The sequence below is a fragment of the Pleurodeles waltl genome, chromosome 6 (assembly GCF_031143425.1).
Source record: "Pleurodeles waltl isolate 20211129_DDA chromosome 6, aPleWal1.hap1.20221129, whole genome shotgun sequence".
NCBI classification, from domain to species: domain Eukaryota; kingdom Metazoa; phylum Chordata; class Amphibia; order Caudata; family Salamandridae; genus Pleurodeles; species Pleurodeles waltl.
Window position 1 is genome coordinate 937,650,594 of NC_090445.1, and position 563,811 is coordinate 938,214,404.

The window sequence follows — 563,811 nt, forward strand, 5'->3', positions numbered from 1 at the left end:
CAGCCTGAATTTTTTCTCCTCATCTATACATATTGTAACTGGAAATATATAGGACAAAAGCATTTAAAAGTGAGTTTTACAGTTGCCTTAATGAGACATGAGTAATAATTAAAATAAACAAGGCAGAAATTCCATGTTAACATACATGTCAATTGACCCGATTCAGTCGGGAGGCTCCCGTCTGAACAAACGTGCCTGTGTTTCAATAATAGTCAGTGGGGGAAATACATTCTTGGGATTATTTTTTTAAACTCTCCCACTTTTCTCCTCTAAAATGTTGGCTGCATGTGTTACAGATAAATGGAGACACTTCTAAGGAGGTATCATGTTCAGGCCTTTACATAATCTTAAAAGGTGGACATATGACCAGTAGTATTTTGTGAAAAGTATCATTCTTATGTAAAAGGTTACAAATGCAGCCCTTTTAAAAATGTGAATGGTGTCAGCTGAAGAGTGGTGGTTCTTAAGCAACTCTCTTCCTTATAAATTGTCTCAAATAGATCTTCTTTCATTTATTTGAATCAAAGATAACACAATTACTACAAAATAAACTGTAAAAGATACCCCCAACATTAGAAGTGATCAGGTGTTGACACTTTTTAAAGAAAACGGCATCAGTCGGTTTCTGATAAACGAGTTATGTTAAAAAAGAAACAAAACAGAATAAACACATTTCAGTTCGTGAAACAACACCCTTTCAATATGGCGCCCTTATTAGTAAACAGCTGCTCGTAGTTTTTCGAGTCTCTAGCAGGCAGTGTCTAGTTCGCCTCCCTCGAGGCAATTTGCCTGTAGGCTCCCGTAGGAGCTTGTTTCCGTTGCCTTAGAAACCACTTTTTATAGACCCTCGCAGTGAGACTGAAGAAGTTAGGCTCTGACTTCGGTACGCAGGAGGGGAAGTGTCGGCGACTCCAAGGTACCGTTGTACTCTATGACTCCGAGTTTGCCCCTCTGATCATGGATGTTGTATACCTCAATGGAGACCACCTATTGAATTCTGTGTTCTCATGCCCCCTTAAAACCAGATAACCCTTTCACTAAATTGTGAGTAAATGCAGAGTAAACACAAGCATGTCTCAGTACTAATCTACTCTCCGGTTTAAGCAAAACACGGAATCCAACCCAGGGTAACCGATCACAGGAGGGAAGACAAGTGAGCCGGAAATGTGAATGTGACAGTTGCTGCACTGGCATGGGGTGTGGAAAGTTTGTTGAACTTTTTTTATTTTTTGGAGCGGTGGGGCGCGTTGCTAAAAATTCTTGAACGTAGTGTCTAGTAGAAGAAACCAATTAGAGAGTGTTAACTTATATTTTGAGTTTATGGTTGCAGCCTCTGAGCGCAAGTAAGGAACTAAGGGCTACATGTATCAAAGTTATGTTTTGCGAGTCGCAAAGCCGTATGTAGTATAGTGTCATTGACACCATTTGCGACTCGCAAGGGGGTTGCAAATGCCCACCTCATGATTATTCATGAGGTAGGTCGCAATTTGCGACCACCCTTGGGAATGGCAGCACTCAGAGGGATGGTGGCCTGCTGGATACAGCAGACCACCATGTCTGTGACTGCTTTAAAATAAAACAGTGTTTTTTTAAAATGTTTTTAAAAAAATGTTTTTGTAATGTAGCCTGTTTTACTTAAAGGAAAACGAGATGCATTACAAAAACAAAAAATGAAACGTTTGTGTTTTATTTTTTCAGAGCAGGCAGTATGGACCACTGCCTGCTCTGAACATTTTTTTTCAGTGCCATTCACAAAGGGGAAGGGGTCCCATGGGGACCCCTTCCTGTTTTCAAATGTGTTAGCACCACTGCGATTTGCGGTCACAAAACAATCATACATGGGACTGTGAGTGGCAATTAGGAAGGGAACACCCCTTTCTAATTGTGAGTCGCAAATCTGGGTTTGTACATGGGGAAGTGCTTTTTGCATGTCGCAAACAGCCAGATTCGCTGTTTGCGATATGCAAAAACCTTCATACTTGTGGCCCCAGGTGTTCTAAGATATGGTAGCACAACTATCACTCTACCTTAAGAGATCACGAGAAAATGCTTTAAGAAACATTATTGAGAGAAGTGATTACGTTATTCCCACATGTTTATCTTCGTCTTTACAAGCTTTTAATTGGACAATTGGCGTGTTCCTGCTTGTCAAAAAGCTTCATTGTGGTCCATGCATTTTGATATCCACAAACTGCAATGAAGCCATAATGTTATTTATAACCAGGGCTACCAGAATAATGCTAGTCTGCAGCTGTGGCTTTTTCCGCCTGATTATGGATTTGCCGCACTGGTAACGTACAATATCATCTTCTGCAAACTTTGCAGATTTTTTAAACTTGTTTCTGGCTCAAAAGCGTCTGTCTTTGACACCACATTCTGTATTTAGCTGAAAAGGTGCTGGAAAAATGGGCTGTAGCAGAAAGCATCTGTTTTTTCCCTGCACATGGGACCAACAAAGGTTTTGTGGTGCTAATCTCACCATCTTCCCAGCTTTCAGAAACAAGCAGATTTTAATCAAAAAAACAAATTTTTCAAGACAGTTTTGGCATTTTACTGTGACATACTTCATTTTTACTAGTTTTTGTCCTTCCAGTTAGTGACGGAAATGGGTGTGAAACCAATGGTGGATCCCGGACAGCCAAACATTTCTGAAAAGTAGGCAAAATTCAGAATTCAGCAAGGGGTCATTCGTGTAGATCTTTCAAGGATTTCCTGTACAAAGTAACAGTTGAAATAAAAAAATATTGGAATTGAGTTGAAAACAAACACCATTTCTGTCTCTGCAGTAGTTACAAAAAGCTCCAGGGGAAAACAGATTTTTTAAAGCAATATACTATTGCATCTGCTGGGCCCTTCCGGTTGCAGAGATATTTAGGGCTTGTAGGTTCATCAAGAACCTAAGGTACCTACAGCCAATAAATGAGCTTCAATTCACCTTGAAATGGATTTTCATTGTATACCGAGGAAAAAGCAATTGATTTGGTAAAATATAAAGAGTGAAAAATAAGTGTCAAGGAAACCTATGCATTTCCACAATGGGCACAAGATATGGAGTTTAGAAGCAGTGGATATTTTCATATCTCTGAATTCAGCGGGTACACATACTAGCATGTGAATTACATGGCATTTATCAAAATGACTTCTTTCTTACACACTGTCTTACATTTGGAAGGCAAAAATATAGGGAAAGTCAATTGGCAATAACACGTGTTCTTCTATTCTGTGTTCCACCAAGTCATCCAATAAAAATGATACCTCACTTGTGTGGGTAGGCCTAGTGCCCGCAATAGGAAATGCCCAAAAACGCAAGTAGCCACCTCATATTTGTACTCTGAAAGCAAACGCTTTTTTTGTAAAGTGCCTAGCTGTGGATTTTGTGCTCTAGCTGAGCCGGCACTTAGGAAAATCTAGCAAACCTGGACATTTTTTGAAACAAGACACCAAGAGGAATCCAGGATGGGGCGACCTGTGGGGCTCTCACCAGATTCTGTCACCCAGAATCCTTTGCAAGCAGTCATCCTAAAACCGTGTTTTTTAATGAAATGCTTATCAACTCACTGTGATATCCCCTCAATCTCTACATTTTTTTTTTTGGCTCTTCCCTGTTGCTGACACTTTGGACACCCACACAAGTGAGGTATCATTTTTATCTGGAGACTGAGGGGAACGCTGGGTGGTAAAAAGTTTGTGCCGGCGTACTGATTCCACACAGAAATATGAGGAAAATGTGTTTGGTTTTTTTGCTAAATTTGGGGCTTGCAGGGGATTATATGTAAGAATTTTTTTTTAGGGGGGTCTATGCAAGCCACACCTCCCGGGACTCCCCCGGGTGTCTAGTTTTTTAAAATGTCTTGGATTGGTAGGTTTTTCTAGATGACCACCAAGCCCAGGACCAACAATGCAGTTGCCCCCGTGCAAAAACAGGTTGTTTTTTTGATAACTAATTTTGATGTGTCCACGTTTTGTTTTGGGCCCTTCACTGTTTTGGGTACTTGGCCCACCCATACAGGTGAGGTAACATTTTTATCAGGCTAGGAGGGGATCTCTGGGTGGTAGGAATTTTCTGGTTTATTTCTGTTTCTTGAAGAATATGGCTCATAAATGTGAGGAAAATTTGTAATTTTAGTCACATTTTGAAGTTTGCAGGGAATTGAGGGTAATAACCTTGTTGTTAAAAAGACCCCTCACCCACCAACCTACATGGTAGCATGCTTCATCATTGGGGTCCCACCCGAGATACCTAGTGTGTCAGGGTGCTTCAACACCTGATTACAGCAGAGGGTGTGTTTTTTTTTTTTTCTTCTTGAAAACAGACATACCGGTTGGATTTAGCACAAGGGTGAGTGATGGTTCAATAGATCAAATTTTATTAACAAGAGATTTCACAAAAATGAAATGCACTGTTAATAACTGAAAGGTCAAAAAACTGAACCAGTGACTCACAGCTCATGAGCTGTAAAGCCGCGTCAAGGCACCAACCGCTTTACAGTCCATTCACACACCTTTCATATGTGACACGCGCAAGACCATTCACGCTGCCAGCCGCGGGCCCAGCACATTACAACACTCACATCAACAGACAGTGCCATTCAAGGGCACATCACTTTCATACGCCCACATGCTTGACACAGCAATCACACTACCTGACAGAGTGTGTGGACTGGGGTTTGGCTAGCAGTGTGTGTAGTGACAAGCAGCAAGTCACACACTGCTAGCCAAGCGCTACTCCACACACTCTGCCCGGCAAGCACCACTCCACGCACACCGCCATCACTTTTTTTTTAAACAAAAAAGAAAACACTAATTAATTATAAGTAAATACAACACTACAAACACAAATGCTCTAACCTAATACATGACACTAATGCCAACCGTGAACAGGCAGTTCACTTTTACTCGCACAGTAGTTCCCAAAAAATTATTTTGGGTGTGGTACATTCGGAAATAAGTGGGCACAAACAGCCCAGGTTTAGGACAGTCAGGGCAGTACATACAACTCTCCTTCGGTGCAGCTCTCCACATATAGTTCCTACAGTCCCTACTGGGAAAGCCTTTTTTTCGGCATAGGAGGAATGTGATCAGGAAAGTGGCGATCTTTCAATCTAGCCACATTCTCCACCTCTCCAGGAACTCTTGCTTGTTCCACTGCATCAAGGCTGCCTATCACAGACTCCTGAAACTGAATAAATGTCATCTTGGACTCTGGAAAACATTCCATTGAATATACAAAAGCATTAAATGTTGCTAAGTGGAAATGATGGCTAGCCAACTTCTTATTCCAAATGTAAGCCTTACGAACAGCAGTGTAAGATTCCAACCTCTGATCTACTCTATAAACACCACCCATGTGCCTATTATATTCTAAAATGCACACAGGTTTGGGCACTTCAGGAACCTGACCCCAAACAGTCACTGGTGCAATACTTTATTTGTGGATGGTAGTCAGCATGTAGACAGCTCTCCTGTCTGTACATTTCACATCTAGAAGGTCATCACTATGCAGAGCACTGCACTGTCTCCACTCAAGTTTTTTTTTTACAAACAAGCTCTCTTAGGTAACCTTTATGGTTACAGTGGATTGTGCCACAAGCAATAGTGTCTGCTTTGACTAATTCCCCGAACAATTGCTCACCAGTGTAGACGTTATCTACATATAAATAATGACCTTTGACCTCTACCAAGTTCCCACACATCCTTCTTACTAACTCCAAAAGACAACCGGGGAGGGGGGGGGGAATCAATACTGAAATCCATACCAGTGTACACCCTGAAATTATAGACATACCCAGTCCTATTCTCAGACGGCATATACATCTTAATTCTTAATTCTATAACGTGCCCTCTTGCTATGAATGTACTGCCTAAAAACCAAACGGCCCTTGAATAGGAACAAAGACTTGTAGACAGCTATTTCTTTCCCTGTGACATAGATCTCTTAAAACCGACCTACAAAGGGATCAGCCCAAATCTTAAAAAGACGGGCACAATCAGGGTGATCTTGTGGCAACGCTAAAGCATTATCAACATAATGCAGCATCCGAAGCAGAAGCAACTACCTATCAGGAAATATGGACATTGCCATCAAGGGACTGGTAGACCAGTATGAAGACAGCAACGTCTTCTTAATCAAGCCCATCAAAAAAATTAAACTCAGGAATTTCTTCAACTCTTCCAGATTTGTGGAGTCCACAGGCTAGTTCTAGACTGGGCACATATCTGGCACTGTTGTCCCTCAAATACTGTTCAGCATACTAATTAGTCTGCTCAACAATCTCACTGAAAAAAATATTGTCCCTATGCAACTCAGCGAAATTAGTAGGCAAGAAGTTTTCAGTAGTCACTCTACACCCTGGGAGAGCAGTAAATGCAGGCAACACCGGCTGCACCATATTTGAGGCAACCCAGAGTTCAGATCTGCCAATGGGAAACCTCTCAGGCCCAGGCAGCAGCACTATGAACACATGAGTTTTTTCTTTTAAAACAGGCACTTCATCCACACTGAGAGTGGCTTCATCATCAGATGATTCCTTTTGGACAGAAAGTTCACTGCTAGAATCTTTCATTTCCTTCTCTGCCTCATATGCAGAGTCAGTCTGATAATCATGGTGAGAAGAAGACTCAAAGGCATACCAACAAACTGCTGAGCGGTCATCCTGCTGCTAGTCATGATCATTCGTAACAAAAGTAACTTAAAAAGTATGTCATCAACAACCAACACTGTGTAAAATAAGTAATAAACAAAGTGTGGCTTTATCACAAAGACCTACATACTCAAAAACAATACCACTCACTTGCCAGAGACAACTAGACTCACCAGTACCTACTCTGCACAGTAAGCACCAATGATATCCCAATAAAAAGGAAACACAAAATAAAATTGCATATAAGTCAACACGTTTCTCATTGTGCACAAATCTAAAGAGAATTTCACATACCAGAAGCATAAGGTAAATATGCTGCTATTATTACACCATTTACCAAAAAACTAATTCATATAACAATGCTCATTTGGAGTAAATTGTACAAAAAAGTTTTTTTTACTAAACATGTGCAACTATGCAAACTGCAGATCTACTACTGCCAAAGCCACAAACAGAAGCCACAGAAAAGGAATCAAAAGCTTTGAACTAGAACAAAAGGAGAAATAAAACATTATGATCACAAATGCAAATAATGCACCAGTCCACAAACACCCCGCCACCAAACACTCGGAAACGTTACCTGGTGTCTAGTGGTTTTCTGCATCCCTTGGGGGGGGGGGTGTAAAAAATGGCCGATCTGCCCCAAAGGGGGGCAGAAACGGCCAACATGCTCTACAAAGGGGAGCGACCCTTCCCTAAGAGGCTGCTCCCCAACAGTCACCAAAATAAAAAACAAAACCCGAATCCCGGGTGTCTAGTGGGCATTCTGGCTGCACAATCAAGTGCGATCATGCAGCAGGAATGCTCAAAGAGTCATCGGAGGAAAGGAAAACTCTTTCCTTTCCTTTCCTCTGATGCCTCTTTTTCTAAAGGGCCCCCCCCCACCCTAGAGAGAAACATACCTCTTTCTCTCTCCTGCGCTGGAAGTAAATCGCTTTGAGCGCCGTTGAGGCGATGTCAAATGATGGTGGTGCACGGTGTAGCTGACATCATTAGATGACGTGGGGAGGGGGGGTCGGTTGGCAACAGAAGCGCTTCTGCTGCCATCCCCAGTGGGGGCCTGTGGGTGGGTGGTCCATGGGGGGAGCACCAGTGCTCCCCCCTTGGGCAGGTGCCTGGGTGTAATGGTTACGTCCTCGGCACACAACAGCTGCCAACGAGGACGTAGTCATTACATCCAGGGCACCCAAGGGATTAACAGTATCGTCCCAGAATCCTGGCAAAAGTCAGTTTTGCACCCTGTGCACAAAATGGACCTAAGGTCAGAGACAACAACATATAGATGTTTAGCCCTTCTGGATGTAGATTCTAAATTGTATGCTACCTTACCGTGAGAAGAACTGTATGCTTGGGCAGTTGACTACAATATAATACCCTGGTTCTAGGCAGGATTCATGCCCGACTGTGAAACAATCAGCAACATTGTTGCCCTATCACTGTTTACCTATAGAAATCTAAATAAAGGGGTTCAATAGATTGTCTGTTGTATTGACTTCTAAATAGCTTTAGACAGCATAAAAGAGGGCTACTGTGGTAAAATCTTGCCAAAGGCGGCATCAACCCCATTCTTCTCTGGGCTATAATTGCACTGTATTCAAACAATTGGATTTAGGTCAAATTATGAGACAGCTCCACTGTACCAGACAGAATTTGCATCAAGGGTCTAAAACACGGCTGAGTATTTGCCCCTTTGTTGTTTAACCTGTATGTTGCTGACTTTGGATGATATTGAATCAGCCTTAAGAAATCTCCAAGTCTGCCCACCAAATTTGACCAGACATTCTGCCATTATACATCATGCAGTATTCGGATAACACTTTGTGCTGGATCAAACCATTTTTGGACTCCAGCATACAATAAATAGACCTGCGTGGTTACTGCAGTGTTAATAATAAGAATCTGAAGGTGGTAGTTCTGCATGTGGCTTAACTTCCAAACCTCTGTGGAAACATCAAGGCAGTACCTTACAAAGCATCGCAACTTATTTTGGAGTCCTGTCTTAAACTCAAGGGTCAGTTAAAGCTCGCTATGCTCCTCTGGAAAACCAGACCATGGCCTTAATGTTTGAATTTCGGAAACTATCCAGAATGCCTGCAGAAGCTTCTTTGAAACCACTTCTAGAAGTGATAAGAGCAAAGTTCTTCCCAACACTCACCTACAGGTTAAAGGCATTCCCAGAGCAATTTAGCACCTGCTTGAATAAAATACAGTGCAACCTTTTCAGATGACTTTTTTAATTGCCACGGTCAACAAGCCTGACGCAATTTGTGCTGGAATTCAAGTTATATTAAAAATCTGAAACCCAGAATGCCACCATCCCCATGTACTAGTTTAAACTAAGGCATACTGATCAAAGGACATTCAAAAATGCCTTCTGACAAGAACTCGGTTATCCATTTACACAAATGCTTCTGCTGGTCATCAAGTTCCATGTTCCGTTACAACAGCTTAACATATAGCCACCCTAGGATGAAGATGTGGTGTACACATGTTTTAAGGAAATTCTGAAACAAAAAAACATTATTTTTAGATACACTGCCAATGACTTAGCCCTCTTTGAAAAAAGGTCTCAGCAACTTGGTCCTATTCAGCTACAGTACTGTACACAACATTTCTTCTTTTATTTGGTCTTTTTAGTCTGGGAGAAGTGCAGCAATCTCGGAAATACAAGCTGTAATGCTCTGGTTGTCACTTCTGTATGTACACATTTGAATGCTTGGCTTGTCATTTGCTGCAGCCCAGTTTTGGAGGGGGTTTTAGTCCTTGCCCTTAGTTGCATAGGCCTTTCAACTTGCAAAAACACAATCGATTGCTCTTTTAACCAGGATGGCTGATCATTTGCATGACTTGAGCTAAAGGACAATATTCAACATATTAATGAATGCTTGAGAAGATTTTGTTATGTGCAGACAATTTATCCTATTTGCTCCCAAAAACTGTTTCCTTAACCAGTTTTAATTAACCCTCAATAAAGCTGTTGTGTTATGCTACATATTCTCCTTTTTGCCTCATAATCCTGCTGTATAATTTGGTTCTCCTCTGCCAAAAGTTCATAGGCCCTTGTTATAGTATACATTGAGTTCAATAAAAATATTTAAAGAGTCTGCTACTGGTGTATGTAAAACAGCGTCTTAGGGTTTGTGAGCCAACAGCAGTATGACTGACTGGACACAGCATGATTTGCTATGACTCACTGCATGAAAAAGCTTCATCCATCAAAAGGTGAAGGTTTCCCTACCGCCTAGCATGGGGACACTTTGGTGTCAGCCTGTTTGTTTTCATCTGTGCTACTACAGCATGGGTACTCACAAACTTTTTCTCGGGGGCCAAAATTGCAGTATGGTTTGCGGCCGAGGGCCGCACTGAAGTGACAGCGGGGGGCGGGGCTTAGAGGGGGAACAACCACCCCACCCCCTTTTTCAAAACAATGCCCCTACCCCAGTAACACACACAGCACGCACACATACAGCGCCATCTGCTCTCACCCCTACCCCAGTAACACACACAGCGCGCACACATACAGCGCCATCTGCTCTCACCCCTACCCCAGTAACACACACAGCGCGCACACACACAGCGCCATCTGCTCTCACCCCTACCCCAGTAACACACACAGCACCATCTGCTCTCACCCCTACCCCAGTAACACACACTGCGCCATCTGCACACAGCGCCATCTGCTCCCACCCCTACCCCAGTAACACACACAGCGCCATCTGCTCTCACCCCTACCCCAGTAACACACACTGCGCCATCTGCACACAGCGCCATCTGCTCCCACCCCTACCCCAGTAACACACACAGCGCCATCTGCTCTCACCCCTACCCCAGTAACACACACTGCGCCATCTGCACACAGCGCCATCTGCTCCCACCCCTACCCCAGTAACACACACAGCGCCATCTGCACACAGCGCCATCTGCTCTCACCCCTACCCCAGTAACACACACTGCGCCATCTGCACACAGCGCCATCTGCTCCCACCCCTACCCCAGTAACACACACAGCGCCATCTGCACACAGCGCCATCTGCTCTCACTCCTACCCCAGTAACACACACAGCGCCATCTGCTCTCACCCCTACCCCAGTAACACACACTGCGCCATCTGCTCTCACCCCACCCCAGTAACACACACACACAGCGCACACACACAGCGCCATCTGCTCTCACCCCTACCCCAGTAACACACACAGCGCGCACACACACAGCGCCATCTGCTCTCACCCCTACCCCAGTAAAACACACAGCGCGCACACATACAGCGCCATCTGCTCTCACCCCTACCCCAGTAACACACACAGCGCGCACACACACAGCGCCATCTGCTCTCACCCCTACCCCAGTAACACACACACACAGCGCACACACACAGCGCAATCTGCTCTCACGCCTACCCCAGTAACACACACTACATTAAAAACAAATAAATAAAAAACCAAAGAGCCTTACCTGACTCAAAGCACTGTAAAGATGCCACAAATGTGGAACAGCAGGCAGGCGGGCAGCAGGATCGTCAGGGCAACGCCATAAACAATGGCCGCCGTATGTAAACATAGAGGAGGGCCGCGGGAGCATGCTCCCGCGGCCCTCTTCTATGTTTACATACTGCTGCCATTATGATGTGGCGTTTGATGTGCGTCTCGCGGGCCGCCAAGCTAGGTCCGTGGGGCCGCTGGCGGCCCGCGGGCCGTACTTTGAGTACCGTTGTACTACAGCATTAGTCGTACAGGAGAAGTAGCTCACCCATCCTAGCAATCTGTGGCTGCACAACCTTCCCTCAGCGTCAGTCTTCTTCCGCACCGTACCCTTAGCATGTAGACCCCATGCAATTAAACTCCTTCCCCAGCACCTTTGCCAGCTCAGAGACCCTCTGGCAGTACACTTGTGGTGCTAACTAGGGCCATTGTCGAAGGTGCCCTGTGTGGAATGAAATGTTGGAGTCTGATTAAGTAGTTTGGGAGAGCCCTTGAGAGAGAGAGAGAGGGATTTGAGAATGCCGTCAAAAGAACCCATTCTGTGGTTTAAATTTAAAGGCCAGCCACTGGGTGTGGCTGGGAAATCTCCATGTGCACATTCTGCCTCCCTTCCTTCTCGCCAAAAAACAAAAGCACCCGCCATATTAATTCAGAAGCTACTTCTGCAGACCAATTCTCATGTGCCAAGCCCACTGCAGCTGGTGTCTTATGGTTACTAGTGCTTGCTACATCTGCATGTGCTTGTGTAGCTTGTTTAGAACTGCATTTGGTTGACCATGTAGGGCAGTCAGATTAGCATGAAGAAGGAGATGCAGATGTGTTCATAATATTCCCTTCTGAAGAGGACAATGCATGTGCTGGACAAGTTGTCAAAAGAAATAGGCATGGTCTTTAGCATCTCTTCCGTTAGCCCCTCTGCATTGGGAAATCTGAAGAATTCACGATTACCTTGTGCCTCCATGATGCTGAGAGGACTAAGAAAAGGTCTGTCCTCTGTCATCATCTGACTCCCCCATAGCCCTATCTGCATTACATCCACTTGACTCTCCCCAGCCTTCCCTGTCTCACTGTGCCTGATTCAGCTCTGTCCTTCTAATCTCACAGTGCCTGACTGTCCTACCCCTTATCTTATATCCACCGACAGTTCTTCAAGCCTCCTAGGCTTAAATGTGACCCAGCTCTCTCTGTCTTATAGACACCTGACTCTCCCACAGTCTCAATATCTTACCTGGGCCTGACTCTATCCATTCCTCCTTTTTTTCTGCACCTTCTTCTACCTTAACATTCCCTATCATACTCCAGTCTAATATACACTCATCTCTGCCGAAGCCTTCTGTCTTACACGTACCTGACTCGGTCCAAGCCGTCCCTCTTACAGGAAACAACCTGCTCAACCCCCACTAATCTAGATTCAGAAACGATTGTAGTATGTAACCTCCTATTCAACAAATAGTAAATGATGCTCTCACCATCACTGGAAGGGGGAATCCTGTTAATAGTTCTCTTGGACATGTCAATTTGTCACGGTAAACTGTCTCTCTACTAAAGGTCCTGAAAGGAGCAAAGGGGTCTTGAGCAATGTTCCCAAACTATAGGTTGCAACCCAAATGTTGGTGGGGTGTGAAAGTCCTAGAAATAAATAAAGATGCCTTTGAACTCTGCAAATAACTTGCCACATTTGCTGTGCTTTAAAGACAGAGGTTAAATGTCTGGCCATGTCTTCTGACAAATTACTGATTTTTTTAATCATGGGGATTGATGCTTACAAACTCAGAAGATGGAATTCCTTTGGATATCATCACACCATAGCAATACTATCAATGAACCTGGTTAAACACATCAAACATTCTTGTGCGCAAACCTGCCATTGTGGAGCCAACCAAATCCAGAGGCTTCACCCTGGACAAGAGTCTACGCCTTCACACCCACATCAATGCCCTGAAGAAGAGTGCATCACTCCAAATCTGACACCTACAGAAACTAAGGGCCATGTGTACGAACACTTTTTCCCATAGACACAGAATGGGTAAAAACCTTTGCTACATCTGGCCCTAAAACCCTTCATTACTTTAGATGACTTCAACACTGTAGTGCAATTCCTAGTACTCACAAAAGGAGACTATTGCAAAGCACTAATGACCAGCATGCCCAGAATCCACCTGGTCCCCATGAGCGCAGCCCTCAACTCAGCAGCCCATCTGGCTTTAGACACCAACAAATTTAATCACATTTCTTCATTATTGTTCACCCTCAAATGGATACCTATCAAAACCAGTAGTCAAATCAGTGCAGCCCGCATTACCCACAAGACCACTTACAGTTGTACTCCAAAATACCTCTCCCACAGCTGTTCAACTCAAGATGGTCCAAAAAAGTGCAGACTCTCTTCATCTATAAACCTCTCACTAAAAAAATAAAAAAATAAAAAAAATCTCTCTCTTCCTCGCTCCAGCTCTCCACCTCCCTATGGACAACTCTCCAAAGTTGAGGGACTGTGAGAAACTTACATAACTCCCTTGGAGAATCGATTCTGTCAAGCTCCTGCCAGACTCTTACTCCAGTCTCCTTTCCTGTCCACCCCATTTAACTGCTGTTTAGTGGAAGATCCTTACATGGCCACACCACACCCTCCTTGGGCCGGACACAGCTCCCCATCCGCTCCTTGGCTTTCCCACCTTGCTGACAGCTCTGCCTGCTTCCTGGGCTCGCGTCTGCTGATGCTCTTCCCGCCTCTGCCGCTCCCTTCCACCTCCCAGGACATTTAATGGAGGCTGCTGCTCCTCTGGCGTGCCACAGGCAAACCCTTCTGCATCCATCTCTGCCTGGACCGTGCCCAGCGCCAGAACCCATGGCCCTCCCATCCCTCACTCATACCACCAAGTAACTCCAGGTTCTGAACATCAGACTATGCAACGACAGCTGCTGTGAGGCTTCCCCATGATCGACCAAAGTACCCTTCAAATGCTCAAATTACCTACGTGAGGCACTCAAATAAAGATTTGCAGCAAAAGCATGTACACATACAAGTATTGGAATAATTTCGCCAATACAATTAAGTCATACAGACTGTCCATGTGTAACGGAAAAAGCTACTTGAAGTTTATTAGAGAGGAACGTCCTTCTGAAGATGAAATCACCACAGAGTCCAATCCTTGAAGTTTCACATATAATACTTGAAATGCAATCAAGCCAACACGTGTTTCGTCACGGGACCATAATCCCACACGACTTCTTCAGGGCTGTAAATTGCATGAACACAATATTTGAAAAGAGAACAAAATTTCAAGTTTTTACAAAGGGTGGAAACACCCACTGTAACGAGAAACAGAAAGAGGGAGAAAATCTTGTGAAAAAATTACTGCAAGTGATAAAAACAACCAAACATCCCAAAGAAGAAGAACCGAAGGTGGCAAAAGTAAAATGCAAAAGGAGTGAGAAAGAAAACAAAAGGACACCTAATAAAGGAGACCAGGTTCCACAACAAATGAATAAAGAACATACCAGGCAAGTTGTGGTCCTGAGAGTTAAACCTAGAGTAGAATACAACAAACAAGGTCTCGATGTGACTAACTGGTGAAGCAAGCAAAATATAGTAGTAAAACATCCAAAAAGGGTCATGCAAAGTGTCCAATGGTATAAAGGTAACGTGAAAATCACCAAAAAGACTTAAAGCAATGCACACATTTACCTTCAAGGTAGAAACATCGTCAAGTAACAAAAATCACTCAAAATCAATGGAGTCTCAACGTCAACCATCTGAATCAAACTAGAAAAAAGGGGGTTTAGCCACACATGTTGAGAAAAGTGACTAATACCCTGTGTGAAATTCAACTCAACACCAAATCTGTCAAAGAAAAACAAGAGAGTAATTTGTAAATGAATACCTGCAGAAAACTCCCATGAATAAATCACAGTGTCCGTGTTACGCACTCCAGATATTATATGGACCGCATGAACCCGAACCCCAGACCACTGTAAAAAGAAAATCCCAAGTGCCACGATGAGCAAAATGCCCAATAATATATAATAATCACCGCGAAGCGAAAACGCGGCAAGTCTACACGCACCTAGAGCGTTCCTAAACTTGCCACCTGCCAGCACTGAAGCACACCCATGAAGAAGATGGCAAAAAACCCAGAACCTCTCCAGTGCATCCTACTCAACGCCCGCTCCCTATGCAAAAACGCCACAGAAATCTGGGACACCATCACCACCGGCGGCCTGGGCGTGGCCTTCATCACAGAAACATGGTTAAACCCCTCCTCAAACCCTGACATCGCCACCTCATCAACAAACACGGCAGCGGCATCGCCATCATATTCAAAGAAGCCATCCAATGTACCATCATCCACGATGACCCAACGCCCCTCAGGAACACCTCAACTTCAGACTGATTCCAACACCACAATGCATGACACCCGCGTCCACAGGGGTGTAGATTCAGGGGGTGTTGGGTGTTACACCCCATACCAAAAGTATTTTGTGATAAATAGATGGGCGCAGGTGCTTTTAGTCAGTATTGTGCGGTGTCTGTCGGATTTCACCAGGAATTTGTACACACAAAGACAAAAACTCACACACTCTTTCTCTCTCTCTCTCTCTCTTGCTTTTCGGAAAAACTTGAAGAATGTTGGTTATTTCACTAAATAAAGTGCTTTATCTCACTTAGTACACCTACCAATACACATTTCTCTCCCTTTCCACTGCCCCTTAAGCACCACTAGTGCACCCTGCTTGTTATATATTGTATTTTAACATCATGTGCCAGGGTGTTGGTCAACACATCTGAAGCTAACACCCCCAATCATACTGCCCAAGCCACACCCCTGCTTCTGCACAGACCCCCAGGACCATGTCCAGCTTTTTGTGACTCCATTACCAACTTCATCTCCCCCCTTGACATTGACTCCCTGCACTACATCCTATTTGGTGACCTCAATTTTAATCTCAACTACCTGAATTTCCACTGCAACAACACCAATGCACCTCTCTCGTGGAGAATCTCAGCAACATCGGCCTCACCCAGCTGGTCACCAAACCCACACACAAAGCCGGTCACACTCTTGATGCCATTTTCACCTCCAGTGACAGAATCAAATTCACCCTCATCACTGAACTCACCTGGATTGCCCACATCGTCCACTTCACTGGTGCCAAGCACACCATCTACAAGCCCCACGGCATTCCTCCACCGAAACTGGGGCAAGGTAACTGAGACTACATGGACCCAGGCCCTAGGCACCTTGCAACCCGAGCCCACAGAAGACCTGAACCAGGCCGTCCAAAATGTTGCCACCTCGATCACCAAATGCACTGACTGATTTGCCCCGCTGAAGCCAGCAAGAACCAGCAGCACCACCAAACAAGCGAGATGGTACACTCTAGAACTCAAACTCCAAACGTAACTGCCACCGACTCGAGACACAATGGTACGTAACCAAGGACCCCTCTGACAGAGCACCTCATAAGGCAGCCCTCAACAACTACCACCGCCATATCAAGGTAGCCCAGCGAGCAGCAATCACCACTCGCATCGACTCCACAGCCAACCACATGAAAAAAGAATCCAACCCAACAGCCACAGAGACCACCATCCACCTATCCGAAGAGCTCTGCGACACACTCTCAGACTGCTTCCACAGCAAGATCGCAACCATCTACAACAACTTCGACCCCCCCCCCAACCCACCACTCCCAGCCTTGACAATGTCCCTCAAACAGCGAACTCCTACCACACTATAACCACCTGGTCTGCCATCATCACACAGACCACTGCAGGAATCAGGTTGCCCACTCACTCAGGGGCACCAATGACCCCTGTTCCCACTGTCTCTTCAACCTCAGAACCAACACCATCTGCACGAACTAACCAGCATCTTCAACACCTCCATCTCTACGGCTGCCTTCCCAAACAGATGGAAGCACATAGAGGTCAGACCCCCTCCTAAAGAAACCCTTCGCCGAGCCCAGCGACCTTAAAAATTTCAGACTGATCTCCCTGCTCCCCTACCCTGCCAAAGTACTTGAGAAAGCCATCAACCTATAGCTCACCGAACCCCTTGAATGAAACCTCCTTCTCGACACCTCACAATCGGGCGAACCACAGCACTGAGACTGCAGTGATTGCAGCAACAGACAACATCAGGACTGTCCTTGACAGGAGAAACAGCAGCTCTAATCCTCGTAGACCTCTCTGCGGTGTTCAACATTGTCTCCCACCACACATCCTCAACAGACTTCACAACATAGGTATTCTACAGAACACCCTCATGTGGTTTGCCTCATTCCTCTCAGGTTGCACTTAGAGTATCTCCCTTCCTCCGTTCGCATCCGCACCTGTGACGTATCCCAAGGATCATCTGTTATCCCCACCCTCTCCAACATCTATGACCCCCCTCGCAGATATTGTCAGATCCCACGGACTCAACATAGTCTCCCACGCCGACGACACCAACTGATCCTCTCACTCATCGAGGACCCCCTCTACGCCAAAACCAACTTTCACAACGTAATGACCACGAAAGCTCTGCATCATCCTTGCCAGCCAACTGTCCATGAGCCAACAAGTAAACTTAGTATCCTCCTCATGCTTCTAAATCCTCAGAATGCTCCACCAAATCTTCAAATGGATCCCCACATACACCAGGAAAATTGTCACACATGCACTGATCACCAGCCGCCTCGACTACGGCAATACTCTCTATGCTGGAATCTAGCCCCAGCTACTCAAAAGACTCCAGACTATTCAGAACATCACGGCCAGACTCAACCTGAACCTCCCCAAATACTCCACCATCACCCTGCACCTCAGAGACCTCCACTGGCTCCTGATCCAGAGATGCCAGTTCAAGATCCTCACTCTAATGCACAAAGCACTACACAACCAAGGGCCGTTGTACATCAACCACTGTCTCAGCCTCTATATCCCTGTAAGACATCTGCGCTCCTCCACTCTCAACCTCACACACTCACACCACCTCACCCACCCACTGCATCAACCGCACCCACTGCAGGGGCCACTGCTTCTCCTACATCGCAGCTAAATCCTGGAACAACCTGCCCCTCCACCTCCGGACAGCCCCTTCCGTGGTAGATTTCAGAAGGAAATGCAAAACATGGCTCTTCGGCGGAGATACGGCCCCCTTAGCGCCCAGATACCCTTAGGGGTGATAGTGCTGCGCTATACAAATGTTATATATACATTCGTGAATAAGTGCAGTGGGCAGGGTGTGTTTATACGAGTGCCTCGTGAACCTTGAGCAGTGTGCTTGTGTGGCAGCAGGATGAGAATTGCTTCCTTCAGAGTGCAGCATGAGCAATGTGCCCATGAGTATAGCTGGTTTGTATGAGTGCAGGGTGAGAGTTCTGCCTTTATCATTGCAGCAGTGCTTCTATATGAGTCCTCAAGTGCTGTTTATGTAGTGCATAGCTATAAGTGCAGGATGAGAAGTATGCTTCTTTGAGAGCACAGCGGAAGATGTTTCACTGTAAGGGCATGGTGAGCCTTGTGAGCACAAAAGGAATGCTGTGTTTGTATGAATGCAAAGCGAAACTTGTCCATGTCTTCGTATGTGGGTGCATCCGTAATGGTGCTGGATGAGGATTATGACCTTGTGAACTAGTGAGGCAGGGTGAGTGGTGTGGCCATGTGAGTACAGGGTCTAAGTGGTGTGACCATGTTTTGTGTCTTTGTGAGTGCTATGGGTGGGGTGACTGTCGTAATGCAGTGTGAACAGTGTACTAATGTGAGTGCAAACTGGGAGGGGGTGCCCATGCGAGTGGTCAGTGAGCTGTGAGTGCGTACCAGTTCAGTGCTGCTCCTGTATGAATATTTTGCCCATGTTAGTGAAAAGCAAGTAATTTTCCCAATGAGTGTGTCTGTGTAAGTGGAGGGGAGTGGTGATCGTGTGTAAATGCAGTGGGAGTGATTCAGCTGTATAAATGTAGGGTGAAATGTGTACCTGTGTGAATCCATGATGAGAGTCGTGCCAGATGAGTACAGGGTGAGAGGTGATCCTGGGTAAGTGCAGGGTGCAACACATTAAAGCCAGACCTACTAGCATTGCCAGTGCTTGTTACTCATGCAGTGCTTTCCCATGATACTTCTGTTCTGTGATTAGCAATTTGGGGGAAGCTGCACTTTCCCTAAAATCTTTCTAACTGGAGTTAGAATGGCACAAATCCTTTGCTGCCCTGCATTTGCTGATGCAATGAACTAGTGTAAACCTATGAATGTCTTCCACAGTGGCGTAGCGGAAAAAACTGTGGTCCTGCCAAATGTGGTAAAGGGACCACTGAGTCTCCTTTATCTCACAGATATTCATTGGGTTTGGGCTGAATACTTCCTGACGGTTTGGTGGGTTCCGTGTGCCGTAGGGGCTGAAGGAGGCTACATTTCATCCCTTATACTCCCTTGTAGGTTTTTACCACGTAATACTCGTTTCAAGCAGGGCCGGCCTTAACTCTGGTCGTGCCGTGTAGTGGAATGTTGTTGGCACCCCCAATGACCACCTCTGCCATGGATTTACCACCATTTAACAGTGCCCCAAGTCTCCATACCCACTTTCTTTCTGATGCATTTCATTTATATATATATTTTTATAGCTCCACTCATACCACTGTAGGGTGTCTGAGCACTTCACATTGCACACACATAACACAGAGACAATCAATCATAGGTGTGCAAATCAGTCTATAAGAAACATTACATAAGATAGAGGACTCTAAGGTGTAGGTGTCACATGTCATCCATACTGGTAGGCAGTACAGTTTAAGAGTGCTTGGTCTTGAGAAGCACAAACTCAGAATTTAAAGTGTAACACCATGGTTGGGGGTTCTCTTTAATTATAAGAATTGATTTCTGCCCAAATGAACCCATTTTTGCAAAATTAGGATAGTGAAAGACTGGGGGAAACATCATAACGCTCTAATCTATACCTTGCAGAATGTCACTTAATAGCTTACTGTACCTTATTAGGATTTTAACTTAGAAACTGCAAGTAACAAAATGATCTCTCTGGTAAAATTAGTAACCCACTGACCTATTTGCATTTTGTGATCTGCATGGCACGCATTCTTTGCAGCAGGCATATTAACCCCTTGCTCTGCCTAAAAACGTTCACTAGAGAAAACTCAGATCTCTCATAAAGCAGAATATTAATCACCATAGATATCTTGACATATTTATTGTTGCCTAAAAATTGCTGGAGGCAAGGAACGCCATAGTATGCCTGCAAATACGGCGCCCCCACCCAAAGTCAGCACCCGGTGCGCTGGCACCGGTCGTACCGCCCTTGAGCTGGCCCTAGTAGGCCAGAGCATAATGAGATTGAAACAATAGATTCCGTTGAGCGACGGTAAAATGGCTAGTGTCGCCCCGGTAGGTTTCACAATATCAATAAATTATGCAACACTGCCTCTTACAAAGACATTGGGAATTACATCAAACGGCACATTTAAAAAGAGTTAGTTTGCTCAGTGCTGGAGAACCAACTCTTCGTGCACTTTGTTTTCTGCTGCACCGGTAGTTAGTATGTGAGTAGTTTTTGTCATTGAAAGAGCAAGGGACTCGTGACTGGCCGTTTGATTCGGCATCGTAGAATTGGATTGTTCTCATTGGCAGAATGACGGTGAGTGACACTGGACACGCAGGTAACCCTGCATGCCATGTGACGTAGAAACTGGTGTCAGAATTGCCCCCAGTCATTTACTCCGACCTGTCAAGAAGAATAGGTCTCTTCTTATTTCTGCTTCCTCACGTGTAGCGAAAGGACACGAAGACAATGAATGGTGTGGGCTCATGTTACAGCTTTTGTTTTTTGGAGGTGTTGTGTACAGTCGTTTATTTAACTGAACATCACATTAAAACATCATGTTCTGAAGCAAAGCTATTTTCTTTGTCTTAATTGCTAGCTATTCAGTAGTTGGGAACCATTCTTTTAAAATGTTATCTACTAATGATTCAAGTCATAAGACAAAGTGGTAGTAACTTCGTAGCAAAAGTCAGTTTAATGATTACGACACAAGAGAAACATCTTGTCAAGCAAGGCATTTCAGATTCATCGAAGAAATTATTATATTGTGATTGTATATAGCGCTTAGAACCCCCGATGAGGCGTCAAAGCACTTTTCAGCAAGTAGCACCTACTGCAGAACCCAAAAGGATTAGCGATGGATTAGTATAGGGAAATATAAGTATAGTATTAGTTTAGGGAGGTATGATTTAATTTTAGCGGAGGACATGCAGTTGGATTGAATAGAATAATGGAGGAGGGGGGAATCATAATAGTAAGGGATGCCACAACTGTGCAGTGGGGCCCGCAGGACCACAGAGCCCATAGTGCTGTGCGGCAGGAGCTGCTGTCACCAGTTTGGTGCCATTGAGTGCAAATATTCAATTTGCATCATGAATCTGAGACACTTGAAACGCTGCCTGTTTTTTTTTTTTTTTTTTTTAGAAAGGGAAGGCTATAAGAATTCTCTGATTATTTTGGAAGACATGAATACACCTTTTGAACCTGTTCAGGAACTAATGTTGGATGAGGATGAGGAGAGGGTTATACCTAGAATGTCATTGTCAGTGATTAAAAGCAACCCTCAAAAGTCTCTCTTCAATTAACATCTTTCAGCCTAAGAAATAGACTGAGGGCATATAATGGGCGAACTTCGTCAGACAAAGTGGCAAAATATACATTCGGAAGGTCTAAGACTAGAAGCAGGATAGACTGCATCCTCCTTGACTTGGATCTTTGGCCTAAGTCAGCCCAGTGGTTTAATGAGGATTGTAAGCAAGCCAAGTGTAAGTTAGTTCACGCTGTTAGAAGGGGTAGCCGTCAGTCAATAGTGGTGGCAAGGAAAATATATAAGGATTCCTAGACTTTTGCCAAACAAATGGGCAACGGCGGGATTTGGGCATGGCAGCCCAGTTAAAAGACCAGCGTTCTTTTGGCACTTAATAGCTGAAGGCTCTTCTGTATAACTTCCAAAGATGATTTTATATTATGCCAGATGTTTGGGAATCTCATTTTCCAAATTATATTCTCCTTGTTCTGTCAGCCCAGCAACCAAAGACCTTGGACACAACAGGTCCAAACTGGTCGAAACGAGCAGCCAATATTATTTTCAATAGAAGAGACCATGCAGGCTCTTGTGAATATGAAAAAGGGGAAAGCTCCCGAATTAGATATAATTCCTGGAGATTTGTATATCTCTGAACCTCTTATTTGGGGTTATATTCATAACCGGTTAGCAAACGCCATAGCTAAGGGGGCTGTTATTCCGGAGTCTTGGAGAGGTGCAGAAATTTTACCTATTTAAAAAAAGGGGGATAATGGGATCTGGAAAATTACAGGCCCATTCGTTTTAATTGATGTGGCACAGAACATTTTTAGCAAACAGATTTTGGAGAAGGTACAAGAGTGGATGTTCGAGAAACAGAATTGATCTCATCTTTAGGCAAGTTGGGTATGCCCAAGGGTCTGTTGGATCTAGTAATGCAACTGCCTGAAAGGAATTTTGCTAAAGTAAGATATAGTAAACGTGGTGAACTAACCAATGGTGTTATTGTGCTTAGTGGCATATGCCAGGGATGTGTGCTAGCCCCCACGTTGTTTACATTATATATGAATGGAATTGTAAGAATGTTAGAAGATTGCGATCGTAATTCCCCTTGATTGGCACGGCAATTAATACCTGCCCTTCTTTTTGCAGACAACACGCTTCTAATCTCCAAGACCCTGATGGGTCTGCAAAATATTTTGAATAAATTCATCAAAGCATGTGAATTGTCGGCAATGGAAAATAAAGGTACGAAAAACAAACTTATGGTCTTCAAACCCCATAAGTCCTTTAAAGGAGTAATTAAGTGTGGGGGTGAAGCCCTTGAACAAGTTAAACAGTTTGACTGCCTTGGTGTTAGACTGACCAGTAGTCAATCCTGGTCAGCCCAGATCTTAAAAAGCTAAGGGCCAGATGTATCAAAGCTTTTTGCATTCGCAAATGGTGCGAATGCCCATTTGCGAATGCAAAAAGCTATTTCAGAATGTATCAAAGGCATTCTGAATGCAATTTTAAGGAATCGCTAAAATAGCCATTCCTTAAAATTGCGACCCTGTGTAGAGAGTCGCAAATTGCGACTCTCTAAATAGGAAATTGCAAATAAGGAATCCTTATTTGCGATTTCTAAAGCACATGTACGAAGAAATTCCTTAATGCGAATTGGGCATTAAGGAATCGCTATTACCCCCAAGTTGAACTTGGTGGTAACCATGTGCAAATTTTAAAAATGCTTATAAAATGCATTTTAAAAATTTACATGTAAAGCACACATGCCCTTTTGGCATGTGTGCACCTTACATGTTGTAAAAAAAAAAATTGGGGTGCAGCAGAGAGGGCCTTAGGCCCCCAGCACCCTGCACTTTGCATTTCCCAAAATTGCGAATTCCAGTTAGGAATTCGCAATTTGGGGCATGCGAAACATTCGCTAATTTGGGCCGACAGGCCCATAGATGCAAATGGGGGCTGTATCGTAATTTGCGATTCGGTAATAGCATTTGCGATTTTTAAGAAATCGCTATTACCAAATCGCAAATATGATACATTGCATTTTGCGAATCGCAAATACCTTTTTCATATATCTGGCCCTAAATGTCTTTACAGCATGTGGAATCAGCAATCTTGAGGAAGTGGAAAGAATCTGCCTAGCGTCCAGTAGCACCAGTTTTAGAAGGGTACAGCGCAAAAGGTCTAGGTGCAGCGCTGTACGGAGCGGAACTTTGGTGGGTTGGGATGGTGAAGGAATTAGATAGGACCGAAATTAAGTTTGTAAGAGCAATACTCATTCCAATGCACCTTAATCTAGGGCTAAGGACCGTTTCACTTGTTGCTGCCTTAAAACCACCTAAATACTGAGTTAAGATTTTGACGGGGGAGTCAGAGATCCCTACTAAACAGGCGGTTGACGCAGTCAGATACCTTGGTAAGGATGCTAATAGTCCATGGTTGAGATTTGTCAAGAACTGGCTAATTAAACTGGGTCTGGAGGATTTCTTGAAGAACCCACAAAACATAGTAGGAGGTTCAGTAACCATATTAAAAGGAAAGTACTGGGATTATGGTATGACCCACTTGCTTACACTTCGTTCTTATGGTTCCTTGATTAATTATTTTCTTACCATCAAAAGTGAACTAGTATTTGAAATATTTATTGATTGTATCGAACCAATTCATGACAGATCCTTGTTCTTAAAATTTAGATATATGATTCTCCCTAAGAATAGTACAAAAGCAAGTTGGAAAGCAAATGCGGTATCCTGTTCTTGTCCGGTATGTAATGCTTCCCTTGAATCTCTGGAACATTCCTTATCAGGGCTCGAAAATCCATAAAAATGTTACTAGACCTGCAGGTCTAGTAACTTAAATAATCTACTCAACCTAACTGTAATGTACTTGACCCGTAAACTGGTCTCAAATTGTGTGATCCTAGGCAAATAGCCCACATAACCTAGGACTTTTTTTTTTGTTTACTAACAACATTGCCATCAGAGCAGGAGTGTTTCTCAGATAGTTTAAATATTCAGCAGCATATTTATACTCCATGTGCGCCGAAATTGCATCATTTTGTTTTTTACGCATATTTGGCACAAAACTAGTTCCATATTTATATTTTGACGTTACACCCGTCTAACGTCAAAATATTGGAGTTTGCACCATTTTTTAGATGCATGAACCTACCTTGCGTCAATGAGATGCACGGTATGCGTTCCCATCTAAACAATGGTGCTAACCCCATAGCCCCATATTTACTCCCCTGCTAAAATGACGCCCCATGCGTTAGGGGACTTGAGGACCCATTTCCATGGTTAAATACCATGGAATGGGTCCACAGGTGCCCTTCTCAAGCCCAAGGGACACTCCCACCCACATCAGAGGGACACCGGAGGATGGGACCCCATCCCAGGTAAGTAGGGTAAGTATAGGTAAGATTTATTTTTTTAATTGAAGTGCTATAGGGGCCCAACTTGTGCCCCCTGCATGGCACAGGGTGCAATGGCCATGACCAGGGGACACTGGTCCCCTTTGCTCGCCATTGGGGTGGTGGGCATGACTCCAGTCTTTTATAAGGCAGGAGCCATGTGGTATGGATGGTTTTGCGTCAGAAAATGACGCTAGGCTGGATAGAGGCATTTTTTTTGCCTGTGACGAAGCCTAACGCCATTTTTGGTGCAAAACCTCCTTCTCCTATACCACCACCCCTCACCCGGCTAACGTCATGTTTTTTTTTACGTTAGCCCACCCTTTGCACCGGCTTGCACCATTCCATAAATATGGCACCCGGGTGGCACTCAGAAATGGCGCAAGCCGGTGCTAAACGTTTTGATGCAAAACTGCGTTAGTGCAGTTTTGCATCCAAAAGTATAAACATGCCGCTTAATTTTTCATAAATATATTACTAAACCATGACGTGGTAACATATTGTCATCTACACATAGTAACTTTTCAAGAAATGTCCAAAAACCTCTACACTAACTTGCAGCTTTACTGATAAAACTACTTAGTGTATTAACAATCTGTAAAAATTGGGTTTCAGAAAACATATCCTTTGCACATCAACATATAAAGTATTCTGATTTGTTTTCATCCTATGAAATTATTTTTTCATCACACAGAAATATAAAAAAGGGCTTTCACAACTACTAAAATATATTTTGAAATGTTTGCATAGTTGACTGAGTCATTTAAATGTTGTGTGCTAGGAAAAACCTGATATCTTGAGCCTATATCCTTTTATTTTACATTCTAAGCAGCAGGTCACACAGTTCACCTTACAAAGACACAGAACTCTGCAGTCAGAAGGAACATTAATTGTAAGAAAAACTGACTTTTGACCTCTGTCTGTGAACACAGAGCAAATGTGACATAAGAACAAGATTTAAAGGCATCTTTTATTGCCCCTCCACTTTTCAACTGAACAGAACACCTGTTCAGTGTCAACTTGCCAGAAGGGTCGAGTAAGTATTAAGTATTAAAAATAGCTCCACCTGATCAAATAAGACTCTCCAGTATGAGTATGAGTAGTCTAGTGGATTTTTCCAGCCCTGCTTATTTTTTTATCCAGCTTATAAAGAGATTAGGAGAAGATGGATTGTTCCAGTTTGTAAGCTACTATTGATTACACGCCCAATAGAGGCCATTCCTATGTTTAAATATGATACAACAGGGTGGCTCATATTTTCAATTTTACACTATTTGTTGCATGCGTGGCGAATTCGCTGTGTTTCACTTATTGCAAAATGACTATGTTAGTCTTTATCTAGGCCTGGTGCTACTTGTAGTGGTTAGTTGAATATCGTGCTGTATTTTAAAGTATGGTTGTTGATTCTTTTGTGTTTTTTTAAATAATGATTGTTTTTACAGATGTATTTATATTTTTATTGTATCAACTTCATTATTATTGTCTTAATGATCAAATACTTGAATAAATAAATATGTTATAGTAGTAAGATGCGGTTTGGGATGATTAAAGGAGAGATAGACGAGGGAAGAGTCTGTAGAAAGGGATTAGGCAGATCATATTAATAAAACTGAGTTTGGGGTGAGTCAAAGGAGATCATAGTAGTAAACTGATGTTTGGGGTGAGCCAGGAGGGAAGAGTGTAGGAGTGTTATTTTGGAGATTATAGTAGTAGAATGGGTTTGGGATGAGTCAGAGAGTGGAGATAGAGGATAGTTCAATAGAGTGATGGTGCAAAATAGGAAAGCTGTTGTGAGAGTATTTTTTTCCTCTTGTACAGTAGGACTGAAGTAATAAATATATAGATACATGATTATATAGTAACGGAATATTATGTGTAAGGAATATAATATATTGAGATTTAAGTTGTATCATATAATAAACACAGACTTTCAAGAGATGTAATATTTGAAGTTAATTGATTTGTGTACTTTGATACCATTATTTACCTTTCCTCAATATTTCAAAATGCCTGTAGATAAATAGTTAAGATAATATTGACCTATTGTGATAGATAAAAAGAAAACAGGCTCATAAGCATTTAATCAAACAACTCAGATAGAAACTATGCAGTAACCTATGAACATGTTAGGCGTAGAATAATACACATATATACATTTATACAATATATATAAATTAAAAAATTAGGTATAAGCCATGAGCAAAATTTTATTTCTTTATTGCATGGAATAAAAACATACACTACTACTTAAGTAATAGCAAATTATTTCAAAGCAGTTTCACTAAAAGAATAACTCCATATATAGAGACAATCTTAAAATTGATGGCTGAGATGGATACCAAGTATTAGCAAAGCCAGAAAGTCTCATCTTTCACACTTGTAAGGGAAATTACACATGCATGTGTACACGTCATGTCTCAATGGCATCATGATCCATCATCCAGCTACACAACAAGTGACATCACTGGATTTCCCATAATCTATTTGCACAGGAATTGGTTTCTCATCACAACTGTTTTTAAAGGAAAAGGCCAAGCAAGAGCACTAATTTCCATTATCCATCTACACAGGAATTGACATCACTGGATTTCCCATCATCCATCTACACAGGAAGGAACATTCCTGGATTTCCTGTCACTCATCTGCACAGGAAGTGACATCACTGGATTTCCCATTATCCATCTGCACTATAAGTGACATCACTTTGTTCCTGCCCCCTCCCCCCCCTCAGGACCTATTTGATGATGGCACACAAAAGGCAAGCCCATCTGCAATTGGACAATGCCCAACGCCAGGAACCCTGTTCATTCCCCCAAGCCCCCATGATCCACTCTTGCAACATCAACGTCATCTCCTACGCCAACGACATGCAACTCATTCTCTCCCTTACGGAGAAGACAGCTAGTGCCCAGATCACGTGCAATGCCCGAATGACTCTGAAATCGTGATCTTATGGAAGATCACCTGGTGGCCAAAAGAGCTAGGGCTGACAATGATCACCTTCACCCATGCCAGAACCTCAGGATCATCATCGACAGCAAACCCGACATGACAACCTAAGCCTACGCCATCAGCACCTCATGCTTTAATACTCCAAAAATGATGGGGAAAATTTGCAAATGGCTCTGAATTGGCACGTGGAAAAATGTCAGTCATGCCCTGGTCACAAGCAAGCTGGACTTTGAGAGCACCCTCTATGCCGGGTTCAACAAATGCTCACCAGTCAGCCACAGACCATTCACAACTTGGCGGCCATAATCACTCTCCAACTCCAGTGCCAGACTACACCTGAACGATGTTCACTGTCTCCCCACACACAATGAAGCACAATTCATACTCCTCACTCACACCTTCAAGGTGTTATATAACACTGGCCTAGCATACCTTAACTTCCTCTGCCAGCACCCGGACTCTCTGCTGAGACTCCTGCCCTGCCAAGTGGTGCCCTATCCAGTCCCAGGGACCTTGAAAGGTGAAGTTGGCAGAAACAGGAGCTGTAAATCTGCGCACAGAACACCATGTACGGAAATTTTCAACACACCATCTGCAACGCGGCTGATAATGACGCGCTGCTGGCTTCGCGGCTCAAATCGACGCTTCGATTTCATGCCTCCCTTTCTGTGGGACTCCATGTGTGCAGTGGGTATTTGGAGCCCCAGGAACACACACTCCCGTGAGCACCAATCCGAGGGACGAGGAATGAGCATCCTGCGCTATATAGAGCTTTCATGCCCGCTGCTGCACTAGATGCTTTTTTGGCAAAGCCTGGGCCAAGGGTGCACCTGTTTTGCCCTCATCCTGAGCCTGTACTGCACCAGAATGAGGCACAGCAGAACCACCCCCCTTGGCTCCATGTCTGGACATTGTTTGATCATCTTTGGTAAGATCTTTTTATAATTCAAAGGTGGATTTTAAGCAAACCCTTTAGTTTCCTTTTTCAGCGTGCAGACCTTTTTGTTATAAAGTTTCGCCCTTATCAACTAGTACTTTGTTTTTTTCCACTCACTGTTAGCAAGAGAAAGGCAACTGGGGGCTCTTTGGGCACTGTAAAGGAGCCCAAGACCGCTGTAGACTTGTGGCTGAAAACTGCACTTTCAGGACATAGATAATCTTTTATTGGAAGTGGAGGGCATCCTTAGCAGAGAGAGCCTCTTGTCCGACGTGCTGGCTTCAAAACTCACCAAAGCAAAAATAACTACATTTTACAAGGAGAAGTTAAGAGACGTTTGACCTAGCACCATCATCCCCTGAACAACAGAGGAGGTAAGGGCTTTAACATCCATTGTTTTGCATGATGTCCAGACAGATCAACTGGCTTCCATTAAAGGGCATTCACTCTCAAATCCTAGTTTGACTGTCCTGACTGTGCAAGCCTCTACCAATTGTCCTGCACTAGCAAAGGAAGAAGAACAGTTCACCTATGAGTGGCGCAAGATACAACATGTTTAAATGCCATTAAAACTATTGTGGCAGTTTGAGAACTGAGCTTAACACTGTTAAGGATGCCATTTCTGTTTTGAATATGAAAATGCCAATTTTTTAGATTTTAATAATGGTTTAGTTGAGAAAATGATCTCGCACCAGATTGTAACCATCCTGCTTGTCTAATACACCAGTCTACTTGTCAGGATAATGCACCCCAGGGCAGCTGTTACACAAAGATTAGACCTGTGGCTCTTACCCGCGCCTAGAGATATTACTGGCATTAATACCGTAGGCCAGGGAGCAGTGGGTACAGATAACTTTTACTCTCCCGTCAACACTCAGGGAGTCACTAATGTCACAGCATCTCTTGGCCCTGTTCTGAAAGTGGCAAGTGGGGGCAACTTAGTTTCTGCCCACAGGAGCAGCGAGAGTACCTCAGCCCAACACTGATCAACTGGTCCTTCCCCCAGATTGCACAACTTATGTGGCAGTCCTAGTAAATGTGCCATCACTTAAGGCAAATGCAAGTGAATTTACAACAGTTGAGAAATAAAGTGACGCATTGTCTGACTACAAGGCAAGGACTGTTAATGGTCAAATTACTATGGCCCACAGGGTAGGATGGGTGGGGCTCCAAAAAACTCCCCAGGTGACTGTATAATAATTAATTTCAGTAACAGCTAGGTTGTACGTAGAGTTCTTGCTTTCTGCAAGAGTAATTTCAACTCAAACAAGAGTATTGGGGTATGGCCACTTGGGCTTTTTCTCTAGACCAAGATTGGCCCACAATTTGAGTACACCAGGGCCCACTCCATCCTTGGGGTGGTTGGGCGGGGGGTCAAAACGATCAAGACATTCATTCCGGGTTTGTAACTGCAAAAACTATGCCCCCTCCTCTATGGAATAGATTTGATGTACTTATGGGTACTTATGATACTTGAGGAAGAGGATTGACTTCTCTTGTTAGCTGTTTAGAGGGATATGCCCTATAGGAGATGAGAGGGGCCCCTCTCCTTAAAGGGAACTCTGTTTTTGATCAGCTCAAGTGTTTGTGTCTTGGAATATAGCTGGGCTTGAGGAGAAGATTAAGGATCAGATTTAATTAGGTTTTATTGAGCAATATAGTATTTATGCCTTTCAAAAAACCTGGTCAGGAATGAAAATACTCCTTTTTTAGATGTATGTGCCCACTTTTTCTTTCCAGATACTCCATCTTTGGGCCGGGCTTACCAGGAGGGGGGTGTATTTTAATATCATTGTCTTTGAGTTGTTTGATGACCAGATTGGAGATCAATTACCCTGATGTAGGAGCTGTCCTAATCACTTTTCTTGACAAATCAACACTTTTCGTTCTAAACATTTATAACCTAAACGTAGCATTTTCAGTGGTTGTCACTTCTATGGGTCTGGCCATTGAGAATTTGAGGACATGCTCCACAGAATCTGTTTCAAGTTTTATTTATTTTGTCCTAATAGTAATTATGGGTGATTTCTAATATCCATTCCTGTTTACAGAAGAAAAAAAAAAAAAAACTGGCAGATATTACAGGACATTTCCTTGGAGGATAATTTTCGTAGTGCTCACGTTGACCACTCCCCTCAAGGGGAAAAGGCAAATTTCTTAGTGCAATCTTTGAACCTGGTCCTACCAAACTCCTTGGAGACTCCTACTTATGTTGGTAGGGGGTATGTAATAATTGTGGCCTATATTTTAATTTCTTCAACCCTGTCATCTTTCTTGTTAGAAGTTACCATAACCCATTGGTCCTATTCGATTTTTACGCCAGAAGTGGCCATTACCAGCACCTGCCTCTTTACATATTGCCCCTATGGATCAGCGCAGGGGGCTGAAATGTCCAAAGTAATCCCAGAGGAGTTATTTGGAACCTTGTTTAGTCAGCAGAGTTGTTCCATCGAATGCTGCTTAAGCCCCGATTCTGAGCCCAGGGACGTGTTGATGGTGTATACTGAACTCTGTGCCTCTGTGAGTGATGCCTTTAGTGTTCCCATTAGAGATCACTCTGTCACCAGGGTTTCACAGTGGTTTGATCAGACATGTTCTAAAGCTCAATGTGATTTAAAGAAGGCCCTTAAACATAACTCTAGGGTTGGAGTGGAAGTGAGTTTTTTACGCACTCAGTATGAGAAGGCTGTCAAGGAAAGGAAAGAGTCTTTAAAGGATGAGGCTTGGGAACAATTAATGAGTGTATGCAATACTCATGATAGTGCAACGTTCTGGTGGGTTGTCAGTAGCCCTTTCTTAGGGTCAGAGGTCAGGCCTTCCTTTATTTCTGTGATTGAAGAAGAAAAATGGTTTGACCTCGTCTCTCAAATACATACTTTAAAGCAGGGGTCAGATTCTGCCTCCCAGTCTATTTTGCCAAAGGTGAACCTCTCTTTCTCTGTTTTGAAGTTGAAGTGGCCATCTAGAGGTTGGCTGGTAATAAGGCTCCAATTCCTGACGGAGTACCAATGGATCTCTTCTGATGGATACAAACTACCTGTGGATTCTTTATCTTATGAATTCACCCTTGTGCCAGCATCCGACGGAAAATCTTCTTCCCAGCTCTCCACGTCGACGAGGACATCACAATTGCACGGCTCCACGCGACTCCGTCTGACGTCACCGTGCCAATAAGGGGTCCTCGCCGGTGTGCTGACGTCAGTTCCCTTTTTTCCGTGCCTTCGACGCTAACGGTTTTCTCCTAGCTCTCGCTTCTGTTTGAGGGTTCATCTTGTTGCTCTTTGTAGAAGTCCGGTTTCAAGCCATGCAGAGAGTGCGGGTCGCATGTCAGTCACTGACCCTCATGACGATTGTTTGTTTTTGTTGCCTTAGTTCTGAGCATGAAGTCGAGGAGTGTGCGTCTTGCCAGAGCATGAATCCAAAGGCGTTAAAATAAAGGGAGGCCAAACTCTTTTTGGCCAAGGCGAAGAAGGGTCATAGGAGCCATCGTAGATCCTCTTCACGTGCTTCTTTGAAGAAGCATAAGAAACGGCGCCGTCATGGCTCTCTGCACCGTTTGGCTCCGAGCTGATGAAGATCGAGGTCTCCATCTCGTTGACGCCGTGCAACGTGGGAGGTGAGTCCAACGGTGACTTCTCAACCTCAGAGGCCTGAGGCTTCTCCGGCGCGTCCGTCTTTGAGGTCGTGGCACCTCAGGACAGTCCTCGATTTTTCACCTGCTGCTCAAGAGTCCGATGTTCAGCAAGCACAGGTGCAACAGGGAGACCAGCAGTATCCTGCCTTTCCGGCTCCGGGAGCGGATCAGGCGGCATTATTAAATGCCATGTTCTCTATATTCAATGCCATGGCCCCTGCTGGTGCACCGGCTGGTCCCACGGGTCCATTGGCATTTTCGTTGGGCTCCCCTGCTCCGTACAAGGCGGCGCCATTTGTGCCATTCTATCCGGCTCAGGGTACCAGACCGGCGCCGATGATATTGCCTCAAGGTCTTGTGGATCCCAATGCATCGCCTTCTAGATCCATGGCACCGATAGCATCACCCCGTCAGCCGGCGCCGATGGTGGATCCTCAAGCATCTTTGGTGCCATTATTATCCGTGCCGGCTCCGGATCCGAGTGATGGATTCATACGGAGTCAACCTTCCTCTCCTGTTCCATGTCAGGTGTTGAAGCCGGTGTCTTCGAATTCGGCGCATTCCATGTCGACGTCGAGGTTGGAGGGTCGATTGAGGTCCCGCAGGAAGGCCTTGTGTCTCTTGGAGGAGGAAGAGTATCAAAGGCAGTTGTTGGAGGAAGGAGAGATTGTCGAGCCTTTGGGAGAGTTTCAGGGTCTGGAGTCGGCCAGTGGGCTGGATACTTCCCCGGAATGGGACTTGTCTTCACCGGGGGGGGGGATTTACAGATGAGGTAGCTTCTTTTCACACAGTGATCATGAAGGCAGCGGACTTTTTAGAACTTCCATTGCCTGTTGCGGAAGTTACAACGAAAATTTTAACGGAGGTGCTGCATCCTTCTTCGGCTTCTGCGGACCCTTTGCTTCCTTTCAACGAGGCTCTTACAGAGCCCATATTAGAACTTTGGAGGAAGCCTGCTGTGAATAGAGCTGTGGCAAGGAGATACAGAGTGGCACCTGGTGATCCGGAGTTTTTATCACAACATCCTACCCCGGAGAGTTAGGTGGTCCAGGCCTCTTGCTCTACACGGTATACCCCGGGTTCCTACTCTGTTTCCATCTGACACGGACTCCAAGCGGATGGAGCAATCCGCAAAGAAGACTTTTTCGTCTTGCAGCATGGCTCTCAAGGCTGCAAATGCTACCTGTGCGCTGTGTAGATATCTCCACGCCCTCATGGATTCTTGCATGGTTCCTGACCTGCTGCAGGATGTCCAGAGACCATTTCGGGAACTCTTGTCTGAAGCGCAGGCTGCGGCGAAGCAAATAATTCAGTCTGGCCTGGACTCTACGGACTCAGTGGCCAGGGCAATGGGTAAATCTATTGCTACCAGGAGGCACGCTTGGTTGAGGTCCTCTGGGTTTTCTTCAGCTGTTCAGACCACCTTGCTGGATTTGCCATTTGATGGGGAAAAACTGTTTGGAGATAAGGCGGACTCTGCCCTAGAGCGTTTTAAAGATAGCCGGGCCACGGCGAAGTCTTTAGGATTGCAAGCCTCCTCTGCTACCCCTTTTAGGTCCTTTCGGAGGTTCAGGGGGTTTGGACGTGAGGCAGTTTATCGAGGGAGACCCCAGTCCTCAGTCCAGCAGCCTACGAGCCTCCCATATCGGTCCTTTAGAGGGGGGGGGGTTAGAACAAGAGGGGCAACCCAGCAGCACCCTACGTCATCCTCTTCCTCTGGAGGACAACAGCAAGGGAAGCAGCCCTAGTTTTCTCCCCTTTATCGACCATACTTCTCCTGTAGGGGGAAGATTACGTCTTTTTCTCCAAGAGTGGGAGTTAGTTACATCGGACTCGTGGGTTCTAAATATTGTGAGAAAAGGATACGCTCTCCCTTTTCAGGAGTTTCCTCCTCCTATCCCTCCCTGTCCCTCATTTTGCGCGGAAGATCATCTCCTGTTGTTACAGCAGGAGGTTCAGACCCTATTGTCAAAAGGTGCGGTGGAGTTGGTTCCAGAGCAGGAAAGGGGTCAGGGTTGTTATTCAAGATACTTCCTGATCCCCAAGAAGGATGGTCGTTTGAGACCGATCCTAGACCTGAGGATTTTGAATTTGTTCCTCAAACAGGAGAAATTCAAAATGCTGACTCTAGTGCAGGTACTTCTGGCGTTGAACAAAGAGGATTGGATGGTGTCTGTCGACTTGCAGGATGCGTATTTTCATATCCCTATACTCAAGTCGAACAGGAAGTATCTCCGGCTTGTGGTGGGGTCGCAACACTATGAGTTTGCGGTCCTTCCATTTGGTTTTATTTCGGCACCTCGAGTCTTCGCAAAGGTGATGGCAGTGGTGGCAACAAGTCTCAGAAGGGAAGGGATATCTGTATTCCCTTACCTGGACGATTGGTTGATCAATGTACCCAAATCTCACCTGGAGCCCTCTCAACGCCTCCTGTTCATAGGGGCAGTACTAGACACAACATTGAATCAAGCCTATCCTCCACCTTAGCGGATCTAGGATATTCAGGCGTTGATTCCAATGTTTCAAAACGGAGCGGTTGTTCCAGTCCTTAAGGTCTTACGCCTGCTCGGTCTGTTCGCTTCTTGCATTCTGTTGGTCACTCATGCACTTTGGCACATGAGGGCTCTCCAATGGTGCCTCCGCAGGCAGTGGTTTCAACACAAAGGGGATCTCTAAGAGTCGATCACGATCTCCAGAGACGCTGCAGCAGATTTACGATGGTGGACTGTGAACGGCAACCTTTCACAAGGAAGGCCGTTTTCACTGCTGCCGCTGGTGGCCACAGTCATGACGGATGCATCCACTGTAGGGTGGGGAGCTCATCTGGGGGACCTGGAGATCAAGGGCCGTTGGTCTCCAGTAGAACAGGCTTTTCATATCAATCTGTTGGAATTGCAGGGGATACGTTTGACCACACAGGAGAGCCAGTCAATTCAGGTTCTGACAGACAACACTACCGCGATGTGGTATATAAACCAGCAGGGAGGAGTAGGGTCGTATTTTCTCTGCAGGGAAGCTCTGCGTCTCTGGTCCAGGCTTCAGGACCATCGGATTTGCTTGTTAGCGAATCATCTGGCCGGAGTGCTCAACGTACGTGCGGACACTCTCAGTCAACATTTTTCGGCCGATCACGAGTGGCGTCTCCATCCGGATCTGGTTCAACACATCTTTCAGATGTGGGGTTCTCCAGTGATAGATCTGTTTGCCACTCGGGAGAACACGCACTGCCCGTCATTCTGCAGCCTCCAGTATCCGGTGCAAGGAGCTTTGGGGGGACGTGTTACGCATTCCCCCCCCCCCCCCCCCCCCCCCCCCCGATACCCTTGATTCCTTGGGTTCTGAGGAAGATTCGCCAAGATCAGGCTCAGGTTATTTTAATAGCCCCAGATTGGCCAAAAAGGGTGTGGTACACGGACCTTCTCCAACTCTTGCTGTGCCCTCTACTCTGTCTCCCTCTCAGGGCAGACCTCCTCTCGCAGTCACAGGGGCAGGTTCTACACCCCCACCTCCAGAGCCTGCACCTTCATGCCTGGAGATTGAACAGGGCAACCTGAGTTCCTTTTCTCTCCCACCAGATGTAGTGGATGTTATTTTATCGGCCAGACGGCACTCCACTAAGACCATTTATGCCGGTAGGATGGCAAAATTTGTGGCTTGGTGTGGAGAAAAGCAAATTGACCCTTTGAACGCCCACCTTTCTGTTATTTTATTATTTGCTTTGGACTTAGCAAAGAAGGGTTGTGCAGTGGCTACGGTTAAGGGTTATTTAGCTGCTTTGTCAGCCTTTCTTTGCCTCCCAGATCAGCCCTCACTGTTTAATTCACCTACTGTACTTAGGTTTCTTAAGGGTTTACTTAATAAGATTCCCCCCACTCCTTTTCATGTGCCTCAGTGGGACCTAAATCTTGTTTTGACCTTTTTAATGGGGTCACCTTTTGAGCCCATGCACTCTTGCCCGTTAAGGTTTTTAGTACTTAAGGCAGTTTTTCTTGTTGCCATAACCTCGGCTAAGCGAGTTAGTGAGCTCCAAGCTCTTTCTGTTAAACCCCCCCTTTACCTTGTTTTTCCCAGATAAAGTGGTGTTGAAAACCAGGGCGGCTTTCCTGCCAAAAGTTGTCACTCCTTTTCATATAGGGCAGACTATTACCCTTCCATCTTTCTACCCTCCTCCTCACCCCTCGAAGGAGGAAGAAAGGCTTCACCGGTTGGACCCTAAAAGGGCGCTTATTTTTTACATTGAAAGGACAAAGGACTTTCGCCTGGAAGATCAGCTTTTAGTGGGGTACGTTGTACAGAGGAAGGGCAGAGCAGTCCATAAAAGAACTATCTCCAGGTAGGTTATCCTTTGTATCAAGATCTGCTACTCGTTGGCGAAAAAGGTTCCCCCTGAGGGTATCAGAGGCCACTCCACTAGGGCTAAGTCTGCTCCTTTACCCTGGCAACGGGGGTTTCCGGTGGTCGATATTTGCAAGGCGGCAACTTGGGCGTCCCTCCATACCTTCGCAAAGCATTACTGCTTGGACTCTGAGGTTCGGAGGGACGGCCATTTTGCACGATCTGTGTTACAAGATTTCTTGGTGTAATCAGACAGGCACCCACCTCCAAGTGCGGTACTGCTTTGGGACCCTATTCATAAGGTGAGGAATCCACAGGTAGTTTGTATCCATCAGAAGAACAAGTTACTTACCTTTGGTAATGCTTTTTCTGGTGGATACAATAGCTCACAGTCTCACCCCCTCACCGTTGCCTGTATGATTGCACTTGGATATGTGGTTCTATAGATGTATGTATATATTGATATTTTTCCTGTATATATAAATGATGGTTTTGATTATGTTGCATCATGAAGGCTTTATGTATATATGTATTTATTGGAGTCATTGTGGAGTCGGTTCTCACCTGTTCGCCTCAAAGCACGTAAAAAATGGGTGAAACTGACATCAGCACGCCGGCGAGGACCTCTTATTGGCACAATGACTTCAGACAGAGTCGCGTAGAGCTGTGCAATTGTGGCGTCCTCGTCGACGTGGAGAGCTGGGAAGAAGATTTTCCGTCGGATGCTGGCGCAGGGTGAATTCATAAGGTGAGGTATCCAAAGGTAGCTATTGTATCCACCAGAAAAAGCGTTACTGAAGGTAAGTAACTTGTTCTTTAGGTCCAATTCTCTTATTTGGGCACCCTTGTTATCTAAGATATTAAATGCCGCTGTGATACTTGGCCTGCTAAGTTTGTGGGCATGGTCTATTATTGTTCCTGTTTTTAAAAAGGCTGATCGAGCTGACCAGAAATGTTAGAGGCCCATCTCCCTGATTGATAAAACTGTCAAAGTTCTGGGTCAGGTGATCCTGGAAAGGCTATCCTCATGGGCTAAAGAGAATAGCATCATATCCGACTCACAGCATCGGTTCAGATCTGGTCTTGGTACCATCAACCAGTCCCTGAACCTAAATTTAATAATGCCGAAGAACATAGTAGCCACAAAAGACAACCTATTTGTCCTTTTGGGGGGACCTACTTAGGGATATGTCAGCGTCTGTTTAGGATGGACGGCTGATGCTCAAGATCTTTCCCAATAACCTGTAGTGTCAGGCAGGGATGCATCCTGGCCCCTTTCTTGTTTGCCATGAACATCAATCACCTAGAGGCGTTATTAATTTAGAAGACATTTGATGTTCCCTGCACAGCTCATCATGCAATTCTAGTTCTGCTCAATGCAGACAATGCTGTCCTCATTTTGAGGCTGTCTGTGGGGTTGCAACTTTTACTAGACACCTTTTTAGAGTTTATGAATGATCTAGATCTTTCCATAAATCACATGAAATCGGATATAATGATAATTGGTGTTAAGTCTTCCACGGTACTGTGTATCACTCCACTTAACAACACTCCAATTGCTAAAACTCCACTCTGATTTCAAACACTTCTTCTTTTTTTTAAAGAAATGCAATTCAGTCAAGAAACCAAAGGTTAAATCTTAGTTTGTTAGGAAAACTTTATTTATTATTTCTATACTAACCAACCTTAAACTACACCAACAGTTATAGCTATACCTTACATTTCTAATTTATGCAACACCTACTGATCTTCAAGGCACATTGGGGATTTTTCTAAAGAGAAAAGATAGATTACCCCAGTTGCTTTTTTAGGTCACTTTAGTGGAAACTAATAAACTATTAATGTTTGTAATAGAGAACGTAATACTACCACCTGAATGGGGTACGTGAGAAAGTTGATGTGAGAGGGGAAAAAGGAAAATATTAATTTTGGGATTAGATATTTTATTGTGGCTTTCTCTGTGGGGCAGAAACGATTTCACCTACAGCGACTGTTGAGTCTGAAAATTGCTCAGGCCTATGTTTACTCAAAACCATCATCTCTTTTTCTGTAATTAATTTTGTACCAGACTGATTTTTTTAACATTTCCAATTTTCCTCCAATCCATGATTTTTATGCTGTTTTTTCAGGGCAGTTTTATTTGTTTAAGAAGGACTAATTTGGAGCAGAGCTTGTTTTGAGAGAAAAACTGGAAAGTTCACTTCTGGGCGAATTACATTTACCCTACCCTCTGGCACACTAACAGATAATCCCTCTTACAAAGTTGGAAGTCTTGTTTGTCCTTGGACCCAGTACAACTGCCTCTTACCCAGTAGGCATTCCATTCTCAGGGATGTGGAATTCCGAAAGCTCGCCCGGGACATATTGTTTGGGGTCAATGGCAACACGTTTTCATGTTTCTTTTGCCCTTGGGACAAGTAGACCCTAACCCCTGCAGCACAAACACTTTGACTGACAGTTTACAGAGAAGGGAACTGTGTGCAGTTGAGGTAATGTATGTTCATATGTTAATACTCTTCGAACTTGTATTTATCGTTCATTAATTCAAATCCTTCATTATTAGGATGAGCGCTGTAAATAAAGGTTTTAAGGTCACAGTGCACTACTGACAGTGATTCCAGTAAAAAATAAAATAGTGTACTCACAATATGAGGCTAAGTATAATGCTCCAAGAATGCTCTCTGATTAGATGCAAATGTTTGCAGCAGCTTATAAGCAAGAGTGATGATTCTTTGCTTTCAAAATAAAATGTTGAGGAAAATAAAAGTTTTGCTACTAGGAAATTTTAGGTGCTATTTCTTTGATTCGTCATCTAGTAAAATATATTGATGCATGCTAGTATTTCACAAAAAATATTCCTAGTGGAAAATCAGTGTAACCATTTTCAACAAGATTATGGGAAGCATGGAAATAAACAAGCACTGGCAAAGCCAACGATCTGTCATTTTTTTGTTTGTTTTGTGAGTATTTTTGTTTCGTCAGTCGTGTCTTCTTTTGACATGGCTTTTGTAACACTATATTCATGTGAGAGCTGCCAGGCCCACACCATTGTAACAAACACTGTCAAAAAGAAAAAAAAAAGCTTTTGGTCTCAAAGGCACACATTGCCACCAGTTGTGTAACAAAGGCTCCGCAGCCCCCCTACAGTGGGCTTCCCTCAGCATAGCACCTGCCCTGAGTGAGTCTGGAGCGAGGGGCCCCCCATGTTCTTTGCAGGGGGGCTCTCCAGTTTTATTACGCCACTGATTGATGCAGTGGTTCCTGGCACTGAACAAAACTACTTTGTGTGCCAATATGCTCCTTGTGGAAGAGCAGAATGTGATCACTCACAGTAAAGCCAGCTGATAGATAGAGAAATAGAAGTTTAATAAAATAAAATGTCTTTGACGCCAGACCTAATTAGGGACCCAATACCTAAAGAAAGTCACAAACGTGCACCCATGGTATATGTCTTTGAATTAGTGGCTTTTATGAATTCAAAGTAATTACAGAAGTACACAAGGAAATCATACTCCTAGAAAATATTTCTGAACTGTGTTTTAGCACAAGCAAATATGCATGTGTAGATTTGCTCATGTGAAAATCTATTGAGCTTTTACAAGTTCACTTTCCCTCCAACAACCTTTTTCCAAACCTTGGAAGAAATTCTACTTTTGCCCTTGTCAGGGGTAAATTTCCAACATTTCTAATTTTGGGAAAAGATTAGAGAAGAGCTGGTGAAAATCCTTAAAACATGGAACTTAGTAGGTTTGCAGACTCAAAGCCATTCCAGCCCTGGAACTATTGCTCACTTCTTCCCCCACCCCCAGCATGTAGATCTGTGAAAAAGTGATAAAATAAGGAAATTGCTGTAGTAGGGATTGAAATTGCAAGTATTCAAGCCCTGCTGTAGTAGTAGCCCTGACATAATTAGAGAGGCTATTATCAGAGCTCTTACTTAATGAGATTGCTGCCGTAATTTGTCGCCGCACTACATGGCACCAAAAGGACAAATAGATTTTTTTACAGGACAGGTAGTTTTAAGAAGCAATCGGGCCCATGGACAAGTAGATGTTCTATTAAATTCCACACCCTTGCACTCTACAGACACAAAAACTCCATATTTAGTATCTCTCTCTCTCTCTCTCTCTCTCTCTCTCGACACCTGCACTTGTGGCACACACCCCTCTCTATGTATTTATGCACTCTTCTTCCCCTCTCGGCATGCACATACCCCTTCTGCACAGTTCCTTTGGAGACTCTCAGCCCCTGCACAGTCACACACCGTTACATGGAAATGCACGGACACGCAGCCCCCAGGCTTCACCTGTACAAACATTCCCTCTGCATAGGCACCCTCACTCCTGCTCAGGCACCCCTGACGATATACTCACCACTGCAGAGAGACACATACTAATCATATTTACAGAAATATCTGCCTTTAGACACCACCTGCACAGATACACCCACCCCTCTGCAGCAGCATACACCTACCCAGACACAGACTGAAGGGGTTTGTCCTCTGTGCCTCAGTTGAAGAGCCAGATTTTAAGGGCCTTCCTGAACTGAGGTAACAATGGTGATTCCCTGAGGTGCAGGGGCAAGGTATGTTCCAGCTCTTTGCTGCGAGGTAGGCAAAGGATATTCGTCCAGCCAGGGTCTTCCGTATGCAGGGTACGGAGGCTAGAGCCTGTTGAGTGGATCGGAGAGGTCTCGTAGAGGAGTAGAATGTGATGCAGTGTTTGAGGTAGGTGGGTCCTAGATCGTGGAGGGCCTTGTATGCGTGGACAGGGAGTTTAAAGTTGATTCTTTTCTCGATCGGAAGTCAGTGGAGGTCTCTTATGTGATTGGTGATGTGTTCGCGGCGGGGAACATCCAGGATGAGTCTGGCGGAAGTGTTTTGTATGTGCTGTAGTTTCTTTAAGTTCTTCTAGGTAGTGCATGCGTAGAGGGCGTTGCCATAGTCAAGTCTGCCGGTAACCAGGGCATGGGTTACGGTTCTGCAGCAGTCCTTTGGGATCCATTTGTAGATCTTCTGAAGAAGTAGGAGTAGATCTTCTGAAGAAGTAGGAGTGTGTGAAAACAGGAGGTTGCAACTGAGTTGACTTGGCAGGTCATGGTGAGCGATTAATCCAGGATGATACCGAGGTTGCCTGCATGGTTTGTTGGGGTGGGGGATTGCCGAGGGTGGCAGGCTACCAGGAGTCATCCCACGCTGATGCGGAGGGTTCCAGGACGAGGATCTAGGTCTTGTCAGACTTGAGCTTGAGACAGCTGTCCTTCATCTAGGCGTGGAAGGCTTCTATCCCGTTGTGGGATTTTCGGTCAGTGAGCTGATCAGCTGGGTGTCGTCTGCAAAGGAGACGATGTTCCGCCCGTGGTTCCTGATGATGGATGTGAGCGGGGCCATGTTGATGTTGAATAGTGTAGGGCTCAGGGAGGAGCCCTGTGGAATTCCGCAGCTGATCTCCATAGGTTCTGTCAGGAGAGGCTGGAGTCTGACTCTCTGTGTTCTGCTGGACAGGAAGGAGAGTATCCATTGTAGGGCCTTTCCGCGGATGCCATCTGCGTGGAGCCTGGAGCAGAGGGTGTGGTGCGAATCCATGTCGAAGGCGGCCGATAGTCCCAGTAGGATGAGGGCTGCTGTATGGCTGCGGTCGGAGGTGAGCAGATGCCATCTGTGGCAATGAGCAGGTCTGTCTCTGTGCTGTGGTTGCTCCTGAAACCTGATTGGGAGATGTCCAGGATGTTGTTGTCCGCGATGTGCTAATGGAGCTGTGTGTAGATTGCCTTTTTGAATACCCTGGCTGGGAAAGGCAGCAGAGAGATGGGGCGGTAGTTCTTGAGGCCCAGCGGGTTGGTCGTGGGATACTTCAGGAGTGGGCAGATCTCGGCCTGCTTCCAGTTCTCGTGGGAGGTAGCTGTATCTATGGAACAGTTGAGGGTGTGGTGGAACTAGGGTGCGATGGAGGTATTGGCATTGTTGAAAATGTGGTGAGCACAGGGGTCCGAAGAGGCTGATCATGATGGAGTAGGTCTCGTCCATGGTGAAAGTGGTGCTGCGTTGCAGGATCTGTGATGGTTTGGAGGTTCGGAGCTTGGGGGTTGTTGGAGGACTCGGAGGGTCTTGGGGCCCGAAGCTGTTGTATATGTCTTTGATTTTTCGGTGGAGAAGCTGGCTAGTCTGTTGCAGAGGTCGTCTGATGGATGGATGGTTGCCATTTCCATTTGGGGATTGGCAAACTCTTTGACAACGGTGGGGAGCTCTTTGGTGTTGTGTGCGGTGGTGCTGATACAGTCCTGAAGGGTGGCTTTCCTGATGAATGTGATGAGGTGGTGGGATTTGAGGGCAGCTTTGAAGGCCTCGAAGTCATTTAAGGCCTTGCTGTTTCTCCATCTTTTCTCTAGCCGTCTGCTGGTGTGCCTGGAGTCCTGGAATGCAGGGGAGAACGTGCTGGCCTTCTCGAGGGGCTGTTTAGATGAGGTCTTTCGGAGAGGTGTTAGGGTGTTGGTGCATTCGGGGATCCATTGGCAGAAGTTCTTGCTGTGATATTGGCATCTGCGGTGAGGGGCAGCGGAAACTTGCTCAGGGTGTTGGTGAGCTGTTCCTCGTTAATCTGGTTCCATTTTCTGCTTGAGACTCGGAGTGTGCAGAGGTGGATGGTTGGTGTGGTGATAATAAAATCAGTGCAGTGGTGGTCAGTCCATTGAAGCCTGGAGGTGTTGTCAACAGTGCTGTTGTTGCTGGTGGAAAAGATGGTGTTGAGTGTGTGTCCAGCGATGTGTGTTCGCGAGGTGACCAGTTGCTTTAGTCCTATTGTGGTGAGGTTCTCGAGCGGGGAAGTGGTGTTGATGTTGTTGCAGTAGTCGATGTGGTATTTGATGTCCCCGAGGAGGAAAAAGTTCATGGAGGCGAGTGCGTGGGACGAATTGATATAGACGATGGAAATGCTGAAGGCTGGGAGATGCTGGGGGACCTGCAGATGAGGGTGCCGCAGAAGGTAGACTTGGGGGTGGTGTGGATCTGGAAATGGTGGGGCTCCATGAGGGGTGAGTGTTCTTCCGCATTGGTTGTCAGGTGCAGGATGGATTTGTTTTTGATGGCCAGGCCACAACCTTGGAGAGAAGGCCAGTCCTTGCGGAGCAGTTTGCAGTTGCAGGGGATGGCAATGGTGACGTCCGGTGCTGATGCTGCATTTGTCCATGTCTCGGTGAAAAAGGCGATGTCTGGGTGGGTCGAGTCTAGTAGGTCTCAGAGTTCTATGGTGTTTGTGGAGGGAGCGAATGTTGAGGAGGATGCAGCTAAGGCGCTCCGGGTTGCTGTTCGATGACTCAAAGGCGGGAGGGAGGGCTTGATGTATGGTGATGTCGTGGTGGCAGTAGAGGCCGGAGAATGGTCCATGGATGTCTCTGGATGATGCGAACTGGTAGGCAGTGGAGCGTCCTGTGTTCAGTGCATGGAGGGTCTCCGTGTTGTATCAAGGGATGGTTGGAGGACCAGGGTTCATGCCGCTGAGCGGGGTCCAGGCACCGACGAGCGCAGACGGGCTTGCCTTTGGTGTGCCTTCGGCGTGCCGGTGGCCACCATTATTGAAAGTGAGGGAGGGAGGCAGGAGCGTCCGGTTAGCTGGGAGGCGGGAGGGCAGTAAAGTGCTTCGCAGGGAGGAGAATGGGGCCTCAGGGGCAGCAGCAGGAGGGAAACTGAGCGCGGGGAAGAGTGAAAGGCTGAAAGGAAAGAGAAAGGGACAAGAAATAAAATAATAGAAAAAAGAAAATACAGGTGACGGTAAAAAAGTAAATGTTACAGCAAGATACTTACATACAGATGGCCACTAGACTGCCAGAGATGAGGTGCAGGTGGGAGCCTGCGGGTGGAGGTGGGCCTCAAACTGATGGCCAGACAGGCTCGGTTCGACCACAGCAGAGGCAGCAGCAACAGGATGAGCTGCACAGAGGACCGCAAGCAGATGCTGACCAGGAGGTTAGAGGAGTCGCCCTCTCAGTGACCAGTGGACGCCATTAGGAAGGGGAGGGAGGTGAGTGAGCGGAAACATGTTTCACAGGGAGGGCGGTGGGCTGCAGCATCAGGGAAACAGAGCCCGGGGAGAGTGAAAGTCCAGCAGTAAAGAGACAAGAAAGAAAAAGGTAAATGATAGAAAAAAGAAACATTAAGATGACAGAAAATAAGCAAAAGTAAAGGTGACAACAAGATATGTACACACAGTTGGCCACTAGACCACAAGGGATGAGGTGCAGGTGGGAGCCTGCAGATGGAGAAGGGCCAGTACCTGAGAGTCAGGGAGGCTCTCAGTTCGAGCGCAGCAGAAGCAGCAGCAGCAGTAACAGGTGGAGCTGCACAGAGGAGAGCGAGCAAATACCCGTGGTCAGATTCACTAACATCTGCAGCATGAGGAGCAATGAGAACCCTGTACATTTTCCTTGTGCATTTTGGGGGTTTAACGGGCCTGAGAATCAACTGGGGCAAATCTTGCATTTTTCCACTGCGGCGGGTCGAGCAGGCTCAGTGCAACTTTCTGAATGATGGCCGCCTCCCCTGGTCCTTTGGTACCTTTTTATATCTTGGGGTGAATGTTTTTCACTCATCTAGGGATTTTCTGGATTGCAATCATTGGAAAGCACTGTCTTCTGTACGTCACTCCATGCATTTCTGGATGCGTCCACCCCTGTCGGCTATGGGAAGAGCATCGATCACTAAAATGTTAGTCCTCCCACGTTTACTGTACTTCTTCGCAATCCTACCAGTGCGTCCACCTTTATCCTTCTTTGCTGCATCATGTGGTCTAATTTCAACCCTGAAATGGGGTCAGGCGAGGAAGAAAGCATCCCTATCCATCCTCAAATGTCCTGACGTGGAGTTGGGCCTAGGGGTCCCGATCTCGAGCTACACTTTGCCGCAGCACAGCTCCAGTGGCCCATGCAGTGGTTAACTGGTGCAGAGTCAGGGGAGGGTAATTTGATACGAGCCTTGCTAGGTGACCGGGATATATTGGAGTGGCTCTTCTCCCCAGACAAACTGGGCTGTACGTCCGGAATGATTCTGCGAGCAACCAAGCATAAGTGGACTCAATATATACACAATAGGCGTACACTGCACCCTTACCCACCTCAGCTACCCCTTTGGAGCCTACCAGTCCTAAATAGGTTATGGGACTCCCATGACCTGGCCCCATGGAGAGATGCAGAATTGTCATATTTAGGCGGGCCGTCCTACTTTCCTTCCAAGATCTGCAAGATCAGTATGGCATAGGGGCTCGCCTCTTTCTTTAGTATTCGGCCATCAGGGTGAGGATTGTGAGTACTTGTGGGAATGTTCGAACAACCGATACACCTAGGACTCCAATGTATATTGACTCATGGCATGGGCCGCAAGATGATTTCGACCCTATATACAGCAATACAGCATAGCAGGGGTGGCCCTCCGCCTCAGAGTAAGACACAGTGGGAGAATTCCTTATCCATGGCGCTTACTGACTATGGTCCTTGAACAAGTCCAACGAGTCTCCTGAAACGCACGTCTGAAATACACGCAATTTAATTATGTGCACCAAACATACCTTACACGTATCACTTTAACAGAATGTTTCGTGAGATGCTCCTGGATGCTCTGGGTGTAATCTAGACCGCGCATCTTTCATTCACATGGTATGTGACTTCCCCCAATTCAGCATGCCTGGACTCAGGTAATGGAGCTGATTTAAGCCATTATAGAAGTTCAGATTCCACCAACCCTGCTTCATTGCCTGTTGGGTATCATGCCACGCACAAAACATAATAAGGATTATTTAAAGTGTGTTGATTTAGCAACTGTTCTGTACAGGCGCCTGATCGCTACACAATGGAGGGCACCACACCCTCCTACAATGCATTGCTGGCTCTGGGCGACCCACAAATGGGCTTAAGCTGAGGCCTTGGCTCACGATCGTAGGTCCAGTGGGGGTACTACTTGTGTCACAACCTGTGACAGGTACATCCTTCAATTGCATCATAAACCAGTGGTTCCCAACCTTTTGACTTCCATGCCCCCCCCCTTTTATCAATACTGGTACCGGGGGACCCCCTCTGCATCATTATTGCAATCCGGTGACCCCGACCTGAGTCATTACTGAAAGCTGGATACCTAATCTTTTAATGTTACTGAGTTTTTTAAGTAGGCACGGACCCCTGAGGAGGCTTCGCGCACCCCAGGGGTCCCTGGATCACAGGTTGGGAACCACTGTCATAAACTACATCCCTCTGCCGATGACTGATTCCACATGAGGGTGGGGCCATGTATATCCCAGTTGCACTAGTCACAAGCCTCAGCCACAAATTCACATCCCGGCTGGGTGCTCGACCCCCTACCCTTGACTTACATGCTTCCACACCACATGGGCTCTATTCCATAATGAGAGCATTTGCTCAGTGACTAGAAATGACCCCCCCCCCCCATAAAAGATCTATACATGGATCATACCTCTTTACCCTTGTGGTTATATGGCTTTGTTTTATGATGTTTTTCCTTTGTTGGCTTGTCCTGGGCTCCTTTGGATGTCCAGAGGAACTATTTACCCAAGGTTGCCTCATACTGGCCAACCTAATTTCCCTCTGGGCTCCTGTTCAGCACTTGTTGCGGCATTAGCTGCAATTCTAGTTACTCAATCTACTGTGCTTCTTGTGTTTAACGATCTTTGCAAAAAAATGAGGAGCAAGGAAAGGACCGCAAAGTTCCAGAGCAGAGTAAGGAAGCCCAAGCCTGGGATATGAAAATCTGTCATCAGTGGCCCGCTTCAGTTACTGCTCCTTTTAATCTAGCGGACTGGAGGTTTGTGGTGGTCTATGTTTCCCGCCATGTAGCTTTTCAGGGGTTCTCAATCTGGTTTAGCTCTCGAAGGAAAGGCATGGGCAGGCTGCTGCCTCTGCATTCAATGGCAGCATAGTGCCTGTCCAGAGTACTCTCCAGATTGTCTTCAATAAATAGGAAGAATGGTTTCTCCTCTAGACAGGCTCATGATTTGCTTCTCCACTCCCACTCAGTCCCAACTCTCTGTATTTGCCTCTAAACCTTTCCTATGGTGATAGCATTTCATTCTGCCTTACTGAATGGCTGAGAGCGTCAGAGTGCCACAGCTGTACTGTTGCTTAACATTCTCTTAGTGTCTTTGTTTGTCGGACAAAATAGATATTAAGACGTCTTGCCCTGACAGAAACCAACATGTTATGGGTGGTACATATTTCACACCCCTGATACTTTTGAAGACATTAAGGTTTCTTTTTATCAGCAAGCAAACTGATATGTTTTCTTTCACCTTAGCTTTTGCAACCATCTTAACACATCTTATACAGGACAAGCTTCTTTGGTCCACGTACAACACATTATGGCCCATAAAACATAGTGCTAAAGAGAGCTGTGAGGCTCATTTAGCTGCAAACGGAGTGCTGCAAACCTTTTAGGTCAATGCTGTGACTCCGTCTCAGTCAAAGACTCATGTGGACGTAATGGTGACAAACAAAGCAACACTGCCAGTAGAAAAAAAACTCATGATGGTTTCATTTCAGATATTCATGAAGCCTCACCAAAGATAATGTTCCTGTTGTTTTAATATGTAGGGTTGGGGTCAGGCAGATACCTAATGAGCAAGCTAGGTTAGATCTGATTAGGGCACCTCATCAAAGGTTAGCTTCAGCCCATCCTGGCATCAGTGCTACAGCCTTATTTGCCAAAGAATGTGAAAAGTACATACAGCTATGTAACATTTGACAATTGATGAAGCATTGAACTGGTGTAAGACCAGCACCTACTCACCTCACAATATGCAAAAACACTTGTTTCTTAATCATGCTGGCCTATTGCCAAAAGTATTTCATTACAAGTAATTTTTGGCTGGGGTCGATTCATACACTAGACTCCTCTGAGTGTGCCCACAAAAGGATGTCACTGTGCAAGCTGTCATAAAATACTTCTAGTGCCTGGTAGCAATAGCAGCAGCTCTTACATTTCATTTAGAAAATGATCCTCTGTTCGCAGCTAAGGCATTTGTGAAAGCTATATCTGCTCCGAGTGCTGCCACTACTGTACTCAGACCCTCTCTGCCCAGAATTGAATGGTGTGGTTGAGCAAGCCAATGATGTTAGAGCAAGCTTTGAGTGCTAGGGTATTGGACTCAAAATTGCCACTGTACCACAATCTGTATAGGGTTCAGCAACTACTCAATAACTTGCCAAGAGGAATTAGGTGGCTAAACCCCTTAGCATATTTTCTTTGGTTTTCTGATATATGGAACTGGAAGAATAGTAGTGTCCTAATTCTTCTGACCCTGTTCCACAGATCGATTTATTGCCCATTCAAGAAGTTGGAGCGATACTCTCCACTAAAAAAGTCTCCGATACTGAAAATAAAGGTGGTTGACTGGTCGCTCAGCAAGGTGGGAGAGCTAGTTCAGGAACATATCACTGACCAGCAAGTCTTTTGACCTTTTGAACAGACAACCTCTCCCAGTTCTTGGGGATGAAGGAACACCTCCTGTAGTCTTGCCATTGCATCCTGGTACAAAATAAAACAGAAAAGTACTATGTGATGGTGAGCTGCCAACACCAGAGTGCCTCCAAATTAGGCTATTACATCCTTTCCCTATTCTGTAAACACCTGAAGGAAAGTACAGCCATGTTGAAATCATTAGCCCAGTTTACCAACTGATGAGCCTTCTGTGTCTCCGGCTCTACACCCTTATAAGGTGCTGATCCAGACATGATGCATGCATCATCTTCAACAAATGACCTTGCTGCAACCTTATCCATAATTGCCACTTTTGCAACTGCAGTCATATGTGCATCAGTGAAACAATCTACATCAGTTTAAATTATACCAGTAAATGAAAATGCACAATCTGGAAAGGAGCCTGACCCAGCTCCTGAAATATGAGCCATCTTTCTTCTTTCTCTCCTAGAAACATGAAAAAACATCTACTTCTGCAGTCGGCCCATGCTACAGATGGATTCTTACCTGTTGCTGTGGTTGTGACCATTGCCCTACATTTGGATCTTTACTCCAGTTTAATTTGCACTTTATAGCTTTCAATATTCATTATAATGTTGCTGATGCTGCATAGACATGTGGTTAAGGAATTGCTGCCATATTCTTCTTCTCACAGAGTTAAAAGGGACTTCCATGCTGATAGTATCTCTGCATACCCTTTGCCTGATAGTGTTCTCTGGACAAAAGTGCCTTATCAGATTTTGGGCCTTACAGAAACAATTGATTTAATTTTTTTGTTTTTTTTGTTTAGAATTTCATTGTACGACATTGTGACTTCAGATCCGTTAGCAAATTCATGGGGCAATAATGGTGTTAAAAACTGATGACTGCCAGAAGCTGTTCTGATTTCATTACTATGACACCACTACATTCAATGACACATCTTGAAGTAATTATGCAATTTTACAGTGGGAGCGTTGCGGGATTCCTCCACTAAACAGTCCTAAAAGTTTTCAGAAAACATTTTCCTATTTTAATAGTCATAACAGATCAGACCAGTCTGCATTTTATTATTTCTAAGGACCTGAAAAGCTCAAAAAGAGTTTCTTGATCTGTAATAGGTTGATTTATTCACTACAGTTAGTTGATTCAGTTTTAAGACATGGTTACACATATTATAAAGAAAATATTAATGAAAATGGTGTTTGGCAAATTAAATTCTGTCAAAGCCATGTCACTGATCTCTCATTCAGATCATGCATAATCCCTAGGGAAATTCTATTTTTAAAATAAGACTATTCAAAAAATGACCTGCTTGAGTTTCACTTCTCTTTAAGATTTAAAACCCCCATCACTTGTGAAAATCTGTTTCATTCATGGTGCAGATTAGAAACGGAGAGAAAGCATTACTGATAATAAATTGAATGAGATAGTATAGAATGCAACTTGCAATATAACATTGTTTGGTTTAGTTTAGAGAGACATATGACCAACATTTACTGATACATGTATGTACTGGTTTCAGTCTAAAGGTATAGGTCCTCTTGCAATAGACCTGATAAGTCCCTTGGAACATCCCATATTCCCTTATGACTTTAACAACTTGCAGTATAGAAATCTGGTGCCAAAGATGGCTGTCACAATCTAGTTTGAATGTTGTGAACAAATTCACTCAAATCCATACCTTAAACTATTTTTGATATGTTTTTCTTTTAGGATCTGTTCCTTGAAAGAATAAAATATGTATAACTATTTTAGTATAAACAGTCATAAAACAAGAACAGGCATTCTCAGAGAGAGAAGTTGCAGAGAGAATTAGGGAAGCTGACAGGGACATATCACAAAACACTTTTAAAGTTATTGACAGTGGGTTTCATATTATTTCTGAGCATATCTATACTGTCATCTCTTCTGCTTAAACTTTTGCGAGAAGACAGGATGTTGCACCTGGCCCTCTTTGCAGGGTCACCTCCCGCTTTTTGACTGATGTTGCGGAATGCGATTTTGTTTGGCATTAAGATACTGTGCACTTTTTATCTTTTGCTATGCCTAAACCTTCCTTTTTAATACTTAACAGTAACCCTTAAGGTAGGCCAAGCAGGCTCCTAAGGCAGGGTACATTGTATTAAAAACACAGAACATGACCTGACATGGCCTAACTCATTTTGTATGGTTGCAAGGCCTGTCTTTCCCATTGACTAACACTGAGTTACTTTAGCACATTTAATAAGTGCTAACTTTAGATAGGGAGCGGATAGAAATATGCTGTTTACATCCAAATGCATTGCTATTTAAAATCCTTTTTAATGGTAAAGTTGAATTATAAGTTACAATTTTGAAAATGGCACTTTTAGAGAATTGGTATTTTCTTGTCCTAACCAACTGTGACTTCTGCCAGTGTCTGTGAATGGCCGTGCTGTTTGGGTTTGTCTATTATTTCCAGACAGTGACATAAAGGTGGGTTAGGTATAGGCAGGATAGGCCCTCCTGACAGCCTTGCCTACAGCACACACAAACAAGCCTGCCACCAGGCCTGCCTTGCTTTTTATCACCCCCCCCCCCAGACAGTTTGGAACCTAGACCAGTGGAAGGGAGGTTCCCTCATACAAAGGCTGACACTAGGTATAAATATAGGACCTTCAGAGCAACTCGTCAGAGCACTCCTGGACCTGCGGAACCTGGACCTGCTACTTGACGGACTGCCTTGCTGACTAAGAAGGAAGATTGGACCTGTTTGCCTTCATCCCAGGCCACAAGAAGTGACTGCAAAGGTCAGTTAGCTTACCTCCTGTTTGAGCTACAGGGACACAACTGACCAGCTATCCTGCTGCAACTGCACCTGCCTCTGGACCTGGCTGAGCCCTTCTGCTGGCTTCTGCTGGAGTCAGTCTTGATCCCCGAGAGGTGTCCCGAAGGTCCTGGACCCTTGGCTGGCTTCAGTGGAAGTTCCACCAGCAAGAAAAGGTGAAAGTCCTGAAGTTTGGGTTCCTTGTAACTGCAACAGGTTAATTCACACCAAAACTCTGATGCCGGTAATGACCGCCAATAGGGAGCTCCTTTGAACTTTGCTCCGTCAATGGTTCTTCATGGCAACTGGCAATACAAGACCAGCACTTTGCAATATAGCAGCAACAGCCCTCAACAACTGCAATTTTCAAGCTACAGCAGTAACCATCTGCTAGGCCTAACCGTCTTGTTGTGGTGGAGTTACCATTGTACATGACGCTCAACCTCCTTCTCGTGGCCTCCTCCAATGCAAATAGATCTCTTCATGTTGTACTTGAGAATGTAACTCTTGGGCAGGACCAACCTGGTCCTTGAATACGTGCTCCACTGCGGTTGGTTTGATCTTGTGTCTGTCCTCTGGTCTAGTGCAACCAGATTACCTTGAGTGGTGCTTTGTGCTTTTAGGGGCTACTTTCACTTAAAACTTTAAAATTTAAAATCTTTTAAAATTGAGTATCTTCAGTTCTACTGATTGGATTTTTGTCTTGCATTTTTAAAATAAAAATTTACTCTGTTTCTAAATTGGTTTGGGATTTTTCTTGTGTTGTGTTTTCTCCGTATTCCTGTTTGTGTGCTACATAGATACACATTGACTCTCAGTTAAATTTGAATTCTTTGTGCCATGTTACCAGAGGGTTAAGGACAGGGTAAAATAGCGACTGTTTACGGTCCAGCTTTACAAGGATTGTGGTTATTGCCTGAGTGGGGCTTCCATGCACCGTCAAGCAGTAGTCTAATTTCCTACAATGGGCATGCTAAAATGTGTGCACTGGCACATTTATGTTTGGCACTACAAGCATTCTAGGTGCATAAAGTTATTTAGTCATTGATAACTGATAAAGCTGACTTTTGTCTTTATAATCTTACTACAAGGTTGATAACGATTCCCAACAAAGAGGCTTCCTATTATATTCTCTCGATCAAAATAATGTAAAATGGTTTCACTGCATCCCTCAATCAATCAATCAATCAATCCATCGATAATTTTTTGTAAAGTGCGGCTACTCACCCATGAGGGTCTCAATCCCTCATATTGGAGTAGATATTTCACTGCTCTAGCGTAGTCCTGACCTCGTCTCACTGGCGTCTTCCAACAATGAGAGAACCCTCAGTTTTACTACTTTGTCCTACATTTCAGACAATCGAGACCAACACTCGACATTTTTCATGCACATCAGATGCTGGTAGTACCTGTCACACTTCCAGCTGGGCAACCTAGGTAAGGTATCTCTGGCACCACATATTTAAAGACAGTGATGTAGTTTTCATGTCTGCCCTGCACTGTGACTCCCAGAAGTCTTTAAAGCAGTGGGGCCTATGAGTAATAAAAAGTGCACCCGTTACTGTGGAAAGTAAATTTCATCGAAGTCTTCTCTTATCAATGTGAACAGTGCATTGGTTATGCACATGGATTTCAATTACTCCTGAATTTTACCTATACGCTGTGCTATTCTGTATCTCACAGGGTGCAAACTGCACACTGCATGCAGCTTTGCTTACACTAAAACCCTGTTATTGTTTAGTGCAGGTTATTTAGTTTAACGCCCAGGGCCCTAAGTGCAGGGCACAGCTATACGACTATTTTTATGCAACTCCACTTTCTAAAACACGCGCTTAAACAGGCAACCACTGCTCACTGTTCCGAGTTGTGTTGTCTGCTGCCATACAGTAACTCACCGAAATTCAGAATTAAATGCAGGCGCTTTAGAAAGTGGAATCACATAAAACAGGCACACAACTGTGGCCTGCCTGCACGAGTGTACGTGTTCAAAACAGGCCTGAGCATGTCATGAAACATTTTTGATAATCACATTTGAGTTTTATGGGCACTGCCTAAATTGATCACAAGTGTTGACTGCGTCACAATTTGAACGGAGTATTTATTTTGTCTTACAGACGAGTTCATGTTTTGATGCCAGTCTCTACGGCACCCGGATGAAAGCTTTTTTGACTAATGGACAAGAGCTGTTCCAACGAAACACATGGCACCGGGGATTTTGCAAAAAAGGGTGAGATGCTTAAACGTGATAAAAAACATAAATCGCCAGAATCATTTTCACCAGTGGATGTTAGCAGAGCCATTGAAGAAGCAATTTCTACTTCTGCGAGCACTTTGGACCTGAGTAGAAAAAAAATACATCATCTTAAAGAAGAAATACTCCAAGTTCCCAACATTAAAGTAAGTTTCAGGAAACTGTAAGGCTGGTAATGTCCTGTCGCAGCCCACATGCTTGTTGTTCAGTAACACAACTTTTTATTTGTTGCAGTTGGGCGCCTAAGCCTTGCTCAGTCCACCTTATGTTCATAAGCCTGAACAAAAAGATATAGTTTGAGTGAAGTTTACCATTTCTGTCTCTAGTCAACGGTCACCTTGAAGAGGAACGCTACATTGCCACAAAGAAGACATATTCTACTCTTCCAGCCCATGAGTACACTCCAGGCAGCCAAGATACAACCTAATACTATGAAGGCTTTGAGATAAAATCATTACCTTTTATTCACTGTTGAGTTTCAACTGTGCTGTTGAGGAACTTACATTATCTTTTTTCCAGTGGTACTGGCCTTACATATTGAAAATTAGGGATTATAGTAGAAGAAAACCTGCAACCTTAGTGAGCACAACACTTCAGGTTTCTTTTCTAGTGGCTTGTGTGGTGCAGCTAGAAATATGTGCAGGCACAGAAACAAGTGAAGGGAGACATGGCCCAGTGTCTGTGAATCCCCCCCCTCTTTATCCCCCTGCCTATCTGTCTCTGGTGGTAGTAGAGACTGGTTGGTTCATTTGGTCCCCCTCTCTGTCCTGTCTCTTCCTATTCTTCTTGTCCCATTGTGGAGATCAGAGAGGTTCAGCATGACCATCAGTCACCTATGTTGCCTGCCTATGCAAGCTTTCCTCGAACGTGTTCCCACTGGTTTCAACACTTGGTATTGGTCAATGCGAATGGCTGACCAACACCTTATATTGAATCCTAACAGAACAGAGTTCCTACTCATTCACCACTTTCCGTCTCTATTCCAGTTCAAAACTCACTCTGCTCTACAGATATCTTAAACTGCTCTCTCATCAATATTGAAAACTTCAAATCACTTGCGTCTATTTTGAAAATCAAATTAATCTTCATAAACACAATAGCAACATCACTGGAGTTGCTAATTTTCAACTTGGACTAATTTGGGGCTCAACTCTTCCTTCCCTAAATGGTCCTAAAAGTAGTAGTCCAAGCCATAGTACTTTCCAGTTTAGAATACAGGAATGAAATCCTTTCTGGTATCCTATAATACATTACACTTCCTTCAGAAGAACCTTCCTGTGTACAGTAGCAGATTTGATCTTAATGCCTGACCATCTAGACCACTTTACTAGTATATTTCTCTCTTACAGCTGGCTTTTTAATGAGGGCAAGTTTACATATACAAGCTGTGTACTTAGTGAATAATTGTTTGCACTCGATCCACTGGTTAAGAAATTGAAAATCTCAAAAGGTTCTCTCCAATTGCAGCACGATCTAACTCGAAATTCCTGTTTGCAGACGGAAACATACCTTGAACTAGTTTTTCTTTGCTGTACACCCACAATCTGAAAGTCTATTCCTCTTGCCACATACACCAGTTCCTCTCTTCCTGAATTCAAAGTGAAACTAAACAATTCCTTCTTAACATTGATTTCCTTTCTTCCTTCTGCTCACTGCTGGAACTCTTTTTTTATAAGTAGGATTCTCCTTAGATCAGTGGTTCCCAACCTTTTGACTTCTGTGGACCCCTACTTTATGATTACTGGAACCCGGGGACCCCCACTGACTCGTTCTTGGAGTCTGGGGACCCCCCACTAAGTCATTACTGAAAGCTGGGGACCTAATCTTTTAATATTTTGTAATTATCTAAGCAGTCGCGGACCCCCTGAGGAGGCTTCGCGGACCCCCAGGGGTCCCCAGACAACAGGTTGGGAACCACTGCCTTAGATTGCCTGATTACTCTCGGCAGAGGTGGCTGTCAATTGAAGTATCCTGCATCATTTTGTATATACCATTGACTGCTGTTACTTTGTTGTCTATACATGTTGTTGTTTGCTCTATTCTGTTACACAATGTAGTTTCTCACGTTGCATTGTTTATGCTCTGTACAGTGCACTATTTAAGTCACTCTGGTGATCTTGTTTTTCCCTCATCCGAAGCGGCAAAGCAGGCAATGCTGTGATATGTTCAGGAGTTAATGAGCAAATTTAATTGTATATAAGAAACGTAATTCTATGAGGTCACTTCTGAGGTTGTATTAAAAATACAAATAAAGTGAATTTCCGTCTTGTGAATTACGTCCTAGGCTTTTTCCTGGCCACCCAACCTGGTTTAAGCAATTACACATTTAGCATATGTAGTCTGACCTCTGCTGAACCGTTCAGTTCTTTAAATGTCTGCATCTTATTTTGATTGCTCATAATGACTTAACCATGAGTATTTTTTCAAAACCCTTGTATTTTAGAATGAGGGATGATATTTGTGGGCAGTGTTAGAAACTGGGATGGAGTTAATTATGTGCCAAGCCCAAGTGTAACTTTTAACTGTATACAAAAAACAGATGTTTCAAAGTAGCAGCGTGCAGTGTTTAAACATGAGTACTAAGCATTGTGCCATAGGCATTCTAAAAAAAACAGTCAACATTTTTACAAATCACTACCCTGAAACCCTTTGTTAGCCGTTTTTTGTGTTTTAAAATTGGGACGCACAAATAACGTTTCCTGAAACACTTAACTTAATTTGGGAAGATCCTGAATCATAGTTTTAAAATAAAGAACTGTTAAATTTGTTGGAGTCAGGTCACAGAGGATGAGATGATTTTTTTAATTTTATTTAAAGGTTGACAGTTTTTATGGACATTAAATTTTTCGGATGCATAAACAACTGCAACAGTCAAATATCTGTATCAAGGATGGAAGAATCAAGACAAGTAGTAAAAGTGAAGGGTAAAAGAGAAATTCGACTTTTGGTTTACATTTTCAAAGATTTATTTGTTATTTTATTAGTAATCAATGTCACATAAAAACAATCAACAATTAAGGTAAACATTCAGAACTTTAATTTAACTCATTAAGTGCTAAACCATCCCTCCAGCATCCCTCCCCTGGCGTGTTCTCTGGGTAGAACACTTTTTTAAAAAAAAACAATTTGGAGCAGTTTTCACCTAAGCTTAAATAAATTGTTTTCTAATGAAGAAATCCTGACCAAATGTGCGCCCTTTTTCTCAAATATTGGAGATTCTAAATTTACCCAACATTTTTGGGGAAAATGTACAATGCAAGAAAGTTACTGCAAGAACAGCAAAGAGATGGTTGGAGTGCATAAATTAATCTCAGTCGATGGCAATCGTTCACAGGCATTTCCTAATCCATCGTTCTTCCCCCACTATGTCACCTCATTATGGACCCAGCCATATGCAAATCAGTCTTGACCCTGCTCCAGTGGGAACAGTCCAACCTGAACTGCCAAGCCAGGTCCTTCCTAAACCAGAATACAAGCAGCCTGTGAAAGTTTCTCCCCGATAAAGGCTCATCAGACAGGTATAGTTGATTACAGAGGCATAGTGAGGACAGGATGCACATCTGGACATACAGCCCAAGTGATTGCCAGTGACTGAGATTAATTCAAGCATTCCATCCATCACCTTGTTTTTGTGTTTGCTGCCCTATGTGTGCTGGGTATGCCCAGAGGTGGGTCCCAGATTCACTGTGCCACTGGCTTAAAGCTAGCTAGCCAACCTGATCAGGGGTGATACCCTGAATCCGGTCGCAGGATGCTTGTTTCCGGTTCAGGGAAGACCTGGCTTGGCAGTTTAGACTGGACTGTTCCCATGCGGAGGAGGGTCACAACTTATTTGCATATGGCTAGGTCCAAACTGAGGTGGTATGGTGAGCAAAATAACAATGGACTAGGATATGTCCTGAGTGAATATCAGTGGCTTAGATTAATTAAACCATTCCATCCATCACTTTTTTGTATATGTTTATGTGCAGTAAAGTGTGTCATGGGTCTTTTTCAACAAGGGGCATAAATTAAAGGTTGGACGGATGAAGATTGCTCTTTTCCCAACCTTCATTAACAGGTGAAGTTGTGAAAACAAATTGACATATGTTTGCAATTTCCTAAGTGGTAGTCCATATTTCTTATTTTTGTAGTTCCTGGCTACTTCCAGTTTTTGGGGAAAAGAGGTGTATAACCTGTGGGTGAACCCAAAAGCGGTACATTTCTGAAAAGAATATACAAAGTCTGTAGATTTTGGACATGCCCAGAGTTGGGAGGGTTCCTGCTGACCCAGAACTCAGATACCACAGTAATAACAATTGGGAAGCTATTGTGATTTCTTTGACTGCAGTTTATATACATTGGGCCTCATTATGAGTTTGGCGGTCCCACCACAGTCCGCCAAACTCACGGGGTGAACGCCACCACCATAGCCGTGACGTTCCCCTCGAGCGTATTACAATGGTCCTGCCGGGCTGACTGGCGGTAACATTGTAATACGCATTCCCACCAGGCTGACTGGCAAGAGCAGTGTTAAGCTATTGGTCTCAGCTCCTTTAAGGGAGCCGAGGGCAAATATCTAAACACTCCAGCACCCTCAGAATGCGCACTGCCTGCAAAGCGGCGGTGGTGCAACCATCAACAGGAGTGTGGTGGCCCTCAGACCGCTACACTCGTAATCTGGCCCATACACTGGGGGTGTGTTTAGTTAACCTCTCATTCTGCCTGCATGCAGAAACACTGCTTGGTACATGGGGGTGATGACATTGGGCCCGGAGGACTGAGCTGTGCCCCTGGGCACTGATCAAACTAAGAAAACAGTTGAAGCCTTTCCCCTTTGAATGTTTTCAGTTTGCACGCATGGTGCACTGTACATCAATGAAATTAAAAAATATAAATCTTTAACTGGAAGGAAAGCTTTTTCCTTGCAGCCCAAGGTGACAGCATGAAAAAACAATCTCCGTTTAATGCCAGCATTTAGGAATTCCTGCCCATAGTGTAAGGTTCATATTCTCCACACTACACAGATATTGAGGGGGATGTGAATGTCATATGGCCTACACTTTACAAGTTAAGAAATAGAATCATGACATAACAAAATAGATGATGTAGATTAAGAATATTAGGGAAATAGAGAAATTTAAAGAGAAGAAGAAAAAGGAGAAGGGAACAATAGACTCACTTTTGAAGTAGATTTAGTTATAAAATTAGTCTCACTGAAAATAATTTGTAAAATATAATAAATAATGTACTAAGATGTGTTACAATGGGAAATTCATACTCATAAGATGTTCAGAGGTTTCAAAACCTCTTTCTGTTAAATAGAGTGATTACATACAGATCAGATGTAGATGACTAGGGTTAGTTACTATTTAAAAAATATATATTTCCTCTGATTTGCTTTTAAATGATAAAGGCATGAGCTCCTTCAGTTCCATGGTTTGAACAGGTAATCAGTCGATCGATATAAATAGGATAGATCAGAGACATCACTCCAACATGACATGATTTGCTGAAATGCAACAGCAACATGAATGCCACATATCTTATTGAATAATAACTGGTGTCTGTACCAACAAAAGAACCTAAAATGTATTAGGAAATGTAAGAGTTACTCTTAACTGAAGGATTTGGCAAATTTTCTATCTTAAGGCCCAGAAAATAAAAACATATACCTGTGGCTTGCATTTTCAGGCCTAACCAAAACATACACATTTTGTGCAGTAAAACAAAACAAGCAAAAAAGAATTGCTTTCTGTATTCATTGTGTTTCAGAAATACATAATTTGATGCATGATGACCCAATGTAGTTTTTGGATATAAAACAGTCCATTATGCATTGCAGAGCAAACACTCCATAAATGTATCAATAATGCACCAAATAGCTTAAAGTTTTAGAGATATTGCTCTGGGGTGAGCCAAAGTGCATCTTATGGATAGTTTGAAGGTTTGAACCATGGGTCTTCGAGCAGCTGTGCTCTTATGCTAGACTTAAAAACACCATAATTAAATCTATTTTCTATGATATTATCACAACTACTGAACATCATATGGAGTTTAACAAGTGTAAAGTTTATTATAATTTAAAACAATGTGTAATAGTGGTGGCTTAAGAGGGTTTATGGATCTATAGTTTATACCACACATCAATAGACAATTTCACAGATACGTAATTTTCCCTTTACCGTTTAACCTTGGATTTAATTCTAGAAGAGTAGTGCAGAAAAATATGTCTATACATTACTGAGGCTTTAGAATATCAAGACTCTATATTAAGTTGGAATTTTTAGAGACCGAATGTAAAAAAAGAAACATTACATTTTGTTCTAACATTTTTAAGTTGTTAATAGCGCAAATAGGTATTGCTGGATAAACTAAAGGAAGCCCGTAGGTCATGAAAAAGAACAAGGGTGTCATTAATGAATATCTGTGCTATACAAGATATGTCTTATTCTGCCTAGTCCTTCAAAAAAAAATCCAATACTTTACATTTGTAGTTAGGAATACTAAGGGAAAACTATGGCAATAAATATAAAAGAATGGGAACAAATTCCAATTTGATGTATTCAAACGTATAAAATAAGGTATAAGACAGTTTCACTGCTTAAACATCAGTGACTAATAAAGGGAATAGGGCAGCTTTGTTAGGTTGTAAACAAAAGTACGAATCAACATTTCCTTAAAGAAAATGCAGGCTTTAGGATATTTATGATTTTTCCAAATCTCTGCTGAAACCAAATAAACATGTTCAATTATTTCTATCAGCTGCCTGGTTGACATGAAGAAACATGGCAGTTAGTTAATGATGAAGTAAGGACACTTTTGGAATAACATTATTTAAAACCCTGGCACTGTCTCAGGATCCACTTTATTAGGTTGATATCTTGTGTTACGTTTTGCTGTTATAATTCATTAAAGGAACTGATGATTATTTTCAGGTTTTGTTAAAATTACCACAAAAAAAAAAGAACCTTAGCATATCCATTAGCTTAAAATTTTAAAAATGTTGAAAAATTGTAATTATTCTGAGATGATAAATCTGAACAGTGTAACATAAAATCAGTAGTGAAACTATTCAGTTCAGGAGCACTGGCTTTTTAGAAGAAAAAAATTGTATTTTTAAGCTCTTGTGAACAGCATTTGTTTATAATTTTCCAAAGTTCACTTGGATGCTCTGTTTAGGAATATTTTCAGAATCTTTATCAAGATCATTTTGTGCAGCATGAACATCTTTTGCATGCAGGTATTTATACGATTGCTCAAATACTTTAGAAATTCCCCTGTCCAAAAATATGTCTTTGTTATCTACACCATTAAGTGTGCTTTTTTCTGGCCTTAATGTAGTTGATCAGCTCTAGTTTTTTTTGAGCACCATAGTATTTGGGCTTGACTTTGGAAAGGATGTTATTGGCTTTCAACTTGGGTAACCTATTTGAATGTGGGATATAAATGTTAATGTGTATAAATGTTAGATGTAATTTTGTTCTTGGCAGTATAAGAGATTAAAACACTAATAACCCAGTTTTGAGTCACAGCTATGTGTCACAGAAGTGTTTAATAATGTTTATAATGGGCACATTTGTGAAAGCAGGTAATTCTTTAGTAAATGTAACATCTGTGAAGGTAATAATTGATTCTAAATCTCTTGTTAGATTGCCCAATAAAGTTATGATAAATTTACCACACCTGTACAGAGTTGGTGAAAAAAAAGAACAATAATCCTATGCAAAGTAGCTCATTTGCTGATTTTCCTTTTATTAGCAGATGTGGATTTACTGATGAGTATATTGTCAATTGTATGTAGAGAACCATGAGGGGATGACAACTGTATGCTCTGTTTCTCTGTGAGTCGTATGTGGCATTCATAAAGATTTCATGAGCTCAGTTAAAGGAGAACATGTATTTAGACTTTGTTTAGAAATTGATCCACCTGTGGGTTATAATTTCTAGCCACAGGTTCTCATTATTTCAGAGAGCTATTTCAGTATAACTTTCTTCCAAAAACTTGCCTTAATTGTTCTGGACCATAAATATTCAGGATAGTAAAATTATTTTCATAACAGAATAGAGCCCAATATAACCCATCTACCCTCATTGTCACTCAATTGATTAAAATAAAACCTAGGCATGTATCGACTTATGACATATAAAAGAACAACTCTACCTTTGCAGGGGACATCAGGTTAAAATAAAACATTACTCATCTATTGTTTGTTTTTTTAACTTCTGAAATACTGCTTTATTACAGGTGCAGGGCAAAGAAGTCTGTGGGCTAGATAAATGGGATAAAAGTTGTCTTAATGGATTGTCCAAACCCTTTGCATCCAATATACAGCATTAAGTTATACAACCTACAATAATCAAACTTAGGAGTGCGCTTCTCAATTGTGGTTATAAGATAAATGCAAGTAGAGGAAATAATTAAATTAAAAAGTTAGTGTAAACGTAATACACAGCAATAAAAGAGAATAGATTGAAAAAGAAATGGAAAAAGCTCATTTGTGTTTCATAAAAAGCAACAAGTAAAAAAGTAGCAAACAAGAGTAAATGAAGAATACATAAAGCAGCATTACAGAGACCAACAAGAAGTTCATCAAAAAGAATACCAGATTGAAGAGGCATGAAAGATACGTCATACTTGTTTATTACATCAAGGCAACAATTCCATGATCAATAATGTTGGAATGTATAATGCACCAAAGATAATGTCTTAACTTTTGCTAGAGCTGGCTTGAGGGTAAGTCCATCCCCTCCAATCAATAAGATTCTTCAAAAGAGAGAGTTTTCACATTAGTACACTGCTGAAAAACATACTGTGCAAGAGTGTATCATATGCCCATTTGTTTTATAATATCATGAAAATCCTTCCTTTCTTTAAAATGCATTCAGTAAACTTTAAACTCAACATGATAATGTTTTCAGCAAATCAACAGAAGCAATTCCTGAGAGACCAGCTAAGGAAGTAATGAAAGAATGTATGAAGGTAAGGAGGTTCTCACCTTTGGTACTTTCTGGAATATTAGTCAGATTATCACATGAATTTACATTTTCCATCTCTTCTGCCTGCATCTTTAGCATGCAACCTCTATTTTCAGTTTGGTGACCTGAGTAATAGAAAATCTTAAAAGTCACTAATTATTTAGCATCCACAATTTGCTTTTTTCACTGACACCCGTCTGTTGGCTATTTCTTGGAGCATTTTCTTAGTTACTTAGATGAAATACTTCAACCTTCAGCTTTTAAAATTTTATCCAACCCTGGATTGGATGTTATGGGAATGGAGGATTGATCTTAATTCTTGAGATTCAGTACCAAAGTTAATAGTATTGTCTTTAGATTTAGAAGGAATCGTACAGGGTACAGCAGTGTTTGTGTTGTGCTGAAACCTTTAGTTCTGTGCATAAAATAAGTTATTGAAAATAAACATAAACACTGTCATTTAGTGTAAGAGATCTCTTGGTGTATGATTAGATAGTCCCCAACTAGGCAGCCAGGACTGAGTACCACAAGTGGCTGGTAGTGAGGGGAAATATATAAGGTCTTTCTTAAAACAGCAGTTTATGGTACTTTAGACTTCTACTGCTTGGTAAAGTAGTTTCACACCCCATGTAATTAAGAACCCCGACAGACTGGGGCCCACTGGCTTTTTGTAGTTTTTTTAACCAAGTATAAAGGTAATTTTTTCTATCCCATTAGGCCTATTTTGACTGCTTTCAATTTTAATCAACATTTTATAAAAGCTGATTGTTAGTTCATGCTGTTTCCGTTCACAATATATTTAGGTACTATATTTTCTCATGTTTGCATGTGATTTTGGGCTCTTGTGGGGCATTTCTGAAAACTAAAGGCCCTAGAGAATCCAGGGTAATGTGGCTTGTGTGGACCCCAACACGCTTGATTACCCTGTGTTACAATGGGACATGTTTATCATTCATAAAGGAAAATGGGCTACATTGATGGAAAATGAATACATTTAACTCAGAATGAGGAGCAGGCTTAGGACCACTTCAGCGTGAAAGTCCATTCTGTGAATTTATTGTAATCATTTTTATAAAATATATATGGAATAAGATACCCGCAGCCATACATTATGAGGATATTGGAAGTGACAGAAGAGTTCTCTGACCATAGTGAGAAATAAGGCTGACGGCCAAGTTCCTTCATAATGTTAGGGAACTCTGAGGTGACTTGCAATCTCCTTATAATGTTTGGCTGGGTGTACTATGTCCTTATAATACATGGTCACACCATCACCTTTTCAACAAACCATTAAATCCTTGTTGTGTAGCTCTTTCATGTAAGAGAGAACAGGTTTGCAAACTCAAAAATAAAAATAGAATCATAGAATCTGTAGTGCAAAATTAAACACATAAACACCTGGTAGATAATTGTTGCAAAAAGATACTAGAAAAAGTTTCATACAATTCATTTTAAAAAACACAAAGTAGAAATGTATAAAAATATTCTAACTTTTCTAAATCCACTTTTGGAGTGGGGAAAAAAATAAACATGTTGCCATACATCTCCCCTTTCAGATTGTCATTGCACACCTAGCAAAACAAAGCATAAGAAAGAAAAGCAAGGTTTTGTTTTTACTGTTTAAACAGCTGCTTTAATGATGGTCCGTGACCTGACCTGCCTCTCACCTGGCCGTCACAAGTCAGCAATTATAAAGAAATTAGAGACAGACTTTTAATATAGGAATTGAAGAATCCCATGTATTATAAATATACATATTTTATGTACTATTCACTGAAGGTAGATAATTGTTTAGCAGATTTTCTATACTATACTATTGCTATCTTAGTTTCCAGTTTCTAGTACGGTAGTTCCACAAACACTGCAAACAATATAGAATTCATCTTTGATGGCATAATTTTTAGAAGCAATAGTGTCTGTTTCAACCTGCAACATACCTTACTATAAAAGCCCATAATATAGTTCATCATCCAATTACTCCCACCCACCATAAAACTAAAACACAGCTCCAGCGCAGCCTGTTCAACCGCCAGAGCCAGAAACCTGTGCTTTGTTATTCAAATACTCACCCACCCTGCCATTTTATCTGATCACTATTATGAAACAAAAACTATTTTGTTCTATCCTGCCCATAATAGCTCAACAGTCTTATTCATATGTCTCAAAATACATGAAATTTGGTAGAATGATATATTAATAGAATGCCTCGTGCTGGGGGTATAAACAACTTGCATATCATCCAGTAAATTCCAGCATAGTCCATTAATTTCTTTGGCTTGAAGTTGCCAAATGTCCACTTCATGTCAAGCAGCTGATGAATAAAATGGCAAGATAATTACATTTTCGGATGGATACAACTACCTGTGGATTCCTCACCTTATGAATTCTCCCAGTGTGCCAGCATTTGATGGAAAATCTTCTTCCCAGCTCTCCACGTCGACGAGGACGTCACAATTGCACGGCTCTACACGCGACTCCGTCTGACGTCACCATGGCAATAAGAGGTCCTCACTGGCGTGCGGACGTCAGTTCCCTTTTTTCCATGCCTTCGACGCTAATGGTTTTCTCCTACCTCTAGTTACTGTTTCAAAGGTGTCCTATTTGTCTCTAGTTACAATGTCTCCTCCTACGAGGTCGGGGTTTAAACCTTGTCGGGAGTGCGGGGGACGCATGTCGGTTACGGACCCTCACGATGACTGCCTTTGGTGCCTAAGTTCGGATCATGACGCAGAGGAGTGTGTGTCCTGCCAAAGCATGAATCCGAAGGCGCTGAAGGAGAAGCCAAACTCTTTCTGGCTAAGGCAAAGAAAGGGCACAGAAGTCATCGCAGACCATCTTCACATACTTCTTCGAAGAAGCATAAGAATCGGCGCCGACACGACTCTCTGTGTCATTCGGCTAGAGGTCATTCACGATCCAGGTCTCCATCTAGACGGCGCCGTGCGACATGGGAGGTTAGTCCAATGGTGACTCCACAGCCTCAAAGCCCTCAGGCTTCTCCCAACGCCATCGGTCTTCGAGGCGGTTGCACCCAAAGAGAGTCCTCGCTTTTTGCCTGGGGTGCAGGATTCTGATGCCCAGCTGGCGCAAGTGCCGCAGGAAGATCAGCTGTATCCTGCCTTCCCTGCTCCGGGAGCAGATCCGGCGGCATTTTTGAATGCCATATTCATCATGTTCAATGCTGTGGCCCCTGCTGGTGCACCGGCTGGTCCCACGGGTCCTTTGGCATTCTCATTGGGCTCTCCGGTCCCCTGTAAGTTGGTGCTGTTCATGCCTTTTGTCTGGCTGAGGGTGCCGGTCGGCGCCAAAGACATCGCCTTATAGGCCTGCGGCGCCGGTGATGTCGCCTCATACACAGTCGACGCCAATGACGGAGCCTCAGGTGTCGATGAATCCGGTCTGGATCGTAGTGTGTCTCCTTCTCCTGGTCCACGTCTATCGGTCCTGAAGCTGGTGTCGTCGAGGCTGAGATTGGAGGCCAGGTTGATGTCACTCAGAAGAGCACTGAGGCTCTTAGAAGAACAAGAGTACCAAAGACAGCTGCTAGAAGAAGGAGAGATTGCTGAGTCCTTAGAGGATTATCAGGGCCTAGACTCAGCCAGTGGGCTGGACACTTCCCGGTAGTGGGATCTTTTATCTACATGGGAGTTTACGGAGAAGCGGCCTCTTTCCATTCTGTGATCAGGAAGGTGGCAAATTTCTTGGACCTTCCGTTGTCGGCTGCGGAGGTTAAAACAAATATTTTGACTGAGGTCCTGCATCCTTCTTCGGCTTCAGCAGAACCCTTGCTTCCATTTAATGATGCTCTTACAGAGCCTATATTGGAGATTCGGAGGAAGCCTGTGTCATCGCCAGCTGTGAAGAGATCTTTTGCAAGACAGTATAGGGTGGCTCCGGGAGATCCGGGATTTTTGTCAAAGCATCCGACTCCGGAGAGTTTAGTAGTCCAGGCCTCATGTTTGGCACGTTCTGCACCAGGCTCCTTCCCTGTTATTACTTCAGACAGAGAGTCCAGGAGCCTGGAGCAGTCAGCCAAGAAGACTTTTTCATCCTGCAGTATGGCCCTGAAACGGCAAATGCTACTTGTGTGTTAGGGAGATATGTACACACCCTGATGGATGCGGCTAAAGCTGTAGTTACAGACTTACCGCAGGATATGCAGGGGCAGTTTGGTGAGCTCCTGTCAGATGCTCAAGCTGCGGCTAAGCAGATTATCCAGTTTGGTTTGGACTCCGTGGCCAGGGTGATGGGTACCTCATTCGCTACGAGGAGGCATGCATGGTTGAGGTCTTCTGGCTTTTCTACAGCTGTCCAGACCACTCTATTGGACCTGCCTTTCGACAGAGAAAAGCTGTTTGGAGCCAAAGCTGACTCTGCCTTAGAGCGCTTCAAGGACAATAGGGCCACAGTGAAGTCTTTGGGCCTGCAGGCTTTCACTACTACCCCTTTCAGGTCCTTTCGGAGGTTCAGGGCGTTTGGGCTTGGAGCCGTTTATATTGGGAGACCCCAGTCCACAGTCCAACAGCCTTCCAGCCTACCATATAGATCCTTTAGAGCGCGGGGAGGGTTCGGACAAGAGGGGCCACCCAGCAGCACCCTGCATCATCCTCATCCTCTGGGGGACAACAACAAGGGAAGCAGCCCTAGTTTTCTACCCATTTTGAGTCACACTTTTCCTGTAGGGGGAAGGTTATGTCTTTTTCTTGCGAGTGGGAGTTAGCCACATCAGACTCCTGGGTTCTAAATATTGTGAGGAAAGGATATGCCCTTCCTTTTCAGGAGTTTCCCCTCTCATCCATCCCTGTCCTTTGTTTTGTTCAGAAGCCCATCTCCTGTTGTTGCAGCAGGAGGTTCAAATCCTGTTATCAAAAGGTGCAGTGGAGTTGGTTCCAGAGCAGGAAAGGGTCAGGGTTGTAATTGGAGATATAACCTGAACCCCAAGAAGGATGGTCAGTTGAGACCTATCCTGGATCTGAGGATTTTGAATTGGTTCCTCAAGCAGGAGAAATTCAAGATGCTGACTCTTGCGCAGGTGCTTCTGGCGTTGAACAAAGAGGATTGGATTGTGTCTGTCGACTTGCAGGATGCTTACTTTCATATCCCTATTCTCAAGTCACACAGGAAGTATCTCTGGTTTGTGGTGGGGTCGCAACACTACCAGGTTGCGGTCCTTCCGTTTGGTCTTACTTCAGCACCTCGAGTCTTCACGAAGGTGATGGCAGTGGTTGTAGCAAGTCTCAGGAGGAATGGAATATCGGTATTCCCTTACCTGGATGATTGGTTGATCAAAGCCAAGTCTCCAGAGCTCGTGCTGCATCACTCGCAAATGACAACTCAGTTGTTGTTCAGTCTGGGCTTTTTTGATGAACGTACCCAAGTCTCACCTGGAGCCCTCCCAGTGCCTCCTGTTCATAGGAGCAGTACTGGATAAAACATTGATTCGGGTCTATCCTCCGCCCCAGCGGATTCATGACATTCAGGCGTTGATTCCAATGTTTCAAAATTGAGAGGTTGTGCCAGTCCTCAAGGCCCTGCGCCTGCTCGGTCTGCTTGCTTCTTGCATTCTGTTGGTCACTCATGCACGCTGGCACATGAGGGCTCTTCAGTGGTATCTCCGCAGGCAGTGGTTTTAACACAAAGGGGATCTCGAGGAGTCAATATCGATCTCCAGAGATGCTGCAGATCTACAATGGTGGGCTGTGGAGGGCAGCCTTTCCCAAAGAAGGCCATTTTCACTACCGCCTCCGGTGGCCACTGTCATAACGGATGCTTCCACTCTAGTGTGGGGAGCTCATCTGGGGGACCTGGAGTTCAAAAGTCTTTGGTCTCCAGTGGAACAGACTTTTCATATCAATCTGTTAGAATTGTGGGTGATACGTCTGGCTCTCAACGCCTTCCTCCCGTCCCTTCGCGGTCAGTCAGTTTAAGTCTTGACGGACAATACTACAGCGATGTGGTACATCAACAAGCAGGTAGGAGTGAGGTCGTACCTTCTCTGCAGAGAGGCTCTGCAGCTCTGGTTCTGGGCCCAGGACCATCAGATTTGCTCGGTAGCAAATCATCTGGCCGGAGTGCTCAACGTACGTGTGGACCGTCTCTGTCGGCATTTCTCTGCCGATCACGAGTGGTGTCTCCATACGGATCTGGTTCTTCATATCTTTCGGATATGGGGTTTTCCCGCAGATAGACCTATTTGCCACTCTGGAGAACGCGTACTGCCCGTCATTCTGCAGCCTCCAGTATCCAGTGTAAGGAGCTTTGGGGAATGCGTTTCAGATGTCTTGGTACGACCAGTTGCTTTACGCGTTTCCCCCATACCCTTAATTCCTCGGGTTCTGAGGAAGATTCGCCAAGATCGGGCTTAAGTCATTGTAATAGCTCCGGATTGGCAGAGAAGGGTGTGGTACACGGACCTTCTCCAACTGTGCCCTCTGCTCCGTCTTCCTCTCAGGGCAGACCTCCTCTCGCAGTCGCAGGGGCAGGTTCTACACCCCCACCTCCAGAGCCTGCACCTACATTCCTGGAGATTGAACGGGCAATCTGAGTGCTTTCTCTCTACCACCAGACGTAGTGGATGTTGTTTTATCGGCCCGACGACACTCCACTAAGACTGTTTTTGCCGTCAGGTGGGCAAAATTTGTGGCTTGGTGTGGAGAGAAACAAATTAATCCCTTGAGGGCCCATCTGTCTGATGTTCTGTTGTTTGCTTTAACGTTAGCACAGAAGGGTTGTGCAGTTGCGAGTGTCAAAGGCTATTTGTCGGCACTCTCAGCCTTTCTTTGCCTTCTAGATCAACCTTCCTTGTTCAAATTACCTATTGTTGTTAGGTTCTTGAAAGGTTTAACAAATAAATGTCCTCCCACTCCATTTCTTATGCCTCCGTGGGATTTAAATGTAGTGTTAACCTTTTTTAATGGGTTCACTGTTTGAACCCATGCATCCTTGTCCTTTAACAATATTGGTCTTTAAGACAGTTTTCCTTATAGCTATTACGTCTGCTAGGCGTTTGAGTGAGCTTCAGGCCCTTTGTGTCAAACCTCCCTTTACATCATTCTTTGCTGACAAAGTGGTGCTGAAAACCAGGGCAGCTTTCCTTCCTAAAGTTGTCACTCATTTCCGTATGGGGCAGTCTATTACCCTTTCATCTTTCTACCCTCCTCCTCATCCTTCAAAAGAGGAAGAAAGACTCCATTGCTTGGACCCCAGAAGGGCTCTCAGTTTCTATATTGAGAGAACAAAGGACTTTCGGTTGGATGACCAACTCTTGGTTGGATATGTAGGAAAGATGAAAGCAGAGCTGTCCATAAAGGAACCATATCCAGGTGGGTCATTCTTTGCATTAAGATCTGTTATTCGTTAGCAAAGAAAATTCCTCCTAAGGGTATTAGAGCTCATTCTACCAGGGCTAAGGCTGCCACTTCATCTTTGGCTAGGGGTGTGCTAGTGGTAGATATTTGTAAAGCGGCAACTTGGGCTTCTCTTCATACTTTTGCAAAGCACTACTGCTTGGATTCAGAGATCAGAAGGGATGGCCATTTTGCTCGTTCTGTGTTGCAGGATTTCTTGGTGTGACTATTCAGGCACCCACCTCCGAGTGCGGAACTGCTTTGGGACTCTATTCATAAGGTGAGGAATCCACAGGTAGTTGTATCCATCAGAAGAACAAGATACTTACCTTCTGTAACGCTTTTTCTGGTGGATACACTAGCTACCTGTGGATTCCTCACAGTCCCACCCGCCTCCCAGTTGCCTGTCTGGTCATACCAAGCCTTTTGTATTACAAGTGTATGTATGTTTTGATAAATTTTTATATGAATAATTGTTGTAATTGTGTTACATCAATATGGTTATATGTATGTATTTATTTGAGCCATCATGAGGTCGGTTTTCACCTGTTTGCCTTAAAGGCACATAAAAAAATGGGTGAAACTGACGTCAGTACGCCGGCGAGGATCTCTTATTGCCACGGTGACGTCAGAGGGAGTCGCATGCTGAGCCATGCAATTGTGACATCCTCGTCGACGTGGAGAGCTGGAAAGAAGATTTTCCGTCGAATGCTGGCGGATTGGGAGAATTCATAAGGTGAGGAATCCACAGGTAGCTAGTGTATCCACCAGAAAATGTGTTACCGAAGGTAAGTAACTTGTTCATTTTAGCTTGTCTGAAACTCTTCATTTTTTGGCTATGCATATGTGGATAGTCTCTTATGTACGTGCATCTTATTTTTTGAAGAAATAGCTTCCAGCTCATTCTTTCACCAAAAGTCAATTGAAGTCTTATCTGTATCTGAAATCCTGTAGCCATAGGGTCTGCACCTGTTTTTACTTATGAGCCAGGATACCCATCCCATTCCTTGAAATGAGAAAAATAACTCCACACTGACCAATTATGATAGTAAGGTATTTAACAAGCTTTGCTTTGTTTGCAGCACATTTTCTGTCCTTGCCATCTCCATTGATTACTAGTAAATTATAGCAAAATGCACTGTCTTATGAAATTACCCAAATACATTTGTGCTAGATTGCTTTGTTTCTGGCTATGGTATCCTATTCCTAATTCAGTTCTCAGACCTAATCTCCTTATTAAAGTCCCTCCCACCACAAGAGTGGGAGCCCAAGATTGCCACCATTGCATTAAATAAACATTCAATGTGCATGTTCAGGATTCTCTTGAAAAATAGATGCTGCTTTTACCATGCATCCTTTATCATGCAATGCCTTAACCACACCTATACCTTTACTACTTATGGCTTTACAACAAAATTATAAGTATTTATAAGGTAAGAGTGTGTGTGTATGTGTAAGGGCATAGAATGGTAAAGGGGTTGTTAAGGGTAAGGATGTTTTTAGGGTTTATAAGTGGGTAAGGGAATAAAGTGGTAAGGGTGTTTTCAGGGTTTAGGAGTGAGTAAGAGTATAGGGTCTTAAGATGACAAAAAAGGAGGAGGCACCAAAGGCAAATATTTATTTTTATAATAATTTTAAAAAGTGTGATGTTTGGGGGAACTCCACTCAATAAGAAATGGTTGTGTTGCTTCGTTATGTCATACAAGCCTTGAGAACCTTTCAAACTTTCTAATCTGTTTCCTGCTAGTGCTCACTCCACCAGCCACAGTCTTGCTCGCATATTTGCTTCTGAATCTGTAATAACCTCTGTTGACCCCACCCACTGGTATGGTGTGATGATGTATAAATTAGGTGCAACATCATTTTTGCATTTAGAAAACCCTCTCCTTGTAACTTGGAGAACACAGGTTTTAGAAGTTAGGCCAAAGTGTCTTGAGCACACTTCTTTTCTATCCTCAACAATACAAGTGTATCCAACAACTATTATACCTTAATTGTTTTTTCTTAGGCTAGATTTCTAAAGAGCTGTGTAATGTATGCCATCTAAATGACAACCTAAAATGAATTGTCTGGAAAATGACACTTTGCTTCTCAACCAAATTGCCTACACTTAGGACCTGATTGCGACTTTGGAGGTTGGACCGCCAGACCGCCAGACCGCCAAGACCACCATATTACGAAATATACAGGCAGGATCACCATCTGCCAAGCAAAAAAGGCAGACTGTCAGTGGAGCGGCGGCGGCGGCTTCTAACTAGGCGGTCCAACCTTCAGTGCTGCATCCAACCACCGAGCCTATTACAAACACACAGTTGCCGTGGCGGTCTCCTCAGGGCGGTCAGGCATTGGTGGTCAAACGCCACAGTACACATCCACCAAAGTAACAGATAAGTGCACATTGGACGAATTAAAAAACAACACAGCTGACATACATTGGCCAACTGGACACACCTGCAAAGCACACTATAAAACACACCTGCAAAGCACACTATAAAACACCCCCCTCCACAGAATACAATGCTTTGCATTTCCACTGCAAGACAAACCACACATCCTGTCGTCCATTTTTCATTATAAGGAAGCCCTTTTTTCCACCATCACATTGTACACCCTTCACACACTATCTGTTTTTCCCCGTATTCACTTGTCTTGTTTAGTTAGTCACTGTCACATCCTTTATTTTCAAGTTATGTCACGGTCCAAAAATCCTCATTTTTCAGAAGAGGAGTTGAAATTAATAGAGTTGTGCAACAATTGTTTGGAGCCCAAGGCCAGCACACTCTTCTCAGTAGGAAAATGGAAATGTGGGGAAGGATAGTTGACTTTGAGTGAATGCTGTAGTCACCACCCTGGTCACAAAGGAATACATCAGGAAGAGGTGGAACGGCTTCAGAGGCAAGGTGTGTTCCCTGGTCTCCAGGAACCAGTTGCAGACAAGGAAGACTGATGGTGGCCCTCCCAGTGCCCCATCAATACTCTTTCCCTGGGAAGAGAAGGTATTGACCATCCCGAGGGCTTGACAGGAATACCTGGGGGAGTGGAGTCTGGTAAGTCACAACACAAAAACTGTCACACAAAATGTAATGTCCTGCATGCTCACAGCTCAGCCTTTGCCACTGACTTGTTCATGTACTTCACCAACATTCAAAACCCAGAGTATCTAAGTGTTAACACTGTCAATCTGTATTGTTGTATCCAACATCACAGCTACCAAGGCACATTACATGCCATAAGTTGAAATGATGCTTGTAAGTCTTTCAGTTACACAACAAAAAATCATCCTGGGACTTATGGTATGTCCCGACATGTAAATGTATGCCCAAACACAAATGCAGCCCGCATAAAGATATGTAATACCCACAACTTGTCTAGTCTGTGTAGTAGGGAGAGTTACTCCCAGGAGGCCCTGTTTTTCTAACTCCAACCACCAGCACAGTGTTCACTTGTCCAAATACTCCTGTTAGTAAGGTCTCAATTGAAGTATATTCACTTGGGAGGATTCCATTTGTATAGGGATAGTGTGTGTAGTAGTGGAAGTGACTGGACTGCAACTCCCAGGAGGCCCTGTTTCAGTAACTGCAGACACCAGCCAAGCGGTCAGTTGTCCAAATACTTCTTTATTCAAATCTCTCAATTGAAGTGTTCTTATCTGGAAGGATACCATTTGTATAGTGTGCGTAGTAGGAGGAATGACATGACTGCAACTCCCAGGAGGCCCTGTTTCTCTATCTACACCCAACAGCACAGTGTTCACTTGCCCAAAGACACCTGTATGTCATCTCTCTAATGCTCTTCACTCACCTGGGAGTATACCATTTGCCACCAGTTAAAAAATAGAGGAAATGGGTGGTGACTCCACTGACCTCTGGTCAGCGTCTGTTGCCCTCCCCAGCTCCTCCTGCTGATGCTGCGCTGGATCGAACTAAGAGCCTGCCGACTCTCAGTTCGAGGCACTTCTCCACCCGCAGGCTTCTGCCTGCACCTTATCCCTGGTGGCCTAGTGGCCATCTGCAAGTATCTCCGGTTTCTCTCCTTACTCCTGCTTTTACTCCTGCCTTTACCTCTGTCTTTTAAGTAGGTTTTGTATTTTTCCCTTCTCTTCTGTTTCACTTGTCCCTCTCTCACCGGTGCCTAAGGCAAGCCTGTCCGCACCTGGACCTCGCCCAGCGCCGGGAACCCTGGAGGTAGGCCGTACCCTGACACCCTCCATTACGACACCAAGACCCTCCAACACCTGAACACCGGATGTCTCAGCACCTGATGCACTGCATCTCTTAGACCCATGGACCTTTTTCCTGCCGGAACTGCTACCTCAGCTTCAGCAACAACAAACAGCCAGAACACCCCACACCTGGAACGACAGATGTCCACCACTACCTCATCACCTGCCTGATTCTGAATATACGCTCCCTCCATAAGCACGCCACCGAACTATGGGACCTGATCGACTCTGCCTGTCAAGATATTGCATTCCTAACCGAGACCTGGACCAACCCCACCTCTGGACCAGACATAGCCATCTCAATCCCGGATGGCTACAACATCCTAAGGAAGGACCGGCCCTCCCGTCCGGGCGGAGGACTGGCCATAGTGACAAGTCCTCACTATGCATCACGGTCAACACGATGGAAAACTGCACCACAATGGAACACCTTCACTTCCTGATCCACGCCACTCACAACTCCTCCCTCTGCGGCACCCTGGTCTACAGACTGCCCGCCCCCGCCCAGCATTCATTGATGCCATTGTAGACATCCCCACCCCCCATGCCCTGGCACCCCAGACTACCTCCTCCTCAGCGACATGAACTTCCACCTCGAGGACATGCTGCAGGACACATTCTAGACCTCATCTTTACCTCAAGCAACCGGATTACCATCAAGAACATCTCCACCCCGGACTGGATAGACCACCACTGCCTACAGTTTGCCATCACCACACCCAACAGCCGCCTTTGCATTCCCAGGGCTCCCCACTGGAAATGGAACTAAATCACCATAGAACAACTCACCATGACCCTTGAAAAATCACCCCGCCTCCCACTGGCGACGTCAACACTGCAGCACGCAACCTCAAATCCTGGATCACCGAATGCGCCGACACGTTAGCCCTCCTCCGATCAACGTCGGTCAAGCGCATCCCAAAAAAAGCCACTGGTTCACCACTGAACTCCAAGAATCCAAGCACACCTGCATGTGTCTAGAGAAGAAATGGAGAAACAGCAAAACCAGCCTAGACCTCGCCTCCTTCAGAGCCTCCACTGCCACCCACCACCAACGCATCAAGAACGCAAAAAAAGCTGCACTCCGTGAACGCATCAACACCTGCCCACGCAACACAAGAGAACTCTTAACGGTAATCAACAAAATCACCAATCCCTTCTCTGAAACCACCAACATCCCCCCATTGCAAGACCTCTGCAACAAATTGGCCACTTTCTTCCATCTCAAGATTAAGGACATTTGTGACAGTTTCCTCCTGGAGAACCCACCCAGCATCAGGACCTATGACCGAGCCAGCCCCCCAGGGCCCACCCAAATCATCCACAGCTGGCCCACTCTCACTACAGAAGAGACTGAAAGCATCATGAACATCACTTACTCTGCAGCTCCCACAAACCCCTGTCCTCACCACATCTACAACAGAGCCAGCGCATCCATCGCCCGAGCTGCACAAGACGCTAAACTGCTCTGTCAACACAGCCACCTTCCCTGAAGATTGGAAACACGCTGAAGTCTGCCCCCTCCTGAAGAAACCCACGGCCGACCCATCAGGGCTAAAGGATTTCCGGCCTATCTCTCTATTACCCTACCCAGACAAAGTACTGGAAAAAGCTATCAACTCACAGTTGTGACAATTCATCGAAGACAACAACTCGCTGGACACCTCTCAGTCTGGCTTCCGCAGCAACCACAGCATGGAGACAGCTCTTCAAGCAGCCACCGATGACATCTGCACACTCCGTGGCCACACCGCAGCACTCATACTACTTGACCTCTCAGCAGCCTTCAACATGGTCTCCCACAGCACCTTATGCACCAGAGTCCATGACGCAGGAATCCACGAAAAGCCCTGCAATGGATTCACTCCTTCCTCTCCGGAAGAACACAGAAAGCCAGGCTCCCATCCTTCAAATCCAAACCAACAGAAGTCAGCTGCGGAGTCCCTCAGGGATTCTCCCTGAGCCCAGCGTTTTTAAACATCTACATGGCCCCACTTGCAGCCATCATCCGAGGCCGCGGATTGACCATCATGTCATATGCTGATGACACACAACTGAAGACCCAGACAAAGCTAAGAAGGACTTCCACACAGGAATGGAAGCCGTCCCCACTTGGATGAGAGAGAGCTGCTTCATGCTCATCTCAGACAAGATCGAACTCATCATCTTCGGTAAATCCACCTCAGCCTGGTATAACTCCTAGTAGCCATCATCGCTCAACGCCCCACCTTCTCCGACTGACCACTCCTGCAAACTAGGAATCATAGTCGACTCTTCCTTATCAATGACCTGACAGGCAAACGCAGTCACCTCTTCCTGCTGGCACACCCTCCGCCAACTCCGCAAAATCTTCAAATGGATCCCGGTCGACTGCCGCAAGACAGTCACCCACGCCTTAGTCACAAGCAACCTTGACTACGGCAACGCACTCTACGCCGGCACCTCAACAAAGAATGCCAGGAAACTACTACTCATCAAAAACGCCACCACCAGACTCATCCTAAACCTCCTGTGCCAGGAACATATCTCCCAACACCTGAGGACCCTACATTGGTTCCCAGTGGAGAGGCAAATCACCTTCAAACTACTCACCCACACCTACTAGGCCTTTCACAACATCGGACCAGCCTACCTGAATCATTGTATTTCTTTCCATAACCCTGCCAGACCCCTCTGCTCTGCCCAGCAGGTACTAGCCACCATCCCACACATATACGGAAAACCACCACCAGAGGAAGGTCTTTCTCCTACCTAGCAGCTGGGAGCTGGAACTGCCTACCCATGCACCTTAGACAAAGCCCATCACTAACTATCTTTAGGAAGATCCTCAAGACATGGCTCTTCGAATGAGGCCCAGACCCTCCCCCAGCGCCTGGAGTCCCTCACGGGTGAGTAGTTGTACTTTACAGAAACTGATTGATTGATTGACCTGACTGCAAAGCCCAATTGTCCCTCTTTTTGTAAATCCAACCACAAGTCCAGTGTTCACTTGCCCAAAGACACCTGTTTAACTCTGAAATGCTGTTTATTCACCTAGGAGGATACTGGTAGTCAAGTGTGTGAAGTAGAGGGAGTGACCTGACAACAAATCCCAGGAGGCCCAGTTTTTGTAACTCCAACCACCAGCCCGTGTTTACTTGCCCAAATGCTCTTGTCTGTCAACTCTGTTTAAGTGTACTCAGTCTAGGAGTGATCAAGATAAAGATTATACTCAAATCAGAGATGTCTTTCTAACTAGCTCTTGACTTACTAACACAAGATGGAACTATTAAGGCTAGGAATGACACCTTACCCAAGCAAGTATTCCTAAGACCTCAAGATGCATCACCAGATTGATATCGGTAGCAGACCCATTGACATAGCACTGTGTACATGATGACTCCGTCACATATACAACAAAGGTCTGGGTTATCTGCATCCCACTCAACTAGGTGTCCAGATGGTCAAAGCCATATCTTGCCTCTTCACTGTGTTGCCTGCACTGGTGGTAAAATGTAATTTTCATGCCATCTTCCAAAGTGCACATGATCTGTACATCTCATTGGCTGCTTGAGTCAAATTGGGTTGGCATGCTTAACACCTCATGTCAAATCACCCTATACCATGGTTACTTGGCACAGTTGGGTTACTTAACTTTGTCCAAGGTCTCTGCTCACTGTAACACACAACAGTTGGCTGTATATGTTGCAATTCAACCAGTAACAATATATGTTCTTCATCAACAGGTCGGGTTGCTGCTGGTCACACAGAGGCCATGGAACAGACTACCACTACCCTCTGGATAAGGCCCTCTGTGTCAATGACCCGCCTGACCCTATGGAAGTGGAGTACGGTTCTGGCCCATATGGGCAACCTGGTCAGACAGCAACATTGAATCTCACTTTGGCCGCAATGTCACCTCCCACCCCTCTTCCATCAATTCATCACAGGAAACCATTTGCCCCCCCACCCCCAACCTGTGTCCCTAGCACAGTGTCCACCATTGTGTTCCTCCACCCACCACTCCTGGATCCTGAGGTGCAGCGCAACACTTCGGACAAGAGTGTCTGGGAAAAAGTTGGAGAGAGTGCCCTGTGGCAAGGGCACAGGCCTGTGGGAGTAGGGTGCATCGGAGGGATGCTCTGGGCCAGCGGGGTGATGCCGCTGGGGCTGCTCTTGGCCAGGACACCATCAGCCACGTCTTGGAGGTCTGTCAGGAATCCCAAGGCGTGATGGACCACATGTTGACCAAACTCTGTGGAAATCAAGCAGCTACAGAGGGACATGTATAGGTACATGCATGAACAGATGGAGACCCACAATTCCAACATGGCCTCCTGTAGGAAGTTGGCTCTATATACACTATTTCAAAGTAAGAAATAGTGTGCACAGACTCCAAGGGTTCCCCTTAGAGGTAAGATAGTGGCAAAAAGAGATATTTCTAATGCTCTATTTTGTGGTAGTGTGGTCGAGCAATAGGCTTATCAGAGGGTAGTGTTAAGCATTTGTTGTACACACACAGGCAATAAATGAGGAACACACACTCAAAGACTTACTCCAGGACAATAGGTTTTTATATTGAAAAATATAGTTTCTTAGTTTGTTTTAAGAACCACAGGTTCAGGATTTACAAGTAATACTTCAAATGAAAGGTATTTCACTCAGGTATTGTAGGAACTTTGAATAATCACAATATAATGTACAGTTTTGACAAAAATGGCAATAAGCTATTTTAAAAGTGGTCACAGTGCAAAAATCAACAGTTCCTGGGGGAGGTAAGTAAATGTTATGTTCACAGGTAAGTAAAACACTTACAGGGTTCAACTTTGGGCCCACAGTAGCCCACCGTTGGGGGCTCAAGGCAACCCCAAAGTTACCACACCAGCAGCTCAGGGCCGGTCAGGTGCAGAGGTCAAAGAGGTGCCCAAAACACATAGGCTTCAATGGAGAACAGGGGTGCCCCGGTTCCAGTCTGCCAGCAGGTAAGTACCCGCGTCCTCTGGGGCAGACCATGGGGGTTTTGTAGGGCACCGGGGGGGAGACAAGCAGGCACAAAAAGTACACCCTCAGCGGCACAGGGGCGGCCGGGTGCAGAGTGCAAACAGGCGTCTGGTTTTGTATTGAAAGCAATGGGGAGACCCGGGAGTCTCTTCAATGATGCAGGCAGGCACGAGGGGGCTCCTCGGGGTAGCCACCACCTGGGCTAGGCAGAGGGTCGACTGGGGGTCGCTCCTGCACTGGAGTTCGGTTCCTTCAGGACCTGGGGGCTGCAGGTGCAGTGTTGGTTCCAGGCATGAGGTCCCTTGTTATAGGCAGTCGCGGTCAGAGGAGCCTCTGGATTTCCTCTGCAGGCGTCGCTGCGGGGGCTCAGGGGGTTCGTCTCTGGCTACTCACGGGGAGTCCTCCCTGTAGCGTTGGTTTTCCACAGGTCGAGCCAGGGGCGTCGGGTGCAGAGGGGAAGTCTCACGCTTCCGGCGGGAAACGTGAAGTCTTCAAAGTCGTTTCTTTGTTGCAAGAAAGTTGCAGATTGTTGAACAGGGCCGCTGTTCACTGGAGTTTCTTGGTCCTTGGTTGCAGGGCTGTCCTCTGAGGCTTCAGAGGTCGCTGGTCCCTGTTGGATGCGTCGCTGTTGCAGTTTTCTTTGAAGTTGGGAGACAGGCCGGTAGGGCTGGGGCCAAAGCAGTTGTTGTCTCCGTCTTCACTGCAGGGCTTCAGGTCAGCAGTCCTTCTTCGTGTTAAGGTTGCTGGAATCTAGTTTCCTAGGTTCTGCGTGACCCTAAATACTGAATTTAGGGGGGTGTTTAGGTCTGGGAGGGCAGTAGCCAATGGCTACTGTCCTTGAGGGTGGCTACACCCTCTTTGTGCCTCCTCCCTGTGGGGAGAGGGGCACATCCCTAATTCTATTGGGGGAATCCTCCTTCCACTAAATGGAGGATTTCTAAAAGTAAGAGTCACCTCAGCTCAGGACACCTTAGGGGCTGTCCTGACTGGTGGGTGACTCCTCCTTGTTTTTCTAATTATCTCCTCCAGCCTTGCCGCCAAACGTGGGGGCAGGGGCCGGAGGGGTGGGCATCTTCACTAGCTGGGATGCCCTGTGGTGCTGTAACAAAGGGGGTGAGCCTTTGAGGCTCATCGCCAGGTGTTACAGTCCCTGCAGGGGGAGGTGAGAAGCACCTCCACCCAGTACAGGCTTTGTGCCTGGCCACAGAGTGACAAAGGCACTTTCCCTATGTGGCCAGCAACCTGTCTGTTGTGTGGCAGGCTGGCAAAAACTAGTCAGCCTACACTGGGAGTCGGGTATGTTTTCAGGGGGCATCTCTAAGATGCCCTCCGGGTGCATTTTACAATAAATTGCATGCTGGCATCAGTGTGCATTTATTGTGCTGAGAAGTTTGATACCAAACTTCCAGGTTTCAGTGTAGCCATTATGGTGCTGTGGAGTTCGTGTTTGACAGACTCCCAGACCATATACTCTTATGGATACCCTGCACTTATAATGTCTAAGGTTTGGCTTAGACACTGTAGGGGCATAGTGCTCATGCACCTATGTCCTTACCTGTGGTATAGTGCACCCTGCCTTAGGGCTGTAAGGCCTGCTAGAGGGGTGACTTACCTATGCTAGAGGCAGTGTGAGGTTGGCATGGCACTCTGTGGGGAGTGCCATGTCGACTTAGTCATTTTCTCCCCACCAGCACACACAAGCTGTGAAGCAGTGTACATGTGCTGGGTGAGGGGTCCCTAGGGTGGCATAAGACATGCTGCAGCCCTTAGAAACCTTCTCTGGTATCAGGGCCCTTGGTACCAGTTACAAGGGACTTACCTGAGTGCCAGGGTTGTGCCAATTATGGAGACAAAGGTACAGTTTAGGGAACGAACACTGGTGCTGGGGCCTGGTTAGCAGGGTCCCAGCACACTTTCAAATCATAACTTAGTTTCAGCAAAGGCAAAAAGCCAGGGGGTAACCATGCCAAGGAGGCATTTCCTTACACCTCCTTAATAGATGTGTTGAGGGACATACATACCACCCTGAGAAGGGCTTTTCAAAACCAGTCTACCCCTTCCTTTGGCTAATTAACAGCAGGCCCATCAACATCGATGCCAGCCACAGAAAGCGAGGCCATGCGAGAAGAAGAACCAGCCACAGACACCCCTGCCTCTGTAGCAGCACCCCCCACAACTGGGGACATCCAGCAAAGAATCCAGGCGGTACGGATAACAAGACACCCACTACTACCAGCAATTACCCATCACTGATTCTCTGTCTGCTGATTTTGCTTTCATACTGAGCCATGTAGATATGTCAGACTAGGTGAACCATACGATGATGATCTAAAGTACTTGTTTAACATGGGCTATGTTTCATGTACACAGTTTCCAGCACAGGAATACAAACATCCCACACAAACGCATACATTCAAGTGTGGTCAAACTGAAACATGCATTACAGTGTGCAGCACATAGACTGTCAACATGTCTGAACTATTGAAAACTTAAATTATTGTCTCATACTGAGTAAATGAACGTATTTACAGGTACAGACTTCCAGACCACAAAAAGAAGGGATGGATTTGTCACACATTGTCTGGTGGAATAAGCAAACATTGAAGTGGTTGATGTCATCAACTTGAGCCTTATCACATGCCACACGAAAATACCCCATCATCACATTATCCAAAATTCATACAGGTGGCAGTGCAACAGTTCTTGATCACAGGGCCGTTATAATCTATTTGCTTATGCATTAGGTGGTAAGACACAAACACGTCAGGCACTGTGGCCTACAATGATGAAATACATCAACAGGAATATACAGGTCATGCAAAATTGATTTTAGCCAATATCATTGGAAAATAACTTGGTCCTAAGCTAGAACTACATATTTTACGAACACATGATGCACCAGGCCCAACACAGGACACGAAACAGTCCAGTCGGCACTTCTGAACTTCCATTCAAACACTGTGCAAGCTGTCTTGGCACAGGTCTCATACACTAGCTGTTTGGAAAACAAGAAGCACACATTCTCACAACTACAGGTCATTGTATAGTCACGGTTATGGCATCACATGACATACACTCATGAGAAGTAGCTATGGATGAGATCTTCTTGAAAGTCAGTTCTTTCCTTTTCAGGATTGTCACCCGGCACTGATGGTTCCCCTCCTTTGGGATGTTCATGATATTCTTCAGCAGGGCAATGTTGGAGTGAATGCAGCAGCCACAGTGATCTGACACACTTTCCTGGGTAAGTAGAGGAGGGCTCCACCAGTCTCCTCCAGGAGCCCAAAAGCCTTCTCCACTGCCTTCCATGTTCTTCCATGGGCCTCATTGAAGCGGACTTCTCCTGGCGTAGATGGATTCCTCAATAACCAAGGAGAGTTTGGATATGTTGAGTCTCCTGTTAAGGAATGGGACACAAGTGCAACAATCTGTAATTAGCGTCATGATTGAGGAACCTGACAGTGCACACATACACACAGACGTGACTTACCAACCAGCCAGGCCCTCTGTGGTAGCAGTTGTGACATCAGCTGGGGTATGGTGCTGTTCTGCATTATAAAGGAATCATGGGCTGATCCCAGAAAACGGGCACACACATTTGAGATTTAGAGATCTGCCAACCACACAACTTGCATGTTGATAGAATGCAATCTTTTTCTGTTGTGAAAGACTTGTTCAGTGGCCTATGTTGGCACCAAGACAACATGTGTGCCATCAGTGGCCTCCACCCACATGTGGGAGGTGGGCAAAACCATAGAAGTCAGCCTTCACATTGGCTAAATCCTCACATCAGGGGAACCTGACATAGCTGTAAATGTGTTCAACATTGCTGATAGGAAATCTCTCAAAACCACACTGAGCATAGGTTGGGAGAACCCACTAGCAGATAGGGCCACTGTATGGTAGAAGGACCCTGTGGCCGGGAAGTGCAATACTGATATGACTTCTTCAATGGGTGATATGGAGTATGGATTACTGTTAGCTGGCATCAGATCTGGTTCCAATTGAACCATAAATCCACTATTGTTTGCCTATTCGTATGGTACAGCTGAATGACGTGAAGTTCCTCCATGGTCTGGCAATGAACAGTAGACAGGAGGTTGTCGCATCCTCCCTCTCCCAGGGTACCTATATGTGAAAAGGCATGATTTGGAACATTAGTCACTGTGTCCACAGCAACATACATGATGCACGCCAACAATATCAAGTGGCCAAACATTTCTGGCTAGATAGACATGACGCCCAGTACATATCACAGCTGGCAACTACACAAGAGTCAAATGTGAACCCCTTTGTTTTGAACGCGTGTCCTCAAGATGGGTTTGGGCAACATCTAACTATCTGCTACACAATTGCCCCTAGAAATATGATTGTATTTTCCAACTGCCAAAAAATACCGTCTGTGGTGGTGGACAGGGCACTGCTGTCATATGCCATCTGTGCCCTGCAACAACACTGGTGGTTGTGTAGTAGGACCTACCTAACAAGACGGAATAAGGATGTTTGTGATGATTCTACACTTATATTGTAGGTGTGACACATTTTAGAGGGCCTTATACAGTATTTCAAACTGCCAAAGTGGCAGAAACCTGATCTACTCCACTGGAAATGATGACCGCCTATGTGGCGTACGTGTCTGCTACGTTATGCAAAATCAGTCACTTTACTCCTAACACTGCTGCCAGCAACACCTCCACTACTTCAGTGCTGCTGTGTGCCACCTCTGGGAGCAATCATGCCACGACCAGCAGGTGAAAGAGCTGGAGAGACTTGTGACCCAGGTCCTTCCCCTGTATGGACAGCTTTATGGCTCGCCAAAGGAGCAGGTAGTATCTCATGTGCACAATTGACTCTGTTCAACACAATCCTTTCCCTCCTCACAGGCTACAGTGAGCCCCTGTGTGGCAGTTAGACTTCTTGTGTGCCTGTTGTTGCAATCTGTGTGGTATCAGTGGGATGTACATGGTGCAGGTATTGGTGACAAGAACTGTATGTTGTGTTCTGATGGATACATCTACCTGTGGATTCCTCACCTTTTGAATACTCCCAATGTGCCAGCATTCAACAGAAACCTTTTCTTTGTAGCTCCCCACGTCATTGAGGATGTCCCAATAACACGGCTCCGCATCCAACTCCGTCTGATGTCATAAGAGCCATAAGAAGTCCTCGCTGGTGAGCTGACATTGGTTCCCCTTTTTTAGCACCTTCAATGCTAACGTTTTTTTTCTATCTCTCCGTTGTGTTAGAACTGTTTCGAGGTTGATATTTTTATTGCTACGTCTCCACCTAGGAAATCTGGCTTTAAGCCTTGTAGGGAGTGCGGGGGTAATGTGTCAGTGACTGACCCGCATGAGAACTGTCTTCGGTGTTTGAGTTCAGACCATGATGCTTGAGGATGGTCTTTTTGTCATAGCATGAATCTGAAGGCTCTTAAAGAAAGGCAAAGCTCTTTCTGTCAAAGGCAAAGAAGGATTAGAGAGACCGACAAACATCCAGACCTCGAGAGGAGTCTTTGTTGCATAGATCTACAGGATCGCACAAGAAACGCCATTGTCATGGTTCAAGGCGTCGCTCGTCTCAAGATGACAGTCCTCTATCGGTATCCCTGGCTTTGAGATCTCGGCGCCGCATGACTTGAAGTGAGTCCCACTGTCGCTCCTCAACAGACGTCACCTGAGGTGTCACCGGCGCCGTCTTTGGTGGAGATATCGGCATCGCCTTTGAGTCCTGTGGCTCCATTTGTTCCTGCATCCACACAAGGTCAGGAGTTGGAAGATCAGGTGACAGGTCAAGTTCAACCTCCACAAAAGGAACAAGAGAATCCGGCCTTTCGGGCTCCGGGAACGGATCGGTCTGAATCCTTAAATGCTGTGTTTAGCGTTTTCAATAGAGCAATGCTCCCCCTCTGGTGCACCTGTTGGCCCGATGGGTCATTTGGCATTTAATCTTGGATAACCGGCGCCATATAGATAGGTTCCATTCATGCCTTTTCTGCCTTCGACTCCACATGAGTGGACACCTCTGGTGCCAAGAAAGACAACACCTCCGTCGGCGATGACAGCGCCAGCGGCGCCAATACCAACATAGGATAGACCTAGACTGGCGTAGACTCAATCTACTCTGGAGTAAGGATCTGGCACCGCCTCTGGCTTTGCCTTTGCCACAGCAGGCTTTATCGACGTTGGTAAATTCTCTATCGACGCCGCGCCTACAATCCAGGCTGAGATTAAGGAGGGAAGCTTTGAGGCTGTTAGAGGAACAGTAGTATTTGGAGGAACAACAGGAACTGGAGGAAGGAGCGATACCAATGGCTTCCAATGACTTTCAAGGACTTGAGACAGCAAGTGAGCTTTATACGTTCCCTGAGTGGGGCTTGTTATCCCCTGGGGGTATGCTTCCTCCGGAGATTACTTCATACCATGGACTAATTAGAAAGGCAGTAGAACCTTTAGACTTGCGTCTGCCTGCTTCAGAGTTAAAATCGAATATTTTGACTGAGGTTCTCCATTCTTTTATCTCGTCATCAGAACCCCTTCTTCCACTTAATGACCCATTGTCTGAGCCAATATTAGATATATGGAAGAAGCCTGTTACTACTCCTGCAGTTTCTAAAGCCATAGCCAGGAGGTACAGAGTTGCACTAGGTGATCTACAGTTCTTGAGTCAGCATCCAACTCCTAAAGGCTTGGTGATGCAACCTTCTTGTTCATCTAAATCAGCTCCTGGATCATTTCCTACAACTGTTGCCGATAGAACATCTAAGGGTATAGAACCATTGGCAAAAAATACAGTTTCTTCAGGAAGCATAGCACTAAAATCAGCCAGTGCAACTTGTGTGCGTTCAGGTACGTTCATGCTTTGGTGGGTTCAGCAAAAGAGGTGATCCCTAACTTGGCGCAGGATGTACATTAAGGCCACTGCTAAATCTCAGGGTCTTCAGAAATTCTACACAACCTACAAACCATTTCGTGGTTTCAGGGAGATTGGCCGTAGCTCCTTCTTTCGAGGGAGGCAGCAGTTCCAGGGTCAACAGCCTGTCAACCCCCTCTACACATCCTACAGAGGTTGTGGAAGACTTAGATCATGTGGTGCCACCCAGCAGCCTTCCTCCTCCTCCTCTTCCTCTTCTGCTGGGAACCTGTCTGGGAAGAAGCCCTAGTTCTCTCCCCTTTGAGCAGAATGTGTTGCCAATAGGAGGAAGGTTGCTTCATTTTCAGTGGTAAGTGTAACATCAGAATCGTGGGTGCTGAGCATTGTAGAAAATGGGTATACCCTTCCCTTTCGGAGTTTCCCCATCCCTTTCCTCCCCATCAATCTTTTTGCTCAGAAGAGTGCCTGCTGTTGCTACGGCAGGAGGGTCAAAATCTGCTGTTAAAGAGCGCAGTAGAGTTGATTCCGAAGCAGGAAAGGGGTCAGGGATGTTATTCAAGATATTTCCTGATTCCCAAGAAAGATTGTTGTTTGAGGCCCATTCTGGACCTGAGGATTTCAAATTGGTTCCTCAAACAGGAGAAGTTCAAAATGCTGACTCTAGCCCAGGTGCTTCTTGTTTTGGCCAAGGAAGACTGGATAGTTTGTGTCAACTTGCAGGATGCTTTTTTTCACATCCCCATTCTGAAGTCGCACAGGAAGTTTTTTCGTTTCATGGTGGGGTTGCAGCACTACCAGTTTGCGGTCCTTCCATTTGGTCTTACTTCCACACCTCAAGTCATCAGGAAGGTGATGGCAGTGGTTGCAGTGCATCTCAGAAAGGAATTTCGATATTTCCTTTCCTGGACGATTGGCTAATCAAAGCCAAGTCCCTAGAGTTAGTGTTGCACCATCTGCAGATGACAACCCAGTTGTTGTTCAACCTGTGCTTTTCTTTGAACGTGCCTAATTCTCACCTGGAGTCTCAGCGCCTCCCATTCATCGGGGCAGTACTGGACACAACATTGAATCATGCCTTTCCTCCTCCTCAGAGGATTTGGGACATTCAGGCTATGATTCCAATGTTTCAGAATGGAGCGGATGTTCTGGTCCTAAAAGTCCTATGCCTGCTCAGCCTATTTGCTTCCTGTATTCTGTTGGTCACTCATGCACGTTGGCACATGAGGGCTCCCCAGTGGTGCCTCCACAAGCTGTGGTTTCAACATAAAGGAGATTTCTGATGGATACATCTACCTGTGGATTCCTCACCTTATGAATTCTCCCATGCACCAGCATCCGACATAAAATATTCTTCCCAGCTCTCCACATCGATGAGGACGTCACAATTGCACCGCTCCACGCGACTCTGTCTGACGTCACCGTGCCAATAAGAGGTCCTCACTGGCATGCTGACGTCAGTTCCCTTTTTTCCTTGCCTTCGACGCGAACGGTTTTCTCCTAGCTCTCACTACTGTTGAAGGTGTTCCATCTTGTTTCTGGTTACAATCTTGTTTCTGGTTACAATGTCTCCTCCTAGGAAGTCGGGATGTAAGCCGTGTCGAGAATGCGGGTGTCACATGTCGGTCACTGACCCTCATGATGATTGCCTTTGGTGTTTGAGTTCCGAGCATGTGTGGGGTGTGGATTTGCGACAGTGAAGAGTTACCTATCTTTTATTTGTTTACCTGATCAACCCTCTTTGTTTAAGTCTCCTATAGTATTAAGGTTTCTTAAGGGTTTGACTAATAAGTTTCCTCCCACTCCATTTATAAAGCCTCAGTGGGATTTAAATTTAGTCTTAACATATCTGATGGGTTCACCGTTTGAACCATTGCATTGTTGCCCATTGAGATGTCTTACGTTTGAGTGTTTTTCTAATAGCTATCACGTCGGCTAGACGTGGAAGCGAGCTTCAAGCTCTAAGTGTAAAACCCCCCTTTGCCACCTTCCCTTCTGATAAGGTGGTTTTGAGAACCAGGGCAGCTTTCCTACCTACGGCAGTGACACCTTTCCATTTAGGACAATCTATTACCTTTCTGTCTTTTTACCCTCGTCCCCATCCTTTGAAGGAGGAGGAAAGGCTGCATCATCTGGATCCAAAGAGAGCACTTAGCTTCTATGTGGACAGGACAAAAGACTTCAGGACGGATGATCAGCTCTCCATTGGCTACATGGGCAAGATGAAGGACAAAGCATCCACAAAAGAACACTCTCAAGGTGGGTCATTCTTCACATACTAATGTTATTTGCTAGCCAAGAAAGATCCTCCTGAGGGCAATAGATCTCATTCGACTAGAGCTAAGTCTGCCACTTGTGCTTTGACTTGAGGTGTTCCTGTTGTTGACATTCGCAAGGCAGCAACTTGGGCTTCCTTCCACACTTTCGCAAAACATTACTGGTTAGACTTTGAAGTGAGGAGGGACAGTCATTTTGAATGTTCAGTGCTGCAGGATTTCTTGGTGTAGCCGGACAGGCACCCACCTCCGAGTGTGGGACTGCTTTGGGATTCTATTTAAAAGGTGGGGAATCCACAGGTAGATGTATCCATCAGAAGAACAGGTTACTTACCTTCAGTAATGCTTTTTTCCAGTGTGGTGAATACCATATCTACCTCTGGATTCTTCACAGTTGCGACGGCCTCCCAGTTGCCTGTTTCGATATACCAAGAATATTATAGGTTGTATATATTGTATGCATATGTAACTCTGGAATATATTCAGAATGTAAGTTTATATATGTTCGATGGCATGTGTAGCTGCAGATACACATGCTGTGCACAGTCCGCCGTCTGGTGTTGGGCTCCTCCCCTTTCGGTTCCATTGCGCATGGGTGTCGACTCCATCTTAGATTGTTTTTTTTCCGCCATCGGGTTCGGACGTGTTCCTTTTCGCTCCGTGTTTCGGGTCGGAAAGTTAGTTAGAATCTCGGAAAAAATCGTCGGTATTGTTTTGTTCGGTATCGGGTTAGTTAGAACAAATCGACACCGAATCTTGAAGAGCTCCGGTGGCCCTTCGGGGTAATTTCGATCCCTCGTCGGGGCCTGGTCGGCCCGACCGCGTGCAACTTCAAGACTGATGGAACGGACCCCGTTCCGCTTCTGTCCTAAATGCCATCACAAATATCCGTATACGGATCAGCATCTGGTCTGTAACTTGTGCCTGTCCCTGGAGCACAAGGAGGATACGTGTGAAGCCTGTCGAGCGTTTTGGTCGAGGAAGACGCTCAGAGACCGAAGAGCCAGAAGATTGCAAATGGCGTCCACGCCGACAGGACAACATCGGTTCGAGGACGAAGAGGAAGCGTTCTCCGTCCAAGAGTCGGATTCGGGGGAATCCGATGCGGAAGACATAACAACCATGAGTAAGACGTCGAAAATTAGGACTCACGAAAAGTCCACAAAAGCCCAGGGGACGCCACTGCCAACAGGCCATGGCTTAACCCAAAAACTAGGTGACCGAGCCAAGGCACCGAAAAAGGGCATGCTGGTGTCGAAGTCATCCGACTCCGGTCGTGATACCGCCACACAGCAACCTCGGAGCTGAGACACCGGCTCCGAGACAATTCTGCGCAGAGACAGCGGCACCGAAGATGTTCGGCACCGAGATACCACGCCGAAATCAAAGAAATCTTCTTCGGAGCCTAAAAAGCCTACCGAAAGGGTTTTGGTACCGAAAAAAGCCTCGGAACCGAAAATTAGTTCCTATACAGAGGAACAAGGACTAAACACCCAATTGCATAGATTTGGTGAAGAGCTTCAAACTGTAGAAACTGACAACACTCAAAGGAGGCTTCACATCCAGGAAAACACAGGGAAGATAACCACTCTTCCCCCAATCAGGATGAAAAGGAAACTTATTTTCCAACAAGGGGACAAGCAACCACAAGCAAAGGTGGTAAAGAAAGTAACACCACCACCTTCTCCACCACAATCAACACATGCATCACCGGCGCAAACTCCACCACTAACGCACTCACCAGCTCATACCACAATGAGCTAGGATGATCCCGATGCATGGGAAGGGGAGGTTTTCGGGGACAATATAGAGGAGGCCAATTCCCAAGAAGTCGGGGAAAATTTCAGGGTCCCAAAACCCCTCAAAATAAACAGTGACTCACAAGTCACACAACCCCACCACACAACACCAGTGGGGGGAAGACTAAGCCAATTCTACGAATCTTGGGAAGAAATAACAACAGACACTTGGGTCTTAGCAATTATCCAACATGGCTATTGCATAGAATTTCACAAATTCCCTCCAAACGTCCCACCGAAAACACACAATATGTCAAAACAGCATATAGATCTTCTAGGACTAGAAGTTCAAGCATTACTACAAAAGGATGCAATAGAATTAGTACCAAGCCTACAGAAAAACACAGGAGTTTACTCACTGTATTTTCTAATACCAAAGAAGGACAAAACTCTGAGACCAATACTAGATCTCAGAACACTAAATACCTACATCAAATCAGACCACTTTCACATGGTCACATTACAAGACGTTATCCCACTGCTCAAACAGCAAGACTACATGACAACATTAGACCTAAAGGATGCGTATTTCCACATACCGATACATCCTTCCCACAGGAAATACCTAAGGTTCGTATTCAAAGGAATACATTACCAATTCAAAGTGTTGCCATTCGGAATAACAACTGCGCCAGGAGTCTTTACAAAATGCCTGGCAGTAGTAGCTGCACATATCAGAAGGCAGCAAATACACGTGTTCCCTTACTTAGACGACTGGTTAATCAAAACCAACACGCTAACAAGGTGTTCACGTCACACAAAGTATGTCATACAGACCCTTCACAAGCTGGGTTTCTCCATCAACTATGCAAAGTCACACCTTTTGCCGTGTCAAACACAGCAATACTTAGGAGCGACAATCAACACAACAGAAGGGATAGCCACTCCAAGTCCACAAAGGGTTCAAACATTTCACAAGGTGATACAGGCCATGTATCCAACACAAAAGATACAAGCAAAAATGGTATTAAAACTCCTAGGCATGATGTCTTCATGCATAGCCATTGTCCCAAACGCAAGATTGCACATGCGGCCCTTACAACAATGCCTAGCATCACAATGGTCACATGCACAGGGTCAACTTCTAGATCTGGTGTTGATAGACCGCCAAACATACATCTCGCTTCTATGGTGGAACAGTACAAATTTAAACAAAGGGCGGCCTTTCCAAGACCCAGTGCCACAATACGTCATAACATCGGATGCTTCCATGACAGGGTGGGGAGCACACCTCAATCAACACAGCATCCGAGGACAATGGGACATGCATCAAAAGAAGTTTCACATAAATCACTTAGAACTGTTAGCAGTATTTCTAGCGTTGAAAGCATTTCAACCCATGATAACCCACAAATACATTCTTGTCAAAACAGACAACATGACAACAATGTATTATTTAAACAAACAGGGGGGGGACACACTCGACACAGTTGTGTCTCCTAACACAAAAAATATGGCATTGGGCAGTTCACAACCACATTCGCCTAATAGCACAATTTATTCCAGGGATCCAGAACCAGCTAGCAGACAATCTCTCTCGGGATCACCAACAAGTCCACGAATGGGAAATTCACCCCCAAATACTGAACACTTACTTTCAAATTTGGGGAACACCTCAAATAGATCTATTTGCAACAAAAGAAAACGCAAAATGCCAAAACTTCGCATCCAGGTTCCCACACCATCAATCCCAAGGCAATGCTCTATGGATGAATTGGTCAGGGATATTTGCGTACGCTTTTCCCCCTCTCCCTCTCCTTCCATATCTAGTAAACAGATTGAGTCAAAACAAACTCAAACTCATACTAATAGCACCAACATGAGCAAGACAACCTTGGTATACAACACTACTAGACCTGTCAGTAGTACCTCATGTCAAGCTACCCAACAGACCAGATCTGTTAACACAACACAAACAACAGATCAGGCATCCAAACCCAGCATCGCTGAATCTAGCAATTTGGCTCCTGAAATCCTAGAATTTGGACACTTAGACCTCACACAAGAGTGTATGGAGGTCATAAAACAAGCTAGAAAACCTTCCACTAGACACTGCTATGCAAATAAATGGAAAAGATTTGTTTGTTACTGCCATAATAATCAAATCCAACCATTGCACGCATCTCCAAAAGATGTAGTAGGATATTTACTACATTTGCAAAAATCAAATCTAGCTTTCTCTTCCATAAAGATACATCTCACCGCAATATCTGCTTACCTGCAGATTACTCATTCCACTTCCCTGTTTAGAATGCCTGTCATTAAAGCGTTTATGGAAGGCCTAAAGAGAATTATACCACCAAGGACACCACCTGTTCCTTCATGGAACCTCAACATTGTCTTAACAAGGCTCATGGGTCCACCTTTCGAACCCATGCATTCTTGTGAAATGCAATACTTAACGTGGAAAGTTGCATTTCTCATTGCCATCACATCTCTAAGAAGAGTGAGTGAGATTCAGGCATTTACCATACAAGAACCATTTATTCAAATACACAAGAATAAGGTAGTTCTAAGAACAAATACAAAATTCTTACCAAAGGTTATCTCACCGTTCCACTTAAATCAAACAGTAGAATTGCCAGTGTTCTTCCCACAGCCAGATTCCGTAGCTGAAAGAGCACTACATACATTAGACATCAAGAGAGCACTAATGTACTACATTGACAGAACAAAACAAATTAGGAAGACAAAACAACTATTTACCTCATACAGGAAATCCAATTTCAAAACAAGGCATTGCCAGGTGGATAGTTAAGTGTATTCAAACCTGCTATCTTAAAGCAAACAGAGAGCTGCCTATTACACCAAAGGCACACTCAACCAGAAAGAAAGGGGCTACCATGGCCTTTCTAGGAAATATTCCAATGAACGAAATATGTACGGCAGCAACATGGTCTACGCCTCATACATTTACCAAGCACTACTGTGTAGATGTGTTAGCTGCACAACAAGCCACAGTAGGTCAGGCTGTACTAAGAACATTATTTCAAACTACTTCAACTCCTACAGGCTGAACCACCACTTTTGGGGAGATAACTGCTTACTAGTCTATGCACAGCATGTGTATCTGCAGCTACACATGCCATCGAACGGAAAATGTCACTTACCCAGTGTACATCTGTTCGTGGCATGAGTCGCTGCAGATTCACATGCGCCCACCCGCCTCCCCGGGAGCCTGTAGCCATTTAGAAGTAGATCTTTAACAATTGTACATTTGTAAATATATTACTTTAACCTTTATTATGTACATACGTATTCATTCCATTTCATGGGCACTATGACTAACATACACAACTCCAACATCACCTTCTGCGGGGAAAACAATCTAAGATGGAGTCGACGCCCATGCGCAATGGAACCGAAAGGGGAGGAGCCCAACACCAGACGGCGGACTGTGCACAGCATGTGAATCTGCAGCGACTCATGCCACGAACAGATGTACACTGGGTAAGTGACATTTTCCATATATATATATATATATATATATATATATATATATATATATATATATATATATATATAATATTGTTATTGCGTTGAGTTTGCACATGTTGTGCTTGTGATGTTGGTGTTCACCCGTCGCCTCGAAGCCCCGGTACATAAATTGGATGAAACTGATGTCAGGACGCCGGCGAGGACTTCTTATGGCTCCGAAGACTTCAGACGGAGTCGCTTGCAGAGCTATGTTATTGTGACTTCCTCAGTCGACGTGGAGAGTTGGAAAGAAAAGATTTCCGTTGAATGCTGGCGCATTGGGAGTATTGAAATGTGAGGAATCCAGATACTGTATCACCAGAAAAAGTGTTACAGAAGGTAAGTAACTTGTTCTTCATTCACAAACAGTTAGGAGCGCACCTGCCTAACATCCCAGCAAATAATCTGCCCCGTTGCATCATGATAAATGTAGTTTCCTCAAAAAACGAACTCAGTTACTTTTAAATATTTCACCTCTAAGTAGGTGCAGCCTTTGCTGTGCATCTCTGGACACATGTGTTTCTGGGTTAATCCCTTCTTCAGCAGAGAACAAATTTGCGGGGTGCTGGAAATGCTGCCATTAATCATCCGGTTTCAATACCTCTTGTTCTTCATTCACATTGTGTTGTATGATGTTTTTGGGGTCCTAGAGCCTCCTTGTTTTGGATGCACATTACTAAGCAGAGAGACTTTACTGCCATACAATGACATTTCTTTGTTTATGATGATTGTAAATGTTAGAGGACATGTATGTGCATGACAGCATGAGCTGTGCATGCATCTTGTCTGTTATTTGAGGATCTTGTAAGCAATGTATATTGTGCCACAGATCTTTCACTCCACATCAGGCCTTGCCAAACTGTTGTCTTGAAGGCATGTCATGGCACACTCTGCCCTTCAGTTTGCAACACAATTCACATTGATAATGGCCACATGATGTACTATCATGCCTCAAAGTGATGGGATTGGAGTGTTATGTAGGTTCTGTCTGCTCAGCCTGCAGAGACCAGCGCCTGTCAAATGTATCTCCCAGTATGGGAATAGTCCAGGCTGTGGGAGAGTCACTGTGGCTATGCAACTGTGGCACTGTGTCCCCTCCCTGTGGACCTGCAGATCCTGTCAGGTGGTCAGCTCTAGTGGCAAAGCTTGCCCTGAATGCCTCAGTCCATTGACTAGATTAGGAATGGGTACTGAGGTAACTCTGTGTCTTGGACTCATGACAGGTCCCTTACTCACAAAGCTCTGTTGTCACCTTCACAGAAGTCATGTGTGTCCTGTACAGGCTTTTTGCACAACAGACAGGCTCACAGTTCAGATAGTGTGTAGATTCCTGGGAGGCCATGCCATGTGACTCAGTAGCTTGCTTACAAAGCAGAAATTGTACAATACCTACTTTTATATGTTGGATGCCATCTCTGTGGGTTAGAAACATATGTCAAAAGGAATTTACTGTGGTACAGGTGCATACCACATACACCCACCCTGAAGTGGCGTGAGTCTGCATTTGGTAGGCCACATGTCCACAAATACACAGGGAAGCCACTTTCTCTACCCACTTTGACAGCCCTTTCATTGTCACTCAAGTATAAGGGTGAAGTCTGTACTATGGTAGTTGCCTTTAAGGACTGTATGCAGTGAGTCAATCTTGCAGAGTGTAAATGTGTTGGTCCAGTCAGGCCTAAGAAGTTTACCCTTCAGAAGCCACATTGGTGTATAGTGTTTCATTGTGACTCACATCACAGTGTGTGTTGCTGGAGCATGGGCTACCGGATGTCAGTAGGCTTGCTTAGTCATTATAGTCCATGAGCAGGGTAGTGGGTTAGTCTGCAGATGAATCCAAAAGTGTGTAGTTGTGCCCCTGTACTAATTAGCACATGTGCATTACACTTGTGGTGTGTTGCCAAGTTTAAAAATTTGTGCTTCGTGTTTCTGACGTGTGTGACACAACTATTTGGGCAAAAACTTGTGTTTGTAATCGCTTGTTTTGTCTCCTGCATCCATACAGTTAAACGCTCATCAGAAGAAGGCGATTTGAAGCACCATCGACTGGAAGGTGTGGACCCAGGGGAGTCCAGAGCCGGCAGAGCGCCTGCTCTCGCAAGAGGTGGGAGGACCTGAGTCGCTGGGCCCAGAAGATCACACAGGTCAAGCTGGGGCTGCAGAGCAGCCACAAGGGGTGAGTACAGAACATATTCCTGCCTGTCACATAGCCAAGTTGATGTTTTAGGTTCTGACATCTCCCTCCGACGATTGAGGATGGGCCATGTGTGACATACTAGATGAGTAACTGTTTGTGTAGATATGTAATGTGCTGCATACTGACGTGCCTTGCCATTTAGCCAGGGGACCTTGGACAAAACTGGGTAGAATCCACATAGGATTTGCTCTCCAGGGACAACACAACTGTGTACATTTATCAATCAAATAATGTTTGTTGTTGAAGTGGGTGTAAATTCTACGCTACAGACAACTACTCTTCAGTATTACAGCCCAAAGAAAAAGAAGTGATGGATCACTGTTGTTAGCCATGTGTCTGGTCAAATGAGTACATTGACATCTGCCCCCCAAAGGCCACTTGTCTTCATTGTGTGATGAGTGCCTGTGCCTCACTACTGTGTGTCATTTGAAGGTGGCCATCATACATGTGACAGAGCATACATTGTTCTTTGGGTGCAGCTACAGATAAAAATTTCCCCTTGGTAAGTAGGGAATGTCCATTGACATGATTTATGTGCCATCACTGATGCCAGCATACCTTGTGCCGACATGTTAGCGTATGCCCCTTTTTCTTTTGACAAAATGTGTATATTGCTGTTTTATGCATGGTCTACCTCTGTTCATGGGATGATTTCTGTATTCCCTTACATGTATCGGCATGGCAACCTTTGTTTGGCATTGGACATTTGCAATGGGGCTACAGTTCATGTGGTGCCACAGACAGAAGTGTGTCTCCATTGATTGTTGGCTCACACATACCCTCAGCTGTCATTGCGTGTAATTTGGCGTGTACACTTGCAGTAGCAATTGGGGATATGACAGGTAGGACTAGAGGTTTTACACACAGTGTGCATTTCCATGACATTGATGTGGCATCATGTGAAAATGTGAAATGCACAAGTGTATTGGGGAAGGTTTGTTACCTGACTGTTGGCATGCATCAAGGAGTGACTTGCAGTTATGTTGGAATCACATGTGGTTGGGTGCAACCATTCATCCACAGACACCTGGGTGTGCAGGACCAAAATGGAGACAGTGATGTAGTTTCCCATTGGGCAACATGTTGATGGCCACCTACAAGTACTTGCAAAGGACTAAGGACAAAGGACTGATGACTTCTACTGATGCAATCAAATTATGTCATTGTAAGGGGTGCCAGACGGCAGTGGTGATTTCCCTGGGGCTTGTGATTCATTGTGCTGTGTATTTTAGAGGCAGATCTCCCTGACACTTTGTATATATTTTCAGCAGTGTATATTTCCATGCCAAATGTGTAGTATATTTGAGCAACATTAGTGCTACCTCCATGACTCCATTAAGACAATTTACACATGGTGGATTGTGCTTTGTTGGCATGTTTTCAGTATGACATGGGTATTTCCTTGTCCCCTTCTTCAAGCTACTGTACTTCTATCAGCAACATGGATTTTGGACAATCGTTTCTTATTGTTGTGTTATTGTGTATGTGACAAATGGATGTCTACATGACCTGTTGTAGGATCTGTGGGAATGAAGGTGGCACTGTCCTGCTATTGTATAGCAGCAGGTAACTGAGTTATGCTCCATGAGGCAAAACATTGAAGGTTATGTGGTCCCCTACTTGTTTAGTGGTTACTGTGTTGCACAACTTCACACATGCAATTATAGTTGTCTGAGATCCTGATTTTCCTGTGGGCAAGTTTTGACAGTTCATGTGGTATGGTACATGTCCAAATCACTTTGATGTAGTTTGTTGCTGGGGCCTACTTGTTGTCATGGCACTGATTGCTATTCACAGATGTTGCTCAAGTGTGATCAGTAACATGTGGTGACCCTTTTCCTCTTTGTATTTGCAGCACCAGCCCAGGCAAGCGAAGGAGACAGGACAACACCCAAACAAAAGCACCCTCACACACACCCAAGGCATCTACACCCACCTACAAGATGACCACTCCCTCAACCTCCAAATCCCCAGCCTGCCTACTTGATGCCCCTTCCTGTGGAGGTTCACTGGCAGTGATTTTGGTCAAGTTTGGGCACACTAATGGGCATGGACATATATGAACTGGCCAATGGCCTTTGGTCTTAAGCATTTGTATTTAATAAAGCCAAGTTGTTTTTTTGGGTACACATTTGTCCTGACATTACTTTTATATGTTTATGTTGTTCCTGTGTAATTTGTGTTGTATGCGTACAGTTGTGTGTGTTTCACCTTGATTGCTGATCCATTTGCTGTCTGTAAAATCGGACTTTGTGGGCAGTGCTGGTGTCACCCAGGACAAGGGTAGATGTTCACTGTAAGGATGTTTGTTCGTTAGTGCCATTGGGGTGTTCTTACATTGCATTTTATCTGATATGGTAAGTGTTTCACCTTGTGTTGTCCAATATCAGCATGTATGGTGTTATATTTGTCCCCTTGAGGTAGTTTGGATATTCTTCTCATGTGTGCAAACTTGAGTTTTGTTTGTCCACATATGGAGGGTGTTCAGTTATGCTAGCTTCCTTTGAATTTGACTGAACACATATCTGTTTTGATATGTGTAACTTGCAGCTACTTCCTCTAGATGTATGGCCACATTGTTTCTGTTGTATGTGCTTTCTTGACTTGCACTTAAACATTATGCAGATAGGCATATCACTTGGCTCATCTGTTGTTTGTCTCTGAGATGCATGAAGGGCCAGTTCCTGTGCAAATGTTGTTTTGGGGGCATGTGCAAAGTGAAATGTGTCCTTGGTATGCTGTGTACAGATTTACTTGAGGGTGTTGGTATCTGTCTGTACCTCTCGTGGCGCATTTGGGCATTTCCTACTTATTCACTGGTGACTGACTTCTTCTGGCTCTTAGCTTCGTACATGGTACTGGTTCTTTTCGGGCATTGCATATAGAGAATTACTTATGCCCAACCTTGTACCTGGGCCTTGCATTTTATTTGCATATTGACAATTAACTGTTTCTGTTCTTTTCTCCGGGGATTGAAACATCGATGACCTTAGTACCTTGACCTAGTCTTGAGTATTACTGATATTTTAATTGTGAGCCTTGGTACTTTATAAATTGTGACTACAAGTGTAAAGAGAAACTTGTCACACTAAGATGGCTGAATCTCTGCTATTGTATAATTTGCTTTTTGGCCCTTTTGCTGTTGTTGTTGATGCCTACACAAACAATTTTTTAAGACATAATTGAGAATGCATTATTTATAAATGGACTTTTGGGCATACTGAAGGATCATTGCGGTCTTTATCTGAATTGATGTTTACTTGTTTTGTTTGGGGGACTGTTGTTCCAATAAAATGATGTATACCCCTAGTCCCTGTATACTGATGGGGTTGCCTTGTTTCTTATGACGAGAACTAGACTGATTGCAGATTCTGGATAAGCCTAGCTGCAGCATTTTTGATGATCTGCTGGTTTGAAGTGAGATATTTAGAAATGCCTATATGGAGAGTTTCCCGACAGTAAAGTCTTGGAGTGTTATCCTAAGAGATTTGAGAAGGGTGAAAACAAGAGGGCAAAAGAGAACCAATTTGTGATTTATTTTTATGTTTGTTTAAAATTTGAAACTTGATATAGCCATAGCAAGCTGCACACTTGTATAGTAATATATGGTTCTATAAATCCGGTTGTTGAAGTATAACAATCATAATGTACATAAGGGGAAAAAATAGTCGTAATTATTACCTGTAATTTAAGGATTACTCACCCCATCCAGGGGTACTTTAGCACTTGTGTGGAATCTACTTGCCCTTTAAATAATATCCACTGATTTGTTTGGCGCTAGGCAGTGAGGTGACAAACCAAGGCTGCGTTCATATTATGTCATACCATCTCCCATGTTAGTTCAGGATTTGGATTCTAACAATGGACCAATTGTTCCACCTTTCTGCATATAGGGGCTGGAGGTAGGCACAAATCAGATAGAGGAATGAGTGCCCTTTTTTGTGTGTACCCACAAACTAACATGTTTAAGGATATTAGCTACTCCTCTCCAACCTGTTTCACACTGGAAGAGGTTGAACATTTACTCCTGACAAGGACATGAGGAGTGCTAACTTTTTGAACCAGTTGGAGGTGGTGCACACTGGCACTGTTTTTTGGGGACCAGGACCTGTTTTAATCATCATATTTTTATCCAGAAGAAGAGCAAAAACGGCAGCCGAAGAAGGCAGTGTGTTCCAGAATTGCATTGATAAGACTAGTCCTTATGTAGCCCTGCCCATACTGTGAGTATTTAACTTTTTTAAGCACAACATGCATCTCACAATTTATCTATTTTTTTATTTTTCCCATTCCGAACTCCCTTCCCCATCTCTGTGCCCCCATCAAGGCCAGGAAGAGGTTCTGCGGGATACCTAGCTAAACCTCTTAAAGGGAGCATTGACTTGCTCCAGTTATTTTGCAAAGTTGATACTTGTCTGAATGTTTCTACTGCTCGTAGGAGCAAGGGCACTGCCTCACATGGCTGCCTGACAAACACCAAGGTGTCACCAGCATACTTCGATACAATATGCTCCCCCTTGTCTACCTCTATTCCCATGTCATGTTGCAACATTCTAAGTTATATTTGCAGGGATCCCAGTGCAAACACAAAGAGCACGAGCAACAATGGCACCCACCCCTTCCTGGTGTCTCATTCTGCACTCCAACTTTCAGATAAAATCCCCAACGATTTCACTCTTGCTGAGGGTTCTGTGCACAACCAATGCCCCTGTCCTAAGAAACTAGGGCTCAACCCCATTGCTTGCAACATCACCAGCATGTAATCCCAGTGCAGCGTCTTTAATGTCCTGTCTATTTCTGTTACTACGAAGGCATCTGTTTGCTAGGGATTTACATAGGATGTTGACATCTGCGATAGTGGTCTTGATGTAGCTGGCTCATGTGAATCTTTATCTGGCTTAAAGGTCGTACTAATCCTTATAGTAGCTGGTAATTTACCTGTTCCCTTAGCCTCCACAAATACATCCAGTAATCATCTGCTTGTAACATGTATGTTTTATACCAGTCTGCAGGAAGGTCACTGTCCCTACCGCCAGAGCCGTCCCCCCACCTCTTGCCATCAATTGCCTCTAGTATTTCTTCTTTCCTTATATCAGTTTCCAGTACATCTGTTTGTTCTTCCAAAAGTTTGGAAAGTTTTAGTTTCTCCAAATATCTAGGACATGGAGCCCTCCACCCTACACCGCTCTCTTATAGAAATTGGCTGGATGATATTGCAGCATATGTTATTGGCAGAGCCCTATTTATAGCTGGTATCACTGGGGACGATTGCTCCCTTTTTAACAGACATGCTAATAATTTACCTGACTTATCTCCCTCTCTATGTAGTCCCTATCTGTATTATTTTAGTGTAAATGGTTTGTGATTTGACAAATAGGTCTTGATCCAGGCTCATCGCTTCATAGCGGACTTAGTGGAGGTAGTAGCACAGGTAGCTAGCTACCAAGCTAGGGAGCAAAACTTTTTTAAGAATTCATGTTTTTGATAGCTCCTTCTGATCTATGGTGCCACCAATGAGAGGCAAGCTTTACATTTATCCTGAGTGGAGGAGGGGTTCTCTGCAATGGAAACTATAAATTGAATGCCATCATTGTAAGATAGAGAAGGCATCAGATTGAACCACTAGAGCAAGAGGGGTCGTACATTTTGAGTAGCATGAGGCTGAGTGAGGCTCTCTAATGTTTCCTGGACTTGTGATGGTGAGCTGTAGATTTATAAGAAGAGAAGGATACTGTTTGTGTTCGGTTGGGAGCAGAGCCAATTAAGGGCAGACTCATAGATCCCAGGCACAAAAACACATTCCAGAAGGATATGAGGAGAAACTGTATCTAACGCCTCAGAAAGGTAGAGTAAAATAAAGGATGCCGAACCTCCTCTGTCCAGATTGGACTGTATTTGTTCAATTCCTGTTAAACGTGCCAATTCTGTGCTACAATATGGCCTAAATACAGATTGAGAGTCATCAAACAATGAATTAGATTCCAGAAAGTTGGAGAGTTGATTATTAACTAGTCTTTCAATAATTATAGATGCTAATGGCAGTATGGATGTGGCCCTGAAGTTGGACAAAACTGCTTTAAGTTTTGATGTCTAGCAGAGACACTTATATGTGCTTGTTCCCTCAGTATTAGGACCAAAGCTTAACTGAGGGATGTGTTCAAGAGCTGACACAGTTACAGTCTCATAAGATCCATGCCTAACATGAGAATGCATGGAGGCTAAGACCTATCTGGAGACCCGAGTGGTATGTAGGTATTGCTGCAGACGTCCCTGCAATAGAGATCCCGTACTCATAAAGGACAACATTGTGAGATATCCATAGTGGACTGTTGTTCTAATTTACTATGCATGTCAGCAATGTTATTATGAAAGAATATCTGCAGGTTTTCAGTGGGTGCTTGAGACTGATAGACTACTTTCTGATATGTTAGTGGCTGTAAGAATGTCTTTTGCAATATTGGATCAATTAGTGAGTTTGTCACCATATTGATGAATTTATGATGGCTTTTGATAGCTGCCTTATGTCTACCCTCCAAGTTTGTTCTAGAGTTCTATTTTTCCTTTTTGTCTCTCTCAAGGACTCTGAACACAAGGGGCCTGTAGGATACCAGTGATTTGAATATTTCGTATCTAGCTGTGTTTTAGAGTTGAAGGCAATCAAGATCCAGATATTAAAATATGAGGTATATTTTGTGCCCATAAAAGAAAGGGCAGGGGTAAGTAAATCAAAATAAATGAAGTAGCATTCCCGGTGGCAAAAAAAAGTGTGCGCAAAGACCATTGTGACAAAGATGCCTGAGGGACAAGACACTGATATAGTAAAGATTTATTTTCAGTTGTTAGTATAGCCCATAAATTAATTAGTGAGGATACATGAAAAACCAAACGTATAAATTGTATCTTCCTTTAGTGATTATTTGTCATATTTGTGGCCTAACCAAAGCTTGTGGCTAATACTGTGTCAATCTCCTCAAGTCTGTAGGCCTCCGTTCCTATTAGGTATTATGTTTCTGCTTATTTGCATGTATTTGCTACATTTTTCTACATACGCTCGGAATAGCTCATAGAATTCTAACACACGTTTAAAAATAGCCAACAATAGCAGCCACCAAAAATAAGCTTAAGTGCAAGACTCCATATTACCGGCCAGAGCTTTGGCCCCTAGTCAGTTGAAGAATGTAATGCTAAAATCCATACATTTATTCACTTTTTCTCAATTCAAGCAAATGGAGGAGATAGTACATAACAAAACAATAAATCAGATAGGCACTAATGGGCAGGTGTTGAGTCTTGATGGAATAATGCAAGAAGACCTTGTGACTTGTTACAACAAGCTAGCGCAACACAGCAGACTTTACCTCTTTCAGCATTTGCGGCTTCTTTGTTCCAGCTTGAGTACAAAGCTACGCTTACGTGAATAGCTAGGCTGAAATGTGCAATACAGAGTAACAACGTGGCAGTGCGTTTGAAAATGCGTATAAATGTATAATAATGCTGTCTTCAGTGTAATTCAAGCTGCTATAAAAGTGAAATGGTAGTTACAAATACAACCAGAATTTAGCGTTCTCACGGTCAAGTAAACAAGGTAAACGAAATATTGAAATCAACACATTTGTCAAACTAGTTGTTTCTTTAACTGAATTCATGAAAAGATATGGTGGTTGAAAATTTCAATTTTTAGTTAGTGTTTCTATTTTTTATTTTTTTATTTTTTATTTACTGGTTACTGGGGTTTATTATGTTTTATAACAGTTGAAACCTTGTGTAATCTGCCTGAATAATCTACTTGTTTAATAGAAAATGCATGAGGCAGTTTAACATAATGATGTGTTTTTCCAAAACCCATCATTGTAACCCACTCTAAATGGTAAGATAGTTTCCCTAATTGCCCCGTCTACAAAGTAAAGCATCCTCATTTTTGTCCAAGTATTAGCTCACTCATTTAACACAGAAATCGATGTGTGGCTCTCGTTATCAATGTCCTCTTTTTTTTCCCGAGATTCGTGCGCATGGATCGGAATCACGAGTTTGGCAGTAATTACTGCACTGCCATAATTTATCCAAGTGAATTTTGGCTGGTCATATTTACTGGGAAAAATGCCTGGTAAACATCAGTACATGCATTTTTTTGTGGTTAGCAACCAAATCAATATGTAATTCTTGGGATAGCTAGCAGTTAGTTATCAGCCCCAATATATGTGTATCATTTTTTATCGGACCGATAAATAAGTCATCCCCCATAGGCCACTTACGATGAATGCCTAAATGTAGGTAATCCCCCTTAGAATGTTCCTTATGATGGGCAGCAAACTGGAGGTACCCCATGAGTAGACCACTACACGATTAAAGCAACATTATAGTATAATAGGTTCAGTATTCTTGCAGTGCAGGTTTTGTTTTCAAATAAAGTTTTATGTACACGGGGGTGTGAGGCTCTGCTTTCTTTCACTGGGAGAATTTTTCCATTTATGACAGTATGGCAAAACTGCAGTGTGGGTGCAGCCTAATCCGTATTTATTATACATTGAGAGTTTTTCGCCAAGTCTCTTCCATAATATGGCTACAAGAAGATTCTTGTTTGTTGCCTTTACCCCTAGCTAACCTAGACAGAGAGGACTGATTTCTTTGTCACAATGACACTGCTGTTGGGAAAATGGCCTCATGCTGACACTGAGAGGGTGGTGAAATTCCTTAGCCTGATGCCGAGAACAATACAAAGGTGTGCTTTTCCTACGTAACCGTCTAAGAAACTGAGCACCCCATTTCGCATTGTTGACTTTGTATAGGAGTACTCTTGTGTGTGTAGATGTGACCACTTTCTCCACACAATACAAAGGTGTACTTTTCATAAATAATTTGTTTACCCCACTGAAACTGCCAGACATGCAGGTGGCCCGGAATATACTGTAGACTAAGGGACTGATTTAGAGTTGGTCAGAGGGGGTCACTGTGTCACAAATGTGATGCAAATCCTGTCCACTGTATTACAATCCCATCATAGCCTATGGAGATCGTAATACGGCGGACAGGATATCCGTCACGTTTGTGACAGAGTAACCCATCTGCCAAACTCTAAATCAGGTCTTCTGTCTTGAAGTGAACTGCAAAATAGAGGTAGTTGTGCTTCCAGGTTCGCACATCCTAGGTATAAATACAATTGCTCGGGAGGATTATACCTTATAGTTACAAATGAAGTCTATTGGGTGCCACACTGGTATTCACACCCAACCACCAAGGGTGTGGCTACACCGACTGGAAATCCAATCAGGACTGAACAAATTTATTTCGAATTACCAAGGCACACGGAAGTAGTCCACATAGTCTATAATATTTAAAGCATGTCAACAAAAGTTCTCGACACGTCTTGTGGATGATGAGGATTTATTCTTGCCAAGGCATGATGGATCCAATGGCTGTTGTTATTGGATTCATCGTGCCTTGGAAAGAATAAATCCTAATCATCCACAAGGCGATTACAGAACTTTTGTTGACATGCTTTATATATTATAACGTTTGTGGAATACTTCGGTGTGCCTTGGTAATCCAAAATAAACGTCCGTCTTGAAGTATTTTTGCAGATATTACTTACAGGATGCCTTATTGAAGGTCCCAAGATTCCACGGTTTCTAGGGAAGTTTAGTCATACGACTTTTGTTGTGATGAGCCCTCAAGAATACCTACAGGTCGAATCGTCAATATCCCCTCCGTAAGTTGCTTTCAAAACATGTTATGTTTCACCAGAAGATACCATATATGAACAGACAGGATCTCTGCTTATGTTAGTTTGATATAAAATCCTATGTGACCTTTGAATCTGTTCAGTGTCTTGTTCCATGTTGTTGTATAAATACTTGTTTATTTACTGTCTGAGCACTGCGTCAACTGCACTAATTTGGATATATGAGGAAATGTATATTGTTCCTATACTAAAGATGTGAAAACAATCATCATGCAAGATATTGGGGGTTATTACAACTTTGGAGGAGGTGTTAATCCATCCCAAATGTGACGGATATACCACCAGCCGTATTACGAGTTCCATAGGATATAATGGACTCGTAATACGGCTGGTGGTATATCCGTCAGTTTACCGTCACTTTTGGGACGGATTAACACCTCCTCCAAAGTTGTAATAACCCCCTAAGTGTCTTGTACCTTTTTCAATAGCATTGGTTATGATGCAAGTTACTAATTGAGTTTGCACACTTTCAAAGCAAGTAGATATGTTGGTGAATAAGTCCCACGGGACATTTGTTTGACTTACTACACTTATTCTGGTTATCGTGGGCAATCAGGATGGTCCTTGCTTTGTATACGTAAGTTCCCAAAAAGCACTTCCAAATTTTCTGAAGCCTTAAAATTTTGCCTCACAGGGTACTCCGTGTCAACATGACCTAGGTTTCATCCACCATTATGTGCAGTGTAGGGACTATAACAGACTTGTCAGTTGGCGAACAAAACATCTACCACATTCGGACGGTGGATAAAGGTGTCGAGCACCCGCTTGTCTAGTGAAGTCGGGGCCTATGGAAGGTAGGTATCCATGCACATGTATTGAAAGGTTTACCTAACTGCAGCTGCACCTCAGTCAATTTCCCAATACTTCACTTTTGTATGGTACTACTTAAAGCAAGTAGGAAAACACGGGGCTAGCTGAAATGGGCACTGGGGATAGTAAACACGACTCTCCTGCCCTTTTCCCTGACTAGAGCAGATTCTACAATGACAGCATGGTTGAGTCTTTTTAGCTGTTTCAGGAATGCGATCAGCGAAGTGTCGATCCTGCAGCCTTGCCATGTCTTCCAGAGGATATGAAGTGAAGGCTTTAGTGTTTGTGTAGCAGTAATACTTTGAATGATGGACAACTGAAAGGAAAAACATGAGTCTCCATGTGGTTGTTTGATGCTAAACAACATACACATTGTATGTTGCAATCTGGATCAGCTGGGTAAACTGTTTCTTGCACAAAAGTGAAAATCATTATGACTTGCATTGTATGGCTAAAGAACTTGGTTGTTCTTATCTGCTACGCTCATGTACTTGTTGTAATCAAGTATACAGGTGGGCTTGTGAACTTCGGCCATCTGACACCAAACCATGGCAGGGGAGGTGCTTCCATCTTGAACTGTAGTTAACACATACACATTACGCCTATCAGAGAACTTGATTCTGAGTAGTTTGTTGAATGCAATACAGTGGTCTTGGATTTCTGGAGCTTCTTATAAAAAAGCTCCTGCAGGAATCCTTTGCTGTGACAACGAACTGTACCGCATGCCACAGTGCCAGCTTTGTACAGCTTACTGAACAGCTCTACTCCCGTATAGAAATTGTCCACATAAAATGTGTAACCTTTGTGAAGGAGTGGTTGGACAAGCTCACTCATAATCTTTCCTGTGACTCCTAGCATGGGAGGGCAACCTAAAGTGTTTAGAGTTGATTCCTTCCCTGTATACACTCTCAAGCCGTACACATAGCCAGTAGAGCTCTCACACAACATGTGCAGCTTTGTGCCATAGAAAGCTCTTTTGCTTGCGAAGTACTTCCTTAAAAGCAGCCGCCGTTTGTAAAGTATCAATGACTTATCAATGACTATATTCTTTCCTGGAGTATAAATCTCTGGAAACCTGGCAGGCAAATGTTCTAAGACATGCTGAAGTTTGGACATCCTGTCGTGACCTGGGTGGCCCCCGGGCCTGCAGCAGAATTGTCATTGAAATGCAGCATGCGCTGCAATAGCAAAAAAATTCTCTTTGCTCATGCACGGTGCGAAGATGGGAATTACCAAACTGTCCGAATAGAGAAGTAGGACTACAAGGTTGGTTCTGCACTAACCCCATTTTCAGTGTAAGGCCCAAAAAATTTTCAAATCCTCAAGTGAAGTGGGAGTCCACGGGTGTGCCCTAGACTGAGGCCCTAGAGTGCCTCCATACTCCCTCAGAAATTGTTTGACATGCAAATTTGTTTGCTGCACATATTGCTCAAGGAAGTCAACAGCCAAAAAGAGATGGATGTAATCAGTTGGCAAAAAATTGGCCCTATCGACTTTACATCCAGGGTTGCTAGTGAAAGGCAGAGTTTGGGGCTGAACTAATTTGGGGGGGCTGCCAAGAGAGCACTCTGTATGTGCTTGCCCGCGCACCTGCCTGCTCTCTGGGTTGGTCTAACTTGCTACGGTCACCCTGCTGCACAGATAGTGCTTGCAAAGGGACTGCTATCATTGTGTCCCTCAGAATCGCTGGAAGAGGTGATGTCGGAACTCTCGCCGACTGAAAAATCACTTCCAGATTCTGCTCCATTTTCCTCTACTTCAGATGCTGTCTATGTCTCTGATCTGCCCCAGAGCTGTCCTTCATAGCCTGAGTTTGGGCCTCGGCAGCAGTCATCCACCAAGATGCCATCTCTGCTACTGACTTAAACCTTCCTTCTATTTTTAGAAATGTGTGTTGCAATAAATATATATATATATATATATATATATATATATATATATATCAACAACATTCATGAAATACTTCACGAACGACCGCACTCCGGTATCTCTTATTTCACAAAATTCATTTATTCAGGCTCCGTTAACTTCGTTTACAGCTCAACAATCACCCGCCCAACGCGTTTCGGTCTGAGATACCTTGATCATATATATATTTTCACTGAAAAAAATAAAGGTTACAGGGACGTTATAGTTAGGTTGACGTTTTACCCATACAAAACCATAGCAATTCACCATTTATAGTTATACTTACAGTTATACTTATGTTAAAAAACTATAACTTGTTGCCAAAAGTAAAGTTCCGGCCAAAGGCCGTGCAAGGTGTGGGGGTGCATGCCTGCAGGGGATTGACTGCAGGGTGTGCGTGATGGGGGTTGGATTAACGTAGGGTAATCAAATATTACTTAGCATTAAAAAAAAATAGAAATTCACTGAACGTTTTAGTTAGGAAAGAGAATAAAAAATAAAAAACTTAGAAATTCACTGAAGAAAAACACAGGTTACAGGGACGTTATAGTTAGGTTCAGATTTTGCACGCACAAAACCATAGAAATTCAACAGTTATATTTATACTATTGCTAAGCAATTGGAAATACACCTGCTCTGTGCTACATTCTTCCCCTTTCTGCAATATGTTTTACTCCTGCTCAGTGCTTAATTTGAAAAAGCATTAGTGCTTGTGCCCATTTGTTTCTCAGATGCCCGTCTGTGCCATTGCAGAATGTCAGGGTTTCACATACCAAGGCAGTCTACTCTGATGGCCAGATGTGTCAAAGGACTTTACATTCGCAAATGGTGTGAATCGGTAAATTACACCATTTGTGAATGCAAAATTGCCTTCCAGGATGTATGAAAAGCAGTGCAGTGCAATTTTTGCAAATCACAATTTTTAACGATTCCCTTAAATTGCGACTTTGATTAGGGAATCGCAAATTGCGATTCCCTAAATAGTTAATCGCAAATATGGAATACCTATTTGCAATTACTTGTGCACATGTATCATGCATTTCCTAAATGCGAACTGAGCATTTAGGAAATGCAATTACCACAAAGTCAAATTTGGTGGTAACCATGTGCACTCTTTAAGAATGCATTCAAAATGCATTTTTAAAAGTGCTGTGTAGCGTTACATGTGCACAAGTTTTTTGGGGGGTGCATCAAAGGGGGCCTTAGGCCCCCAGCACCCTTGGCTTTGCATTACCTAATTTGCAAATTCCTAACAGTAATTCGCAAATTGGGAAATGCAAAACCATTCTCACCTATCTATGGGCCTTCAGACCCATAGGGATGAATGGAGTTCCATTCCCTAATAGCGATTCCTTAATAGCGATTGCGCATTTCAGGAAATCGCTTTTAGGTATTCACTATTCTCTTAAAACCCATTTTGTATTTCCCAAATAGCGATTTCCTAAAACTCGCTATTTAAGAGATGGAAACTGGGTTTTTGATACATCTGGTCCTAAGTTCCAACTCATGTCTCCTTCGTCCCCCACCATACACAAAGTGCCCTTTTACCTCTTTTGCAGGTTCCTTTTCATCCCCTTTTCACTGTTTTTTTTGTACATTCCTTCCCCTTTCTTCTTTCCCTTCTGCTGCCTTTCTCTGTGTTCTTCTGGGTGAAAGCATGATAATTAGAAGAAGTCCCGGTCGACAAAGAGAGAATGCCAGTAGGCCCCATCTGCAAGCATTAGCTCAAATTAGCACTCCAGAGTAAATTTCCAAAAGTTTCCAGTGTGAAAAGGTTGGAGAGGGGTTCCTAATATCCTTAAACATATTTGTTTGTGGGTACCCACTTGGGGCATTTACTCGCCTGGTCTTCCGCTTCCTGCCTACTTCCAGCCCGTGTATGCAAATTTACTTAAAGGTAGTAAAAACAGAACCTTGGTAGAATCTAGATCCTGATGTAATAGGAGCCCTAACAAGGGAGAGGCTGTTGCCAGAGCTCTGCTATAGTAGAATGCAGCTGGAGTTTGTTACCTCACTATGAGACGCAGTAAGGTCATACCAGTACTATATCTGTCAAAATGGAGTCAATGGCCACCACTTTTCAATGTGCTGCATATTGCCTATTCTTTAATAAATGTATATAATAATATGGAAGTAAGTCCTTGTTTTAATTTTTAACTTGTTATTGTTTCAGCATTTGCACCTGCAAGGAAATTCCTTGTCCAGAGTTCCTGATGATTTCTTTCAACAATTTACAAACCTTGTTTGGTTGGATTTACGATACAATAGACTTACGAGCTTACCATCAGGAATTGGGGCTCACAGGTAGGCCAGTTTGAGATGTTTAAAGAAACACAAATATTTAACAGTTTTCTTCTCAAACCACTCTTTCTCTTGTCCATTTGTTTCCTGTATAATGTCTGACAATAGTTACTGTTTCATAATTGGAATTCTCTTCGTTTCAAAATTTCTTGAAGTTGGCAGAATGCATCCTACTGACAAAATGCGCCCTGGAGGGCTTGAGGGTGAATCCTCAGCAAGGCATACACGATCTTGTATCCTTCCATAGTTCAGTAAATTGAGTACCATATATTCAGTAATGACAACATCTGTGATTTACAGCACTTAAAACATCAGAATTGCAGACTTCAATAGCAAATATAACACTAGTTATTATTGGCTTAATGTGTAATGTGGGAGGTAGCGTAAAGGGTTAATGTGCTGTGGTCAAGGCCGTTTGAGGCCTTTTTTCACACTAACCGGATTGTCACAGTTGAGAGGTCACTTTCCTCTTTTTGGATGATGTGCAGCATTGGTTAGAGGATCCCTGGCAGTGCTGATCCATGTCCACCCACTGCACAATATGTGCTCTAATAATCTTGGGTGGGGTGCCTGGCACAAGGTTGCCTTCTAAGCCCAGTCGTATCTTAGCTGCAGCAGATCAGTGTATCCTGAGATAAATGCAGAATTCTAGTCTTGCTATGCCTGACAACACATAACCCATTACTTTTTTGTACTGAAGCTTGTTCAACCTCATCACATGGAGCACAACACCAAGGCCCCTGCAAAGAAGCTGCCTAACTCCAGCACCAACACTTCTTACCTCCGTCCTGGGTGCATGCAGCAGGAGCAGACCATGTAGTCTTCTCATCAAACAAGCCCTCACAAAGTGATTAGAAAGTTGTCAGCTGAATCCCTGGTGTGCATTTGGCTTCTTAAATTGCCAGCTTTGGCCTGCAGATTCATCTACTACAAAGGCATTGTGATGACCTGGTATTCAAGATCTTCTGAAACATGATCAACAATGACAGTTGCTTATGTTAAGACATTCAGCTTCATTGGTACTATTGTTTTCCTTTTTCTTTACTTTCCTTGCCTAGTGAGTAAACCCCCTTTTTGGTGCATGTTTGTGCTTCTGTCATTATTCTTCATCATTATCCGGCTTGTTTTTGCTTATTATGCATAGTTTGCTGCATGTTGTTTAACAATTTGTGCCTTTTCTTAATTGATTTCAAATTCATTTGTTTGATAAGGGTGAGGTGGGGTTGTTATGCTCTTGTTTGCCTATCCCTGTTGTTAAAAGCTGTTGCCAGGTCATGTTATCTGCTTTCAGCACCAAAGTCAAAAACAAAGCCAGCTGCATTTAGACTAGGGTGTTTGAGTGTAGCTCGAATTTGCTGGTTATCTATTATCTGGCCATGAGAAGACAATCCACTCAATATGTCTGCACTACTGAAGACCACCAAACTCAGAAGTAAGCCAAGTCTTTATAAAATATTCCTGCCTTCCGTGTTAGTAGCTCACCCAAGCTCCTGGTTTAAACCTTTCCTGAGCTAATCAAAGATGCATGTTAGACCATCATACAATTCTAATCTGGTGAAATATGGCATTGAGAAGTCAAGCTGTAAAAAAACGTAAACAAGCTCAGAAGAAAGTGGTTGATGTCTCTTGATTAGAGGCCATGAGAATGAGACATGCACGGAAGGTCTGTTGGTTTGTAAAGACTGTACTAAAATCACAGTTCAGTATACTGTCTCCAGTTTCACATGTAGGGCCTGGTCCTATTGGCTGAAGAGGGATTTATACATAAAGCTAAAGAAATGTATGGATCAAAAAATAAATGGGTCAATCTCTTTATGTTTATGGAAAGTATGAACAGTAGGTCTCAGAAATAGACATTACTTTTAGAGGGGCACCCTTGCCAACTCAAAAAAACCACTGTGGTTAAGTCAAAACACAGTTCTGATAGAATCTCTGCTCAACCCTTGGTAGCAATGGTACAAACAGCAGACAATCCCATAAGAAGTGAATGTGGGATCGCAGTACCAACAATTTTAAAGTAAAGAACACAGCGCAGTAAAGCTTCCAAACCAATTTAAAAAACTAGAGAAACATTTAATGAGCAAAATGATACAACGATTAGCAGAATAGGGTAAGGTGAACCATTTTTTATGGGGTTTTAAAGTTTTCAGACAAATAGTGTGTAAAAAATACTCATGCACTATGGAAAGACTACAGTTCACAGTGGGCCAGGACCTAGGTGCATTTTAAGGCTGATGCAGTGGAGCAGAGGTTTTGACACAGCAAGTACCTACAGACGTAGTCTCCAACCTGTGGGAAAGTTTTCTTCTAGTCGTTTCTCCAGCCTCTAGCTCCTCAGGGCAGTCTTCTGGGGCCCAGGTCTCTCTCCAGTAAGGTCTCCAACAGGGTCTAGTCCTCTTTAGTCAATTGGGCCCTCTTGGATTCAGGGGTTCGTCTTTGTTTTGTGTCCTTCAAAAAATAAACAGGAGGCCAATCACATGCCCCTTCCCTTCAGATGGAGTCTTCCCTTGTCTAGTAATGTTCTGAGGAGGTGGTGGTGCAAGAGGAAGATTTATCCTGTGTACTAACTAACCATTTTCTTGCAGTCCCCACCTCATTTTGTAAGCACTTCCTCTTTGCCTTACAGTAAAAAAAAACAGGAACATACACTTCGAGATGGTGAGATCTATCTGCCACCAGGCAGGCTTTTTTCAGCTTCTTGCCCACTCCCTTGCTTGACAGGGTCAAAACTAGTTTTTCTCCTATTGTAGCTGCTGCTTAACTTTCTAGGAGGGTCCTGGAGATGAATAGAAGAAGCGCTCATTGAAATCTCTAGGTCAAAAGAGGTAGTGCTAAAGCTGCCCCTTGTTCTGCGTGGCAAACTGTTGCTGTCTTCTCCCAAATAGTTAATCTCGTCTAAGTAGTCAGCAGTTAGCCCCCTTTGGCATTTAGGGAGCCGAAAAGCAGGCCATTGTCGTCTGATTCAGAAATATGGACTCTCCAAGCCAATAATGTGTATCCCATTTCTAACATAGTTAAAATGGTATAATGCAACCACGTATACATTTACAATGCATGCCTTCACCATGAATCCATTACCATGCAATGCCTTTGCCATGCATTGGTTTTACAACCTATTTATTCTTACTACTCAAGCTCAAGGTGTAAATATACACACACACACACACATATGTGTGTGTGTGGATGTGTGTGTGTATATATATATATATATATGTAGATATACATGTGCATATATATTCACTGAAAAAAACAGTGGTTACAGGGACGTTATAGTTAGGTTCAGAATTTACGCATACAAAACCATAACAATTCAGCAGTTAGTTCTTTCAGTTATCTATAACTCGAGTCCTAAGGTAACTATAACTCGTGCCCTTGCCATGCACAGTTTTCTTATCAATAATGTTAAATGTTGCAGTGATATCAAAGATGCATAAAGATCTCATCAATGACATAATATGTGGCGTAATAAGCTGTGCATGGTCTTGTATGAGTAAATTCAGAGCCTAACTATAATGTCCCTGTAACCTTTGTTTTTTCAGTGAATTTCGATGGTTTTTTAACGTAAAGTCATTTTAATTACTATAAATTAGTCCAACCACTGCCGAATGTAGCGGGGGTTGGTCGAAAGGCCTGGCCTCGCATCCAGGTCTCGCAGCCAAGCCCTTATAACCACCCAACGCCACGCCTTTGGCCGTGCGCAGTGCAGGTTGGCCACAGGGCTTGTCTCTTTCAGTCGATGTGTGAGTGGGTGCATGAGTGTCTGAGTGGATCTGAGTGTGGGTGTGTAAGCCTATGAATGGGCCTGAGTGGGTTGCATAAGTGTTTGAGTGGATGTGTGACTGGGCATATGCGCCTCTGAGTAGATGTAGGAGTGAGTGAATTAGTGTATGAATGAGTCTGTGGTATTTCTTTCAAATTTTCCTATAGTCGTAAATAATTTGCAGAAATTCAAAATGTTTTGCACACATTTCGTGCCATGACGCAAAATTATATTAATTAAATTTGCTGCTAAACACACACCTATCTCACACCCCTGGGGTCACGGTACCTTAACCCTGACCCCTTATACCACTTTCAATTTAAATTTTGACCCCTGGGGACTGTGTCCCGTGAAATAAAATGGCGGTCGCAATTTTCAAGTCACGTTGCGGTCAGCCAGTTGCAATGCTTCTTTTTGCACATGTATTTGCAAAAATTTGTGAATTTCGTGATTAACTGCGGCCAGAGGTATACAAATTTATTTGCCCTTAAATATCTTCTAAACAATGAATGGATTTACACAAAATAACAAAAAGCACAATCTGTGTACCGGCAGCAAGCTTTCTGCCATTGGTTCAGGTTGTAGACGTGTTGACGGGTCCTATGGAAATTAACATGGGAAACGCAGTGTTTTTAGAGCCCCCTTTTACTCGGACCCTGTTTGACTAATCACCCCGAAACTTCCTGTGGCCAACAAGAATCGCCAGGCCACTTTTTTGGGAAAATTTGGTGAAGATTAATCAAACAGTGCCAAAGATATAGGCAAGTCAAAAAAACGTTTTTTCTGTGGAAACATGGTCCTAACTATAACTACCTAATGGCGCCTGCCAGTAGGTAATATATATTTGCATATATCTGTTGCCAGTAGGGAGTTATAGGTAGGACTTAGTTTCCATAGGAAAGGCTTTTTTGTTTTACCAGTAACTTTTGCACCATGTGATGAACCGTCACGAAATTTTCAAAACTAGTTTTCAACTTACTTCAGCTGTTGCCTTGAACGTTTCGGGGTGATTCATCAAACGGGGCGAGAAAATATGGGGTCCCAAAACATGTTTTCCCTGTGAAATTCAGACACCACTACAGCCCGAACCGCCTGATGGAACTACCCCAAATGTGGCAGAAAGCTAGCTCTCTGTCCAGAAAGAGCCCTTTTGTAATTTTCTGTAATGCTATTCAATAGTTTTAGAGTTATTAAAAGAAAAATAAATTTGTATATCTAGGGACGCAGATCCTCTGCGGATCAGACAGATCTCATGCTGAGATCTGCTTGGCGGCTAGCACTTCAACCAGAAAGTGCTGGCAGACATCTTGTGACTTTAACATAAGGTAAAAGTAAAAATTATAATTTTTTAAATTTTCTGCCTCAAAATTGCCATAGATCTGTAAAACGTTTTCACAAAGGCACCACACCTTCCTGCCCTGCTGCATCGCTCTTGCTTCTGTCTTCTCCTTGCTTTTCCCCCCATTTTTTGAGTGTCTTCTTGCTTTACACTCATTCTCACTGCTTTCTCCTTGCTTTTTCCCTGTTTTTTGGGTGCCTTCAGTTTGCCTTTCCATTGTTTTCACTGCTTTCTTCTTGCTTTTCCCCAGTGTTTTTGAGTGCATTCTCCTTTTTTTGTTGTTGCTAGTTTCACTTCTTTCTATGTGCTTTTTCACCCATTTTGTTTTGCTTTCTCCTTGCTTTTTTCTCATTTTAATTGTTTTCTCCTTGCCTTTTCCCCTGTTTTTTTAAAGCCTCCTCCTTGCTTTTCCCTTGTTCTTACTGCTTTCACTTTGCTTTTTCATCTGTTTTTTGTGTGACCGATCCTTGTTTTTCCCTCATTTTCACGATTTCCTATTTGCTTTTTTCCCTGTTTTTTTAGTGCTTTCTCCTTTCTTTTCCTTCTTTTTTATTGCTTTTTCCTTGCCTTTTCCCCTGTTTTTTTAAAGCCTCCTCCTTGTTTTTCCCTTGTTCTCAGTGCTTTCACTTTGCTTTTTCATCTTTTTTTCTGTGCCCTATCCCCCCCTTTCCTTCATTTTCACTGCTTTCTTTTTGCTTTTTCATCTGTTTTTGTGTGTGACCGATCCTTGCTTTTCCCTAATTTTCACTATTTCCTATTTGCTTTTTTCCCGTCTTTAGTGCTTTCTTCTTGCTTTTCTCTCATTTTCATTGCTTTCTCCTTACCTTTCCCCTGTTTTTTTAAAGCCTCCTCCTTGCTTTTCCCTTGTTATCACTACTTTCACTTTGCTTTTTCATCTGTTTTTTTGTGTGCCCTATCTTTGCCTTCCTTCATTTTCACTGCTTTCTTCTAGCTTTTTCATCTGTTTTATGTGTGACAGATTCTTGCTTTTCCCTCATTTTAACTATTTCCTATTTGCTTTTTTCCCTGTTTTTTTGAGAGCCTTCTCCTTGCTTTTCCCTTGTTCTGACTGCTTTTACCTTGCTTTTTCTCCCGTTTCTGTGTGCCCTCTCCTTGCATTTCTCTGCTGCGGTTGGATGCACACTGGAGTTAGCTGCGGCCAATCCCCCCGCTGTGTTAAAAAACATAGAAATTCAGTGAAACAAAATAAAGGTCTGCAGGGACGATGTGGGTAGGAATTTGCATTTGAAAAACTTAGAAATTCACTAAAAACACAAAGGTTACAGGTATGGTATAGTTAGAATCAGAATTTACACACACAAAACCACAGAAATTCAGCTGTCGTAGTTAGAGTTATTTCAAGTAACTATAACTCTTGCCCTCGCTATTCACTGCTAATTACCCCCATATTACATCAGTAATTGCATCTTCTGTGATATCATTGATAATATCATTGCAACATTTGCAGTAAAGTAATTGATCTGAAAACTGTGCACGGCGGGTCGTGAGTTATATTTACCTCAGAGCATGAGTTATGATAGAATTGAGGTCTTTGGTTGGCAGTCAGGTTACCCCCTGTCCAAGCAAGGATCCTCACTCTAGTCAGGGTAAGTCACACACAATCCAAATTATCCTGTGCCCACCCTCTGGTAGCTTGGCACTGAGCAGTCAGGCTCAACTTAGAAGGCAATGTGTAAGGTATTTGTGCAATAAATCATACAATAACACCATTTAGCACCACAAAAATACACCACACAGTGTTTAGAAAAATATATAATATTTATCTGATAAGGTGCAGGTCAAAACGATTAAAATACAATAAATATATGTTGAGATATCACTGAAAAGTAATATAAAGTGCCTTAAGTCTTTTAAAAGCAATCAAAGTCTCTTTCAAGCACAAAGTACCTGGTTTGTGTGAAAAATCTCCACAAAGAACCACAGAGGAGGAAATGCGGGGAAACAAAGGGGTGTGCGTCGATTTCTCAGGCCACACACAGCGATGCGTCATTTAGTTTTCACGCAGGGGCGGCTGTGCGTCGCTTTCTGGCTCTTGGTCGTGGATCCTCTTGGGGTTGTGGGGTTTTCAGACTCCCCTGCGATGATGCGTGAATTTCCTGTGATGGCAGGACGAAGTCACAGGAGCTTTGTTTCTGGTGGCCGCTGCATTGAATTTTCTGCCTCCCGGCAGGCGCTGCTTCAATTCCTCTCTGGAATTCGAGCTGGGTCATTGCGGCTCAGCTGTGCATTGATCCAGTGGGTGGTGCGTCGACTTTCTGGTTGCTACGCTGGTGCTGCGTTGATCTTCTCGTTGCGAAGTCGGACTGCGTCGTTCCGGTTCGGCGTGTAGTGAAATTTTCCCAGCGGTGCAGGCTGTGCGGTGTTTCTGGCAGGCTGTACATCGAATTTCGCCGCACAAGGAGTCCTTGTTGTAGAGATTAAGGGGGTCATTCTGACCCTGGTGGCCGGTGACCGCCAGGGTCACCGACCACGGGAGCACCGCCAACAGGCTGGCGGTGCTCCCGAGGGCATTCTGACCGCGGCGGTTCAGCCGCGGCCAGAAAGGGTAAACCGGCGGTCTCCCGCCGGTTTACCACTGCCCTTGTGAGTCCTCCATGGCTGCGGAGCGCGCTCCGCAGCCATGGGGATTCTGACACCCCCTACCGCCATCCTGTTCCTGGGGGCACTGCAGGGGCCCCCGTAAGAGGGCCCCGCAAAGTATTTCAGTGTCTGCTAAGCAGACACTGAAATACGCGACGGGTGCAACTGCACCCGTCGCACCCCTGCAACTACGCCGGCTCAATTCTGAGCCGGCGTCCTCGTTGCAGGGGCATTTCCTCTGGGCCGGCGGGCGCTCTTTTGGAGAGCGCCCGCCGGCCCAGAGGAAATGTCTGAATGGCCGCCGCGGTCTTTTGACCGCGGTGCGGTCATTCAGCGGCGGTACCTTGGCGGACGGCCTCCGCCGTCCGCCAAGGTCAAAATGACCCCCTAAGTCTTTTTGGTCCTGAGACTTCAGAGAACAGGAGGCACGCTCTATCCAAGCCCTTGGAGAGCACTTCTTCACTACAGCCAGGGAGCAGCAATGCAGCAGGGCAACAGCAAGGCAGCAGTCCTTCACAGAAAGCAGACAGGCGAGTCCTTTGGGCAGCCAGGCAGTTCTTCTTGGCAGGATGCAGGATGCAGGTTCTGGTTCCAGTTTCTTCTCCAGGAAGTGTCTGAGTTGGTAGGGGCAGAGGCCCTGTTTAAATACCCAAATGTGCCTTTGAAGTGGGGGAGACTTCAAAGAGTGACTTAGAAGTGCACAAGGTCCCCTTTCAGTTCAACCTGTCTGTCAGGGTCGTAGTAGGGGGTGTGGCAGTCCTTTGTGTGAGGGCAGGCTACTGTCCTTTGACAAGCAAGTGTCAGGCCCTCTACCCTCCCAGCTGAGTAAACCCCATTCAAAATGCAGATATATGCAAGTGAGGCTGAATATCCTGTATTTGGGGTGTGTGAGTGAATGCACAAGGAGCTGTCAACTAAACCCAGCCAGACGTGGATTGTAAGGCACAGAAATATTTAAGTTCAGAGAAATGCTCACTTTCTAAAAGTGGCATTTCTAAAATAGTAATATTAAATCCAACTTCACCAGTCATCAGGATTTTGTCATCACCATTCTGGCCATACTAAATATGACCTTCCTGCTCCTTTCAGATCAGCATCTACCAACTCAAGCAATGTATGAGGGCAGCCCTGATGTTAGCCTATGAAGGGAGCAGCCCTCACAACAGTGTAAAAACTAATTTAGGATTTTTACAGTACCAGGACATGTAAACTACGCAGGTACATGTCCTGCCTTTTGCCTACATAGCACCCTGCCCTATGGGTTCCCTAGAGCATACCTTAGGGGTGTCTTATATGTAGAAAAAGGGAAGTTTCAGGCTTGGCAATTACTTTTAAATGCCAAGTCGAATTGGTAGTGAAACTGCACACACAGGCCTTGCAAAGGCAGGCATGAGACAAGGTTAAGGAGCTACTTAAGTGGGTGGCACAACCAGTGCTGCAGGCCCACTAGTAGCATTTAATCTACAGGCCCTGGGCACATATAGTGCACTCTACTAGGGACTTAAATTAAATAGTCCAATTGGGTATGTGCCAATGTCACCATATTTTAAGGAGAAAGCATATGCACTTTAGCACTGATTAGCAGTGGTAAAGTGTGCAGAGTCCTAAAGCCAGCAAACATGAGGTCAGAATAAGAGAAGGAGGAAGGCAAAAAGTTTGGGGGTGACCCTGCAGAAAGGCCATTTTCAACAAGTTATAGTTGGCCGTGTCTAAAATCCCTATGGGAAATTGCATTTTATGACCCCCCCCTTTTTCTCAGCCCTCACTTGATGAATCACTCCAAAACTTTCCAGACAGCAGCTGAATTGAGTGTCGTACTAGTTTTGAAAAATTCGTCAAACAGCACTAAAGTTATTGGCAAAACAAAAAGCACTTTTCCTATGGAAATTAGGTCCTTACTATAACACCCTAGTGGCAACTTCCAATATATTTTATATATATATATGAAAGTTAATTATTTTTGTAATGAAAACTGATCCATAACCATTAGGATGTGATTTTGGAATTATATGATTTAGACATAATTATAGGTATTGCAAACACTACGGGGGTCATCACAACCCTGGCGGGCGGTGTTAAAGGTGGGGTAATACCGCAAACAGGCCAGCGGACCAAAAAAGGGAATCATTACCCTGGCGGAAACCGCCAATAAAGACAGCCACTTTAACACCCCGCCCGCCACGGCGGTACAGACAAGCAGCGCAGCGGTCACCGCCAACAGACAGGCGGAAGACAATGTACCGCCCATAGTATCACAACCCGCCAATCCGCCACCTTTTCCGGGGCGGATTCACCGTGGATAAAAATACGGCGGAAACAGTTCCTGCAATGGGAAAACGCTCACCTGAACACATCCCACGAGGAAGGAGGACTCCATGGATCCGGAATTACAAATCCTACCGGCCCTTGTATTCCTACTCATCTATGAAGAGCAATGCCGGTGCCGGCGAAGACAACGGTGAGTCCTGCACCTACGACATGGGGGAGGGGGGAGGCAAAAGTCAGGGGGACACAGACGAACCACCCCCACCCTCACCCACTACAACACACACACCAATGCATTCACAAACATCACAGTAACAACCCACAACCCCCCCCCCCCCCCCCGGAAGAATGCAAACACAAAACGAAATCAGTTCAAACATTGTAATGTTTCAATATACATGTCTCAAATACAGGGAGTGCAGAATTATTAGGCAAGTTGTATTTTTGAGGATTAATTTTATTATTGAACAACAACCATGTTCTCAATGAACCCAAAAAACTCATTAATATCAAAGCTGAATATTTTTGGAAGTAGTTTTTAGTTTGTTTTTAGTTTTAGCTATGTTAGGGGGATATCTGTGTGTGCAGGTGACTATTACTGTGCATAATTATTAGGCAACTTAACAAAAAACAAATATATACCCATTTCAATTATTTATTATTACCAGTGAAACCAATATAACATCTCAACATTCACAAATATACATTTCTGACATTCAAAAACAAAACAAAAACAAATCAGTGACCAATATAGCCACCTTTCTTTGCAAGGACACTCAAAAGCCTGCCATCCATGGATTCTGTCAGTGTTTTGATCTGTTCACCATCAACATTGCGTGCAGCAGCAACCACAGCCTCCCAGACACTGTTCAGAGAGGTGTACTGTTTTCCCTCCTTGTAAATCTCACATTTGATGATGGACCACAGGTTCTCAATGGGGTTCAGATCAGGTGAACAAGGAGGCCATGTCATTAGATTTCCTTCTTTTATACCCTTTCTTGCCAGCCACGCTGTGGAGTACTTGGACGCGTGTGATGGAGCATTGTCCTGCATGAAAATCATGTTTTTCTTGAAGGATGCAGACTTCTTCCTGTACCACTGCTTGAAGAAGGTGTCTACCAGGAACTGGCAGTAGGACTGGGAGTTGAGCTTGACTCCATCCTCAACCCGAAAAGGCCCCACAAGCTCATCTTTGATGATACCAGCCCAAACCAGTACTCCACCTCCACCTTGCTGGCGTCTGAGTCGGACTGGAGCTCTCTGCCCTTTACCAATCCAACCACGGGCCCATCCATCTGGCCCATCAAGACTCACTCTCATTTCATCAGTCCATAAAACCTTAGAAAATCAGTCTTGAGATATTTCTTGGCCCAGTCTTGACGTTTCAGCTTGTGTGTCTTGTTCAGTGGTGGTCGTCTTTCAGCCTTTCTTACCTTGGCCATGTCTCTGAGTATTGCACACCTTGTGCTTTTGGGCACTCCAGTGATGTTGCAGCTCTGAAATATGGCCAAACTGGTGGCAAGTGGCATCGTGGCAGCTGCACACTTGACTTTTCTCAGTTCATGGGCAGTTATTTTGCGCCTTGGTTTTTCCACACGCTTCTTGCGACCCTGTTGACTATTTTGAATTAAACGCTTGATTGTTCGATGATCACGCTTCAGAAGCTTTGCAATTTTAAGAGTGCTGCATCCCTCTGCAAGATATCTCACTATTTTTGACTTTTCTGAGCCTGTCAAGTCCTTCTTTCGACCCATTTTGCCAAAGGAAAGGAAGTTGCCTAATAATTATGCACACCTGATATAGGGTGTTGATGTCATTAGTCCACACCCCTTCTCATTACAGAGATGCACATCACCTAATATGCTTAATTGGTAGTAGGCTTTCAAGCCTATACAGCTTGGAGTAAGACAACATGCATAAAGAGGATGATGTGGTCAAAATACTCATTTGCCTAATAATTCTGCACTCCCTGTATATACAGAAATATGATAAAATCATTCAATAGTATATACATTACGAGAAGTAGTGCAGATTTGCACATATCAATGTCCGTGCACCACTAGTCCAAAAATGCATGGGCGAGGCCCACACAATATACCTGTCCACAAACGGAGAGAACACTGCCGGGGCATCAGAGAGAAATACAACAGGCACCTCCGGGGGAAGGGAAGGGGGGGCACCTCAGCCGGATGAGTGCAAAGGCAGATCCACGACGGGGCTCCATGTCCATTGATGTATCCTGGGGAGTGCAAAGCCACAGTCTTACAAGTCTCTACAGTGGGTGGTTTGCCCACTGTACCATCCTGGGGAGTGCAAAGCCACAGTCTCACAAGTCTCTACAGTGGGTGGTTTGCCCACTGTACCATCCTGGGGAGTGCAAAGCCACAGTCTCACAAGTCTCTACAGTGGGTGGTTTGCCCACTGTACCATCCTGGGGAGTGCAAACCACAGTCTCTCAAGTTGATAACAGCCACCACTGGTTCTGGAAGGGGACTGGTGCCCAGACTGGATTAGTCTCCCCGTGACAGTTCCTGTCCCGTCACTGTCCCAGCTGCACATGGGATAACGATGCTTGATGTGGCGGTCTTTTCCTTCTTCAGCGGTGCATGCCCTGTTCAGCAGTGCTTTGCCATGGCAGTTCTGGACTGTTCAGCGGTGCTTTGCCATGGCGGTCTCTGGACTGTTCAGAGGTGCTTAGCCATGGCAGTTCTGGACTGTTCAGCGGTGCTTTGCCATGGCGGTCTCTGGACTGTTCAGCGGTGCTTTGCCATGGCGGTCTCTGGACTGTTCAGCGGTGCTTTGCCATGGCGGTCTCTGGACTGTTCAGCGGTGCTTAGCCATGGCGGTCTCTGGACTGTTCAGCGGTGCTTTGCCATGGCGGTCTCTGGACTGTTCAGCGGTGCTTAGCCATGGCGGTTCTGGACTGTTCAGCGGTGCTTAGCCATGGTGGTTCTGGACTGTTCAGTGGTGCTTTGCCATGGCGGTCTCTGGACTGTTCAGCGGTGCTTTGCCATGGCGTTTCGGGACTGTTCAGCGGTGCATTGCCATGGCGGTCTCTGGACTGTTCAGCAGTGCTTTGCCATGGCGGTCTCTGGACTGTTCAGCGGTGCTTAGCCATGGCGGTTCTGGACTGTTCAGCGGTGCTTTGCCATGGCGGTTCTGGACTGTTCAGCGGTGCTTAGCCATGGCGGGCTCTGGACTGTTCAGCGGTGCTTAGCCATGGCGGGCTCTGGACTGTTCAGCGGTGCTTAGCCATGGCGGGCTCTGGACTGGGCATTGGTGTGTGGCATGATGTTCTCTGGACTGGACATTGGTGTGTGGCATGACGTTATCTGGACTGGACATTGGTGTGTGGCATGACGGTCCCTCTGGCGGTGGTCTCCTGACCAGTGACGATACTTGGGCCCTCCTGGGCAATGACTCTGGCGGTAGTCTCCTGACCAGTGACGATACTTGGGCCCTCCTGGGCACTGACTCCGGCGGTGGTCTCCTGACCAGTGACGATACTTGGGCCCTCCTGGGCAATGACTCCGGCGGTGGCGGTGATCTCCTGACCAGTGACGATACTTGGGCCCTCCTGGGCAATGACTCTGGCGGTGGTCTCCTGACCAGTGACGATACTTGGGCCCTCCTGGGCACTGACTCCGGCGGTGGTCTCCTGACCAGTGACAATACTTGGGCCCTCCTGGGCAATGACTCCGGCGGTGGTCTACTGACCAGTGACGATACTTGGGCCCTCCTGGGCAATGACTCTGGCGGTGGTCTCCTGACCAGTGACGATACTTGTGCCCTCCTGGGCAACGACTCTGGCGGTGGTCTCCTGACCAGTGACGATACTTGGGTCCTCCTGGGCAATGACTCCGGCGGTGGCCTCCTGACCAGTTACGATACTTGGGCCCTCCTGGGCAATGACTCTGGCGGTGGTCCCCTGACCAGTGACGATACTTGTGCCCTCCTGGGCAATGACTCTGGCGGTGGTCTCAAGACCAGTGACAATACTTGGGCCCTCCTGGGCACTGACTCCGGCGGTGGTCTCCTAACCAGTGACGATACTTGTGCCCTCCTGGGCAATGACTCTGGCGGTGGTCTCCTGACCAGTGACGATACTTGGGCCCTCCTAGGCAATGACTCCGGCGGTGGTGGTGGTCTCCGGACCAGTGACGACGGTGCTGGCAGTGGCGTCCCGGCCGCCGGGAAGGATACCGCCCTTCTCCGCCGTGATGCTCACACCAGGCTGTGCAGACTTCTTCTGGCCCTTCCCCACCTTTGGAGGAGTCACAGCTGATTCTGCTATCCCCCTGGGACCCCTGTGAGTTGTTTTGCCTCCAGGAGTCTTCACACGGTCCGGTTAGCCACTTTCCAATTTCAGAGCCTTTACAGGGGGTGGACTGGCAGTGCCTTGGCTCCGTGTCACACTGCCTGCCCTGGTGGCCGGTGCACTCCACACACCTTGAACACGCACCACTGGTACAGGAGGCTTTTTGGCTGAGGCGCTACGATGGGACTGATGAAGTGGAGGGGGGGGTGGGGGCAAAAAGGTCAACTTTACAGAGGGACAGTTTCTGATGAACACTGGGATGGGTAGCTGGAGGGGGTCTGGGAGTGGAGGAAGAGGGGGTGGTTGTAGGAGGTGTCACTTTAGGTGTTTTGGGTGCAGGTGCAGGTACTGGAGGCTGTCGTGAGGTGGATGGCTGTTGGGTGGGTGTGTGCCTGCGTTTGTGTACTTTGGGAGGGGGCGTCACAGACACACTGGGAGAGGACACAGGGAACGTGTAAATGGGAGTGGAGGTGGTGAGTGCAGGTGAGCGGGTGTGGTGCTGGGTGTTCTGGTGCGAGTCCTGGTGCCTGTAGATGTAGTGCATGCCAGTGAGAGTGTAGACGAGAGTGGGAGGGAGGAGGGAGACGACGAGGAGGGGGACACAGTGGAGGCAGTGGATGTTGCTGTGTCTGCATGTGGGTGATGCTTGTGTGTGTGCCTGTGGGATGTGTGGTGCCTATGTTTGCCTGAGCTACTTTTGTGTGTTGAGGTGTGTGCATGCTGGTCTGATGGTGTGCTTGGGATAGGCTGGGGTACAGGATATTGGGTCTGGGTGGAGGAGGTTGGAGGGGGAGGCTAGACACAGGGACAATGGCTGCCATCAGTGCTGAGGCCAGAGATTGCTGGGTTCGCTGAAGGACAGCCTGACCAGAATGAATGCCCTCCAGGAATGCATTACCGTGTTGCAACTCCCTTTCTACACCCTGGATGGCATTCACAATGGTAGACTGCCCAACAGTGAGGGACCTGAGGAGGTCAATGGCCTCCTCACTGAGGGCAGCAGGGGTGACTGGGGCAGGGCCTGAGGTGCCTGGGGCGAAGGTGATGCCCACCCTCCTGGGTGAGCGGGCACAGGGCGAACGCTGAGGGGCTGCTGGGAGGGCGGTGCTGGTAGGGAAGGTGGCGGCTGTACCTGTAGAAGTGGGGCGCACAGATGGTGCCGCCACCACAAGGGAGCTCCCATCGGCGGACGAGTCTGTGTCGCTGGTTGGTGATCCGGTGGCCGACGTGATGTGACGTGGTGTGGCCCTCCAAGGCCATGTGGGATGCAGCTCCCTCGTGCTCCGGTGCCACTGTACCTCCGCCTGGTGATGCTGATGCACAAAAGAACAGGGAGACCACAAAAGGGGGGGGGGGGGGGAGACAGACGAAAGACAGGTTGAGTGCATGGCATACCGCTACCATTGGCGGACAATACAGACACAGCAGCCCCCTGCACTACGCTGTGCTCCTGGCCTCTGCAGATGCAATTTCTGGGATCTGGCCTACATGGCTATGGTGGACATCTGCACACATGGATGACACAGGGGCATGTATACCTGTACTTGGCACTCTACTGCGGTGGGGTAGAGTGCCACATGGCCTGCATTACAGAGGGGCCTAGCCTACATATTTCTGCCTGGCCTAGGTACACCCACAGGCCTCCTCCCCCACCCAGACCCCTCCACTGCGCGCAAACTCCGCAGAATGAAGGTGTACTCACCCCCTTGTGTCTCCTGTGATGCCCTAAAGCGCCAATCCAACTCAGGGTAGGCCACCGCCAGGATCCGGAACATCAGGGGGGTCATGGTGCGACGGGCACCCCTCCCATGTTGGGAGGCCATCCCCAGGAGAGCCTCCGCTGTCTTCTTGCTCCAGCGGCGAATGTCCTCCCATCTTTTCCGGCAGTGGGTGCCCTGTCTCTGGTGGACCCCCAGGGTCCGGACGTCCTTGGCGATGGCACGCCAAATGTCCTTGTTCTGGTGGGCGCTGACCTACATGACATACACAAGGGAAGAAGAGAAGTCATTACCAACTGCACCGTCGATGTGAGTCGAAGTGAGTGTCCCCTCTCCCTACCCTAGCCATGTGGCACATTCATTCACATGCATTAATGTTCCCTGAACTCTTCCCCCTTCCTCTTACAACCAGCCCTCTCCACCCAGGCCTAGCCCATACAACGTGCTACCTGTGTACTAACCTGTTGGTCTGGAGGACCGTAGAGTAGCGTGTACTGGGGGAGGACCCCGTCTACTAGTTTCTCCAACTCCTGAGCAGTGAAGGCAGGGGCCCTTTCCCCAGACGCAGCAGCCATCGTCGCTTCCAGACCGAGGTCACAGCAGCACGTGCAGTGTAGGTTCTCTCCTGTCGAAGATCAGGTATCTAGTGATTGAACAGATAGAAAATGGCGGTGACGTCCGCAGCGGTGACGTCCGCGGCGGTGCGTATCATCACCGGCGGCGCACTTGTTCATTGGCTCCTGGGACCCATAGGGTCCAATGTTAACCAATGCAGCATTGCACCGCGGTCTACGACCGCCTACCGCGACGGTGTGCAACGGCAACGCAGTTACCCCACAAATCCCTTTGTCCCAGTTTAGAGGTCAGGCAGCCGCCATTTCAGGGGCCCACATGGCTTCATTTACTTCTGCGTCACACATAGCTAGGCCTGCACTCAACACACATACAGGAAGGGTTTTGTGTTTGGTGTCGTGTTCTGTGTAACTGTGGGTACATACCTGGTAAATAGTTGACTCTGTGGTCGCTGTTGTCCTCCTAGGCACCGTCATTTGGGACAATCGAGAAGATGGCGGACTCCTCCGGTGTACCGACCGCTGGTGGACCTGTTGACAATGGAGGAGCGACATTTAATCGTCACCTACAGGTTTGACTGTGCCACTATCCAGGAACTATGTACCCAGTTGGAGCCAGACCTGATTTCACCAATCCGCCATCCCACTGGAATCCCCCCTGACGTGCAGGTGCTGTCAGTGCTCCATTTCCTTGCAAGTGGCTCTTCTCAGACAACAGTAGCCATGGCATCAGGGATGTCCCAGCCTATGTTTTCCAACGTGTTGTCCAGAGTGTTGTCTGCCCTGCTGAAACACGTAAGGAGATACATCATTTTCCCTGAGGTGGAAGATTTGGCTACTGTGAAAGGTGACTTCTATGCCCTTGGACATATCCCCAACATCATAGGTGCTATTGATGGGACCCATGTAGCTCTGTTCCCCCCCACAGGAGTGAACAGGTGTACAGGAACCGGAAGAGTTATCATTCCATGAATGTACAGATGGTATGTTTGGCAAACCAGTACATCTCCCAGGTAAATGCTATGTTCCCTGGCTCAGTGCATGACGCCTACATCCTGCGGAATAGCAGCATCCCTGATATGATGGGTCAACTCCAGAGGCACCGTGTGTGGCTATTAGGGGACTCTGGTTACCCCAACCTGTCCTGGCTATTGACCCCAGTGAGGAATCCCAGGACCAGGGCAGAGAGAACGCTACAATGAGGCCCATGGGCGGACTAGGAGGGTGATGGAATGCACCTTCGGCCTCCTGAAGGCCAGGTTCAGGTGCCTCCATATGACAGGTGGTTCCCTATTCTACTCACCGAAGAAGGTGTGCCAGATCATCATCGCCTGCTCGATGCTTCACAATCTTGCTTTGCGACGCCAGGTGCCTTTTCTGCAGGAAGATGGTCCAGAAGCACGGTGTTGTGGCAGCTGTGGAGCCTGTGGACCGTGATGAGGAGGAAGCTGAGGAAGAAGACAACGACAACAGGGAGCCAGTCATACAGCAATATTTCCAGTGACACACAGGTGAGAACATTTTCATTTTTACCATTACATTCACTGTCACACGTCTTCCTCTATCCTGTGTGTAATTTCATAGGATTATTTGGTAACTGAGTTGTTCCTTTACATTACGGTTTCACAGGTGTGCTTACCAACATGTGTCATCTGCATGCATCCTTCAAGGACTTGTGATGTGTGACATAGGTATGTTGCCTTTACAACTAGAAACGCATTTTGACTCTGTCATTGATAATACAATTTACCAAATCATAGACTGACTCAACATTGTTTTGTGGTTCAAGGGTGTTTATTGAAGTGCTCAAAATTGGAGGGGGGTTGTAAAATGGTGATGGGTGATGGTGGAGGAATGTCCATGGCAGAGTCCAGTCTATTAGTCTCACAGGTGCACTGGCCATATGGGCAAAGGAAGTGGAGCTGGGGCAGTTTAAGTATGGACAGAGTAACAAAGTGGGACAGTGGGAGGACAATCAGGGTGGTCTCATTTCCTGGCAGGGGTCTTGCCATCTTGCTCTGTCCTGTTCCTGGATCTCAGGGACCGCTTGCGTGGTGGTTGTCCGTCTGCAGGGGGTGGGGTGCTGGTGTGGTGGTCCTGTGGCGGGGCGTCCTGTCCACTAGCGCCGGCGGAGGTGGTGGGCAGTTCATCGTCCATGCTAGTGTCAGGGGCCCCTTGGAGTGCCATGGTGTCCCTCAAGGTCTGCTGTATGTCCTTCAGCACCCCTACGACGGTGCCCAAGGTGGAGCTGATGGTCCTGAGCTCCTCCCTGAACCCCAAATACTGTTCCTCCTGCAGGCGCTGGGTCTCCTGAAACTTGACCAGGACCGTCGCCATTGTCTCCTGGGAGTGGTGGTATGCTCCCATGATGGAGGAGAGGGCCTCGTGGAGAGTGGGTTCCCTTGGCCTGTCCGCCCCCTGTCGCACAGCAGCCCTCCCTGTTCCCCTGTGTTCCTGTGCCTCCGTCTCCTGGACCGTGTGCCCACTACCACTGCCCCCAGGTCCCTGTTGTGGTTGGGGTGGTGGGTTATCCTGGGTTCCCTGTAGTGGTTGACACACAGCTGATTGACCTGTCCTGGGTACGGAGGTTTGGGCCCGCTGGGTGGGTGCTGTGCTGGTGTTACCAGAGGGTGGAAGGTCAGTGTTGGGCTGTGCCTGTGCGAGGGGAACCGACTGGCCGAGGCCCACGATGGTCCGGGCTGGTCATCAGGATCCAGTAGGGCAGAGCTACTATTGTCACTGTGGGCCTCTTCTGTGGGTGGAGTGGAGTTGTCTGGACCCTCCGGGGTGGTGACGGTCCTTCGTGATCCTGCAGGGGCATAAGAGCATGATTATTGCATGTGTGTGTGTGTGTCATGGTGTGCAATGGGTGGGTGAGCGTGTACCCCAGTGCAAGCATTTCTGTGTGGGGGCTTGTGTGATGATGGTTAGGGGTTGTTATGGGTATGCTTTAGTGATGGGTGTCCATGCTTAGTTGTGTCATGTAGGGCTTGGTGTTGGGATGTGTGGTTTGTGTTCTTAGTACATTAGTGAGGAGTTTGGGTGATAGGGGAGGGTGTGAGGGTGGGGGTGTCCATTCCTCCACCGACTCCTCCGAGGCCCTCTGGATGCATGATGGTCAAGACCTGCTCCTCCCATGTTGTTAGTTGTGGGGGAGGAGGTGGGGGTCCGCCGCCAGTCCGCTGAACCGCGATGTTGTGCCTGGAGACCGCTGAACTCACCTTCCCCCGTAGGTCGTTCCACCTCTTCCTGATGTCCTCCCGATTTCTTGGATGCTGTCCCATAGCGTTGACCCTGTCCACGATTCTTCGCCATAGCTCCATCTTCCTGGCTATGGATGTGTGCTGCATCTGTGAGCCAAATAGCTGTGGCTCTACCCGTAGGATTTCCTCCACCATGACCCTCAGCTCCTCCTCGGAAAAGCAGGGGTGTCTTTGGCGTGACATGGGGTGGTGTGTGTGATGTGTGGGGCGGTGTGAGTGTTGATGTGTGTGGTGATGTGTAGTGGTGTGTGGTGTTTTGTGCGTGGATGTTGTGTGGGTGATGGTGTTGTGCCTCTGTGTGGTGGGATTGTCTATTCTGTGCTGTCTCTCTGGCCTTCCTGAATAAATTTTGGTCGTAGGGGTTTGTGGGTGATGTGGGTTTGTGTTTTATATAGTGTTGGGTGTGTGGGAGTGGTGTTTGTATGTGTATCAGGTGTGTGTATTTGGAATTGTCCAATGTGGCGGTGTTTTGGAGATGTGTGTGTATTTTGAGCGCGGTTGATAGACCGCCGCGTGGATTCGTGGGTCGTTATAGCATGGGCGTGTTTCTGTTGGCGTGGAGGTTTTGTTTTCGCCAGTTTATCACTGACCTTTGGTGTGGCGGACTTGTGTGGGTGTCTGAATTTTGGCGGGTTCAGAGATGTGGGTCATAATAGCTGTGGCGGAATTCCGCGGCCGCAGCGGTGTATTGGCGGTCTTCTGCACGGCGGTAAGCGGCTTTTATTGCCAATTTTGTAATGACCCCCTAAATTTAATTGGATTCCTGATCAGATCTAGATGATTATTGAATTTTCGCATGGTTCTAGTGAAAATTGGTAATATTCTCATATACAAGCTGTGAAAATGAAGATTTGATAAGGACCTGTGAATAAGATATTTTGTTTAGTTACCCCCAGTTCTAAAAGAAATTAATTTGTTCCTTAGAGAAGGTACTTTACCGATACTAGAAACTTGTATTAAACCTGATCTACATGAGACCGGAAAATGGGAAACTGTTGACAAAACAAAATGTTTTAAGAAATAAGATAGGGTAGCTTAGGAATTTATTTCATCACCATATTGGACAATATGAAATTATGTGGAAATGGGTACCATATATATATATATATATATATATATATATATATATATATATATATATATATATATATATATCAAAAAGTTAAAAAGTTAAAGTTTGAAAGAGTAAAATTAGAAACCGAATATGGATAAGAAGATTTAGGATTGAACTTGTTAAGTAACGTTAAGTATCAGCACTCTATCATTATTTTGTAAAAAGAGTGACAAATGAGAGTGGGGGTTAACAACAAGGGGATTAGTGATCAAAAGAGAGAACTGGATTTTAATTGGTGCAAGGGGGGTGGTCACATGATTTAAATACACTTATGATGCACATAACTCTATGGCCAGTCCACACACACACACACACACACACACACTAACCTTTGGAGAGCTTGGACGCCTGGCAGGTGGCTGGGGGCTAACTCGACACACAACCAGGTTTACAGGATCACCGCCAAACTGGAGAAGAAGGAAAGGCGTATCTTGCATGCTGAAGGCAGAATCTCAACCCTAGAAGACAACACAGTCTCCCACAACAGTAAACTGCTTGACACTGCGAATGTCCTGAAGGTATTCCAGGCCAAGAACGAAGACCTTAAAGCCAGATCGTGGATCTTGGTGAAACAACCTCCAATTTATTAGGCCTACTGTAGTCCACCAACACTGGCAACCTGTTGGAATACACAGAAAGCTTCTACGATCAATATTTGGTGCGGAACACCTCTCCTGCTCTTCTGGGTGGAACAGCCACATCACTCTCTAGAACCCTGACCCCCGCCAGGTGGTTTACTGATACGCATAATAGCAAGACTCCTCAATATCAAGGTTTCTGACACTATTGTACAACTAGCAAGGGAGAGGGAGACCTCCTCCATGACGATGTTACCATCTCTATCTTCTGGGACTTCACTCTGGCCGTCCAGGCAGGGAGACATGAGTTCTTGCCACTGAAGCATAAACTGCAGCGAGCAGACATCCTTTATGCCATGCTTTATCTTGCACAATTGTGATTATACACCGCAAAAAGTTGCACATCTTTCAGGATCCACACAGTACGGCCTTGTTTGTCAAGTGTGTCCCCTTGAGACTGGCTCAGCCTCTCGTGCATACTGGCCCGAATCAGATGATAACTTGAGTGAAGTCGAATGAAACTCTCAATAGAGATGGGAGATGCTTCCCTGTGGGCTGTTTAAACAGCTTAAACTGGTAAATGTGCAGAACAATATAGGACAAGTTATAATACCCCCGCCATTCCATGGATTTCTTAAACTCCTCACCAAGGTATACAGTACAGCACTAATGAGCCCCATTGTAATTTCTTCTTCAACACAGACTAGCAGGTGGACTGAGTAGTACATTCTGTTTTCCCCAGCAAATGCCCCGCATACGAGGCGTTGGTTCATCAGAGTTCTGTTTCCCCAAAGTTAAACTTTATTGCATTGTGCCAACTGCTACTACAGTGTTTGCTTGCATTTGCGCCATGTTGACGCAGTATGGGGTAGGGCTGAGAAGGGGTTCACTGTCAGGTTGGGATACTTAGTGTGTGGGGAGGGTTATTTTACTACACAACAGTTAAATGCCCGAACTGCCACATGTCAGACAGCACAGACAACATGACCAAAGGGATGCCTGGAAGGACTCAAGAACAGGTCATGCACCCACAGTTTGCAGCCCAGCTAACTCTGCTTCTTAATAAGTAGGAGCAGAGTGACATATTTGCACTACTTGGCATGGAACGTCATGGGTCTTAACAACCCCTGGAAGATCAGACAGGTACTTGCATATCTAGACAGGCACTGAATCGCCATACCCTCACCCTCCTTCAACAGATACACATAACATCGGTGAGCAACTGCCTCTTTCCTACTAAATGTTGAGGTTACAAAGTGTTTGCAACAAACTCCTCCCACCCTCGGGCATTGCACGTTTGATCAGATGCAACATTATCTTAACAGAAACTCCATGAATTCAATAACCTGCAGGGACAATACAATTTGCTTCTAGCCATGATACACAGAAGACACATCAAGCTCCTTAACACTTATGGTCCAAACACCAACAACTCTGACTTCCTGGAACAGGTCTTCCAAGGTGCGCTTCACTGTCCCCCCACACTATATTATAGGGCAGAGACTTTAATCTGGTACTGGACAAACAGGTGGTTTGCTCAAACCCCTAAACCCATTCACACCATAAGGCTGCCACAATGCTTACCGCCATTATGAACACTGGGATCTTAACAGATATATGACTCCTGAGTCATCCCAATTCTGTAGACGGAGTGCACATATCCACAACATATGCTTCCTCGGAATGGCTGGATTACTGGCTTGGACCAAGTGACCTGTGCACGTGAGACTCCTGGGTAGAGCACCCACCTTGTACACTGAACAAGTGAAACTCGTTTTGGGATTACCAACCTCAACACATCAAGTATTCATCTGGCACCTCTCCCTGACATCCCTCCTAGACAATGCATTTAAAAAAGGAAGCCCAAACAGAAATTCAGAGCTTCTTTCAATTCATTGAGAGCTCAGTAGACTCCATGGATACTGTTAAAAATTGGGTCTCTAGTTGGCAGAGGTAAGGCACCCTGTCCAAGTAGGGACCCTGATCCAAGTCAGGATAAGTCAGTTACACAACCTAAATTAACCTGTGCTCACCCTCTGGGGTGGTTTAACTTGAGGCAGGGTTAACTTCAATCAATCAATCAGGGATTTATAAAGCGCACTACTCACCCATGAGGGTCTCAAGGCGCTGAGGAGGGAAGGGGGAGAAGATGGGGGGGAGGTGCTGGTACTACTCGAACAGCCAGGTCTTGAGAAGTTTCCTGAAGGTAAGGGAGGTCTTTTGTCTGGCGCAGGTGGGTGGGAAGAGTGCTCCACGTTTTGGCAGTGAAGTGTGAAAATGATCTACTGCCGGTTGTAGTTCTGCGGACGCGTGGGACGGTTACGAGGGCGAGGTCAGCGGAGATGCCGGGTCGGGGTGTAGAAGGAGAGTCATTTGTTGAGGTATTCTGGTCCGGTGTTGTGCAGTGCTTTGTGAGCGTGGGTGAGGAGTTTGAAGGTGATTCTCTTGTTGACTGGGAGCCAGTGCAGGTTTTTCAGGTGGTCTGTGATGTGGCAGTGGTGGGGGATGTCCTGGATGAGGTGTGTTGAAGCAGGAGGAGGAGATGGCGTTGACTTAGGAGGAGGGAGATGGCGTTGACTTGCTGGGTCATGGATAGTGAGGGGCCCAAGATGAATCCTAGGTTGCGTGCGTGGTCGGTGGGAGTCGGAGCGGTTCCGAGAGTGGCAGGCCACCAGGAGTCATCCCATGCGGAGGGGGTGGAGCCGAAGATAAGGACTTCTGTCTTGTCGGAATTGATTTTCAGGCAGCTTCTCTTCATCCATTCGGCGATGGCCTTCATTCCTTTGTGGAGGTAGGTCTTGGCGGAGTCCTTGGTGAGGGAGAGGATCAACTGGGTGTCGTCGGCATATGAGATGATGTTGAGTTTGTGGGCTTGGGCGATGTTAGCGAACGGGGCCATGTAGACGTTGAAGAAGGTCGGGCTGAGGGACTAACCCTGGGGTACGTCGCAGATGATTTTGGTGGCCTCCGAGCAGAATGGGGGGAGGCGGACTCTCTGAGTTCTGCCGGTGAGAAAGGAGGTGGACCAGTCCAGGGCTCTGTTACGGATTCCAGCATTGCTGAGGCGTGAGCGTAGGGTGTGGTGGCAGAAGGTGTTGAATGCGGCCGAGAGGTCCAGGAGGATGAGGGCTGCAGTTTCGCCGCTGTCCAGTTTGGTTCTGATGTCGTCGGTGGCGGCGATGAGGGTAGTCTCGGTGCTGTGGTTGCTGTGGAATCCGGATTGGGAAGGGTCCAGGGTGCGGTTCTCCTCTAGGAAGCGGGTTTGTTGTCTGTTGACGGCCTTCTCAATGACTTTTGCTGGGAAGGGGAGCAGGGTGAAAGGCCGGAAGTTCTTGAGGTCCTTTGGGTCTGCCCTGGGTTTTTTGATGAGGGCGTTGATCTCAGCATGTTTCCAGCTCTCCAGGAAGGTGGGGGACTCGAAGGAGCTGTTGATGATATTCTGTAGTTGGGGTGTGATGACGGAGTTTGCTTTGTTGAGGATGTGGTGAGGGCAGGGGTCAGATTGAGAGCTGGAGTGGATGGTGTTCATGATTTCAATGGTGTCTTTTTCATTGACGGGGGTCCAGGAGAGCAGGAGGTTGGTCGGAGGTGAATCTATGGTGTTGGTGGTTGCTGGTGGGGGGGGTCTGGGTGCTGAAGCGGTCATGGATGTCTGCAATCTTGCGGTGGAAGTAGGAGCCTAGGAAGTCGCAGAGGTCTTGGGATGGCGGGATGGCGTTGATGTTGGAGCTGGGGTTCCTTCACGACGTTGAAGAGCTCCTTGTGGCTGTGTGCGTTGTTGTGAATTCGGTCTTTGAAGGCAGTTCTTTTGGCGGCTCGGATGAGTTGGTGGTGTCAGCGGATGCCGCTTCTGAAGGCTCTGTGGTTGTCCAGAGTCTGATCTTGGCGCCACTTTCTTTCGAGCCTTTGGCTTAGATTCGTGGAGGTCGGCGGTAAACCAGAAGGCCTTTCTGTCGGTGCATCTATTGGAGGGATTCTTGATTGGGGCGAGAGTATTGGCACAGGTGTTGACCCATTGCCTGAAGTTGCGGGCAGCTGCATCAGTGTCGGTGGTGTCGATGGGTGAGTTCTGGGAGAGGGTCGCGATAAGTTGGTCTTCGGGTACCTTGTTCCAACTGCGGTGGTGGGATCCATTGTGGGTGGTGGTGTGTTGTAGGTTTCTTGAAGGAGAAGTGGATGCAGCGGTGGTCTGTCCAGTGGAGTTTGGTGGTGTGGCTGAAAGAGACGTGATTGCTGGCGTAGAAAATAGGGTCAAGTGTGTGTCCTGCGGAGTGGGTTGGTGTTGGGACGAGCTGCTTGAGGCCATGGTTCGAGAGGTTGTCGAGCAGGGTGGCGCTGTTGTTGTCATTGGTGTTCTCAAGGTGGAAATTTAAGTCTCCGAGTAGTATGTAGTCAGTGGATGCGAGAGCGTGCGAGCTGATGATGTCGGTAATGGAGTCGCTGAACTGCTGTCATGGGCCAGGGGGCCTGTAGACGAGGGTCCCTTGAAGGGTGGTGTTTGGGTCAGTGTGGATTTGGAAGTGCTGAGGGTTTCTTCGGTGTTGGTTGTATCCTGAGGGTGTTCTTCTGGATGATGGCGATGCCTCCCCTTGGTTTGTTGGAGCGGTCCCTGCGGGTGATCTTGTAGCTGTCCATATTGGCTATGGCGATGTCAGGTGCTAAGGAGGGGTTCATCCAGGCGTCGGTCGGGAAGGTGACGTCTGGGGAGACTGAGTCGAGTAGATTCCATAGCTCTACTGCGTGCTTGTGGACGGAGCGGGTGTTGAAAAGGATACATCTGAGATGGTTGCGTCCTGCCTTGGTGGGTGTGTCATTGGCGTGGAGGCTGGTGAAGGTGCTGTTCCGGCAGGAGAAGGGTCCGCAGGTGGTTCGCGGGAAGGCTTGAAGGCAGGCGGGAGAGCGGCCGGTGTTGAGAGCGCGGAGGGTGGCGGCGTCATAGTGAAGACTTGCGTGGCAGTGGGGGAGACGGGAGCCAGGGGTTCTGGAGCTGGGCACGGTCACAGCTCAGATGTGCGCACACGGGCTTGCCTTTGGCACGGCCACCCAGTGACCGCCATTAAGTAGGGAGGTGGGGGGGCGAGGACAGCTGGGAGGGGGACGAAAAATTGTGCAAAAAAGGGGGCTGAGCTGAAAAAGGGGGCCGAGTCGAAAAAAGGAGGTGGGTCGCGGGGGTAGCAGCGGTGGGGGAGAGAGAGGGAGGGGGAGAGTGAAAGTGAGAGAGAGCAGAGTGAGAGAGAAACAAGGAAAAGAAGCACTAAGGGACAGTAGTGGAGCAGAGAGCAGAGCAAAGCAAAAGGTGAAGAGAGGCAGAAGGTAGCCTAGTAGGAAAGCAGAGTTCTCCCACTAGACACCAGGGATGAGGGGCGGGCAGAAGCCTGCGGGTGGAAGAGGGCCTCAAACTCCTGACAGGGGTCAGGAGTTCAGAGGAGCCAGGGAAAGGGCTCTACTTAAACGGTGGAGCCACAGGAGGCATAGCAATGCACTGACCAGGTCAGTGGTATTGCTCAGCCTACCATGCAGCCGCCGCCATTAAGTAGGGAGGTGGGGGTGAGAAGAGGACAGCTGGGAGTGGGAGGGTGACAAAAAACGGCGCAAAAAAGGGGGTGGAGCCAAAAAAAAGGGGGCTGGGCTGGGGGGCAGCAGCAGTGGAGGAGAGAGGGGGAGAGTGAAAGTGAGAAAGAGCAGAATGAGAGAGAAACAAGGAAAAGAAGCACTAAGGGACAGTAGTGGAGCAGAGAGCAGAGCAAAGCAAAGCAAAAGGAGACAAGAGGCAGAAGGTAGTCTAGTAGGAAAGCAGGGCTCTCCCACTAGATACCAGGGATGAGGCGCAGGCAGAAGCCTGCGGGTGGAGGAGGCCCTCATACTCCTGACGGGTCAGGAATTCAGAGGAGCCAGGGAAAGGGCCCTACTTAGATGGTGGAGCCACAGGAAGCAGAGCAATGCACAGACCAGGAGGCAATGTGTTAAGTATTTGTGCAACACGCACATACAGTAACACAGTGAAAACACCACAAAAAGATTCCATACAGGTTTAGAAAAATAGAGAATATGTATCTAAGTAAAACAAGACCATCCAGCAAAAATGCAGGCAGTAAAATTTTAGATATTCATTTTTAAAGATAACGTGTAAAAATAATGCTTAGAAGTCACTAGTGGTCAAAAAGTTACTTGATGTCACAAGGGACCAGTTCAAATCCAAAATTCAGGCCGACTGCATTGGAAAATAGGTTGGCTATAGGACCCAGACAGGTCCTGCTAAGAAAGTACCTTGGATGGAGCTTTGGTCGATGTTCAGACTCCATTGCGTCACCATCGAGCCACGCAAAGGTGGGACCAGCATCGTCAATGCAATGCATTGTTGTCGAGCCACGTCTAGCGTAGTCATCAAGCTTTGGGAGTTTTTAATTACCAGGAAATGTAAAACTTAAAAGTACATGTCCTCCCTTTTACTTCCATATAACCCTGCCCTATGGGCTATCTAGGTCCTACATTAGGAGTGACGTATATGTAATAAAAGAGGAGTTTAGGGCTTGACCAGAGGTTTTAAATGCCAAGTTGAGGTGGCAGTGAATATGTTGGGAATTCTGTTACTGGTTGGTGGGGGTGGGAGTGGTGAAAACCTACTCAAGCAGCAACAACAATCTCTGTCAGTGTGAAGTCAAAAGCAAACCCTAAATTAACCTGTGTTATACCCTTTGGTAGCTTGGCACAGAGCAGTCAGGCTTAATTTGGCAGCAATGTGTAATCTATTATGTGTAAATACATTACTTTAAACAGTAATAAAGAGAAACTACAACACAAAGAAAATCCCACGCCAAATTAGAAATAAATAGAGTACATTTTAATAAATAAAACAAGGCCACAACTAAAATGAAATCTCTAGAACCAGAGATATGCAAGTTTAAAAATTTCAGTGAGTATAGTCCCAAAAAGCACAAAGCATCAGCTGTGCTTATCTGGTCACACCAGAACAGTACCAATTAGCAAGTTCAGGCCAACTGCAATGGAGTGCGGGCTGGCTTCAAAGGGTCGGCTAGGCCACCTGAACAAGAGTACCTTAAATCCTAGTTTCAGAGCATTGTAAGGCCCTGTGCCGAAGATGAATCGTTCAGGCGAGACGATGTGAGGTCCTTGTTGGTGATGTGCTGCACAGCATCTGGTCTGTGGAGCTGCAAGGCTGTGGTGCGAGGACCTGCAATGCAAGGGTCTGTGTTGAGAATGTGTCATGTAGCGGCTGGTTTTGAAGACGTTGCGGGGCCTGCGATGTAGTCCTGCATCATTGTCTAGGCTGCAGTTGACAAGAGGCTTGTGATGCAAAGGTCTGCTTCAAAGATACGTTGCTCAGCGTCGGTTCCGATGAGGCTCCGAGGGTGATGTCAAGTTCTTGTGACAGGAAAATCCATGGAGCAGAGGCAAGGTGTTGGTTCTGCTCTGGGTTGTGCCGCACAGCAAAGGAGCTGTGTCGGTTCTACTGGGTCCACAGATGATCTGGCAGAGCACCATCAAAACTGCTTCCACAGGTCTAGGTCTGGGGTGGCACAAGTTGGCATGCTAGGACTCACAGTTTCAGAGTCCAGGTGCTGGTTACAATACACTAGCCTTTGGAGATGCTGAACAGTTGGTGTCTGATACCCAATATTTATACTCTGGCCTTCTTTGAAGTGGTAGACATTTCAGGATTCCCTTTGAATTGCTCAGGTTTCCTGCCTCCCCTGCCCTGGCTCCAGACTAAATACAGGGGGTATTCAATCCTTTGTGTGAAAGCAAGATTTTGCGTTTTGAGGTATAAGTGGGGCTGTGCCCATCTTCGCCACCCCATCCTGCCAGTGACCGCCAGTCCAGGCACCCCTGAGCTTCCTACTCTGTGTGACTGTCTGGGAGGAATACACAAAGGCCAACTGCCAATTACACCTTGTCATGTGGCTCAGAGACTGGGTGCAGGCAGTAAATGGCTATGGCAGGAAAGCGGCAACTTTCTAAAAGATTGTAATCTTACTTTACCATAAAATATAATTTTTTTATTACAATTCCAAAGACACCATACATGAACTGGTTACCTGTTCCCATCTGGAAGTTTGTATTATTACATGTAATAAGTTAACCATAATGTTATCCTATAGGAGAGGTAGGCCATGCAATAGTGAAAAACTATTTTTTTCACTATCAGAGCATGTAAAAGTTAAAAGTATATGTCCGTCTTTTAAAAATACATTGCATCCTGCTCTATGTGCTGTTTAGGGCCTACCATAGGGGTAACTTAAATATATTAAAAGGAAGGTTTAGGCCTGGCAAAAGGTTTATTTTGCCATGTTGAAGTGGCAGTTTAAAACAGAACACTCAGGCTGTGATGGCAGGCATGGAGGGAGGTTTGCAAGGCTACTTACGTGGGTGGCACAACAAGTGCTGCAGGCCCACTAGTAGCATTTAATTTACAGGCCCGGGGTACATGTAGTAGCCCTTTACTAGGGACTTATAAGGAAAGTAAACATGACAGTTGGGAGATACGTCAGTGTTACCCTGTTTTCAGGAGTGAGAACTTGGACTTTAGCACTGGTCAGCAGTGATAAAGTGCAGAGAGTCATATGGCCAATGAAATCAAGATCTTAAAAATATGGAAGAATGAGGCAAAACGTTTGGGGGAAGACCACCATCAGGTCTAATAGTTCCCTCTATTGTATACCATGTGATTGCAAAATACCGCAATGATTATAATCCATACTTCAACAGCATTATATTAGCATGGCTAGAAGGCCCAGGAAGACAGTACTTTTATGCACCTCTCAATTTGGACTAGATTAGTGCTGCGATTTCCAGCCTCCTGACTTGCAAGGCTGCTGGTAGTTATGGGTTCCCAGCAGAATTTTATAAACGCCTGCTCACACCAACTGGCTCCCATGCTTCTGATGGTATATAATAAGGCACTAGAGAAGGACCTACACCTCCCCTTCTGGGATGCAACACTTACCCTATTAAAGCCTTGTGAATCTCCTGAATACTGTGACCCATGCCATCCCTTGTCCTTAATAAATGTGGATGATCAGATCTTATCCAAGGTCTTGGCCAGTTGCCTGAGGATCCTGCTCTTGAATCTCATTCTTCCAGACCAGGCTGAGTTCATCCCTGACATCCACCTCTCACAAACTCCATACTTTACTTGCCCTCATAGATTAGTTAAACCTGTAACTGAATGCTGCAGTGGCCTATCTAGATGCCACAAAGGCATTTAACTTTTTGGATTGGCCCTTCCTGTTTGCTGTCTTACCTAGGATAGGCTTTCCTACTTGAGCTATCCGCTGGGTAAAACTACTATACACAGGCCTGCAGAGTGTGGCTAAACAGTCTACTCTCTGACTCCGTACCACTGAGCAGGGGCACTCAACAGGGCTGCCCCCTTGCCTCCACTGTTCTACTTCCTCGCTTCTGAACTCTTGGTTTGTGTGGTACGACAACTGCATGCACAACATGACATAAATTTTGCCCCTCTTAACTTTCTCATATCATTATAGGCTGATGATATCACCCTATACCAGCGTGTTCTGGCCCGTACCCTTGGCCCATTCATCAGCGATATCTTGATGTTTCAGACACTATCAAACATCACCATAAATTAGAACAAGTCGATGATCTTCCCATTAACTCCTAACACACCTGTGATGGCGTTGGAATTTCCAATTCCCGGGTGCACAATGTCTGTGAAATACCTGGGGGACATGGGACAGCCTAGACAAAAACACTGTATTAGTTGAAAACTATGGAAAGGCAAGTCCAAAGTAGAGGACCAAATTAATCGAAGGTGGCGCTTAACTCTGAGGTAGCTTGCATTGATGAAAATGGTGATACTGCCTCGTTTCTTGTTACTCTTCTCTAATGTTCATATTCACCTAAATAAGCAATTATTTAAAATATTATGGCCTGGGCAGCTCTGACATCCAATTTGCTGCTGCCTGAGGTGTGGGACTCTAGATGCAGATTTGATGCCTACCCATAAATAGCTACTGGGATGGCATTTTTTATATTCTCCCCAGAATGACCAAACTCTTCCTGGAGCTCTCCGCAAAAGTAGCACTCTTGGGCTACACAGCTAACATCCCCAGCAATGTATGGCACTTTGTCACTATCGCTCTTCTGCTGACTAAGAGGAGGGTGGCATTTACTTAGGGAAGGGACAAACCCCCCCACTGAGACACAGTAGCTGTTAAATATGGGCCACTGTCAAGAAAAAATTTGAACTCTCCACAGATCCCCACACAAGCAGACTGAAAAACACATGGGGCCCCCGTACAAACCTGCCTGCTAAACATTGATGTAGTGGTGGATTAGGGACATTTGGAATTCAGGGAGGTGCAGGGGAGGATGGAGATTGCCAAGTAATCCCCCTCTACCCCCCAGCTTGGTCGGTGCCTGTCTGCCTGATTGTGAACACTGTGGTGAAATATGGGAGACCTGACCATAGCAGCACATATGTAATACCTGGATGCAAACCATTTGTAGACTGATTTCCCTCCCCTTGTCCACAGATGTATATTGTTGAATGACAGCTGTGTTGCAGTGATTGTCAATTCTGATGGATGCATCTACATGTGGATTCCTCACCTTTTGAATATCCCAGTGCAAGCAGCACTCAACTGAAAGTTTTCCATAGCTCTCGACGTCGACAAGGAAGTCACAATGAGACGGCTCTGCACGCGACTCCATCTGACGTAATCGGAGCCAAAACAAGTACTTGTCTGCATGCTGACGTCAGTTCCCTTTTTTCCGCGCCTTCGATGCGTAACAGTTTTCTTTGCTCTCTGAGGTGATACTTTCTATCGAAGGGAATAGCCACTTTTTGTTGGTGACAATGTCTCCTCCTAAGAAATCGGGCTTTAAGCCATGTAGGGAATGCGGGGGTCATATGTCTGAGGCAGACCCGCATGTGGATTGCCTTTGGTACTTGAGCTTTGACCATGCCATCGGAGAGTGTCTGTCGTGTCAGAGCATGAATGACACGGCCTTAAAGGAGAGAAAAGCAAAGCTGAGTGATATTGTGACACGGGTCTTGCAGTTTTCCCCAGTAACTTCTCCGGATCCGTAGCCAGAGGAGGTACCATTGGCTCCAGGTCCTTCTCAGGCTCAGCAGCAGCAGTAAGCCTTTCCAGCTCCTGGAGCAGATCCATCCCATTTTCTGAATGACATATATGGCATTGTCACCAGGGCCATGACTCCTTCAGGTGCGCCAGCTTGCCCCAGGGGTCCAATGTCCTTTTCTTTGGGAGAAAGCCTGGCGCTGCTCCAGCAGGCTACGTTCCTGACGTTCTTACTGATAGCCCAGTTACCCTGGCCTTTGCCTGCACCAAGGAAGATGGCTCCTTCGCCAACTGAGACTTGACAGGAGCCATTGGCACCTGTGGCACCCACTTCAATGTCGAAGAGGTCTCAGCCAATGGTGCGTCACATGACTGTAACCTAAGTTGGTTCTCCATCGCCAGTATCCGAGTAACCAATGCCGATGTCGCTGATGCCGCTTTATGCTCTTTCGATGCTGTTACTGGAGTCGAGTTCTAGGAGAGAATCTCTGAGGCAGTTGTAGGAAGAACAATATTTAGCCTCACCTGGTGATCTAGACCATGAAGAAGGCAAAATTATTTCCCCAAGTCATGATTTTGAGGGAATAGAGGTGGCTATTGGTTTGGACAGTTTCCTGGACTGGCAGTTATTATCTCCACAGGGGTTGTCTCCACCTGAAGTGACTTCTTACCACGCAGTCATTCGTAAAACGGCTGATATGTTAGACTTGTCTCTCCCAACAGAGGAGATGAGAACTAATTTATTGATGGAGGTCCTTCATTCTACGATTTCTTTAGTCGTCATTCGACACCTGAGAGTTTGGTAGTGCAGGACTCATGCTCTTCACAGTCCACGCCAGGGTCCTTTTGGTCTGCCCCGGCTGAAAGAGAGTCAAAAAGGATGGAACAGACTGTGAAAAAGGTTTTTTTGTCTGGTAGTATGGCTCTAAAACCAGTGAATGCCACATGTTTGCTGGGTCGCTATGTACATGTCCTTCTGGACTCTGCTAGATGTGTCTTTCTGAAACTGCAGGATGATTAGCAGGTGCATTTTTCGGAACTGTTAAATGACAGCCAGGCTGCAGCTAAGAAAATCATTCAGTTGGGCCTGCATACGGCTGACTCGGTAGCCAGGGCAATAGGTACATCAGTCGCAATGAGGAGAAATGCCTGGTTAAGGGGTACTGATTTTTCCACTGATATACAGTATACCATGATGGATTTATCCTTTGAAGGTTCCTAGCTGTTGGGGGATAAGGCGGATTCGGCCCTGGAAAGGTTTAATGAGAGCAAAATCACTGCTCATTGGTTGGGCCTTCAGTCTCTATCCTCAGCCTACAGACCCCTGCCTATATTCAGGGGGTTTAGACAAAATTACTCTTTTCAAGGGAGGCAGCAGCCAACACCTGTCAGCCATTCCCCTGTATTGGGCCTATAGAGGGCATTGCAGAGTAAGGCCAAGAGGTGCAGTCCATCAGCCTTCCTCCTGCTCTTTTTCTGCCTCCTTGGCCAATAATGCAGGAAAGCATTCCTAGTTCCACCATCTAGCAGTAAGCTTTGCCTCTGGGCGGGCAGCTGATTTATTTTCGACAACAATGGATGTCCATAACATCAGCATCAGCCAATTGGATGTTGGGGACTGCTGAAAAAGGATATGCCCTACCATTCCAAGAGTACCCCCCCCTTTCCGCCACAACACAGTTATTGTTCCCAAGGACACCTTTTCTGCCGCAACACAGTTATTGTTCACAAGAACATCTACTTTTGCTCCAGCAGGGAGTCCAAACCCTATTTTTAAAGGGCGAAGTAGAGTTAGTTCTGGAGCAGGAAAGGTGTTAGGGATGTTATTCATGATATTTCCTGATTCCCAAAAAGGGTAGGCGTTTACGTCCAACCCTGACCTAAGAATTTTGAATTCATTCCTCAAGCAGGAATAATTCAAAATGCTGACCCTGGCTCAGGCTCTTCTTGCGCTGGACAAAGAAAACTGGATGGTTTCCATCGACTTGCAGGATGCGTATTATCACATCCCTATTCTGCAGTCACACAGCAAGTATCTCCGGTTCATGGTGGGGACGCAACACTACCAGTTTGCGGTACTTCCGTTTGGACTTAGCTTCTGCACTTCGGGTCTTCACAAAGGTGATGGCAGTGGTTGCAGTACATCTCAGAAGGGGTGGAATACCGGTATTCCCTTGCCTGGATAATTGGCTGCTGAAAGCCAAGTCTCCAGAGTTGGTGCTACACCATTTGCAGTTGACAACCTAGTTGTTGTTCAGCCTGGGCTTTTCGCTAAATATGCCCAAGTCTCACCTGGAGCCCTCTCAGCGCCTTCTGTTCATAGGGGCACTACAGGACACAACAATGAGTCAGGCCTACCCTCCTCCTCAGAGGATTCAAGACATTCAGGCTATGATTCTGATGTTTCATGATGAAGCAGTTGCTCCAGTCCTAAAGGTCCTATGCCTACTCAGCCTGTTCGCTTCCTGTATTCTGTTGGTCACTAATGCATGTTGGCACATGAGGGCCCTCTAGTGGTGCCTCCGCAAGCAGTGGTTTCAACTAGAGACAGTAAGGATCTCCAGGGACACTGCAGTCGATCTTCAATGGTGGAGCGTGGATGTCACCCTGACACAAGGGAAACCGTTTTGCCCTCCACCTCCGGTGACCACAGTGATAAAGGATGTTTCCACTTTAGGGTGGGGAGCTCATCTGGGGGATCTGGAGATCAGGGGAGTTTGGTCTCCAAAAGAACAGATGTTTAACATCAATCTGTTGGAATTACGGGCGATACATCTGTCTTTCAAGGCCTTCCTCCCTTCCATTCGCAGCCAGTCAGTACAAGTCTTGACAGACAATACCACTGCGATGTGGTACATCAACAAACAGGGGAGGAGTAGGGTCATAGCTCCTCTGCAGAGCGTCTCTGCAACTCTGGTCCTGGGCTCAGTACCATCAGATTTGCATAGTAGCAAACCATTTGGCTGGAATTCTCAATGTACGCGCAGACAGTTGCAGTTGCCACTTTTCAGCCGACCACGAGTGGCTACTCCATCAAGAAGTGGTTCTTCACGTCTTCCAGTCATAGGGAAAGCCTCAGACAGACCTGTTTGCCACTCTTGAGAATGTGCACTGCCTGTTGTTCTGCAGCCTCCAGTATCCGAGGCAGGGAGCGCTGGGGTACATGTTTCAGTTGGAGTAGAGCAGCCAGTTGCTTTACGCGTTTCCCCCATACCCTTGATTCCTTGGATTCGGAGGAAGATTTGCCAAGACCAGGACCAAGCCATATTAATATATTTGTACAATAGCAAACCCTCCAGCAACTAGACGGCATTCACACCTTAACTCTTTAAAGTTCAGTTATGAATTATTTCATATTGTTCAATTGTTGTGTCTATGTTGATATGAAGCTGCATTTAGCCACATAGGATTGACAGATTACCTGTTTCATGGATGACTTGTATAAAGGGATGCATAAAAATGCTTAAATGTGTCATTTAGAAACCGTAAGAAACGAGTGCCATCCTGTGAGTGGTAGCTTAAGTACTAATAATTTGTGGAGAGATGTATTTATTTTCAATGGGCTAATACTGGACCTCTCAGCTGCCTTTGACACAGTCAACCATCCCCCTCCTCTTATGCTGGAGTCTTCAAAGGGGTTCACCAGCAATGTCCTTCACTAGTTCTCCTCCTGCCTTTCAACCAACACACGTTTGTTCACATGGGTGTCTTCAGGTCCCAAAACGCCTGTGAAGTCCTCCAGAGTTGCATACTATCTCCTATCATATTCAACCTCCACATGGAGACGTTTGTTGGTCTACTCACAGATAACATCATCAAGATTCACCAGTATACGAATGGTACATAGCTGTACTTGAAAGTCTGTACTGTTTCAGACAACCCATGTCTCAAACACTGCCTGCACATCCTCAAGACCTGAAACTCAACCCAGCCCAGACAGAAATACTGTTATTTACCAAAAACAAGAAGAAACAGTTCAAACCTGTGCCTATGACCTGAATCTTGATGGTATTGTGAGAGAAGGCCTCTTTTTGCATGGTTAGCCCCCCACATTTTGCCTGATGTTGATGTATCTTAGAAGCTGTAGTGCCCAGGGCCCCAGGGCCCCTGCTAACCATGTTCCCTGGGCCAGAGCGCTTTCCGTAAATCTGTTGTGATGCTTGGCACAATTGGATACACTCTTAAATATCACTGTAAGCCCCTAGTAAATGGGTACCCCAGTACCCAGGGCATAGGATATTAGGAGTAGACCCCTGAGGGCAGCAGCACTAATTGTGCCACTCTCTAGGGCCCTGCACCCAGATGTGACCAGCACTGCCATTGCAGGCTGTATGTACTGGGGCAAATCTAAAAAGACAAACTCAACATGGCACACTCCCTGTTATGGGTAAGCCACCCCTCTAGCAGGCCTTCCAGCCCTAAGGCGGTATGCAGCATACTATATGTGAGGGCATAGTTGCATGAGCAATATGCCCCCACTGTGTCCTTGCCAAACCTGGGACATAGTGAGTGAACAGAGCAGCCATTTTAAGTACATGTACTGGTTTCTATGGTTTGTAAAACAATGCCCTTCCTGGATGGAGGAGCTAACACCCCGTCCCTCAGGAATGTGCACTCTCCTGGCAGTGAGCTTCAAAGGGCTACCACCCTCGCAACTCGAACCCCCAGGCCTGCTGCCATCAGCAGATGGCTTCACCCATTGTCCACCACCATTTTTGGCAGGAGCAAAGGCGGGAAACCACACAGAGGGTAGGACGAGGGGTCCCACTGAGCATGCACCACCCTTAGGGGCGTAGATGAAGTGGACCCTCCATTTCATTTTCCTCTATGTTGGATGGTAGGAAAATAGCCATAGAGGTTTAGGGCAGTGACCCTTCCCACAGGAAGTGGTCACTGTAGTGGGGGTAGCCACCCAAGGGTAAGTGTCCCATTGGACACTACAAGGTTCCCCCTACAACACCCACTAAATTCAGTATTTAGTGGGCTTCCGTAGAAACCAGATTCATCAGGAAGAAAAGAAGACAGCACCAACGAACCCGACAAGATGAGAACAGAAGACCTGCTGCACCAAAAGAGGCTCCAAGACCCTGCTTGCTGCACCAGAGTCCCGACAATCGCCCCTGCAGAGGATCTGATCACTGCAACAACCTCAAAAGACCCCTAGGAGCTCCTGGCTTCACCAATATCCCGAGATCTCCCTCTTGAGTGGATACACCACTCAAGAAACCAAAGAAACATACAAGGAACCAGCAAACCGTTGAGGGTCACTTCACCGACCGGACGATATCTCTGCAATCGGAAGTCGCAGCCAGACTCGACGTCACACCAACGACAGCCTGGATAAGACCTACAAGGGTGCCAGCTTTTGTGGCACCGTGCCCTCCCGTGGCCTGGTTGCGCCAGTTCCCCAGGTACTGGTCAGTGCATGTCAGGTACCCCTAAAAACACCTCACCCAGAGGTCACTGGACCAGAAGGAAGCCCCAGTCGAGGGACTTCAGTGACACCTCGGACCTCCCACCAGAGCACCCTCGTCCTGCAAGGCCCCAGGAAGAAGACTTACCTCCAGCTCCAAAGGGTTCCATTGCGCACAGCATCCAAGACCTCCAACTTGCCTTGCATCTGGCTGCCCTGAGCCCTGCATCGCGGAACCTGCTGTGTGCCTCGGTTCCCTAACCCCTTGTGACCTCAACAGCCCAAGGGGACCCAAATGCACCACCTTTAGATCTGCAAACAAGCTCCTTTTCCAGGTGGCCCCTCCAACTAGCCCTGTGCCTTTGCCAATAGACTTTCCAGCTCTGCTCCCGCCGGAACCGAGGGCCGCCCGATGCTCTCCAGCTGGCACACTGTACCCACTGACTGCTTCGACCATCCTGTAAAAGAAGAGACTGGGAACCCAACTGTATGATTTCTAGTGCATTTTTAAAAGTGACTGCCTGTTGATTCCTTTGGTGCGTAATTACGCACAGAAAGACTAACTTTATTAAATCTTTGTAAAGTCATATCTCAAAAAGTACTTAACATGTCTTAAAGATCTTGGTCTTAGAAATTATATAAAAGTCTGAAGTATTTTTATAAATTCTGGTCTTGAGTTATTCATTGAGTGTGTGTGGTGCATAATTGGATTTGTGAGTACAACAAATGCTTAGCACATCTCCTGGATTAGCCTAACTGCTCGACCAGCTACCTTAAAAATTGAAGCATTAGGTAGTCTAATGTTTACCTTTGGAAACCAAAGTGTGGTTGCCTGGACCGTGTGTGGTTGCACAGTGTGCCTAATTCTGCACACTACATAGAGGGCCAGCCTCCTACAGGTATCAAACCCTAACTTTCACTGAATGCTCAAGGAACACATTGCCAAAAAAGTAAAGAAGGCCTAGTAGAAGCTCTCTCTGATAAATAAAGGAAAGCTATTTCTTCCAAAAAGTGACTTCATTACTTTGTGTTAATTACAGAGCCGTACAGGTTCAGTAAATAAGTGTACATGTATAAGTCCTGAATGTGCCCAGGATGGTTTGTTTTACTGTGTTGTAGCTATTAAAAAGATAATGAGTTGCAAGACCTGTTTCCTGCAATTCAGGTAGGACAACCTGGCAATGATTAGCTTATTCTAATTGGCCTACGCTATCAATGTATTATGTCCTTCTGTGACAAGGCGCAGTTAGATTTTTGAGTTAGGGTGGTTTATATTTTATAGGTCTAATTTGAACCGAAGGCAGTGCAAGGAGTTTATTTTGAAGATGGTGTTCTATTTTATGCTGTTGACGCTTAGGAAACACAGGCATCTCCACCAGATATGGTGCAGTATGTTATTGCAATGTCTATCTATTTGATACTATTGGCTTGCCATTTTAGGCCTGTATTTTCAAATGCCTCTGTAAGGCATTAGCAGTTTAAAGGGAACACTTCCATTTCTCATTGATTGAAGAGTAGTCTGTAGCTTTTGCATTTGATTTTAGTGTTTTAAGAATTTCTGGAATTGCAGAGTCTGCTTTCTAAGAGAAGATTAATACTTCAATTGAGTATGTGCAACGTTTTGGTTTCCTTCGTCAAATGGAATTCGTTTGATGCATTGAATGGAACAAGTGTCTGAGTAGAGACTGAATGGCCTATAGAAATAACAGTGGTGATAATTGACAGCCCCTACCTGCCTGTGCCTTGGGATAGATTCAATTTCACAGATAGGGTTCCATTGATTCTGATTCAGGTTGTTGATTAGCACTTTAGTCCTAGATAAAATTTGCTTAATACTGAATACAGGAAGGTTCACAAACTTTATTGAAGGCCTTCTCTGGATTCAGCGCCATGGCCATCATTGGTGAAGACAGAAGCGTAGCTTTCCCTATAATGTGCCTGAATAGTCATATGTTGCCAGACGCAGTCTACCTTTCACAAATCCTGTTTAAGTTGGGTGAATTAAGTCGTTTGGGTTTTTCTCCATGTCTTGTGGCTAGGAATATACATTCTGCTTTAAGTAGCGACATTGGTCTGTAATTGTTACTCTCGAATGGACCGTTGCCTTTGTTGTGAGTATCTACAATAGTGGCTTCCAAAATTGACCCTTCGTTGTAACATACTAGTGTAATATTGTTATTATGGTCTATTAATTGTGCCTGTACATTTTTTTAAAGCTTTCTGGGAACATATCAGAGCTTGGGGCCTTACAATTTTTAAACAAGTTGATTGCCTTAACGATTTCTGACTTGTTTACTGAGTTCTACTTTGATGTCTGTGAGGGCATTTGGATCCTATCTAGATATAATTGACAGTACTCTGAAGAGAGTTGCTTCTCCATGTTATAGAGGGTTGAGTAAAAATACTCATAGGTTCTTAGAAGTTTTCGCTATCCAATATTTTGTATCCCGATTAGTAGTTTATTGCAACAATGTTCCACTTTCTGATTTTCTCCTGGAGATAATTACCTATGGTGTTGCCTTCTTTGTTAAACTCGCAGATGTTCTTTGCTTTTAGGTTAATAAGCCACAGCTGAGCTCTTTTATTGGCCTTCTGTTTTGGGTGGTTTCGCTTATTCAAGGTATATCTACATTTGTGGTGAGCTAGGTAGCTTTCTAGTATTTGTATTTCATTCTCTAGGATGTCTAGCTTTTTGTTCCTGTTTCTCTTTTTATTGGAATGACACATCTGTCTTCCCACATTTTTAAAGATGTTTTTATTCGACTTTATAATATGGTCTTTATCATTGTGGTTATTTTAGAAATAATTTTTCATTCCACAAGTTTGCATCCAGTTTGGGTCTTGAAGATAATTATGTCTACACAAATGCAGACATGGTCCAAAATTACAATCAGTTCAATTTTTGGCTTGAAGCAATTTAAGGTGAGTATGTCGTCAAATAATAGTCAGTTTTTGTAAGTGTGTTGTGAGGGTGTGAGTAGAGAGTTAATTCACTGCCTGTAGGATTATGTAGCTGTCTAATATCACTTAGCTTGTTTAGGTTGCATAGGTATCCCAGTTGTGTGTGACATTTGTTTGCTCTGTATTTACAAGAGGCCATCCTATCTAGGGAGATTAAACTCACCTCCTAGTATTTGTCCTGGGTGAGTTGATATTTTATAGATTCTTTAGTTCAAGTCCACCAGAGTTTAGGTTCCTCCCCTGTTGAGGCATAAACATATATTGATTTTGTATTGATATATCCCGTCTTTGTGTGCCTTTGTGAGTGGCCACCTGCTGTCAGTATCATGTGTATTATTCATTGGTGAGATCCCTGCTTTTTTTTCAAATGAGAGTTAATCCCCATTTTTTTCTTTTTTTCAGTTGTGGAGCAAGGATATTCTAGAATTCATTGACTGCATACTTATTGCCACCGTATTACCAGTTCTGGGTTCTTTTAGTAGGATGAGGTCTCCTCTCAGTTTGTGGTAGTATTTAATGATTTGCCTTATCGTAACTGTGTGAGTTTGGTTGCTAGGATTTAGAGAGAGGGTCTTAATAGTGTTGCTAGTCATTGGGTAGGTGTGGGTTCAGTGGGTGCTTCAGGTGGGTCCTCTGGGTGAACTTTGGATAGTACGATTTGAGCAGGCTTAGAGTATTATCCTTTTTTCCTTTCATGTCATAGTACATATGATATCCTATTTCCATTGCCTTTGAAATGTAGTGACCTAGACCAGGCTTCCAAGGGTCGTAATGCGGCTGATGGATAGAGAAGCTGGAAGACAAGGTTGAAAGATTAAAGAGAAAGAGTCAAAAAAGATCACCAATAGAAGTACAGAAAAACCTTGACCTGGGCCCTCCCATTTCCCCAAAAGTTCAAAATGGAGGGCAGTTGGAGCCTCGAGTGGCCCAAAGCCTCTGAAACTACAACTAAGCAAGAGAACAAACATGATTTGAAATGGAACAGATCTAGTGTAGGGGTATCCGCATGTCCTAAAACTGCTGGGTTAACAACCTTGTTGGAGGTAAGCATACTAACATGAAAACATGTAAACATTTTCTAGGCCATTTTGTTGTTTACAGAGTAGCAAGACATTGTTTGAGAATCAAGTGTGTGGTATATCGTTGCTCTTTTGAATGATACTTGCATAGGTGGATAATGTGAAAATACATTCAGATGCATGTATCCGTTAGGGTGGTTACTTTCTAGTAGTAATATGTTTAACTAGTCTTGAACAGTTTTAAACATTTTGTCTTGGCAGTATCAAAGAGACTTTGGCTCCATTATGAGTTTGGTGTGCAGCAGAGGTCGCCTGCCAAACTCGTACCACCATCTGACCGCAAGTACAACCAGAACACCACCGGCCATATTACGAGTTTCCCGCTAGGCCGGCGGGTGTAAACAGCGTTTCTGCCCGGCCTGCCCAGCGGGAAACAGTGCCTTAACATTGACGCCGGCTCGTAATCGAGCTGGCGACAATGTGGTGGTGCGGCGGGTGCATCAGTGCCTGCTACACTTTCCACTGTCCGTAATTCAGGCAGTGGAAAGCGCAATGGGGTTGTCCGTGGGGGGGGGTGGGCTGCATTGCCAAGTACATGGGCAGAACAGGAGCCCCACAGGGGCCCGATGCCCCTGTTCCGCCTGCCTTTCCATGGCGGTCCTGCCGCCATGCAAAGGATGGCAGATTGGCGATTTGTAATCCCCAGGGCGGCGCTGCATGCAGCGCCACCCTGGCGTATTACAACCACCAAGACCGTCAGGTTGTTGACAGGTGGCAACCAGGTGGTGTCGGTGGTGGACCGTGGCGGCTCCACCACTGTCGTAATGTGGCCGTCGGACCGTCACATCTGTGGTGGTCCGACTGCCACCGCGAGTCTGGCGATCTTAAGACTGGTATACTTGTAATGAGGGCCAAAGAGCTTATATGGTCAACCAACGGAGTTGGTATGCCAAGCAACTGCAATAAAATTTGTGGTCATTTGTCAAACGTATGTTTCTGACAATTGTTCTGTTCGGAGTGACTCGTGTAGGCAGTTGGTGCCTATGGAGTTAGTGGATGCATGATATGAACAGGATAATGAGTCTTTTAGACAGACTTTGTTAGTGTATTTGTCGATAGTATGTCTATAGGTACTAATTGAGGATAAAAAACAATTTGGAATTTCAGTGCTTTGGGCACAGTGGATATCTGTTTGAGCGTTCGTGTTAAATTCCATGGTAGTGTCAAGTTACTGGTATTCATCAGATTAGCTAGGAGATAATCTGTTAGTAATAGGCTGATATTCATATGTTGATAGCTTATTAATGTATTTGTTTATCCAGAGGTATAGTAAGGCTGCTGAATAGGGTAGTGAGATGGCTATAAAGTGGCTATAACTTTGTCTACAGTGTTATTTACAGAATGGACTGTATTGATTGGCTTTGACATTTTAGATGTGATACTGGTTTGTTGAAGAATGTTGGATAATATCTTGTTGAGTAGTTGTTGCAGTCTTGCTATTAGGGGACCATCTCAGACCATTAGTGGTCCATCTGTGATTGCTGCTGATTGTTTTTATATATTTGTGGGCCAGCAGGTTCACAGAAAAAAAAAATATTTTCTTCTGTGTAATTTGCGGCTTGGAAGGGCTTGCAAAAGACGGGGATGTTCATTGATCATAGTTAGCTCTTCATAGCTAGAAAGCCTTTTTGCAGTTCATAGTGTCTTTTGCGTAGTCTTAGAGATGCCTATTTTTCTATTTCAATTTTCAATGAAAGTTCCTTTCAATTACTTTGATTTTTCCTCAAGTGATCAAGTATCTTTTGTGAAGCAGGAAATCTGAGTGGTCTAAATATTACTGGCCTATGCATTTTCAAGAGAAGTATTAACTTGGTGGGTATTCTGTCTGCTCTTTCATTTTCAAAATCTTTGTTGAATAGAATCCCCAGAGTTTGTGAAATCCATGCTCCCTAAAAGTAAGCACATAATATAGCTTCTTTTTGCATGCTCACTGAGGGACTAAAGTTTCTCAGGGTATCTCTTCATTTTTTGTCTTCCTGCTCCTTGATCTGGATAGTAACCATTGTACTGATGAAAAGGTAGTAGGACCCTGACTCAAACTTCAACTTGATGAACTTGGCCAAAAGCTTACTGACCTCTCTGTGGGATTTTGATACACAGCCTAATGTATCTCAGAGTGCTGCAATATAGTTTTTGCAGTTAGCCCTCCTGCAGTACCTTTCATATTAATGATACTGTGAAAGGTTTGCCCACTACCACCAGTCTTGAGACTCTGATAGTGACCATTTTCTTTGGCATGAGATCTGATTGTTTAGGGAGCACACATTTTTCTTCTACGCTATGCATATTCTTGATTTTACCTCAGTCACCCTACATGAGAAGGTTTTTGAAATCATTTACTAACTCCGGCATTTCTGTATGCAGCAATTCTGTACTTGCCTTTGTGCATTATGCTAGGTTTTGCACAGATGAGAGGTGTTGGAAATTAGGTCCATGGAAGTGTTACGTTCTGGTTTACCTTTAACAAGGGATTCCAGAATCGGCAATTATGACTTTGATCTCTTCAAGCCCACTTCTTGTGCTTTAAGGTCCAAGGTGCGATTAAACACTGTGTTTGGTTGAGCGACATTTGGTTTGGTGGATTGTATGTTGGGTTAGCTAGCAGGCACCATTACAGACCTAACATAGTTATCTAGTCAGTATTGGATGTTCATCAGAGCTCACTAGTAGAGTTCATTACTAGTTACTTGTAGAATCTGATTATGTTGAACTGCCAGGCTAATGGCTCACATAGAGAGACATAATTTTGTGATAGCGTACATTTCTGATGGATACAAACTACCTGTGGATTCCTCACCTTATGAATTCACCATTGCGCCAGCATCCAACGGAAAATTTTCCCAGCTCTCCACGTCGACGAGGACGTCACAATTGCGCGGCTTCACGCAACTCCGTCTGACATCACTGTGCCAATAAGAGGTCCTCGTCGGCGTGCTGACGTCAGTTCCCTTTTTTCCGTGCCTTCGACGCTAACAGTTTTCTCCTAGCTCTCGCTTCTGTTCGAGGTTTCATCTTGTTGCTCTTTGTAGTTACTATGTCTCCCCCGAGGAAGTCCGGTTTCAAACCTTGCAGAGAGTGTGACGGTCGCATGTCGGTCACTGACCCTCACGATGATGGTCTACCCTCCTCTCCGGTGCCTCGTCAGGTGTTGAAACCGGTGTCTTCGATGTCAGCAAATTCCATGTCGATTCCGAGGTTGGAAGCTCGATTGAGGTCACACAGGAAGGCCTTGCGTCTCTTGGAAGAGGAAGAATATCAAAGGCAGTTGGAGGAAGGAGAGATTGTTGAGCCCCTGGGAGAGTATCAGGGTTTTGTACTCGGCCAGTGGGCTGGATACTTCCCCGGAATGGGACTTGTCTTCACAGGTGGAATTTACGGAGAAGTGAGCTTCGTTTCACATGGTAATCAGGAAGGCAGCGGACTTTTTAGAAATTCCATTGCCTGCTGCGGAAGTTAAAACTAACATATTAACAGAAGTGCTGCATCCTTCTTCGGCTTCTGCAGACCCTTTGCTTCCTTTCAATGAGGCTCTTACGGAACCCATTTTAGAACTTTTGAGGAAGCCGGTTTCGTCACCTGTGGTGAATAGAGCTGTGGCAAGAAGATATAGAGTGGCACCTGGTGATCCGGGGTTTTTATCGCGACATCCTACCCCGGAGAGTTTGGTGGTCCAGGCCTCTTGCTCTACAAGGTCTGCTCCTCGCTGTGATTCCATCTGACATGGAGTCCAAGCGGATGGAACAATCCGCAAAGAAGACTTTTGCTTCTTGCAGCATTGCTCTCAAGGCTGCAAACACTAGCTGTGTGCTGGGTAGGTATATCCACGCCCTCATGGGCTCTGAGAAAGCCATGGTTCCTGATCTGCCACAAGATATACAGAGAACTCATGTCTAATGTGCAGGCTGTGGCGAAACAAATAATTCAGTCTGGCCTGGATTCATATGGCCAGGGCAATGGGTACATCTATTGCTACCAGGAGGCACGCTTGGTTGAGGTCCTCTGGGTTTTCTTCAGATGTACAGGCCACCTTGTTGGATTTGCCATTTGATGGGAAAAACTGTTTGTAGATAAGCTGACTCTGCCCTAGAGCGCTTTAAAGACAGCCGGGCCACGGCGAAGTCTTTAGTATTGCAAGCCTCCTCTGCTACCCCTTTTAGGTCCTTTCGTAGGTTCAGGGGTTTGGATGTTGGGCAGTTTATCGAGGGAGGCCCCAGTCCTCAGTCCAGCAGCCCACCAGCCTCCCATATCGGTCCTTTAGAGGGCGGGGGAGAGTTAGAACGACAGGGGCCACCCATCAGCACCCTACGTCATCCTCTTCCTCTGGAGGACAACAGCAAGGGAAGCAGCCCTAGTTTTCTCCTAACTGTAGGGGGAAGATTACGCCTTTTTCTCCACGAGTGGGAGTTAGTTACATCAGACTCATGGGTGCTAAACATTGTGAGAAAAGCCTTTTCGCTCTGCCTTTTCAGGAGTTTCCTCCTTCCATCCCTCCCCGTCCCTCATTTTGTTCAGAAGACCTTCTCCTGTTGTTGCAACAGGAAGTTCAGACCCTATTCTCAAAAGTTGCGGTGGATTTGGTTCCAGAGCAGGAAAGGGGTCAGGGTTGTTATTCAAGATACTTCCTGATCCCCAAGAAGGATGGTCGTTTGAGACCAATCCTAGACCTGAGGATTCTGAATTGGTTCCTCAAACAGGAGAAATTCAAGATGCTGACTCTAGCGCAGGTACTTCTGGCATTGAACAAAGAGGTTTGGATGGTGTCTGTCGACTTTCAGGAGGTGTACTTTCATATCCCTGTACTCAAGTCGCACAGGAAGTATCTCCGGTTTGTGGTGGGGTCGCAACACTACCAGTTTGCGGTCCTCCCGTTTGGTCTTACTTCAGCACCTCAAGTCTTCACAAAGGTGATGGCAGTGGTGGCAGCAAGTCTCAGAAGGGAAGGGATATCAGTATTCCCTTACCTGGACGATTGGTTGATCAAAGCCAAGTCTCCAGAGCTTGTGTTGCGTCACTTGCCGAAGACAACTCAGTTGTTCAGGCTGGGTTTTTCGATCAGTGTACCCAAATCTCACCTGGAGCCCTCTCAACGTCTCCTGTTCATAGGGGCAGTGTTGGACACAACATTGAATCGGGCCTATACTCCTCCTCAGCGGCCCCAGGATTTTCAGGCGTTGATTCCAATGTTTCAAAATGGAGCGGTTGTTCCAGTCCCCAAGGTCTTACGCTTGCTCGGTCTGTTCGCTTCTTGCATTCCATTGGTCACTCATGCACATTGGCACACGAGGGCTCTCCAATGATGCCTCCGCAGGCAGTGGTTTCAACACAAAGGGGAACTCGAGGAGTCGATAACGATCTCCAGAGACGCTGCAGCGGATTTGCGATGGTGGGCTGTGAATGGCAACCTTTCGCAAGGAAGGCCGTTTTCACTGCTGCCGCCGGTGTCCACGGTCATGACGGATGCTTCCACTCTAGGGGGGGGAGCTCATCTGGGGGACCTGGAGATCAAAGGTCGTTGGTGTCCAGTGGAACAGACTTTTCATATCAATCTGTTGGAATTGCAGGCGATACGCTTGGCTCTCAAGGCATTCCTCCTGTCCCTTCGAGGTCAGTCAGTTCAGGTCCTGACGGACAACACCACTGCGATGTGGTATATAAACAAGCAGGGAGGAGTAGGGTCGTATCTTCTCTGCAGAGAAGCTCTGCGTCTCTGGTCCTGGCTTCAGGATCATCGGATTTGCTTGATAGCAAATCATCTGGCCGGAGTGCTCAAAGTGCGTTCGGACTCTCTGTCGGCTTTTTTCGGCCGATGACGAGTGGCGTCTCCATCCGGATCTGGTCCTGCACATTTTTCAGATGTGGGGTTTTCCGGTGATAGATCTGTTTGCCACTCGGAGAACGCGCACTGCCTGTCATTCTGCAGCCTCCAGTATCCGGTGCAAGGAGTTTTTGGGGGACACGTTTCAGATCTCTTGGTGCAACCAGTTGCTTTACGCGTTTCCCCCCCCATACCCTTGATTCCTCGGGTTCTGAGGAAGATTCGCCAAGATCGGGCTCAAGTTATTTTAATAGCCCCGGATTGGCCAAGAAGGGTGTGGTACACGGACCTTCTCCAACTCTCGCTGTGCCCTCCGCTCCGTTTCCCTCTCAGGGCAGACCTCCTCTTGCAGTCGCAGGGGCAGGTTCTACACCCCCACCTCCAGAGCCTGCACCTTCATGCCTGGAGATTAAACGGGGCAACCTGAGTTCCTTTTCTCTCCCACCAGATGTAGTGGATGTTATTTTATCGGCCAGGTGACACTCCACTAACACCATTTATGCCTTTAGGTGGGCAAAATTCGTGGCTTGGTGTGGAGAAAAGCAAATTGACCCATTGAAGGCCCTCCTTTCTGATATTTTATTATTTGCTTTGGACTTAGCAGGAAGGGTTGTGCAGTGGCTACGGTTAAGGGTTTTTTAGCTGCTCTGTCAGCCTTTCTTTGCCTCCCGGATCAGCCCTCATTGTTTAAATCACTTATTGTAGTTAGGTTTCTTAAGGGTTTACTTAATACGTTTCGGCCCACTCCTTTTCATGTGCCTCAGTGGGACCTAAATCTTGTTTTGACCTTTTTAATGGGGGTCACCTTTTGAGCCCATGCACTCTTGCCCGTTAAGGTTTATAGTGCTTAAGACAGTTTTTCTTGTTGCCATAACCTTGGCTAGGCAGGTTAGTGAGCTCCAAGCTCTTTTTGTAAAACCCCCCTTTACCTTCTTTTTCCCAGATAAAGTGGTGTTAAAAACCAGGGCGGCTTTCCTGCCAAAAGTTGTCACTCCTTTTCATATAGGGCAGACTATTACCCTTCCATCTTTCTACCCTCCTCCTCACCCCTCGAAGGAGGAAGAAAGGCATCACCGGTTGGACCTAAAAGGGCGCTTAGTGTTTACATTGAAAGGACGAAGGACTTTAGCCTGGAAGATCATCTGTTTGTGGGGTACGTTGGACAGAGGAAGGGCCATAAAAGAACTATCTCCAGGTGGGTTATCCTTTGTATCAAGATCTGCTACTCGTTGGCGAAAAAGGTTCCCCCTGAATGTATCAAAGCCCACCCCAACAGGGCTAAGTCTGCTACTTCGGCCCTGGCAAGGGGGATTCCGGTGGTCGATATTTGCAAGGCGGCAACTTGGGCGTCCCTCCATACCTTTGCAAAGCATTACTGCTTGGACTCTGAGGTTCGGTTGGACGGCCATTTTGCACAATCTGTTTGGCAGGATTTCTTGGTGTAATCAGACAGGCACCCACCTCCGTGTGTGGTACTGCTCTGGGACTCATTTCATAAGGTGAGGAATCCACAGGTAGTTTGTATCTATCAGAACAAGTTACTTACCTTTGGTAACGCGTTTTCTGGTGGATACAATAGCTACCTGTGGATTCCTCACAGTACCACCCGCCTCCCTGTTGCCTGTCTGATTGCACTTCGATTTGTGGTTGTATAAATGTATGTATATATTGATACTTTTCCTGTATATATAAATGATGGTTTTGATTATGTTGCATCATGAAGGCTTTATGTATTTATTGGAGTCACTGTGGAGTCGGTTCTCACCTGTTCTCCTCAAAGGCACGTAAAAAATGGGTGAAACTGACGTCAGCACGCCAACAAGGACCTCTTATTGGCATGGTGACGTCAGACGGAGTCGCGTGGAGCCGTGCAATTGTGACGTCCTCGTCGATGTGGAGAGCTGGGAAGAAGATTTTCCGTTGGATGCTGGCGCAAGGGTGAATTCATACGGTGAGGAATCCACTGGTAGCGATTGTAACCAGAAAAAGCGTTACTGAAGGTAAGTAACTTGTTCATTTAGGTCATCAGGAGCCAGATTTACAAACAGTAGGAAAACCGATATCTTATTTGTGATTATCCCCGATTCGCAATTAGGAAACCTGTATTCGTCATGTATACATTTTTTTTATTCCCAAATAGTCATTCCTAGTAGTTCATAAATCATTTTACCTCATAAATATTAATGAGGTAGGTCGTAATTTGCTACCCATTAGGAATCATGTCCATCACATGGATGGTGGCCAGATTTTGTCAGCAGACCACCATGTCTGTGATTGCTTGTAATAAAGCAATATATATATATTTTAAATGCAGCCCGGTTTTCTCAAAGAAAAACAGGATGCTTTAAAAAAAAAAATGAAACTTTTAAGTTTTCGTTTTTTTTTAAACACTCTCAGAGGGAAAGATGTGTTTGTGAATTGGTTACCACCACTTTAGAATTGGTGTTAAATTATTAATGTTCTGTGGCCGGAACTCGGTTGCAAAATATTATTACATACTACTGTAATTTTGTATTTTGAAGGAACGCCCTAAACAAGCCCCTTCCAAATACTTAATCGTAAATGTAAATTGCGGTTCAGTAACAAGTTACTGAATTGCATTTTGCCTTTTGTATATTAAAACAAGTTTTTTGCAGTTGCCAACAGCCCTTTTCAGAGAATCAGTCAATTTGTAACCTCAAAGTATCTTTTTACATCTGGCCCCTTGTGTCTTGTAGGTTTCGGTTCCAGACCAGGTCTTCAAAGCAGCCATATTTTGAGGTATGGGTAGCGGGGAGGGTTAGCTTTTTTGAGCTGGGCCTGGAGAGGGTCGGTGGTTGGTGGATTAAGGCTGATTATCTGCTGTTGGCATGGAGCTCTGCACTGACTTTAAAAAAAAAACGAAGAAAACAATGCAACTTAGATAATTAAATGGCGATGGGTATTATAAGCTGGGATGCTGGCGTAGACACCGCATTGTGGATAGAGACTGGTGAGAACAGGTAGGGAGAGGAAATCGGAACACTTGGCAGTATGAGATACGGGGTTGGGGTAAGTGTCATGGTGCACTGAAGTTGGCTGGGGGACTGATACAATAGGGAATGATGTGAGGCAAAGAGGCACCCACAATATGACAGAAGTGTGGAGATGATGGAAATGAGGGAATGAGCTTTGGAGGCACTGTAAAGCATACCTGGAATAAGTAGGAGGGAACACAAAGTAGAGGAAGGATAGGGCAATGCTTTCCCGCAGAGTGCTAAATGAATGAAACACAAAAAAAAGAAAATTCATAACGTCTGCAATGGAAGGATAAACCATAGCCAGTCAAAAGCAGGGGTAAGCAATCGATACTCCAGGGAAGGGGCACGCCCAGAATAGGGAGTAAAGTCACTAATAACGTGCCGGGAACTGAGATTGACAAAAAAGCTAATCTAATAGTGAGCAAGATCTTGACCGTTGTATTTTATACAGTGTTGACTGTGACCACTGGAGCTGTCTGTTGTGGGAATTCAGTACAAACGAGGTTCAAGCCTATACTATATCTCTTCATTATTTATCAAAGTACCCAAAGCCAATCAGTTCTATTCTTTATTGCACCAGGAGTACCATTATGGTGTGGTGTCTTAAACTGGTGAATTTTAGCAGCCTCGCTGACGGTTTGATCCTTTCTGCTTCTTAGCTACCCTCTGAATTCAACTTAGTCTGTGTTATCAGGGAAGAATGTATGAATTAACCTGGCCAAAATGTTGCCATACTGTCTGCTCCTGCTTTTAGGAGGTGGTTAGGGTCTATAAACCTTACCCCACTATAAGCCATAATAGCTGTAGTTGCATGGGGGCAGAAATGTAGAGTTCTTAACCTACAACGACATGAAAGTGAAGGAATGAGTTAAATTTGGTGAGATCAAAGAAAAGGGTTGCTACGAAATTAATCTGCATAACTTTCTTTTCAGGCTTATTAACCCAGTTTCATGGAATGCGGTGCTCTGAACTAGTCCTTTCTTTGTTTAATCCAGTAGTCTTTGCTTGACCTAAAATTGCACCACAAGCTACTTCTGCTGAAGACAGATAGAGCTCCTAAAGTAAAGATCAAAGTGTCTACTTCAAGAAAATATTATGCTGGGGGCTTGATTGATAAGGCTCCGTTATTAAGAGAGTATTCTGCTTTATAGACGGTAAAGAATGTAATCAAAATGCCCTTAACACATACAAAAAGGCAGAGGCATGGAATGAAATTTCCACATGCTTTCCTGTTGTTCTGCTATTCCTGCAGCTGGTTCTGAAGCTGAGTCACCAGCTTTCAAAACTGCGGCATCCATTCATTCCTTTGCTGCGGCGTGTGAACACTAATGTGCAACTTTGAGCTCAGAGCACTTGCATCTCTGAGAAGCTTAACTGGAACAAAACTAATATTCTTCTGTTCTAATACATGCAAATAATACTGATAACGTTTTATAATTTGTCGATACTTATCATGTTGTATGTCTCATTTTAAAGGAATTTGAAGTCTCTGCTGTTAGAAGGAAATCCTATAAAAGCTTTGCCCGTAGAACTCGGTGAGTTTGTCAATTGTTGGCGAGTGGTTTTTGATCATTGTATTAGTTTAAGACTTCAAAATCGTATTAACGTGGTGATTGACAGTAAAACTCCACTACATCACTATTTGTGACTTTTCTGTTATCTCTTGAGTAATACGTATTTGAAATGTGCAAATCAATGCTTATAAAGCACATCTGAATGCAAGATTGCCGGACAGACTGCTCAAACGTACTTGTGATTACACCTGTGTCCACAGAGGTGCCCTGTATTCTAAATGTTTTGCTATATTTGACAATGTATTTGGCTAAAAAATAATTTTCCATACATATTATCTGCTGCTATGGTACCAGTGTGGGAGTTGTAGCCAACATAGCGCTAGATATTCATTAGGATGCAGGAGGTCAAGACAGATGCAGGGCTGGACAAAGATGTCAGTTATTCACTAAATGAAATACAGGAGTGCCGTGAGAAGGGAAAGATAAATCTTCAGTCTTAGATTTAAACGAAAGTTTTATGAAAGACATGCTCTTGCAGCTGTTTCAGTCTGATAAAATACCAACATTACCATAAATCCCACAGCTTTAGCTAAATTGAATGGCCGTCAACTCAAGAGAGGAATACTATGTCGGGAAACACCCTTCAGAAGCATGCATTTACCATGCAATGCATTTCCCATGCATTGTAAGTATTTGTAAGTATTTGTAAGTTATTGTTATAAGTATTAGCAAGTAGAATTTTATAGATAGATAGATAGACAGATAGATTTTCACTGAAAGTTTAAAGTAACATTATAGTTAGGTGAATGTGTCAGTGACAACAGTAAAATTTTTAACTAGAAAAACATAAATTCATCAGTTATAGTTAGCAAAGATAGCTATGACTTGTGCATCTGCCATGCACTGCCTATGACCTCACACATTACAGCACTCTTGACATGTTCTTTGACATCATTTATGACATCACTGATAATTATATATATATATATATATATATATATATATATATATATATATATGTTTTTTTTTGTTTTTTTTTTTTTGCAGTGATCAGGTGAGACTCTGGTGGAATGGCGGCATGATTTGCCTTCTTTTCCTTCATTTTTCCCCCAGGGGTGGATTTTCTGTGCCCCCACCCCGCTGGGGTTTGGGAGAGCAGACAGGGAATCCCTACTCTGCCCCCTTATATGATTATTAATTCTGTAATGTAATTCTGTTTTCATCACTTTTTGCAGTAGAGCTTCCTAAAGAAGCCTTTGGAAAATGCATGGGAATTTTATGTTTCAGGACACCCCTTTCTTCTCAGGCTCCACTTGCGTTTCGGGACCCCCGTGTTTCTCAGCCCCCACTTGACGGATCACTCCGAAACATTCCATGCATGAACTAGACATAATTGGAAAGCTTCGTGGCGATTTGCCAAACGGCACCAAAGGTATTGGCAATCCAAAAAACACATTTCCTATTGAAACTCTGACCTAACTAACTACGCAGTGGCAACTGCCACTGGGTAACAGGTATGTTTGTGTGTATGTGTATGTGTATGTATATATATATATATATATTATTTTTATTGTTTTTATTTTTTTTCACTGAAAAAAACGAAGATTAAAGTAATATTATAGTTACGTGAATGTCTCAGTGACAACGTTGACGTTTGGAACTAAGAAAAAAAACAGACATTCACCAGTGATAATTAGCAGCGCTAACTATACCATGCACCCTCTATGCACTGCTTATGATCTCTCATTTGCATCACACATGACATTTTCTATGACATCACTGACATCTCAAATGACAGTATTGATGACATCACAGATGACCTAATCCAATGAGTGTGCTAGTTTGTTTTACACTTTACATCCTAGCAAATCATTTATAATATTGATTCTGCAAAATTTTGTACAGTTTTGGTGTAGCTAAATTGGGTGTAGCTAATGGGTATAAGTGTAAGGTAAATCAGGCCAGTCGGAATGAAGGTGACCAGTCAAATTGTAGTTCCTGGAGTAATGGGGCTCCAAGCCACTGGATCATGCACGAACACACTGCCGGATTGTTGGCAGGTCTAGCTTTAGTGGGCTTTGGGCAAGCACATCCATTGTGGATTAACCAAAATAGGACTCTAATGCCTCAATTGAGGAATAACACCAAAGGGAATGCCACCAAAAATATTGGAAAATATTGAATTAATGAAAGCTGGTATACTTCCCAAAATATGCTGGAAGATAATGACCAAGCCAATGTCTGTGGTTTTAAAGAAATTTGCTATGCCACCAGTATTGGATGCTTTAAAGATGTGTGTTACTAACTCGCCAAAATGTAATGGGAGGTTTGTAGAGAAGAGTGATTGTATTTCGCTGGATGCCCTTGCGACTTGAAGTTCAAACGTTTCTATAGCTGAAGTTAATGCTACCTCTTTTTGAAACAATAAGACTTTGAGTCTGCCTAGCTTATTGAAATCTGCCTTCAAAGCTGGAATGGAAGGCCATAACGAACTCTTAAGAACCACATGTGTGGGAGGGAAAAGGATGTTAATACAATATTTCACTAGTTGGGAAACTGAAAGAATATAGGGGATCCGAGCTTTCATTCAGCAACAGTCCTGATCAATTAAAATTATATAACTGCTATTGGAAAGAACAATGAAATGGGTAAAACTGTGGGAACTGGAATTTCTTTTTAAAAAAACAGGACAAATTTGGAACAGTCCCTTTACAGGAGCCTTGAATGGTAACATGTTTGCACACAAGTGAGTGGCCAACAGAAGAGTCACACTTCTTTCCAGTATGGAACACCTCCTCACCTAGCGTTCACAATGGTATTCAAAGAGGAGTGACCATATTTTGTGAATGAAGCTCTAACCTAGGGCTTTGTATCTTCCCACGGGGAAATGTTTCATGCAAGAAGTGAACTAGAATGTTGAAATAGAAAGGGATATTATTTCATGTATTGGCGGATGGTGTTTCTGCAATTGTAAAGTGTAGATTGTCTCACTTCTCAACATGTACCATTGTGTATGTGGTGTCTTTTTGAGCCATGAGTCGTTGTTTCAGGTCATATTAAATAGCATAAATAGGTGACTCTAACTAAGGTATCACCAAGGTACGTGGCCATTTTTAAGGACTTGTAATGTCCAGCTATATTGCATTACAAAACTGATAGAAAATATCAATCAGGTTTTGGAGGCCCCTCCTAGTTTTGGACAACAGCGTGTCATCCGCAAAAGGTAGCCCCAGGATTTTTTCTCCTGCCAATGAGGAAGAGAAGGAGAGTCAAAAACACAATTCTGTAGATATCTGGCACAGTTGTTCAGATATAGAAGGGAGCGTGATGGGGAAGAGCATACCCTTGACCCACACCTTGGTTGACTGGGATGGGCTCAGTGAGTTCCCGACTTGTACCACACCCACGTCTGGCAAAATTCCTATCATGGAATAGAATGATTGTGCAGTAGGTGAGGGGGGCTCTGAGTGCCCCGCAGAATTACCCCCTATGCACCGTGATAGGGTGTGAAGAGAGACTAGCTTCTTCCCACAGATCTCTCTCTTACAGGAAAGGTGTGCAGAATAGGGTGTCTGCATGGACGGCCCTCTCTTTCTACACCTCTTTCTCAGATAATGTGAGCCCATGAACCCACTCGTAGTAAGGTTTGTACATGGACTGCCATCTCCTTCCAGACCTCTCTGTTAGATGACAGGTTTGCAAAGTAGGGTGTATAGAGAGAGACTGGCTCTCCACACAAACTTCTGTCTCAGGTGACAAGTGTACATAGTAGCTTGTTGTGAGGTACTGGCCTCTTCAGTGAGACCCCTCTCTTGGATGATGGGTGTGCATAATAGAGTGTAAGAGAGACAGGCCTCTTCCCTCAGACCTCTCTCGTACATGAAAGGTATGTGTAGCAGGGTGTCTGCATGGACTGCCCTTTCTTTACACACCTCTTTCTCAGATAATGTGAATGCATAATAAGGTGTGTACATGAACTGCCTTCTCCTTACAGACCTCTCTCTCAGATGATGTGTTTGTGTAGTAGGGTGTATGGAGAGAAACTGCCTCTCCACTAAGTCCTCTGTATCAGATGAGGAATGTTCATAGTAGGCTGTGTGAGAAAGACTGACCTCTCAAGTGAGACCTGTCTCAGATGTCTAGTGTGGGTAGTAGGGTGCGTGAACGGACTAGCCTCTCCTTTCAGACCTTTCTCTCAGATGACAGGTGTACGTTTTGGGCTGTGTTCTGTCACAACTTTGGCTCAGATGACTGGTGTGCATAGGAGGGTGTGTTGAGAGAGACGGGCCTCTCCTCTGAGATCTCTCTTTTGGATGACAGGTGTGCATAGTATGTGCTTAGTAGGGTGTGAGAAGAGACTATACCCTACTCACAACTCTTACAAAGGGTTTCAAAGTCAAGATCTCTTCTGCTAAAGATAGAAAAGAAGGGGAAGAGCAGCTTGAAGAAGAAGAAGACTTGCCACCTCCAAGGAAGGCCTCCAAGGTTTGGAACCATTTCTCCATCCCTTCAGGACAAAAGAAAGTTTTGCAAAAGTTGTTCAGTGCAATGTATGGAGCACAAAACTGTCCAGCGGTACGGGGAAGTAGAATTCGAATGGCACATCCTACATATGGAAACATCTGAAAACCATATATACAAGGAAGTATGAGAGGATGATCAGAGAGAGGGAAGGTAGCGCAATATAATCAGGAGCTGGACCATCCGAAGGACCCTTACCACATGACCAGATGGTTACCATCCCTGCTGTTGAAACAAAATTGAAAGACATGGTGACTCATTGTGGCAAATGCCATATGCCACTTGCTTTAAAAATGTAAACTGTTGCTCAGTTTATAGATGCTGTCAAAAAGCAATCTTGTTATTTTTTTTCACCTCGCCGTTGCATCTTCCATTCTTCCTAAATACTGAAACCAGTTGCTTTTTCTAAGTTGCCTTCCCTTATTCTTTTCAATATTCATGTTATTTTTTGTTTTATAAGAAAAAAGCCATAAAAAAAAATTAATTTTAGAAAATCTACTCCCAAGAAACTGTTCTTTTTAGACCTCTTCATCTGGTCAAAGAAAGAGCTAACTTAATGTTTTTTGTTTTTGTGCAATTGTGTGTTTGTATTAGTGAATTCTTCTATGTATACATGTCATGCCCTGCATAAGTGAAATCAAAGTAACACATATGATTATATTAATTTTCACCAAGGGGAATAAACCTATAGAGTATTAAACGAAGACACTAGCAAATGTATTGCAATGTCATCTAGAATACTAAAATGCAAGTGGATTTGTAAGTGGTTGTATGGGTGTGTTAGTGCTTGTGTAAGTGGCTCTCTGGTTGTGTGAGTCGCTGTGTGAGACTACGAGGGGGGTGTAAGTGACGGTGTGTGTGTATGAGTATCTGTATGGATTTATAAGTCTATGTGGGTAGGTATGTAAATGAATGTTGGAGTGTTTGGTTGTGGGAGTGGGTGTGTCAGTAGCTGTGTGAGTGACTATATGGGTGTGTTAGTGGAAATGTAAATGTATTTGTGGGTGTGTAAGTGGGTATGTGAAGGACTGTATGGGTGTCCAAATGGATATGTAAGTGGCTGTATGGATTTGTAACTGGCCGTGCTAATGGGTGTGTAACTGTGTGCCAGTGGCTGTGTTAGTGCTGGATACATAAGTGCTGTGTGGGTGCTTGAGTGGATGTGCAAGTGCCTCTGTTGCTGTCTGGGTGTATAAGTGGCTCTGTGGTTTTGTAAATAGGTATGTGAGTGGCTGTAAGGCTGGTTGAATGGGTGTATGGGTGTATACATGCGTGTGTAACTTGTTGTCAGAGTGCTTGGTACATGAAAAGCTGTATAGGTGTATGAGTGGATGTGACAGTGCCTGTAAAGGTGTGTGAAGGACTATGCAAGGTGTTGCATGTGTGAGTAAATGTATGTGGGTCATTCACTGTCTGGCTATATGAGTGGTGGGTACATAAGCACTTTTGTGGGAGTGTAACTGGGTCTGTAAGTTCCTGCCTGACACATTACATACTTTTACATTACATACCACAAGCAAGCACCCACATCTGATTTCAAACACATTCATTCATACTGGCTTAATAAAGTAACTATATTTTCTCCAGTATTGGGGTATCTTTCATAGATTCACATGCTTGAATCATTCCCCGTCGTCGAAGTGGGAGTCCCACGGTACATAGAAAGCAATAATTAGAGATTTAAAAAAAATATATATATATATTGAAGTCAATAGGAGAAACACATTCAATTGTAGAACTATCAGTCTCTTTAGAAAGAGCCCAAATTTCAGCCAATCAGGCGTGACCACCCCTTTAGAATCCTCAGCACAGAGCTCAGTCGCTCAGATTTTCTACCGCACGTTGTGTGTAAGGGAGTCTCCCTGAGCTCTGCTCAGTTTTCGATCTAGAGAAATTCTTAGAAACTTTCACTTTGCTCTTACTGCAGAATTTTTCCATCATGTCTACAGTAAGAAAAGGTCTGTTTAGACCTTGTGGGACCTGTGGAAAATTGAGACTTCACTGTGAGGACCCTCACAAGGAATGTATCTACTGCCTACATCCAGAGCATAAGGTCAAGGACTGTAAGATCTGCAGGACCTTTCCCAACAAGACTCTGAGGGACAGAGAAGCCAGGCTCCTACTTTGGCTCCAGAAAAGAAAGGCCAGGGAAGCTCTTTCTGAGGAGGAGGAGAGTGACACTTCAGTGACCTCAAAGAAAAGGAAGAGGTCTGTGGAGAGCCTATCCCCCAAGAGCAGTAAGTCAGCTAAGAAGCTGCATGCATTTAAGGACAAGCCAGAGGAACTACCTTCAACATCCAAGGTAGCATGTGGCAAGGTTCACTCAGAACCATCCACACCTGCTTCTTCATCAAAGAAGCTCAAGAAGCCTTCAAGTTCACTGCCACCGTCGGTGTCCAGAAAATCTACACCGTCGACGAGCTCTCCGTCGACGACAGGCCTTCCTTCGTCGACGACTACAGCGACGGCCACATTTACGGCTCCTCCATCACCGATGATAGTAACTTCGTCTCCGCTGTCATCTACGACGATAGCGTCGGTGAGTTTGAAGTATGGTCCATCGTCGTCTCACACCCTGAAGATCACAAAAAGGCCGTCGACGGGTAAGAAGCTGAAATCTTTACCGTCAACGCATTCATTGACGAGTAAATTCAGAAAATCTCCGTCGATTTTACAGACGAAAGTACCGACGACGCACCTGTCGACGACAACCCCGTCGACGGAAAGCGTGGCAATATTGACATCGTCAACGGCAACTTCGTCGACGCTGGCGGCACCGATAGCGACTCCACCGACGACGGCTCCGTCGACGCCTACACCGTCGACGAGAACACCATTGACGAGTGCTCCGTCGACGGCGGCTCCGTCGACGACTCATTATCCTCATTTTGGAGCATCTCCTTACCTACCGCAGAGAATTTTACCTATAAAGAGCAAGTCTTCTCTATTGCTTCCATCACATACATTGCCCAGTAAGGTCGCACCTATTCCTCCGCAGCATCTATTTGCTGACGAAGATGATGACGATGATGTTTATCCTGATGATGGCTTTTTTCCGGTAGCACGTAGTCCATCTGAACTACGCATTAAGTGCCAAGAGGAGGATGAAGAGGAGGATCTCCAGCCTTATTCGGACCAGCAGGATCAAAGTCATCTACAACTTCAAGGACAACAAGAACAGACAGTTCAGATGCCGGTCTTGTTGATAAACAACTTTCAACAGATGATGCGGGATTATTATTCGAGATTTCCTCCACCTGGTTCTTCTACCCCGGTACAACCTCCACAGACACCAGTGTCCACTCCGGCTAGACCTTCAGAATTTCCGGACCCTACCACAGCACCTTCATCTGCTCAGGGTATTGCTTCACCTTCATCCGAGGACGAGCAAGAAGAAGGTGAGATACAGGACTCGGACTCTCTCATTCCTGAATGGGATGAGTATCAGATCCAAACTCCATCTCCTTCTACACCACCACCAGCGGACTCTCCACCGCAGGACATTGGTGGCTTCCATAGTGTCATGGAAAGAGCTGCGAAAAGATTCCAGCTGCCAATTACTTCGAAGCAGTCAGACTGTTTTCTTTATGACTTCAAAGAAGATACTAGGAAGTCTGTAAGGGCCATACCCATTGTTGATTTCATTTGGGAGGAAGTCCTAAAGGTCATGCAGACTCCATCCTCCATTCCTGCAGTCTTGCTGAGACTTGAGAAGAAATATAAGGCGCCAGACAATTCCCCAGCATGTTTGATTAGCCATCCTAAACCGGATTCGGTCATTTCACAGGCAGCTCAGAGGAGGTCCAGGAATCCATCGGCATCTCTGACTGCCCCCCCAGACAAGGAAGGACGTCATTTGGACTCCATAGGGAAAAGGTTTTCAACTATGGCGGCCACCACTGTTAGAGCAACAAACTCTCTAGCAATCCTGGGGAGATACGATCGCCAGATGTGGTCTGACATGTCACAATTTATAGACATGTTACCTGAGGACAGTAGAGTAGAAGCACGTAAGATTCTACAAGAAGGTGAAAAGATTTCGGCTGAAATCATAGACTCTGCCATTGATGTTTCCTCTACAGGTTTTCGCCAGTTGGCCGGGGCGGCAGTACTCAGGCGCCAGGGGTGGCTCAAAGCTACTTCTTTTAGGCCTGAAGTGCAATTAAAGATTCTGGACATGCCGTATGATGGCGAGCTTTTGTTTGGCAAGCATGTCGATGATACGTTGCAGTCTATTAAAGCAGACACTGAGACAGCCAGATCTCTGGCAACGCTACAATACAAAAGACAGCCCTTTTGGGGAGCGAGAGGGAGAGGAACCTTTTCATATAGAGGAGGCTCTCAACCATATCGTCATTACTCCTCTTACCAAGGTCAATTTCGATCAACCTTTGGCCAGCAACAACCGCATTCCTTTCGTCAACAGTCATCCGCTCACTTCAGACAACAAACGAGAGGAAAGTCGGCTTTCAAGGCCAAGGAGACGGCAAGGAAGCACTGACCCTCATCAAGTGTCTGCACCCAGCCCCTATATCAACACTCTTATAGGGGGCAGAATTTCCAAATTTCTACACCAGTGGTCCAGAATAACTTCAGACAAATGGGTACTGGATATTATCAACCGAGGACATACACTGGAATTCAGTCAACCTCCCCTCATGTACCACCAAGAGGTCCCCCGCCAGCCCATCTCAACGAGCTTATGGATCAGATTGCTATTTTAATGAAAAAGGGAGCAATAGAGGTCGTACCAAGGAGCCAGAGGGGAACAGGTTTTTACTCCCGCTTTTTCCTTATCCGGAAGAAGACAGGGGACTGGAGGCCTATTTTAGATCTTCGTTCGCTCAACAAATACCTCAAGAAACAATCTTTTCGCATGATCTCCCTTCAAGACGTCCTGCGCCTGCTCAACCGAGGGGACTTTATGACATCGTTAGATCTTCAGGACGCATATTTCCACATTCCCATTCACCCCAATCATCGGAAATTCTTGCGATTCAGGGTTGCAGGCATTCATTACCAGTTCAGAGTGTTGCCTTTTGGCCTCAGGTCGGCCCCAAGAGTATTCTCCAAGGTTTTGGCACCAGTGGCAGCCCACCTCAGACAATTAGGGGTACAAGTGTTCCCGTATTTAGACGACTGGCTAATAAAGGCACGAACAACATCGAAGGCTGCCAGAGACACGGAGACATGTCTATCCCTTTTCGGAGCTTTGGGCTTGACAGTCAATTACCCCAAGTCTCACCTAGATCCTACCCAGAACATCACTTTTCTAGGAGCCATCTTGGACACTGTTCACGCGAAAGCCTCTGCTTCACAGGACAGGCGAAAGAAACTTTGAGACTTAGCATCACGTCTCAGCAAAAGAAAGTCCGCTTCAGTGCGGACTTACAAGTCTTTTCTGGGGATACTATCGTCTTGCATTCCATTGATAAAAAACTGTGGTCTGCACATGAGGACACTTCAACAGCAATTAGACAATCAATGGAAACAAATAAAAGGCTCTTTCGACGATGTAATCCTAATAACCCCATCAGCAAAGCAGGCTTTCAAGTGGTGGAAGGATACTCCCCTCGTCTCAGACGGTCTGTCATTTCTGAAGGACAAGACCATGCACGTAATAACAACAGATGCATCCCTAGAGGGTTGGGGTGCTCATTTGCAGGATCTTTCAGTGAGGGGGAAATGGTCCACTCATGAATCGACTCTCCACATAAATGTATTGGAGTTAAGAGCGGTTGCCTTAGCACTCAAATCCTTCCTCACAAACATCAGGAATTCTTCAGTCTTGATAAGAACAGACAATACCACGGTCATGCACTACATCAACAAACAGGGAGGCACGAGATCTCGAGCATTATCTCTAGAGACGCAAAAGCTGTGGCATTGGGTAATTCAACATCGAATCTCCATCAGAGCAGAACATCTCCCTGGGATCACCAACACCTGGGCAGATGCGCTAAGCAGGACTCGAACCAGCTGCCACGAGTGGGAACTCAATCAGTCAGTTCTCGACCGTCTCTTTCGTCGTTGGGGCAAACCCAGTCTAGATCTGTTCGCGACCAGAGACAACAAGAAATGCCAACACTTCGCAAGCTGGCGACCGCAGAAGGGATCAAAGGGGAATGCGTTTTTGATCAGATGGTCAGGGATTTATGCATACGCTTTTCTCCCTCTTCCACTCATCCCGAGACTTCTGCAAAAGATGAAGAGGGAACCATGCAGGGTTCTATCAATTGCTCCCAAATGGCCACACCAGTTCTGGTTCACAGAGCTTCTATTACTTTCGGAACAACCTCACGTTCGACTAAAGACCATACCGGAATTGTTAACAATGAACCAGGGTCAGGTTCGTCATCCCAACCCGACATCTCTTCGTTTATCAGCCTGGCTCCTGAATTCTATGAATTCGATGGACTAGATATCCCTCCAGATTGCAGGGAGGTGCTTGCCTGTGCCAGGGCTCAGTCTCCAAACCGAACGTATAAGTTCAAGTGGAAGAGGTTTTGCTTATGGTGCTCAACTTCCAACGTTCATCCTCTAAGGTCTTCTCCGGAACAGATTCTGCCATATTTATTGCATTTGGCTAAATCCGGCCTTTCACATTCATCTATCAGAGTGCACCTGGCTGCCATATCCCATTTCCGAAGGACTTCTCAGTCACCTTCTCTATGGTCGTCCAGAATAATAAAGCAATTTCTTAAGGGTTTGTTTAGGATGTTTCCACCAATTCATCGTGCTGCGCCGCAGTGGCATTTGAACATTGTGCTCTCCCAATTAATGAAACATCCGTTTGAACCCATTCATAAGGTGGATCTCAAATTCATTTCTTTTAAAACAGCCCTCCTTCTAGCCTTGACGTCAGCGAAGAGGGTCAGCGATATCCAAGCCTTCACAATTTCTCACCTTTCCTCCAATTCAAGCCAGAGGTGGTCATTTTGAGAACTAATCCAAAATTTATACCTAAGGTTCCATCATCTTTTCACCTAAATGAACCGGTGGTTCTCAGAGCATTTTTTCCAAATCCACAAACTACAGCGGAACGAGCTCTACACTCTCTAGACGTTAAACGCTGTTTAAAATTTTATATACAAAGGACAAGCGACTTCCGTAAATCTGAACAACTATTTATCAGTTATGGAAAGATCAATAAAGGTAAAGCCGTTACGAAGCAGACCATAGCACGCTGGATCTCTTCTGCCATACAGTTGTGCCACCAGTTGGCAGGGAAGCCATTATCATCCAGTGTCAGAGCGCACTCCACTAGAGCGGTATCCACTTCAGCAGCTCTGTTTGCTGGAATCCCTCTGAACCAGATCTGCAGGGCGGCAACATGGACACGTGCTCACACTTTTACCCAGCACTACTGCCTAGAAGCTACAGACAGAATGGATGCTGCTGTAGGACAAGCAGTATTACGTAATTTATTTGCATAAGGTGAGCCAATAACCTCTTACCCTCTATCCTCTATGTACTGTTAGAAGGATAATTGTATGTATATACATATATCTATGTGTGTGTGTATATGTATATATATATATATATATGGATGTGTATATATATATATATATATATATATCTATATTTTATATAGGTAATATGGTTAACGGTTGATTTGCAAATGTTAATTACCTATATGAGTTCAGATAGCATGCGTTATTCACAGGCATACTATTGGTGTACAGAAATCAAACATTTTTTCTTACTGCTGGCTACTCTGATTCAAGCATGTGAATCTATGAAAGATACCCCAATACTGGAGAAGAAAATTAGTTACTTACCTGTAACTGTGGTTCTCCAGTATTGGTATCTTTCATAGATTCACATGCGACCCACCCTTTTCCCCAGAGGGGCTCACCTCCTTTGTTTTTTTCCCGGTAATCTCTAGTGCGGAGAAATCTGAGAGACTGAGCCTCTGTGCCGAAGATGCTAAAGGGGTGGTCACGCCTGATTGGCTGAAATGTGGGCTCTTTCTAAAGAGGCTGATAGTTCTACAATTGAATGTGTTTCTCCTATTGACTTCAATATAAAAAATATTTTAAAAAATCTCTAATTATTGCTTTCTATGTACCGTGGGACTCCCACTTCGACGACGGGGAATGATTCAAGCATGTGAATCTATGAAAGATACCAATACAGGAGAACCACAGTTACAGGTAAGTAACTCATTTTCTTCATTATAGCAAGTCCTCTTCCTCCTTTGCTGCTCCCTATATTTTAGTTAATGTTCTCATCTAGCCTTCCGTCTATTTTGCTTTTTCTTGTAGTGTCTAGAAGCTGCATATTTTCTTTCCGCTTATGTCGACTTGCAGTTTTTTTATTATACTTTTTTATAGTACAACCTAATTAACATACCTGAAAAGCTCTTTGCTGTAATGCAACTCAATATCTGTTTTTCCACTGCAGATCTCAAGTCAGAAATGTGGCATTCCCCCTCTACTCTCAGTACAAAGGTATCAATAATGGCTATCCTTCCCACTGTGCTTTCACTCATACTTCTGTACTTAGCAAATCACAGACTTCCTTTCATCTTTTATTTTTGTTATTCCACTTCTAAATGGTCACTATTTTTTTAACCCTTTCCATGTGTCTGTAGAGAAGCCTAATTTGGTAGAGTTTTGTGAGGATCCGTGAATCCGCCATGGGGCTCAGTGCAGCTCCCCTTTGGTCCACAGATCCACAAGAAAGCCCCTAAGAGCGTTCAACAATCTGCTCTCAATGCTTTTCATATTTTGTTTTGTAAAATGTTGTCAATTACAAGACCTACAGTCCCCACTGAGCAGTTTTTTGTGCACCAGTCTGCTTTTCAGTTTTTCTCTGCAGTCTCTTTTGTTCCCTTTCCACACTATTTTAGCTCTGTTTCAATAGTAACCATGTTTCCAATAGTCTCTGCCTACCTCTAGGTCAAAAGTTCACAAAACCTTCTTTCAACAGCATACTATCTTCACATTAACAGTAGCAGGTGTGGTTGACTGTTTGCAATTCCAAGCGTATCTCAAACAACAAAATGTTTTTTTGTTTTTCGACAGCCAATCACAGTTGGTTGCTTTTTTCTTAAAGTCTCTACCTAATTTTAGTTCCCTTCACATCGCAAACATCCAATCAAATATGTTCTTTTATATTTTACTTGCTGTTCTCCATTGTAACTGCTTTCATCTTCAAAACCACCTCATTCTGCTGCAGCTTTTTCCTGGGTACTACTCTGCTTGTCTCCAAAATGGTCAGAGTCTGTATTGTGGGACATAGTTTTGTGTTCTGGGCCAGAGGGAGTACTAGAAAAAGTGGCATTGACCGAGACCTAAGTTTACCTAATCTAGTCATTACAGGGTCGGTCAGGTGCAGATGTCAAAGTAGGGCCCAAATAGCATAGGCGCCTATGGAGAACAGTGGTGCTCAGGTTCCAGTCTGCTAGCAGGTAAGTACCTGCGTTCTCAGGGAGCAGACCAGGGGGGGGGTTGTAGAGCAGTGGGGGGGTCCCAAACAGGCACACAAAATACACCCTCAGCGGCACAGGGGCGGCCGGGTGCAGTGTGCAAAGTAGGTATCAGGTTGTAGATAGAAATCAATGGAGAGACCCAGGGGTCAGTCTGGCGATGCAGGCAGGGCACAGGGGCTTCTCGGGCCAGCCACCGACTGGGCTAGGATGAGGGGTGCCTGCTGATCACTCCTGCACCGGAAGTTGGTTCCTTTCGGTCCTGGGGGCTGCGGGTGCAGTGCTTCTTCCAGGCGTCAGGTTCCTTTGTTACCGGGCAGTCGCGGTCAGGGGGAGCTTCTGGATTCTCTCTGCAGGCGTCGCTGTGGGGGTGCAGGGAGGTCGACTCAGGGTGTCCACGTCGTTGGAGTCGTCTGGGGGTCCTCTCTGTGGTGTTGGTTCTTCTGGACACGACCCGGGGGCGTTGGGTGCAGAGTGTGAAGACTCACACTTCCGGAGTGAGGCTGGAGTCTCTTTAAAGATGGTTTCTTTGTTGCAGTTTTGGACAGAGCTGCTGTCCTCTGGAGTTTCTTGGTCCTTTAGGTGCAGTTCAGTCCTGTAAGTTTTCAGAGGTCGCTGGTCCCACTGGATGCAACACTGTGCAGGTTCTCTGAGTCTGGTGACAGGCCGGTAGGACTGGGGCCAAGTCAGTGTCATCTCTGTCGTCTCTGCAGAACTTTCAGGTCAGCAGTCCTTCTTCTTGTTTCAGGTTGCAAGAATCTGTCTTCCTGGGTTCAGGGCCGCCCCTAAATACTAAATTTAGATGTGTGTTTAGGTCAGGGGGCAGTAGCCAACGGCTACTGCCCTGGAGGGTGGCTACACCCTTGTTGTGCCTCCTCCCTGTGGGAAGGGGGGGTACATCCCTAATCCTATTGGGGGAATCCTCCTAAAGAAGATGGAGGATTTCTTAACCCAGGGGTCACCTCAGCTCAGGACACCTTAGGGGCTGTCCTGACTGGTGGGTGACTCCTCCTTGTTTTTCTCATTATCTCCTCTGGACTTGCCGCCAAAAGTGGGGGCTGTGTCGGAGAGGCGGGCATCTACACTAGCTTGAGTGCCCTGGGGTGCTGTAACACCAGACTTGAGCCTTTGAGGCTCACTGCCAGGTGTTACAGTTCCTGCAGGGGGAGGTGTGAAGCACCTCCACCCAGTGCAGGCTTTGTTCCTGGCCACAGAGTGACAAAGGCACTCACCCCATGTGGCCAGAAACCCGTCTGGATGTGAAAGGCTGGCAGAAACTGGTCAGCCTAACACTAGTAGTTGGACTGGTATACAGGGGCATCTTTAAGATGCCCTCTGTTTGCATTTTTTCAATAAATCCCACACTGGCATCAGTGTGGATTTATTGCGCTGAGAAATTTGATACCAAACTCACCAGTATTCAGTGTAGCCATTATGGAACTGTGGAGTTCGTGTTTGACAAACTCACAGACCATATACTCTTTATGGCTACCCTGCATGTACAATGTCCAAGATTTGGCTTAGACACTGTAGGGGCATAGTGCTCACCTGTGGTATAGTGCACCCTGCCTTAGCGCTGTAAGGCCTGCTATAGGGGTGACGTACCTATGCCACAGCCAGTGGGTTATGGGCATGGCACTTTGAGGGGAGTGCCATGTCGACTTAGTCCTTTTCTCCCGACCAGGACACACAAGCTATGAGGCAGTGTGCATGTGCTGAGTGAGGGGTCCCCAGGGTGGCATAATACATGCTGCAGCCCTTAGAGTCCTTCCTTGGCCACAGGGCCATTGGTCCCAGGGGTACCACTTACAAGGGACTTATCTGTGTGCCAGGGCTGTGCCAATTGTGGAAACAAATGTACAGTTTAGGGAAAGAACACTGATGCTGAAGCCAGGTTAGCAGGGTCCCAGCACACTTTCAATCATAACTAGCATCAGCAAAAGGCAAAACGTTAGGGGGTAACCATGCCATGAGAGGCATTTTCCTACAGCTTTTCTTTTATTTGAATTGACTAAATATAACTGCCTTCCCATCTTGATTGTTGCAAAGGTGTGAAGCAGTGCATCAAGCTTATCTCGGGCTGATTCTGTTTATCATGTAAAAGAAATTTGCATAAATTAATCTGAGATAATTGAGGTATTGTCTCATGTCTGTTCCGAAAGAGGTACTAGGACCAAAGGGGACCTGATATTTTACAGTGGGACTCAAGCTGTTGCATTTAGGTAGCAGTCCGGGAGTTGGTAACTGTATGGTGTTCGCATTTTCAACACTTACTGCCGTTGTTTAGAGAATGACCTCCACCATGCCATACTGCCCATATTAAGAGGATCCTAGAGGGACATGAATTTGAGAGTACCTTTTGGCGAGAAAGCACAGTCTGAAGACTTGTGGAAATGGGCAGCCCTTTCACATTATCATTAGTACGAAAGGTACCGCAGGGGGGTCGACTACAAAAACAAGGTTGTAGTACTCTGAGGTAGATGAGGCTTTGTAATAAAATCCCACAAAGAGGTTCCCACAGATTTTTGACCACGTCCGTCAAGTTGAAGTTTGAGCCATTGAGCCAAAAAAAGGTGTGGAGAATAAGATACGGAATTCATGCTGGTACAAAAGCCAGTGCTAAAATCTAGTTTGGGAGTCAATTTTTCTGTTATAAACATAAGAGGAATGATCAAACAGAAAAAGGAACACATTTATCCCACTGTCAAAAAAAGAAATGTTTCACTGTGGCTTTTGGAACTGATCAATTAAAAATTCCTCATGTGTCTACTCCAGTAGATTTCCTGATTCCTCAATACCTCCTCTAAAAGGCTATGAGAATGTATGATCCTTGTGAAAAGCGTAATACTTTGTATATGTCTTACTGTGACATCTGACCAACTCTTGGGTACAACGGTGAGATGTTTAGGGTAATTGCCTAATTTGAATCAGATAGCCTATATTTTTAATTAGTAGCATATCTTCCACAAAACTCTGGACCATGGGCATATAGTCTTCTTAGATAGCTAGCCCATATGGTGTTTAAATCCATCACATTACTGAGAACATAAGGCGTGGTTTATATCTAGGCAAACTGCCCATCATTCCACCATGAGGACAAGGTAAATTACTCTTTCCTCATGGTGGAGTGGCTGACCACCTAATTTATAAATGACTGCCAAGCAGACCGTCAGTTATAAAGGTACTGGCAGGAAACACAGTCACGGCAGTTCCTGTCAATGCATTGTTTGCTTCAGGGCTGCGTCAGAATGTCACAGCCCTGCAGCAGAGTATTCTTCTTTTCAAATGGGATTTTCTTTTTGAAAAGAAAAACAATGCTCCACTCGCCATAGGAGGCTTCTCCTGTGGCAGAGGGGAGCATTATGATGGTTTTACTGTTCTTTACTGTCATGTTTTACCTGGAGTAAGGAACAGTTAAAAATTACTACATGTTCTCACATCCAAATTGGGTGGGTGGACATGTAGCCATTTCTCCAATGGCCCTTACTCCCCAGGGCTGTTTGAGACGTTTGACCACGATGGGGGCAGAGTAGTGTCTACCATAGCCAAACTCAAGGTCCGCCTGCAATTGGATTTGGTGGGCAGGCCACTATATTGGCGGGGAGGGAACTCCGTCGCCATTGTAATGGTATACCCTTTCCACCAATATTTAAATCAGACCCTTAGTTTCCTTCTGCCATCTTTAACTCTGGCATTACTAGTAGTCACTAATGGCTCTTTACCTGAGAAAAAGGGAATTCCATCTGCTCCTTTACACATAGCAGTGCTAGCCTAAAATATCACAAAGGCTGTAAGTATTAAGGACATTATTTTCCTAATTCTGACTGTGTTATTACCAGGATCTGAGACTTATGCAGTCAGAGTTGAACAGTCATCTCCTACACTACCAAGAAAGCAAAGATTGACTCTGACCTGATTAGGCAGAGATGGTGAACCCTTGCAGCCTTTGAAAAAATGCCATCTACCATGAGCAAAGGTATTGGCGACATACCTTTGCCTTCCTCCATGTAAATCTGGCATTTCTTTTTCCAAGGCATGTTCCTTCTGCGTTAGTGAAATCTAAACTGATTATGGAATTTTGGGAACAATCCATGCTCACATCAAAATATCCCTATTCTGCTTAGCTAGGTACTTCCCCTCTATACTATGATTTTCAGGGCAAGTCATGTGTCAGAGTCACCTGTCAAAGATAAAATGTTATATTTTCAGTCAATTGGATGACATCTTGCAGAGATGCAAAACTGGAGTTCGAACAGCAGAATCTTTATACGTTGCTATGTCTTCCAAAGCAAGGTTATGGCAACCTTCACAGACTTTAAGTGGTTTAGGACAGACTGCAGTCAAAAAGCATGTTCCCCCTAAAGTCCATTGTAGCATCCTTAACCTCGGCTAAGGATCTAAAAGTCAGGCTTACGGACTCTTGGGAATACAAGTAGGTCTCCAACCATCATAATGACCTTGTATTTAATTGAAGGTTGACATATTTTTACCATAATTAGCCATGTAGTACCACAACTCTATGGGTGCTAAGATTTGCCATGGGTGGCTATGATCTAAACCTTTAGTCTTTCTTTTATCTCTGGCTGGATTCCAGGACTTCTGGATCTCATTCTATAATCTCCTTTAGAAGTTTGAATCATGGATTCCTTGCTGAAGGAAAACTGGGTGACATTTGTACCGGTCCAGCATGCCTACTTTCAGTGAATTGCATGTGCCTGAGATGTGCAGGTGGAGGTTATTACTGTCAGTAGAGATGCTTACCCATTGACTTTAGCTTTTCTCCCTGAGTGTTGTTAAGGTTCTCCCATCTTGGTCTTCAAGAAACACCCCTTATTCCTCACCTGGAAAATTTACTGGGGAAAGCTTAGTCTATGGAGACTTGTCAAGGAACCCATCTGTGTATTGGTTCAGAGTCTGGAATTTATCAGACAGAAGAAACATCTAGTGTTGTCATGGGCTTTGATTTACAGGAGCAGTAATAATCCCTTTCGCGAGCTGAGTTTTTTCACCCCTGAGATCTTTATGATCAGTAAGCTTTTAACATTTTCCACTTATGGCTTCACTCAGTCAGCCTGGAGACTCCAGACACTCTTCGACCTGAGGGCCCTATGAATTTGTGTTGTTAAAATAGCATGTAGGAGGGCACTTCATCAACACCTTGCAAATTGTGTTAGTTCTGTAAGACAAAGTGGGTTGTAATCCTTATTCAAGTGCTACAATTCCTTTATGGTCGGTCTCGGGAGGCCTAATTTTTAAAAGCGTAGCATTCAGTCTTCGATAGTCCAATGATATGGACAGTATGGTGCTGATGACATTGACAGAGCCATAAGACTCACAGGCAGGTGATAAGGAAAGATATGTTCATATCAGTCACCTGGTGCTCAAGGACATAGTTTTTAGCCTCAGATCATTTCTTCCTCTTCGCAGTGGATATGTTTGGTCCATTATTAAGTAATAGAACTGTTGCATTGTTTTAGATGAACAAGCAGGAAGGGGCCTGGGATCACTCTTTTTGTCATCTTGCAACTCTGGTGGGTATCCAGATCCCTTAAGAGTGATATCTTTGCATTGCATCTAGAGTGGAAGAATAGTGTGTAGGGAACTATGCTGAGCAAGCTGCATCTTGCCACAAACAAGAGGGATATTGGTCACACAGTTCATCCTCAGCTGGCTCTGTTGTTGGAAAATCATGACTCGTGGCCCATCCACCACAGGGTCCCAATAGCAGAAGCCCAGCTCTGCGAAGCAATGCAGTTTCAAGCAGGAAAATTATAACCCGCCCCTAGTTTGCAGGGAGAAAACTGTGCACATCATTGACATTTTTATTTTGTTCTGCAGAATTTTACCCCTACTTTGGGAGTCTTATTCTGCAGAATAAAAATGAATAGATATCTATCCTCCACCAGCATGCACAGATATCCCTACCAGAAACGAAAGAATCTCTCAAAATGGTAGGGTTAGATAGAGGCATTATTCTCTGCTTGTCTATATGGATTCCCGCCAAACTGAGAATTACCCCTTATGTTTTTGACACCTTTCTGGTTGTGAAACATGAACATGCTCATCCCACCAATGCATGGACAGCATAAATGACTGGAACTTCGCAGTGGCTGGAGTTGCAGAGCAGTCATTGGTGCAAAGAGCTGTGTAGGGGCTAAGTCCAGGGTCTGTAACTGCGATGGTCTCATCAGCAGTCAGATGCATTTTCCATGTTGTACTTGGTGAAGTCTATTTGTGAGGAGACTTGGGGCAGTTCTTTTTGTCATGAAGAGCGCAAAACCCCTGGTTCTTCACCTAGAGTCCAGTTCTTGCCGATTTAAGGTTGGAGGAGTACCCCAGCCAAGGCTCCACTAGGACTTGGAGGGTCACCACTTGGGTTTTATGACTATGTGCAGGAGGGGCCTGCAACGTGGTCCAGACAAGTCCAATTGGTACTGGTCAGCTGGGTAGTTGCAGGGAAAGGCCTCTAGAAACTTGTAGTGCCCCTGTAGGTCAAACAGGAGGTCAGCTAACTGACGTTTTGAGTCACTTCTGCAGTCCTGGCTTCAAGGTAAGGAGGCAACTGTACCAACACAAAAGGATGATGGACAGAGTGCTGAATCCAGTGGCACAGTGAGCAAGGGACCCATGTCTGAGCATACCCGTCCCACTTAGGGTGACTTTAGCAACACAAAAGGATGATGGACGGAGTGCTGACATGAATGTTTGCATTGTTCAGAATTCTGTTCATCATTTGTTCTTTTTGCTTTTGTTGCCCCCAGTGCGCCGGGTATGCCCAGGCATGGGTCCCAGGATCACTATGCCACTGGATTCAAGCTAGCCTGGCTGATGAAGGGTGATACCCTGAGACCGGTCCCAGAATGCTTGTTTCGGTCCTGGGAGGACCTGGCTTGGCAGTTCGGGCTGGACTGTTCCCATGGGGAGCAGGGTCAATACTGACTTTCATAGGGCGGGGTCCAAACTGGGGTGGTGGTGTGGCAAAATACTGATGGTTTAAACCAGATCTTTGTGACTGGAGGTGAATGTTTGCATTGTTCAGCATTATGTCTATCATCTGTTCTTATTGTTCAAGGTAAGGAAGCCCAGTCTTCCATCAGCTTCAAGACAGCAGGTCAGTCCTTTGATCTTCACATGCCCAGGAGTGTTCTGATTTCAGGTTCTGAGGTTGCCACATTTATACCCAGTGCCAGCCTGTGGGTGGAGGACACCGCTTGTTTACCCTAAAACTGGTTCCGGTCACTTTTTCCCTTTCCCCTGGCTTTAGTCTCTGTAGGGAAACAAAGGGCAGGCAAGCCCAGGTCAATGTTACCTTTGCCATCGACAAAGTAGGCATCTTCTGAAGTCAAGAATGGGCTGGATTCAGCCCTCAGGAACCCTTTAAAGATGAAGGAGGGGCTGGCTACCTCACCCTCTACCCCCAGGCCATACTGCTCAGGAAAGGAACACACATTCACAACCAAGGCTCTTGTGTCCCCTTTCTGAAAGGAATACACACTACTGCAGAACCACTAACAGTAATGTGGCCCTGACACTGACAGAAAGGTACATTTGGTTTAGGCAGGAAGATGCAACCTTTCTAAAAGTGGTATTTACAAAATAGTAAGTTAAATCTGAACATACTGTTAAAGAGGATTTAAAATTACAGTTCAAATAAGCAGAAGACGTATTTCTTTAGCTGTTCTTAAACTGAAGTTCTCTCATAGGGGATTTCCATTTATAGTCACAAGCACTTAATAGTCCCGCCCACGTGAGGCGACCCCGAAGCACTTCTTCATTATATATCCTCTTAAGTGGAGCTGTTTTCCTTTCTTCAGTAAGGCCTGCAGTCACTTAAGAGAGAAAGTCATAATGCAGCCTTTAGGAGAAGGCTACAAAGGCCCAATTCTTCATCTTTAAATAAAAAAAGGGCCAGGACATTACATGTGTATAAAATGTTATGGAGTTTTAATACAGAAACAGCATTAATTTGTTTCACAAACCTTTTTTTCTACCTCTCCGTAGTTTCTCAACTGTATCAAGGCAATTGTTTTGTAGTGCACGACGTGGGAGGTCAGCCCCACCGTGTCTCCTCAGCCACAGTCTCCGGAGGCATCTCCGGCGCCGACTTTGATAAGAGCTCCGAGTCGCCAGCAAGTCCAACAGCTCTTTTTTCTCCTGCATCCTCTCACGGTCAGGAGTTTGGAGTTTGAGCGACTGATCCAGTGCAGCCACCGCAAGGGGAACAAGGGTATCCTGCCTTCCCGGCTCCCGGAGCGGATCCGTCTTTATTCCTCAATGCCATGTAAAGCATTTTTAATAGGGCAATGGTCCGCTCTGCTGCACCTGTGGTCCAACGGGTCCAATGGCTTTCACGCTGGGGTTGCCGGCCCCGTATAAGCAGGCCCCATTTGTGCCCTTTTTGCCAGCAACTCCTTGGGAGGATACTTGCTCTGTGCTGATTATGTCACCGCCTCTACCCCAGATGACGGCGCCAGCGGCACCGACAGAGTCAATACCGGCGCCGGATGGATTCCGAAGCTCTACATTGGCGCGGAGTGTGGATTCGCCTCCCTTCCATCTTTCGCTGGTGTTACCTTCTCCTTCGAAGCCTGTGTCTTCAACGCCGGTTAACTCTCTATTGACGCGCGTTTTGGAGTCCAGGCTGAGATCAAGAAGGAGGGCCTTGAGACTTCTTGAGGAGCAATAGTATCAAGAACAACAGCAATTGGAGGAAGAAGGAGTCCCAGGGCCTGCAGGTGATTTCCAGGTCTTAGACTCTGCTAGTGGGTTAGATATGTCTCCTGAGTGGGAGCTTTTATCCCCTGGAGGTGAACTCACAGCAGAGGTGACTACATACCATGGGGTGATAAGGAAGGCCGCAGAATTTTTGGACTTGCCACTTTCTGCATCGGAGTTAAAGACCAATATTTTTACAGAGGTTTTGCATCCATCGGCTGCTTCTTCTGAGCCCCTCCTCCTCCCCTCGCAGTTGCAGGGGCAGGTTCTACACCCCCACTTCCAGGCCCTCCACCTACATGCCTGGAGATTGAGCAGGGCAATCTGAGTTCTTTTTCTCTCCCTCCAGAAGTGGGGTGGACGTTATCTTATCAGCGAGGCAATACTCCAACAAGACTGTCTATGCCGGTAGATGGGCGAAATGTGTTACTTGGTGTGGAAAGAGACAAATTGATCCCCTAAAGGCCCATTTATCTGATATTTGGCAGTTGGCATTTTCCTTGGCACAGAAAGTTTGCACATTTGCAACAGTGAAAGGCTATTTATCAGCACTGTCGGTTTTTCTTTGTCTTTCTGATCACCTTCCTTATTTAAGTCTCCTATAGTTCTTAGGTTCCGTAAAGGATTAACTAACAAGTTTCCCCCCCACTCCGTTTGTAATGCCTCAGTGGGATTAGAATTTATTTTTGACTTTTTTGATGAGTTCACCGTTTGAGCCTATGCATACTTGCCCATTGAGGCTTTTAGTTTTTAAGGCAATTTTTCTGACAGCCATCACGTCAGCTAGATGTGTAAGTGATCTTCAGGTTCTTAGTGTGTAACCACCTTATACTACCTTTCATGTTGACAAGGTGGTGCTGAGAACCAGGACAGCTTTTCTTCCTAAGGTAGTCACTCCATTCCATCTGGGACAATCTATAACTCTCCCATCCTTTTACTCTTCTTCCCATCCATCAAAGGAGGAGGAGAGGATGTATCACTTGGATCTGAGAAGGGGCCTGAGCTTTTACATAGAAAGGACGAAAGACTTCAGAATTGATGATCAGCTCTTCATTGGATATAAGGGAAAAAGAAGGGCAAAGCTGTCCACAAGAGGACTCTTTCAAGGAGGGTCAGTCTTTGCATAATGATTTGTTATTCACTAGCAAAGAAGGTTCCCTCTGAGGGCATTAGGGCCCATTCCACCAGGGCTAAGTCTGCCAATTCTGCTTTGGCTAGAAGTGTGCTGGTTGCTGATATTTGTAAGACAGCAACTTGGGATTCCCTCCACACTTTTGCAAAGCATTATTGCTTAGACTCAGAAGTTAGGAGTAATGGCCATTTTGCCCATTCTATTTTGCAGGACTTCTTGGTTTAACCAGTCGGGCACCCACCTCCGAGTGCGGGACTGCTTTGGGATTCTTTTCCTAAGGTGAGGAATCCACAGGTAGTTATATCCATCAGAAGAACAAGTTGCTTACCTTGAATAATGCTGTTTCTGGTAGATACAGTAGCTACCAGTGGATTACTCACAACCCACCCGCCTCCCCGTTGCCTGTCCGGTCATACCAGAGTGGTGTTAATCCATTGTATATATATAATTGGTTTATATATATATATATATCTATATATATATATATATATATATATAGACTGACTTACCACGTGTTGTGCTTGTGATGTCGGTCTTCACCTGTTCTCCTCGAATGCACAGTAAAAAATGGTGAAACTGACGTCAGCACACCGGCGAGGACTTCTTATGGCTCTGATGACGTCAGATGTAGTCACATGCAGAGCCGTGCAATTGTGACGTCCTCGTTGACGTGGAGAGCGGGGGAAATCATTTCCGTTGAATGGTGGTGCATGGGGAGAATTCATAAGGTGAGGAATCCACAGGTAACTACTGTATCCACCAGAAAAAGTGTTTCCGAAAGTAAGTAACTTGTTCTTTTGGGGTAACAGAGAGATGAAGCAAACCAGGACAGTGTAGCCCCATAGACTGCCATTATATGAGTGAAAATAGAGGTTGTGCCTTTACGAAGCCAGAGATGCTGAGCAGGTGACAGTAGCTTCAGTTTTTTTCCAACTCTTGCGGACAGTATCCTGGAGCACTGAACTTGACTTTTTCAAAGGTTTTTACTCCACAAAATCCTCATAGATTTTGTTGTCAACAGTTTTCATTTCTCTCTAGCAGTTTTTTCACTTTTCTGACTGAAAAGTGAAAATTTTTAGTCAAACAAAATGCCATCCTTGTTTGACAAGTACCCTGCTTGTGGGAGAAAGAAGGCCAAAACAGACCCCGCAAAGTATGTATACTTTGCCTTCCCTCAAGTCATGTTCCTGAGTCGTCCGCTTCATCAGGGCGAGGAGAGGGTCAGTCCTCTACCAGGGCCCTTCCAGCTGTCTCTCTATCTTCCCGAAAGGAGACTACAGCGGTCCCGGTCGACGTCCAGAGCGTCAACCTCGAGAGGAATGTGCATACCTGTTTGCCATCATCCACAGGCTCGGTATCGAGTTAATGGTGAAGAACAATGCTGACACATGGCCAGTCGATGTCGACACACAGGCCTCGTTCAATGTTGAAACTCCAACTACACCACAACATCGATATAACTCACCATCACGGTCCCCATCGATGTCAACACAACTTCGTAGATTGCCTTCAAGGGCAACATCAACGTTGAGAAGCCCCGTCGATCACCATCAATGAGTGGATCGACGTCAAGGCATCAGAGGAGATTGCCGTCAAGGCACAGAAGATCGACATTGAGAAGTCTGTCACTATCTGCAGCATTGCAGGAGGTGAGGAAAAAGAGGAGATACATTGATTTCTCTACTGATTCAGAATATTACAGGACATACTCCTCTTCTTCAAGGGTTGTTCTCTACCATCCTCATCTCCTTTTCCTACACCTCAACTTCCTCCACCTCTGTCAATACTCCCTCAGCCAACTCCGATTCTGCCTCCTACACTGGCACCACTTTCGCAACCACAGGTCACTCCCAAATGAAGATCCAGGTCAGGTCATCACTCAAGTAGGCACTGACATAGGTCACGACACTGATTGTCTAACCGCCATAGTCACCGTCCTCGCCACTCGCATTCTCATTCTCAATATAGGACCACTAACACATCCTCCTCTTCAACAAGGAGATATACACTGATGCTATCTGACTTCCCACCAGCGTGAGTTTTACCAGTGGATGACATCACAGCGTTTCATGAGGTGTTGGTGAGGAGAGCTGCAAAACGAAATATACCCTTGTGAACTCTGTCCACTTGAACCTCGGTTATTTTTGAGACGCAGCATCTTGACCGCTACTTCCACTGGTGTTAGGCCTCCTTTAACCAGCCATGGATCTTTTCCTAATTCCGTCCACAGTTAAACTGGCACCATCCAGACTTCAAAAGAAGTATCATACTCCGGAGCAAGATCCTGCTTTCCTCTGGACAGATCCTACACCAGATTCGGTGATCATAGTAGCGGCAAAGAAACAACATGCCATTTCTCCCACCTCCACAATACCACCAGATAAGGAGAGTCACAGGTTAGATTCCGTAGTTTGAAAAGTATGCAGTTCTGCAGCATCCTCCATGAAAGTGGCAAGTGCCGTTGCCCTTCTAGGCAGATACGATAGGTCTTATGGGAATGCATGCAACAGTTTGCCAAGCGTCTTCCCAGGGATAAAAGAGGATTTTGTTGAAATCTTAAATGAAGGCCTGATGGTATCCAATGAGGTTATCAGTGCTGCAGCAGTCTCATTCATTTTAGCGGCACACAAGTACTGCCTAAAACCAGAAGCCCAGCAGGGAATAATAAATGTTCCTTTGTCTGGTATCACACTGTTTATAAGTCATACAGACAATGAAATGACTAGGATGAAGACGGAGATGGACACTCTAAAATTAGTCAGCTTAGAGAGACCCAGGCAACAAAAAAAATCTTTCCGCCCCTACCACCATCTCACGTACTCCCAGAAGGTTCAAACGCCTCGCTGGTATCAAGGATGTCAACAAAGCAATACACAAAAGCAGCACTAACGACTCTGACAGTCATACCACCGAAACCAGTCTAGGAGTAGGTCTACCCAGCAATCTGCCCAAGGAGGCAAACATCCATCCGGGTCAAAACCCTGAATCCTTACTTCCCACTCTTCTGTTACCCACTCCAGTAGGGGGAGTCATCCACTGTTACCTAACAGAGTGGCAAAACACCACTCAAGACGCCTGAATACTGTTTGCAATGTATACTGTCTCAGATTCACCAGCCCTCCACCGTCTATTCTGCCAAAACCACCCTGATTCCTAATCTTACAATTACAAGCGGAGGTGACCATCCTCTTACAAAAGCAGGCGGAGCCCTTTCCTCCACCCCAACGAGGAACTGGAATCCATTCCAGGTACTTTCAGAAACAAACCACTTCAGACCCATTCTTGACCTTAAAACAGCCAACAATTGGATTCAATGAGAAAAGTTCAGGATGCTGTCTTTACTCCAAATTTATCCCCAGCTACACCAAGGGGATTGGCTTTGTTCCATCAACCTTCAAGACGCATCCTTTCACATCCCAATTGCCAGAAAGAACTGCAAGTTCTTGAGGTTTCTAGTAGGTCAAGACCACTACCAGTACAAAGTCCTTCTGTTTGGTCTCAAGTCAACACCCAGAATTTTCTTGAAGTGCATGGCAGTGGTGGCTGCCCAGCTCAGAATATTCGTCTACCCCTACCTAAATGATTGGTTGATCAAGGTGTCAACGTCTGAGGAAGGTCAGCTTTATTATCACTGGACTTGCAATCTCCTTAAAAGATTATGCCTACAACTAAACCTCACCAAATCAAATTCTGTCTCAGTTCAGACATTGCACTACCTAGGAGCAACCTTTGACACCTTAAAGGCAAGAGTGTATCCTTCGCAGGATAGACGTTTATCGATCCTTCGGAAATGTCACTGTCTTGTAACAGGTTGCCATCCAACAGTACAAATTGTATCCTCTGTCCTGGGTTCAATGGCATCCTGCATTTTCCTCACACCAAATGCTCGTCTCCACGTGCGACTATTGCAAGAATGTCTCGAGGACCAGTGGGACAAGCTGACAGGCAATTGGGAGGACAGGATTACACTATCTTGTCACGCAAAGATATCCCTAAAGTGGTGGTGCTCCCCAAAGAACCTACTTCGGGGATGCCTTTTTATTCGGAGGTTCCATCACAAACAATAGTAATGGATGCATTACTTCTAGGCTGGGGGACTCACACGGACAACTTCCAGATCCAGGGCACATGGTCAGACAGATAGTCCACATATTGCATCAATCTCCTGGAGCTACGAGCAGTCCATCTAGCGCTAAAAGTGTTTCATCCATCCCAAACCAACTCCCTGCTTCTACAAACGGACAATACGACTACCATGTACTATCTCAACAAGCAGGGAGGGGTGAGTTTCACACCATTTTTGTGCGAAGCCCAAACAATATGGAAATAGCTTTTAGCCAGGAATCTGACAATCATCTCTACACATCTTCCAGGTGTCCAAAATGTTCAGGCAGACTCTCAGAAGGATTCTGCAAGAAAATCAAGAGTGGGTTTTGCACGATGACGTGGTTCACAACTTATTTCATCTGTGGGGCACACCTTCCACCGACCTGTTTGCTACAGCAGAAGACAAAAAATGCCAAAGCTTTGTCTCAAGGGATTACCAAACCCGGGATACAGGGGAATGCTGTATGGATTGACTGGTCCAGCAAATTTCTTTACGCTTTTCAACTGCCCCTCTCATCCCAGCAGTTCTCATCAAGCTGTCCTACGTGAGAGCCAAGATGAACCTAACAGCCCCAGAATGGCCATTCCAGTGGTGGTTCACGGACCTTCTTCACCTGTCCATTTATCCACATTTCAGGCTGACATGCAGGATGGACCTCCTGACTAAGTTCCAAGGCCAGATACTACATCCCAATCTCTCCTCCTTGAATTTGGCGACATGGCTCCTGAGATAGTACAGTATGAACACTTGATTCTGCCAAAGGACTTCATGGACATCCTCAAAAAGGGTAACCGGCCTTCTACCCGTTCCGCATATGCCTTCAAGTGGAAGAGATTCTGCATTTGGTGTTCCTCCAAGAACGTGGACCCCGCTTCTTGCCAGGAGAACGTAATACTGCAATACTTAGTCCATCTGGCTAAATCTGGCATGCAGTTCTCTTCTATAAGGGTTCACTTGGCAGCCCTTACAGCTTACAGAAAATGTCCTTTACAAACCTCTTTTTTCAGAATCCCACTCATCAAGGATTTTCTAGAGGGTTTGAAAAGGGTTTTCCCTCCCACTAGGTGCCCTTCTCCTCCCTGGGAACTTAATAGTGTACTCTTTCGTCTAATGGGGAATCCTTTCAACCCTATTCACAAAGAGCATCCCTGCAGCAACTTTCCTGGAAAACAGCTTTCCTTGTAACTGTAACATTGGCGCTCAGGGTTAGCGAAATCCATGCACTCTTCTCATTAACCATATACAGTCTTCCACTCAAACAAAGTAGTTATGAGAATGCATCCAAATTTTCTCCCTAAGGTTATTTCTGATTTTTATGTTAAACAGACCATATCTCTTCCAACATTTTTCCAGAATCCCTCTAATCCAGCAGAAAGAGCTCTCTATTCACTGGATGTTGGAAGAGTTTTAAAATCTACTTAGATAAGACACAAGACATACATAGGTTGAACCAACTATTTATCAACTATGGTCCGGTCTGTACAGGTTTGTCCTCTTCCAAACAGTCCGTTTCTTGATGGATTGTTTCCTGCATCCTTTTATGATATCAAAGGGCTAATAAAACATCATCAGCTAAGCCTAAACCACACTCCACTAGGAGTAAAGCAGCTATAACTGCTATGTTAAGAAATATTCCTATCCCAGAGGTTTTCAAGGCAGCCACCTGGAGATATGTCCATACATTTACCAAGTCCTACTGTTTAGATTCAGTTGCCAAAGCAGATGAACAAGTAGCACAGGCCTCCCTTAGAAATCTGTTTGCTTAAATTGACATTGTTTCTTGTCCTCTCCATTGCCTCAGGCAGGGATGGACTTGCTACTCCATTCAGTGCTTGTGACTATAAATGGAAATCCCCTACAAGAGAAGCAATAGTTTCTTACCTGTAACTCCAGTTCTCTCGTAGGGGAATTTCCATTATAGTCATAAGCAACCCTCCCTCCTCCTCGTTGGACATGACAAAATGTATCAAACCTCTAAAGTATAATTACGCACATGTTGCCTTAAAAAAGAACTGACACAACTGTCACCTGCTCCGCATCATGGGATACTGTTGAGCTCTGGCTTCTTAAAGGCACAGCCTCTATTTTCACTCATATAACGGCAGCTAACGTGGCTACACTGTCCTGGCTTGCTTCATCTCCCTGTTACCCCAAAAAATGGTTTGTGAAAGACATTTATGCCGCTTCTATACTAAAACACCATCATATGTTATACACATGTAGCCTCCTGGCCCTTTTTTCAATTAAAGATGAAGAATTTGGCCATAGTAGCCTTCCCCCATAGGCTGCATTATGACTTTCTCTCTTAAGTGACTCTGCAGGCCTTACCGAAGAAAGGCGAACAGCTCCACTTAAGAGGATATATTACGAAGAATTGCTCTTGGGTGCCCACACGTGGGCGGGACTGGAAACTCCCCTACGAGAGAACTAGAGTTACAAGTAAGAAATTATTCCTTATCAGTTATTATGTGTAATAAGATAACCCCATGTTAATCTATGGGAGGCTAGCTATGCCACTATCAAAAATTATGTTTTTTCCCCACTGCCAAGACATGTAAAACTTAAGTACACATGTCCCACTTGTTAAATATCACACATTTGTCCTATGAGCCTTTAGGGTCTACCTCGGGGTTGAATTATAAGTATTAAAAAGAGTGATTTAGGCCTGGCAAAAGGTTTATTTTGCCAGGTTGCAATGACAGTTTTAAAATTGTACACTCTGGCTGCAGTGGCAGTGAAACATGTTTTACTGTGCTACTTTATTTGGTGGCACAATGAGTGCTGCAGCCCGCTAGAGGCATTCAATATACATGCCCTGGGTACATGTAATCTCATACTGGATATTGTTAGAAATGGGGTCCTTGGTTGACAGTCAGGTTACCCACCGTTCAAGCAAAGACCCTCACTCTAGTCAGGGTAAAAGAGAATCACCCTCAGCTAACCCCTGCTTACCCTCTTGGTAGCTTGGCAGAGCAGTAGGCTTAACCTCAGAGTGCTAGGCGTAAAGTATTTGTACCAACACACACAGTAACTCAATGAAAACACTACAAAATGACACAACACAGGTTTAGAAAAATAGGAAATATTTATCTAAACAAAACAAGACCAAAACGACAAAAATCCACCATACACAAGTCAAACTATTAATTAAAAATCAAAAAGAGTCTTTAAGTAGTTTTAAAAACACACTAGCGCTGCTAGAGTGAAAATGTACCTGGTGTGCGTCAAAAATAACCCCGCACGGGCGAGCGTGCGTCGAAAATAACTCCGCACGGCGGTACTCGAGTCAAAAATCCAGCCGCACGATGAGTTGACGATCCAGCCGCGCAGGTTGCGATCTCCCTGCCTCCGTCAGCGATGCTGCGCGTCGTTTCTCCTGCTCCGTGCGTCGATTCTTCGGTCGCGTTTCCTGCGAGCGTCGTTTCTCAGCCGCGGAGCTGGCGGCGCGTCGTTTTTCAGCCGCCGATCGGATTCGCGTCGATCTTTTCCCCGCACGGCGCTCTGTGCGTGGATTTTCTTGTCTTTAGGCTGCCAGCTTCTCTTTTCAGGGTCCCAGGAACTGGATGGGCACCACAGGGCAGAGTAGGAGTCTCTCCAGAGGCTCCAGGTGCTGGCAGAGAGAAGTCTTTGCTGTCCCTGAGACTTCAAACAACAGGAGGCAAGCTCTAGTTCAAGCCCTTGGAGATTTCTTCTCAAGATGGAAGGCACACAAAGTCCAGTCTTTGCCCTCTTACTCTGGCAGAAGCAGCACTGCAGGAAAGCTCCACAAAGCACAGTCACAGGCAGGGCAGCCCTACTTCCTCAGCTAACAGCTCTTCTCCAGGCAGAGGTTCCTCTTGGTTCCAGAAGTGTTTCTCCAGTCTGTAGATTTGGGTGCCCTTCTTATACCCATTTTAGTCTTTGAAGTCACCTTTCTTCAAAGGGGACTCACACCTACTTGTGAAATCCTGCCTTGCCCAGGCAAGGCCTCAGACACACACCAGGGGGTTGGAGCCGGCATTGTTAGAGGCAGGCACAGTCCTTTCAGATGAGAGTGACCACTCCACCCCTCCCTCCTAGCAGAGATGGCTAATCAGGAAATGCAGGTTACACCCCAGCTCCCTTTGTGTCACTGTCTGGTGTGAGGTGAAAAACAACCCAACTGTCAAACTGACCCAGACAGGGAATCCACAAACAAGGCAGAGTCACAGAATGGTTTAAGCAAGAAAATGCTCACTTTCTAAAAGTGGCATTTTCAAACGCACAATCTTAAAATCAACTTTACTAAAAGATGTATTTTTAAATTGTGAGCTCAGGGACCCCAAACTCCACATGTCCATCTACTCTCTAGGGGAATCTACGCTTTAATCATATTTAAAGGTAGCCCCCATATTATCCTATGAGAGAGACAGTCCTTGCAACAGTGAAAAACGAATTTAGCAGTATTTCCCTGTCAGGACATATAAACCACATTACTATATGTCCTACCTTATCCATACACTGCACCCTGCCCTTGGGGCTACCTAGGGCCTACCTTAGGGGTGCCTTACATGTAAGAAAAGGGAAGGTTTAGGCCTGGCAAGTGGGTACACTTGCCAAGTCGAATTTACAGTGTAAAAATACACACACAGACACTGCAGTGGCAGGTCTGAGACATGATTACAGAGCTACTTATGTGGGTGGCACAACCAGTGCTGCAGGCCCACTAGTAGCATTTGATTTACAGGCCCTGGCACCTCTAGTGCACCTTACTAGGGACTTACTAGTAAATCAAATATGCCAATCATGGATAAACCAATCACATACAATTTCACACAGAGAGCATATGCACTTTAGCACTGGTTAGCAGTGGGAAAGTGCTCAGAGTTCAAAAGCCAACAGCGACAGGTCAGAAAAAAATAGGAGGCAGGAGGCAAAAAGACTGGGGATGACCCTGCATAAGCAAAAGTCCAACAGATATGTATAAGTAAAATAAATGTACCAATTAGATGTATACCAGTGTTACCATGTTTGGAAAGGAGCGCACAAGCACTTTACCAATGTTTAGCAGGAGTAATTGCATAGAGTCCTAAAGCCAACAAAAACGGGTTAAGCATGAATATGGTACTAAACACAGAAATCTGGGGCAATACGACACAAAAAATTGCCATTTCCAGCAGTAAGCCAGATGTGTAAAGTGGAGTTCACAAACCAACTTTTGGGCTTCTAGCTGAAGTGTGCATGTTCAGGATTATTCATCTGGTAAGGTAGAAAGATAAAACGACAAGAGGAATTGTGGAAATGGGACCTAGGAACTACACTACTCAAAGTATGAGGAAGCCTGCTATGCCGTTGTATTTTTTCAAATAGTGTTATTTCCCGACAGCCCTAACACTTGTGGAGAAGCATAGTTTGTGACAGCCCTTATGGTGCCACTTATAAGCATATGTGGACAGTGTTTGCATGCATGGGTTTTCTAATGGGGATCCAGGTTATTTAAGATGGTGCTTTCAGTGATAATACCAGCAGGTGCAGAGAGTTCAGAAAAGCATCATTGCAAGGCGTTCAGTGTCGCTGATGCAAAGATATTGGAGCCAAATAATTCAATGGCAATCACGACACAACAGATCATCTGCCTCCAACACCACAGTTGTAGTTTTTTCAGGTGCGCCATATGCTTTGTACTCCGATACTGCCCTAGGCAATACTTCTACCATAAGCATATATGGCATGTTTTCATACTGCGTGGTACCCTTACAGGAATGATTGCTCCCTACAAAAATCAGTATGAAATATTTGGCACTATCAAGCAGTTGCCATTAGTCTGTCCAGAGCCAATTTAATCCTGAAATACCTTTCTACCCAGTTGTCATATGTTGCCTAGCCAGTCATAGACATAGATCAGTCTTTTTTGCTAACTGAAATTGTATTTTAAGTCTGTATTGAAGGTATAATATCCTGTAGATTTGTGAAGCATCACAAACATGTCAGCGATGTGAAAATTAGGGCAATCTGCCTTGCAGGTCTCTCTCTCTCTCTCTCTCTCTCTCTCTCATACGTTCCTTTATCCAATAGAGTTAACAAAATTAATCTAGAAAGCAACATAAACATGTTTTAATTATAAGTGTATGATTTTGTAGGCAATTTAACGACACTGAAAGCCTTGAATTTGAGACATTGCCCTCTTGAGTTCCCACCAATTGAAATTGTGCAAAAAGGTCTTCAGAATATCCTGTTATTTCTTCAAAATGCAAGAGTCGGAAAGTGTAACCAAGTGGAACCATCTCTTCCCGGTATGTAAGAATTGTGTAAATAATGTAAATTCAAATGTAGATTGTAAGTGACCCCGTTTATTTAAATACAATTCTTAGTAACACAGATGCGTATAAATTGTATGTTTGTTATGTATTGATATGCCATTACAATCAATTCACTCCTCTCCTTCCTTCCCAACTGGTGGGCAATTGCCTACTTCGTAGTCATGAATGAAAAAAGACGCTGTCATTTTTAGGAAGGGCCCTCCCTGAGTGTTTCCGTTTGTTTCAGCCCTTACCCACACTTGTCGCTAGTACCACAGGTAAGTTGCTATGTTATCCGGATATCCAGGATATACAAGTCTTTGCTTGAGATTTCACTTTTAGGTGCTGACTTCGTTTTCTCAGCTGTCCCTGTCTAAGGGGAAGAGTATGTTTACAGTATTTTGCTACATTTTAGTTGGTGCTGCTGTGCCGAGGACGTAACCACTACGTCCTCGGCACACAGCCCAGAGGGAGCGCTCTCGCTCCCTCTGTGGGGTTCCCCCCCACCCCCCCAAGTCAGGGATGGAAGGGGAAGCCCTTCCCCTCCCACCCCCGACACCCCCCAACCCCCCCTGTGACGTCAGCGCGCGAGCGCGCGCTGATTAGTCACAGGGTGCTTCCAGCGCGATTGAAAAAGAAATGCTTTTGCATTTCTTTTTCAATCCCATGGGGGAGGCCCCGATAGGCTTCAAAGGGAAGGAAATGTATTTCCTTCCCTTTGAAGTCTCTCACAGGTTTCAAAAGCCAGATTGCTTGCAATCCGGCTTTTGAAACCCCACTAGACACCAGGGATTTTTTTTTTTTTCTTGAAATTGGCAAAAGGGAGCGACCCCTTGGGCAAGGGTCGCTCCCAGGGGGGCATTTTTTTAGGAAGGCCTTTTCTGCCCCCCCTGGGGGCAGATTGGCCTATTATTAGGCCGATCTGCCCCCAGGGGGGGCAGAAACCTCTAGGCACCAGGGACCATTTTTTTTTTTTTTTTTTTTTTTGTGATGAATTCTTTTTTTTTAGGTGGGGAGCGATCCCTTAGGCAAGGGTCGCTCCCCTACGGGGCAATATATATTTAGGCCATTTCTGCCCCCCTTGGGGGCAGATTGGCCTATTTTGATAAGGCCAATCTGCCCCCAAGGGGGGCAGAAACCATTAGACACCAGGGAGTTTGTTTTTGCGCGCGAATGTCACGCAACAAAGCGACCCCTTTGGCAAGGGTCGCTCCCAGGGGGGGCAATTTTTTGGGAAGGCCTTTTCTGCCCCCCCTGGGGGCAGATCGGCCTATTATTAGGCCGATCTGCCCCAGGGGGGGAAGAAACCTCTAGGCGCCAGGGCAAATTTTGTTTTTGTGTTTTTTTTTTTTTGTTCTTTTTTTTTTTTTTAGAGATGGGGAGCGACCCATCAGGCAAGGGTCGCTCCCCTGGGGGGCAAATTGTATTTAGACCATTTCTGCCCCCCTGGGGGCAGATTGGCCGATTTTAGGTCAATCTGCCCCCAAGGGGGCAGAAACCACTAGGCACCGGGGATTTGTTTTTTGGCGCCAATGTCACGCAGGGGGAGCGACCCCGTAGGCAAGGGTCGCTCCCGGGGGGGCGGGGGTGGATGTTGGGGGGGCAAATTAATTTTAGGCCATTTCTGCCCCCCCGGGGGACAGATCGGCCTATTATTAGGCCGAACTGCCCCTGGGGGGGGGGGCAGAACACTCTAGGCGCCAGGGCAATTTTTTTTTTGTGTTTTTTTTTTTTTGTTGTTTCTTTTTTTAGAGATGGGGAGCGACCCATCAGGCAAGGGTCGCTCCCCTGGGGGGGCAAATTGTATTTAGACCATTTCTGCCCCCCTGGGGGCAGATTGGCCAATTTTAGGTCAATCTGCCCCCAAGGGGGCAGAAACCACTAGGCACCGGGGATTTGTTTTTTAGCGCCAATGTCACGCAGGGGGAGCGACCCCGTAGGCAAGGGTCGCTCCCGGGGGGGGGGGGGGGGGGTTGGGGGGGCAAATTTATTTTAGGCCATTTCTGCCCCCCCGGGGGACAGATCGGCCTATTATTAGGCCGAACTGCCCCCCGGGGGGGGCAGAACACTCTAGGCACCAGGGCAAATTTTTTTTTGTGTGTTTTTTTTTTTTGTTGTTTCTTTTTTTAGAGATGGGGAGCGACCCATCAGGCAAGGGTCGCTCCCCTGGGGGGGCAAATTGTATTTAGACCATTTCTGCCCCCCTGGGGGCAGATTGGCCAATTTTAGGTCAATCTGCCCCCAAGGGGGCAGAAACCACTAGGCACCGGGGATTTGTTTTTTGGCGCCAATGTCACGCAGGGGGAGCGACCCCGTAGGCAAGGGTCGCTCCCGGGGGGGGGATGGGGGTTGGGGGGGCAAATTTATTTTAGGCCATTTCTGCCCCCCCGGGGGACAGATCGGCCTATTATTAGGCCGAACTGCCCCCGGGGGGGGGGGGCAGAACACTCTAGGCGCCAGGGCAATTTTTTTTTTGTGTTTTTTTTTTTTGTTGTTTCTTTTTTTAGAGATGGGGAGCGACCCATCAGGCAAGGGTCGCTCCCCTGGGGGGGCAAATTGTATTTAGACCATTTCTGCCCCCCTGGGGGCAGATTGGCCAATTTTAGGTCAATCTGCCCCCAAGGGGGCAGAAACCACTAGGCACCGGGGATTTGTTTTTTAGCGCCAATGTCACGCAGGGGGAGCGACCCCGTAGGCAAGGGTCGCTCCCGGGGGGGGGGTGGGGGTTGGGGGGGCAAATTTATTTTAGGCCATTTTGCCCCCCCGGGGGACAGATCGGCCTATTATTAGGCCGAACTGCCCCCCGGGGGGGGCAGAACACTCTAGGCACCAGGGCAATTTTTTTTTTGTGTGTTTTTTTTTTTGTTGTTTCTTTTTTTGGAGATGGGGAGCGACCCATCAGGCAAGGGTCGCTCCCCTGGGGGGGTAGGCACCGGGGATTTGTTTTTTGGCGCCAATGTCACGCAGGGGGAGCGACCCCGTAGGCAAGGGTCGCTCCCGGGGGGGGGGGTGGAGGTTGGGGGGGCAAATTTATTTTAGGCCATTTCTGCCCCCCCGGGGGACAGATCGGCCTATTATTAGGCCGAACTGCCCCCGGGGGGGGGGCAGAACACTCTAGGCGCCAGGGCAATTTTTTTTTTGTGTTTTTTTTTTTTGTTGTTTCTTTTTTTAGAGATGGGGAGCGACCCATCAGGCAAGGGTCGCTCCCCTGGGGGGGCAAATTGTATTTAGACCATTTCTGCCCCCCTGGGGGCAGATTGGCCAATTTTAGGTCAATCTGCCCCCAAGGGGGCAGAAACCACTAGGCACCGGGGATTTGTTTTTTGGCGCCAATGTCACGCAGGGGGAGCGACCCCGTAGGCAAGGGTCGCTCCCGGGGGGGGGGGTGGGGGGGCAAATTTATTTTAGGCCATTTCTGCCCCCCCGGGGGACAGATCGGCCTATTATTAGGCCGAACTGCCCCCGGGGGGGGGGGCAGAACACTCTAGGCGCCAGGGCAATTTTTTTTTTGTGTTTTTTTTTTTTTGTTGTTTATTTTTTTAGAGATGGGGAGCGACCCATCAGGCAAGGGTCGCTCCCCTGGGGGGGCAAATTGTATTTAGACAATTTCTGCCCCCCTGGGGGCAGATTGGCCAATTTTAGGTCAATCTGCCCCCAAGGGGGCAGAAACCACTAGGCACCGGGGATTTGTTTTTTAGCGCCAATGTCACGCAGGGGGAGCGACCCCGTAGGCAAGGGTCGCTCCCGGGGGGGGGGGGGGGTTGGGGGGGCAAATTTATTTTAGGCCATTTCTGCCCCCCCGGGGGACAGATCGGCCTATTGTTAGGCCGAACTGCCCCCGGGGGGGGGGGGGGGCAGAAACCTCTAGGCGCCAGGGGAATTTTTCTTTTTTTTCGTTGTTTTTTTTTTTTTAGAGATGGGGAGCGACCCATCAGGCAAAAGTCGCTCCCCTGGGGGACAAATTGTATTTAGGCCATTTCTGCCCCCCTTGGGGGCAGATTGGCTGAGTTTAGGTCAACCTGCCCCCAAGGGGGCAGAAACCACTAGGCACCGGGGATTTGTTTTTTGGTGCCAATGTCACGCAGGGGGAGCGACCCCGTAGGCAAGGGTCGCTCCCGGCGGGGGAGGGTGGGGGGGCAAATTTATTTTAGGGCATTTCTGCCCCCCCCCCCCCCCCCTGGGGCCAGCTGAGCTACAGGCCAAACACCACAGGTAGGCACCTTGCAAAAAACACCTCTGTTTTCTGTGAAAAAATATGTTGTGTCCACGTTGTGTTTTGGGCCATTTCCTTTTGTGGGCGCTAGGCCTACCCACAGAAGTGATGTACCATTTTTATCGAGAGACTTAGGGGAACGCTGGGTGGAAGGAAATTTGTGGCTCCTCTCAGATTCCAGAACTTTCTGTCACCGAAATGAGAGGAAAAAGTGTTTTTTGGGCCAAATTTTGATGTTTGCAAAGGATTCTGGGTAACATAACCTGGTCAGAGCCCCGCAAGTCACCCCATCTTGGATTCCCCTGGGTTTCTAGTTTTCAAAAATGCACTGGTTTGCTAGGTTTCCTCAGGTGTCGGCTGAGCTACAGGCCAAAATCTACAGGTAGGCACTTCGCAAAAAACACCTCTGTTTTTTTCCAAAATTTAGGATGTGTCCACGTTGCGCTTTGGGGTGTTTCCTGTCGCCGGCGCTAGGCCTACCCACGCAAGTGAGGTATCATTTTTATCGGGAGACTTGGGGGAACGCTGGGTAGAAGGAAATTTGTGGCTCCTCTCAGATTCCAGAACTTTCTGCCACAGAAATGTGAGTAACATGTGTATTTTTAGCCAAATTTTGAGGTTTGCAAAGGATTCTGGGTAACAGAACCTGGTCCGAGCCCCGCAAGTCACCCCTCCTTGGATTCCCCTAGGTCTCTAGTTTTCAGAAATGCACAGGTTTGGTAGGTTTCCCTAGGTGCCGGCTGAGCTAGAGGCCAAAATCTACAGGTAGGCACTTCGCAAAAAACACCTCTGTTTTTTTCCAAAATTTAGGATGTGTCCACGTTGCGCTTTGGGGTGTTTCCTGTCGCCGGCGCTAGGCCTACCCACGCAAGTGAGGTATCATTTTTATCGGGAGACTTGGGGGAACGCTGGGTGGAAGGAAATTTGTAGCTCCTCTCAGATTCCAGAACTTTCTGCCACAGAAATGTGAGGGACATGTGTTTTTTTAGCCAAATTTTGAGGTTTGCAAAGGATTCTGGGTAACAGAACTTGGTCCGAGCCCCGCAAGTCACCCCTCCTTGGATTCCCCTAGGTCTCTAGTTTTCAGAAATGCACAGGTTTGGTAGGTTTCCCTAGGTGCCGGCTGAGCTAGAGGCCAAAATCTACAGGTAGGCACTTCGCAAAAAACACCTCTGTTTTTTTCCAAAATTTAGGATGTGTCCACGTTGCGCTGTGGGGTGTTTCCTGTCGCCGGCGCTAGGCCTACCCACGCAAGTGAGGTATCATTTTTATCGGGAGACTTGGGGGAACGCTGGGTAGAAGGAAATTTGTGGCTCCTCTCAGATTCCAGAACTTTCTGCCACAGAAATGTGAGTAACATGTGTATTTTTAGCCAAATTTTGAGGTTTGCAAAGGATTCTGGGTAACAGAACCTGGTCCGAGCCCCGCAAGTCACCCCTCCTTGGATTCCCCTAGGTCTCTAGTTTTCAGAAATGCACAGGTTTGGTAGGTTTCCCTAGGTGCCGGCTGAGCTAGAGGCCAAAATCTACAGGTAGGCACTTCGCAAAAAACACCTCTGTTTTTTTCCAAAATTTAGGATGTGTCCACGTTGCGCTTTGGGGTGTTTCCTGTCGCCGGCGCTAGGCCTACCCACGCAAGTGAGGTGTCATTTTTATCGGGAGACTTGGGGGAACGCTGGGTGGAAGGAAATTTGTAGCTCCTCTCAGATTCCAGAACTTTCTGCCACAGAAATGTGAGGGACATGTGTTTTTTTAGCCAAATTTTGAGGTTTGCAAAGGATTCTGGGTAACAGAACCTGGTCTGAGCCACACAAGTCACCCCTCCTTGGATTCCCCTAGGTCTCTAGTTTTCAGAAATGTACAGGTTTGGTAGGTTTCCCTAGGTGGCGGCTGAGCTAGAGGCCAAAATCTCCAGGTAGTCACTTTGCTAAAAACAGCTCTGTTTTCTGTGATGTGTCCACGTTGTGTTTTGGGGCATATCCTGTCGCGGGCGCTAGGCCTACCCACACAAGTGAGGTATCATTTTTATCGGGAGACGTGGGGGAACGCTGGGTGGAAGGAAATTTGTGGCTCCTCTCAGATTCCAGAACTTTCTGCCACAGAAATGTGAGGAACATGTGTTTTTTTAGCCAAATTTTGAGGTTTGCAAAGGATTCTGGGTAACAGAACCTGGTCCGAGCCACACAAGTCACCCCTCCTTGGATTCCCCTAGGTCTCTAGTTTTCAGAAATGTACAGGTTTGGTAGGTTTCCCTAGGTGCCGGCTGAGCTAGAGGCCAAAATCTACAGGTAGTCACTTTGCTAAAAACAGCTCTGTTTTCTGTGATATGTCCACGTTGTGTTTTGGGGCATATCCTGTCGCGGGCGCTAGGCCTACCCACACAAGTGAGGTATCATTTTTATCGGGAGACGTGGGGGAACGCTGGGTGGAAGGAAATTTGTGGCTCCTCTCAGATTACAGAACTTTCTGCCACAGAAATGTGAGGAACATGTGTTTTTTTAGCCAAATTTTGAGGTTTGCAAAGGATTCTGGGTAACAGAACCTGGTCCGAGCCCCGCAAGTCACCCCTCCTTGGATTCCCCTAGGTCTCTAGTTTTCAGAAATGCACAGGTTTGGTAGGTTTCCCTAGGTGCCGGCTGAGCTAGAGGCCAAAATCTACAGGTAGTCACTTTGCTAAAAACAGCTCTGTTTTCTGTGATATGTCCACGTTGTGTTTTGGGGCATATCCTGTCGCGGGCGCTAGGCCTGCCCACACAAGTGAGGTATCATTTTTATCGGGAGACGTGGGGGAACGCTGGGTGGAAGGAAATTTGTGGCTCCTCTCAGATTACAGAACTTTCTGCCACAGAAATGTGAGGAACATGTGTTTTTTTAGCCAAATTTTGAGGTTTGCAAAGGATTCTGGGTAACAGAACCTGGTCCGAGATCCGCAAGTCACCCCTCCTTGGATTCCCCTAGGTCTCTAGTTTTCAGAAATGCACAGGTTTGGTAGGTTTCCCTAGGTGGCGGCTGAGCTAGAGGCCAAAATCTACAGGTAGTCACTTTGCTAAAAACAGCTCTGTTTTCTGTGATATGTCCACGTTGTGTTTTGGGGCATATCCTGTCGCGGGCGCTAGGCCTACCCACACAAGTGAGGTATCATTTTTATCGGGAGACGTGGGGGAACGCTGGGTGGAAGGAAATTTGTGGCTCCTCTCAGATTCCAGAACTTTCTGCCACAGAAATGTGTGGAACATGTGTTTTTTTAGCCAAATTTTGAGATTTGCAAAGGATTCTGGGTAACAGAACCTCGTTCGAGCCCCGCAAGTCACCCCTCCTTGGATTCCCCTAGGTCTCTAGTTTTCAGAAATGCACAGGTTTGGTAGGTTTCCCTAGGTGGCGGCTGAGCTAGAGGCCAAAATCTACAGGTAGTCACTTTGCTAAAAACAGCTCTGTTTTCTGTGATATGTCCACGTTGTGTTTTGGGGCATATCCTGTCGCGGGCGCTAGGCCTACCCACACAAGTGAGGTATCATTTTTATCGGGAGACGTGGGGGAACGCTGGGTGGAAGGAAATTTGTGGCTCCTCTCAGATTCCAGAACTTTCTGCCACAGAAATGTGAGGAACATGTGTTTTTTTAGCCAAATGTTGAGGTTTGCAAAGGATTCTGGGTAACAGAACCTGGTCCGAGCCCCGCAAGTCACCCCTCCTTGGATTCCCCTAGGTCTCTAGTTTTCAGAAATGCACAGGTTTGGTAGGTTTCCCTAGGTGGCGGCTGAGCTAGAGGCCAAAATCTACAGGTAGTCACTTTGCTAAAAACAGCTCTGTTTTCTGTGATGTGTCCACGTTGTGTTTTGGGGCATATCCTGTCGCGGGCGCTAGGCCTACCCACACAAGTGAGGTATCATTTTTATCGGGAGACGTGGGGGAACGCTGGGTGGAAGGAAATTTGTGGCTCCTCTCAGATTCCAGAACTTTCTGCCACAGAAATGTGAGGAACATGTGTTTTTTTAGCCAAATTTTGAGGTTTGCAAAGGATTCTGGGTAACAGAACCTGGTCCGAGCCCCGCAAGTCACCCCTCCTTGGATTCCCCTAGGTCTCTAGTTTTCAGAAATGCACAGGTTTGGTAGGTTTCCCTAGGTGGCGGCTGAGCTAGAGGCCAAAATCTACAGGTAGTCACTTTGCTAAAAACAGCTCTGTTTTCTGTGATATGTCCACGTTGTGTTTTGGGGCATATCCTGTCGCGGGCGCTAGGCCTACCCACACAAGTGAGGTATCATTTTTATCGGGAGACGTGGGGGAACGCTGGGTGGAAGGAAATTTGTGGCTCCTCTCAGATTCCAGAACTTTCTGCCACAGAAATGTGAGGAACATGTGTTTTTTTAGCCAAATTTTGAGGTTTGCAAAGGATTCTGGGTAACAGAACCTGGTCCGAGCCCCGCAAGTCACCCCTCCTTGGATTCCCCTAGGTCTCTAGTTTTCAGAAATGCACAGGTTTGGTAGGTTTCCCTAGGTGGCGGCTGAGCTAGAGGCCAAAATCTACAGGTAGTCACTTTGCTAAAAACAGCTCTGTTTTCTGTGATATGTCCACGTTGTGTTTTGGGGTATATCCTGTCGCGGGCGCTAGGCCTACCCACACAAGTGAGGTATCATTTTTATCGGGAGACGTGGGGGAACGCTGGGTGGAAGGAAATTTGTGGCTCCTCTCAGATTCCAGAACTTTCTGCCACAGAAATGTGAGGAACATGTGTTTTTTTAGCCAAATTTTGAGGTTTGCAAAGGATTCTGGGTAACAGAACCTGGTCCGAGCCACACAAGTCACCCCTCCTTGGATTCCCCTAGGTCTCTAGTTTTCAGAAATGCACAGGTTTGGTAGGTTTCCCTAGGTGGCGGCTGAGCTAGAGGCCAAAATCTACAGGTAGTCACTTTGCTAAAAACAGCTCTGTTTTCTGTGATATGTCCACGTTGTGTTTTAGGGCATATCCTGTCGCGGGCGCTAGGCCTACCCACACAAGTGAGGTATCATTTTTATCGGGAGACGTGGGGGAACGCAAGGTGGAAGGAAATTTGTGGCTCCTCTCAGATTCCAGAACTTTCTGCCACAGAAATGTGAGGAACATGTGTTTTTTTAGCCAAATTTTGAGGTTTGCAAAGGATTCTGGGTAACAGAACCTGGTCCGAGCCCCGCAAGTCACCCCTCCTTGGATTCCCCTAGGTCTCTAGTTTTCAGAAATGCACAGGTTTGGTAGGTTTCCCTAGGTGGCGGCTGAGCTAGAGGCCAAAATCTACAGGTAGTCACTTTGCTAAAAACAGCTCTGTTTTCTGTGATATGTCCACGTTGTGTTTTGGGGTATATCCTGTCGCGGGCGCTAGGCCTACCCACACAAGTGAGGTATCATTTTTATCGGGAGACGTGGGGGAACGCTGGGTGGAAGGAAATTTGTGGCTCCTCTCAGATTCCAGAACTTTCTGCCACAGAAATGTGAGGAACATGTGTTTTTTTAGCCAAATTTTGAGGTTTGCAAAGGATTCTGGGTAACAGAACCTGGTCCGAGCCACACAAGTCACCCCTCCTTGGATTCCCCTAGGTCTCTAGTTTTCAGAAATGCACAGGTTTGGTAGGTTTCCCTAGGTGGCGGCTGAGCTAGAGGCCAAAATCTACAGGTAGTCACTTTGCTAAAAACAGCTCTGTTTTCTGTGATATGTCCACGTTGTGTTTTGGGGCATATCCTGTCGCGGGCGCTAGGCCTACCCACACAAGTGAGGTATCATTTTTATCGGGAGACGTGGGGGAACGCAGGGTGGAAGGAAATTTGTGGCTCCTCTCAGATTCCAGAACTTTCTGCCACAGAAATGTGAGGAACATGTGTTTTTTTAGCCAAATTTTGAGGTTTGCAAAGGATTCTGGGTAACAGAACCTGGTCCGAGCCCCGCAAGTCACCCCTCCTTGGATTCCCCTAGGTCTCTAGTTTTCAGAAATGCACAGGTTTGGTAGGTTTCCCTAGGTGGCGGCTGAGCTAGAGGCCAAAATCTACAGGTAGTCACTTTGCTAAAAACAGCTCTGTTTTCTGTGATATGTCCACGTTGTGTTTTGGGGTATATCCTGTCGCGGGCGCTAGGCCTACCCACACAAGTGAGGTATCATTTTTATCGGGAGACGTGGGGGAACGCTTGGTGGAAGGAAATTTGTGGCTCCTCTCAGATTCCAGAACTTTCTGCCACAGAAATGTGAGGAACATGTGTTTTTTTAGCCAAATTTTGAGGTTTGCAAAGGATTCTGGGTAACAGAACCTGGTCCGAGCCCCGCAAGTCACCCCTCCTTGGATTCCCCTAGGTCTCTAGTTTTCAGAAATGCACAGGTTTGGTAGGTTTCCCTAGGTGGCGGCTGAGCTAGAGGCCAAAATCTACAGGTAGTCACTTTGCTAAAAACAGCTCTGTTTTCTGTGATGTGTCCACGTTGTGTTTTGGGGCATATCCTGTCGCGGGTGCTAGGCCTACCCACACAAGTGAGGTACCATTTTTATCGGGAGACTTGGGGGAACATAGATTAGCAAAACAAGTACTATTGCCCCTTGTCTTTCTCTACATTTTTTCCTTCCAAATATAGGAGTGTGTGTAAAAAAGACATCTATTTGAGAAATTCCCTGTAATTCACGTGCTACTATGGTCACCCCGGAATTCAGAGATGTGCAAATAACCACTGCTCCTCAACACCTTATCTTGTGCCCTTTTTGGAAATGCAAAGGTTTTCTTGATAGCAATTTTTTACTCCTTATATTTCAGCAAATGAATTGCTGTATACCCGGTATAGAATGAAAACGCACTGCAGGGTGCAGCTCATTTATTGGCTCTGGGTTCCTCGGGTTCTTGATGGACCTACAAGCCCTATATATCCCCGCAACCAGAGGAGTCCAGCAGACGTAACGGTATATTGCTTTCGATAATCTGACATTGCAGGGAAAAGTTACAGAGTAAAACGTAGAGAAAAATTGATGGTTTTTTCACCTCAATTTCAATATTTTTCTTTTTCAGCTGTTATTTTCTGTAGGAAACCCTTGTAGGATCTACACAAATGACCCCTTGCTGAATTCAGAATTTTGTCTACTTTTCAGAAATGTTTAGGTTTCTGGGATCCAGCATTGGTTTCATGACCATTCCTGTCACTGACTGGAAGGAGGCTGAAAGCACAAAAAATTGCACAAATGGGGTATGCCCCAGTAAAATGCCAAAATTGTGTTGAAAAATGTGGTTTTCTGATTCAAGTCTGCCTGTTCCTGAAAGCTGGGAAGCTGCTGAGTTTAGCACCGCAAACCCTTTGTTGATGCCATTTTCAGGGGAAAAACCACAAGCCTTCTTCTGCAGCCACTTTTTCCAATGTTTTTGTAAAAAACGAAATTTTCACTGTATTTTGGCCAATTTCTTGGCCTCCTTCAAGGGAACCCACAAAGTCTGGGTACCTCTAGAATCCCTAGGATGTTGGAAAAAAAGGACGCAAATTTGGCTTGGTTAGCTTATGTGGACAAAAAGTTATGAGGGCCTAAGCGCGAACTGCCCCAAATAGGCAAAAAAAGGCCCGGCACAGGAGGGGGAAAAGGCCTGGCAGCGAATTTTAAATACAAAAATCCCTCTGCTTCCAAATATGCTGCTGCCGCCACTGAAAACAGACTCAGTAATGCATCTACAATGGAGGTTTAATCTCCGTCCCTGAGTCTCACTATTTTTGTGTATCTTGCCTGGGAAAAAAGGGATCCAGTAAATGTTGTCTTTTCTATACTGGAGCTTGAAGTGGCCAAGCTGATGTCTCGTTTCCAGATCAAAGAAGGGGCCAGCACCACACGACTTTCTAGTAGGCTGCTGACCATCGTACTTGTATAGGACTGATACTGGACCAGGCCCAGTAACCACTGTTTCACCACACGTTCACGTTCATGCGGACATCTGTAAGTTCCACTTTATTAGCAAGCTACAACGTTTGCTTCCTGCAGTATAATTAGAAATTTTCTGCTGATAGGGTGATGAAGGTATTAGTGGAGTGCTCTAATCTGAGCACAAAACTCAGTATGCAACAAGCACTCTGAGATCATTCCTACTTCCATACCTAAATACTCCAAATCCAGGCTTTGCAGGATGAGCCAACAGGCGGTCCTCATACTAATATATCAGTACTGAGTCTCCAGAAGCCAGCCTGAGTCTCCGGAATCCAGCTCAGCTCCACCATAAGTTAAAAAAAAAATATATATGTTTGAGACTGTCAGCCAGCACACATAAGGCATGCAATATTTGGATTTATTGTTCTCTGTATTTCGCTGGTGTTTATGCAGTGTCCATCATCTTTTTTAAATACGTATTTCAATCTTTAGACATTGCTACGACAAAACAATTAATTGTACGATATAATTTGCTTTAATTGCAGTGCCTCTATTTGTTTACATATTTGTGTATAAAGGAGGTAATAAGGAGCACGTTATTCTTGCGAATGTTCAGGAGGACAAGGAACGAAAGTCAGGAGAAAATAGGACAACAGCCTTCAAATATTTATCTGTTATCTTGAATAAAGTTATTCCTCATTCATGCAGGTAACCCCACGTTTACATGAATGTAAACATTCAAGCGTTCCATACCCGTTAACAGAGTGGGGCGAATGGTCGCCTAGCGAGTTTTTCACAGAATCCCGAGGTAATGAATTTTTTTAATCAACATGACCTCGTTTAAAAAAAAAAAAAACTCGGGGCGGAAGTGAATTCCCTAGTGCAGGGTATATTGAATTTTATTTACCATCACAAACAATTGTTATATGTGGTTTCTAAAGAGTTGCTACACATAAAAAATGAGCAGGGTCTCACTATGAAGCACTACGTATGGGAATAGTTATTTAATGAGAACATCCAGAATGGAGGTCCCAGGTGTAGTTATTTGACCTCTTCCCTGTGGTTAACTGTCTTTAAATCTATGGTTAAAAAAAGTTACAAAACAAGCCACCTTTAAGGAAGACAAAACTGCCTTTAGTACAAGAAGTCCCGCTGGACAGTGATTATTCATAATAACACGTGCAGAGCCCAAACTATAATGGGAACACAATTCATGTGTCATATAAGGTTTGGGCGTTTCCCGACTAGATTTCTTCTTACTAAGTTGGTCTCATTCTCCTTCTACAAGGAAAAGACGTGACGATTCTGCGACTACAAATTTAAACCCTTTTACATATATTGTGTGATTATCTAGCTCTCAGTACCGAATGCAGGAGGTGGTTGCCTGAATCATTTTCATACATCGTTGCTGCCCTCAAGCTATCCTATTTTGCTTGAAGGGGGAAAGTCCGCAAGTTGCAACTAGATTCATCAAGCCCATGGCGATTGCCCTTGTACAGTTAGATTAGAACAACAAGATTAACAGTGGGAGTAGCATTTCCAGAGAAAGCGTGCGTTGTCCCCATGACTAACAACATTTTATTTTCTATAAAAGCAGGCTCAGGCTGGCATTTTCCACTTTCCTCCTCCTTTATGTGAATGAGAAACAGTTTTATTGTATGTACAAGGTCATTTTCACGGGATTTTCAGAATTCACAGTTTTTAACCATACCTCTAGTTATATTCTATTCTATCGCTTCGCTTAGGTAATGGTTTTAATTAACAGTACAATGATGCACCATAACATTAAAATGGGTTAGAAACGCTTGTAGCTGCTCTACTGCTGCTATATTATTTATTTTACATTTCTTTTCAAAAGATAAAGAATGTTTAGTGCCATGTGAAGTAGGGTTTCCCTGGGAGAAAAGTATTGCTTCATGAGGAGGGGCAAATTCTGCGTGGAGAATCATGCTTAGCCATTTCTGGTCTTCCTTTCTTAGTTTTTTAGGTCTTTGTTGGCCCGGTGGAAGGTTGGGGGCGTTGCAGCAAATAGATTACTTTTCTACATCATTCATCAGTCTGTCAAGGCTTTGACGACATTTTCACTGCTGCGACTACCATTGTGTACTTAATGTTGAGAGTGCCTCGATGTTGAAGGTTCCTCAGCATCAGCCTTTCTTGATTTTGAAAGCCCTTGTCTTTGGGGCCATCTCAGTGTTTACAACTTTCTCATCAATGTCAGGCATTCTAAATTGATTGCTCTAATCTGTATTGCCAATACTGCTCAACCCAGATCAATGCTGGTGTGTTCTTCACACACAGTGAATCTGTGTTTTTATGTCATTCTCAAGCAATTCCTGTTGTATAGCAACTGCAGCCAAACATTCAATGTAGCATTTGACGTTTCAAGAAGCGGAGATAGTATTTACTTACATTATGTCTTTTTAGTGACATTATATCGAAAGCGCTTCTAGCTGAATAGCTCACGTGCTGCAAGTAAATGTACATTAGTGAGAAAGTCTACATACCAAGCAAGACAATGGACTAATCTTATACACATATAGTTGTTGCTACAGTATTAATGATGCGCACCCAACAGGCCTAATCTAAACAGAAAATGTCACTGATAATTGGCTGTTGTACGGACAGCGATTCAACACGGATTCTTAGGGTCATCATCAGAACGAATTACGTCCATAGCCTGGATATTTTGGGAGATGAGCAGATAAAGGCAGGGTCAGAACAACCACTGTTTCACGAACTGAAGTAAGTTCAGAATACTGCATGTAAAAATCACTTAGATGGACCAGGTAGAATCTAGTATGACCTCTTCATCTGTAGTTTGAAGATAGCAAAAATAAATGATTTCCCCCTACACAGCACTGCAAGCGTCACTGTTTGCGCGGGAAGCCAAATGGGTGAGCACTGATGAATATTTCATACTTAGAGTGGGCTGTTGGTCAACCCCCTGCTCACGATTAGATAGTTGTGTTGTCCATCTCAGTTGTTATTGTTTTAATGGCGTCCCTCCCTATTCTTCTGTTTATCTCATCCAGGAATATATAGTCTGTCTTCTGCTTGGATGAGTCGTTTTCTTCTACTGCATACTTAAAGGAGCTCATTTTAGGTGTCATCTATATGCAGCTTTATCTGACTGAGGGACCTCATGTTCCTTTGATAAAAAAAGAAAGAAAAAGATACATTAGGGACTGCTTTAGCGAGACAGCGTTTTTTGTGTTATGCATTGGTTTGATGAGGTGTTCATCAATTCCGTGGCATTTTGTTAAAGGTACTGGATAGTGAAAAGATGTTAGATATATATATATAAAATATATCACCTACCGGCGATCGCCAGTAAGTACTTATAGTTAGGACCTTGTTTCCATAGAAAAAGTGTTTTTTGACTTGTCGGTTTGTTTGGCACCGTTTGACGAGTCTTCATGAGAGATTACCAAAAAAGTGCCCTGGTGATTCTTATTGCACACAGAAGGTTTCGGGGTGATCCGTCAGTTTGGGGCTGAAAAAAAGGGGGGGTCAAAAAACATATGTTCCCATGTTAATTCCCGTAGGAGCTTTGAACATGACTACAGCCCAAACCACTGGAAGGAATTACACCAAATTTGGCAGAAAGTTAGCTGTGCTTTTTGCTATTTGGTGTAATTCCATGTGGTAGTTTTTGAGATATTAAAGGATATCAAAATGTATATATTTCTGCCCACGACGACTTTGTGAATAATGAAGAGCTTGTGCGGGGAATTGCAGAGCTCCGATTGGCTGCCAACCCTTCAACTAGGAAGTGTTGGCAGCCATCTTAGGACTTTAGTCCCAGAAAAATAGATAACAAAAGTAAGCTAAAGGCTGTGCACGGCGGCGGTTGGCCGGGTCTGGGTGTGAAAGTGGTGCATCAATGTCTTAGTGGGCGCATCAGTTTCTGTGTGGGTCTGTGAGTAGGTGTGTGAGAGTCTGAGTGGGTCTGTGAGTGGGTGCAGGACGGTGTGAGTGGGTCTGTGATGTGTGCATGAGTGCCAGTGGGTGTGTAAGGGTCAGAGTGGGTGTGGGAGCGGATGAAAGAGATTGAAAAAGAGAAATTGAGAGAGAGAGAGAGAGAGAGAGAGAGGGAGAGAGAAAGATAGTTTTTTAGGTCTTGATGGATGATATGCTTAGAATGAGATTTTCTGGACAAATTGAAAAGAAAAAAATATTTGTCAATTAAAAAGATTGAGATCACCTTTTATAATGAACCTGGACTAGAACCCTCAACTTTCAGTGTGAGGGTCTGTGATCTTAACCATTATGCCACAGGTGACTTGTGCTGTGCAGTCACTGCATAAAGAGACCCATAATGGGATGGAAGAGAGAGAGAGTGACAAGACTGTGGGGGAGCCTCGAGACCCGGGCGGTGCTAGCCGGTTCCCCACGTCCTGTGGGAGCTGGCATTGCTAGTTAAAGCAGCTTCCTGCTTGTGGGAGCAATGTTTTCATCTGTATGCGTGCAGGGAAGACGGATGAAAACTCTGCTTTCTGCAGGGGAGGGCTGTTTGACAGCTCTCTGTTGCAGAAAGCGGACTTTGTTTGCTATTGCTTGGTGGGAGCTGTCAGCAAAAGCAAACAGCTATGTCCCGAGAGTGGGCACCCCTTGACATAGCAAGAGCCGGTCTTTGGGGGTGGCGGTCCCTAGAGCCATCTGTGGCTCCTCAAGGGGGACTGTGCTGCCTCCCCCCAACTCTACATTTAATTCTGGGGAGGTGGTGATCCCCAGGGCTGCCGGGATCCGAATTGGACCCCCTTTGTTTTTCAAATTTGCCCCAGAAAGGTGGCGGTACCTGGGGCTGTGGGGGGAGGGCGTGCGCCTCCCTGCACTGAAATAGAATGTGTGCCCCGGTAGTGGTCCCCGGGGCTGCCTGTGGGGTGAGCGCCTTTCCCCCTGCATTTGTTTTGAATGTGTGCCCCAAGGAGGTGGTGGTCCTCAGGGCTGCAGGTGTGGGGGGGGGGGGGGGGGCTGAGTGCCCAGCGCTTTTAATTTGATTAGAGCCCCCATGGAGGTGGCGGTCCCCTCAAGGGACCAGAGGCCCCTCCTGCATTCAAAATATAAAAGCCCCCTTGATGTCCCCCCCTCCTGCCCCTATGGAGGCTGCAGTTAAAGCAAGCGCGGGAGCATGAGCTTGGGTTTTCTTTTTTTTTTCTGGCAGATCTGAAAATCTGCCCGAACTCTGGCTGAAAATATAAAAATAAAAAAAATGCTTTTTTGAGTGGGGACCCTAGCACCAGAGCTAGAGGGTGACTCTACCCTGGCCCCTTTTCTTATTTATTTACTTTTTTTCCTGGGAGTCGACTGAAGCCAAGCCCCAACATGGCTGCTAACACTTCCTTGTTGAAGTGTTGGCAGCCAATCAGATCTCAGCACGAGATCAGGAGCATTTGCGTCCCTCTATATACATATTTGGATTTTCTTTCATTTTTCAAAAACTACTGAACAAATTTACACCGTATATATCAAAAGGGGCTCTTTTTAGACCAAGAGCTACCTTTCTGACAAATTTGGTGTAATACCGTGCAGTAGTTTGGGCGCTATCGCTTTTCAAAATCCTTATTGAAAAATGAATGGGGAAAACGCTTTTTGGGACCCCTTCCCCAATTTTCCCACCCCTGCGTGATGGATCACCCTGAAACTTTCCAGACAGCAGCTGAAGTGGGAGTTGTATTCTCTTGGAAATGTTCTTGAAGATTCATCAAACGGCGCCAAAGTTATTAGCAAAACAAAATACGCTTTTTCTATAGAAACTAGGTCCTACCTATAACTACCTAGTGGCAATATATATCCTACTGGCAGTCATCAGTATGCAGTTATAGTTAGTACCTAGTTAGTTTCCGTAAGAAAAGTGATTTTTTACTTGGCTATACCTTTGGTGCCATTTAAGGAATCTTCAAAAAAGTCTCATAATTAGTTTGAGAGTTGGTTCAGCTGCTGTGTTGAAAGATTTTAGATTGAATCGTCAAGCGGGGAATGAGAAAAAGGGGGGGTCCAAAAATGCATTTTCCCCATGCAATTTCCCGTAGGGATTTTGAATAGGACTACAGCTCGACCTGCTGGATGGAATTGCACCAAATTTAGGAAAAAGGTAGGTCTTGGTTCAGAAAGCAACCTGTTAGTTATTTGATGTAGATCCGTTCAGTAACTTTTGAGATATTTAAGGAAAAACAAATTTGGATATCTAGAGGCGCAAACCCTGCATGAATCTGACAGAACTCATGCAGATATCTGATTGGCTGCCAGCACTTCAACCAGGAAATGTTGGCAGGCATTTTGGGACTTGCACTCAGCCAAGCCCCAAACCTAAAAGTTAAAATGAAGAAAAGGGGGCAGGGTAGGAATACCCCGACCCCCTAGGCCAAAAAGTATTTTATTTAAAATTTTGCAGCACAAATTGCAACAGATTTACAAATTCATACTCATTCTTGAAAAAAAAAAACATCTCTCTGCGCACGGAACCACCAGGGATCTCATACCTGAACCAATGGGGCTTGTTGTATTGACATCAGATTGATGAAAACCTGTATCGGCTCTGGAGTATGCATACCATCGCCTGCAACAAGCACATTAGCCCATTGAGCTACTCCACCTCACTCTCAACCAGTTACCAACAAGTTGCATGCACCTCTGCAGCAGCACTTGAACCTTCTGTGATGTTTTCCTAGTAGGTATTTTACTGATCGCTGAACACAATCGAAGCCATGCTTTGCCTGCTGTTCACAGAACTCTCCCAGGCGCCCACACCACCACCCCCGGACCCCAACTTGCCCTTCATCTTTCTGCTAGTTTTACATGAAAACACAGGATCTCTCACAACATCAAATTAACTATAAAAAAACAGAATTGAAGACGAAATATGCTGCTAATCCGAGGCACATGTTGGGCAGCAGTGGTTTACCGGATTGACGCCACAATGGGTTGGAGTGGCTCAGTGGGTCACAGGACCAGGCAGGGTGGGGCCAATGGACTGGGCATGGTGGACAGGGAGCACAATGCCAGCAATGGTTAGGACTCCAAGCGGAGGTTTCTCAAACAGCTCCAGGGCTGCAGGCTCAATAAAGCAGGATAGCTAGAGGGTTTTTGTGCCTGCTACAAGGGTCTGGGGATCACCTGCAGGTTACATGCTTACATCTCAAGGTAACAAACGAAGGCCCTCATTATGACCTTGGCGGTCTGGTGACCGCACGGTAGTACCGTCGCCAGGCCAGCGGTAATGACCGCCAAATAATGACCATGGCGATGATCCCTCCCATAGACAGCCGATGAACCACACCAACGGCCAGTGCGGTACGAACACTGAACACGGTGGTAGCAATCTCCAGGCAGGCGGAAGACAAGGATCTGCCCACCATATTATGACATAGCACACTGCCAGAATTTCTGGGGCGGTAGCAACGCCACCAAAAGCCTGGTGAAAACACATCATATAAAAGGAGACACTCACCTCCAGGGACACAGAGGAGTCTGCGGCTGCGATGGAACCTGAACTGGAAATCTTGCCAATGCTGTACCACGCCATGGCCGCTTGGAGCACCAACGCCGACGAAGGCGATGACGGTGAGTACAGCCGCCTAGCATACAAGGGAGGGATGGAGGGAGGGGAGAGTGACACACACAACACACACCATACACACACACCCAGAACCAGCTGCAGAGTAAATTGACTGTAACAGGACCCAGGAGCAATGAAACCCTGAACACATACCTCCGTTCCAACCACTGTAATCCTGTTGGATGAAGAGCCCAAATCCAAAAAATACAGAACAGCACGTTGACATGCAGTCCCAATGGACAGTTCAAAGACTGTAATGCCCACAGGGCAAAGTCCAAGCCCCAACTTGACTCCTGACAACATCGGGACTCCACCGTGCAGGGGGATCATGTTGGAAATGGGCAGGCACCTCACAGGAGGGGGGCTCCTTGTATGCTGGTTTGGGAGGGGGCTTCTTGGCTTTTGGTTTGGGAGATGGCTCCTTGGCTTTTGGTTTGGGAGGGGTCTCCTTGGCTTTTGGTTTGTGAGGGACTCCTTGGGTTTGGCTTTGGGAGGTGTCTCCTTGGTCTGGGGTTTTTGTTTGGGAGGGAATGGCTCTTTAGCCTTTCGTTTTGGGGGCGGAGGAGTGGCCTTGGGGCAGGGGGCCGATGTCTCACTCATGCGCCCCTTGGTGGCAGCTGAAGATTTTGGGGGTGGAACAGGGTCAGACTGGGTGCTGGAGGTACTGGTTTGGGGGGTGGGACCTTTCTCTTACGGACAGCACAGAGGGAGGAGGATGGAAGAGGTCAAGGCGGGAAAGGAAAGGCTTCTTAGGGCCAATGGGGCTGGATGTGGGAGGAGGGATGGGAGTGGAGGTAGAGGTAGTGGCTGTAGGAGGAGGAGGTGTGCTGGACTTGGGTGCAGGAGCATGGACAGTGTGCATGTGTGAGGTGGATGGCTGTTTGGGGTCTGAGTGCGAGCATTTGTGTGTCTTTGGAGGGGGGAACACAGGGTGGGGAGGGCAAACAGGACATATGGATGGATGTTGTGGTGGTGTCTGCAAGTGAGGTGGGTGTGCTGCATGAAGTGGTGATGGTGACTGCACGTGTGGTGTGTGAGGTGAATGTCTGCGGGTCTGCCTTTGGAATGACTGTGGCCAAGGCTGAGCATGGGGCAGGTCCAGGGACTGTTGATGCAGTGCATGCAGGTGTGAGTGCGGATGTGACTGTGAGGGATGAGGAGGGGAGACAGTGGAGGCAGTGGATGATGTTGTGTGTGCATCTGTGTGTTGGCTGTGTGCTTGTGGAGTGAAGTGTGCTGCCTGTTTTGTCTGTGCGAGTCTTGTCTGTTGTTTTGTGTGCATGCTTGTCAGAATGTGTGCGTGGGATGGGTTTGGGGTGGGGTGAGGAGAGTGGGACTGGGAAGTGGTAGTTGGAGGGGGGACGGAAGAAACAGGGACACTGGCTGCCGTCATGAAGAGGCCAGAGCCTGAAACAATCGCTGTAGGGTGGCCAAGCCACCATAAGTGCCCTCCAGGAAGGCATTGCATTGCTGCATCTGGGGTGCCAGCCCCTGGATGGCATTCACTATGATAGACTACCCTGCAGAGATCAATCTCAGGAGGTCAAAAGCCTCCTCACTGAGGGCAGGAGGGCTGACTGGGGCAGGGCCTGAGGTGCCTGAGGCGAAGGAGATGCCCACCCCCTGGGTGAGAGGGCACGGGCAACTCGGTGGGGGGCTACTGGGAGAGTGGTGCTGGTATGGCGGGTGGCCGTAGAACCTGTAGCTGGGGTGGTCCCTGAAGGGTCCACCACCACCAGGGAGCTCCCATTGAAGGAGGAATCAAAGTCACTTGTATCAGCTCCGGTCCCCCTTGTGGTGCTCCCCTCGCCCTCCATCCCTCTGGTCCCCTTGGCATCGGTGGACTCTGCCTCCTGGGTCTCATGGGCTGCAGCTCCCTCACTCGCTGGTGCTCCTGCTCCTTTGCCTGATGATGCTAATGCACCTGGATAGGATGACAAAAGGAGAGAGGGGGAGAAAGAAAGGGTGCACAGGGTCAATCACAGCACCAACAGAACAGATGGCATACACATCACTGTCACACACTGAGACTAAGAATGGGCAGTATGGACCACGCTGGCATACCATTGGCTAAGTACCACAGTAGGTAGAAGCCAAACACTGCCATCTGCACATCAACTGGGACCAACTAAGCCCCGACTGCCATGGAAAGCCAGCTACCTAGCTATTCAAAACATGCATTTCACCCAATAAACCTAAGCTGGACCACGCAGCAATGTCTAAGCTGACTAGTACCCTGCACCCAAATCCTATGCTAGGCAACAGAGATGGTTGTCACACACACTGTACTCACCCCCCTGTGGCTGCTGTGATGTCTTAAAGCACCCATCCAGCTCTGGGTAGGCCACCGCCAGTATGCGGTCTTTCAGGGGGGTCAGGTTCCGACTGGCACCCCTTCCTCGTTGGGAGGCTGTCCCCAGCTGGGCCTCCGCGGTCTTCCGTGCCCAGCGTCTCAGTTTCTTCCACCGTTTCTTGTATTGGGTGCTCTGCCGGCTATGGACCCCCAGGGTCCGCAATTCCTTGGCGATGGCACGTCACAGCCCCTTCTTCTGATGGGCGTTGACCTGCAGAAGGAACACAAACAGAGGGACACCATGTACCAGACAATCCAGCCGGCCACACATATGGCCTACATACTGCATTTGCCCCTCATCAGGCACACACTTGACCTGTACCTCTCCATTAACACTGCCACCAGCCATGCCCCCCCAAATGACACACTGCCAGCACACACACACACATCTACTTGTAGCCATGTCGCATGCAACGCACCCATCATGTACTAACCTCTTGGTCTGGAGGCCCATACAATTGCCCTTACAGGAGTAGGACCCCATCCACAAGCCTCTCCAACTCCTCCGACGTGAAGGTTGGGGCCCTTTCCCCTATTGCACAGGCCATGGCAGGTTCCAGATACAGGTCAGAGCAGCACACGCAGTGGAGATGTGGTCCTGTAGAAAGTCAAGAATCAAGTGATGTGGTAGAAAGAAAATGACGGTGACGGCCGTGGTGGTGAACACTGTCTCCACCTGCTTTGATGATCATTGGTTCATATAGTCCATAGAGGTCCATGTTAGCCAAAGAGGAATTGCATGTCGGTGCAGACCGCCTCCCGCCATGACGCCTAACGCCGATGGAGTGAGGTCACTTCCACATGTCCCTGCATACAGGACAGGCGGTTGGCATTTTTGACTGCTATTACACATGTACTTATTTAAAAGTGCGTCATTGTTGTTGAATGTACACACCTAGATAATTCCAGTGTCCAACATACAAATATGCTCTGTGTACACTGCTATAGTGTGTTCATAGCTCCTGTGTCACTCCCTTCTTACTTTTGGGTCCCTTAGGTACCAACCACTGCGGAGGAATAGGAGGCGGAGGCAAGCTCCCCATTGGTGAAATAGGGATACCTTTGTGGGACATGGGTGTTGTGTGGTGTGTGTACGTTGTGCAGAGGGTGATGTGTGAATTGGTGGGGTGTGTGGTGCGTGTCGGATGAATAGGTAGTTGTGAATTGTGTGTGCAGTTCTCTTTAGGATTGGCGTCGCAAAGTACAGCCGTCTTCTCATGTTTGCAAAGGATTATGGATGACTGGGTGTTTTATAGTGCTGTTGATGGGTGTATGTATTTGTGTCAGGTGTGTGTTTTTTGTTCTGGCCAATGTTGTCTTGTTTTGTATATGGGTGGCCATTTCCACCGGGTTTACCGCTGTGAAAGGTCCACTGTGGTGGTTCGTGGGTCATTATTTGGAGGGCGTAGTATTGGTGGCGTAACGGTATTGGTGGTAGTACCAACAGTTTATCACGTTCAGTGGGTCTGACGGATTTATGGTTGTCGCTGTTTTCTGTCGGTTTTGTATGTATGTGTCATAATCTAGCGGATGGATGTTTGCCTCCGTGGCGGTATGCTGGCGGCAGTCTGCTCAGCGGTATTCCGTATTTACAGCCAATGTCATAATGAGGCCCTGAGTATTTTGTTTATTCAAGATCGTTGAAAATAGAGCCATTCACTTGGTTATTAGTAATGCCTGCTGATAAAGCGCCAAGAGGCACTTGAGTTTGTGTGCAGATGGTAAATATAGTCTGTTAGAAATGGGGTTTCTGGTTGGCTAGGGTATGTACCTCAGCCAGGCAGAACTTACCCACTGTAGTCAGGGCAAGGGAGTTGCACGTCCAAGATAACCCCTGCTCACCCCCTTGGTAGCTTGGCACGAGCAGTCAGGCTTAACCCGGAGGCAATGTGTAAAGCGTTTGCACAACACACACAACACATGTGATGCAATATCCCCACCACAAAGGAAACACGACACCAGATTATATGGAAATATACTGTATTGTACACAACGCAATTATCAGACCAAACATCACATATCAATACTATCCTGCTACCTTAGCAGTTGTCAGAACGTTACACATTAGTTACTCTGCAAACTAGCAGTAGTCACACATAACACACAATGCAACATAAGCAGTAGTCAGGAAACACGTTATCACATTAGAACACTTGTCATAAGAATATCATAAAACGCCCATAGTAGGAACATTAGAAAATCTATGGCAAGTTAGGGAAACATATTAGCAAGTCATGCCCATAAAAGGAACATTTGCACATAAATGTAAAAGCATCATAGAACAGGTAGGCAATATATCACAATTAACAAAGTCTTTAGAAAGAACTTCAATTATAGTTATATTGGTCCTTTTAAAAGTACCTGTCTTGATGAAGAGGCACTTCCAGTGCCTAAAACGAACAATGGGCCCACGGCGCTCCTCTGCGCAAAACGGGGGCCTCCCTGATCTCCTGGGGTCAGAGGAGGGCGACACGCACCTCCGCTTGTTCAGGAACGGGCCCCTCTGGGGAGCGTAAACACTGGGGGCCCCTAGGCCTCCACCGGTCCTCCCGAGGGGGCCCAGGTCAGGGAAATCTTTACGGGGAGGGGGCGCCACGCACCCCCTCTGGGTTGAAAACAGGCACCTCCAGGGACCCGCGAACGCCTGGGGTCTCCCCGGGCCTCTACCGGCCCTCACACGGGGGGAGACTCCCAAAAATACCACTGGCCCAAGAGGGGGGCCAACAAGGGAGCCGGCGGCACGTGAGAGCCTCCGGTGAGGCTGCCACCCGGCCCGCAGTTGCAGGAGAGTCCTCCGGGACTCCCGCAGACGAGGGAGAGGCGCCCTCCTCTCCCTCGGAGTCCCGATGACATCCTGGGCCAAGGTAGGGCCTGCCGGTGCCCCGGGGGTGCTCCACGGAGCGGACCTCGCCCCGGGGGCACCAATAGGAGCACGCTTGCTCCCGATGATGAAAAGAAGGTTGTCTTCGTGCCCTGGGGGCACCGGTAAACGCACTACACTCGCGCTTTACCAAAATAACTTCCCCGGGCTGCGGCGGTGATTCGAGGAGCAGCAATAAAGCGTTTTTTACAGCGCCAAGGCCAATCTGAGGCCCGGGCTGCGGCGGTGATCTTCTGCAGCAGTTATAAGAAAGAGCGCTTTTCCCAAGCGCTAAGGCAACATTGTAGAAGATCGGTGCAGGGGTCAGGGGCCACAGCACCCTGCCCCTGGGAACAATAAGCAAGGAAAAGGTACAGGCCTGGTGGGCCCAGCTACAGGCCAGCACAAGGGGTGCAGATGGTGGCAGTTCCTCCTAGTGACCAGGCAGGTCACAGGTCAGCACAGCAGCAGCAGTCCAAGGCGGTTTCCTGGTGAGTCCATTCATCAGCGTTCTGTGTCCAGTTTCAAGTTCCAAGAATGTTCAAATTGTGGGGGAAATTCCCCTGTACTCATAGTCAGTTCTTACAGTGTTTTACAATGGTAGGGAGAGGAGGTTCCAGCCAGTTACAACTGGTTCTGGGAGTGCCCCCTCTCTCCTTTCAGCACAGGCTCCAAACATCAGTGGGGGGTTAACGACCCTATTGTGTGAGGCCAGGGCACAGTCTTTACAAATGCAGGTGTGCCCCGCCTCTCCCTTCTCTCAGCCCAGGAAGACTATTCAGTATGCAGATGCACCTCTGTGACACCTCCACCCTCCCTGTGTACAGGCTGTCTGAAAAGTATGCACAAAGCCCCAACTGTCACTCTGCCCAGACGTGGATTGGAGTCAAGCTGCAAAACACCAGAGTCATAAGCACAGATAAATGTGCACTTTCTAGAAGTGGCATTTCTGTGATAGTAATAAAAAATACACCCACACCAGTAAGCAGTATTTATTATCACCATCTCAACCATACCAAACACGCCTACGCTACCCCTCATAAATCAGACAATACCCTTTACACATAAGGCAGGGCATTTCTAATGCAATCCTATGAGAAGGCAGCACTCACAGTAGTGAGACACCAAGTTAGTCTGTTTGTCACTACCAGGACAGGCCATGCAATATGGCACATGTCCTGCCTTTCTACATACATGGCACCCTGCCCATAGGGCTAGCTAGGGCGTACCTTAGGGGTGACTTACATGTAGTAAAAGGGGAGTTCTGGGCCCGGCAAATAATTTTAGATGCCAGGGTCCCTGTGGCAGAAAACTGCGCACACTGGCCCTGCGCTAGCAGGCCTGAGACAGGTTTTGAAAGTCTACTTCAGTGGGTGGCGCAAGCAGCGCTGCAGGCCCACTAGTAGTATTTAATTTACAGGCCCTGGGTATAGAGATACCACTGTATAAGGGACTTATAGGTAAATTAAATGTGCCAATTAGGTATAAGCCAATCATACCGACTTTAGATGGGAGAGCACCTGCACTTTAGCACTGGTCAGCAGTGATAAAGTGCTCAGAGTCCTAGAGCCAACAGCGAGAGGTCAGAAAAACCAGGAGGCAAAAAGACTGGGGATGACCCGTAAGGCAAAAAGTCCAACATAGTCTCATGTTGTTTGTCACGCACGCTGTCATTTTGCTGTTCTCGCTCCCATGTTTGTAATTCATTCTCTTTCATCGCCTTATCTTCCTTTCTGTCACCTCACTGTCTCTTCTGTCTCACTCCCCTCAGCTATCTGTGACTCCGTCTTGTCTCTCCTCTTCTATCTCACCCCTCTTACTCTCTCTCTTTGTCCCCTCTCTCTAACTCCCTCTCTATATTAGGAAATGATACCTACCTTGTTCATTATCGTCCAATGGTGGCCTCAGAGGTTTTTTGTGATAACAAATCATAATGCCAAGATCACCAGGCAATGGAGATGGCTTTTTTTGGACCATAATGCACTCGCTACTCATGAAGTTTTTTAATATTTCATGGTTTATTTGATATGGCATGAACACACCTACCCATACAGTAACTCACACACCCACTCACCGACTCACAAGTCCACTCACAAAACCACTAAAACAGCCACTCAGACACCCATATAGACATATCCACACAGACCCATACAGCCACTCAGACACCCAGTACCCAGCCCATACAGCTCCTCACACACTCACAGACCCATACAGCCGCTCACACACTCACAGACCCATACAGCCACTCACACACCCATACACTCACTCACACACCCACTCACCCACCTACACAGCCACCCACATACCCACTCTCAATGGTTACAGCTAGAAAACAAAATTGAAAAAAATCTTAGAAATTCACAAAAAACAAAGGTTACAGGGACGTTATAGTTAGGAAATAAAATTTTAAAAACCTTAGAAATGCACTTAAACCAAAGATTACAGGGACATTCTAGTCAGAAAAAAGCTTTAAAAAAACCTTAGAAATTCACTAAAAATACCAAAGGTTACTTGGAGGTTATTTTTAGGCTCAGATTTTACACGCACAAAAGCATAGAAATTCGGAAGTTATAGTTACCTGAGCTAACGATAACTTATGATTCCACAATGCACTGCTTATGACCTCACATATTACATTGCTCATGACATGGTCAGTGTCATAAGTGAAGACATCGCTGATGACATCTCAAATGACATCACTGATGACATCATCCATTGAGTGTGTTTTGTAAATGTTTCTGAGACTTAAAGATAGACACTAAGATACTGTATAAGTTAAATTACTATTCTTTCTGTCTACTAATAAGTGATCTTATTTCTAACATATGTTATCTGAGTATCAGTGTGACTGTATCAGTGTGTGAGTGGGTGTCTGAGTGGCTGTATGGATTTATCAGTGGGTGTGTGCGTGGCTGTATAGGTCTGTCACTGGGTATGTGAGTGGCTTTATGGGTCTGTGAATGGGTTTGTGTAGTTTTCTGGGTGTAGGATTGGCTGTCTGAGTGGTTGTATTTGTATGTGAGTGGATGTGTAAGTGGTTGTATGGGTGTGCAAGAGGTTGTATGGGTGTGTGAGTAGGTGGCTGAGTCACTGTTGGATGTGTGAGTGGGTGTTTAAGTGGTTCTATGGGTGTGTGAGTGGTTCCGTGGGCGTCGGTGGGTGTGTGAGTGGTTGTATGGGACTGTGAGTGGGTGTGGGTGTGTGAGTGAGCAGTTGTAGGAGTCTGTGGGTGTGTGAGAAGCTGTATGGGTCTGTAAGTGGGCCTGTGAGTGGCTGTGTGAGTCTGTGAGTGGTTCTATGAGTGTGTGAGTTGGTGTGTGAGTGGTTGTGCACATTTGAGAGTGGCTGTATGGGTGTGTGAGTGGTTGTTAGAGTGGTTCTGTGGTTGATGTAATCAGTGATGTCATTTGAGATGTCATCACTAAGCATCTTATAAGTGGTGTAATATGTGAGCCCTAAGCAGTGCATTGCGGGGGCATAGGTTATAGTTAGCTCAGGTCACTAACTGCCGAATTTCTATGGTTTTGTGCGTGTAAAATCTGAGCCCAACTATAACGTCCCTGTAACATTTGTATTTTTTAGTCTCAGTCAGATATGTATATTCCACCAATGGGAACTGCAAGTTTTATGTGACTTTTGTGATGCAAACCTGGTGCAAAGTGTTGGGATTTACTATCCAACGCAAATCAGTATCCCAAATTGACACAAAATTGTACAGGGAGTGCAGAATTATTAGGCAAGTTGTATTTTTGAGGATTAATTTTATTATTGAACAACAACCATGTTCTCAATGAACCCAAAAAACTCATTAATATCAAAGCTGAATATTTTTGGAAGTAGTTTTTAGTTTGTTTTTAGTTTTAGCTATGTTAGGGGGATATATGTGTGTGCAGGTGACTATTACTGTGCATAATTATTAGGCAACTTAACAAAAAAAAATATATACCCATTTCAATTATTTATTATTACCAGTGAAACCAATATAACATCTCAACATTCACAAATATACATTTCTGACATTCAAAAACAAAACAAAAACAAATCAGTGACCAATATAGCCACCTTTCTTTGCAAGGACACTCAAAAGCCTGCCATCCATGGATTCTGTCAGTGTTTTGATCTGTTCACCATCAACATTGCGTGCAGCAGCAACCACAGCCTCCCAGACACTGTTCAGAGAGGTGTACTGTTTTCCCTCCTTGTAAATCTCACATTTGATGATGGACCACAGGTTCTCAATGGGGTTCAGATCAGGTGAACAAGGAGGCCATGTCATTAGATTTCCTTCTTTTATACCCTTTCTTGCCAGCCACGCTGTGGAGTACTTAGACGCGTGTGATGGAGCATTGTCCTGCATGAAAATCATGTTTTTCTTGAAGGATGCAGACTTCTTCCTGTACCACTGCTTGAAGAAGGTGTCTTCCAGGAACTGGCAGTAGGACTGGGAGTTGAGCTTGACTCCATCCTCAACCCGAAAAGGCCCCACAAGCTCATCTTTGATGATACCAGCCCAAACCAGTACTCCACCTCCACCTTGCTGGCGTCTGAGTCGGACTGGAGCTCTCTGCCCTTTACCAATCCAGCCATGGGCCCATCCATCTGGCCCATCAAGACTCTCTCTCATTTCATCAGTCCATAAAACCTTAGAAAAATCAGTCTTGAGATATTTCTTGGCCCAGTCTTGACGTTTCAGCTTGTGTGTCTTGTTCAGTGGTGGTCGTCTTTCAGCCTTTCTTACCTTGGCCATGTCTCTGAGTATTGCACACCTTGTGCTTTTGGGCACTCCAGTGATGTTGCAGCTCTGAAATATGGCCAAACTGGTGGCAAGTGGCAGCTGCACGCTTGACTTTTCTCAGTTCATGGGCAGTTAGTTTGCGCCTTGGTTTTTCCACACGCTTCTTGCGACCCTGTTGACTATTTTGAATGAAACGCTTGATTGTTCGATGATCACGCTTCAGAAGCTTTGCAATTTTAAGAGTGCTGCATCCCTCTGCAAGATATCTCACTATTTTTGACTTTTCTGAGCCTGTCAAGTCCTTCTTTTGACCCATTTTGCCAAAGGAAAGGAAGTTGCCTAATAATTATGCACACCTGATATAGGGTGTTGATGTCATTATACCACACCCCTTCTCATCACAGAGATGCACATCACCTAATATGCTTAATTGGTAGTAGGCTTTCGAGCCTATACAGCTTGGAGTAAGACAACATGCCTAAAGAGGATGATGTGGTCAAAATACTCATTTGCCTAATAATTCTGCACTCCCTGTACTTTGCACTCTTTTGTGTTATTGTGCATCAAGGGAGTCTTGCATTGGTGGTGCATGGGCGTTCCCATGCAACCATGAGAGGATTTTGATGCAAATCCCTGTCTACGACATTGACAGACAGGAATTTGCACCAAAATCTTAAAACTCCTCAGGGCATACATAAAGAGGACAAAAGTACTTCATTTCTCTTCTTTTTTTTAACTTTGCATGTGTGCTGCATTGTACAGCACACATACAAAGTGGGAAAGCCTCAAAGCATAGTTTGAGTACTGAAAGGGAGCCCTTTCAGTATACCACTATGCATCGGAGAGCGCACATATAATTGCACTGTGGCGCAAGGTTGTGTGCATTGGTTTGTGGCTGCCAAAAGTGCACCAGCACGCAAGGAGAGAATAAAAGTACCATATCCTATTAGATATAGTGCTTTTTTTCTCTTTCCCTTTGATACAAGGCAGAAAGGGAACTTTGGTGCTGCAATGTCTTGCTTCAAAGGATAGCAAATCTGGGCCTCAGTCTCACATAATCGCAGTTATTACCTGTCAGTGACTTTCACTCACACACATTCTTACGCATACATACACATGCTCATGCTCTCACATAAACACACCGTCACTCGCAATCACGCACACAATATACATTTAAAAACATTTTTGCTTACCACAGCTGCCACCAAAGGCCCCATTCCAGCCAAGTATTCTCATTTTTTTTTTATAAGACTAGTACTGAATCACTACTATTAGAATGAAAAACAGACAAAAGAATGCAGAGCCACCCTTTGTTCTTGCCACGGATTTTACCACCTGAGGCCAGGGGTCGCCAAGGCAGTGCCAGAGTTTGCAAGGTGCAAGCTAGGAGTCTCAGCTGCAACGATCCGTAAGTGACATCTATGCAACAGCCCTTGAAACAACCTGCAGAATTCGTATTCTGACGAGCCATGTCTGTTAGGGGTTTCTTACATAACTTTAGTTACGATTGGAGACCTCCCAGAATTCATAACAGCTGCATATTGAGTAATTCCAACAAATCTTGCTTGATAAAGTTCTCCAGCATTCTAGTTAGTCGCTTGTGGAGTCTCAACTTCGTCCAAGATTGCACCTAGGCTTTGAAGCTGCAGATAGCAAATGTCTTGGACATGACCTTTGAAGACACTGCTTGCGAGAGACGGAAGAACAACTTAAACACTGTGCTTTCAGTTCATTATCAAGGCCTTGCAATGCTGCCTGGACTGGACCTGAAGCGCTGGGTCCAGTAAGTATTGGTAATCAAAGCAGCAAACTGCCAGTGTTGCATATCATTTCAAACAGCAGGTCAAAGTGAGTGCTATCAATTTATTTTTTCTTTATAATACCAGAAATCAACTTTTAACTCTATAACTAAAAAGTACCTTTTTTGATTAAGGATTTGTGTGTGTGTGTGTGTGGATGTGCGAGTCAGCAAATGCAAGAATACGTAAGTGGGTGATATGTTTGGAGCTTCCCACCCATCTGAGTGGGAGCCAGATAAACACGGTACTCTGTGGCATGCCACATTTCCTTGAGCTAAATAAACACAGAACTGTCATTGTGCTGGGAGATTCTCTAGCCTGCGCCTGTTTACTCGCATAGTGCTGGATTCCTGGCTACTGCCCCTTCTCTCTTAAACTCCAAAATAGAAATCACCTACCTGAGGGTTTGCAGATGCCTTTTAAGCCGACTTCGCAGCTGGTCCACTTCATGCTTTTGATCTCTTTTATTTCGCTTTCTATTGCGGCTGTTCTTTCCTGGCGTTCTTCCTAACTTTCCCAGTCCATTACGTTTCCTGTCATGTGGTGTTTGATGTCATTTCCTTTTCCTGTTTTCTTTACTATTTAAATGCCTATGTGTGCTTGGAGGTTGTGGTGCAATAAAGCTGTGCCACTTCACATCTTTCGCCGCTCCCTCCACTTGGTGATCCTGATTCTTCATTGTTGGGACTCCTTCGTCTTGATTCAGGACTCCTGGTTTTCTCTAACCTCATAAAGACTGCATCAGTAAGGAGTTTTTTTTGTACCTTTTGTTTTTTCTTCCTGAGAAAATGTCAGCTTCTCAAGAACATTCGCCTACCATATATTCCAGTGTGTCGTGACATTGTGGCTTCTGGAAACTATCACCCTTACTTCAGAGTGACTGACTGCATTGATGAATAGAAGAGTGACAGCATTGTTGAGCACATCCAGACACTTTGGCGGTCATTATGAACACGGCGGTGTGGGCTGCCTTGCCGGCGGTGGCGGGTAATCCCGCCAGCCGGCATGGCAGCCCACACCGCCACATAATGAACCCATGGAAGGCCGCCATAGGTGGCCCTCACTCACCGCCAGGCTGCCTCCGTCAGGCAGCCTGGCGGTGGTCGGCATCATTATCCGACAGGGCAGCGGTGCTGCCCCTCGGATAATGATCCCTTACCCTCCAGCCTTTCCCTGGCGGGTTTCCCCGCTAGGGAAAGTCTGGTGGAAGGGGTGCACCGGGGCACCCTGGGGGACCCTGCACTGCCCATGCATTTGGAATGGGCAGTGCAGGCGCCCCTGTGCAGTGCCCTATCACGCAGGTCACTGCCCGATTTACGGGCAGTGATCTGCGCGATGTGTGCAGCTGCACCCGCCGCACAGAGGCATTGGCGGCGGCTCCATATGGAGCCGCAGTCAATGTCGCGGCCAGGCATTCCTCTGAGCCGGCGGGCGGAAACAATGTTTCCGCCTGCCGGCCCAGAAGAATGTTCATTATACGACCGGCGAGGTTCCGGGGGCACTGGCGGTCACGGAGAAGACCGCCAGCATAAACAAGGCGGTTTTCACGGCCTTATTCATAATCAGGGCCTTTGTTTTAAATAGTATTTCTCATGTACACTGTCTGACTCCTATTTTAAATTCAAAAAAGTTGCAAAGCCAATAGTTCTGGCTTTAAAGAAAAGTTGTATGGTAGCATTGCAAGTAAACAGTATGGGAAATAATATGTATTTGTGTGGAAGCAAAGACCGGTAAAATGAAACTGGTGTAGATTAAAAGGTCAGGTTGCAGATGCACTGTCAAGCCAGACCTAAAAATTAATGTAAGTTAATGACATCCTAAATTATCTAGTTGTCTAAGACACTTTTACAGCAGTACAGTGTCATACGTGTGCCACTGAAAGTTCAAGCTCAGCCATCTGGATAAATAGACAAAATTATTACAGCTGCATTAGGGCAATCCTTTTTTTGTGAAAGTGCACATCTTCTGCCCAGTGCAAACATGTGCTCCTGGCTCCCAACATGTGGGCAGAGCAAAGCTCCTTTCTAGTGATGCTCACATGCTGTGCTATCAAGCCAGACCAATATGACCATTTTTTGCAGTCAACCTCCCAAGCAGGTTACCAATGTAAATGTCAATAATGTCCAGGTTGTGTAAGCTCAGTGCGAGCACACTCAGTGTACTTTTTTAATTATTTATTTTGAAGCAATACTTAGAAAGAAAACATGGATAGCTAAAGTCATATAATGCCACTTGAATGATTTAATAGGTTTCTACAAGGTTTTAGATATTAAGAACAATAGCGCAAAAACATTTAAAACTCTAGAGTTAAATCCAACAGAAAATGTCTACCATGCACTATTTAACCATCTTTCCTGCAACACTAATGTCAAAGTTACCTGAAAATCCTAAAATTTTATTGATTTCATGAAAGCCTTCTTGTTGAATTGCCCCGTAACACTGTTAAAGTTTTGGATGCAGTGCAGCAAATCCATAAGTTTCTCGAAGCTAAAGATCTCCATAATGTCTTGCAGCCAGAAACACAGATGTAGGCTATTGGTATCTAACCTATGGCAGGCATCTTGTCTTCCAGGCAATCGTGATTGCCTGCCTTTAATGTTTTTGCAAATTATAGTAGAGATTCCCACCAAAATCTGTGAGCTTTCGGGTAGGATATGCATATCATGGACCTTGAAAACACTAATGATGGGGTGTTGCCAACAGGGTAAATGAACAGTGAAGGAAGCAAGCAGGTGACCCTCAACCACGGTTTTAAAGTGGCATCAAAGGCAGTTATGCTGGCAAGAAACGGTGATCTTCCATGTCAGGCTGCTTCTTACTCTGAGAAGTGTGACTTCACAGTCACAGCAATTGGGGTTTGTCTAGGAACCTTCTCCATTTGGACCTCTTCTTGCTAAAGTTCCGACACAGGTACTGTGGGTAGGTAGTACGGGCAACTGACACCTTGAATATGGACAGGCCATTGTGTACTACATTTGCAGCACTGTATTAGCTAACAGAGCCCAGTGTAACCCCTGGACAAGTATAGAATAATCATCACCATGATTAGCTGAAAAAAGCCAGTACGTCAGGTGTCACTTCATGCAACAACCTGAGGGGAAATATGGTGGCAGGACAGACCACAAAGCCCTTCCTTATTAGCGGCGATCTTCTGTTTTTGCGGTGATCGGATTCTTAAGGGACATTTCTCAATGGAAATGAGCATCTGCTGGAATATTTTAACTAAACAGTGTGTTATGGCGTCCTTCGGAGTGCATCCATTTTCCATTCTGATAGTTGTGAAACAGTTTGGTGAAATTCTACTACGCCGGGTCTCAGTCCGGCAAAACTGATACACGTGTGAAATGTTTCTATATTTGCTAAGAGCTTCCAACTGTATCAGACGGTTTGTGTTTCCCATCTGTTGCCTACGTTTCTTAATAACTATGCGTTAATTGATGAAACGTATTTATTTAAGATTATGGTTTGGTTTATTTACTATATCACCAAAATCATATAAGGACAAACAAAATGTATAGAGAGAACTTGGGTCTGTACCATATCGTGTTTATTATAGCGTACCCTCCGTCAACAAATTGAAAACTGTGATGAAGGCTAATGCTCCACCAGCTGAAGACTTCTGCTTAAGGCAATAAGGTGTTGCCAGTCTGCTGAAATGTTTTGGTTAAGTTTTGTCTTGAAATGAAAGCTAGGAATGAGCCCTATCTGATATGGATTATAGATTTGTAATCAATCTGGTTTATTGGTAACTAGCTAGACAGGTGAACTCCCCTGGCCGTTCTGGTCCACTGCCACCACAGTGTATCCCCAGGATTCCAACACACCATCAAATTTCTGGGTACCTTGGCAACAGTCACCTACAGGTTCACCTCACATCATCAAAAAAGGCACCTGCTCTGTACATTTAGATCTGGTCTTACTCAACACATAATCGTCTGCCTGTTACCCTATACCCTACGTGGTGTCTCTTTGCAAACAAATATGTCTGTTTAATGTTTTACACTGATAAGGATATGTATTACTCCATTGTTGAAAACATTTAAGTTTGAAACCCACCATTAAGCTTTTTTTTCAAATTTCGTTGCTTTTAACGAAAGATAAAAAAGAGGATTTTTGTGGAACGATTCTTGATGTGGGGAAAAGTTGTTAATTAATACACTCAGTATTGTAGTTGGGAGAGGGTGTGGGGTGGCACTTTCATAAAATGTGATTTTGATTTTCAGAATAACAACGATTTTTCCTATTTTATGGTCATTGTGATAGCTTTTTTAAGGTTACATGTTTTAACCAATATAAACTTATATAATGATCGATTGTTAGACTCAATATCAAATAACTCCATTATAACTGTGTTGATATATGCGACTCTGGTTTAACGTAACACTCCATGTACTATAAAGTTCTGTGTTCCACAGAAATGTCATCAAAACTCCGTGACGAAGCAAAGCAAATTGTTAAAAAGTACAAGCGAATGGCAAAGAAATTTGAATTACCTAGCAAAGCCTACATGGGAGCCTGGAAACGGAGGAGTTTTATTAGTGAGTTATTAGGCATTAGCGTTAGAGAAGGATAGTTATTTTAAGCATATTTTCCTAATTGCTTTACTTGTTTAAGTGTTGTTTTAAATGACAGATCAGATCTTTGATTTACATGTGATCTCTGAAAGAATGCATGGACGCATCAGTTATTATAAGAATGTATACTGAAAAAAACTGATTAAACGAACCTTCCGTGTCTTTGTCTGCCAAGTGTACGAGCGTAAAATCAATGATGCAATGTCTCATTTGCAGGCTCTTTAAACTTGTTAACTTATAAATCTGAAATATAGTTATAATAGCACAGCTCAACAATCTAGCCCATAACAGAAACCTTTACTCTTACATCCTGGAAGTTTCACATGCTCAACATGTGATTTGTTTGACCACTTTTTGCGTGGGACCAAAATTTACTTCACAATCTGCTATGTCACAAATGGTTGCCAAAACATTGCACACATTTGTGTGTCACCTGTATCATGCCTATAATCCCTGGGCACTCAACAGTTCCTTTATTTTCTGCCAGAAAGAGTGGATCAGAACCCGCTTGTCTCATGCTCAGTGAATTACTACGGTGGCAGCAGGGCAGTCCTCTTCTGAAGTACAAAGCAGGCTGCAGACAGCAGGGCAGTCCTCTGAAGTGCAATACACTCCTTCTAGGGGTCCTTTGCAGATCCAGAAGTGACCTGAAGAGTGGGTCTGAGGGTCATGTTTTTATACCTGATGCCAACTTTAAAGTGGAAGAAACGTCTAGGGTTTTCTTCCCCACAGATGGTTGTGCAATTTCCTACCTACCTGCCCAGTCTCCAAGAGTTCTTGGGTGACAAAGGCCAGTATGAAGTTCTGAGGGTGCTTAGGCAGCTCTTTTGAAATGTAAGCGGGGCAGTGAACAGCTGTGCCCAACACTTAGGGCCTCATTACGACCCTGGCGGTCATAGACCGCCAGGGTGGAGGCCGGATGTAGCACCGCCAACAGGCTGGCGGTGCTACATCAGGTATTCCGACCGCGGCTGTGAAGCCGGGTCCGGCTGGGGGAATCCTCCATGGCGGCGCTGCATGCAGCGCCGCCATGGGGATTCCGACCCCCTTCCCACCAGCCTGTTCCTGGCGGTGTACAGTGTCGTGGGGCCCCTGGGGGCCCCTGCACTGCCCATTCCACTGGCATGGGCAGTGCAGGGGCCCCCTAACAGGGCCCCATAATGAAAGCAGACACTGAAAATCGCGACGGGTGCCACTGCACCCGTCGCACCCCTGCAAATCCGCCGGCTCCATTCGGAGCCGGCTTCCTCTTTGCAGGGGCTTTCCCGCTGGGCCGGCGGGCGATCTTTTGAAGATCGCCCGCCGGCCCAACGGGAAAGTTGTAATGGTCCCCGCGGTCATTTGACCGCAGGGCGGTGTTTGGGCGGTTTCCGCCCGGCGGGCGGTGCCCGCCGCCCGCCGGGGTCGGAATGACCCCCTTAGTCTCCCTTTGTCTCACTTTCTGGGAGGAATACACAAATGACAATTGCCATGCTAATCTCAGTCATGTGATGCAAGCTGCAGACATCAAATGGTTAGGACAAGAAAATGCCACCGCTCTAAAAACAAAAAAAAGGCATTTTCAGAGTTGTGGCTTAAAATCCAAAGTTACAATTTATTTGTGAACAACCATGATATTTATACCTGTTCCTAATCAATCACATATTAAATGTAATAATGTAACCCGAGGTTATCCTATTGGAATATTATGGGAGAAGTAGACCTCACAATAGTGAAAAACAAATTTATAGTTTTTCACTACCAGGACTTGTAAAACTTAAACATACATGTCTAACTTTTTAAATACGCTGCAGCCTGCCCTGTTTAGGGCCTAACCTAGGGGTGACGTGTATTAACAAGGTAGGATTAGGCCCATCTAAAGTGTTGGACCTGGCTTTTTGACAGGGACATCCCCAAACTTTTTGCCTCCTTCCTCCTATTTGTTTCTGACCTGTTGTTGTTGGCTTTTGACCTCTGGGCACTTTACCACTGCTAACCAGTGCTAAAGTGCATATGCTCTCTGTGTAAATTGTGCTACTGATTGGTTTATCCATGATTGACTATTTAATTTACTTGTAAGTCCCTGGTAGAGTGCACTACATGTGCCTAGGGCAGGTAGATTAAATGCTACTAGTGGGCCTGCAGCACTGGTTGTGCCACCCACCTCAGTAGCCCCTTAACCTTGTCTCAGGCCTGCCATTGCAAGGCCTGTGTGTGCAGTTTCACTGCCACTTCGACTTGGCATTTAAAGGTACTTGCCAAGCCTAGAACTCCCCTTTTTCTATACATAAGTCACCCCTAATGTGTGCCCTAGGTAACCCCTAGAGCAGGGTGCTGTGTGGGTAAAAGGCAGGACATGTACTTGTGTGGTTATATGTCCTGGTAGTGTAAAACTCCTAAATTCGTTTTTACACTACTGTGAGGCCTGCTCCCTTCATAGGCTAACATTGGGGCTGCTCTCATACATTGTTGAAGTGGCAGCTGCTGATCTGAAAGGAGCAGGAAGGTCATATTTAGTATGGCCAGAATGGTAATATAAAATCCTGCTGACTGGTGAAGTCGGATTTAATATTACTATTCTAGAAATGCCACTTTTAGAAAGTGAGCATTTCTTTGCACTAAAACCTTGTTGTGCCCTTCAATCCACGTCTGGCTAGGTTTAGTTGACAGCTCCTTGTGCATTCACTCATACACACCCTAAACACAGGGTACTCAGCCTCACTTGCATACATCTGCATTTTGAATGGGTCTTCCTGGGCTGGGAGGGTGGAGGGCCTGCCCTCACACAAAGGACTGCCACACCCCCTACTGGGACTCTGGCAGACAGGATTGAACTGAAAGGGGGCTTGGTGCATTTCTTAGACACTCTTTGAAGTCACCCCCACTTCAAAGGCACAACTTAGTATAAAACAGGGCCTCTGCCCTACCTCATCAGACACTTGCTGGAGAAGAAACCTGAACCAGAAACTACATCCTGCCAAGAAGAACTGCTTGGCTGCTCAAAGGACTCACCTGTCTGCTTTTCTACAAAGGACTGCTGCCTTGCTGTTGGCCTGCTGCCTTGCTGAACTCTTGTCTGGCTGTAAAAGTGCTCTTTAAGGGCTTGGATAGAGCTTGCCTCCTGTTCCCTGAAGTCTTAGGACCAAAAAGACTTCTCTCTTCCTCTTGGACGCTCCGTGCGCCGAACTTTTCGACGCACAGCTTGTTCCGCGGCAAGAAAAACGCTGCACACCGACGCTGATCGACGCGACGCCTTCGGGACGACCGAAACTTTGACGCACGGCCTCGCAAGGACAACGCCGCCCGACTTCCCGGGAGAAATCGACGCGACGCCTGCCGTGAGATCGAAACTTTGACGCACGGCCTCGCAAGGACAACGCCGCCCGACTTCCCAGGAGAAATCGGCGCGACGCCTGCCGTGAGATCAAAACTTTGACGCGCAGCCCCGCAGAACGACGCGCAGCCGGAAAACAAGCAGGAAAATCCACGCACAGACCCGGGACATCTGGTACTCCCCGCAAACCACAGTAAGAGACTGTCCGCGCGCCAGAGAACGACGTACGACTCTCCGCGTGGAAAATAACGACGCAAGTCCGTGTGTGCTGAGGAGAAATCGACGCACACCCTAGTTTTCCACGTACCTCTTCTCCTGTGACCCTCTGAGGAGATTTTCCACCAGAAACCAGGTACTTTGTGTTTGAAAGAGACTTTGTTTACTTTCTAAAGACTTAAGACACTTTATCACTTTTCAGTGATATCTTTACAAATTCGTATTGCAACTTTGATCGTTTTGACCTGAAGATACCCAGATAAATATTATATATTTTTCTAAACACTGTGTGGTGTATTTTTGTGGTGTTATGCTATGGTGTTGTATGATTTATTGCACAAATGCTTTACACATTTCCTTCTAAGTTAAGCCTGACTGCTCGTGCCAAGCTACCGGAGGGTGAGCACAGGCTGATTTTGGATTGTGTGTGACTTACCCTGACTAGAGTGAGGGTTCTTGCTTGGACAGAGGGCAACCTGACTGCCAACCAAAAACCCCATTTCTAACATAAAGGGTTATTTTGCCAGGTTGAATTGATAGTTTAAAACTGTGCAAAGGCTAAAGTGGCAATCCTGGGATGTATTTTAAAGGGCTTCTTAAGTGAATGGCACAATAAGTGCTGTAGTTTCACTAGTAGCATTTAATTTACAGACTCTGGGTAGATGATGTACCACATTACTAGCAGTTTATAAGTACATTATATGTGCAAATTGGGTGTAAGCCAATTTGACCAGAATTAGAAACACTTTAGCAATGGTTATCAGTGGTAAAGTGCACAGAGTCAAGGCCACTGAAAATGAATTTCAGCAAAAAGGAGGTTAGAAAGTAAAATCTTTGAGGGAGGACTACTATAAGACTGACAGGTCTAAGAGAAAACCTCCGGTTTCTACCACATTAAGTTGTAAAGGTCCATGAAAGAGTGGCAAGTGCCCAGAGGTGAGGCCCCACCAAAGAGAATAACATATACTGCTTTGTAGGCACTGTTGCTCTGTAAGGTTTAGCCAAGTGCACCGCCTAGAAAGAGAAAAGTCACATGCTGCCTCTGCATGTGGATCTGAGCCTGTCTCTCCTTCTGGACTGAATGCTGCAAGCCTCTGCACAGAGAGATCTCCTGTGGGTGTTTTCTCTCTCTTTCCTGACCATGTAGGCCTCTTTCCTGACTTCTTCCTCCCCTACATTGAATCCCTGCTGCCATTCACAACTGGTAGCTTTTTAGAGGAAGAACTCCACTTATTTCGCAAGTGGAGAAACTTGTCAGAGGAAACACCAAAAAAAGAACTGACTCCCCCAATGTTCTGAGACACTCCTAGCCCAAATGAAAGTACACAAGATGCTCAAAATGGTAGGCAATAGTCTGCTGTGCCTGCTCCTTTCACCAGTTGACTTTAGTAGTCTTGTTGGCAAGTTGCCCCGACAAACAAGGTGCACCAGACCAAAAAGAACTTAACTCCACCATCTTGCCCGCTATTCTGGTTCTTGGAGGACAGAAACTTGGTACTAGTTTGCCAGGGTGAACTGCGTCTTGAGGTTCTCAGTCTAAGTCTATGGCAGTTGTCTGTTCTCAGGAGACAATATCTTCCGGATTCACCATTGGTAGACCCTCTTCCCTAGAAAGCAAACAAGACTCATTTAACCCATCAGTCCAGGTGAAACTGGATCCAGAGAGACCTCGGCCATCTTAGCTCTTCTCAGTCTTAAGAGTAGGTTTTGCCTTCAAGTTATCCTCTTTTCTTTGCTCAAGCCTATTCCTAGCCCCTCTGAGCATGAAGCTAAATACCGGTGAGAATTCTCTTCTCACTCAGCTTCAGTTGCTTATGTTGTAGCTACTGTCATCTCAGATGTAGTCTACGGTTCTAGAGGACTATCCATTTGATCCAGTCCCCCTTCTCATTGGATCCACTGGTCCCACTCCAGCTGCTGGCCTCAGATCTGCCCATGTAAGCTCTATGAGAGTAAAGAGAGCTTGGGAATTTCCCCTCTGTGCAAGAGGCCACTCTTCTTTGAAGGGCATTGCTCCAAACTGATGGGTGTTTGAAGGCATCCGGAAAAAGTATTATATCCTCCTCACTCATCTAACAACTTTTCTTCCTTGTGATACACTACATACTTCCCTTGTGACAGACGTATAACTATTACAGTCAGTGGCTGCGTGCAGTTAAGCTGTCTTCCTAAGAAAGGCAAGAGTTTGGGCCAGCAGTGGCAGGATCTGGACCTGCTGCATGAGGACCAATGGGGAAAAAAGCTGTAGTAACAAAAACAGGCAGGCATTTGAGGGACTCGGTGTTGTAGGCAGAAATGACTGACACATTTTCCATGTCTGTACTGACAACAAGCGAGTTGGCGCACATTCGTTTAACAACCCCCACCACTAAATCCTCTTCTCCTGATGACATATCAGAGAAGGAGACAGCATAGATTATCATTTCAATTAGATATATTCAGTAGGTGGATTAAGCTGTCGAAGACGGCTGGAGAATATAGAACTAGTCCCACACAGGGTGTAACACAGAACTAGATTGGTGGTGATCTGGCAATGAGAAAGGTTAGTGACAAATAGGTATATTGAACAAATATATTTTTGGCCGTAAATATACATTTTTGTCTGAACATGTCTCTTGTATACCTGCCAGGAATTCACAGATTCTGGTAGACATGAACACATTGACTACTACATATTTCTCCACCATGAGTGTGAAGAAATACACAGTAGTAAATCCCTCTCAAGTGGGCATTCCAAGGAGTGACTTGCACTGGAAGTTTAGGAGTGCCAGCAAACTGATGTTTATGGCATTCCCAGATTTCTCTCCAACCTCATTCCTACATGGAAATGATTGGAAATGTATTCTAGCAAAAGGCCTGGGTATCTCCACTTTCAGGATGGGAAATGATACAGATGACCTCCAAATTAGCTGGTTCTGTAAGAGAAGTGTTTTCTTCATGGGAAAAATGTTTTCCTACTGGAGAAAATATAAAAGTGCATTTGTATAGTAGTTTCCATTCTTTTGTGTGGATTTCTACATTGCTTCCACATAGTTTATTTGTAGTCGATTTGTCTATACGGTAAACTCTGTTGTTTCTACACATAACCTTTGGAGTTCCCCTCAAGGCTTCTCTTTCCTAGGTTCTTTTTTAAGGTTATGTTTGCACTTTGGTCAGAATTATCCACACCTCATGTGTCAAATTGTACTTGTACATTTATCCTCAGCTCCTATGAATTGAGGGAGATCAACGTCCTCCACCCTACCCGTTCTGCACTGCATGGTTTCATTGAGTTAATGGGTTCCTAAGCCCAAAGTGGCTCACACACAACTCTGGTGAGACAGAATTGAGAGTTGTTACTGGAACTTTTTGTTTCTGTTAACTTTTCATTTGAGCTTTTTTGATAGGTGGTCTTTCAGCCAATATTACTAGCACCAAGGATCTCTGTATCATGATTGTTACTGTGCTTTTACTTCCTTTCATTTTGTGCTATGCCATCACCCTTCTTATTTTAACTTCATATATTGAAGACAATCTTCCTTTTCTTTCTGTACCTTTTCCGAGACCAGTTAATATTTTACTCACTTCAGCCTATCCTTTTTACAGGAATTCAGTGGATCTTTACATTCCTGCTTGTTTTCTTATTTTCACTCGCAGTCAGTGTAGAATGAGGCTACCAAGCTTCTCTCTTGTACTGATTGACTACTGTCATCAGCCCTAATCTAGCTTGTGTAGAAGTTGCTGAATTTCTGTTCTTGGCAGTCTTTTCCTATGGAAAACATCGACCCACTGTGTCTTTGACAAAACTGTGAAATGTCCTCAGGTCTGACCTTGAAATATTCATAGGATGTGCAAGGCCCATTCTGGGAATTGTGCCTTCCAGGTCCTGGTGACCCCAGTATGAAATACTCTTAAGCTTGGGATCACAATCTAGTGCCCATTAGACTTTGATTTTAGAAATCCAGTTCTGCAGAGTATGCAATGGAGAAAGTGCTTTGTGTTTCATAACTGCCATTATGAATAAACGTGCATACCTTGTGATTCTTTGTGTGTGTGCGCGCGTGTTTATACGGATTACTTCAGGCGCTTCCCCTTGCCCACTTCACAATGTGCCATAATTTGTGCATTGTAGTTCTTTTCCATTTAAAGCATAGGTCGGAATGTCGTCACATTGTGAATACAAATGCCACAAATTGCAGGCCTTCGTCCCAGCATTCACTACATTTTTACAATGAGGGTGACTGCTGATTTTGACTTATTGTGAAAATTCCCTTTGCACTGCGAGTTTTTGAAAATCCTTTGCACCATAAGGTTGTGAGACTGGTTGGAACACAATGCAAAATACTGCACTGCAACCATCCTCTTTGCACATCGCACGTTTGCCGTTCCACTAATAATGATGCCACAGAAGTAACCTTTTCTGCTAGCTTGTTTTAGGCCACATTGTGTTTTCTGCTCCTAATGGAATTGTTTGATGTACTCCATAATTTCTGGTTAAATTCATTTTTCTTGCATGAGTGTTATTATTTTTTGGAATTACATTTTTACCTTTTAGATGGATACATCTACCTGTGGATTGCTCACCTTGTGGATTTCCCGTTGCGCCAGCTTTCGACTGAAACTTTTCTCCATAGCTCTCCACATCTACGAGGACGTCACAATAGCGGAAGTCCTTGCTGGCGCGCTCATGTTAGTTCCCTTTTTTTCAGAGCCTTCGAAGTGTAACCGTTTTTCTTATTCTCTCCATGGTGATACTCCGTATCCAAGGGAATTTGGGTTTGTTTTGTCCTGCTGGCAATGTCTTCCATAAAGAAGTTGTGCTTTAGGCCATGTATTGAATGCGGGGGTCAGATGTCTGTTTCTGACCCGCGTGTGGACTGTCTTTGGCAGTGCTTAATTTGTAAATAACAAGGTGCCGGTGCTCAAAGCTCACCTCTTAAACATGCGGCTGCGGCAATTAAATGTGCAAATATGGAATACTGAGGCAGCGCAATCCTGAAGCTATCTCGGCCCACTTCATTCCATTTAAAGCCACTCCCTGCCCCTTCAGTTCACTCTGGCTGCTTTCTGCTTTCTCTCATTGTGACACTTTTTCGTTTTTCTCTTTCTCCGTCTTTCCCATATGTGTCTTTTGCCTGCAGCAAATGCTTGGGGGCGACGAATAAGCGCCGGCCCTCAAACATAAGTGCCGGTGCTCAGCACCGGAAACAACAAGCACAAATTAAGCACTGTTCTTTAGTGCTTGAACTCTGAACACGATGTAGGGGATTGTTTGTTGTGTCAGAGCATGAACCCCAAAGCCTTGAAGGAGAGAGGGTCGAAGGTTTTCTTGGTGAAAGCAGAGAAAAGAGAAGAAAAGGAGTCATCGTAGGTCTCAGCTTCATTTGGAGTCACCATCTCGGCACTCGTCGAGGTTGTCCAGGAAAGAACATAATTAGAGGCGGCGCCATAGTCCTCTGCGCCGGTCCTCCAGATATACAACTCCGCAGCCACATTTGCCTTTTCTGAAGTCATCTGAAGGTTCTCCGGCACCGTCGTTGGTGGATATTCCAGTGTCACCAGTGAATCCAGTACAGCAGTTCTCTCCGGTGACCCCCTCGGATCCAGAGCCAGAAGTGATACTGCCAATGTCAGGCCCTTCTCAGCCTCAACAGCAGGAGTGAGAATTTCCGTCCTTTCCAGCTCCTGGGGCGGATCTAACCCTTTTCCTGAATGCGATCTTCAGCAGGGCCATGACACCCTCAGGTGTGCCGTGCCGCGCCGCCTCTGAGGCCCAATATCCTTCTCCTTTGGAGGATTCCCAGCACAGTACTAGCAGTCTCCGTTCGTGCCCTTCTTACCGATGGCCCAGTTACCCTGGCCTTTGCCGGCGCAGAGAAAGATGAGTCCTGACACTCAACAGGAATCATCAGCACCAGTGGCACCCGCACAGACGTCGGAGAGGTCTCAGCTGATGTCATATCACTCGACTCCAGCTCAAGGTAGTGCCGTATCTCCAGTACCCAAGTCATTGGTGCCGATGCCGACATCGCCTATGCCAGTCTATGTTCTTCCGATGTGGATACTTTAAGTCTAGGCTCAGGTCCAGAAGAGAAATTTTGAGGCTGCTGGAGGAGGAGCAATATTGAGCCTCTCATCAGGATCCGGACCTGGAAGAAGGCGAAGTTCTCTTCCCAAGTCACAACTTTGAGGGAATTGAGGTGGCTAGTGGTTTAGACACTTCCCCAGAGTAAGAGTTATTGTCCCCACAGGGGTTGCCTCCACCTGAGGTGACATCGTACCATGCAGTCATTCATAAGGTGACTCATATGTTGGACTTATCCCTCCCTTTATCTGAGATGAAATCCAATTTATTAATGGAGGTTCTTCATTCTTCTATTTCCACCTCAGAGCCCTAACTGCCGTTCAACAAGGCTTTGAAAGAACCAGTATTGGAGATCTGGCAGAAGTGTCGACTCCAGCAGTGTCGAGATCGATCGCCAGGAGATATAAGACTGCACCAGGTTATCCTGCATTTTTGAACTACCATCTGATGTCAGAGAGTTTGGTGGTGCAGGCTTCCTGCTCTTCCAGATTAGCCCCTGGATCTTTTCCATCATCTCTGGCTGACAAGAAAAATTCAAAATTCTGACCCTAGACCCATGTTCTTCTTGCGCTGGACAAAGAAGACTGGATGGCTTCCATCGACTTGCAGGATGCGTATTTTCACGTCCCCATTCTACAGTCGCACAAGAAGTATCTCCGGTTCACCGTCGAGTCGCAACACTACTAGTTTGCTGTCCTTCCGTTTGGCCTGACTTCTGCACCTCGAGTCTTCACAAAGGTGATGGCAGTGGTCGCAGCACATCTCAGAAGGTGGGGAACACCGGTATACCCTTACCTGGATGATTGATTGCTCAGTCTCCAGAGATGGCATTTGTTGGACCTGGCCCTTTTACAGGGTAATTCCCCAAACTTTTAGCCTTTTCCTCCTTATTTTTCTGACCCTTGTTGGCTGACGTTATGACTCTGAGCTCTTTACCATTGCTAATCAGTGCTAAAGTGCATGTGCTCTACCTTGTAAACTTGGTATGATTGGCGTATACATAATTGGCATATTTAATTTACCTAGAAGTCCCTTGTAAAGTGATATCCCTCTACACAGGACCTGTAAATTAAATTCTACTAGTGGGCCTGCAGTGCTGCTTGCACCACCCACTGAAGTAGCCTTTCAAACCTGTCTCAGGCCTGCTAGTGCACGGCCTGTGCGCGTAATTTTCTGCCATAGGGACCTCGCATCTAAATTTACTTGCCAGGCCTAGAACTCCCCTTTTACTACATGTAAGTCACCCTGAAGGTAGGCCCTAGGTAGCCCTATGGGCAGGATGCTATGTATGTAGAGGGCAGGACATGTGCCTAGTAATGTGGCCTGTATGGTAGTGACAAACAGCCTATTTGGTTTCTCACTGCTGTGAGTGCTGCCTTCTTGTAGAATTGCATTGGAAATGCCCTGCCTTATGTGTAGGGGGTATTATCTGGTTTATGAGGGGTAGCGTAGGCATGTTTGGTATGGCTGTAATGGTAGTGAGAAATGCTGCTTACTGGTGTAGGTGGATTTTTTTATGATCATTACAAAAATGCCACTTCTAGAAAGTGAGCATTTCTCTTTGCTTATGACTCTGGTGTTTTGCAGCTTGACTCCAATCCACGTCTGGGCAGAGTGACAGTTGGGCTTTTGTGCATACCTTTCAGACAGCCTGTACACAAGGAGGGTGGAGGTGTCACAGAGGTGCATCTACATACTGAATAGTCTTCCTGGGCTGAGAGAAGGGAGAGACTGGCATACCTGCATTTGTAAAGGCTGTGCCCTGGCCTTGCACAATAGGGTCGTTTACCCCCAACTGATGTTTGGAGAGTGTGCTGGAGGAGTGGGAGGGCACTCCCATAACCAGTAGTAACTGGTTGGAACCTCCTCTCCCCTCTCTTTGTGAAACACACTGTAAACTGAATATAAGTACAGGAGATTTTTCCCCACAATTTAGAAATGAATAGACATTCTTTGGACTCTTCTGGAACTGGACACAGGACACTGCTGAATGGACTCACCTGGACCAACCTTGGATTGCTGCTGCTGTGCTGACCTGTGACCTGCTAGGTCACTAGGAGGACTGCCACCATCTGCATCCCTTGTGCTGGCCTGTTGTTGGGCCTGCTGGCCCTGTGCTCCCCTCCCCTCTTCTGTCTCCAGGGGCAGGGTGCTGTGGCCCCTGACCCCTGCAACCATCCAAAAATACAAGGAGTGCTTCATTGTTCACCTTCAAGCGCCTGGAAGGCGCTTTGCTGAAGAGTGTGTGAGCGCTGGGAGGAGCGCTCTGCTTTAATTATCATCCAGTGTCTTGAGAGCGCTTTGGGAAGCGTTTGTGCCGATTTTCAAAGATCACTGCCTCGCCCGGGCACTTGTGAGCATTAAGCCCGTTGGAAGCGCGCGGTGTAGTGTGCCTCTGGGGCACGAGGAAGTGAAGGCAGGAACGGCCATGCTCCAGACGGTGCCCCCGGGGCAGAGCGCACTACCAGGAGCACCCCCGGGGCACAAGCCGGCCCCTGTCGGTGTTTAGATCCCCGCCGCAGCCCGGGGAGGTCACGCACCAGGATCGGGTCCGAGTGTGCTAGGAGAGGGAGGCGCCAGGCTCAGGAGAGGTTGCAGTGCGCCTCCTCTTCTTCTCCCCTGTGTTGGGGATCTGACCAAGGGAGGCCTTCCCCATTCATAAGGAGTGGTCCCCTGGCTTCCGCCCCTTCCCCCCCCAACACGGACCTCCATAGAGGTACATGTGGCCGGGTGGGAGGGTAAGACTCACCGCTCCAGGAGGCTACCATGGAACCCCTGGTTCCCCTGATTGAGGAGACTAGGATAATTACTGCTGCTCCGCAAGGACACACGGTGGCCGCTGGTATCAGTAAGGCCTTTGACCCCGGTTCACCTCCCCTGCCCCTGTGAGGGCTGGTTGGAGCCCCGGAGATCATTGGCGCCTGGAACGGGCACCAGCCCTCGGAGGTGGACCCTATTTGGCACAGAGGAGCGCCTGTGCCCCCTCCCCCAGGATCAACCTGTGGCTCCCGTTTCATACATAGGAGCGCCGGGGGCCTCCATAGTGATCTTCTTGGCACTAGGAGTGCCCTGTCATCATAAAACAGGTACTTTTGGGCAGTGCTTAATTTGTGCTTGTTGTTTCCGGTGCTGAGCACCAGCACTTATTTTTGAGAGCCGGCGCTTCTTATTTTTCTGCCTCAAGCACTTACTGTGAGCAAAAGACACAAATGGGAAAGACTGAGGAAGAGAAAAACGACAAAGTGTCACAATGAGCGAAAGCTGCAGGAGTGAGTTGAAGGGAGTTGGAGGGAATGGCTGTAAATGGATTGAAGAGGTCCAAGATGGCTTCAGGATTACGCTGCCTCAGAATCCTGTGCTCGCACCTTTAATTGCAGCAACCGCATGTTTAAGAGGAGGGATTTGGGCACCGGCACGTTTTTATTGACAAATTACGCACTGCTTTTGGGTACATATTCGTTCTTATGATCTTAATATGGACATTGGCGGGGGTATATGTTACCTGCCTATTTTTATGATGTCACGTATATGTGCTGATGTTCCTTTTATGGACAGGACATGCTGATACATGTTTTTCTGACTTTCCATATGTTCTCTAATGTTTCTTTTTATGGATATTTATGTTGTGTTTATGACAAGTGCATTTCTTTTAGATTGTGATTCCTGACTGCTGCCTATGTTGCAGAATCCTGAGTACTTATGTGTTCTAATGTGACTACTGCTTATTCTTGCAGAGTATTAGTAACTTATGTAATGTTCTGACAGCTGCTAAGGTAGCAATATATTTCTGATATGTAATGTTTTGTCTAATTATTTTTTGAGCAATACAGTTTATTTTTACATCGCTCAGTGTTGAGTTTACTTTGTGGAGTATATATTGCATCACGTGTGTTGTGTGTGTTGTGCAAACTCTTTACACATTGCCTCGGGTTAGCCCTGACTGCTCATGCCAAGCTACCAAGGGGGTAAGCAGGGGTTATCTTGGACGTGAAACTCCCTTACCCTGGCTAGAGTGGGTGGGTTCTGCCTGGTTTAGGTGTATACCCTAGCCAACCAGAAACCCCATTTCTAACAGCATTGCATCACTTGCAGTTGACCAGTCTGCTATTGTACAACCTGGCCTCTTCTATTTATGTGCCTCAGTCTCACCTGGAGTCTTTTCTGGGCATCTTGTTCATAGGGCCAGTACTGGACACCATAGTGAATCATGCCTACCCTCCTCCTCAGAGGATCCAGGACATTCATGCTGATTCTGATGTTTTGGGATGGAGCAGTCGCTCCTGTCCTAAAGGTCCTGTGCCTGCTTGGTCTGTTCGCTTCCTGTATCCTGTTGGTCACCCATGCACGCTGGCACATGAGGGCCCTCCACTGGTACCTCCGCAGACAGTGGTTTCAACACAACAGAGATCCCAAAGAGTCAGTCAAGATCTCCAGAGGCATTGCAGCAGATCTTCAATGGTGGGGTGTGGACAGCAATCTCTCACAAGGGAAGCCGTTTTGCCCTCCACCTCCGGTGGCCAAAGTGATCATAGATGCCTCCACTCTAAGGTGGGGAGCTCATCTGGAGAACCTGGAGATCAAGGGGCTTTGATCTTCAGAGGAACAGATGTTCACATCAACCTGTTAGAATTGCGGACAATACGTCTGCCTCTCAAGGCCTTCCTCCCTTCCATTTGCGATCAGTTAGTATAAGTCTCGACAGACAACACTACTGTGATTTGGTACGTCAACAAACAGGGAAGAGTAGGGTAATTTATTTTCTGCAGAGAGGCAAAACTACTCTGGTCCTGGGCTCAGGACCCTCAGATTTGCATAGTAGCGAGCCATTTGTGTGCAGACAGTCTCAGTCAGCATTTTCCAGCAGACCACGAGTGGTGTTTCCATCCGGAAGTGGTAATTCACATCTTCCAGTTATGGGGGACGCCTCAGACCTGTTTGCCACTCACAAGAACGCGCACTGCCCGTTGTTCTGCAGCCTCCAGTATCCAATACAGGGAGCATTAGGGAACACGTTTCAGTTGGACTGGAGCAGCCAGTTACTTTACGCATTTCCCCCAGACCCTTGATTCCTTGAATTCTGATGAAGATTCGCCAAGACCGGGCCAAGTAATTTTAATAGCCCCGGATTGGCCACGAAGGGTGTGGTACACAGACCTTCTTAAACTCTCACTGTGACCTATGCTCTGTCTCCCTCACAAGGCAGACCTCCTCTCACAGTCGAAGGAGCAAGTTCTACACCCCCACCTCCAGCGCCTGCACCTACATGCCTGGAGATTGAACGGGACAACTTGAGTTCTTTCTCTCTTCCTGCTGATGGGGTGGATGGTATTCTGTCGGCCAGCATCACTCCACCGAATTGGTTTATGCTGGCAGGTGGGCTAAGTTTGCCAAATGGTGTGAAGAGCATCATATTGACCCACTGAGAGCCCAGTTATTGAGTGTTTCAAAGTTTGCGCTATCATTAGCGCAACACGGTTGAGCAGTTGTGACAGTGAAAGGCTATTTGTCTGCACTGTCAGCTTTTATTTGTTTAACAGATCAACCTTCCCTGTTTAAGTCACCTATAGTGTTAAGATTTCTTAAGGGGCTTACTAATATGTATCTTCCTACTCCGTTTATTATGCCTCAGTGGGACTTTAATTTAGTTCTAACGTTCCCGATGGGTACTCCGTTTGAACCTTTACATAGTTGCCCATTGAGTCTCCTTATGATAAAGACAGTTTTTCTAGTGGCTATCATGTTGGCTAGGCATGTTAGTGAGTTGCAAGACTTAAGCGTTAAACCCCTCCTTTTACAGCATTTCATGCAAACAAGGTGGTTCTCAGGACGAAGGTGGCTTTCTTGTCAATTTCACCCTTCCTACTTTTTATCCTCTTCACCCATCCTTCTAAGGAGTACAAAAGGCTGCATCACTTGGACCCAAAAAGAGCTTTAGGTTTTTATATGGACAGAACACAGGAGCTGAGAGTGGACGATCAGCTGTTCTTTGGCTACGTTGGCAATATGAAGGGCAAAGCTGTTCACAAAAGACATTGTCCAGATGGATCTGCATAAAGATTTGCTATGCCTTGGCAAAGAAGGAGCCACCTGTGGGTATCAAAGCTCATTCCACCAGGGCGAAGTCTTCTACTTCTTCTTTGGCAAGTGGTGTACCTGTTAATGATATTTGCAGAGGGGCAACTTGGGCTTCCCTCCACACTGTTTGGACAGTAACGAGGAATGGTCACTTTGCCTGTTGAGTGTTACAATATTTCTTGGTATAGCAGACAGGCACCCTCCTCCGAGTGCAGGACTGCTTTGGGACTCTATTCATTAGGTGAGGTATCCACAGGTAGATTTATACATCAGAAGAACAAGCTACTTACCTTCTGTAACACTTTTTCTGGTGGATAGAGCATCTACCTGTGGAATCCTCACTTTTTTTGGTCAGAAATGTTACTGCAAATATTACATTGATGTTATCAATGATGTTATGAAAGATGGCATGAGTGCCATAATTTGTGGGGTAATTTGCAGTGCATGGCAAGAGCGCGGGTTATAGTTACCTTAGGACACAAGATATTTGTATCCAATAAAAAATGGATGTATTTTTTAATATTATTTTTTGTGTTTAAAAAAAATACATTTATATGGTACTCTTGCCCCCATAGCTCAGTGCCAAGGTCTGTAACCTTGACATTGAGCTACATTTTTTTTTAAAATTGTTATTAAATTATTTTCTTTTTTTTGCCCTTTAAGGGCTATCTGACACCACGAGGAAGCCCTTAAGGGCCCCCCTACGGTCCCTCTTTATTTATTTTTTAATAAAATAAATAAATGAATTAATTAAATGCCTTTTATGGGCTATCTGAGACCGCGAGGGAGCCATTAAGGGCTTCCTCACAGTCCCTCCTTATATATATATTTAATGAAAAAAATAAATGAATAAAAAATAAAATGCCCTTTGAGGGGCTACCTGGCACTGAGGGGGAAGCCTAAAGGCATTGCCAGTGCCATTGCTTCAGCAAGGATGGAGCTGCTTTGACAGCAGCTCCATGCTTGTGAAGCATTTCACGTGCAGGGGACAGAGATTAAAGCTCTGCTGTTTGACAGCGGGACCTGCTTTATAGGGCATGTTGTGAAACAGCAGAGTGGTTGCTGTGGCTTGGCTGCTGCCAAGATGCAGCAAACAGCTATGTCCCGGGGGTGGACACCCTGGGACATAGCAGGAGCCGGCCTTGGGGGTTGGTGGTCCCCAGGGCCATCTGTGGCTCCATGAGGGGCCGCAGCCCCCCTCCAATGTGAAAATAGCCCCGGGGTGGAGGTCCCGGGGTTAATGGGGGTCCCATAGGGACTCCCTTTCTTTTTTAAAATATTTGCCACGCAGGTGGTGGTCACCGGGGCAGCGGGGGGGGCCTCTGCCACCCTCCCTCAGAATCCAGTGTAATCCCGGCGGTGGTGGTCTCAGGGGCGCAGGGGGACGGCCACGCAAATAAATTCAATTTTGCCTCAAGGATTGGAGGTTGGTCCCCAAGGCAGCGGGACGGGGGGGCATGCAAATAAAATACATTTTGAGCTCATAGGTGGTGGTCTTTGGGGCGCCAGAGGGGGGCAGCCATTCCCTCCCCACCCCACGCATATTAGATGAAAGCCCTGGGGAGGTGCGGGTCCCCACTCGGGGGCATTAAACTAATGAAGCGCTGGAGACTGTGCTCTGTTTTTTAAATGTTTTTATTTTACGAGTGGATTCATGGATCCACTGCATCTCCGCTCATAAAACAAAAATAAAAAGGCTTTTTAGCCCTGGGGGTCCCCACCACAAGAGCTAAGGGGTCAATGTGTTCGTACCCTGATCCCTATTAGTTTTTTTTTAACTTTTATTTTGGTACTCGGTGTCATAGCTGACAACACGTCAACGACCTGGTCCCTATTGTTTTTTTTTTTTTTTTTGTTACTTTTATTTTGGTACTCGGCGTCAGATAGCTGACAACACTTCAACGACTTCTGTTGTTGAAGTGTTATCAGTCTATCATATCTCAGCACGAGATCATTAGGGGTCGCAAATCCTTCACAACCCTAGATACACAAATTTGTTTTCCCCTTAATTTCTCAAAAACTACTGAACAGAATGACACCGAATATAAGCACTCTTTCTGGGCCAGGACCTACCTTCCTGCTAAATTTGGTGTCATTCTGTCCAGTAGTTTTTGCACTATCGCTGTTCAAAATCCCTAAGGAAAAATAAATGGGATTAACGTGTTTTTCGGAACCCCCTTTTTTCTCGCCACCCCCCAGACGGATCACCCTGAAACTTTCCAGGCGGCAGCTGATGGGACTGGCAGTTATTTTTTGGAAAGTTTTCTGAAGATTTGTCAGTCAGCACCAAAAACGCTTTTTATATAGGAACCACTCCCTAACTGTAACTACTAGGTAATATATATTTTTATATGTATACATATATACACACACACACGTACATATATATAAATATATATATATATACATATATATTTATATTTACATGTGTAAATGTATTTAAATTTTTGAATTGGGAACACACATGTCGTTGCGCTTGTGATTTTGGTGTTCACCCGTTCGCCTCAAAGCCACAAAAAAAGTGGGTGAAACTGATGTCAGCATGCCGGCAAGGACTTCTTATGGCTCTGATGACATCAGCCAGAGTCGTATTCAGAGCCGTGCTATTGTGATGTCCTCGTCGACGTGGAGAGCTATTGAGAATAGCTGGTGCAAGGGGATATTCATAAGGTGAGGAATCCACAGGTAGATACTGTATCCACCAGAAGAATGGTTACCGAAGGTAAGTAACTTGTTCTTTTAGTCAGAAGCACCTGTGACATTCTCAAGGGATTTCTAAATATTTGAAATTTTACAGGTTTTGTGTGTTGTTTCCCACTTGATTATTCCTAAAATTCTGAAAAATATTTGGAACTATTTTTTCTCTGCCTGTAGACTGATTGCAGGCATAATCCTATGTTGTTTCTTTATTTGAAGTGATACCGTTGACACTGAGTAAGGAAATGTGACTTCAAAATGGGTTGAAACATTTATTAGGAAAGCACAAAAGAACAGACTGGCACAGCTTTGTCATAATCATAAAGTGTTGGTGTGATTTGTGAGGCACCACATTCACACTGATTAGGGATTTTTCTGAATTAATCAAAAGTTTCCCTTCAGAATTTGTGTGACTAAAATGGATTGGTATAATTTCCTCTTTAGTGCACTAGAGTAACTGTGAAAATCTGGGGTGGACTGGTGTGGGATGGGAATATGCCTTTTGAGTGATTTGTGAACCAGTACTTCTATACTACTAGTTCTGTTCCTTATTCTATTGACCTGTGGTTGTCTTCCTCTGTCGTTTGGTTTCCTCTTTTTGTTTAGGTTGGGCAGGCAAGACTTCAAGTCTTTATTAATGTGAGCTCTGGCAGTGTAAGGAATTTCTGTTGATTTCCAGTTCACAAAGTTCCCCTGCAATTGGTTAACTGACGCTGGTATCCACAGTACGTTTGGTGAGACATCATCAAAAAGCATGCACTCATCATTTGGTTGCTGCTGAAGCTGTACTGTGATTGGTTGACCTTTGGCATAGTTACACTAGGATTAGCTGCTCATTTCTTTATTTTGTGAGTTTTCACGTTTACTTCAAGTGAGAATAATGGGTAATTGGTAAAAAAAAAAATAACGTTTCTAGTGTATTTAATATGGAGGGTGAGAATACTCCTCCCATGGTTTCTTCTTCATTCAAAATGATGACGGACGTTGGATATTACAAATGCATGTGTTTGAAAATCTGGCATGAATATACACCTGGTGACCAGGACATGCAATTTACTTTAGAGGGTACCTTGAATACTATAAATCTTAATTTCCTGAGACATGAAATGTGTATGAAAAAGTCGCAACCTAGAGCTACACATTTTGAGGTACTACATAAATGAGATCGAATAACCATAGAGAAAGGGAGAAAGAAGATGAAGAGAGAGTTTAAAAAAATCAGTGAGTCATTGGTTAAAATCTAAATAGGATACACAGCAAAACGGCATGGAGTAAGGATACAATGCGGTTTGAGGGTTTTTCATGTAATAGTTGATGAATCAGATGAAGAAAATTGATGTACCTAAAGCTGAAAAGGAAATGATGAATTTAATTCAAATCAGGAGGATCATTTCTTAAATGATCTACTGAATTCTAGACCTCCTTATACAGGTGCTGCACAGGCATAGAGACCGCCAGTACCTGATATGGATTCTGGCGAAGCAGGCATGAGTACACAAGAAAATGGACTCAGTACTGGAAGTTCCACACTAAAGTGCGTAGACAGCTGTACCTGGTTCTAGTGGGGTTACAGCTACTGCAATTGTTGAAGCAGTGAGTACTAAATCTTCTGAGAAGAGAGAACTTAATATTGCTAACTGGAAAATTTAATTTGAAGCAATTTGGCAGGGAACAATTGATAATCATATAAAATTCTGATGAATTGAAATATTTGACTAAAGAAGCAGCGAGGTGTGCACATGAGTCTCATAATAATCTTGAAGACTTAACCGAAGAATTTGGAGTGAATTTATACAAAGATAGTAGTTTGCTTAAAAATTACAAAATTAAATTGAGTGAAGCAGAAATTACAAACATGGAGCTAATGGCAATGCAAGCTCATTTCATAGATTTGATCAAGAATATAAAGGACTGAAATGATTTGAGAAAATAAAGGGACATGTTAGAAGAAGAAAACGTATTCTAAAAGGAGGCATATCAACACAGGAAAGAAAGCAATTGTGTTCATGAGTGAACCTGAAGCAGAATCAGCAGATGCAGTTATCGAGTTTCCTTTGTGAGAAGTGCACGGAGGCAAATATGTGCATGTTCCTTGGAGCAGGGGTGGTCTGTAAGCTTTTACAATGATTGTACGGATGAAGCAGAATCAGAGGATCAATAAAAACCGACGGTGAATTAGGTTGTGGTGTGAATATGCATTTGAAATTTGGGGAGGGCAAGTGATGCAAGGAGTGGTATGATGCAGCTGAATGCCCGAGGTAGGGGTAGAACGTTTGTGAATAGTTATGGAACAAATGCATATTTCAGTTTCCTAAAGAAGAGCACAGCTTGTCACATCTGCAGAACAGTTGGGCACTGAGGTACAAGTGTAGACAAGATTCCAGATGTAATACAAAAATATTTTGTTTCACAAATGCAGCAGAACACAAATCACATGCAGGCACAGTTTGCTTCCCAAGCCCAAAAGACTCTTATGCAGAGTGTGCAGAATCAGGGGCAGTTCCATATGAACATGCCTGTACCTGCAGTGTTGCAGCAAAGCACAAGAAATAAATGCCATACAACCCAAGATGGAAGCAGAATCCAGTGATTCTGAGTAATGATTTCCACAGTTTACACCAGATGGGACAAATCCATAATGAATGTGCCTGAAGGGGGATGAGGCTTGTTCTCTTGGTGCAGTCCTCAAGGTAGACTGGAGTGGCCCATACAGAGATCGTGAGTTGAATGGCCATCCTGTATAATTTTAAATAGTAACTGCTGCTACCTGCTCCAAGGTTGGTTTCATGGTGGTTCTAAACCTACCCTTCTCTGGAAGAGAAGTCCAAGATGTAGAGATAAGCAAGAAACAGATCACTAAGCAGGTTACAGCAAAAGTCCCTGTTACAGTAGGGGTCATGAAGAAAAAGCACCAGTTCATATGTGTGACTCAAGTTCTGTTAATTTACTTGGCAGTGACTTGCTTCGCAAGATTAATTGTTTGAGTTATTGCATACTGAATAGTGTTGCGATTGAAAAAGCTGAAGATTCAGTGTTTAAAATTGAATCATAATAGTCAAGAATTCAGCTGTTCTCAGTTCTTACAAAAGATGACCTACCTATTGATTTAAGAAACCCAGTTAAATAAGAGTTATGGAATCTTTCTGAAATGAGATTTAACTAATAAAGAGTGCTAAAACAGTTAAGATACACATTAAGCCAATGTTGTTTACCCTAGACCTCAACAGTACAAACTTTCAAGCAAGGCAGAAGAGGGCGTGAAGCCCATCTTTGGGAAGATGTTAGAACAGGGTATTCTGCAAGAGGTGCTTGGTAGCACTTGCAACTGTCTGGTGATCTGCATTAAAAAACTAGTAGAAGTGCACCCCTGATTAACAAATTTTTTCTAGTGCACTAAAGAGCAGATTATATTAATCCATATTAGACACCCAAATCCTGAAAGAATACCTTTGACTAATTTAGAAAAATCCCTAATCAGTGTGAACGTGGTGTCTCACAAATCACACCACAACTTTGCAGACAATGGCCCTCATTTTGACTTCGGTGGTCTTTTTGTAAGACTGCCGAAGCCCCTGCAGCCAACAGACGGCCAGTGCTGGCGGTCTGTTGGCCACAGTATTCGGAGTCTTTGGAGGACTTCCACCCATTTATGGGCGGAAGTCTGACTCTGAAGAGGCGATTCCATTGCCAGCACCGCCACGGCAGCAAGACTCCGCCTGCTGTATCACGAGCGGTAATACGGCTTGGTGGAGTCTTGCTAAAGTGGTGGTGCTGGTGATGAAAGACCACCAGGACCCATCCCCACCCAGACAACCTCCTTGACAGAGAAGGTAAGTGATTGTCCAAAAGGGGGTAGGGGTAGGGGTAGGGGTGGGGGTGGGGGTTGGGGAGTGTTGGGTGCATGTGAGTGGTGTGTGCGTGTAACTGTGCGAATAGGGGTGTATGAGTGCGTGTATGTGAGCGAGTGAATGGGGGTGTCTGTGTGCAGACGTGGGGGGTGCGTATGTGTGAGTGCGGGGGTGTCTGCGTGTGTGAGTGCAAGTATGCAGAGGGGGTGTAGTATGAGTGCGAGTTTCCGGAGAGAGGAGAGGGGTGGTGAATGCGTGCGTGTATGTGATTGAATGTGAATGTTTGTATGCGTGTATGTGCGCCTAAATGGGTGTGTGTGTGTCTGCATGTTGCGCGTGAATGGGTGTGTGTGTGTGTGTGTGTGTCAGCATGTATGCCAGTGAGTGGGGCTGTCTGTGTGAATGTATGCATATGCCGAGTGGTGTGTATGTGAATGCCTGCATGAAGGGGCGGGGGGATGTTTGTAAGTGTGTATACTTGTGTGTGGACATGTGCCGGCGACAAGAATCGGGATTCCTGTCGCCAGGTGTGTTTCTGCCAGGGTTTTCATGGTGGGGGGACTGCCACACCTGGCGGTCTGCAGTATTGTAATCTAGCCGGCAGGCTGAGGCCTGCCACCGCGTTTGAGGTTCTCACCGCCAGCGGCGGCAGTGCAACCGCACCAGGGGGCCAGGTGGCGTTGTGGAGGTTTGGCATCTACTAAGCCCCACAACTCGTGATGTGGCAGTCTTTGCGGTGGTAAGACGGCCAGGGTGAGGTTGGCGGGCTGATGACCACCAGCCTCGTAGTGAGGCCCAGTATCTTGAGATCTTAGATTATGACAAATCTGATTGCCTTAACTGAGGAACTTTTGTATGTTTAAACTAAGGCATGAAGCAATTGCAGTTGAAATGAAATCATTATGGTGTGTTAAACTAAGTTTCTCTGGCTTAGGCTAACTAGGCCTCAGTTAGGCATTGATGCCATTTTGTTCAAAAGGGATGCCATATTATGATGTTCATTCTGTGTATATATTTCTTGTCTGACTGTATGTGCATCAAGATTGGGATTGTTTATTTCTCAATGAAACTATTCTTGAAGAGCCTGCCGGAGGAAACCCTTTTGCTACAATATCCAACTCTTTCCTGCCTGCTTGCTGAATAGCCTTCATTCAGAATGCTTTTCTGTTTATGTAGCTACCTTTTAACACCTACAGACGATATTAGGGCAGAAGAGGTGAATTGGTTTTCATGTAATGGGTTACTGCTAAGGTGATATGGTCATGTGCCATTTTAAAATGTGAAAACATGATTTTTTGCGGCAATGATCATACCGTGCTGACTTTGCAGTTCTTGTAATTTTTGTTCAAGAAAACTGTATTTATACCTTTGAATTTAGGAGTGGGCCATGTAGCTTTGGCTACTACCAGCAACACTCCCCAATTCCTTGTTGATTTTCCTGGACACTTGAGACTTGGAATTTGTCTAATTTTTGACCTGCATTTGATAGCCTGCATGGCAATGAAGTCTATGTATTTGTTTGTAATAAACATTTATGGTTTTATGATTTCTAAACTCTAACTCACATTTTGAATCAGTCCTTTCTTACAGACTGTATTTTGAAATGCTCATTTGTATCTTGTCTCTACGGACACATTGCCACATAGACTTTGAGGTTAACACTATTCCCGATCAATTTTTGGGTGTTCCACTAGAATGCAGACTTCTGGCTTTGTGTGACCACAACTAAAGTCTTTTTTTCTTCTACCCTTAAACTGATTGCTAGCATCATCCCAAATGGTTTCTTTATTTAAAGTGACTGAGTAGAATCAGTGGCGCTTAATAAGGAAGAGCAGCAGTAAAATGATTTGAAACATTTATTGAAACATTTATTAACAAAGCATGCAAGATGGTAATATAATAAAAAAATATATATTGTATGCAATAAATAAAGAGAAATTCAAAATAAATCCTCCCATACCCTGTGGTGCTGGCGCCCACTTCTCGCTATGAAATTTCTTCAGACCAAATGGACAGCATGTGTGACACTTTGTGCATGTCTACAGAAGAGTCTCCATATGTGTGTTAAACAAACACTGCCTTTCATATCCTAAATGTTGGCTGCCTTCTTACAAAGGCAGATTCAGAATTTTTCTTACCACATTCTCTCCTGCGAATGTCCTTGAGAAGCCTCTTACTAGCTGTTTCTTCACTTCTGTGTGCAAGCAAACAGGATTGTGTCCCTTTGTTTATTAGAAGATACTTGACAGAATACCCATATTTGACAGAATGTCTTTGTTTACAGTATTATCTTGCAGTTGAACACCTATCTTCATTCGTGTTTCAGTCATAGTGTGGTCATGGCTTGGTTTCCCCTCGCTGCCACACACACACCAGATACTCTATGCTCTTAACTCTTTGCATACAATATCTTCCTGTAAGATAAGCCTCCTAAGCTACCAAACGTCCATACAATACATTCTTGCTGATGTCTAAAGTGGAGAACTCCTTTTAAAAAAAACTTGCAAAAAGCCAAGATCTCTTCAGAAATTTGACTTCAATCATAGTTGGAGTCCCACATATTTTGCCAAATGTGATAAAAGATTTGTATTTTTTTTATTTTTATATAAAGGGTTAGCATTCTCCTGTAGGTATCGTGGACCTGTTAATCAATTGAGCATTCGGCTGATATTCCAATTCTTGCAGAGGAAGCAGGTGAAGTTGCTGCATTGCTGCATCAAATAAGGGAACTTAAATATATGAGCAGCGCTTAAAAAAAGATAATAAAATCCCATCTATCAATCAAAACAGTTTTGGGGGAGGAATGGTGAAGATTAATATGGTCATCAGAGGCAACTCAGTCCCAGAGCACAAACCCCTTATCCACCAATTAGTGGTATGCTTCTTCGGGCTGTGCTCCTCATTGGACTCGCACTGCAGTGCCCAGTGGTCCCCGGAGCAGGTTTCTTTGCTGGAGTTCTTTTTCCAAATAGGCCATGAGCCGGATATATCTGACCCAGTATTACAGCAACCACCACGTTATCAAGACATTTCATGAAATATAAACATACACCAGACATGCGTTGGGTGATCTTGGAAACTATGTGTGAGAACGAGAACACCAAAGAGAGACTGCTTGAGAATGTTCAGAGACAGGTATTCAGACTGTGGACATACATTGTGAGACTGAATTACGCCATCCCTTGGTCTCTCCTAGCAAGAAAGTAATGCCATGATGTAGCATTAAGAGAAAACATTCACTTATTCATAAGATACACATCTTAATACAAACATTTTTAACCTGTTGACAGAACAGTGGTGGGCACACCGTGTGTAAGAAATGGGGCCTCTAGTTTGCGACATGCTTTGCACCATGTCCAAGTAGGGACCCTTACTCTAGTAAGAGTAAGGGAGTCGCAGAGCTAAGATAACCCCTTTGTAGCTTGGCACGAGCAGTCAGGCTTATCTCAGAGGCAATGTGTAAAGTATTTTTACTCACACACAGTAACACAGTGAAAATACCACAAGAGTACTCCACCCCATTTTAGAACAAAATAGCCAATATTTATTAGAGTAAAACAAGACCATAACGACAACAATCCAACATACACAAGTAAAGATATCACTTTTTTAAAGGTTGAAATGAGTCTTAATCCATAGGAATCAATGATTGTATCTTTTTAGCACAAAGTTCTTGGGAAGCATCAAAAACAGAGACAATGCGGGCAACAGGGGAGGTGAGGCCCCAAAAAGCGATGCATCGGTTCCCTTGTTGCGCAGGGGAGATGATGTGTCAATTATTTTGTCGCCGGAGAGGCAATGCGTCGGTTCTTTATTGGCAGGGAGGGTGATGCATCAATTCTTTTCTCGCAGGGAGGGCGATGCATTGATTTCCAGACATGTAGCCTCTGTTCCAGGATTGATGAGAAATTGACACCCGGGGACAATATGTGGAAAATCCACATGCGCTCGATTCTGCAGCCCCAAGACAGGCACTGTGTTGATTTTCCAGCTGAGGGACAGACGCTGTGCTGATTTTTCTGCTGCGGCACATTGATGCATGGATTACACTTCCAAGGGCCCAGGGACTGGAGTTGGCACCATTTGGCAGGTCGGGAATCTCAGCAGAAGAGCCCAAGGCACTGGCAGATGAAGTCTTTGATGTCACTGAGACTTCTTAGCAGGAGGCATTCTCAGTTGCACTCTCAGCCCTTGGAGGACCTTTGAAAGCAGGATGTAGAAAGCAAAGTCCAGTCCTTTCACTCCCAGGACAGAAGCAGCAAGCAGCAGGCCAGCACAACAAAGCAACAGGCAGAGTGGCAGTCCCCCCTGTAACATCTAGCTCTTCTTCCTGGCAGAATGTCCTCTGTCCAGAAGTGTTCTAACTTTGTGGGGTCAGAGAACCAGTACCATTTCTGCGTTTAAAGTAGGCAAACTTCAAAGAACAGTCTTTGTAGTACACAAGACCCTTCTTTTCCTGCCCTGGCACCAGACACACTCCAGGTGGTTGCAGACTGCTTTGTGTAAGGACAGGCACAGCCCTATTCAGGCGCAAGTGTGAGCTCCTTCCACCTCCCTAGCCCAGGAAGACCCATCAGGATATGCAGGGCACACCTCAGCTCCCTTTGTGTGACTGTGTAGAGTTAATTCACAAACAGCCCAACTGTCATCCTGACCCAGATGTGTATTCCACAGCCAGGCAACGGCACAGAATGGTTAAACAAAAAAAATGCCCACTTTATAAAAGTGGTATTTTCAAATTTACAATTTAAAAACCAACTTCACCAAATATGTATTTTTTACATTGTGACTTCAGAGGCCCCAAACTCCAGATCTCTATCTGCTCCCAAAGGGAAATTACACTTGAAAGATATTTTAAGGCAATCCCCATGTTACCCTATGGAAGAGATAGTCCTTGCAATAGTGAAACCAAACGTAGCAGTATTCCACACCAGTACATGCCCTTATCTTTTAAATACACCGCCGTCTGCCCATGGGCTGCCTTTGGCCTTCCCTTTGGGTGACTTACATGTAGTAAAAGGGAAGGTGGGCCCTCTTGCCAGGTCGAAATGGCAATTTAATATTAAATGCACAGACACTACAATGGCAGGCCTGAGACATATTTGCAGGGCTACTCATATGGGTAGCACAACAAGTGCTACAGGTCCACTAGTAACAGTTAATTTACAGGTACTGGGCACATCTGGTACACTATACTAGCGACGTACTACAGGATAAACCAATCACCAATACAATATAGACAGAGAGCACTTGGACTTCAGCACTGGTCAGCAGTGGTAAAGTTCCAATACTCCTAAAGACAGCAAAAACTAAATTCAGCAAAGGATCAAAAACAGGAGGTTAGAAGCCAAAAAGGCAGGGAAAACCACACCAAGGGCTGACAGGTCTAACACCCTGGTAAACAATATTTAATTAGACTAGTTTGGGCCTTTTGAGAAAGCAGTGACAGACACACCTTGATAGACAATTTTGTTATTTGTAATACACATTTTGTCATATTTCAGCGGTGCCTATTTCGCTTGTTGCTTGAAAGGTGACAAGGATACCCTTATTGAACTTGTCTCTTTATCACATCTGCCTTTTTTGCACCAAGTAGACCTGCCCATAAACAGTTGCGAAGTGGAAGAAAGATTTATTTCTTTGTAAATTATGTACTAACCTATGCCGTGAATATTTCCATGGAATGGAAATTGTCTATTTTAGTACACTGTTTGGTGGTAGAAGGGCAAGAGGGCTTACCAGATTGTACTAAATGATGCACAAGGGTTAGTCAAGTTGGAAATTTGCTTAAATAAACTTAACACACACAATTCCAAAGTAAGTCCAATAATCAAATGTTATCATTTTGGAAGGCGATTAGAGGGTGATTGTGAATCAGTAGAGGTTTATTTTACCAGTTTGTGGAAATTGGCTTGCATATGCAAGTTTAGTGCTTTTACAGAGGAATGTATTTATAACCAATTTATACTCAATTATAAGAATGAGAGATTGCACAAAGAGTTGTGGTTGAAAGATAAGCTTTCTCTGAGCAACATTTTAGCTTTTTGGTAGGGAATATGCTGGTGTGGTTAAGGAGAAGGAGATAAGGTGTTATTTTTTGTGAACGGCATAGTCATATGGCATGCCATAAAGGTTGCCCTGCATAAAAAGCAATGTGTGGCAAGTGTGGTGTGAGGGGTGATTAAATTTCAGTAAGGAGATCAAGAGGATATCAAATGCTAGGGCGGTGTGCAAAGAAGTTGTATTACAGTGTGTTAGAAATGGGGTCTTTGGTTGGCAGTCAGGTTACCCCCTGTCCATGCAAGGACCCTCACTCTAGTCAGGGTAAAAGAGAATCACCCTCAGCTAACCCCTGCTTACCCCCTTGGTAGCTTGGCCCGAGCAGTAGGCTTTACTTCAGAGTTCTAGGTGTAAAGTATTTGTACCAACACACACACAGTAACTTAATGAAAAAACTACAAAATGACACAACACAGGTTTAGAAAAACAGAAATTAATTATCTGAACAAAACAAGACCAAAACGACAAAAAATCCACAATTCACAAGTCAAGTTATCACTAAAAATACAAAAAGAGTCTCCATGTAATTTTTGAACACACACTAACACTGTTAACGTGAAAATGTACCTTGGGTGCGTTCAAAATAACCCCGCACGGGCAAGTGTGTGTCAAAAAGGCCTTGCGATGTGTCGATTTCACTCACAAGCGAGACCTTGCGTAGTTTCTCCTCTTGTCAGGTCGGGCGCGTTGTTTCTTCTCTCTGCAGGAGAGCGATGCGTCGATCCAGTCAGCACTCTCGGGTCCGGGCAGGCCTTGTGTTGTTTTTACACGCACGGCGGTACTTGCATCGGAAATCCAGCCGCACGATGATCCGAAAACCACGCAGCGCGGGTTGCGATCTCACCAGCCTCCATCAGCGATGCTGCGCGTTGTTTCTCCAGCTCTGTGCGTCGATTCTTCGGTCGCGTTACAGGCAAGCATCGATTTTCAGCCGCAAAGTCGGCGGCGCGTCGATTTCCCAGCCGCATATCAGAGATGCGTCGATCTTTTCCCTGCATTGGCATTCTGTGCGTGGATTTCTTCCTCTTAGGCTGCCAGCTTCTCCTTTCAGGGTCCCAGGAACTGGATGGGCACCACTTAGCAGAGTAGGAGTCTCTCCAGATACTCCAGGTGCTGGCAGAGAGAAGTCTTTGCTGTCCCTGAGACTTCAAACAACAGGAGGAAAGCTCTAAATCAAGCCCTTGGAGATCTTCACAAGAAGGAAGGCAACACAAAGTCCAGTCTTTGTCCTCTTACTCTGGCAGAAGCAGCAACTGCAGGATATCTCCACAAAGCACAGTCACAGCCAGGGCAGCTCTTCTTCCTCAGCTCTTCTCCAGGCAGAGGTTCCTCTTGGTTTCCAGAACGTTTCTAAAGTCTGTGGTTTTGGGTGCCCTTCTTATACCTATTTTCTCCTTTGAAGTAGGCCTACTTCAAAGTAAAGTCACTCTTGAATGTGAAATCCTGCCTTGCCCAGGCCAGGCCCCAGACACTCACGAGGGCGTTGGAGACTGCATTGTGTGAGGGCAGGCACAGCCCTCTCAGGTGTAAGTGACCACTTCTCCCCTCCCTCCTAGCACAGATGGCTCATCAGGAAATACAGACTACACCCCAGCTCCCTTTGTGTCACTGTCTAGTGTGAGGTGCAACCAGCACAACTGTCAAACTGACCCAGACAGGGAATCCAGAAACAGGCAGAGTCACAGAAATGTTATATGCAAGAAAATGCTCACTCTCTAAAAGTGGCATTTTCAAACACACAATCTTAAAATCAACTACTAAAAGATGTATTTTTAAATTGTGAGCTCAGAGACCCCAAACTCCACATGTCCATCCGCTCCCAAAGGGAATCTACACTTTAATCAGATTTAAAGGTAGCCCCCATGTTAACCTATGAGAGGGACGGGCCTTGCAACAGTGAAAAACGAATTTAGCAATATTTCACTGTCAGGACATATAAAACACATGACTATATGTCCTACCTTAACCATACACTGCACCCTGCCCTTGGGGCTACCTAGGGCATACCTTAGGGGTGCCTTACATGTACGAAAAGGGAAGGTTTAGGCCTGGCAAGTGGGTACACTTTCCAAGTCGAATTTACAGTTAAAACTGCACACACAGACACTGCAGTGGTAGGTCTGAGACATGATTACAGAGCTACTTATGTGGGTGGCACAACCAGTGCTGCAGGCCCACTAGTAGCATTTGCTTTACAGGCCCTGGGCACCTCTAGTGTACTGTACTAGGGACTTTCTAATAAATCAAATATGCCAATCATGGATAAGCCAATTACATGCACATTTTGTAAAGGAGCACTTGCACTTAAGCACTGGTTAGCAGTGGTAGAGTGCTCAGAGTAACAAAAACATCAAAATCAGAGTCCACCAAACATCAACAACCTGGGAAAGAGAGGCAAAACGTTAAGGGAGACCACGCCAAGGATGAGAAGTCTAACACAGTGTAGGTAGAGCGTGCTTGAACTTGCTTTTTCATTTAAAATCAAATCAAATGAGGATTTATAAAGTGCAACTACTCACGGGTAAGGGTCTCATGGTGCTAAGGGGGTTTGTCCTCTGAGCTTTCGTTGAAGAGCCAGGTTTTAAGGTCCCTCCTGAATTGGTGACTTCCTGAGATGCAGGGGCAGGGTGTTCCAGCTTTTTGCCGCGAGGTAGGCGAAGGATCTCCCGCCAGCCGATGTCTTCCGTATGTGAGGTACGGTGACTAGTTGTGTGTTTGTTGAGTGGAGCGGAGAGGTCTGGTGGATGAGTAGAAGGTGATGCAATAGTTGAGGTAAGCGGGTCCTAGGTCGTGGAGGGCCGGTATGTAGGCGTGGATGAGGAGCTTGAAGTTAATTCTCTTCTCAATAGGGAACCAGTGGAGTTCTCTTAAGTGATTGGAGATATGTTTGCAGCAGGGAATGTCAAGGATGAGTTTGGTGGAGGCGTTTTGGATGTGCTCTAACTTTTTGAGGTTCTTCTGGTCCTTGCAGTGTCATCAGCCCTGAAGAAATGCAGGACATTTTTATGGGGCAAAATTTTACCTTAACTGATCACAAACTATTGAGGGAGATTTTTATGTCAAAAGGTTCAGATGCGGTATCTTCCAGAATCAGGCTTTGGATGATTTATTTTTTCTGTTTGAGATTAGAATACATCCTTGGCTTTTGGAATGTTGCAGTGGATTGTCTTTTGGGATCGATGGGATATGTGTTTGTCCCTTAACAGATGGAACAATTTTGGAGGAGGAATAGAGGCGGGACTTAGGAAAGGACACCTATCTACAGCAAGTTCTGTGCAAGTTGAAAATGGCCTTGAGTGCTAAGAAGAAAAGTTAATTGGGTCCATGTAGGCCTATGAGGGATGAACTCATGAAGAGAGATGGGTTGCTTTTCAAATGGACTAAGCTTATACCACCATATACTTTAAAGGAGAGGCCACATAGGACACATGGGTAACTATAAAGACCATAGAGTGGATTACACAAGACTTCTGGTAGCCAAGTCTGGAACTATGGTTGAGAGACATGTTTGGGATTGTGCGGAATGCTGGCAAGGTGTTGAAGTCAGCACTCCACCCATGTAATTACTATGCATCCGTGAGATGAAGTCCCTACAGACCTAGTTATCCCACTAAATGGTGAACATTCACACATTATCTGTTTGTGGTTTTGGAATTGTTCTGAAAACGGCCAGGGGTGAAGTTTGTTTCAGATAACAGTTTGAACGGTGTCATACATTCCCTGGGGAGAATTTATAGTAAAGGCTTTCCGAAATTCCTTCTGATCGACAATGGGAGCCAGTTTTGTTCCAAGGAAATGGAAGAGTATATGACAGCATGTGGAAATAAGCATAAAAATGTGCTCTCTCTCATCCTTGAACCAATTGAGTGCAAGACAAGATTTAACAAGGTTTAACAAGACTCAGGGCAACATTCAACTTTTAAAGATGATTGGTGTACTCTGGAAGCGGTAATTGAGTAAGAAACGTCTTCCTTACAGTATATATCTCCATTCTGTCACAAAGCAGTCACCTTTTGAGTTGTTCAGAGGTAGAAAGCCATGCACTTGATTGTCTTCATCAGCGATGTTGTGGGCTACAAGATGTGTATGTGTGTCAAATCAACAATAATAAAAAGAAAGGAAAGTAGAGTGTCAGGTGAAGAGGATGAGTAATTTGGATATCTCCAATTTACCATGTTTTAGGGTGGGATAACGTGGTGCAGATTGGCGACTGTGAGCTATGTTACTTAGACTTAGTTCACTAGACTTTTGAGAATGATACAATGCCGTCAAGACCAACAACAGCAGAATCTGAGATGAAAGTTGAATATATTTGGTTGTAGTTGTTGGTAAAGAAGTGTGAAGAACCCTGCTGTAAAAGACAATGTTAACTGTGAGAGCTTCCCTCTGGACGATGTGGAAGGATACTCATAGGTTCTCCCATTAGGATGTGTATAAATGCCCAAGCAATGTTTAGATTTTGATGTGCAAAGAAGGACATAAAGGTGAATATGACATTTAAATAGCTGAAGGACTATGTAGAGCATAAAACCGTGGCTTTCCCATTGCGAAACTTTTGATATGTTGATTTTTCGTATAGTTTCCACATATCCAGATTAACTACTGGCCTCATATTTTGTTTCCCCTTGTGCTATGGTATCTTGGGGTGGAAGCCTGTGTGTGGAGCCTTGCGTCATGTGGCATTTGGGTGATAGTTAAGTTGGCTGTGGCTCAGGGTGTTCTTTTAATAAAGCTTTAATCTAACCCTTACCTGTCCCCTAGAACTTGATTCAACAGTCTTTCTTGCAGAACAAGCAGTTTCCTGATAGTTTAGTGCTGTTTTAATACTGTCATTGCATTCAGATGTATATTAGGTAAGATGTCAGAGAGAAAAAATAATTGCTCTGGAATATCGGTTTATTTTTTGTCTGCTTATTGAGCTCCGAGTTTCCCCATCCCCTTCCTCCCAGTTACCCTCGTACCATAGATTACATTCTTTCCATCTGAAAGCTTACATTTCAGCTGTCGTGCTAAACCAATATTGATCTTTAGTTGTGCTTCGCCATAGCTCACCACTTTATCCTGTTGACGGGGCACTGAATCATGCACATCGCTTCTTAAATCTCCTGACGGGAAAGCAGGGGGCTGAATTTCGTGAATTCACTTTGTGACATATTATTTCCTTTACAGGCTCCAGTAGTATATTGACATCTCTTATGTCACCAAACATTTCATGCTTGAGTGAGCAGGGTACACTCTGTTTCTGTCTTACTCCTCTTCGCATTTACTTGTAATAACATCTGGGGATTGCCGGCCAAACTCTAGGTTCTCCAGTGTAGCCTCTGGGCAGCCTGCCTTTGCCTGCAGTGCCTGGCTTGGAAAGAACAGACAAATGAGTTTGTGCAAACAGGGATGTCTGTGTTCTGTCTTCTGAAAATAGTGCACACCTTCTCTAGTTTATCATTTTTTGTGTGGATGACTCCATCCTTGATGGTTTTGCTCATGGTGCAGCTTGCATCTTGCCCTTCACACCAGAAAACGGCTCTATTATCTGCAGGCTTGAATCCCATCAACTGTATGTTCTGCAATTCTGGGAATTAGTCAGTTTCTGAAAACAATGTAGAGGACTCTGGGAATGCTATAAGAAGGCACAAGGAGTCTGTAGGAATAGAATTGATAAAGTGGGATTATACGTCTGCAAAATTTAGACTAGTCGTGTAGCGAAATACAGTAATATAAATTCCAACAGCTCACAGTCTAGACAAGTAATAATATCTGCTGAACCTGCCTTTCAACGTATCTTGGCACATTAAGATGAGACTCGGAAAGAGAGTACACTAAACCATGAAGCGACTAGAAAAAAACAGGGTCCAATCTGGTAAACAACTAAGTTGTTTACAAACATTGGGGAGCGTTTAAAGACAGTTGAAAAGTACTACCTGGCATTAGAAATTGATCTCGAGCAAGAAACTAATCAAGTGAAAGAACATGGGCATTTGTTAGTGGACTAATAGTGGAAGCTTGAACACTGAAAATTACCAACAAGGAAATAACCTTTGTGTAGTGGGAACAGAAAAAGGCTGTGAAGCATATGATACCAGAGGCTTTATGGTCGATGAAATATAAAAAGTGTTCTCTGATTTAAACGCTTGGGGCCGGGATTTCAGCTACAGGTCGATTCCATCTAAGCATAAAAACCCACGTTCCCTATTTTTCAGACATGCTCAGACATGAAATCAAAGCCATTCCCTATAGCATTGCTGTTTTAAAATAACTTTTTACTTCACCAAAAGCTGGCAAAACACAAGGCACACATTATGGGACAGGGTCAAACGTTTTGTGTACGATCAGATTTTTGCCATGTCACCATGGAATGTAGATGGCATCTTTGTCCACAGGATGCAAAAAATACAAGTATTTCTCGTCGCTTCTGCAAAACTTAAAGTAATTAAGGATGGGCGCTCATATTTTTAGGGTCGAGCCTGCGTCGCATGCACTTGCGCATGCATTTCGCTAAGCGAGACGATTTAGGAATTAAAAAGGGCTCGGAGCCCCGTCCATGTCACGTAAGTGTCTTTCATTGGTTCGTGGGCTTGCCTGTTAGAATCTGCTTGATTTCATTAGTGGAAGGCACACATATGTCATGCCTTTTCCGGTGGTTAGCCCTCCTTGAGCGCATCGACCAAGTACAGAAAACATACGAGGCTCGCTGTTTTCCATCTGGTTCGTGGACTACTTTTTCTCTATTTTCGCAGCGCGATCTCACTTGGCAGAAGTCGAGCGCTTTGCATAATATTGACCCTGTTACACAGTTAATTGCACTTTTTCCGGTTACGTACATAATTGCACTTTTGCCGATAGGTTTCATTACGAGTGAAAAGTCCGGTTAGGAGTTTACAATGCTATTAGCTCTAACACGAACAAACGCGAGACCCAATGCATTGAAAATGCTTGTTTTCAGTCAGAAATCAAAGCTACGGATTTTTTTAAAACTACTTAAAAAGCATAGGTGAATGGCAATATGAACAATTAAAACACTGTTCAACATCTTTACGTATTTAGACAGAAAGAGGTGTGTGATACATATATTTCAGCTCTAATGGTACTAGTCTATATGTTTAACGGGTTTGTTAGGCAGCGCGATAGAGGAGATTCATCATAGTGTGCAGTACAGGGTGGCTTGGCCTCAGACAGCCACAATAGACGTTTTTTCCCAAGAAGAGGGTTCTGTCTCCACTGAAGGAGCCTAGAGGACTTGGGGCAAGAGCATTTGGGTTGGCAAAGTGGGACTTTTTTTGAACTATTGTGGTCATTGGTGTAGCATTTTCGAACAAAAATGAGGTGTGAAAAATATTTTTAAAAATAATGGAAAAAATAAGCAGGAAGCAAATACTCCGTATTTGAGCGTGAAAAATAGGAATCTTGGTTAATTATGTCAGAATTGGCTATTCTAACTTGGAATATTAGGGGTCTGAATCAGACTACCAAAAAGAGACTGGTTGCAGATAAGTTGAAATAATATGTATTGAGGTAGCCCATAGAAGATATAACAAATGTAAAGTTTCCAAACAATTGGGACATCAGGTTTTTCGGATGCACTACTCAATTTGTTTCCATTCGTGGGGTTGCAATGTTGGCCTGTTGGAGCAGGTTACACATCATACTAGATACAGTCAAGGCAGAGGCAAATGCTGCTGTGTTCCAATGAGGATGCAGGGAGATGCATTATGCTGCATCCGTTCTGCTCACAGGACCACAGCTGGGCTGGCAGAGCATCTTCAGGCCCTTTTTCAAAGGTCCATGTTTAAGGTGGCTCCACCTGGGGAAAAGACTTACATCGAGTAGGGTCCAGGTGCCGGGTTATTACTTATTAATTGTAATGAGGTAACCCAATGTTATCCTACGGGAGAAGTAGGCCTGCAGTAGTGAAACAAATTGGAGAGTTTTCACTACTAGGACATGTTAAGAGTACATGTCCAGCTTTGTAAATGCACTGCATCCTACCCTCTCAGAGATTTAGGGGCCTACCTTAGGTGTGACATATATATTAACAAGCATTTGCAATGCAGTGGGTCTCGCATTTGCTCGAGTTAGCGCTATTACCATTGTAAACACCTAACTGGACTTTTCTTGCCAAATGAATTAAATGAAAAAGAAGAGCGCAATTGCGCTATGTAAAATGCAGTGCAATCGTGCTGAAATTGAAAATGAAAAAAAACAGGCATGATCGCGCTATGTAAAACACAGCGCAATTGGGCTGGGTGGAAAATAAAAAGATAAAGTAGTCTGGAAATCATGCTGAAAACATGGAGTCTCGTATGTTTTCACTAGTTGGCTGGTGTGCTCGAGGAGGGCTAAACACCGGAAAAGTCATGATGTATGCATTCCTTTCATTAATTAAATCAAGCGGATTTTAAAAGGCAAGCTCACGAACCAATGAACGTAACAGGCGTGACATGGGCGTGGTTAAAAGCCCAAAGAGAGATTACAACAGGGAAGGAGCACTTGTGAGCTCGACCCTAAAGAGGAAGGTTTAAGCCTGGCAAAAAGATTATTTTGCGAGGTTAAGTGGCAGTTTAAATTGCCCACAGAGGCTGCAATGGCAAGCCCGAGGCATGTTTTAAAGGCTACTTAAGTGGGTGCCACAATAAGTGCTGCAGGCCGACTAATAGTATTTAATTTACAGGCCCCTAGTACATGTAGTACCTCAGCAGTAGGGACTTACAAGTAAATTAAATATGCCATTTGGGTGTAAGCCATTTCTGCCATGATTAAAGGAGAAAGCACAAGCACTTTAGCATTGCGAAGTTCCCTAAAAGCCAACAAAAACTGGTTCAGAAAACAGGCAGATGAAGGTAAAATGGGGATGAAGCTGCAGAGAGGGCCAAGTCCAGCGGCAAGCAGTCTCATTTTCGAAATGAAAGAAACAGGACTGACAATCTAACAAAATCTGCTTTTTAAAGATGAGACACTGAAATATATTTCAGCACAGATCTCGTCCGTCTAATGCACTGTTTGATATGGAGCTTGCAAGCACTGATGGCTGTGTTCATTCTATTGGAAAATTAGATGAAAATTAAGAACCTGCACAATAGATTTGGCCTCAACTCCCCACTTCCAAGAACGTGTGTAGTGGATGATAATTTCAAGTTTATGCCCGATGCACACTTTTGTGGAAATTCGAACAGTGTGTGTGCAAATAGCTTACATTCTCCTTGTTTTCTGACATTTAAGGCTCGGTCCGCTTATAGTTATGTTAAAACAAAGTGGTATACCCGAGTGAACAAAAGTATAGATCTTCACTTATTGTGCAGACATACAAAACCAGAAGCAAATGTCTTTTACACTACAAATCAATTTTCATGCAAGACCATGTTCATTCTGAATGTGTTAAAGTCTGTTTGATTTCAATAGACATGCCGCCTGTTGAAAAGCTGAAATTGGGTGAACTAATGAGATCGAGTTTGGATTTATCAGACGAGTGGCCTAACGAACAAGAGATGAAGCTATTTCAAAGTTTGAAACATCGAATTATGCAGAGTGAGAAGGACGAATGTATTCAAGGACTGCCATATTCCATCCCGGGTGGACAAGCGGAAGATTCTAGTTCTAAAATAAAGGACACAAAGAGAATATCTGCATTAAGTGCCAGGTAAGAGCGATAAAGACTGTTCCTGCCGACTTAAGCTATTGTGTCTGACTGATGTAATCTAATGCATTCGTGTTTGGAGAAGTAGTATTAATGTTTTCCTAAACCGTCAAATAAGCCTTTTTGTGATACTACACATGGGTTTATTCAATTTAGTAGCAAATGTGAAACGCTATCCAGGAGCAAAAGTTACTTTTGAAGAGCATGGAAAAAGTAGAGAAAATTATTTTTGTCTTCTTAGGGTACTGCAGAAAGTACCCTTGTATCAATTAAAGGCTTTATGGAATTGTGACAGCGCCAAGTCAATCAGTAGAGAGCAGCAAGGTCCGCAGTGTCCTCAGCTTTGAAAGTGGCCTTGGACTATCCAAGCATTACCCAGCTTGTTAAAAAAAGCTCATTTACGTGTGTTGCTATGTCCTCAACCTAGTGTTTTGATTGACAAAATTATCAGACTGCTAGGCTTATTTCCTGATTTTACTCTATATGCCGGGTGGACTCTGCTCCCTACCGGTTGCAATCAGCCAGATAAAAATCTCATTCCTGCTTCTGATGCCTTCACAAATGTTAACCTCCCACAACTCTCTCCCCAACCTGAACACTTATATTGATGCAGTTACAAAGTTTTTCAAGCCTCATTGTCATTCATGTAGGAAAGCTTCATGAATTGGCACAAAAAATATGATAAATGACAACTATATAAATTGCTGATCTCCTAGTCTTCCTCTTCCAAGCCAACATGTTCGCCACCAAAAACACTAGAAGCATTTTTAAAAAGTATAGTCTACAAGGTGATCAACTCATTTATGAGACTATCTTTAAAGGGTTGAAATACCTTACCCAGTCTGCCCTCACACTTATTTCCAGACAACTCTGTGAAAGCTTAAACTGATACGTTCAAATGAAGGCTGATTCGCTTGTTTCCATGCAGTCTCACCTGGGGCTCTCTTCTGTCTGGTGCTAGTTTAATTCTCCTGACTTTAAACAGATTGTTAAATTGGATATAGCCAACACAATAAAGACCTTTAAAATCCCCTTCTGAGAAAAACAAAAAAATGTTGAATGTAATGCTTGAATTAATCTTAGCCACTGATAAATACTCAAGGCTGCTTGTAGGCCAACTTTGTTTGCCCACCATGCCACACTACAAACAGACAAGCCGTAGACTAAACAGACATGGGTCCCATTCTCTCCATGTCAAAAGACACAGGCTGCACCTCACTGTTAAGGCCCAAATAGGCCAATACCAGTCTGGGGTTGGTTATGTTGCTGTTCAGGTGGGACATGTTCTAGAAGTTCTGATTGAATGTTCCTTTTGGTGCAGACCCAAGGCTGATTTTATACTGCCAGTTCCTGTATGTGCTGATGAGTTGGCAAAAAGGTGGCTGAAATTAATGTAAAGCATTTTTCACATCATTGTTCTTTCAAACCCCTTTCTCCCAGTGAATAGATGTGCAGGACTAACATGACCGGGATCGGCCTGTCTAGGCTGTTGCTGGTCTCGTAATCCAACTCATAATTTAATTCCTCAATGAAGGGGAATTTTCCTCCAAGCTTCAACAAACGTCACCCCTAATTAAAGACTAAAACACAGGCTCTGGGATGCTACCAGTTCATAAACGTATCTTGAACCTATCAAGTGTGCTAATATCCCTTGAACCAGCAGTTACGTTACTGCTCAGTTCTTATGTCACCCTGAGTTACGAGGGAACGAGGACACCAGCTTTGCACATTATGAACGTAGTGGATAAATCTAAAGTGTACAGAAATTAAATCCAGTGCAATCGAGGTAGCACAAATGGATCGAGGGTAGTTTACTGGATGGTGCATTACATTTCAGTGTAACGCAGCTGTGAGAGGTAGCTTTGCAATCTTGGCACAACATTGTGGCACTGTTTAGAGTGATGTCATTAAAGCACATCCTATGTGGAAAAAGCTCCTGGTGTCAAATGAACACAGTGATGCATCAGAAAAAAGTTGTGGTGCAGAGTGAAAATTGGAAAAATCATACGCAGATGTAGGAGTTTGACAAAATCACTATATTTCAGGTGAGAAGTGGACAGGGCCTCTATTTAAGAATGTAGCAGGTAGCTGTACTGTAGGTCTATGTCCTAGTACAATCAAAATGTCTTTTAAAGAGGCAAGGGTAGGGCAAGTTATGTGACTGGCTGTGCAAGAGAAATGTAATCACTGAAAGTCAATGTAGAGGATAGTCACTCCTAGGCTTCCTTGAGCCATGGACATGTTCTTAGATCTCCCCTCTCCTTCAGATTTAAGAAGTGACCAATGATGCCTCAAATGTCTCCTGCCAAAGCTCATGCGATCTTTCGTCAGGCATTAACAGGCAGGCTCTATCTAGTTTCATTCCTCAGTTGTGTTATTAGCGTAGGCTGGGCAATACAGTGGGAGGTTGGTACCCACTCTGGGACAGCAAAAGCCCACTTGGAACTAAGGAGGAGTAGGAGCAGGTCAGGAAGTGGGAAACCGCCTACCTTGAACACTTCTTCCCTCTGTTTTCCGTTGTGACCAATCAAAATTTCTACCAGGCACTGGCTGTGCTTGTCAGCCCACTTATTTACTACTGGGACTACTGCGGTGTGCCACACCTTGAGTTTACAAAAGCCCATCTTCAGGAAGTGTTTCTGTTATTGGCCTTTTCCTGATTTAGGCTTCCCATGGCATATTAGCATGCTTGAGAACTGAAAAGGGGCTAGAAAGATTTACACTGCCTCATCAGAGCTATAGGAAGAATGATGAGGGAATGGAACAAAGCCAAGAAGCAGGCTTCAAACGCATCAGTTTACTGTGTGGAAGACGCCCATGTCTGCCTAGTACCTTTCAAACATGCACAATACAGCAGATCCAAGGCTCCTATCTACCTGGGGCACTTCTGCAGGCAGGAATGTCTGTATCAGAATCTGTATTGATCAAGCAGTCTGCTGTGCACTCTAAAAACATCAGCATCCTCCTTAAGCGGTGTGATTAGAACAGCGGGTAGAAATATTAGAGAATGTAATCAGAGCTGCATATGACAGATGTTGTGTATGTATGCTCCATACTTTTGCTTTTCTTCAGGACCTTCAAAGAATAATTTAGCTGTTCAATGGGGGAGGGGTGGTGTCCTGGAAAAGATACGCTGGATATGACGACGAGCATTGTGGCCCTGGGAAGTAGTTTACAGAGGGAAACAGTAATGGCAGCAACAAAGATAAAGGCCTACATTATAGCGCCAGCAGGATTCACATCTTTCCACACATAAGTGTTACTTGGTCGGAAGTGCAAATCATACACTGTTATTTACAGATGTTGTTGGTTTTGCCTTACCTGAACTTCTCCCCAAAACCCAGGCATTTGCAAAGACATAGCTATCCTGGCCCATGGAGAGAGAGCTGAATAATATGTACACTAGTGTTCAGGTTCAACAGGTAACTTGCCTTGCTTTCTTTCTCCTATTTACCCGTATGAAATTGAATCTAGTTAAAATTATTTACATGCATGCATTGGTAGTATCTTACCATGATTGCACATATCAAACCAGGTATTACCACTGTTACCCAAGGCCCAAGTTTTGCTATGGTGTGCACTATCATGCCCTGCCATAGAGCATGAATTACCACCATAATGCAGAAGTCCGCACTATAGTAGGTGTGGATGCCATGGACAGTGTTAGACTTGGCATCCTTGGCATGGTCTCCCCTAACTTTGTGCCTCTGTTTCCCAGGTTGTTGATGTATGCTGGACTCTGTTTTTGCTGTTTTTGTCACTCTGGGCACTTTAACACTGCTATCCAGTGTGTTCTGCTTTCCTGCTCTTATCTCATAACCGAGTTTAGAGAACCTCTCTGGAATGCACTTCTGAGTTTAAAGAAGACATTTATTGTTATTATTACTTCACTACGAGGTTCCTGAGAGACAAAATTAGTAGGTTGGAAGCACACGTTCAAAAGTAGTCGCAGCAATGAAAGCAAAATATATCAAAGTACTTCTCAGTTGCAATGTACACAGCAAATACATGTGATTATATTATAGCATAACTTCAAAGCAAAGCATAAAAGTCAAAATTGCATCACCGTAGGGCCTATTACTGCTTCATCTTTCTGGGGTCTGCAAGTTGATGACTCCGGTCACCTGCGAGAAAGAGATTTTCTACCCAAACGGGAGACAGGCAACTGACGTCTCCGTTCCTGTCTGAAGTCAAGCAGATTCAATCTAACTCTGCTGTAGTCCAGAGTCATCCTTAAAGGCAAACTCAGTGTGAGAACCGAAGAAACTTGGAGAGTGGTCAATTCTCCGCGCCTCACTCGTTCTCAGACTGGATTGAGAGGTAAACACAAAATCTACGTGCTCTTATCAGCTAAGGTCTGGTGTGAAAAACACAGCTTGGTCTACCATGTGGAAAAACACAGCTTGGAAAAACACAGCTCATCTGCAATGTCTCAACTGCAATGTCCAACCCCACGTTAAAGCCAATAGGCAGCTAACCTAAATACCAAATGTAATGTCTAATGCCATGTCAAAGCCAATAGGCAGCTAAACTGAATACAGAATGTAATGGCTAATGCCATGTCAAAGCCAATAGGCAGCTAACCCAAATACCAAATGTAATGTCTAACTCCATGTTAAAGCCAATAGGCAGCTAAACTGAACACAACATGTAATGTGCTACTGATGAACATTGAGCAACTAATATGCGCAATTGTGAAACACAGTCATTGGTTAAACACAATTAATAGCATCACACAGTGCTAGAGGTCAAGTGCTCCTATGTAAAATGTATGTGTAGTTGGCTTTCCCTGATTCGCATATTTGATTTACTAATTTGTCCCTAGTACAGTACACTAGAGGTGCCCAGGGCCTGTAAATCAAATGCTACTATTGGGCCTGCAGCACTGGTTGTGCCCCCCACATTAGTAGCCCTGTAATCATGTCTCAGACCTGCCACTGCAGTGTCTGTGAGTGCAGTTTTAAACTGCCAATTCGACTTGGCAAGTGTACTCACTTGCCAGGCATAAACCTTTCCTTTTTTTTTTTCTTTTACATGTAAGGCACCCCTAAGGTAAGCCCTAGGTAGCCCCATGGGCAGGGTGCAATGTATGTAAAGGGTGGGACATGTACTTATGTGTTTTACATGTCCTAACAGTGACATACTGCCAAATTCAGTTTTCACTATTGCAAGGCCTATCTCTTTCATAGGTTAACATGAGGACTGCCTTTAAATGTTATTAAAGTTGATATTCCCTTAGGGAACAGATAGAAATATGGAGTTTAGGGTCTCTGAATTCACAATTGAAAAATACATCTTTTAGTGAAGTTGGTTTTTAGTGTGTTTGAAAATGCCACTTTTAGAAAGTATGCATTTTCTTGCTTAAACCATTCTGTGACTGCCTGTTTGTGGATTCCCTGTCAGGGTCAGTTTGACAGATTGGCTGTTTGCACCTCTCTCTAGACAGTGACAAAAAGGGAGCTGGGGTGTAGCCTGCATATCCTGATGAGCCATCTGTGCTAGGAGGGAGGGGAGGAGTGGTCACTTACACCCGAAAGGGCTTTGCCTGCCCTCACACAATGCAGTCTCCGACCCCCTAGTGCGTGTCTGGGGCCTGGCCTGGGCAAGGCAGGATCTTACAAACAAGAGAGACTTTCCTTTGAATTAGGCCCATGTCAAAGGCAGAAAGGGGTATAAGAAGAGCCCCCAAAACCCCTGAAAATTAGATCACTTCTGGAGTCAAGAGGAGCCTCTGCCAAGGAGAAGAGTTGAAGAACTGAGGAAAAGTGCTGCCCTGCCTGTGCTTTGTGGAGTTATCCTGCAGTTGCTGCTTCTGCCTGGGAAAGGGGACAAAGACTGGACTTTGTGTTATATTTTTGCTTGAGAAGAATCTCCAAGGGCTTGGACTGAGCTTGCCCCCTGTTCTGAAGTCTCAGGGCCATCAAAGATTTCCCCCACTAGCACCTGGACTCTCTGCCGAGACTCCTTCCCTGACAGGTGTTGCCCTATTCAGTCCCTAGGCCCTTGAAAGGAGAAGCTGGTGAAAATCCAAGAAAACTGACTTCGGACGACGCTGGACCGATGCCGCCGCCGAATCCGGTGATGCCGCCTGCAACCGACTCCATTGTCCTCGCTGGAGTGCGACAACCCTCGCAGGCCCAACACCGTTGCAGCCCGCCGAAGTCCGCGACTCCATGGAAGTCGCTGCACTACGTTGTGACCGTCGGATATCGACTATGTCTGAAGTGCGCAGATTCAGTGCTTCGCACAGACGCCGCCTCACCTCCACCGCTCCACAGCAAGGACCTGACGACTCTTCGTGACTCCTCAGCTCCTTCGTCCCGCAGCACCTGAGCCGACGCCACCTCGGATCCAGAAAGGCCGCGATCCCCGACTTCGTGCACCGGCTTGTTTTCACACTTTACTAAGGTACTGTACCTGGGGGTCTGTGTGACTTCGTGCCCGGCGCCGTTGGCGTCGGATTGTGGGGAACGACTCCATCATGACACTGTGTTAACACCTCATCGAAGCATTTTGTGTTTCTAAGCGCTATTTTTAAGTTTAATCTTTAAAAATTCATAACTTGACTTGTGTATGTCGAATTTTTGTCGCTTTGGTCTTGTTGTATTTAGATAAATATTGGTTATTTTTCTAAACCTGTGTTAAGTCATTTTGTGGTGTTTTTACTATATTACTGTTTGTGTTGGTACAAATACTTTTCACCTTGCCCCTGAAGTTAAGCCTACCTGCTCGTGCCATGCTACCAAGAGGGTGAGCAGGGGTTAAATGAGTGTGATTCTCCTTTACTCTGGCTAGAGTGAGGGTCCTTGCTTGGTAGGGGGTAACCTGACTGCCAACCAAAGACCCCATTTCTAACAGACAGCATGATATGTCAAGATTTGTCACTGCTGTGCAATAGATGTCCACAATGTAACAAGAATTACCATGATACTTAAAGAACCATTTCTGTGCTGTGGATGCACACACCGTGCCAGGAATTGCCACTGTTGTGCCACAAGAGCATTTTACCAGGTGTAGGAACTGTAGATCATATAGTTTCAAATCACTTTATTGAAATTTCATAGAGAAATATAAGAACCACAATTATACATGTATGACAACACAGGTTAAACCAGAAGGGAAGATGAACACCGCTGTTGAGACTCCCAACATAGCTTATAGAAATGGTGAACATCAGATATGAGTATGAATTGGTTAATCATACCATAGATGCCGTCAAGTTGCCACAAATTGAGTCCGTTGTCCTTTCCTGTAGGTCACTTTAGTCTGCGTTTATGCCGATTTAACATTTTTACCAGGCAGGCAGGGATTCACTTAGAAATAAATTTTGGGAACTCTTGGTTTTGCATGAGGGGTTTAGTACCTCTGTGGGTGGCATGTTATTCAGATTTTACATTCCTCACACCAGCTTTTTTTATGATGCTAGTTTAGTCATCTAATTATACCACAGAATTTGTCACAGTGCAGACATCTTGCAGAGGGAACTGAATGCTGATTCTTTTTTCTAGAAGATGGAAAAGTGTCATATATAGACACGCCTCTGGCCTCTTTTTGTTTGGCACTGTGGATAGGTGCATTAGGGTAATGCTCTTAGGCATCTCCAACTTAATCTCTGTGATTACGTGTAAGATTCCAAGAAATATAAATTAATGAGGCTTAACCAGTCAGTTTATGCTGGACGTTGGCATCATTCTGACTGATGAAAGGTTTAGTCCTTGCTGTTCAGTATCACAAGACATCTCATGCAAGTCTTCTTTTGTGGATGCTTATTAAAATGTAAAATGCATCCCACCACAGATGTACCCATGCTGTTCATTGTGATTTCTTGTGAACAGCTGGCAAAATTTACTATTGTCAATTTTGCCAGTTTTAGAGTGGTATGGCTTCTTTCTGTTGATTGACTGAGATAACGTCATTATTCGCCAAGCATACAGTTACTTCTTAAGCATGTGAAAGAACAAGTCTATGGTTCATTTGATCACTTTATCTAAGATGACTTTTATTTACAAGTGTCTAGAGTGGAATTTCCTGTTTAATTCTTGTATTTCAGACTCCTTCTTACCCTTTAAGATGGTGTCTTCTACACGACCTTAAAGCCAGTACTCCGGTGCTCTTTAAATCCGTTTGCAGGAACAGTCTGATCATAAGCTGGCTTGCACTTGCCCCTTGTTACGGGTTTCTTTTACAGATTGTCATGATATCTATTGCTATGCCTTGCCATTTTAATTTGTATTTTCCATATGCATATTGTACAACTTTGCATATACATTTGTACTACAAAGAGTAAAATTCATATATTTTCAAAGAAAGAAGAGCAATTTGACTGATCCTTCAATGTATGATGTAAAAATTCAGAACAGAAGAGCCGAAGAACGCAAAAAAACTGCACTTACGGAATTAAAGGAGAAACAAGCTTTTCTTGAGCAACGGAAAAGGTACAGTAATATAGTTCTACTTTACTTTTATAATTACTTTATATTTTGCACGCTAATATCTGCCTATTGTGATTTATTTTTTTTATTGAACATCATAAAACCATAATGTAAATACATTGTTGATGGTATAATATGGTGGAATATTAAATGGCTGCCAGTATCTGGAACACCTTCTTTAACTTGTCATACCTATGCTTGATTTTTCATTTATTTTACCTGTTCCAATTTTAGGTTGTGTGTAATGAATGTTGCTTGCAACATTGCCAAACCCTTAAGCGATATAATAACAGCAAGGGATTCTGAAATTTCCTAGTTAACTTTGGCTAAGTGAGAAAGAAATGCAGTTATGCTTTAGCTGTGAAGACTGCCTGTGCATATTCTGATTTCGAATAACTGTTTTCAAAGGTTTGGGTTCCTGGCAGGGCGTGTCTATTAAAACTGAATTGTTTTGTTTTAGCTTTTCATTCTCCCATATGGGGTTAGTGTTTCCTGAACCCTACAAGTACGTGTGTTGTCTCTTAGGGCTGTAATGCATTTGTGATTTTAAAAAGTCTGTTGTAAACCATCGCAATTTTGTTGTTTCCATGTTTGTTTGGTCTGGGCCTCTACAGGAATGTATTTGGAAGTGCAAGTATGTCTTATGTGGCTCCATGACATTCCATTTTTGTCATGGGTATGGTACTTCTTTCCCAGGCAGCAATTCTAAAGCTATGCCTGGGCACCGGAAAGAGTAAAACTTCAGTTTGGAAGATTATTTTCTGCAAATGCAAGAGGTATCCCAGCGGGCGTTTAGTCATTATGTTAACTCAAGTTAGAAAAATCAGAAGTTAATAATGGAATGGATATGACCAGTAGATCAGTGATTTACAAGAATGCTTTATAATACCTCTTAATAATTTAATAATGTTAGATATGGTGAAAAGTAAATGTGTTCAAATTCAGAATTATTATTCTTGCTTTCAATCATTTCCAGTTTACTGTAGGAACGTAACTTCTTTATGCCTCTGAAAATGTGCATTTCGGGAGGTTTGTACTTTGTCTTGTGGTTTCTTGTAGGGGGGCATTTGAAGCTTACTGTGATTTGTTCTTTCATTTTCTTATCTTCAGGACTGTCTTTTTATGTTCATCAAAACTGAAAGGCCGATTTGGAAGAGTCCTCATCTTTGTATTGTCCTACCAATAATTTTTTCAGATAAAAAGTCATTTGTTTGGCATTATGGGGGTCATTCTGACCCCCGCGGGCCGGAAGCCGGAACCGCCAGAAGACCGTACCGCGGTCAAAAGACCGCCCGCCTGCCCAGCGGGAAAGCACCAGCAACGAGGAAGCCGGCTCCGGAGTTGCTGGCAGTTGCACCCGTCGCGATTTTCAGTGTCTGCCAAGCAGACACTGAAAATCTTAATGGGGCCCTGTTAGGGGGCCCCTGCAGTGCCCATGCCAGTGGCATGGGCACTGCAGGGGCTCCCAGGGGCCCCACAACACCCGTTCCCGCCATCCTGTTTCTGGCGGTGAAAACCGCCAGAAACAGGATGGCGGGAAGGGGGTTGGAATCCCCATGGCGACGCTGCTTGCAGCGCCGCCGTGGAGGATTCCCTGGGGCCGCGGGAAACCGCCGGTTTCCCTTTTCTGACCGCGGCTGTACCGCCGCGGTCAGAATGGCCCCAGAAGCACCGCCAGCCTGTTGGCGGTGCTTCCGCGGTCGTTGGCCCTGGCGGTCCATGACCGCCAGGGTCAGAATGACCCCCTATGTTCTTTGGTAGTAATTTGAGCAGATATATCCATTTGAAGAGAAAGCTTCACAAAATAAATGGCTGAATGGCTGTATTTTTAATGTTTTTTATTCTTTGAGATAAATAGTCCAAGTTTCAGGCCATGGGGAAGGCAGTCAACAACTGTGATGTTCTTGGTAAAAACTGAGGAAGGAGCCTGTATCGGCAAAGTCCCTCTATACCGTGCATTTGCAGTATTTTAATTTGCTGCATGCATTGACATATTTCTGAGGTAAGAATGTGTGCTAGTCCTGCATTCCTCAATTAAAAGCTGTGGCACTATTGGTCAAAATAAGTGTAATTTAATGGCCCATTATTTACACCACCACCACTGTCAGAAATGGGGTCTTTGGTTGGCAATCAGTTTACCCCCTGTCCAAGCAAGGACCCTCACTCTAGTCAGGGTAAAAGAGAATCACCCTCAGCTAACCCCTGCTTACCCCCTTGGTAACTTGGCATGAGCAGTAGGCTTAACTTCAGAGTGCTAGCTGTAAAGTATTTGTACCAGCACACACAGTAACTTAATGAAAATACTACAAAATGACACAACACAGGTTTAGAAAATGACCAAAACGACAAAAATCCACAAAACACAAGTCAAGTTATTAATTAAAAAACAAAAAGAGCCTTCATGTAGTTTTAAACACACACTAGCACTGTTAGCGTGAAAATGTACCTTGGGTGCATCAAAAATAACCCTGCACGGGCGCAGGTGCGTCAAAAAGGGCTTGCGATGCGTCGATTTCACTCACTCACGAGACCTTGCGTCGGTTCTCCTTTCGTTGGTTCGGGGCATGTTGTTTCTTCTCTCCGCAGGAGAGCGTGCGTCGATCCGGTTAGCACTCTTAGGTCCTGGCAGGCCTTGTGTTGTTTTTACACGCCCAGCGGTGCTTGCGACGTAAATCCAGCCGCACGATGATCCATAAACCAGGCAGCATGGGTTGCGAGCTCCCAGCCTCCGTCAGCGATGCTGCGATTCATTTCTTCAGCTCCGTGCGTTGATTCTTCGGTCACGTTGCAGGCAAACGTCGATTTTCAGCTGCAGATCGGAGTCGTCTCGATCTTTTCCCCTCACGGCATTCTGTGCGTGGATTTCTTCCTCTTAGCCAGCTTCTCCTTTCAGGGTCCGAGGAACTGGATAGGCACCACAGGGCAAAGTAGGAGTCTCTCCAGAGACTCCAGGTGCTGGCAGAGAGAAGTCTTTGCTGTACCTGAGATTTCAAACAACAGGAGGCAAGCTCTAAATCAAGCCCTTGGAGATCTTCACAAGAAGGAAGGCAACACAAAGTCCAGTCTTTGTTCTCTTACTCTGGCAGAAGCAGCAACTGCAGGATAGCTCCACAAAGCACAGTCACAGGCAGGGCAGCTCTTCTTCCTCAGCTCTTCTCCAGGCAGAGGTTCCTCTTGGTTTCCAGAAGTGTTCTAAAGTCTGTGGTTTTGGGTACCCTTCTTATACCCAATTTCTCCTTTGAAGTAGGCCTACTTCAAAGCAAAGTCTGTCTTGAATGTGAAAACCTGCTTTGCCCAGGCCAGGCCCCAGACACTCACCAGGGGGTTTGAGACTGCATTGTGTGAGAGCAGGCACAGCCCTTTCAGGTGTGAGTGACCACTCCTCCCCTCCCTCCTAGCACAGATGGCTCATCGGGAAATGCAGACTACACCCCAGCTCCCTTTGTGTCACTGTCTAGTGTGAGGTGCAACCGGCCCAACTGTCAAACTCACCCAGACAGGGAATCTAGAAACAGGCAGAGCCACAGAAATGGTATATGCAAGAAAATGCTCACTTTCTAAAAGTGGCATTTTCAAACACACAATCTTAAAATCAACTTAACTAAAATATGTATTTTTAAATTGTGAGCTCAGAGACCCCAAACTCCACATGTCCGTCCGCTCCCAAAGGGAATCTACACTTTAATGATATTTAAAGGTAGTCCCTATGTTAACCTATGAGAGGGATGGGCCTTGCAACAGTGAAAAACGAATTTCGCAATATTTCATTGTTAGGGCATATAAAACACATTACTATATGTCCTACCTTAACCATACACTGCACCCTTCCCTTGGGGCTACCAAGGGCCTACCTTAGGGGTGCCTTACATGTAAGAAAAGGGAAGGTTTAGGCCTGACAAGTGGGTGCACTTGTCAAGTCGAATTTACAGTTAAAACTGCACAGACAGACACTGCAGTGGCAGGTCTGAGACATGATCACAGAGCTACTTATGTGGGTGGCACAACCGGTGCTGCAGGCCCACTAGTAGCATTTGATTTACAGGCCCTGGGCACCTCTAGTGCACTGTATTAGGGACTTACTAATACATCAAATGTGCCAATCATGGATAAGCCAATTACATACACATTTTGAATAGGAGCACTTGCACTTTAGCACTGGTTAGCAGTGGTAAAGTGCCCAGAGTAACAAAGATAGCAAAATCAGAGTCCAGCACACATCAACAACCTGGGAAACAGAGGCAAAAGGTTAAGGGAGACCACGCCAAGGATGAAAAGTCTAACACGTGTCCCCCCCCCCCCCAGCTGAAAGTGGGGAGCAACTGCCCAACCTCATGGGAGTTCTCATCACTAAGGCGGAAGAACCAGGACAGACCATCAGCATTGCCGTGCTCTGTACCAGAATGGTGTTCAACCGTAAATTCCATCCCCTGTAGGGAAATGGACCACCTCAGCAGTTTTGGATTCTCACCCCTCATCTGCAATAACCATCTGAGGGGACTGTAGTCGGTCTGAACTCGGAAGTGAGTCCCAAACAAGTACGGTCTTAGCTTCTTCAGCGCCCAGACCACAGCAAACGCTTCACGTTCTATGGCACTCCACCTACGTTCCCTAAGAAGTAACCTCCACCTAATGAAGGCTACAGGTTGATCTAGGCCCTCTTTATTAAGCTGTGAGAGTACTGCTCCAATACCATGCTCTGAGGCGTCTGTTTGCACAGAAAACTCATTGGAGTAGTCGGGTGCCTTCAGCACAGGTGCTGTGCACGTAGCAGCCTTCAGGGCATCAAAAGCGTTTTGGCAAGCCTCTGTCCAGATCACTTTCCTGGGTTGCTTCTTCGAAGTCAACTCAGTCAAGGGGGTGACAATGGTACCATAACCCTTGACAAACCTCCTGTAGTATCATGTGAGACCTAAAAAGGCTATCACTTCAGTCTGGGTCTTGGGAGGCTCCCAAGCCAGAATTGTGTCAATCTTAGGCTGTAGGGGTGCCTTCTGGCCACTCCCCACCTGGTGTCCTAAGTACACCGCAGAACCCTGCCCTATTTGGCACTTACTCACCCTTATAGTGAGGCCTGGCTTCTGCAGTGCCTCTAACACTCTCCAGAGGTGTTGCAGGAGTTCCTCCCATGTGGAACTAACCACCGCAATGTCATCCAGGTAGGCGGCACCGAACTCATCCAGCCCAGCCAACACCTGGTTGACCAACCTCTGAAAGGTGGTAGGGGCATTCTTCATCCCAAATGGCATGATTTTAAGTTGAAAGTGGCCATCTGGGGTAGAGAATGCTGACTTCTGCTTGGCCCCCTCATTTAAGGTAATCTGCCAGTACCCAGATGTTAAGTCAAACGTACTGAGGTACTTGGCAGCTCCTAACCGGTCAATGAGCTCATCAGCTCGGGGATGGGGTGTGCGTCAGTCTTGCTGACTGCATTGAGTCCCCAATAGTCCACGCAGAACCGGAGTTCTGGAGTGGCACCAGGTGCAGCAGCCTTTGGGACCAATACCACTGGGCTAGCCCAAGGACTGCTGGAGTGCTCAATAACCCCTAGGGTAAGGATTTAGGATACTTCATCCTTAATGCATGCCCACACCCTCTCAGTCACCCTGTAAACATTGTGTTTAATAGGTGTACTGTCTCCAGTGTCCACATCATGTGTGCAGAAGTGTGTGACTCCTGGGATCAGGGAAAACAGTGAGGCAAACTGTCCCAACACGCGGCAACAGTCACCCTGCTGCTCCTCAGTCAGGGAGGAGGAGAGGATCACTCCCTCTACTGACCCATCTTTTTCTCCTGCAAACAGGCGGTCAGAAAGAGGCTCACTCTCATCCTCCACCCCATCATCTGTCGCAAGGAGCATGAACAGTTCAGTTCGCACAAAGTGAGGTTTGAGGCTGTTGACATGCAGGACCCTTAAGGGGTTCCTTGGAAACTGCAAGTCCACCAGGTAGGTGACTTCACTCTTGTGCTCCACCACCTCAAATGGCCCAGTTCACTTATCCTAGAGCACCCTAGGCTCCACTGGCGCCATCACCCACACTTTCTGACCAGGTGGCAACTCGACCAGAGTGGCATTCCGGTCGTACCACTGTTTCATATCCTCCTTGCTTGCTTCTAGGTTCTCCTCTGCGAGACTCCTGAAGCGTGCAGTCTGGTTTCTCAAAGCCAGCATGTAGCTAAATACATCCTGGGGGGGTTACTAGGAGCTTTTTCCAAAGCCTCCTTCATCTGAGTCAAAGGTCGCCTCACAGGGTGGCCATAGATGAGCTCAAAGGGACTAAACCCAAGTCCCTTTTGAGGCACCTCCCTGTAAGCGAACAGAAGGCATGGCAAGAGGACGTCCCACTTGCGCCTCACGGGCTCTTACAGGCCCTGAATCATGCCTTTCAAGGTGCGGTTGAATCTCTCAACCAAACCATTACTTTGGGGGTGATAAGGTGTGATGAACTTGTAGGTCACCCCACACACTTTCCACAGAGACTTCATATACGTGGATATGAAGTTGGTACCGCTATCAGATACCACTTCCTTGGGGAACCCCATGTGGGTAAAACCCCCCCATCACTGCACGACCCACCACAGGGGAAGTGACTGACCTCAGAGGAATGGCTTCTGGGTACCGGATGGCATGGTCCACCAAGACCAGGATGAACCTGTTGCCCGAGGCTGTCTTGCGGTCCAGAGACCCCACAATGTCAATACCTACCCTCTCAAAGGGAGTACTAACCTCAGGTAAAGGTTGGAGGGGAGCCTTACATTTCCCCCTACTCTTGCCCCTTGCCTGGCAAGTCTGACAGGACCTGCAATGTGCATCTGAGTGCCTGCGCATTAGGGGTCAGTAAAAGTGGGAGACAAGCCTCTCAAAGGTCTTGTCCTGCCCCAAATGTCCAGCTAAAGGCACATCATTTGCCAACCCCAGTAGGAAGGCTCTGAAGCACTGGGGTACCACCAGCACATGGGCTGACCCAGGCTCAGGAACCTTAGGCTCGCAATACAGGAGGTCATCCTCCCGATAAATCAGGTGTGATCCTAGCTCCTTGCCAGCCGCCGGGTCTGCAGCCTGCTGCCGCAAACCCTCCAGAGTAGGGCATGTCTTCTGTGCTGCACAGAATGCTTCCCTGGTGGGCCCCCCTTCCTGCTGCCACTGCAACAGCTCAGGGACCTCCCCCAGTTCAGCCACCTGTTCCCCTGTAGGCTCCGGGGCGTCACCCTCAGGCTCCGACTCCTCCCGGACCGTGGGAACTTCTGGGGCCGGTTTCCCACGCCCCCTGCCCTTCCTTTTTTGGCAGTCCCCTGGGCCAATGTTTCAGGCTCCAGGGGCTCTTGACTACCCTGACGAGCTGCCATTGACCGGGGGGATAGGCACACCCACCCAGGCAGACCCAACATCTCCAAGTGAGACCTGTGTCCACCTCCTTCCAAGGGGAATCCTCCAGGTCATTGCCTAGCAAACAATCAACAGGCATGGTTTGACTCACAGCTACCTTCAAAGAACCTGAGACTCCCCCCCCCCCCTTTTCAAAGGGAACCTGCGCCACTCTGCACAGGCGCTTTGAGTTGTCCACTGCAACTACTTGGTGAAGTACCCGGGGATCAATCTGCTCTTCAGACACCAGTGGAATCCTCACTGTAGTCACACTGGCTCCTGTGTCTCTCGCAGCCTCTATCCTCTGTCCATTGATGGTCACCCACTGCCTGTACTTCCTAGTGTTCTCAGGCACGAGGGTTCTCTGGACCATCTCACTGTCCCCTAGTGAGACAAGGGTCATCTCAGCTGGCTTCCACCCACCTGGAGCCAACTCCTTCCCAAGCGCTACACTGCCCAAACCCTGGGACAGCGCATCAGTGGGTGCCAGTGTACTTTTGGGGCATTTGGGGTCCCCCCTCACATGACCCACCTGGTCACATGCATAGCATTTACGTGGGGGACCACATGCCACTGGCTTCCCTTTGGAGAACCATGGCTTCTTCTCACTGGGGGGTTGGGAATCCTTACCCTGGGAATCAGTTTGGGGCCCTTTAGAGAACTCCCCCTATTTTCCCTTATCCCCCCTTTCTTCTGAGAGGAACCCTGCCCACCCTTGGCGTGGTCTCCCCCATACCACTTTTGGACCCTGGTGCTCTCCCAGCAGTCGGCTTCCTGTGCAAGCTTCCTGGGGTCAGTCAGCTTGCTGTCAATCAGGTGTGCTGGCGCAGCTCTGGAAAACATAAACTGTACAAGTGCTCCCAAGCAATCAGATTGTAACGCCCCTCATACGCAGTTACCTTACTGCCCTTTACCCAACTATCCAGTGACCTGCAATAAGAATCAACACATTCCAACCATGTTTGGGATTCCTTCTTCTTGTAGGATCTAAACTTATCCTTGTACTGCTCAGGGGTGAGACCATACATTGTGAGTAGGGCATCCTTCATGCTAGAGTAGATGAGATTCTGAGTATCCCCTAGGGCTGTCAGTGTATCCCTCCCCTCTACCTCAAAGGGCTTCCGCAGACCCGCCCCCCAATGAGCTTCAGGGACCAGACTCATATGGAGAGCAGACTCATACCCCTTAAACCACAAGTATATGCCGTCCTACCTTTTGTAATCCTCCACAAGATCTTTAGGAATGTGTACCCTCCTTTCAGTCTGCACTGTGATGTGGCTCCCACCATCCCTACTAGACTGGCTCCTCTGATCCAGGTCCCTCAAGCTGAGCTCATGAGCCAACAACAACTTTTTCTCTTCAATGGCCATCCTCATTTTCTCCAATTCCCTCTGGTGCTCCCTCTCTGCCTGTCTGTCCTGCAATTCTTCAGGGATCAGACCCTTATATGAGACACTGCTACCTGCTCTGGAGACTATCTCCCTGGACATAACAGGCCCACCCACAATACCATTGTGTATGGACTGCCCTTCCTCCTCCTCCTCATCCTCTGTGTGTCCTTCAGTGCTCTTTGCTGTCACCCAGGCCCTCAGCGCCTTTTGCAGCACCTCCTTCTTGGATGAGCTCTTAATGGGACAGTCAAAACTTTTACAGAACTGCTTTAACTGAGCCTTCGTATAGCTTTCCAATTTCTCCAGGTCAAAAGCAGCTCCAACTGATGCATCTTCAGATTGGGACATGATGAAAAGTCAACAAAATTGCAAAGTTCCAAAAAGCAGAAAACAAGTCCCCAAATGAAGTTCAGAAGTCAATCCAAGATTACCACAAAAACGGATGTAGGGAAAAATCCAAGCAAAAGAGAAAAATCAAAAATCACAAGACAAGCAGTATGTGGCCACGTAGTGGTCTGCACTCAGAACAGTAGTGTACACTTAATCACTGTATGTCAAGTACAAATACAAGTCCAATCCCACCACTGCCACCAATTTTAGAAATGGGGTCTTTGGTTGGCAGTCAGGTTATCCCCTGTCCAAGCAAGGACCCTCACTCTAGTCAGGGTAAAAGAGAATCACCCACAGCTAACCCCTGCTTACCCCCTTGGTAGCTTGGCAGAGTAGTAGGCTTAACTTCTGAGTGCTTGGTGTAATATATTTGTACCAACACACACAATAACTTAATGAAAACACTACAAAATGACACAACACAGGTTTACAAAAATTGAAAATATTTATCTAAACAAAACAAGACAAAAATCCACAATACACAAGTCAAGTTATCAATTAAAAAGTAAAAAGAGTCTTCATGTAGTTTTAAACACACACTAACACTGTTAGCGTGAAAATTTACCTTGGGTGCGTCAAAAATAACCCCGCACGGGCGAGTGAGCGTCACAAAGGGCCTGCGATGCGTCGATTTCACTCACGAGCGAGACCTTGCGTTGTTTCTCCTTTCGTCGGGTCGGGCGCTTCGTTTCTTCTCTCCGCAGGAGAGCGATGCGTCAATCCGGTCAGCACACTCGGGTCCGGGCAGGCCTTGCGTTGTTTTTACACGCCCAGTGGTGCTTGCTTCGGAAATTCAGCTGCACGATGATCTGAAAACCAGGCAGTGCAGGTTGCGATTTCCCAGCCTCTGTCAGCGATGCTGCGTGTCGTTTCTCCATGTCCGTGCGTCGATTTGTCGGTCACGTTGCAGGCGAGCATCGATTTTCAGCTGCAAAGCCGGCGACGCGTCGATTTTGCAGCCGCAGATCAGAGTTGCGTTGATCATTTCCCCACACAGCGTTCTGTGCGTGGATTTCTTCCTCTTAGGCTGTCAGCTTCTCCTTTCAGGGTCCCAGGAACTGGATGTGCACCACAGGGCTGGGTAGGAGTCTCTCCAGAGACTCCAGGTGCTGGCAGAGAGAGGTCTTTGCTGTCCCTGAGACTTCAAACAACAGGAGGATCAAGCTCTAATTCAAGCCCTTGGAGATCTTCACAAGAAGGAAGGCAACACAAAGTCCAGTCTTTGCTCTCTTACTCTGGCAGAAGCAGCAATTGCAGGATAGCTCCACAAAGCACAGGCAGGGAAGCTCTTCTTCCTCAGCTCTTCTCCAGGCAGAGGTTCCTCTTGGTTTCCAGAAGTGTTCAAAAGTCTGTGGTTTTGGGTGTCCTTCTTATACCCAATTTCTGCTTTGAAGTTGGCCTACTTCAAAGCAAAGTCTCTCTTGAATGTGAAATCCTGCTTTGCCTAGGCCAGGCCCCAGACATTCACCAGGGTGTTGGAGACTGCATTGTGTGAGGGCAGGCACAGCCCTTTCATGTGTGCGTGACCACTCCTCCCCTCCCTCCTACCACAGATGGCTCATCAGGAAATGCAGACTACACCCCAGCTTCCTTTGTGTCACTGTCTAGTGTGAGGTGCAACCAGCCCAACTGTCAAACTGACCCAGACAGGGAATCCACAAACAGGCAGAGCCACAGAAATGGTATATGCAAGAAAATGCTCACTTTCTAAAAGTGGCATTTTCAAATACACAATCTTAAAATCAACTTTACTAAAAGATGCATTTTTAAATTGTGAGCTCAGAGACCCCAAACTCCACATGTCCATCCGCTCCCAAAGGGAATCTACACTTGAATCATATTTAAAGGTAGCCCCTATGTTAACCTATGAGAGGGACAGGCCTTGCAACAGTGAAAAACGAATTTAGCAATATTTCACTGTTAGGACATATCACACACATGACTATATGTCCTACCTTAACCATACACTTCACCCTGCCCTTGGGGCAACCTAGGGCATACCTTAGGGGTGCCTTACATGTAAGAAAAGGGAAGGTTTAGGCCTGGCAAGTGGGTGCACTTGCCAAGTGAATTTACAGTTAAAAACTGCACACACAGACACTGCAGTGGCAGGTCTGAGACATGATCACAGAGCTACTTATGTGTGTGGCAAAATCAGTGCTGCAGACCCACTAGTAGCATTTGATTTACAGGCCCTGGGCACCTCTAGTGCACTGTACTAGGGACTTACTAATAAATCAAATATGCCAATCATGGATAAGCCAATTACATACACATTTTGTATAGGAGCAATTGCACTTTAGCACTGGTTAGCAGTGGGAAAGTGCCCAGACTAACAAAGACAGCAAAATCAGAGTCCAGCACACATCAACAACCTGGGGAACAGAGGCAAAAAGTTAAGAGAGACCACGCCAATGATGAAAAGCTAACAGCCACCATTTAGCTAGCTATAGTCTTGGATTCAATAGGGTGCCGGGTGACTCAATAGTATGGGGGAAGGGCACACACCTGGCTAGGATGTAGACGTAATATTCAATGAGAAGTAATACAAACCAATACCTAAACACTCTTGCATGAACTGCCTTGGAGCTACTCCATTTTTCCTGTCTACTGTTTTGGCCCTTGTAGGGTAAACTATCTGCTTTAAATACAACATTTGTTGAAGGAGCACTCCAAGCAAGCTCAAGGTGATAGCAATGGGCAAATGTTTACACAAAGTACAATCATTTGGGCATCCGGAATGCAATGATAATTATTTTGATCATGTTCTCAGATGGTTGACTACACCATTTTAGGATTAGTGCAACTTCGTATTTAAAAGTAATTATGTTCTGTAGAATGCATTTATCAGCTGTATTCAGCTTTTTTGTAATATAACTGTATTGTCTTGTTTTGGTAAGATCTACCTTACTTTAAAAAATCCTAGAAATGCCCTAAAAAGTACTAATGTTAAAGAGATATTTTAGTTACGTGTTGAATTAACACAAAATCTTTTTTCTGAAAAACAAAAAACAAAAAAATTCACCAGTTGCTTTACTGAGCTAATTACTAACTATAACTAGCACCCCGCCATGTTCTGCTTACGACATCACATACTCACATATCATTACTCATAACGTAAAATTTCATTATTGATGACATCACTGATGACATTATCCTTTGAATGTGACCGTTTGCTATGCTCTTTTCCAACTGGAATGCCAAATCCAATTTTCTATCACTGCTGTACTGCTAATCTTTTGCAGCACGAAGGTCATATCAGTGAAGTCACCCTCTTTTAGTAGATGTTATGATCTTTCTTCAGTCGTATTCAGGTTTTTAAGAAACACAATGGCTCAGTAGATATTAAAGCAGTCAGCAACTTATTACACTGTGTATGTCATTCAAAAACGTATTTGGTATTACTTACATCTTCATGAGATGTGGTTGTTAAATACTTCACATGACATGTAATGTTAAGTCAACGGCTTCACATGTGTGCATACATTAGCCATTAGACAATGATAAAGCATGCACAACCAGGCTTTATGGACAACCCTTCGCAGTTTGGTAAAGTATTCTCCACATATTCCTGAAATGAACAGATGGGCATAGAACATTAGAACAATGCTTGCAATCATACTGCAACTTGAAGCATCTGTGAGTTACCCATATATTTTACATTCCACAACAATGTATAGAGTCTCAGAATTTACAGTGACATTATGGAAACAACTGTCTACACTTTATAAATCCCCAGTTCATGCACAAATTGTTAGGACTGCATGAGAAATGTTTAGCATCAGCACGTACACAGAAATCTACTGGTGAATAATTTATTTAATGGAGAAGCTTTAACATTTCGCATGTTTTGGCAATAGGCCTTCAATTTAAGCCACAACCTATTTTAAATGTAGAAATGTACATGTGCAACCCACACCAGTTTACCTTGTTTAAGTGAAGTTCTGCTTGCACTTTAAACTCCACTGATAACTACGGTATGCACCCTACAGCTTTTACCGTACTGAATCAGACTTATCTCCAGTGCAACACTGTTTCCATTTCATATATCTGCACATGTGTACAGATAGTAAATATATGCTCAATATGTTTGTGGGCCCTATACTGCTATTTTTTTTTTTGTAAACGATCTAGCCATTTATAAAAGAATTTGAGGGGCAGTACATTGGATGATGTCATCAGACATGTCCTCAATCATGTCAACATTGATATCTTCAATGATGTCATGTAACATTTAATGAGTGATGTATTTTTTCTCATGCTGCTGACAGCCAATCAGAGTGCTCGCTGTCACAGGAGTTAGACTCATGTGGCCCATGGCAAATAAAGCTCCCTGGGCCAATCTGAACACTCTGGCCCTCATTACAAGTGTGGCAGTCTCAAGACTGCCACACTTGCGATGGCGGTCGGATTCTGCCGACAGGGGGGTCCGACAGCCGTATTATGACCGTGGCAGATGGGCCACGGTCCGACCGCCGGCACAGCCAGGTTGCCGCCTTTCGACAGCCTGTCGGTCTCGGCAGTCGCAATCCACCTAGTCCCCCTTCCGCCAGTCTTTGCATGGCGGTCTCACAGCCATGCAAAGGCTGGCGGAAAGGGAACAGTGGGGGGGCCCATGCACTTGGCATGGTCAGTGCAGGGGCCTCCATGGACAGCCCCATCGCACATTTTACTGTCCGAATTACGTTGCACCCGACCACCACAATATTGCCGCCGGCTCGATTACGAGTTTCCGTCAATGTTGTGGTGTGTTTCGCTGGTCCAGCGGGTGGAAAGGCTGTTTTTCGCCCACTGGCCCAGTTGAAAACCTACAATATGGCAGACAAAAGACCTCTATTAATGGCGATCTTTTGCTAGCTGCGGCTTCGGCGGTCCTATGAAAGGACTGCCAAAGTCGTAATGAGGCCCTCTGTTTTTTAACTGGCACTCCCACAAGGTTCTTGGAGACTATTGGGAGTCCAGTTGCCAAAATATACAGTATTTATGAGCTTTAATTTCTCAAACACTGACCCTTAATTTCTCAAACACTACTGAACGGATTTACACCAAATCACAAAGAGCAGAATCTGCAAAGGTGTAGCAAATTTGGTACAATTCCGTATAGCAATTTTTGCTGTAGCCCATCTTAAAGAAGTCTATGAAAAATGCAGGGGGATTTTGTGTTTTGGGACCCCCTTTTTTCGGCTCTCGCTTGACTGATCACCCCAATCTTTAATTTTTTTTTTTAAGAAAGTTATGTGAAGGTGCGTCAAATGGGGCCAATGTCATTAGCAAACCAAAAAAACGCTCTTTCTATGGAAAAGCAGAACTATCTATAACCGCCTAGCCGCTACTACCACTAGGTAAATTAAATATATGTCTGTATGTGTGTGTGTATATATATATATATATATATATATATATATATATCTTCAACTCCACCAGGTCCACAAGAAAAGGCGCGCTCTGTCACACGTTGGTTCCAGCATCAGGGAAGGACCTATACCCATTAATCTTTCTGCCAATTTAACACTCAAGTTAAGGATGCCGCACTCACATGATTCCGTCAATCCTCTTTTATTCAGTAAGAAAAACTCCACCAACTAACACCAACGCATTTCGACCTTCCTGGTCTTGATCACGGACCGTAAATTGGCAGAAAAGAAAATATACATATATATATATATATATATATATATATATATATATATACACACACAGACACATGCACTTGGCATGGTCAGTGCAGGGGCCTACATGGACAGCCCCGTCGCACATTTTACTGTCCGAATTACGTTGCACCCGACCACCACAATATTGCTGCCGGCTCGATTACGAGTTTCCGTCAATGTTGTGGTGTGTTTCCGCTGGTCCAGCGGGTGGAAAGGCTGTTTTCGCCCACTGGCCCAGTTGAAAACCTACAATATGGCAGACAAAAGACCTCTATTACTGGCGGTCTTTTGCCTGCTGCGGCTTCGGCGGTCCTATGAAAGGACTGCCAAAGTCGTAATTAGGCCCTCTGTTTTTTAACTGGCACTCCCACAAGGTTCTTGAAGCCTATTGGGAGTCCAGTTGCCAAAATATACAGTATTTATGACCTTTAATTTCTCAAACACTGACCCTTAATTTCTCAAACACTACTGAACGGATTTACACCAAATCACAAAGAGCAGAATCTGCAAAGGTATAGCAAATTTGGTACAATTCCGTATAGCAATTTTTGCTGTAGCCCATCTTAAAGAAGTCTATGAAAAATGCAGGGGGATTTTGTGTTTTGGGACCCCCTTTTTTCGGCTCTCGCTTGACTGATCACCCCAATCTTTAATTTTTTTTTTAGGAAAGTTATGTGAAGGTGCGTCAAATGGGGCCAATGTCATTAGCAAACCAAAAAAAACGCTCTTTCTATGGAAAAGCAGAACTATCTATAACCGCCTAGCCGCGACTACCACTAGGTAAATTAAATATATGTCTGTATGTGTATATATATATATATATATATATATCTTCAACTCCACCAGGTCCACAAGAAAAGGCGCGCTCTGTCACACGTCGGTGCCAGCATCAGGGAAGGACCTATACCCATTAATCTTTCTGCCAATTTAACACTCAAGTTAAGGATGCCGCACTCACATGATTCCATCAATCCTCTTTTATTCAGTAAGAAAAACCCCACCAACTAACACCAACGCATTTCGACCTTCCCGGTCTTGATCACGGACAGTAAATTGGCAGAAAAGAATATATATATATATATATATATATATATACACACACACACACACACACACACACAGACACATGCATAGATACCTATATACATATAATTATAGATATATATATATATATATATATATATATATATATATATATATATATTTATAGTCACTAAAAAACACTAAAGGATAAAGTTCAATTCAAGTACGAAAAAAGTATCATTAATTTTGCATGTGTTTATGAGAGTGTATATGGGTGTGGGTGTCCTTGTGTTTATGAGTGTGGATACTATGTGTATAGGTATTGCATGTTTATGTGAGTGATATGAGTCTGTATGTATGTGTATGTGTAGGTGTGTGTGTCTGCAGGTGTTGGTTGTATGTGTGTCTGTAAGTTGTGTGTCTGTAGGTGTGGGTTATCACTCTGCATGTGGGTGTTGAGTGTGGATGTTGCATGTGTTTGTCAGTTATGCATGTTCATGTAGGTGTGTATGTGAATGTGTGTGGGTATGTGTGAGTGTGTGTGTGAGAGAGAGAGTGTATGTGACTGTGTGTGTGTACCTATCTTAGTATTTTCCTGTTCCAGGGTCTGCTGTACAACACTTTGGTAGTACCATGAAAAACAATCTTTTTGATTAGACGGAAGGGGCAGTCCCTCTTGGACCCCCCCCCCTTCCCCCCCCCCCCCACCCCAGGCCTCCCAAAAGAGCCAGAACATCCCCTACGCAGGCTCCTTATACCTTATTTTGTTGAATTTTGACAAGACGTTGACCATGTCCCAGAGCCTCAATCGCAAGTGAAGAGTTCTCTTCATGTGCTGCTTTGCTAGATAACTCTACATTTTAAACCTTAATTTTTCAAATCCTATCTAACTGATTTACACTAAATCACAAAATATCACACTTTCTTGGTAAATATATAGCCTTTTGCCAAATCTGGTGTAAATCCATTCAGCTAGTTTGGCTGTAGTGTTGTCTAAAGCTCCTACAGAAAATTGCATGGGAAAACATATTTTGGAACCCCCTTTTTTCTCTGATTTTTTTCTTGGTCCTCGCTTGACTGACCACCCCGAAACCTTCTAGCAAGGAGCAGAGGTGGATGAACCTTTTTGCTTGAAACGTCTGTGAAGGTTCATCAAACAGCGCAAACGTTATTAGCAAAACAAACCAATTCTGTATGGAAACTCTCTACTAACCATAAACAGTGCTTAATTTGAACCAGTGGTTTCCAATTCACGGAACCACCACTCAATTGTCAACACCAGCACTGAACACCAAAACCATAACTGGTGAATTTTAGGGATTTTCAAGGATTTGTGTTTGCTGAACAATAACTAACCTTTAATTGTGTTTTAGTAAATTACTAGTTTTTTTCTGTGATGTACTGCATCCAGCTGCCAGGTCCAATACTAAAGCATTAATCTTTTGAAGCCCACCCAGCAACGTTTTCAAATGCTAATATCTCAAAAACTACTGAATAGATCTATACCCAGGTAAAGTACATTTTCTTAGTAAAGGTCTATATTCACACAAGGTTTGATGTAAATATGTATAGTGTTTTTTTCTTGTATTGGTGAGCAGGTTCCTATGGGAGCTACAAGGGTTAAACATACCTTTTTAGACTCTCCCCCACCTTTAACATATTTTCTCTTCCCAAAATCCCACAAAAAACAGCATACCACACTTAAAACTAACCATGTCAAGTTTTGTTTGAATCCTCTAAACTAGAAGAATAGACAACAACAGGAAGTACAGCTGACACTGCCACTGTGCAGAGAGGAAGAGAGAGAGAGAGAGAATATGTGTATATATATATATACATATATATATATATAAATAAACACAGTGGCAGTCCCATCTGTGTATTTATAGTCGGTGCTTAATTTGTAAAATAATAAGTGTCAGGGCCCGTGTCAGGAAGCAACTGCTGGATGATACCCCAGCTTTCACCATACATTGCCCTTGGCAGAACCGTCCATGACAGTACTAAAAGAACTACTAACCATCACACTCCCACAAGTGTGACAATTCTAATTATTCTAATTATTTCAGGTCCCCAAAGATAGAAGAATGAATTGGCCAGCAGGCATTAGTCATTTTTAATGTGCACTGAATTAATAAACAACTTTTGTTGTGCTCATTTCCAAATTAGGCAAACAGTGCCACCATGTGGCACACTGTCATAAGTGCTGGTGTTGACAATTGAGTGGTGGTTCCGACAATTGGAAACCACTGGTTCAAATTTGTTTGTCCTATTACCAGTAGTTAAAATATTATGTTGCCTAAGTTTATTCTGCATGTTTGAGCGATAACTGACTTGATTTTCATTGAAGGTATCGTGGGTACATCCTGTGCATACTTTTCACAGCAAATCAGTGGTTTCGTCTGAGGCTGGCAGTGAGTACGTGATGCGGTCCTCTTACTGCCTGAGGACACTCTGGCTCTCACAGGAGCAGTTCTGAAGTGGCACACACTCTCCACGGCCAGCACGTTCCTCTCTAGACTCCATGTTACGGACAGCGTGCCAACCGCAGAGCCCTTTCAAGTCATGCCTGCCAGAGCCTGACGCCCCGACATTTGGGCTCTGTACCAGCAAATGCCAGCATGGGGGCCGGTTAAAAAAAAATACAGTCAAGACACTGACTTTGGTGTCTACTGCATTATCGGGGGTTTATATTGTTCCAGGCATATGCCCTTCTGTTTGTCCTTGGGCCCCACAAGAGTATTCTGGTACCCCAAGACAAATGACCCCTCAATCTGCAGGACTCTACAAAGTCAGTTATGGAGGACGACTACATGTCATGCCTCTCTTGGAGCGGTGAGTTCTATAAGGCGGTTGACACTTCAATTCATGAAGTGGTTTTCGATGTGGTTGCACTGCTGGAAAGCAAGTTGATGACCCTGGAACAGAAGGCAAGACATCATCTATTTGACAGAGATCTTTCCGCAGGCCTTCTCTGACCATTCACAGAAAGGGCTACTACCAGCAGCCGCTAAGGCCCTGATGAAAAGGAAACACATGGAAGATGTCAATCCTGGCACATTTGAGAAGCTTAAAAAGGCGTTCCTGTAAAAATATGTTGCAACTTGAGGCCTTCAACCAACCCCTGAAAAACCTACCTGAGGGGTGGCTTCTCCTAACATACTTCAGCCTTATGCCCCAGACTCCCAAAACAGTGTCTGCCTGGGAGACTCAGATGACGAGTGAATAAGCCATGGCGCCCCTCATTGAATCTGGAAGACCTTTTTCATCACCACTCCTCATAGGGGCTCTCAGGGTAGAAGGTGGCCACCTATGTAGCAAACAGAGCCTGTAAGCCACTGGAGATAAAAGTCTGGAAACTGTCTCAAGGCAGAATTTGCTGTTGATCACTGGATGGTAAAGTGGCTCAAAGCCTGAGACAAATGCCAACATGACCACCTTTCTGGTATAGACCAGTTGTGACACATGTGCTAGGTCAAGCTCCTGGACATTACAGGCCCTCTCACTAAGATCCTTGATATGGTGTAGAAGGCCAAGACAGCAGAGTCTCTTATCTTCCTAGATATACTCTCCAGTGTGGCTCAGTATGTGATAATTTTTTTAGGTAACACTAATGGCATGTTATCCACAGAGAGAAGTCCGCGCTTATAAAGATCAGTCCCAAACTGTATGACATGCCCTCTTTGGAGGTTAGCCTGAATGCTCAAGAGGGCCTCTTTGGAGAGCCTTTCATGAAGGAACTGGCTAAGTTTGTCACCCCATTCACATCTTTGGATAAAGTTCAAACCTCAATGAAGCAAATATTAACACCAAAGGTTTTTCCGGGGGGGAAACGTGGAAGGGGGTGCAAAGGCAGCTATTTCTCCTACACAGCTCCTACCACAGGTCATGAAGGAAAGCGGGGTATATAGCAGGACACTTCCAGGTTTTGAGGCTTCTTACCCTCCAGAGGATACCTCATATGTAGAGGTTCCAGGGCCAATTCCACAGAGGACAACACTTCAGTGGATCTCACACCAAGAGGTTGCCTTTCTTCTCACAACAAAAACTGGGTGGGGGGACAGGTTGACTGACTTTGAAGATAACTTGTGGGATCTAACAATGGATCCCTGGGTACTCCAAACAGTGCAAGGGTTCTAAATCAAGTTTCATAGACTCGGTGTCTGAGACCCTCAGTCTTCGAACCAGGAAGATGGCAAAATTCAGGCAACTGTTGTGGAAGATCCTGACAAAGTCACCCATGTCTTTACAACACTTCACTCAGATAGTGGGCCTTCTAACATCCTTGAGTCAGTCCATTTTGACAGGTCACCTGCATTACAGGGCCCTTCAGTGCCTGAAAACTTGCAACCTCAGGAAGAGACTGACTTACGCTGAGACAGTACCTCCCTCAGTGGAAGCCAGAGAAAAAATAGAATAGTGACTTCCTCACATGGAGGCATGGAATTGGGATAGTGATCTTCGGTTACAGTTCAGACCTGGTCATGGAGTAGGGTACCAGCAGGTCAGGGTGAAGAACCACTTCAACAAATTTTCTACAGGAGTGAAATGGTCTATTCAAGAGCACAAATTTCATATAAATTGTCTTGAGCCTTTGCAATGAGATGCTGGATCAGAGACAAGGAGCAGTGCCAAGTCCTTCTAAAGATGGACAATGTATTGTAAGTCCCCTCCATCAAGCACTTAGGAGGCACAAAGTCCAAGATCTTTTCATACCTAGCCAGGAATTTTTTTGAATTCCCCCTGGAAAGCCAAGTCCCAGTGGCAGCGTAGTATCTTCTGGGCATTTCCAACAGTGTGGGGGATTAGCACTCTATAGAGCTTTGTGACACAAGTTGCTGGAAGCTCAAGCTAGAATTCTTTGAATGAATCTCGGCACCGTGGTGCCACTTCACGGAAGACCTGTTATCCTTAAGACTAGAGATCAACTACCCAAGTACTTCAGCTGGAGGCCAGACCCAAGGCAGCAACGATGGACGCCTTTCTCTAGAATTGGAACAAATGTTTACCCTATGTATTCCCTCCATCTGCAGTGGTGATGAGATTATCGACCCAAGTCCAAGGCAACAATTGGATGTAGTGGTGGTAACCCTGATTTGGAAAGCTCAAGTGTGTTTTCTGCTTCTGTTGGAATGTTCCTGGAATTTTTCCAATCCACCTTCTACCCCCCTCCAATCTGACCCTAGATCCGTTGGGGAATTCCCATCACTTGATATCACAAGGCACTGTGGGGGTCATTCCGACCCCGGTGGGCGGTGGGCGGCGGGTGCCGCCCGCCGGGCGGAAACCGCCAAAAGACTGCACCGCGGTCAAATGACCGCGGCGGTCATTCTAACTTTCCCGCTGGGCCGGCGGGCGATCTCCAAAAGATCGCCCGCCGGCCCAGCGGGAAAGCCCCTGCAAAGAGGAAGCCGGCTCCGAATGGAGCCGCGGATTTGCAGGGGACGACGGGTGCAGTGGCACCCGTCGCGAATTTCAGTGTCTGCAAAGCAGACACTGAAAATCTTTGTGGGACCCTGTTAGGGGGCCCCTGCACTGCCCATGCCAGTGGCATGGGCAGTGCAGGGGCCCCCAGGGGCCCCACGACACCCGTTCCCGCCATCCTGTTCCAGGCGGTAACAACCGCCAGGAACAGGATGGCGGGAAGGGGGTCAGAATCCCCATGGCGGCGCTGCAAGCAGCGCCGCCTTGGAGGATTCCCTGGGCCAGGGGTAAACCGGCGGGAAACCGCCAGTTCCCCTTTTCTGACCAGGCAGTTTGCAATCTCAGCGGAACCCGCTGCTGTCTCAGTAGGCCACGATCCTGTGTTCTTCTAGTTTCTGAACATATGCTGATGTGAAAGATACTAAGAGGCATTTGTTTATCCCTGCCTCCAGATCCATGCTACTCTTATCTTTGGCCGAGTACTGAACCTGTTTTTATCGTGACAAAGTAACAAGAACCTGTCCAGGAAAGAGCTCTCTGCCAAATTGGCTATGTAGCTTTGTATGGTGTTCTGTAGGAGGGTGTCAGATGTATGGTCTCTGGAAATAACAGGTAAAGTATTTACCTCGGACGAGGTTACCTTTCACATATCGAGGAGAACAAATTGTAATCCAAAAATTATTTCAGACTTGGCATTTGCAGATTGCCTGGAATTATGTGTGGTGTGTTGTATCAAAACCTATGAAGGTTTGATGGAGGAACTTTGTCCTCCAAGAGAGAGACAACTCTTAATTGCTATTTGGAAGCTATTCGGAAGGCTGTCCCCTCATCCCCACTGAAATCACCATGTGGGTGCCCGGTGTCATGCATTAAGGTGGCATTGACATCAAGAAACGTGGTGCCCACTCAGCCACAGACCCCAGTGGCTTCACTGGGTGCTAGACTGAAGGATATTATGAATGCAGCAGACTGGTCTTCGGAGTCAACCTTAAAAAGGTTCTCCTTCAAACTGTTCATGGATATAGCCACCTTGGGGGTCAATAAGCTTCAAACTAGCATAATCGCGCCTCCAGTCCTGACATAAAATAAAAAATGAATCAGCTATTGTAATGGAAAGTTTATCAATTCTGTTAAGGAAGTGGAGGCAAGGATTATTCCCTCCCAAGGGATCTAGAGGCAAGCCCCCACCAAGAGGGATGGACAAAGCACAAGAGTAACAACAGACCTTAGGAGTAAAATGTTTTTGGACGTTATTCAAGATTGTTGGAAATACATTGTGTCAACTTATGAATTATTACAGTTGTTTTATTGGGTTGTCAATTCTGAATGGCTTGCAAAGGAAGTCTAGTATTTGTGGTAGCACATATGTTTTTGTTTTAGGCAATGATACTTCCAAACTAGAATAGGAGCAGAATATCTAACAGTGCATGTCACAGGAAGAATTAGGATCATAGAGGCTGACAAGGATCTTTTATGGACAATAATAAAGTATGATTTGTTGTCGGTTGCTTGAAGCTTTCCCAAGTTCTCTTTGGAAAGATAGCTTATTGAGATTCTCTTGACTGCTGGAGAAATAATGGAAGAAAGAATATGCATAATCCTCACCTTCGAGTTCTAATTGAATTTAAATCATTGCAATACGATAGCTAGGAAATGTTATATTCGGAAGGGACTACTATGCTAAGCCATTGCTGGGCTACCTTAATGTGTCTGAAAGGAGGCTAGTACGACACAGACATCATTGGTGACCTATTCCTAACTCCGGCATAGCTGTCGCACTGATTAATCGTCTGTCTTTCCACATAGCCTTTTGCTCGTTTTTTGAGGTTGTAGTTGCCATTATTTAGGCAGTCAAGATGCCTCAACGTTGGAGGTACTTTGATGTTGAGGTGTTTTGACATTGAAGTTTTCCGGCATTAAACTATTGCAACATTGTCTGTAGTGGATTGTTAATTGCCCCTTTTCTCTATAGAGTTTACCTGTACAGTAATCAAAACAGTAGTTCCATTCCGGTCTATAAACGTATCTACATGCTACGCATCTGTACCCTCTTCTGCAAAGTTGACTTATGATGACTGTTGCTGCCAGGGAGCACTGTGAAAGTTCTAGAAGATAGCCAAAGGTGCAACTGAACAAGCTGGCCAGCTGTGACAAATGCTTTATATGTTCAAAGATTTTGTAATTACTAACTCGGTCACCTTTGAAGTGAGTGGCTTGCTATCTATTTCCTTTTGATCAAAAATGTTATTTTTTTTTTTTTTTTTGCGATATCATTCATAAGCGGAGCAATTCATGGAGAGGGGCACATTACTTTTTTGAAATGATGGTTTGCATAGTGCACATCTTACATACTTTGTATGCCATTTCCTTTTATGAGGCTGTAGAATCTTGCCTGCCTCATCAAGAAAGTCTCCTTACTTTACCTCTTCGATTTAAGAACGGAGTACAGTCCCTACCAGTAATGGCAATAGCTGAATTCTGTTCAAAATGAATATGACCTGTAGTCTACCTTAGACGGGTTCTATCATTCCCATATTTTATTGTGTGCATAACGCATTTTCTACCTTTGCGGACCTATTGTGCTTTCCAGGTTCAAACATTTTTTCAGAAAAAGGTGAATGTATAGTGAGAACACACATAATAGAAATCTCTGCAAACCACTCAATTTCCAAGTCTGCATTATTTAAAAAAAAAGGCACTTTTCTTATTTGAGGCTTTAGGCTCACTCACAACCAAATCAGTAGGTCGAATCCCCAAAACACATCAGTTTTCCACTCAGACTGGTAGCCCTCATTTTTAGGAAGCCGTCAAATCATCAAACACAATTACGTTTCCTGTTTTCCATTTTTTTTGCCACAGCAGATCGTGGTCTACCTCTATTCCATTTATTAGTCTTCCTTTAAAAATCTACTCTCTTTGCTCTTCCTCATTCATCTGTTGCTCTCAACCCATTTATTTTTCAATGTTTTCTCCCCTTTTTCCTTATGTTAACACTTATCTTTGAAGAGTTTACTACTGTTCACTAAGGTTATATGTCTAGATAGACTTCCCCTCTCTCTGTGGCCAGTCCCTTCACAAGCTTCCCTAACTCTCCTTGCCCCTTCTGCTTAGTCATGTCATTCTTACGTAAGGAGAGGTTGTTTGGCCTCTTCTATTTTACCGTGCTATTTACTGTAGACCTTTTACCTTGTTTCCTCGGTTTCCTCTCGGTTTAGCTTACAAAGTTTTGTATTGGAACATGACATCCAGTGCAGCACCTCACTTCACTCATCTTTCTGACTCCTTTTGTCCAATTCAGTCACCAAGTTGAAAACTGTATTGGTCTCAGTTCTCCTGTCTTGTTTTGTATGCCTTAGGGTAATGAACAAGACACAGCGTGTGGCAATTTGGAAAGACTGGGTAACAGATTGACCTGATGCTGGTCGTAATCTATCTAGTAGAGGTTAATGATGCCTCTTCTGGGCTAAAGGTCCTGGCAGACACGTCCACCACCCAGACACCCCACACTGTCCTGTAGGAGACAAAACACTAAAGCATCTCTAACTGGCCTAAAAGCTCTGTCTTGAATAATTCATTGTTCCAAGGTAAAGATAAGAGGAAATTCAAAACCAAATGGGCATCTCATAACTTGGAATAATTGGGTTCCATTGGGCTGGAAACTTGCATTTCCCTACGGTTCATACAACTGGGGGATGTGTCCCACCAAGGTGCAATACCTGAATTTGTTAATCGCTCTATAATACAAACTACTCTCTTCCAGTTATGTTAGAAAATTCTCTCTGTGTGCAAGGCTTGCCCACATGGGATCCTGTTAGAAATGTGTCTTTCATGCAGAGTTACATGGGATTTTTTGCCTTTTTCCTGAACCCTAATTTTGTTGGCTGTAGGACGCTGCGCACTTTACCCCTGCTAACCGGTTGTAAACTGTTTGTGCTCTCCTTTCCACAAATAGTAAAATGTGGCATTTACCTAATAGGCACATTTAGTTTACTTTTAGGTCCCCAGTACATGGTACTACCTGTACCTACGTCCAGTACATTGAATGTTACTAGGGGGCTGCAGCACATATTGTGCTTCCCACTTTGATAGCCTCAAAGGTCTCTATCCAGGCCTGCCACTGCACCATTAGTGTGCATTTTCTATACTGCTGTTTCGACCAGGCTTAATAAACCTTTTGCCCGGCCTAAACCTTCCTTTTTAATACGTGTAAGTCACCCCTTGGTTAGGCCCTGAACAGCCCAGAGGGCAGGGTGCATAGGGTTCATAAACAGGCTATGTCCTGGCAGTGAAAACATGCTATTTTTTTTCCACTGGCTGTCTGTATCTCCCATAGTTTACCATTGGTTTACACTATTACTGCAAAATATTTAAAAGCCTCATTTTACTAGAAATTTAAAATCCTAATGGTTAGCAGATTGTATACTACTATTTTGGAAATTACAACTTTTAGAAAGTTGTAATTTTCCTACCTAACACCAAGGTTTCTGCTGCCATTGTTTATCTATCTCTTGATTCCTGATGCTCCCCCCTTGGTGAGATGTGTACTGCTCCCAGACAGCGGACAAAGCACTCTGGCTGAGGGGAGAGGGACGCCTCGCTTGACAGGATGGCCTGGGGGCTCTGTCCAGCCCCTTCCTGAGCTTCAAAGGATGCATCCTCCATCGCTGGCAGATGCTCACCCCTAGGCCTACCTGTCTTTTGCCTCTTTGGTTAGGTTGCCTCCATCCCCAGTGGGAGGGTAGGAAGTGACCAGAACTGGCTTTAGGCGGTGGACAAAGGATTGCCCTCCACCCACAGGCTGGCGAAGGGTATACATTGGGACTCCCATAAAACACTTCCGGATCTGTGAATAATCAGGATGGACAGCCCTGCCGTCTGAATCCTGAAGGAAGACTGGATTTGATTTCCTTGGTCACAGATCCCAAAGGTGACTCTAAGGGTTAGTTGGTCTACCTGTTTGAGCTTCAAGAACACAACAAGCTTCCAGAGGTCTTATCCTGCTTTGCAGCTCACCTGTCCCAACTGGACCTGACTTGGTCCCCGCTGCTAGTCTCTATGGGAGTGTGTCCTAACAGCCCCTTCCCCGGCTACTATCCCCATGGCCTTAGAACCTTGGTGTTGTCACAGTGCCCTCTGCCCTAACTGCAAGCTTCACCGAAGTTGATGCTGAGCATTAATACAGACTTATGTTGATGACTGCTTCACTGGACTCTGCCAAGCCGCACCCAATTGATGTTGACAGCTTCACTGAGCCCAATACCGGGCAGCCCCCCCATGACTCTGAGGCCTTGCACACCTTGCCCCTCCCATGAAGTGAGAAGGTAAACTTTCCACTGGGACGAACCTGGCCTGGCGATCTATTTCAGTCTAACTTTTGACTTTGACCTGTTGTGTTTACTGTTTGAGTGCCATATAAATACTTTAATCATTATCTCTAAATTAAGGCTGACTGCTTTGTGCAAAGGTACCAGAAGTGGTTCACACTGACAAGGATTGAGTAAGAAATTGGAGTATTAGTTGAAGGGGTTTGTCACCCCTTTAACTAATACTCCAATTTCTTACAGATCCAGACACTGTCCCAGAGACCACTTACTGTCCCAGAGACCACCCAGCTCACCATTTAAGGCTGGTTCGGAAGTCCAGAGAGTGACCTTCGTCCTTGGTAATAGTCCTCGCCATCATTAAAAGAAAACTCCTCAAGGCAATAGGTGTGACTGCCTTGACCATTGGTCAGTGTTGGACCTGGCCGTTTCTGCAGGGTCATCCAAGATTTTTGCATTCCTTTGCTGAACCAGTTTTTGTTGGCTTTTAGGACTCTGCACACTTCACTCCTGCTACCAGTGGTAAAGTGCTTGTACTCTCCTTTACAAACATGTTTAAATTTGGTAGACAGCAACATTATTAATTCATCGGTTACTACTATATTCATTATAAAAACCATTAATATTCAAAAATATATTGTCACCTCGAAATTTCACATTTAGAAAAAGTGTCCGCACTGCTCATGAGCTGCAGCCCTCATTTTGCCACCTACTAAAGTAGCCCTGCAAAGCATATCTCCAGGCCTGTCTTTTCAGCCTGTGTGCACTCTAAACTGCCATATTGACCTGGCAAAATAAACTTTTGGCCAGGTCTAAACCTTCCTTTTCAATACCTATAAGTCCACCCCTAAGATAGGCCCTAACAGCTGTGAGGGCACAGTGCATGGTATTTAAAATGTAGGATGTGTTCTTTAGTTTGACATATCCTGCTAGTGAAAAACTCATAGTCATTGTCACTGTAGCAAGGTGAATTCTCCCATAGACTAACACTGGATAGCCTTATTACACTTAATAAGTGATATCTTCAGTTTGGGAGCAGATAGAAAAATACTATTTCCCCTCATTTGAATTGTAACATAAATTTCTCTTTAATGGTAAGGTCACGTTTTAAGTTACAATTCTGAAAATGGCACTTTTAGAAATTTGGCATTTTTCTGGCTAAGGCAAATGTGCCTTTCTGCCAGTGTCCAGGGTCACATGACTGTTGTCTCCTGCGGTGTGATGTGTATTCCTTCCAAAAAGGGGGCAAAGGGACCTTGAGTGTGGGGAGGGTATTTCTTTTGTGAACAGGATGGCCTGGGGAGTTGTATTCAGCCCTTTCTGAACTTAAAAGGGTAGCCTGGGGGTGTGCCCCCCACCCCCTTCTTAACTCTTGAAGCTGCCTGCTCTGTCACTGGGAAATGCAGCCCACACCTGGACCTACCTACCTTTGTTGCCTTACTCAGTTTGGAGCCAAACCCAGAGGGAGGGGAAGAACCAACTACAACGAGGCTTGGGGGTGGACAAAGAGGGATCCCCACACACGGGTTGGCAGTGGGTATAAACGTGGAACCCTCAGAACTTCTAATCAGAAAATTCTTGGACCTGGCAAGATTGAGAAGGACTGCCCTGCTGTCTGAAGAAGGCTGTCTGGACCTGCTTGGCTTGATGCCAGGATCCCCAGAAGTGATGACTCCATTAGTCAGGTGGCTGACCTCTTGTTTGAGCTACAGGGACACAACAAGCTTCCAGATGCCACCCCAGCAACTGAACCAGCCTAAGCCCTGCTGGAGTGAGTCACGACCCCCCAAGAGGTGCCTCCCCAGGCCCTGGATCCTCGGCTGGTGTCAGAGTGCAGTCTTCCTACTTCAAAATTACAAGAACAGGTGAAAATTCAAAGTCTTTCTGTTCTTCATGTCCGCAACGACTGCCTGCATCTCCAGCAAATGTGGAGATCCGAAAGCGACCTGCTCTTCATGGCAACAAAGATCTCCTCATGGTTCTCGCTAATGCGAACCTCCGACTGAGGGCCCTTGTGTGAAACTAGACTGTGTGAGAAGGTAAACTCTTCACCTGGACGGACCAGGCCCTTGTGTCCAACCCACACTCCATTGCGTTCAGCCTGAATTTGTGATTTTGACCTGGTCCAGCGTGACTCGATAACCACGAGTGACACTTTGTGCTTCTTGAGAGTATTTTTACCTGAAAATTTAAAAATGTGTACCTCCTGTTCTACTTACTTATTAGATTGTTACGTTTTCTATATAATTTTATTTATTAGAATTTACTCAATTTTTCTGAATTAGTTTTGGATTTTTCTTGTGTTGTTTTTACTTTATTACTGTTTGAGTGCTGCACAAATTCTTTACACATTGGCTCTAATGTAAGCCTACCTGCTTTTGTTCCAAGCTACTAGAGGATTAACCACAGGTTAATTAGGTGGTGATGTTTGCAGTTTACCTTGACACAGATGTGTTTGTGACTTGATTGGGGCTCTCACTCCTCTCAACTAATAGGCCACTTTTTTACAGTTACAATATTCTGACACTGAGGAAGAACGTTGGGGGAATCCCAGCAAAGTTCCAATAGAACCTAAAACAATACAATACCTGAGTCCCCCAAAGAAGCATTATCAGAATCGTGCTTTCTTTCTTCTTGCTAGACAGCTTCTCTGTAACTTTGTTACCAATCATGAAGAAAGGCACTCACTGCGAGAGCTCCGGACCCAGGCTCCTGGTGAAGTAGTTCTGAAGTTGTCAAGTGAGGTTTGAGGCCAAAAGGTCCAACTTCACACAGTTCCCATCCATTACGCAGGTGCAGGAATCTCTCAGTATCCTGGCATTCCTGTCAGCCACTGTGTTCTTGAGACCCAGGAGATACTCTGCCACCACTCAAATCTGCTTCTGCAGGTACAAATGCATGAAGTCCTTCACCACTTACACCAGCATTCTGAACTTTGTGTCACTAGGATGATTGAAGTAACAGACCACTAAGACATTGGCAATATTCAGTAGGACGCAACTAGTCACTTGGTATCCATTAAGCATTTCACTGCAAATGATTCTGCCAGAAACTTGAAGCAATTGATCTGGACCACGCGCTCCGACCGCACTCTGACCACTCTCTGAACAGCAGTTGTCCACTATGGTGATTAGGTCCGGGGCATACCCAAAGGTGGCTTAGCTATTCCAGGCCTCCGTGTGCTCCATCTGCCAGTGGAGTTCCTTTGTTACCTATTCTGACAGTATGGCTGCCTCTGAATGCTGGAAGGGTAGGTTGCTAGCCTTCAGTCTCAGGAGAGCCCAATAGTGCAGTGTTCAGGGAAGATCGCATGCATTAAAGCTGAGAAAATACCACAATCCTGGTGAGATGTTGGAGGGAGAGCATATCAGTGAGAAGGACCTTCTTCAAATGAGGGTCATGAAGGTAGATGAATCTCAGCCCCCCTGGTCCTGAGATATTCCACCACCAGCTTAAGGAGGCATTTGAATTCAGAACCCTAGCATCACCACTGAAATTGCAGGAAGTGTTGATGAGGGGCCAAGATGATGAACTACCTAATAGTATCTTTCAGTCCAGTCTGACCATCTCATTCCCTAGAATAAGGACATTGCTTAAGAGGTATGGCCATTCTGTTGTTTCAGTAGGTCATCTACCTATTTGGTTCCCTTACATTGATTACTGGCTGCAAACCTGTGTCTTTCTTGAACAATAACAAGTTGCTCAGAAACCCTCTGTATGCGGGTGAGTTCTCATGATAACTCTCTTTGCCTTCAAACCCTAGACTACCTAGGCTATGACCATTCATTTTTCCTATGGGAAATGCAGCTGTTGAGGACACCATCATTGTTTTGGGAATCCAAATATTCTATGTAAAACCGTGCCACAGTCTACGGCATGCAAGCATCTTCCTTAAAGACCCACTATGAAGGAAGAAACTCTGCTAATATTCCCCCTGTTTAAAGTGGGAAAACATGGCCAATTCTCACTTCAGAACCCTAAGAACATCATAATTGTTCACTTGAATGATCCATGACCATGTCTGCCATGATCTCTACAAGAGAATGATCCCTCATCCTTTTATAGTCCTAGTATTGTTCACTGTGCTCAAAGACTTGGTTTTTGTTGGAGTCTTGGAATGTAGAGTGGATGGTTTCATGCCACCTGCCCCGCCTGGCCCTGGCAAAATCTTTGGTGCTGATGACCTTCCTGATTGAGGATTCTGCTTTCTGAAGAGTTTTGTAAACTTGCTTAGCTCTTTTAGGAAGCAATCCCTCAGGAGCCCCCTTCCCCTGCCTTGATTATCAGCCATGGAGTTATGAGCAAATTTGGTGGGGAAGAGCAGGCACTTAACAGTCCTGCCTGAGGATTGTGACCTCAGCCCTAAGCAAATCACCACCAAAAAAATCAGGCAGAGGCCTCCTCTCTGGGACCCACAGGGAGGGTAGTGGGCCATTCTGCAGGCTGGCAATGGATTGGGTGTTGATCTGCTGCTGTAGCTTGGGTCTGTCTCCTGTTGGCAATTGCACTGCAGAACTAAAGACCTTTATAAATACAAGAATTACCCTAACTTGGAATGGGCACAGGAGTTGGGCCAGGCCAGTGGTCTGGATACCTCTCCAGACGCTGGCATGCTGTCTCCTCCTACCGTGGCTACTGTGGAGGGAGCAACTTATTCCATCGGGGTCAGTAGGGTAGCTGAGTTCTTCAGCCTTGAGCTGCCTACTGTTAAGGTCAGGTCTAATCTCCTGCCGGAGGTGCTTCAACCTGGGGCTTCCACATCTGAGCCTCTTCTTCCATTCAATGGAACCCACACTGATGTCCTTTTGGCAACTTGGTCCAGACCCAACACAGGGGCTCCTGTGAACAGGACTATCACACGCCACCATCAGCCAATCCCGAAGGACCCTAAATTCCTGTCCCAACACCCCACACCTGAGAGCCTTGTCATCCAAGCATCCTCATCCTCGGGCGCATTCCCTTCCGCACCCCTGGATAGGGAATCAGAAAGACTGGAACAATTTAGGAAGAAGGTGTTTTCTTTCTCCAGTCTCGCACTGCGGTCAGTGAACACCGCATGCCTTTTGGGCCGCTATACCCACTCTCTGTGGCATACGGTTAAGCAAGTTCTGCCACAGATACCGGAGGAGGCCCGTGCTATCGTCTCCCAAGCTGTCACCGATGGGAGAGATGCAGCAAAGTTCACTATCAGATGGCGGCTGGACACGACCGACTCTCTAGGTAGACCGGTTGCGATGACGGTGGCCTTGAGGTGCCACGCTGGTTACGTACATCTGGTTTTCAGGGGATTACGAACATGCCCTTTGATGGCTCCCGTCTCTTTGGAGACAAGGCGGACTCAGCTTTGGAGAGGTTCAAGGACTCCTGGGCGATGGCTCGGTCCCTCAGCCTTTCCACTGCCTCTCGCCCCCAACAGTCTGCCTTTCACACCTTTCATGGCCACCATGCCACCCATGCTGTTCAGCTGCTGCGTGGCTGGGGATACAGAATCACACGTGGGTGTGGGACAGGGAACTAGAGGTCTGCCCAGTCGACCCCTGCCCCTGCCGCAGCCTCCAAACTCTCCTAGTCCGTCCCCTCACTCCGGTCCAGTTGGCGGCAGGATTTGCCATCACCTGCCCCACTGGGAATCCATCACTACGGACTAGTGGGTTTTGCAGATCCTTTGAATCTGACCCACCAGCCATGCCTTCATCAGTCACCCGTATTCCAGAGGATCATTTGGCACTTCGCCAGGAAGTTGTGGCTCTCTTTGCCAAGGGAGCCATAGAGAGGGTCCCTGTGCCAGAAGTAGGTTGTGGTTGTTATTCCCTCTACTTTCTGGTGCCCGAAAAGGACAAGGGCTTAATTCCTTCTCTGGACCTCATTCTCTTCCTCAAGAAGAAGAAATTAAAAATGCTTACCCTGGTTCAGGTCCTGTCTGCCTTGGACCCAGGAGACTGGATGGTAGCATTGGTCTTGCAAGGCGCTTATTTCCATATTCCCATCCTGCCTGTCCACAGACGTTACCTACGATTCGTGGTAGGTCACGAGCACTTTCAATTTACCGGGCTCCCCTTCGGCCTTACCAGCGCCCCTCAGGTGTTCACGAAAGCGATGGCAGTGGTTGCAGCTCATCTGCGCAGGTTGGGGGTTTCAGTCTTTCCCTACCTCGGCGACTGGCTTTTGAAGGTGGCCTTACCCCAGAAAGTCATCTCCCACCTTCAGACTACGGCAAACCTCCTGTACATGCTGGCGTTCACTATAAACGTGCCGAAGTCACACCTGACTCCCTCTCAGATGCTCTCTTTCATCGCAGCTGTTCTGGACATAGTGCAGTTTCGGGCCTATCCTCCTGAAAAGGGAGTCCAAGATATTCAGGCTATGATTCCGATCTTTCAGCCTCTGTCTTGGGTTTTGGTGAGTCTAACTCTGACGCTCCTGGGCCTTATGGCCTCCTGCATCCTGCTAGTAACACATGCCAAATGGCATATGCTGGCTCTGTAGTGGGACTTGAAGTTCCAGTGGACGAAGCATCAGGAAAATTTCTCTGACATGGTCCAGTTCTTAGAGGGGACTGCGAAAAACCTGCAGTGGTGGCTTTCGAATCCGCATTGGGTCAAAGGCAGATCCCTCTCCCTTCCCCAGTCAGATTTATCCATAGTGACGTATGCGTCACATCTAGGATGGGGCGGCCACATGGGAGAGGCGGAGATGAGAGGACTCTGGTCTCCTGTGGAGTCTGGTCTTCATATCAATCTTCTGGAGCTCCTGGCTCTTAGGGAAAGTAGTGCAAGTGTTCACAGACAACACTACCGCCAAGTGGTACTGAACAAACAGGTCGGAGTAGGGTCCTTGACCGTTTGTCTAAAGGCACTGTGCCTCTGGACATGGCTGTCACATCAGGACATAACCCTGGTGGTTCAACATCTGGCTGGCTCTCTGAACGCCAGAGCACACGAACTCAGCTGTCGATGCATAGCCGATCATGTATGGTGCCTCCATCTGGAGGTGACGCAAGGTCTTTTTCAGCAGTGGGGAGAGCCTTGCTTAGATCTTTTCACTTCTGCAGAGAATGTGCAATGCCAGCTGTTTTGCGCGTTGGAGTTTCCAAGGCGCCACTCATTCGGAGACGCTTTTTGTCTCGAGTGGAACTCCGGCCTCCTTTACGCCTTTCCGCCTATACCACTTTTGCCCAGAGTTCTCAAGAAGATCAGGAACGACTGGGCCCAAGTCATCTTGGTGGCTCCGGACTGGGCATGGAGAGTATGGTATCCAGAGACTGCCTCTGCGGGAGGATCTTCTGTTGCAGCAGCAGGGGACGGTTCTCCACCCGAACCTGTCCAATCTCTGCCTTCATGCATGGAGATTGAGTGGCGGCAGTTGACGGCTTTTGACCTTCCACCCAAAGTCTGTAACGTTATCTTGGCAGCCAGGCGTCCCTCCACCAAAACAGTACATGCCTGTCGCTGGCATAAATTTGTGGCATGGTGTACCAGCAAATCTGTTGATCTCCCCCCGCTCTTCTTTCTGAGGTTGTTTTGTTTGTTCTTTCTTTAGCCTAGCAGGGCTCTGTTTTGGGCACCCTTAAAGGTTATTTATTGGCTATTTCGGCCTTTCTTAGGTTGCCTGATCAGCCTTCACTCTTTAAGTCTCCTATTGTCAGTCGATTGCTTACGGGTCTCACCCATTTGCTGCCTTCCACTACATTTAGCATGCCTCAGTGGGACCTCAATCTTGTACTTACTTTCTTAATGTGTACTCCCTTTGAGCCGATGCACAATTGTCCATTATGGCTCCTTATTTTCAAGACTGTTTTTCTTGTTGCCATCACTTCTGTTCGCAGAGTGAGTGAGCTTCAGGCTCTTTCTTCAAAGCCCCCATACTTGTCCGTGCATCCTGACAAAGTGGTGTTGCGCACTAAGGCTTCCTTCCTTCCCAAGGTCGTTATACCTTTTCATGTAGGCCAGTCCATCACCTTGCCTACTTTTTACGCACCTCTACATCCTTCTCTTGTGGAGGAGAGGCTCCACCGTCTGGACCCAAAAAGAGCGTTGGCGTTGTATCTCAATCGTACTAAAGATTTTCGGGTGGACGGTCAACTCTTTGTTGGATATGTGGGTGCGAAGAAAGGGAAGGCGGTGCAAATACTTACCATCTCTCGATGGGTACTTATTTGCATCACGATGTGCTACGCTTTGGCCAAGAAGCAACAACCCCCGAGGGCTTGCGTGCTCATTCCACCAGAGCGACTGCTGCTTCCACTGCATTAGCACGCGGAGTTCCTGTCCTGGTTATCTGCCCGGCAGTATGTGGGCATCCTTGCACACGTTTACTAAACATTACTTCCTGGACACTCAGGTCCGTCGGGACGGCTTCTTTGGTCTATCAGATGTACAAGTTACTTACCGTTGGTAACAATATATCTGGTAGAAACATATTCTAGTTGCAGATTCATTACCGACCCACCCATTCTCCCTGCTTGCAAACTGATTTCTAGGGACAGGGCTTCCCCTTTCAGGGCCCTAGCTCTGGCGCACCAATCTCAGTGTTCTTCGCGGCTCTGCGCTTGGGCGTGGAAAGTCGTGAAAAGAAACTGACGTCACTGCACTGAGGCTCCGTGTATGTACTACTCCTGACGTCATCACAGTGACTACGACGCCAACAACGCCCACGGAGTCGATCGATGCCACCTACCAACATTGCAAGGTTATTGCTCAGGGAAAAGATCTCTGGATCCAGTCTGACGCCTGGGGGAAAATTCTAAGGTAAAGAATCTGCAACTAGAATCTGTCTTTACCAGATATATTGTTACCAAAGGTAAGTAACTTGTACATTTAGGCCCTCATTACGAGGCTGGCAGTCATGAGACCGCCAGCCTCGCCGTGGCTGTCCTACCGCTGTGGAGCCAGCGGTAAGGACGCCACATTATGAGTTGTGAGGCTTGGCAAATGCCAAGCCTCCACAACTCCACCTGGCCTGCTGGTATGGGTGAACACCTCCAATCCGGCGGCAGGCCCCAGCCTGCTGTCCGGATTACGAGGCTGCAAACTGCCATGCTTTCAATGGCGGTCACCCCACCATGAAAACCCTGGAGGTCATACACCTGGCGACAGGAATCTTAATTCCTGTCGCCGGCACACACATACACACATGTCCGCACACCTGCACACACCCCCCACCTGTCCATACACTCACAAACACCCCCCACACCCCTTCACACACACACACACACACACACACACGCATGCATACACATACACACCCATTCAGCATATGCATACATGCACTCAGACACACCTACTCACTCACATTCATCAACACAGACACCCCCATTCACGTGCACATACACGCACGCATTCAGCACCCCCCTCCACAAACATGCACACACACACCCAAACACAAAGACCCCTCACCCCTCCCCCCTTCGGACACCCACTTACCTCCTCAGTCGAGGGGGACGTCCGCGAGGGGATGGGTCTTGGCGGTCTTCCCTCGCCGCCACCCCCACGCCAGCAGGACTCCACCAAGCGTATTACAGAAATGTCTACTTCAGTAGAAATTTCTACTTCAGTTGTAGATTTTCTAACCTCTGCTCTCGTATCAACTCAGATGCTATTTTAATCATCTCCCTTGTTACAACGTTCTTGGCAGCATTCTGTATTGTTTTCTGTAGCACTTTCTCAAAGGTATTTTTGTAAAGGATTATTTGATCATCTTACTTTCCTTATTTTCGAATAGAGGCCTTTAACAGAGATACTAAGGACCTTCTACATCTAGGAAGGAGATGTCATTTGTACAAGTCTATCCCAGCTTTTGGCAATGGCAACATCACCATGAATTAGTTTATTTGCCACAACAATATCTTAGATTCTTCTCTTATGTCTTACTGACCAAAAGATAATCTAGTCTGGAAAAGCCGTTTGGAACATTGCAATAAAATATAGAGTAGATTTCATTTAGAAGCCTGTCCCTCCAAGTATCACACAAAATTAAATTGAGGATGCAATCCTTTATTAAGCAGTGACTGAAGTAGCAAGCGTGTGTATTCTGATTAGATTTGTCCATTGTGGCTTCAGGCTCAGCAGTGAAGTTCATTCCTAATAGAAGCTTGCCCATAACAAAATTTGCTACTCCCAGTAATATCTCATTATAGAATGGCTTCTAATTACCATTAGGAAATGTAGATGGGAGAAAGAGGAATTTTTAGATCCATCCATTGTGGTCCCTGATCCTAGCTGTCTACCTACATTTCTTTGGCAAGTGCAGAGAGCTGAAAATTCGGCTTTGGACCTGAGCAGAATCGGCACCTCCATAGATTTTCTTTTACTTTAGGAGGAAAGATGCTGGATTGAGAAATATTTTATTTTTAACTGTGCAATGTCTTCTGTAATAGAATTGGTCTCCTGGTTTAAGGCAATAACCTTCACCAAATCATTTAGCTGGAAAGGGGTGTTTGGCATTTTATGTGTAATTCCAGGCCCTACCTATTCAGGAAAAATGTTTGAGGCTAAATGTTGGTCTTAGAACCACCTGGGGAACTCCCTCAGCAAAATAATAAAACAACTGCCTAGAGAGAAGCAATTACCAAATTATAAATTACCTATGGAATAGTCTGAATATTCATTGTAAAATATTTATTTTTGTTCTGAACTTGTATAAAACAAAAATATTAAAACATGATCAAGAAAGTGGTCTATTGGATAAGTGGAGACAGCCCACCCTACAAGTCCAACATAAATGTCTTGGGACGTGGCTTACTAAGAGTAAAGGACATCATCATGTCTGGGCAGAGATGAAACCTAATTTGTATTCCCTTACCTTTGCCCTGTGTGACTTCAACCTTGCAATCCCTGTGGTTGAACTAATTTTACAGCTATGTGGCAAAACTGCTTCAAGGGAACAGCTATGGTGCTGAATTATTTCTAATTAGACTGCCAAACTTTCTAGATCTGCTCCAATATAATATCTGTGATATCTATTGGAAGAAATTGTTTGCAAGCGCAAATTAGGGTGGAATTTAATTTTCTGATGTAGAACAGATTGGCAGATGTATCCTGAGGCTATGGTTCAAATTCAAAGAGTAAGCTTGGGTTCTTAAAAATTAAAAGCACAAATCTGGGCAGAAATGTTCCCAATTGAAAATACAAGCTGCAACTCTATTGCCACATTTTCATAGATATCAGTTGTATACATTAAGGCCAATCAGATGTGGGATTCTAATGTATCCTGCAGCTAACTGAAACATAATTAATCACCAGCTAAAGACTCAGGGCCTAGAACGCCAGGACTGTGGTGGCGGTCGGACCACCGCCAGTGTGGCAGTCTGACAGCCACATTATGACCGTGTCGTTGCGCCATGGTCGGACCGCAAGCACTGCCAGTTTTCCTCCACAGCGCTGCTCTAGGGAATACGAGTCCCTTCCCGCCAGCAATTACATGGCGGTAGCCCCGCCATTTAAAGGCTGGTGGAGACATGGTGCAGGGGGCCTTAGGGGTGCCTATGCACTTGGCAAGGGCAGTGCAGGGGCCCTCCTGGCCAGCCCCGTAGCGATGTTTAGTGTCTGCATTCGCACCGGGTGCTGGTGTACACTACACACAACTGCATTGCCGCCAGCTCCATTATGAGACAATGCTGCTGGGTGGTTCCCGGCACTGGCGGCAACCTGACTGTCGGGACTTCGGCGGACGCGTAATGACCCCATCAATCTTTGTATAAATATAAGTGCAAGACCAACATCTGGAGGCACTGTTGTTGTGTACAGGATACTCATGTATGTACGATGCCACAGCATTGCACATATGAGTCTCTCCAAGCTTTGTATAACATTAAACTTACTTGTTTAAGATTTAGTTGGTCGTTATGACATTGGCTGTGAGTGATAAAGTCACTGTAATACCGCCAACAGGCTGGCGGTAATTACCACCAAGTTTTGACCATGGCGGAGATAACTCCCATAGACAGCCAGTGTACCACACCAACCACCAGGGTGTAAACACCTTTGACCACGGCAGTAGCCATCAACAGCCAGGCGGAAGACAAGGTACTGCCCACCATATTATGACATAGCACACTGCCAGGATTTCCGGGGCGGTACCAACGCCATCAAAAGCCTGGTGGAAACAGAACACAGAAGATGAGACTCACCCTCATAGACACAGAGAAGAACAAGGCCGCCATGGAACAGGAACTTCAAGTCTTCCCGATGCTCTTCTTGCCATGCTCCACCTGGAAAACCAACGCTGACGAAGATGACGACGGTGAGTACAGCCGCCTAGCACACATGGGAGGGAGGGAGGGAGGAAAAGGAGAGTGACACACACACAAGCACAACACACACCATTCACACACACCATACACACAACCAGCTGCAGACGAAAAACAATGTCACAGCCCCATGTCATAATAATGCAAGGACTACAGCATTCCAGAACAGAAAGTGTAATTGGATGAAAGCAGCCACCATATTGTCCATGTGAGAAGATAAACATGAGTCACTGTGCAGAAAGGGCCAATGGCCAATCCGAAGTACAAAAGGCTCACATGGCCACAGGGCACAGTTCAAGCCCTAACTCTTTCCCTGACATAATCCACACTATACTGTTCAGGGGCATAATGGTGGGAATGGCCAGGCACCTCAGGGGGGAAGGGGGTGGAGGGCACCTGAGCTGAGTTGGGGGACTTGCCCACTAGTTCTGGAGGGGGCTCCGTGCCCATTACAATTAGCTGGGGAGTGCAAGGTCACAGTCTTTGAGTTGGGGGACTTGCCCACTGGTTCGGGAAGGGTGCTCCATGCCCATTTTCCTATGCTGGAGATTGCAAGGTCACAGTCTCTGAGTTGGGAGCTTGCCCACTGTTTCCGGAAGGGGGCTCCATGCCCATTACAATTAGCTGGGGAGTGCAATGTCACAGTCTCTGAGGTGGGGGCTTGCCCACTGGTTCTGGAGGGCGCTCCATGCCCATTTTCCTATGCTGGGGAGTGCAAGGTCACAGTCTCTGAGGTGGGGAACTTGCTTACTGGTTCTTGGGGGGCTCCTTGTACAGTAGTCCATGGGTGTGGCCTGCATGCCCTCTGCTGGAGGTGAGGGCTGCTGTGTCCCAGCCTGAGTTGAGGGCACCTTGACCACTGCTGTTGGGGGGGGCTCTTGCCCCTCTTAGTTGGTGGAGTGGGATCCTTCCCTTTCCTGGCTGGTGGAGTGGGATCCTTCCCTCTCTTGCCACCACCACGAGGAGGTGCCTCCACTGTCCCCGTGGGCTGTTTGGCTGAGGTGCTGGGCTGGGTCATTGGGACCCTGCTGTTATGGGCAGGAAGGGGGGTGTAGTGAGAGGGAAGAGCTCAAGTTGGGCAAGGAAAAGCTTCCTAGGGATGGTGGGGCGGGATGAGGGAGGAGGGAGGGGAGTGGAGGTTGAGTAAGTGGTTGTTGGAGGTGTGTGTCTGCTGGACTTGGGTGCAGGTGCATCAGCAGTGTGCTGATGTGAGGGTGATGGCTGTTGGGTGTCTGTGTGCGTGTGTTTGTGTCTCTTAGGAGGTGGGGGGGCAGACAGGGTGGGAGAGGACACCTGGGATGCATGGATGGATGCTGTGGAGGTGTCTCCAAGTGAAGTGTGTGTGCTGCTTGATGTGGTGATGGTGGTGGCTGTTGATGCAGTGCATGCAGGTGTGAGTGCGGATGTGACAGTGAGGGAGGAGGAGGAGGATCGGGAGACAGTGGAGGCAGTGGATGTTGTCGTGTGTGCAGCTGTCTGTTGTTTCTGTGAGTGCTTGGGCCTGAAGTGTGCTGCCTGTGTTTGTCTGTGCCACTCTTGTGTGATGTTTTGTTTGCATGCTTGTCTGTATGAGTGCATGGGATGGTTTGGGGTTGAAGAGATTGGGACTGGGAAGTGGTAGTTGGAGGGGGGACGGTAGGAACAGGGACAATGGCTCCCATCAGAGAGGAGGCCAGAGCCTGGAATGATCTCTGTTGGGCCGCCAATACACTGTCACTGCCCTCCAGGAATACATTGCATTGCTGCATCTGGGATGCCAGCCCCTGGATGGCATTCACAATGGATGACTGCACTACAGAGATGATTCTTAGGAAGTCAATAGCCTCCTCACTCAAGGCAGCAGGGCTCACTGGGGCAGGGCCTGAGCTGCCTGGGGTGAAGGAGATGCCCACCCTCCTGGGTGAGCGGGCACGGGCAACTCGGTGAGGGGCTGCTGGGAGGGCGGTTCTGGTACGGGTGGTGGCTGTACCTGTAGCTGGGGCGGTCCTAGAGGTGTCTGCCACCACTAGGGAGCTTCTATGAGAGGAGGTATCAGAGTCACTGTTGTGACCTCCTGTCTCTGCCGTGGTGCTCCCCTCGCACTCCATCCCACTGGTCCCCTTGGTGTTGGTGGACTCTTCCTCCTGGGTCCTGTGGGATGCAGCTCCATCTGTCGCCGGTGCCCCCGCTCCTCCTCCAGATGATGCTAATGCACACATGGACAGGATGACAGAAGAAAAAGGGAGGAGTAGAGAGAAAGGGAGCACTGGTTCAATTACAGCACCAACACCACATATGGCATACACATTACTGTCACACACAGGGATCAGGATTGTGTCCCATGCATCGCACTAGCATTAATTTGGCTAGGTACCACAGCAAAAGGAGAGCCAAACGACGCCAACTGAACCCCTCCTGGGACCCCCTATGCCCTTTCTGACATGGTATGTGTTGGACTTTTTGCCTTACACAGGGTCATCCCCAGTCTTTTTGCCTCCTTCCTCCTGGTTTTTCTGACCTCTCGCTGTTGGCTTTAGGACTCTGAGCACTTTATCACTGCTGACCAGTGCTAAAGTGCAGGTTCTCTCCCATCTAAAGTTGGTATGATTGGCTTATACCTAATTGGCATATTTAATTTACCTATAAGTCCCTTGTACAGTGGTATCTCTATACCCAGGGCCTGTACATTAAATACTACTAGTGGGCCTGCAGCGCTGCTTGCGCCACCCACTGAAGTAGACTTTTAAACCTGTCTCAGGCCTGCTAGCGCAGGGCCTTTGTGCGCAGTTTTCTGCCACAGGGACCTGGCATCTAAACTTACTGTATGTAAGTCACCCCTAAGGTACGCCCTAGCTAGCCCTATGGGCAGGGTGCTATGTATGTAGAAGGTAGGACACGTGCCAGGTTGCGTGGCCTGTCCTAGTAGTGACAAACAGCCTAACTTGGTGTCTCACTGCTGTGAGTGCTGCCTTCTCATAGGATTGCATTAGAAATGCCCTGCCTTATGTGTAAGGGGTATTGTCTGATTTATGAGGGGTAGCGTAGGCGTGTTTGGTATGGTTGTGATGGTGATAATAAATGCTGCTTACTGGTGTGGGTGTATTTTTTATTACTATCACAGAAATTCCACTTCTAGAAAGTGCGCATTTATCTGTGCTTATGACTCTGGTGTTTTGCAGCTTGACTCCAATCCACGTCTGGGCAGAGTGACAGTTGGGGCTTTGTGCATACTTTTTAGACAGTCTGTAACAGGGGGGGTGGAGGTGTCACAGAGGTGCATCTGCAAACTGAATAGTCTTCCTGGGCTGAGAGAAGGGAGAGGCGGGGCACACCTACATTTGTAAAGGCTGTGCCCTGGCCTCACACAATAGGGTCATTAACCCCCCACTGATGTTTGGAGCCTGTGCTGAAAGGAGAGAGGGGGCACTCCCAGAACCAGTTGTTACTGGCTGGAACCTCCTCTCCCTACCATTGTAAAACACTGTAAGAACTGACTATGAGTACAGGGGAATTTTCCCCACAATTTGGAGACTCTTGGAATCATCTTGGAACTGGACACCAAAGGCTGAAAGGACTCACCAGGAACCGCCAAGGACTGCTGCTGCTGTGCTGACTTGTGACCTGCCTGGTCACTATGAAGGACTTGCCACTTGCTGCCTTTCCCTTGTGCTGGCCTGTAGCTGGGCCCTCCACCTGAGGACCTTGTGTTAAGATTCTGCTCCCCATGGGCAGGGTGCTGTGGCCCCTGACCCCTGCATCCATTTCTTCACGAGGGGTGCTTCTCCGTGGTTGCGGCTGCCATAGCGCTGATTGCAGCGCGCTTATGGAGCCTTGGGAGCTCGTAGGCTCCTTGCTGCATTGTGCCCCTTTAAATAAGATCACCGCAGCGGCCTGGGAAGCTGGTAGAACACTTGCGCACCGCATCGGGTGCAGGCGAATGTCTGCTCGGGCCCCAGGAGGGGTCCGATATTCTTGTGGCTTCACGGCAAGACCAGGGGAAGGCGCGGGGAGTGCCCCCTTCCCCCTGGCCTCTGCGTTAGGAGCAGGACGCTCCTTTTCTGCTGTTAAGTAAAACAGGCATTATTGTGCCCCACCCCCCTTGGTGGAAGGGCCAGTGGAGGCCCGGGGGGCCCCCAGAGATCGCGGGTCCTGGGAGGGGCCTGTCATTAAACCGGAGGGGGTGCGTGGTGCCCCCCTCCTGACCTAAGTTGTTTTTTGCTGGCTTTGGCCCCCCTCGTGAGGGCCGGTTGAGGCCCTGGGGGGGGGCCAGTAATCACGGTCCCCGGAGGGGCCTGTCTATAAAAGAGAGGCAGGGCATGTCGCCCTCCTCTGACCCCAGAGTATAAGGGAGGCCCCCGTTTTGCACATAGGAGCGCCGGGGGCCCCATTGTTTGACTTCTAGGCACTGAAGGTGCCTTCATCCAACCAGGTACTGTTTAAAGGACCAATATAGTTGCAATGCAAAGTTCTTTCTACAGACTTTTTTTTAATTCATATATTACCTACCTGCGTTTGAGGTTTTTACATATGTGTATGCAAATGTTCCTTTTATGGACATGCTTGCTAATATGTTTTTCTAACTTGCCATATGTTTCATATGTTTTCTAATGTTCCTACTATGGGCATTTTATGATATTCTTATGACAAGTGCTGTGATGTAATAACGTGTTTTCCTGACTACTGCTTATGTTGCAGAATACTGAGTAACCTGTGTGTTATGTGTGACTACTGCTAGGTTGCAGAGTAACTAATGTGTAACGTTCTGACAACTGCTAAGGTAGCAGGATAGTACTGATATGTGATGTTTGGTCTGATAATTGCCTTGTGTACAATACAGTATATTTTCATATAATCTGGTGTTGTTTTTCCTTTGTGGTGGCGATATTGCGTCACGTGTGTTGTGTGTGTTGTGCAAACGCTTTAATCATTGCCTCTGGGTTAAGCCTGACTGCTCGTGCCAAGCTACCAAGGGGGTGAGCAGGGGTTATCTTGGACATGTAACTCCCTTGCCCTGACTAGAGTGGGTAAGTTCTGCCTGGCTGAGGTGCATACCCTAGCCAACCAGAAACCCCATTTCTAACAGTATGCAACATAGCTATGTTACCAGATTTAGCAATACACCCATTACCCTTGAGCTGGATCACGCTGCGTTCTCTGAGCTGGCATTGGGGGCACCAACTAACTGACAGCCACCACCAGGTTACCATGCCACCTACCAATCATAGTTGTAACGCACACTGTACTCACCCCCTTGTGGCTGCTGTGACGCCCTCAAGCCCCATCCAGCTCTTGGTAGGCCACCGCCAGTATGCAGGCCATCAGGGGTGTCAGGTTCCGATGGGCACCCCGCCCTCATTGGGAGGCCATCCGTAGCCGGACCTCTGTGGTCTTCCGGGCCCAGCGTCTCAGGTCCTCCCACCTCTTCCTACAGTGGGTGCTCCGCCTGCTGTAGACCCCCAGGATCCGCACATCCTTGGCCATGGCACGCCACAATCCCTTCTTCTGATGGCCGCTGACCTACAGAGGAAATACAGACACAAGGAAACCATTAACCGGACAATACAGCTTGTCACACATATGGCCCATAAATCCCATTCCATCCCGATTGGGACACACATTACTCAGCGCCCACCAAGTACACTCCCACCAGACATACAACTCCCCCCTCCAAATGATACAATGCTTGCACACACATCTCCTTGCAACCCTCTCACCTGTCTAGTGCCCAAGGTGTACTCACCCATTGGTCTGGAGGCCCATACAGCTGCCCATACTGTGGTAGGACCCCATCCACCAAACGCTCCAACTCTTCCGAAGTGAAGGCAGGGGCCCTTTCCCCGGTCACACGGGCCATGGCAAGATCCAGACACAGGTCACAGCAGCACACGCAGTGTAGGTGTTTTCTTGTGGAAAGTCAGGAATCGAGTGAGGTTATGGACAGAACATGGCGGTCACGTCTGCGGTGTTGTACACCGTCACTGCCACTGATGATCCCCATTGGCCACTGTACTCCATAGAACCCCATGTTATCCAATGAGGAATAGCATGGCGGTGCAAGACCGCCTACCGCCATGACACGCTACACTGGCGGAGTTATCTCACTTCCACCTGTCCCTACATACAGGACTGGCGGTCGCCATTTTATGGTGGTGGACAATATTCAGATAATTGAGAACTGCATGATTTCCATTTTTTGCACATACATTGCCATTCCCAATGTCCCATCACATTCCTGCTCTATGTACACTGAGGTGGTGGTGCCATTGTTTCAATTGTGACAGCCTACTCACTCTTGTGACCCTTAGGTACCTACCACTGCGGAGGAATCGGAGGACAAGACAAGCCCCCGTGTACAGACCCCTTGTGGACTTGACTACACTGGAGGAGAGGCATATAATGCTCACCTGTTGACTGGACAGGGCCACAATCACAGCTCTATGTGCTGAATTGGACCTGATCTCATATCAGCTATCCGTCATCCCACTGGGATCCCCCCTCTAGTGCAGGTTCTATCGGTGCTCCACTTCCTGGCAACTGGTTCATTCCAAGTGACAGTGGGCTTGGCAGCAGGAATGTCACAGCCAATGTCCTCAGTCGTTTTGTCTGCCATCGTGAAACACATGTACAGCTACATTGCGTTCCCCCAAGTGGAAGATTTGGCCACTGTGAAGGCAGGATTCTATGCAATGGGACATATACCCAACATTATTGGGGCGATTGACGGTACACATGTTGCGTTTGTCCCCCCCCCCAAGCCCTCCCGCCAGAATGAACAAGTGTTCAGGAATCAGAAGAGTTTCCACTCACTCAGTACATCTCCCATGTCGCTGCTAAATATCCTGAGCCGGTGCATGACGCCTTTGTCCTGAGGAATAACATCATTCCACATGTGATGGCACAACTACAGAGGCACAGGGTGTGGCTAATTGGTGAGGCTGAGTCCCCACCCAATGTGCGCCAGTGTATGCCTTCTGGTGTTGACCCCATACCATTGTGTAAGGCTAATGTTTGTCCCTCAATACTTGCAGGTGACTCTGGCTACCCAGACCTATCATGGCTCCTGACCCCTGTGAGGAATGCCAGGACAGGGGCTGAGATTTGTTATAATGATGCACATACGCAAACCTGGAGCATTATTGAGAGGACCTTCGGCCTCCTGAAGGGCAGGTTCAGATGCCTACATCTAACCGGTGGATCCCTGTGCTACTCACCTGAGAAGGTCTGCCAGATAGTAGTGGCATGCTGCATGTTGCACAACCTGGCCCGCAGAGGACATGTGCCTTATCTGCAGGAGGAGGAGACTGGAAATGCCCCTGTGGCAGCAGTGGACCCTGGGGACAGTGAGGATGAGGAGGATGAGGATGTGGACAACAGAACATCTGTTACATGTCAATACTTCCAGTGACACACAGGTGAGACAGTGGAACTGACCATTCCTCTGATTATTGATGTGTTCTGTGAGACTGTAGCAGGATGGCATTCGCTTCCTTTGCATCTCTACTTACTGTCACCTATGGCTTCTCATTTTGCAGATGTTAGTGATATGACAACAGTGTACTGATGTGATGTCTACAGACAGATGCAGGTCTTAAAATGTATGCTATCACAGTGTGCACAAGATGTAACTGTTTCCATATATGCACATTTTCATCACATAAAACACTTTCACTTAGGTTGTGTTCAAGGTTGTTTATTGTAGTGCAAATAATTGACGGAAAAGTGCAATGGAATAGGGTGATGATTGAGGAAAGTCCAGGGTATTGTTCCAGTCTGTTTGTAGCACAGGTCCAGTGTCCAAGGGGCCATAGGAAGGGGAGCAAAGGCAGTTCAAAGTGTCAAGGTGACAAGGTGTGTCTCATATCCTGGTGGTGGCCTTGTTCTTGGCAAGTGTCTCTGGCTTCTGTCTGGGTCGCAGGTAACATTTGCAGGGTCATTCACCTTCTGTAGGAGGAGGGGTGCTGGTGGCCTGTGGGTCCTGTGGCAGGGCCTCCTGTCCACTAGCTGCAGCGGAAGTGATGGGCTGGTCAGTAGACTGGCTAGTGGTAGGGGCCCGCTGGTGTGCTGTCCATTCCCTCGTGATGTTGGCCATATCTGCCAGCACTCCTGCTATGGAGACCATGGTGGTGTTGAGGGCCTGCAAATCCTCCCTGCTCTCCTGATGGTGTACCTCCTGCAGCCACTTGTTCTCCTGTATGTTGGTTAGGATCTGGCCCATCTTGTCCTGTGATTGTTGGTAAGCCCCCAGGACATTGGTGAGTGCCTCCTGGAGAGTCGGTTCCCTAGGCCTGTCCTACCCCTGGCGTTCAGCGGTCCTCCCAGTGTCCCTGTTCCCTTGTGCCTCTGTCCCCTCAATGGTGTGCCCACTGCCACTGACCCCAGATCCCTGATTGTCTTGGGTGTGAGGTGTGGACTGGGGTCCCTGTACAAGTGGGCACACTGCTGATTGATGTGTCCTAGGTACAGAGGTGTGGGGACGTTGGGTGGGTGCTGTGGTGTTGGATACTGATGGGGGCGGCTCTGTGGTGGACTGTGAGTGGGCTGGGGTGGCTAACTGACCAATGGTCCCTGATGGGCCAGGTAGTTCATCCAGATCCTGAGGTCCAGAGCTACTGTCATCACTGGGGGTGAATTTTATTGGGGGACTGGTTAGTTGTGGCACCTCCTCGCCGCTGAGATTGGCTGGGGCACCTGTGGGGGGGATGTAAGTGATGTATTATACTTCATGTCTGTGACCTATTGTAAAAACCTTGCAGCCCCTCTATTGTTGCTGTTGCCCTGCCACCTTTGTTTGTGTATGGTGATGGATTGTGTGCTTGTTAGTTCTCCATGATGTGCATGCTTTGGTGATGGGTGTCCATGCAGGGCTGGTAGGGCTGTCTATGCATTGGTATGGCATGAAGGGCTTGGCATTGGGATTAGTCATATGTGTAGGTACAGTGTGTGGGATGGAGTGGAGTGATGGGAGTGAGGGCGAGGGGGGTGTGATGACATGCAGGTATGGGGGTGATAAGTAGTAACTATTGACTCACCAGTGTCTAGTCCTCCGGCTACTCCAGTGCGTCCCGCAGGATGCAGTATTGCCAAGACTTGCTCCTCCCATGCTGTGAGCTGTGGGGGAGGAGGGGGTGTCCACTGCCAGTCCTCTGTATGGCGAGCTGGTGCCTTGCTGTCAGGGAAGATACCTTCCCCTGTAGGTCGTTCCACCTCTTCCTGATGTCGTCCCTTGTTCTTAGATGCTGTCCCACGGCGTTCACCCTGTCCACGATTCTCCGCCATAGCTCCATCTTCCTGGCATGGATATTGGCTGTACCTGTGCTCCAAACAGCTGTGGCTCTACCCTGACTATTTCCTCGACCATGACCCGCAACTCCTCATCTGTGAAACAGAGGTGCCTTTGTGGGGATATGGGTGTTGTGTTTTGTGCAGAGGGTGTTGAGTGTTGTGGTGGGGTGTGGGATGTGGTGTGCGTGACGGATGTATGGGTGTTTGTGGTGTGTGTGTATAATTGTCTCAGTGGTCTTCCTGTTAGTCTTGTGGCGCTCAATGGTATTCGTAAAGGGTGGTGTGTGATGTGGGTGTGTGTTTTATAGTGCTGTGGGTGGGTGTGGTGAGTGTATGGGTGTCAGGTGTGTGTGTTTAGTTTTGGCCAATGTTGTTTAGTTTTGTATTGGGGTGTCCATTCTGAGCATGCCGGTGTGTACCGCCAATGGTTTACCACCATTGAATGTCCACCGTGGTGATTCATGGGTCATAACGTGGTGGGCATTGTTTGGTTGGCGTAACGGTATAGGTGGTGGTACCGCCACTTTAGCACTGACCTTTGGGCTGGCAGATTTGTGTTTGTGGTAGTATTCTTTCAGTTTGGTGTGTGTGTGTCATAATATTAATTTTAAAAGTTTCTGTTACAGACAATATGAAGAGGTAAAATATTTATACTATCATTTAAAGTTTAGAGTAGTGTTCTATGCCCCATAGTTAATCCCTGTTCCTTTAAATTGCCCTTAATCCTAGTCCTAGTGATAGAAGCATATGGGTATTGGCTTATAGTTTTGTTTGGGTTTGTGTGCTTGTTACAGAGGTTTTCTTAAGTCTGGGAAGAAATTGAAAGATATACACTGTTGAAAACAGTCTAGTGTTCGTATCGGCTAGTATAGCCAGTAATGTAGCTCTGAATCTTTGTTCAGACTACACTTGACTGTATGAAGTCTCAATATCTATGTGCTTTCTGTACGTCTCAGCGTAAGTCTGCAGACATCTTTATAACTTTGTTGGCGTATGAAATCGATAGCAAATCATTTGAAGCCTCTTTGATGTTTATGCTGTGTACAGAAAGGTTCTACTAGGAGACATTTTCAGTCATCCTTGTGGATATTGTACTAGTGCTCCTGTATACTTGTTTTTAGAGGTCGTACTGCAAACTCTGTTTATGCTAGGTGTAAAGAACAGATAACCTGCTCCACATTGGTGCTGTTAACAGGTGAGAGTGTTTTATCCTGTAGGTGTTCCCATCTCCGCATGTGAAATGTGTTTTCTTGTTGATGCTAAGATTGCATATGAAACAGAAGTGGGGTTTGTAAAACCCAGTGTCTTGAGAAATAGTGGTACTGTGTCAATTTCCTATCCCTGGTTCGTAATTTTGATCAGCAAATACTTGTTTGTTAGAAGATACCTGTGTTTCTTAAGATATTCCATGTTTGGTGTTGCCCCGGATGGAAGATTTTAGTGTGTCTCATTTTTTAGATTATCAGAATTTTTACTTTTTAATGTTTTTTTCTCATTCTTTACATTCAGTCTATAAACTTGGAAATGTGTTCAGAGTTCACATACAAGAAGCATAAAGCATGTTATACCTTAAATACTTTGGGAAAAGATGGTCTGTGTGAAAGGTGCATTTCTTCGCTGACTAAAGGAACTTTTAAATGTAAGAATTTACAGTGAGAGAATAATAAAAACAGTTAAAGAAACGAGGTCTTATAACCTAACTATTAATATTTTTGCAGAGATCAAGAAATACTTAATGAATGGAGGAAAGAAGCCAAGATAATGCAGGAGAAAAAAGAGATGAAAGAAAAAACATCCAGATTTCCACCGGCAATTGGAGATCAGGTATTTGATTCATTACAAAGTAAACCAAATGATCTTTTGATTTTGTTTTCCTCTGCTCTTAGAGGGACCAATTTGCACAGAATGTATTCCTCTGCTCCGGGTACAGGCCAGGAAGTTATTTTCACACAAACGTAATGTATTTGCTTCTCCATTGATTAAACGACATTGATGGAGATACAATTCAGTGATTGGGAATCAACTATATTGTTCACAAGTTGGCTTTAACTGCTGAAATAATCAGTAGGGGCAGCCAATCGAAGTGTAGGTTGAGTTTTTCCATTCTTAAAGCAAACTTCATACAATTTGTTTTGTGATTGATATATCTGCCCACAATCTGGTTTCAGTGCTTAATCAGTTGTTTTGATGATAGCTCTTTACAGTATGGACCAGGAACAAAAGTGGGGAAAACATTTCTAACCAAAGGGAATCATTATGTAGTCCTCCTTACAAATTGGTTAATACACCTAAGATAAATCTTCACATGTTGTTATTAGCAAAACTAAATGATACCCACGACGAGATGAAAACATCTCTTCCCATTTGAAGGTATTTTTTACTCAAAACATAAAAGGTATCAAAAAATATTAGTTCTGCTACTCCTGGATAGACTATTAAACTGCTGAATAGTAGCATGTGCTGGTCCTTCTTATGTAAAATGAAAAAAGGGTAAAAGTAGTTAAATTAGTGAAACATTGCATACAAAGGCATGTAATGCATTAAATGCATAATTTAACTGGTTAAAAAGTAATTGCGAACATGCTCCCACAGCATGCACCCCTGCTTGTACTAGGTGTGTACGTGTTTATCGTGTAAAAAATTGATCTGTTTAACTTGCAAGACGATAGTGTAATACTTTGTCATTTGCAGTTTTCCACATCCTTTTAGGAGCTCCAAAACCGTCCAGTTTTCTTGTACGGATATTAGGTATACAGTATTGCCCCAGCTTAGAACCAGAAAATTGCAGTATGTTTAAGAATGTAATCTGTGCCTAAAAAGGTACAACTATCTCCTACGGGGCACTTTGGATGGTTTACTAGATATAGGGTTGTCTTTAGATCAGTATATTGAGGCCCATCTGTGAGTGTTAGTGCATAGTATATGGTTATTATGAGCACGTTTGTAAAGCACAAGAGGTTATAACAGGAACAGTTTAAGTATCCACGGAAGGGGACAAATGTATTGCTACCCCTGTAGTTAACAAAAATAATGTTGATAAAGGTGTCCGTTTTTGTGACCTGGGAAGCAATATGTAGAAATTGAGAAAGGGTCACACACCAGTTTCATATACATTTACTTATTGTGGTACATTGTTACATGCACTTGTAGCACTGATTGAACCTCCTTTTGTAGGATTTTCGAAGGAGATCTGAAATAGGATTCAGCCCTGCCAAGTACCACGCATCAGGGGTTAGACTAACGCATTTTAGTGCTCATGTCCACCTCACCGCACTAAAATACATTAGTCATGCATTATAGCACCCCTCCGCCTACCCGGAGGCATGCTGTGCTGAGAAACTGCAGCAAGTGCATGACTGGCAGAGTGGCTATAGAGACAGTGTGTGTGTTCAAGCTAACAAAAAGAAACAATAAATGAACTACGGGCGCCTCGGGGAAATCATTAAATGACCCACATCAGATGGGCCCAGCTACCAATTACGTGCTGTCAGTGGGGAGCGCTTGGTGGTCTTAAACAATAAAAGACAAATCGTCTGATGCTACACGTGGATATGTATTGCTTATTAATCTAATAAACTGTGGCCCTGTGCAGGCAAGCCAATTCCTATCAGTGGATGACAGTGCCCAACGTGGATCAGGGATGGCGCCTTGCCTGTTGTTATTTTCTGGCAAGGCGCCTGCCCCACTGAACTGATCACACAGATTTGTTTTTTCTTGCCCTTGTCCCATGCCACCAGAATGGTGCCTTTTTGTCCATGCATGACCAGGTGGTTGCACTCACTGACTGGCACATTTGGTCCTCGTGTGACCAGAGAGTATGCCAGTTACTAGTGATGGCAGGTGGTCAAAGCGTGCAGCGCCAGAGGGTGCAGGATGCCAGCCCTCCAGCATTAAACCCGGACGCATAATTAATTTTAATTATTCATGCCATTGTAGTGAAATTGACCTGAGTGAGGAGAGGAGAGCTGATGTTTGTGATTCTCCATCTGGTAGGACACAAACTTTTACTGCCTCCAGCTGCTGCAGCCCGTAGCCACCTGCCCATACCAGCTGAATATTTTTTCTTTATTTATATTTCAAGCTGTGAGAACAGAAATGCCACGGGATAAAGGGAGTTTATTTTGTGTTTCACACAGAGAATACTTGGTATTAATGTTTTAATTCCCAGAGTAGTGTGTGGCAAATACCAGCTCCATGCAGCTGTAAAGGTCAAGCTGTCAGCATCCTATGACACACATTGCTCGGGTGCCCAGCTCTGCACCAAGTTTAAATATCTGCTTAAATTTGCACCAGGTTTAAATATTTGCTTCACCGGCCAATGCAGCCTAGGTCTTACAACAGAATCTGCGAAAACATATGACGTAACTATTTTGCTCATCTTTCATTTTAGGTACAACATACACAATATCCACAAACCTAAAAGAATTATGATAAATCATACAAGTTAATGAAATTGAGGAGAAATGCACTCTTTTAGCTTAACATTATGATAAGCTAGTTGGTTAATACAGTCACTGAAGAGGTTTTGCATACAAGCCAACATTTTAGAAGAGGAAAGTGGGAGATTTTTAAAAAAGTAATCAGGATATTGTATTTTCCCCATTGACTTCTATTGAAGTACAGGCAATTTCAGACAGAAGATAGCAACAAAAAAAAGCCTTTTTTTCCTTCGCGCTTGAGTTGGGTCTATTGGCATGTATGATTCTGTGTCTAACCATAGAGAAACATTTTGTTTTACTGGTTGGCCAGTGGGGGATAGTGAATTCTGCATTACGGTGCTACAGGGCCCCAGCCTGTGGCTGAAGGCACTGTGCATATACTCATTGTTTTAAAGTTGTATTACATAAACTATAAGATAGGCTACTACAAAATATCCAGAGATTTAGGGCCTGATTACAACTTTGGAGGACGGTGTTAATCCGTCCCAAATGTGACGGATTTACCACCTACCGTATTACGAGTTCCATAGGATATAATGGACTCGTAATACGGTAGGTGGTATATCCGTCACATTTGGGACGGATTAACACCGTCCTCCAAAGTTGTAAACAGGCCCTTAGTGTTAATTATAAAGTAAGTGTTAACCTTCAATTTCAGGGGTTTTGCAGCTGTTTCAATATATTGAGGAGCTTCTCATTGGTCAGGAGTGCAATTTGTGATATTTCTCTCTTTCCTGCACTTCATTATTTGCTTTTACTAGGGAGAAAGTGGTACTCCGTGTCACACTTTTGGCAGCTCACTGTCACTCATAAGTGCACTACAACCATAGAAATGCACACATTAGCAAACTGAAAACTTGACAGCTATGAGGATTATAGTTGATAAGTCAGTGAAACTGTTCAAGAAGAATTAAATGCAAGACCTAGGCTGACCTGTGTTAAGATCTCAAAGTGTCCCCCTTGACTCTAATTTGGGGTGCCCAACAAACCTGGATGTATTTACAACTAGAGCAGGGGCAGTTTCTCCTCAGCGGGTTGTGGGTGTAGCCGTGCAACCTGTGAGCCACCAAGGAGCCACTGCTAAATTAAATGATTACACATGTAATAATTTAATTTAGCAGTATGCATGCAAACAATATTTTTGTGTTTACCAGAGCTCTGCAGTGCACGTCAGCCCTCTCGGCTTCTCCACCAATCTCCGAATGACAGCTGGAGGGGGCTGAGCTACAGTCCAGCTACTGAGTGTTCTTTAAAACCACAGCTCTCTGTAGACCTATGTCAGGATTACGTGTATGAAGGGCGTGGTTCCACTACTAATATCCCCTAAACACAGCCTCAATCATTTTAATTTAGCAGACATACGGCACATGCCTCGGGTAGCAGTCTATCTGCTAAAATGTGGCTGTCAGGGTGCACTTCATTGTATCCTTAAGGCCAATGAGGAGCCAAACTAAGCAGCAGGAAAATAATTGCCAGCAGTGTCCCAGCTTCTTAGAGGGCTGTGCTTCAGTGTTTTAAGGAAGCTGCGAGAGAGCTTGAGGTAAGTCTTCATCTTAAAAATCTCTCTGCTGCTCTGTCTGGCTCCTCATTGGGAATAATGGCTTTCAGGTTGCAGTGTCCAGCACCAGATTCCCGCTCTGTTGCCATGGAACCCCTGAGTTGCCAGCAAAGGAAGAAAGGTAGGTAACAGAAAAATAATTCACTGTTGTTTCTCTGTGCATGTGTGAGTGAAAGTGTGTTTGTGAGTGATTGAGAGAGAATGGGATTGAGTGACAGTGTGTGTTAGTTTATTATGTTTGAAAGTGTCAATGAGAATGAAACAGTGAGAATCAATGCGTGAATATGAATAAGTGAAAGTGAGGGAGTGAGTAAAGCAGTGTGACTGAGTTGAAATGAGTGAGTGAAGTGGAGATTGTGAGAGGGAGTCAGGGGTGCATCTTTCAGTGGTGTAACATGTGCAGCTGCACCAGGGCACAGAAGTCCCAGTGCAGATGCACCTGCTGCACTACTAAAGCCGAGCACCTGTACCACAGGATGTCAAATAAGAACCCCTGTGCATCAGTGAGAGAGTTGGTCATTGTGAAAGTGCGTGTGTGTGTGTGTGTGTGCGCGCACACAAGTACGTTTTCTGAGTGAGAAATAGTGGGTGTGAGCGTATGAGTAAATTTGTGTGTGAGGGCACCAAGGTAAATTTTGAAAACAAAGAGGTAAACCCATGGCAAGTATTACATCCCTTCACTATCAGGGATGACCAGCTGCCACTGAGCTAGAGCCAAATTCGTCTATGAATCAACAGCTAAAACGTGCTAGTTCCAGTCATGTGAGCAAATACATGCCCTCTTGACCTACTAACTGAAACCTTTCAAATATTTCCAATTATGATGTTTGTTTTAGGATCATGTATTCAGTTTCCAGCCTGATTGTTTTCAGATCATGTGATAGGTTGTCAGTCAGTTCGCTCATGAAGTTCTTCTTAATATAGTAATGAAATACTATTGTACATGCTTCTTTCACAAGTCATCAAAAATAACTTTTTCTCTCTTTCTGAAAAAATGCAGAGGAGGTATCAGTATTACCAAACCAATCTGGTATACCTGTATTAGGTTTTTCTGATAGACTTCTAACCACAGATTCCTCACAATAGAATATTCTCAAGGCGTCAGACTGGATCCAGAAATTTTTTAGCAGTACCTCTGCACACCAGTAGGTGTCTTTGATCAGCTCGGCATGAACTGCATAGGAAGTGACGCTGTGGTGTCCACATAAGCACCACCCCACACGCTGACATCCGTTCCTTTCTTTCTGCACTACCAGAGCAAATCTGGAAAATTACCTTTGACACTTTTTTGACCAAATCTTTTTTTACTTTTTGTCAACTATTTTTGAGCTATTGCTCCCCAGAGTACTATGCACATGCCCAACATACGAACTACAGGGTTTAAACATTGTGGGGAATGCCACAGAAAGATGTCTGTGTTTGATCCCAAATTGGTATCTCTCTGGTTCCTGGGGTCGTGGCATGACCCCAAGGCCTGCACTGAGTGCAAGTTAATGTACTTCAGGTGGTTCACGAGTGGGTGATGAAGCTCCCAGTGTGTTTTTCTGGTTCTGTTCCCAGGGTTGATCTTGGGGCTGCACCCATAGCTGTACCTGCGGACAATTGTTTTCATATTTCTAGACCTTCTTCTTCAAGTCTTGTAAGTCGAAGAAGTACAAGAAAACAAAGTTAAATAATTCCTTGGCTTCTCCCCCCCCAAACATTGTGCTTCAAAGCCCCTCTCCCATACTCCTACTGCAGAGCCTTCGTCAGGGTGTACTCTGCGCAACCCCAAGTTTACTAGATTGATACTACATAATTAAAAGAATTCTGTGATGCCATTCCCTCCATCATCGAGTCACCAACTCCCTCTGGCATGCCTTTGGATCCAACAAAGCCGAGAGGTGCCCCTGTTGGACCTCCAGTGGCAGGTTAAACCCCAATTCCAGCTGGGTCCTCTGGATCCACCCTCAGATCCAGACAGACGGTGCTACAGGTGCCTCGATCCACCCTGCTCCACTTCTTTTGGCACCACTCCAATGCCTCCGGGGCTGCATGATGATGAACCCATCGTCCCCAATGCTGCCGGCGCTGTCCAGCCCTTACCTACCCTTGAACTCACTGCCCCCATATAGACCCCCTCCTTCCAGAAGGGGGACATGAGAAAGAACGGTATGGTACGCAGAGGAGGACCCTGAGCCAGAAGAAAACTGGTTTGAAGAAATGCGTGATAACACTGGCTTCGACAACTACCCAGAATCTGGTATGCCCTCCCCTCCGTGTCCTGTTTTGGAGGAAGTTGCATCCTTTGCCACCATAATGCACAGGACAGCAGAAGTCCCTGACCACTGCCAGCTGTTAAAGTCAAGGTAAGTATCTTGACAGAAGTGCTTCACCCAGGAGCCGGCTCGGCTGAGATGTTGCTCCACTTCAGTGAAGTCCTCACTGTCGTTCTCCTGGGAGCCTGAGCTACCCTTGCACAGTTACTCCTGTACACCGCTTGCTCGCCAGACATCATCATCATCCCATCCCAGGAGACCTAGCCTTCCTCTTCCACAGCCTTCCCCTGAGAGCCTGTTTGTGCAGACCCCACATCCAAAGTGAACCAAAAATGCATTCCCTTCCACTCCATTGGAAAGAAAATCCAGAAGGCTGGACAATTTGGCAAACATGTTTTTTCTTCCACCTGGCTAGCCCTCAAGTCGGTGAACACTGCATGCCTCTTAGAATGATACTTCCATACATTGTGGGACTCAGTTCTCCAGGTGCTTCCCATGTTCCCCGAGGAGGGTTGAGCCATTCTCAGCTAAACGGTGGTGAATGATCACATTTCAGCGAAGTTTGCCATTAGGTGCTTGCCTGATACCAAGGACTCCCTGCCTGCAGCCTTGGCTTCTACAGTAGTTTTGCATTTCCATGCTTGGTTGCTATGCACTCGGTTCTTGGGTATGTCCATTTATCCCTGATTGACATGACCATCGATGGCTCTCGCCTATTTGACGATAAAGCTGACACGAAACACAAACACTTCCTGGAGAGCCAGATCATCACCAGATCTCTCAGAGTTTCTCTTTCTGGCAGGCACAACAACAGTCTTTTCGTCCCTCCCACAGCCATAGTTGGAACATGTATGGGTGTCCTCAAAATCAACCAGACCCTATGCTCCAGCAGAGTACTTCGAGCCATTTCGAGGATGGGAATCTCTAAAATCCTAACGAGGATGTGGGAGCCAGACCCAGTGCGTCGACTATCCCCTACCACCCTCGCTACTGCAACCTCGAAACCTCTTTAGTACACACTTCAGCTAGAATAACCATCCTGTTGGTAGCAGGGTCAAGCACCACCTGCCCTAGTGGTCTGCAATTCGATTCAACAAGTAGGTGCTTCAGATTGTGTTGAAGTGGTACACCCTCCCATTAGTGCATAAACCTCCTCCTTTGCTACTATCTTCAGAACAGCTTCCTTGCTTCGTCAGGAAGTGCAGGCCCTGTTGGCCGGAGGAGACATCAAGAGGATGCTGGGGCCAGAAGTAGGACGTGGTTGCTATTCATGCTATTTTCAGGTTCTGAAACAAGACAGAACCGTCTTCCCCATACTAGATGTGCACCATCTGAATGTCTTTGTGAAGTAGGAGAAATAAAAAATGCTAGGGCTAGCTCAGGTTTTGTCTGCCCTTGTTCCTGGATGGTAGCATTAAACATGCAGAAAACATACTTCTATACCCCTGTCCTGCATGCCCATAGTTGTTACATGCGGTTCACTGTGGTCCATGAGCATTTGCAGTTTGCTGCACTCCCCTTCAGCCTTACCACTAACCTCAGGTGTTCACAAAAGTGATAGCAGTGGTTGCAGCACACCTTCAGAGGTCAGCGGTTTCAGTTTTCGACAACTTTGACAACTGGCTGCTGAATGTGGGTTCACCAAAGGTAGTCATCACCCACATCCAGACTATGCGAACCTCCTGCATTCGGGAAGTTTTACTATCAACAAATCAAAATTACACCTGACTTCTTCTCAGATGCTCTGTTTCATCAGAAGCAAAGTGCAGTCATTCACATGGAACCCACTTAGTAATTTAAATATAATAAAGCTGAAAGTTCTGTGTAGAATAAATCAATAGGGAAACATTTCCGATAGGACAGTACGCATCCTGTTGCAGTAAACCTATATTAATCATAGTGTTAACAACGCAACCAGTACATATGCACAGTCAACAAAAAGAAAATGTATTATTCACAAAAGGTACACAAAAAGGACCAAAACATTTGCAATTGGTGAGTAATGTGATAGTGGAAAATGCACCCCAAGTGAAGCAAACTAAAATCCTAAAAAAAAGAAAAGTGTCGGGTATTGTAACGAACGGTTGGAATATTGGGTGAAATTATTCAAACAGCCTCAATTGTTTGAATACAGATATATTTTTCTTCAGTTTTATACCCATGTTCAGGTAGACATTTGGGTTGCTCTTGTTGTTAAGAAGACTTTTTCATCACAGTCATTCTTGATACAGTGCAATTCCACTCCTACTGTCTGGAGCGGAGAGTCCAGGACATTTGGGCTAGTATCCTGATATTTCTACCCCTCTCCTGGATTTCGGTGAAATTAACTCTGAGGCTGGTGGGTCTGATGGCATCCTGCTGATGAAGCACGCTTGATGGCACATGCATGCTCTGCAGTGGGCTATGAAGTTGCACTGGGCACAGCACCAGGAAAATCTTTGCAATTTGACCCAGATTTCAAAGAAGACTGTGAACGATCTGCAGTGGTGGCTTACAGGCAGCAACTGGGTCAGTGGCAGACCCCTCTCCCTTCCACACCCAGAGCTGACAGTTGTGACTGATGCATTGCTCCTGGGTTGGGACGGCAACCTGTTGGAGGTGGAGATCAGGAGCTCTGGTCTCCGGCAGAAGCTCAGCGCCACATCAATTTTCTGGAGCTGAGGGCCCATTGCTTGGCATTGAAAGTCTTCCTCCCATCCATCAAGGGAAAGCTGGTTCAAGTTGTAAATAGACAGCACTATCGTATTGCAACAAACATGGCAGAAAGGGGTCGTGGAGCCTGTGTAAGTAGGTTTCCGCACCTCTGGCCTTGGCTAGAGCACCAGGAAATTTTCCTGGTTGTACACACCTGGCAAAATCTCTGAATGCCAGGGGAGACAAACTCAGCCATCGATGCCTGGTAAGCCACAAATGGTAGTTACAACTGTAGGTGACAAAAGGTCTCTCAAGATAGGGACAACCTTGGCTCGATTTGTTCACCACCATTGAGAATGTGCAATGTCAGCACTTCTGCAGCCTGAATGTTTCCAAAGTGGCTTTTGTTTGGAGATGCATTCTTCTTAGATTATAACCAGGGAGTCCTGTACTCTTTTCTTTCAATACTGTTTCTTTCCCAGGTTCTCAAGAAAATCAAAAGCAAGCCCAAATCATCCTAGTGGCTCTGAACTGGGCAGGGAGAGCATGTCATTCTGAACTCCTGATCCTATGTCCTCAGTTTGCACTGCCTATTCGGGAGGATCTTATGTCACATTAGGGCTCAGTCCTGCATCTGAACCTGAACACTCTCCAAATCCATGCATGGATATTGAGCAGAAACAGTTGAGAGTTTTCAGTCTCCCTCTTGCGGTATATGATGTCATTTGCAGCCGAACATTCCTCCGCTAAAACTGTATACACCTGTTAATGGGATAAGTTTGTGGTTTGATGCTCCAGGTGGGCCCCCTTTTTGTACCTCTTTTGTAGGTTTTGTTATTTGTTTTATCCTTAGCCTGGCAAGGCCTTACCCTGGGCCCTGTTAGGTGTTAGGACATTTTGGCTTTCTTGCCATTGCTGGATCCATCCGCCCTGTTCAGGTCACCCATTGTGACTGGTTTTATGAAAGGTTTATAGCATTTGTTCCCTCCTGCCCCTTTTGTGATGCCCAAACGAGTCCTCAGTCTGGTCCTCGCATACTTCATGTTTTTCCTTTTTGAGCCGCTGCACAGTTGCCCTTTGCAGGTCTGGACAATCAAAATGGTTTTCCTGGTGGCCATTACATCGGTCAGGAGGGTCAGTGAGCTTCAAGCTCTATCGGTCAACCCTTCGTACACCATCTTTTTTCCAGATATGCTGGTCCTTTGAACCCATGCCTCTTTTCTTCCGAAGGTGGTCAAACCCTTCCAAGCTAGCTAGATAATCTGGCTGCCTGATTCCTTTGCTCCATCTTATCCTTCTAAGGCAGTCCATCGCTGGGATCCAAAGAGATATGTCTCTTTCTACATGGATCACATCGCGGACCACTGGGTGGATTATTAGCTCTTCATCTGGTTCCCTGGAGCTAAAAAAGGCAAAGCTTTGCAGAAATGGACCATCTCTAGATGGATTGTACTCTGCATTAAGATCTGCTACTTGCTTGTGAGGAAGCAAACCCCAGCATCCCCCTACCTCCCCCCCCAACTCCTCCACCCCCTCAATGTCTTGTGGACCCAATCTACCAGGGCCAAGGCTGCTGCTACTGTGCTAGCCCTTGGGGTACCTGTACTGCACATCGGCCAAGCTGCCACACAGGCATCTTATTATATGTTCACAAAGCACTACTGCTTGGAGATTTGGGTCAGTCAGGATGGGCATTTTGCCTGCTCAGACCTCCAGAACTTTCTGGATTGGGCTCATTCACAGACCTACCTCTGTGGTAGTATTGCTTGGGTATCTATTCTGAGGAATCTGAAGTTAGAAGTGTCTATCAGAATAACAAGTTATTTACCTTTAGAAACGCCTTTCTTGGTAGAGATTCTGTCTAACTGAAGATTCCTCACCGACCCACCCATCCTCCCCATTCTGGGACCTGGGCTCTTCACTTTAAGGATCTTTTTAAACACTGCACACTGCTCAAACATCATTGGGTATTACATTGATGCACATTTTTGGTACAGAAATAGTCACAAAAGAAACTGATTTCTGAGTTCCTGTGTGGTGCTTATGTGGGCACCTCAATGTTGTTTCTGACACAGCCAACATGGAGCTGACTGACACCACCAATTGGCGTGCAGAGGTACTGCTCAAGATTTTACAGTCTGATTGCTTGGGAATATTGTAGGGTGTGAAATCTGTGGTTAGTTAGAGTCTCTACCAGAAATAGCGTTACTTTAGGTAAGTAGCTTGTTCATCTGCTCATCAATCTGACCAGCTAACGATGCCATAGCTACTATACAGTCTGGCTTCCGTGTGTCATTCCTGCATTCCTAACAGGGCCTACTCCCTTTGGTGCTGCTTTAAGAAGAATCTTGGTATTATATATACTTGTTTTCTGAATGTGCAGTGCTTATACACTTTCTGGTAACTATCAGACTAAATGTAAATAGATCACCAAAAAACAACCGAATCTTATTTGTCCTAAGAAGCAGACGTGCAGTTTAACTGGGACTAGAGCTGGTATTGTCAGTATCTTTAAGAGCTGGTATATCTTTAAGAGCTTGTATATCTTTAGGAGAAAGATTAGCAAGACAGAAACAGGTATCATTTAGTCTCTGGAAAATGGAAAAGGCTAATGTAAGCTACTGGAACAAAACAAAAAAAAAATCAGTAGGACCTAGCCAAGACGATAACTCATACTGAAACAATCTTGAACCTTACAAACAAGCAAAATACAGGCCTGGGCAGAATATCGATTACACTGAAGTAATGTGAGTAACTCCACGTTTCTCTACCGATAATTATGCAATTACCTCTCCTCACATAATTAAGAGTAATTTTAGGGGGAAAACCCTACTGCAAGAGCACTCACTATCCATGTTCTGCTAATTTACAGCTGCTTTTGGAGCAAAATGCATCCTCTCATCAATTTTGGACACAAGGGTGAAAATAGAGCTGAATGTCAGTAGTAAGCTAGGGGAAAATCTAGCTCCAAGATCAGGTTGGGATTCTTAAGTAATTCTGCTTGATATTGCTACACAGGATTACACGAGTTACGCCCACCCCTAAAAACTATTTTATAAAGTAACACATATTGGTTTGTTTGCAATTTAACATATTAAATAGTTTTGCTTCATTTTTTGTAGTTTTTTAACAATTACTGAATTAAATCCCAATAGTTTACCCATTCCTCTACTAATTCTGGTTGCATGTCACCTTTTTTTTAAATATCTTTTTACTAGTTTAGAAAAGAAGTCCAAAACAAGAAAAAGTGCAGTGACTTCTTTTTTATACACTCCTATGTATAAATAACCACCCTGCATTCAATACATAACCCCTCACACAGTCATGTATATTCAAGGTGTCTTCCTGAAGAGTTTCCACCATGGTCCCAAAACCTTTATGTATTTCTTAGAAGCCCTCTGGCTCTGTAGACTGCCTTTTCTGCATTGGCATATTAGTACATTCCTTGTTAACATTCATTGACTGGTGACACACAGTCTGACCTCCAGTGTGCATGCTGTGCCATGTTTTGCTAAAAGAAGCCTCATTCCATCCAATGTTCAAGTAATGTTCAGGAGGTCCCAATTGTCCATCATTCAAGTAGTGCTAGTGTGGGATCCAGGATACTGGTCCATCCCACTACCATCCCCAGGATGCAATGAGTATGTAACCATATCTCTTAAATAAATGACATCACATTCTCAATTCATATGCATTACGCTGGCTACTGCAATGTTGCACCTAATGAAGTTTGGGTTAGGGTCTTTGCTCATCTTTCACACCCTCTGTTCTCTATAACATCTGATATGAAGATACTGTAAGCGGTCAGAGGTGTGCGGTTCCAACAATCTGTATATTCAGGTGACCTCATTTTTTTCCCAAGGATTCTATGCCCAGCTTGGGCTCCAATTGATTGAAGTTGGGAAGGGCACCAAAACTGCAACACATATCACACCTGCAAGTACTGATGGAATTGAGAATTGAAATGGACACATTCCTCTGTTAATCACTCAAAGGGACTCCCTTCGATACATGTGTTTGAACCTTGAGATCCCATCAGATACCATAGCTGGAAACCCTAAAGCCTTATGTGTGTGTGAGCCAAGTTCCTTGGCTTAGTGGGGTCTTCTGTGTAAAGTTACTTTTCAATCTTATCCACTTCAGGGCATGATGTTGGTATTCCAGAGAGGTCCTGGTGACCGGATGAAGCATATGATAACCCAAAAAGGTAAAGAATTGACAGAGTACCTTGGACCCTTCGAATGGCTCAATCTCAAATATGGACAGAGTAATGAGTAGAAGCTGAGTTGCCCAGTAGTAGAGATGGATGTATGTCACCGCCAATCCCCCATCGTATACTCACTGTATATATTCATAATGGTTTTTTTTGGCTGCCCACAGAAAAGTAAGAATATGGGCATGCCAGCCCTGGGAAGAAACACAAATGGATCTCATAGGAATAATTTTGTAGTGTGGCCTTCTTTAATGCAGCTGCTTTGACCACGATGGTAAGTGACTATATCCCAGCCCTGCAGATCTCTGCACCTAGTCAAAGAGAGGGGCTATACTTAGATATAACCACACTTGGCAATCTATCGAGATTAACAATTATATAAACAGTCACTTGCAGTACGTAGCCTTGTGTACCAGCTGGTTGTGTGGTTTTTGTCCCATATGAAGGCTTCAGTTTGTCCTGGCGCACTAATACACTTTTTCAAATTTGCATAATGTTTCCATTAGTCCATTCGGGTCATTAGAAGAAGAGGGGAGTGTTTTCTGCATGTGAGATGTGGTGCGCCATGCCTCCCTCGCATAGGAAGCCTCAGATCTAGGCATCTTGTGTGATCAGTTCCACCAGAAACTAAAATGCCAGTGCAAACTGCAATGATGACAGTGAGCATCCTTGCCAAATACACTGCTCAGTGACAAAAGGGGCACATTTGGGTGCTGTTGGCCTGTTTGTGAGCCCAGTGAGAGCCATACAAAGAAAATGGACCAAAGTTCATTTTCTCCAGAACTTGATGAAGAAAGGCCCAACTCTTTGAATCAAGGGCGTTATTGACACACCTCATAACCAGCATACTGGGAAGTTGGAAGTTTGTGCACCTGAGTTAATGCCTACTGCATGCTTCGTAAACAGAGTTGTGTTCTTAATAATGGCATAAAGCCATTTCGGTCTCTGTGGATTGGAGTGCTTACAACTTTTAATAGACAATTAGCTAGGAATCTAGCTAATATTTTGGTATCTGTGTTGGTTAGTGATATTGGGCAGCAGAATGAGCTCTTCTCAGGGTCTCCTTGTTGTTAGTAGAAATTAGAAATAGTTCCATGAAGATCATATGGCAGGCTAAAAGTAGAGAAGGCTTCCTGAAAGGCAGCCAACAGGTAACATGAAGTAGGTAGGCATATTTCTTTTTTTTTTTAAAGAGAAAAAAGCAAGAGGGAGACTTTTGGTGCTCTGGGTCTTCAATAAAGGATTATCACCAGTTGCCTCCTGTATCTCTTCCAATGTCAGATCGAGATCCATGTGTTTCCGGACCCCTGGCCAGCAGGTTTGGAAACTCAGGTAGTGAATTATAAGGCTATCAACCTGAGCCACATATGGGTGGTTAGGCTTCTTACAGCTTTCTGTAGTTATCAGCAACGGCATAGTAATTTCAGCCTAATCTGAGAAATAATCTTTTTCCAGTTCTGGGCCACTTCCAGTTGGTGGAGTACCTCATCATTGTGCATAGTTTCAGGTTTCTGTTCTAGAGTGTTGATAGTTGTCTTGAATGAAGTGACCTACTGTTCCCTTTACCTGGCTTTGCTATGAAGAAAAGCCAAGGCTTTCCCCTGAATTACTGTTGTGAATGCCCTTCATAACATGGCCATCAATGACACTGATCTCTGGTTAAGTTGGAAATAGGCTACTGTCTCCTCACAAATACATTTTGAAAAGTCATGATCCGGAAGCCACCAGATACTCAAGCGCCAGATTCCCCTTGGAACATTTCCTGGAGCAGCACAAGTGTGTCTTTATCAGAGAGTGATATAAAAGCCCATGTGGTGGAATACATACCCTGGCCACCACCAGTGGCTTCATGGCTGAAAGGAGAAATTAATCTGCTGGGCCTTTAGTCTGTGCTTTGGAGGCTGTGGGGTGAGGTGGGGTATAGACACGAATGAGGGTCCCGCGCTGTCCCTTGAGTAATCCTGACACCAACAGATAACACCTAAGCCTACCTATGCGGACCCTGTAGACTGGAAAAGGAAAGGACCTGTGAAGCAGGATCATCACTCCTAGATATTTTTGAAAATCCATAATGGAATATCTGAGTATGCCCATGGTGGCACAAAAAGCTACACTTTGTGCCTAAGAAATACAAATTTTGTAACAGTGGTACTTCTGGGGAAGACCACTTAGCGAACCAATGTACTATTCCCCTATTTTGTTTTTGTTGTTAAAGTCATTAATGTTCCACAATAAAACCCTGCTTCAGACTCGGCCATGAATGATCTACTGCTCCATACTCTACGACCCCAGGACCACCTACAAAGTGAATAATATCTAGAGGAGTTACCAACACAAGATGTAGGATCATCGGCCAGCACCCAAACGAGAGGAAGAAGGGAGGGTCCTGAGCCACTGGTTAAGTTGTACCTCCAAGGAAGACAAAGAAGAAAGTACATGGCAGAAACATAGAAAACAATGTAGCGGGATTGTTGCTACTCTTCAGGTTTCTGCCTGAACTCTGTTTTTCTACCTGTCTGAATCCAGAGCTTCAGCTCACCTCACCTCTCCTGAGTTTCCTTCAGTTGGGGTGTGACTGCCCCACTGTCTCCTCACAGGTCACCAGAGGTCAGCCTGCATCACTGCTTGCTGCATGTTGGACACTCCCTCAGGGGCGGTCAGCGCACAGCACTCAGGAGCTGAAGGTTGTAACTACTGGCTTAGTTCCTCCACCAGTATCCTTCCACCCTACAGCCTGTTCCAAGAATATGCCCTGTGTATTGAAAAATGTGCTTTGTCTCTGAAGAGTACCTTCAGCCTGGCTGGGGGTAACAGCATGTAGCTCATTTGCATTGTTTTGATTTTGTGTTTCACCGCTCTGAATAATTCCTGTTGTGGTGGACCAGAGTGGACCAGAGTGTAGTCAGGAAACACCTTAGTGTTAGAGGTGCCTGGCATCAAATCTGCCTTGTAGCCAGCTTCTGCAAAGAAGCTGAATCCCGCAGTAAAGAAATAGGGATAGTGTGAGTTACTGGATAATCACTGTGTAAATATGCACATACAGCTGTACATCTCTCTGCTTTTGTACGATCTTTTCTACGATCATGTATCATTATAATTGATGAGGAATTTGATATTAAATATGTGTGTCAGAAACTCTTTATAATTATTAGTGTGCAATGTATATTTTTAATAAATATCTCTTGTACGTTCATTATCCATGAAATAGACTTCGGCTGTAAACTTCAGTCACAACCTTTCAAATAACCAATATTACTTTCCATCCCTTAGTCACTAGTTAAACCGTGTGCCACATTATGGCATGTCCTCTTTACGATTTAGCTGACTTTCTTTTTAGGTCCTATTCTGACTTCGTCTTTGGGTCCTCTTTTCTGTCCATCACACTGGAGACCTAAATCATTCTCCAACATGGAAGCTCCATGTCACAGGCAACTTCACCCTAGCAGCATGCTCATCTACAGACCACCAGGACCATGCACCAACTTTACTGACATCCTCACTGAGTTTGTCGTGCCACTCGCCCTCGATACTAGCAATTACATACCACTTGGAGGTCTGAAGTTCCACCTAGAGGACCACGCCAAACCCAACTCAAAAACACTGATTGATAAACTTGAAAGTCAGGGCCTCACCCATGGAGGAAAGGGACCTACCCACATCACAGGACACCTCATTGACCCTATTTTCACCTCCTTGAACGACAACAAGTCGCCAAGCCCATACCAGTCTCCTGTACAAACCACGCCCACATCAAATTCAGCATTATCGTACCAGTGCAGTGCATAAGCACCACCACTACACCAGCCCGCCGTACCTGGAACAGCATCACTGACAAGGACTGGAGCACTGGTCTCAACACCCATCGACCAGAACACAGCACAGTCTCTTAAAAGCTATCAAGAAATGCAATATAACAAGATCTAGACCCCAGGCTAGTTGGTACACTGTGGAACTCAGTCTGAAGAAACATCACTGCAAACTACAGGAGCGTAAATGGAGAATGAGCAAGGACAATGCAGACAGCAGCATCTTCGATTCAGCCCTGAGATGCTAAAACCAAAAGATCCAGGCCAACATGCAGCTCTGGTGGATGGTATTGATGTTAGCACCAACAGAAGCAAATAAATCTTTGCCTTTGAGAAGGATTTCACTTCACCAGGGGCCATATTAAACTCAAGCACCCTCTTGCAGTACCTCTGCAACAATCTTTCAATCTTTCAGCAACAAAATCACTGCCATTTACAGCAACTTCAACCTGAAACCTGACCCGACTGACCTCACCAAACGCCTCCTGATCTAATCCAAAGACCCAGTGCTAGCCACATGGCACACCATCACCCCAGAAGAAACCACCACCACTATGAAGTACATCTACTCAGGGGGCCCATTGGACCCCTGCACTGTCCGCACCTACTACAGAGGACTGCAAAGCATCTGTGCCATGCTCACTCCCATTCTGAATGCGGCCACCTCTTCCACGACCTTCCCAGATGCTTGTAAACATGCAGCTGTCCTCACATTGAGGAAGAAACGCACCACAGGCCTTTCAATGCTTGCCAAATACAGACCAATCTCCCTGCTACCATTCCTGACCAAGGTCTTAAAGAAAATCATCAACTGACGCCTCACTGAATAACTCAACAACTAACCAGCCAACTCCTTGACACCACTCTGTCTGATTTTAGACCTAACAGCATTGCCACTTCCCTCATTGCCACCAATGATGACATTAGCATGACTCTGGATGTAGGAGACATAGTTGCCCGCATTCTCCTGAATCTCTTGTACTGTCTGACACAGTCTCTCACCCCATCCTTAGGCATGCACAACAGTGGACTCCAACCCAAGGGCACACACTCCAATGGATCTGCTCCTTTTTGCCTGGAAGGACCCAGTCAGTCAACTTGGTAGTGTACATCTTGGATGCCCACAACCTCGTCTTCGGTGTCCCACAAAGATCCTCCCTGAGTCTGACCATCGTCAGCACGTACATGATCCCTCCCTCATCTGCTCTGACAGCATCAACATCCTCTCCCATGCTGACAACACACAACTCATTCTCTCCCTCACGTACAAGACACCCAGTACCTGGATGAAGATCAATGCCCTCATTACTGAAATTGCCCAACGGATGAAGACCAACTGCCTGACGCGGAATACCTACAAGACTGAAATCATAATCTCCTGAAGAGCACTTCACCCTGGGACTCCGCCTGGTGGCCATATGAACCAGGGCCAGTATCCACCACCCAATCCAAGAACCTCTAGATATTTATCAATAGAAAACTCAGCATGACCTCCCAAGTCAACACCACCAATGGCTCATGCTTCCATACCCTGAACATGTTGAGAACGTTTTTGAAATAGCTCCAAATCAGCACCTGAGAATCCATCACACACCCTCCTCACAACCAAGCAGGATTACGGGAACACCCTGGATTCTGGATTTAAAAAAAAGTTCACCAGAAGGCTGCAGACCATTCAGAACTTGTTGGCCAGCATTACGCTCAACCTTCCACTCTACAGTCACATCACACCACAATGTGTGGAACTCCACTGGCTCCCCATGCATAAATGAGCACAATTCAAATTTCTCATCCACACTTTCAAGGCACTACATAGCACTGGTGTATCATACCTCAACAATTGAACGTATTTTCAGAAACCTTCCAGAAATCTTCACCCGTCCAGACTCCTCCTTGCACACATCCTAAGCACATGGAAAACCAGATCAAGCAGGCAAGCCTTCTCCTGTGTTACTCCTAAAGAATGAAATGACATGCTCGTATATAAGAGCCTCCTTCTCACGTTTTATATTCTGAAAGAATCTGAAGACCTGGCTTTTGAAGTAGCCCCTCCAGGCCCTATGGTTGGCTAAACTCACACCTGCTCAGTGCCAGGATACCCTCCCAGGTAACAGTGTACTCTACAAATCTACCTGACATAACATTCAAAGACTCCCTCACTGCTGGATGTTGCATCGCTTCTCAAGTTCACTGCTCCATCCCTTATATCTATTCTGACATGACTGCTGTTCCTTATAGTGCCTAACTTTTGTTTGCCAAGCTCTGTGATATCCATGTTCAAAATACATGAAATGATAATCTGCAGCTGCCCGCACACCCACATTTTAAAAAGGGTGAAGTGCTTTTTTTGGTTTTTCAAAATACTAGTGCCTGGACAGTTTATACTTGCTGTCCTTCCCCAGTCATTATGGCATGCCTTGCGCTGAGTTCTCCTTTTCTACATTAGTAGTCAGGATTGTGGCACAGACTTTGGAAATGGAAATAGGCGCCACTTCTGGTGGTGGTGTTTGCACCACTCCAATGCACAGACCTGGTATGTTGAAATCTCAGAAGCTTCTTTGATATTGCAAAGTTGCTAAACCCACTGTGGTCGGGGATGTATCCTATTTCTATAAATGAGGGTCGAATCTGTAGGGAAATAGATCATACACCTGAAGAAAAGTTATAAAAGGTAGTTTACTTGTTTATCCACCTCATAGTCACACTGCTATTTTACTCTTACCCAAAGTTAAAAAGTGGACCAAATATTTCACAGAAGCATTACTTAACTCCAGTGTTTAGGTCGAGACAGCAACAGAGCATGTGCTGCATATGCTCTGGCTTGCAAGACTATTGTTTACAATAAAAGGGCTTGGAGCCCAATAATTAGCATTTGTTGACTTCAGGATCACTAATTGGCAAGCATAGGCCAAGGGTCACTTCTGTTCCTTTCAGTGGAGTATGGACCAAGCACAGATGGATGCCACCTAATTAGTGCCCGTACGCTGCCCACACAGTGATTGAGATACTATTTCTTCTTCCCTCCTCCAACTCCCCCTAACTCCATCCGGAGGTCCCTTGCTCCTCACCGGAACCTCCCTCGTGTTGCTCCCCACCTTAGTGTGGGCTGCTGTGCAACATGGCTTAAAAAGGCAGGGGATACACTTGTAGTACTGACTCGAGTGTGGTAGACGCTGGATGCACACCCGTGGTGACAAACCAAGATAAATGTACATTAGAACTTATGTCATGGAATGTTGCCGGCCTGGCAAAGAAACTAGATGATGGTGAATGGGCCTCTTTTATTAAAAAAACAGACATATGTTTGTTTCAGGAAACTTGGGCGGAGGATGCCACCAACATAGATGGATTTTGCTCTCATTTAGTGCACCTGCTATACCTCCAGAGAAGGGGAGGGGCCGGGCAAAAGGTGGGCTCTTATTACTTGTTAACAAGAATTTGCAGTGTGACTACAAGCTTTTGGGAATTGATTCTGTAGATCTAAAAGCCATGTGTATTACGTTTAACAGAAGATTATCAATTGTTATTGTTAATGCTTATATACGATCGGTCCCAAATGGCTCCGAGTCCCATACCCTGGCTATTCTGTCTGAATTTGTAGGCAGCCTCCACCCCTCAACTATTCTAATCATAGCTGGAGATTTTAACTGTACCTTCGAGCCTTCTATTCTCACAAGTGGTTTAACTGATGAAGAAGATGAGCAGTGGGGATCCCACAACTATTTATTACCCAGCCTTGTAAAAAATCTCGGGTGGCCATGCAATTAGCCACATTATGTTTAAATCATGGCCTTAGGGCCTGTAACGGTAGAACTCCATCTGATATGAACAGCGCACCTACTTTTAAAAGGGGCATGTCGACAAGCACTATTGATTACTTCTTGGTCGATGTTAGGTTGTGGCCCCAATTGGTAGATATGAAAATAGAAGTAAGATGTGACAGTGACCATTTCCCCTTGCTCCTTACTCTTTCTGGAGAAACGTTCAGGAGAACACTTAATAACCATGTCACAATCATTCCGCCATCTTGTTGGAATAACAAATTCACCAAGATTACATGGCCAAAAGTGGTGTCCAACCCTCATCATATCAGAGCAATATATCAGATTTTTTTAAATAATTTGGCAGAGTATGAAGACCAGGCAGTGGGGAATATTCCGATTCTCAAAATACATGACAACATGTATACCCAACTACGGTCTTTTTTTTATAAAACAAGGCGGTCAAAGACACATGAAGGGAAAGGGGCAAGCAAGGGATGGTTTGATGAGAGGTGCTCAAAGGCTAAGTCTGGGTTAAGAGTTGCAGTAATGTCTGGTTCCCAGGGGGAAATTAAACAAGCCAGGTCCCTATACAAAGCAACTTTGTCTTATGCTAAAAAGCAGTGGGAGGATTCCCTGTGGCAGGAATTATTAGATGCTTCCAGAGAGAAGAACAATAAGCGTTTCTGGGAGCTTCTGTCTAAAAGGGAAAATGGAGGTAGGAGTTGTCCCAGCAACCATATCCAACCAGAAAGCTGGGTAGAGCATTTTACTACTCTCTATGCCCTACCAGAGGGCCCAATGGACACCAATGTGGTCCACTCTCCAACAGAATTGTTGGAACCAAATTCCCGTATGGCCCCCCAAGTGGAGTCTCAGTGTGTCCCTGAGCGTTGCCTCATTTTTAAAATAGAAGAGACCCTTGAGGCTATAAATAGCCTAAAACCTGGCAAAGCACCTGGACCAGATAAGCTTCCTGGAGATCTTTATAGATCAGAACCACATATCTGGTCCTGGTATATAAATGCCATCTCAAATAGTATAGCGGCAGGGGGGCAAATTCCAGGTACATGGAAGGGGGCAGAGATCATACCCATTTATAAAAAAGGGAATGCTAATCTCCCAGCCAACTACAGGCCAATTAGCCTTATAGACAACCTACAAAAGATCTTTGCAAAACAAATTTTACAGAGGTTAATCAATTGGGTTGAGGAGTACCAAATCCTTTCCCATCTACAGGCAGGGTTTCGTGCAAAAACAAGCACGATAGACCAGGTTTTTCGATTGGCCATATTGCATTGGAAATATGTACTTGTGGCCAAACAATGCCTGTATGTGGTATTTATAGACCTGCGATCGGCTTTTGATTTGGTCCCAAGAGCCAAACTGTGGGAAGTGCTGGGTAGATTGGGAATCCCAGAGGATCTATTACTCCTGTTAAAACGACTGCATGAGAACACTTATGCCCAAGTGAGGTGGGGTGAACAAGGCGAACTGACAGAACGGATTCCAATCAGAAGAGGAGTTCGCCAAGGTTGCGTGTTAGCCCCCCTACTGTTTACTATATTTATCAACGAAGTAGTAAAGGCTGTGTCCACAGGCCAGAATGATGCCCCTTCCCTGAATACACAAAAAATCCCTATCCTGCTCTTTGCCGATGATTCACTCCTCATTTCTAAGACACCAATGGGGTTGCAGACCCTTGTTGACCGGTTTAACCAATTCTGTAGCGATTATGGGCTGGAGGTTAACATTAACAAAACAAAATTGATGGTCTTATCCAAGGGACCTAGGAAAAGATGTTCCATCCACATTGAGGGAGTACCGCTGAAGGAAGTAAGCTCTATAGATTACTTGGGAGTTAGGTTAACCAGTAAACTACTATGGGAAGAGCAGATTACGAAAAGTGCAGGGCTCCTTCAACATAGAGCCTCATCCATATTGCGTTTTTATCAAAGCTCCTTTACAAAGGTTGTTTCCCCAGCAATAAAAATTTACACGGCTAAGGCTCAAAGTGCAGCCCTGTACGGAGCGGAGGTATGGGGTTACGCTAACTGCAATAAGATCAGTGTGGGGGAAAACAACTTTGCAAGGGCTTTAATTGCATGTCCACGCACTACACCCTTGCTTCCATTATTTCTAGATCTGGGGTTAAGCCGAGTAGCAGATCTAGCTACTCTAAGACCTCTCCTTTATTGGATTAGATTATGGACAACCCCCGAACTAGATATATATAAGACCGCATTACTCGATTTACTGAAATGCCAAAATGCTAATACTCTTCCATGGATTCGCCATGTGGCCCATTGGCTTAGGCTTTTGGGCTTGGGCGACTATTGGGAAAATCCCCACAAATTAGAGAGACGGCACAAAAATGTTTTAAAGTTAACCTATTGGTTTTATGTTAAGGACAACTACATAATCCATAAATCCCATGGTCGCTTAACTAATTCCTTTACTGATATTAAATGGTCCCCAAAGTTTGAATCCTATTTGGATGTGATACCGGACTTGCAAGGCAAGAGCTTATACGCAAGGTTTCGTTTTGGCTCACTGCCCCTGATGTCATTGATTCATAGGTGGGGGTCGATTAATCTTCCCGATACATGCCCTGCCTGTGGCAGTATTTTTGAAACCATTGAGCATTTTATGTTCGTCTGCCCAGCCTATGCGATTCCGCGAACAAAATGGATCCGCAAGATTTGCAGGGACATGGGATTCAAGAATTGCTCCTTGGCTCTACGGGTTCTAAAAAGCCATAATTCAGCTGACGTAATTCTTTCAGTAAGTAAGTATTTAGCAACAGCTTGGCGCATACGTTGCCATCTTCAAAAAGTTATTTAAGGTCTTATCTCTATATAGGTAAGATTTAGAGCCATATGTGCAAATCAAGTTATTGTTTTAATATTTTACACCTATTTACAGACATGTATTTATTTATTTACTTAAGAATTATTATATTCTGTTTTATGTGCTTTTATGGTCATTGATGAACTAAGTTGATGATGAAGATGATCTGGATGAAGTGGGTTGGATAGGGCTTGGAATAGATTCTTCAGACATTATGTAGGTAATCATTATGTGTTTCTGCCATTTTAACACCAGTTTTAGCCATAAAGAGCTATTTTTTATGCATCTGTCTGGTACTCGTGCCATTTTAACATGAATCCGATAACCATTTTAAGTTAATATATAAGCTTTTTATCACACTGTGCTTGTGTCTTAACGATTTGACAGTGCTTAAATTTGCCAAATGATTGTGCCGGTAGTAGGCTCTCTTTGTTAAAGTATGCCATCTAAATTATTAAGGAATTATATTATTATGTAACATCAAATCAGCACTTTAAATTTTTACATCTTGGGTCGGATAGTTTGTATTTATCTTGATGATGATACCATCTGGGAAATATGTATTTTGAAATCACCCCATATTGTTTTAAGAGTTTTAAATATTTGTACTATTTTAACGTTATGAAGCAATTGTCTCAGAAACCCTGGTATCTAAATGTTAAGTTATGTATCGGAATCAATGGTGGATTATAGTAGGCCATTGCCTATAGAAGCTTTTCCTATTCTAAACCTTACTATTTTCAGCCAGTGTAAAAGTATAATGAAGAAAACGTACCTTTTTTGTACAATTTAATATGTAACTTTTATGACCTATGGTCGAATAAAGTATATGATGATGATGAGGCAGGGGATATGACGCAGTCAGCACTGGATGCGTCATAGCCCTTTTTTTCTTGACTTAAAACCGTGTTGCACAGCAGCTCGCACTACTGTGCAGTATGTTTAAAAAACATTGACAAGGCCAATAGATCTCTTATAGGTGAGACCTATTAGTTTGCCAATGTTTTTTTCCTCAGGAATTATAGAGCGCTATTAAGCTGACTGTGATTGTCGCACAAACAAAGCTGGCAGTCTTGTGTCCTCCGCTGACCGCAGCGGCCCGTCCGTACGGGTTGAGGGGCATGCCCCACCATCTTTTTCCTGACTTCAAGAGTGCTTGGCAGGCTGAATAAATGTTAGCCTGACAGACACACTGAGCTGAATAAGCAGACTCCTTGCTCCCTGAGCTGAACTTTGCTGGGCTGAAGAAGTCACAGCTCCTGCGTGCGTGACCTCTTCAGCCTGGCAAAGGTGTCTCAAGGCCCTCCCCCTCACGACGAGGGGGAGTTTCACCAATTGCTTCGACTTGGGTGCTCCAGTTTTAACCCCCGAAGTGCCCAGGCCAAGTGTCAATCAGTGACACCTCGTCAGAGAGTGTGGTGGGGTCAGCAGTCTCACTGACCCCTTCCCACTCTGTGACGAGATTTGGACTGCTGCGTTCCCTCATTGGCTGACCCTAGGTCTGCCAATGAGGGAAGGTAGCGGTCACAACCATCCTGGTACCTTTGAGGCTTTCCTGTCTGAGCTGCTGCTCTTGAGGTAAGTTTTTTTTACTTTTATGTTTGGTGTGTGTGTATGTATGAATGTATGTGTATTTATTAGTGAGTATTGTGAATGGGTGTGTGAGTGCCTGTGAATGAATGGGTGTGAGTGCAGTGCATGTGTACCCCCCCCCCGTAAAATTTCCGGTAGTCACTGCCGCTGACTTGATGGGTTTTTCCCGTTCTCAAAAGAGCTGAATGGGGTCTAGAGTCTGGCTCCAAGGCCATCTCTCCTTTTTGTTTCTTGGTTTATAATCATATCTTAACCACCTAGAGCAGGAGAGCCGCGTCCTCGGTGGAAAATCAGAATACGGTCTATGTTGTTATCTGCAAAAACTGGAGGCCGTGAAAGGAAGCCTTGTTGCAGGAGGGATTAGGCCTCTGGCAGTCTCAGCCCTATGCAGACTGAGCCCTTTGGAGCTGACTATGCAGAGAGGGCTTTTGGTGATCATCTACAGAGCCTGCAGGTGGTCCTGGGACTCTGCCAGAACACACAGAAAGGCTTGGTTCTCAGCAGGCACAGGGAACAAGGGTCACAACAACCATTACTTTGAACCATCTGTCCTCAGCAGCCCAATTATATCAAGTGCTCGGGCCCACCTCAGCACAGTACATTGTGCACGGAAGACAGGCCCCTGACTGGGTCCAGGCAAGAGGGGGTCCATCCAGGTACTTTGCAGGTGGGGCCTCCTCAAGTTTAGTTACTCCACTGCCTCTTGGTGAACTCTCCAGATCACACCTCCCAACCGCTGTCCTGTGACAACCCTGTCACATGTCACCAAAAAATCTTTATCTGAAAATTGGAGATTTCTGAATGTCAAGATTAGTTTTAGAAACCATGTTTCTCTTGTAGGGGATTTTCAATGTATCGTCTTAGGCATTGAATAATTCCGCCTGCCTGCGGGCACTTTTTCCCCAATAAGTCTTCTTAAGAGTTGATGTTCGCCTTTCTTCGGGAAGGCCTGCATAGTCACTTAAGAATGTCATTATTCAGCGACTGATCGTCCACCGGTGAGGAACGAGGCTGAGGGGAGTCTAATAGTGTGGGCGAATTGTCCCTGGTGGACGATGACGTATCTCCGTGATAGCGTTGGTCTTGAAGAAAGGCGAACATAAAAACACTTAAGAAGACATATTGGAAAAACTGCTCTGGGGTCACCGCAGGCGGGCAGGACTACTCAGTGCTTATGACTATCATGAAAATACCCGTACAAGGGAACTGGAGTTACAGGTAAGAAACTATTCCTTCACTTTGAAATAACTGCTTTAATAAAGCTTATAACATATGTTATGCATGTGCTGATTTCAAATGTTAACTTTCGGCTAATAGTGGGCTAGCCTAGCAGCGCCAAATTAGTGTGGTAAAAGTTAAGGGCAAATGTATTCTATAAAACACAACATGGATGCCACTGAAACTGACGGGAACCCTTCTGTGGTCTGATGACTAATAAACAAATCAATTGTGAGTAAACTGAACTGCATCTACCATAAAGAATTGTGGAAGATTTCAAAATGTGAGAGGCTGAACAACATTTAAAAGGTTTTAAATGCAATTTTCTGTCCATGAAGAAATTCCTATGTCAATATCTGAGCTTTGGGCATGCATCACGCTTAGTTTCATATTTCGCCACCTTAGCAGATCGTGTAAGCACCCCCAAATAAATGAATGACACAAACTGTGATTCACATGTGGCAGGAGACCTCGGTATTACTGAGAAAGTGTTTGACTGCAATCATATCTGATGTAAATAAACTAATCTGCCTCTGTGATAATGTGTAGTGGGAAGAATAGTGCAACATGTGTCATGTTTAAAAAGGCTTCTTTGGCACATGAAGGAAGTCCGATATAGGTAACCTGAGCTAATGGCAATGTGACGGGCTGAGTGTGGCCCGCCCGCACAGGAAGCGGACTTGTGCTGTCACTGCCACATCTAACACTGACCTTCCTGGTTTCCATCCCCGTGATTTGCTGGTTCCATTCCAGCCACGGGAAGACGGGAGGTCAAAAGTGGCACGTCAGTATCTGAGGTGTCGGTGTTAGGAAGTGGAGGAGAAGACCTGAAGGACGCCAAAAACATGCGAGGACGAGAAGAAGACGACAAGAAGGAAGCAGAAAGTACGCAAGGACGAGAAGAAGACGACCGGGCGGATGTGGAGTGCAAGACAGGAGTCTGTGCAGCAGAAGACCGGGAGGGCGAGGGAAGCCTGTGGCCTGACGCGAGGAATCTAACACCGCGACGGGCATCAAACACCAAGGACGGAAGCCTCAGCATCGAGAAACCCCGGGGAAACGAAGCGCTATTGCCTGCCATGCTTCAGGAGAAGCGTGGCTATACCAGGTGCGTGACACTTGAGGAATCAAGGAACGGAAGGGCGACAAGGGGAAAAAGGGGAAGAGAAAGGGGGGGAAGGGGGTGGGGTTGGGCTGGGCACTAATGCACAAACCACTATATAGCACTTAGGCACGGAGTAGCGCACAAAAATAGAGCACGGAGAGTCACAACCTGAATAGTACAAGATAGTACGAGTGTTGGCTACAGCAGAAAAGGGACAAGCGAAACATTACAGGAAGAAGAGACACTTCCCAGAAAGAGCGAAACAAGAAGAGCAGGAACTAGAGAAAGATAGAGCAGAGCAAAGCCGAATACGACATACAAAAAAAGGGGAGATACGAGGAAACAGTTCAGGAGAAACGAAGGAGAAAAAAAACAGAGGTCTGAAACGCGAAAAGAAAGAAAGACAAGAAAAGGCAGGGGAAGAGATAGACGAAAGGAACATAACCCAAATTACTTACCGGTATATCTTTCTGTCTCTCCACATGCGTTTTCCCGGGGAACCTGTGAGACGAAGGAAGCCAAAGAGAAGACTGAGAAGAGCAGTCCAAAGAACATCGTAAAAACTAGAGGAAAGAAGACAGGAACATAACCAGAACCCCAGGAGAAGAGTACAGAGAGAGATTGTAACCTAAAAAGCTATCTAAAAATAAAACCACATAACTCACCGACAACTGACTCACGAGTATTTCCTATACGCCGAGTACGTCACAAGTGGTGTCAGAAGTGGGACTTGAAGGACCACCATATAAGAAAAGGCAACCTTGGCCGATGTGATAGCCCAGCTGGCCAAAGGGCAGCAGCATCTCCAACTGGTATGGGAGCAGCAGATGAAAGAAGCTAAAGAATAACGTGAGGCGTTACAGACAGCCCTGAAGAGCCAGGCGACCATTATGGCAAACAACCAGCTAGTACACGAGACGGCCCTTGGCAAACTTACTGAAACAATTGCCCATACGAAAGAACACCCCAATGTACCAAGTAGTGTACTACAGCGTTACCAAGAACCAGAGGACCCCGCGCTTTCTTCACAAACTTTGAGAGGGTTGCTAGTACGGCCAATTGGCCCGAGGAGAAGTGGGGACAATATATAGCTCCCCTTCTCACAGGCCATCTGCAGACTACTTACCAGGCTATCAATCCAGGCGGCACCTTGCCATATAAAGAACTTAAGAAATCCATCCTGGAAAGGGTTGGATTGGATGACGAAAACTACTGCACACGGTTCCGCCAAGTAAAGTGGCAACATCAGGAAAACCCCCGAACCTTGTATTACCGAGTCCAGCATGCTGCAGGACGATGGTTGCACCCCACAGAAAAAACCCGGGCGGAAATGTTTGATACCATAGTCCTGGAACAGTACCTAGAGGCCTTACCCTCTACAACACGGAACTGGGTCCGGCAACATCCAGGGCTAACGAACGAAACAGCTGTGGATCTTGCTTGCGCATATCATAGAGGCCCGGACTTCCAGGCTACAACCAGCAGGCCACCGCCTCTTCCCCTGGTACGACCCACCAACTCCAAGAGTATCACCCATAGAACAACCCCAATACATGGACCAGAACTGTCTCAGTCGGCCGCTGCAGCAACGCCCAGCTATCCAAGTATAGGACCCCAGTGCTATCATTGTTCAGAATGGGGCCACATTGCCAGAAATTGGCCACACAGGAAGGACACCGAGGAGCCCATGGAAATTGGTTTGACGAGAGGGAGAGTTCTTTGGTCAGGAGGGGAGAAACCCAAGTAGACCCTCTCTGTAGTTGTTAATGGGGTGGAAAGAACCGCGCTAATTGACTCAGGATGTAGCCAGAGTGTAATTCGGCAACCTCTAGTATTACCCGGTCAGGAAGATCCACACACCCAGGTCTTAATCACCTGTGTGCATGGTGATCAGAGGTATTATCCAGTGGCCGACATACGGTTGAATTGGAGAAATAAAAATGAGACACTAAGAGTGGGGGTACTCTCCCAACTCGGCGAGGACATAATCCTTGGAACTGATTATGGAGACCTTCCCGCTCTCCTAGAGAAAGCAGGACGTGAACAAGCCTTGAAGTCCTGGTGGGAGGAGGTACCTATAGGGTCTGATACGGACAAAGAAAAACCCACTCGGGCTATCCTAAGTAAAAAGCAGAAACGCGAACAGCAACAGTGGTATGCTCAGAACACCTTAAAAGAGAACAGACCAGGAAAAGACAGTAGAGTGTCCACTGTGGCCGGTGAATTTCGGCAGAAGCAACACGAGGATCCCTCTTTGAAACACACATGGGAAAAAGCACTATCTCCCGAACAGCAGGGGGTAGGTCCCACGTTTCTAATCCGTAATAACTTATTATATAGGAAACCCTCAACAACAGGAGGAAAACCAGAACAATTGGTTGTCCCTAAGAGTCACAGACAACAAGTGTTGCACCTAGCCCACGGAGACAATCGGGAAGGGCACATAGGTAGAGAAACGACAGAGGAAGCTGTGCTCCGATGTTTCTATTGGCCTGGGGTGTTCGGGGGAGATCCGTAAGCACTGTGCGGAATGTCCCAAATGTCAACTGTATAATTCCTCTCCGCATAAACCCTTTCCCCTCCAACCCCTTCCGATTATTGATACCCCATTTTCCAGGGTTGGAATGGATATCATAGGACCTCTCACACCCTCAGTAAGGGGTCGGCAATATGTGTTAGTATTGGTGGATTATGCCACCCGGTACCCGGAAGCAATACCCATCCCTAGCATGCACACCAAAGCCATTGCCCAGGCAATGATCGAGTTTTTCTCCAGGGTAGGATTCCCTAACGAAATGCTCACAGACCACGGGATCCCTTTCAGGTCAAGACTCATGTCCGAGGTGAGTCGCTTACTCGGGGTGAAACAAATCAGAACCTCTGTTTATCACCCCCAAACGGACGGACTAGTAGAAAGGTACAATAGGACCATTAAGTCGCTCCTTAGAAAAAGCATTTCGGAAGCTGGTAGGGACTGGGAAAAGAAATTACCTCTTGTATTATATGCAATTCGTACCCATGTCCAATCCTCCCTGGGACATAGCCCTTTCGAAATGCTATTCGGGAGACAACCCCGTACCCTACTTGACATGTTGGCCGAACAATGGGAAACCACAGAGGAAGAAATAAAAGATCTCTTATCCTATACTCGAGACTTGCGCGACAATCTGCATACAGTGTGGGAAGAAGCCCACACAGCATTACAAGAAGCACAGACGAAACAGAAGCAGGTATATGACACTAGAAGCGTGGTTCGCAGCTTGACCGTAGGCGACAAGGCCCTGGTCCTCCTTCCCAGTAGTGACAATAAATTGTTAGCTCGTTGGCAGGGACCCTATGACGTAATTGCACAAATTAACCCCACCACTTATAAGTTAGCCATTCCCCAAGGAAGTGGACGAGAGCAGGTTTATCATATTAATCTCCTAAAAAAATGGCAAGAACCGTCGGACGGACAGCCTGTCCGGTACATTACACACTAGCCTGTAGAAGAAATCCCATATCCCTCTCTCTCCACTCACACCCGTCAGGATACGCCCCAACCACGGTTAAATCCCACATGACCCGAGACCTATCGTCTTCAACTTACCCGACTAATAACTAGTCACCAAGCAGTCTTTTCTAAGGTCCCTCGTAGAACAGAGTTGGTGCAACATCCCATCCAGCTCAAGGTGTATAAGGTATCCAAGCAAAGACCCTATCGTATTCCGGAAGCCAAAAAAGCTATCATAGAACAAGAAGTCCAGTCCATGCTGGCGGCTGGTATCATTGAGCCATCAACCAGTCCCTGGTGCTCACTGGTGGTTTTAGTTTCCAAACCGGATGGGAATACCCGGTTTTGTGTGGACTATAGACAGGTTAACGAACTATCCCATTTTGACGCCTACCCCATGCCGCGTATTGACGAGCTCATTGAACGGTTGGGCCAAGCCAGCTATCTATCCACTCTGGACCTCACAAAGGGGTACTGGCAGATACCCATGAGACCAGAGGACAAAGAGAAAACATATTTTTCTACTCCTTCAGGACTTTACCAATTCACGGTACTACCCTTTGGCCTCCATGGGGCACCAGCCACTTTCCAGAGACTCATGGACACAATATATGGCCTCATCATCAATATGCCGCAGCATATCTTGATGATATTGTCATATATAGTGAAACATGGAGTGACCACATGACACATTTAGACAACGTTCTGCGGGCCTTACGAGCGGCTCATTTGACAGCAAATCTGGAGAAATGTCGCTTAGGACAAACCAGTATCAAATATTTGGGTTATGTAGTGGGGGGAGGTCAAGTTAGCCCACAAATTGAGAAAATAGAAGCCATACAGAAGATACCTTGCCCTAAAAACAAGAAAGATGTCAGGGCCTTCTTAGGATTGATAGGCTATTATCGCCGATTTATTCCACAGTTTTCTACTCTAGCCGAGCCACTCACTAACCTTTTACAGAAGACCAGTCCCAATTTTCTGTCCAAACCCACTGCATTTGAACTACAAAGCTTTGACAGCCTGAAAGCCATACTCACCTCAGGTCCGGTATTATGTTGTCCGAACTTCCTTAAACCTTTTCTCCTACAGACTGACGCCTCAGATGTGGGTCTGTGGTCAGTTCTTTCCCAGGAGCAGGACGACGGGACACAACACCCCATTCTATACATCAGTAGAAAACTCCTTCCAAGAGAACGGCACTACCCCACTATTGAGAAAGAGTGCCTAGCGATAAAATGGGCTATTGAATCCCTTAGGTACTACCTGTCTGGCAGGTCCTTTACCTTGGTTACCGATCATGCTCCTCTCACCTGGCTTGCCCGGCACAAGGGCACGAATTCCTGTATTTTGCGATGGTTCCTTTCCTTACAGCCTTTTTCCTTTCAGGTTTTGCACCTTCCCGGAAGCAACATGGCCAATGCGGACTTCCTGTCTCGTTACCCTTCATCGGAGCGTCCCGACCGGCCGCTCCCTAGGGGGAGTGTATGTGACGGGCTGAGTGTGGCCCTCCCGCACAGGAACCAGACTTGTGCTGTCACTGCCACAGCTAACACCGACCTTCCTGGTTTCCTTCCCCGTGATTTGCTGGTTCCATTCCAGCCGCGGGAAGACGGGAGGTCAACAGTGGCAGCGTCAGTACCTGAGGTGTCGGTGTTAGGAAGTGGAGGAGAAGACCTGAAGGATGCCGAAAACACGCGAGGACGAAAAGAAGACGACCAGAAGGAAGCAGAAAGCACGCAAGGACGAGAAGAAGACGACCGGGCGGACGTGGAGTGCAAGACAGGAGTCCGTGCAGCAGAAGACGGGAGGGCAAGGGAAGCCTGTGGCCTGACGCGAGGAATCTAACACCGCGACGGGCATCAAACACCAAGGACAGAAGCCTCAGCATCGAGAAACCCCGGGGAAATGAAGCGCTATTGCCCGCCACGCTTCAGGAGAAGCGTGGCTATACCAGGTGCGTGAGACTTGAGGAATAAAGGAGCAGGAGGGCGACAAGGGGAAAAAGGGGAAGAGAAGGGGGGAGGGGGTGGGCTGGGCACTAATGCACAAACCACTATATAGCACTTAGGCACGGAGTAGCGCACAAAAATAGAGCACGGAGAGTCACAACCTGAATAGTACAAGATAGTAGGAGTGTTGGCTACAGCAGAAAAGGGACAAGCAAAACATTACAGGAAGAAGAGACACTTCTCAGAAAGAGCGAAACAAGAAGAGCAGGAACTAGAGAAAGATAGAGCAGAGCAAAGCCGAATACGACATACAAAAAAAGGGGAGATACGAGGAAACAGTTCAGGAGAAACGAAGGAGAAAAAAAACAGAGGTCTGAAACGCGAAAAGAAAGAAAGACAAGAAAAGGCAGGGGAAGAGATAGACGAAAGGAACAGAACCCAAATTACTTACCGGTATATCTTTCTGTCTCTCCACATGCGTTTTCCCAGGGACCCTGTGAGACGAAGGAAGCCAAAGAGAAGACAGAGAAGAGCAGTCCAAAGAACAACATCGTAAAAACTAGAGGAAAGAAGACAGGAACATAACCAAAACCCCAGGAGAAGAGTACAGAGAGAGATTGTAACCTAAAAAGCTATCTAAAAATAACACCACATAACTCACCGACAACCGACTCACGAGTCTTCCCTATACGCCGACTACGTCACAGGCATATACTACACTTTAGGCCACAAGTACGAAGAAATTGGTTTGCGACTTACTAATTGTGACTTTTGGTGACTCGCAATTAGGAAGTCGCAAACTGCGATGCACTAATATGTCTCAGATAGATTTAGCAATTCCAAGTGGGTCGCTAAAGGACTTGCCTCATCAGTATTCATGAGGCAGGTTGCAATTTGTGACCCATTGGGAATGGCCTGTAATCACAAGGATGGTGGCCTGCCAGGGTCAGCAGACCACCATGTCGGTGACTGTTTTATAAATAAAGCTATTCTTTTTTTAATGCAGCCTGTTTTCCTTAAAAAAAAAAATGGGATGCTCTTCACTAACAAAAATGAAAAGTTTTCTTTTCATTTTTTAAGAATAGGCAGTGGACCGTGGGATCACTGCCTGCTCTTCAAAAATGTTTGCGCTTACATTCACATAGGGGAAGGGCTCCCTTTGGGGCCCCTTTCCCATTTGCGAATGGGTTACCACCTCCTTCACAGACTCAGTGAAATGTGAATGAAGACATTCACACATACCCCTGCCACTCGCTATTATGAAGGAACGCCCTTAACACGCCTCTTTCTAATACAGACTTGCAAACCTATTTTGCGATTCAGTACTAGGTTACCAAATTTCAAAATGGAGTTAGTACATGTCAAATGACTATTTAACAGTCACAAATTGCCTGATTACCTGTTTGTGACTGCTAAAACCTTTTGCACATGGCCCTTTGTTTGGTACTTCATAACAATAATATACAATCAGTATTTCGGTCCTACTAAACCCGAAGGAATGGTCTCTTCTGAAGAATGGAAAAAACTGTGAAACGCATCAGGTGAGTTTTAGAATGACTTAGTAAATTAACTACAAAAAGATTTGAAATGTGTGTAAAGTGCATTACATCTATCATAATTCAGAACAGAAACACTAGTTCAACATATAAGTGTGCCAAACCCTGCTTAAGAGATAGCCTTATTTTTATGCCTGGTCATTGGGGGACAGGACAATGCATGTCCACAGGCACTCTTTTAAAAACTGGGGTGGAGAATGGGTCATTGCTTGTAAGTAGGTGCTCTCTGGAGATTTAGATGGCAGCCCTCTTGCTCTCTTCTGGTCTCCAGTGATCATCCAACTACGTTAGAAGATTTCCCTTACAAAACTTGCAAAGAGATTCTTTTTAGGTCTTGTCTAAGACCGCACACAAGCTTTGTCGCTTGCAAGAGATTTTGTTTACTAATAGGGACTTGGGGCCTACCAATTGTTTACCATTTGTAAGCTTCATTGTCACTTTTTCTGCCTCCTAATTGGCCAGCACATGCCAGTTTCACTTCCTTTTCTTTCATGTGGGGCATGGATAAGTATTGATTGCTTCATTTTGATGAGTGTGCTTCCGCTGCTTTCACTGTGATTGAGGTTCTATATTTCTTTCTTCTTCCCTTGTTACTCATTGCGTGCTGTTTTACTTATAATAAAAGCGCGAGAAGCCTTCTCTACCATGCATTTTTTAACATTTTCCTGTTTCTCCTAAGCTTGCATATTAACTTCCTGATTTTTGATTTACTATTATTTTATTAGCGCCCTTCGGCAAAGGACGTTCAAAGCACTAAAGAGAATATTTGTGAAGTAATACAAAATTTACTGGACTTTTTACGTTGAAATAGGCAAGCACGTTATATTAGATTCAGTGTGAGAAATGTAGCTCCTTTGAAATTGGAAGTAATTATGAGCTGCTATAGTTTAAAGCTTTTGAGCATTATTGTGAATAATTGTTCTAGCTATCGCAAATAACTATTTAAAACAAAATAAGAAACTTTTTTATAGCATTCAAGCAAGTAAAGCCATATTTAATATCTTATCTTTCGACGCTGTTGAATTTGTGAACACAAGAGGGTGCTATGAAGCCATGGATGCTTTTTCATAGTACCGCTCAGGGCGACCAAGTCGTTTATTTTATTAGACTCCGTCGTTTTTCAGTGTAAATAAACACCTTGGCTTGGCGTTAAGAATTTTTGATTTAATTTACTGTTTGAGTGATCCCTACATTTAAATGAATTAATTGTTCTAACAGCGTAACTGGATACAAAACTTTATTTTTAACAAATGGCACGTTGCAACTCAGTGTTGTTTTCCAGTCGGGATTCACATTGATGAAAATACGGAAGCACAGCGAGAAAAGAAATCCGAACTAGAAGATAGTTACTCCACCAATGGCGTAGCTTATATGTGTGCAGCACGTGCACTAGCGCGGGGTCCAGGGGGCTGACTGCCATGACGAGCTACGCTACTGTTCCCCACGTAGCTCGCATGTTTTACTTATCCTGCGATACAAGAACACACAGGATCGGGTTCAAACTAAACCGAAGTGCAACACAAACTCACAACATCATTAACATGTTGAAAAAGATGCGTGGAGCCTGAAAGAAGGGCGTATTCTTAATTTCACTTGGAAGTAATTGAATCGACTGGATTTTTAGAGCAAGTCAGAAGGGTAAATTCCAAAAAAATGTCTGATTCAGGAGTACCTCACGGGATAGATGCATGGACGTTAATTCAGCAAAATGCCATGTGTAGCGGAAGTGACATCGCGCGCCCTTTGACCTCCACTTTCACTTACACATAGGTACACAAACACATTATCACCCGTAAGCATGCACACAACATACATTTAAAAGCATTTTTTACTTCCCTCAGCTGCCATGAAAGGGCATATTCCCACTTAATTGTACCCCATTGGTATTACCCTGATAGTGAATAAAGTATTATTCACTATCAGGGTAATACAAATTAACAGAAAACAAACATGAGTGGACGCCCATAAGGAGGAGCTGCCACTGTGTTCCTGGAACTGGATTTGCTATCTCTGAAGTCAAGGCCAAAGGCAGTGTCAGGGGCCACAAAGGGCAAGCCAGGGGTCGCTGCTGTGACACTTAAATGACGCCATGGATAGATGACTGCAAGTTACTTAAATTATGTATTTGACAGGCCACTCACTCCTTTTCACAATGGAGGCTATTCCATATATGCCAACAGACCGAATTCAGGCGGGAGACCTCCGATTTCTCAAGCCAAAAACCGCTTTATTTTAGCAGGCTCTAACCTGAAATTGCCTCTGCATCAATTAAATTCTTTGGAGAAACTACAGTCCCCTTTTTTCCTTCAAAATCTCTCTCATTTAAAAACGTTGGAATGTATGCTGTTCTGCTACCTTAACAGATCTCCACCAAGCTAATGGAAGATCTGAAATCCCACTCTACCAGTTTATTTAATACCTGATCACGTCTTATTCCACTATGCCCGCATACTAGAAACATGCTCCCTGCTACATACCTAAAGTAAAATGTAAGCTCCTCCTCCTCCAGGTGTATCTATAATGGATCACCTCCACCCAGAATCCCCCTGTTTTGTCTTTCTTCTGTGGGAGGCTGACAACCTCTGCTTTCAAATCTGGGTGGCACTTTCCTCTTACCTTTTAGGCCGTTTCGGCTTTTACACCTTGGTGCTGGCAGACAGTTTCTGCAGCTGCTGTGTGCTGGTGTTTCTGCTTTTAGCTTTCTTCCTTTCGGCCTGTGAGCGTAGCGAACTCATTCACTATAAAATATATATTATATATTAGCCTTTCTGTTTGTAAAACGTCGTATTTAGTTGTTGAGTCATAGAAAATGAACATAAAAACTTACGGAAATGATGCGAAGGTAGTGCTCAGTGTCCCCAAGGGATCACAGGTGGCTATAAATACGTGTGTGTGTAAATACAATAAACTGTGTTCTACCCCTATTTGCATTAGGTTTGGTTAGGGACTTGGGGCCATATGTACAAACACTTTTTCCCATAGACACAGAATGGGTAAAAACCTTTGCTACATCTGGCTCTTGGTGCGATGTCGGTCTCTCGTTGTTCTCCTGTTGGACTTGTCTGCGACTCCGACATTGTGGTTCTAATTCATTTTTTGACTTCCCTCTGTCCCTGTTGAGCTTTGGGTTGCTCTTCTTGGTGGATCATTGGATGTTGTACCCTGTTCACTTCTCAAGCTGAGTCTAGGCCCCTGCGTTAGGCTTCCTGCCAGGTGCGGAGGACATGCAGTAGATGTCCTTTGTGAAGTGTGTGGACCCACGTTGTTGGAAGCCATTAGTTTGCTCACCCTGTGTTTTTTGAGTGTTTAGTCTCGGCTTAGTGTTTTCCGGTGCACTGTGGTTGCCTTCCAGCTAGCAAAATGTGTCACTGGGCTCCACTGTCCATGGTGTCTATCTATCCTTCCCCCCCTCCCTTTTGTTCATGGGTTTTAGAGTTTGAACCCTGTCACGCTCGGCCTTGGCACGTGCATTGCCTAGTAGCTGTGGGGCTGGTTCCTGGCTGCATCCGTGGCCCTTTTTGCCTCACTTATTTTTATTTAGTTCTCCTTCGGTGCCTGTGACTGTTAGGCGGGGTCCGCGTAGTGATTCCTGGTTTGTGGTATTCCTAAGTCTTTTACTTTATTTGTTCATAGTGGAGGGTGCTTGTGTATTGGCTTCGCCCTGTACGATAGGATATGGCTTGGTGTTTGTGGGTGGGGACTGTGACTTACTTTTTCACCTACTTCCGGCATGTGCCGGCTCACATGCAGGGCCGGACAGGCCGTAGTGCGCATCGGGCGTTTTCACGGTGGGCTGGAAGGTTTGGGGGCCGGTTTTGCAGCAGTGTTGCGAACTCGGCCCCCAGTAACAGAAGCAGCAGTGCTTCGCACTCCCCTCTCTCCCCCCCAACCGCCACCCGGGGACTGGGCTGACAACATTGCCAGGGCTGCTTTGGGTTCCCAGTCCGGCACTGATCACATGTTTCGTGTCTTCTTCTTCATTCCCCATGCACATGTTCGCTAGGGACGCCCCACTTGCTCGTTGTAAGCTGCGGCCTCCCGAAATGGGCTTTCTGTCCTCTCACCTTTTCATTGTAGAGAATGGATACCCCTGTGGCTAGGCCCTTGTGTCCCAGTGTTGACCACTGCGCTGCTTGCAATTGTGTACTTGTTACTTATTAAGCACAATAAAATAATCTAGATCAGTTTTTTTTTTTAAAGAATTTTTAAATTTACGAATAGGGAATAGCAGTGAAGATTACTGAAAGTCACGAGGAAGGTTGCCATGTTATAAATTATCTGGGCTTCGCTGCTCAACGCTGTTTCTGAACGTTTTGGGACTATTGAGTACAAAGTGTCATCTGGAATCTTGTGAATTTAGAAGAAACTAATCAAAAGATCTTTATTTCGGCACCAGGCCAAAAAAGCACAGAGAACAATACAATCTTTGCAATAAAACCATATAACCGTATGATGCAAGTTAATCAAACATAAGATGTACTCGTATAATCAATAAGCACGTCCATCCATGCAATAATTCCCCTGGTAATCTTCAGAAAATAAATAATTAAAACATCATTAAAAATGTATTGGGACAAAGACAAATATATAATTCACATTACACTCTAGCCTTTTAGGTATTAGGCTAATATGAGAATAGTGAAAATCAAAATATACCTGCCACAGTGAGGATTATCAGGGGCTGCACACATTGTTTACTTGATTCTCCGTGACCTTTATGAGCAATACAAATGCTGAAACAGCATAGTATTACACAATGAGCGACAGCAGACAGATAATTTCAAACGAGACTCTGAGAGCGTTGTTCGAGTAATAATTAATATTACCTATTAGATGAGTCACCACTGTCCGGATTTTCAGGGGCGACACACTTTTTTTTTTTGCCTTACTGTCCACACCCCCATCAAGTGTAGAGTGAGTGCAAAAACCACCATTTCACTAGTCTCATATCTCAGAATCCTAAGGGCCTCTTTGTGCTCCCTGACAGCCAAAGTCCGACGCAGCGGAATTATCCAAAGTCTCTTGCTGCTCCTGTATGCCGGGGAGAAGAACATGACATGCTCAATAGTTTCATTGGTGGCACCACAAGCCAGGCACGGCCGTCAACAGCCCTCAGCGCTCATGCTCACTTGGCAGTTCAGGAATGGAGGGGAAGGGTCCCGTACCGAAATTGCAAATACAAATGCCTAACAATAGGTGGCTCTATCTCATCCAGAAAGTCCTCCATTATATAGGAGTCCTTAACAGAAAGGAAAGCACCTGTTACAGGGCTATGACTCATCCGAGAGTGTAAAGATAAGTCTCTGTGTTGCCAGTAAGCTGTTTTATTCTGGTACTTGGTAATACCCTCAGCCTCGCCAGGGGTGCTCCATAAACTTGCTATCCCGATCTCCAGCAGGGTGGCTTTCTTGTATTTTATCCAGGGTATATTACTGGAAGCAGTCTGCGAAATAATTTCCTCTAGCCCTTGCTGATAAGAGAGGATCTCCAGGTAGCTCACATCCTCCTCCTGTAAAGCAAGGGGTGCAGACCTATGCGATCATATACGTCTCATTACCCACAGTCCAGCCTGAGTGGGAGCAGAGGAGTGCTTATAGCTACACCTACCAACTGGTGTGTGAATGGGTTTTCCACCTAATGTAGCCCGACCCAGATGTCCCCACAACTCTGCACCATAAGAGGCTGTCTCAGGAGCCTGATGGTTATAGATTTGTAGAGCTGGCTGTACAGGGTGGAACTGTGAGCTAAGCAATGTCTTTGTGATTCCTCCCATAACATGTTCCATTTTTAGCCTAAGGTGCGTAATGTGTGCTTGCTACCCTAGATATTCTGTTAGTGATATATCTAGATACACAAAAGTACGCATGCGCTCAAGAAGGGAACCTGCTAACATTGGATTGACCCTGGTGGAGTGCCCTAGGTTCAGGACCATGCACTTAGGTTTGCTCACTGTGATATCTGAAACCTTCTGCTTACAGAAGCACTCAAATCGGTCGAGCAGTTTTTGGAAACCCATAGGGGATTTGGAAAGGAGGGAGGGTATTGTCGGCAAACATGATGGCTGAAACCCTCATGTTTGTCAACCACGGTGCGTCATTATCACATTGATCTAGAAATCTGACATGGCCATTATTACAAAGTGTGAATAGCGTGAGGGCAAGTACACACCACTTACTAACTCCTGTGGTCACAGGGAAGGGTTTGCTCAGCTCATCTGCACTCCCACACCTTACCTGCGCATGATTTCTAAGATGCAGTTTCACTATGATATCTATCAGATGGTTTGGCATTCCCATCTCATAAAGTACCTGCCAGAGAGTCGATCTCAGTGCTAGGTCAAAGGTCGGCCCCATCCAGAGTAAGAGTGTCCCAATACAGCAGCTGTAAATGGAACACTTGGTTGATTGTGTTTGTCGCCTCTCTAAAGCCCGCTTGGAGAGGTGTCAAGATCTCATTAACTGTTAGCCAGTCCTGAAGTCTGCCCAGGATCACTCTGCTAAATAGCTTTTGTGTGTTGTATATGAGAGCTATAGGTCTGGGGTTTCCTGGCAAGTCACGTGAGCCCTTTCTTAAAGATGGAGATAATTTCGGCCACTTCCCATGGCGATGGAATGTGTTCCCCTTTCATGATAGCTGTAAATATCACAGAAGAATAGGCACTCCAGATGCCTGTCTCACTCAAAAACAGAGCACCAGGGATTTTGTATAGCCTAGGGGCTTTGTTGAGGACAATTCCCTTGATAGCTAAGCTTATTTCCTGATCTGAAACATCCTGAACATCGGACTCTTGTGAGCATATTATAAACCTTGGAGAAGCGCCTTGGGGCTTACGGCCTCCTCCCCACTATCTCTGCGATGCTGTTGTGTTTTCCCAGAGTCCATGTTATTACATATGGAGCCCTGCAGTTGTCTCTTCTATGAACTAGAGAAGTGTGAGACCCAGTCGCTGGCTCCAATGTTGTTTTCTATGGAACAAAACCCATCCTTACTACCAGAGGACACCAAATTCCAGAATGAGTGATGGTCATTCGATCTTGCAGCATCTAAAAGACCCTCCCAAATTCACGCTCCCAGTCTTTTTTGGCTACTGATAACAGTAACGTTTACTGATTTCCTATAAGACTGTCTGGTAGCCTGAATGAGGGGTTTGTCTTGCTTTTTGAATGCATGAACCAGATTAGGCGTCTCTACATGATTTGTCATACCAGGATAGGGAGCACTTCCTCTCCATTTTTTGTCGAGTTTTAATTTAAAAATGGTTCCTCAGATTTTGAAACAGCCAATTACGCAGGTCAAAAATCCCTCCCAGGGACCCATAAGCGTCCCCTCCCAGGTCCAGTGATAACCTCTCCTTGCCATCTGCAACAAATCTGTATATCTTGCCAATGGCCTCTTGTGAATGTTCCAGTGTAGTCCATTTAACCCCATGTCCGTAGTTAGTGACTCTTAATCTTCTATCAAAAGGCTCACCTTGAGTGTTGGGATGTGCTCTAAGGGGCAAACTTAGCTTGAGAATCAGAGCATTGTGGTCACTGTCAGAGCAGGGAAATACTGTCATGTCAATCAGATATGGCCATAATTTGATTTTCAGCATGATACAATCGATTAGACAAGTGTGGTTTGCTTATTAAATGTGTATTTACCTGACTTATCAGAGGTAGAGCTGCCATTGCAGGCACATAGCCCCTGATTTAAACTAAGGGCATTAATTTGAATTGCTACGGGAGACCATTTCTTTATATGGAGGATTTCTAACTCTGGGATTGACCAGATAGCATCCTCATAGGCAACGAGGGCCTGGCTATCGATGTTCATGGGTTCAAAGTGGCAATTGAAGTCATGCTCCACAATTTTCTCCCAGAGACTGGGAACGTGGTTAAATGTGCATTCAAGTCATCTAGAACAATAGATTGTATTTTATTCCCAGTAGGTCTGCATTGTACACTATATACGTAATATATTGCGTTTGGAAAACAGTCAGGCTAAGGCACATTATTTTGGGGAAGTCCACCCTGATCTCCCTTAGCAAGCCTAGCCCCAGTCGTAAACTCCCCAGAGGGAGGATACACCTACCTTAGAGAAGTTAATTTAGCCTGCACGATGAAAGGACTGCAAGGACCAGGTCTCTTGAAAGAGGCAAAGATCATGTTGGTCTATAAATTCGCACCACTCTGGACTAACTGATTTAGATGCCAGACCTGCTACATTTTATGACATTAGCTTGGTTTGTGGGGTAATTTCAGGGGGAGGGTCTTTCCTTGTCAGCAGTTCATAGAATTTTAGGGGCGAGGGAGGGAGACTCAACTAATTCTGCTATTTGAGTTGGTGTTAGATGATTAGAATGGGTACTTTGCATTATTTGGCCCCTCACTGGGCTATATGGAATAACACCAAAGTTACCAATCCCCTCAGTGATAGCAGTATACACTGGCTGCCGTACGCTGTTGGTGAGTCAGTCTACTGCTAGGGATTCTTAATGGTTGTGAGTCGGTATTGAGAAGATATCGCCTAATCTTGTCTGAAAGGAGAAGGCAGAGACTTGTAAACCGGGCCTCTGAGGTTGTTGGTGGGTGGGGAAATGTTGTCTGGCGGGTGGCCTATGAAAATAGCCTAATGGCAATGGCTCAATGTAACTCCTTGCTAATGGATTGGTACCTTCACGTCCAAATAAAACTTCTTGGGTCAGAGAGGGAAATCTAAGGTTGATAATAACACAACCTCTACCTCAATCCACCCTGCCAGGCCCAATCAAGGCCACCCTTCTAGTGAATAGTATGTTGTTTTCCTAGTTGCAAGGCAGGGGGTGGTCGCAAACGATCAGTACCATGTCGACATTGAGCCTGAAATGAAGGGCCAGGAGTGGCCTTGCCTCTAAGGGCAATGTACGTATGAGGGGCCCTTGTCTACTTATGGTGGTAGGCTCCTCAATTGTTGCTTCCTGGACAGCCCTCGTGTTCCTTACATCAGGGAGATTTATTGTCGCTGGATGGATCTTAACTCGATCTCAATAGTTTCCAGCCAGACACAAAGAGGGGAAAGTTCACCCCAAAGAAGCTCTCTAACTTTACACATACAGTCCTCAATGACTTTCTCAATCTATGCAGGTATGAGCCAGGAAGGCGCTACCTCCAGACTGCTTAGCAGGAGCACTGGGTGACACCTTACTGGGGTACAAGGGGACTATGAGAGGTATGGCTAGCAACCTGACTTAATTGTCCTGCAGGCTGTCTTACTCCCTTAGCGCTCCATACAGGTTTAGTAACTCCATTGAAAGGTGACCTATAACCCGACACAGTATTGATGGCTGGTCCACTTAAACTGGAGCTTTGTATAATGGACGTGGGCTCTGAAGAGTTGTGTGGTGAAGTGACTAGAGCTAGACCCAGACCTGGAGGTGCCCAGATTGTAAAGACAATTGCCGTTTAATGAGCGCAGTCTCTGTTCTAATGAGCCCTAGAGCCCTGTGGAGTATTCTATCTATGGAAGTGCTCTTGGCTGGGGGTGTGGCAGTGGGAGGTCTTCTCTGTGGCTTTCCTCTTGTCCATCTTATCAGATATTGTAGTAGAGGGCCACTAAAATTATCTCCAGAAAGGCAGAGAATAAAAATGAGTCCAGCAAGCAACTGGGCAAAATCAGTAAGACCCAATGTGAAAAGTAACAGTTCTGTATTTCAGTATTGTAATGAAACCGCCCCATATGGTTTGATAGACGGAGCAGAAGCAAATGACAACCTGGATCATAAGTAAAAATAAAGAGGGACTCTACGGGCTGATCACAGGGCCATTGCATCCTCCCAGCAGAGCCCCACCCAGCTCGTCCAAGCACCCCACATGTAACCCTGCTTAGTATGAAGGATCCGCCCCCACTCAATAAACCAATTTTAGAAATTGCCACACACAACGCCACCTGCTGGAGATGTGTGTGCTTTGATCAAATGATGTAGGATTCCGATGCAAAGAACGAGGCACAATAAATATCCCCAGAAACAAGCACAGGGTGATAAAGAGGAGAGGGGTGGGCCTCTCAGGGACAGGGTAAAAAGTGAAAATCTCAAAAATCTCCACAAGATTCACTTTGCTTAAGCAGCAGAATCAGGGCCGCCTGATGGGTTATTTTGAGAGGCCCAGACTGGCATAGGCCACGCAGCAAATGAAGGGACATATAAAAAAAGAGCAGCTGGTAAATCACTAGTAAAAATGTCCTATGTAGTTCCGTAGGGAAAATGGGGAGCAGTGTTAAGAAGTGTACCTTTGCTCAGGATTCCCCAGTGGTGTCCCACCACAAAGCCAAAGGGGGTGGCTCTTGGCCTGGGCTACGCTGGGGCACAGCCCACGCATGTTCAGCGCAGCTGGATTGCAGGAAGGGTTTTGAGCTCATGGATGGCACCGCCCTCTTCTGGCAGCACTCTGCAGCAGCGCCTCCTAACGCGTTCCACGGTGGGGGAAGGAGTCCCCTTTGTCACGTAGGTTCCCTGGTGACTCTAAACCCCCTTGCTAACTTCAAAAATGTCCCCTGCTTTGGGATTGCAGGTAGAAAGAAACAAAGGATCTGTGTCGTGGATTATTTAATGTGATATTGCCATGGCCGTAAAGAGGATCCTTTCCTTGATAGGTAGCCGGTGTATTTGAATAAGAACATGAAAGATGCAGTGTTGACTTGGAGGAGGGGGTACCAGTGATGAGAAAAGCTGCTGCTCTTTGGATTGAATTGAATTAGTTGAAGATGTGAGTTATTTGTGTAGATAGCAGGAATTACCATACTCTAAGCGGGATTACAATAAAGCTTGTACAACAGTAATACGATTGTTGGTACCAATATGAGGCAAGATCTTTTTCACAAATTTTATTTGCCAAAAGCATGTGCTGGTTACCTTGGAGACCTGATGCTCCAGAGAGAGATCAGTATCTAGCTATATATATAGATTACAAACTACCTTAGACGGCTCTGTTCATGGGCCCATAATGTCCTGACAGATGAAAGGTTGCATTTTATGTACATTGTTTCTGTTGATGAATAGCACAGTTTTTGAGGGAATCAAACTTTAGAAATTTTTCGTCATCCAGTAATAAACAGTTGTAAAAGTGTAAGCCAATTTGGGGTGGATTGAAATAGGAGCAAACTTGAAGAACTTTGCCTGTGGAAGTGTAAGTTTTTGGTTGTCATACATGTATAATCGTAAATCTATTTCATTTGGCGCTTCAGGGACTGCTGTGCTTCTGCCACACCCCACCTCTTTTTAGTGCCTGAGGCTTGGGTAATGGTCTCTCCTGGTCTTCCCTCACATAATTTTGCAGGTTCTAGGGTGATGTTGAGTTTTGCTGCAAGCGAACAACTTGGGGCTTGTAGTTTGCTGGCTTTGTGGTTCAAATGTCTCTGCTCCACTTCTGTGTTGGTTTCTAGGTGCTGTGTAGTGGAACAGTAGGGTTCGCATACCCACCCTGCCAGTCAACTTTTCCAGTGGGGTTGCAGCTTTCATTCAGTTGGTTTTAACTCTAATAACGTTCCAAGCTCCACTGCAGGAGCATCAATAACATTAACATTTCATCCACTCCCCTTGATACCTACTGCTGTGCCCAGCTACAGATAGACACTGGACCCCTGAGGCAAAGTGGGGAGAGTGGAAAGGGAGAACATGTGCCTCCTGTGACTTCAAGTGCATCAAGTTAGGTCACTGATAGTTGATCTTAGTGGTCTGTTGCTTACGGCTGTAAGCTGTGTAGGAACAATAGGAGATATCACTAAGCATCTGGTTCACCCCTTTTACCACCTCATGTCTGTATGCCTTAGAGCCAATCCTCCTGTCTTGTCTCATGTGCCTCAGATACCAGTGTCTTTATACATTGTGTGTGTCAATAGCTATGCATGCATGAGAAAAGAACTTGCAGCTCATCTTCTAGAGCCCTTCTTTGTTGCACTTATCCTTCTAACTCAGTTTTTACCTAAGCTGCGTAATGTGAACACATCTGAGTGATTGTATGTTTGGCCGTGGTCTGCCACAGGTATAAGCACAGAGTCATTGCTCTTCTATACTTAAACTTTGCCTCATCTTGTTCTTAAGTCAGCATTTACCCAATGTGTGTACGCATTCCCCCATGTAATATTTGTGTTCTGTTGTAATGGATCACCCTACTGATAATCACAATCCTCATGTGTAATGAGTACAGTAAATCGCATTTTTCCACACATGTATTTTCTTGATTACAAAGAATAAACGATTTAGCTGTTCATGTACGACTGTACGCACTACAGTTTTGTCCTTCGCAGAAGTACTCCTAGCCTCTCGTTGTTCTACAGATCTGTGGTGAAACAGGGTTCCACTGTTTGCCTCAAAAGAAGTCCTGCGTAGAGCAAGTTGTCTGCTTCTTTCTGTCACTGCTGAGAAACATTGGCTAAGAGCATGGCATGGGTTAATCGGCCATTAAATGCCCAAAGTCACCACCTAAATCTCACAGGAGTGCAAGGAGTGCAAGCTCCTGTGAGAACTCTAAAACTCAAATGTATCATAGTGACCTTCCTTGAGATGGCCCTTGTACTTTAATACCTGTCCCATACTAGCACTAGACCTTTCACAACTCTCTGCACTATTGTTCTTGTGTCTTGGTTTGGTGGCTTCAACTGGCAGTTTGTCTCGATGGATCCTGAAGCAGTTTTGGAGTCTCAGGCAAGATCATGTGCTGTCTTGGTCTCTCTGTTGAGAACCATCAGAGTGTGATTGTTGTGGAAGCAAGCAGCAATAGCAAACACTGCCATCCTTTGTGTTATGCCCATCATTCATCTGATTCCTGACATTAACCCCCTTACGTTTGTTTTGACACATCACATGTTTTCCATGACTGGACCAGCTCCATAGATGGTATGCATTTGCCCAGTTTAGGATGTACCTGGGTGGTGATGGTATAGATGTGGATAGTACCACCACCACAAAAATACCATCACCACAATGTGGGGCCTAGCTCCAGTAAGGGGTCACTTCCCTGTGGTTCATGCACTGTATGCCACCTAACCTCGATAACCAAAACCATAGATTTTACACCTGAGTTCCAGTTTGAAGGAATCACACTAATTGTAATACAACACATGTAATTTACATGATAACATGCCCCTACAACCTGGGGTATATAGACATGACTTCCAGGAATGTCAAGACACGCATAGGAGAGCACAGGAGCAACATTAGATGCCAACAAATCACAACCCACAAGAGTAGTCATTTTCTGATTGCACAACATACAGTGAACGATTTGAAATGGGTGGTATTGGAGACCCTTGACAATGTAGATGTACATGCAGACAGAAACGTATTACAAAAAGAACAACGTTGGATTTACCGTTTGAAGACACATCACCAGGGACTTAATGATGAGATCCCTTGGACCCTAGTGATGTAATAGAGATCTGTGACTTTTGCTGACAACTCTGTAGAGCCTGTACCAACTATGGGGTGGAGGAATGGTGACATTAAAGGAAGAAGTAGAGTAGATGCATCCAAATAATTCTTCCCCAAAAAATCAGAACTTGTAAATACTGAGAATGGAGTTATATATGGATTTTTTTTAAAAACAAGACATAGAAGCTCATCCCTTATTAAATCCAAAACATACCCCGTGTTCCTGGAATTGGCAATACTTAATAATCCCCAAATGACTGTGACACACTTAAAAGAATACACACATCTCTGCCCTATAAAATAATAGAATTGTGATTTCGACTCTGGACTTATCTCATGTCTTTTTAAAGTGGAAATAAAAGAATCTTTTTGCCCTGGTTCCTCAAAAAAATTGTAGCTAGGTCCTAGGCTTTGGAATAACAACCAGCAGGGACCTAACACTTAACTACACCGATATTCTTTAAGATTTATTTAGAAAGCTAAACAGAGGTCAGCTTGGCCAGCAGTTCCATGGGAGACAACCGTAGAAATTCTTACACCCAGTTCCATAGATAGTTAATATTTCTTTATTATTTTTAACTCCTGTTTACTTTTTTCAAGGTTCAGATGATATAAAGGAGATGATAAGGTAAGGATCAGTTGTGGGGTAACTTGGAAAAAAAGGTTGGTGGATTATATGTGAGGATGAAAACTACTAGCTGGATTCAAATAATAGCATGCACTAGAGGAAAGTGCATTGACCCCATTTTCTTTTTACTTTTCCAAAAAAAATGTTTTATAATTCATCAGGGCCTTGAGTCTGTTCCCTTTTTTGAAATATTTGAAAAATATGTTTTATAAAAAAAAAACATATTTATGGAAGGATTTTGTCACTTTCTGGAGTAGAAGCTAAATCGAACTGTCTGATCCACAGCTGTGAGCAATTATAGGCTTATTGCAATAGCTTAAAAAGAAAAGGAACAGGCCACAGTTTGTAACTAGCTGGTCATACAAGCTGCTGTGTCAGTGAATTCAATTCACAGACCTTAACACAGGTAAGTGGGGGAGGGGGCACATAACATTAGAAGCATTTAATCATGTTTCAAAGAAATGACCTCTGTAAGATAAGAACGGGGGTGAGCCATAAATCATGGTTAGTTTTCTATTCAGAGCATTTTTTAATAGTTGTTAGAATGCAGAAGTTACTTAAATGTGTAGCCCTCTTCAAAATGAAGGCCTTCTCTCTGTTTTATATATTTGCTGATTTTTGGGAGTTAAGTTTAGAGTTTTAGGATATAAAATAAACATATTCTAGTGTGTGAAAGAGGCAACCTTGCATATGTAAGTGATTATAATTATCATAACTAGGGCACGGAGAGGAAAGAGTCTTAACTTTATGAGTTGGTTTGGCCTGCTTTTAGAAATGACACAGAGGCATTTTACCACATATTAATGTTTTTGTACATTCAAAGCCAAACCTTGGTGCTTTTAAATAGCAACATTTGACTGTATTGTGGTTGTTTCAACCAGGAGCCCTTTAGGAATAGAAAGAGCAGGGCATTTTAGCAAGAGGAAAGATTTATAACAACTTTATAAGTTAATGCGACGATTGAGGCCATTACATATAAGTGGGTAGGGAATAACCAACAGAACCCCCATTTGTTGACTGATTTTTGGCTATCTTATATCTGTTGTCTGCTGCTAGTAAAGTTTTCCCATTCTGATAATGCCCATCAATTTGAAATTAATTTATGGTAAGCTGATTAATAGAGGAAGGTTTCGGGAAAGGCTATGATAAGAATACGCAGATTAATGGTAGTCACGTCTTCTTACCTTTATAGTGATGTAAAACATCAAGGGATGCGACTCTGTAAAAAAAAAAAAAAAAAAAAGGAGTAGGTGATTCTCTTAATAAGGTAGGTGAAATGAGAGATAATTGTGTGTGTTGAATAAATAAAAGATGTCATCTTTGAAATTGTGGGATCTGCCATACAAAAATAGGGAGGAATTTTCTCCTTGTTATCTTTGTTTTTATTTTTATGTTCATTTTCTTTTGGACTATGTAAATACATTTTGAATATGTGGTATATGTTAGTTGAGTATCAGTTATCACCTCCAGATTAGAAAAAGGTGTGAAAGTTGCTATATCAAAGAAATTATATTCATTATCAATATGACCTCAATATATATGTCTTCACCATAGCAGCAGTTGGGCACCACAAATATGGAGCTTGCAAAGTCATTGCACTAAATTGAGAAGTCCAGGAAGGTAAAACCCATACCTGGGCACTTTGGGATCCGCTGATTCTTTGGTCCTGAAGAAAGCCAATTACCCTTTTGGGCTAGAGTGGGCTGAAACATGTCGACCTGACCTGATATGTCTGAAGGACATGTAATTTGTTCCTATCACATTGCATTTGTTTTTAAACATACCCTATCCCAGCCATAGTAAAGCTGGATTCTAGCTGAGTGATAGAAGCATTTTTAGATCACTTTCTCACTTTCACTACACTTTTAAGTATTTTTGTTCACGGATCCCTAATAGTTTCCTGGACTTATGTGAAAACGACGCCCTTGGTTAGGGGAAGAAGGAGACCCCATGATGATGCTATTATCCTTGAGTACACCGGAGTAATAATATTTGTGTGGTAGAAAACGGCCTTTGAGGGTCTCCCCAAAGAAACTAGAGGTATTCCTTGGTGAATACTGGGATAAGTGGTTACACTCATGTTGATATTAAAAGACGGTTAGTTGGGAAACTGAGTAGTAACCTGATACTTCTACTTCTCCTTTTTGATTCTGGTGTGCAAGGGTAAATCTTATATTGATATACCTTCATGGTTTGAAGACTGGGACAAGGAAGTGATGATAAGACAATGCTTCTGTCACTTACTGTTACTCTTGTTACTTCAATTCTGATAGTTGTCCCAGGCCTTATTATTTTGCTTGCTTTCTGGCATACGGTCTTCCTGTTGCATAGTCCCGTGCACCAGATTTTTTTTACTGCCTGTACTGCAAGAGGTACAAAAATAACACAGCAGTGTCAGGCAGCAAAATTTCATGGACCGCAGAGACAAGTAAAGTGGGTATGAGGGCACCCTGTGTTGAATACGAAACCATAAAAAGCAAAAACAAATTGCACAGTGAAAGCCTGTGATCACATCCAAGTCCGTGGTCCACACAAGAACATTTTTAATCTTATCTTCCACAAAAAAAAGATGGGCGGGTGCAGTTAAAAAAAAGTGTGTGGGGTAATGGGGGACAAGTGGAATAACTAAAAGGGACCACAATATGGGCATAGACCAAATACCGATGCATAGAATGCATTGTTGTATGTCCTAAATTGAAGTGTCCACCAATCCTCAAAGGGCCTCAGCACTTGCGGTGGAAGCCCTTCTGTCATGATATGGGTCCCACACTTGTGGTGGGATCTCCACAATTTGAAACTGTAGCATGGAGGTCCCTCATTGAGTGCAGGACTCCCACCATGACTGGGGGGCTTCCGCCACGACTGCAGAGGCCCTTTGTGACTCAGGCCCTATGTGTCTGTGTTGTAGTATACTCGGCGAATTATGGGTAGAGGTAGTCCTTCATAGGTATTTGTTGAGGGGGAGGTGTTTACATTTTTTTAATTTGTTTTTAGCTAGTCAGTGTCATGCATGTTTCCAGGGTGTGTCACAGTTCCCCGTGTAACGACTGGGACGAGAAATAAGTGGAATAATGCTATTGCTGTTAATAGCCGAAGTATACTGCTCATTTGGTTTGATGCTTTTTGTAAGATTGAAGAGCCACACGTTTGAATAGATGCAAATCCCAGTTTATTTAGTAGAGTGCTAATACAGACCCCATCCATCAGTAAACATTGCCTCCTTCCTTGCCCTGGTAACGTCTCTGCTCTGCATTCATGCCAACAAATTCTAATGCTCATGACAACACAAGAAACCATTCCAGAACGATGTGACTACATATCTAGATCTATATGACAACATCGAGCATATCTTATGGGTCAAAGGACATGCATCAGAGGCCAAACTTTCCTAGTCCAGGGGCTCAGTCTGCATGCAGCTGGCAGTGTATATTAGGATTAAAATGTCAGTTACCTTAGCGTAGCAAGCTACTGGTGGCAAGCACAAAGTCATGTGTAAAGAGCGACCCGGGTTTAAAGCCAATGCTTTTGTACTGCATCACGATTTAACAAAGTAAGGAGGGCATTCCAAATGTAAGTCCTTCAGTTGATATGAATATTTTTCTTCGGGCCTACTGTAGACAGCCAAGACAAATACTCAGGGTATGCTCTTGGGCCAAAGCTAGAAGACAGTCATTTTGAAAGACACATTACCCATTCTCTTTTTTATTTTTTTATTTTTAGATATGTGTGTTTGTTCGGACTCGGCCCAGCCTTAGATGTAAACTGAATTGAGCTCTGATTTAATGCTGGAAATGAATACTAAGTGACAGGCAGCTGCGACTAAAGACTGTATGTAGAACTTGGGCTTGGTACAAAAGTGGTTTCTACTGTTTTCGAAGGTGCAGACAAGTGAAGGAGCAGGTAGTGATTAACATGCCGCACCCTTTTACCTCCTGGAACAAAGCACACAAAGATAATGGGTTGTCAGAACACTGACCTTTGTGTCAACGTGTGCCTATTTGAAAGTTTATGACACGTCATGAGTCAGGTTTGCTCCAAACAACTTGGAAATAATAGTTCTTAAAAGGGGACTGCAGGAAAATATATTTCACGTTTTTTCTCAAATATTAGCGTCTTGGATGATATGTTGAGATCCGGAGCTGTGTTTGTTTACTTATAAAACAAAGAACGTTTTAAATAAACATACACACTCTTCTGAGCAACGTCAGCGTAATGGATCTTTTAATTAAGTTTCAAAACATAAAAAGCATTGCAAAAGCCATTCGTTTGGCTTTTGCGTGGTGCATGCTCACAACACCGCATAAAATGAGGACACACCTGCGCAAACAAAGCATGCATATCCTGGGCTCTTCCAGGCACCCATTTGAACAAATTCCAACATACACAGAGGCATCCAACAACAAGGTTGCACAGATCAACAATCAAACTTTATCCTGTGCAGCAGGAACGACAGGATAAATTGCACTATGAAAGAGCGAAGGTGCGCCTCTTGAGAGCAATGGTCATTGTGGGATGAGCACCGAGTGTTGTGCATTAAGGAAGCGCTGGATGTTGTACAGTTCTGGGACATGGCATGTGTATGGTGTATGCTCAGCGAGTAGAGTAGCATTTTGTATTAGAAGACTGTTACCACTACAGTTTGTAATGTTAAAACCACAACTCCAAATCTGACAATACAAGGTTTTGCTGCCTGAAAAGCCATAACTGACTTAAGGTGTCGCACATAACTTGAGCTACTTGCATCGAATCACAGGTATGGATGTATTTGGGGGGGAAAAACATACGTTTATATTTTATGATGGCGACTAAACTGACATGTTTTTGTTTTGGTCCTCAAGAAGTGTTCTCTTTGTTTAGTGTTCTGCATTCTGTACTAAATTTGTCTCAGTGACAGTTTCATATCCTTTCTTAATGTGTTCGTAGTATTTGATTGATCACTTCAAAATATTATACAGCAGGATGCAAGCGTGGACTCCACATCCTATGGAGGAACAGGCATAATTTTGTGGTTAAGACTGATGCAGCACTTTATATGAATACCCTTGTCTGCATTGTTTATATCTATGCATCCCCTTGACCATCACAAACCTAGGAAAAACAAAGATTACAATTCTGTCTTTGGGAAAGACTGGTGAACGGGCAAAGCGTTTGAAGGGGATCCCCAAAATAAATTTCTTTTTCATTTACTACAGTTTGGCAAGGTGACAAGTGGTCTAGAAAATACCCCTCTTCTGACTCAGAAAATACTGCATTTTTAGGTTGAGCGCGCAATCTATCTGTGGGCTTGTAACCACGCCCACCACACGCCCATCACTATCACTCGTTCATGAGCTTGTCTTTCAAAAATCCTTTGTTACCATTGGTAAATGATTTACACTTGTCCCTCTTTGGGGCAGTTCTGTTACCGCCTTGGCCATTGACCCTGTTACATGGATAATTGTACGATTGCTGATACTTTGACTGCGAGCAAACTTCTTTTTCCTTTTGTGTCTCACCTTCACACTCACGCTCATGGCGGCCGTGGCATTTGAATTGGGTTGCTTATGTCAACTGTTTCACTAATCATTTTTGATTTATGTGCCAAGAAAACCTCAGTTAGGAATTTACAAAGCTAATTGCTCTAACTCAAGCAAAAGCAAGACCCACTGCATTGCAAATGCTTGTTTTCTCTTGGTGTTCAACAAGCGCTGCGAAAGATTAAAAACCTTTGACTGGGGCAGCTGAAACCTGAACCCGTATTTTTTCCACAACTGTCACCACACTCTTGGCCAAGGTGGATTGTGAAATTAATCCTCTTTAGATCCCTGTGCAAGATAAGGCATTCAGATACTATCCCACATGCCAATCCACAAGTTGGATGTCCGCAAAAAATTCCCCCACCCTTGAGCAACGGAGACGGTTCTAATCACTAAGCCACCTGGGTAACAGAGGGAGGTGCAAGAAATGCCTCCACACCCTTGTTTGAAATGGAACAGAACACATACCTCCCAATGCCCACTTGGCAATGTGTGGGGTGGTCTACTAGAGAAAAACATCACTCTTGAGCAAGTGGTGGGGTATTGACATTAAAAAGTACCTAGCACGTGGACTGGACGGCAATTGAAGCAAATACTCCTGCCCTTGTGCATGGCGGAAGAATTGATAGCTATCAAACAGTCAACCGCCCTTGGAAATGGTAGGCATGACCACTTCCTCTTTTGTGCAAGGGACATATGAAAGACTCTAATTTGACAAGAGGCATGGGATGGGTACAAAGTGTCTAACATCCCTTTGAGCAAAGCAGTACTGTTGTAGTGACTGACACCTCATGCCATTGGTAAAGGAGGGTTTTTAGCAAAGTCTGCTCAGCTTTGATCAAGGTAGGCGATAACCACCCATACTTGGGCAGAGGGGGTTGAAGAGCGCAAGTTACCCCACTGCCCCTGGACATGTTAAGAGAGAAGAACCCCATCATTTGGACAAAGCAGGGGTTAGGGGACCAACACATTCTTGTAGCCTCTGGTCAAGGCAGGTATGCTAAAAGGTTACCCAGTCATTGGTATGATCTACCTCCACCACACCCCAACCCCTCTTGGGCAGCAACGGTGTGTCTGGGTACAAAATAACCCCTCATCTTTGGGCAAATGGGGGAACTAAATACCCCAATACTTACACACGTTGGGCAAACTAGTGCACTCAGCAACTTGGCAAGGCAGCCTACACTAAGGACAATCCTGTCATTTGTTATGGGGAAGGGAAACTCCAAAGTACCCCAGCACTTATGTAGGTGGGAGATGGAAATAACTCGCCCTTAGGTAAGGCTGGGGAGTTGTGGACAATCAAATATGCTCCTTCTCTTGGCAGTGGGGAATATGTACAGATACACTACTCATCCTTGTGAAGGGATGAAGAGGAAATCACTTCTGACTTTGGCAAATAAGGAGACCTGTCTGTTAAGATATACTCTTCAATAAAGCAAAAATACATTTTCCTTTTGAAGTTTTGTATTAGTAGTCACTATTCCACTTGGTTCATCTTAGTAAAACCTTCATGAAGGTTATTTTCATTATATAGTAATTATATATTGTCAGTCATTTTCACAAACCTAGGACAACTGAAACAACTTTTTTGGTATGTTAACTATGTTTATATAGTAATCTCAAAAAGCTGCTGTTTACTTGTCATTACAAAACAGTGGGTCTCATGCAATAAACCTTTGATACTGAAAAGCCTCTGAAACTGATAAGTGGTTGTTCACCCTGAATCCATGACCACTGACCACAAGCAAACAGCAGAGGGATTTCCCTAATTTAAAATAGCCTCTGAAGCTGGGGAAGAGCTTCCGCAGCTCCCAAGGCTGTTTTATTTTTTTCTCTGAAATGACGATCGGCGCATGTGGCGATTGTGACATTTCCAAAAAAGTGAAAGTAAATTAAGCTGATCGCCTCATTTTGCTTAAACTGCTTCGGTGCTCACGGGCATATCTCAGCCCCCGAGCACTGAAGCACATGGGAGGGGTATTGTTAGAAAGCAAATATTTTTCCCTTTCTAATGGTATCTTTCCCCAGTGGATCCCTACTTGGAGAATTGCAGCAGGAAGGTAATCCCAAAGCAGGGATTCACCCCAAAACCCACTAGGGATTTTTAGGCACGGGTCATTCCTCAATATTGGAGCATTATGTTTCCCTTTTTCTCCCCCCCCCCCAAACTCCCAGAGCAGATCAGCGGTATTTTTAGGCCAATATACCCATTAGACACTTGGGATAATTATTTTAGATGTCGGGGAGCAGCCCCTTGGGCAAGGGTTGCGCCCTATTGCTGGATGTTTTTTTGCCCCCCCCACCCGGGGGGCAGATTTGAGATATTTTTAGTCCAATCCCCAAGGGGACAGAAAACCACTAGACACCGGGGATAAATATTTTAGATGTCAGGGAATGGCCCCTTGGGCAAGGGTCGCTCCTCATTATTGGGGCATTATTTTGGTCAATTTCTGCCCCCTGGGGGCAAATTGGCCATGTTGTTAGGCCAATCCATCCCCAAGGGGGGGGGGGGCAGAAAACCACTAGACAACAGGGAGAGTTATTTATGTCAGGGAGTGCCCCTTGGGCTAGGGTCGCTCCCCATTACTGGGGAAATATTTCGGCCATTTTCTCCCCTTGGGGGCAGATCGGCCACATTTTTAGGCCATTCTGCTCGCAAAAGGGGCAGAAAGCCACGAGACACCAGGGATTATTTTATTTAGATGTAGTGGAGAGGACCCTCTGGCAACGGCAAGGGCTGCTTCCCATTATTAGGAAGTGATTTGGACGTTATCTGGGGGGTGGGCAGATATACCAGGGAATAGGATCCTGTGTGTGTCTGTGTAAGAACTGGAGTTTGGCTGAGGGTTTGCGTGTATGGGTGCTTGGCTGGTGGTGTGTGGACTGGCACTTGGCCGGCGATGTATGTAGACTGGCGTTTGGCTGGCAGTGTGTGTAGACTGGCGTTTGGTTGGCGATGTGGGTGGACTGGCGTTTGGCTGGCAGTTGTGACCAGCAAATAGTCACTGCACACACACACACCCACACCCACCACCACCACCACCACAATGCCAGTCCACACCTTCCACCAGCTTCCAGGTGGTGTGATTGTTGTGTCGGAACTGGCATCTTGCTGGTGGTGTGTGTGGGCTGGTGGTGTGTTGGTGGATGGTAGGCAGTATGTGTACTGACTTGCTTGAGATGTGTTTGAAGTTGTCTAATGTTTGTGTTTGATGGTGTGATTGGTGTGTTAGTCCTGTTGGCGTATGAGTGATGTGCCCTAGAATGGCACTATTTGTTAATGTAAGTGTTGTATTGTATGGGCCCGCAGATGGCAGTGTGAATTGTTTTCTGTGTCTGACGCATGATAAGGCATGTGAATCGACTGTAAAACGTTTGGTGCTTTGACATAGCTTTACAGCTCATGAGCTGTAAGTGAATATTCTGATGTTACAATTATTAACAATTACGTTTGCACATTTTATTTCGTAAAGTCATTGGTAAATAACGTTTTATTTTTATGAACCATTTATTTACCCTTGTGCCAAATCAAACCAATATGCCTGTGACTAGTGGATGGGTGTGCAGGAATGTTTTTTTTTTTGCTTTTTTGCCTACTCTTTCTGTAGCGAACAACTTCTGCCCTCACATCTTTTTCGAAACTGGTCACAAAGGGAATTGTATGTGGTATGTTCTGTGTGGATCTCCCAAGGTTTACTTACCGAGAAGTCCTTGTAAATTTGAATCTTTTACAAGAACATATTTTTTCCTTACATGTCTCAGTGGGAAATTTGTGATATGACCTGGTCGACACAAATTTCCTACATTCCGGCATTCCCCCAGGTCTCCCGATAAAAATGCTAACTCACTTATATAGGTGGGCCAAGTGCCTACAACAAGGAAGGGTCCAAAACGTATTGTGGAGACCTCAAAATTATCTATTACAAAACAACCTGCTTTTCCAAGGGGGGCATGAGCATTTTTGGTCCCAGGTCGGCGGCCATCTAGGGAAACCTATGTAACCCAGACGTTTCTAAAACTGAACACCGATGGCAGTCCAGAGAGGTGTGGCTTGTGTGAATCCCCCACTGTTTTCTTACCCACAATACCCTGCAAAGATGTAATGTTGAATAAAAACACTATTTTCTGAGCTTTTCTGTGACGTAAACTACAGGAATATGTAGGGATCAACATAATTCTTACCACCCAGCGTCCCTCCACTTGTCCCAATAAAAATGCTACCCCACTTGTATGCTGGGGCCTAGGGCCCGCATCAGGAATGGATCACACTAGGGTCAACAGTAGTCCCCATGCAAGGACCACTGTTGACCCTCGTGTGATCCATTCTTGTTGCGGGCACTAGGCCCAGGCACACAAGTGGGTGTCCGTAGTGTCTGCATCAGACAATCTGGGGAACGCTGGTTGATAGGAATTGTGTTGAGGTATTTTCTCTGGGTACCTTGAGTTCTTGGAAAACCCACAAATCCAATATATCCCCACGACCAGAAGGGTGTAGCAGGTCTAATGGTATATTGCTTTTGTAAATCGGCTGTCGTGTCCCAAGTAAGAAAATGAAAACATTGTCACAAATGGACATTTTTTCCTACTAATTTTCAACATTCTTTTACTTCAACACTTAGGGCCTCATTACAACCTTGGCCCAGCGGGGATGTCGGCCGCAACATGAGAGCCGGCTCCTAATGGACCGCCGCGGTCGTAATCCGCAAGATTGTATCTCCAGCCTGTTGGCAGTACAATCTCCAAAACAGCCCTGGCGGTCTTTGACCGCCAGGGTTGTAATGAGGCCCATAGTTCTTTGTAGAAAACCTTGAAGGATCTACACAAATTACTCCTTGCTGAATTCAGAATTGTGTCTAGTTTTCAGAAATGTATAGCTGTCTGGGATCCGCCATGGGTTTCATGCCCATTTACACCACAAACTGGAAGGAGTTTGAAAAAGCAAAAAATAGGAAAAACGGTCTCTCACCTATTAAAATGCCAAAACTGTAGTAAGGAAAATGTTTTTTTGATTCAAGTCTGCCTGTTCCTCAAAGCTGGGAAGCTGGTGATTTTAGCACCACACACCTTTTGTTGATGCCATTTGCATGGAAAAAAAAAAACACTTTTTCCGCAGCACTGCTTTTCTCATTTTTCCTGACCCCACCAAAATGATTTAGCTATATTTTGGATAATTTCACAGTCCCCTCCAGGGGAATCCACTAACCCTGGGTACCTTTAGAATCCCCAGGATGTTGGAAACAAAGGACATACATTTGGCATGGATGGCCTATGTGTAAAAAGTTATATTGGCCTAAGCTCAAACTATCCCAAAAAGCCAAAAAAATAGCTTAGCACTGGGAGGTTGCCGGCAAAGCAGCAAAAGGGTTAACTTGGATACCAAGACTATTTGAAACTGCCTTTACCACCGTAAACTAAACATGTGGGACTTGGGTAGGACCAGGATTCAATTTGACTCGTGGGTCACTCACACGGATTTAAGCTCACCCTATTTTGCAACCAGAACTATCAAGAAGTCTTGGAGTTATCAGACAAATTGATACCTTGTAATTTTTCTCTCTGTAATCTCTTCACTTCATTAACTGGCATGATTTAAAGAAACTGTTGTGCATCCAAAATTTCCAGAAGCTGTCAGAGAGCACCAAAATTTTTCCTCTAGGATAAAACTGGCCTTCGGGCGTCATGTACTCCTTAAACACTAAAAAAGAGTTTAGGTTGTATCTAGACCCCAAACGATACTAGGACCCTATGTTTTTTCTATTTATCACGTTTTAACTGCCCTATTTTTGTTACCCATAACTAACTGCCTATTTACCTTAGATATAGTAACTCTGACTAAGTTTGTTTTATGTTTACTGCGCCACCATGTATCTTAGTTTCTACCCCACTATCACTCAGAGTAAATCATGACTGCTCAGCTTCTCAACAAGTGGAGAGTCAATTGCAGAAAATAGTGCACAGTGTGCATACTGCACCAAATAACAGATCCCAAGAACAGGACTCTTTCTGCTGCAGCTTAGTAGGTGCAGGTATGGGTCCATATGACCAGTGCATTCGCTTAGCCATCATAAATATTAATGACTTGGGTGTGTGAAGTATCTAATACCACAAGTTTGTCATGTCCAAATACCTTTTGAAAAATGTTTTGTTTTTCAGACAAACACTCCGTATCGATGCAATTAACCCTAACACAATCCAAACCCACTTCACAATACGCCAATGTGCAGACCAGTACAACAGAAATAACCTAAACAAATATAATATAGTATCACATTACATTCCGAGAGAGAACAGTGATTGGTAATACTCTGGTGCCCAGAAACTAAGGTCCAAGTCAGAGTGGGCTCTTTTGAAAGGGTTGGGAGGCAGGATTCCAAGCTGTTTCCAAAAACAGAGAGAACACTGACTGGAAACACAGTGGCCAATGGAAATCTAACCTCAGGAGTAACACCCAGTCTAACTTGACACTGATTTTCAAGGAGGCCAGAAAAACCATGTTTATCTGCATGGGGGCATGAGAGACATTGTCCACCTAGATCACTATCAGCACTGGAATTTGCGCTAGTTCAAATATTTAAGGAAATCTTGGGCACAGTTATGGAAGGAGGTTCACTTTTATCGCCTCCATTATTCCTTCCATGTAGCTCACTCACTGTGGAGTCATTGCACTGCAAGTTTTTTGTAGCTCATTCATGCTTGTGCTTATTGAGCATCAACCACGCTGGAGTGGTCAAGAGGTTCATGATCACTTCTCCAAGCTTTCCTAGAAGTCACCAATGTTGGCGTGAAGAACCCATTCTTTTTATAATGCACCTGCCACTTTTTTTCTCCTATGTATTTTGATTTCCATAGCATTCAAATGGTAAAAATAGGGTTCACATGGTATACTGTGCCAATGCATATCACTTCTCTCTCAGGTCAAGTTTGGTTCTGTTGACAAATACAGTGGGCTTTATTTCCAAAGCCAGATCGGCAAATCATATGTGAACCTCCACTAAGGGACACCTCACTATTCCTCGTGGTGGCAGTACTACTTTGGGTATCATGGAAACTTGTGGGGCTGTGGTTAGTCTGAAGTGCTAAGTGGCATTCCTCTCCCCTGCTGAGGGCCATAAATCGGATCTGCGGATTGCCAAAGGCAAAGCTGAACAGAGGATTCCGTGGCATGCCAATGTGACTTGGCATTACTTTAAAGCTTTACGTTTCTGTGGTCATGTAAAAGGGAGAGTGATACCATGAGATATTCCGTAAGATATTCTGTGCAAGCACCCAGTGGCAAGAGATTGCTCAAATATCATGTTTTGCTCGGTCCCGCTCAATACCTCGGCTCCATCTAACAACCTTCTGAAGAGAGCAGTGCTTGAGCTTACAGTAGTGGCTTTCCCCAAGCGTCAAAAGCTTCATCCCTTTAACAGTAGGTGCTGCCACAGCATTATGTTGACAGTTGTAGCGCCTTATGTCACTTGTAACCTCCAAACCCCATATATGCGGGATCGTCTCAAAAGGCCATCCTAGCTGAGTATTTGGAGATATAACCTCGTACGCTCAGGTAACCAGTTACGTCAGTGGCAGTCTCATAATAAGAGTAGCCTTGTATGCCCAGGTGCAGTCGCATATCCACAGTGCAGTGTTGTTAGGGAAGTTATAATTTTACAGCTCGAAAGGGTTTATCTTTAGTGGAGTACGACAATTACGTTCAAAACATTTTGTTTGCAAATCTTTGGCAAACCACTTTTCAAATTTTAAATGAATCTCAATAGCCTAGAGAGCATTTCTCAGAAGTTCCCCGAAGTATCTGCAGGCCCTTCAAATCCTGCAGCAGGTGAACAGAATCATTGCAACATTATCAAAAAAAGAGAATATCCTTGGTGGCAAAAATGAGAACTCGTGATAAGGGTTTTGGGTCAGCGCATCTACGGTGACTCCCTGAACACCAGGGTAATTACACGAAGGTGACGACTCACAAGCTCTAAAATACACATAAAACCAAACACCTTTCACTTGTTCGCAATTGCGCAGGATCAGGGAAAGGGAGCATGAGAACACGTCAGCGGTTTTGACAGGTGGCAAAGTTGCTGGTGTACATATGGTGGGGTGGTTTAGCAGGCAGTGGTGTTTATCTTGGACAGCTAGTTCGTTACAACTCTCAGAGGAAGGGTGTGTTGCAGACGCCTGGCACAAGAGTTCCTCCTCGGCAGTGGGACCATTGCAGCACAACATTTGTGTGTGGGCTGGCAGCAGTAAGTGGCAACTGAATAATGAAGGTGCTGGGTAACTGCGTTTGTACAGTACACGTTAGTGCAAAACATAGTGGTCACAGTGGCTCTTACACTCATTTCAGGTTATTGCACACATATTATGTCAAACAGGGTTGGAACAGGGAGATAAAACAATTATCCATGATCTCTTCCTTTTATATTTGGTTCTGCTGTGACAACAATATTAGCATTACTTAGTTTCACAACAAATCTGGCCCAGACATGATTGAGGATCATGCTTATCTCAAACCTCTGAAAGTGGCGCGGACATTAATCATATCAGTGAGCCTCTTCTTCCAATAGTGACAGAAGGGACATCATGAAATACTCCATGGCCCCCCTGCAAGCAAAAATTTACGGAAACACTAAAGAATATTGCATTCAGTAGCATTCTATGGTTTAAAGAGCCAAAGAGGATCAATAGGAATTTCGACCTCTGAATACCGCTATTAGTGATTGTACCACTCGGTGCTAATCATATGACATGCGTTTTTGTCTGAGCACATTAACTGTGTGAAGCCAGTGCACTGGTGAAGTGTGTGACTCTAGTAGCTCATTCCCCGATGCTGAGCTTAAATTTAACAGCTCATGGAGGGAGCTCTTTGACTGAAATCAGTGCAATAGCTAGGACATGTTCTCTTTCCTTTTTTTGAAGTGCGACGCTTTTCATAATGTCTGAAACATATTGTAATAGTGTATCAAACAATCGATCTCCAAATTGTGATGACACTTCCAGGGGACTCGAGTGTACTTGTCTGTTTGGACAGCATAGCGGTATTGGCTCGTCAGTGAAACCACATCAGTATTTAGCTTGCAAATTGAAAAAAACTTTCACTTGCAGTTCTAGGTCTATCCCTGGTTTTGCCTTGTTCTCATATGTTATATTTCTTAGATGTAATTATTTGTTATGTCTGTTAGAATTTTTATATTGGCTCATGCTCCATCCCTCCTCATTTTCCACATTGGGCTTCCTATATCTTGCGTTGTATACAGTATAGTGGCCTCATATGTGGTGGACCCCATGTCGTCTAAGCTATGTTGTTTTGTAAATACTTTTCCATATTGAGATTCTATGAATTATCTTATTCTGCCATCATACATATTGATTATCATCTTAGCTGGTTCACAGGGCCCAAATATTATGTAACCTTTCCATTGATGACCTTCAATGGTGAAAATTGCTCATGATGAGTGCCAACATTGTGGCCATACCTGGTCACATCTCAGCCTCGGGCTCATGGTTATAGCACATGACCTTGCAAAATAGTGAGAACAGATGTGCATTTCTGGGCCCTCCAGCTGGCTGTGTCTAGAGTAGGGTCAGAATGAAGATATGCTTTTAGACCCTCAAAAGACTCAGCAGGGTACATATAGATGAAACATTCTTCATCAGTCCATCAATGTCCCTACGCACACAATCCTATAGCTACAAATCTTTATAGTGTACCAACCTGGTGCAGATTATATATAGATAAACTACTGCAGCAATTATCATGTCATTAGCATAGTCAAATATTGTAAACGTGAAAAAAAACAAAATAGCAAACATTGTATACAGTGCTTAAAATGGGAACCTGCCTTAGGCTGTGCCTAAGAATAAATTTAACATCAGTCCTGTGTAGGTGGGTAAGGCTCAACGCAGCACTTACCTCATCAGCACATGGAGAGGTACTGAGAGGTGCTGACGTACTTCTGTCTTTGTGATTGACAAAGCTTCCACTAACTTATTTTAATCTGGCAACTAGTTTTTTTTCTCAGGGTGACTTTTTCACAGTTCGCAGTGGCATTAAAATGTAAATCGGATAGTACTTGAATAGTAGTAACGTTCATTGTTAGAAATGGGTTCTTTGGTTGGCAGTCAGGTTACCCCCTGTCCAACCCAGGAACCTCACTCTAGTCACACACAATCCAAATTATCTTGTGCCCACCCCCTGGTAGCTTGGCACTGAGCAGTCGGGCTTAACTTAGAAGGCAATTTGTAAAGTATTTGTGCAATAAATCATGCAATAACACCGTATAGCACCACAAAAATACACCACACAGTGTTTGGAAAAATATATAATATTTATCTGGATAAATGCAGGTCAATACGATCAAAAGGCAATAAGCATACATTGAGATATCACTGTAAAAATTAAATAAAGTGTCTTTAGTCTCTTAAAAACAATAAATGTCTCTTGCAAGCACAAAGTACCTGGTTGGCGTTCAAAATCCCCGCAAGGGACCGCAGAGGAGGCGATGCGTTGAAAAATGGGAGGTGTTCGTCATTTTCGCCCCTTCGCACACAGACTTGCGTCGTTATTTTTCACGCAGGGGAAGACTTTGCATCGATTTCCGGCACGCGGACTTGGATCCTCTTCGGGTTGCGGGGTTTTCGGCCGCTCCGGGGACGGTGCGTGGAATCCTGGGCTTGCTGAGCGAAGTCACAGGCGGTGCGTTGATCTGGTGGACGTTGCTTGGAAATTTCTCCTGCACGGCAGGCGCTGCATTGATTCCTCTCTGGAAGTTGGGCTGCGTCGTCCCGGGTCGGCTGTGCGTCGATCTGATGGGCAGTGCGTCGAAGTTCCGATCGCTACATTGGCGCTGCGTCGATCTTCTCGTTGTGAAGTCGGGCTGTGTTGTTCCGGTTCAGCGTGCAGTGACTTTTTCACCGCAATGCGGGTTGTGCGTTGTTTTTAGCAGGCTGTGCATCGAATTTTCACCGCACAAGGAGACCAGTTGCAGAGTTGAAGTCTTTTTGGTCCTGAGATTTCAGGGAACAGGAGGCAAGCTCTATCCAAGCCCTTGGAGAGCACTTCTCAGCACAGCCAGAGAGCAGCAAGGCAGCAGGGCAACAGCAAGGCAGCAGTCCCTCTCAGAAAAGCAGTTCAGGTGAGTCCTTTGGACAGCCAGGCAGTTTCTCTTGGCAGGCTGCAGGGTCTGGTTCAGGGATTCTTCACCAGCAGGTTTCTTGTCCAGAAGTGCCTGTGAGGTAGTCTGTCTACCCCAAGAAGTGTATAAAGTTTGTGGTTTTGGGTGCTCTTCTTATACCTATTTTGGCCTTTGAAGTAGGCTTACTTCAAAGGAAAGTCTCACTTGTTTGTGAAATCCTGCCTTGCCCAGGCAAGGCCTCAGACACACACCAGGGGGTTGGAGACTGCACTGTGTGAGGGCAGGCACAGCCCTTTCAGGTGTGAGTGACCACTCCTCCCATCCCTCCTAGCACAGATGGCTCATCAGGATATGCAGGCTACACCCCAGCCCCCTTTGTGTCTCTGTCTAGAGAGAGGTGCAGACAGACCAACTGTCAAACCAACCCAGACAGGAAATCCACAAACAGGCAGAGTCACAGAATGGTTTAAGCAAGAAAATGCCCACTTTGTAAAAGTGACATTTTCAAACAAAGTCTTAAAACCAACTTTACTAAAAGATGTATTTTTAAATTGTGAGTTCAGAGATCCCAAACTCCAGATGTCTATCTGCTCCCAAAGGGAATCTACGTGTTAATCATGTTTAAAGGCAGCCCCCAGGTTAACCTATGAGAGAGATAGGCCTTGTTACAGTGAAAACCGAATTTGGCAGTATTTCACTGTCAGGACATATACAACACATTACTATATGTCCTACCTTAACCATACACTGCACCCTGCCCATGGGGCTACCTAGGACCTACCTTAGGGGTGTCTTACATGTAGGAAAAGCGAAGGGTTAGGCCTGGCAAGTGGGTATACTTGCCAAGTCGAATTCACAGTTTAAAAACTGGCCACACAGACACTGCAGTGGCAGGTCTGAGACATGATTACAGGGCTACTTATGTGGGTGGCACAACCAGTGCTGCAGGCCCACTAGTAGCATTTGATTTACAGGCCCGGGCACCTCTAGTGCACCTTCCTGGGACTTACTAGTAAATCAAATATGCCGATCATGGATAAACCAATCATCAGTACAATTTACACAGAGAGCATATGCACTTTAGCACTGGTTAGCAGTGGTAAAGTGCCCAGAGTCCTAAGGCCAACAAAACAGGTCAGGAAAAATAGGAGGAAGGAGGCAAAAGGTTTGGGGAAGATCCTGCAAAAAGGGCCAGGTCCAACACTTATCAATTTCACCCCATTTCTAAAAGTAGAATGAAATAATAATGTTGTTTAAATGCTTTTTGAGAATTTGTATAGTACCAATAATATAGTGTAGGAAAATAAGACTCTGAATGGCAGTTGGTAACTGTTATTATTGAAATAGTTTTTATACAAAATCGCTCACTTGTGGTAATTTTTCTTCCCTTTCAACTAGTTGGGAAGAGCAAAAATATCATATAAAGACTGGTGCCACTTAAGAAACTTTACTACAACTCAGCAGGAGTTTTACTCCAGGTTTCGTGGCATAGCCATTTATCTATGCAGTACCATCTGTTCCACTTTCTACCTATTTCACTTATGGGCAAGGTGTTCACCTCTGCGTCTTCTATTACATTCAGATTTTTTGGCCGTGCACCCATTATTTGCCTCTCATTTCTGGAAGGGGCATTTAAAAAACGATTGTGTTCACTTTAGTTTAGCTGGAAAGAAACCAACTTCTGTTCCAAGCAGTTTTACAGCTGGCTTCAGGCATTGCATTGGCTTCAGGCAATCCAATTGTACAAAGCTGACCTCCATAGAACCTTTTTTTGTTGCCTAGGGAATTTTGATTTAGTAAGTCCTTGTTTCGTTTGAACTGAAAGTCATCCAAAGTTCCTGGATATTCAAAACATTGTACAATTAGCAGTGGGCAAGTGCTGCAAGTGACTTTAATGTTGAACTAAGCCTTTGTCACTTTGGCAAAAGATGGAACAGTCCAATGTGCAGTATCTTCAATCAGCAGTACATAACAATATTAGTACAAAAGCTGCACCCTAGGGTAAAAGGTCTGCCACTAACTATTGTGTTTCTCTACAGGTATAGATGTTCAGAAATACCTGGTGGAGGAACAGTTCTAAATGGCAAGAACTACTACTTTCTCTAGATAAGGTTGAAAAGGTTTCACAAATGAGCGATTTCGACTCGGGAACATCCAAAACTTGACCAGAGCAAACTAAGGTTGATGACGTTGTGGCTGCTTCCTCACAGAAGCATTGGTTAGAACCTTTTGCTCAGAATGTGAGCCTAGCTCTGCTCAGGATCCTGGAGATAGCACATTTGTACTAATGTGTTAAATGACCAAATCTCCTCTGACCTGCCGAATTGAGATGTTATAGAGATCCTGGGCATGACATAATTATAGTAGCCAAAATGGCCCTAGAGTTTCTCATCTTCCTACAGGTGTAAATGCAAGAAAGATTCCTTAATAGAAAAAAGTCAGTGAAAGAATATCTGTTTACTCTTCAGTGCTAAGAGATATTTCATACTAACCAATAGAAGAGTCAACACAATGCCTTTTCTCAAATACCACACCTCCATTGTGAGCTTTTAGAACCTCTTGTTTAGGAATTGTAAGATATTGGAATACTGGTTGAGGGATGTGAAACCCTACTCATACAACAACCACAAATCTTGTCAGGGTGAAGTTGCAAGCAAACTCAACTTGCATGGGGCAGTCAGGCTTAACTTAGAGGCAATGTGTAAAGTATTTATGCAGCAGTTCAAACAGTAATACCTTGAAGACACCACAGAAGAAAAATCCCATTCCAAATTAGAAAAATAAAGTAAATTGTAATGAATAAATCAAAACCAAAATCCATATAGTATAACTGGAGATATGCAATTTTATTAGCTTCAAGTGAAAATAGAGCGAAAAAAAGCACAAAGCACCAACTGTGGATATCTGGTTGCACTAGATCGGGACAAAGTCACAAGTTCAGGCCAACTGTGATCGAGCGTGCGCTGCCTACAGAGACCCAGCTAGGCCTACTGAGCAAGAGTACATTAAACCCTGGTTTCCAAGAGTTGTGGAGTTCCCACCTCAAGGACATGTCACCAGCAGAGGTGATGTGAGGGCCTGGTCGGAGATGTGTTGTGCAGCATCATCTCTGGGGAGCTATGTGGGTGTGATGCGAGGTCCTTTGTCATTGTTGAGGAGGCTTTCAACGAAGTTACGTGCAATGCAAAGTCCTTCATTGAGAATTCATCATGCACCAGCTGGCTCGAAAAAGCTGCGGGGCTTGCGATGCGGAGTCCTGTGCCATCATCGAAGCTGCCATCGCAAAGGGGCTTATTATGTGTGGACCTGTGTTGGGGATGAGTTGCACAATGGTGGTTCTGATGGGGCTGCGGGCAGCGATGCTAAGTTCTTGCATCGAGAAAGTCTACGCAGCAGAGGCTGTGCCAGGGCCTGGTCAGAGATGCATTGCACAGCGTCGATTCAGTAGCCATGAGGCTGCGATGCAACGTCCTGTTTCGTCATTGAGGAGGCCATCGACGCGGGGCTTGCAATTCAAAGTCCTGTGTTGAGGATGCGTCACGTACCAGCTTTTTCTGAAAAAGCTGCAGGCTTTGAAGCAAAGTCCTTGGATCAGGAAAGTCCTCACAGGAGACGTGGTGCATCAGTTGGGGTTGCACCGCACAGCAGAAGTGATGCGTTGGCACTGCTGGGTGCATAGATGGGCGGACAGAGCTCATTCAGGCCCACTTCAAAGGATCCAGGAGTGGGGTGCAACAGATAGAAGAGTCCAGTTGCTGGGTTTAAGATTGTTGGAGCCTTCTGTCCCTGAGGATGTTGTCAGGAGGCCAGCCAACTAGCCCTTATAGTCACTCTACGTACCTTTGTTCAACAGGTGCATGTCCAGTCCTCCTCACCCATGCAGGAGGGAAGCAGCCAACAGGTCAGCATAGCATGGCAGCAGTCCAGCAGAGTGGCAGTCTTTTCAGCAGCACAGCAGTCCTTGTTTCTAGCAAAATCCACAGGTCCAGAAGTGTACTAAAGAGTTGAGGTCTGAGGTCCAGTATTTATACCCGGTGCCCACTTCGAAGTGGAGGAAGCCTCTAGAGGTTTTCAATCCCCTGTGGTGTCAGGCATTGTGTTCCTCCATGTCCCCAGCTTGTCTGGGGCTGCAATAGAATAGTGACATTCCCTTTGTGAGAGTGCTCAGGCAGTGCCTTTGCGATGTGCAAATATGGTAGGTGACAGCACCTCCCTGCGTCAAAACAGAGTGGCTCATCCTGCCAACACCTATTTTCCCTTTGTATCAGTGTCTGGGAGCAATACAGAAAGACCAACTGCCAGCTACTTATAGTCATGTGACATAAGCTGCAGGCACCAAATTGTTAGGCCAAGAAAATGCCAACTTTCTAAAAGTGGCATTTTCAGAATTCTGATTTCAAATCTGACTTTGCCATTAAAGAGGGCTTTTAATTACAATTCTTTAGACACCAAACTCGACTTGTCTTCCTGCTCCCCCACTGAAAGGTAAGCCTATTAAATGTAATGTGGTAACTCCAATGTTATTCTATAGGAGAAGCAGGCCTTGCAGTAGCGAAAAATGACGATATGATTTTTTGAATAACAGGACATGTAAAATTTAAAGGAACACGTTCTACTTTTTAAATGCACTGCACCCTGCCCTCTTTGGTGTTCAGAGCCTGCCATAGGGGCGATGTGTATGTATTAAAAAAGAAAGTTTAGGCCTGGCAAAGGTTTATTTTGCTACATCAAAATGGCAGTGTAAAACTGCACACACAGGCTGCAATGGCAGTCCTGAGCCATGTCTAAAGGGCTACCTAATTGAGTAGCACTATAAATGCCCACTGGTAGCATTTAATTTACATGCCGTGGGTACACGTAGTACCACTTTACTAGGGACTACGAAGTAAATTAAATAGGCTATTGGTTGTAAGCCAATTCTGCCATTGTTAAAGGCGCAAGTACAAGTACTTTAGCCCTGTTTAGCAGTGGTAAAGTGTGCAGAGTCCTAATAGCCAACAAAAACAAGTTCAGAAAACAGGAGGGTGAAGGCAAAAAGCTTGGGGATGACCCTGCAGAGAGGACCAAGTCCAACAGGAATCAATCAAATCCAGTCTTCAGTTAATCAGACTTCTTCAAAGTTGCACCTTAGAAACGTTGCTACACTGTCTGAGAGATGTGGTCTCCTGTTGCTCAACTGTCTATTTCAAATTTGAGCCAATAACCTCCCAAGCATTTGGACACCAAGTTCTTCCTGTGTTCTTTATAAACCAGACACTGAACCTATTTGTTTGGACCGTTTGTACACACACAGTTCATACTGCTGCAGCTCTGAATCCACCAACTCTAGCACCTGTATTACTACAAAGGATTCCGGTATTTCAATGACCCTCAAGGTTAGGATAAATCTTTTTTAGTACCTTTTAATCGTGTTCATGATGTGCAGAGAATATCACACATGTTGTATATCCTACCAGATCCCTTTGATATATTTGCTGAATAAATAAAACACTTGCCAGCCTCTGCAAAGACTCTCTTGCTTCACTTTTATTGCTCAACTAGATTCTCAGTCAGTTCAAATAAAATGATGTTTCTCCACTGGTGCTGCCTACTGCTCCACAACCTAGTCTTCCAAGAGCTGACGCAATCCTAATTGACACATTTTAAACATAGGGTCTTAAGAGTTTGATCTAGAGGAAGTCAGCGGTTCTTTCATACCCTCCAAACTCACTATTTCCTGTGCTTTTAAGAGTCCGTGGAAATTCAAGTTTTACACTGACAGGCCTATGCTGGCTCTGCCAGAACAAAAGTTTGTTATCACGCGATCTGTCCATCAAGGCGTCACCAGGTTACAATGGCAGTCACCCTGTCGAATGGAAGCGGTCCGGCATGGGGGTAAACTACCTGATGTTTGTGGAGTCCCACAGAACTATAGGGTTAATTGATGGTGTTCATAGCATTTTATATAGCTGCCTAACATGAGACTCTCTCTTTACTGCCCATCCCCTAAACTTAGTACTGGGAGCAATCTATCATGCCAATATATTGTCCACAATACAAAGTTACTCACAATTGACTTTTGGAGCACTTTCCTGGCACTTAGAAGTTCAAAATGTTTTAATCAGTATCTCTGTGATTACAAAAAAAGTTCTGTATTGACAATTACGTGACATTCCTAGCTCTTTTCTTACAGAAATAACCACCAAATCCTCCTTTTAATTCCAAGTAAGTTGCCCATGTATATGATTTCTTTTCAGAAAGAAAAATGTAACTCCATACTTTGTGTAACAGTTTGGCTTTGTGTAAATGGTACTTTTCTTTCCATTATTATTACTTTTCTTTATGTTCGCTTTAAGCATTACATCTAGTAACCAAGGTCATAACTCCACCAGATAGTATGAAACAATGTGATACTCTAGAATCCTTTTTCTTGGGAATTGTTGATGAGGTAATATTGAATAAGAGGGAAAGCCTTTTTTTCCTTTTCACAGGAAGGCCCTCATCAAACTGCATTTGTTTGGGAATTCAAAAAGCATAGGAAAATCTGATGTTGCCTCCTAAAATGTGTACTGTTAGGACCCTGTTGGTTTTCTGTTATTTGAGTTTATTTTGATAACTCTTGGTCAGTTTAATGCAATGTAATGTGTATTTGTGAAGCACACTTTAACTCAGAAGGGTATCTTTGTGCTTAATAATATATTTTGTACGCTAATTATATGTATTTCAATAAAATAAAAGGCTGAGTGGACTTGTCTAGATATAAACACGTGGCCATGAGATCAAACACAAAGTTCTGCAGCGGATGCATTAGTCTGTCAGCGGGTTGCAGCAATAGATTTTTAAAGACCGATATGCAGGATCTGCCCGTGTGAGTCATTGGTGCAACGAACCACGAAACAAACACACTGTACTCGACTCTTAACCGTTAAGTAGGATATTTTGCTCTCTTCTGGCTAATCTAGCATGGAAGAGGCTGCAGTCGTTGTGCGCTGTTATGTTTTTAGCACAGTTGAACCTGTTGTTCCATTACTGCATGATAAAAGCGCCTTGTGTGTAGTTGTTATAATTTCTTATAAACACAGACACACCTCCTAGTTTCCCCCAGTGTGCGCGCCTTTCCCCATGCGGGTGAAAAGTAGTGCAGCGCGAATCCAGCGCCGAGACAGAAGCTATTTTACCCATGTGTTCCATTCATTATTTTGATTACTGTCTAGACAACAAAATTGAGCCACACAAAGGGACAAAGCAATTTATTCTGAATGTGCCTCTGTTATCAAGCAAGACTGACAGAACTACAAACACTGCACGTTGCACAAATATCTGGAATCCCAGGCGGCCGTGGGTGGGTCTGACCATTTAATAATATTCTTACACTAAAGCAGCGTCTCGATGTGGCCTACACCAAAGGTGGAGCCTGAAGCATAACTTTTCCTAGTTTAATATCTGCGATCAGGCATGCAAAAATAGAATTTACCACTGCAGATTTCCGATTCCCATCATCTCGAAAAGAACAGTGCATCTCGTACAGAACGGTAAAGAAAAACAGTGTAGTCCAATCGATATACCAATATATCCTCAGGAAATACTAAATCGCATTAAATTATTTTTCCATCCTTTTTGTGGGTCACAACTGCAACATTATAAATAAAGATTGCGTTATGAGTTTAACAACTGAAGCAGGCAGTTTGAGGGTTTTTTCGACTCTGGTGGGCAAATCTTTCTGTCCTTCAAATAAACTCTAGTTCTCTTCTATTAAACATTATGGTTATTTTTCCTGCTCTGGTTGCAATGGGGGATGCATTGCATAACGTTCTACTCACTCAGTAAGTACGCGTTTCGTCTATTCACAATACCTTAATATTTTTTTTATGTCATACAATTGTAACCGAATTAAAATCACAGAATGCAATTATATGGAGCATTAACTACAGGCATGCGTTATTAGTGCATGTTTAATCTAGGTAGTTTGTTGGAAAAGACAAAGTAATCTGAAATGCAACTCGGATAAAACTGCAGTGTTGCTCTTCGGAAACGATCACTAGGCCGGGAGTATCGACTGGTGGCCTCGATTTGGGAGCACTGCTTGCTTCACCGTACCAGTGTCGCCAGCAACTTGGGAGTCAAGTTTAATGCAGAGTTTAGGCCTCAATTTTCGTCAGTATTGGAGGCATGATTTTCCTTGGAGCGCTCAGTAAGAAAAATTCGGGTGTGCCTACCCAAAGAGAAGCAGAAATGTATTGTACATTGCTTGAAACTGCCAAGTTAGACTACACGTAAGTATTTTATCTAGGACTCCCAATCTGACCACCTTCAGATTGTAAAAAATGGCAGTATCCAGATTGATTTTAAAGATTCCTCCTCATTAGTCAGTCTTGAAACATCTGATACAGCTTCATGGGCGGCAAATTCAGAAGTTTGCTCTTTAAGTGTCTGGTCCTGACCGTAGAGCGTATTACAAGAGTGAACAAGATATCTTAGAGATAGGCTTACTCACTACCATCCTGCCAGGGCTTTAAGGTCATCGGACCCATACCTTCTTAAAAATCCTACTGTCTGGCTAGTAAAAAGAGGAACATGATCCTTCACTTACCGATTAGCCATGGTATGGAATAACACTCTGTAAGATTTAGGCCTTGCAGTTCAGTTCAGTTCCACAAGCAGTCAAAAACATGGCTGTGGTCCTGCTTGCTGTGCCGTCTGTCTAACTATAATCTTTCTTGCACTCCTCTGTGATGTACTTGTTCTCGTGCGCTCCCGTGCCCATTCTGCTTTCTTGCCCGTGTGCTTCTCCCCTCCAACTCCACGTTGCTGTCCATCACTGATATGCTGTTCTGCCCTCTGCATTCCATGTTGCTCTTCATCTTGTCTTTTTGCTCCCACCATGCCCTCTATGTTGCTTCTCCCCACCCACACCATCTGGGCTGCTACAACCTCCATTGGCCCCCATGTTGCTTCCGCACACTCACGTGTTACTTCCTCCACTGCTTTGCCCCTGCATTGCTTCCACACCCCGCCAATGTTGCTTCCCCCACCCGCTAATTAAAAATAAAAAGCTTTCACACTTGTGTAAAATTTGCCGATCCAACAAGCAGCTGCACATGATTTGTAATACTATTTAACCATTCTGCATTGCTTCAGGGATATTTTACAGCATGGGTAAAAGGTATTGGTAGGCCACTAGGTCCCAAAGGTGACCTTTGCCAGTGCTTTTTTTAACTAACAACATTCCCTGTTAAAAAAGCTAATGCGGCTGCAGAGGTTTGCTTGTTCTTCTAAGCCTTCTCATCAGCCTTTTACTCAGGCCCGAGTTGTGATAGTCCAGCCTAGAACTTATAATGGCTTTTGACATTGTTGCATTTTTTTTTTCTGTAAGCAAATGCTCTAGTCGCCCTAGGAGCCTTGAGTAATAACTATAGTTTTTTAATGGTTCTTGTCTGTTGTTCGATGGGTAAGCCTGGATCAGATGTAACAACCACTGTTTTTACCTTTGCTAAAGTGTTTGTGAATTAATGGTCTTGATTCTGGTTCCTTAAATACTTTTGTGGTTGGACTACATAAGTGCTGTCATATCACTTGTAAGCACAAGTAACTGGCATATGTCCATGATTAATCTTAATATGTATGTTACCTTATTATTAAAAGCCGGAGCTCTCAAAAAACAAAAAAGCTAGGGAGAATATAATAGAAGAGTTCAGCTGACTAGGCTAAACAATTATTATGATTACTAGTATACGGAAGCTAAATAAGGCAGATTAACTAGGGTAAGTAGGAGGGAGTGAATGCCAAGACCTTGCTGCTGCTGCAGAGAAAGCCACCAAATGTGGTTATTCTTTCCTTGGGGAGCAAGGTGGACAGTGCAAAGATGGTGGCGTGGAAAGTGCTACTAAAACTTAGCTGCAAGAAACTCAGAAGCAGAGGGGTAAATGGATCTATGAGTACTGACTTACGCCTTAAGGAGCAGTCTCTAGCAGACAGGGAGCCTGCGGATGATGGGACTCACATGGTTGTATCGTGACAAACAAAATAGCAGACTGCTGTCATTTGGAGCAATTGAAGCCTTTTCAACAATTTAGGCAGGTCACCAAGGTAGACTGAGTTGCTGTATTTCACTTGGACTGAACCAACACATTCACTACTGGTATAAAATACCATGATAGAGTAAAAAGCAATATTTGTTTAAGGAACTTTGTTTGCATAAAGAAGTTGCTGGAGACCTTGGTCATATACGTTTCTACTGAAAGGTTTCCATTAAAGTTATCTCTGAGGTTGTGCACACTCTTAAAAGACAGGGGAAGGGGGCCTATGAATTGCAGCATAAGAGATGGTTTCCAGTTATTGAGGACGCCCTTACCGGATAAAGGTTTTTGGTTAGGGATTTATGTCGAGGTTTAATTGAAGAGGTAATGGTGTAGACACCTGTGCTACTCTGCAAGTGATTCTTTTTGACCTGTATTGAATGGAGGAAACCTAATTGAAAGACATCTTTCATTAAGATATGATTTCAGCCTTTCTAAAATTAAGCCAAAGATATTGATTTCTGTCAACCTGGAGATAATGATGGTGTGAGCACTGGTGTCGAAGGCAAGTGACCAATCAAACAGCACCAGTGCTGCAACACCATCTTTGTCCACTAGCCTCCTGAGGTCATCACCCACTGCAGGGACAATTAATTCAGTGCTCAGGCCTCTGCAAAATGTGCCTGACATGTAGCCAATGTTACCCTCCCTCCACAGATTATTGAATTTGGGCAAATGCTAGCTATTCAAGCACTTAACCTAGATAAGGGAGATATAATGCAACTTGTTTGGACCACCCTATTGAGAGATGATTTGTTCAGGTGTGGTTTTATTTCAGCGAGCTTCCACTCCTTGGGACGTGGTCCTGCATAAGGAAGAGTTAAAGAAAGTAGTTTATGTAGACGAAAGGGTCTTAAGTATTTCATCAATCATGCTGGACAAGTGTCAAAAGGGGAGCAACCGTTGCCAGTCACCACCTGGACCTCAGCTTAATTGTTGAAATTTAAAGCGTTGAATGGTCAATGGGGAATGAGTTTACTGAATAAGTCACGAAATTCCCAGGAACAGGAATAGATTCCAAATTGATTTGTGTGGATTTTGCAGAGCTTTACAACCAAATCCTCACATATACTGGCCTGGTTGAAGAGTACAGATTGACTTACTTGCTGAGTTCTTAGTTCTGCTATAACTATATACAACTCTGTCTGATAAAAACGTATAAGCATGACTTTCGGTTACCAGGGCATGCCTCCCCAGCCCAGGTCAGACTGGAATTTAGGTTGGTTAAGCAGTCGCTGGCCCGTCCTCTGGCATATATCAAATGCTGTTACAAACTGAGCCACACTTCAAAAGGGTTATTAGCAAATCTAGTCTGGTAAGAAATTATTTTAGAAAGAGGGAATAGCAATTACAAAAGGTATCTGGAAAATAGTATAAGCCTTTTGAATTTAGGTGATGTATGGGACCAGTCGCTTTCCACCCATGCTTTTAACAAAGCAGTGAATAAATCAAGTAAATTACACAGCTGGCTATTCTGGCTAAAAGGTCGCATGGCTTGTTGATTCTTAACTCGTATAAAACTTTCAAAGAATCACCACTTACGGCTGTCCCCTACTTACAGAAAATCAAGCAACGCTTTCTGAGGCTCAGGCTGGGTGAAGTTCCAACGCTAGACCTCATTCCAAAATGAAAGAAGGGGCCGCGAGCAGGCACCTATGAGTGTGGGCTATGTCATCTGGCAGAAGAGAACTTGGTGCATGTGGTCTGCATTTGCCCAGCTTAGGCTGTTGAAAGAAGATGTTTACTGAAAAAAGAACTGAATGGCTTAGGGATCAGATCCTGTAGACAAGCACTAACTGAAGCATTTAATCCACGAAACACCATATTGAATATTAGGCTGGTTCAATGTTTGAAAAAAAAATTCCTCCAAAATTACATCTGCTGAAACAAGCCAGTGATAGGAAGGGTGCCAATGGAAACAAAATCCATCTACCACGAAAGAATATATCAAAGAAAGTAAAGTTCTTAGGTAACATCGCTGGGTATACAGCCAGCCCGGTAATAAAGTCTTGAACCAGCAACCGGAATAAAGTAGGGGCAAATCAAATCTGTAGAATATATTAAACTATTTTTATTTGATAATTTTTATTGTAATATAAATGTCTTAGTGCACCAATATTGTTCTGTTACATTTTATGTGGAAGGAATATTTTTATGGTTTTCATTACCTAATAAAATAAACATTCAGTCAACTCTTTCCAGAAAAAGGGAAAATAATCTCCATTTGGCAGCACTCAAAATAGTACTGGCAATCATCAATGAGCTGTTTGTTGGCAAATAGCAGGTACTGAGTGCCATACTTGCTTGCAGCATAACATTTAAAGAAAGATCAGTGCCTTCTTCACTGTTCATCAAGCAGCATGTTACTGCAAGGGCATCTTCCTCTGGTGCGTAGCCATTGGCGCTGTGAACCATTTTATGCAAAACAATCTCAATGTGGCAGCATGCAAAACAGGACTGCCACTCGCTAATAGCCTTCAGCTATGGATTTCAAGGGAAACCTTCTCTAGCGTCAATTATTGTAAGTCACTCCTTACAGGTTTCCGTATAACTCATCCCAATTCTTTCAGGAGCTGTGCTGTTTCTGCAGCCATCCCTGGATGCCAAAAAGAATTGACATGGTAACCTTTGTACTTTTCATGCTTAAATTGCTCTGACTGAAGGTAGAACTTCTGTTCAAGACATTCTGACTGTGACTCCCACCAATCTGACACTTCTATTTTATTTACGCAAAGGTGTTAGGAGCAGAAAATTGCTCAAGTGGAAATGCATCGTTACAATTTAAATGTGCCACTTAAGTGGGCTGGAATTGGTTTTCCCTCATCAGACATGTATTTGGGATAAACAAAGCCTATTTCCATCTGCAGGAAATGAAGTAAAACAAATCCCTGGTGAGAATCTGTGTATCCCCCAAGGCTACCCAAATCAGAGGTAATAGCAGGAATAATTGGAAGAATAGAACATTTTATAGCATTTGCAACAAGAATTTTAGAGTCTATTAAGGACATGGAGGCGAGGATTATGCTTTCTCTACCTTTACTGCTCCAAACATCAGCCATTCAAATTACAGTAAAATAAAACCACATTTCCCAAAAGACTTTGAACCATGCCTCATATAATGCACCAATCATATATAGTTTCCATGTATAACACAGTACACACCATCTGGAATGCCTCTTTCTTTGCAAGAGCATCAGTCCAGACTTAACCAGAACGAAGTCCATAGCAGCAGGAACCTAACCACTGGACCATGCATCTGCATCAACAGATCTTCTTTCGACACATGAGGCCAACAGGCATCACCAGGAAACGAACATTCCACAAGAGTTCATTCTTGTTTTGGACTGGAACCGAGAATGAGATTGAAAATAACAATGAAAAGCAATAAGGGCTGGCAAAACAAAGTAGAAGCACAAACTATAACTTTAAAGTAATCAAAGCTGATACAACAGATTACCCATCACAGTGGGTGGGATAATCCTTGCCTCCGTGTTCTTTATAGAATCTAAAATTAATTTAGCAAATGCTAGAAAATGTTCTATGTCTGGACCGGAGGCTTCTGATTATGCTTGTTCAAAGCTGACTTATCACAACAAAAGAAGCATGCACAATAGACTTATAGTAAAATGTCTTAAATACAGAATAAGAGGACCAATCCGTGGCACATAATATACCTTCTAATCTGGACCATAACACAAAAGCTTTAAAGGCCATAGCTCCACAAGCAGAATGAGCTCCATACATAGAAACATCAGTACCAACTTCTGCCATGACCCAGTGGTCCCAACAAGCAAGGGTTGCTGCTGAGACCGACCTGAAAGCTTTAAAAGTGCTAGAAGCAAAGAAACCAATTAATCAATTTGACAAGTTAATGTACGTTCTTTATAAATCTTTAAACACTTGACCACACATAATTTCTCATTATGAGGAAAAGCTGGATAATCAATAGATCTTGACATAGTCTTTGTCCTTTTGGAGATGATAGAAGAAACACCTTCAGGAGAGAATAACCTACTTGCTAAGTCAAGAGCCTTCACATCTGAAACTCTCCAACAGGAGACTACCAAAGGAGCATGGTCAGTTTAGCTGAAAGTTGTTTCATGGATAAATCTGCATTATTCGTCCAAACATCAAAAAAGAACAGAACACAATTTACATCCCAAAGTTGAGCATATCTAGGTTTAGGAAGATTAGCGGCTCTAATGGCTTTGAGTAGTTTGCACACCAATGTGTGCATATCCACTTGTTTGCCATCAATATAGTCACAATCTGCTAATAAAGCTGGTCAGAAATTGTTTACTGACCTGTAGCACATTCCAAAATCAGTACATTCGAAAAGGAAATTCAGAAAATCCTTCAGGACTGAGCCCATGGGATCAACATTCCAGAGATGACACCAACCCACCCACTACCTCCAAGCTGAAGAGAATCGATTTTAGGTGGATGGAGCTCAAGCCTGTCATAGATAAAAGCGTTAGCTGCTGTTGAAATGTCCTCGATCTGCCCATGTCTCCAGATATTTTCCAGGTCATGAGAACTAACTGGCCTTGGAGCAATGATGGGTGTGGCGCTTTCACCGGATCTGCCAGGAGGGTCAGAAAAGAGAAGAGGAGGGGAGACAACTCCAGAAGGTCCAGGAACAAAGACTGAGACCTCCAAACGGGAGTCACCAGAACCAATGTCACCAATTGTCTATGGACTTGCGCCACAACTCTTGAGATCATTACGGAAGGAAGAAAGCATAATTTAGTTGCTTGGTCCAGTCCTGCAGGAAAGCATCTGTTGCCAGCACCGCTGGGGTCAGCCTCTAGCTATAAAACCTGCTCAACTGACAATTTAGTCTTGATGCAAAGAGATCCACTTGACATAGGCCAAAAAATCATAGGATCATCTGAAAAACTTGAGGATGGACCTTTCAGTCACTGTTATCCACTAGAAATCTGGAGTCCCAATCCGCCACAATGTTGGCTTTGCCCAGAAGATACTCTGCCATCTCTGTAACCTGTTGATGAAGACAGAAATGCCTTGGTGTTGTTTGCCAGGAGACGTGACCTGGTTCCTCCCAGGTGGTTGATATACTGTACCGCAGACACATTGTCCATCCGAAGGAAGGTGCAACTGTTGCTTTTCTTGGGAGCGAGGGACTTTGTTGCAAAGGACCCAGTGAGAAGCTTCAAGCAATTTATGTGCAGACCAGGTTCATCTGAGGGCCAACGACCTCCGTACTTTGCTCCCCAGCCCCAACGGCTAGCATCGGAGTCTATGATGATATCCGGAAAGGCTCCGAAAATAGCAGTGATGTTCAACGCTTCCATTTGTTGAAGGCACGATTGGAGTTCCTCTTGAGCCTCGGAGGATAATCGAACTAGACAATCGTACGTCATGCCTTTCTGAAGATAATGGATCTTCAATCTCTGCAAAGCCCTGTAGTCTAACAGACAAGGAAAGATCACCCGAATAGAAGAAGCCAGTAGACCCACAATCTGAGCTAAGGATCAAAAAGATATTGGCCCTCATTACAACCCTGGCGGTCGGTGGTAAAGCGGCAGTAAAACTGCCAACAGGCCGGCGGTAAAAAAAATGGAATTATGACCATGGCGGAAACCGCCAACATAGAGAGCCACTTTAACACTCCGACCGCCACGGCGGTACAAACAAACAGCATGGTGGTCACCGCCAACAGACAGGCGGAAGACAATGTACTGCCCACACTATTATGACAGGCCAAACTGCCACCTTTTCTGGGGCGGATTCTACGCGAACAAAAACATGGTGGAAACAGGACTTGGAAGGGAAAACACTCACCTCTACACACCCCACGAGGAACCAGGACACCATGGAGCCTGAACTCCAAATACTCCCTGAGATTGTCTTCCTGCTCCTCTACCAGGAGCACGACCAACGGCGGCGACGACCACGGTGAGTACAGCACCTACGACACAGGGGAGGGGGGAGGGAAAAGAGAGTGACACACACACGCAACACACAACACCCCACCCCCACCCTCACCTACAACAACACACACACCAATACATGCTGAAACATTACATTTAGACCCCCTAACCTCCCCTGGAAGACCGCAAGGACAAAAGGAAATGATTGTAACCATTGTAATCAATAACATCCATTAGTCAAAAATTTATATACACTATAAACAAATATGTACACCAAGAATTCAAGTCCAGGTACTGCACCTATATAGTCCGTGGACCACTGGGCCCAAAATGCATGGGCGAGGCCCACACAAGATGCCTGATCGAAACGGAGAGAACACTGCAGGGGCATCAGATCGAAATGAAACAAGCACCTCAGGGGGAAGGAAAGGGGGGGCACCTCAGCCGGATGAGTGCACAAAGCCAGCTCCACGAGGGGGCTCCATGCCCACTGCTTTATCCTGGGGAGTGCAAAGCCATAGTCTCTCAAGTCTCTCCAGTGGGTGGGTTGGCCACTGCATTATCCTGGGGAGTGCAAAGCCAAAGTCTCTCAAGTCTCTCCAGTGTGTGGTTTGCCCACTGCTTTATCCTGGGGAGTGCAAAGCCACAGTGTCTCAAGTCTCTCCAGTGGGTGGTTTGCCCACTGCTTTATCCTGGGGAGTGCAAAGCCACAGTCTCTCAAGTGGATAACAGTCTCCACTGGTTTTGGAGGGGGCTTTGGGCCCAGAGTGCTTCATCCTGCCACAGACTGAGGTAGTGGATGCCTTTCTCCACTGGTTCTGGAGGGCGCTTTCTGCCCAGAGTGCTTTATCCTGCCAAGGACTGAGGTAGTGGATGCCTTTCTCCAGTGGTTCTGGAGGGGGCCTTCTGCCCAGAGTGCTTCATCCTGCCAAGGACTGAGGTAGTGTATGCCTTTCTCCAGTGATTCTGGAGGGGGCTTTCTGCCCAGAGTGCTTCATCCTGCCAAGGACTGAGGTAGTGGATGTGATACTCCACTGGTTCTGGAGGGGGCTTTGTGCCCAGAGTGCTTCATCCTGCCAAGGACTGAGGTAGTTGATGTGATACTCCACTGACGGTGGGGCAACATGGAGGCTGCCCAAGCCCCTGGAACTGACCCCCAGCCATGTACGGATGACCACTGGGGATGGCAGCCATGACTGCGGCGGTGCCACTGGCTCAGGTTGTCGCAGGGCCGCTGGCAGCGGTGTCATTAGCGGCGGTGCCTGCGGCGGTCATTGTGGCGGCGGTTCTTGCGGCAGTCATTGTGGCGGCAGTGCTGGTGGGGGCCTCACTGACTGCCGTGCTGGTGGCTGGCTCACTGACTGCCGTGCTGGTGGCTGGCTCACTGACTGCCGTGCTGGTGGCTGGCTCACTGACTGCCGTGCTGGTGGCTGGCTCACTGACTGCCGTGCTGGTGTCTGGCTCACTGACCGCGGTGCTGGCGGCGGTGTCAGTAATGGCGGTGATGGTGGCGGGCTCACTGACCGCAGTGCTGGTGGCGGTGTCAGTAGCGGCAGTGCTGGTGGCGGCCTCACTGACTGCGGTGCTGCTGAAGGGCTCTGTATCGGGGCTGCTGACGGCGGTGTCCTTGGCGGCGGTGCATGTGGCGGTCTTGACCGCCGTGCAGGTTGGCGGCGCCGTTGACTTGCCTTTCTGCTTCAGGCCCTTCCCCACCTTGGATGCTGGCACAGCTGTCTTGCCACTCCCCACACTTGTCTTGGCTGAGCCCTTGATGGCAGGTGTTTTGGCCTTCTCCCTCTGGGATGTGGGCAACGTTTTATGTTTTGGAGGTGGGGGAATGTCCTTGGCCTCACTCCTTGGGACACTGGCAGCCCTGTTGCTTGGCGCACTCCAGAAACCGGGTATTGCTGGCACCACTGTGCCCGGTGATGTGGTGGCTGAGGTGTTGGGTTGGGACCTGGAAAGGCGGGCCCTAGGGGACGGACAGGGGGGAGGTGTAGGGAAGAGGTCAACTTTTAAGAGGAAAAGTTTTTTTTGCCACACTGGGACGGGTAGATGGAGGGGGTTTGGGAGTGGAGGAAGAGGTAGTGGTTGTAGGAGGTGTTCATTTGCTGACTTTGGGTGAAGGTGCATGGGCTGGAGGCTGTCGTGAGGTGGATGGCTGTTGGGTGGGTGTGTGACTGCATTTGTGTAGTTTGGGAGGAGGGCTCACAGACACACTGGGAGAGGACACTGGGGATGTGTGAATGGTAGTGGAGGTGGAGAGTGCACATGAGCGGTGTGTGGTGATGGGTGTGCTGGTGATGGAGGTAGTGGCTGAAGATGTAGTGCATGCAGATGTGAGTAGAGACGTGACAGGGAGGGAGTAGGGAGACGTGGAGGAGGGGGACACAGTGGAGGCAGTGGATGTTGGTATGTGTGCATGGGTATGATGCTTGTGTGAGTGCTTGTGGGATGTGTGGTGCTTTAGTTTGCCAGAGCCACCCTTGTGTGTTGAGGTGTGTGCATGCTGGTCTCATGGTGTGCTTGGGATAGGCTGAGATACTGGGGATTGGGTCTGGGTGGAGGAAGTTGGAGGTGGGAGGTTGGACACATGGACAATGGCTGCCATCAGTGCAGAGGCCAGAGCCTGAAATGCTCGCTGTTGGGCTGCCTGGCCAGAATGAATGCCTTCCAGGTATGCATTTGTCTGTTGCAACTACTTCTCTACACCCTGGATGGCATTCGGAATGGTAGACTGCCCAACAGTGAGAGATCTCAGGAGGTCAATAGCCTCCTCACTGAGGGCAGCAGGGCTGACTGGAGCAGGGCCTGAGGTGCCTGGGGCGAAGGAGATGCCCACCCTCCTGGGTGAGCGACCACGGGACACAAGCTATGGGGCTGCTGGGAGGGCGGTGCTGGTAGACGGGGTGGCGGCTGTACCTGTAGATGCGGTGGGCACAGAGGGTCCCGCCACCGCAGGGAAGCTCCCATCAGAGGAAGAGTCGGTGTCGCTGGTCTCAGCTCCTGTCCCCAACGTGGAGCTCCCCTCGCCCTCCGTCCCACTGGTGAATTCAGACTCCGTTGTCTTGCCCTCCAGGGCCATGTGGGATGCAGCTCCCTCCTGCTACAGTGGCACATCTCCTCCGCCTGATAATGCTAATGCACACAAGAACAGGGAGACTACAAATGGGGGCGGGGAGAAAGAAGAAAGACATGTTCAGTGCATACAATACCGCTACCGTCGGCGGACACTACAGACACAGCAGCCCTCTGCACTACGTCATGCACTTGGAGTTCCCTAATTAATCACAGGGACATGGGGTACATGGCCTATGCCCGATTGCTGCACACATGGAAGTCACAGGAGCCTGACTAGGTGTAGATGGCTCTTACCACTGGTGGGGATGGGGTGCCACTTAGCCTGCCTCACAAAGGGTCCTTGCCTACAAAGCTTGCCCTAGCCTAGGGGAACCCACTGCCTACCTCCCCCACCCAGACACCTCCAATGCGCGCAGAGTCAGCTGAATGTGAGTGTACTCACCCCCTTGTGGCTGCTGTGATGCCCTCAAGCGCCCTTCCAGCTCCGGATACGCCACCGCCAGGATCCGGTACATCAGGGGGTCATGGTGTGACAGGCACCCCTCCCACGTTGGGAGGCCATCCCCAGCTGGGCCTCCGCCGTCTTCTTGCTCCAGCGGCGAATGTCCTCCCATCTTTTACGGCAGTGGGTGCTCCGTCTGTGGACCCCCAGGGTCCGGACGTCTTTGGCGATGGCACGCCAAATATCCTTCTTCTGGTGGGCGATGACCTAGAGGAATAGTACAGGGGAAAATGTAACACTTCTACCGCCCGGAGCGTCACAGTCATTGTTCCACGTTTCCACCCTTGCCCTGACGCACATACACTCACCGTCCGATCATGCAGGCCTCATCTTCCCCCCCCCGTATCTTCCATCCACACCACTCCAAACAGGCATTGCCCATACAGCATGCTCACAGTGTACTCACCTGTTTGTCTGGAGGACCGTAGAGTAGCATGTACTGGGGCAGGACCCCATCCACTAGTTTATCCAACTCCTCCAATGTGAAGGCAGGGGCCCTTTCCACAGACACATGAGCCATCGTCGCTTCCAGACTGGGGTCACAGCAGCACTTGCAGTGTAGGTCCCCTCCTGTTGAAGATCAGCTATCAAGTGAGTGAACAGAGAGAAAATGGCGGTCACGTCCACGGTTGTGCGTACCGTCACCGCCGGCGTACATTGTCATTGGCTCCTGGGACCCATAGGGCCCAATGTTAACCAATGCAGGATTGCTCCGCGGTCTTCGACCGCCTACCGCGACGGTGTAGAATGCCGGCGCAGTTACCTCATATCCCCTTGTCCCACATTACAGGTCAGGAAGCCGCCATTTCAGGTGGCCACATGGCATTATTTTTAAATGCGTCACACATATATAGGCCTTGCATATACACAGAGGCAGGCACATAGCGTATTGACAAATGTGTGCAATACAATTGTTTTTTACTTACCTCAGTGTTGGCTGACTCTATGCTCGCTTTTCTCATCCATAAGGCACGTCCGCTGGGCAGGTGAAGAGATGGTGGCATCCTTCAGTGTACAGACCGCTGTTGGACCTGTCGACAATGGAAGAGCGACATGTAATAGTCACCTAGAGACTAGATCGTGCCACAATCCAGGAACTGTGTGCCCAGTTGGAGCCAGACCTGATGTCAGCTATCCGCCATCCCACAGGAATCCCCCCTCTAGTGCAGGTCCTGTCAGTACTCCATTTCCTGGCAAGTGGGTCTTTTCAAACAACAATGGCCATTGCAATAGCCTATGTTCACCAACGTGTTGTCCAGAGTGTTGTCTGTCCTGCGGAAACACATGCACAGCTACATCGTGTTCCCTCAGGTGGAGGATTTGCCTACAGTGAAAGGTGACTTCTATGCCCTGGGACATATCCCCAGCATCATAGGTGCCATTGATGGTACACATGTGGCCTTGGTACCCCCCGCAGGAGTGAACAGGTGTACAGAAACCGGAAGAGCTACCATTCTATGAATGTGCAGATGGTGTGCTTGGCTGACCAGTACATCTCCCATGTGAACGCCAAGTTTCCTGGCTCAGTGCATGACGCTTACATTCTGCGGAATAGCAGCATCCCTTATGTGATGGGGCAACTCAAGAGGCACCCTGTGTGGCTATTAGGTGAGGACATGGACCCTATACCGTGTGAATAGTTGTCTGGGTCTGGGGTTGTCCCTAAGGGTTAGTGTGTGTCTAACAGTTGTCCCTCGACATTTGCAGGTGACTCTGGGTACCCCAACCTGTCATGGCTACTGACCCCAGTGAAAAATCCCAGGACAAGGGCAGAGGAACGCTACAATGAGGCACATGGGCGAATTAGGAGGGTTATTGAAAGAACCTTCGGCCTCCTGAAGGCCAGGTTCAGGTGCCTCCATATCACAGGTGGTTCCCTATACTACTCACCAAAGGAGGTGTGCCAGATCATTGTGGCCTGCTGTATGCTGCACAACTTGGCTTTGCGACGACAGGTGCCTTTTCTGCAGGAGGATGGTCCAGAAGGAGGTCTTGTGGCAGCTGTGGAGCCTGTGGACAGTGAAGAAGAGGAGGCAGAAGAAGAGGACATAGATAACAGAAACACCGTGATCCAGCAATACTTCCAGTGAGACACAGGTAAGAAGTCATCACTGCCTCCTACATCTGATAAAATTGTTAGACCTATCATCTGTCTGTCACTTTCACCCAGTGTATGGACCCTGATTTGTCACTTTGCCTTTCAATTTCACAGATGTGGGTCCCACTGTGTGACCTCTGCTATATTACCTCATGGACTAGAGCTGTGTGACACAGGTATGTAGACATTAGAATGGACATTGGGTTTTTCCTCAGTTATTGCAAATACACAATTGTGAAAACACAGACTGACTCCAGATTGTTTTGTGATTCAAGGGTGTTTATTTAAGTGCAAAATAGTGGAGCGGGTTGTAAAATGGGCAGGGGTGATGGTGGAGGAATGTCCATGGCAGAGTCCAGTCTATTTGTCTCACAGGTGCATTGTCCAAAGGGGCATAGGAAGTGGAGCTAGGGCAGTTTAAGGATGGACAGGGTGACAAAGTGGGACAGAAGGATGACATTCAGGGTGGTCTCATTTCTTGGCGGGGGTCTTGGCATTGTTCTCTGTCTTTGTCCTGGATCTCAGGGACCGCTTGCGGGGTGGTTCTTCATCTGCAGGGGGTGGGGTGCTGGTGTCGTGGTCCTGTGGCGGTGCCTCCTGTCCACTAGCGCCGGCGGAGGTTGTGGGTAGTTCATCGTCCAGGCTAGTGTCAGGGGCCCTTGTTGTGCCACAGTGTCCCTCCTGGTGTTCACAAGGTCCTTCAGCACCCCTACAATGGGGCCCAGGGTGGTATTGATGGACTTGAGTTCCTCCCTGAACCCTAAATACTGTTCCTCCTGCAGCCGCTAGGTCTCCTGAAACTTGGACAGTACCGTTGCCATCGTCTCCTGGTAATGATGGTACGCTCCCATGATGTTGGAGAGGGCCTCGTGGAGAGTGGGTTCCCTGGACCTGTCCTCCCCCTGTCGCACAGCAGACCTCCCAGTTCCCCGGTTTTCATGGGTCTCTGTCCCCTGAACCGTGTGCCCACTGCCACTGCCCCCAGTTCCCTGCTGTTCTTGGGGCGGTGGGTTTGCCTGGGGTCCCTTTAGTGGTGGACACACTGCTGCTTGACGTGTCCTGGGGACAGAGGTATGGGCCCGCTGGGTGGGTGCTGTGCTGGTGTTTCCTGAGGGGGGGAGGCTCTGTGGTGGCCTGTGACTGTGTCAGGGGAACCGACTGTCCTGAGGTCCCAGATGGGCCGGGCGAGTCATCTAGATCCAGTTGGACAGAGCTGCTGTCATCACTGTGGGCCTCTTCTGTGGGGGGAGTGGACATGTCTGGAACCTCCTGTCCGGTGACGTTGGGTAGGGGTCCTGCAGGGGTGTAAAGGCATGATTATTTCATCTGTGTGTGCCATGGTGTGCAATGGGTGGGTGACCCTGTACCCCAGTGCTTACATTCTTGTGTAGGACCTTGTGTGATAATTGTTTTGGGGTCTGTGTGGGTATCTGTAGTGGATATGCATTGGTGATGGGTGTCCATGCTCTGTTGTTGCATGCAGGGCTTGGTGTTGGGATGTATGGTTTGTGATAGTGGTACATATGTGAGGAGTTGGAGTGATGGGGGTGAGGGTGAGGGTGGGGGTATGTGATGGCATGCAGGTAGGGTGGGGGATGTAATAGTTAAGATTTGACTTACCAGAGTCCATTCCTCCAGCTACTCCTGCGAGGCCCTCAGGATGCAGTATAGCCAAGACCTGCTCCTCCCTTGTTGTTAGTTGTGGGGGAGGAGGTGGGGGTCCGCCGCCAGTCCTCTGAACTGCAATCTGGTGTCTTGTGACCACGGAACGCACCTTCCCCCGTAGGTCGTTCCACCTCTTCCTGATGTCATCCCGTGTTATTGGGTGCTGTCCCACTGTGTTGACCCTGTCCACGATTCTGCGCCATAGCTCCATCTTCCTAGCTATGGTGGTGTGCTGCACCTGTGATCCGAATAGCTGTGGCTCTACCCGGATAATTTCCTCCACCATGACCCTGAGCTCCTCCTCAGAAAACCTGGGGTGTCTTTGCCGTGCCATGGGCTGGTGTGGGTGATGTGTGAGATGGTGTGTGTTGTGATGTGTGGGGTGATGTTTAGGGGTGTGTGTTGTTTTGTGCGTGGATGTGTATGAGTGATGGTGTTGTGTGCCTCTGTATGCTGGTGTGGTCTTTGCTTTTCTGTCTCTCTGCTTCTTCCAAATTTTTCATTGTAAGGGTTTGTGGGTAATGTGGGTGTGTGTTTTATATTGTATTGGGTGTGTGGGAGTGGTGTGTGTATGTGCATTAGGTGTGTGTATTTCGAATTGTCCAATGTGGTTGTGTTTTGTAAATGTGTGTGTATTTTGAGTGCGGCGCTGTGTACCGCCAATGGAATACCGCGGTTGAAAGACCGCCGCGTGGATTCGTGGATCGTAATAGTGTGGGCGTATTCCTGTTGGCGTGACGGTGGAGGTTTTGTTATCACCAGTTTATCACTGACCTTTGGTTTGGCGGACTTGTGTGGGTGTCTAGATTTTGGCGGATTCCGAGCTGTGGGTCGTAATAGCTGTGGCGGAATTCCGCAGCGGTGTGTTGGCGGTCTTCTGCACAGCGGTAAGCGGGATTTACCGCCAATGTTGTAATGAGGGCCATTGCCTCTTTTCACACCATCTTCAATTCTCGTGTGATGGACATAATTTTCAAAGTTGGGAGAAGCTACTGTGTTCTGACTGAATCGACTTGAAACCCCAAGAATTCCATTTGTTGGGATGGAATCATCATAGACTTCTTGGTATTGATCACAAAGTCTAGTTGCTGTAGTAAGGTTTTTCCCCAAGATAAATGCATGAGAAACAGATCCTTCTCTTGCGCCATCAGAATCATGATGTCTAGATAGACGATCATCTAAACACCCGTTTTCCTGAGACGTTCAACCACTGGTTTGAGAAGCTTTGTGAACATCCAAGGAGCTGAAGAAAGTCTGAGGTGAAAACACAGATATTCAAACCAATTGTTCTGATGTTGGAATGGTAGAAATCTCTGACTGGAGTGGGGTTGTAATGGAGGCTGTAAGGTAGGCATCTTGGAGGTCCAGGACACACCATCCGGTCATTATCTTGAAGAAGGTTTCAAAGAAGGTGAATACCTTCCATCTTGAAATGGCAGTACAACACCCACTGATGAATTGCCTGAGATTGAGAATAATTTTTGGCAACCACCCTTTTTCTGTACAACAAAAACATTGGTGTAAAAACGTTTTGAATGAGGATGCGCAGGGGCAATAGCCTATTTCATGAGAAATTCCTGAATTTCTGCATCTATAAAATTCATGCCCTGTAGAGAAAAATGGAGTGGGGAGGGTTGAATAGGTTGGACAAGGATTTGGGTAAGTACTATTTGACAACCTAAGACAGTGTCCAGAACTCACCCAGCTGTACGAAATGTTGGCTCAATTTTGAACAAAATGATGCAGTCTGCCCCCTAAAGGTATGGCAATAAGAATAGGAGTTACCTGTAGACTGGGTGTTAAATGCTTGGCTGCCTCTGTTGATGCCTTTATTGTAACACCCCCTGAAATGAAATCCCTTGATTGAGAGGGGAAGAAGCCTGATTGTGAGGTGTTTTCTTTGCAGCAAAGGTCATAGCCTCGTTAAGAACGTTGAGAGTTGAAGAGTCCGACCAGTTGTCCTTCACCGCAGCCAGCTCGCACAAAAAAGGGATTAAATACCTTCTTCAAAGAAGTCTGTGCTTTATCCAGTGAAGGGTTCAGAAACTTGCCAATCTCCTTGACAAATTAATCACAGAATAACTTTCCGTCAGCCAGCAGTCCAACCTCCGAGGTGGCTAACTCAACAAGCTTGGAGTCAATTCTCACGAGTACTGACTTGGGGCATTTAGAAACCAAGGCACAGTTGGCGATGCCAAGTAGACAAACTGCCCATTGGGCCCAGCCCCCCCAACATTTCAGGATAATAGAGGTGCCTGTATCTTGAGCATGTGAGGCCAATTCAAGGATTTTCGCTAGGGGCTCGGATACATCTAACAGTTTCTCCTGACAAGGGCCCTGTTAATGCCCTTTTGGGGATCTTTAGCATATTTTTTCAGAAAGGTCAGCATACTTGGGTCTATGTCCAGAGTTTGCTCCATTTTTTCAAGGAGGTCTGGGGCATTCTGCTCTCAATCTGGGGCGAACCTCTTTCTCAAAGCTCTTGTGGTAATGAATCTGCATATACTCTGACACTGCAGGGTCAGGGACCCAATCAGAGGACCTGAGGTGCACAATATCATCTGGGTCAAAAGTAAAAAGAGTTTGAGGGACAGGGGGATGAGCTTGGTCAGGAGGAATAGTGCTTCTTCTTCTTAGGGGGGTTCTGCAATTATCTGACATAGGAGAAGCAGAAGAATCAGTGTCAGAATCAGAGGAAGACACCTGCATGTGAGAATGGGGGCGTTTCTTGGTGTTACAAGTGTGCTCCCCAAGAATACCCTCAGACAATTCTGAAGCAGAATCAGAGTGAAGCCATTGGGTAGGCTTGGGATCAGGCGAGGTTTGGGAAGAGCCCAAAGACGGAGAAGGGGTGGGAGAAGGGGCAGAATGGCCGGAAAGTTCTTCAAGGTGCTTAGAAATAGGATGCAGAGCCTAGGAAAGTGCCTTCTCTAGTGAGTGTTGGACCGAAGTATTGATCACTTCCACCAGGGCATCATCATATTAATAGTCTTTGTGTGCTGCAGGCCCATAGGCCTCATAGCCTTGTTCCAGAGGTTCGTAGTCGGACAGCTTGGGGTGAGTAGCCAAGCCTTACAGTCAAATCCCCAGAGGGAAGCAAGGGTCAACAGAAGCAAGACAAAGTGATCAAAAGTCAATTATTGCAGCCTAGTAAGACTCTGCCTAGCTGGGCGTCAGTTGGAGCTCCCAGGATGGTAAGTAGGCACAATAGCTCCAAAAAATGTCTGGAACACTGTCCACCAGAAAGGGTGAAGAAAGATCAAAGATCCAAGTTCAATGCCGGGAGAAAAATATATATAAATATATATATACATATATATATATAACTGCTGTCCAACCCTGTTAATTGCATCCTGAGGAAGTCAACACCATCCAAATACAACTGTCTCCAAAAGTTTCAAGCGCAATGTGTGTTGTGTTGGCAAATTACAAGAAGATACATGCGGATAGCCCAATTAGGATATCTGCGTGGCCTTAATTTCAGCAAGGGTGGCCACCCACGTGGCAGCGCCGTAGCACATCAAGACCCCAGACACAAAAAGATGAAAAAAGGGAAACATAAGTGCAATCAGCGCTTCAACCAAACTATGGTTTAAGCAGGCACCAGGGGGGTGGGTGCAGTGGATAATTAAAGTGGATTGTTGCCAAAGCAAGGTATAAGCAGCAGTTGCAATGGGGTGACAGCACACAGCGTGCACAAACACAGGTGAACTTAAGCAATATCCATGAGTGATATAAATAGAATAGGCATGATAACATAAACAGGAATAAATAACCATCTATAAATGAATACATAAAAGCACAATAAGCAGTACATGGTTTGAAACAGAGAGACACTTAACTGCAGAGCAGCAAAGAAAGAGGCATTCAAGATGGTGTCTCTCAGTCTTTTTCATAGAAACTATATATGATTGGTGCATTATATGAAGTGCGGTTCAAAGTCTTTTGGGAAATGTGGTTTTATTATACTGTAATTTGATTGGCTGCTGTTTGGAGTAGTAAATATAGAGAAAACATAATCATAAGACTCCGGTACTGACAAAGAATCAGTCTGTCCTCTGTGTAGGCAGGACTTATCCTCTATCTTGCAGACTCTATTTGTATCTTATGGTAAGTGTTTGCAAATAGGTATGGGTATATCTAACCTTGGTATGAAGGTAATGTTGTGATTCCGTTTCAAAATTCATATACACCAATGTTTGCAAAGACCCATCCTAGTGATAGCTGCACATTTGCAAACATTACATATAATAAAAACATATATGTATGTGAATGGACGCCTCAGGGCTCAAGCCTGTGAACTACAATTTACACATGGAAGTGATTACGCAACAATCCTGGGTGTATTTGGGCACTCCAGGGCTTCTTTGAGGAGTGTATGGGACTACATATAGTGAACTGACCAATCCGTCTCGAGGTAAACCCAAAAGTGGTGATCCTGAGAAGTACCAGATCTTTGGTTTAAGGGACATCAACAAGGCTGCCTACATGATGTTTAGGGAAGCTGCTAGGGGCATAACAAAATTGGGGGGAATGAGACAGCTCCTGATCTAGTTCTGGATTTTCATCTCTACAACAAACCTAACAATTTAAAGGTTGTGGGACATTGGAGAGAAAACACATTAAGATAACTACACAGAGATTAGTTTGTTACTCTAGAGTGGTAATCTGTGTTGAGAGGACATCTAGAGATTAAATGTAATTTAATATTTCAGTGGTTTTGAGATTTACATTTATACATGAAAGTGGATGATGATGTGTAATGAAAATTTCAAATGTCTAGCAAAATAAGAATTCTGCATTGAGCAGTGCCCCAAGAATGAATGTGTTTTCCAATAGTCATTACAACAGTAATTGTATTTCCTAGGTTCCAATAAGTGCACCATATGCAACTGATCATGACCGAAGTCACACCAAGGATTCTTTGGAGAATAAAAAGGTGCATGGTTCTAAGCAGCAAGAGAGAATCCGGAGGGTATCCTTAAAATCCTTGAAAGAATTTGAACAAGAAAGGTTTGTAACACTACATTACTGTACCACAATCACAGAAAAATGTACACAACTGTCTGCTTGAATGGACATTGTAAGAAATAGGATTATTGTTTGGGGTGGGTGACTAATTACAGCTCTTATCTGCAGGTATCCTTAAAGTCACTAAATATACCCTGAGCTATGTGTTAGCTATGTGGTAGCTATTGCTTCACTTAGAGTAATGTGTAAAGTATTTATGGAATACCAAAACAATAATAACGTTGAAATGCAAATAATAAAATCCCTGAAAGAATTAGAAAAATAGTAGGAGTAAAGTTTAGCAAACAAAATTACACCAATGTGACAACATTCCAGTAAGGGAACTGGAAGTATGATTATTTAAAACTTTAAGTAGAAATAGTGCCAAGAAGCGCAAAGTAATGATGATAATCTTTAGTCGCGATAGACCGAAACCTAGACGTAATTTGACACTCACCGTGAAAGAGAGCTTGTCGGAGACATCAAGCACCGTTCATCCTGGTCAAATGTTTTACCTTCTGACTTACGGGCCTATTTATGAAAAAGTCACACAGTGCGGCGCAGCAAGTCACCTTGCTGTGCTGCGCTGTGTGATGGGGAATGGGAAGGAATGCACCATATTTAAGGCAATGCTGCCTTTTCCTTTTTCCTCTGTGCTGACACCTTTTAGGATTCCAGGATTGTTTTTGTGCAGGAAGGGAAACCTTCCTTTACAAAACAATCCTGAGAGGCATATTCCCCTATCTATGTGTGCTGTAGGATGTAGTACACATAGAAAGAGGAAGTACCAAGGGAAAAAAATAGATATTTGTCCTTGTTATGCCTCTCCTGGGAAGGCACATCTTTTTGATGTATTCCTAGGTTTACCAGTTCTGGTAAATGTAGGAATACGTAAACAACCATGGGAGTTGTGTGGATAAGCCTTCCTAAGGCAGAGTGAAGCCTACACAATGAAATGTACTGCACTGCCTTGCTCCAGATTTAAGGAGCCACACAGGGCCTCACAAAGTCGCCTTGCATGGCTTCATAAATCTGACTTGAGGTTTGTGTTGTTCTTAGACCCTTGGCATCTTCTTCTTTGTAGTTAAGCCTTACTACCCTTGGCATCTCCTTCTTTGTCTTGGGTACAAGAGAGAACTGGTCCAGTCCTTCTAATGCTCTTCTTAGGTCACAGGCAGCAGATTAGTCATCTTATGTCTTTTTCAGATCTAGGAGTGTTCTGAAGTGGGTGCCTAGAGATGCCAAATGTAAGTGTGGCACAAGCTACTGTCTGGGAATGGCTCCTCGGCATGCCCTAACTAGTTCTTATTACCAACCCTACCCACTTTGGGCATTTTCATGATGGCAGAACTTTGGACACACTAAACCTGGGCTTTGAGGGGTGAAGGGTCGGTGTGGGGAGTGCACTGTCTAACAGTAAAACCCAGTTTGGGGCAGTTACTGTACCCCAAAAAGTCCAGAGGCAGACGTCTGATAAAACAATGCATGTTTTCCAGCGAGTAGACAATGGATACTCAAGAATTGTTTGCATCCTTGTCCCGCTCCTTGAAGTGCATCAAGTGTTAGCAGACCTGTTAGTAAGGAATTACCACTCCAGCAGGATTTGACACTGTTATGTCAAAAAGCCTGCTGTATTAGGAGTATGGCTTGCTGGGGGGGGGGGGGAGTGGAAGGTGGGAGGGCAAAGGTAGGACCTTGCTGAGGTGTCAGCTAACAATTTCCTTTGAAGGGTAAACCTCTATGAAGTGCGCCTCAAGTGGTATATATATGTAAAACTCCAGAAACTGTCAAGCAGACTGTGACCGGGTCGGCCCGATCGTAACCGAGGCACCAGCAGGACAAGAGTTGTTTCCGCGTTCCCATGTTGCCATGGGAACGCTTTCACGGCGAGGCCGGCATTCGGAGGTTGCCTCGACAACCTCCAATGACGAGGGCACAGCGGATTGGCCAGCGGGAGGCCAAAGGCCAGGGATTCCCCAGGAGAGGGGAGAAGCGGCGAGCGAGGACGAAGACGGCGGCGACGGCAACGACGGAAGGAGAGAGCAACGAGAGGAGAAAGGCGGCGGCGGTCGGAAAGGACAGCCACACAATCCGGAAGGCAACCCCGTGGACGGAGGACAGTCCCACTGGCCGGGAACTTGCGGAGACGACGCCAGGAAGAACAGAGTGGTACCGGAGCCCAAGGGGACCAGACCAGACGACAGCGGGACCGGAGACCAACGAGAGGACCTCCACAGAGCCAGCCACGGCCCCGGAGGGTCGTGGCTCTGGAAGGTACGGTCCTTGTGGACAAACAGAGGGGCACCTTAAAGGGAGACAAGCTGGGGAAGGGAGGGAAGCAGGGTGAGGGGAGGACAGGGAGGGAGTCAGAGGGCACCAAAAGGGGGCACGTAACAAGCACCAAAAGTAAGCACATTTAGGATATAAGGCAATAGACACATAGCCCACCGTCCTCACTGACACCCCCCCTCCTTAACCCATTCCCCAGTATTGCAGCTAAGTAAAGGACGTATGTAAAGGCCTTCATTCCACTCACCATCGGTATTTATCCTTTTCCCCTGTATGCTACCCGGGATCACATGAGGAAGATCCAAATCGCCACCTAAAAGGAAAAGAGGAAGAGAAGCACGTTAGGAAGACGAAGCTCACCACCCAAAGAAGAAATAGACTCTAAACAACTTTACAGAATCCTATACATCATTTACTTGAAATAACAAATAAATACTTACCTTAATAACCCAAGCTGCCTCTACTGAGTGTCTGTACTGTGTGGACTGCTACAGTGGTGTCAGAAGTGGGATCGTTAACCCCTCTTCTTGGCAGTCCAAACAGTATACACAATGAGTGAGAGTCCGTCTTTAGAGACCATGGTCAAGCAGCTAGCGGAAGGGCAAAGACACTTACAGCTGGTATGGGAGGCCCAACAGCGAGAAGCTAAAGAAGACCGGGAGGCCCTACAGTCTGCTCTGAAGAGTCAGGCGACCATACTGGCTAATAACCAGCTAGTCCATGAAAGCGCGATTAAAAAACTAACTGAGACTATTGCCGCTAGTAAGGTACATCCGAACGTACCTAGTTAGGTACTACAGAAATATCAGGAGGGAGAGGATCCAGAGTCTTTTTTTACCAATTTTGAAAGAGTGGCTTCCTCCGCCCTGTGGCCGGAAGATAAGTGGGGACAGTACATTGCTCCCTTGCTCACAGGTATCCTACAATCAGCATATCAAGCCGCCAACCCGGGTGGTGACACCCCTTATCAAGACATAAAAACTAGTATACTAGAAAGGGTGGGCCACGATACAGAATATTACTGAGTTAAATTTCGTAAAATCAAATGGGGAGTCAATGAAGATCCCAGAACCTTTTATTTTCGAGTAAAGGATTTGGCATTGAAGTGGTTAGGCCATGTAGGAAATAGTCAGGAGGACGTTCTCAAGACCATCATAGTAGAACAATATCTAGACGGTCTGCCACCATCTACAAAACACTGGATCAGGCAACACCCAAAAGTGGACACTTAGACGGTCATTGATCTCGCCTGTGCTTTTCATCGGTCTACCGATGTTAGGAACCCTCCAACACGAAACATCCTTAAACCAATTCTTCCGAACCCAAAGACCTTGCTAAAAAGTCCACCCGACCACCTAGTACCACGAAAATTTCCGGAAGGCCCACCTACAATGGGACCCCAATGTTATAATTGTGGCGAATGGGGACACATCGCACGTATGTGTCCGCAAAAACAGGATACCGGGGAACCAATGGAGATAGGAATGACAAGACGGAGGGTACTATGTACAGGAAAGGGTGCTCTCAAATTTAAACTAATGATAACCGTTAACGGGAAAGGGGTGTATGCCCTGGTTGATTCTGGCTGTAGCCAATCGGTAATTAGAAAAGATTTGATGCGTGACGACCCAGAAGAGAAACAATGGGTAACTATATGTTGTATACACGGAGACAAAGCCCAGTATCCTATAAAGATGCTTCCAATCGTGTGGGGACCCTATCAGGATTTCCTACCCGTAGGAATAATGCCCCAATTAATCGAGGAGTGTATCATTGGGACAGACTATATCCACTTCCAAGAGTTGTTGGATCACGTCAGAGATAACAAGGTAGTCAAAGATTGGTGGAGAGAGGCTCCTTTTGCAGAGAGTTGTATTGAGTGTCCAGCTGATCGTAGAAAATTGTCACGAAAAGAAAAACGACATGAGAGGGAGGAATATCGGAAGACTACAGGTGAAAAAACTTGCGGAGAAATAGTGGCAGAACTTCAAGAAGCTCCTAGTAGTTTTAGCCAACAACAAAGAGAGGACCCCTCCCTTACCCACGCTTGGAGGTCAGCCGTACCAGAAGAGACTGAGGAGGTGGGTCCCTACTTTGTAGTACAAAAAAACGTATTATATTGAGTAACTACCACACGGCTGGGTGTACGTAAACACCAACTTCTAGTACCTACCGATTATCGGGATCATGTTCTTGCACTAGCACATAATCACCCAGGGGGAGGACACTTGGGGAGAGAGAAAACCGAAGAATATTTGCTCAGAAAATTTTACTGGCCTGGGGTATACGCCCACATACGAAGGTATTGCGCCCAATGTCCCCGATGTCAGTTAACCGAACCTGGTAGGCCTAGGAAGGCACCTCTTTTACCCCTTCCCATTATAGATATTCCCTTTAAAAGAATAGGGATGGACTTGGTCGGGCCCCTAATTCCTTCATCAAAAGGACACACCTACATCCTGGTCATTGTGGACTACGCCACACGATACCCAGAGGCTATTCCCCTGACGAGTATGACGACCAAGGCAGTCGCCCAAGCAATGATTAATGTCTTTGCTCGACTTGGGTTTCCCCATGAAATTCTTACAGACCAGGGTACCCCTTTTATGTCCACCCTAATGAAACAAGTGTGCAAAACGTTGGGGATAGCTCAGATCAGAACATCCGTTTACCATCCTCAAACAGACGGTCTCGTAGAACGATATAACCGAACCATTAAAACGCTACTTAGAAAGATTATCAATGAGACAGGGAAAGATTGGGATCAAAAGCTGCCACTAGTTCTGTACGCCCTACGAACACACGAACAAGCATCCACGGGGCATAGCCCATTTGAGTTGGTGTTTGGACGCCAACCTCGCTCCCTACTAGACATGGCGGTAGAAGCCTGGGAGGCTGAGGCGGAGGAAGGGGGGACTCCGTTATTAGAATATGCAAAAAAATTGAGAAAACACCTACACAACTTATGGGCCGACGTACATGCAAACATGGAAGAGGCCCAACGAACTCAGAAACTCCAATATGACAAAGGAAGCAAACTACAGGTTTTCCACCCCGAGGACCAGGTCCTAATAATGAGGCCCTCCTCCGAACACAAACTCCTTGCCAAATGGCAAGGGCCATATCGCGTTATCAAAGCAGTTTCCCCCGTCACCTACCTTATTGAAATATCCTCCCATCCGAAAAAAAACACAAATATACCATGTAAACCTGCTAAAAAAATGGGAAACACCCGAACAGCCTAACCAAACCATAGAAATGGGTCACTTCATGTGTCCCAACAAGACACTAGATATCGAGTTCTACCCTACCACCCCATCCACGGAGGTTATTTTACCCTCAGTGAACGATACTTTATCTGAGGGACAAAAACAACAAGCACGTACAATATTGAAACAGTGGCAACCGCTGTTTTCAGAGAAGCCAGGAAAAACTTCCCTAATCCACCACAACATACGAACAAATCCCGGTACAATCACTAGAGAGCGTCCATATCTCATTCCAGAAGCTAGAAAACAAATAATTGAGGAGGAAATCAAAAAGATGTTATCCTTAGGAGTCATCGAACCCTCCAATAGTCCCTGGTGTTCACCGGTAGTCCTAGTACCAAAACCTGACGGTAGTGTCAGGTTTTGTATCGATTTCCGCAAACTTAACGCAAGCTCCCTCTTCGACACTTATCCCATCCCGAGAGTAGACGACGTTCTCGAAAAACTAGGAAGAGCAAAATACATGTCCACTATCGACTTAACAAAAGGATATTGGCAGATTCCCCTAGCCGCTCAGGATAAGGAAAAAACAGCCTTTTCCACCCAGTCAGGGTTGTATCAGTTCACCGTACTACCTTTTGGGCTTCATGGAGCACCCGCAACCTTTCAGAGGTTGATGGATAGGATTTTAAAACCCTTTCCTACATTCTCTGCCGCATACCTAGACGATGTAGTCGTTTTTAGCGAATCATGGGAAGAACATTTGGTACACATACAGAAGATATTCCACGCCCTCAAATCAGCCGGCTTAACAGCCAATCCCAAGAAGTGTATCATAGGTAAGACAGACATCTCCTACCTGGGTTATCGGATTAATCCGGGTACCCTACAACCTCAAAATCCGAAAGTGGAGGCTATCTTGCATGCCCCTCTTCCGCACACTAAAAAGGATTTACGTTCATTTTTAGGATTAGTGGGCTATTATCGACGTTTCATTCCGCATTATTCCACCATAGCAGCCCCCCTTACGGACCTCCTCGCTAAACACCATCCCAATCGGCTTTTGCCTTTTTCGGAGACGCAAAATGCGAGTTTTGAACGACTAAGGGACTCCTTAACCTCCAACCCCATCCTACGCTGCCCGGATTTTACAAAACCCTTCCACCTTTACACCGATGCCTCGGATGTTGGGCTTGGAGGGGTTCTAACGCAACCTGATGCAGAAGGGCTTGACCACCCCGTAGTCTACATCAGCAGGAAGTTATTTCCTCGGGAGCGTAATTATCCAATTATTGAGAGAGAATGTTTGGCTATCAAATGGGCCATAGACTGTCTACAATACTACCTCCTGGGCCGACCTTTTATATTATTCACGGATCACGCTCCCCTTACATGGTTAGCTGCACATAAGGACTCGAACTCCAGGATACTCCGCTGGTTCCTTGTACTCCAATCCTTCTCTTTTCAGGTGCGCCACGTGCCCGGATCTCGCCAAGCCCCCGCGGATTATCTGTCTCGGTTTCCCCCGTCTGCCACTGTCCTAGAGCAGGACAGTTCTTAGGGAAGGGTGTGTGACCGGGTCGGCCCGATCGTAACCGAGGCACCAGCAGGACAAGAGTTGTTTCCGCGTTCCCATGTTGTCATGGGAACGCTTTCACGGCGAGGCCGGCATTCGGAGGTTGCCTCGACAACCTCCAATGACGAGGGCACAGCGGATTGGCCAGCGGGAGGCCAAAGGCCAGGGATTCCCCAGGAGAGGGGAGAAGCGGCGAGCGAGGACGAAGACAGCGGCGACGGCAACGACGGAAGGAGAGAGCAACGAGAGGAGAAAGGCGGCGGCGGCGGCGGTCGGAAAGGACAGCCACACAATCCGGAAGGCAACCCCGTGGACGGAGGACAGTCCCACTGGCCGGGAACTTGCGGAGACGACGCCAGGAAGAACAGAGTGGTACCGGAGCCCAAGGGGACCAGACCAGACGACAGCGGGACCGGAGACCAACGAGAGGACCTCCACAGAGCCAGCCACGGCCCCGGAGGGTCGTGGCTCTGGAAGGTACGGTCCTTGTGGACAAACAGAGGGGCACCTTAAAGGGAGACAAGCTGGGGAAGGGAGGGAAGCAGGGTGAGGGGAGGACAGGGAGGGAGTCAGAGGGCACCAAAAGGGGGCACGTAACAAGCACCAAAAGTAAGCACATTTAGGATATAAGGCAATAGACACATAGCCCACCGTCCTCACTGACACCCCCCCTCCTTAACCCATTCCCCAGTATTGCAGCTAAGTAAAGGACGTATGTAAAGGCCTTCATTCCACTCACCATCGGTATTTATCCTTTTCCCCTGTATGCTACCCGGGATCACATGAGGAAGATCCAAATCCCCACCTAAAAGGAAAAGAGGAAGAGAAGCACGTTAGGAAGACGAAGCTCACCACCCAAAGAAGAAATAGACTCTAAACAACTTTACAGAATCCTATACATCATTTACTTGAAATAACAAATAAATACTTACCTTAATAACCCAAGCTGCCTCTACTGAGTGTCTGTACTGTGTGGACTGCTACACAGACCTTGGCATTAAAGCAGGATTTGACACTGTAATATCAAAATGGAGGCTCATAGCTCCACCTTGTATATTCTGTTTGGTTCAGAGGGGTCTTCTCTGCCTATTCAGGTGAGGCTAGTCTTTGCTCCTGGCATTTCACACCCATTCATACCTATTCAAATGATAATTACTGGCTAGCAGAAGTGGGAGAACAAATGCTAAGGGGTCTCCAGAGGATTTATGCAGGGAAAAGGTAACTTTGTAAAAGTAACTTTTCCTTTATATTTATCAAAACTCCAACCTCAATGTTGAATTGGATTTTTAAAACCATTAAAAATGATGTTAAATTATTTTTCTAGCTGTCTCCTAGCCAAAATTAGCATTATCAAATGTTCTAATGTAACCTAGTGAAAATAGCTTTCGGGTTTGTACCACGTGTGCAAAATGCTGATCTGCCTGGGTGCACTGTATTTAAACAGTTGAACATGTACCTTTAAGTTTTAAAATGTCCTGGTAGTGAAAACCTCACCAATTAGTTTTACAGCTCCACTTGCACTTCAAAGACGCTGCCTCTGGTCACACACAAAGAACTTCAAAGTAGCTCTTTTGTGACTCCACACATCCTGGGGCCGTGGCAGGGAGGCATGAAATTCCAGACACTTCTGGGAGGGTAGGGGATTGGGGTTGAGGAAGGGAGAGGACTCCAGATGTTTCTTCTGCTTGAATCCAAGACTTCCAGAGTGACTCCAAGGGCTAGTTGGCTGGCCTCCTGATCAGAGCTTTAGGAACAGAAAGGTCCCAACCATCTTGAATCCGCATCTGGACCCAGCATAAGTGAGCCCTGACCCTACAAGTGGTGCTCCTTCAGTCCTGAACCCTTGAAGGTGGCACTAAATATGCTCAGTTAGCCCAGATTCAAAACTTGAGACTTGAAAAATGTTCTGCCACAAAGTGCTTTGAGAACCGAGAGGAGGCTGGGACCTACCTACTTAACAATCCACTCGAGGTGCATCGCCAGTTCGTCTGACTTCGTGGTAGCTCCAACTGCATTCTTCTCTGCACCAGCAAATCCTGTTCAGTGGCACTTCATGGGGAAGGTATCTTGTAGCATCATCCTGCTGGAGATTTGTGACTTCCAAAAAAGAGATTAAATATGATTGTAGAAATGTTCACCACAAAGTCATCTAGCAGGGCCCCAACAACAGCGCCTCCTGCTCGTACACTGCCTGCTACTTTCCCCTGCTGAACTTTACATTCCCAGGCATTTTTCTTCAAAATGTCTTCTAAGTCCGAAGGTAAACAGAGACCGGGTCCAATCCACTTTGTGTATCAGAACTCTGCTCCATTGCGGTCGGCCATAACTTATGACTTTGCCCCAGTCTCACATGACTAGATGTCCACGTTTGGCGCTTTGGTCTTTAAGGTAGTATTTTTCACTTTAAACTTTAACAATTCATAACTTCAGTTCTATTGATTGGATCTTTGTCATTTTGGGGTCCAATAATTTATAAATATATACTCTAGTTTTCTAAATTGGTGTGAGATTTGTCTTGTGTTTTCACTTTTGTAGTGTTTAAGGGCTGCATAAATACTTTACACATTGCGTCTAAGTTAAGCCTGACTGATTTTGTGCCAAGCTATCAGAGGGTTAAGCACAGGTTAATCTAATAACATTTTGTGGTTTACCCTGGCAAGGTATTGTTGGAAGGCAACAGCAGGGAAAGAGATCTAAATGGAAAAATAGACAATGTTAACAATTCTTGTTCTGCAACTCATTCCCTTGCTTCGCTCAAAAATTTGTGAATCACCTCAATTAGCCGTACCAACACAACTTTTTACATTCTTAATTAATCATTAATCCTACACCTTATTTAGTCAACTTTTTTACTTCAATTTAAACTACATTGGCATATTGGGTATGTCTTTAATGGATTGCTTCTCTGTCTTTCTACAATACGCCCTTGATGTTCTATATTTGTTGAAGATCCAAAATAGAGTTCCGACACTCTATTCTGTTCAAACGTCACCAATGTCATCATGTAAAATAACAGTTGTTAGGGGAGCAAAACAAAATATTTGAGCATTCACCGATTAAAACAATGGTTTTCAATCCAAATGGAACCCAACAAGAACCATTCATGATTCTGAAGTAAAGATGCAACCAAACTGTTGTGTTTAACTGCCCTAGCTGAAGAAATAAGCCCAAGAAAACTAACTCTCCTCCCTAAACCTATTCAACCATGAAAAGTGGCAAAATAAACAAAGGGCCTGATTTAGAGTTTGGTGGATGGAGTTTCACCCTCACTCGCGGGAGACACGCAACGAATTCCAGAGGCTCTGACATCCTCGGGACGTGAGCCTTACTTATAGGTGCCGCGTCCCAGACCACACAAGCAAGCAGCTGGGACGGGGAACCCTCTAGGTGGACACAAGAGATGCTGCCTTTGGAGTAGTAAATCTACCCCTCTGGGAGCCCCAGAGACTCACCAACCAGAGTGTCTCTCTCGCTTTACATGTTGTCTCATCATATAGCAATGACTCCTAGTGGGGTTGCCGCATTAATCATAGCCCAAATGTAACCTTACTTTACAACAAACAGACTGGGGAACCTTATGTCTTCTTTACACTGTATTTCTTACGAGCTGTTCCCGGGCCAGTAAAACGCTAGAGTATGTTCGTATTAGTCAGAAAATAATAGGACTTTTACTTATTCTTTACGAACGTCTGCTTCCACAATCCTTTTCTGACCTGAACCCTTGTTCTTCCATAGACTGTGAATACAAGGGGCAACTCCCCTCCATGTGTTCCCAGACTTGAGACAAACAGCCTCCATACCACAGGGTAAGAGACCCTGCGCTAAGTATGTATTACTGAGGGCTTTACCATAAGCCTAGTAAAATGCTTCAGAATAGCTTTGCATGACCGTTTGTGTGACCCACGGCATGGTTTTTACACCTTAGTGTGCAGTGATGTGGAGTGAGTTCTCACATGCACCATGTGCACCACAGTTTGATATTTTATTCACTTTGTTGTCCCTTTTAGGCCTTCCACAGACACTTCAAACAGGTAGGCCCTGTCTGCATTTTAATGCATGTGCTCACGATCTAGCTTAGTCAGCTAACCCCATATACAGTAGGGATCCTAGGCCCTGACGAATTCCCTAGACCGGTTTTGGCTATAGGAGACGGCAGAAACATGTTGGCCACAGAATTCTGTAAGACACCTTGAACCATTATGTTTAAGATTGTCACATATTGTTTTTAATCTTACCAACAAACACCTTCATTAAAGTATTTACCATATAGGTGATTTGTGAGGTAATTTTTGTATCTATTTTCTCTTCAACTGGATCCCCGTTTTATCCAGAAAGATAACATTTCAGCACTCCCTCAGAGTTCATTTAACAACGAGGTTGAGTCCGCCCAGGTGGTATCATCTTACCTGGGTGGGGCTAGGTGGTCAAATGATGAAGCATGACACTATAATGTGTGTGAGACCACCTAGTCCATAAAGGAAACTCCCCCACTCATCCCTGAACACTCTAACATCACTACCATTTCCCATGTCTACGAAGTAGACCACCTAGTCGGTGACCTACTCACCTTTGGAACAGGCCAGAGGGACCTGCTCCTACTATCCCCCATACACATTGTGTTATAGTTACTCCATCACAAACGTGACGGATATTCTGTCCGCCATATTACAATTCCATTATGTCCTATGGACATCATAATATAGTGGTCGGGATAACCATCACGTTTGTGATGGAGTGACTCATCTGCCAAACTCTAAATCAGGCCCAAAGTTTCAAACGTGCTCTTTTCAAAATGTACCTATTTAGTGTTTTTGTTTTTTTTAAAGGTTTGGTGTTACTTGACATTCCTCCCAGGCCACAGAATGCCGTCTTTCAAGCAGGTAACAAATCTTCTCCTACTTAGGAAAAGAACACCCTCAGTTTGGGACAGAGTGCTGTATAGCTGCACCCTTCCATCAGGATGGCCTTGTCACATTTGGCTATGCAATCTTTGGTTTGGTGGTTCTATTTATAGTTGGGCCACACTCAAAATGGCTGTCCCTTTGATGCTTCTGGGACATCAAGGCTGGTAGCACTTCTACAATGCCACCTATAGCTCTGCCACCAGGAAACAAAAGCATGTGCTTACCGCTCTATGCTATTTGCTGCCCCAATCCCCCCAACAATAATCCAAAGTTCGTTTTCCTGATCCACTAATTTGGAGCTTGGAATTTCCTTACATTCTGCCATAAATCTGGGCTTTAATATTTTAATAAAGCCTTTACAAAAACAGTGTGGATTTCTGGTGTGTGTCTTGTTTTTTTTTCTTGAAAAGAGTTGGATTCAAAAGCTCTTTATAACAAGAAAGTGGCTGGTTAAAAAACAGAAGAAACATCTATCTGTGCAGTACACCTGTGGCTGGGGCATGGGCAGCAGCACTTCTAGACAGCGTAGCATAAGTAACAAAAGCTCACCAGACTCTCAAGCACATCTGGCCACGACTCCTACTATTAATACATTTTGAAAGAAACACTGGATTGGCATTTAAATCCCCCTGACAAAATTTACAGTGCCTTAAACAAGGTCCAGATTTGTGTAGAAGTGAAACAGGGTGGGATAAAGACTCTTCGGAATGACCCACAAGTGCTGGCTCAAAATCCACTGAACCTAGGGGCAGAACACAATAACAAAGCAATCCCGACTTATCAAAATGTATCAAATATGAATGCTTATTCATCACATTTATATTTTTAAGTACTTACTGCCTTAAAGCATCTCTTCCACTTCATAATTTAAGGAACTACTGTATGTTCTTCATATCATAGTTGGAATGTTGGACTACATCGCAGCGAGCAAACTATAGCTCACAAGTCTTTGTCAAGTTCAGTCCACCTCACCAGTTCACACTTACAGGGCCTCATTATGACCCTGGCGGTCTTAAGACTGCCAGGGTCGCGTGGCGGTCGGACCACCACTGCGGTCAGACAGCCACATTACGACCATGATGGTAGTGCCACCGTCAGACCGCCTGCACCGCCAGTTTTCCTCCATAGGGGGAACTGGTGGAGCTGGTGGTCCTAATCCCCCAAGGCTGAACTGCGCTGCAAGCAGCGCCACCCTGGGGATCACAACCCCCTCCTCTGCCGGCGGTTACATGGCAGTAGCACTGCCAGGTTACTGCTGGCAGAGACGGGGTGCAGGGGACCCCAGGGGGGCTCATGCACATGGCATGGGCAGTGCAGGGCCCCCCTGGCCAAACCCGCTACATTGTGACGAGTGCTGGTGCACACTACCTACTACAGCATTGCAGCCGACTCTATTATGAGCCGGCATCAATGTTGTAGGCCATTCCCTGCTGGGTGTTTCCGCCCGCTGACCCAGCTGGTGGCAACCTGACCGCTGGGACTTCAGCGGACGGCCTTTTCCATCTGTCAAAGTCATAATCGACCCCACATTGTTCACCAGGCCACTTCAGCAGGTCACATAGAATAAGTTGTTCACATCCAGCACTATCTCCAAGTCATCTGAATAGTTCTCTTTTGCAAAAAAACAGTATTGTTCAAAATAATCTGAACTAATTTGAGAACTTAAGTTGAAGACTACTTTATACTGGCTCGAGAAATATTGATATATAGCACAGAGTGTGTATGTGTGTGCGTGCGCGTGTATGTGTGTGTCAGTCAAAATGGTGCCTGTCCATGCATCCTTGACACTGCGTTTTCAGGGCCATGGTGTGTATGCAATTATGTACAAACAACTGGCAATCGCTTATGCATAATATAGGAGTACTTTTATATGTATGGGCCATAGAACAATGCTACCATCCCCCACAAATGTAAAAAGTATTTTTGGGAAGGACATGATGAAATGGCATGCGCCAGTGCCATCCGCACTTCTTAAATATTCTTGTTCTTCAGAGATCTAACAGCTTCACTTTTTCACTGTACCTTTTCCGGTCTTCTCACCTTCTTTGCTTTTCAGCTTCCAGCCGAATTGTTCTACAGTCTCCACCCTTAGCTTTATTAGTGGGATATGTTTATCTCACAGCTAAGTCTAGCCCTCATTACTGTATAACTGGAAGAATGGAGAGACTCCGAATCAGGCAGTGATAAAGAAAGGGTGCATAGAAAGGAAAACAGGCCCATCTTCACCCCAGGGGGAGTTGTACTAGTGAGCTACAAGTTGGGTGGTGTTGGTTGCTAAGATTACTGAACCCAGTTACAAATACACCTACTGCACTACTCACAGCTATGTCCGTAAAAGGCTGCTTTCTTCTCCTGAGTGCCATAACCTTGTCTCACCCAAGCCATCCTCAATGAAAATACTGTGGTCTTCGTTATCCAATTGTTTTTTTTAAAATGTTTTTGTGAGACAAATACCCTCTTTCCACCCCACACATGATATACTTGCCCTACAGACATTTGTTTGATGAAAACTTGCAAGACCTAAATCCCCTACAGAGCTCCCCTGCATCAGGATAACCCATGAGCAGTAAACAACCACCTTCATGCCAGTGGTGTAATGAAACTTGAGGGGGCCCCACTACAAAGTACCTGGAGGGACGCCCTCCCCTTTGGACCCAGTCAGAGGTCTGCTGCCCGTGCACTGGGCTGAGAGATCCCCCTGGAGTTCAGCCCCTCCCCCCCTAACCGTGGGGGCTGCGGGTGCTTTTGTTATGCCACTTCTTTATGCCCAAACTCCCCAAAGTGCCAAGTGACCCTGACTTGGAAAACGCTGCACTATACAGACATCGTATAATGTGACTCATATAAGAGTGCATACCTCAGTCAGGTCTCCTAGGAAACTATTTGCTTGCTCATGGTTTTTAAACAGCAGTCTTTAGCAGGTATTTTTTAAAAGATATGTGATCCTGTAGATCACAGTCGTACATGATCTTTTTTTCTTTCTTTCTGTGCACAACTTTTTGCACTATTGACCTGTTGCTCCTTCTTGTATCTAACATATTTCACTCAGCATTTTTCAGTGTCCTTAGGCATTAAAGGTAATTGAACAAAGCATGTTTAATGTTTGCTATGCTCACTATCTGCGTGCCTAAAGCTTCCCATAACAGTTACCACTAGTTCTTCACACTGTCCACATGCCTCAAGCTCCCTGTGCCTCTAGCTCATCAGCATCTCACACTGTGCAATGTCTATCTGTGCCAGTGGCATAATAAAGGCCCCCGCAGAGAGGGGTGGAGGGTGCAAAGCTCCCGGGGGTCCCCTCAGCACAGTACCCCCTGAGAGCTCCTGAATCCAGAGGGGGGCCCTTCTATGTAATTTGCAGGGTGGCCCCTTAAGGTTCGTTACGCCAATAATCTGTGTCTCAAGATACTATCATTGTATCTGTCTATGCCTCAGATTCCTCACACTATCGGACCATATGCCTCAAGAGCCTAAAACTTAGAAAGTGCAACTTATGCTCCTGATTACTTTTTGTTAATGTCTCAAGTCTTTCACTTTGTCTGCTAGTGTGCCTGAAGCTACCCACATTATGTGCCTCAAGCTTCTCACACTGTCTGCCCATTTGCCTTAAGATCCTCTCCCAATCCGTGTGTCGCAAGCTCCCACATGCTACATACTCATGTGCCACAACCTTCTTGCACTTTTTTGTATGTGTTTCAAGTCTTAAATGCAGATTGCATATAGTGCTTTGATAAGTGTCTGGGAAGAACAGACGAAGTGAACCATCTCATTCCTCCCCCAGCTCCTGAGCAAACATGTTGTATGAGGAGCCATGGGTGGTACCGAGGCCTACCATGTATAGTCTAACTGGCGTAGCCTAAAAACCTCCTGCCAAGCCTATCAAAATAACCTTTTTTGACAGACTGGAAAACCTGCTTTTAAATATTAACAAGCGACTCCTAAATCCACCTTTTTGCCCACCAGGTAGGGGACCAGATTTGTAAAAGTGGTAAATATGCAAAATTAAAGTTGGCATGTTCCTGCAGTAACTAGCTCCCATAAGCTATTTTCATTGGCAGAGCTGTAGCTGCCGGGGCAAGGAGACTTTGCAGCAAAGGTGGTGATTTTGATGCACCTTTGACAATACTGCTTCAGGCTTTTGGCCCCAGTGCAGAATTTTGAGCTCCACAAAAAAAGGTAAAATTTTGGCTGGAATGAATCAGATTCATGTAAGCAATCCACGCTCCATTGGGGTTGGCGTGAAATTGCGCATGGGTCCTGGTCTACCACTCCCATAGACCATCACTGGCGTTAGTGCTTTTTGGTGCTATTGCTACTTAAAACTTTGAAAATTCATATATTTGGTTCCCTTTATTAGATTTTAGTTGTTTAGTGTAATTTTCTTTTACTTTTTACTCCGTTCTAATTTTATTTGGGATTTTTTATTGTTTTTTAAATTTTTATTAATTTATAACTCTTTTGGTACTACAGAAATACTTTACACATTGCCCTAATGTAAGCCCATCTTCTCTCTGCAATAGCTACCAGAGGTTTGAGCTCAGGTTAAGTTAGTGACTTTGGGGTTCACCCGGCTAAGTTAGTGCCATTATTCCTTGAGGTGGGCAACAGTACAACCAAAACAGTATAATCCACTTTCCTACACCTATTTATTTATTTCACGTCTGACTTTCCTATACAATGCCTCTCATACACCTAGTCACTTCACAGCACCTGAGACCATGGACCGAGAATGAGATTGACAAAAAGAAGAAAGAGACAAGCATGATGTTTTTATTGAACGTTGTCTGGTTTATTGGTGTACATGGCCTTGATACTACAGTAGGTTTTTAATTTGTTACAGACTGTAACTAGGAGACACTAGAGTTAGGTTTTGGGTGATGTAATTATAATGTTCTTGGCAGTTAATAGGGTTTCTTCTCTGCACAGGTCAGTTTACAAAATTTGCAGTGTTGTGTTAAAAAGACAGTTACCCATGCCCTCGTCACAATCCGTCTGGACTATGGAAACACCCTATACGCAGGGACCACTACAAAGCTACAGAAACGTCTCCAACGCATACAGAACGCCTCTGCACACCTCATCCTCGACATCCCTCGCCACAGCCACATATCCGCCCACCTGAAACACCTGCACTGGCTCCCCGTCAACAAGAGGATCACCTTCAGGCTCCTCACCCACGCACACAAAGCTCTCCACAACATGGGCTCCGAATACCTCAACAGCCGCCTCTCGTTCTACACGCCCATCCGTCAGCTTCGCTCAGCCAGCCTCACCCTCGCCACCGTCCCACGTATCCGCAGAACCACCGCAGGAGGAAAATCCTTCACCTACCTGGCAGCCAAAGCATGAAACTCCCTCCCCGCACACCTAAGGACTACCCAGGACCATCTCGCCTTCAGGAAGTGCCTCAAGACATGGATTTTCGAGCAGCAGTATCCCCCGCCCCCCCTCCCCAGCGCCTTGAGACCCTCTCGGGTGAGTAGCGCGCTCTATAAATGCATTGATTGATTGATATGCTGGGCATTACTGTATTGTTGTTGAAACTAAAATCTGATAGAGACTTCTAGTTGCAGATTCCTAACCTTAGAATTTTCCCCCAGGCGTCAGACTGGATCTCGAGATTTTTTCTTCGAGCAATGCCCTTGCGTGTCGGTAGGTGGCGTTGGTCGACTCCACGGGCGTCAATGGCGTCGCAGTCGCGTGATGACGTTGAGAGTAGTACATAGACGCCGCCTCAGAGCAGTGACGTCCGTTTCTGTGCCACGTGCTTTTTGACCGAGTTCGACCATTTTGTCGAGTTTTTGGTGAGCTTTTGGTGTGTCGAGATGTCCCCGAAGACCGGTTTCAAGCCGTGCGAGGACTGTCACCACATGATGTCGGTGACAGATCCGCATCGGGACTGTCTGTGGTGCTTGGTGCGCGACCACGACCCGAAGTCGTGCTCCGAGTGCTGTGCCTTACACCCGAGGGCCTTGAGGGAGTAGTCCCTCAAGCTCATGGCGGCCCACACTCGTTTCCGCATAGGTCCCGGTCTCAGTTGAGAGGAAGGTCTCAAGACCGTTCGCGGAGCCACCACCATTCTTCTTCCTCCAAGTCTTCGGGCACAGGTAAGAAGAAGTCCAATCGGTCCCGTTGCCCTTCGACTTCACACCGTCGCTCGTCTGATGCGACACGGGAGGAGCCTTGACACTCAAGGCCTCCATCTTCGGAGCCTGTTCTGGGTCCACTCCGCACTTACCCGAATTGCCGGGAGCCGGAGCGACCCCTGCCCAATTAAAGGAGTTTTATGAGGCCAGGCGCCCCATTGTTGGGAGGACTGACCCCGATACGGCGCCCTCAGGCCCAAGGGGTTTGGACAAGTGACCTTTGGGTTCCGCGCCGGCAGCTTCGGCTCTGGCCACCGAGGTCTCCTCCAGATCCGCTCGCGGATCCACCCTGACGCCGGTCGTACCACTGAGACTTTCCCCGGCGCCGGTTCGATTGTTGGTGCCCACCATCGATGTCCACCTGACCCTTATCCCCGATGACTCGGAGTAATAACGGCATCGGCCAACGCCGCCTTTGGCTTTGATGGGGCCTACTCACCCCAGGTCAGATTTGGACCCTTTTCCTTAAGGGTGCGAATTTGGTGAAGGATTGGAGGGGTCCCTGGACCCTTATGAATACCAGGATGACCCATCTTTGGACTGGGCATAGGAATTGGGCGAGGCCAGTAGACTGGACACTTCTCCAGACGCTGGCATGCTGTCATCTCCTTGGCTACGGCGGAGGGAGCATCTTATGCTCTGGTGGTCAGTAGGGTGGCTGAAGTCCTTGGCCTTGAGCTACGTACTGTAGAGGTCAGGTCCATTCTCCTGACAGAGGTGCTTCAGGCAGGGGCTTCCACATCTGAGCCCCTTTTGCCATTCAATGAAGCCCTCACCGATGTCTTGCTGGGTACTTGGTCCAAACCCAACACAGGGTATCCTGTGAACAGGACTATTGCATGCTGCCATCAGCCCACCCCGAACAACCCTAAATTCCTGCCCCAACACCCCACGCCTGAGAGTCTTGTCATCCAGGCTACCTCTTCCTCGGGAGCATTCCCTTCCGCACCCCCGGATAGGGAATCAAAAAAGCTGGAACAATTTGGGAAGAACATGTTTTCTTCCTCCAGTCTCGTGCTGCGATCCATGAACAACGCATGCCTTCTGGGCTGCTATACCCACTCTTTGTGGGATACGGTCACGCAAGTTCTGCCGCAGATAGCAGAGGAGGCCCCTGCTATTGTCTCCCAAGCTGTCAACGGTGGGAGAGATGTGGCGAAGTCCACGATCCGATATGGGCAGAACACGACCGACTCTCTGGGCAGATCGGTTGCTACGAAGGTGGCCTTGAGACACCAGGCCTGGTTGCGTAATTCTGGTTTTTCGGGGGATTTCCAACAGTCTCTAATAGACATGCCCTTTTATTGCCCATGTCTGTTTGGAGACAAGGTGGACTCGGCCTTGGAGAGATTCAAGGACTCCTGGGCTACGGCTTGGTCCCTTGACCTTTCTGCTGCCCCTCACCCCCAAGACTCCACCTTTCGCCCCCCTGTCGCGTCCCCACCCCGCCACTGTGCCACCCATGCTATTCGCTGCTGCGTGGCCGGGGATGTGGAATCCAATGTGGGCATAGGACAGGGAACCAGAGGTCTGCCCAGTCCACCTGTGCTCCCGCTGCAGCCTCCAAACCCTCCTAATCCGCCACTCACTCCGATCCAGTTGGCGGTAGGATTCGCCATCGCCAGCCCCACTGGGAATCCGTCACTACGGACAGGTGGGTTTTGCAGATAGTTCGAAAGGGCTATTCCCTCCCTTTCGAATCTGCCCCGGCAGCAATGGCTCTATCAATCAGCCAACTCCCAGAGGCTCATTTGGCACTTCTCCACCAGGAAGTTGTGGCTCTCTTGGCCAAGGGAGCCATAGAGAAGGTCCATGTACCAGAATTAGGTTGTGGTTGTTATTCCCGCTACTTTCTGGTGCAGAAAAAGGACAAGGGCTTATGTCCTATCCTAGGCCTTTGGGACCTCAACTACTTCCTCAAGACGGAGAAATTCAAAATGCTTACCCTGCCATTAGACCCAGGAGACTGGATGGTAGCATTGGACTTGCAGGACGCTTAGTTCCACATTCCCATCTTGCCTGCCCACAGACGTTCTCTGCGATTCGTGGTAGGTCACGAGCACTATCAGTTCACCGTGCTCCCCTTCGGCCTTACCAGCGCCCCTCGGGTGTTCATGAAAGTGATGACGGTGGTTGCAGCTCATCTGCGCAGGTTAGGGGTCTCAGTCTTCCCCTACCTCAACAACTGGCTCTTGAAGGCAGACTCACCCCAGAAAGTCGTCTCCTACCTTCAGACTACGGCGAGCCTCCTGCACACCGTGGGGTTCACTATCAATGCGCTGAAGTCACACCTGACTCTCTTTCAGAAGCTCCCTTTCATCTGAGCTGTTCTGGACACAGTGCAGTTTCGGGCTTACCCTCCTGAAAAGCGAGTCCAAAATATTCAGGCTTTGATTCCGATCTTTTACCCTCTGTCTTGGGTTTCGGTGAGACTGACTCTAAGGCTGCTGGGCCTCATGGCCTCCTGCATCCTGCTAGTGACACATGCCAGATGGCATATGCGGGCACTACAGTGGGACTTGAAGTTCCATTGGGCGCAGCATCAGTGGAATCTCTCCGACATGGTCCAGATCCCACAGGGAACTGCGAAAGACTTGCAGTGGTGGCTTTCGAATCCACATTGGGTCCACAGCCGATCCTCTCCCTTCCCCCCATGTCTATCCATGATGACAGATGCATTGCTTCTGGGTTGGGGCCGCCACATGGGAGAGGCTGAGATCAGAGGCCTCTGGTCTCCGGCGAAGTCTGGTCTCCATATCAATCTTCTGGAGCTCCGGGCGATCAGGCTTGCGTTGAAAGCATTTCTTCCCTCTCTCAAAGGGAAAGTAGTGCAGGTGTTCACGGACAATACTACCGCCATGTGGTACTGCAACAAACAGGGTGGAATAGGGTCCTGGACCTTTTGTCAGGAGGCACCATGCCTCTGGACATGGCTGGAACATCAGTGCATTACCCTGGTTGTTCAACATCTGGAGAGTTCTCTCAACGCCAGAGCGGAGGAACTCAGCCGTCGATGCACAGCTGATCACGAATGGCATCTCCATCCGGAGGTTGCGCAAGGTCTCTTTCAGCAGAGAACGCGCAATGTCAGCTGTTTTGCACGCTCGGAGATGCTTTTTGTCTTGAGTGGAACTTTAACCTCCTTTATGCCTTTCCATCTATACCACTTCTGCCTAGAGTTCTCAAGAAGATCAGGAATGATTGGGCCCAAGTCATCTTGGTGGCTCCGGACTGGGTACAGAGAGTATGGTATCCAGAGCTATTGAGCATGGCCACCAACCCTCCTCTCAGACTACCTCTTTGGGCGGATCTTCAGTCGCAACAACAGGGGACGGTTCTCCACCTGAACTTGTCCAATCTCCGCCTTCATGTGTGGAGATTGAGCGGCGGCAGTTGATGACTTTTGAACTTCCACCCGAAGTCTGCGATGTTATCTTGGCAGCCTGGCGTCCCTCCACCGAAACTGAATACGCCAGTCATTTGGCATAACTTTGTGGCATGGTGTACCAACAAATCTGTTGATCCCCTCTCTGCCTAGGCTACCTGATCAGCCCTCACTCCTAATGTGAATAGATTCCTTTAAGGTCTCACCCATTTATTTCCTCCCACTCCATTTATCATGCCTGAGTGTGACCTCAATCTTGTCCTTACTTAATGTGTACTCCCTTTGAGCCGATGCACAATTGCCCTTTACGGCTCCTCACTTTCAAGACTGTCTTTCTTGTTGCCATCACTTCTGTTCGTAGAGTGAGTGAGCTTCAAGCCCTTTTTTCCAAGCTTCCATTCTTGTCTGTGCACCCTGACAAAGTGGTGTTGCGCACTAAGGCTTCCTTCCTTCCCACGGTTTTTATGCCTTTCCATGTAGGCCAGTCCATCACCTTTCCTACTTTTTATGCACCCCCCACATTCTTCCCTTGAGCAGGAGAGACTCGACCGTCTGGACCTAAAAAGAGCGTTGGCATTCTATCTTAATCGTACTAAAGATTTCCGGGTGTACGATCAACTCATTGTCGGGTATGTGGGTGCAAAGAAAGGGAAGGCGGTGCAAAAACGTACTATCTCTTGATGGATTCTTCTTTTCATACAGGTGTGCTACATTTTGGCCAAGAAGCAACCCTCTGAGGGCTTGCGCCCTCATTCCACGAGAGTGACTGCTGCTTCCACTGCGTTAGCACGCGGAGTTCCTGTCCTGGATATCTGCCAGGGAGCTACATGGGCATCCCTGCACATGTTTGCTAAACATTACTGCATGGACAGTCAGGTCCGTTGGGACGGCTGATTTGGTTGTTCGGTCCTGCAGGACTTTCTAGTATGATCTTGGTTCGCAGCCCACCTCCAAGGATGGCATTGCTTGGGTATCTATTCTAATGTAAGGAATCTGCAACTAGAAATCTCTATCAGATGTACTTCGGTAACTAAATATTTGTTAGAGACATATTCTAGTTGCAGATTCCTTACCGACCAACCCATCCTCCCCGCTTGCGAACTGATTTCTAGGGACAGGGATTCCCCATTCAGGTCCTTAGCTCTGGCACACCAATCTCAGTGTTCTTAGCGGCTCTGTGCTTTGGCGTGGAAAGTCGTTAAAAGAAACTGATGTCACTGCGCTGAGGCAGCGTCTATGTACTACTTCCGATGTCCTCACGGCGACAGTGATACCTGCGGAGTCGACCAACACCACCTACAGACGTGCAAGAGTATTGCTCAAAGAAAAAATCTTCGGATCCAGTATGACGCCTGGGGGAGATTCTAAGGTAAGGAATTAGCAACTAGAATATGTCTCTACCAGATATTTTGTTACCGAAGGTAAGTAACTTGTACTTTATTCCTGTTTACCTGGGATGCTCCAGACTTCATTTCTGCCTGGGATGCTCAGCTGGATCCAGTCTCTCTATGATGTCTAGCTCATAAATCTTAGAACAGTTAATTCAAGTCCTAATAGAAGCCAAGAGATTTGGCACAGTTTGTAAAACAAATTGTGTGGAGCTTTTGAGGGCAACCTCAGAGGGTGATGTTGGATCACAGAAGTCAAACATGCTACTCTAACTGAAGCCAAACTAAGTTTCGATTAGGGTTTTACTTCACATAGAACATGTGCATCTGTAGGTGAAACATGATCAAGCAGCTAGCCAGCATTACCATATGAAACCTTGTCGTAGAGTTGAGTCATCTGCTTATTTCTTTATGAAGATGTTTGTTTGCTGAGCAAACAACCAGGGGTTTGATGGAGTTTGATGTAGAGATTGGAAAGAAAAAGGGAGTAGAGGTATATAACGTTTGGGATATACTACTGGTCAGTAAAAATGGCGGGTTATCTGAAGGTTATGTATCTAATAATTGGTGTCTGTAAAAAAATAAAAATAAAATTGATCTGAAATAGTCTATGATTGTGAGGAGATGCACGTGAGAGTATGGAGAGAAGAGGAGGACCTGTTGGTCTACAGTGACAAATGCTGCTGGATAGGTCAACGAGAAGCAGTTTGACAGTCTTATTGTTTGCAATGCTCAGGGTCTCATTCACTACCTGGAATGTAGGCATGTCACTGCTTCGATAGAGGCTGAAACTGGATTGGTACATCCGCCAGCAATATGTGGTGCCCTGTGTGGTTTTACAGCTGAATGACAATTGCTGTTTTCAGAATCTTTCCAGTGATTTTGAGGTACGTAATCAGGATGGACGTTATAAATTTATATCAAAGAAACATTTCTTGAATTTTCTACTTGTACAGAGGGGCCCACTTTTCCAGCCACCAGCCCATTTGGTACCTACAGGGTGGTAGTAAGTACAATCACTGCACTGGAGGCATCGAAAACTCATAGGCTTATTGCTATTCCCCTTGTAATTCCAATTTGGGCAGGAAGCAGAGATTCGGTCTTAATGAGGATTGCAAGTTGTATGATACAATTAGCATCTTTGGGATTTTCTGTCGACAAATGTTGCCAGTGAAAACCTGGCAGAATATGCCTGGGGATGTGCCTGGAGAGTGGGAAAGCCTGTGGAATTTAGTAAGCAAACTCCAGTTTGCACAGTTATGCCTTAGGTGAAATCTTGAAATTGTACATATTGAGTAATTACCAGGCAGTATTACTGCAGTAGTTCTTAAGCACAATTTTTAATAATGGTCTTAGAGTCTGATTCTGAAAAAGGTCAAAAGTGTCACAAATTTAGTTTTATTGGCCTATGCCTACATGTGTAGTAAATATCGAGCTGGGATGGAATTGAGAAAGAGAACTATGATTTCTGCAACAGTTGAGAATTCCCACGAGTAATTATGGCCATAACCCTTTACAGATACGAAAATGTGTTAGTTGTATGATTCCACAATGTAATCCAATGGTTCATGGACTCTACATATGTTTACTTTTACATGGGGAGAATATCTTTCTGTGCGGAGACAGCTTTGATCCTAATCTGCCATACATTTGTTGGCTTGTTACCTCCTTATTTCCATGCCATGCCATATATGCATTTACCCCTGTTTGGATTGGAAACTACCTCAAACATTTACAGGTATACATTTACAGAAGTGCCCACAAAAATGAATGTATGAGCAATTTTTTACTTTGCTTGCAAGTTTTCTTTGTGATCAAATCCCATTTATGAATGCATTGAAGATTCTGTGAAACAGGAGGTTGCTTTGCTTGTGCAATTATTTTAGCATCTCACTTGCGCTCCGGAGTTCAGATATCTTTGTAATGCATGCTCTGACATAGACACTGTTGCAAACAACTGCAGGAGTTATTTACTTCTTCCCTGAGGAGTGATTGGGAAGTGTACACAGTCAGCGCTTGACCTACAAAAATATCTACAAATGTATTTTTCACATAGCTACCAAATTTAGTTTCCATCCAAAGCCACCTTGGATGTAACGTTGTTGTGATACCTGTAATGGTTGGTGCAAGCGGGCCTCAATTTGTGGCATCCATCAGACCCACCACTTCTAATCAACATGTTAACATAAATCTATTTGATGAAGATGTCTACAATCAAAACATTAATATTAGCATTGTGGAATTGAGATTAGAAGGGGGACTTAATTTTACTGCCCCCATTTTGGATTTCTTGTCTGGAGTCCTTTTCCCCTCACATTGCATAGTGTCCAGTGGACATAGAACATTTTCATTGATGTCCAAATAAAGGCTTCTTTAATTTATATTTATGAAAGGAGTTAACATTACTGTTTGTCTATCTTTTTACAGAACTTCAAGAGACATTGAATTAGATCACAGAATTAAGCAACACATTCAAACGATGCAGGAAAAAAGAAAACAGCCGGCACTGAATGAAATGCGACAAGCAAAAGAAGACCTAAAAACTGTAAGTGTTTTGCTTTGTTGTCCATAAATTTTATGTATTGACCCCTGTCTGGCTCTAATACATGGGGGATTGGATGTAATGTTGAAGTCAAAGGAGGATGAACGTTTAATGTCAGTGAGGTGTAAGGATATCAGTCGGACAAGTAAAGGATCACAATGTCAACAAGGAGAAATGTTAGCCAAAATAATCTTGTTTAGTCTTTACACTGGCATTTCTTACTAGGGTGTTTGGAACCTACAGCAGCATTTACATTTTTTTGTGGGGGGGGCAGCTCCACACATGATAATGCCCCACCTCACATAACAGCAACCGAGTTGGCAGCCGTTGTCTCTGGGGAAAGTTAGTACTTCACAGGGGAAGGAGAGAAAGGTTGTCATCGGGCTGCTACAGGCAACAGTGGCAGCAACAGGAATGAAAATTACTCAGGATGAAGGGGCATTTCCATATAAGGAGTTACAGGAACATTTCCCAGTCATGTTCCCAAAGAACATCCAGGAGCCAGTGGGGTCGTGAAGCTGCCAAGTAAAGGAATCCAACAGAAATGTTAGAGCAATAGGTATATTTATTCGATTTGCAGGGGTGAAAAAATCAGCAATTGTTTTCCAAAATGTCGGAAAACAAAAATAAAAACAAAAATCTAGGACTAGCTTGCTATTGGGCAGAGGCTAAAAAGAAGACATAGCAGAAAGATCTTCTAGCATCTACTTTGGCAGGATCACTGCAAGCTAACGTGGGTTACTGGGTTTTCTTTTATAGGTTCTGGAGTCTGATTTGTGTATGCCGTGGCATATTATCTCAATCAGGTCACCATTTTGGCTTGGGAAACTGCAAGTTATGTTCAATAGGAAATACCATTTTGGATTGAGACACATAAAACACAGCTTTCCAATCCCTGGTATGCATGCTGACTCCCCCCGTCAGCATTCCATTGTGGGCTGTCAGCATGCATGCAGAAGGAGACCAAAGGATGCCATCCTCATCAATGTGGGACCACCACATAGACCAGACACCAATAGGGTTCCACCACAGAGTGGCAGAATTAAGAAAGTGGGTCTTTATATGCTGTGATCTAACATGCAAGCTGGAGTTAGATTGAAGAGCATACTGACAACCACTTGATAGTGCTCTGCTGCAACTAATCGCATAACCATACAACCCCCACCTTCTCCTGATGCTTTTGCCACCTCTTTACATGGAGAAACATTCTGATGGTCTCAGAAGTCCTGACGCAGTTGGTGCTGCGTCTCAGCTCCCAGAACTACCTCTTACCTTATGGCCGAGGGGGTAAGAGGAGATACACTGCTTGCCTCTGCACCTCTGTTTTGTCACTTGTTATCATGCACCTTTTGGCCAGCAGTCCACACCTAAGAGTGTTTCTCTCTGCAATGAAACAGTATGCCTTTCACTCTGGCCGGGGAGGCACCAAGGAGGCTGGAGAGGAGCTCTCCTAGGGAGTGTGGTTGGACTCCCAACATTCTCTGGCACTTCTTCCCTGCTATATGATAGTAGAGCATGATTCAGAAGCTAAAACTGAGGTTGAGACTGTGTTCTAATTGCCTGTTGCCCACAGTGTACCTCCATTTTATGTGTGGTGAGTTCTGGTGCAGTTGACATTGAAATGCCCCTAAAAGAAACTAAACAAGAGTTTGTAAAAAAATAGTGCAGAATTGTCTTCCAAATCAGTACTTAACGGAGATACCCACAATGATGATGGTAAACTTTCTGGCACTACTGACTCTATATTGCCCCAACGGGAAACCATGCAATGTCAATCAATCAATCATGGATTTGTAGAGTGCAACTAATCACCAATAGCGTCTCAAGGCGCTGTATGTGGGCGTGCCATGTCCGGGCTGCTAGGTAGGAGAAGGATCTTCCGCCTGCTGTACTTTTCCGGATCTTGGGGACGTCTACAAGGGTGAGCTGGGTGGAACGGAGACGTCTGTTGGGTCTGTAGAAGGTGAGGTGGTAATGAAAGAGTTGCAGCCTGTTAGAGAATACAGAATAAGGTGACAGGAACAGGAGGAGGTGGGGTTTCATGCTGAGAAATGCCTCAAAGGCGCATCTGGCTCTTCCTCCCTCATACCTCCACTTCTCCAAAAAACACAGGAGCTTCCTGAGGCTGCCACCAATGTCCTGTGGCGTTTTCACACCAATTAATGGACATTGGTTGAATCAGCCACCAAAGACGAGTTGGCAACCTACTCAGTGCAGGGATTTTTAGCTCGTCCTCCTTGCCACTGTCTGCTATTCTCGTATACCCATTTGAAGGGAGCCAATATCATGTGACACAGGGTGTCATCATGTGAGTTGGCAGGTCTGCTCGTCTTGCATTTAGCACCAGATCCAGGAATCCTACGTTTTGCTAATTATGTATTTCCATCATTGAATCGACCTTAAAAGATTTTGCAACTGGTCAGAATTTGCAATGCAGTTCGTGAATGAACGCGAATGTTCCCTTATCGGCGTTGTAAGAGCTGTTCATGTTAAAGTAGTCGCTTAACTTAAAATTGCACGTCAAAAAATGAGTTTGCATTACCTGGTGTAGCGTGTGATCTGATAAATGTGACACTCGCCTCTTTGTTCCCTTTCCTTTCTCTTCACTCTGAGGTTTTGTATGGAGAGTCTTTGTGAGTTTTCAATGCCTCAGCTATTTTAGAAGCTCTAATAAGCCGTTCGTCAATTTTTGCCTGTGTCTTTTTATTTTGGAAAGCAACATTACATTGAAAATGTCAAACTTGTTTTACCGTTCTCTAATCTCCCAATTAATGTTCACTTGGAGTACGTCTTCTCCACCCCTGGAGAAAGCCTTGCAGGCACACCAGAAGCCATGTCTGAGAATGTAAATTGTGCAGTTCTCTCTTTTGATGACACGCAAGTCTAGAGTGTGCCATGTGCTTTGTAGTAAAACGATTGGTTGTTGTTCAGTTTACCATCCTGCAATACACCTGCTGTTGACAATGCAGTCGCCAAGAAGAAAGCTTAATATTCTGTACTGCCACTTTTCTGCTGGCTCTAAGACAGTGGATATCCTGAGTCCACAAGTAAATTCATGCCTTGATTAGATCTAAAGCTGCAGGAACTAAAACTAGCATTGTCAAAACAAGCTGGTGCAATGGATGTTGATTTATGCTACAAAAAAAAAGTTAAAAAAGAAAACAATTTGTGTTGGCATCCATACATTGCTACCTTATACTTGCAATAAAATGTTCTAATAAAAAATATTCACTGCTGCTGTACTAATGGTGTTTTTACATAACACGCTTTTCAAATGTGGTATGAATTTCATTATTATTAGTACGAAAAAGACTATAATAAATAGCCACCTAACCAAGCACTCAAGTGGCAGGCAGCTCTATAGCACCAACTCTATAACACCAACGTTAAACGGAAACTAAACCACTACCTGGGTGTCTAATGTGCACATAAAATAAATACCCAATATTTAACCCCTTCGCTGCCAGGCCTTTTCCCCCTCCTGTGCAGAGCCTTTTTTTGGCTATTTGGGGCAGTTCGCGCTTAGGCCCTCATAACTTTTTGTTCACATAAGCTACCCACGCCAAATTTGCGTCCTTTTTTTCCAACATCCTAGGGATTCTAGAGGTACCCATACTTTGTGGGTTCCCCAGAAGGAGACCAAGAAATTAGCCAAAATACAGTGAAAATGTCATTTTTTTTCAAAACAATTGGAAAAAGGGGCTGCAGAAGAAGGTTTGTGGTTTTTTCCCTGAAAATGGCATCAACTAATGGTTTGCGGTGCTAAAATCACCAGCTTCCCAGCTTTCAGGAACAGGCAGACTTGAATCAGAAAACCCAATTTTTCAACACAATTTTGCCATTTTACTGGGACATACCCCATTTTTACGATTTTTTGTGCTTTCAGCCTCCTTCCAGTCAGTGACAGAAATGGGCATGAAACCAATGCTGGATCCCAGACACCGAAACATTTCTGAAAAGTAGACAAAAGTCTGAATTCAGCAAGGGGTAATTTGTGTGGATCCTACAAGGGTTTCCTACAGAAAATAACAACTGAAAAAAAAACATATTGAAATTGAGGTGAACAAATCTGCAATTTTTCTCTACGTTTTACTCTAACTTTTTCCTGCAATGTCAGATTTTTTAAAGCAATATACCGTTACGTCTGCTGGACTCTTCTGGTTGCGGGGATATATAGGGCTTGTAGGTTCATCAAGAACTCTAAGTACCCAGAGCCAATAAATGACCTGCACCCTGCCTTGGGTTTTCATTCTATACCGGGTATACAGCAATTCATTTGCTGAAATATAAAGAGTAAAAAATAGCTATCAAGAAAACCTTTGTATTTCCAAAATGGGCACAAGATAAGGTGTTGAGGAGCAGTGGTTATTTGCACATCTCTGAATTGCGGGGTGCCCATACTAGCATGTGAATTACTGGCATTTCTCAATTAGAGGTCTGCTTGACCCTCGCTCCCTTGTGTTTCTTCACAGGAGGTCGTCCCTGTCGCTGCTGTGACCTTTGCGCCCAATGAGGGGTTTGAACCCTCTGCTGGAAAGGGCGTCTATCATACGGCCTGTACCTCCTCCTGAAATCTTTCTTTCTTTCGAGGCCCACCGCCTTCAAGGTATCCACCTCTGTCTTCATGCGGGCCATCTCTTCGTCTGCATGGGCACCGAATAGAGAGTTCCCGGCAAATGGGAGATTCAGGATGCGCTGTTGTGCTTCCTGTTTCAAGCCAGTGAGCCTCAGCCAGGAAGATCTCCTCGCACAGATACCATGTGCGTACCCATGAGCAGCCAAATCCGCCCCATCCGCTGCCGCGCTGATAACCTGGTTGGATACCAGGCATCCTTCTTGTAGTATCTCCTGGAAATCTTGTCTGTCTTCTCTGGGCAATTTTTCTGTAAATCTACTGAGGGAATCCCACAGAGAAAAACTCAGAAAAACTGAGAGCTCAATGCTCCAGGATCCTCTCAGAAGAAGCCGGAAAAAAGAACTGACCTAACTGTGAACCAACTGTCACCTTTCCTTCACCCCTGAGGCATGGTGGGATACTGGAGGTGCTCAGGGTCTTAAAGGCACGGTGCCAAAGTTTTTATGGTTCTCCTGTGTTAACCTGCATGCAGCCTATTGGCTAAGAATGCTTCATTGTTTTTCAATGCAGTTTTTTCTCTTTTTCTCTAGAGTTTGCTGCTGCTTGCTTCCCTAAGCCTAGTTTGAGGGGCTTGGGTAGATATTTATTCTCTATTGTAGCTTTATAATATAAAAAAAAAAAAAAAAAAAAAACTTCATAGAAATAAAGCATTTTAGCCTGTTTTTAACATTATAGCCTGCATTGCTGTTTTTTACACATGTTAATATGTGTGTATTTTATATATGCTCCGGGGTCCCCGCACAAGGGCGGGAATATTCAATGTTATGACTTTGATGAGGATACCCCTGGAAGAGAACTAGGATTTACAGGTAAGTAACTTATCCTTTTCTGCCACAGGGACCTAGCATCTAAACTTACTTGCCAGGCCCAGGACTCCCCTTTCACTACATGTAAGTCACCCCTAAGGTACGCCCTAGCTAGCCTTATGGGCAGGGTGCCATGTATGTAGAAAGGCAGGACATGTGCCATATTGCATGGCCTGTTCTGGTAGTGACAAACAGCCTAACTTGGTGTCTCACTGCTGTGAGTGCTGCCTTCTCATAGGATTGCATTAGAAATGCCCTGCCTTATGTGTAAGGGGTATTGTCTGATTTATGAGGGGTAGCGTAGGTGTGTTTGGTATGGTTGTGATGGTAATAATAAATACTGCTTACTGGTGTGGGTGTATTTTTTATTACTATCACAGAAATTCCACTTCTAGAAAGTGCGCATTTATCTGTGCTTATGACTCTGGTGTTTTGCAGATTGACTCCAATCCACGTCTGGGCAGAGTGACAGTTGGGGCTTTGTGCATACTTTTCAAACAGCCTGTACACAGGGAGGGTGGAGGTGTCACAGAGGTGCATCTGCATACTGAATAGTCTTCCTGGGCTGAGAGAAGGGAGAGGCGGGGCACACCTGCATTTGTAAAGACTGTGCCGTGGCCTCACACAATAGGGTCGTTAACCCCCCACTGATGTTTGGAGCCTGTGCTGAAAGGAGAGAGGGGGCACTCCCAGAACCAGTTGTAACTGGCTGGAACCTCCTCTCCCTACCATTGTAAAACACTGTAAGAACTGACTATAAGTACAGGGGAATTTTCCCCACAATTTGGAGACTCTTGAAATCATCTTGGAACTGGACACCAAAGGCTGAAAGGACTCACCAGGAACCTCCATGGACTGCTGCTGCTGTGCTGACCTGTGACCTGCCTGGTCACTGTGAAGGACTTGCCACTTGCTGCCTTTCCCTTGTGCTGGCCTGTAGCTGGGCCCTCCACCTGAGGACCTTGTCTTAAGATTCTGCTCCCCAGGGGTAGGGTGCTGTGGCCCCTGACTCCTGCATCCATTTCTTCACAAGGGGTGCTTCTCCGTGGTTCGTTGCGGCTGCCATAGCGCTGATTGCAGCACGCTTATGGAGCCTTGGGAGCTCGTAGGCTCCTTGCTGCATTGTGCCCCTTTAAATAAGATCACTGCAGCAGCCCGGGAAGCTGGAAGAACACTCGCGCACCGCATCTGGTGCAGGCGAGTGTCTGCTCGGGCCCCAGGAGGGGTCTGATCTTCTTGTGGCTTGACGGCAGGGCCAGGGGAAGGCGCGGGGAGTGGCCCCTTCCCCCTGGCCTCTGCGTTAGGAGCAGGACGCTCCTTTTCTGCTGTTAGGTAAAAGGGGCATTATTGTGGGTCCCCCCTTGGAAGGGCCAGTGGAGGCCCGGGGGGCCTCCAGAGATCGCGGGTCCCGGGAGGGGCCTGTCATTAAACCGGAGGGGGTGTGTGGTGCCCCCCCTCCTGCCCTAAGTTGTTTTTGCTGGCCTTGGCCCCCCTCGTGAGTTCCGGTTGAGGCCCTGGGGGGCCCCCAGTAATCATGGTCCCCGGAGGGGCCTGTCTATAAAAGAAAGGAGGTGCATGTTGCCCTCCTCTGACCCGAGAGTATAAGGGAGGCCCCCGTTTTGCGCATAGGAGCACCGGGGGCCCCATTGTTCGCCTTCTAGGCACTGGAGGTGCCTTCATCCAACCAGGTACTGTTTAAAGGACCAATATAGTTGCAATCCAAAGTTCTTTCTACAGACTTTTGTTTGATTCCTATATTACCTACCTGCGTTTGATGTTTTTACATATGTGTCTGCAAATGTTCCTTTTATGGACATGCTTGCTAATATGTTTTTCTAACTTGCCATAGGTTTTCTAATGTTCCTACTATGGGCATTTTATGATATTCTTATGACAAGTGCTGTGATGTAATAACGTGTTTTCCTGACTACTGCTTATGTTGCAGAACACTGAGTAACCTGTGTGTTATGTGTGACTACTGCTAGGTTGCAGAGTAACTTATGTATAACGTTCTGACAACTGCTAAGGTAGCAGGATAGTACTGATATGTGATGTTTGGTCTGATAATTGCCTTGTGTACCATACAGTATATTTTCATATAATCTGGTGTTGTGTTTCCTGTGTGGTGGGGATATTGCGTCACATGTGTTGTGTGTGTTGTGCAAACGCTTTACACATTGCCTCCGGGTTAAGCCTGATTGCTCGTGCCAAGCTACCAAGGGGGTGAGCAGGGGTTATCTTGGACGTGTAACTCCCTTGCCCTGACTAGAGTGGGTAAGTTCTGCCTGGCTGAGGTGCATACCCTAGCCAACCAGAAACCCCATTTCTAACAGGCAATAACACTTGTTTTGCTATTCTATGTTCCCCCAAGTCTCCCGATAAAAATGATACCTCACTTGTGTGGGTAGGCCAAGCGCCCACGACAGGAAATGCCCCAAAACACAACGTGGACACATCCCATTTTTTGACAGAAAACAGAGGTGTTTTTTGCAAAGTGCCTGCCTGTAGATTTAGGCCCCTAGCTCAGCCGGCACCTGGGGAAACCTAGCAAACCAGCACATTTCTGAAAACTAGACACCTAGGGGAATCTAAGATGGGGTGACTTGTGAGGCTCTGACCAGGTTCTGTTACCCAGAATCCTTTGCAAACCTCAAAATTTGGCTAAAGAAACACATTTTCCTCCCATTTCGATGACAGAAAGTTCTGGAATCTGAGAGGAGCCACAAATGTCCTACCACCCAGCGTTCCCCCAAGTCTCCCGATAAAAATGGTACCTCACTTGTGTGGGTGGGCCTAGCGCCCACGAAAGGAAATGGCCCAAAACACAACGTGGACACATCACATTTTTTCACAGAAAACAGAGGTGTTTTTTGCAAAGTGCCTACCTGTGGAGATTAGCCTCTAGCTCAGCCGGCCCCAGGAGGGGCAGAAATGGCCTAAAATAAATGTCCCCCCCCCCACCCCGGGGAGCGACCCTTACCTACGGGATCGCTCCCCTAGCGTGACGGCACAAAAAAAAAGATCCTCAGTGCCTAGTGGTTTCTGCCTTCCTTTAGGCAGATTCACCTAAAATCGGCCGATTTGCCCCCAAGGGGGGCAGAAATGGTCTAAATACAATTTGCCCCTCCAGGAGAGCGACCCTTGCCTAAGGGGTCGCTCCCCATCTCTAAAAAAAAAAAAAAAAAAAAAAAAAACACAAAAAAAATTAGCCCTCGCGCCTGGAGGTTTCTGCCCCCCCCGGGGGCAGATCACCTAATAACAATAGGCAGATCTGCATCTGCCCCCAGGTAGGGCAGAAATGGCCTAAAATAAATTTGCTCCCCCCACCGAACCCCCCCCCCCATCCAACCCCCCCCTCAAGGGAGCGACCCTTGCCTACGGGGTCGCTCCCCTTGAGTGACAGCGCAAAAAAAAGATCACTGGTGCCTAGTGGTTTCTGCCCCCCTTGGCCATCTTCATATTACAGACAGTAGTGAGGCAACAGCACTCATCATACACGGAAGACAAGTAGCCTCTAGGTGGCAGAGGCTCATTTCACCAGACACATGGATGAGGACAGTGATCCATTACTACCTTCCTTTTGGCCTGTAACACTGAGGGGTAGTGGACTGTTGCATAGAATTTACACCCACTACAACAACAAACAGTCCATGATTTATCAGTGTACACAGCTATTTGTTGCCCCGGAAGAGCAAATCAAATGGTTGTGGACTGTACACAGTTATGTCCTAGGTGCCTAGGCCAATAGGCAGGGCACACCAATAAGCAACACATGACATGTCTACACAAACAATCTCTCATCTACTGTGTTATACATGGCTCATCCATAATAGTCAGGGGGACCTGTCAGACCCTCACATATTCACTTGGCAATGTGACAGTAAGGAATATGACCTGTACTCACCCCCTTGTGGCTGCTGTGCTGTCCCTCACATGCCCATCAAGGTCTGGGTAGGCCATCACCAGAATGTGGGCGATTAGTGGGGTCATGTTCCATTGACCTCTGCGATCTTCCCGGCCCAGCTTCTGAGGTCCTCCACATCTTCCGAAAGTGGATCCTTATCATCCAGGTGATGGCTCTCCATTGTACCTTCTTCTGATGGATGCAAAAGACAAACCAAGAGATTACAAGAGATTACAATCACATGTTTTGTCACAAATGGTTCAGCCACAACTTTTCAATTTGTTAACACTCCACAAGTGTGAAAACACACAAGCCAATAACTACAGGGACATGAATACAGAGATATGTATTTCCATCTGCAGACTAACCCACTACCCTGCTCACGGCCTACAGTGACTAAGCAAGCTTACTGACATCAGGTAGCCCCTCCTCCAGCAACCTGTACTGTGATGTGAGCCACAATGAAACACTACACACCTATGTGGCTTCTAAAGGGTACAGTCATTAGGCCAGAATGGGCCAACACATAAACACTCAGAGAGATTGACTCACTGCATACAGTCCCTACAGGCAACTGCCATAGTACAAACTTCTCCATTACACGTGAGTGACATCAAGGGGCTGGCATGGTGGGTACAGAAAGTGTTTTCCTTGTCCATATGTGGACTAACCTACGCAGACTCATGCCACTTCAGGGGGTGGATTATGTGGTATGTACCTGTACCACAGAACACTCTTTTGGACATATGTGTCCTTCCTATAGAGATGGTATCCAACATACAAAGGCCAGCGTTGTAGTTTCTGCTATGTGACCAAGCTATCTCCTAGGAATCAGTACACTGTCTGCACTATGAGACTGTCATTTGTACAATAAGCATGACAGGGCAAATATGACCTTTGTGAAGGTGACAACAGAGCTGTGGGAGTAAGGGACCTGGCATGAGTCAAAGACACACATTGGCAATGATGCAAAATGCACATATGGACTAGTTTAATGACTTATCTCTGTACCCATTCCTAATAAAGTCAAAGGACTTGAGGCAGTCAGGGCACATTTTTCCACTAGAGAATCATATTGGCAACATTCCAACATCTGCTGGTGTACAGATAGTGGGCACAGTGCCACAGTTGCATAGCCATAATGACTCTCCCACAGCCTGGACTAGGTCCCATACTGGGAGATACATTTGACAGGCCCTGGTCTCTGCAAGCTTTTTTTTCCACAGATAAACATGTATTAAGAACCTGAGCTGCATTCTTCCTAAAGGTAGTGACCCCCACCCCCTTTTAAGTCAAACAAGCCATTATTCTTCTGACTTCTTTGCTCCTCCTCGTCCCTCGAAAGAGTCGAATAGGATCCATCATTTAGATTCCAAGAGAGCAATGAGCTTTTATATTGATTGCACAAAGGAACGTTGAGTGGGTGATCAGCTCTGTTTTTGGGCTCACGGTGCCAAAGAAGGGCAAGGCTGTGCATTTTGCAGTGGATAGTACTCTGCATTCAGATCTGCTACACATTGGCTAAAAAGCAGCCTCCAGAAGGCCCGAGGACTCATTCCACCAGAACTAAGGCTGCTACCACTGGATTGGCATGCTAATTGCCCGTCATGAATATCTGTTCTATGGGGGCATCAGTGCACACATTCTCCAAGCACTATTGCCCTGATAGTCATGTCCATCCCGCATTTTGCCTGTTTGGTCCTGCAGGACTTTTTGGTCCGACCTACTTTGGAGGTACTGCTTTGGTGTCTCTTCACAAGGTAAAGAATTTGTGGTTAGAAGTATGCATCAGAAGAACAAGTTACTTATCTTTGGTAACTCCTGCTTTGGTGGATATGATCTATAACCACAGATTTCTTCCCACCCTCCTGTCTTCCCATCCTGTGGAATGGTCTACTTTTACATTTAAAAAGGTCACCACTTAGGAAGCTGTGCCCTGGTTCTTCAAATCTGCTTATGCGCTCTGCGTTTCAGGGCTAGCACAGGTTTCTAAAAGAAACTGACGTTATTACACATGGGTGAAGCTTGCATGCGGCTCCGTTCATCACTTTCGAAGTGGAATGAAGTCAGCCAAGAGTTGCATGGCGCCACCTAAAGTTGTTCAGGATCATTGCTGTTTTAGTTTCCAGATACAGTCTGGCACCAGGGGATATTCATCAGGTGATTAATCTGCAGTTTAGAGTATCCAACAAAAAGAGCGTTCCCGGAGGTAATTATCTTGTTCTTTTGGAAAAACAGTTGTTTGCCAGACCTAAAGAAAGCTCCAGCCATTAGGATGTTGCTTCAGTAAGCAATTCTTATGTATATTTTCTGCTCACAACTGACAGATATCTCTACCTCTGGTATATTATCAACCCTTTTGGTATAAAATGCATCTGAGTGTAGCGATATTATAATAGAGGCAAAAATTGCAGGACCTCTGGAAACAGAAAGAAATTAAGGGTATTAAACACAACTATGTTCTAGTTTCTTTTACGAATTAATATCGGTACTCAACATTCCCCCTAACTTTAAAATATAAAAATCAAAACATTCAAAATTACTGCTTCTCCGGGCACTCGGGCATTTTCCTTTTCGGTCCCATTAAAACGTGCCAGTTATCAGCTGCACTGCAGCAAGATATTATAATTAACCAGCTAAACCCAAACATGGGCATCAGTAATCCTAACTAGGATAGCTGTAGATTGCATGTTCTTTACCTAACTAGCCTCCGGAAGATGGAATGACAGACTCTCACACATCAGAATCTGTCAAATGAATTTCGGAAGGATGCTTCACTTCCATTTTCACTGTTACTTGTGGCTGTTAGAATATAATGTGCCTGCTTTAATTTCTACACGGCTTGAATGAGGTTTGCGTTCATTGTCTTGGATTATTTTAATATTAAGTCGTTTCTTCAGCTCTCTTTTCCGCAAAATGCTCCACTTCCGGTCTGACAATAGATCTGGGAATAATCCTAGATGGAGTGATGAGTCCCCCCTAAAATGACGCCTGGATGCAAAAGGAATGCACTTCAGACTACCTTTTTCAGATTTCTTGACATTGATGGGCCCTCAAGTTAGCGGTCAACGTTTCTGATTTGTAACGGAGCAAGGTCATGTTCATGGGCCTCCGCCAAAACTCGGTAAAAGAGGCATGTTTAATTAATGCATAAAATAAATCAACATGACTGCTGTCTTGGTTTTTACAAAAAAAGGTGTGTGGGAGATCAGTTTGCGGATAGCCAGGACCGAATGCATTTCTAGATGGCTATTAATAGGTTGTTTCATGATTATAACCTCAAGCAGTTGTATTCATACCCTAGAGCACATAGTGGAATATTTGAGGAAAATGGATCGCTTCAGTTCGATAACAGAGCAGACACCTGAATTGGACTCTACACTGCACAAATTGAACTGACAGCCTTCAATGAAGGAAAGACTGGGGTAAAACAATAGGTGTACTTGAGTATCTTTAAAAAAAAGCTTACTGGGGTGTGCATCGAAGCATTTTGCAAAGGATGCCTAAAGAATCAATGAGAGGTCCTAATCGTGCTAGTGTTAAGGCCTGATAAAGAATCCACAGACTGCAATCCTATAGGCCCTTATCAATGCTCAACATTGATACAAAAAATCTTAGGTGTATGCCCACGTTTCCTTAAGGAGCTTTCTCAGTTGATTCACCCTGTTCAATAGGGGTCCATTAATGACAGAAGCGTCATATTGAATCTGTCGAGTGTCCTATATCTAATACGTTTTGAGACCGTTCAGAGAATAATTGTCCTCTGCAGCCTCGGATGGAGAGGAGGCATTTAACACTGGTGGCTGGAAACATCTGGAAGTATTGAGAAGGCTTTGACATCGGACTTCTTGGATGACTAGAGTTGTTCTTTGGGACACTCGCAGCAAGAGTTAGATGGGCAAAGTGATTCCAGATGGTTGGGTAGTTGTGAGAAATTCTGGGCATTTGGTGCCTGTTATCTCCCCCATACATGTTCTTCCTGGGGTGCTCTAAGCTGTCTTGCTGCCTAAGGTTGGAATATAGCACTGAAGTTAGATGTTCCATATATTGTCCATAAATGCATACATCACATTAATATATTTAAAGAGTCATGGACTCAGCGGCACACGGTAAATATTCTGATTTGATTTGGTGCAGTATGCACGTCTCAGGTTAACTGCACCACATCTTCTTTCTTTACTAAGTTGAAAAGCATAGATCCGACTTGCGCCTGTCTCTCACACCTCCTCCTCCAGCCCAATGGTATATGCTGTGCAAGATGAGAGCACTTCTGTGGTCACTCAAGCATTACACCTAAACGCTTCCTAAATAGGATCTCAACAAATGCACCACATTACCGATTATGTACTCCCCCAGTGTGTACTGTGCTGTCCATTCGAAAACATTCTTTGACGCATCACAGTTTTATATAAGTGTTATATAAATACTGAAACACAAAATAAAACAGATCTTGGGTTGAACTGGCAGTCAAACAATTTAAAATATCTCAATATTCGTACCAGTGGGTGACCTGAATGTTGTATTTCACTCTGTAAAAAATCATCCATTTTAGGTTTAGTCTATGGCACACATGGGCTGTCAGCGAAAGCTGTTGTTCAAGGAAAAAAGCTTAAAAACCGGCATTACCATTACTTACTATTGGTTGGCTCCCACATCACTCTTGTTTCTTTGCTTCTTGATGGTCACACCTACAGCTTCCTGCACACTGCTCACCTCCTCCTGGATTCTTCTGTACCTGCTGTGAAACATGAGCCTAGCACAGCTTCCTTTCCTTTCGGTCGTGCACTTCGTATGAGTGGATGGCACTGCACGGTCTCCCCACCCCTCCTCCCTTCTCCCTCCCACCTCCACTGCAGCACACTCATGTTTCTGCCCTGCCATCCTCACGCTGCTTGTTCCCCCTGACCTTCTCCCTCTGTCCACCTTTTGTTTAACCCCCATGCTCTTCTCCTGCTGTCCACTGCTAGCTTCCCCACACTCCTCCTGCTGTTGTGTTTCCACTCACTTGCCCTCCTCCTGCTGTCTGTGGTTTTACCACCCTCCTCCCTCGTGTTTGGTGCCAACGCCATGCTCCCCCTCCATGTGCAACATGTCTTAAAAACATTGACAAAACCAATAGATCTTGCATAGGCAAAACCTGTTGGCTTTGCCAATGCTTGTTTCATAAGCACCTGAATATTTATTCATTTAGAAATGCTTTCTTCCTAAATGTTCCACCTTAAGTATTCATTAGTTCCTGATTTTCTCTTTCTTCTTGTATCTGTAAAACTTGTCAGTAGCTGCCCTTCTTATTGTGGCCTGCTTACTCAATATGCTGTTCGCACTTTGGCCCATATTTATGGGCGTTTGGCGCAGGACAGCGCAGCAAGTCACCTTGCTGCGCTGCCCTGCATCAAAAGGAAAGGGCAGGAATGCGCCATATCTATAGCATATGGCCCATTCCTGTCCTCCCCCCCTGCACTGGCACACAATGGGTGGCCTAGCACCCACAGAGGCAGGTGTGTGTATTGCATGAAGGATTGTTTTTTTGCCAGAAGGGGTACCTTCCTGCACAAAAACAATCCTGGGAGCATTTTCTTCTTTTTATGCGTGCTGCAGAATGTACTTCAATCTAGTAAGGAAGTACGGAATGGCCGAAACATGCCCCGAATTATAACAACATGTTTCTGTGCTTGTTTAATTTGTGGGTAAAATATTGATTATTTTCCATGTCTCTTTTCTAATTCTTTACATACTTTTTTTGGGTTTTTGATAGGCCGAAAGGTTGCAAAATGAACTGCTACAGTTGAAAGAAGAAGCTCCGCTGGAATACCGGTTCACTGCATTCACTGGAGAAATATCACCTACTACTACACCAAGAGGGCAACCGCAGAACATCTTCTCAACAACACAGTTCTTTTGAGAAAGAATTGTCCAAAAGTTTCACATTTCATGCGTGTCTAACTTGGTTTTTAAAACTACCTTCTTAAATAAAAAAATTTAAATACAATTATTAACTATTTCAGGGTTTTCCACTGACCAGAACACTGCTAAGGACCCATTTTCATTTCACTGAGGTGATTTTAGAATTTTCAACAGGGCCCTTATCACTTTCTTACAATATTTTTCTACTTGAGATGATATCTATGCTGAGATGACACTTCGGGGGGCAACCTACATTTTCTGTATTATGAGAAGTCAAATGTTTATCTGGCTCCCTATCTTTAGAAAAGGTATTTCGTTACCGAATTATGTCAGTATTATGTTTCTCAGTTATTCAGAAAAGTTGCTGATTTTTCATGAAACACTTCATCTTTCCTTAAATCAGCTTTTAATAAACAAACTTAGTAAAATGTTACGTGTTCATATTTTTAATAAATGATTTTGTTGTGTACTATTCCAGAACACTTTATCCTATGGTTCTATTGGCGCCATAGAAAACCATATACAATAATGCAAAGTTTAGACATAAATATAAAGCAACGGAAAAGCAAGCTTTTTGATAATCAAGCACCATAGAGATGCCATGAACGTCTCTTCTCACTGCAGGGGGAAAAGGGTCACGTGCATAGGGCGTGAATCCAAATTCAAGCAACAAACTTACCTTACAATCTATATGAGAAGTGCTCAACAAACGTTTTTTTTAGTACTACTTTGTGTAGAGACAAATGTAAGAAAAGCAGCATTTAACCTGGTTCTGGTTACGAAATTATAGGGCCCTCAATGTCAATTGCTTTGTTCACAACAAAAATGGCTTTGGGGAGTATATCAGATCAAGAGGTCCATAGATTCACGATCTTATAATTATTCCAGGCTGTCAAACTGGCACTCATAAACACATTTGTGATTGAAAATGTTAAATTTTTAGTTAAAGGTTTGCCTGCTTTTTGTGTCTTTTAATAATAGTTTTGGAAAAAAACATTAGGACAGTATTGTCTGTCAGCAGAGCGATTTTCAAGAGAAGCGTTTTTAATGCCTCCTGTCTCTGGTATTGACTGTTGCTCGTGTGTGATGGTAAGATCTCATTTGATGATACACATTCCAGATGCCATATTAGCCTTCCTCACTAAACAAGCCTTCTAGGTCTGAAACAAAATATAAGATGGATCCTCTTCATCCCACAAACACCTTCTCAATCCCAGAAACTTGCTGCCTCAGGTATGGTCTCACCACTTACAGCAAAATTGCTGCTTTGCATGTCACCATGGTCTTTTTCTCTGCAAAGCCTTCCATGTGTGTTTTTCAGCACTCTTATCTCGGCTACACCACTGTCCACTTTTGTGCCATGGGATTGCTGAAAATAAAACACAATATGTCAGGAAGTTTAAAGTCTAAATAGCGTTTAATGCGAAATACCAGGCAGGAAAGCAGAAGTTCAAAGAATATCGTTATTTCAACTAACCATTGCTCTCTCTAGGAAGCAGCCAGTTGGAGCTAAGAATTAAAATTAATGTAAATTCAACCTAGCACACATAGAGTTTATCTTATTACAAGTCAATCAAGCAAGGTCACGGGACTAAAACTGGTTACTCTCACTGAAAACTGTTGTGCAGGTGTCACGGTACTCTCCTCAAGGAAGTTCAGAACAGCTCTGAGGGGAAGATATCATTCTTGTAGACAATACTTGCCCGATTTTTCTCACAAAATCCTCCTTCCCTTCCCAGTTTTGAAACCGAGGTTATGCTACTGAAAAATGTGCAAAGTACAACACTGAACAGTTTGGCTTCTGATCAGCAAAGGCCGTAAAAGTTTTATAAGCATTTTAATGTAACTGAAAGCTTCAAGCTAATAAAAGGCAACGTTCATATTTATTAAATATACAGATATAATTACACATTTGGTTCTTCATATGGCACTTTATAGGAATATTTGAACATAATACAAAGATTTTAGGTATTTTCTCAGCATGCATCACAGCCATAAGACCAGTCAGTGTGAAGAGAAGACTTTGGGGGTCATTATGAGTTTGGCAGACAGAAAAGGCTGTCTGCCAAACTCCAGCGTTGCCACCAGTGCGGCCACCTTCCAGTGGACCCATTAAGAAATCTCCGCTGGATCACCGAGTGGAAATGCTGTTTCCGCCCGCTGGCCCAGCGGGGAACAGCCTACAACATTGACACTCGCTCATAATTGAGCCGGCGGCAATGCTGCAGTGCATCGGGCCACGCTTTTCACTGTCTGCAGACAGTGAACAGCGCAATGGCGCTGGACATGGAGGCTTCCATACTGCCCACTGCTTTGCAGTCCTGCCCTGGAGGATGAGGACCCCCAGCACCACCAGTCCCTCCTGTGGAGGTAAACTGGCAGTGCTGGTGGTCTGACCGTGGTGCAACCGCCATGGTCATAATGTGGCAGTCAGCCCGCCGCCAAAGCGGTCGGATCACCGCTTTGGCAGCGGTCATACAGCCACCGTGACCCTGGCAGTCTCAAAACCGGCAGGTTCGTAATGATCCTCTTTGTGTTGTTGGCTGGGAAATTTTAAGTACTGAACTGGCTGGTGGCAAGGGAAGACCAGTAAGGGGCACTATAATCAACACAGGGAATCTTAGGATGCCATCCTTCATCTGCCCTTCTACTCTGGCTCGTTTTCCATGTACTTCCTTTTTGACAAAAATGAAGACACCTCTCCAGTTCCTCTGGGAGATCTATTGGATATAACTAGGTTGAATTTGAAGGCACCCTTCAAGTTATCCAGTTTCCATTAAAATAGTCATCCCCTACTCCGCTCTGCCCAATACTTTGTTGTTTATGCATGTGATGAATATGGGGGCTAAGAAATTTGATATTTCGTTGTCCCACACCAAGTCACTTTTTTGTATTGGAAATGTTGATACTCCTTCAGTAGCTAATGGCTTGATCCCTACTATCCAAGGCCTACTAGATCAACTTATATCAGTCTTTCTGGCCCAGGCTGTGACTTAGTGTTGACAATGAAAGAAAATACAAGGCCTCACACTCTGATCCTGCACTTCCCATAGGCTGTGTTCTGCTGATTACCTGTGGTTTTAGTACTGCTGAAGAGATATCCACCAATTCAAGCTACAGATTCTATTCCTCATGTTCGGCAGTAACCATATTGATATTCACGATAGTGTGTCTAGATGGTGTGAACACATGTTGTATCAGCAAGACCAAACATTTCATCTTTTCATCTATGTGACTCAATACCATTTTAGAGTAGATCATAGTATCAGTATTAGTAAGTGATACAGCATGATATATCCCGATACAGCATGATATATTCCACATAGATTATGATCCCTGGCTCTCTTTGGGAACGTTGCTATATTAGTTTTTTTCTGCAGGATGGAGACATTGCAACCTTATTATCAAATATAGTCACCAATGTCAAGAAAAGTGGAGTAGTGCCGATAAATGTATGTAAAACTCATAGGAAATTGAATCTGCACTAGTACCTTACCATCCTTTCAAAGAAGTACTTCAATCGCACTAATTAGTTCCTATAATTTAAAGGGCGTGTTGAGTGTGGCGGATTTCTAAGACCCGGATGCTCTCTTCTCCTCTGGAGTTAGTATCTTCCTGTAAAATTCCGAGGAACAGTCCTCAAAAAGTTCTATTATGGCCTTAAATTCCTGCACTTTGATGCTTTAAGTCATTAATTTTACTGGAGCTGTTACCTTTATTTATTGGTCCTTCAGCTTGGGAGCTAATATCTTTCCCGTTGTTTCGCTGTGGTAAATAAGCCCTGGTGGCTTTATTTCTAATTCAATTCGAAAGAAAATATTTTGTAGCAAGTAGCTGCTTATAGTAGGCCGCAACCTCTTTGTCCATTAACCTGCAGTCAAAGTTCAAGCTGTAGTCCTAGAAGTAAATGGCCGAGTTTGACATTTTTGTGTGTACTACATTATCTCGATGAACAGTAAACCCTAGTGTGGCTCCAAAAAATAGTGGTTTTATTGTATCCGCGAAATGTAATTAGAAAAAATTGAAATCGTTAAAAAAAATATTGGATTACATTATGTATTTTATTTTTTAAATCAAGATTTAATAACAAAGAGTGGTCAAAGATTTCTCCTTTTAATAATATATCCACTTCTAACGGCAAATAAAGCAAATTAATACAGACCAGACTATGCTCTGAAATAATTTTAGGATGTAATTGCACATCTGCCAGCTGGAGCAGCCTTCAGGAGCACAAAATAACTTCAATAGGGGAATACTGCCTATGCGGGCTAGATTAATAGTGGTCTCTCGTATCAGCCCACTGGAGGGCAGGTCCACTGTATTTGAAATCCCATGATGTAGTACAGAGCATCTTGAACTTGTGGGATTTCATTTCTGAGACCAAGAAAGCAGAATCATGTCTCGTCTCCTTTCCCAATTTACTTCACTGCCCTGTGTTTCAAGTCTGGGAGCCATAACAGGGGCAATGGTCAGCAACTACTGAGCACCGACAATGTTTGCTTAGCGAAATACAGAGAAGAGCGAGGGGCGGATTTAAAAAAAATTGGTGCTGCATCCATTGCAGCGCCACTTTTCTTGCGCCCCTTAGCACCCCCCGTCGAACTCCACCATGTGTGTGCCGTATTTAAGATATGGCACACCATGGCGGTAGTGAGGGAACTAGTGTCAACATTTTTTATGCTAGTTTGGCGCTTTGCAGGATTAGCGTCACAAATTGTGAGCACATTGAGGCCCATTATAAATAATGGTGTACCTCCTTTTAACGCCTGCTCTGCGCGGGTGTTAAAAATGCAGCAAAAAATTGTGCAAATCAAGAAATCTTTTAGATTTATTTGTGCCATTTTTTCGTACCCCCGTAAGGGTGGAACGGCCCCTTGCATACATTAAGCCTGGAGCAGGCATAATGTGGAGAAAGGGGTTACAAAGTGGCGCAGTGCATGCATTGCGCCACTTTGTAAATCTGGCGTGGCGACTTTGGCCTTGTTGGGCCACATTAGCTCAAAAAATAATTATGCTAATGTGGAGCAAGGAGGCGCTAGGTCCTCTTAAATCTGGGCCTTACTCTTTCCCCAACACATAGCTGCCTCTGCCTCCTCAGCCAGCTGCCATCTTTATTATTTGGATGATTCATTGCACAACTCATAGTATCATTCTCTTTTCTCCCTTTGAAATGGTAAAAAACCTTCACCAGGGGTGGTTGAAGTGGGTAAACAACAAAAAGAGGATACCACAAATGCATGATATTTTGAGGTAGAAGGTTGTCTCGGAAATAGCAAAAAGGAAGACTTTGTATTATAGGTGAAGGTCCATTGGGAATGCTGATGTTCAAGTTGGAGATTGGGCCAAGATTCTAAAACCTGGCGGACATAAGGTTATGAATAAATTTACTAAACATCATAGAATTACAGACATTTCAAGTAAAGTTATGCAAGTAGAAGTGAATGATTAGCAGAAGAGTCATCTGCTCTGTTTTGAAGGCCTTGAAGCAAGTTTGTGGTAGAAGACAGTCCTAAAAGTATCACTGCCTGTGACTGAATTTGCAAAGTGCTCAATTGTGATGTGTGAAGGACAGAGGCGTTATTTGCCCCTTTCTCTTCCATACCCCCAACTAGAGAATGAGCCCCAAATTAGATATGTCCGGCTGTCACTGCCTTCTCTTGTTGCACATACCTTCTTCTTCCTGTATGGTTTCTCCAAAACAAATTGTGCACTGCCATGCTGCACTGTGGTCTTCTGTAACCCCCCCTCCCTTTTTCATACAGTATTGGGTCCTGTGGCATTGTTGTGCAAGTAAGAGCTTCCTTCAAAATGGCAGCACATCCCAGAGTGTGAGAGGCTTTGTCAAAGCTAAAATGGACTACATTGATTCGACAAGTCTGAATGACAAAATTCAGGCATTAACTTCTGTTGAGAGAATAGATAATAGCTCTTTATACTACACTAATTTTCAATGGTTACCTTCATGCAGTACTTTCCCGTCTTGGAAAATCCCTCAGCTTTATGCCCCCCCCCCTCCCCAAGGGCAGAACACATGTTGACTGACCTACCAAGGTAAAAAAAAAATCAGTAAACCATGTCCTCAGAGAAGAAAAAGAATAATGTCTATTTGAATGTACAAGGAAGAACATTAAAATCCCTCTTAATACCGTGTATCATGCTTGTAAATTCACAACAAAAGCAACAATGTATGTGATGATCACCTTCAACAGGTACCTAACCCCTCACTTCTGATGGATACAACTACCTGTGGATTCCTCACCTTATGAAGTCTCCTAATGTGCCAGCATTCAACGGAAACTTTCTTCCCAGCTCTTCACGTCGACGAGGACGTCACAATTTCCCAGCTCCACACGTGACTCTGTCTGACCTCATCATGGCAATAAGAAGTCCTCGCCGGGATGGTGACCTCCGTTCCCTTTTTTCTGCGCCTTCAACGCTAAAGTTTTTTTCCTGGCTCTCGAACAGCTACTGTTTCGAAGGTGTCTTGTTGTATTTGTTACAATGTCGCCGCCAAAGAAATTAGGTTTTAAGCCTTGTCGTGAGTGCGGTGGTCGTATGTCAGTCACGGACCCTCGTGAAGACTGCTTGTGGTGTCTAAGTTCGGACCACAAAGTGAAAGGGTTTGTATCTTGCCAGAGGATGAACCCGAAGGCCTTAAAAGAAAGAGAGGCTAAGCTCTTTTTAGCAAAAGCTAAGAGAGGACACAAGGGTCATCGGAGATCTAAGGCAAAGGACTCTTCCTCTCATGAGTCATCAAGATCTCATAAGAAGCAGCGCCGGCATGATTCTCAACACCGTTCTTCCAGAGATCGGTCTCGGTCCCCTTCGACACGACATTGTACTGTGTGGGAGGATTAGTCCTAATGTTACTCCCCAGCCTCAGAGTCCTTGGGCTTCTCCGGCTCCATCACTGATTGAGGTCGTCGAGTCCCCGGCAAGTCCTCCGACTCACTTTTCACCTGTGTTGGTTCAGGAGCCGGTGGCGCAAGATTCGGATCCAACCCAAGCGCCTCAAGATGACCAGAGGTTCCCTGCCATCCCGACTCCAGAAGCGGATCCGGCAGCTTTCCTAAATGCTTTGTTTAGCATTTTTAACAAAGCTATGGCCCCTGCTGGTGCACCGGCTGGTCCCGCGGATCCATGAGCGTTCTCCTTGGATTCGCCGGCACCGTATAAGTCGGCTACATTTGTGCCCTTCTATCCGACTGAGAGTGCTGGTCCGGCACTGATGATGTCATCGCCTCAGATGATGCTGATAGAGTCAATACCGGCGCCGGATGGGTCCCGGTCGGGACGCAGTGTATCTCCACCATCTCCTCCACCACAGCCACCTGCTTTGAAGCCAGCATCGTCAACGTCGGCGAACTCGCTGTCGACGCTGAGATTGGAGGCCAGATTGAGATTGAGGAAGAGAGCATTGAGGCACTTGGAGGAGCAGGGATACCAGCAACAGTTGTTAGAGGAAGGAGAGATTTCTGAGCCTATGGGGGAGTTTCAGGTTCTGGACTCTGCAAGTGGACTGGATACCTCCCCTGAGTGGGATCTTTTATCCCCCGGTGAACTTACAGAGGAGGCAGCATCCTATCACACTGTCATAAGGAAGGCTGCTGAATTTTCAGAACTTCAGTTACCAGCTTCGGAAGTAAAGACAAAGATCTTGACGGAGGTGTTGCATCCTTCCTCTGCTTCTGCGGAACCCCTACTCCCTTTCAATGATGCTCTTACTGAGCCTATTTTAGACATTTGGAGAAAGCCTGTTACGTCTCCAGCGGTTTCCAGGACAGTGGCAAGGAGGTACAGGGTTGCTCCTGGGGATCCTCGATTTTTATTCCAACATCCGACTCCTAAGAGCTTGGTGGTCCTAGCTTCTTGTTCTGCTCAATCTGCGCCTGGCTCATTTCCTGCTAATAAATTGGACAGGGAGTCCAAGAGGATGGAGGAAGCAGCCAAGAAATGTTTCTCCTCATGTAGTATGGCCCTGAAATCGGTCAATGCTGCCTGTGTGCTGGGGAGGTATGTTCATGCCCTGATGGACACGGCAAGAGCTATGGTGCCGAACTTGCCTCAGGATAAGCATGGGCAGTTTGATGAGCTCCTTTTGGACACTCAAGTGGCGGCCAAACAGATTATCCAGTCTGGTCTGGATACAGCGGACTCAGTAGCCAGGGCAATGGGCACTGCGGTGGCGACCAGGAGGCAAGCGTGGCTTAGGTCTTCTGGATTTTCAATGGACGTTCAAACAACTTTGTTGGACCTTCCGTTTGATGGCAAAAAGTTGTTTGGGTGCAAGGCGGACTCTGCTTTAGAACGTTTCAAAGACAGCAGGGCTTCTGTAAGATCCTTGGGACTACAGGCATCTGCATCTGCACCCTTAGGTCCTTTCTGAAGTTTAGGGGTTTTGGCTGTGGATCCTTCTATCATGGAAGGCCACAGTGCAGAACTCAACAGCCTGCCAACCCTCTCTATAGATCTCTTAGAGGGCGGGGGAGGGTTAGGACACGAGGAGACACCCAGCAGCACCCTGCCTCATCCTTTTCCTCTGGGGGAACCCAACAAGGAAAGCAGCCCTAGTTTTCTATCCATCTTAGGTCATGCTTCTCCCGTAGGGGGCAGGATATTTAATTTTCTCCACAAGTGGGAATTAGTCACATCGGACTCCTGGGTACTAGATATTGTGGGGAAAGGTTATGCCCTTCTTTTTCAGGCGTTTCCCCCTCCCATCCCTCCCTGTCATTCATTTTGTTCAGAAGATCATGTCCTGTTGCTTCAGTAGGAGGTGCAGGTCCTTTTGTCAAAAGGTGCAGTGGAGTTGGTTCCAGAGCAGGAAAGGGGTCAGGGATGCTATTCGAGATATTTCCTGATTCCCAAGAAGGATGGTCGATTGAGGCCTATCCGTGACCCTAAGATTTTGAATTGGTTCCTCAAACAGGAGAAATTCAAAATGCTGGCTCTAGCACAGGTGCTTCTGAAGTTGGACAAGGAAGATTGGATGGTGTCTGTCGACTTGCCGTTGCTTATTTTCATATCCCCATTTTGAAGTCGCACAGGAAGTATCTCCGGTTCGTGGTAGGGTCGCAACACTACCAGTTTGCGGTCCTTCCTTTTGATCTTACTTCCGCACCTCGGGTCTTCACGAAGGTGATGTTGGTGGTTGCAGCAGACCTCAGAAGGAAGAGAATATCTGTATTCCCTTACCTGGACGATTGGCTGATAAAAGCCAAGTCCCCAGAGCTTGTGCTGCATCACTTGCAAGTGACAACAAGACTGTTGTTCAAACTGGGCTTTTCGTTGAACATGCCCAGGTCTCACCTGGAGCCCTCTCGGCACCTCCTGTTCATAGGGGCAGTATTGGATACCACATGGAATCGGGCCTATCCCCCGCCTCAGCGGATTCAGGACATTCAGGCGTTGATTCCAATGTTTCAAAAGGGAGCGTTTGTTCCAGTCCTCAAGGTCCTACGACTGCTCGGTCTATTCGCTTCTTGCATTCTGTTGGTCACTCATGCACATTGGCACAGGAGGGCTCTCCAATGGTGCCTTCGCAAGCAGTGGTTTCAACACAAAGGGGATCTCGAAGAGTCGATAACTATCTCCAGAGACGCTGCAACGGATCTACGATGGTGTGCTGTGGACGGCAACCTTTCCCAAGGAAAGCCATTTTGTCTACCACTTCCAGTGGCCACAGTCATAACGGATGCTTCCACTCTAGGGTGGGGAGCTCATCTGGGGGACCTGGAGGTCAAAGGTCATTGGTCTCCAGTGGAACAGATGTTTCACATCAATCAGTTAGAATTGCGGGCGATACGTCTGGCTCTCAAGGCCTTCCTCTCGTCCCTTTGCGGTCAGTCAGTTCAGGTCTTAAAAGACAACACTACTGCGATGTGTTACGTCAACAAGCTGGGAGGAGTAGGGTCATATCTTCTCTGCAGAGAGGCTCTGCGGCTTTGGTCCTGGGCTCAGGACCATCAGATTTGCATAGTAGCAAACCATCTGGCCCTGGGTTCTCAACGTACGTGCGGACAGTCTCAGTTGGCATTTCTCTGCCAATCACGAGTGGCGTCTCCATCCAGACCTTGTTCTTCACATCTTCCGGATGTGGGGTTTTTCACAGATAGACCTGGTTGCCACTCAGGAGAACGCGCACTGCCCATCGTTCTGCAGCCTCCAGTATCCGGTGCAAGGAGCATTGGGGGACGCATTTCAGATGTTTTGGTGCAACCAGTTACTTTATGCGTTCCCCCCCATACCCTTGATTCCACTGGTTCTGAGGAAGATTCGCCAAGATTGGGCTCAAGTCATTTTAATGGCTCTGGAGTGGCCAACAAGGGGGTGGTACTCAGATCTTCTCCAACTCTTACTGTGCCCTCCGATCCGTCTCCCTCTCAGGGCAGACCTCTTCTCGGAGTCGCAGGTTCTACACCACGCCTCCAGAGCCTGCACCTACATGCCTGGAGATTGAACGGGGCAATCTGAGTTCTTTTTCTCTCCCTCCAGAAGTTGTGGATGTTATCTTATTGGCCAGGTGACACTCCAGTAAGACTGTCTATGCTAAGAGATGGGCAAAATGTGTTGCTTGGTGTGGAGAGAAGCAAATTGATCCCATTTGTCTGATGTTTTGCTTTTTGCCCTTTCCTTGGCACAGAAGGGATGTGCAGTTGCGTCTGTGAAGGGTTATTTATCGGTGCTGTCGGCCTGTCTGTGCCTTCCTGATCAGCCTTCCTTATTTAAGTCTCTTATAGTTATTAGGTTTTTATGCCTCAGTGGGATTTGAATTTGGTTCTTACTTTTTTAATGGGTTCACTGTTTGAGCCTACGCATTCTTGCCTGTTGAGATTTTTAGTTTTCAAAACAATTTTCCTCACAGCCATCACGTCTGCTAGGCATGTGAGTGAGCTCCAGGCTCTTATGGGCATATTTATACTCTGTTTGCGCCGAATGTGCGTCAAAAATTATGACGCACATTCGGCGTAAACCTTGCACCATATTTAAACTATGACGCCCGACCCCGCAGACGTCAAAAAACCTCTGTGTGTGTTAATTTTGGGATGCGGGAAACCGCCTTCAGTTAATGGCATGCAAGGTAGGCGTTCCCGTCCAAAAAATGACTTTAAGGCCTGTGCGCCTTATTTATACCCCTGAGTCATTTTGACGCACAGGAGGGGGCGGGCCTTAAAAAAAGTCAGCCAGCCTGATTTGCTCCGTTTTTTAACGCCTGGGTGAGGGTAAGGGACCTGTGGGCTCACTTCCATGGTCTCAGACCATGGAAGCAGTCCAGAGGCGCCCTTCCCTGCCCCAGGGGCACCCCTGCCACCCTCACCCATCCCAGGAGGATACCCATGGATGGGGGGACCCATCCCAGGTAAGTACAGGTAAGTTGAGCTAAGTATGATTTTTTTAAATTTTTTTAAAGTAGCATAGGTAGGCCTAATTTGGGCTCCCCTACATGCCACTGCGCCCAATGGCCATGTCCAGGGGACAGAAATCCCCTGGCCATGGCCATTGGGCAAGGGGGCATGACTCCTGTCTTTGGTAAGACAGGAGTAATTTCAGTGGGGGTTGTGCGTCAAAAAATGGCGCAAGTCCAGTTTGAGCCGTGATTTTTTACTCTAACCTGACTTGCACCATTTTTTGACGCACAACCCCCATTTTCCCCTACGCCGGCTAACATCAATCCTTAAATAGGGCGCTGGCGCATTGGGGGAATTCATAAGGTGAGGAATCCACAGGTAGCTACTGAATCCACCAGAAAAAGCATTACTGAAGGTAAGTAACTTGTTCTTTTTCATGACTAGCCTCTAGGGCAAGGTCCAGGTTTCCTACACACCGCAGCTCTCTGTCCTGGAAGAGCAGTGATTAACATGTAATGCTTGCCATGGGATTAGGGTTTTGAGACAGTAGTCCACATCTAGCGTTGGAAAAAAGACTATAACGTCAGCAGTTACCTGGCACACATTTCTTGTTAAATCACCATGCTCGGAAGAGGTGAAAATCAAAATAGTACAGATTTTGAATGTATTAATACATTGTTACTGAGGGTTGGGTAGCTGAATTGCAAACTCCAAAGAATCAGGACGTACTACCAGCATTCCATACCTTCTGATCTTAGTGTACATCTGTCCGAATCAGACCAAACAGGACCTGTTGTAAGGGGGGTCTGATACAGATAAAGCAACCGGCTTCTTCTTATCTTGATGCAAGGGCCTTGCATCCTCCTATATAAGCCCCTGAGCATTGCTGTCTAACCTGTTCCAGCATAAACGTTAAGTAGCTGAACATGCCCACATCTACAGAGTTGCAAGCTTGTTTTTTGTTTCCAGTAAAGCATTGTCAGACAACTGCCCCTACCAAAAATGGCACGAGACCATTACACTGTTGGCTTATTGATGACAACTGAGGGGGCATACCAAAGTTAGGGATTCATTTAGAAGAGGGTGGTAATTGGGCATCCTCCAAAAAATGGCAGGTGCCCATATCCTGATCGTTGTGCCCTGGTGGCATTCAGAGGCAGGGGGGAGCGGAGTGTTTCCAAAAGCTGAGCAATAGTCGACTCCTCCATTAGAAACACCCTCACCATTATTCAGTTGCTGACTGACGTTATGTTGGAAGGCCTACCCTTTTTTGTGTGGGGCTTCTGATTGGATAGAAAGAAAAGCAATACCCTCTGCACACTGTAAGAGAAAACTCTCAGTGCATCCAGCACATTGATTTGATTTTTTTTTTAAATAAACCTCACTTTGGGGAGCATAAATGTTGACCATGAGACCAGGGCATGGAGGAAAGGCTGAGATACCAGAATATTTAGAAAAAAGAACTGCCGACCCAAAGGCTAACTCAAGACTCCAGACTTTAAATAAAGGCATTGGTATTCAGCTGTTCCACTAGTTAGGAAAGCTGTAGGCGTACCAACTGCCAGGCCAGTGCCAGCTCTCAAGATTTTGACCAGTGGCAGAACCATGGTCGCATCATCTGGCCGTAAACTTCTACATGTTCCAACTCTGCAGAACCACCACTATTCAATACAAAAGACAACCCCACGACAATACAACCACAAATACAAAAAAACAAAGAAATTCCTCACAGTAATTTAACACCAAACAGCAGCACATCAACATGATGCCACAAGAATAAACACATAAGTGCAATGCAGCAAAATATACAACCACAACACAATTTTATTATTTCACTGGTGCAGTATTGTATTTTCTTTAGATGTTAGTGTTTTGTGAATAGTGTTGGCAGTGCTTAATTTGAGCTGGTGGTATCCAGTGCTTGGTACCAGGACTTAATTGCCAACACCGGCATTTACGACAGTCTGCTACATGGTGGTGCTGTTCCTTTAAATTAGAGATGAGCAAAACAACAGTTGAATTAATTGAGTATACATGAACATTTCCTAATACCTGCTGCCCAGGCCAGTCTTATAGCCTTGGAGGCCTGAAATATTCTGACCTGTGCAATGGGTGGTGCAAGATGCAGTGGCCTCCTGATAAGTGCCCTGGCACTCATTGTTTTACACATTAAGCACTGAGTTTTGGGTAGGTTTTGTTTATGTGTTGATGTGTTTTTGCATTGCTGAGAGAAAATGTATGATTTGTTGGCGCAAGTAATAATGGCACTATTTTTGTTAGATCCAGTATATAAAAGGCACAAATGCAGCAAAATCCAAACGATAATAACAAATGTTCCTGTATTCTATGTTCCTACAAGTCTCCCGATAAAAATAGTATTTCACTTGTGTGGGCAGGCCTAGTGCCGGCGACAGGAAACAGCCCAAAATGCAACATTGACGCAGCACATTTTTGCAACGAAAAGTGACCCTCTTTTTCCAATATAAGTGGCTCTAGATTTTTGACCCTACCTCAGCCGGCACCTAGGGACACCTAGCCAACCTGTAAATTTTTGAAAACTACACACCTAGGAGTATCCTGCGTGGGCTGACATGCCTGGCTCTCACAACATTTTTGTACCCAGAAACCTTTGCAAACCTCAAGCTTTGACTAAAAAACTCATTTTTCTCACATTTTTGTGATGGAAAGTTCTGGAATACATGAATCCACTAAATTCATACCACCCAGCATTGCCCCACCTGTGCCAATAAAAATGCTGCCCCACTTCTGTGACTAGGACTATTGCCCGCGACAGGAATGGATCAAACTAAGGACAATGGGAGACCTTGCATGGAAACTCCTATTGATCACGGTTGGATCCGTTCCTGTTTCTGGCACTAGGCCCAGTCAAACAAGTCGGGCAGGGTTTTTATCGGTATAGATGGGACAATAATGGGTGATAGGAATTTTGTGGAATCCTACAGATTCCGCAAGTTTCCATCACAGAAATGTAGGGAAAATGCCTGACTTCAGACAAAGTGGGAGGTTTTTAGAGCACTGTGGGTAATAAAATAGTGTGGGTGCATGTGAGGCACATCCTTCTGGACTCCCCAAATGTCTAGTTTTCAGAAATGCCGGGGGCTTGTAGGTTTTTCCAGGCAGCATCCTACACAAACCCAAAAATTGCAGCTGTTCACCATGCAAATCGGACAATATTGGGAGTTAGCCAAGTTCTCCTGGCCCATATGTAAAATCAACACCAAAAAGAGTCAAATGCCCGCTTGCCAATGGGATGAGATGCTTTAGTCCGGGGGGGGGGGGGGGCAGAAAGGCTGTTGCCCCCTTCAAATGGGGAAATGGGGTTGGGGCATAACCAACCCCATGGTGGTGGGCAGCCCTCATCCCTCTTTTTTTTCAAAAAAGTATTCTGTGGTGTCTAGTGGGCTTTCTGCCCCCTCGGGGGTAGATCAGGAGTAATTACCCAATTGGCCCCTGGGGGGGAGGCAGAAAGACTGTGCTCATTTTTTGGGGGCTGGGGGCGCTGCCATGCCCACTCTGGGCAGCCCCCACCCCAAGACTTTTCTAAAAAATAAAATAATACAAATCCCTGGTGCGTCGTGGGTTTTCTGCCCATCCCACCTCCCCGGGCTATTGCCTTAAGTCCCATTTATTTTGGGTGGGGGGGTGGCCATGCCCATCCCCAGGGGGTGAGGGTATTTCGGGCAGCCCCAACCCTAAATATTCACAGACTGTAGTCCCTGGTGCCTAGTGTGCTTCTGCCCCCATTTGCCTGCCCAGGGGGGGTGCAGAACAACTGATTTTGCCTCAAAAAATGTTTGTGGGAGCAAAAGTCCTTGCCCAAGGAGCCGCTCCCCCCTCACTGGTGCCTAGTGTGCTTTCTGCCCATCCCCAGGTAGCAGATCATGGACTTTTGCCACATCTGCCCCACACAGTGGGCAGAAAGAATGAATTTGCCCCAACAAAAGTTTTACCTAGTGTGCTTTGAGCCCCTGCCCGGGGCGGGGGGGAGCTCATTGGGACCCTTTGTACCCCTCTGCCCCTGCAGGGGGGGGACCAGAAAGAGACTGATTTTGCCCAAAGAAATGTAGGCAGAGTAAAAGCCCTTTCCCAAAGGGCCACTCCCCCCTCCCTGGTGCCTAGTTGTGGATGCCTGCTTGGGGATCGCCCTCCATTGGTGATTCCCAAGAAGGCATCCACTTTGGAGATTCTCCCCTTTCCAACGATACGTCTCTCGTCTGCCTCAGTGCTTGGGGGGCTGTGATAGCACTGAGGCAGTGAAAGTGAATCTAGCCAATTGACTCATTTCACTTTTGTTTTCAGTGAAATGACGTCAGCCCACCATGCACGCTGATCGTCATGTCAATGAAAACCCAAAACAGCCTTGGGAGCTGGGGAAACTATTCCCAGGCTCCTGAGGCTGTTTTGTCGCAGAGGGAAATAGATTTCCAGTGCTGTGTGCGTGGACGGCTGGGAGCCATCCAACGCACATGAGCCCTGTGGCGTCAGATTGCTCCCAGCTGTCAGGCACACCAAACAGGTTAAAGCATTTAGAAGTACCAAAACATTTTAAAAAAAGTCGAAAACACAACATAAAAATAGAGAATAATTTAACAAACAAAATGACACCAAGATCCTAAAAATGCAAAAAGGGACACCAGTGAATTGAGTTTTGAATGTTATAGATGAAAATACCACCAAAAAGCATTAAGGCCCATATTTATACTTTTTTAGTGCCGCATTTGCGTCATTTTCTGACGCAAAAGCGGCACAAACTTTTTGCATCAAAAAGCGGCGCAAATGCAGCGCTAAAAAAGTATAAATATGGGCCTAAGCGTCAACCGTGGTCATCTGGTTGCATTTGGCTGGTACAAACCCACAAGGCCTGCTGCGATAGAGTATGGGTCAGATATAGGGACCCAATTCCTCCTAGTGAAAAAGTTACCTCCCGACATCAACAGCCTTCCTTGAAAGCAGTCATTGGGTTGGCATCAAGGGAAGGGACTTGAAGTCCATAGATTCTGACCTCCCAACAAAACCGTTGGTTTTAGGTGGGAAAAACTCTTACTGGAGAAGTTCAAGTTCATACACCCCGAGGTTTTTGGCATCCATCAATTCTCCTTTGAGGGCAGCACCAGTGAAGATGCGGTTTGGAACCAAAGAGGGCTCGGCATCGACAGATTCCAGTGTAGAGAGAAGAACATAGAGGGAGCTACTGCAAAGTCAGGCCCAGTGGCAATGCATCTCCTCATCGGCTAGGCAGGTTTGCCCCGTTTTCCCAATGGTTCTCAAGGTAAAAAGTCTGTTGAAAGTCTGTAAGTCCCATTGTAAGTCCCACGGTTTTACAGGATTTGGGGAGGTGTAAATTTTGACAAAGCCATGGATCTCTCCACCTCAGGAACAGCACTTGAACAGCAAGACTCACTCCAGGTGAAGCCACCAGGACAGGTCCAGTTGAAACTGGTCAGTTGGGCTCTTGAGGAAAAGATGTTTCTTGCCATTTATTTTGTCCCTGTAACTGAAGAGGAGATCAGCCAACTGACTCTTGGAGTCCACGTCTTTGTCCTGGGTACAAGTCGGGGCAGGTCCTGCCTTTTGGGTCTCCTCAGAGGTCTTAACTGCAGGTGTAGTGCTTCTTCTCTTTTCCATGTGTCCAGTAGTGTTATGAAGAGGATGCCCAGGAGTTCCAAATGTGTGCCTGACACTAGACTGTGGGTTGGTGCCACTCCAGGCCCCTCCCTAAACAATAGGGGTAAAGTTCCCAGGGTAACCCTTCCCACATTTGCAGGAGGACCTGTTTGCCCTACTGCAAAAAATCCCGCAATGCCACTCTCTCCCCAAAACCGAGATGCAGAACCTTCTCTCCACTGTGCAGAGCTCATGTGGCCCACCCAAGTAGTGTGGCCAGAAAAACGAGAAAACCCTCTCCTATGGTCATTCAAAAAATCTTTCTACACCTTTTCTGTCTGCAACTCTGCAGAAAAAAAGATGATAATTACAGCTATAAAGGAATACAGTGTCAGTAGAAGAGCAAGCAGGAGCACGGAAGAACAAAAGATGGGTAAATAGAAGAGGTAACGATGGAAAGAATATTGAGTGTATGAATGAGTGGGAAGATAGATTAGTGTGGATGGATGAGTGGGTGAAAGGATCAGCTAATGGACAGGTGAAAGGGTGGCAGAGTAAAAAAACTGATGAATGAGTGGGTGAAAAGATAAATGAATGGATAGATGAGTGGATGGGTGGATGAATTTGATGGGTAGATAGCAAGATGGATGGATGGGTGACAGAATGTGTGGATGGCAGAGTGGATGTATGGATGTCAGGATGGATAGATAACAGGGTTGATAGGATTGATGGATGACAGAGTGAATGTATGGCAAAGTAGACTTATGGATGGATGGCAGAGGGTTGAATGGATGGATGGCAGAGTGGATAGATGGTGCAATGGATGGCAGAGTGGATGAATAGCATAGTGGATGGACCTCAAAGTTAATATATGAATGGACACAGAGGGGATGGATGGCAGAGTTGAAGAATGGATGGTACAGGGATAGACTGAATAATGTATGAAATAAATAATGGACGACAGAATGGGAAGGTGAAATAATAGATATCAGCAGGAGGATGGAAGGGTGAAAGAATGAATGGATAGATGCTTGGATGCAAGAGACCAGGGAATTCTTCTAGGAAAAGGTTGGGCTCAGTTGCGTCCCTTGCTTGGTGCCATCAGAGTTCAAAGTTGAGGACTTTTTAATTCTCTGGCTACTCCCTTGCAGCTCCTCTCCTGCTGGGATTGGTGCCTGGCTGGCAAGATGGGCAATAGAGGGGGCTGGCCCAGGTGATAGCTACATTTGGATTTGGTAGGTTAGACATCTTTGAAGTTAATTAAGTTCATGGGCACTGCCCAGATGGCTATCCTGTCAGAAGAAACACCCAGGCCATTTGTCGTAGCTCTAGGAGCCAATTCACTCATAATCAAGGAGCTCTTCAGCCCCTAAGTGACAGTTGGAAGCTCAGGCAAATGTGCTTTTAAAGGCGTTAGGCAGACTAAAGGTAACTGTTTTAAAGTACTATTTGTGAAATGTTTGTTACAAATCTGACTTTACCATTAAATTGGATTTGTATTAAATATTTTTTAAAGTCCAATTATTAACTTTTTATCTGGTTCCTATGTGAATATAATTTTACTAACTTTCCTATGGATCAGCTAACCCCTCTACAGTGAAAATAGCTTTTAGGTCATTGTCACTGTAAGGACATGTTTAACATTACACTTTTACATTTCCTACTTTTAAATATCTTGCACCTTGCCTTATGGGCGTGCAAGAACTACTTAGGGGTGACTTATTAGTATTTAAATAAGATGTTTGTGCCTCTCTAAAGTGATTATTTTGACAGGTCAATTTTGCAGTTTAAACTTGCACAACCAAGCCACTCGTGGAAGGCCTGCAGTCATGTTTAGCATTGTTACTCTAGTGGTGGCACAATATGTGTTGCAGTCCACTAGTGACATTTAACTCACAACTCCTAGGTACACTTTGTGCCCTAATGTAGGGACGTATGTCAAATGTGCCAATCAGGAGTATAGTCAATTTCAACATGTTTTAAGGGTCAGAGCACATGTACATGGGCATAGTTGGCAGACTCCCAGTGCACAAAGTAAAAAAACAGCAGTATCAGTCCAAGACCATAGGGTGATCAAGCAAAAACTGTATTGTGTTCTTGTGTTCTTTTATATTGGTGCCATATGTTTATATTGGTGTACTGATGTGTTATTCTGAGGTGTTGCAGTGTTATATTGATGAGGTGTTTTTTGTATCTTATTTATCATAACTTATTTTCTGTTCCGCTTTATTGTCTTGTGTTGTTGATGTGTTGAGATTTCTTGGCATGCTGGTGTTTTTATCTGTGTTCTACTGTTTGGTGCTACTGATGTATTGGTGCACTGATGTGTTATTCTGAGGTGTTGCAGTGTTATACTGATGAGTTGTTTTTGTATCCTATTTATCATACCTTATTTTTTGTTCTGCTTTTTTGTCTCGTGTTGTTCATGTGATCAGATATCTTGGCGTGCTGGTGTTTTTATTTGTGTGCTACTGTTTGGTGCTGTTGTGTTGTTTGGTGTGTTTTGTTGCCTTATAGGCTTTTTGTATTGTAGATGTGTTGTACTGGTGTATTTTTGTTATATCTCATTGTGTTGTATTCTTGTGCTGCAATATGATGTTGCTATGTTATTACATTATGTTATAGTCACAGTTCTGTATTTGTTATATTGGTTTGTTGATGTTTATGTATTTCTATTGTATTATGCTAATGTGTTCTGACTTTAGAATGTAATGATGTGTTTTTGTGGGATTGTGTTGTATTGTTTTTGTATTGCTTCTCTAGACAAGCTCCTTAAACATGCATAAATATTCTTGTTCCACAGTATTGTTACATCAAACCACCTTTCATGATATAGTGGTAAAGGATGTCTATACACAGACGGTGCTTAATTTGAGCCAGTGTCTTCCGGTGCTCGGCATCTGCACTTAATCTTATGACAGTCTGCCACGTGGTGGCACTGTTTGTGTAATTTAAAATTGAGTAGAATAATAGTTGTTTATTAATTCAATCTACATTATAAACAACTAATACATGCCACCCAAGCCATTCGCATAGTTTTGGGGGCCTGGAATAGACTGAACGATGACATTGCAGGAGTGTGATGGTTAGTAGTTGTGTAGGTACTGTTGTTGGCAGCACTGGCAGAGGAAATGGGTGGTGCAAGCTACAGTTGCTGCCTGACGAGGGCCCCAGCACTTTTTTTCTTTTACAAACTAAGCACTGTACACAGCAGATATATAATTGTGTGGAGTGGAAACGGTTTCTGGTACAGCCCACAGCAGTGTAATGAACCTGCTATTGTGGCTTATTTTATCACTCACAATCGAGAAACAGTTTAAAAGATCCCTTATGAGATTAGGGCGAACATCAATCTTGCAAGAACTTGAAAAAAGTGTGAAGGAAATCAGCACAGCTGTAAGAGAGTTGACACAACACCTCCAACAACAAACTTTTCAATGCGTGTACGGATGTAATATTGACCCCCTCAGGGCCGACCTGGCTGCCTACCACAGTGATGTGGCTGCTATTCTTAAGAACCAGCAGCTCCTCCTTGCTGCAGTACTGCCCTTAATAGTCCCACTGTTGGCAGCTCCCTGGATGTCTGACTCCACATCTTCAAACACTGAGGTGTGTGTTTCCCCTTCATAACCACCACCACCAAGGGCAGAGGAGACAACACGCACATCAGAAGATGAAGACGTGGAACAGATCACCTCCACCTGTAAGAGTACCCGGTAGCACTAGTCCCTGCCACATGGCCACTTATAACCAAGGTCCTGTGCTTTGTAACATGCCAGTCTTGCAACAGCTGCTCTCAAGCACTGTTCTCCAGCCCAGTGTTTATCTTGTCACTCTGCCCTGTGATTGTCTCTCACTACTTCATTGGCAAATCATGTCCCTCTGCACTGTCTGACACTTCACCCCAGCATGTCCTTTTGCACTTGTGTAGGATCACAATGGAAGATGTCACACTAATGGACAATGTAAATATAGCACTACAGCACTTTATAATAAATAGCACTTACACAACCACTTTGTCTCTGTGTAATGTGACACATCAACCGTGAGGGAGATCAGTGATGTTTGCCTCATGTCAATGTTTATAGAATGTCAATACAACTACCCTGAAAGAATGTGGGCTGATAACTATGCACTGTGTTCTGGGTTGTACCATCATCTGCCCTTCCTGAGGGTTAATTCTGAGGAAAATAGAAACTATACAGTATAATGATGTGTTGGACAGAATAAGTCTTCCTCAAGGGACGTCTAAGCCAAAAAGTATTGTCTTCAAATTTTCTTCAAGCCAATCTTTACAAATGTGACATTTGACCCAAAGTTTACCTAACACACACCATACAGCAGGAATGGATGTGTATGAGTGTACGTACAAATAAGTAACCTGGCTGAATAATGTAACAAATGATAGGTGTGAGTTATGTATACCGTACTACATGAGATCATACCACCACTCACCTTATAAGGCTTTACTTGAACATCAGGCTGCAGGCAGACGTAACACAGTGTCCTCAATTGCAAATCTGGTCCCAAAGTTTGTGAGATTGAAAACATATATCAAAAATTAACAACAATTTGGGATCCATAGTAACCTTGAGTGGTGGGTGCAATGAATGGCAGATTCTTAGCAAAGTAGCTCTGGTGTAGCTGCCAATTTAACAGCTCAATTGGGAATTGGTTGCAGGATGGGACACAAATGCAAATACTAAAGAGACACTTTTCAGCCATAGCAAGGCCCTGATCCCAAGCATTTGACACATACTGTAAAGGAGTAACTAAAAGTTTATTTAACAGTAAAAAAGGGAGATAAAATCTGGGGAAACACCTTAACTAACCTATCCTAACTACACATTACCCACAACAGGCCCTAACTAACCTAAGCTAAACTTACTTATCACATTTAAGTAAACACTCTAAATATCAAACCTCCCACCCCCCTTATAAGACGGGACACTTGGAGGAGGACATATACTGACCTAAACACATACTATCTTATACTAAACAAATATATATATTTTTATATATTTTTTTTTAAAACACCAAAACCCAACATCATCCACACACACACACACACATAATACAAAAACATATTAAAGTTATCATACCCCACACCAACCCACTACTACTAATTAAACTAACAGCCTATTCTAACCTAACACTAAGCCCCCTAAACCCACTAATTAAAAGAACCAGGAAAGAGGAGGGAGGGGAGGGATTCAAGGCAGAGGGTATATTTTTCATAAGTTCATCCTCCGCAGGGTCTTCTTGATGGCACGCACCCTCTTATTAATTTGTGCCACCTCCTTCTGCAGCCTGTTCATTTTCCTCAACATACGTTGCATGTCACGTTGTATCCTTTGGGTCAATGACTGCAGCAGGGGTGGTCTGGGTGCCAGTTGTAGATGTTTGTCTGGCTGTTGGTGCCATGCTTGTAGGGGGAGGTGCAGGTGTTACTGTCATAGGTCCAGGAGCAGTGGAGGTCGATGGCCCTGCAGTGGTGCCTGATATGCGTGGTGCCACCTGGGTGGTAGTGCTGGTGCTGGCGGCTGTTGTGGACACCGATGTACCCCCTTGGGCAAATGCCCTCCACACTCCAGAGGCTCTTTCATGGCGATAACGCCGTGCCACGTGGCGGAACCCAGACTCCACATCCAGAATGTGGTGGTAACGCATCGCCCGGCGCTGAAACTCCCGAATCTGGATGGCATTCATATTGGCAGCTGTTAAAAAAAGATAAAACCAAACATTAGGTACTTCATTGTGTGATATAGCTACTGAAGTAAATCAGACAATACATATAATGTAGCTGAAACAGGCCATATCACCATACAGATCACAGATTGTTCCTGAGGAAGTACATGCCAACGCAGCATACACATGTCCTATCTAACAGCACAGCAATGCTCTAAAAGATGTGTAACAACTTAAATGACCTATGCATCATTGTTCAGCCATTTGTCACGTAAAAAATGCTGCAAGTCCTCCACACGTGACAGGCCAACTAATGACTATCTTCTGGATGACAATCAAGGGCCACAAGATCTGTGATTTGTAAATGGAATTGCCAGGATGGAATGCAGTTGCTAATCATGAGTGGGTATCCTAGTTTTGGACAAGTGATTTACAGATTTACATGTCTGTGTACTAAACTTGGATCATCACTCCTAGGTAAACATTTTATAACCCTAACCCTGTGCCTCAGGGGGGGATGGACAAGCAACAAATACTTTCCAACATCTAGGACACCCAGGAAGCTTTGGACAGCTGTACATGGGTTTGGGCAGTCCACCACAGGTAAGAAGGATGTCCAACTAGGATACACCCAAACCTTGGACAGTCCCATCCATGTTTATGTTTGTAAATGCAGACAATTGTCAACATCATTTATTACCACTAATACATGTCTTACAACAAGCAGATAGATGCAAGCACACATCTGGTCATGAGATGCATGCACACCTATGACATTGTACTCAAGTGCCACATTCACGCAGCACAACATGTGGAGCTACATGCTGCTAGGAAGTCAAACATACAGTCAAACATGTTCATTAGTGAACAGAGAGGCTCAAGTCTGTGGGTAAGACTTTAGCATCCCTATTCTGTGAGATTCAGGGTCTGACTTGCTGACTAAATCATAAATATGTCCCTCTGCTAAATTTTCTTTATAAAATATTTAACAACAAATGTCACCCGACTCACATGGCCATGCCTACAGGGCTGCACTACAATCCCAAAATATGACTATATGCTAATGATTGTCCAACTCAAAGATGGAAAAAAAGTGATACTCCACTCAAGAAACATATCCGATCATTACCAGCACATCATACCTTGCTATGTGTCCAACACACAGGAGTCAATCACACAACAGCTGCAAAAACAACACAGAACTGAAATATCAACACTTACTGGATATGTCTGGGTCCGCAAATCAAGCCACCTCTCAGATTGTGTAGGGGGCAGGTCCACCTGTAAAGCATGGAAGGGAGAAATGTGCTCAATGTCTGTGCACTGTACAACATTTCCAACTAAAATTACTGTGTGTAACATTAAATCTGAAAGTCCAGCCTCTCAGGCATGATGATACTGCAACAGACATACCACTGCAAACATGTACAGATCCGGTCACTCCAGCGAGTGATACACACATATCTGCATACATGCAGTGGCCTTAACTATCATGCAGTGGCAAACATGCTCCATCAATTGTTTGCAGACTCATTTATGGAGTGTACTCCTCTCATCATTTTTAGTAATGAGAGACATGCAAAGCCACTTTCCTGGAGCTCTGCAATACCAGTCACTCAGGTACTGTAGCTTGTGCATCAAAGGACAATCATTTACTGTGTGACGCACCTGTGGGTTGATTTAAGGTCATGATTTATCATGCTTTGTATGGTCCCTTACATGTAGGGCCTGTATTGTGTCTAGGTTGCATAGTCTACATTAACAGTGTACCCTGAGCCACATATGCCCCCTATAACACCATAATGGCAGGGATCCTGTGCATTATTTGGTGACAGTTTGAGGCTAGCCATGGATTGACCAGTTTTAATATTTGGATACAACAAGGAGATATATGTTGACAGTGCATATTGTAGTCATCCATGACAGACTACATGGGCACAGGTGTAGTGTTTACACCTGAAATGTTTCACTCATTGCCCTGTGTACCTATTATGGGTTTAGGAAATCACAGTGAGCCACATTCATCTTCTTACATTTGCCAAGTTGGTTGATCAACGGATATCCAGCAAACTGACACTGTGATATTATTAACACATGGTTTAGCAAATGTACCACTGTGTCAATCATGATGATGTAGGTTTCAATTTGTATGTAACTTCGGAATAGCAGCAGTCACAGGAATGCTGGTCTTCTGATCTTAGCATACGCCCATGTCTGTGATAGCCTCCATACTGGGAAGTTACTTATTAATCATATGCTGCACTAGATCAGCATGTGTGTGCCAAACTAAACTAGCAAAGTATTAGTGAACTTTATATGTATGATGGAATTGGTCAAGTGTCCCATGCATTCCCCAACGTCAGGTATCCCATGATGATCCCATAACTTCTGAGAAGTTCATGGCTATAGAGTAACACAGATGGCAAATGCATTAGCTCTGTTCCAGCTATTGTGCCCAAGACCAATGTAAAACACACAGGTACAATGAACAGAGGGCCATGGATAGTTGTTACCCCTCAATTTGTATCATTTGCTTCATTTTATGTGCCACAGCTATGGAAAGTAGCACCAAACATTTAGATATAAACCTGTGTGCATTACTTTTGGCATCGATCCCTAATTTAACTGCTGCACAACCAAGTCAAACTATCAGCCTAAGATGTTACCTGAGGTTAGAAATAGCTTGATACGTATGAGTCAGAATCCAGTTCAGACATCTATCAGAAATACTTGGGGAACACATTAATTCTTAAAAATATCTGGATTAAAAACATGTCTTTCCTGGTACACTCACAGACCATGCCTAAAACATATGTTAGAGCCACATTTGCATCATCTATTGACGTGAAGGCAGCACTAATTTACAGGCTCCAGTTGTGTTTTGTAACTCAGTGCAGCTGTTGCGTCAACAAATGACGATAATGTTTAGCTATTATTGTATAACTCACGGCCACTGTATGTTTAACTTGCATTCCAAATGTCCAAAAACATTGCCTGCAGCATATGAACAAATCTGCTACTGTCACTACAGAGCATTTAAATGTGCACATTACTCTGATTTGTACTCACCAACAGGGCCACCAATCACAATCCCCAGATGGTTCAGCAGGTCTTGCTCCCTGGCAACAAGGTCAGCCCAACGGTGCTTTAGCTGGTGGTCGTTGCGCGGGTTGTTGTATATGAGTTGCAGATGGTACAGGACCTTTGCCCACCGGAGCCTCCTTGCCTCTGTGTGATACCCCTGTATCACCCGGCCACCTGCTTCTATCATGAAAGGGAGGAAGTGGCACACCAGCCAAATGAATACCCCCAGCTCTTCCTCTCCCATTCTACCAAGAGGTGGCCTACCCAACATGCTTGAAAAAATAAAGGAATTAAGGAGGTACAGAGGATAATGAAGGGAAAGGAGGAGAGGGAAATTAAAAGTAATTAACACTAAAACAGCCCAACTATCCCCAAACTAACATTACCCACAACAGACTCCCAACAGTACAAAGAAAACAAATTAGACACCAGAAACGACAAAAATACACTTACGCAGGATACCACAGACACTTAGAAAACACTAAAAGACAATACAAAGAGCACACAGGAGACAAATTCACAATATTCCAGAGAGACAAGTCCAAACACAGCCACAAAGTCAAGAAAAATCACAGACTGCAAAGTGAAAGTGAAAGTACACCCACTGTACCAATTCTGTAAACAGGATATCCTATTACATCACTTCCTGCCTCAAATGCCGTGTGTTTTTATTCTTATGCGTCAAAATATTATAATGCTTACAGTCTGTGCGCCATTTTGTTTTGACGCACATGCTTAGAAATTACCCCGCATCCATATTTTCAAATAGTTTTCATAGGGTACAGTGTGGGAATTACCGCTCAGGGCCAATGGATGTATCATGGCAGTGAGCGTCATTTTTCTACGCATATGCAGTGTTTTTTGATGCATGTGCATCTTTTTTCACGCGTAAGTGTCAACATTTTTGTCTTTTACTGGGTTTGGGTCATTTCTCAAATTTTATAGTACATGACAGCTGTAACTAAACAGAGATAGGCTGTTTGCACCTACATTGTGCATTCCAGTGTATGGGCACATGTGGCAGATCACACTACTGCGGACCATGATCCTCTAGTTGTTGTACCGGATTTGTACTCTTCACTGACGCAATGGATGCCCAAACATTTGGAATACAAATTGGTATTACCCAGTTTGAGAAGGTTGTGCGTCAATAGAGGTTAGCAAGGCTCTGCAACTCAGTACAGTAAATAATTGCCTGTGTGTCAATATGTGTGAATTGGCTCTTACAATTTTAGGTGTCCCACTGTGTGAACCTAACAATACATGTTTTCATATATGTCCTTGTATGCATGTGTTGTCAATGGGGACAACCATCAGATACTATTCAGTATGGAAATGAGTAAGGAAATGTCTTTGTCATACACGTAGCAACAAATGTTGTGTGAACTTCCCAGATTTTTGGGACATAAGCATCTCCCAGGACAAACCATGCACAGGATAGATAGAGGACGGTTGATCATGGCAATGTTCCAAGACTAAGCCATCACAATGTCCTGGAATGTTGGATACCACTTCCTGGTCACTTGTTTCGATACTACCCATGAGTCAGACATTTGAAAATGCTATGTGGGTACGGTGTTTGTGACACCGAGTACTAAAACCAATCCACAAATGAAATGTCACTCCACAGTTTGAGTCATAGAAATTACCTATGTTTCTCCTGTGGCAGTGGAGGACCAGCAGACCAAGCAGCACGTGTTCACATATTTCCAGTGGTTAATTGCACAAAGGTGTCCAGTTCAAGTGTGTGGGCCCATGTGTAGCCTGTGTCATTATTGGGGTCCATGTTGTCACAGTTACGTGCAGGTCTAGTCATGAGACTGTGGAGCCATTTCCTGCATTAACAAAGTATCCTTCACAGCTGAATTGAATGAAAGCTGAAGAGGAATTGAGAACACACATGGGGATAGTCCAGCTATGGCACTGAAGAAGTTTTAACCTTGGTGTGCTCACAAAATTAATGGATCAGGAATTTTAAACCGGCACATTTCCTCACAACATTTGTACACAGGGTGGCCTCTAAAATTCCCACTGCAGCCAGGAACATCAGTGCCTCTGTGCTGATTAATCTCACAGCTATTCACCACGCAAGCCCCATCAATATGTTGGAGCCTATGTGAATTAGTGTGTGGACCGTCAGGGTACAAACATGTGTTGACATTTCTGGCACATTATCAAACCTAGTTTGTTGTGCTGGAGGCACAATACCCAATCCATGCATACAGCTATGGTACACTGTCAGTTTTTGTCACTCATGCATACATGAAACCCAGACAAGGGATGGGCCATGATTAAGCTATTTGAAGACACGTTCCACCCCATGATACGATAAGTAAACTGATTACGCTATACAATATATTTTAGTATTCATTGTAGACCTACCTGACACAATACCCCAGGAGCAAAGTGAGGGCATGGAATACAACTATGAGACAAATGTAGCCACAGGCAACATTTATGGTAACACAAAGACAGGAACCAGTCAGGCTAACAGGATGCAGGGTCAATGAGGAACAAAAATGAACAAAGCAAGTACACAGTGAGCAGACTGAGACTGGTCAAAGCTGGAACAACGCTGTGGAAAATGTATACTGTTTTTGTCCTGTGTGCTGCAACGTTACACAATAACCCAAGGCCTGTGTTACACAAGTGATTTATACAGCAATGCATAACAGTGATATACATATAATGGCAGTTTCTATGCGTTCCAGGCAGCTGCAAGGGCAGTGTATGTTCAAATGGCTGGTCTGCATGGAGGTGCTCACAGGTGTGTGCAGCTTCAGTCTCTCACAAGTCCTGTAGGTGAGAATCAAGTTCAAAGGGCCAACAGTACCTTTCACATGGGAAGCAATGGACAGGTGATTACAGGTCCTACAGACTACAAGGCAGTGCATTATCTGACCAGAGGTCCATGCAGACATATGAACAATGACTATGGCATAGCATACCATACCAAATGCGGGAAGCACACTGGAATCAGAATGTGAGTCTGGGTGTGTGTAGATGAGGGATTATCTGGGTACAAATAGTCCATTTCCAGGGCACCCTCGAGAAGGGCGGGAGAGACAGAAAACATGGCAGTGGCAGGACTTATGACCTGGGATGGCATTTGCAGGGGATGTCTTGTGAGCAATGCTAGTCATACCGGGGCACTCGTGCTATCCATTTGCTGCTTACATGGATTTCTTGTCACACATACTCCTTGCAAAGATAGCTGATGTCACACTTACTGCTGTCAAGGGTCTGGTCATACCCTTCTTGTTACCAATGCAATAGCACATCCACTGCCTCATGTATGAGGCATTTTTTATCCATAAAGAATGATGTTGTCTTTGTTGTGTGCCATATGCCGCAATGAACCATGTTGCCAACATGTATGTGTGAAATAGCTGTTGTCCTCTGCTATTGCCCTTCAAATGTGAAATGGACAGGATATATGTCATTTACAGTGTGTGTGACGTTGGCTGTACATTCATACCCATCAAATGTGATGTGGATTTTTCAGTATCCTAATATGTATTTCTGCAATGCTCCATGAGGCTACACTCTGATTATGAATCTTAGGGATATTGTGATGCAAAAATGATTACCCAGACCATGATACAGTGATTAGCATGGGTGTTTATTGACATATGGTAAGACAGTGGTGATGGTGACTATAGTTAAAAGAAGATTTGGACAATGTGTTGTCTCCGACGCAATCCTGCAGCTGTGTTTGGATGGTCCCCCTCATGTTGATTGGCAACGTCCTGCTCTTCCTCCTCTTCAGGCATTTGCGGGTCTGGTTCATAGAGGGGAATGTTCCTCCTTACACAAATGTTGTGAAGGATGGCACAGGTCAAAATGATCTTGCAGACCATTTCTGGTGAGTATAGGAGGCTGCCTCCGGTGATGTCGAGGCACCTGAATCTTGACTTCAGGATGCCAAAAGTCCCGGCGACTATGGTGCGTGTCCTCCGATGTGGCTCAATATCGGCACGCTCTGATGCTGTGCTTGGGTTTGCAAATGGGGTCATGATCCATGGTTGGATCCCATACCCCTGATCAGTTGAAAGAGAAAATGAGTGAGAAAATGTTGATGTTGCTTGCACCATGATTATCACTTTGCATGGTAGTTGTTCTCTTGTGTTGTCTGTGACTCATCTGTGTTTGTGTTATTGTGTGGAATCCGAGGCTTCTAGGATGTACCATCAGCATTGGGTTGTTTCATTATCTGAACTGGTGTTTGGCTGATTGACCGGATGTCAGCGGTATTTTTGTAGAGTTGGAGTACATTGTGTACTCCCTTGCATTATGTCATGTGAAAGAGGTGTCCATATGTCTTAACTGGGGGTGACATGATACTTCCATACACAGAATCAATTCCACAGTGGTGGTAACACGATTGCATCTATATGGCCTGGACATCCCATCCAATTTGACATATGCAATAGAATTTGTTAAACATCAGTGAGGCCCTTTGATTTGGCTAGGTGACAATGAACAACACATCTCCCTAAGTTGTCATCACTGAATTGTTGACAATTGACAATGCACAAATATCCCATGTGTGACAAGTTCTCTGCAGACCCATTTCTCTGCCCTTGCCGAGTTGACTCATGTTCAAACGTGTACCTATACTACTGAACCTGGTCCAGTTCAGCTGGCTAACTTGGTTGTGAGGTTGACGTTTTGAGTGTCAGAAGGTCCATATGCCTGTACATCTGTTGTGTATATGTGTAATTGTCTCAAAACGTATGTGTAGGAATGTGCACTTTCAATATTGTCATATCAATATGTGTTCTTAGCACAGTCCACTTGCTTATTGGTAGTGGGCAATGTCAGAGCAGGAGTGATGTGAGATATTGGTACTGCCTCAATGATTCCATGTCACCTTCATTAGAGTCATCATCATCATGCTATGTGTCTCATGGTGTTTGACCTGTAGCAAAACACATTGCACACCCCTTATACAGTACTTATTGTTTGGAAGGGTGTTTGATTGAGTGTTATTGATGTGATAATGAAAGATTAATCTTCCAAGTTGTACTGCCAGTTGAGGCTATGTCATTGTCATTATGTTGTTTTAAATTGTTCCCTTGTGTCTGTGGAGTGGCATCTATTGTTATTTGGATCTGTCATTTTCCATAGGTGTGAATACACATTGGGTGAGGATATCAAACATGCCTAGCAGTGTCACAACCTCAGTGTCTTCCTGGCGTCGTGTCAATATAGTGGTGTGTGTTGTGGGTCCTACACAGTTGCTGTGCTGTGTGTATATAAGTAGGTTTCTGTACTTACCAACAAGTAGGCCATTGCCATATCATCCATCCTGGAAGTGTTGATTGATGGTGCAGTGGCGGAAGATGAATGAATCATGTACACTCCCAGGATACTTTGCCACGATGTTGGTGATCAATCCCCGGTGATCGACAATGGCCTGCAAATTGATGGAGTGTGTGTGCTTCCTGTTGCGGTATAGATGTTCGGTTGCAGCAGGTGGCACAATGCGTACATGTGTGCAGTCAATGGCACCAAGCACGTGTTGGAAGCCGTTGATTTGATAGAAGCCCTGTTTGGTCTCCTGCTGCTTCAGCTGTGTTGAAAGCTGATGTGGCGGGGTGTGAGGGAGATGATGGCATCCAATACCTTGGGCAGGAAGGCAGAGAATGAGGGCTGTGAGATTCTGGCAACCAGGGCACCAGTGGTTTGAAAGGAGCCACTTGCCAACATGTGGAGGACAGCTAGCAGCTTGGTCTCTGGTGGAATGATGTGGGGCGTCTGCAAGCTGGGTGCCAACTGTGGCTCAATGTTGCGCAGCAGCTGCTGAATGGCTTGCCAGTTGAGTCTGTACCTCTGATGATGTCTTGTTGCCGGAGTCCCAGTAGGGTTGTCCTGGTGCGGAATATCCTCTCCTGCCTTCTGCGTTGCCTTTGGGGTCCCTGCTGGTGTTGTGGAAGCTGCTGTTGTTGGTCCTGTGCTCTGCGTCTTCGTGCATGCTGGATGAAAAGCACCTCCATGTCTTCCTTTTGGAGCTCTGCTGTTGCTTGTGTGAGTTTTCCTTAAGTAGTGGTGTGTTTGCCCCATTTTAACGCCTGCCCTGACCCTGGCGTTATTTTTTGACGCAAATCACGCTGTGCGCCATTTTACGACTCCGCCTCCATGCGTGATTTTTGCACGGTAGCATAAATGTGGTCACAGGTGTTTAAGTCATTTTTGGGACGGGAACGCCTACCTTGCATGTCATTAACGCAAGGCGGTTTCCCGCATCCCGAAAATGACACACATGGGTGAATTATGGTGTTCGTCGGATCGGGCATCATTGTATAAATACGGGGCAAGGTTTGCGCTGAATGTGCGTCAACATTTTTGATGGACATTCGGCGAAGACAAAGTATAAATATGCCCCCTGGTGTCTAGTGGTTTCTGCCCTCCTGGGGCAGATTGGCCTAAGAAAAATTGGCCGATCTGCCCCCACGGTGGGCAGAAATGGCCTACAATAAAATTGCCCCCCCCAAGGGAGTGACCCTTGCCTAAAGGGTCGTTCCCCATCAGTAAAAAAAGAAATGTTTTCAAATCCTGGTGTAGATCGGCCTAATTCAAATAGGCCGATCTGTCTCCAAAGGAGCAGAAATGGTCTATAATAAATGTGCCCCCCCAGGGAAGCGACCCTTGCCTAAGGGGTTGCTCCCCTTGCGTGAAACTGACGTAAAAATAAAACAATCCCTGGTGTCTAGTGGTTTCTACCCCCCTTGGGGGCAGATGGGCCTAAGAAAAATAGGCCGATCGGCCCACAAAGGGGGCAGAAATGGCCTAAAAACTATTTGTCCCCACGTGTAAACAAGTTTAAAAAAAATATATATATATATATATATATACCTGGTGTCTAGTGGGTTCTGCCCCCCGGCTACCGCTTCCCCTCAGGGCCTGGTGCAGGATGTCACGGTTACGTCCTCAGCACCCGAGCAGTGCTGCCGAGGACAGAATATTACGTCCAAGGCACCAAAGGGGTTAAAATCACTTAAGAGGTTAGAGGATTTCTAGCAGACATCTAATAGTATCCAGCAAGTGTTGGGCTAGCTGACGGTGGGAGTACGCTCAGGTGGTTAATGTACTTCTGAAAGAGATACACAAAGGGCTCATGTCCATGGCACAAAGCACTGTGTGTAATCCTTTGCTCACAGGTTCACAGACTAGAAATGTTTCTCAATGTGTTAATGCATTTTTTGCAGTGATTCTTCTGCAAATTACACTTCACAATTTCCAAATTTAATAAAGTAGGTCAGTGCGTTATGAACCTGCTATACACATTATCATGCACTCTGTAAAGAATATGTATGAACCCTTACTTACTCCTTAGATCTCTCTTCTCTGTTAATACCAATTATCAATTGCTAAAAACACTTTGTATAAAATGCCTAATAATACATGGTATTCTGTAATCCCTGTATAAATGTCAGTCACTAGTTTGTTTATAATTGGTGATTTGTGACACACCAAGTCGCCAATTAGAAGGAAAAGATGTCAGAACTTGACTATAATAAGGTTATTACAGTTGAGTTCAGATGTCACATTACCTTCCTGCCAGAGCCAGCAGCTGAGGTGAAAGACTGGTCAGGTCACGGAGCATAATTAAAGCAGCTGTTTCAAGCAACAAACTTTTCTTTCTTCTTCTCTATTTGAATACACTATAATGACAACCAGAGAGCACAGATGTGGCCCTGCACAGCCCATGCTCACGGCATGAGCAGTGCAGGGATTCCCTTGACCAGCATCCTCATAATGTGCACTGTCTGCAGTGCAGACATTGCGCATTACAAGGGTGCAGGTGATCCTTGCGGGTGGCAGCTTTGCTACCGGCTAAATTATGAGCCGGCAGCAATGGTGCCACCACTTTTCCCTGGGGCTGAGGGGAGAAAACTTTGGTTTCCACCCATCAGCCCAGTGGGAAAGTCATAATGGGTCAGGCATGGAGGTCGCCATTACTGTGGCAGCCACCCTGTCTGGAGTTTGGTGGACGGGTGTTACTGTCCGCCAAACTAGTCATTAGGCCCTTAGTATTTTACTGCTAACTCCAATTTTCATTCCTTAATCCGACTTAGAGTGTGACTACACTGGTTCCTGGGGCCTTCCTCCATAGAGTTCAGTTGCCCCTTAGCTTGGGTAAGATTAATGTGAAAACTTTCACTGTGTGACACTGCACCGATATTATAAATATGCGTGATAAACCAGTGAAGTGACATAATCACACTGCATTGTAATTTTATTTTGTATGTTGGACATCAAGTCACAATCAGTCTATCTAAGTGGAATACATATTATACTATCTTTCTACAGGTGACTAAAGGACCAGAGAGCAACGGCAATTGCAAGTATTTTTCTAGTTCTAGTAGTGTACACTTCAATTCTATAGAATCCTGTGTATGTCCTGATGAATGCTGTGGACTCTTAGGTAGCGCCTTGGCAGAAACATGTCAACACTTTAGTGTGGTAGCTCCCCTATCCTCCATGCCAAGTTTTTAATTCAGAGTGGTACCCGGCTAAGTAACATTCACACCGGGTTACCACATTGTTTTTTAACTTGTTTTATGGATCCTTAGCTTGAAAGTGGGTCCCTGATCCCAGGGTGTAGGCCCACTCTCCATCAAACCAAAGGTTTGGAGAGTGTGGGGTTGTCCAATGATGAAGCATGCTACTCCTGTCAACTTCTTTTTTGAGGACATCCTGTCAACTTCTTTTTTGTGTATAAGAGTGACTAGATAGCGAGAAACTAATAGATCAAGACTGTGAAACAACCTGATTAAAGTTTTCTGGGATGGGTTCATAGTTATTCTGGTGGCCTTTTTGTGAAAAGAATTGTATTGGAGGCTGCCCAATCCTCGAAGCCCTAAGCCTCTAGTTCCCCACCTTAGAGATTTGTCTTTGGTTTTGTGGTTTGGTTGTTGAAAGAGGACCAGCCTCCAGTCCTACGGTCTCCCTGCAAACAGTGCGGCACATGAACGTCCTTGCAACCCTTGAACCGCTGTCCCTTTGAGGTGAAGCACTTCAGGTCACGTTGGGGCACAGCAGTTGAGGCAAACCTCTGGCAGCAGTGTAAACAGTGTGCTAGGCCACAGTTTAGGAGCTAGCTTTATGTCACTTGAACTATTTTCTTCTGTTGCCTCGATGCTGAAAGCACATCACTCATCAGCAGCATTAAAAATTCAAAGTAACTGTCCTACCTGAATGCAGACTAATTGAACATGAAAGCACTGTATTTTCATATTAGGACTTTACTCTAGTCTAGATAAGTCCAAACAATGTCATCATATACCAGTTTCACTTAACAAAATCTTGTTTAAATCTCTCTTTTTCCAACACCCCAATCCAGAACCATGCTGCCACCAGGGCAGAAGCAGCACTGATCTGCTGTTTACTCGCTCAGCACTAACATTACAAAATGTTAAATAAACAGGCAGTCCTTTATTTAAACCTTAATTGAAGATAAATGCAGGAAGTAACTAGGCTGTCCTGCACTGCTTAACTGTAGGGACACCTTAATTCTTAAAGAAACATATGATAAGGTCTCTTAAACTTCAAAAAATGTATTTCATTAACACGCAGAACTATTTAATCTTAGTACGTCAGATTGTATAGGGGCGTTGAGAAGTATTTTTTTAGTGAGAGTTTTCTAAATTCAGAAACATTTATTCGTCCCCCCACCCTGATAACAGAGGCAAGTCTGTTGTTATGTGCACTTTTTGTGTGACCTGGTTTCCTATTAAACATGAACAACATTATAGTTAAATCAAACACATGAGAAGGGTTTGTACAGCGCACATCCTGTCACTCTCTCCTAAAGTGAAAAAATCGTCTTTCTCCCCTTTTTTAAAACAGGCCAGCCCAAAAACATGTTTCTCTTTAAAATGTCAGGTTCACAGCCTCCTAGTGTGAAAAAAGTTGATTAGCATATCATCTGCTCCCTTTCTCCTTGCCTCTACTTAACATGCGAACGAAAATTTGACTAAACCCTAAAACTGACGTCAACAGCTCTCCTTGCAGAGCTGGCATCTCTCCGCGATGTTCTACATATCAACACAGTGTTTGAAAATTAGTAAGTAACTGAATATTGATTTCGAAATTCTAATGAGCTGCAAAGTTTACATATTAGTGCGAAGTACAATTACACAACGCATTAATCACCAATAAAGAGCATAACATTGGAAGGTAAGCCACTGGAAAAAGAGTGCAAGGAACAGTAGTTATTTTATATTATTAAAGCTTTCTACCCTGTTGCTGGGCTTTTTGTGCCCATAAGCACTCAATTCACTTTACTGGCCGCGCCACTCAGTCAGAATAAGAGTGCCTTGTTTTGTCACCTGCCTTAAAGAGGGCAACTTTAAGCTCTAATGTCAATTTCCTGTACAAGACTGACAGAAGGGACAAATTATCTATCCTCTTCCAACCAGGGACTCTTGCCTTGCCAATGGGGCGACCCAAGAGTCTTAAACCACCTCACATGGCTGACGTTGGTTCTAGCTACTTTGTTTAAGGTGCACCTTATGTTCAGAGCACATATATAAACGTCTGCAGCTCGGATAAAATCTAGAATGATAGCTCCCTCCTTGAAAAATGTGACAAGGTTGTCCCCATGTTTCAGTCTTCTCGCATAGATACAAAAGCAGGCTGAACGGGGGACCACTAAAGAGTTGGGCTCCTTCTTTAAAGGGACAACAGGAGCTTTACTTAAACCCCTGCTCTCGAGGTAGGCGAGTCACTGAAAGCTCATGTCAGGCTCGAGGCCTGGCTCTGGCTAAGCTCGAGGTCCTGTTGGAACCTCGAGCTAATAACGAGCCGCACATCATGTGACTACAATAATCTCTGTGTACTTATAAAAATGAATGTGACCTTGTCTAACGTAGCTGGTGCTCAAGCGAAGCGCTCCAATTCCTTTAGGTCGAGATCGCTCTATATGACAAGCATTTGCAATGCAATGGGTCTCGCGTTTGCTCAAGTTAGAGCGACTAGCGTTGTAAATTCCTAACTGGACATGTCTTACCACATAAATTGAAAATGAAAATGAAAACAGTTGACATAAGCGAGCCAATTCAAAGCACCAAGGGCACCATGAGCATGAGTGCGAAGAAGAGACACAAAAAGAAATAGATTTTCGCTTGCATTCAAATGTATCATTAAAAGTGTAACCCCACTATGGCCCCATTATAACCACCCAACCACGCAAAGCACCCAACCGAGCACTGCCTTTGCCGTGCATGGCGAGGGTTGACCGCAAGGGCCTTTGCCTGCAGCCAAAACACCATTAACACATCACCCCGTGTCTTGGGAAACAAAAGAAAAGGGGTTAGGGTAGGAATACCTAAACCCCTAGCTGTGGTGCTGGGGTCCCTTTGAGATCCCACCAAGGAAAAAAAAGCATTTTTTTTAAATATTTGCTGTGAGTTCATGGCAAAAAACAAAAACAGGCTCAGTCTCTGCCCTTCGTGGACTACGTCCTGGGGCCATAAACAAATATATACAATAAAAGGAGGTGGTGCACAGGCCCTCCCCGAGGGCTCTATTTTGCCCTGGGGACTATCACTTTCCTGGGACTTTATTAAAAAAATGGAGTGGGGCCACTTGGACCCCCCCCTCCATTGGGCTCAATGAGCCCCAGGGACCAACACCTCCCCGGGCTTTATTTAATTAATGGAAGGTGGTCGTGAGGGTCCCTGCTTGGACGGAGTGCAGACTGACTGCCAACCAGAGACCCCATTTCTAAGAGGGCTAAAATCCTAAATTAACTTGGGCCGATGTCCTTTATCATGATGGGGACCGCGGGAGAGCCTCAAGGCCCGCGCAGTCCCAGCTGACTCCCCGACTCCTCGACTCCTGCGGGAGCTTGGATTGCTCCCGCATGCAGGGAGCTGCTAAATATGCAGCTCCCTGCATGTGGGAGCAATCTTTCATCTGTTTCCCTGTCCACATGCCAACGGGCAGGGGAACAGATGAAAAACTCTGTTCCCAGCAAGTGGGAGCAGTTTTTACGCTCCCGCTTGATGGGAGCGGAGTTAGTGTTCGCTTTTGCTTGGCAGGAGCTGTCACAGCTCCCTGGGGTGGGTGCTTAGGGAGCCGGCCCTGAGGGGTGGCAGTCCCCAGGGCCAATAATGGTTCCAGGAAGGGGGAGCCCGGTCCCACCCTTTCAAAAATTTACATTGCCCCTGGGATGTGGTGGTCATGAAGATTCATCAAACTGTGCCAAGAATATAGCCAAGTCCAAAAAACCTTTTCTTATGAAACCAGGACCTATATATATATATATATATATATATATATATAGATAACTAGTAGTATTATTGACATTCCTTTGGAATTTCTCTTTGTGGCTGTGTTAAGGGTAGGGGATCTATGTTCCTTTATAAATCTGTATGTGCAGACAGTGACAATACCCATCCTGGGCTCTGCCAGGTATACACTTTTTGCACAGCTCACCAGGATGGTGCACATACCTAAAATGACAATAACAAAAACTGCTTCACAATACTCATCAGGGTAGGCTTTTGGATGGTGGACATTTTTGGGTTGCGTTGGTAGACTCTGTGCTTTACGTTCCAGAGCTGCCGTCATATCCAATCTGTCACTACTTATTGGGTCTCCTTGAACCCCCAAGATGTGAGCACTTCTTCCAGCTGGGGCATAGAGTACTGTTAAATATCCACATGACTATGGAGGACCGTATGAATATACTCACTAATCTGATCTTGCTTGATTGCTTTCTCTAATGCCCAGCGGCCAACACTCTGGTGCACTTTTGAGATAATACCTTGCACTTTGAACTTCTTGAATTTAGCCACTACTTTTGCCTTTATTACAAAATGTACTTATTCAGCTTTGCAACTTTTTGGATGGTCTTGAGTACATTATATTAACTGTGTCTACACTCCATTTACTTTTCTGCAAGGCCAAGTCTATAACTGCAAACTCAGCCATCAAAACCATTGACCTTTTGAATACTGCATGTGACATTTTCTACATTTAGCATGCTTCATGTCCAGACCCTGTCAACAACACCTTTTTGTACCTCATAGTGGGCAACCGTAATATACTTCTGTTGATTCTGCATTTGTACCCAACTTCTACCTAGAGGCTTTATGGTGTTGACTTTGTGGCACTTTAAATTGATTTTTGTGTTTGAAAGTAAAATTTTCAGATTAATCTTTTGTTTGAAATTTGCACTTTCTGCAGGACCACCCCGAATTGTTTGGCCTTTTTGCTGAACCCTAATTTTTCTTGCTATAGAACTCTGTGCACTTTACCACTACTAACCAGGGTAAAGGGCTTGTGCTCCTCCTTTAAACATGATAAAACTAATATACTCCTGATTGGCATACTTAACATACCTATCATTCCCTAATACAGTACCATCGGCCTGCAAGTTAAATGTGACAAATGGAGTGCAGCATCAATTGTGCCATCCATTAAGGTGATAATGTAAACATGACTGCAAGCCTGCTACCAACAGGCTGGCTGTTCAAGTTTTTACTGCACATTTGACCTGTCAAAATAGCCGATTTTGATACACTTAAACCGTTCCTCTAAATATTTAAAGGCTGAGGGGCATGGCTCACTCTACAGCCTAGATTGCTGCATAGCGCAGAGATCCTCAGCCCCATGGCAGCAACCCATCAGCCCATGCCACCGCAGACTGCAATACATTAAAGTAAACTGATGGCAAGGGATTCATTCAAAAGAGCACAAATGTAAATGATTTGACATGATTATAATGTTTAATCAGTGGCATCAAAATAATTTGTATCATTCATGCAACTGAGATGTGGAATCTCTATAGCCAGACATATTGTTTGGGATCAAGGACAACAGGTTTTCTTGTCTATTTTGTCCTAGGGACCAGTCGGCCCAACTCCCTGCGGTACAAACACTTTTGCTGCCAGTTTACAGTACAATATGGATCAGGGAAGGGCATTGCATGTAATTCATGTAATACTTGTGTTCATTTGTTAATGTTGTTCAAACTTATATTTATGGTTCATTAATTCAAGGCCTTTATTATTAGGGTGAGCGCTCCAAGTAAATGTTGTAAGCCTCAGACTGCACTACTGACAGTGGTTCCAGTATAAAAAAGGATACACACATTTGCAAAGTTTAACCTTATGAGGCTATGTATAATGCTTCCATAATGCTCTCTCTTTATATTCAACTATTTGCAGAATCTTGAAAGCAAGATTGGTGGTTCTTTGCTTTCAAAATAAATTGTTCATAAAAAATGTAATTAGAAAAAAGCTTTTTGCTAACAGCTGTGAAATTTTAGGTACCAGTTCTCTGAAGCATCATTTAGTAAAATGTGTTGACGCATGCTAGTATTTCTAAAAAATATTCATAATGGAAAATCAGAGTAACAAGTTTCAACAAGATTAGGTAAGGTAAAGGTTTTTTGTTTAGTTACTGAACCCCTTCTGTGCCAGGGACGTAATGGTTACGTCCGCCGGCACAGTGCTCCTGTGCCGAGGACCTAACCATTATGTCCTGGCACATGAGCTCGGAGGGAGTGCTAGCGCTCCCTCCATGGGCTTCCCTACCACCCCCCCAAGGCAGCTGACATCATTAGAGGGTGCCGGTCATGCTGGAAGTCATTTGCTTCCAGTGCGATCATGGAGAAAAAGGTGAGTTTCTTCTCCAGCAGAGGGTGGGGGGAATTCAGACAAAGAGGCATCGGGGGAAAGGAAAGGGTTTTCCTTTCCCCCGATGTCTCTTTGAGCATTCCTGCTGCGATCGGGCAGCAGGAATGCCCACTAGACACCAGGGATTTTTTTTGTTTTGTTTCTGTGCTTTGTGTGTGTCAGGGAGTGGCCCTTTAGGCAAGGGTCGCTCCCCTTTGGTGGGCATATATTTTAAGGCCGTTTCAGCCCCTCTTGGGGGCAGATCGGCCTATTATTTTTAGGCTGATTTTCCCCCAAAGGGGGCAGGAACCACTGAAACGCCAAAGATGTTTTTTATTTGTTTATTTTTGTGTGGGGTGGGTACCCCCTTGGGCAAGGGTCACCCTCCCAAGGGGGGCATAGAACTGTTGGCCATTTCTGCCACCCTTGGGGACAGCTCAGCCTAATTTTTTAGGCCCATCTGCCCCTCTGGGGGGCGGAAGCCACTTAGACACCAGGGATAATGTGTGTGTGTGGTTATTGGATGGGGGGCAGCCACTTGGGTAAGGGTCGCTCCCTTTAGGGGGGTATATTATTTATGGCTATTTCTGCCCCCCTTGGGGACAGAGCGGCCTATTGTTTTTAGGCTGATCTGCCCCCAAGGGCGGCAGAAACCACTGGAACGCCAGGGATTTTTTTTTTTTGTTTGTTTCTGTGGTGGGTCGCACTCTTGGGCAAGGCTCGCCCCCCAAGGGGGGCATAGAACGGTTGGCCTATATTTGTTTAGGCCCATTGCCCCAAGAGGAACAGAAGCCACTTAGGCACCAAGGATAATGTGTGTGTGTGTGTTTTTTTGTTTGGGGGGTGGCCCTTTGGGCAAGGGTCGCTCCCCATGGGGGCACACTAGTAAAGGTATTTTTTGCCCCCCTTAGGGCAGATAGGCATATTTTTAGTAGGCCCATCTGCCCCTATGCGGGAATCCACTTAGGCACCAATTTCTAAATGCTAAATGGTGGGGTGTTTGTCAACTGGCAAAGTATTTGCATTTGTGATAATAGTTTTGTTTCTCCTTTTTGTTCTAGTTCAAAGCTTTTGCTTTCTTTGCTGTGGCTCCTTGCCATTTTGGCGGTGGTTGACCTGTGGTTTGCATAGTTGCATGTTTTAGGTAAGTAAAAACAATTTACTCCAAAGGATTATTGTTGCCATGCATGAATGACATGTTTGTAGGTGGTGTACTAAATGCAGGATTGTGTTTGAAATTGTCCTTAGATTTCTGCACAATGATATTTGTGTTGTCTTATTTTTAATTTGCTTTTCTTTCTTTCTTTTTAGTGGGATATCATTGGTGATTGCTGTGTCTGTGCTGAGTAGGTGCTGGTGAGTAGGTTTTTCCGGCAAGTGAGCGGTAGTGTTTTTCAGTACATAACTCTTTGTATAAAGCCATGCTTTGTTTATTACTTATCTTACTCAGTGCTGGTTTTTGGTGGTGCATTTGTGCAGTGACTTTTTGTAGCAAGGATCATGGCTAGCTGCAGGGTGACCGCTCAGCATGTTGTTGGTATGCTTTTTGAGTTATTGTCTGATCATGATTATGAGACTGACTCTGCATCTGAGGCAGAGGAGGAAGTGAGAGATCCTGGCAGTGAGGTTTCTGTCGGAGAGGAATCTTCTGATGAGGAAGCCACTCTTAGTGCAGATGAAGGGCCTGTTTTAGAGGAGGACACTTATGTGCCATTAGTGCAGCAACCTGGGGCTGAAAGGTTTCCTGTTGGAAGACCTGAACTCTGGGTTGCCCCAAACATGGAGCAGCCAGAGTTTCCTGCCTTTACTGGTCTTCCGGGGTGTAGAGTCAATACGGAGAACTTTTTGCCTGTCAATTTCTTTGAGTTATTTATGGATGATGTATTTTTGGAAGAGATTGTTGAGCAGACTAATTTGTATGCGGAGCAGTATTTGAGGGCCAACGCTGCCAGACTTAGGCCACACTCTAGAGCTACCCAGTGGATTCCCACAAATTTGGAAGAGATGAAAAGGTTTTTGGGTTTGACTCTTTTGATGGAGTTGATAAGGAAGCCATCACTGGCTTCTTATTGGTCTACTAGTCCCTTGATGGCAATGGATATATATCCTGCAACCAGGAGTCATAATCGGTATCTGCCTCTTCTTTGGATGCTGCATTTTGTTGACAATGCTTTAGCCTTGCCATGAGATCACCCCGATTCTGACCGTCTTTTTAAGATTAGGCCTGTCCTTGATCATTTTGGAGATCGTTTTTCAGAGGTCTATGTTCCAGGCAAAGAAATAGCTGTGGACGAGTCTTTGGTCCTCTTCAAGGGTCGTTTGGTTTTTAGGCAGTACATTCCTAGCAAGAGGGCACAATATGGAATTAAATTGAATATGCTGTCTGAAGGTAGTACAGGATATGTGTATAATTCCTGGGTCTACACTGGTAGGGATTCCAGTATTGACCCCCCCTGGTTGTCCTCCCACTTTTGGAGTTCCTGAGAAAATTGTGTGGGAACTTGGTAGACAACCATTTGTATGTAGATAACTTCTACACTGGAGTGTAGTTGTTCAAGGAATTGTTTAGAGTGGACACTGTTGCTTGTGGCACAATTCGTTGTAACCAGAAAGGCTATTCAAGGGAGCTTGTCCGTAAAAAACTTGAGAGGGGACAGTGCAGTGCCTTGCAGAATGATGAGCTGCTATCTTTGAAATTTTCAGACAGGAGGGATGTCTACATGCTAAGTGCCATCCATGATGAGAGTACTTCCCCCGTGACTATTTGGGGCCAGGTTGCTGAAGCGCGCAAACCTGTGTGCATTTTAGATTATAATAAGCACATGGGAGGTGTAGATAGAGTTGGTCAGAGTTTGGAACCTTATACTGCTATTCGTAAGTCTTATGTTTGGTATAAGAAGTTAGCAATTCACCTGTTCCACTTGGCAACTTTTAATGCTTTTACTGTGTTCAAGGATAGGTCTCCAGAGTCAAAGATGATATTTGTGAAATTTCAGGAGTCAGTGATAGAGAGCCTTATTGTGGTGGAACAGGCAAGAGTTCCTAGAGAAGCAGTGGTGGAGGATGTGGCTAGATTGAAAGATCACCACTTTGTTGAGCACATTCCTCCCATGCCCAAAAAAGACTTTCCAGCTAAGAAAAGTAGAGTCTGTCCTCAAAGAGGTATCCGGAGGGAGACTCGCAAGTACTGCCCAGATTGTCCTTCAAAGCCTGGGCTGTGTGTGGGTTGATGTTTCAGGAATTACCACACCCAGAAGAATTACTGGGAACTACCATGAGTGTAAACTGTCTGTTTTATATCTTCATGTGTTCAGTTTCATGGTTGGCATTTCTGTCATGTACTTAGTTAGAGCTTTTCTGTTTGTAGTTTTGTAATTATTTCTAATTAGTTAGTGGTGTCTTTGTTTTAAAAAAAAAAAAAAGTGATGCCATTGTGTGTAGAGTGGCGCTTGGATGGAGGTGTAAATATTGACTTGCTGTTGGCTACTGCAACACACTGCCAGCCAAACACTAGTCCACACACTCCCATCAGCTGGTGTGATTCTTGTAACAGGCATGTGGGCTTAAGTAAGTGATGGGCCCTTGAGTGATGCTGTCTGTCGATGCGAGTGTTGTAATGTGCAGGGTCCGTGGCTGGCGGTGTGAATGGTCTTGTGCATGTCATGTATGAAAGGTGTGTGAATGGACTGTAAAGCGGTTGGTGCCTTGTTGTGGCTTTACAGCTCAAGAGCTGTGAGTCATTGGTTCCGTTTTTTGGCCTTTTAATTATTAACAGTGCATTTAATTTTTGTGAAATCTCTTGTTAATAAAATTTGATCTACTGAACCATAACTCACCCTCGTGCCAAATCCAACCAGGATCTGTGGTAAAATTGACAAAACCTGCTCCGCTGTAATATGTTGTCGCAGCACACCTGTGACACGCTAGGTGTCTCGGGTGGGACCCCGATAATGAAGCATGCCACCAATTTGGTTGGTGGGTGAGGGGTCTTTTTAACATAACCTAAGTGCGTTTCTTTTCATAATCTTAGTGTTTGGAACATCACATAAGTACGTGGACACCTCAAAATGATCTATTGCAAAACTACCTGTGTTTGGGGGTGAGGTGCACCTTTTTTGTCCCAGGTGGGGCCATCATCTAGGAAAACCTATCAAACCCAGACATGTTTTAAAAATAGACACCCCAAGGAGTCCAAGGAGGTGTGGCTTGCTTGGATCCCCCAACATCTTCTTACCCAGACTCCTCTGCAAACCTCAAAATTTGCTTTAAAAAAAACATATTTTCCTCACTTTTCTTTGTAGGATCACCGCTGCAGCACAAATTTCCTCCCATCCAGCGTTCCCCTCAGTCTCCCAAGTGAAATGATACCTCACTTGTGGGGGTCCCCAAAACAGAGTCAGCCTAAATGATGTATAAAAGAAAAATATGTGCTTATCAACTCGCTGTGCTATCCTCCCAATCTCTACAGGTTTGGGGCATTTTTCTGTTGCAGGCACCTGGGCCACCCACACAAGTGAGGTATCATTTTTCTCAGGAGACTTGGGGGAACACTGGGTGGAAGACAATTTGTGGCTCCTCTCAGATTCCAGAACTTTCTGTCACCGAAATTGGCCACATTTTGAGATTTGCAAAGGATTCTGGGTAACAGAACCTAGTCAGAGCCCCACAAGTCACCCCATCTTGGATTCCCCTAGGTGTCTAGTTTAAAATAATGTGCAGGTTTGCTAGGTTTCCGTAGGTGCCGGCTGAGCTAGAGGCCAAAATCCACAGTTAGGTACTTTGCAAAAAACAGCTCTGTTTTCTTTGGGAAAATGTGATGTGTCCACGTTGTGTTTTGGGGAATTTCCTGTCGCGAGCGTAAAGCCTACCCACACAAGTGAGGTACCATTTTTATTGGGAGACTTGGGGGAACGCTGGGCGGAAGGAAATTTGTGGCTCCTCTCAGATCGCACAACTTTCTGTCACCGAAATGAGAGAAAAAAGTGTTTTTTTGGGCCAAATTTTGAGGTTTGCAAAGGATTCTGGGTAACTGAATCTGGTCAGAGCCCCACAGGTCACCCCATCTTAGATTCCCCTAGGTATCTACTTTTCAAAAATGCACCGGTTTGCTAGGTTTCCTAGGTGCCGGCTGAGCTAGAGGCCATAATCCACAGCTAGGCACTTTGCAAAAAATAGCTTTGTTTTCTTTGGGAAATATGATGTGTCCACGTTGTGTTTTGGGGCATTTCCTGTCTTGGGCGCTAGGCCTACCCACACAAATGAGGTTCCATTTTTATCAGGAGACTTGGGGGAAAGCTGGGTGAAAGGAAATTTGTGGCTCCTCTCAGATTCCAGAACTTTCTGTCACCGAAATGAGAGGAAAAAGTGTTTTTTGGGCCAAATTTTGAGGTTTGCAAATGATTTTGGGTAACAGAACCTGGTCAGATCCCCACAAGTCACCCCACCTTGGATTTCCCTAGGTGTCTAGGTTTCACAAATGTGCAGTTTTGCTAGGTTTCCCTAGGTACCAGCTGAGCTAGAGGCCAAAAACCACAGCTAGGCACTTTGCAAAAAACAGCTCTGTTTTCTTTGGGAAAATGTGATGTGTCCACATCGGGTTTTGGGGCATTTCCTGTTGTGGGCGCTAGGCCTACCCACACAAATGAGGTTCCATTTTTATTGGGAGACTTGGGGGAACGCTGGGTGGAAGGAAATTTGTGGCTCCTCTCAGATTCCAGAACTTTCTGTCACTGAAATAAGAGGAAAAAGTGTTTTTTTTTGGTCAAATTTTGTGGTTTGCAAAGAATTCTGGGTAACAGAACCTGGTCAGAGCCCCACAAGTCACCCCATCATGGATTCCTCTAGGTGTCTTGTTTTAAAAAATGCACAGATTTGGCAGGTTTCCCTAGGTGCCGGCTGAACTAGAGGCCAAAATCCATAGCTAGGCACTTTGCAAAAAACATGTCAGATTTCAATGTAAAAATGTGATGTGTCCATGTTGTGTTTCCTGTCGCGAGCATTAGGCCTATCCACGCAAGTGAGGTACCATTTGTATCGGGCGACATGAGGGAACACAGAATAGCAAAACAAGTGTTATTGCCCATTGTCTTTCTCTACATTTTTTCCTTCCAAATGTAAGACAGTGTGTAAAAAAGTCGTCAATTTTAGAAATGCCCTGTAATTCACATGCTAGTATGGGCACCCCAGAATTCAGAGATGTACAAATAACCACTGCTTCTCAATACCTTATCTTGTCCCCTTTTTGGAAATACAAAGGTTTTCTTGATACCTTATTTTACTTTTTATATTTCATATATTTCATTTTTATATTTTTAATTGCTTTGTACCCGGTATAGAATGAAAACCCATTGCAAGGTGCAGCTTATTTATTGGCTCTGGGTACCTAGGGTTCTTGATGAACCTACAAGCCCTATATATCCACGCAACCAGAAGAGTCCAGCAGACATAACGGTATATTGATTTAAAAAATCTGACATCGCAGAGAAAAGTTACAGAGTAAAATGTGGAGAAAAATGTCTGTTTTTTTCACCTCAATTTCAATATTCTTTTATTTCAGCTGTTATTTTCTATAGGAAACACTTACCCTTTGCTGAATTCAGAATTTTGTCTACTTTTCGGAAGTGTTTAGCTTTCTGGGATCCAGCATTGGTTTCACACCCATTTCTGTCACTAACTGGAAGGATGCTGAAAGCACAAAAAATTGTAAAAATGGGGTATGTCCCAGTACAATGCCAAAATTGTATTGAAAAATTGGGTTTTCTAATTCAAGTCTGTCTATTCCTGAAAGCTGGGAAGATGGTGATTTTAGCACCATAAACCCTGTGTTGATGCTATATTCAGGGGAAAAACCACAAGCCTTCTTCTGCAGCCCTTTTTCCCCTTTTTTTTTTTTTTTTTTTAAATGAATTTTTCGCTGTATTTTGGCTAATTTCTTGGTCTCCTTTAGGGGAACCCACAAAGTCTGGGTATCTCTAGAATCCCTAGGATGTTGGAAGAAAGGATGCAAATTTGGCATGGGTAGCTTATGTGAAGAAAAAGTTATGAGGGTCTAAGCGCAAATTGCCCCAAATAGCCAAAAAAAGGCTCGGCACAGTAGGGGAAAAGGCCTGGCAGCGAAGGGGTTAAAACCATAACAAAACAAAAAAATACACAAACACTTTAAAACAATATTTGTGATGTACCTGAGTCCTCATCAATGGATTATGCACATTCTCCAATCATTTCGATGTGCACTCCATAGGAGCTTGTTTTTTAACATATAATGAGAGATTGCTGATTAAGGCTTTGCTTGCTCCAGTGTGAGTAGAACATCACTTGATACCATTAGAGTTCATTGTCAGGCACTGGCTGTGCACTATCCTGTGAGACGCAGGGTGCGTTGTGCTGTTTTGTTAAATGTTGCTTTTGCATTACCAGTGATAGAAACTTCACTAAAGCACAGTTCGGCTGCAGGATTCCAGATGCAAAGCATTCCATCACTGCTTGTCTCCGTGTCCGTACACCTTTTTCATAAATTGTATTCTTTAGTAGGGCTTTTCGTTTTGGTACAAGACGGTTGCATGAGCAGAGGACATGCAGGAGATCTTCCGTGTCCTAACCACACAGGCGGCAGATAGAGTTGGCTACGTCCCTCAGCTAAGGAGCTGCATTTAAAGCAAGTGGTAAGAGCCCAAGACGATACTTTAAGAATTGCTCCTTTGTTCTTCTCGCGAAGCCCTGACCTAGCTACGACTGTGGTGCCAGAGATGTGTAGGTGTGCAAAGTCATCCATGCATGAGACCTCTGTGAGAAGGCTGCCTTGTCCTCCAGTAGTGACTGAAGCCTAATTGATTTCCCCGCTGCTTTCTTAAAGGCGCTGTGCGGGATTGGGGTTCTCCAAAGATCAGTGAGCCCTGTCTTCTTAAGTGAACCGTCTAAGTGGGTTCTGAATGGGGAGATGTTCTTGCGATCGAGCTCTTGCCACATATAGTAATTGAAGGTGAACAAATTGGACACAGCACACTGTGGTATCAATGGTAACTTCGGAGTATTCGTCCAGACGACTTGGTGCCATACGTCCCTACTCGCCTTCTCAGGTTCCGACCACAGGCTTATCAGGGCCTGCTAACCTGCCTTTTCATACTTGTCTATTATCTCACTCAGCCACTCTATTGATAGGTCTACTCCATGAAGTTACCACTGATGCTCCAAAGCCCATTCAGCTGATCACGTGGATCCCTCGTTACTTACCTTCGTTACGTACCATCCTGGCCGGACGGCCCAGCCTTGATGAAGTCACTGGTGTGACGAAACACGTGTTGGCTGTATCTCGTTGATGACACAATGATTTCTAGTATCTACAAATAAAAGACACCATCTACAAACAAGACTTAAGACTCCATTCAACTTTGCACCCCAGCAACATACTATCAGGGATACTTATCCCTGCCATACTATTGGACTATACATTCTGTGTGCTGTGGCCAGTTTGTTCAAATTTTGTCCTTGGGTACTCTGTTACCCGTTTTGGTGCCTACCGGGTAGTAAGGCACTGGGCCAGGTTGCACCAGACTCTGCGATTACTTTGATACTTGTCCATAATTATTGTTGTACTGCTCAGATGTGCGGCGCCTTTCACCCTTACTACCCTATTGTGCTTTGCTGGTAATTGAAGGTATCCAGGGTGGCAGCACAGGCTTTGCTCCAGAAGTTTATATATACACACTGCATCGTGCCAAGGATTGATTCAGTAGGCCAAACTCCTGTCTCAATTGGGTGGGGAATGTGAAACTGGGGGTGTTGCAGATCATCCGGTAAACTTTGATCACTGCTTGGTTTAAGATGACTGCATCCCTGCCTCTTTGTACTTCGCTCCCATATGTTATTGCGGACAGGAGCTTGGCTTTTAGCACTTTTATTATGAAAAACATAAAATTAAACAAGCACTGGCAAATACAACATTTTCGCAAACTTTTGGTTATGTCAATGCGTGTCTTCCTTTCACACAGTTTCTGTACACTTTATAACTGTGGGATCGCCGGGCCATCACCATTATTACAAACATTAACAAAAATAAAATTACTCTTTTTTTGTTCTCAAAAAGCACACATTAGCACAAAATTTCAGGCACTGAATAAAACTACTTTGCGTGCCGATATGCTCCTTGTGAAAGAGCAGAATGCCGTCACTCACAGTGAAGCCAGTCAACAAATAGATAGATTAAAAGAGAGAATTTTAATAAAAACAAAAGGTCTTGGTTAATACCAGCCCTAACTAGGGGCCCAATTCTTAAAGAAAGTTACAAAAGTGCACCCATGGTATATGCCCTTGAATTCGTGCAGATTTAAAGCTTTCATTAATTCACAAGAATTTGCAGAAGTAGACCAGGAAATTGCACTCCTACAAAATATTTGTGAACTGCCTTACAGCAAAAGCAAATATGCATGTATACATTTGATTAAGTGAAAATCTGTTGAGCGCTTACAACTTCACTTTCCCTCCAACCACTTTTTTTCCAACCCTGGAACAAATTTTACTTCAAGCTTGTCAGGAGTAAATTTCCAACCTTACTCAGTATGGGAAAAGAATACATAAGAGCTGGTGAAAACCCTTAAAACATGCAAGTTAGTAGGTTTGCACAGACCTAAATAGTCATTCCAACTCTGGAACTATTAAATATCGCTACCTCCAGCTTCAGTATTTAGATCTAAAGAAGGGTGTCAATATAAGGTAATTGCTAGTATTCAAATCCTACTATAATATGAGCCCTGCCATAATCAGAGAGGCTATAATCAGAGCTTCTTATATAATGAAATTGTTGCAATAATTTGTCACTGCACTATGTAGCACCAAAGGGACAGGTAGAATTGTTTTTACGGAGCTTGTAGATTTATGAACCAACTTTTGCATGGACAAGTAGATCTTTTATTAAATTCCACACCCCTGAGGTAACAATAATTAACAAAAAATAGAACCATGAATCCTTAGTAAAATAAAAAACTGACAGGCATGTAAGATGATGAAATCAAAATGAACATGTTTTCATAAACTGAAAACAATAGGGTTCAATACAAATGATATCCACATAACTATCGACAACTTGTTATCCTACTCCAGCTACACCATTCAGTGATTCCATCTGTCAATGTATAAGAAACCGACTCTCAAGCAAAGCAGTGTGAATGTCCGTCTTTTTTTAAAACAAAATTCCATTTCGATGGAGAAGATTGCACCAGGGAGATGGACTTTTCGTTGATGTTTTGGTCTCAATGGGTATCAATCCACGAAACCATCCTCAGGACCAGTTAAGATTTTATGCATGGTTTCATGGGTGTTCCGACCAGAATTAATAAAAAATCTGAGAAACAACAATATCAAATTTTACAAAACAAATCACCTATCGGTTACAGCCTAATCCAGTTAGAAAACAAAAAAGAAGTGAAACGAAAAACACAGACAAAATAACCAAAATTCAAACCAGTGCTCCACAGTCAAAGCCTTAAAAATAAGAAACAGCATACAACCAAAAAGTGTTGAGGACTAACTTGATACCTTCACAACTGAGGCATATAGTATGGATCTGAAAAAGAAAAGAAGTCAGGGTCCCTAAAAAACGATATCAAGGTATCAGAATGGGGTCTCTGGTTGGCAGTCAGTTTGCACTCTGTCCAAGCCGGGACCCTCACTCTAGTCAGGGTAATTGAGATACACACTTGGATAACCCCTGCTCACCCCCATTGGTAGTGTGGACAAGCAGTCAGGCTTATTTCAAAGGCAAAGTGCAAATTATTCGTTCCAACATACACAGTAGTACAGTGAAAACACTACAAAATGGACACCACACCAGTTTAGGAAAATAGGTAATATTTATCTAAATCAAATATGACCAAACAGCAAAAATCCAACATACACAAGTCAAGATATGAGTTTTCAAAAGAATAAGAGTCTTATTCCATAGAAAACAACGGAAATGTTGATTTTACACAAAGGCCGTGTGTCGATTCTTCTCCGGTTGGGTAGGTGATGTGTTGTTTTTCTCAATTGCAGGAGAGCGATGTGTCGATTTCCGGACAGGGCACCTCGAATCCATACAGGTTCACAATGACCTTTACTCCCAGTGATGATACGTGAGAAAACCAGTAGCAGGGTGTTAGAAAACCACACTGCACAAGCGGGTGTTGTGTCGTTTCTCCAGCCGCAATGTGTCGATCTCCCACCCACGATGCAGGTGGAGCGTCAATGCTAGCCACAAAGCGGGTGGCATCTCGTTTTTCAGCCGAGTTGCAGGTGGTGTGTCGAAAATTTCCCCGTACGGTGTTCTGTGTGTGGATTTCAGTCCTTGTTGGCCCTGAGACTTCAAAACGGGAGGCAAGCTCAATACAAGCCCTTGGAGATTCTTCTCAAGCAGGAATGCACAACAAAGTCCAGTCTTGTCCCCTTTCACAGGCAAAAGCAGCAACTGCAGGATAGTCCAACAAAGCACAGGCAGGGGCAGTACTTCTCCTCAGCTCTTCAACTCTTCTCCTTGGCAGAGATTCCTCTTGAATCCAGAAGTGAATTTGAAGAAATCTAAAGTCTGGGGTTTTGGGTCCACTACTTATACCCCTTTCTGCCTTTGAAGTAGGGAAACTTCAAAAGAAAGTCTCTGTTCTTTACAGGATCCTGGCTTGCCTAGGTCAGGCCCCAGATACACACCAGGGTGTTGGAGACTCCATTGTGTGAGGGTAGGCACAGCCCATTCAGGTGTAAGTGACCACTCATCCCTCCACTCCAGCCCAGATGGCTCATCAGGATATGCGGGATACACTTCAGCTTCCTTCGTGTCACTGTCTAGAGGAGATTCACAAACAACCCAACTGTCTGTCTGCCACAGATAGGTAATCCACAAACAGGCAGAGTCACAGGATGGTTTAAGCAAGAAAATGCCTACATTCTTAAAGTGGCATTTTCAAACTAACAATCTAAAAACCAGCTTCACTAAAATATGTATTTTTAAATTGTGAGTTCAGAGACCCCAAACTCCACATTTCTATCTGCTCTCAAAGGGAAGCTGCACTTTAAGGATATCTAAAGGCAGCCCCCATGTTAACCTATGAGAGAGATAAGCCTTGCAACAGTGAAAACTGAATGCGGCAGTATTTCACTGTTAGGACACGTAACACACATCAGTACATGTCCCACCTTTAACATACACTGCACCCAGCCCATGGGGCTACCAAGGGCCTACCTTAGGGGTGCCTTACATGAATAAAAAGGGACGGTTTGGGTTTGGCAAGTGAGTACACTTGCCAAGTCGAATTGGCAGTGCAAGACTGCACACACAGACACTGCACAGGCAAGTCTGAAACAAGTTTACAGGGCTACTCATGTGGGTGTCACAATCAGTGCAGCAGGCCCACTAATAACATATGATTTACAGGCCCAGGACGCTTCTAGTGCACTTTACTTAGGATTTACTAGTACATCAAATATGCAAAACATGGAAAAGCCACTTTACACATACAATTTCACACAGGGAGCACTTGCACTTCAGCACTGGTCAGCAGTGGTAAAGTGTGCAGAGTAACAAAAACAGCAAAAACAGAGTCTAGCAACAACCTGGGAAGCAGGGGCAAAAAGTTAGGGGAGACCACGCCAAGGCTACCAGATCTAACACAAGGCATTAAAAAGAGGCCCGTATATCAGGTGGAACAAATATTCTAGTGGTGTAATACATGGACTCGCCTCTTCAAAATGAATCACTAGAAAGCACTTCATTAATGGGTAGGTCTGGAAAAACGTAAGCCCAGATTGATACTTAGTATAGCGCCAGCTTGCGCCATTCCTTAGCAACAGCTGGGCGCCATATTAACGGAATGGCGCAAGCCGGCGCTAAACATGGGCTAGCGTCTTGAAAAAGATGCGAGCCCGGTGTGGGTGGCGGTAGGAAAGGAGGGGGTTGTGCATCAAAAAATGACGCTAGCCTGGTTAGAGGCAAATCAAATGTATGTAACCAGACTAGCGCCATTTCCTGGTGTACAACCTCTAAAAACATGACTCCTGTCTTAGGAAAGACAGGAGACATGCCCACCACCCCAGTGGCCATTGCACCCTGTTCCATGCAGGGGGGGCCAAGATAGGGCCCCAATGGCATTTTAAAAAATATATACTTACCCATACTTACCCTACTTACCTGGGATGGGGTCCCCATCCTCCAGTGTCCCTCTGATGGGGCAGAGGCGTTCCTGGAGCTTAGGGAGGACACCTTTGGACTCATTCCATGGTGTTTAACCATGGAAATGTGTCCACAGGTCCCCTAATGCCTGGTCTGACCCAGGCATTAAATAATGGTGCAAAGCAAGTTTTGCACCATTATTTGGCCCCTCCTCCCACCCGTGCGTCATTTTAGCACAGGGGGATAAATTTGGGGCTATGAGGTTAGCACCATTTTCTGGATGAGAATGCCTACCTTGCATCTCATTGACGCAAGGTAGGTTCATGCATCCAAAAAATGGTGCAAACTCCAATATTTTGACGCTAGACGTGTAACTTCAAAATATAAATATGGAGTTAAGTTTGCGTCGAAATTGCATTAAAAAAAATGATGCAAATACGGTGCAAACAGAGTATACATCTGCCCCTTAGTGTAACACAATCAGTACCACTACAACACTGTGTATAACAAAATATTCAGGATAATATGGCCATCACTGAAAAGAGTGTACTTCAAACACAGCAGAAACCATTCAATGGTTGTAATAATCGTAATGGAAGCTGGCATGTTCGTCTTTCCTGGACACACTCAACTAGTGCGGGAATTCAAACTAATAAAGATTAGAATGCACACTAATACAACACATGTAGCCACCCACGGAGGATCCGGATGGTTTGGTGAGCCAGTAGTATGACAGGTGGAGCAGGTTGGTCCACTCCCTGCTATGTGCATGGCCTTTCTGCCAACCCACCAATGAATACATGGGCAAGATTCAGGGGGCCCGGCCATGAGGGGAGCCTCTGGTGAGTCTGAGATTATCTGTGTAGCTGCCGCCTTGACGGACAGCCCCGGACTGCCTGGCTGTGCTAAACCCCACCCTGGGAGTATCAAATGGGCTGCCTGCTTTGGGCCGTTGGGTGACCTCCATGGGGTGGACAGCCCTTGAAAATGACATGAGAGTGCAGGCGCCATTGTGGATGTGGGCCACAGAGGTTTATGTTGGTGTGTGGCCTTCTGAGAGGGGTCTGAACTGGCCACAGTATTGCTCTACTCTGAGCAGAGGGTCTTCAGACTCTGTGGTGTTGTATTGCTCTACTCTGAAGAGAGGGGTCTTCCAACTCTGTGATGCAGTGCCATATCCACACTTGCGGATCAGACACCTAAGGGGGCATGATAGACTTGTGCCTTTTACCTCCAAGACTGTGTTCACCTGTCAGGGACTCTGAGTAAAGCTGACCCAAAACAAGGCATGCTGACATCTGACCATAGCCGCACTGCCACTCAGTGCATGGCTTTATCTGCATCGACAATGGAGTGTAGTGACAGGAAGCCTTCGAGCCCAACCTTAGGAATGGATTACCTTCTCCAGGACCTCAAGATTAGACTATCATCCATTGATCACAAAATAGACTCAGTTAATAAATTTTTGGACTGGCTGATGGAAAGGATCGATAGGCCAAATGTGAAGATTTATGCTATTAATAGGCACATTTTGGACCTAGTGGATGGCTCTACCATAACCACGGAGCAAGTACTTAAAATGGTGAGCTGGTCAGCGCGATTGCAGCAAACAATGACCTTGAGGCCCACCTTGCTACAACAATATTCAACCTTAGAAGTGGCAAAGTCACAAAACATGGCCAATCCAGAGGAATATTATGAATCCATACCGGCAACACTTTATGGGGAAGAGGTTCTCCCAGCACTTTCGTGTGGCCCAAATCCTTAATTTTCGTGATTGTGACATACTACTTAGATCACTTATGAGTCAGGTCCACTGCAGATTCAGGGCACGTACATTTCCATCTACCTAGACTTCACCCTTGCTGTGCAGGAGATGAGGAATAAAGTAATTCAATTAAAGTGATCTCTGTGCACCAAGGTATATAAATATGCAGTGCTATATTCTGTCAGGCTACATGTCGAGCTCGGAGGTAAAGTCCATATCTTCTCATCCATGTCTGAACCATTCATGATCTTTGAGAGATTATTTGAGAAGCATGCATCGAAGCAGCAGCACCAGAGATACAAGGGAAGATGAGTGATGTGGAGTACAGTTGATACCATGAACTCTGTGCCTTTTTGCCTGATTTGACTGTTTATCTGTTGATTCATGATATAACTTCTGATGCAGTGACTCAGCCCAGGGGACTGGAGCAACTCAAAATAGGAGTGGTTGGCTTCATATGAGCAAGAGTGTGGCTGGTTCTTGGCTTACACTCTAATTGCTAATGTATGGTCCCATGGCACCCACGTGCTATCCTAGTGCATAAGTTGACAGGGAGTGGCTGCTGCCTTTTCATGCCCCGAGGTGTGTATCACCATTTTGTTCTTGGCTATGCTTGGGGACTACATGAGAGGGATCCATGGAACAAGTGGTTGGGGGTAAAGGTGTGGGGTTAGGAGTGTTGTTTCCAACTGCACGTTTTTATGGTGGTACAGAATACAATGTGCAAGGAAATGTGCAGATCTATCATCCAGTTTTATAACAAAGTATCTCCACAAGGGTAGTAAACATGTCCCCTTCAGGTGGTAGGCTACTCCTGGAATGGCTGGGGACTGAATAGCCCACAAAAAAATCAGGAGGATGATGATAAACCTAGATAGACACAACATAGAATTGGCTTTGTTACAGGAGACACAGCTGTTTCTAACAAGTGTGATAAATATTCTCTTCTTATAGTACATATTCTAGAGGAGTCTGCATACTGCATGCTGTAGGCAGCGGAATCCCATAGGTTATGAGTTTTCTTTTAATTCCTTCCCGCATAATTCTCTGTCCAGAGTACAAATGTGGCTTTTAACCCAAGACTTCTCCTGGGTGGTGGATGTTGTATATCAGCCACTGGTGCTGCTGGATAATTTCCATGTGATCCCTACTCTCTGCATCCCTTAGCCTCGGTCACAGGTTTGGCAGAGGAGGTTTCCACTGAAAACCCTTTAAAATCCAGTCTTTAAAAATTAGCTCCAAGCAGCAGTTATAGAATACTTTCATCTTAACTTGGGAACAGTGGGCTGCATGCCAATGCTAAGGAATGCCTTTAAGGCGTATGTTTGGGGCATAAACTTTGCTAAACTCTTGGGTATCCTGAAAGATATTTGTAATCAATTATCAAACATTGAAACAGAACATAAAATACTAGAGTAGGAGATGCCCTTATTGTCATCTGCATCATTTCTGAGGAGGAACCATATTTGTCTACAGAAATATCGAGAACTGGTAGACCGGGAATTAGAGCAAATTGTATTGTAATAGTATTTATATAGCTCTTACTACCCCTGACGAGTGGCGAAGCGCTTTTCGGCGAGTAGCACGCTACTCTTGAGCCCAAGAGAAATTAGTGGTGGATTAGTATAGGGAAATATGAGTACCGTTTTAGTATTATTATGAGTTACTTTGAGCAGAAGATATGTGAGTTTGTTAGTTAGATTGACTAGAATAATAGAGGGTTAGAGGAGGGAAGAATCCAGAAGTGTTAATTGGGAGTTTATAGTAATAGAATGAGCCTTGGGATGTGTAAAGGAGAGATGGAGGAGGGAAGAGTCTGTGGAAAGGGTTAGGGAGATCATAATAGCAGGATGGGCTTTGGATGAGTCAAAGGTGAGATAAATGAGGGAGAATTTAGTGGGGTTGTTTTGGAGATCATGGTAGTAAACTGAGGTTTGGGTGAGCTAGATATGGAAGAGGAGAGAAGCGCTTAGGCAGGGTTATTTTGGAGATGAAAGTAGCAGAATGGGTATGAGATGAGTCAGAGTGGGGATGGAGGATATATTGATCGAGCATGACATATGGTGATGGGTAGACAAAGTAAAGCTTACAAGAGAGTAAATTTATATTATTTTTATTTATTTATAATTTTATCTATATACACATTTTTTTATCATTATTTTTATTTAATTTATGTATTTATTATTAATAATTATCAATGTAATTTTATTTATAGATATTATTTTATTTATTTTTATTTTATTTTTCTCTAATACAGTAGGACTAGAGTAATAAATACATAGATATGTAAATACCTAGTAAGGGAATCTATGTTCAAGGAATATAATAATGTTATAATAATATGAGAAGAAATTGAGTATTGTATAAACACAGACTTTCAAGATTTGTAATATCTGAAGTTCATTAATAAGTGTACTTTTCTAACATTCCTTTATCTCTCCTCAATTTCTGAATATTGAAATGCTTATAATAATAAAACATTTGATCCGTGTTATACAAAAACGAGAACAAGGATTCATAAGTATCTAATATAACAACTTATCTAGGAGCTATGCAATGACCTATGAACATGTTAAGCATAGAATAAAATACACATATATATATATGTATATAGACACACACACATACATACACGCATACACACACAAAATATATATATATATATATATGTATATATATATATATATACATATATATATATATATATATAGACACACACATTTAACCGTCAGTAAATATACATTTGTTAAACAGGTTTAAAAGTACGTGTGTAATTTATTGTTATGACATAGTAGCAATGCATATTTCCTAAATAACTATACATATTTAGAATATACTCATATTCCGATTAAAAATATTTATCAACACAGGCATATGCAGTCCATTGCTGTTTGAATAGGGTAGTTATGAAGGAAAGAGCCAACTCTTGAGTAGTCTTCTGAAGATAAGATAGTTATCCATGGATCTTATATTTGGGGGTAATGTATTACATAGTTTGGCTGCTTGAACGGAGATGGATGTATGCCCTACAGTCTTTCTCTTGTACGGAGGTGTTCTAAGGCTGGGTGGCAATCTTGAACGGAGGTTTCTTTGTTGAATGTATTTGGTTATTTTGTTTCTGATAAAAAGTGGTCCTGTTTCATGTATAGCTTTGTGGGTGATACAAAGCAGCTTGAAGGTGGATCTTCTGGCAATGGGTAACCAGTGTAGTGCTCTCAAGGCAGGGGAGATGTGGGCTTGTGGCTTTACATGTAATAGTAGCCTGGTAGTTGAGTTCTGAATATGTTGTCGTTTTTTCATAGTAGATAGAGATGATCCATGGTAGAGGCCATTGGCGTAATCCACTTTGGATAGTACAAGAGAGATAGTAGCCTCCACCTTGTGTGGAAATCCGAGGTGGGGGAAGATGTGTCACAGAGTCTTCAAAGTGATGAAGCTTGTTCGTGCTCATCTGTCCACATTGGCATTCATTGTTAACTTGGAGTCCATGGTAATTTCAAGGTTTTTAACTTCCTCGGATAATTGAGGAGGTGGTCCGAGATCGTTAGGTCAGGCGCACAGTGGGTCATCATTTTTCCAGTCACCACTTATGAGTATTTAGTTTTGGAGGAATTTAGTTTGAGATGGCTCCAAGTCATCCACTGATCAACGGCTCTGAGGCAACTAAAGATTTGTGAGTTTTCAATGTCTGTGGGGCATTCCAATTTAAGTAGTATTTGTGTGTCATCTGCATAGTTGTAGCATGTGAGTTGAAAATCATTGATCAGTTCTGGTAATCATATCATGTAGATGTTGAAAAGCAAAGTGAGATGATTGATCCTTGGGGACCCCTGCTTTTGTGAGGTATGGTTTGGACGAGAAGGGGGAGGAAGAGATAATATTAGTTCTGTTTTGAAGGTAGGATGTAATCCAGTCAAGAGCAGTCCCTTCTATGCCAGTTTCATGAAGTCTTTGAATTAGGGTGTCATAGTCAACTGTATCAAAGGCAGCCGAGAGGTCCAAGAGAAGTGGTGCAGCAACTCCATTGCGGGTGACTGTGTTTTTAAGATCATCCCAGATTGCTATGAGTGCCGATTCAGTGCCTCTTCCTGGGAGGAATCCAGTTTGGTAGTCTGAAAGTATGGAATTGTCTTCAATGAATTGTGACATCTGGGCAAATGCTGCTCTTTCTATCAGTTTGCCCAGGAAACGTCCATTTGTGATTGGTCTGATGTATGCCTTTTTCAGGTCTCCAGGAAAAGTTCCTATAGTTAAAGAGTTGTTGATTAATCTTCTTACAGGTATGGCAGCAGAAGTAGATAAAATAATGTTCTTAAAGATGTGTGGTGGACAATGGTCAGAAGGGCAACTGGAAGGCCTGTTTGCTTTGACCAAATCCATAAATTCACCTTGTGATATTTGTTTGAAGGACTGTAGAGGTTGGGTTGGTTTATTCTTAGAGGGGATTTTAGGAAAGGAGTTGGTGCTGATAGTTTTCTTCTGTTTTAAATAGAAGTCCAATGTGTCTGCCTTGGTTGTGTAATGAGTTGCCAGTTTGTTTGAGAAATCTTGAGTAGTGGGATGAATTTCTTCCATGCATTTAGGTTTTCGAAATTAATTGAGAATTTTATAAAATTCTTTGGTTGCAGGTTTAGCAGTTTTAATTCTGTCTGAGTAGTACCTTTTGTTAGCTTTTTTGATTGATGATTTGTATATTCTGTTAAGTTTGTGTAGCTGCAGTTTGTGTTTTGAGCCAGGTCCGGTTTTCTTTTGTCCTGTTTAGTTTTTCTGAGTGGTATTAGGATATCAAAAGCTTCCTGTAGCCACTCATAAAGTTTTGGAACAGAATTAATTGTATCTAGATCTGTGTTGGCTGTTAGTTGTGTTTCGAAGTCTTAAAAATTGAGTTTGCTCCATGGTGGAAAGGTGCATGTTTGTAAGTAGTTGTGGGGTGTGTTGATTTGTGGAGTTTTATGAGATTGGCGTGACTAGTTCAGGCTTAGCAAAAATTACATCAAGGATGTGTCCAGCGATGTGTGTGGGATTGTGTACAATCTGATGAAGGTTCAATGCGACTAGACCAGTGGTGATAGCTTTTGGATGGGGCATACTGGGTTTGTCAAACCAAATATTTAGGTCACCAAGAATGCATAAGTTTGAGTATAATATAATGAGGTTTGAGACTGTATCTAGAAAGCCGTCTGGGAATGTTGAGTTGTTAGGTGGAGGTCTGTAAAGGAGGAGAAAGTTACAGGAGGAAGTTGTGGTAGGGTGGCTTCTGATGAGGAGGGCTTCACAACCTTGTATGGAAATGTTGCTTGTTTTACTGAGATTTATTGCCTGTTTGAATATAATAGCTAGTCCACCTTCTCTCTTGCCTATACTGTTTGTGTAATGGTTTCATAGCCGGAGGGGCAGCTTCATGCAACACTGGGTCCATGTCATCTCCCAACCATGATTCTGTTATGGATAGCAAGTCAGGTTTTGTGTCCATGAGCAGGTTGTAGATGTGGTGCTTGTTTTTGAGAGTGATCGAGCGTTTATGAGCTAGCAGTTTAGGAAAAAGTGTTTTAATGGTGGTGTTGTTTTGTTTAGGAGAAGGGTGAGCAGTATATTTTGAGCTTGTAGCAGGTGTGTTGTTAGTTGTGATAACTGTGTGAGGGTTACAATAGTCCTCTTTTTCAATATAGTGTTCCTCTTCTGGCAGGCTTAGGAGGCATTTTGTTTGGCCTGTGTGTGTTGGTGGTGGACTTGGTGGCTGAGAGAGACATGAAGAGTGTAATCTTTTTTGTAGGGTAGCCTAATTATGTAATAGGCGAGGGGATGTGAAGTTGTTAAGAGTGGCATGTTGTTTATTTTGTTTGCATCTGTTTAGTGTGGAAGGGGTATGGGTTAGGGATGGTGGAGGGGCATGTGGATCATAATGTAAGGCTCTAAATTGTGCAATGGATGAGAGGTGGGTGAATGAATGTTGCTGTGTTGGGCTGCTTGTCATAGATGTTTGTGAAGAGTCAGAATGTAGGGGTAAAGATTGGTCCGGATTTGTAATCTTTGTGTAGTCATAAAGGTGGGAGTGGGATTGACGAAAAGTATACTGAAAGTTTGTGTTATTTTTCTGTGCTGATGTGTGTGGTCTGTATTGTTTTTGTGGATTAGTGAGAGTATTGATGTAGTGATTTTCTGTGAGGGATTTGTATGTGAGTTAGTGCTGGTGAGTGGTATTAGAGTATTACAGGGGGTGTTGATGTGTTTTGGAGATGAGTGTACGGGGTGTGTAAGAGGGGATGGATGTGTGTCAGGGGAGTTTGTGTTAGTTATGATGACTGGAAGAGGTAATATGTGTGGTGGAGTGGAGTATGAGGATTGTATGGTTGTGTATAATTAGTGAAGAGAGGGTGTTTGTAGATGGTGTATTGGAAGGCTGTGTTTAGGTATTGTCATGATAAAAGGGGGTCTGGCAGTAGGAAATAGAGGATAGTGCTGTTGGTTTGTAAGATCAGGGAGCGTGTATCTGGATGCCTGAAACTAATGTATAATGTAGTTTTGTGTTGTGTGGGTGATGGAAGGTTGGGTTAGTGGGAATGGAAAGAGTAGTGTTTGCTGTGAGAATGAAGGTGTTTTACTGTTGAAGGTGTGGTGGATATGTGTATGGGTGTGGTATATGGGGATTTGTGTTGGTTGATGCAGACAGTTTCTAGACACAATTTAAATCACCGAAACAGATTAAACAGTCTCCTAAACACATTCTGGTTAGCCACTGGGGTTTATGTAGCCCTTTTACTTAAAACAGAAGTGGGGGGGCTTTATGCAGTCTTTTGCCACAAACTACGAGGGAAATTTCAAAAAGTCACGGCTAAAAAAAACAGCACTTTAAAAAGGCCAAGCTGCCTGAAACACAGCGAGTCTACAGTAAACAGGCATGGATAGTAGTAGAAAACACTTTTAAACAAATGATAAGATTTCCCAGAAATGTCTGGGGCTCCTTACCTAGGTCTCCTAGGAATCCTTGATCACTGGGCTGTATAAGGGCACAAGGAAAAAGCTCGGCTCACAAAATAGAGGTGGCTGTCTTGGGGTTCTTTCAAATGGGAAAATATGCTTGTACCAGACAGTGTGGAGATGGCTAAAAGCCTGGTAGAACCCTGGCATAGTTGTTATGTCTTGATCGGAAATAGGGCAACGTTTTGCAGCTGACTACTGCACCGGATAAGAGAGTACCATCTAGTGAAGGAGTAGTGGCTGATCTAGTCCGGTGTTACTCATACTGATATACTTTACGCCTTTGGGAGCTGCTTGTGCACATACAAACATACCTGGCTGATGTGGCTCTAGTGTGGCTAGATAAATGCTATGCCTTGTTGCTGAACGACTGTTAGAAATGGGTTCTTTGGTTGGCAGTCAGGTTACCCCCTGTCCAAGCAAGGACCCTCACTCTAGTCAGGGTAAAAGAGAATCACCCTCAGCTAACCCCTTCTTACCCTCTGGTAGCTTGACACGAGCAGTAGGCTTAACTTCAGAGTGCTAGGTATAAAGTATTTGTACCAACACACACTAACTTAATGAAAACACTACAAAATTCCACAACACGGGTTTAGAAAAATAGAGAATATTTATCTAAACAAAACAAGACAAAAATCCACAATACACAAGTCAAGTTATCAATTAAAAAGCACAAAGAGTCTTCATGTACTTTTAAACACACACTAACACTGTTAGCGTGCAAATGGACCTTGGGTATGTCAAAAATAACCCTGCATGGGCGAGTGAGCGTCAAAAAGGGCTTGCGATGCGTCAATTTCACTCAATCACAAGACCTTGCCTCGTTTCTCCTTTCGTCAGGTCGGGCGCATCGTTTCTTCTTTCCGCAGGAGAGCGATGCGTTGATCTGGTCAGCACTCTCGGGTCTCTGGTCCGGGCAGGCCTTGCGTTGTTTTTACACATCCTGTGGTGTTTGCTTCAGAAATCCAGCCGTACGATGATCCGAAAACCACGCAGCACGGGTTGTGATCTCACCAGCCTCCATCAGCGATGCTGCACGTCGTTTCTCCAGCTCCATGCATCGTTTCTTCGGTTGCGTTGCAGGCGAGTGTCGATTTTCAGCTGAGGAGCCGGCAGCGTGACGATTTTCCAGCCGCAGATCGGAGTTGCGTCGATCTTTTTTTCCCGCACAGCATTCTGTGCGTGGATGTCTTCCTCTTAGGCTGCCAGCTTCTCCTTTCAGGGTCCCAGGAATTGGATGGGCACCACAGGGCAGAGTAGGAGTCTCTCCAGAGACTCCAGGTGCTGGCAGAGAGAAGTATTTGCTGTCCCTGAGACTTCAAACAACAGGAGGCAAGCTCTAAATAAAGCCCTTGGAGATCTTCACAAGATGGAATGCACACAAAGTCCAGTCTTTGCCCTCTTACTCTGGCAGAAGCAGCAACTGCAGGATAACTCCACAAAATACAGTCACAGGCAGGGCATCTCTTCTTCCTCAGCTCTTCAGCTCTTCTCCAGGCAGAGGTTCCTCTTGGTTTCCTAAAGTGTTCTGAAGTCTGTGGTTTTGGGTGCCCTTCTTATACCCAATTTCTCCTTTGAAGTAGGCCTACTTCAAAGCAACTCTCTCTTGAATGTGAAATCCAGCCTTGCCTAGGCCAGGCCCCAGACACTTACCAGGGGGGTGGAGACTGCATTGTGTCAGGTGTGAGTGACCACTCCTCTCCTCCCTCCTAGCACAGATGGCTCATCAGGATATGCCGGCTACACCCCAGCTCCCTTTGTGTCACTGTCTAGTGTGAGGTGCAACCAGCCCAACTGTCAAACTGGCCCAGACAGGGAATCCACAAACAGAGAGCGTCACAGAAATGGTTTAAGCAAGAAAATGCTCACATTCCAAAAGTGGCATTTTCAAACACACAATCTCAACATCAACTTTACAAAAAGATGTATTTTTAAATTGTGAGGTCAGTGACCCCGAGCTCCACATGTCCATCCGCTACGAAAGGGAATCTACACTTTAATCAGATTTAAATGTAGCCTCCATGTTAACCTATGAGAGGGACAGGCCTTGCAACAGAGAAAAAATAATTTAGCAATATTTCACTGTCAGGACATATAAAACACATTACTATGGCCCTCATTCCGATTCCGGCGGGCGGCGGAGGCCGCCTGCCAGAATTCCGCCCTCCATAATACCGCTCCGCGGTCAGAAGACCGCGGAGGGTATTATGAGTTTTTCCCTGGGCTGGCGGGCGGTCTCCAAAAGACCGCCCGCCAGCCCAGGGAAAAACTCCCTTCCCACGAGGATGCCGGCTCGTAATAGAGCCGGCGGAGTGGGAAGGTGCGACAGGTGCTGTTGCACCCGTCGCGTATTTCACTGTCTGCAAGGCAGACAGTGAAATACATTTTGGGGCCCTCTTACGGGGGCCCCTGCAGTGCCCATGCCGTTGGCATGGGCACTGCAGGGGCCCCCAGGGGCCCCGCGACTCCCCCTCCCGCCATCCGGTTCCCGGCGGGAGAACCGCCAGGAACTGGATGGCGGGAGGGGGAGTCGGAATCCCCAAGCCGGCGCAGCAAGCTGCGCCGGCTTGGAGGATTCCTTGGGGGCAGCGGGAAACCGGCGGGAGACCGCCGGTTTCCCTTCTCTGACCGCGGCTAAGCCGCCGCGGTCAGAATGCCCCGCGGGGCACCGCCGGCCTGTCGGCGGTGCTCCCGCGTGCCACGGCCCTGGCGGTTCTATACCGCCAGGGTCGTAATGAGGGCCTATATGTCCTACCTTAACCATACACTGCACCCTGCCCTTGGGGCTACGTAGGGCCTACCATAGGGATGCCTTACATGTAAGAAGAGGGAAAGTTTAGGCCTGGCAAGTGGGTACACTTGCCAAGTCGAATTTACAGTTAAAACTGCGCATACAAACACTGCAGTGGCAGGTCTGAGAATTGATTACAGAGCTACTTATGTGGGTGGCACAACCAGTGCTGCAAGCCCACTAGTAGCATTTGATTTACAGGCCCTGGGCACCTCTAGTGCACTGTACTAGGGACTTACTAATAAATCAAATATGCCAATCATGGATAAACCAATTATTTACACATTTTGTAAAGGAGCACTTGCACTTTAGCACTGGTTAGCAGTGGTAAAGTGCCCAGAGTAACAAAAACAGCAAAAACAGAGTCCAGCACACATCAACAACCTGGGAAACAGAGGCAAAAAGTTAAGGGAGACCACGCCAAGGATGAAAAGTCTAACAACGACCCTATTATGTTATACAGAATCATTTCAGTCATTGAAGGATTGGCAGGAGGGAAAGCCCAGGCTCGGATGGCCTTCCCGGCCAGTTTTATAACACCTTTAAGCATTTGTTGATGGACAAACACCAACACACTCTGGGCGCCAGTTTTTGTACCACAGTGATTGATGTATTTTTTTATTTTTAGTGGGGGATGGGCTCCCGTACCCTGGCTGCGTTCCCCACTGTGCCCACAGGCATTTTGCCACCTACAACTGCAGTGCTGTTTAATTAAGCGCTGCAGTTCAGGAGGCCAAATGGCTGCCAGCATAATAAACGTCCTCATTCCTTGTTGACACCACACTGGGTATATGAGTAGGCCATGGAGTAGGGTGTATTGCCACTGTCCATAACAGAGGCTATTACAATTCTGCTTCCCAAACCTGGTAGGGATCCATGCAATTGCACACCTTACCGCTCCCTTATCGCTACTCAACCGTGATAATAAGATTTTTGCTTAAGAGTTTACTACTAGGCTGTCCCTTCTGGGGGGAAAAATATTTTGTCAGTGAAGGCTGGCTTTGTCCCACAATGGCTATCAATCTTCGCACAATTTTCACAGTTTTCCATCAGCCAGATGCAGGAATCGAGGTGACAAAAAACATCTTATTTCTTAGAATGGGCATTCTTGATGCCACATTGGCTAGATATAGGGTAGTGAAATACTTCCATAGACTGAGAACACTCCTGTATTTGCAACCGGTTGCAAGGGAACGGGCTCATGAGTTGACATCGCAGTCTTTTAATATAGTGCGTAGGGCATGATAGGGGTTCCCGTTATTTCCTTTGCTGTTTATTTAACAATGGACCTCCTTGCTAGAATTTTTCAGAAATGGCATATGCACAGAGTGTCACGTAGGCTCTCATTATCCTAATGAGACTACTGGATTTTTGGGTGGCAGGATCGTTCACAGTGTGGGGGACTAAGGGCCAGATGTAGCAAAGGGTTTTACCCATTCTGTGTCTATGGGAAAATGTGTTCGTACATATGGCCCTAAGTCTAACCCACGGCGAAGGACCCTTGTTACCCCAAATCCGGGTTGAGTTCCGGCTAACTAGCAGTGCCTCATCTCTCCCAAAGGGAAGAGACAATTGGGCAGTCGAGCGCATGACATCTTAGGGCTTCCCAGGGAAGTCGTGGTCACTCAGATCCCAACCAGTTCTCTCATACACAGTGTGGTCTCATATATAAATAAATGACAAAGGCAGTTTGAGTTTTAACGACTGCATTTTAGATAACAAGGCGTGAGCCACAATAACCAGAACCATACAACACAGTAGGATTGAAATAGTATCGAGGAGAGTGAAACATAAGAATAACGCTATCATAGTGCTACTAGATTACGTTCTCTCTTCTAAGTTCTATTTTGAGCACAGCATGTTAAGCTCTAAGCCTGCCTTTCAGGTTCCCCCGGGAGGACATCAACCCTCATACCTGAGCAAAGGCCTGTGATCGGGATCAGCATCTGCAACAGGGCAGTCAGCGTCTAGTTGTGGTTCCCTGGTCGGAATCTCCCTCTCACGTGTACCAGGACTAGGAAGTGTTTTTATAACTAACACGCCAGTGTTCTAAGAAACGTCCCTACGTAAGAATGTGTACTTTCTACGAACCCTAAAGACTAAACTTCTACCACGTCTATCGACAATGTACCAGACTGTATCCTTGACTGAAGCACAGAGCCAGCACGAATGTATTGTTTGAGAACTCCAGTGCTGAAGTAAACTAAACAGTGTGATAGAAGAAAATAAAACAAGACCGTGAAACTGGTTATTGTAAAATAACAGTGCGAGGCTAAATAAAATGCATCAAGGACAAAGTGCACAGAGGCCTAATACTTTAAGCAAACGTGCAAAAGCTACATTAAAAAATGGCCACACTACAAGAGGGCTGTCCCTTCGGACCAGTAGGCTTCCATTCTCTAAGTTTCCTGGTGATATTCTTATATTTGTTAAAGACACCAGTGTTAATTTGGCATCGCTGATCCATGATGTTATATCATTTGGTAGATTCTCAGGGGTCACCATGAATTTTGATAAGTTCAAGGTATTCCCTCTAACCAGTGCTTAATTTGTAAATAAAAATGTGCCGGTGCCCAAAGCCCTTCTTTTAAACACGCGGCTGCTGCAATTAAATGTGAGAGCACGGAAAACTAGGACAGTATAATCCTGAAGCCATCTTGGGCCTCTTCAATCCATTTACAGGCACTCCCTGCCCCTTCACTCACTCTTGCAGATTTCTGCTTTCTCCCTTTGTGAAGCTTTTTCGTTTTTCTCTTCCTCTGTCTTTCCCATATGTGTCTTTAGCTTTCAGTAAATGCTTGAGCCAGAAAATAAGTGCAGGCCCTCCCGCAGGGTTGTCTAGGGCCATCTGTTCAGTGGTGGTGACATGCTGGGCATGGAAGTGTCTGGGTAAGAAATCAGGTGTTGCCTACTTGTACTCTCCTGACTTACTACAGTTCAATAACCCTACATTACCTAAGGGGCAGAGCACACCAGGCACGTTGGAGCTGTTAGAGCTAGGGCAACTGCTTGAGGGTATTCTTAAAAGCAAACCAGACTGATTTCCCCTAAGGACGTGCACACGTTGCTGCATTGACGTATCTGTTTCAAACATATTCTGCCCCAGTAAAGCAAGCGAGGATCAACCCGAATAAGCCACGTAATAGTTCTGGCTGTGGAGCAGATCATGCTGATTCTCTACATTTAGCCTGGTTGTGTGAGCCAGTAATGGGCTACTGGGGACAGCTTTTTGACTGCCTGTTATTCATGACTGGTATTAAATTGGACCCTACCCTGCTAACGGCCCTGCTTGAATAGGTCAAACATGCCCCCGGGACGGACAGGAAATTTGTTGCCATGACATTATTATTAGCTAAGAGGAGTGTGGCTATGTGTTGTGGCGGAAGGGGAAGGGGAGTGTCAGGGTACAAGAAAAGAGGATAGCTTCAAATACCTGTCTTTTTTTTAATGAGCAGTCGGAAGTACATGGAGCTTTGGAGCCAGTCAGTTCCATACCAAAGGACATTTGGGGGTTGCTTCATTCCTATTTGCTACTGGTGGAGGAAGTGGCCTTCTCTCTCTGACCCTCTATCAGTACATCCCTGTAGAAGCCCGGCCTGGTTCGTGGCCCGTGCCGGGAGCAGGGAATGGCCTGAAGTTTTGTATATCCAGGGGCACCCTGGCTTTGTAGGATGCTAGATCGTGCTCCTGGGATATTACTGTGTGGGATGGGGGGTGGGGGGGCGCAAGATATATGTGCAAATACGTGGATTGCTGCTGGGTGAGAATATACTACATTTCAGCTGTCTGTTCTGTATCTTTTTATTCCGTTTCATTTTTAGGTAATCTCAATTGATTGAGCACACACCTTGGGCAATGTTTCTGTGAGTTGTGTTTCATATGACATACTTCTACTGTCATTCTATGCTTCAGCCAATGTACCACACTAGTTGTTAGCTGCTACTGAATTTAAATATATTGTAATAAAAAGTATATTTCTAAATCACCCCTCATTAGGCCTTATTGCCTATAAAATAGGGCATGTAAAGGTTTAATGTCAAGCAAGGCCTTACAATGAAAATACCCTCAAAGCTATTTTCACTGTAGCAGATTTGGCTGTTCCATCGGAAATCACTTGCATGAAATATTAAATACTACACCCTGTATCTCAGGAATGGGTCTAGCTACAAAAAAATGATAAACTCCTCTTTTCTTAGTTTAAACGTGTTAAAAAAATCCACTTTACTGGTGAAGTCGGATTTGTTCTACATAATATGGGAAATTAAAAAAATTAACCCTTGCCCTTCCTGAAGCCCCTGGAAGCCACTTGAACCCGTGTCATGATGTACAATGGCGACCTTAAAACGAAGCCTGTCAACATAGATTCATTGTTTATTCTGGCCTGCATTCCTAGGGCCCCATAAAAGTCTCGATTGACCATCCTTGCAAAGTCCTCTAGTAATTGTGAACAGCCTCTTCTGTATATCCCTCTTGGCAGACCATCAATAAATTGATCCCTCTTGCCAGAGGTAAGTTCAAGTGGACACAAGTAGACTGAGCTATAATGAGTCCCAGTGGGCTTGCCTCACAGTTTATTATGCTACAGGGTCATTATACCTATTTAAAGCTGATCTCACTGCAGCTAGCAAGGCTATCAGGATTTGGTAGAGGATGTTCTTCAACACAAAGAGAAATACACTCACTTGTATGTTTTCATGAAGAGTCTTGGCATGGAAACAATAATTACAAATCACGGCAAAAGTAAAGGTTTGAGATTAAGCAAAGTCATATTCTGTAATATTGAACACTTATGGTAATAGTGACAGAAAAATTAAAGGTACACATTTGTATTTCTCATTTTACAGCCAGGTCATTTCTAGATGCTAATTTGATTGTATGTGGGGATATACACTACAATGGTTTAAATTAGTTTATAACTCTATATTACACTCAAGGCAGTCCTCAAGGTGGACTTTGGGGGTGCGAGGGCTTGGCACCAGACGTCTTGATTGGAGATAGGAGGACTGAGTTGTCTGTAAGGCATTTCCAGAATATGAAGATAACTGCATCAATAAGTGATTTAAAGAGGATAGCGGACTCAGTGATGCTTGGACAGAATTGGGATGACATGACCTTTTTGTTTTGTGCTCTCTGTGCCAAGATGAAGACTGTTGACTATTGCCACAGTCCTTTCATGAGCTGAGTACGTCCACACCAAAGAACAGAGGTCTGAAAGACTTACTTTAATGGCATTTTTCTGCAGAGGGACCCCAGCATGTTTTACAACCATCTGAGTGCCACATATGAGTCCTTTGTAGTATAAAAGCCAACCTTTTTTACTTTTGTATCAGGCCAAACTTTTACTTGATGTTGTTCGTGTATCCAATGAAAGTGCAGACCCTATTATGACCTGGGGTAATATAATCAGCATAGGATTGAAAAGTAAGATTAGGTGTTAAATAAGCATTATATTGGGATTCACATTTACTTTAAATTTACCAGGTGAGAGAGAACAACTGTTTTGATGAAGGAAACCGTGGACGCCACAGAGTTTAAGAACGACTGACCTATCTACTGTGTTCCTTTGCTCTTGTAAAGTCTGGAAAGAGTTGCAATTGTTAAATGTTAGGTCTTTCTCAAATCTTGCAACATTCTGGGAGATTGACAGTCAGATTTAATTTCTAAAAGGGACAGGGAAACAGTCTTACTGGATGCCCACTTTATTGCTATAGAAATAAAGGCTAAAAGAAGCTGTATTGTCAATGCGTCTTGATTTCTTCTTGGCGGATTGCATTCAACACCATTGAGCACTCTATGTGACTGGCCGCAATTAGTGCATTGGATGGGGTTTTATACAAAGTAGGCTGTAGGTTCAGTTCTTTCCTGACTAGCAGAATATCTAAGGTGCGTGGCAGGTACTGCTCCTTTCACATTCCCACCATGGTTCACTGGAAAGTTTCTTATGGGTTGTGTCTCTTTATCTACGTGTAACCACTTTGTTAGTTGCTACTTCCCCTGATGGTTAGCTTCCGTTACCATGCTGTTGGAACCCAGGTAAGCTCACCAGCAGTCCAAACCAAGACTTACGGAAAATTTAGCAAGTGTTTAGAAAGGTAAAGGGCTGGATGATTAGAAATTGTTGAGCCTTAAATAGAGCAAGACAGATCATCCACTGACAGACTCCAAAGCAAAACTGAACGACATTAAGAGCTAATATAAAAAATAAAGAGCAGAAGTACCACTATTACCACATGGTCAACTAACAGTCCTGTATGTTCTATTGTGGCATGGTCTGGCCATTGTGTGAAAATGCCGATTTAGATTTGCCCTTTTCTTTCAGTGCCCCACAGAGCCACTGGTGCAAGGGGCAGTGGTGGCCTATACTTAAGGCCCCCCACATCTTCCAAACATGAAGACTGTGAAATTGAGCAAAGGTCAGCCTGAAAGTCACTCTTCATAATCAGGTCAGACAGCCAGACGCTGTTCTTGCGCTAAATGTGCAGGAGCCAGGATGCCTAAGCAGAGCTTTGTCAAGCTGAAGATGTCACAGCCCATTGGTGGGACGTCCTCAACCCGGCAAAGAACTTGGTTGTCATGACAAGAGTGAGCATCACAGATAGATTCGGACCAGGGCACTTCAGCTGTAAGCACTTGAGTGCCCAGGGCCAAGGGTCCATCAGTAAATCTAATCACAGAGGGGAGTCAGCAGTCTCAATGACCCCATCCCACTCTGTGATGAGTAAGAGACGGCCACTTTCTCTTACTGGCTGACCCATAACAAGGTCAGCCAATGAGAGGGGGGTTTGTCTGAATCCTCAGTAACCACGAAGCTTCCTTCCGGCCACCCGAAACCATCAGTAAGTATTTTTTGTCTAATGTTTGGTGCGTGTGTATCTGTATGAATGTATGTGTATTTCTGAGTTTGTGCTGTAAATGGGGAGGGTGTGTGTGTGTGTGTGTGAATGTAGATGCTTGTGAATGGTGGGTAAATGTGTGCATGGATGTGAATGCATGGGTGTGGGTGAGTGTTCATGTGTGTGGTCTGCCCACTCTCTTACCCCCGCTTGAATTACCAGTCACCGCTGGCGAGGGGCCCGTTATGATTCAAACTTGACATAGGCAACACTATGCAAAACAGGGTGTGAGAGAAGACGTGCAATGTCAAATATTGTTAGTAGAAGGCACATATATCCTGCCTTCAAATGTGTTTTTGTCACCACGCAAAAAGCCAAGTTGCATTTTGAACAGTAATGTAGACACATAACTCTATTTTTCTTAGGACTCCTCGCTTAACCTGCCCAGAAAGAGGACAATATATTCTTGGGGTACCCTTTCTCTCTCCTCCCACCCCAATTAAAGCATTCACAGGAATGACCTTACGAGAAATGATCGAAGAAAATCATCTCCTTTGCTTAGGGAGAAACTAAAGACCTTGTAGTCTGCTATCTTTAGTTTTTCTGACAGTGTACATCAGTTGACTGCCTTGTTCTAAATTATGAAAATACGCAAATTATGATGATGATATGGTAATATAACCTCAGTACCAGGTTTGGCTACGTTAGACACAGACGGTTTAATTTTGGCATTTTAGTTCAAAACACCAAAAGAAAGGAAACCATTGCTTTAAATGGGCAGGTGCTCTCCAGTCCTGATTACCCCCACTTCAATTTGAAATGGAGAGTACTTCCACTTCTCAGCACTCCTACAATACATTTAATAGGAAAGTACCAGCACTTCTCAGGAGCAAACAGATACTCTAAATGGTGAGTACTTAGATTTCCATTTAAACACTGAATGAAAGCATTTAACTGCACACCTTTGAGTATGGAGTAGTGTATGGTGGTAGGGTTCAAGCAAACCTAGCACAGCTGGCTGTCCTACAACTAATGTTTTCAATCAGATGCACCAGATTAGAATTGGGCGAATTCCATCCTGGGCCATGGATTGAATAAAGACTGGTATGGATCTGGAGAGTTCCATCCTGGGAATGGTTGGAATGCAGATTGCTGTGGATCTGGCCAGTTCAAGCCCAAACACAATTTTGAATAAAGATCTGTGTGAATCCAACTAGCTCCACCCAAGACCCCGTTTAGAATAAAGTTTTTTTCTAGGTATCTGCTCAAGGCCCAGGTTTGGATAAAGATCAATATAGATCTGGCTAGTAGCTTCCTGGGCCATGGTTAAAATTAAGAGTACTGTGGATTAGCCCGGAGACAATAAAGATTGCTATGAATGCAGCAATAGGTGTTTCAAAAGGTGCTCCCAGACAGTTTTCATGAGTACATTGCGTAACATCATCAGGCCAGTTATGAACAATCAGAATGGTAAAGTATTCAGTTGATGTCTTCATAGCAGTGGGTGCTTATTGTCTTTTCACATAGCTATCAAATGAGGCATTCGGAATAAAGCAAATCATGGGAGCGAGGTTATTAGCAAAGTAAGGCAACCACCACCAAAGGGTTGGGTCTAGGGGTTGGGGGGGCAGTAGCATGCATCCTGTTTAGCAAGTTAATTGTGTTGTCAAGAGAGATGAGTGAGAGACTGGAAGTGGGAGTTAAGGAGAGAAGGAGTCCATTAATAAGGCTAGCTTTCAGAGTTATATGCAAAACAGAAGGGATGGTGTCTTTGGGGCAGCCTCTGCTTCCACAGCCGCCATAATCTTGCCTCTTAATGAGCTCACCTTGTTTTGCAAAAATGATACAATGGTGTTACTGAAAATCTGACCAGGTGGCCTGATTTGAGCTGCTGAAGGAAAGAGAGAACAACTAGTGAATTGTTTGAAATAATTTTCTGAATGTATTATGGGCACAAGTATTTTTTCTACCAAAGGACATTTTGTGGTTGCATTCACAGTACTGTGTCACTACGAAGAAGTGCTTCATATTTTCATTCCTCTTCACGTGCATAATTTTATTCCACCTAGTCTCTCATCATCCTCACCTTTGATTCACTGTTTTAAAAATCCTCATTTTACTATTGTTTGTAGAGTGTGAAGGGTATGACAGGAATTTTGTGAGCAGCCTTTGTATCAAAAGCAGACAGTGCTAATAGACGATTCATCACATTTTGAAAACTCGGGTGCCAAACTGAATCTGGAGAACGTTTCCAACAATGCTCCAGCAACCAGGTAGGTGGCACTGCGTGGCTCTCCCCCTCCGTGCTGATGTCAGTTCCTTTCCTTCCATGCCCTTCTATGTATATCCGGAGATCTGGTCCAAATTCTGTTCGTCTTCTGACAACTTCAAATTCTTCTATGACCTATGATGGTATGCTAGGGAAAATGTCCCATCCAAAAATGACCAGATTCAAGCAAACATGTGACTGCAGGCGCAGATGTTGACTCAACAGTTGTGTGACAAGTGTGCCCTGATGCACCCACAGGCAATCCAGGAGCGGGGTGAATCTCTACACCACTGAAAATAAGACAAAATCACAGTCAAAGCACAAGTCCTGCCAAAGAAAGAAAGAAACCTGAGGCGTATACTGGACCTCTGGCCACTGAATGCATTTTTAAGGAAAGAGAAACTCAAGATTCCCACTCTTTCTCCAAGTGTGTCTGCTCTGGACCTAGCAGACTCGATGGTGTCCTCCCTGGATTTGCATAACATGTATTTTCATATACCTGTCCTGAAATTCCACAGGTATACCCTGTGGTTTGCTGTGCTGCCCATCAGCCTTACATCAGCCTCTTGAGTGTTGACAAAAGAGATGACGGTGGTCACATATCCTCTTCAAAGGTATTCCAGTACTTCGACAGCAGGCTGATCAAAACGGGCTTGCTGCAGTCAGTCACAGACCATCTCTGGATGGTGGCCTAACTCTTGAAATTGTTGAAGTTTCACATCAATGAGACAAAGTCCCGCATGAGCCCCATGTAGAGAATTCCTTTTATTAGTGGTATCCTGAACGCTATGGCTTCCAGGGTTTTCCACTACCACAGGGAGTCTGCAGCATCAAAGATATGATCTCGATCTATTGGGCTCAATCCTGTTTCTCAGTGAGGATGGCTCTGAGGCTTCTGAGAATCATGGCATCATGCATCCTCCGCGCCCTGAATCCTCAATGACATAAAAAGGCCATGGAATGGAACCTCTGTTTTTTGGGGTCCAGCATGAAGGCTGTCCAGATCTCGAAGGAAATGGCCGAGGATCTTCTGTGGTGGCAGACAAATGCCAAACTGACCTGCAGTAGGACACTTTCCCTTCCTCACTCAGATTTCACAGTTGTGACAGACAGGTCACTGCTGGGGTTAAGGTATTACATGTGAGAGGTAGAGTTCAAAGTTCTTTGGTCTCCAGGCAGAGAGTCGACTCCAAATCAGCCTTTTGGAGCATCTGGTGATCTGTCTGACTCTAAAAGTCTTCCTGCCATCTGTTGAGGGGCTGCAGGTGCAGGGCCTCACAGACAACACAACTGCTGTGTGGTATTGCAACAAGAAGCGTCCTGGGTCCTTAGCCAGGAGGCACTACGCTTATGGAAGTGGCTGGTCCAGTAGGACATATTTCTGGTAGTCAATCTCTGGCAGGGTCTCATAATGCAAATTAGCTAAGCACATGTCGACTGGTGCATCCCGAGTAGATACTCCACTCCGAGGTAACAATGGGAATCCTTCAACTAGTAAGGTATGCTCTTGATAGATCTGTTCGCCATCGGTGAATACATGCAGTGTGAACTCTGCTGCATGCTGGCATTTCTGCCAGGACAGGCACTGGAGATGTGTTGTGACTGCAATGTGACATGGGTCTCCTGTATGCATTCCTTCCCTTGCTTTTCCTGCTTTCAGTTCTGAGAAAAGTCAGGACTCAAGTCATCTTGGTATCCCCAGATTGGGCCAGGAGAGTATTGGACCCAGTGTTTGTGAGCGTGAGCAGATGCTCTCCTATTCCCAATTAAATAGGCCCCTCTGTCTCAGTGAAAGGGCAGGCTTCCTTCACCTCAACCTGGGCAACCTTCACCTCCTTGTGTGGAGATAGAACTGTGGGCAATTAAATGTTTTCAACTCGTCTTCCAAGGTAGTTGATGGCACCCTTGTGGACAGATGCCTTTCTATAAAGTCAATTTACGTTGGGTGCTAGCAGCAATTTGTTATCTTGTGTGGTGCTTGAAGCACCAACCCTTTGCTTGCCAAACTTTCTGAAGTTTTGTTATATGTTCTTTCGTCACCCCAGAGAGGCCTTACCACAGGCATAGTGAAAGGTTATTTGTCAATCCTTTTGGCCTTTTTGTGTTTACCTGACCAATCTTCTCTATTTAAATTGTTGGGTCTGGTGTGGTTCATAAAAGAGTTTGACTCCCATGTTTCCCCTGGAGCAATTCATCAAGCCACAATGTGATTTGAATTTTGTTCTAACATTTCTCATGTGCACACCGTCTGAACCACTGCACAGTTGCTCTTTTTAACTCCTGATGTTCCAGGCAGCTTTGCTATTGCATCAGTGTGGCGCGGGAGCAAACTGGAGGTGCTTTTGGTGCAACCAAGGTATGTCATTTTTTTCCCATACAAAGAGGTGTTAAGGACTCGAGCCACCTTCTTAATTGAAAGTTGTTACTCCTTTTCACATTGGTTAATGAGTTGCTTTGCCACCATGTTTTGACCCACTACGCCTCTCAAAAAAAAAGGATCAACTCCATCAGCTCAACCCTAAAAGTGTATTAAGTTTCTATGCATTCAGTATAGAAATGTAACACACTTTTAGGGTTGAGCTGATGGAGCTGATCCTTTTCTTTTGAGAGGCGTAGTGCACAAAAGATCATCATGTGGACAATAAGTTCTTTTTATGGTTTTCTGGAAAAGAGAAAGGGAAGGTGGTGCAGACGAGGATCTTGTCAAGATGGATAGTTCTCTGCATCAAAATGTATTATACACTGGATAAAAACAACCTCTTTGGAGGCTTACAGGCTAATTCCACCAGAGCCTGGGCCACCACAATGACACTGGAGTAAGGTATATTGGTTTTAGATGTTTGCCAGATTGCAACTTGGGCGTCAGTGCATATTTTCACAAAGCACTATTACATTGACAATTAGGTCCGGTGGCAATATCACTTAAAATGCTTTATCTAGGACCATGCCCCAGACCCTCCACCTTTTGGGAGGTAATGCTATGGTATCTTTTATAAAGGTGAGGAATCCGTAGTTAGAAATATCCAGTAGAGTAACAAGGTACTTACCTTCGGTAATGCCCTCTCTGGTAGATATTCTATCTAACTGAAAATTCCTCACTGCCTTCCCACCTCCCCATTTTGGTAAGTGGACACATGAACATCATAATAAGATCTTAAGTTAGAAACCTGCACTTTGTTATCAACAATTTGTAAAATGCTCTGCGTCTGAGGACATGGAAGAAGAGGCATTGAAGAAACTGATGTCAGTGCGCAGCGGTGGTGCTAATATGCTGCTCCGTTCTCTCACTTCCATGGCAGAAGAGTCACACTGTGCCATCTACTGCCACACAGAAGCATTGCTAGAACTTTTCTCTGAATCCACCATGGCTCCTGTGAGTATTCTAAAGCTAAGGAATCTGCAGTTAGTGTATCCTCAAGAAAGAGCATAACCAAAGGTAGGTAGGATAATAGACATTCCATGAAAGAGGATAGCTGAAGAGATTTTTACTGCTCAATAAATTTAACCAATTTTTGGGAAAGATATTCTTTTTTGACCCTGTATTGCAAACAATAGGAAATCTGTCACACATCATTGTACCTATGCCTCTAAAGGGAGAGCTCCTGCAAAATGATCGCTTTTTAGGAGCAGCATGCAAATGATGCCCAAAATAGCACTAGCCTTAAAGGTCAATTATATGTCCTTCTTAATGAGTGGGGGAGCTAACTAACTGGTCAACCCTCAAGGTCAACATTGTTTCTACCATTCTGAACACAAACTCCTGAGTGGGAGGAGGTCCATATGCAGGATGAAATAACCCAAAACTAAAAGAAGGTAGCATCCAGTGAGTTAAGATATCTGATCCAATAATGGAAGTTTAAAACAAGCTTGTCTTTAGACCACAAGTTTCTCTCTTGAAATGTGAGTTGGCTGTAACAGTGGAACTCCCTAGAATCGTGTTTTGGCAAATTTCATTTATGTTGAATTAATAGAGAAGAAATATATTTCATGGAAAACAGTCCCCATTTGTCTGCATGAACCTACATCTAGAAGAATGATGGGAGAAGGTTGCAGGGAATGTCATTGTGATGTTTTGTGTACCATGTTTCTATAAGGAAAATGACATCTATTCTATGGCCCACTACAATGACATGAATGACGTGCATTTCTGATAGAACCGAACATGCATTAAGGCACAATTACCAACCTTGGGTGGATGTTGTTATCTAAGCTTTACTCAGAGGTGGTAGAGAACCTAAATTTCCCCCTTGAGAAAATGACAGTAGATGATAAGTGATACAAGCAAAATGCAGTATGATCAAAGCAAGCAGAATCTGATTAGCACTAGCTTCTTAGGATTATGGGTGGTACCAGCATGGGCAGAATATCTAGCTAGACAGCAAGCATCAGTGTTCTTAGTGACTGGACTCAAGACTGAATCTGTCCAACCATTCCAAACTATGCTAAACATTTTGTTATATGATTCTCTGCAGAGGGTGGAAAACGCTCTGCAAAGGTTGGGTGCCAAAGTCATAATCCTTCCCATACAACTTGAAGGAGTGGCGGAGGAGTGCTAAGTGCCATAGGAAACACTCAAGTGACCTATGATGAATGAGAAAGCCTACCAAGTTTGAGCTGAAAAAACAACATATTAAATAGAACCCTGACCTCTAGATGGAAAGGAATGAAAAGCACTGTCAGATAGAGATGGAAGCGAATGAAAATCACTGTCAGACAGAGAGAAGCAATGCAAAGGGCCACATGAACTAACATTAAGACTACTGATTCCCAAAATGCCATTCTCTCCGAATCGCAATTGGGAAATCGGTATTCCTAATGTATGAAACTCTTTTGAGTTTCATAAGCGATTCCTAGTGGTTTGCAAATAGACCTACCTTATGCATATTAATGAGGTAGGTCACAATCTGCAAACCATTAGGAACAGCAGCCATCACAGAGATGGTGGCCTGCTGAGGTCACCAGACCACCGTGACTGTGATTGCTTTTTAATAAAGCAATCTTTTTTTATTTAAAAAAATAAGCAGCCCGTTTTCCTTGAAAACAGGATTTGTTTAAAAATAAAAAATGAAGCTTTGTAGTCTCATTTCTTAACGTTTTAATATTCTCAAACGGGAAGGGGTACCACTGGTGGTAAAATATTACTGGTTTGGAACCAGAATTCGGTCGCAAAACAGAAATACATAACATACCGATTCACTATTTGGAAGGGGCACCCTAAACAAGGCCCTTCCAAATACTGGATCACAAATGCAAAATGCAATTTATTAACAAGTTACCGAATTGCATTGTTCACTTTAAAAAAAGCATTTTTTCCGGTCGCAAGCGGAACAAAATGGTTTGTACATCTGGTCCATAGTTAAGTAATCAGTGTATTGTGGTCAGTGTGTCCTCAAGACCTAAACTAGTATTTTTGTACAAATTGACTGAATGTGTGGGCAATGCTAGACAACATGTAAAAAATGTATATATTTTGACCGGCAACAAGAATCCATCAGATACTTAGGTGTCAAATACTTATGATATAAATAATTAAACTATATATATTTAAAACATTATGGGATACCATTACTGGGTAAATATAGCATTGTTCCCCATACATCATTTGCAATTTCTCTGCCTATGTACTAAGATCATTTGAGACTAAGAGCCTTGAAGCTGGGCCATTGCACACATAGAAGTGTCAGCAGTAGTTGAATGTCTTCATTCCACATCCCAACTCTGATAATTAATGTAACACAGAAACACAAAAAGATGATGGATGGAGTGCTGAAACTTTTCAAACACTCATCCCCAGTCACAGATCTGGGTTAAATCCATTGTCTTTTTTGCTCACCATGGCACCCCAGTTGGACCCAGCCATATGCAAATCAGTCTTGACCCTGCTACCCATGGGTACAGTCCAGCCCGAGCTGCCAAGCCAGGTCCTCCCTGGACCAGAAACACGCATCCTGGGACCGGTTTGGGTCATTTGGATATTAAGCCTCCTTGAGAAGCGAGTGTGAATAATATTTTTTCGAAAGGTATCTTTTCTCGAGTTGCAGCTAATCTGTTCTCTGGTTGCATCACCCAATGCTGCAGGTGCACAAAGTTGAAGGGTTCTGTCTCTGATACTTTGAAATCTTGTTTATAAGGTAAGAAGGATTTAATAGCGCCTTTATGAAACATATGCACTATGTATCTGCAGCCTCCCTGTTTCCATTTAACAGAGGCTTTCAAATCCAGTGCTGAAGAAAATTCTGGGTTGCCATTAATTGGTGTGTATGGAGATGGGTAAGTGGTTAAATTTCTTTCCTACTGACTGTGTCTTATATTTGAAGTGTAGTGCTGACAGGGGTGGTAAGATAAGCGTTTTTTCATCTATGGTTTTTATGAAGCCAGACCACTTCTCTCAATGGTCGTGTCATAACTGCCTTTGCGTAGGAAGCCAATGCACATCTAATTCTTCCTTAGACCACTTGACGACGATTTGCAGTTGAACTGCAAAATAGTACAGTTTAAAATTGGGCACAGCCAGTCCCTCTTACACTTAACTGGGATATCAGCTTATTTACGGTTCTTGTCTGGTTTCAACATGAATGAGATGGCTGCCTTTGGTCATCGCTGCATTACAGTGCCACTTCACCAAAATGTATTGAATAAGTAAGTTAAACTGGAGAGTAGCTTGTATCAGAAAGCTATATACAATGCTTCTGTAAAGCCATCCAGGCCAGTTGCCGTATCCACTTTCAAATTATTGCAATATTTACGTCATTGTCCAATATAGGGGCTTCTGTTTGGCTGTGCATTAGGGAGCCTAGTTAACTTCACAGCAGTGATTTAAGTTTGTTGGGAGGTAAAGTGATAGATCTCAGCTGTATAAAATACCTTGTAAAAGTGCTGAAATCCCTTCTGTTTTTTAAGTCATGACTTCAAACAATTACTGTACAGAGTGAGTAGCTCCTTAACCCAGGAGCTAGTAATCTTTTCCCCTTGGAAGGCGAGCAAGGTGAAGGCCTATTTTATCGTGAGTTTCATAGGAATGTGGATTTAAATGTAAAAGGGTTTACTTCCACTCTACTATTACAGCCCTGAGTTTACCCCTTAATGTAGTAAAATGTTGAATGAGGAATTGCATTGGTGTTTTTTTCGTATTGTTGCAAAACTGAATAATATAATTAATGTCTGATTAGTTGCCCCCTCAGTTTAGCTTTGAAGGGATCCTATAAAGTCACAGCACAATCGTTCTTATCATTGTTAAGTACAAAATATTCTTACTCCAGTATTGGAACTTTCATATATTTACATGCTTGAATCATTCCCCGTCGTCGAGATGGGAGTCCCTGGTACATTACAATAGCAATGTAATGATAACTATAGTGTATGAAGGCCTAAGGTCTCCCACTTTAGTAATCTATCCTTGTCGATTTGAGAAAAGAGACCAAACTTAGGTTTCAGCCAATCAGGCTGCCCTTCCCTCTCGAAAACTCCTGTGAGAAGCTCCAGTCCCTCAGATTTTCTACTGCACGTTGTAATAGGGAGTCTCCACTGAGCTCTACTCAGTCACACCTTTCAAAAATTATTTTCTAGTATCTTTTTCCTCAGAATATTGCTTCTACCAGTTGAAAGCTCTGAAACCTATTTTCTGGTCTAGAGGAAATCTATTTTCTCAGTCAATCACCATGTCTGACAAGGAGAAGAAAGGTCTCTTCAGAGCCTGTAAGACCTGTGTCAAGAAGATACATATTGCCTTTATCCAGACCATTCTGTAAAGAATTGTACGGTATGCAGGACATTTTCTAACAAACCCTTTAAGGACAGAGTGGGTAGGCTGTTCATTTGGCTCCAGAAGTTAAAATCCGGGACAAACCCTGTTTCTGGTTCTGATAGTGAGGCGTTGTCTACATCCTCAAAGAAAACTCATAAAATGGACAAATCACCTCAAGCTCATCGTTCTGAGGATCAGAAAGCTTTAAAAAAGACTAAACAATGGTCTTATAAAGCTCACAGCCCTTTTAGTTCTCCTCACAGGAGGTCTGCATCCTCTCATAGAGAGAGAAAAGAGCATTCTGCCTCGTCAGAACGTCGTAAAAAAGATTCTTCTGAGCCTCCTACACCAGCTCCTACAGTTCGGCATTCATTTAAGAAACCATCTGGTAAAACTACGTCGATGACTACATCATCGATGACAGTGTCGAGAAAAGTATGTACGGCATCGTCGACGACCTCTACAACAACGACAATTTACACGGCATGCAGTACTTCCAATGTGCTCAGCACGACGACGCCTTTTCTGTCATGATGTCGACGCTTAAAATATCCATCTCCTCACTTCCCTTGACGAAAGCGATGACGAAACCATCATCGACGGCTACATCCCAACCGCTGATAACTGCCTCGTCGACGAGGATCACACTGTTGTTACAGCAGACACCACTGACGACATCTTCGTTGACAGTACCGTCGACGACGGAAAAGATAAAAAAACATACAAAATCTAAATTACTGTCACCATTACACATGTCTCCAAGTAAGGTATCACCATTAATCCCTATGCACCTTTTGGAAGAGGATGACTCAGAAGAGGAAGGGCCGTTTGAAGTTGCTCACAGCCCTTTAAAGTTGCATGTAAAGAACCAGTACTTGGACGATGATAATCAGTATGATCCTCAATCCTACTATTCACCTAGGGAACAGTATTCCTACCATGAGCAAATGTTTCCTATGCCTGGATCCCTTATCTCAGACTTACAATTAATGCTAGAGGACTACAGAAAGAGATTTTCACCAGTCAGCACTGAGGAGTAGCAGGAATTTCTTCCTTCATTGGCACCACCTCCTTACACATCTGTGAGTTCGCAGGTATTGCCATTAGATGTACCTCCGCATACACCTATACCAGTTCCAGCACAAGATCTGTCAACATCTTATGATGACAGAGAAGAGGGGGGGTTGCCAGACGCAGTGGCGGAGTGGGATGATTATCAAATACCTACTCTATCTTCGCCTTCCCCTGTCCCGGTGGACTCCCCTCCAGGTGACTTTGGGAAATTTCACCGTTTATTAGAACGGGCCACAAAGAAATTTGCACTACCTATGCCAACAAAGCAGATGGACTGCTTTCTTTATGATTTTAAGGAACCTTTCCCAAAAAGTATAAAATCAATGCCCATAGTGGACTACATATGGGATGAGGGGCTCAAGGTAATGAAAAATCCTGCTACTGTTACTGTGGTCTTGCCTCGCCTAGATAAGAATTAAAAGGCATCCGACAATTCCCCAGCCTGCCTAACAGGACACCCCAAACCAGACTCATTTATTACTCAGGCAGCTCAGCGCAGATCTAGGAATCCTTCAGCACCAATTTCTGCCCCGCCTGACAAGGAGGAGAGGAGACTTGATAACATAGGAAAACAATTCTCCTTGATGTCTTCTCTTATGGTAAGAGTGCCTAATTCATTGACGTTTATAGGCAGATACGACAGGCAGCTATGGGCAGACATTGCTCCCTACCTAGACCAACTCCCGGAAGAGTCAAAGGAAGAAGCAAGTAAAATTTTGCAAGAAGGGGAAAGAGCTTCCGCTGAGGTCAACGACTGTGTGATGGACATCACTACCACGGCGTTTTGGCAGCTGGCAGGTGCTGCTGTTTTAAGAAGGCAGGGTTGGCTCTGCGCAACTTTTTTTAGACCTGAAGTGCAAAACAAAATTCTCGACTTACCTTTAGCTGGAGAAGCCCTTTTCGGAAAACATATTGATGAGACCCTTCAGGCTATAAAAACGGATACGGACACATCCAAGTCCCTTGGAACCCTACAATTTAGAAGACAGTCCTTTCGGGGTGCCAGAGGGTAGGGATATCAATCCTACAGAGGGGGATTCCAACACTATAAATATCCTTTCTCTTCAGCTTACCAGTCCTTTCGTCCTCAATGCCAGCAAAGGCAACCTCCACAGGCAGCATATACTAGGACCACACAAAGGGCAAGAGCAGGAAGGCATGCAAAGGAAACAGGATGCAAGCAATGACTTCCCACTAACTCCAGCTACATATCTTTCCTCAGATGCAAAAATAGGAGGAAAGATTTCTCAAACTTTTCACAATAGGTAAGAAATTACTTCAGACCAATGGGTGTTAAACCTTTTCCAATATGACCATACTCTGGAATTTCTGCAAATTCCACCAGCAAGACCTCCTCCTCTGGGCAGTTTAAAACACCTAAATCTTCTAAAAAAAGAAGTCAAGACGATATTCCAGAAAGGAGCTATAGAAAGAGTTCCAGATCAGGACAAAAGGAAGGCGTTTTATTCATGTTTCTTCCTGGCCCAGAAGAAATGGAAGGGATGGCATCCAATCTTGGATCTCAGAGACCTGGATACTTAACCTCAAAAAACAGTCATTCTGTATGATTACTTCAAACAATATTCTTTCCCTTCTCAATCCTGGAGATTATGGGCCATATGTAGGAAAGCTTTTTCCCATAGACACAGAATGGGTGAAATCCTTTGGTACACCTGGCCCTATATGTCCACTCTCGGTCTCCAGGATGCATACATCCACATTCCCATACATCCATCCCACAGGAAATATCTCAGATTCAAGGTAGCCGGAGAGCATTTCCAATTCAAAGTTCTTCCTTTCGGCCAGTAATCGCCCCCCAGAATTTTTATCAAATGCCAAACTCCAGTTGCAGCTTTCCTCATGAGACACAAATATCAAGTGTTTCGTATCTGGACGACTGGCTCATCAAAGACAAGTCCAGGTTGCAGGCACAGAGTGTGATAGAGGCCTGTGTGGAGCTGTTTGGAAAATTAGGCCTAACTATCAACCGCGGCAAATCAGCTTTCCAGCCCTTGAAAAGAATAACATTTCTGGGTGCAGTTCTGGACACATACAGCAACAAGGCAACTCCTACAAGGGAGAGACAGAAAAATCTAATTTTGTTGGCCAGACACGTTAAAAAAAGAAAGTCTGTTTGAGTTCACCTCTTCAAGTCCCTATTTGGAATGATGTCCTCCTGTATCTCACTAGTGGCATTCTGTCGTCTCTGAATGCAACCCCTTCAAGAGTATCTGGACATTCAGTGGACGCAGTCCAAAGGGTATTTTGACGATAAAATAAAAGCAACAAAATCCATGATAACATCTCTCCCTTGGTGACCCAAGAACCTCACCTGTCAGTGGGTCTCTCTTTTCTTCTTTAACCAGCCCCGTGGGAGATCACTACCGACGCGTCTCTGGAAGGTGGGGAGCCTTCCTCCAAGACTTACGAGTCAGAGGCAGGTGGAAGCCAAATCAGAGATTTTTCCATATCAATTATCTGGAATTGAAAGCAGTTTGCCTAGTGCTTCGAGCTTTCCTTCCAAAGATAAGGGACTCATCAGTGCTCATTTGTACGGACAACACTACAACAATGCACTATATCAACAAGCGGGGGCCAGATCTCTGCTCCTATTGTGAGAATCTTAATGTATTTGGAACTGGTACATCCAACAAGGTGTGCATCTTAGGGCAGAGCATGTACCGGGCACTCAGAATGTCATAGCGGACTCTCTCCGCAGGATGACAACATACAACCATAAATGGGAACTTCTAGAAATGGGGTCTCTAGTTGGCAGTCGGTTTGCACCCTGTCCAAGTAGGGACCCTCACTCTAGTCAGGATAAGGGAGATACCCGCTCAGATAACCCCTGCTCACCCCCTCGGTAGCTTGGCACGAGCAGTCAGGCTTTTCTCAGAAGCAATGTGTAAAGCATTTGCAGATAACACACAGTTACACAGTGAAAACACTACAAAAGGCCACCACACCAGTTTTAGAAAAATAGGCAATATTTATCTATTTAAAACAAGACCAAATACGATAAAAACCCAACATACAGTACCAAAAATATGAACTCTACAAGATTTACTCAAAAATACAGTTCCTTGAAGTCAATAGCTCCACCTGGGTGTCGTGAGCAACAAAACCAACAGTTCAGGCCGGCAGCAGCGTCGCGGGCCAGCTGCGGTGTCGGGAACACCCACAAACAGTACCTTGGATTTGCAGGGCGTCGTGATCCTGGCGGTGAGCTCCGGAGAGCGGCATCGCTGACGTCACGGTGTCGGTTCCGGAGTCGGTGCGAGAGTCGTCTGGCCCTTGAAGTTCACACACATTGCGGATCAAACTCCAGGCTGATGAACTCAGGTGTCCCGCCGTGGATCGTATCAGGGCTGCGAATTCGCAGTGGGACGATGCAATGTGCGGTGCCCACAGGTCACGGTGCAGGCAGGGGCTCCGTGATGGCGTCCAGCGGCGTCGGTGAGACCAGGGCTGCGATGTGAAGCGGGGCAGTGCGACGTGCAGTGTCCACAGCTCATGGTGCAGGCAGCAGCGTCCTCGTTGCTGAAGCGCTGTCGTCAGTAAGCTCAGGCCAGCGGGGCGGGACGGTGCTTTGTGACCCTCACGAATGAGCGGTGTCCACAGACCACGGTCCAGGCATGACGCCTGGTGACGACACAGGAGTCGATGATGCTGGCACCGGTGGACCGGGGCTGCAGTGTGGGACTGGACAGTGCTTCGTGTACCTCATGAGCGGTGTCCACAGGCCACGGTGCAAGCAGCGGCGCCGGTGTCAGCAGGAGCGGCGTTGTCGGGGATGCCCAGGCTGCGGTGTGAGCAGGTGATGCCAGAGAGCGGGGCCTACAGGTCGCGGTGAGAGAAGCAGCTCGGTGAAGTCATCCGATTATGGCGTCGGTGAGACCAGGGTCGCGGTGTGAAGCGGGGCAATAAGACTCCGTGCAGCGTCGGCAGGTCATGGTGGAGGCCAGCGGCGTCGTTGGCGGCGTCGCAATGGTTTCTCCTCTTGAGCAGCACAAAACACACAGTTCCCAGTGCTGCAGGTGGAGGAAACAGAAGTCTTTGGTGTCCCTGAGGCTTCCAACAGGAGGCAAGCTCTACTCCAGGCCCTTGGAGAACTTTTTCAAGCAGGACACACAGCAAAGTTCACCCTTTGCACTCTTTTCAGGCAGAAGCAGTAACTGCAGGCCAGTCCAGCAAAGCAACACAGCAAAGGGACAGTACTCCTCCTTCAGCTCTTCTCCTGGGCAGAGGTTCCTCTTGATTCCAGAAAGACTCTAAAAGTCTGGGGTTTTGGGCAGTGCTTAATTTGTAAATATATATATGTGCCGGTGCTCAAAGCCCTCCTCTTAAATACGCAGTTGCTGCAATTAAACGTGGGAACACTGATCCTGAGGCAGCGTTATCCTGATGCCATCTCTGGACTCTTCAGTCCATTTAAGCCACTTCCCACCCTTCAGCTCGCTCTTGCAGCTTTCTGCTTTCTCCCATTGTGACGCTTTTTAGTTTCTCCCTTCCTGTTTTTCCCATATGTGTCTTTTGCTCGCAGCAAATGCTTCGGGCAGAATTATTAGCACCGGCCCTCAAAAATAAGTGCCGGTGCTCAGCACCGGAAACAACAAGCACAAATTAAGCACTGGTTTTGGGGCTTCTTCTTATACCCAGTTCTGCCTTAGAAGTTGGCAAACGTCAAAGCAAAGTCTCAAGTGTTTGCAAGATCCTTCCTTGTCCAGGCCAGGCCCCAGACGGACACCAGGGGGTCAGAGACTGCATTGTGTGAGGGCAGGCACAGTCCTTTCAGGTGTGAACGTCCACTCCCCCCTCCTCTCTAGCTCAGATGGGTCATCAGGATATGCAGGCTACACCCCGCCTCCTTTTGTGTCACTGTCTAGAGAGGTGCAAAACAGCCCAAACGTCAAACTGACCCAGACAGACAATCCACAAACAGGCAGAGTCACAGAATGGTAAAAGCAAGAAAATGCCTACTTTCTAAAAGTGGCATTTTCAAACAGATAATTTAAAAACCAACTTCACTAAAAGATGTTTTTTAAATTGTGAGTTCAGAGACCCTAAACTCAACATTTTTATCTGCTCTCAAAGGGAATCTGCACCTTAAGGATATTTAAAGGCAGCCCCCATGTTAACCTATGAGAGAGATAGGCCTTGCACAGTGAAAACCAAATTTGGCAGTATTTCACTGTTAGGACATATAAAACACACTAGTATATGTCCTACCTTAAACATACACTGCACCCTACCCCTGGGGCTAGCTAGGGCCTACCTTAGGGGTGCCTGACATTTAGTAGAAGGGAAGGTTTAGGCCTGGCAAGTGGGTACACTCGCCAAGTCGAATTGGCAGTTTAAAACTGCACACACAGACACTGCAGTCTGAGCCATGTTTACAGGGCTACTAATGTGGGTGGCACAACCAGTGCTGCAGGCCCACTAGTAGCATTTGATTTACAGGACCTGAGCACCTCTAGTGCACTTTACTAGGGACTTACCAGTAAATCAAATATGCCAATCATGGATAAACCAATCAGCAGTACACTTTACACAGTGAGCATATGCACTTTAGCAGTGGTTAGCAGTGGTAAAGTGCCCAGAGTCCTAAAGCCTTCAAAACAGGTCAGAACAAATAGGAGGAAGGAGGCAAAAAGACTGGGGATGACCCTGCAAAAAGGGCCATTTCCAACAGGAACTGAATCAGAGGGAGCTAGATCGCATTTTCTCTCAATAAGGCAAGCCAAACCTGGACCTCGGGATCCCTATCCGGGCTCTTGGGGGAATGCATTTTCTATGGCATGGTCAGGAATTTATGCTTACACTTTTCCTCCCATTCCCCTCATACCGATAGTTCTAGCTAAGATCAAGAACAAACGCTGCAAACTTCTTCTGATTGCTCCAGCATGGCCTCGGCAGCATTGCTATACAGAGCTGCTTCTCCTTTCAGAGAGCCACAACATCCCTCTACCAGTAACGCCGTGCCTGTTAAAAATGAGCGACGGTTGAATTCTCCACCCAGATCCAGCCTCGCTTCATTTGACAGCCTGGCGCCTGAACACCATGAATTCGCACACTTAAACATACCCTCGGACTGAAGAATCATTCTTGCAGCGGATAGGACCAACAGATCTTATCGGCTTAAATGGAAAAGGTTTTGCATATGGTGCAAACAAGCTCAGGTGCACCTGTTCTCTTCGTCACCAGAGCAGATATTACCTTTTCTTCTCCACTTAGCTAGATCAGGTTTGGCAAATGCTTCGATTGGAGTCCACTTGGCTGCAATTTCCCATTATAGGCGTAAGGAGAACTCGCCATCTTTGTGGTCGACAAGAGTTTTTTTGTTCTTTCCCCCCCAGTCAGACCTCCACCGCCGTCTTGGCAGCTTAACGTAGTTTTGTCCCAGTTGGTGAAAGATCCATTTGAACCTATACACAGGGCGGACTTAAAATTCCTGTCATGGAAAGTCGCTCTTCTTCTTGGCCTGACCACAGCTAGAAGGGTTAATGAAATCCAAGCATTCACTATTCAAGACCCTTTCTTTCAGTTTAAAGAGGACAAGGTAGTCCTGCGAGCAAATCCAAAGTTCATACCCAAAGTTCCTTTGGATTTTCTCATTAATCAACCAGTAGTGTTAAAGTCATATTTCCCAAATCCTTCAACACCAGCAGAACAGGCTCTCCATTCTCTGGATGTCAAAAAGTCTCTCAAATTTTATCTAGACAGGAGGAAAGACTTTAGAAAATCAAATCAACTGTAGCATTCAGTGCTCCCAGGAAAGGCCAGTTGTTTCCAAACAGGGGATTGCAAGATGGATATCCTATGCTATTGACTATTGTCATAAGGCTGCACGAAAACCCCTACGCAGACCGACACATGCACATTCTACAAGAACGGTTGCAGCATCCACGGCGCTCTTCGCTAGTGTGTCCATCCAATACATTTGCAGAGCAGCCACCTGGAGGTGCACGCATACTTTTGCAAGGCACTATAGCTTGGAGGAAACGTCACAGGGTGATGTAGCAGTGGGACAAGCGGTGCTGTGATATTTGTTCCTGTAAAGGTGATCTGTTATACTTTTTCCCTCCAACCCAGTATGCTTTGTGCACATTGTATAATAATGTTTTCTTCACTTGATGATGCACTGTTTGTTGTTTATCACTGTGTAGTAATCATTTGTTTGCATAACAATTGATAATTTAAAGTTTTCTTCTTCCATTCATACTATTGCTTCTATCAGTTAATATGGTAATGTTTATCATACAATGTGCTTCACTACTACTTGCTATTCTGATTCAGGCATGTGAATCTATGAAAGTTCCAATACTGGAGTAACAAAATGAGTTACTTACCTGTAACTGTAGTTCTCCAGTATTGGAATCTCTCATAGATTCACTTGGGACCCTCCCTCCTCCCCTGGGAAGCTCACCGTTTCATGTTGTCTCCACCAGGTACTTCAGCACTCGTGCTTTGGAGAATCTGAGGGACTGGAGCTTCTCACAGGAGTGTTCTAGAGGGAATGGCAGCCTGAGTGGCTGAAACCTACATTTGGTCTCTTTTCGCAAATTGTCAAGGATAGATTACTAAAGTGGGAGGTCTTAGACCTACATACACTACAGTTATCATTACATTGCTATTATACTGTACCGGGGACTCCCATCTCGATGATGAGGAATGATTCAAGCATGTGAATCTATCAAAGATTCCAATACTGGAGAAGTACAGTTACAGGTAAGTAACTAATTTTCTCCTATACAGTTCCTTATTTCTTTCTTAACTATGAGATCCCTAAAGAGGGATGGATGTAGACACCATTACATGGATGGATGGATCCTGGTTCCGTACTCTATGCTTATGGTAAGAGAAGAGTGGCCTCAAATTGAAATATGGCCAATCTCTGATGAGGGGACAAACAAGATCAGTGCATTGCTTGTTGGAATGAGATCTCTTCTGGTATGCGTTTGATGGACATGAGAAAAAACTGTGTATTCATGGTCATCCCTGTGTTGTTCACGCCACATATCTTGCAAGCACAGAGAGTGAAGCTGCCTCATAAGGGTTTTAGAAAAGGTACCTGCCTCTCCTCGATAAGGGCCATATCTATCTCTCATGCCGTCCCATGCCATGTTAAAATCCCGTGACTATAATCTCTCCTCTGGCAAATTCTGCTAAGCACCTAAAAAAACAGCTAAGAGTGTGTCCTCTCCTTTATTTGGTGCATGGACTGTGGCTAAGGTGATAAAGCGACCCTCCCATCTCCCCCGTTCAAGAACATAATGCTCCTCTTTGTCTCTGAGTGGGTATTTTATCTGAAAGTGGTTACCTCTATGGAAAAAAGCACCACTCAATTAAGTTTTGTAGTAGCTGAAGAGTATAATGCCAGAGGGTAGAACCTATGCTTCATACAGTGCTGGTCAAGGCGTGTCAAGTATGTCTCCTAGACTCACAATATAGCTGAGAGACTGCCCAAACAGTGATTTCCACTCAGACTTTTTTATTGGACCCTTAACATTGTATGACCCAATCAATGCCAAGATAGGCATGAGGGTTTGTAGGCTACTGTGGTGTGAATTTCATGAGATTTGAATTTGCACTTTATATTGGGAAAAATTGGGCATTGGTGACTTTGCGTCAGAGGCAATGTCAATGCACCAGGAAAGTAAGGTATTAACAAACAGATGGGGACAACAGATAATAACTCAGTAATCAATAACAAACTATAACTATAAAAAAGATGAATAACCATTTTATAACTCCTAAAAATAATCATGTAGGTGTTGTACTATGAGCCTGGTGGAGAAAAATTCCCTGCATCACAAGCAAGAATCAGACCCAAAAGCCCATCCTGTGCATGATAACACCATAGGGAGGTGAGTTACGAGTCCTCACGCATCCCGCACCCAACCGCCAACCAGCCCAGGTATCCAACGAAAAAAAAGAAGATTGATGACACCCAAGAAATTGGTAGTAATTGGTGAGATATATTCATCCCTCATACTGATCTAGCAAAAAAAGGGAGTTGAGGAGCTTCACAGGAAGTATAGAATAGAAGGCATTCACACTTCCTCAGGTTGGATATCGGGAACTACAGTAAGATCACCCCTTGGGAACGTTCCTTTGTAAGCTGCAAGTCTATATCTACATTAAAGTAGGTGCCAATCCCAAAATGGGATCACATCCTTCTAAGCAGTGCCCATTGTGACCACTCATTCAGGGTTTGGTACGGATTCTTCATCTGGTTTCTCAACGGGTTTGTGCTTCAGTTTTGTTCCACTGTAGGTCAGCACTACATCTAGGGAGGCAGTAACTTAGTTAGTAATCTGGAAGGACACACCTTGAGTCACTCCCTCCTGAAGATCTAATGCCAGCACCACCACTGCATCCTCTGTATTCATAAAGTGATAGGTTTTGTTGCCACTGTTGAAGTGTATTCTGAAAGGAATAGTCAGTTTGTATTTGATGCTGTCTGCTTTGAGTTTGCCTGGTATGGGTTGAAACTCCTGCTGCCTCCTCAGTGTCTCTGCTGAGATATCATAATAAAGCTTACAGCCGGTGCAGTGAAAGGTGATATTGTTTCTGCCTCATACTGCTTTCATTATTCCTCCCTTGACTGTGATATGATGGAGCTTGGATAAAGTGCCCGCTGTCATTTTCTGTGCCTGGTCTCCCCGAGCCCACTCCGTGCACCCTATCAATTTTTGATGGCTCACTTTCCTCGCCCAAGATGGAAGAGAAAGGGCCTGCAATAAAAGCCTCCAGGTCCAGCCCCTCATCACCATCCTGCAAATCTCTGACATGGATATTCTCCCTATGAGAGCGATTTTCAAGTACTTCACATTTAGCCAAGGTCAGTATTGTCGCAGTAGACAGCTTCTCAAGTTTTTTTCACCATTTCGCCAATGGAAGCTGATTGGGACTCCATCTTAGCTTCCAGATCTACAGTCCTAGTTTCCAATCATGCCACATTCATACCACATCCAGCTTAAGGACTAGCACACCGCGCAGATTCTGGAGCCTTTGTCAAGCTTTTTAAATCTTCTTTTAGTTATTTGCAGTGTTGCCAAGCTGTCAATCAGATCAGCTTTTGTGAGTGCAATTGTGCCCTATGCGAGCCTTGTGGTTGGTCCTCCTGCTGCACTGACTGTGGTGTTTCAGTCACAAGGAAGCTGTGCAAGCCGCTCTGGGCAGTCTTTATTGGTGGCATTCATTCTGGACAAGCAGCCAATATGTCAAAGAGAAGGCCGCAGACTGAAGATGCACAGGTTTTGTGTGACTCTCTCAAAGCAGAGGATTATAGCAATAAGTAGGTGAGGCAGGACATACTTCAGGTAAGGTGATTTTAAGGCGCCTAATATGTCAACAGCTTTACCCGTAAAACCAAGTACCTGTAAGAGCCAGTAGCAAGGAAGGGGTTTTGTTTATCCCCATTTTATCTGTAGTGCAACATCCAATACCTCCTGCATGGGTTTCTAAATGCCATGCCTGTGGTCGACCAGGTTCAAACCCATCCACTCACAGTGTTATCAACAACATGCACCCAGGTATTCAATCCAAATCCTAGAGAGGATTCTGGCTCACCTCCTTGAGTGACTGTGTTGCATCAGAGTGCAGTGTGGAAAGAGCTAGAGGGGTGGAAACACCTAATCACATGGTCCAATTATTGAATCTTGCCCACTGATAAACAAAACAAAGGCTGCAATGCTCCAGCGGTGCAAGCATTCCCATAGAACTTACCAAAGGAGCAGCTATGCTGAAAGCAGAAACATTTGAGCAGGTGTAGGGCCTGTCCCCCCCAATATCACACACCACTGCAGCCTGTCTCTCTGCCTCTGGCAAAAGTTGACACCTACGTTGTGTCTCTTTGCTCCACACACCAGGCAACAACAGAGGAAATTCCTCTCAGTGGTGCTGCAGCAATGCAAGTGATTGTCTTGTTTCTACCCAGTCTCTCCACACCTGGGCACTCAGTGTGCCTCCTGTCTGGAGTGCCTGTCATGTTTCTTAAGGCCGCACTGGTGCTTTGCATGTACCAACCAGAATTCAGCCCGCAACATGCTCAACAGCCCCAGTCGGGCTCCATTGGCATCATCAAGAACCTCTGTCATCGCGAAGAAGGGGACAGCTCTGGTAATTTGGGTGCAGAAGTACATTTAATGGTACCTGGCAAGGAGCAAGTGGTGCCGTCTTGGCCTAATCCCTTGGACAATTTTTTTTGACCGGACTGCGGATCTGCGGTTCCGTCAAAAAAGACAAAGAAAAAATAAAAAGGCTGACTCCTGCTGTTTTTAATTTTAATCTCCCCCTGGGAGGGTCCCAGCCCGGGGGGGAGGGGTAGGAGAGGAGTTTTTTTAAATTATTTTAGCAGAGGGAAGCATGCAAATCCCAGCCATTATGAGGCCCCAGGGACGCCGTCTCCTGGGGCTTCATCATATTATTAAAGGGGAGGTGTGAGAAATTAGATTGATGGTTGACTGGGACAAGAGCCCTGGCCCAGCAGCAACCACAATCCTTGTCAGGCTGGGGCACAATCCAACCTTAAATTAACCAGCGTCCAACCCTCTGGTAGCTTGGTACACAGCAGCCAGGCCAAACTTAGAGATAATGTGTAAAGTATTTGTGCAACACTTCAAACAGAAATAAAGTGAAAACTCCACACAAAAAGGATCTCACACCAAGTTTGAAAAATAGAGTTATTTGTATTGAATAAAACAAGACCAAAATGTCAAAACTCCAAGCAGTAGAACCGGAGATAGGACATGCAAGTTTAAAGATTTCAGTAAAAATAGTGCCAAAAAGCACAAAGCTCCAATTGTGGATATCTGGTCACGCCGGACCCGGACTAAGTCACAAGTTCAGTCCGACTATGATGAGAGTGGGCTAGTTACAGGGACCCAGCTAGGCCCACTGAATGTTGTGAGTGTCCGTGTTGAAGATGTGTTGCGCAGCTAAAGCAATAAGTCGATTCTGAGATGCGGCAAGGCTGCAGTACGAGGTGCTGCATCATTGTTGAGGATCCTGTTATTGGTTCTGCTTGTGTTTGCACAGTGCAGCTGAGGAGATGAGTCAGTTCTGCTGTATCCACAGACGCTGGCAGAACACCTTAGGCCCACTTTTAATGGTCCAACACTGGGGTGGCACCACTAGGGAGGGTAGAATCATAGATGGCAAAGTCCATGTGTTGTGGTCGAGGTCTGTCCCTGAGGCTCAAGTCAGGCGATCAGCCAACTTGTCCTTGCGTTCACTCTGGGATCCAGGGTTCAACAGATGCAGCTCCAGTCCTCCTAACTCAGGTAAGAGGGCAGGAGGCAGCAGGGCTGCTGAGTGGCAGTCCTTTTAGCATCACAGTGGTCCTTCTTCCTGGAAGAGTATCCACAAGTCCAGATGTGTACTGACAAGTTGGTGTCTGGGGTCCAATATTTATACTACGTGGTGCTTTTGAAGTGGGGAGAAGCTTCTAGAAGTTTCCCTTTGAAGTACCCAGGCATCCTGCCTTCCGCATCCTGGCTCCAGGCTACCTACAAGAGGTATGCAGCCCTTTGTGTGGAGGCAGGACACAGCCTATTCAAGTGTAAATAGGGCTGTGGCCAGCTCTCCCCCTCCCCCCCCCCCAATCCTGCCAGTGATGGCCCATCCAGGCACACCTAAGCTCCCTATTGTGTGTGGTTATCTAGAGGGAATGCACAAAGCCCAACTGTCAACTACGCCCAACCTTGTGACCCAGAGAGGCTGGAGGCACCAAATGGCTAAGGCAGCAAAATGTCAACTATCTAAAAGTGGCATTTTCAAAACTGTATTTTAAAATCAGACTTTACAATAAGTGAGGATTTTTCATTGCAATTACAAAGACACCAAACACGAACTGGTAACCTGCTCCCATTTGGAAATCACAGCTCAATAATTGTGATAAAATGCCTTCGATGTTATCCTAATGGAGAGGGAGGCCTTTCAATAGGTAAAAACAAATGTAAGGTTTTTTCACTACCAGGACAAGAAAAACTTAAAAATATGTGTCTAAAGTTTTAAATACACTGCACCCTGCCCTTTGGACTGTCCAGGGGGTGGTATATGCATTAAAAAAGAAGGTTTGAGACTGGCAAAAGGTTTATTTTGTCAGGTCAAATGGCAGTTTAAAACTGCACTCACAGGCAGCAATGGCAGGCCTGAGCCATGTCATGTTTATAGTGCTACTTACGTGGGTGGCACAATCAGTGCTGCAGGCTGGCTATTAACATTTACTTTGTAGGCCTTTAGCACAGGAAGTGCCACTTTACTAGGGACTTACAAGTAAATTGAATATGCAATTGGGTATGAGCCAATTCTACCATGTTTTAAAGCGAGAGCACAAGACCTTTAGCACTGTTAGCAGTGGTAAAGTGTGCAGAGCCTACGGCAACAACAACTGGTTCAGAAACAGGAGATTGAAGGCAAAAGGTCTGGGCATGACCCTTCTGAGGAATCAGAGGATACTACAGAGTACTTACCCCTAACCCTAGATGCTTTGCTGCTCCCCTTCATGATGACTCCAGCTCTGCTTGGAAAGAAACAGCTAAAGAGAGATTAGACAGAGAAAATGACTTTTTGATAATTATGTACAATATTGTGTTGTGTCTCATGAAGTAAAGTATGTTTTTCTGTTTGAGTGAAAGCACTGGCTGGACCCTAATTTATTGAATGATATTAGAGGTCTCCCAGGGTTTTGAATTCCTACCCTACATCATTTTCTTTCATCAGTTTTAGACTGCTTGACTTTGTTACGATTGTGGGGTAAATACTCAAACGGTGTACTTGGTACTCAGTTTTACGTTCAACAGCAAAGTAAAGCCACAGCTCTAGAAGTAGATGGCTATCTTCATTACAGTTTAAACTCTGTATGCCACCTGCCATGGCTCTCCAGAAAATAAACCCAAACCATATGACATTTTCTTCCCTGCCTCCCATTCTCCCAGATGACTGTAGTACATTTTAACTTCTTATCTCTCCCTTTTTTGGGGTTTATATTATACAATTTGAATGTTGTTGACCAGGGCATTTTTAAGATTACCCATTAATTAAGCGATACTGGAGATATGTTAGGGAAGCATATATCCTTCCATTTACAGATAACGTTTTGACTCACTATTTAGTCCCATTTACACTTGTGGATCCCATTTTCATGTGTCTTGCAATTCAAAGTAAGTGTTTCATTTTGAGAACCCTGTAATTAATTCTCATTTTTCCTGCCTACTCCTTGCCATATTTTATCTAAAACTTTTCTATTTTAGTTATAGGCTTGCTATGAACAAATGTCCTTGACAAGGTCTTGATTAAGACCCCTTGAAAATTATTTTTGTGACTGATGCACTGACATTCATTCCTGTTTGGACTCGAGCCTGTTCAGAGACATAAACCATAATTAGCTCAATGTGTCTCCATCTTTAGAAATATTTTACAGCCATTGAGTCTTTTTTTAGGTCTTGGGAACAGATGCTTTTAGCTGTGTTAGCAGACCTTTTGTTTTCAATACTGAACATATATTTATAGTGAGATTTAGGTCAGGCTAATGCTCATGGTTGGAAAGGTTTGTTGCCCATTGTATGTACCTGCTTTAATGTATTCACTTTTCTACATATTATTGTGTTTTTCCCTCCCTGTAGCATTTTGGGCTTGGTGTTCAGATTGGATTAGCTGCCTCCTTCCACTGCGCATTTGAGGGAACTCTGTTTTTCTTTTGTATTCTGCACTCCATGGGAGTGCATGTATTTCCTTGTTCTCTTCTCTACTTATTCTTCCCACCACATGAGCTCTCTTAACTCTCCAGCTCCCTTGTTAAACATATATTTTAACAAAGGCCTGCTGGCTGCAAAGTTCTACTTGGCCACCCACTTCCTTACTTGCTTTTTTTGAGTGGTTCCACGCATTTTTTACTTACTTTTAATTCACCATGGCCAATCACCATGCCAGAAAAAAATTATTAAAAATAACAAAATATTCACTGTGCACCACAGCACATGTACACGCATGTGTCATGAAGCACAAGCGAAAATTGTGATGCATGCATACGCGTTGGTTGCTATCTTGGAATTTATATTTTTAAAAAGAAAACCCATGGCAAGTTTGCCATCTACTATACTTGTGCGTGTCACAATGCCTGTGTTATCATGCAAATGGCAATCAAAAAAGCACTGTCAAAACCAATAGCTCAGTTTTTCAGGTAAAGACCTCCAGCTTGTTTTGTTTGTGGCTCATCTTTGCCTCTCTTTTTTTGCACATTTCCACACTTGAGCACTGTTCTGCACTATCACCTATAATTATATCTTGTACAGTGCACACATTTATGAGAGTACAAATAATGGTCCCAAATGCATATATCAATAAAACAATTGTGTTCAATCGGTCTGTTTGGCTTCAGGGTATTATATTGTTGCATTAGTTGAGTGTCTTTTTCTCAAACTGTCACTTGACTCGTTCAGCCTTGGCGCCATTTTTTTGGCCTCCATAATTTGGCTGAGCCTGTTCTCAAACAAATCTGAAAGAATTACGGTGTGTCATGTTTTCACGGATAACCAAGGTTCCTGGTGACAGGGTGTCAACTTATGATTTTTGTATACTGTCTGTTGGTAAGCTCTCTCTTACAGGCTGGCATTTGATAAAAAAATGAGCTCATTTTCTGGAGTGGAGAATGCAGGAATACCACCTGAGCCTCTAGTCCATATCTTCTCCCCTGATGGGGAAAAATGCTTTAGAATTCTGTGGAAGAGTGGTAAAAGGATGGAAAATAGCTTGTGGTGCATTTTGGAGCACATGTTTTCAAATACATTACAAAAGCATGAATGTAATTTAAAAGGTAGTACATTTTCTAATGGAATTGCTAGTAAATGGCACAGACATACTGCTTTATTGATAAATGAATACAGGACATAAACATTTGACAATGTGTGGGGTTTCAGCAAATATGTATAATTTGCATATCACCTAGTAAAATGTTTGATTTTATCTGTGTTTCCATCACATTTCAGAAATACAACAAATGTGCTTCATTTGTGCTTTCCTAACTGCTGAAACGTTTTTAAATATTTGTATAGCTTATTTACAGGTATTCAAATATGGTTTGCGTGTTAGAAAAAAATAGACTTCCTGTATCCTTTCCCAGCTCTTGTCAGATAGTTCACATTACAAAGTCCTCTCACTTCACAGAGAAAGAAAAGTAAAAACCAAACTCTAATTTAAACGAATAACCATCAATTTGTCAGAATACACAGGCTGACATTTGACCTCTGACTTTAAATGTACAGCAAATATGACCGAATCAAAATGTAAAACCATCTTTGTTGCTCATTCATCTTCTGAACTCCACCAAGCACTACCGCGTCCAGGACATATGCGGGTAGGTAGTTATTTATGACTATGTATCCATTATCCATGTTTCCCTTCCACTTTATTATGATTCATTTGTGTCTTTTCAAATAACAGAGGTTACTAAGCACGCATTAATAATTTTCCATTTTTCTGACCAAGTGTCAAACTTGTTTCCAGTTCGTAGTAGTTATTACAAATTGGATAATAAAAGACAC

General features: G+C 45.1%; 1 protein-coding gene and 1 long non-coding RNA gene across 9 annotated transcripts; both read left to right on the forward strand.

Moving 5' to 3' along the window:
* Positions 1-765: 765 nt before the first annotated feature.
* On the forward strand, positions 766-464,725 carry LRRC27 (leucine rich repeat containing 27). Of its 8 annotated transcripts, XM_069239755.1 has the most exons (14): positions 766-916; positions 22,829-22,924; positions 54,303-54,415; positions 63,341-63,401; positions 111,192-111,322; positions 163,657-163,715; positions 197,702-197,854; positions 233,645-233,767; positions 271,470-271,707; positions 280,011-280,139; positions 329,926-330,031; positions 423,466-423,611; positions 448,933-449,050; positions 464,149-464,725. In XM_069239755.1, the coding sequence occupies exons 3-14, from the start codon at positions 54,342-54,344 to the stop codon at positions 464,293-464,295; spliced, it is 1,485 nt and encodes a 494-aa protein (XP_069095856.1). In that variant the 5' UTR covers positions 766-916; positions 22,829-22,924; positions 54,303-54,341; the 3' UTR covers positions 464,296-464,725. The 8 variants fall into 8 exon arrangements, with proteins under 8 accessions (XP_069095856.1, XP_069095855.1, XP_069095853.1 ...); XM_069239754.1 differs by lacking the exon at positions 63,341-63,401 and having other exon boundaries at positions 54,303-54,585; XM_069239752.1 differs by lacking the exons at positions 22,829-22,924; positions 63,341-63,401 and having other exon boundaries at positions 54,303-54,585.
* Positions 82,643-98,679, forward strand: LOC138300414 (uncharacterized). The gene is made up of 3 exons (XR_011204933.1): positions 82,643-83,189; positions 96,370-96,540; positions 98,417-98,679. It is a non-coding gene; the product is annotated as an uncharacterized lncRNA (long non-coding RNA).
* Positions 464,726-563,811: the final 99,086 nt, after the last annotated feature.

Coding starts and splice junctions, on each gene's coding strand:
- LRRC27 (XM_069239754.1), top strand. CDS start 54,361: ATGGACAAGAGCTGTTCCAACGAAACACATGGCACCGGGGATTTTGCA. Junction 54,586..111,191: donor TCCAAGTTCCCAACATTAAA/GTAAGTTTCAGG, acceptor TTATTGTTTCAG/CATTTGCACCTGCAAGGAAA. Junction 280,140..329,925: donor TTTCTTGAGCAACGGAAAAG/GTACAGTAATAT, acceptor ATATTTTTGCAG/AGATCAAGAAATACTTAATG.